General features: G+C 43.9%; 1 protein-coding gene across 3 annotated transcripts; it reads right to left on the reverse strand.

Moving 5' to 3' along the window:
- Positions 1–7021: 7021 nt before the first annotated feature.
- Positions 7022–373784, reverse strand: LOC147685174 (gap junction gamma-1 protein-like). Of its 3 annotated transcripts, none has more exons than XM_086941081.1 (2): positions 373681–373784; positions 7022–18109 (listed from the first exon to the last, which is right to left on the reverse strand). In XM_086941081.1, the coding sequence occupies exon 2, from the start codon at positions 18087–18089 to the stop codon at positions 16845–16847; it is 1245 nt and encodes a 414-aa protein (XP_086797207.1). In that variant the 5' UTR covers positions 18090–18109; positions 373681–373784; the 3' UTR covers positions 7022–16844. The 3 variants fall into 3 exon arrangements, with proteins under 3 accessions (XP_086797207.1, XP_086797208.1, XP_086797206.1); XM_086941082.1 differs by lacking the exon at positions 373681–373784 and adding an exon at positions 305467–305671; XM_086941080.1 differs by lacking the exon at positions 373681–373784 and adding an exon at positions 206035–206370.
- Positions 373785–575573: the final 201789 nt, after the last annotated feature.

A 575573-nucleotide genomic window follows, 5' to 3' on the forward strand; every position in this document is an offset into this window, starting at 1 on the left:
GCCAAAGATTGTTATGTTTGCATGCAATTGCCGGCTTCTGTAGATGAAGGCATCAGATATCATCACCTCCCACTGACATATGGGATAACATGTAGTTTATTGCTTAGTATATTTTATGGTAGAGAAGGGTTTGAGTACTACTTTTCAAATTATGATTCGGTACTGCCTGAAGTCCCGAATTATAAACAAATGAATAAGTGGGACTATCACAAAAAGGAAGATAGATTAGCAAAATTCTTTCTTCCTTGGGATACATTAGATACTTCATATGCACGCCGAAATAATCTGACTTGCAAAGTGTCAGAGGTTGAGAAGAAATTCATTGGACAAGTAGATGACAGGTACAGGAGGCAGAAGATTCTAAAAATGTCAGGACAATGGAAAACAGATTGGACCGAAGAGGAAAAGGCACACAAAAAGAAGGGTAGTAATGGTCCAATAGCTTTGGATAGAACGCAGAAAGGAGAGTTATGTTTAACTCGAAGCAAGACATATTATGAGAGTGTATTTGTAGGTGAAGTTAGTTGTGAACATGCTTTTCGGTTGGAATATTACACGAAAGATTTCATGAAAGGGATGCAAGCGATTCCTAATGTATATTTTGTATGTGGAAGAAATGCCTATGTAAAATTGCCTGACAATTGGTATGGTTCATGTTATTTGGCAATTGTCTTCCCCAAAATATACCATGCAAAGGATTTAGAGATCATAGAGGGAAAGGCTTCGACAAGAGGGAAAAGGGAAGTAGGAGATGTTGAAGTAGTTGGAGACGTATTCGGAGCAATGTTTCCTCTTTTAGGTTTGATACTTAATGATGTTAAGATCAGGAGACTAGCTACAGTTGTGGATAGATTGTCTGCAAGTACTGCAAGGTCATTGATGCTAGTAGAAGGAGAGATGCAGTCGATTAGGGCAATGGTTCTTCAGAACCGTCTTGCTTTAGATGTTCTGCTAGCAAAAGAGGGCGGAGTTTGCAAGGCTTTGAAGGTCCAAGAATGTTGTACTTACATTCCAGACAATTCAAAACCACTTGAGAAGGTTATACAGAACATTACTGAGATACATCAAGAAATAGAAGATTTGACAAAAGTAAATGTGTGGGAAAAAGTAGGTCATGGAATGGGAAAGGTTGGAGGTTGGTTTGCCAACCTTGGTAAAAGTGTAGTTTGGTACATTTTGAAACCTGTCTTAATAATATTGATTTGCATAATCACATTGTGGGGTTTAGTGAGACTGTACAAATGGTATAGGTCAAACCGATTACAAAGGTCCATGAGAGAGCAAGAAAGAAGATTAGCTGCTTTGCAAGATCAGCAGTATAGAAGTTTAAGAGCTCTCGAGACGATAAAGAGAGGGAGCCTTGTAACTAGTTCTGTGTAAAGTAACATTCAAATTGAAGTTTGTGATGACCCCTAGAGGTCATCAAAGGGGGGAACTGAGAGAGCGCAATTTGAATGAAACATATGTCCGTACCATATTTACAAGCCTATAGCATAAAGTTAGAACTTGTAATGTAAAGATTAGCACTATAGCATAAAGTTAGAACTTGTAGTGTAAGGTTAGCACATGTAACTTTAGTAATAAGAAATGTATCTGTATTTACTCCAGAATGTGCATTAGAATTAGAAAGGCCCGTACATAGGTTGGGCTAATATAGAAATGTGAAAATGCTTAAGAACAGTAGAACGTGCTAAACAGAGTTCATGTACGTATGGAATAGTTAAACGGAGAAAGAGATGAAATGTAAATTGAAGAAATGTGCAGACTATATAGCACTGTGTAAGAACGAGAGTATAATGTTGTATTTTTATGTAACATGGATTCGATTATAATCAATGATTTACTAATTCGATTATATATATACATATATGTGTGTTAAAAGTCATACCGTGTAGAAGAGTTTGTAGGAATTTAGAATGGTGTGATCATATGCTATTTTAACCTAACGGACCAAGGGTTCGCAAGAGTGTAGTCCACTGCATATAATTTAGTGGCCTCTCAGGAATAGGGGGATAGCTTTGATCTGTACGTGCGAGCCAAGAGTCAAAGGTCTTGTTAAAATTAAAGTGACAATACTGGACGAAGTTTATGGCCTAGTGAGATAAGGGACGCTTGGAATTTGGGGTCCTGTTTCGAAGTGTCTGTTTTCGAGGTGACCAAGGGGGTTAGAATCACAACTGTAATGAATAGAGCTCTGTTGAAGTGATAGACTTTGGTCTGAAAGTGTCAACTGGAATGTCATGAGGTTACCAGCACGATGACGAAGACGGCACCTGAGAAGAAAAAGGTCAACTTAACAGACGACTCGAAGAGACGTAACGATTAGGCCTGGGCGGAGTTCGCGGAGTGGGGCTTCGCGGAGCTACGCGAAGTGGGCGAGAAACTACGCCCACCTCCGCACTCCGCGTAGCCCCACTCCGCAAAACCACTGGCCGGCAGCCCCGCAACCCGCCTCCCTCCCGCCCTCCCTAAATACTTTACAATAAAAGAACGCAATAATTTTAAAAGCACTTACCTTGCCGCCGCTGGCCGCCGCGTTCCCCGGGGCTCGTTCTCTTCCGTCTTCCGTATTTTGCAGTAATGCGCATGCGCGGGCGGCCGCGCATGCGCATTTTCTCGTGAAAATGCGCATGCGCGGCCGTCCGCGCATGCGCATTACTGCAAAATACGGAAGGCGGAAGAGAACGAGCCCCGGGGAATGCGGCGGCCAGCGGCGGCAAGGTAAGTGCTTTTAAAATTATTGCGGTCTTTTATTGTAAAGTATTTAGGGAGGGCGGGAGGGAGGCGGGTGGCGGCCAGCTACGCTCCGTCTGCGGAGCGTGCGTAGTGCCGCCTGGCTCCGCCAGCTCCGCAAAATGCGGAGTAGGCGGAACTACGCACACTCCGCAGACGGAGCGTAGCTGGCCGCCCACGGCTAGTAACGATGGAAAAAACCCAGAAGCGGGACTACGTGAAATGTGTACATGGTGGGCGTCTCAAAGGGGCGTTCCATCCATACTGTGATTTTGTATTTAGGGACAGCACCCCGGGGAGAAGGCAGAGTAGAGCGAGAGCAGATGGCCTGAGAGAGAGAAGAGAGAAGAGAGCAGTAGGCCGAGGACCCTTAGAGAGCGGATGGGTAGGCAGAAAGGGTACTGCTTCTCGACATAGGTTTCCATCAGAGATTAAGAGAGTTTGAACTTCTTTGGAAGTCAAACTGCTGACACCTTTTTAGGTAAAGGACTTTCTGAGTAGGGATGTCATCTAGCATAGAGTAGGGACAGATTTAACTTGTTTATTCTTTTATGTAAATGACGCATCATATTCATTTTGTGTCTATGCTATTCAATTTGCTGATTCTAGAATTGGTTTTGATTGTATTCGTTTGTAGACTAAGATTCTTTAGGGAATTTATGTTCCTTTTAGTTCCTGTATACTTGTTGAATCTTATCTTGAGAGGATTGTACTTGCAATTAATTTTGGGATTATATTAAACTTTTAAACTTTACCAGTCGTAAGTGGTTCTTCAGAGTTGCGTCAGTCTATGGGGTTGATTTAACTTATGTGGGTTTGCCTTTTACTCAATGACAGTCAATAATCGATCCAAAAGGACGAATGAGATAAGTATCTAGGTGATCAGATAAGATATCAAAATCTCATTTCCCGCATAGGGTTACTGCTCCGTATTCTAAGCGAGGGATAACTAAGGCTTAAACAGCTTGTTTGAAATCGTAGGCAGGCAGATAGGGCTTTTGTTTTCTCAGGGTCCTTAAGTGGAAGTTGGCTCCCTTTATTGAGGCGCTGATGTGTTTCAGCATCTTAAGGTTATTGTCTAGCGTTACCCCCAGCGATTTTGCTGAGTCGACTATGATTGGTTGTCCATTGAGAGCTGTTAGGTGCTTCATCCAGTCTGTGATAGTTTGAGTTTTGTTCGGGCGGGGGGTAGGGGGGGGCGATTAAAAGGAATTCCGTTTTGAGGGAGTAAAGTTTCAAGTGGTTTTCGGCCAGCCAGATTTGGGTTTTTTGTAGTGTGGAGTTAAGTGATTTGATGTCTTCCAGAGATTGAATTTTGATGTAGATTTGGGTATCGTCAGCATACATGTGCAATTGTATTTTGGTGAGGCTGAGAAGATCAGTGAGGGGATCCATGAAAAGGTTGAAACGGGTGGGAGAGAGGGAGGAGCCTTGAGGAACTCCCAGAGTGACAGAGGAGGGGAAGGACAAGGATTGGTTGACCTTGAATCTTTGGGATCTGTTTTGGAGGAAGGAGGCGAACCAGTTAAATACACTTCCAGATAAACCCATTCTATGTTTCAAGAGATTCAGCAGGTTGTCGTGTTTGACGGTGTCAAAAGCTGATGAGAGGTCGAGTAGGATTAACAAACAGGCTTCATTTTGGTCAAGGATTTTTAGAGCGTCATCTACTACATGTGTCATGGCTGATTCTGTGCTGAGACCTGCTCTGAAACCAGATTGAAATTGGTTCAGCAGGTTGAAATGATCAATGTGACAGTTCAGTTGTATGTTAACGCATTTTTCCAGGAGTTTCGTTAACTTAGGGATGTTGGAGATCAGGCGATAGTTAATAGGGTCAGTGGGATCCGCTATGGCTTTCTTTAGGATAGGTGAGAAAATGGCTGTCATTGTAGTGTTGTGATTGGCTAAGGGGAAGGGAGGGAGGCTGCCTGCTTCCTGTTCCTGCCTCTGGCAGGAGTGCAGGAGCCGGAGCTGAGAAAACGCGGGACCCGGCTGGCGGACAGGTACATTTTTATTGTATTCATTATTACATTTACTCCCATCCCCGTGTGACCCACCTCCCCCTACCCACAATCGAAGCCAGCTATGACTGTAAGCTACCTTGAAGCATTTAATGTTGGTGAAATGGTATGAATATACCCTTGATCACGCAGAATGTTCAGCCTAACTGATTACACAGAGCGATGCACCCACAGAATGCACTAGTATCTAATGTGCTATTAAGTGGTAGGGAGATGCCATGAAGTTAGCAGCTTTATAAAGTGGTTCACTGATACCACAAAGAGGGCCAGTGCCTAATAAGTGCCAGGCCCCTCATCAGGAGGCCACTGCAGCCGCACCACCCATTGCCACTGCCAGCAACACTACCAATACAGCTACCAACCATGAATTTCCTACAAGTGTGACCATTCAGATAATTCCAGGCCCCCAAAGCAGTAAGAAGTGCTTGTGTGGCAGGTATTAGTCATTTTTTTTAATATGTATGCAATTCATAACAAATATTTTTGTGCTCATCTCTAAATTAAGCAAACTAAGCAAAAGTATGGCTCAAGTGGAGAAGTGTGGCTCAATGATTAGAGCGGCAGACCCTGATGCAGAGGTCTAGTCCGGGACCAGGGTTCAATTCCCCGCCTCGGCGGGTCTTGGGCTCAAAAATTCCACGGACCTGATAATTCTCGCCTCGGTGCCTATTCCAATCATGGAGTCCCACTCTGCAACTCTGGGCAATAGCTTGCTTAATCTCCACAACGGCCCCCATAACCCTAAGGATGCCTGGATCTCCACCTTGGGGGTGCTCAGGAGTGGACGCCTCACAGGGAAAGCCAGGATGGGTTCCACAGCGGTATTCGTACAAGCGCCTTGAGACCCTTGCGGGTGAGTAGTGCGCTATACAAGTATCAATTTACATTTACATGTGGCAGACTGTCATAAGTGCCAGTGAATGCGGAGAACCAGAAACCACCTGCTCAAATTAAGCAATGAAGAGTGCCATGCCATTGTATTGTCTCAAAGGTACACTGATGTACACAATCTCATTATAAGTACAGACAGCCTTTAACATGCAAAGAATGTAAAATTTAAAGTTTGTAAATTGATTTGGGGAAAAATTATCTTGAACCATGGTAGGTCATTTGTGGTCATCCTTTGGGTGAGGGAGGAAATTGCATTTTTAGAGGGGCCATGGTAAAATTACGCTTTACCATGTTATTGGGGGAGTGTGGGGTTAGAATATGTTCTTGTGAACTGTGCTGAGTTTAAAATATTCTTATCTACTATGTAACATATGACTAAATGCGTTGCTCTCTCTAAAAGGTGAATGTTTAGATCCATGCAGAGATGTGCAGTGCTAACACTGCATGAAGCATACTGATTGCCAGCTCCCTCTAGAAATCAAAACAGTCACTGCAAGAGCCAAGTTTAGAAGTCACTATTGTGTAACAAGCCATGCTCATCAGAGAGCAGTCTGGAATAAAGACACCAGGGGCCTTATGCAGCAAGATGTGTAATTGCGATTTCCAAATTCTGATTTCTCCAAAATCGCAATTTGGAAATCGCAATTACTAATGTATGAAAGCTTTAAATTTAAATTAGAGATTCCTAGTGGGCCTCTTATCGACCTGCCTCATGATGAGGTAGGTCGAAATTTGCGACCCATTGGAATCAGCGCTATCACAGGGATGGTGGCCTGCTTGGGTCAGTAGACCACCTTGTCTATGACTGCTTTTTAATAAAGCAATCTGTCCCCTTTAAATGCAGCCCGTTTCCCTTAATGGAAACAGGACTTTGTTTAAAAAGAAAAGTTTATTTTTATTTCTTTGTTCAAGAAGATACAGTGGACCACTGGACCTACTCTTAAACAAACCTTTTCTTTTCCGAGACATGTTTTTATTTTTTGACACGGTTTAGAACTGTGATAATCTTTTAGCTTGAGTATGGCTTCAATTGGTAAGGACTGGGGGGAGGAAGACTGGGTTACTTACTTGTAATCTTCATTTCAGAGCCTGCTCAGACTAACACACTTGGCGAGAGCAGAAGTTCCTCACACGAATGCAGAAAAATTCTCACTTTGCTGTTAGCGTCCCTGAGAAAAACAAGACAGTGCACTCTCAGACGCAGGAATGCGCAAAAAGTCATCTGAAGAAGAAACAATTTTTGTAGGTTTTGGCAGTGAAAATAATGTAACCGTAAAACGAAAAGAATGTTATTCTGATACAAAAAAGGGATGAATAACGTTCTTAGCCCTAGGACATAACATCAGCTTTTCTGCAAAAACATTTTTAAATCTACTTTATTGCTATCAACAGAAATGTAAACGCAAAGTTTTCTGACAAACGTTTTAAAAATTCTCATCCACATGTTGGATTTAGCATGTGCGTTTAAAAATGTTTACATATTTCGAGACATGTGGCATTTTATCTCTCTTAATACAAAGTGTGTTAGTATGAAAACATTTCATCATTAAAACAGCACAGGCAGGCTTTCCAGCCTATAATTTAAAGTTCAAGTACTTCCAGTCAAGTGGAATGTGGGCGACAGATGAAGTGGGTCATTCCACTTAAATAGGAAACGTCCTTTTTTGGAACAGGGATGCGGGCACAACTTGTTATACAGCTTGGTTCAGATATTTATTCAGCTTTTATTAAGTGGATACACATAATTGAGTCTCTAATTATCAAATACTTAAATATAACAGTTTAATGGAATCGAAGTAGTATTACGAAAGTACAAAGTACCTGTGACAGAGATCCGTGCCGTACAAAACTCCACTTGTACTTATTCCTTTCTTATAAAGTAACATATTTCAAGTAGGCGGTAATAAATATTAGTCTTATTAAGATGTGAGCGGGCATAACAAATCCTAAGAAAAAGTAGATTTACCATTATCATGGCCAGTCACGTTTTACGTACGCCACTTGATGGAACTTCCGATGTGGTAATTCCGCGATGGAGCGGATGAGGTGAGAGAAAGCTGACAATTTTCCTCTCATTGCTGACACTGTGTCACTGGAACCAAGCTATACCTGGCTGATGCGATCTAACTAGGGCAAAGCATGTCCTGGGTTGCTTGGGTTGCAGTTCAGGGAGGGCCTAGCCTGACAGTTTGGGCTCGACTATTCACGCCTGAGCAGGGTCAAGACTGATTTGCATATGGCTGGACCCAAACGGAGGTGGCAGGGTGTGGAAAATAACCATGGATTTGGATGCAGCCTGAGTAATTACCAATTGCTGAGACTAATTCAAGAATCTATCCATCACTTTTTTTTATATCAAATTGTAAATATGCACTGGTTGGTCGGTGCATATGTTAGAGCAAAATAGGTGGTTTTCCTGAAATTCGAACAACATTTTATTATTTTGAGAGTCATGGAGCCTAGCCCTAAGTGTAAGCACAGTTATCCGAGCCTCATCTCCACCTAATTAACTCCAAAGCAAACACCGACAAAGATGACAGGCCAACCTTTGCAAAGCATGCATGTGTTATTTTATATATTTATTTAATATACAAATAAAGCAGGGGCCCAGCTGCCAAACCACACCAGCCCTGTCACTAAAGTACCGTCATTTTCAAGGGACTAAGAGCATGTGATCAGGCAAAATGCTATGTCATTTAAGGCTATGATGTTGTCTTCTGTCCAGAAAAGGGTGTCCTGGCACTGTAAAATGGATGAAGTGGACTCACCCATTGCCTTAGCAAAATATGAATGACACATAAACATATCAATGAATGTAGAGGGTTGACTGACAGCCCCATATTTATTGATTTTAATATCAATTTCCAAGGAAAAATGAGGCTGAAATGACTGCTGTCTCTCAGCCATACCCAACAAGCATTGGTAAATGCAACAAATCTAGCCTTTTGGACCTATTGTGTTTGCCAATGGTTTTCAGCCATGCTTTACAGCATCCCCAATGCTGTGCAGTATGGCTAAAGAAAACAAAGTAAAAAGAATAGTGCTCTGGTGAGGCAGTCGCAGGATTTTGTAATCATGTGCGCCACATATTTGCGGGCCTACAAGATGACGCAATCAATGTTTTCTTTTATTGAGTTCGATAGATAAATAAAAAAAATAAGTGGCACAAAAGTTGTTGTGGGAGGGCAAAAGAAGGGGCCTGGGTGTGAGGAAGCAACATAGATGGTTTGGGTGCTGACAAGCAACGTGGGGGAATGGAAGCAAAAAGGAGGACAGGCTGGGTAGCAGAAGCAACGGGCAAGGGAGAAGGTGGGCACAGGCGGGGGAGCAACACGGAGGGTGGAGGTAGGGAGGAGAAGCAACAGTCTGAAAGGAGGATGCAGGTGCAATAAAGCACTACTGAGGGTGAGAATGAGAAGGAGATGCAATGGTCGAGAGAGGAAAGTGAAGCGTTTGAGTGAGAAACACATGAAGGCAACAGGTGGAAGTAGAATAAGGCAAGCACAATATGGAGGGTGGCGGAGAGAAGCACACAGGTGACAGAGAGCATGATGGAATGCAAAGGAAGAGGCATACACAAGGAAGAGAGCTGGGAAACACATGCACTCTGCTAGAACTCTGCTAAAGTGCTTAACCCAAGAGAAAAAGTAGTGCTTGAAAAGCAAGCAGTGGAAGCATAGAAGGAGCTAGGCAATCCCAAGAGATGGTAAGGAGGCCATGTTCCATAGGAGGGAGAAACACAATACTGAAAAGCTGCAACACTAATAATAAGAAGGCAAATGAGAGGGACAGGAAATCCAACAAATGGTAAGAAATGGATGGATTCCAAACCCCTAGATGTTCTTGGTAAGCACACAATATGTCTTTCACAACCAGACGTCAGCGCTGTCTGCTAGGCTCAACCCTAAAAATGACCATGGATGCCGCTGTAAATGTAGTGATGCTAGTTTGGAAACAAAAAAGTAACTCAGCGACTGATTTAGAATATTGTCCTTGTTCTAATGATGACTTCAGTTAATATGATCCCGTCATACTATCCTTTTTTCTGTAGTGCAGAACGAAATCAGTTCAAGTCACTTTTAGTTATGTTTCACTAAATGCAGTAAAGAGACGATTTAAGAAGATAAAAAATTAAATTTGGAGCCGCGCATAGTAGTAGTAACCATGTAACATAAAATGTGTTGAATTATTTCTCAAATATTTGTGGCTATTGCAATTTAAAAGTATAAACAAATAACTTGATGTTCCCAGGCATATGAGCCTTTCACATGCTGAACTGGGCTTCAAATTTGTCTTGTTTTGTAAACAGGAAACTGTGCAAGCTCAGAGGTCATTTTTCTACTTAGAACTAAATAATGCACTCCTGGTATTTTTGGTAATTAATTATTTTCTAAAGCAGACCCATAATCAAAGTGGATAAGGAGGTTCCTGTGATAAGTGAAGTTGCTGGCAAATGTCACCAGTTCACCCAAAAATGCAATTTCAAAACAGGGATCAATGTTTCGGATCATTTTAAAGAGCAATGACATGCGAAGGACGTGAATGGTTCAACAATAACCTCGAGACTGTGAGCTGCAGTTGAGCGCTTCTTAATGTGTCTTCTTAATCATGCAGTCCTTCTCCACTGGTGCACCATATATGACTGAATACTCTGGAATGGGAACCATGATTGCCAATCTGTCCCGATATGTTCAACTCAGTTTTGTTTTATTTATCAATGCCTCTAGATAACGGCAGGCGTTATTAAAAGCCATAGAAGCCTATGCAATTGAACATTTGATGAAAGTAGAGAGGAAAAATTAAAGGCATCTTCTCAATCAAGAAAAGAGAAGACCTTAAATCTTCTCAATGAACGGAATGATCTTGGAAGATGTCACAGACTTTTTGTATATGGTCATGACCATAAATAGCAGGTCAAGATGGCTAGTCTTTGATGAACACAAATTTAGGGGAATCCGCTGCACTCCTAGGGTAAACCAAATTCTTCTGTAAGGTATCCCAAGGAAGGTTAAAGTCTTTTAGGGTGCTCAGGATGCCGCCCTTACTGTCCAGGAAGGGCAGAACGTAAAAGTAAATGCAAAACCTTGTAAGCACAAGGTGGTTAACCTGAGCACTCCTATGTGCTGAATGAGCAAAGAGGTAATCCAAGTATTATGATCAAAAGTTTTATTCGCTTTTTCACATTCAATTGGTGAAGTGTGTATTCACAAATTATAATCCAAAGTATTCCTCATATAGAAACAACTGAGGCAAATTTTTTAAGCTCTTCGAAGTATTCAAAATTTCAATAAGGTGGCATCAATTGCTAGTCTTTGATGAAAACATTCTTGTGAAAATTAATTCTACAGCAAGTGTGAAAGATAATTTCATCAAATTTAGGACACAGTTCCTGGTGGTGTACTTAGAATCAAAGATGCTAAAATTGTGACCACCATTTCACATATAGTCTAAATCAAAGGATCAAGTTTGCTTAAGGAAAACGGGCAAATAGGAAATGACATCTTGAATGTTCCTACTCTACATCCCACAGAGGCTCACTTTGGCTAGACATCCATGAAGTATTGCATGCTAAATGGACCTGTGTTTACACTCTTCAGAAACAACGACCAAGCATGCATAATCTATTAACCAAGGATCTTGCAAACTTGATGTCCCAACAAAAAGGAAACAGTATAAAATGGGTTCAATGTTTGAATTTGACCCATTTTGAAACAGTTTTTAAAATTGCAGCAGCCAAAGAATTACCAGCAATATCGAGGGGACCTAATTTCCCTAAACAGTGAGGTTAGGAAAAGAGAAGTTAGGATTGAAATGTAACAGGAGAGCTACGAATAAATCTTATGAAGCAAAAAAGGAAACCAGTAAAAAAGTTACAATATTTGAGATAGGCAAAACGGTTCTAGTGATGTGGTGATATGAATGAAATTGACCTCTTTTGCAGCAAGGGACAATCTTAGTGGGTTTCTTTAGCGAAACTTTAGAATTCTTCCACCATTCCCTATTGAAACTATTTTTAGTGGACTTAATTTTGTTCATTTTTCATATCTGCTCAAACCAGCCGAATCCCCACAAATTCAATAGCTTAATGTTAACATATTTTCATCATCCCACCATAAATTGTTTATATTTTTAGAAGATAATTTATTTAGGTAGGAGTTAGAGTGTGTAATGCAGCATTATTCTGTATGAGGTATTTGGTACTGTGGCCATTCTATGCTGCTCTTTATAAAAAATTATGGAAAAGAGGCTTGGCTGCTGCAGCATCAACCCTGGTTTGATTTTTCCAAGCAGTATTACTGGCTGGAAAAATCGGGTATCACACTCCAACGCCTGGAAAAATGGGGTGTGGAATAAAAGTACCCACTCTGAACCAGGTGGAGCGATATTCCATGCCGGAATTTCGCTCTCCCAGAATCGGAGAATAGTTTGAAAAAGTGTTGGCGTATCTCACTAATGAATACATCCTTGTTATCAGCTACAATTAAGTCAATATACCAGGAAGTTGCTTTAATATTTTATTTTCACTATTTAACATTTAATGATATCTGTATTTATTTTGTATACAATTTTTGCCCCTAATTTCCTCCTTTTTTCCGCTATTCTATGGATTTTGATACATTTGCTTTTATATTTATAATTGTATTCATTATTCTTTCTCTACTATTACGTATTTTAAGATATGCAATGTTATCATATATTTCTTGTACCGTGTTAATGAAATGCTAATAAAAAATTATAACAAAAAAATATACTGGAAGTTTTTTTGTATGTAGCTGATGGAAACCTGGTTGGCTTCAGTGTCGGTATTGTTTTGTTTTTGGAATGGTGCTCTGTAGCTATCTTGAGTTTATCTCTAGCTGTTCATTTTTAGGTATTTTGTAGCTGTGATTTCAGTATTGGAAGTATACAGCATGAAATGTTCTTATGACTATAAGGTGCTGATATAGTCTTTTTTCAGACTGTAAACAGTAACGAGTTACAAGGTCAAGGGTAGGAAAGGTATTACTGAGTTCACAGCCCATCTCCCATGAATAAGGGTTTCTGGCATGAGTGATATTCCTTTAAAAGGGTAGGTGTGTGGGGTTCAAATGAAGTAGAAGAAAGACCATATTGAGTAGGACATTGTGGGTAGGCATATGAGACAGGGTATTTAATAATAGTGGTTTTGTGAGAGCTGAAAGCTGGCCTGTGGTAACACATAGAAATTGACCTCCCAGGACCAAAGATTGGAAAATGTCTCTTTGGATATGAATGACACATGCCTTGTGGTAATATGATCCGCGTGGGTACGGAATTGCCAGTGACCTCCTTCAAGTTACTTTTGTATGGTTTTGAAAACACCAAGAGACCCATAAACATATTCTTCAATAAATGTATGCAGTTGACTGTTGGTGCTTTGGTCTAGGTATTGTTATGCATCAGTCCTGAGGCATCTAATGGAAGGCTTTGAGCATTTCTTTAGTTTGAATTATGGGTTTAGCCATATCTTCATTATATGACTCCTGATATCAAATTGTACTGGTTGGACAAAGAACTCTTTTAACAGTTACCAAATACCTGTTTCTGAAAAAGCCAGTCAAGGTTTTTTTTATTGTTATAGTGTAACACCAGCGAGATTGCTGTCTTTCAACCCAGCAGCTGCATGTACCATGATGCAAGGACCAAAAAGCAGGTGTATCAGATTGCTATAAGCTAATGCACCACTTTGGTCAAAGGAACTATGATTAACAAAGAGGATGTCATCATAAACATAAGGTAGACTTGAAAATGGCTTTGCATCCGGCTTTCTGTTCAGTCAACTATAAAAATATAAAAGGAAAATGACAAAGGTGAGTGTGGGGAGTTTTGGAGCTCAAAACTGCCCCCTGCCTCAGACAAAGAGGCTTTGGACACACAAAAGAGGAAGCTTTACCATAACGTTGAGTTAATAGTAATGCAGAACATTATTCAGATGAACTCTAGTTCAGAAAAGTATGGTTTAGCTCAAAGACATGAACACTAATTAATTCAAGTATTCCATCCTTCACTCTTGTGTGAGTCTCTCTAACTGGGAGCGGCATACGCAGACATGGGTCCCAAGCGCTCACAGTCGTATAGAACTCAAGCTGCACTTCGCTAACAATGGTCATAGTGTTAAAAAATACCGAAACATGTCTGGTGTGCTTTTGTTCGCATTTGGAGGGGACCTGGATTGGCAGTTCAGGTATGGGCGTCTCTTGTGGGGCGGGGCAAAAACTGATTTACATACGGTTGGTCTCTGCTGGTAAAGGGATAAATGAGCTAGAAACACACATGGCCTGGGTTACAATCCAGAACGATTACCCGTCACTGAGATTAATCTAAGCAATCTATCAATCACGTTTTCTCCAGCCCATGCATGCAAATTTGACACCAAATGTGGAGACACTTGCTTCTTATCAGGAAGTTCTTTTTGAAGTTTTGTCAATTCTCATTTTTTACTATTACAGTAGTATATAATAATCTGTGTTTAGTTAGGGCTCCAGATTATGTTCAATGTGCTGATACACATTTTGAAAATCGGGATTTTTTGATTTTAATTACATAACTGTGAAACTAATATTAACAGCAGAGAAACAGCCTTTACATGGCGGCTCGAACTACGCAGTGCCTTAACAACACAGTCCGAATCACGAATGTATCTTTACAACACATTCCTTTACCACGCAATTTATTACAACAACTTGCCTTAAGTAAAGTGTTGTTGACTGATGTTGGACTTTAAATCCACCACTTTCCCTACTGTTGTGCAAACGGGAGTTGGAATAGTACGTTTTACTGTTCTAAAGTCTAGTGACTTTCCCTAAGGCAAGTCGTTGTAACGTCTTGCGTGGTAAAGGAATGCATTGTACAGATACGTTCTTGGTTCGAACCGCATTGCTAAGGCAGGTGTGGTTCCGACATACAACCTTAACAGCACAGTGCAGGCATAGCAAAAATGTATATTGCGGCAAAAATTGTGGCAAATTTACTTTATATCATTTAGTTTCTTATTTAATAAACAGCATGATAGCTATGTTTTGATCTAATTGTCCTATTTTCAATAGATTATTACACAGTTGCAAGAAAGTGGAATAAGCAGATACTGCACCAATTCTTTTGCCTAGGCAACAATGAAAGGGTGGGTGAGCAGTGATGTGACACACTTCACTGTTGAAGGTGTGAAAGTTTTCTCTTGTACCCCTTGCAACGCTCAAGTTTACCAAATTTACCATGCTCTAGTCATAGCTAGCTTTTACGCTCCCAAAAACATTTTTACTTGAGAATTTTTTTTATAAAATACATTACTCAAGAGTTCTCTGGCTAAAGGTGTTGTTTTTGCGATTTTCTTACACACCCTTTTTTTATCAGAAGCATGCTCCCATTCAATTTTTTCATAATTTCACAAAACTTGAATTCCCAGAGTAAAAGTCCTGCACACTACTGTAACAATAGCACAAACCAGTTTTGCTTCAATTTAAAAAAAAAACTAAAAGTAGGACTAAGCTGGAAGAGAAACACTCTGTTTCGTTCATGCTATGTATGCAGAATATGGTGCAAAAAAGGTTTGCTCCATGTTTGCTGCATGCAAAATCTTTATGTGATATAGTCCGTCTGCAGCAGCTATTTCCCCCATTACTAATTCAGTTACGGGAGCAGAAAAAAATGGCCCAAATTTGAAGTGTTCCATCTTCTATCCACGCAAACTAAATACTTTGGTGTCCGGTTTACTTCTCATAGTACTTAAATTAGCTTGATTAAGGAAATTCAACCGTCTTTTATATAACTCATTTCTATTCAAGCTCTGACTTGTAAGTATGATGTCTTTGGCAGATGCTTGAGGCTTCCAAAGTTTGTATCTCTTAAACAAGAAGAGTTTTTGATATCTTTGGCCTCTAAGGATGGCTTTTTGGGCTTGTGTTCTCTAGAAATGTGGGTGAGCGGACCCATGCCACCAAAGAGCACAGGCACTGCAGTTAGAGTTTTTATTGCCTTACCAACTGTAATATTTCATGCTGGGATTTGTCTGGATTAACCATGTTCCTGGAGAGTTTCCCATGAACTGAATTCTGTTTTACTCTGACCAATAGTTCCACAGATTTCTTGTTGAATGATGGCTGAGCCATGTCGTGGGTCTTAATGTCTAAACTGATCATCGGCCCATCAAAATAGTTTGATGTGCCTACAGACATAGCTACATGATGAATAATCAGAAGTTAAGACACAAAGGTACATTCCAGGCACATTCTACATGATTTAAAATGCCCAAGGTCTATGTCGACTACGATAATGTATCAGCTTTGAAGGTGCTCGATAACAGATCAGTGGGACAACTTAAGCCTACTTCTTCACTAGTGTTCACCATATTGACACTTATTGGCTATACATAAACTTTTGTCTAATTGTGTACAATTCTGTTGGGTTCTATTGAATGATTATGGAAGAGGACAGATAGACAGGCCCGACACTCAATATTTGTAGGTAGAGCGCTTACAACTGCCTAGTCCTATATTCTACGGAACCTCAGAACTGCTGGGACATCTCTTAAAGGTGATAGAGATCAGTCAGGTTTCAATACAACACACCCTCTTTGTTCTCTGGCCAGAGTACTAAAGAGGCCCTCTGGTAGCACATTATGTGATGTGAGTGAAGACTCGTGTCAAAATGGAACAAGAGCCCCCAAACTTGTGTGTTTGTTTCTTTATTCATACTTGTTTACTGTTTTATTTCCAGACGTTTGATGACTTTTTGTCTTTGCAGATGTAAGGCAGACCTGAACCCCGTTTTTCACCTAGAATGGACAAGCTGCCATGAAACCTTTGGCAAACCAATCTAAAACATCCTGAAATTAATGTGATTCGTGCCTCCAAAAACCTGCTCCATTTGCAGGATGCTCCCAAAACAAATATCCCCATTAAACTCTATTTTGGTTTCAATAAAAATTCGATCATTTTTGCCTTCTGTATGCCCCATTTCAACACCCGTCACACATCAAGTAATCCCAGCAAAATTTGTAAAGACAATTTGTGACGCGCTCTCTTGTTACAAAAATGGAAAACTGATTTCTAATCATCGCTCCCATATTGCCTGGTCAAAAGTCAATTTGATCGATGATGATATCCCTGTTCCTTCATAGGAGCCAAGAGGGCCTGAAACATCAACAATCAGTTTCTGAAGAACGACAACCCCATCGCATGGTCATATCCAAACAGATATCTTGCCGTCTTTGCTGTTGGAGATGTCTTTCTCCGAACTGGCTTTTGGCTTAGCGCCTTGTTTCTCATGTGCAATATTCGCCATGTTCTGTTCCACCACTGTACCCCCAGAAGTGGGACTACTTGTTCGGGATGGCTGTGCGTTAACATGACTGTTGTAACTCTGGAATACAATGTCCAACTGCTCCTGAGCCACCCTCAAATGCTTATGGAGTGTGGACAAATCTTGGGGGATGTTATCATCGGGGCTCGTGCATTGTTTCTCCTGATCATTGCACTTTAGGCTTTGCTCATGGGTCATTAGGCTAATTGGCATCTTGGTGGGTTTCTCTGATCTTACTACTAAGTTATATTCAGGAGGACAGGCAATGTTCTTTGGATAGGAATAGTTGTAGGGAGGCTGCCTAAGGATATTCATCTTTCGGTTGCGAATAGCATCTCTAATGGTCCCGATACCCAAGTGGAACATCTCACACAAATTCAGCAAAAGGCACAAACAGCTCACTACATACATCACCAGAAGAAATATTGTCTTCTCTGTGGGTCTCGAAACAAAGCAGTCCACATTATGGGGGCAAGGGTCTCGGTTGCACACATAGAAGGCTTCCACTTCAAAGCCATATAAAAAATATTGTCCAACCAAGAAGCCAACTTCAAAGGCCGCTCGGGCAATCAGCTGGAAGACATACACCTTCATCAGTCCTTCAGCCTTGATGCGTCTCCTGCCATCGTGCTTTTGCTGCTCTTTACCCTTCTCCTGGTTTCCAGCATTGTCCATGTCTGCATTGTCATCGTAGATCATGGGCTCCCCTTCTTCTTCTTCTCCGGGGTCCTCCAAGTTGCGATGATGCTGCCACTTCTGCCTATAATGCTTTTTCTTTCTAAATGCTTTGTGTCTCTTCTCTTCCTCCGAAGACCTGGCTATCCTGTGTATTGCGTAGCCTAGGTACATAATAGCTGGGGTGCAGATCATAATGATCTGGAAGACCCAGAATCGCACGTGGGAGAGGGGGGCGAACGCATCATAGCAGACGTTGTCGCAGCCCGGCTGCTTGGTGTTACATGTGAACTTGCTCTGTTCATCAGAGTAGATGGACTCCCCTCCAACAGCAGTCAATACAATGCGAAAAATGAGGAGTACAGTGAGCCATACTTTCCCCACAAAGGTGGAATGATGGTGAATTTCTTCTAGGAGGCGCGTTAAAAAGCTCCAGCTCATGTTTGTCATAAGGGCTATTCATTTATGATCTGGAAAAAATAGAAGAGAAAGAATGTTTGTAGAAATGGAGGCTTAAAACAAATACAGTTTATTACAATCAAATTGTGAACCCATTACAAAGCTCTGCTGGATTTATCTAACAAGGCAAGAAAACAAATCTTTTCGTGGCCTCGGAGATGACACTTTTAACCACTGTTATTTGCGACGTATTAAGGTGGGCCACATTTGCAACCAATGGGAAGCAATGCATAGTATTTTTGTAATCAAACTCATGTATCATAAGACAATGAAGTACCATAAGTACTGAAGTAAAAATGACCTATGGTCAGAAATTATTAAAAAGGAACATGGTTGTGGCAAAGAAAACACAACAGTGGTCTCTCTGGGCTTTCTGGGCTCAGAACATGCCTTTGGGCACTTACTATAGTCTACATGCAAACATCAGATGCAGACCCATCACTTTCTATACATTGCTAGGTTCCATGCAAACTAAAAACTTATGATGTCCTTAGACTTAAGAAAACCCTTTACAGTGCCTCACCATAGAAATTTTGATATAAAGCTGGTGCCCATCCATACACACATACACACGCACAACTATTAGATTAAGAATAAAAATGTTATCACGACCACAACATATTCATATTAAGATTAGTAAATAATCAAACACAGATCAGAAGTAAATTTTACATGAAACCACCATTCTTCATGGATATTTATGAATACATTAAAATAAGTATAGGCACTGTACATTACACACATGGCATTCTGAGCCCTTCCCCATCTCCTATTGACGTTACAGCCCTGCACCTAGTTTTCAATAAAAAATGCTGGGGTTCCAACTCCCTCAAAGAAGAATATACATGTCATCCTGCACCTTACCACCACCACCTTCATTAATGTCTTTCCCCAACATACCTAAATATTAAAAAGGCAACTGAAAAAAGGCAAATAAAATGTAAGCAAGAATCCTGACTTGGATGGCCTCAAAGTTAAATTCTACCAAATATTTTCTGTTAAACTCTCTCCTTTTCATATTCTTCATTCAACCCCTACAAACAATGTTTGATGTTCTGTTATGATTTGCGAATGTCTTTTGCACTGTACTTTAAGTTGTGTAAAATTGTAATGATTGGGTGTGATTGTACCTTCCTGACGTATAGGGGCACTCATCTGAAAGACTGTCACTCTCAAGTCTTTTCCTCTCTATACAGAACTGCCAAACACATAAGAAAAAAAAATAAACTTTCTTCAGTTTTCAGCTTGCTTAACTGAGAAATGGCATCCTCAATCTGGCATCCCCCTAGCTTTTGCAAACAAGATGATCCCTGCCAATTGCCTCCTAAAAAAGTAGGGAGGTCATTCTAGGGATCTGTGCACTTCAATGAAGTGTGCAAACTAAACAGTGAAAATGGTGTTGCTTGCCCCGCTCAACTACGAATTGTATGTAGAAACAAATTCCCACTTTGTGTGCTTCATCTTCTTTCTGGATATCACAGACCTGACCATTCTAGGCACCAGATCTGGAAACTAGTGAGGAGCTGCAGGGGGCTGAGGCCAACTCCTGTACCTGGACCACACTCACAGTTCAACATGTGGGAAGCGAAAAAAGCTCCCTGCAGCTCAAGTGAAAGAAACTCTGCCCCTCTACCACCTCTGCCTACCCCCTTCACTCCCCAGGCCAAGGAAATAATCAACTGCAACGTTTACAACAACCATTGGCAATGAACACAGGAATGGCTTATAAATGCACAGTCAAGCCAGACTTAAAAAACTATGTAGGTTAATGAATGGCCTCTTCCCATCTATGTTGCTGTCAGAGAAAAGCGCTATAAATTATCTAGTCATTTAAGACACTTTAATAGCATTACAGTGGATGTGTGTGCCCTGAAAATTCCCCCTCAGGCAGCTGGGTAAATGAATAAAATGATCACAGCTGTGTGGTGGGCAAGCACTTTTTTTGTGGAAGCACACAATTTCTGCCAAACGAAAACATGTACTCCCAGCTCCCAATGGTGGACAGAGCCAATGATCCTCTCCTAGTGGCTCTCACATAATTGTCTGGCGACAGCTGTGCTGTCAAGCCTGATCATAGTCAGCATCAAGCAGGGTAGACATGTTTGCAGATTAGGGCTGGTTACTTTCCACAGAAGGGAGAACATGTAGAACTAGATCTAGTATTCCCAGTTCACATGTTATTCCATATTCCAGGGAAAATAACACATAATCCCCATTAACTCAAAGGGAGATGAAACTGTTCATTTTTGGCCCCGGTAGCTCTCCACTGATTTAGTGGGGAACTTGTAAAGAGGGTCTTAGACTACGAGGGCCAGACGTAGGTTTGGGAATGCCAAATACATGGCAGATTTTTAGACTAGGACCTCACTATCTAAATGAGTTCTATTTAGACTCATTTATGTAAATGTTTTCTATCTTATGTGGAACTGTAGGACAGATCTGGGCTTTCTGGCCTTATGAAAGTCACCCTTAGAGTTAGATATGGTGTCAGACTCGGAAGTATTATCACAGTCCACAGGTAAATGGCACTCTCTGAATGCCACATTTTCTTCTATATAGGACAAAATCAAGTCGTTGAAAAGGTGGAGAACATATCACTCTGGCAGCAGACACCATGGAGAGGAAGGAGCGGGCGTTTTTCCGGTGGGCCGTAAGGGTGGGGGCTGGTTTTAATACTGTGGGCCTGATTTTGCAATATCGGCCCCCTGTAACAAAAGCAGCAGCAGTGCTAAAGCGTCCGGCAGCAGTGTTTCTCACTAGCACCAATTTCTATTCTTTTAAAAATATATATTGAACAGGCATTAGACTCAATCAATTGTTGTTTAAGCACATGTGCTGGCATCATGATTAACTCTTGGTCGCATGTTTTTGAGAAAAATGTATGCCTAGAAATCACAACACACGGGGATTTGCTTCTGGTGCTATTATATCATTTTACTCCTATACAACTGAACTACATTGCACTCATACGAAATAACCCTTGCTCTGTTTTGGGAATTGTGCTCAAACAATTTGTTGATTCTTTTCTGGGTGGTGGTGGTGATTATCCTTTATTTGTTTCAAGAATGTGTGAGGAGAAGATCCTTGTAACTTCAGAGGGTAGGTACATTCATCTGGAAACATCTCCATTGGGAAATGAGAACATCAAAGTGCATGGGGGCAGATTTATGATAACTGGCGCATCCCCAGGGATGCGCCAGTTATCGTGCGCTGCAGCTACGCCACCCATGGTGCGCCGCATTTACAATGCGGCGCACCATGGGGCAAAATCGGCACAGATGCGTCACGCATCTGTGCCGTAAAAGTGACGCATTGCTGGAGGTGCGTCGCAAGCGCGACGCAGCTCCAGCAAGGCTCGGGGTGCCCTATCTGACCAATGCTGCGTCAAGCCTTACGCCTGCTTCAAGTAGGCGCAGGGTTTTGACGCAGCATTGGCCTAAAAGTGACTGAGTGAAATCTTATAGATTTCACTCAGCCACTTTTGCGAGGCGCACCTGCCCCGGAACGCCCACCCTGCGCCGGAACGCCCACAAGCGGCGCAGGGCTTTACAACGTGACGCATCTGCCTAGATGCGTCACGTTGTAAATCGGTCGTAGGGATGCGCCACGTTTACGCCACAGTTGCGTGACGCAAACGTGGCGCATTCACAACATAAATCTGCCCCATGGTTTTTATGAATGCCTCAAAGGGCATGTTATATAGACCAAGCACATCCCTGTTAGATGGCAGAGTTTGGAGAAACCCCTAGATCATCTTGGATTTTGACCAGTTCCTCTTCACTCACCTTTTCATTCACTGGCCGAGTCATTAAATGAATCACTCTGGGGCTGATACACAAAGTGCCTCAGCACTTGTGGCGGAAGCCCCGCAGGTGTGGAGGGGGGCCGGCACTCATAGTAGGGGTCAGCACTTGTGGCGAGGCCCCGCAGGCGTGGTGGGTGGCCCGCACTCATGATAGGGGTCAGCACTTGTGGCGAGGACCCGCAGGCGTGGTGGGGGTGCGCACTCATGGTAGGGGTCAGCACTTGTGGCAAGGCTCCGGAGGCGTGGCAGGGGGCCCGCACTCATGGTAGGAGTCAGTACTTGTGGCGGAAGCCCCGCAGGTGTGGAGGGGGGCCGGCACTCATGGTAGGGGTCAGCACTTGTGGCGAGGCCCCGAAGGCGTGGTGGGGGGCCCGCACTCATGGTAGAGGTCAGCACTTGTGGCGAGGCCCCGCAGGCATGGTGGGGGGCCCGCACTCATGGTAGGAGTCAGCACTTGTGGCTTGGCCTCGCAGGCATGGAGGGGGGCCCGCACTCATGGTAGGGGTCAGCACTTGTGGCGAGGCCCCGCAGGCGTGGTGGGGGGTGCGCACTCATGGTAGGGGTCAGCACTTGTGGTGAAGCCCCGCAGGCGTGGTGGGGGGCCGGCACTCATGGTAGGGGTCAGCACTTGTGGCGAGGCCTCGCAGGCGTGGTGGGGGGCCAGCACTCATGGTAGGGGTCAGCATTTGTGGCGAGGCCCCGCAGGCGTGGTGGGGGCCCGCCCTCATGGTAGGGATCAGCACTTGTGGTGAAGCCCCGCAGGCATGGTGGGGGGCCCGCACTCATGGTAGGGGTCAGCACTAGTGGCGAGGCCCCGCAGGCGTGGTGGAGGGTGCACACTCATGATAGGGGTCAGCACTTGTGGCAAGGCTCCACAGGCGTGGTGGGGGGCCCGCACTCATGGTAGCAGTCAGCACTTGTGGCAAGGCCCCGCAGGCGTGGTGGGTGGGCCACACTCATGATAGGAGTCAGTACTGGGGACAGGACCTCCCCAATGAGTAACTGCAGCGCGCAGGTCTCGCCACAACTGAGGGGCCTCCTCCACAATTGCGGAGGCCCTTTGTGAAGCAGCTCCTAGGACTCCATGATAGGCTCGCTCGGCCTAGATACGAGAGAGAGAGTATCATAGGTCTATGGAATTCTGCCCCAGAGGCCCACATAGGAGCCACTTTTAAGTTCTTGACTAGGGCAGTCCAACATTGTTCGAGGGACATATGAAGGCCAACGTACCACGTATCTACATAGGAAACATTTACATACAATACATTTGAAATTGGGTTCATTTTTAATCTGTGTTAATGCTGGAAATCTGGCATGGATTTAACTCTAGCAGACGAATGCTAAACAACCCAGCATTAGACAACACTTTGATTTGTGCTAAAAAGATATTACAATTCACTGTACAATATATATAGCTTCAGAGTCACAGGAAGACTTACTTGTTCGCCTCTTGTATGAACTGAAAGAAAACCATTGAAACAAAACATGTTTTCCATCTGTCTTGTTCTCTTTAGGATACACTGGGTCGCATTTACACATTTTTCATGCAATGCATCCCAGCAACCAAATTGGCAGTATCGTGCTGCGCATGGGCGAAAAGACAGTGCAGCAGCACATCTACAAAGACTGCCCTGTTGCTGCTGTCACTCCTTATGTTGCCATACATAGAGGCTGCCTTGTGCAATGCACAGTCTCACACAATTGTGCAACCCTGAGTGTGTGTGATCTAACATAGGATGTGTACTAGAAGCATACCCTGCTAAAGTATCCCACATAATGAATATGTGCTGCGCACTGCAACACACATTAACTGAGTGGTTTTTTTTTTTAGAAATAAGCACATTTTCTCCTGTTAATGCCTGCCTCAAGGAGTTGTTAGTTTATGATGCATGCCCAGCCTAGTGATCCTAGAGGTCAACAACTATGGGTGGTTGCACTGATCTACCACAGTACATTTAACACCTCCTGGATGAAAAGTGATGCAAAGTGCTGCAAAGCGGCTCAAAGGAGTTTTTGCACTGAGAAAAGTGCACCTTGAATTTTGTGCTAAGTAGTAAATAAATAACAACAACAAATTTATGAGGGTCAAAGGGGATTTTAAAGACCAGACTCTGATACGCCCCATGCATACACTGAAAGACCAAAAATATCAGAGGGTCTGGAACAACAAAGAAAAGAACGCCGGATATGAACCCACAAGGGACTCTATTACCATGCCTCGTGTATAGTCTAAGAACTGGTCACCCCTATACCAAACCCACACAGTGGTCAGACAAGGATGCCCATCAGTCACCACACGGAACCGCCCTTCATCACCCAAATGACGTTTCGTTCTTTTCTTTGTTGTTCCAGACCCTCTGATATTTTTGGTCTTTCTAAGTAGTAAATAGCCTTGTGAGAGTCTGTGCTGCTTCCATTACTTTGCACTTTGTGGAAGAGGTGTGGCGCAGCGGCCAGGGTGCCTGGCTCCGGACCACGGGGTTCATGGTTCGATGGCCTGTGGCAGGTCAGCCCAGCACCATATGATTCTGGGCAATAGCTCGCTTCATTTTCCAGAGGGCCCCCACCGCCGGGAAACCACTTTCGAGGCAGCTGTGCACTTTACAAAATGCAAGGTTATTATTATTATTATTATTTGCACTGGTGGGAAGTTTTAGTAATTTGTGGCATACGTGTCATTGTAGGTTACACAACTCCTTGCATTGTTTAAATTCATATTAGTATCGAACATTACATTGAATGTAGCAGCATTCCTTTGCACTGAACCCTTACTCACTGCACATAGCCACCTTTTAATTGAGAAGACTCATACCCCTAAAACTTTTATATATCATAACTGCAGATTGAGAAATGCACTAAAGATTTTATTTAATGTCATGAAATATTGAAACATGTAAAAACTGTGTGCATTCTTATAGCAGACACTGAAATAAGATTAAAAACGTAATAAAACAACAGTTATGATCGACTTATGATTAAAGCTCTGACAATGCCAAGGGGAGATATATGGAGGTTGGTGTTAATGGGACAGTTGCCAAAAAATGGCACATGCGCGTCTGCCCACCTCTCACATCTCTTTCCTCATTTTGGGGTTGTGCGATGCAAGGGGCATATTAGCAGGGGCTTCGTCGCCTCTTTAGCGGCACTTTATGCCGCTAAAGCGGCAATTTATTTATCGCCCTATTAGCAAGCTGCAGTTAGCGATAGCTTTAAGGCGATAGCGACCGGTTTGGGGCCCACTTTGCATGTCAGCAATATTTATCGCTATTGACATGCAAAGTGGGTGTACCCAAACTGTTAGCGACTGAAAGCAGTCGCTAACAATGCTGTCACCTATTAACAACGCAGGCTGTGCGAGAAAAAAGGGGCTTAAGCGCGATTATCGCCAGAATCTACCGCCTGCTCAAGACCTTGCTTACATGTGTAGTCAATGGGGGGTGGATTGTTATGTTAGGTCCCCATTGGCGTTAATGCGTGAATAGTGCTGTATTTCCAGCGATATCACGCATTTAGCCGCTATCACTGGATATTTCATCGCATTAGAGATAAACGTTGCTAATAACGTGTTACCTCTGGGATAATATCTGGTGATAGGCGGTAATAAAAAAAACGCGCTAAGCGCGTTTTGTGGAAAATACTGCATGTCCTTGCTAATATGCCTCCAAGTTTTTTGCAACATCGGTTGTGCTAGTGGTCTAAGTTGACTAGGCCCTACCAGAAATGGACGTTGAACCAACGCTCAAAGGTGTCTTCTATGTCTGTCATTCACAAGGAAATAAAAACTACGGGGCATATTATCAAGGGGGTTTATCTCCTCTTTTTTGGCTTTAAAAGCCAAGAAAGCGGAGATAAAATTATCTCCCTATTACCTAGCTGTCGCTAACACCAGTTAGCGACAGCTAGTAGGAGATAGCGACCATCTTGAGCCCCACTTTGCATGTCAGTGATATTTATCACTAATGACATGCAAAGTGGGCATGCCAAGATGTTAGAGACTGGAAACAGTCGCTAACATCGCTATCTCCTATTACCAACTTCTGGAGATATTCGCGCTAAGCGCGAATATCTCCAAAAGCTAACACCTGCCCTGAGCAGTTCTTAGCCATGTTATCCAATGGGAGGTGGATAACATGGCTAAGAGCATTAGCTTGGTAATGCATGAATATCGCTGACTTTTCAGCGATATTCATGCATTGCGGCGATTTTTAACGCATTTGCGATAAACCTTGGTAATATTAAGGTTTATTTGCGGTAAAAATCGCCGCAGCTCAGCAGTAAATTTTTGTCTCTAACCAAGCAATTCTGGATTTCTGCCCGTCACATGCTAAGGCTGCAACACAGTGTCACCATGTAAGATATCACTCTTTCTTAATGTTTATGAAACTGATGTTGTTAACAGACTTTTTTAAAATTAAAATGCCCATTTATATATGATGACACATATGTATGCAAAATCTCACTTGAAGGCACTTCAACACTTGATGTTATGGGAAGAAGTTATTGGAAAATGCCTTGGTGTGTTCGCAAATAGGGAATTTTATCTTCAGTTCAAGTAAGTCAATGAGGCAACGTTCTAGACATTTCAAATATTCTTTGCCGGGGTATTACCAGTAGTCTACACACCCATTAGGCTAAGCAGACCCTGTAGCTGCAGCAAACATTTGAAATAATTACTGCTGTGGTTACCTTCCTTAAGCGTTGGACCAACACCTCTCTGGAGACCGGGTGTCACTGTCAGCTACCCTTGGCCCGATGCTCCTTCAGACCACTTCCACCATGGTTGAGGCTACATTGTATCCAAGAGACATGCTTGCCCTTTAACCTCTTACCCTACAATATGGCGACAGTTAGCATTTCATTACATATATTTAACTGGTAATACCATCTGGCGTGCTTTTCCCATTTCTGGCATCCAGTAAAAAAATTAAAAGCATAAAAAAAATGCCCTATTGTTATATGTTTTTTTGTCCGGGAATGCTTTAACTTTGTATTGCTTCCTGTTCCAGCGGAATCCATAATTGCCGTAATGGAGCGAGCAACCTTTTTAAGTAGAAAGATAATGAGGTATGTTGTACATCTTGGACTTCTTCCATATCCTGTATTTTAATTTTCATCATGGTTCAGACAGCTTTTCTGAGTGGAAAGGATTCCTGGCAAGTGCAGACAATACCTTTGACAAGTCAAAATATTTTACTAGGAATGGAAGGCATGCAGCCCTTTGGTCTAATAGGTACCCGCTGTAATGCTGTTATGTGTTTCATCCGGTATGATATCCCCTTCACCTTTTTACAGGGGAATCAATCTATTCTCCATAGTTATTATGTGCCTTGGTTCTATTCCAGCTGCAGAATTCTCTTTGATTGCTGGAAAAAGGAAATTGTGCAAGATTGAGACATGAGGTAAAATAAGCATCCAAGGAACCCTCTTGTTCCTAAATTGGTTGTATGACGGAACCCCGCAGGCATTTATCCAGCAAGCCTTCACAATGCAATCAATACCCACCGTGCGACATTACCATGCGCTCCTATAGCACGCAAGTCCTTACAATGACTTGCTTTAGGGGGCGCTGCACTTTGGAATAGTATAAATTATTATTCCAACACCAGTCCAAAAACATGCCCCCTACAGCAAGTCATAACAACTTGCGTGGTAAAGTAACGAGTGGTAACGTCACAAGTGGGGAACTGACTTTGTTGTAAAGGGTGGTCGTTGTAAAGACTCGGAAATAACCAGGCCCTCTAGGGAAGACGTCCGATGCTTTACTTGATTAGGGACAGAAATATACACTCAGTACCAATGTGTATTTATTTAATTATTATAGAGTTTTATATAGCGCGAACTTGACCTGAATCGGGTATCAGAGCGCTTTACATAGCACCAGTTCCGTTACACGAGGACACATTTAGGCATGCAGAGATTAAGTGATTTGCCCAGAATCACAGGATGTTCAGCGTCGTTGCCGAGACTCAAACCCAGTTGCCCAGTTTCGATATCGACCGCCCTAGCCGTTAGGCCAACACTGATTAAACATTGAGTGTCAATGAGTTTGTGTCAAGTCTTAAGTTGTGCTATGAGTGTGGTGTTCTGGGGTATGGTGGTATGTATACTTGGGTACGACCTTTATACTTAAAAGTGGGGCATTTGAGAATGTTGGGGGCAGTTAGGAAAAGCGGCACTGATTCTCCCAGTCAAGTTCTCCTGTAATGTTGGTTGTTAAAGATGTGTTCCTGCAACAGCTATCAAGAGTCAACTTGAACACCATGTATAATCTTGAGGTTTACTACAGGGGAGGAATATTCTGGTAACACCGGCTGTAACTTTTATTGTAATTGAAATGGCTATCTGTTCCATGTCCTATTCAAGCCCTTTACCCCTCCCTTTCCCTATTTCTTTCCCTAAATGTAACCTGTATGTTTGATAAAATGCAAATAAAGATATATATTTTTTTAAAAGAGTCAACTTGAACACCTACATGAGGGACACCTGTTATTTTAGTAACAACAGACTCATGAGATCGTTTTTTGGGCTGCTTAATCATATTATTGATACAAAAAAAATTAGGTGCACAGGGGGATATAGAGAAAAGTGAAACACTTATAAACGTTGTTGAACTACTTCCCTTAACACGCAGCCATTGATGAGCACGCGAGATTCACATATTTGGGAATCATATACTTACAATTAAAAGCAAACCTTGGCAAGAATACTATGCAAACATCATTTGTTCATGCCTGTGTTCTTTTTGGCACATTAAAGTCAGACCTATTAATTTTGCCAATGCTTCAATGGAAGTGTCATTTCCCGTCTACATCCGTTTGTGAACAGTGAACCCTATAGCCTTTCCAGCTTGTATTTTGATTTCTGCAGGTGTTTATAATACTGAAATGGACTTTATGAGGAAACAGGAAGGAAATAAAAAATCAGTCACACAGAAGAACAATATGGGCCTGACTCACCCACAGTCCACTATGTAACAAATGATTCAAAAAAGATACCACACCAGTTCACACATGGACATAAAGTAAACCACAGCAGCATATTGCAAATATTCCATTCTTAGTGTAACAAATGGCAGGCAATTGTTGTACTTGTTGTAGGGTGACCAGGCACTTCTGATTTCCTGGGGCAGTACAGGCTTTTCTCCATCTCTTCTGGAAAATTTCAGTCAAATTAGCACGTCCTGGTTTTGCGAGATGATTGACTAAACATGAGAAGAAGCACATTTTCATGTGTTCCAGTGCAGTCCTTGTCTGTAAGAAATGTTATTGAAACAGATAATCCTGTCAGTAAAAGTTGCATTTAATTTCCCTTATTGCCGCACCGTTTGTGTTTTTATGTTGATGAGCTCTTGGGTCATTCAATGACCCTGGTTGCTGCAAAACTGTAGTCTTTCCTCTATGTTTGTTGAATGTCCTAAATGTTTGTTTCACATCTTGTCACTCAACTTGGTGCAGCTTCCACCATGCAGCCCTATGTCAACTAAGGCCTGGACTTCGAAATATCATATATCTCAACATTCTACCTAAATTTGACCTCAGGTGGCATCCATACACCCACAAAAGAGTATGTGGAACAGGGCTCTGGCCTCCTTACCATTTTCACTGCCTCTCAGTAAATTTGTGCTGGGCCACATCAAATCATTTAGTTCCTGTTGCATGGCAATTTTCGGATCTACATCCAGTGTTCGTTCTTGGTGCTCTCAGCTAAAACCCAGTTATTTCTTGACACATAGAACAGAGGTATGAATGTATACAATAAGCCCCAGATAGTTTCAAACGTCAAAACTCATCGGACATGTCTCACATTGTTATTGTTGGACCTGCAAAATAGCCCACTGCAAAAATGTTATCCTGCCCACGCCTGTATTAATTAGCTAATTGATGTACCACAATGTAGTCAATCACAAAGCAGGCTGGTACCTTTTCTCTACTAAATGGAAAGCACGCCTCACCTTGAAAAGCCAGCCTTGGTAAACTGGAAGCAACTCATGTTTCAAACAAACTGCGTTTTCTCAAGCTTATGTTTGTGTGTTCTATGTTATGGTTTTTCCAAAAGAGCTTTTCCTGATTCAAAAAGTGCTTACGTGTTTATTCGGCAGCAATCTGTTTTCTTGGGCCGTTACATTTTTATTGTAATTTTTTTAAACTGCCTTTAATTTAAACAAAAGTGGTTCAGTTTGGGAGACAGTGACCCGGTTGGCTTGGACAGCAGCAGAGGCAGTGAGGCTCTATGGGATTCAGTAGTCAGCAGCATCTCTCCCAGCCTGGTATTAGTAGTGTATTAAGGAAGCCATGTGCCCTGGTGCAAACAATGGAAATGGCTTCCTTGACTGCGGTTAGGGTAATAAAATATAGCAATTTTCAGGGTTCAATGGGCCCCTCAATGAGATGCACACAACAGATCTCTGGAAGGGTGGAGTTCGGTTCACAGTAGAGGCTTCAGACAGACTCCATTGCCTTCCAGCATTCGGCCCTTCCCTATATAGACTTCGATAGTTTATAGGAAAAATGCTGTCACTCTCACTACCTCTCACTACAGACAATAAATGGCAGCCCTCTGGGTTATTTCAGAATGTAACTGACATTGGCAACAAACAAATGGCTGAAGAGGGCTGATCGTTTGCCCTATTCTATGTATGCTAGCCTATCTGCTGAGCAAAAATGTGAATGGCACTCCAACAGAGCAATGGTTGAAGGTAGTTTGACCCAAAGCCTCTCTAAGTATTAGTTGTGTATTATTTGAAAATTGTCGTAACGGCTCTAAGGGAACAATGATGTTTAGACTCTAGTATTTCTCAAATGAATCAATCAATCATTTGTAAAGCGCACTACATACCAGTGAGGGTCTCAAGGCAGTGGGGGGGGGGCGCTACTGATCGAACAGCCAGGTCTTGAGTATCCTCTCGAAGGTCAGCAGGTCTTGGGTCTGTCGTAGGCTCAATGGGAGGCTTTGGAACGGAATGGGGGGAGGCGGACGCTCTGAGTTCTGCTGGAGAGGGAGGAGTGGTCCAATCCAGAGCCTTGTCTCGGATCCCTGCGGCATGGAGCCGTGAGCGTAGTGTGCGGTGGCAGACGATGTCGAAGGCAGCAGAGAGGTCTAGGAGGATGAGTGCTGCGGTCTCGCCGTTGTCCAGCAGGGTCCTGATGTCATCGGTGGCGGCGATGAGGGCAGTCTCGGTGCTGTGGTTGCTGTGGAAGCCTGACTGGGAAGGGTCCAGGATTCTGTTTTCTTTGAGGTATCGGGTTAGATGTCTGTTGACGGTTTTCTCAATGACCTTGGCCAGGAAGGGGAGCAGAGAGATGGGCCGGAAGTACTTGAGGTCTCTTGGGTCTGCCTTAGGTTTAGTAGGGCGTTGATCTCGGCGTGTTTCCAGATCTCTGGGAAGGTCGCGGTCTCGAGGGAGAGATTGATGACGTTGCGCAGCTGGGGTGCGATGGAGCTGCCTGCTCTGTTGAAGATGTGTTGCGGGAATGGGTCTGACGGAGAGTCGGAGTGGATTGTGCGCGTGGTCTTGATGGTGTCATCGATGCTCACGCTGGCCCTGGCTAGCAGGGGGTCGTGGTCAATGGTGTGTGGAGGGTCTGTTGTGTTGCTGTCTGTTGTGGCTGTCTGGGTGTTGAAGCTGTCGTGGATGTCTGCTATCTTGCGGTGGAAGAAGGTGGCGAGGGAGTCGCACAGGGCTTGCGACGGCAGGATGTCATTGGTGTTGGAGCTGGGGTTGGAGAGTTCCTTAACAATGTTGAAGAGCTCCTTGCTATTATGTGCGTTGTTGTCGAGGAGATCTTTGAAGGAGATCCTCTTGGCCGCCCTGATGAGGTGGTGGTGGTTGCGGATGGCGTCCTTGTGTGCTGTGTGGCTGTCCGGAGTTTATTCACTGTGCCATATCTTCTCTAGTTTCCTGCAGGCTTGCCTGGAGTCTAGGAGTTCTGGGGTGAACCAGCTGGCCCTCTTGCTGGTGTCTCTTTGGGGGGGTTTCTTCAGCGGGGCGAGGGTGCTGGCGCAGTCCTCGATCCAGCGTCCGAGGCTGTGGGCAGCGTCATCGGTGTTGGAGGGTTCGTCTGTATCTGAGGCTTATAAATAAGTGCTTTCTCTGTTCCCTGAAGTTAACACCTGCCACTGGACAGGATACAAACCCATCCAAGGTAGGTACTGTTGCAGAAGGCTGAGAAGAATGTTATTTTAGGACCCCAGGTTGGCTTTGGAGGGAATAAGCTGGGAAAATGCCAAAACATGGTTTGAGCTGTATATTGTGGAGGTACTTTGCACAGGATTATACATAAGGCTGCCAACTCTATTAATATTTACATATGAATACAGATGGAAATATTTCTACCTGTTTGCATTTATTTATGAAAATAGATGCAATAAAAGATGGCACTTTTAATAAGTTGTGCAAGCTGTCGCTAAGCAATCAAGGGAAGTGGCTGTGCAGATTGACAGCACTGAAAGTGTGAAAAGAAAGTCAGAAGATATGGCCAGTCTCTGCAGTTATTGCTTCCCCTCACCGGTAATCTTTCAGATCTACTTAACAACACCCCTCCTTTGAACTGACCAGGGAGCCTACCCTTTTTAGGTCTCGCCTGAGCAATGTGCTGGCGAGACTTTTAGTAAGGGCTTCAGAAAATGCTACCACTGTGGCCTAGAGCTTGAGTGTATGTGCGTGGGCTCGCGCAAGCAGAGGCGCCATATGGCTTTCCTCTCTCGTCATGGGTGATCAGCTTTCAAGATACGAGAGCTTTCTTTCACAATCCTGAATACGATAGCTTCCTTGTTCTGTTTCATATGAGGGTGAAACCATCCACATGATGGCGCTGTTGGGATGCAGAAATGTACAAGATCTGCAAATAACTTGTAATGTGCCTTTAATCTTTCACTTTTGAGTGCCGTCTGATCAAAGTTGTGTTTTCGAAATTATAGTGGATTTACCTCAGAGGCGCGCATTACTGAAGCCCTAGATCGACTGAAATGTATAGCATTCAAAATAATATAGAACATTATGCTTATACATTGATACATTAAGCGTATTTAAAGTGTTGAAATCTAGCTAAAATGCGTTACTTTGGGTTCTTTTTTTACTTGAGGAACAGCTATGGTCCAATGTGATCTATGATGCAGTATCACGCTATGGTTTAGATTGGCGACGTATTTGGGAGTAGACTAGCTGTAATCCTAATTATCACACATGAAACGCGACGTTGTTTGATTTTGCTGCAGCAGTAGGAGTTACTGTTAAGTAGATATTTTAGAAGTCAAGAGACTGTTCCCCAGTGTTCCTGTTGGTCACCTAAAGTATTCACCTCTTTCAAAGAACCCCGTTAACAAGAACCCCCTAATAATCAAGCTCAGCCACACAACATATATTTTCAGATCTGGCATTAGCCCAGAACGCCTCATTTTAGTGAAATTATTACACAGCAGCGATTGCTACTGTTTCCATAGGAAGAGTGCTTTTTTCTTGACAAATAACTGTGGCGTCATTTGATAAATCTGCTCGAAACTAACCCCAAAAAAGTTCATCCACCACTGCTCCATCATGGAAAGTTTTTTGTGCCAACCCCTCGATCGTGGCCTGGAAAACAAGCATTGGCGTAGCCAATAGGTCTCGCCTTTGGGACCTTATAAGTGTTTAGTTATACAGCACAATATCCTTGGTGCAACAAAATCAACTGTTGCATGGCTAAACACTTATAAGGGAAAACAAAAGCACGACCTATTGGCTATGCCAATGCTTGTTCGGAGTTTGTGGCTGAAAGCTGACTTAAAAATATTTAACAGACAAGTTTGTTTCTGCTGGTGATTATTTCAGTGTTTGGACGGATCCTGGGTTTTGCACATTGATAACTAAACCGGCTTCTCAGGTTCTCCAATGGGATCCTACTGAGAACTTCAGTTTCCAGTGCCCTTAATCCAGAAACCCACATATGAACACTGACATTCACGTTTTTTGGGTACCTTCACAATTAAGCGCTACCGAAATTAAATCATAAAGCATGTTTCACAAAACATGTAAATTGTAAAAAAATGTATGTATTGTTGTACTCTATTTTGCATATTACTATAGCACAAAAGCCTACAGGTAGCTTAGCACGATTGTACATTTTTGTAATATAAATAAATGTGGAGAAATACTTTTATTTTCACACAACTAAAATAATTGTGGATAATTACCAATAAAAAGATAAAAAATACAACAAAAGTGTGAGCCTTACTTATAAGCACTAGATCAGGCTAGCTGCACTGGTACTGAGGGGTATATTTACAAAAGGATAGTGCCACCAGAACGTCACTTTTAGCAACGTTCTGGTAGCACTATGCTCTTCTCCATATTTACAAAGGGGTGTTAAGCCACTTTTTGTGCCATAACGCACCTTGTAAACACAGCCCATGTACACACATCACTTAGCGTGTAAGGGGCATGCAATGGGTGTTGCTGTGGGAGGTCCACCGCAACACCCATTGCTTTTTGATGCTGCCCCAGATTTACAAGGATGTGTAAATCTGAGGCAGTGCCAAAAACTAAAGCCATGCAAGAGCAAGTGTTAGAATGGCAGTATGAGAAGAAATACTTTTGTTTCTCCTCGTTTTTGCTTTTTCTATGTGTGCTGCATCTGCAGCACACATAGAAGTAACAAATCACCATTAGTGATTGTTTATGTGCAGGAACGGACACCTTCCTGCACATAAATAATCATTTTTCTTCAACACAGGCACCCTTCCACTATGGTGCAAGGGTGATTGGGCTGGCGCTAGGCAGCTAATTTTGGCTCTAGGGAAAACACAGGGGTGTGCCATATTGTAGTAAATACAGTGCATCTCTGCATTTTGGAAATGTGGAGCGTGGCACTGCCAAATTTGGCACAGCTCCGCGCTCCAAGTATTCGTTGTAAATATGCCCCTAGGTTCGGCAACATGCTCTGTCTTCAGCCATTTTTGGCAGTATATTGGACAGGATGCTGTACCTGGAAGGCAATGTGAGTGTTGTGGCATCAAACTGGAGAGGATGGCCTGCAAAAAGGCAGCATGGATGCTGTGGCAGAAAGATGGGCCCCAGTATAAGCATTGTCGGAGCATGTTGGGAAAAGAGACAGGGTTTGTTTTGTGGCAGTAAGATAACAGACTACCGTAGAAGGAGGCAGGGTTGTAACCTATTGCAGTAGTTTGAGCACCAGGTAGTGGCGTAGCAAGGGCTGGGACCTACTTCAAGAAAAGAAAACGGGCCTCAGGCCCCTGGTTAGTAGAAAAAGCAGCAATGATATGGGTGTGGTGGGCCCAGCACAGGTGTGGGCACCGGCTCCACTACTTTTGCTACACCAATGAAATCTACGACCTTTCACAATGTCAGACTGGCTCCTGTAGAGGCAGTTTGTGGGCGATGCTGTTCCAGAAACCGGCCTGGATGTTGTGGTACTAGGATAAGCAGGATACCAATCCAAGTTGGTAAGTTGAGTGATCTTCTGTAGGCTGGGTAATAAACTATTTCAGGACAGCAGGCTTTGAACTGTTCCAAAATAGTTGGCAGGAGGCTGTGCCCAGGCCACTGTGGATGCTTTAACAGTTGCCCAGGTGAATAGTGTACCTGGATACCAGGTTGGCTTTAACAGTTGCCCAGGTGAATAGTGTACCTAGATTCCAGGTTGGCTTTAACAGTTGCCCAGGTGAATAGTGTACCTGGATACCAGGTTGGCTTTAACAGTTGCCCAGGTGAATAGTGTACCTAGATTCCAGGTTGGCTTTAACAGTTGCCCAGGTGAATAGTTTACCTGGAGACCAGGTTGGCTTTAACAGTTGCCCAGGTGAATAGTTTACCCGGCTACCAGGTTGACTGTAACAGTTGCCCAGGTGAATAGTGTACCTAGATACCAGGTTGGCTTTAACAGTTGCCCAGGTGAATAGTGTACCTGGATACCAGGTTGGCTTTAACAGTTGCCCAGGTGAATAGTGTACCTAGATTCCAGGTTGGCTTTAACAGTTGCCCAGGTGAATAGTTTACCTGGAGACCAGGTTGGCTTTAACAGTTGCCCAGGTGAATAGTTTACCCGGCTACCAGGTTGACTGTAACAGTTGCCCAGGTGAATAGTGTACCTAGATACCAGGTTGGCTTTAACAGTTGCCCAGGTGAATAGTGTACCTAGATACCAGGTTGGCTTTAACAGTTGCCCAGGTGAATAGTGTACCTAGATACCAGGTTGGCTTTAACAGTTGCCCAGGTGAATAGTGTACCTAGATATCAGGTTGGCTTTAACAGTTGCCCAGGTGAATAGTGTACCTGGATACCAGGTTGGCTTTAACAGTTGCCCAGGTGAATAGTGTACCTGGATACCAGGTTGGCTTTAACAGTTGCCCAGGTGAATAGTTTACCTGGAGACCAGGTTGGCTTTAACAGTTGCCCAGGTGAATAGTTTACCTGGAGACCAGATTGGCTTTAACAGTTGCCCAGGTGAATATTGTACCTGGTGACCAGGTTGGCTTTAATAGTTGCCCAGGTGAATAGTTTACCTGGAGACCAGATTGGCTTTAACAGTTGCCCAGGTGAATATTGTACCTGGTGACCAGGTTGGCTTTAATATTTGCCCAGGTGAATAGTTTACCTGGAGACCAGATTGGCTTTAACAGTTGCCCAGGTGAATATTGTACCTGGAGACCAGGTTGGCTTTAATAGTTGCTCAGGTGAATAGTGTACCTGGAGACCAGAATGGCTTTAACAGTTGCCCAGGTGAATAGTGTACCTGGATACCAGGTTGGTTTTAACAGTTGCCCGTGTGAAAAGTGTACCTGGCAGCAAGGTTGGTTTTAACAGTTGCCCGGGTGAAAAGTGTACCTGGCAGCCAGGTTGGTTTTAACAGTTGCCCCGGGTGAATAGTGTACCCGGAGGACAGGTTGGGTGCTGTTGTTTGACACCATGGCAATGTTGCATACTAATGATGGTATGCTCCATTATCCGTATTCAGCAAATTAATTCAATCAATGACCAAAACTGTTGCTGTGCTCAAACATGTCTTTTCAACATATTGACCTTTCTTTTGTCTCTGACAGGGCATAATTTGTAAAAAATTAAAATAAAACATGTAAAGGAAATTAACCATTTCTGGTGTCTCTCTCTGTCACTGTTTTCTCTTGTTTCTCTTCCGTCAACATTGTCTTATCTAAAACTGATTCTGAAGATGTTGATTGCTGCCCATAAACACTGATGAAACCTCTATTAGTTAAAAAAAATGTAATAAAGACCTCAGATCCTAAGTTCATCCTCTTCTCCCACTCCTTGTAGGACATTATCGCTTATGTGGTACACTGCAGGAGTCAGCAGCCACGGAGCTTGCACCCGGAGCTTGCACCCGAAGGGGGTCTTCAATCCACTTTTATTTGTGCACAAGAACCAGAGGCCGAAGTGGGCAGTGGAACGGAAAAATGGAGCTCCCAAGCTTTATTAATTTGATCAAACCCGTTTCCATACTTTTTTGCCAGCCTGAAAGGGGAGAAGGAGGGACTCATTTGCGAAGTGAAAAGAGGAAGAAGCGGCTAAAGAAGAAACAAGCCTCTCTGCAGGGGCGAGCTACCTGAAAGAAATGCAAATGTGTGGAATTAGTTAATTAGCAAATCTGAAAGTTGATTTGGATCTTATGTAGGTGTTAATCCATTGACAAAATCTGGAATTTGTCCTTTTAAAGAAACTGTATAAAAATGGTTTGCACTAACAACAATTAGCTCAATACACATCTGTATTTCCCCAGGGTATTGACCAGGATTCAAATCAGTGATCGTCCGGGTATACCCCCAGATATCCGAAGTGATTGCATTCACAACACACACTGTCATACCACAAAAATACATTTCCCACGGATGTATTTAAGTTGCATTTATTTTTGATTAGAGGTCTGTGCATTATATTTTATAAGCAGTTACTTGTAGGTGAAAGCTAACAAACTATTTACAGACTACTTTGCTCTTTTAGCAACTTTTCTGATTCCACCCCCACACTCGCAGGCCACGCCCCCACTGTACTCAGGGTCACAGTTCCCATACTTTTCTTTATGCACTCCTATCACCGACAACAACCCACATGCTATGTGAGCACACCCTATTCATCACACTCTCCAAACCTAAAGCCTACATGTCTTAGCACATTTTAAGGATTTATTTTAAGATGAAGGTTTTAAAACCTACTTTGAGAAATAATGTGAATACACCTGTCTCTCTTCTTGTGTAGGGCGTACATGCGCTAGAAAACGTCTTATCAATATAGTACAAGCAATCTTCCCTCTAATTTTTTTCCTCTGTGTGCGGCAGTGGAGGGTCTCTGTGTGCTGCAACCATGGCTATGTGCGCCAGGAACCAAACCGCGCGTGTCTGCGGTGCCAAATGGCACTCAAAACGTTTACTTTAAAAAGTGAAAAGATGGTGCATATTCACACATACAGAGCCACAATAAGGGTCTTAAGGGCAGTTTGTAAATTTATTGTATTGCCTGTATTTTCATTGTTGTGTCTCTGACTGCTGTTGTCTGTCTTCCCCGCTGCCTGTACGTGGTCTATGCCCCTTTTTCTTCCCTCTGTTCCCCTCGCTGTCCCTGTGCACTCTGCCCGGTCTTTCCTTCTGTATCCCTCGCTGCCCGTGTCTCTGCCCAGTTTTCCCTTCTGTTCTCCTCGCTGCCCCCGTGTCTCTCTGCCCGTGCTGCCCTCTGTTCTTAGCTCCCCCAATATTTCTGTATTCTGTATTTTGTCTCTTTGCCAATAGTTTTTTGTTCCCGTCTGCCCTCTGTGCCACTCGTTTTTGTGCCCCTTTTGCTTTTTGTTCCACTCGTTTTTCCCTCTTTTTTTGTGCCTTTCTGCCCTCTGTTTCACTCGTTCTTTGTGCCTTTCTGCCCTCTGCTCCACTCGTTTTTTGTGCCTTTCTGCCCTCTGTTCCACTTCGTTTTCCCCTTGTTTTTTGTGCCCTTCTGCCCTCTGTTCCACTCGTATTTTGTGCCTTCCTGCCCACTGCTCCACTTTGTTTTCCCCTCGTTTTTTGTGCCCTTCTGCCCTCTGTCGCACTCGTATTTTGTGCCTTTCTGCCCTCTGTTCCACTTCGTTTTCCCCTTGTTTTTTGTGCTGTTCTGCCCTTTGTCCCACTCGTTTTTTGTGCCTTTCTGCCCTCTGTTCCACTTTGTTTTCCCCTTGTTTTTTTGTGCCCCTCTGCTCTCTCTTCCACTCGTTTATTTGAGCCTTTCTGCACTCTGTTCCACTTCATTTTCCCCTCGTTTTTTGTGCCCTTCTGCCCTCAGTTCCACTCGTTTTTTGTGCCTTTCTGCCCTTGGTTCACCCGTTTTTTGTGCCTTTCTGCCCTCTTTTCCACTCGTTTCCCCCTCGTTTTTTGTGCCCTTCTGCCCTCTGTTCCACTCATTTTTTGTGCCTTTCTGCCCTCTGTTCCACTTCATTTTCCCGTCGTTTTTTGTGCCCTTCTGCCCTCAGTTCCACTCGTTTTTTGTGCCTTTCTGCCCTCGGTTCACTCGTTTTTTGTGCCTTTCTGCCCTCTTTTCCACTCGTTTCCCCCTCGTTTTTTGTGCCCTTCTGCCCTCTGTTCCACTCGTTTTTTGTGCCTTTCTGCCCTCGGTTCCACTTGTTTTTTGTGCCTTTCTGCCCTCTGTTCCACTCATTTTCTCGTCGTTTTTGTGCCCTTCTGCCCTCTGTTCCACTCGTTATTTGTGCCTTTCTGCCCTCTGTTCCACTCGTTTTTTGTGCCCTTCTGCCCTCTGTTCCATTCGTTTTTTTGTGCCTTTCTGCCCACTGTGCCACTCGTTTTTTTCCTTGTTTTTGTGCCCCTTTTGCCTTCTGTTCCGCTCGTTTCCCCAGCCGCTGTGGCCTTTTGTTTAAGTAATGCTGTTAATCAGAGCCCCTTCACGGGGTCCGATTAACAGCGATACTTAAACAAAAGGCCAGAGTCTGCCCACACTTTACGAACAAAAGCATAGAGACAGTTTCCAAACACAGCGTGTGCTAAAGTACGCGCTGTGTTTGGAAACTGACTCCGCTTTTGTTAGTAAAGCGCGGGGCAGACTGTGGCCTTTTGCTTAAGTATTGCTGTTATTCGGAGCCCGTGAAGGGGCTCTGATTAACAGCAATACTTAAACAAAAGGCCACAGTGTGCCCCACGCTCCCACATTGCCAGAAGCCCCAGAAGCCCCACAAGCTCCACCAACCCCCCCGCCTCCTTACCTGCACCCCTCACGCCCGCTCCGCCACCACCGTCACCGCCACCGCATGGAAAAGTGCCTCATGTTCGTGCTGCTCATTTCTTTAAAGCGGCCGGCAGCGCAACTCCCTCTAGCGACGTCCTGTGTGCGCGCTCCACGTGAGGGGGTGCGCGCTGACGTCAGGGGAGGTGCGCGCGCTTACGCGCCCTAGAGGGAACGGTGAGTACAAGACCGTGTTTAATTTGTAAAAGAAGAAGTTCCAGGGCCCTCCTTTGGAGGCCACTGAAGCTTGTGCCACCCACTGCCCCTCCCAGTGCAGCGAATGACAGTACCAACACAACTGCTGACCGTCACACCTCTATAAGAGTGACAATTCATACTATTCCAGGCCCCCAAAGCCATGAAGATGGCTTGGGCAGCAGGTATTAGTCCTCTTAAATGTTTATTTAATTAACAAACAGGTGTTATGTGTTCATCTTTAATTTAGACAAACAGTGCCACTATGTGGCAGACTGTCAAAAGTACTGGTGTTGACAATTAGGAACGGGTGCCAAGCACTTGAAACCACCGGCTCAAATTAAACACTGAAACACATAAGGTGATGGACGGCATGTTGCACATTGGCAAAACATTCACCCCCAGTCACAGATCTGAGTCTAATCCATCGTTTTTTTGCTTACCACACCACCCCAGTTCAGACATGGCCATATGCAAATCAGTCTTAACCCTGTACCCCATGGGAACAATCCAGCCCGAACTGCCAAGCCATGTCTTCCCTGGACCAGAATCAAGCATCCTAGGACCGGTTTCTGGCATTCCAGCCGTCATCAGCTAGGATAGCTTGACACCAGTGGCGTAGTGAGCACTGGACCCACGTCTGGGCATACCCTTCCCACATAGGGCAAACAGCAAAACAAACAAGGTGATGGACGGAATGTTGCACATTGCAAAATATTCACCCCCAGTTACAGATCTGGGTTTAATCCATCGTTATTTTGCTCACCACTCCACCCCAGTTCACACATGGCCATATGCAAATCAGTCTTGACCCTGTGCCTCATGAGAACAGTCCAGCCCGAACTGCTAAGCCATGTCTTCCCTGGACCGAATCAAGCATCCTAGGACCGGTTTCTGGCTAGCAGCCATCATTAGCCAGGATAGCTTGACACCAGTGGCGTAGTGAGCACTGGACCCATGTCTGGGCATACCCTTCCCACATAGGGCAAACAGCAAAACAAACAAGGTGATGGACGGAATTGTTGCACATTGGCAAAACATTCACCCCCAGTCACAGATCTCTTTAATACATCGTTATTTTGCTCACCACGCCACCCCAGTTCAGACATGGACAAATGCAAATCAGTCTTGACCCTGTGCCTCATGGGAACAGTCCAGCCCGAACTGCCAAGCCATGTCTTCCCTGGACCGGAATCAAGCATCTTAGGACCGGTTTCTGGCTATCAGCAATCATCACCCAGGATAGCTTGACTCCAGTGGCGTAGTGAGCACGGGACCCACGGCTGGGCATAGCCTTCCCACATAGGGCGAACAGCAAAACACACAAGGTGATGGACGGAATGTTGCATAGCACATTGGCAAAACATTCACCCCCAGTCACAGATCTGGGTTTAATCCATCATTATTTTGCTCACCACGCCACCCAAGTTCAGACGTGGCCATATGCAAATCAATCTTGATCCTGTGCCTCATGGGAACAGCCAAGCCCGAACTGTCAAGCCATGTCTTCCCTGGACCATAATCAAGCATCCTAGGACCAGTTTCTGGCTATCAGCCGCCATCAGCCAGGCTAGCTTGACTCCAGTGGTGTAGTGAGCACGGGACCCACGTCTGGGCATACCCTTCCCACATAGAGCGAACAGCAAAACACACAAGGTGATGGACGGAATGTTGCACATTGGCAAAACATTCACCCCCAGTCACAGATCTGGGTTTAATCAACCGTTATTTTGCTCACCACGCCACCCCAGTTCAGACACGGCCAAACACCGGTACAAGCTTGCTGCTGTGGAGCTCCAACCCATGCCAAGCAATGTTCAAAGGCACAAAAAACAGTAAACATGCATTTTTTTTGCTGAAATTGATTCATGTTGTTCCCACCAGAGCAGCATCACAGCAAGGGTGCTGTGGGCCCAAACAGGCAACAAAAACAGGCATATCAAAAGACTGCCATAATTGAGGTGCAGTGTGTCCTTCACACCCAGCACCACTGCACCTGCTGCAACGATATTTATGCTCTTGTGCCAGAGGGGAAGGGGCCTCTAGTTGTCTGCCACATTCAGTGTATTCCCTGACTTCTGTAACATTTATTAAAAAAGTTGGATTTCATCTGAAGCCTGGAAAACATAATTCATTTTCACAGCCAACCTCCCACATTAAGTTTTTCCGCCTGACAGAGGAAAGTTGTAGGTCAAGTCCAGGAAGAGGGAAGGGAGTGTGAGATATGCTTCATAGAGCAAGAGGCAATATCTATTTAAATACATTCAAGCAGCATGCACCTTCAGGGCGTGATAACATCAGCCCTAAAACGCAATGAAAAAGAAATAGCCCAGACAAAAAAAGATGTGCCGAGCAAAGGTGGCTTTGGCAAATCTTGGGTTGAGATGTCCCTCACTCTAAGGCCAGAAAACTTTGTATACATGTACTTAACTCTTGGTGACCAAATACCCGAAAGTTACCAATGTATTGCTTTGATTTTATTATGTATGTGTGCTCTCCAGCACCTTTCTTCAAGTCTTCAGACATTGATCTCATATACTGTGCAGCTTTAGAAAATTCCAACAGGTTTTAGCGTCTGTAAAGCCAAGACCTACGCTGTGATCCCATCACACCACTATCACCTGTTTTCTATAGGGTAGACGAGAGTGAAACCAAGCCAATGGCTCATTAAATTTAGATTTCTGGGCCCAACTAAATGCACTTCTGCTGCCCCATTTTTCATCTCTTCCCCACCGCAGATAGAGGGGTTCTGCATCTTATGCAGTTGCCATATACCCTGCTCATGTACTGTGGAGTCTGCAACAGCAGTTTCTTTTGAAGTGGTTTTCAGTCTGGCTCTCTCTTTTAGGAGGCCAGTGATAACAATGGGCTGGGATGCCGCCTCGAGTAAGTACCAATGGCTGAGATTAACTCAAGCATTCCATATATCACTTTTTTGGATACCTCCATTTGTGAGACCAGCATGCCCAGACATGGGTTCCGTGCACACTGTGCCACCGGAACCAAGCTGTACCAAACTGATATGCCCTAATAAGGGCGAAACATGTCTTGGGTTGCTTGTGTTCTGGTTCAGGGAGGAACTGGCCTGCAGTTTGGGTTGTACTGTTTCCATTAGAGGATTATCAACAGTGGCATATGGCTGGGTTCAACCTGAGGTGTCACATTGTGCAAAATAATAATATATTGGGATGGGGTCCTTAGTAATGACCAGTTGCTCAGATTAATTCAAGCATTCCATCCATTGCTGTATTATATACTTTTTTTGTATACTTCCCTAACGGTCAAGCCAGCTGTCTGACTAGCTGGGAGCCTATCCATGGGCCTGGCTTAGCTGTAGATTCCCCTTTGTTCCATTTCTTAGCTGTAGATTCCCCTTTAGAGAAAATGGATCCAAAAGAGAACCTTGTACTTACCCTGTCCAATTCCTTTGCGGATCCAGCTACCTACACTATACCAGCCTCTGCCTGTCTAGCCAGAAAATAAACATCTAGCTAATATGCAACTTCAGCCAGACCAACATCTGTAGCAGTGAAGCATGAGTACACCCTAACACTCTGATTGGTGGGGCAGTCACAAACAACAAAGAGCATCCAATCAGATGCCTTGCGAGGCCCTCGAGGTGCCATGATCCACAGCCTGATTTCCTATTAAAAAAGATCCGTGATAGACCATGCTTCCCCAGTTTCTGAACCATGCATAAACCATTAATGTATTAATATTGTATGGCACCAACCACTGGCGATGGACACCCAAGCTGTCCTACACTGAACCTGCACAGCAGGGAACACGCCCTAAAACAGAAAGGAGACTCATTGTCCTAGACAATTTGCAATAATACTTCTTTTTAACAGGAAGAGATGTTTCAATCTTCGCTTGAATGTGAATGGATCGATTTTCAGTCAAAGCTTATGTTCAAATTGTGCAATATATTAATTCCATATCCACGTAAATATATGTTTATGGCCCAAAATACATTTTCCATATTTAACCATACATTTCCTCCATATCCCCTCACTATATATTTTTTTACTGTCACTACAAAGCAGCAGTGAAAGGTAGAAGTGGTGAATGAGCACACATTTAAAAATTGTGCATGCATTTATAAATATTCCGGCACATCAGCTGTGCAGGTTTTTGAACGAGTCCTGTTAGCATCAGTGCACATCTGCGGCCTAGATGTCTTCACGGGTAGAATTCGAGAAGGACTTTTAAAAGTAGGTGTATCTATTTTAAAGTTGCTTCTACATTTTCCACATATAAATGGGACAATCAGCAATAAATTAGCTTCAAAGTGACAAAAAAGCGCGAAATTTTAAAATAAAGAAAAACATTTGCTTGGCTGATACATTTAAAATGGCCTGTTTTCAAGGACTAAGACAAATGTATCGAGCATATCTTTAAAGAGATAATGCTAACTTTGATAAATGCAGGAGATGGGTTTCAGGTCCAGCCATGTGGAATATGTGCCTCCATTGGAAACTATTGGTTGGTTCGTCCACCTAACACTTTTCCAATGTCTTTAAACACAGCAGCCGACACCTGGCAGGAATGAGTAAAGCCTGGAGTTGAAAAGTTCTCCTTTTTACTCTCTGAGGCAGTGGCGGCTGGTATCAGGGCAGAGGGGGGATGAAAAAATCAATAAAATAAGGCCACTTACCTGCCTCTCGCCACATCGACAACTCGGTGCTCTTATGCTGCTCCATTGTAGAGGCTACCCTGCGGGCAATTCTGATGCTGCTCTCATGTTTGGAAGCAGCATCAGGATTGGTCTGAGCGCTTTGAATTTGAGCTCCCAGAGAGAATAGGAGCCTGTGCCTACACCAGGGTAGCTGGGTGGGAGACAGATTCAATGAACATGTCGGTTTGGCCGTCTTGAGATGGCCGGCCAAACCGACATGCGCACTGACAGCAGTGCTGTCCACCACTTCCCTCCAGCCTGTCATTGTCTGTCCCACCCTCAAGACTCGTTCGTGCTAAAAAGAAAATGATAATAAAACCTGTGTTATTCAAGTTCAAAAAAACGTTATTTCGGTTAGTTTCAACCATAAAAGCACATAAAAATACATGTACAGTTTTTGAGGAATTCATTGGTATTTATATGTACAAAACACATCATCTAAAATATCAGAGGGGAGGAGACAATATATTAAAACCATGAAACTTTAAATAATTTCCAAATATTTAAAAAATGTAAGAATAACATTTGTTGATCCACTTAGTTCCCTAGTCTCTAGAGATGTTACATATGTGCCATCCTTAGCTAAGCAATTTCCTTCGAATAATCCACATAGAGAACAAAAACTTAGTTACAACGGACACTATCACTGGATTTGTATCAGACTTCATAATACTGAAGAAAGCTAGATAGTTCCTAATGCCCAGGTTATTACATAGCTGTATTATCCATATTTTCCGTATAGATGAGTAGGCTGGACAGAAAAGAATAACGTGAAGAATCGTTTCAACTTCTGTTCTACAGCCTGGGCAAGGATGTACAGAACCCCCCTTCCACCTGTCGGTCATAGAGTAAAGGGGCAGTGTTCCATATCTAAACTGAAGGTACAGCTTCTTCGCTAGGGTGGGTTGAATTGCATCGATTTCGTGTTTAAAGCTATAGAATGACTTATAATTCAGGAAGGCACCAGTCAAGCTCGTTGGAGCAGCTGAACAAAATGTCCTCCTGAGATTAAAGTCCTTTATAGTGTTTGACAAAGATTTTTTAGAAATAGCTGAACAAGATGCCTCGGGGTTTGACCATAGATTTTCAAGTCCGATCAGAGCGAAGGACTGCCTTACAAAACACAGCCATGGAATCCTACCAGCTCCTAAGGAAGCCAGCACCACCTTTAATTCCTCCTTATAACATTCCAACTCAGGAGTACTCCATAACCTCCTCCAATAAAGGAGTGGGCGGGAGGCGATGGCATCAGCAATAGGGCTGATATTCAAATCCAACCTGAGTGGAACAAGTGGGGTGGAAACCTGTGTTATTATCATTTTATTTTTTGAGCATGCGGCTGCTGGCGGGGGGGAAGGGGGAGTTGGGGGACGACGCTCCTCCACCATAACGAAGAGCAGATTAAGGTCTGCTTTGCTGGGCAGGGGAACTTTTACATGTGTTTTTGCACATTAGCCCTAATATTAATTTTAAGAGCTTCCGGTCCGTCACGGCATCTCGGTGCCGCTTGAATGGAGAAACACTGTAAGTCACACCTCCCACACACTCAGACCACCCCCACTTCCGTCTGGCTGTCGAGCTGGTGGCGGGAGCTGAGACAACATTTAAACAAGATGTCCTTCCGGACGTGAAGCAGACGCATGTAGCGGGCGCGCCAAAGGCAAGCCCGTCCGTGCCAGAACAGGGCCGGGGGATGTACATTATGCCCATTTTCTCCGATACTAGTCTAGGGAGTTAAAATTGTATTGGGGTAATTCCCGTATTAATGATACCATCCGACATTATCACCAGGAAATGGGCATTTTAGCTCAAAGACATACCTTCCCTGAAATTAACACTAAAACCCCTCCTATTCACACCACGTCCCCACAGATCTCTGACACCCCTAAGACTCAGTAGTCAAAAGGACTCAAATTCTGCTATTTGAATACCCGGTCTATGGTGAGACATCAGCTGGAAATTTTTCAGCTTTTAGATTCTGAAAAAATAGGCATTCTTCTCATCACAGAAATGTGGCTAACTGAGGAATCTACTCCCGATATACTAGCAGCATTACCGGACAATTATTATATTATGCAGGCTAATCGCCCCTCAGGGAAAGTGGGCGGTGGGGTTGCAGCCGGCAAAACCCCCTCTTTAAGGGTTACTGGCTTACCATCAGTTGATAGCCTAGTCCTGAAATTCGAATCCCCCCAATCACCTTTTATCTGTGCCCTCTTCTATAGACCTCCCCCAACATATGCCTACATTTCCTCAGGCTTTGGGCGAAATGATATACCATCTTGTCATTAATCATGCTAGACTTCTGATTATTGGTGATTTTAATTACTGGCCCAATGACGTAAGGGAATGCTCCAACTTGGCAGAACTGACAGATCTTCTATCTGGGATGAAGTGCACCCAGCATGTGAGGGCTGCTACACACTTAAAAGTGTGGTGGTAGATAAAGTGAGCAACCCAGTAAACCTTTGGGGGCTTGGGTAAGTGTAATAGGATAGGTAAAATTGCCTCCAAAGGAGTTTGTTTAGCTAGAAATATTTGATTTATAACTCAGTTGTAAAGGATAACTTAATTATCCAGAGTAAAGTTAATTTAAAACAGCTTAAATAAACATTAATAAACTAAACTAAACAGAACAATACTTTACGTAAGACAAAGACAACATGTCTATTTGTCTTTGTCTTATGTAAAGTATTGTTCTGTTTAGTTTAGTTTATTAATGTTTATTTAAGCTGTTTTAAATTAACTTTACTCTGGATAATTAAGTTATCCTTTACAACTGAGTTATAAATCAAATATTTCTAGCTAAACAAACTCCTTTGGAGGCAATTTTACCTACACACTTAAAAGGGCATATGTAGACCAAATATGGACATCTAACTTAGAGATCTTCTTCCCCTTGATATCCCTTTGTATTTGGTCAGACCATCATCTTATCACTTTTTCTCTCTCTGGTGTTCCCTCTCCTAAACCCCAACGTACAATTTAACCGAATGTCGAAAAATTGGAGATGTGCGAACATCGACCATTTCAGTTCACTTTTAATTAACACGGCTCCCTCCACACAGGAGGCATTCCAGACTCAAGCTGAAAGCATTAAGTCATGGCTTGAGCGGGCCAGTGACCGTGTCGCACCTCTCAGGAAAGTTAAGATTTTGAGACCCCATAATGCTCATGGATGGCTTTCTGACGATCTAAAGAAAAAGAAACTCGCTTTAAGACAGGCAGAACGTAGCTGCAGACGCCATTATCTTATATTAAGGCTATATACTTAACCCTCCTGACAGATTACAAAAAGGAGATTCTCCATACCAAAGAAGTATACTTCTCTAACAAAATTCTTAGTTCTTGCAATAAATCTAGAGAGATCTTCTCTATAGTTAATACGCTTTCTAAACCGGACATGGTTATGTTCATACCAGCCCCCTCACAGCCCTTATGTGACTCTCTTAATTCGTATTTCACTGAGAAAATTGCCACCATCAAATCCAGTATTCCCTCCTATACCCTCCCCACACCCGATCCGAACACCTGTCAGAACTTAGCTCGGATGGATCAAATTCCTTCGATCTCTAAGGAGACCTTTTTTGATCTACTGAATAAGGTTAACTCCGGTTCCCCTACGAACTACTGTCCTCCTCAAATACTTCGAGAAACCTTTACTATCTGCTCCGACCCCACTCTATTATTTCTTAACAACTCACTTAAACTTGGATTTGTCCCTGATATATTAAGAATGCAGAAATCGTTCCTATTCTGAAGAAACCAGGCGCAGATCCGTTCTTAGTAACTACCACCCCATATCCTTGTTGCCCTATTTGGGCAAAGTTCTTGAGGTTCATGTGCCAAACTGTCTCAGTTCATTTGTGGAACACTCCCTAGTCTTGGACTCCCATCAGGCAGGTTTTAGACCTGCACATTCTACGGAATCTGTCATTCTTACAGTCCTTGACGAACTAAGAAGAGGAGCTGACAATGGCGTTTCCCAGGCCCTGGTCCTTCTAGACTTGTCTGCCGCATTCGACATGGTCGATCATAACATTCTGATCGACCATGTCGGAATTGCCGGTATCCAGGGTCTGGCACTAAAGTGGCTCTCCTCTTTTCTTGGCAGCCGGTTCCAAGCGGTAAGGCTTGCAAATTTCTCCTCTAACAAGAGGGAATTGACTTGTGGAGTTCCCCAGGGCTCTTCTCTCTCTCCGCTCCATTTTAATTTGTACCTTTCCCCCTTAATTCGCTCCCTGAGAGAAAAAAAAATAGGAACGTTTAACTATGCTGATGACATCCAACTGGTGTTCAAAATCAACTCATCAGTATCCTCAGTAGCCACCTTTCAGGCCACCATGATCTTTATAAGTGATTGGATTAACAATAACCAACTTAAACTGAATCCTGATAAGACTGAGCTGATCCTCACAGGTGGCTTAACCAACCCGTGGCATTCCAACTTCTGGCCTTCCTCATTGGGCAATTCCCCTTCGCCAGTAAGTTCTGCCAAAAGTTTAGGCATACTGATTTCTTACGACTTGTCTCTGAACGCTCAGATCAGCTCTGTGGTTTCGGCCAGTTTTTTCCAATTGCGGAGAATTAGGAAAATCAGCAGGTTCTTGTCCAGGGAAGCTCTGGCCAAGGTCATCTTAGCCTTGGTTATCTCCTGACTGGACTACGCCATTTGATTTTATGTTGGCATGCCTGCCTATCAACTGAAACGTCTTCAGCTGGTCCAGAACTAAGCTGTCAGACTTATTTTCCATCTACCTAAGTGGCAGCACGTGAGCCCTCTGATGAAAAAACCTACCCTGGCTATTGGTCGCCAATAGGTGTGCTTTTAAGCTGGGATGTACTATCTTTAAAGCCCTTCACGGCAACACCCAGCATTCACTTCTTGCAGGATTCAATGTTACACCCCCTCGCGTCATTTGCGTTCCTCCCACTTAGACCTGTTAGTCATTCCTTTTTTTAAAAGCAAGAAGCATGGTGGCTCAAGATTTGCATCTTGGCCCCACAACTTTGGAACTCTCTCCCAGTGGAGATGAGATCGACAACCTCCTATGTACAGTTCAGAAAACTGCTTAAGACCCTGCTGTTTGTTCAAGCATTTGGCGATTAAATCTAGTTTCCTGCTGCCTCCTCTTTATCCTCTCATAGCCATGAAACCGCTTGGTGTACGTGCACTATATAAGTGTTTTTAACATAACATAACTGGAGCTGCTGCTGGTCTGAGGTGTCCTGTAGACAAAAACACGATCATCTTGACACTTAGCCTTTAGCAGTTGAGGCCAGGCCAGGCCAGGTTAAACAAGCCCCATTCATGATTTATTGGTGGGGCAAGGGCCCCACAGGCCACACTAACCTGTGGGGCGTGCTTTAACTCATTCCATGCTCATGACGAGTGGAGCTCGTTATGAGCCATGGCGCTCCGGTGCTCATGAGGAGCTCAGCTCGTCATGAGCCGTGGCACGCTCGCATGCGGGGATAATTCCCCTGCTGTGCTGAGCGTTCCACGGGAACGGGTGTGGTCAAGACGAGCTGAGCTCGTCATGAGCATGCGGGCGCCATGCCTCATGACGAGCTGAGCTCGTCATGAGCATGTGGGCGCCGTGCGCGCCCCCCTCCCTCCCAGCACAGCGGGAAAATAACCCCCGCAGCGAAGGGGTTAAGACGATGTGACCCTTGGTGCCGCACTGGGCGCTGACCTAGAGGTGTGCACTGACCTCAAGGAGGGGCTCAGTTTTTAACAACTTACGATTTAAAGGAGACTTACTGCAGAGTTCCTTGTGTTCCAACTTTCAGGCTGCAATAAAAATGTCAAGATAATTCTTGTTATTAATGTTCTTGCTAGAGAAAGAGATCTTTTGTCAAGTGGCAGTTTTTACTCGCCATAAAGAGTAGTGCAGAGGGTTAATATGCCTGCTGCAAATAAGAGAACTATACATTATGAGGATAGCTGAGTGGATTAGTAAAGCCAGCCTTTTCCAGCGCTTTAAAACAAATTAAATGTATGTGAGAGAGGAGCTATGGAGAGATGAGGGGCTCTATTTTCAGGTGGTAGGGAGGGAATCCGAGGGGGAGGAGGCTATGGGTGGAGCGCCCAAAAAGATTGTTGCACCAGGCACCACCAGCGCTAAAGCTGGCCCTGCTATCCTAGCTCCTATGAAAATAATGTAAAACTGTATCCTACAATGCATTATGTGCAACATATCACTTTTCATACTTTGTATCACGTTGTACATTTTGTGCCACATTCCTCGCATCAGTAAATGAAGTACAGCACATGAGGTTACTTACACGTCCATATATGGCAGCCATTGATACATACAAACTTATGCTAACACACGCACCACTGTAAGGGCACGAAATACTGTTTTCAGAAAAAAAATGTGGTATACAACCTGTCCCATTATCCTCAGCTTATAGCCATGAAGACCCTTGATTATAAAAATATCCCATCTCCAATCAGAAAATGAGAATCGTGCAACATTGAAAATACTTCAGTTCTGCCATAATGATACTGAAAGAACTATAATAACTCACTTTTGAGTTACATTAAAGGCAGTGAAGGGTGTCACTGCTGCAAAGTGAGGCCAGAAAAGGAGATCCCGATAGGGACTCATCGCAGCACCTGTTTTTTTTTTTTACTGCTTGTGCTGAGCACCGGCAGGACCAGGCCCACTTAAAGTCCTGGGTCATCCCACTACAGCCGACTTCACTGTGAATGGCCGCATTCTGCTCTTTCACAAGGAGTACATCTTCAAACAAAGTAGTTCTATTTAGTGCCAGCGCCTACTATTTCTGTGCCAGTTGCTACTATGGCAACGAGGGGTTTTTGAGACCAAAGTAAGATTTGCTTTTATACCATTTTTTTTTGTTTATGTTAGGGCAAGGCCCCGGTGACTCCCCACCAGACAACTTTTACAAAAGCCATGACAAAACAAGCATCGGCAAAGCCAAAAGTCTGTTAGCCAACACCAGGCCCATTGGCTTTGCCATTTCTTTTTAAACCATGCCGTAGTTGCTGCCGCTCTCCAGGGGGACCCAACAGCCATTATTTAGTTGGAGACCTGAACACCCTTTCCGCTGTACAGTTATCTCGGTGACACATGCCTGCACCCTCTAACCTCCATTGTTGTTTCAACAATGCGCAGACACTTTTAGATGAAGGCCCTTGTCTGTCCTCGCACACTGAGCATCCCCCTGGGCGGGCGCCCTAGGGGTAGGAGCACGAGATGGCACGAGACAGCGCTTTCCGCTGTTCTATCTCTCCCAGCAATCATATGACGATAGAATGCCATCCGGTCTGCAGGCATGGCAGATGTTTCTGCCGCGCGCAGGCCTGGCTACCGATCGAAGGCAGATAACGGGCATTCCTTTCCTACCACCATACTGCTGAGTTCAAAACACATCTTGCAGGCGCACGTTCTTGGATACAATGCCACCAGATGGTCAGTGCTCAACGCCTAGCAAATCATAATGGTTCACATCCAGTCATCCGTCCATCTGTACTCCCGTGCGTGCATGCTGTCATCCGTCCACACGTGCATGCATGCTGCTGTCCATCAGTCCACCTGTGCAGGCATGCTATCATCCGTCCATCGGTGCATGCATGTTGTCATCTGCCTACCCCTGCATGCCTTCTGTCATCCATCATTCCATGCATCCATGCTGTCATCCGTCCACCCGTGCATGCATGCTGCCGTCCACCCGTGCATGCATGCTGCCGTCCACCCATGCATGCAATCCATGCTGTCATCCGTCCATCAATGCATGCATGCTGTCATCTGTCCACCCGTTTACCCGTGCACGCATGCTGCCAGCTGTCCACAGGTCCATGCATGCTGTCATCGTCCACCTGTCCATCCGTGCATGCATGCTGCCATCTGACCACAGGTCCATGCATGCTGTCATCCGTCCACCCGTACATCCACCATCAGTCCACCCTTCCACCCGTCATCCGTCAATCTGTGCATGCATGCATGCATGCTGTCATCCGTCCACCCGTGAGCGCATGCTGCCATCCGACCACAGGTCCATGCACTGTGTCATTCGTCCACCCATGCTTGCATGCTGTCATCCGTCCACCCATCCATTTGCTACCATCCTTTCACAGGTCCATGCATGCTGCCATCCGTCCACAGGTCCATGCATGCTGTCATCCGTCCACCCGTGCATGCATGCTGTCATCCGTCCACCCGTGCATGCTTTCTGTCATCCGTCCATTCGTGCATGCATGCTGTCATCCGTCCATCATCCACCTGTGCACGCATGCTGTCATCCGTCCACAGGTCCATGCATGCTGTCATCCGTCCACCCGTGCATGCTTTCTGTCATCCGTCCATTCGTGCATGCATGCTGTCATCCGTCCATCGTCCACCTGTGCACGCATGCTGTCATCCGTCCACAGGTCCATGCATGCTGTCATCCGTCCACCCGTGCATGCTTTCTGTCATCCGTCCATTCGTGCATGCATGCTGTCATCCGTCCATCGTCCACCTGTGCACGCATGCTGTCATCCGTCCACAGGTCCATGGATGCTGCCATCCGTCCACCCGTGCATGCTTTCTGTCATCTGTCCATCCGTGCATGCATGCTGTCATCCGTCCATCGTCCATCCGTGCACGCATGCTGCCATCCGTCCACAGGTCCATGCATGCAGTCATCCGTCCACCCGTGCATGCTTTCTGTCATCCGTCCATCCGTGCATGCATGCTGTCATCCGTCCATCGTCCACCTGTGCACGCATGCTGCCATCCGTCCACAGGTCCACATGTGCACGCATGCTGCCATCCGTCCACAGGTCCATGTATGCTGTCATCCGTCCACCCGTTCATGCATCCTGTCATCTGTCCATCCATGCATGCATGCTGTCATCCGTCCATCGTCCACCTGTGCACGCATGTTGTCATCCGTCCACAGGTCCATGCATGCTGTCATGAATGAATGAATGAATGAATACCTTCTTCTATAGCGCATGGCTACTCTTGAGCATCCCAGCACTGTAAGACAAAGGGAAATGGAAGACACTATTGGAAAAGGTGTGTCTTTAAGCGCTTCCTGAAGGCAAGGTGGTTCGACTCGTGCCTGATGACATCTGGGAGTGCGTTCCATTCTTTAGCTGCGTGCACAGAGAGCCGACGGCCACCCATCCGGGCCAGCTTCATCCTGGGAACCACCAGCAAGTTCCACTGGTTGGATCTCAGAGATCTCACTGATTGGTGGCGACGAAAGAGGGGATCCAGAATAGGCGGGCCAGCACCATGGATGGACTTATGCGCCAGGCACAGGGTTTTAAATGTAATCCTTCCCTTGATGGATAGCCAGTGCAGGGATTGAAGTGCGGCTTTCGCTGAGCATCTTTTGGGGACTTTCATGAGCAGCCGAGCAGCACAATTCTGTACAGATTGCAGAATTTTTATGGTGCCGACTGGGGCCCCCATATAGACGGCGTTTGCATAATCCAGCCGTGACATAATCAGCGACTGGACCAGCAATCGTCTGGCTTCGAATGGCAGAAGGTCTAACACTTTTTTTAAGACTCTCAGCAGCCCATAGCAGGTTGCGGCTACCTTCTTAGCCTGGTAGTGAAATCCTAGAGAGGAATCTAGCCAGATCCCCAGGCTTTTTATATGGGTCTTAGGTGCTGGGAGGGGGGGTCCTAGGCAGTGAGGCCACCAAGGGTCAAGATTAATTGGGGCTTTGTAACCCAGGAGCATGATGTCCGTTTTGGCCCCATTTAGCTTTAAAAAGGAGGAGGTCATCCATTCCAGAACCTTGGTGAGACACGGGGTAAGATTGTTGATCCCCTGATTTAAAGCATCGTTCCTCACCAAGGAAACCACCAGCTGCGTGTCATCGGCGTAGGTAACGAGTTGGATTCCCCAGGGAAGAGCCACCTCAGCCAAAGGTCTCATGTAGATATTAAACAGAGTTGGGCTGAGGGATGAACCCTGGGGAACGCCGTGATTCAATTGCAGCTGGCTGGATGACACCTCTCCCTCAAAGACAGAGAAGCTTCTGTCTGATAAGAAAGAATGGAACCATTTGATGGCCACTCCCGAGACCCCTGTAAGATGCAGCCGATGCAGCAAAAGAGAGTGGTTTACTGTATCGAAGGCTGCGCTGAGGTCCAACAGGACCACCGCAGCACAGCCTCCTGCATCCACAATACACCTAACTGCCTCCACTACTGCTACCAGGGCTGCCTCTGTTCCTTGTTTTGCTCTGAACCCTGTCTGGGTGGAGTGTAATCCTTCCGTGGATTCAATAAAGGAAGATAGAACCTGATTCACATATTTTTCAGCTATTTTGCTGATAGTTGGTAATAGTGAAATGGGCCTGTAGTTGGCCAAGTCTTCAGGATCCAAGCTAGGTTTCTTGAGCAGGGCTCTGACCTTAGCCTACTTCCAATTGGGGGGCACTACACCGGAGGCCAGAGACGCGTTAATGACCTGCATTATCACAGGGCATACTGTCCCTGATACCTGTTTAAGAACTGCCGGGGGAGCAGCATCTAGCGGGGAGCCAGATTTAAGATTACCAAGGAGACTATCCACTCCAGCCAGATCCAATGGGGGGGAAGGCTTTGAGATCCACAGATGGGTTAGAGTCTGTGTCCAGGTCCCCCTTTTTTCCACTCTTCCAATTATCTGGGGTATCTGTCACTGGTGCAAAGCCGGAATAGATATTAGACACCTTGGATGCGAAAAAGACAGCTAACTCATCACAGTGTTTCTGTGGGTTCAGAACAGGACTAATAGTCCTGGGTGTGGTTGCCAGGGATTGAAAGATTTTAAAAATTTCCCTGGGGGCGTTAGCTGCTTCCGCAATTTTGCTCTGATAGTATGCGGCTTGTGTGGTTTTTAATAGCTTTTTGTAGGATCTCAGAGATGACCTATATTCATTTTTCGCAGCAACTGCGTAGTTCTTTCTCCACTTCCTTTCCCCACGTTTACACAGTTGTTTGTGTTCCTTAAGTTCCCTGGAATACCATGGTTGTTTATTGGGACCCTCTCTATGCCGTAGATCTTTTTTTGGCAGAATAGGATCTAGTGTGGAGTTGATCCACTGATCAAAGGCTTCATTGGCTGCAACTGGGTCCTCATGGGGGGCGGGCGGACAGCTTTTCAGGGCTGACTCCCATTTTTCAGCTGGTAATCTAGACCATACTCGACTAACCTTCTTTAGAATGGAAGCCGTGTGGGTCTGTGTTACTGGAGACCACATAAAGGACAGTAGTGCATGGTCCGACCATGGTACAAAACTGGGCTGAGCGCACACTATATTTCCAAGATTAGTGAAAAAGTGGTCTAATAGGTGCCCACCTATATGAGTGGGACTATCCACGATTTGTTCCAGGTGCACCACTCTCAGGGTATCCAACAGGCATTGCGATGGCACGGCATTGACTTCATCCAGGTGAACATTAAGGTCGCCCAAGATGGTAAAATTAGGGGTACTACTGATGGAGAGAGAGATCTTATCTAAAAGATTGTTTCAGAAATCGTGGGAATCGCCTGGGGGTCTATAAACCAGGATCCCAGAAAAGGTGCAGGTGGGCGAAAAGGATATAGAGAAACCAATATTCTCACAGTCCATGAGTGGACTCTCCGAGGTTCTACATCTGAAGTTGTTTTTATAAATAATCGCCACACCTCCTCCTCGACCGGACATGCGGTCCTGTCTTGCAATGGAGTACTTGGGTGGTAGCGCTTGCACTATGTCGGGGTCTGAGTCATCGGTCAGCCATGTCTCAGTTAAGAATAGAACGTCAAAATCTCGTTCCTCCAGGAGCAAGTTGATTTCAGTGGTATGCCTCGGAAGAGAGCGACAGTTAATCAAGGCGAGTGAAAAACTATCTATATTGCAGCTCCTGGGATTAATAGGCTTGTAGTGGGGACATGGGACCGCTACCTCCTCTGGAAGTGCATCCCCAGGGCAAATACCCCTAGCCCTTCCTCTAAATGATCTGAGCAGTTCTCCACTGTAACTTACGCTGGTATGAGGGGTAGGATCTGTGGGTCTTGCCCCTAGCCACGTCCTAGCCCGTCCTGGCACGGACGGGCACAGACGGGCTCTCCTTAGGCGCTCCTTTGGCGCGGTATGGCACATCCGCAAACGCGTACGCTAGCGCGTAGAGTAACCGTTTCAATATATGCGCTTCAGCGCCGCGTGACCAGCCCTGCCTCGCGTCATCTGTCCACCCGTGCACGCATGCTGTCATCCGTCCACAGGTCCATGCATGCTGTCATCCGTCCACCTGTGCACGCATGCTGTCATCCGTCCACAGGTCCATGCATGCTGTCATCTGTCCACCTGTGCACGCATGCTGTCATTCGTCCACAGGTCCATGCATGCTGTCATTCATCCACCCGTGCATACATGCTGTCATCCGTCAATCTGTGCATAAATGCTGTCATCCGTCTACCCATCCATGCATGCTGCCATTCGTCCACAGGTACACTCGTGCACGCATGCTGCCATCCGTCCACAGGTCCATGTATGCTGTCATTCGTCCACCCGTTCATGCATCCTGTCATCTGTCCATCCATGCATGCATGCTGTCATCCGTACATCGTCCACCTGTGCACGCATTCTGTAATCCGTCCACAGGTCCATGCATGCTGTCATCCGTCCATCCGTGCATGCATGCTGTCATCCGTCCATCGTCCACCCGTGCACGTCTGCTGTCATCCGTCCACCCGTCCATCCGTGCACGCATGCTGTTATCCGTCCACAGGTCCATGCATGCTGTCATCCGTCCACCCATCCATGTGTGCACGCATGCTGTCATCCGTCCACAGGCCCATGCATGCTTTCATCCTTCCACCCGTGCATGCATGCTGTCATCCATCCATCCGTGCATGCATGCTATCATCCGTCCATCGTCCACCCGTGCACGCATGCTGCCATCTGTCCACAGGTCCATGCATGCTGTCATGCGTCCACAGACCGCTCTGGCACAGACAAGCCCTTTCTGCCTCTCTCTTACTGTCTCTCACTGTGATTGATCTTGAATAAAAATAAAAAATAGGTACTCACAGGAACATGTGGCCACTAAGCCGAGGACTGCAGGGCGAGAGAGAGTTTAGCATTCATGCACATTTTCTGCAGGAAGGCATTGTATCTCCGGTCTGGTCCACAGGGAGACTTTCCCGAGTGAGGACTTAAACATCCTGTCTAGCTCCACCCCCTGGCCCGGTGACAGCTCCCCGCACGTCCTCTGGAAGCCGCACGAACAAGTTTACTTGTCATCTTCGCTCCCATTTAACAAGTAGGCCCTGATGAAGCAGGCCTCCTCTCTGCCCACTACGCCGCATGTCACACAAGAACGGAGTAGGTGTCTCCATTCCCTTCAACGTGGGATGATTCTACAATAACGCACAGGCCCGTTGCCCGGGCGGCAGGCCTGGAATCCAGCAGCCTCTCTGGGACAGTCAATGATTAAACAGCCTCATGCACCGGGACACTCAGGGCTGGGGAGCTTACGGAGGCTAACCGAAGCCTTCAACAATGAAAGCTGTGCATGTGGTAAACACACATATGTATAAATACACGTGCAAGCGCACACACGGATATGCAGACACACACACATACACATGTGCACGCGCACACACAGATATGCACACACACACAAGCACACACATTAATACACGTGCACGTGCACACACAGATATCAACACACACAAGCACGCATACACATGCACGCGCACACAGATATGCACACACCCAAGCACACACACATACACGTGCACACACACATGTGCACACACACACAGAAGCACACACATACACGAACACACACAAATATGCACACACACAAGGACACACGCACGTGGACGCACACAGTTATGCGCACACACACACACACATGTGCACGCGCACATACAGATATGCAGACACGCACACATACACATGCACACAGATATGCACACAGACAAGCGCCCACATACATACACATATGCACGCACACACACAGATATGTGTGAGTAATGAAGGGGTGCGCCCTTAGAACTCGGGGACCTGGTCAGAGTTGAGATATGACTAGTATACTAAATCAATTATACATCATATCATACAGACATCCACCACAGATTTGTTTGCAACAATTTGAAAATAAATCATTAAGGAGGAAAATACAGTATTCAAAATGAGAATTGCACACACAGATATGCACACACATACACACACATGTGCATGTGCACACACAGATATGCACACACACACACATTAATACATATGTGCACGTGCACACACAGATATGCACACATACGCGTACATGCACACAGCCAGGTCTGGTGGCTTAGAGGACTAATGCATCCAGTGCAGGGGCCTGTGTTTGACCTCATGGTCACAGGTTCAAATCCTGGCGGGTCCACTCAGCCTTTCATCCATTTGAGGTTGATAAACTGAGTACCATTGAGTTGGGTAACAATAAACATCTGTTATTCAGCGTCTTGAGACCCCTGGGTGATAAGTGCGCTTTACAAATACAAGTGTTATGTTATGTTACAAGCACACACATACATACACATGTGCATGCGCTCACACAGATATACACACACACACACATACATACACATGTGCACGCGCACACACAGATATGCACACACACACATTTCATACACACATACACGTGCACACGTACACACAGATATGCAGATTCACACATATATTCCCTATTGACACTGCAGGTAGCTCTTGGGCAGGCATGTTCAGTGCTTCGAATGGAAAAATATAAGTGCAGGTACTCTTTACCAGAGCACCTGCTTGTTTCTGAGAAGTGCCGGCACTATCCAATTAAAAGTATTACGTCTGTCTGGAGAAGTGCTGGTACTCTCCCTCTCAAAATAAAAAAGTTCAGGTACTCAGTACCGTGCAGTTCCGGCCCATTTAAAGCATTGATATGCATGTCACAAAGAACAGTGGCCAAGCATGCTTCTCGCACAAGCACACCTATCACCCCACCCCAGATTCAGCAGGCTACAGCATGGCAAGCATTAGCCAAAGCTTCCTTAAACCCACAGGGCAAGTTCAACACAAGCAGAATTCCAAGCTTCCCCGCTCCGGCTGTATAGGTATTGCATGATGTGTCCTACTTTTTCAAACTAGTGAAGTTTGGCAACAAAATGCTTGAGTAGCCTTATTCTGCTGTCAAACTAATCCTGGATCTGTCAAAAGAGCATATATCTGATATTAAGTATAATGCAAAAACACAGATATGGCAAGGGAACATGCTGCATTACGCACTGCCTGTTCCAATGTCAAACTTGTAACCATGTTGTCTGCCTGGTGTCTCTGTTGTGCCCCAGTCAAGGTTGCCACTTTCTCTACCCAGGCCAGGATGATTGCTGAAAGCAGTGTAGACAGCCAGGAGCAGCCAATACATAGACTGTGCTCATTCTTCCCAAGGGAAAACTGAATGCATTTGTAACAGATGGATGTTGCGTTTTATAATGCCCATTGTGATTGCAAGGTTTTAAAACACCATTGATATTTTAGAGGATTTGACACTTTGTGCGCTGAACGTAACTGAAGGGAGATTGGTTGTTATTAAAACATGCTATTAAAAGGCACTAGTTCTGTTTCTACTGGAGTGACTGTATGGGGCAGATTTACCAGTTTTTCACGCAGCCCAGTGCAGCAGCCGCAAATGCTGTGCCGCGTCAAAAGGAGAGAGCAGCAAATGTACTGACATATGGCTCCTCCTCCCCTTTCCCCAGGGCCTGTGCTGAAATCAGCTGCCGTGCGCCACAGAGACATGTTTGCGCCATAGTGCAAGGGAGCCCCGTGAGTCTAGCATAGGTTTTCTGCTGGAAGGGTACCCTTCTAGTAGAAAATACCATGCTTAGCCTAACTAAAACCATTTCCCCTCTTTGTATGTGTGCACAGTGCAGTACAGTGCAGCACACATACAAAGTCGGAGAAGGAAGGAGAAATGGAAGCATTTCTCCCTCCATGCACCTACTTCAAAGGGGCGCAGTTTTATTTAGTAAATAGGGTTTAGCGTCAGAAGGCTTAGGTGGTTTCATGGCAACACGACCCATGGTACGCACCCTTGGCACCAAGTAATGCAAGGTAACGCTATGCGCTGCTTTTCGTTACTTTCACATTATTTCCAGCGCTAAACAAATTTATCGCTGGAAAGTCAACGGGAAAAAAAAGATTTTGCACCAATTTGCGTAATTTGTGACGCAAGCACAGTGTAAAATCTTACTAAATCACCCCTATATGTTCTGCCTCTTGAAGAAATACTTGAATCCTTTTTATGCTAAATACAGTGCGTTGCAAAATTATTTCAAGCCAACTACCTTTATGCCAGTCCTTTAGACCTGTTGACTTACTGCATGGCTATAGCTCAGTCATGCCGTCATTGCGTATAGGAACTGCTGGGGTGGAGGTGCTAAAACAACTATTTTAATTTTGATTTAGAATAGCGCAGATTCCTGGCAGAGTAATTAACAGGCAGGAATATTGCCAAACGATTAGCACTGACTTATTAGATTGTTCGGCCCCAGGAGGACAGGAAGATGCATTAGGAATGCATTCCAAGGATTACCAATCGCACATCCTGAAATTAAGTGCATTAACACAGTAAGCTCAGTATTTTCAGACAGGAACATACGTGGGACCTCAAACAAGCCTGTGTTGCATTGTTCCATGGAGCATACTGAAAACAACATACCTTTGGTTAACAGTAAGACAGAAGCCTCTTTTCAAAGATGTCATTAAACATATTTCATGAGGTCACTATCATTTCATATAAGGGAATTTTTGAGAATTGTCAAAAAAGAGTGATTGTTTTGAACTAACTTTGTAAAAACTGGTTCTAAAGGGCTTTGTATTGAAATCTGTAGAAGCGCTTTTTAAAGGTCAGTATCCTATAAAGATTGCCAAATTCACTAAAACCTGTTTGTTGTAATCTGACCAATTTTGACCAATATGTTTAAAATGTGCAATATATTTCTCAAAGTTCTTGTATTTGCTCTAAGGATAGCTCCTCCCTCTGTCGGAAGTATGAGCCCGCCTCCTTTGGTTGACCTGTTCACCCCTCACCCCCAAAGTTGAGGTGTACTTGTGCCCCTGCCTCCACCCACATTAAACAAGTACACTAGGGCAGCAACAAAGAAAGCTGTCCTCACACAGAACTGTTATGAAACAGGCAGAACAATCCCCACCACTACAGAATATCCTCCCACACAAAACAGGTCAATCACATGTAATAGCACTACTCAGTTCCCTCTCAAACAGAAGAAGTACACCATGAGCATCAGCATTGCAAGCAACCCTCACACTCGTTCAAACCTACCTCATACATAGAGGTAATTACCACAAATTGCTTCTAGGCCAGCAACATGTCAGGTTAGCAGTCAGAGAAATAATTTTCCAAATAATCAGTTCCTTTCAAGTTTACTATATGTTACAGTTATTGTGGAGTACAATATAAAAAGTGAAAATAAAAGAAACCAAACATAATTAAAACAATATTCATCCATAAATTGGTAGACCACCTAATTTGCACAATATTCAAATCTTCAGTAATAACAACTGTGACATATAACTGCATTACCTACATCATTTAGTTTTTTTTCTTCTTAAAACCACATGACAAAATTCTTTCTTTCATGTTTTAGGTGCACAACAGCCAACACTTGTTTTGTTCTTTCACTAGTACTTTGTCAAGGCTATTCAGGGTTCTACTAACATCCGTCAGGAGGTTGCCTCTTCAAACCAGGTCATCAAGGGCGGCGGTAACTCCCCCCCACCCCATTGGGGTGGAGGAGCTTCATTCCCTTGCTGCCAGTGCAGCAAAAGTGAACAATAAAATGGTAATAAAATAAATGATTGTTTTGTTTTTCACTGTTCCCAACCTGAGTAGTGTTTGGGGGTGGGGCATTGCTCCTGACTGGCGGCAGGGTAGTGGTGCTCATGCCATCAATTTACACTGCGCAAGTCACTTTGACCAGGAGTCTTGCATCGGCCAGTTTGACATGCGCAGTGTAAACCTCTCCACCTAGCTGTCTCAGACAGCTGGGTGGAGGGCAGGCACGGGACTCCTGCGCCTACTAGAGCGTCGAGGCAGCCAACTCCAGCCAATCCTGGGGCTGCTCTACCCGGTTCCAGCGGCGAGGGGTAGGTGCGTGAAGTGCAGCTCAGGGATTACCAACCTTGCGGTGGAAGATCTACCTGAAGCTTTACCCGCTGGATACTGTCGTTATCTGACTGTTAATAACTTTAGGTATTGGCAGTCACAATAGAAGAAGGGTAATATAGTATTGTTCTCCCTTCACCCCTTAGTGTTGTTGTATCCACATTAGCATACATACATTACACTTTAGGGATTAGAGTAGACAGTTTTTTCACCTTTAGATACTTGCTAAGTAGTCATCTGGTTCCTGAGAATCGCTTGTTAAATTCACTTTAGCGAGAAACATGTTGACCGGACTATAACAAATTCTCCAGCACTCTCCTCTAAGAAAACCGTTTTTAATTAAAGCAGTGGACCTTCTGAATAAATCATTCCCGGTACCACTAGCTTTATTTTATTTTAATTCACTACCCCACGTCTACCCTCTATCCTGGCCCCACACCCGCACTTCATCCATACGGCTGTTGGAAAAAGATCTCCGCCAAAGAGCCCCTCTATGAGGTGTTGCCCGTTGGGTATTGGACCGCCAACCCAACGAGGAGCAGGCCCAAATGATGAAGCATGACACCTGAAAGGGTGTGTGAGGGCATTAAATCCAACAAAATGGATTCCCAGGGTTACCTTGCTGTCACCCTGCCTTAATCATTCGCATCACAGACTAGACCAATCCTGCCTCTCTCTCCCTAGGAACAGCACAGCAATTTTTTGAAAATATGCTGCTCTCATGCTGCTCATCTGCAAAATGAGAGCAGCGTCAGGATTTGCAGAGGGGATTGCCTGAGGCTTCATGAGGTGCTGTCACGCTGACACCAGAAGAAAGAAGAAAACATAGGAAAGTACATTTAAAAATGTTTTTAAATATCTTTTTGTCCCTCACTGGGTTTGTTTCTCCGTCCCCTCTACGCCCCTCCAGTGTTGACGGTCACCGCCCGCCACTGATTAGGGTAGGTGGTTTTGATTAGACAGCTTGACTGTATTAGCATTTTCTAACACGTGCACTTCCTTCTGCATCTCTTCTAATCCTCTATAAAGTTCCTGCTGGTCAAGAGATAAGGCCTATGGACATAGCTTCCGACTTTGAAACAGGTTCAAGAGCTGGAGTTGGAGCAATATCCAGTGATTCTGGAAAATCACTTAATATCCTCGAACCTAAAAAATGACCTTGTGTAATCTGGCGCTTATTTAAAGTGCTCCAGTTCCCTTGGGCTGAGTCTGCGCTATATAAAACTGCCCACAAATGAATAGTCTTGCAGGTGCAGCTGCTCAGTCTTAGAAGAAATTTTCTTCTTTTCACCCTTCAACTTATTCTTCATCACTTTATATTGCTCCTTTTTCTTAAGTTTAGACTCAGACCAGAACCCATCCTGCCTCTTCCTTCAGAGGACTCAGACAGACGTTCTTAATTTGCGGTGTAATGATGCTCGGCAGTATGTCAAGTAGCAGATGCAAGGTCCTGCAACACTAAAATGTTTTCAGGGACTTGGTAACTCATTTCCTACTTAAGAAGCTGTGTTTCACAGTTTAAAATGATGATTCAGCAGTTTCCTCATGAGCCGGAGGACGGCCCAGAGGAATCTGTAGGCTGGAGGTTGGCCCAAAAAATTAACAACCTACCTCTTAAACCAGTAGAGCTGGTGACTATATGCCACAGGGAGCATTCAGTTGTTACTAAAGACAGAGGTCCCTAGAACATGCGAATTGAGAACTTGAATTATGCTAAATAGTCAATATGTTCTTTGTCCAGCCGGACAGAGTTTTATTGCGTCAAATATAAAAATATAACATGGAATTGCAAATGATGTCAAGGGGGCACAGCCTGTGACCCACAGACAACAAGACAGAACAACAATTTTCAGGCAAAAAACGAAAGAAGCGATCTGTTTCCTAGTATTCGGTAGACAGACTTAATGAAAACATGGTGTCATCGTACAATATATTCTGAGAATTAAAAGACATAAGGGAACATTCAGGGCTTAATTAAAGTAATATTTCAAAAAGAAAAAGGCACCAGCGCCATCGAGCTGAGCAGTGCCCTCAGGACAGTAATTCAAGCTGTTGGAATAGCAGTTTATACAGTAGTTCTGTTATCCCAAATGTCACCGTTTTGCTTTTGGTATAAGTACCCTATATGACCTAAGCATGATTGTTGTATCAGCTGATATCGCGAGATATGGATGTGTAACGTGCAATTCCCTACAATTAAAACAATTAACCAAAACAAATATAGAACAATACTAAAACTGGCTATATGTGCCTTGGGCCCCACTTATACAAACTATATAACAAAGTAGTCACCGTGGCATATTTACATCAAATGTGTCCCTCAAACGGTTCACTTGAGGCAGACAGAGGCTACAGCACCCAGAATGCAGTGGGCTGGGACCATAGTGTCCTGTCAACATGGGAGATCTGGAAACCCTACACCAGATAATTCTACACATGGCCGCAGCAGTGCAAGCCTTGCCACATGCACTAAAGTATACATCAAAGTGATGGAGGGAATGTTAATTATGTTGTAGTAAGATCAAAAATTCCCTAGGCAAGATTACTAATAAATCAGACCCAAATGTTAATATTGGACACTACTATTAGACAAGTATGACAAAACATGTATGTATGTATAAAAATTATACCAAATGTATTTGTATATTAAAAACATAAACAATACCATCATCATCATCATCATCAACAATACACAGTAAAAGCAAATTAACATTCCATTGGCATATTTTATTAAAATTGTCACAATTCTAATTCATCTAAAAATTGTAAACAAAAGATAACAACCTAAATAGAACAGTACCATACAATAAAAAGAAGACACTCAGATTCACCAAATCTTATGTTGTGGAGTTCGAAAAATCAGAAGAACTTCAGAAGTAATATGAAATAGGGACGTTTTACTACAAGGCAACCACCCAGTGCCGTCTAATAGGAGAGACCTTATATTCAGTCTTGATAAAGATGGCATACTATTGAAAGATAAGCCATCGAAACGCGTCGACGCCAAACAAATTGCACAATCAAGTAATCAAGCTTATCCTGTGTATTGCAAGAATCAAATGTGTCCAGGATTGGGTTTTTGAATTTCTGACACTTGATGTGCAAGTCTTGATGACAAACTATACTGTCTTTTGTTCGTCTCTCCCCCTCTTTGTGTCTTTATAATTGATAAATTGTATGGTACTGTTTTATTTAGGTTGTTATCTTTTGTTCACAATTTTTAGATGAATTAGAATTGTGACAATTTTAATATAATATGCCAATGGAATGTTAATTTGCTTTTACTGTGTATTGTTTATGTTTTTAATATACAAATAAATGTGGTATAATTTTTATACATACATACATACATGTTTTGTCATACTCGTCTAATAGTAGTGTCCAATATTAACATTTGGGCCTGATTTGTTAGTAATCTTGCCAAGGGAATTTTTGATCTTACTGTTGAAAAGTACCCTATTCCCCTGGTGCAGGGGGTCTCTCTCTGTTATATCTTACATATAGGGAATGTTAATTACTCAGGGTTCCACCCCAGTCTATAGTTATTTGGCACAATGTGCCACCTCAGAGTGGTCACAGCTTGTTACGTACACAACACAGGGATATCACAGGCAGAGACAGTGATGGCCTCTATTACACTCATAACAGGTACAGCACTCAGAGCAGTGGTCGCAGCTCCACAACACGCAAAACAGAGATGGCATGAGCAAAAACTAGTTAGGAAACACAATGCATATAAGATAGGCACATCATTGGAAGCAGCCATGTAATCCTCTTCCAAACACTGATTCAGGTTCAACGTATACAACAGGTGTGGCACAGGTATCAACATTTATGAGCATACAGCCAAATGTCTGCAGAAATTAGCGGATGTATGACATTACAACGCATACTTTTACAACGCATACCATTACAACGCATGCCTTTACAACAAATTCTTTGAAACTACCTTTACAACGCATTCCATTACAACGCATACTACATTTACAACGCATACCATTACAACGCATAACATTACATTGCATGTAAGGTAAGTATTGGATAGTGTAGGGGTAAAAATTACTATTCTAACTCCAGGGGGTTCAACAGTAGGGTAAGTGTTGGATAGTGTAGGGGTTAAAATTACTATTCTAACTCCAGGGGGTGCAACAGTAGGGTAAGTGTTGGATAGTGTAGGGGTTAAAATTACTATTCTAATTCCAGGGGGTGAAACAGTAGGGTAAGTGTTGGATAGTGTAGGGGTTAAAATTACTATTCTAACTCCAGGGGGTGCAACAGTAGGGTAAGTGTTGGATAGTGTAGGGGTTAAAATTACTATTCTAACTCCAGGGGGTGCAACAGTAGGGTAAGTGTTGGATAGTGTAAGGGTATTATGTGTTGTAATGCTATGCGTGTTAATGGTATGCGTTGTAATGACTGCGTTGTAATGGCATGCGTTGTAGTGGTGTGCGTTGTAGTGTCATGCGTTGTAATGGTTGCGTTGTAAATGCATGCGTTGTAATGGATGTTGCGTTGTAAAAGTTTGTTGTAAAGGTAGTGCGTTGTAAAAGTTGCGTTGTAAAGGTTGTTTCCCGAAATTAGCACTATGTGTAAGATTATGGTCTATGAAAAGGGACTGCATGAAAAAAAAAACAGGGTATGGGGACTAAAACGACCTCCCAGGCAGGGAACCCCAGGATCCATTAGTTGCTTGGGCATGGCGGCCACATTCCCAACTCACGACCCCCTCCAAAAAGATTTTAAAACGAAGAGCCCTGGTCCAGGCCCACCCTCGGGATCTAAAATGTAAAATTGAAAAGAACGCTGGCCAGCGTTTTTGCGGGATTGCTGCATAATAATTGTGGCCCCATAGGTTCCCTCCCCCCCCAAGGTTTAGGAGGATAAGGTACCCATACCCTGCCACCTTCTATCTTTTTTAAGCTAACTCAGGACAGGGGACTAAGGGGCACATGCATCAAGCTATTTAGGAATCGCAAACGGTGCGATTCGATAAAATCGGCCGTTTGCGATTCCTAAATACCTTTTTACTATGCATCAAGCATTTTTGGAAAAATCGCTATTTTTAGCGATTTCCAAAAATGCGATTGCTTTTAAGGAATCGCAAATTTGCGATTCCTTAAAAGCAATGCATGATTGTTTTTTAAAAAATGCGAATTCGCAATTATGGAGGGCAAATTACCACGAGGGTGAACCTCGTGGTAATTTGCGAAAAATGTTTAAAATGCTCAAATTAGCATTTTAAACACTGTCATGTTACAGACACACATGTCCTTAGGACATGTGTGTGTGAAACATCCATTCTAAAATACATTCCATGGGTGCAGGGGGGGGTCCTTTGGACCCCCCGCTGCACCCATGGAATGCATTAACATTTTGCGAATTCCAATTTGCGAATTCGCATTTCCCATTGATTCCTATGGGCCGTTTGGCCCATAGGAATCAATGGGAATTGTGAAATCGCAAATTAGAATTCGCATAATTTTTGCGATTCGGTAAAAATTGCGATTTTTACCAAATCGCAAAAATTATGCGCATAAATTGATGCATCCCGTTTTGCGATTCCTTATTTGCGATTCCCTATTTTTCGCAAATAAGGAATCGCAAAACCTAACATTGATGCATGTGGCCCCAGGTCTCCGAGCCCTGTAATGGCTGCTGCAACATGTTTTATCAATGTGCAGCAAGCCAATCAGAACATTTGCTCCTGCGGGAGTGGAAAGGCCCATGGGAAAAAAAGCCCTCTAGGTCAGTCAGAATGCTCAATTTTTTTTTAGGATGAGTTTGAGGGAGCATCCCTCCTCTGTAAAAGGAAGGGATAACATGGAGTGTGATTTGTCATACGGATGAGTTTTTTTTTCACCACCCATTACAGTGAATGATGTAGCTAATTTCGCCATAACACTGAAACTGTTTACAATCTCTTTTGGATAGTGTGAGCCAGATTACACCTGTTTATTTTCCCAACAAGGCTCTCTTCAGGAGTTTTGCCAACATGCGATGGCACTGTTCACTAACAAGCAGACTTCAAACTTACTGATTGAAAGTTTAAAACATCAGCTGTTAAGAGGTGAGCTAGGAATGATCAGCACTTGGAGTATCTTTCTTAACCACATTTCGAGAATTCTCCCCCCCCCCAAATATGTATAATCAAATCAGGTAGACTCATAGATGCCTTTAAAGATATATTTTTACTTTTGTTATTTTTTTTATATACTGGGAGTAGTGTATGCATTGTTAGTGGAGAAAATTTACTAGGTGCAATTAAAACACCATGTTTACTGTATTTTTAAATCAGGCTGGATGCCTACATAAAGTGAAATCATGTAGTTTAGAGATCCACCCCAAAAACTACATGCGCTTCATTATTAATGAGCTTCACTGAGTGTCAACAAAGGATATTTGTGGAGTCTAAGAACTTTTGTAGAGTGTAAGAACTATGGAATGCGAAACAGAATTAACTAATTGTGCCCTGACTGTTTCTAAACCCTTTCAGATTCATCAGATAAAGCAAATGAAGCACCTGCAGATTTAGTGATCAACCCTTGATCACATAAAGTTGGGCAAGAGGTGAAGTCAGAATTAGAAACTTCCTGGTCTCCTGGTTCCAAAGTCAGAAACTTGGACAAAGTGATCACTTTTTGTTGCATAGTGACCTGGTCTGGGATTTAGCTGAGAGACTGAAGGATCTACTGAGCTGGGATTGCTCTGGAGAGATTGAGGTGTCAGTGGCACTAACTACATCCATTGGATCTATGGACTCACTCCCCAAGAGTGACTCAAAACAATGATGACAGCTTTAAGAAAACTTAAAGAGAGGCTTGGGATGTGGCAATTAGGAAACAAGAAAGATGTGTTTCACGAGAGAGACTATAGCGAGCCGAACAGGATGCAGGACATGGTATAAGAAGCTCTCAATATAGGGAAGGGATCTTGGCGGTGATAGAGCATATTTATAAATGCAAATCAATGCAATTAACATGTAGAAGTAATGTGTAGGCCTAAAACGAGAAGTCACATTAAAAAAAATAAGGCTAGGAGCACTAGGCTTCCATATCTGCCGATGTTAAGGTAGAAATGCCTATGAATGCAGTTTTCTTTTATCATTCTTACTGACTTTAGGTCGACATTCGTAGGAATTTGAAGACCTGAAGAGTTCAATGATAAAAATGTGCTGAACCAACATAACTTAATAGAAAAATATAGTTTTTAACCTTCCCATAGAAATAATTTTCACAGACTACAATAGGGTATTAAATAATGTAGTTACATTTTACTTAAATGTTTCTTCAAGAATAAGATTTGTAAGTTCAAATTTGTCAGAGAGGATTTGATTTATGGAATGGCAGACCTAACCATGACCTGTTTTGCTTTGCACATTAGGAATCACTGGGAACCAAACCACAAATTTCACAATGTTATCAATATTGTTACATATAACACTTAATATGAATCAACAAAGCTTTCGGGAGGGCACACGCTTCTGAGTGTACCATCCGGTCTACATTTCTGGCTCCCCGCATTCGCCTTCAATTACTTGTTGGGCTTGACGTGTTTCAATGCTCACAGCATCTCATCAGAGGCTTGCTTTACGTTGGTTGCGTGGAATCAGCCCTCTTTTATTTCCATTGGATGCGCGCATATGTTCATTATTATCCCTGAGTGGGTGTGCACTATTTCTGCACGTTGCGGTGCATGTTGGGATCAGAAGTTCCTTCGGCCACGAACTTGAGTTCTCTAGAGTGGCGTGTCATTTCCCCTAAGTGGGTTTCCACTAACCTTGTCATTAAAAGCTTTCATTTGTTCCTTAGTAGGATTCAGGATCTTGTGGAGAGTTGCGTTGATCAGCACTCGAAGCGCTGATATGCCTTTGAATAGTTTGAGGCTCAGCTTCTCATTACCACATTGAAGAGATGGTGCTCCTCCCACGACGAGGCTGCAGCTAGATATGTGAATTAACAAAGATGCCATAAAGCTTTCGGGAGGGCACACGCTTCTGAGTGTACCATCAGTAGTGTTCTGGTGCAGGCCTAACTATAAATAACTGGAGACCACACGTGACTGTGCTGGTGTTCAGTACACTGCCTGCCACGCCCAGGGCCCTGGGCTACTTATTGGTTACAGAACGTGCCCTCCGTCTCCACGTCGGGCCAAACCACTGGAAGTACGCTCAAGGGGGGGGCGGAGCATTAAGGTAACTGTGGTCTTGGGCTGCCCACCTACGGCAACACTACATTCCTCCTTTACCCCAGAACTAAACAAAAATAAACATAACAACAGTTCTCACAACTTTCAATCACAGTCTCTGGAGGAGGCAGAGGAACAAAAAGGAACAGTCTTAATTTTATGCCGGGGGGGGAGGGGCACAGCTCGAGCTCCTTCACAGTCTGCAGCGGGCTACGAAGTCTCGGTACCTTTGGGATGGCTGCGGGCAGGGGCGCAGATTGTAATGGCTTTGGCTGCGTTCGCCTGACGAGGTCTGGGCTGGTTCCTCAAAGTCTTTGGCCTCAGCAGTTTCTGGGTGGCTCTGGGTCACCTGCGACTCATGTCTGCCCAGGGCTGGTGCCGCTGATTCTGTTTCCGGGGTTTCCTCCTCACTGGGCGCGTCCTCTTCTTCAGCTTCTCTTGGGCCTTGAGTCGGCCTTGTGTAGGGATCTGCCGGGTCAGGGAAACCATCCTCCTCTCCGCTCATAACCCTTTTGAAGAACTACACATTTCTTGTGACTTTCTCTCTCCCCCTTATCGCCGTGATCATGGTGCCATTGACGTTGGTGACAGTCCATGGACTTAACTCAAAAGGGAGGCGGAACTTTCCCCCGGGATGGCGATCTTTCACCAGCACACAGTCGCCCACTTGGATGGGGCTGTCTGCCGCTCTTCTCCTCCGGGATGCCTCTTTGTTGGACTTTGTACGTTGTTCCATGGATCGGTTACAAGGAACTGGTGCTGATGCCCACATGGAATGGTGTGGGAGAGTGTCCATAACTGCTCTATTGAAGCATAGGCGGCTTGGAGGAATCCCAGTGGTACAGTGGGGGGTCAGTCTGTATTCTCGTAAGAACTGGAAGAGGGCCAGCTCTATGTTCTGGCCGTCTGTCATCGCAATCTGAATGGTCTTGTTTAGAGTTCTCATTAGCCTCTCGACTTCTCCATTTGCTTGAGGCCATCTGGGAGTTATTTCCGGTGTTTGATGCGGTGTGACTGCAGGCATTCTGTTAGTTCACAGCTGTTGAATGGGGGTCCGTTGTCGGTGCGTAGCTCTTCCATGAGGCCATGGGTCGCGATGATCTTTTCCAGCTTTGGAATTACTTCTGAGGCCGCGGTGGAGGGCAGGATTTCAATTTCGGGGTATCTTGAGAAATCGTCTACCACCACAAACATATACTTTCCGCCGGGGAGGCTACCAAAGTCTGCGCTGGCCCGCACCCACGGGGCTGTCGGTCCTTCCTCTGTGATTACAGGTGCTGGGGGGTTGGGCAGGCTGGTTGCCAGACACACCGGACATCGTTGGATGACTTCTTCAACTTTCTTGTCGAGCCCTGGGAACCAGAGTTTGTTTCGGATGCGATTCTTTGATTTCACAATGCCCTGGTGTGCGCCATGGGCTAAAAGGACCGCTTGCTGTGTGAGGCTGTCAGGCAGTACCAGGCGAGGGCCTCTCAGGAGACATCCTTCCGGTGAGATGGACAACTCGCTTCGGACTTGGTAGAGTGCTTTTAGTGTCGCCTGGGCCTCCAGGGTGCGGAATGATGCTGGGCTCTGGAGTGGTTTCCAGTTTCCTGACTGGATAGCCTGGATGGCGATCTGTAGGCAGTCGTCGTCCTTGGTGGCTTGCGTTACTTCTCCTAGGGAGATTGGCAGGGGTCTCGAACGCTCCACAATCATTCTGACATATTCTTCTGTAGCGTCGGCTTCTGCAGCTTCTGCTTCAGTGACCAGGCGGGCATGCCTCGACAGATAGTCGGCGGGGTTCCTGGAGCCCGGCCGATACTCCACCGTGAATTGGTATTCCTGGAGCTGGAGCACCCACTTCTCGATGCGAGGGGGGGGGTCGTGAAGATGATCCTTAGAAAAGTGGGAGAAGTGGTTTGTGGTCTGTGATCACCACAAATGGGTGTCCGTATAAGTAGATATGGAAATGTCGGCACCCCCACAGGATGGCGATGGCCTCTCTTTCAATCTGCAAATATCGTTGTTCCGTCGCAGTGAGGGTCCTACTTGCATACGCGACGGGGGCCCACTCCCCGCACGGTTGTTGTTGGGTCAGGACGGCGCCTAGGCCGGTCGGGCTGGCATCCACCACGAGCTGTGATTCATAGCGAGGGTTGAAGTAGGCCAGAGTAGTGTCTGCTGAGAGTGCCGCTTTGGTTTTCTGGAAGGCTTCTTGCTGTTCCGGCCCCCATTCCCAGGTGGCTGTGGATCTCGTGAGGTCACGAAGAGGGCCGGTGAGGTCTGAGAGGTCTTTAATGAAGCGCCCGCAGTATGTAACCATCCCAAGAAAACTGCGGACGGCCGTCACTGACGTCGGGGTGGGAGCTTCATGGATGTCTTTGACTTTGTCGGGGTCTGGCCCTACGCCCTGGTCAGAGAATTTGTAGCCGAAGAAGCTGATGTCTTTTCGAAGGAACTCGCACTTCTCTCTGTGAAGGGTTAGACCCCGCTCTTGCAGCCTGGCGAAAACAGCTTGGAGGCGCCGGATGTGTTCGTCCAGCGTCGCCGCGTGGACCAAGATATCGTCACTCACGTTTAGCACGCCGTCCAATCCTTGCAGGACGTTCTGAATAATGTTCTGAAATACTTCTGCTGCGCTTGATATCCCGAAATTGAGTCTGGTATATCTCCACAGGCCTGCATGGGTGGAGATAGTCGTTATCGGGCAGGAGTCCGGGTGCAGAGGGATTTGGTGGTATCCTGACCTCAGGTCCATCTTCGAAAACCACTTCGATCCTGACAGTTCGCCAATGATGTCATCTATGGTTGGCGTCAGATGGCGTTCTCTCTTGATCGCGAGGTTGGGGATGCGCATGTCCACGCAGATCCGCACGGCGTCCGGTTGCTTCGGTTTCTTGGCTACCACAATGGGCGATACCCATGGAGTGGGCCCGCTGACCCTTTCTATGATTCCGGCCCTCTCGAGCACTAGTAGTTCAGCTTCTACTTTGGGTCGCAGGTGGAACGCTATGCGTCGGTGTCTGAGGGCCACTGGAGCGACTGAGTGATCTATGAGAAGGAGAACGGCGGGTCCTCTCAAACAGCCACTCCCATCGAACAGTGATGTGTGTTGCAACACGAGAGGGTCGAGGCTGTGGGCTTGGACTGTGAGGGCGAAGTGAATCAGCCCTAGATCTTGGGCGGTTCTGCAGCCGAGCAGAAATCCGGATCCCTCTTGCGACATGTAGATTTTGGTGTGTAGTTGTTGGGAGTCATGTGATACTGCTGTCCGGAAGACTCCGCACAGGCGTATGGGTCGACTGGTGCCGTAGGCGTACACCTGTACTCTCGTAGGATGGAGCTCTGGTGGAGCGTCTAATGTCCGGTATACGCTGGCTGCCATTAGGTTGATCGTTGCTCCGGTGTCGATTAGGGCCGCCATCGCTTGATCTTGCATGTTTACTGTGCACATAGGTTCTGTGGATGGTGTAGCGGCTAAGGTGTTGAGCATTCGTACAACGTGGACGGGTGCTGCGTCCGCCTCGTCATCGTCCATGTCGCTGTTGGTGGAGGTGTTTGGCAGTGGCTCTATTTGTCTCACTCTTCGGGGGGGGCCGTTGAGCTTTTTCCTCTGTGTTGATAGGCATACGCTCGCAAAATGGTTGGCTTTTCCACAGGCGCTGCAGATCTTTCCTTGTGCAGGGCATGCCCCGTTGTGGGGTGTCGCTCCTCCGCACCATACGCAGGCGCGGTCGTGGGGTGAATGAGCTGGGCCTGGCCGTCCTCGTCGGGGTGGTTTCGTGCGCGTGTCGGTGGTACTAGTTTTGATGGCGCACACAGGTTCAACTTTGACTGCGACAGTGGGTTTTGGTTCCATATGCGCAGCTCTGGCTTTCGATAGTTCCTTAGATTGCCCTAACGCCAGGATGTCGCGCATGGGCATGTTGTCTGTTTCTAGGACTCTTTCTCGCAGTTTCGAGGAAGCGCAGCCTTGTATGAATTGAGCGCGGATCTCGTCGTCAGCGTCTGGGAGGGTGTATGTGCTGGCTAGCTTTTTGAGCCTCGCATAGAAGACGTCCACTGATTCTTCTGGGAGCTGGCTGGCTTGGCGGAGTAGAAACCTCTCATAATCCGCGCTAGCGAATGGTTCGAAATAAGTTGTTATGGCGTCGAAAAGCGTGGTGTAGATCCGGGGCGGGCCTCCTTCCACCACGTCTTCCGAGATGTCGTGTATGGCCTCCCCTCCTAGGTGTAACAGCATCGCTCGCCGTCGCTCGACAGCGATGTCTGCTGCCACGAAATAGTTCTCTAGGCGTTCCACCCATTTTCTCCATCTGGCTGCTTGGGATGGGGGTGTGCCCGTGACAGCAAAGGGTTCCAGCGGGGGCACGGCGGCCATGGCCATTGGGGAGGCCGGGAGGGCTTGTAGGCCGAGAGTACCCTGTCACTAGAGGGCTAGGAGCGCAGGAGCACGGAAAGGGAGGACAGGCGGCTCCACAAGGTCCCAGAAACGTTGCACGCGAGATGCATGGGTAAATGTAGGGTCGCCGCACGCGAGATGCGTGGGAGACGGCAGGGAGGCTGCAGCGTAGCACGCGGGAGGCGTGCAGGGGCATCCGGCAGAAGCACGTGGCAGGCTTAGCGGCTGGCGCGTAGGCGGGAGCTGGGGCAGATGTCTGCCGGAGTGCGCGCCGAGGCGCTGGGCTGCTGGCACGCACCTGAGGCCGTGGGGCCGGAGTTGGCTGGGCGTAGCGTCGGGGCCTCTGGCAGGCGGGCCTGCGTGTCTGGAGGCACCTGCCGAGCGCAGGGGAAGCAGCGGTGAGTCCGTTGGCCGGGGTGCTGGTGCGGCCGAACCGCCGCTCGACAGGGCCGGAAGCTGGGTGGCCGGGAGCACTCCGCCGGCGGGTCTGTGCCGGGCACGCTGAGCGGGGCGCACCGCAGGGTTGCAGGTGCGGGCTCGCCAGGGCAGAGCGGCGGAGAGCTAGGCACGCGAAACCACCGTCGTCGCCAATGTAGTGTTCTGGTGCAGGCCTAACTATAAATAACTGGAGACCACACGTGACTGTGCTGGTGGTCAGTACACTGCCTGCCACGCCCAGGGCCCTGGGCTATTTATTGGTTACAGAACATGCCCTCCGTCTCCACGTCGGGCCAAACCACTGGAAGTACGCTCAAGGGGGGGCAGAGCATTAAGGTAACTGTGGTCTTGGGTTGCCGTGGTTGCGCCCACCTACGGCAACACTACACCATCCGGTCTACATTTCTGGCTCCCCACATTTGCCTTCAATTACTTGTTGGGCTTGACGGTTTCAATGCTCACAGCATCTCATCCGAGGCTTGCTTTACGTTGGTTGCGTGGAATCCGCCCTCTTTTATTTCCATTGGATGCCTGCATATGTTCATTATTATCCCTGAGTGGGTGTGCACTATTTCTGCACGTTGCGGTGCATGTTGGGATCAGAAGTTCCTTCGTCCGCGAACTTGAGTCCTCTAGAGTGGCGTGCCATTTCCCCTGAGTGGGTTTCCACTAACCTTGTCATTAAAAGCTTTAATTTGTTCCTTAGTAGGATTCAGGATCTTGTGGAGAGTTGCGTTGATCAGCACTCGAAGAGCTGATATGCCTTTAAATAGTTCGAGGCTCAGCTTCTCATTACCACATTGAAGAGACGGTGCTCCTCCCACGACGAGGCCCCCGCTAGATATGTGAATCAACAAAGATGCCCTAAAGCTTTCGGGAGGGCACACCATCCGGTCTACATTTCTGGCTTCCCACATTCGCCTTCAATTACTTGTTGTGCCTGACGCGTTTTGATGCTCACGGCATCTCATCAGAGGCTTGTTTTACGTTGAATGAGCAGAATCCGCCCTCTTTTATTTCCATTGGATGCACGCATATGTTCATTATTATCCCTGACTGGTGTGCGCTATTTCTGCACGTTGCGGTGCATGTTGGGATCAGAAGTTCCTTCGTCCGCAAACTTGAGTCCTCTAGAGTGGCGTCTAATTTCCCCTAAGTGGATTTCCATTAACCTTGTCAGTGGCCCCAATCTGCTCCTGCTGGGGACCATGTGCCACAAATCTCAAAGGAGAAGCTGTCCCATCTGGATATCAAAATGCTGGGATATCACTGTCAGTTGGGTGTTTGCTGGTGATGTCTCTACTTAGAACCTGATTACAAGTTAGGCAGAATTTCATGCAGCGGTGCTGAGTGGTTGGTATTACTTTTACCGGATGGCATCTTCACATGGAATTCTGCCTATAACGAGTTAAATCGCTCGGAATGGGGAATAACTATGCAGACACTGAATAACTGTGCAGAATCCCTCACGGTATTCCCTGAGGGATTTAATACCCCAATTTTCCTCTTACAATGAGCAAGTAGTAAATGTGTGCTGTGACTTCCCACCAGTAAGAGGCACTGAAAGACCCTCTTTGGGGACACTTTCAATGTATTGCATCATTGACTGGGACAAACAGTGTGCTGAATCACAGGTGAGGATGCTTTATTCTCTTCACTCCTAGGGCCTGATTACCTGTAGCGCATCTAGGATGTAATAATTATCGCATATGATCAAAATCTGGTACTGAGATGTTTTTTATTTATCATATGACAATTAGCACATGCTATGAGTTTTGGGAGGATAACGTGCGGATGCACATGTTACAGTAAATACCATGCAGGTTTACCCACTTAAATTCTGACCGCTTCAACCTTGCAAAATTTAACGAAGAGTCAGACTTTTATCACACCCTGTAATTAATGGGTGCAGTAAGTACCATATAATGAGGGAGACTGACCCTGCTCAAACAGGGATTTTGATTCAAAAAGGGGGTGGTGATGAACAGAGTGTCTGAATTAAGCAGACCACTCTTCCCCAGTCAAGAGATCAGGGCTTGATCCATCACCGTTATTTAGCTCACTGCATCACCCCAGTTCAGAACCTGGCTATATGCAAATTAGTCTGACCCAGTGCCTCATGGGAACAGGGCAGACCAAACTACCAAGCCAATTCTTCACCGGAAAGGAGACAAGCTTCCGGGGATCGGCTTCTGGCATTTCAGCCGTCGTCAGCCCGGCTTGCTTGAATCCTGGTGGTGCAGTGAGCAAGGGACTAATGTCTGAGTATACCCTGCCACACTTGGTGCTGTGAGCTAAAAAACGGTGATGGATCAAGCCCTGATCTCTTGACTGGGTAGGAGTATTCTGCATCATTCAGAAACTCTGTCCATCACCACCCCCTTTCCAAAATCGATTTTGTCCACACACTAAGTGTGGGAGGGTATATTCAGACGTGAGTCCCTTGCTCATTGCACCATCAGGATTCAAGAAGCCGGGCCGACAACGGCTGAAATGCCAGGAACCGGTCCCCGGAAGCTTGTTTCCTTCCCAGTATAAGAATTGGCTTGGTAGTTTGTTTTGCCCTGTTCCCATCATGCACTGGGACAGGAACAGACTAATTTGCATGTAGCCAGGTTCTGAGCTGGGATGGTGCAGTGAGCTAAAAAACGGTGATGGATCAAGCAATGATCTCTTGACTGGGTAGGAGTATTCTGCATCATTCAGAAACTCTGTCCATCACCACCCCCTTTCCAAAATCAAACAGGGATTTTGTACAGGGGTCTGAAAACAATGACTAACTCATAATTTATTTATTTGTTTATTTCTTTATTTCAGAGTTTTATATCGCACTAGCTAGACCCCAGGGTATCAGAGCGCTTTACAAGATGTGTGAACAGGTCCTAAGCAGTAATAAGAGGGTTTGTACGGGTTGACATAGTATAACCAGAGGAAATAAAAACACCACAGCGTTATCCAGGGCCCTAGTCATTTTGATCCTCTTGCCAAGGGGTGATAGTAGCTTGACTTACTACAGGGGCTACAAGGATGTGTGCTGGTGTGCAACTGCACTATAGACAATGTACATGGAAATTATGAATAGATAATGGGCTAGATGTATCAAGATACCCTTTAGCGAATCTCAAATAGCGATTTTGAAGGAATCGCTATTTGAGATTTGCAAAATGGTATGTATGTAGAAAATCGCAAATTTTTAGCGATTTCTTAAAATTCCTTAATTGCGATTAGCAAATTGCTAATCGCAATTAAGGAATAATTTCCCTTTCATTTCTATGGGCCAGGAGGCCCATAGGAAGGTATCGGAAATTATTCTCAATTTGCGATTCACAATTAGCTAATCGTAAATTGAGAATAATTTCAAGGGTGCAAGGGTGTCTTAAGGACACCCTGCTGCACCCCAGAAATTGATATGTGTGCGCATATGGCGTACATACATGCCCTAAGGGCATGTATGAGCGTCACATGCCACCTTTATAAATTGCAAAAAGTGCATTTGTAAAAGAAATCGCAAATTACCACCAACTACAAGTTGGTGGTAATTTGCGATTTCTTAAGGGAAAATCACTAATTGGAAATGCTTGATGCATAGCATTTAAGGAATCGCAATTTGCGATTCCTTAAATGCTGAAGCAAAGTTAAGGAATCGCAAATTTTGCGATTCCTTAAATTTGCGATGCGATTTTTTCATACATCGCATTTCCCGCTTTGTTGGTCGCAAACGCTGCTATTTTGCGATTCGCAGCGTTTGCGACAAAAAAGATGCTTGATACATCTAGCCCAATATGCTTGTATAGATGTACCATAAGATATACAATTTCAGTAATATACGCCTAGAACCTCCTAAGACCGCTCTTTCACGCCTGCTCTCAAAAGCCATCATGTGTTTGATGTAGTTAAACTGACGAAATAAAATAACAAACTCAGGCATATGTACAAGTGACGTTGTAATGGCGATAGGGGGTTGTAAATATGCCCCTGAATTTACTATTCTCCTGAAGGTTTATGTCTTGGAGGTCAATATCTATTTTCAATACTGGCACACAAAAGCTGGTTTTGTCAGACTACCAGAGCCAGGAGGCGCATTTGATTTGCTAAACCCGATGCAAAACAAGTGTTGTACTGGAAGGTAAAAGAACAAACACTTTGTGTTGGTTTGTTTCACTTTTGGTGACTTTGCACTGGTGCGAAGTGATAATACATCTAGACCTTGTTTTGTATCTTTTTTATGGAACTGCATGGTACTGTGATCTTCTCCTTGTTTTTCAGTCTGTGGGAACTTGTTGAAATTTGCCTCTCATTGTCATTGTGACACTTTGAGTTTTTCTTTTTTTGGCTCATAATTTGGCGGCTTCTCTGCGTTTCACAGTTCTGACTACTTTTCTTTTTAATGCTGACTTAACCTGTTCTCAGTTTTCTATTCTGTTTTAAAAAATCTGCAGTATATTGATTTTTTATTTTCATTTTCTTAACGCCCTGCAACTGTTTCTAGTCTTCCTGATATTTCATGGCAGATGGTCCCTGCTCCTTCTAATGTCAGGTTTATTTCCCTTTCCTCCAACTCTCCATCAAAGACCCGCTTACTTGGTTTATCGTGTATGATGTGGTTAGAAATCAGTACCCCTTGTTAGTCTCATGTAAATTGCTGTTAGAGCCCCATTGCTATTCTTACAGCTTTATTTCGAGATCTCCACAAATTTTCCATGGTGGGAAATTATTTTCCCACACTTTTCCTGAGACATTGACTTCTCCCTCAGGCCCCAGTCACGAGTAAGGTGTAGTTAGGTGCGGAGGTAACAGAAGGCCAGAGTTAACGATTGACACCTGTATCTCTGCACCTAACTACGCTTATTAAAATTTAATTCCAAATGAATGAGGAATGCCTGTGTTGACAGAGATTTTCCGGATGGAATTCCCAGTTCCATGGGGATCAATTCTTACATTGACTACCTGCACCTAAGAGATATTAAATCTGAGCTAGTGGGCGGATGCACGTTGAAGTGTTGCAGGTAGGAGAGAATTGTGGGTGGTTGATGGAGGAAGAGGATGTGAGATGATGGGGAAATTACCTGCTCGGATCTTGACTTACACATTGGTCAGGTGGGTCTCGGGCAGGATAGGGTTTCACTTGCCGCCAAATCCCAAAACGATTGTATTGGACAGGTTTGCTGGCTGATAAAATTAGTTCTCGTGTTCTTGGTCTTTCAGGAAAACTAGGAGGTATATGTACAAGCCCCTTATCACCACGGGAACGTTACTTTTTAGGATGTTTCTGAGGCAATAGGGTCTTTCCCTTATTTACAAGGCAGCGTTAAGCCACTTAATGTGGCTAAACGCTGCCTTGTAAATAAGTCCCCCTTTCACGCTAGGCTTAGCATGAAAGGAGAGGGCAATGGGGGTTCCTGGGGGCGTTACACCACAACAGCCATTGATTCTGACACTGCACATTATTTACAAGGGAGGCGTAAATAGGAGGCAGCGCCAGAATTAAGATCAGGAAAAATCTGGTCTTACCCTGGCGGAACGAGGAGAAATGTTTCATTTCTCCTCGTTAATGTTGTTTTCATGTGTGAACAGCAAAAGGACAATGACTGTTTATGTACAGGAAGGTCCCCCTTACTGCACATAAACAATATTTTTTTTAAAATGCCGTTTTGCATCTTCTGTGTGTGCTGCATTAAGCAGCACACATAGAAGTTAAAAAGTGGCATTTAAAGATTGTTTATGTGCAGGAAGAGGAGAGGTTCATGTGCATGAGCAATCTTCCCCTGAACGCAGACACCCTTGCACTATGGTGCAAGGATGCCTGCATTGGCGCTAGGCAGCTAAACTTAGTGCCAGCGCAGTGGGAAACGCAGTGCTGCACCATATTCTTGTAAATATGGTGCAGCCTTGCGTTTCAAAAGTGGCGGAGCGTGTTTTTAAGCCAAGGAGGCTAACAACCCGCTCCTCCACTTCTTTGCACATATGCCCCTTGGTCACTTATAATGTAGCAATTTTGTAGCCCACCCTGTGATTTTGCTCTACTCGACTAGTAGTCAGGGAATTAGGGGCATATTTACAACAAAAGTGGCAGAGTGAACGTTTGCTCCAAAAAAGCTAAAGCCGCGCTCCGTCACTTTAAAAATGAAGAGATGCACCGTATTAAAATAATACGATGCACTCCAGTGTTTCCCCCTGCGCTGGTGCTAAATTCAGCTGCTGGCGCCAACGCAGGCACCCTTGCACCATAATGCAAGGGTGCCTACGTTGAGGGAATTATTGTGTATGTGCAAGAAGTTATCCCTTCCTGCACATATACAATCCAGAATGGCGATCTGAAACTCCTATGTGTGCTGCATTGTGAAGCACACATAGAAGTTGGAAATTGTACATTTTTTTAAAGATTGTTTATGTGTTGCACACACATGCACAATCACTAATGGCAATTTGCTATTTCTATGTGTGCTGCAAAATGCAGCACACATAGAAACTGCAAAAACGAGGAGAAATTAAACATTTCTCCTCGTTTCGCCATTTTTAGACCAGGTTTTCCTTTGTCTTAATGTAAGCGCTGCCCCATATTTACTCCACCCCTGTAAATATGGGGCACCGTCAAAATCAATGGGTGTTGCGGCGGAACACCCACCACAACACCCATTGCCCACCCCTTTCATGCTAAGTATAGTGTGAAAGGGTGCCTTATTTACACGCCGGCGTTAAGCCACATAAAGTGGTTTGTAAATAAGGCAAATCCCCTATCGCCACAGGAACATATTTAAAAGTGTCGTTTCTGTGGCGACAGGGGCGTTTAAATATGCCCCTTAGTGTTAAAAAAGGTCCTGTCTGTTTACAGTTTGCACTTGTCCTTCATTGTGGTATCATTTTTGTGAAGGTGTTTTACGGATGAGTTAGTCCCGTCTCTCAATAAGCATTTATTGCTGTTTTCACAACGATAACTGCTTCAAGCCTTGATAAGAATGTTTATTTTTAATTTGTTGCTATAAAGTTATGTAGTCAGTTCAGTAAAATACGCACTGTGACCATAAGCCCTCCCCGACCATTTCACGTATCCAATAGACTTCCAACAAATACATTTATCATGGATCTTGGATCTGTATGTAGCGTGTGAAAGGTTTCAAGAACGGACAGCTGTCTAGCTTTCATTTATTTATATGTATTTTTGTAAGTGCGCATTGCAGCTAGGACCTTGAGGTCCCTCCTGACCTTTACATGTGGCCCCCTCGTGAACAGCATCACTCATCTGCTGTTTACTAGAGAGATACTAACAATAAAAAGGATGTTGAATAAACAGGCAAGCATTTATTGAAAGGTTAATTGGTGTCAAAGAAAGGAAGCAACTATTGAGTGTTGCACCCCTGACCTTGTGGCTGAAAATGTGGTTAAATGTTGATTTACCTCTGAACCATAAAATCTTGAGGGACGTCCTATCACTGGACAATCAGAGCAAAATTCCTTGGCTGGCCTATCTAAGTAAATCATTCTCAGACCTGGGTCGCCCAGAACTTTTCCGCTCCCCAGAGAAAATCACGACCCGTGACATAGCCCAAACAAAAAAAGCCTTTATAGAAAGGAAGGAAGCAAGCCGTGAGGCAGTCGAGCTTCAGAAGCCTGCAGTAAGGGCTCACTTTCTATTGATGAGCGATTCCCAATTGGCCCCTTACCTCCGTTTTGTAACTATCCCTTACCATAGGTTTTTATTAACTAAACTAAGGTTCAACCTTATTCATTTTCACCTAGGCTCTTTCAAGGGTTGGCAGAAGCCAGAACTAGCCGCCCCTTGCAGCTGCGACCATTTTTCTGTGCAGGACACAATGCACTTCGTCATGTTTTGTAGCTTATTCCATGAGCAGAGGAAAAAACACTTGCTCCCCTTACTCAAAAATGCAGGGTTCACACAGGTGAGACCCGCACTGCTCTACCTACAGCTTATGACCAATCCATGCACAGCATTTAGTCTTGCAAATTTTTTAGTCGCGGCAGCTAGGGCGAAAGTTGCTGGCCAATCTCCGCCCTAAAAGTTTACTAAATGTATGAAATTATATTATAGGCACTGTTTTATATATATACATACCTTTTAATCATGTGTAAATAGTATTTAAAATGCGTATTGAGTTAGATGTTTTTAAATGTCATGACCGCAATGTATACTTTTTAACGTGCTGTTTTAATGCTTTCTTTCTTTGTATGACTTTAATTAAGTCGAATAAAGATATTCTGACTGACTGACTGAGTCCTGCACCACTTAAGTTAGGAGCACTTTCATTTTTAAAGCCATCCTGCAGCAAAAGTGTAAAAATATAATAAAGTCCCAAATTCAAAAAGTGTATTTAATATGGAGAACCTTTTCACTTTAGTACATCAGCTGATATCAGTGCATTGATACTGAAGAAAAAGGATTGAAAGTGAAATTAAACTATTGCTTAGGATCACACAATTTGGTTAAGTGGGGAAGCCGGGGATTAATCCCAGGTTTTCTGGCTTCACATTGTTCAATTCAACAACTAGATATATATGCTTTGGTTTCCCTATACCCACCTCACCACCAATGCCCCCCCCCCCCCACACACCCTCAAATCAGGCCCGACCCCACCCATCTGGCATCCATGTGGACCTCGGTCACATCACAGACCACACCTTTTGGACCCTGGGAAAATGTTTGCAAGTACCCATGAGCTCGGAGCTCCCTCAGACCGGTTGATAATGAGATGGCAGCAGAGCCGGACTCTTGCTGCAAGCAGGAAGCAAATCAACCTCAGAGAACCTAATGGAAAACCTTTCCTAATCACAACTGTCGTCAAGTAGCAGCCAGGGAGTGAGGATGGCGAGATGGTTTTTCGGCATCTGACCGTTTTGAGGCAGATAAGGAAACGAGAACCATTCCAGATAGTGGGGCAAGGGTTTGTACACTCATTAGCTCAAGGCGGATAAGAAGAGGTGAGGTTACATTCAGGGCTGGACTGGCCATAGCGGGTACCGGGCAATCCCCCGGTGCGCCGCACGGGTGGGGCCGGTTTTGGACCCCTGGGGGCCGGTTTTGTTACAGGGCCGTTTTTGCAGCATAGCTGCAAAATCGGCACTGTACCAAAATCAACCGAAACTGGCTCCAGCAAAGAGCTCGGTGGCACCTCCAACCCCCCCCCCCGAGTGGGGAGGGGGGCCGGTCGAGCACTTTGTCAGGGGTTGTGGTTCCCAGTCCGGCCCTACATTCCTTGGCAGACATTTAGGAAGTCTTTCTTCAGTTTTAATGTGCAGGGAGAGTTATCAAATAGTGAAGATCCTTGCGTTTGGAGAGACCTGCCTCCGTCAAGTTTGCATCTGACTTATATGGTGATAAGGAGAGTCAAGGAGGCTGGCCACAAGATTATGGAGGGTTGATAAAGATCTTGGAGAGATAGTCTGGGGTGCGGACATGCCGCTGCAATGCTTTTTGTACCAAAGCTCATTTGGACATGATATAATGTTTACTTTAGTTGTTACACTGAGTTGAGTTTATTTCTGTTATTTATTGAATTTTGCCAAAACACTGTACTATTAGAACAAAATATAAAACACAAACATATGAAAAGATTGTAAATGTATAACAATGACTGGTGGTAGTGAATAAGAGGCATTGAAGGTAAGTTCTGGAGATAAGCAAGTTTGGTGTCAGATAGATTTAGATATGTAATAAATCATTTCTTTGCACGCCTTACTTCAGTTCTATTTTTATTCCAAAAGTTCCAGAATGGTGCCTGCTGGTTTCTCTGGAATCCAATAACTCTCTAGCAGCATAATTGTTGAAGACAAAATAAGGCCCGATTCACAAAGGTAAACTTAGGCCAAAAGTCCAGGTTTTTGACTTTCGGTAGTCACAAAGGTAAATTAAAAGTAGTATTTTTATGTCCACACTCGGAGTGGAGTTTCCATACTTGTGGCGAAATCTCTGCACTCGGGTGGAATCTCCACCTGCGCGTGGAGATTCTTCCCACAGTGCAGAGATTCCTGTCTTGGTGCGGAGTGGAATCTCCACACTCAGGTGGAAATTCGCCATGAGTGTGGAGATTCTGCCCCAAGTGCAGAAACTTCGCCCCAAGTGCAGATGTAAAGATACTGCTCGTAACTTACCTTTGTGAATACAGAAAGTTGTAAACGCAGACTTTTGGTGTAAGTTTACTTTTGTGAATCGGACCCATAGTGTTTGTCAACTACTGTCAACACTGTAGATTTCAGTGTCCCTACTTAAATGTCCACTTAAAATTCATACTTGTTTTCCTTACATTTTTCCCTGCTAGATTCTGATTCTGTGGCACGTTGGTGAGGGGTGATTTACTGAGCCATGGCTTCTACTTATTTCTTCAAGCATGATCTTTTTTGCTCAGTCTATTTAATATAGGAATATATCTACAGAATTATTTAATTTCGACAATATTGAGGTTTAAGTCCTCCAAACTAGACACAGTATCCATAATGACACGATGACATGAAGTGAGGGGGGTCACCCTTTCTGGTAAACATTCTTTACAGGTGGAAGCATACCCCTCTCCCTGTGATAAGGGGTGTAGCTGTAAGTCGTGGAGCACGTTTGGTGGCACCAGAGTCCAGGGAGTGAGGTGCCGACTGCTCCCCAATTATGCTCTGTTTTAGTAATAAATCATAGGTTGGGGTCTCTCATTTCCATTGCTTGCATCAAGGACCACAGCACATTTCCTAGGCCAATGCCAGTGACTCATTGATGGAAAGGTGATTGACTTGGAAATGTTTTTTTACCACCCCTACCCCCCTTGACTTCCTAGGGCACTGTATCTCCTGTTTCCAACTCATAGGGGAACATTAAGGCTGCCTTTAGTTTTGGACTCTAAAGATAAACTGTGTACAACACCTTACCATGCAATATGTATTAAATTATTTAGTGTTGTATCTTAGGCCCGGAAGATATTTGGACCCTTTAGTTTTCTTTCTTGGGCATCAATCCACACCCCTAGCCCTCCTATACTACTGTATATAGATACCTATTACTTTTTAAAGCATACTATTTCCTGGATTACGCCCTGCCTTGCTGTCACCAAAGGTACCACTGGAGAATCGGGAGCAGAGTGAGAGTGTTTGATCAATCTTCTAGAAGGGCAGTAGTATCCAAAGGCCTCGGGCACCTGCACTAATAATTTAATTAGCCTTGCTTTATACATCACTTAATCTCATAGTTGTTGTCATTATAAGTCCTGTAAATAACAGGTGCTACTGATACCAAATGAACTCACATACTCACCTTTTCTGACCGCAGAAAGAATAATATTCACTCTGGACTTACTGGAAATTGAATTCAAAATCCAGCAAGATTACACAAGATGTCTCCAAAGAGTGCTTAAGTTGTTAAGCCATCTTGACAGTGTTACATGGGGATGAGCAGCAGCATACACCCTGGACATGTGATAATTCAGCTCTGGCTGCCCCAGGCCCCAGGAAAAAGATTTCAAACACCAGAATAGAGTATTTTGTGCTACGGTTTAACCAAATGCAGAGAATTTACCTGAACACCATTGTGTAGGAATGGAGCACTCCATTCAAAAACAAGAGACAGAGAGTGTTTGGTGTAGAACATACCACTATGATAGTTCCAGAATATATGGAGTCTGCACTACTGCATGTAGGAAGCAGTACTCCACACTTTGTGTCCAATATTTAGCTACTAGATGCTGGTTTTCATCTCTGACAGTGCATTGAGGTCTGCTAACCAGACCTCAGCGCCAATTCTTTTTCATTTAAAACAAGGTATGTCTGAATATTTTATAATTGGCATAGGACTTTAGCACCCCTGTAAGTCCCTAGTAAATGGTGCCCCTTGTACCTAGGGCTTGGGTAGTAAAGAAGGTCCCTAAGGGCTGCAGAATATCGTAGGCCACCCTAAGGGACCCACAAAAAAGTTCCACACAGACTGCCATTGCAGGCTGCATTACATTGTGCAAGCCATGAATCAAAACCTGACATGACACACTCCTGTGTGCCATGCCAAAGTCACTGCATTTAACATAAGTAAGTCACCCCTACAGCAAGCCTAAGACCTAAGGCAGGGTGTGTTATGTTTTATGTGAATATATGCCCCTGTGATGTCTAGTTCTATCGCTAGTAATTGCAAGTGAGCAGGGAAGACATCTTAAGGTATATACTCGGCACTGGTCAAAACGAGTAACCCAGCTACATAATGGTTTAATTGAAACCGATGCTGTCTGTTATAAAACACCTTGTGTTAATAGACCCACGCTGATTCCAGTAATTAATGTATTAATGCCTGAATCGAGAGGGTACCTTAGAGGTACCCCTAAATGCTAATAGTCCTTTAGTGTGCTGGGTGACTGGTACGGTCCAGCCTGCCACCACAGATGAGATTCTGACCCCTAGGAGGTGAGAACCCCGCTCTCAGAGGTCAGAAACAATGCCTGCTCTGGAAGGAGGTGTTAACACCTCCCCCAGCAGGAAGGCTAGTAAATCCGCATGTCTTCAAAGCCTCGGCTGCCTTTGATATGCAAGCCTGGATCCCCCTAATTCTGGGAGATGCCACCCCTTCACTAGGCCCATTTGGCACCAGGACAGGCGGGAACATTTGATAGCCAGGAGGAGTGTTGCACTGCCAGACTAGACACACCTTTAGGGTGGGAAGCCTGAAATGAAAACAAAAGAAAATACACCATCTTGTGTGTGGTAGAAGTAGAAACTCCGGGAAAGGCTGATGCCCACTCCCCACAAGAAGTGGTCATCTAGGGGGTGTAGTGACCCCAGGGCTAAGTAGATCAATGACTACAACCATTCACTCCCCTTAATGCCCCTACATTGTGTAATTAAGTGGCCCCCTAACACCAGGAAATCAGATTCGATGGACACAAGAAGAATAGGACAAAGAAGAACGAAGAATGTGAGAACAGAGGTCTAGCTGTGGACTTTTTGGCTCCAACCCTGCCTGCCTGATCCTGTCCCGACCATCACAAAAAACCATCTCATCCTGCTGCTGTGCATCTGCCAAGAACCCTGGTGGATGACAGCACTTCGCAAATTGCCAGAAAACTCCCTTGGATTGTTGGAGTTACTCCCATGCAGCCACCAAACAGCAGTCTCGTCTACTGTTCTGATGCCCTCCAGTTCGACCAATGCACCAGCCACCCAGGAAGAAGTCACCAGGCTCCAGGAGGTCAGTTCTGTATCCTCACCAAGTGAGAAGACCGCAGGACCAACCAGAGCCACACAGCACCAATAACTGAGGTACACGACACAATGCAGGAACCAAAGCCTGCTTGAGTCCAATCTGTACTCCAATGGCTACAACACGGAGCAGCCATCAAGGGACGTCACAAACTGAGTCTCCCAATAGGAGCTCCTGAACTTATCCCCAGGCCCCCCTCTGAAGCCTGTTTCTAGGTGCCTCCTCTCCTTTGTTGTAGCGTTCAAAGCTACCAACTAGAACAGCACCTCTGCACTCGGATGCTCCAAGGCAGGTAAGGGCTAACTGCTGGTGGTGCCTTGGGCCTTGGTCCCACTACCACCTTAAGTCCTGAAGGGTACCTTCAGAAACCTATTGCAAGTAATATATATGCCTTTTTTCCCATAGGAAAGCATTACTGCGAAAGACGCATTCAAGGGAACATTTTACTTACCTGTGAAAATTAATATCTCGAAAAGTACTTACTTGATATCGAAGTTCTCGGTGATGAAATTTATATAAAAACTTGATATTTTTCTAAATTGGTCATGGATGTATTCTTGAGTGTTCGTCTCACTTATTGCCTGTGTGAGTACAACCAATGCTCAGCACTCCCCTCTGATAAGCCTAACTGTTTGCCCACACACAAGAGAGCATTGGAGTTTACTACTTGTGCCTCTGTAAACCAGTAAAGGGTTCACGATAAAATATTGAAGATTAAAATATAGTCCTACAAAAATATTGTGACAGAAATATCGATGTCCAAAATATTGTCATCCTATAGATATAATGTAAATGACAATAATATAGGATTCAAAATGTCACTGTCACTAATATTGTTGTACAACATATCATTTAAAAAAATATATATCAAACATTAAGGAGCCGATAACGATGCGGTAGTATACGGTTTCAACCGTCGGTCAGAGCCATTCCTATTACATCGTAATCTGCTGGTTGGATTCCTTTCTGACCGATCCATATGGATGGTGTCGGTCGGAAAGGAATCCGAGCGGTCATTCTGACTGCTATCCGACAGGCTCGGAGAGCCCACCCGACAGTCGGAATTACTTCAGTAATCCCAAGGGTTGCTCTTCCGTCCGAGGGAATACAATATATGATTCTGACCGCCTTTCTTTGCCGGCCTATCGGACACAGAAAAGCTGTCGGAAGTCAACTTTAGTGTCCCCCAGCAGGGCCCCCATAGCTGCACAACCTCCATTTGGTGGCAGAGGGGGCACCTATGGTGCCCCCCGTTGATCCCTGCTCCATGTGGCAGGTACCTTGAGGTGCCTGCCACGGGGTGCAGGGATGAACTGCACCTCTTCGATTTACAGTGAGAGCATGCATTCTGGTCGGAATGCATGCTCACATTGGAAAGATTGGTCGGTCGGGACCGCCGACATGAGGTTGAGCAGTCCCAAGACTAAAAAGATGTTGGGCGGATCGTACTTAGGCCCTTAATATATTAAAAATTAACAGTAATATAATAAGAATGAAAAATACTTAACTATAATATAAATATAACTTTAATACTAGAAGCCGCAGGTAAGTACGAATGTTCCATCAATTATTTAAAGGCAACTGCATTCAATGAATAACGGAGTGAACAATCATAAAAGTTCAAACTGCCAGACCGGTTTTGGGAATTCTTTTCCTTCATCAAAGGCGTTCCATGTATCATAAAACGATTTTCACATGCACTGATTAGTTTTGTAGAGCCTGCCCAAGTGGGCGTGGCTTTATTCAAAGCCTTCTGGTTCCTGTAGTGCTCCGTGGTTTTACTCAAGTGAGTCCCTTTATGATCACAGAAAATAAAGTCATATAAAAAAGCCCTTGTGGGTTTGATGTTCGCTCTTGTTTAAACACAAATGTCTCATTCAGTTGCCTTTCGGAAAATACCTCCCATGCACGATGACACCTTTGTGGCGCCACCAGGGTCTGCTGCTGCACTGGGCTTCTCCCGCGGCCGGGTATAGCCGCTCAATATCCACAAACAAAAGGTTACCCAACTGGAAGAAGCCGCAGGTAAGTGTGAATGTTCCATCATTTATTTAAAGGCAACTGCATTCAATGAATAACGGAGTGAACAATCATAAAAGTTCAAACTGCCATACCGGTTTCGGGAAAGCTTTCCCTTCATCAATGACGTTTTGTGTATCATAAAACGATTTTCACGTGCACTCATTAGTTTTGTAGAGCCTGCACAAGTGGGCGTGGCTGTATTCAAAGCCTTCTGGTTCCTGTAGTGCTCCGTGGTTGATGAAGGGAAAGGATTCCCGAAACCAGTCTGGCATTTTGAACTTTTATGATTGTTCACTCCGTTATTCATTGAATGCAGTTGCCTTTAAATAAATGATGGAACATTCACACTAATCTGTGGCTTCTTCCAGTGGGGTAACCTCTTGTTTGTATATATATATATATATATATATATATATATATATATATATATATATATATATATATATTGTTTATATTGTGTATATTGATTTTAAAATCAGTAGCTTGCTGTCGTCTCTTTATGGAATACTGCTTACTTTTAAAGAAACTGTTGATTTGAACTTGCACATGCAATTTTTATATGGACATACAGGCTGAAATCACATTGTTCTCTTGTTGCAGGTATTGGACTCTATGCCCACTTGGGCGGAATTGTGATTACTGTTCTACATTATATCAGACAGTGCATGCCCACTGGGGCAACATTTGGTTTTGTCGCGCGACTTGAAGAATATTGCGGGACATTTAAAATCGTGAGCCCACTCGGGCACTAATCGCGATAAAATTGCACAAACTTTTTGTTTAAATAGAGTAACACTGCATTTACTTATATATGCATGTCACGCAATGCTATATGAAGTTTTTTTCAATTGAAACTTTGTTGAAAAAACCATGAGCGAACTGAAACATTGTTGCCTAAAATGTGTGTCTTTTATCTCTATTCACCACGTGGTATAAGATGTAATGTACCCGTTTCACTTTAAAAGAATGGCAATTTCACTTGTACTCCACCCGTGAGCAAGAGGTAGGCTTACCTCGAAACGTGTAGGGGTTGTTTTTTTGCCAATAAACCTGAGCACTGCAAAATCGATTTGGGCCTCGACTCTGGTGTCTTTACATACAAGGATTACGCCAGGAATTCATGCATATTGGGGTTTGGCGATCCCGCCGAGCGCCCGCTGTGGAAGCGGCAGAAGCACGCCATCTGTGTGTTTTATATATATATATATATATATATATATACCCAATGACATGAACATTTTTTAAAACATATCAATTTGATTACTAAGAAAAATCAAACATAAAAAATTACAATTTACAAAAAACTTTGCATTTTAAAAACATTAATAATTATAATGTATATCATTTTAAATACCCCAAAACATTATAATAATATAAATGTTAACAATATAAACGAAACTATGAAATATACAACTAATGCATATACTAGTCACTTCATTTTCTGTAACAGTAGTGAAAGCGTTGGATTGCGGAGGAGGGAAATGTACTACTCTCACTCCAGCCAGGGCAACAGTAGGGAAAGTGTTAGATTACGTAGGGGTAAAATTTACTAATCCCACTCAACTCAGTACAACAGTGGGGAAAGTGTTGGATTGTGGAGGAGTAAAATGTATTATTCCCACTCCATTCCATGCAACAGTAGAGAAAATGTTGGATTGCAGAGGGGTAAGACTTACTGTTCCCACTCCGGTCAATGCAACAGTAGGGACAGTGTTGGATTGCTGAAGGTTTAAAATGCACAATTCCCACTCCATTCAGTGCAATAGTAGGGAAAGTGTTCTATTGTGGATGGATACAATTGACTATTGCCACTCCAGTCAGTGCAACAGTTGGCAAAGTGTTGGATTGCTGAAGGGTAAAATTTACTAATCCCACTCCAGTCAGTGCAACAGTAGGGAAAGTGTTGGATTGCGGAGGGGTAAAATGTATTATTCTAACTTCAGTCATTGAAACAGTAGAGAAAGTGTTGGTTTGCAGAGGGGTAACACTGTAGGGAAAGTGCTGGATTGCGGATGGGTAAAATGTATTAGTTCCATTCCATTCAGTGCAAAACTAGGGAAAGTGTTGGATTGCAAAGGGTTAAATTTACTGCTCTCACTGCACTCTATGCAACATTAGGAACAGACTAATTCACTTCAAGAAAATAAAATAATTGCAAACCTATACTAAATAAAAAAAATACATATTTGAATTTAAAAAATCTATTTCTCTCTCTCAAAATAAACAAATGTCATATTTCTTATCATCTTTAATACATATCTTACAATATTACAAATATTATTATAATAAAATACCAACTATATCCTCAAAATAACATAAACAAATAAATACAATATTATTCACAATCAAAAACTGAAAACAATGAACTCAATACATTAATAAATAACATAAATATAAAACAAAATTAACTCTTTTTAAATATGTTATTACTTAAATACCTTTCTACCCTATCCCTCCACGAACTACACACCATACATCTAAAAACGTTATTTAAATTATAATATTTACAGATTTTACAGAATTAATGTTCAATTATATATAAAGAATAATTAATTAATAGTAAAATATTTATATGTAATTACCTTCTCAACATGTATCCATACAAAATTAAAAAGCCACACCTAATATACGGATTTTTAAAAATATTACTTAAATAATCTACATAATTATCAGGTAAATAATTAATAATATTAATTAACTAATAATAAATGAGTTTTATTTAATTAACTGTTCACACTTTATCCCTACAAATGAAAGCCACATCCAATATATAACTTAACAATATCATACTTATACAATTTGAATAACTAATTATCAATTAAATAATTATAAATTAACATTAATTATTATAATACATTTTCTACACACCCTGTACCGATACAAAACCCACAACACCCCCCCCCCCCCAAAAAATGTCAGGTATTACACAATTTGCATAGTTAATTATCAATTAAATAATGATGAATATTAATAAATCAGTTTTAGTTAATCATAATTAATGTACTTCCCACCCTACACCCCACAAAACACAGAACCAGCACCTCAAACCTAACTTCAACAAAAAATTAACTATACAATTTATATACATAATTATTAAATAAATAACTAATAATAATCACAAATTAATGATTAATCCCCCAATGCCCCTTCAAAACCCACAACCCGCACCTACAACTTAACTAATCAATTGAATAATTAATTTTAGTTAAAAATAATTATTATTAAATTATAATTCATTTACTTTCCACCCTGTGCCGCTATCAACCCCACAACCTGCTAAGGTACTAAAAATTACAAAAAACTATTACATTACATTTAACCCCTTCCATGCTGATGACGAACCCCAGCCGTCATGCACTACGGTGCTCGTGTGCTGATGACGGCTGGGGTTTGTCATGGCCCGCCCCTGTTCCTGTTGTTTACAGCACAGCGGCGGAAACGGGCCAGCAGCGAAGGGGTTAAAAACTGCTAAAAATGTATAAAATATATTTAAAAACATTAACAATATTTATACATCAATGTATAACATATACATTTAACATATATATTAAAATGCACACAGAAAATTACAAATTGATATTATTAACAATATTTTTAGCACTGATATTAACAACAAAGATATGTTTTGTAATCAATAGTAACCCATTCTATATTTTTCGCTATATATTTTTTACCTTAAAATCGGTATTTTTGTGAACGATATTCTTGCTGACGATATTTCCATATCATGATATTAGCAACTCAATATTTAAGTAGCTCAATATTAAAATGTCGATCTTTTGTCTGAATACCCCATTAAGGGTCACCTTTACTCTCTACAGTGTACCTCGTTTTGGTACATTATATAAAGAGCCAGCTTCTTTGACTGCACATTTAGCTCTACAATGGATTTAGCTTACTGTTGTAATGCCTCCTTACCTCACAAACAAACAACAGATTACAATCAACAAAAGGCTAGTGTAAATGTGCAGAACATGTAGTAAAATGTGCAGCAACAATAATGTTTCACATTTTTGTTCTTTTTTTAACAACACTTAGATGCTGGAGGTTATTATGAGGGCAATGATATTACCTTCAGATTTTGCAAATGACTCATAGGTATCTTGTGAATGTTGGAGTTAGTGCGTTAGCCAAGTAACAGCTCGCCGTAGGAGCATCAGCAGCACATTCACTCCATCCATTAACATGCTAACATCCTAAAGCGTGCCTAAGGCTATTGCCCCCATGCTTACTCCTTCGTTTAACAGCATCTTAAATGCCGGGCAGTTTCCCAGGTCCTGGGAATCAGCATCAATACTTCCGCTGATATAAAACGAAACTGGAGCCTTTGGATCCTAAAAGCTATAGGCTTATCTCGCACCTCCCTTTACTGGCCAAATTTATTGAGAAAGCTATGAATGTCCAACTTAGCAAGTTTATTCAGCTCAATAATGTTCTAGATTCCACACAATTTAGTTTTCGTACTGAACACAGCACAGAGCTTGCCTTGATCTAAACTACGGAGGAGGTCCGAGAGGTAATGGACCAAGGGGGCACAGAAATTCTGATCATGCTAGATCTGTCAGCAGCTTTTGACACGGTCCACCATGAAGTCTTGATGGACGGGTTATTGGCTGCGGGGGTGCAGGGTAAAGCCTGGACCCTGCGGAAATCCTTTTTGGCAGACAGAACTCAAACGGTGAATATGGGAAGACATAGGTCCAAGCCTTTTTCGTTCTCTTGTGGGGTCCCACAGGGCTCCTCGCTTAGCCCTATGCTTTTTAATATCTACGTGGGTTCGCTGGCAGCACTAATAAGAGTTTAGGGGCTCCAGGTAACCTCTTATGCGGACGTTTCACAAATTGTGTTGTCCGTACAGCGAGGCAAGGAATCGGAAACTGGCTTAAGGTGTTGCGAATGTATGAAAGCCATCGCCGGCTGGATGTCCTCAAACTGCCTCAAACTTAATGCAGGCAAGACAGAGGTCATCATTTTCGGCAATAATCCCAACATCTGGACCCCTGACTGGTGGCCTGTAGAAAAGGAAGTCCCCCCTGTCCCCACCAGGAAAGCTAAGAACTTAGGGGTAATCATGGATAATAAACTAACCTTTGTGGAACAGGTTAGTGGAGTTGTCTCAACAAGCTTTTACCTCCTCAGAGTTTTGAGGAAAATAAAAAAAAAAATGCCCAAGGACAGTTTTAGAATGGCAGTTACTGCGCTCATTTTGTCCCGGCTGGATTATTGTAATAGTCTGTATGCAAATATTCAGAAGAAGCATCTAAACAGACTCCAGCTGGTGCAAAATGTTGCAGCTAGGCTGATTACCAGCACGCCTAGATTCACCTCTGTTAGGAAGGAAATAAAGCAGCTTCACTGGTTACCTGTGATACAGCGTGCTTACGGGTGGTGGCCCTGAGTATTTGAGGAAACGTTTTCAATGGTATGTCCCCGTGAGACCACTGCGATCAGCAGAGGCAAAATATGTAGTTGTTCCTCGAGTCAAAAGAGCCACCTGGGGTGAAAGAAGTTTTATTGTGGGTGCTGCTAAAGCATGGAACAATTTGCCATCCTATCTCCGGAATAACACATAGTTACTGGCCATTAAGAGGGGGCACAAAACTTGGTTGTTTTCCCAATAACGCTGAAATATAGCTTTTGTATCCAGTTAGGGCCAGGACACCTTTGGCTATAAGTGCGCTCTATAAGCTTTTTTAACATAACATAACATAACATAACATAAACATAACATAACATAACATAACATAACATCCATGCTTAAAAGACGAAACAAAGTGAAGTTGAACATCACAGAGTGCCTAATGGAGGAGGGTGAAAAGAAACCGGTGAATAAGGGGAAGACAGGATCCATCCTAATCATACGCATTGTCAACAGACAATTGGCAAACAAACCAACTTTAACCCTTTTGCTGCAGCGGCTATTCCGCCGCAGCGCTAACGGGGTTGGGCGGCCGCGCGGCGGCCGCATGCTGGTGACAGAACCGCTCCGTCACCAGCCGCGGTTGAGCTGTGCTGGTGACGGAGCGGTTCCGTCATGACCCGCCCCGCTCATTAGAACTGCCGCGCAGGCGCGAAATCAGGGCCGCGCAGGCGCGGCGGCCGGGCAATGACGGAACCGCTCCGTCATCAGCACAGCCCAACCGTAGCTGATGACGGAGCGGTTCCGTCATCAGCAGGGGAGGGGTTAATATCCCTAAGGGTTGTGAATAAGAAAGATGTGATAAATAGGTGTGAAGTAATTGTTGTGTGAGTGAAGTCTGCATGAGTGTCCCGGATGAAAGATGCAACGTGAGCCACCTTGCATTTCCGGCAAGTGCAGATTCTGCCTTGACCCAGATTAAAAAGCTCACAAAGACAAGGGTTTAGTTGGCATTAACATCTGTGCTCTTGTCAAAGTTGTGTACATCGGAATTTCTAGAGTTGTAATATGTGCTTGTTAATAGGTATAAACTTATTGGTTTGAACACTGGATTCTTAAATGGCATGTCCAATTAGGAACAAATAGGATGGGGATGCGTATTTTTTGCTGCTCAACCTATGATGTGTATGGAACCACATGGCAAAGAGATCATTTAACTTCCAGGTCAGGAGGTGAATCTTCAGATGGAAGGATGGTTCAGAAGATAGGAAAGATGGCGAGTTCCATACTCGAATTATGCCTTCAAATATAGAATGATCAGTAGTTGTACACAATCTTTGAACCCATCAAACAAACGAAAATAAATGTCGTGTGTTTTAGAGGCAACGCCCCCTTGTGGTGGGTGGCAACATTAGCCCTGTAGATACTTACACTGCAGAGTGTAGTGTTTAGTAGGTGCAGTATTACCCACCCACTCAGTTTCTAAAATTACAAACGCGGAATTGGAGTTTGCGAACCGGATTACTACATGTTCTGCCTCTTTGCCACCATTTTCCTTCGACAAATTTCACCTAGTTTTTCTTGGCGAAATGAAGTAAATAGTGGATGTGCAGTAATTAATGCAAAACTCGGAATCTAATTTTGAGCATAGAATCAAAATTGATATGGTCACTCGGAAAGAGCGCCTATAGAACTAAAGCAGCTGATTGTTTGTTAGTGCCTATGACTCACAACTTAACATTGCCTGCTGTAGGTACTATCATGGGAGGGGAAGAGCTTTCAGCCACATGATCTGCGTGACTAAAGTATCATTAATTATGACAATCAAAGCAAGAACTGTGCATGAGCTGACCAGCACAACAAACAAGAGCCTATTTGCAGGGGTGGCTTCCCTTTCTGATAAAACAAAGGTTTGCTTCTTCCCCTGTGCTGGTATTTTGTGATGTGCGTGTTTAGCCCAAGCTGGCTTATTTCAGTATGCAAATGCTAGAGTTGCCACGTGTGGTCCCCCACAGAAGGGAAAATAAGCAGCACTGGACTGGATTTAGCACTTTGGGCCTCATCATCAGTGAGATGCAGCTTGAGTCCAATGGGAGCGGGAGCACGGGACTCACATCTAGGTACATCCGTTGCCTAAGCATCTCACAAATAAGTAATGGGTGGAATACTTTAATTAATCTCTGCCACTGAAAGTTATTTGTGGCTTCATTCCAGTTACATCATTTTTACCCACTTTTCCACTCTAGAGAGGCCACTATGCAAATCTGTCTTGTTCTTCTGGGTCTGGAGAGTAGAGAAGGGTGGTAGATCCAAGACATCTATAATGCCAAAAAGAGCCTGCTGGGACGCGTAGTCTGATATCTCATGGAAGGTGAGGAAGGCCAGTAGGCTTGTAGCTTTGAGAGGCTGGGCCAGACATGTAGCTGGGTTCAATGCACTGGTCTGAGGAGAAGCAGAATGTGGGGTTGTTGGGTCTACCCAGGTAGTCAGCTCATGGTGAAGATGGAGTTAGGAATTTTACCGTTACTGGTTGGATTCTGGGACTAAGTGAAACAGAAAAAGATTAAGAAGGTTAGGGAATTGTTTAGGCTGCAGTTCATTGCCAGGATGATATGGAAGGGAGTAAACAGGTAAGCTGGGATAGTCCGGCAATAGGGTGTATAAATTAAATGACATTTTGGCAAGATATGGTGGAGACAGGAGTTATTGACAAAAGCAAAAATATGATAGTGTAGATCATGAGTCAATGGCAGAGTTCTCTTGCCAGTGGTGCAGAGTTTTTGCACCCTCAAGAAATGAGAGAGGTGAGCGAGTTCAGGAGAAGCAGCAAGGACTGAATAGGTTAGAAAAACTCCCAGATTAGTGCCTTATGCTGGATGAGGGAAGGTTACCTACAGAGTTGTAGGTGTTTGACTTTATTTTTAGATTTGCTTGATTTGGCTAAGGATAATATGGCAAAATGAGGCTTTATTTCTAGGGCAGTCAGGGTGTCTGCGAGCTATGAAGATAGTGTCTTACAAAATGACTAGGAAAAGAGAGGAAACGAGACTGGCAGGTCCGGAATGTTAAAACCTGGCTTCAAGCTAGCCAGAGGGTCCTCGTGGCCACAAAGGTCAAAGAAGACACGAAGGTAAAGGATGTGATGTAGGAGCTAGTTGTGCGGCAAAAAATACAAGGGCACGTGACTTTGCTGCTAAATAACAAGGAAGTTTAAGGAGACCGGCTAGAATTTAAGAAAGGAGGAGCGGCCAAGAACGTGATAAAGTAAAGAGGTCAGGTTATAGGGTTAGGAATTTCCATGCAATGCATCTGCCTGTAGGTATTTCTAAGATGACACGCCAGGAGTACAATCATCCGGGAGCTCACAGCGGTCACGATGAAAACAACCTTTTTTTCGCCTTGTTTGGACGTCTGTGGTTTATTGTGGTCGTTAGCCAAAGCGCACAACCCAGTGAACTTTATAACACTGAATTTGAGAAAATTAATTACAGAGGAAGGAGATAAGGCTTGCTTGATAAAAGGGGGAACAACAATATAAATTACAAGTATTTTCCTAAAGTCGCAGAACCTTCCCTGAGTACTTCCTCTTTTCAAACATTTGCAGGAAAAAATCCTTATTGATTGCATTTCCACACTTCTGAGACATAGCTTTGTGCAGCTTCGAGCGTGAAAGGTTCCTGGCATCACAACACAGAAATTGTTAAATTCTCATGAAATCTTTAAAATAATGTCAATAAACATGCCTCATAAATTCTGATGAAGTATTATTGAAAAAAAATATGCGCCAACAAAAAAAAGGCGAACACATGACCTGTAATATTGACGGCCATTTCCTTCACCATATTAGTTTATTAATTTAGAAAGTAAATACAAACTATCAAAACAGTAACTCTGTCTTTTCTATTAGTGCTACATGTGCGTCACCGCAATAATATAGGCTATATTATTTTTATGGTTTGCATATTATCTAAAATTGCCCGGTGTTAGGACAGACAGATACGAATAGGTTGGAGAAAAAGGGAAAGGAGAACGTAGAAGAGAAAAAAAGGAAAAGGGGTGGAGGGATGGAGGGAGGGAGAAAGAGTAAAGGCTCTAACAAGAACCATTTTATTCAATATGCGGCTCTGTTTATGTGGCATAGCAGAGGGCATGCAATAGGAGTGTACAACATCACAAATATTTTTTCACAAACTTTTCCGAAAATTACACAAATTTACGTTAATGGCCCGAAATATGGTTTGCCCAGGCCTAATTAGCTGTCACTGAACTAGCAAATATTAACGTGAGCAGCTATTATACATTAGTTTACAGTGACACACATTCTCATTTGAGCTGAGGGGCATCGAACGCTACTATATCACACCATTTATGTCCACATTGTGAGGACTCTATGACAGATTGCACTGTATGGCCATGATTACAAGTGACCCACTAACCCCGCTTCAGACGCAAACAAGAGTTTGCACCGGAAATGGGATTACAATTCAACCCCTTCCCTTGGCCTTTACCACGTGAAACTGCGCACAAAACACAAAAAGCTATTTAGCACAGTCTAGACCAGGTGAAAACATACTCAATTTTTTCATTATTCCTCAATACGAAGGTGTTCAGTGTACAATCTGCTGCAAATTGAGCTCCTGTTAAATAAGTGGTAAAAAGCACCCGCACTTTGCACACATTTGTAAGTAGGCCCAAGCAATTATTTCTTGGGCACAGTAGGACAAACCTTTCTGACAAACCCAAACCAGACTGACTCATAAGCTTGGTTCTAGGAAATAAATTTGACAGTCTTAATGGGGAGGATTCAAACTGACATGGCTGGAGGGAACTTAGGGGTATATTTACAAGCCCTCACCGCCACCGGACAGTCACTTTTTTGACGCTCCGCTGGCGCAGCTCCATTTTCCATTTTTACACAGTGGCTCTATCTGCCGCAATCCTTTGGGGCAAATGGGCGTGCAATTGGAGTTGCTGTGGGCGTTCTCCCACAACACCCATTGCTTTTTAGATTTACAAGGTCTGAGGCAGCGCCCAAAACGAACACCATGTATACCACGTGCTAGAATGGCGCAACAAGGAGAAATTATTAATTTCTCCTCGTTTTTTGCTCTTTCCTTGTGTGCTGCAGCACACATAGAAGGTGCAAATCTCCATTATTGATTGCTCACGTGCAGGAAGGTGTCCCTTCCTGCACATAAACAATCATTCCCTGCAACGCAGGCACCCTTTCCACATGGCGGCAGGGTGCCTGCACTGCCGTTAGGCAGCTTTTTTGCTCCAATGCTAGGGGATTCAGAAAAGGGGGTGGTGATGAACAGAGTGTCTGAATTAAGCAGACCACTCTTACCCAGTCCAAAGATCAGGGCTTGATCCATCACCGTTATTTATCTCACTGCACCATCCCAGTTCAGAACCTGGCTATATGCAAATCAGTCTGTCCCTGGCCCAGTGCATCATGGGAACAGGGCAGACTAAACTACCAAGCCAATTCTTCACCAGAAAGGAGACAAGCTACCGGGGACCGGTTTCTGGCATTTCAGCCGTCGTCGGCCCGGCTTGCTTGAATTCGATGGTGCAGTGAGAAAGGACCTCATGTCTGAGTATACCCTGCCACACCTATAGTGGCCAAAAACGATTCAGAAAAGGGGGTGGTGATGTACAGAGTGTCTGAATTAAGCAGACCACTCTTACCCAGTCCAAAGATCAGGGCTTGATCCATCACCGTTATTTATCTCACTGCACCATCCCAGTTCAGAACCTGGCTATATGCAAATCAGTCTGTCCCTGGCCCAGTGCATCATGGGAACAGGGCAGACTAAACTACCAAGCCAATTCTTCACCAGAAAGGAGACAAGCTACCGGGGACCGGTTTCTGGCATTTCAGCCGTCGTCGGCCCGGCTTGCTTGAATCCTGATGGTGCAGTGAGAAAGGACCTGCTAATGCTAGGGGAAACACAGGACTGCGCAATATTCTTGAGAATATGGGTCATCCCTGCATTTTGAAAATGTCGGAGTGTGGCACTGACAAATTTGGCGCAGAACTCTGACATTTTATTGTAAATATACCCCTTAAAGTGAATTATGACATGTATTACCGTTGTTGGGTCCCATAGCCAGGGTCGGATTTGGGGCAGATTTTTAGGATAACCACGGACTATGTAAATGAGTCCTATTTAAATTAATTATACATGAAGCTATTGTAAGAAGATATACAGAAAATATAGCATGGACCCCTCTTGCCTGGGCCTACCTTGGACAAGCATGGTGAAGAGGGTGAGCATGGTGTAAATAATGCTTTTTTTGCATGTCAATCGATCCATGGAGAAAATGCCATTTTGGTTTTAATCCTGCACCTGGTTTATTGAGTCATACAGCGTTTATAATAGTATCAATACATCTTTTTTCTTTTCAACCCTTTTGATTGGTTTATGGCAGTGAAACATGGGAAAGTCAACAAATTAACTGCATAGTAAAAATACATCTATGATAAGCAACTGCATATTAAAGAGTCCATTATGACAATAAGTCTAGAAGCGTTGACAATATATTGAAGTGTGGGGTGTAAATTATACTGTTATCCAATTAACAATAAAACAGAGTGCCATGTAAATAGTATTGGACATATAATCAAGTATCCAATACAAAAAAAAATACATAAGAGCGCTAGTGAACAATAAATGGAAGCAGACTGAACAAGTATTCACTTAACGTGTATATTTAATAGTAAATTCGTTATTGTGCCGCCAGTACTACTGAGTCCAATTTCCAGAAACCCTTTAGCCACAAGTGGATCCAACAGAAAACATTTGCAGGACCTACAGTTCTACTGCCACAATCATGGATGACATCTGTAACTGTGTGCAATATGATTTTTAAGTAGACAATGACACCTGGAATTTGACCATGGAACAAAGTCCACGTAAATTGATGGACACTGCCCGTTGTAGACTCGCCTGCCGCAAAACAACATCGTGGACGCCACAGCAAGAAATGGAGCGGAATAGTAGACTCTTCTAAATGGTGCCGCTGAGCAAACTAACACCTTCTGGGCAGTTTTTGGTATCCTGCTCCAATAGTCTTCTTTCGGGTCATACTGTGACAGATAATAGGCCCAGGCACCAAAATAAAATTGGCCCATGTTAGCGAGTTAGATAGCTAAAATAGTAGCCCATGTTTACAAAATGGGCAGTTTTGAACTTGTAAAGACAAGCTCTATAAGTGTTTTGCACTGTACGGAAGACTGCATGAATTTGAGCTTGCCACAGACAATGTTTGTTTTAATATCAGGAAAATCAACAGTAAAAACCGGCCCAGCAAATAACAAACCAGGCCCACAATCAGAGCACCCGTCCTCACACTGATCTGACAGAGCAGCCCTTCGGGCACTGACTGATTGCCCACTAGAGCAGTCTGACCCCGGTCTTATTGAAATCAGTTTGTTATGTAATACTTAACCTACACAACTGCAAGTCTAATGTTGTGTTCTACATCTATTGCTGCTTATGCTGTTTCAAAGTTCCCTTCCAGTTTTAGAGAAGTGGGGTTGCACAGGAAAGCTATCCCCAAAAACGTACAGGTTTCAGGGCCTTCTTACCAGTAACCATGCTCGTAACTGGTAAGATAGCTTTGTGGGTTAGTGGGCTTCCTGCTGAGCGATGGGCAGGAGATCTGGAGAAGTATCTTAAGTGGGAATGTAAGGAGGTTTGCTGTCTAATCCTGACCTTTCTTTTGTGTCACACTAAACTGTATGATCTTGGGCAATTCTCTTTATCTGCCTGTGCCTCTACCCAACTACCTGTAATAAAAAGATCATTTAAAAATGAGGTTAACGCAGGGTTAAGAAGTTTGTAAAATGTTAAAATTACATCTGTGTGCGATCTGCAGCCACAGCCTCAGTCGCACGCTACTGGTTACTTCTGATTCCCGTTGAGCAAAGAAAATGAGGATCGAACTGGCAGTTGAAAAAACTGTTAATTAAGGTGATTTGACACTGCAAAATCGCAAATGAGAAAAAACACAAGACTTTTTTGTTTTCCAGTTTTGTAACCCAACCTACTCAATGGTGTGCATCGATCGAAAACACTTGCCATACATTTAAGATTGAAAAGTTCCTCGCTATAGCTAATACATGGCAGGAAAGTGGATCTGTTCGGGAAAATGCATATTAGAGAATGAACAAATTCAGGAATTTTTACGCTGCTGCCAAATGCGGATTTCCTGTATTCTGGCCAGTGGCTTGCATGAAATCCCACCATGTGTGCAGCAGCTGAAACATATCTTTGCTTCGGGAAAGTACAGTATATTGTATGGTCGTTCCACTGTACTCCTCGCTGGCCTCTCTGTAGTACATGGCGCTACAGCTTCTAGCAGCTGCCAATGGAATCCTGTCAGAGGTTTGCCACTGAAATAGGAGGTGGCAGCATTTACCCTCTGTTGTACATAAAGAAGCCCTTGAGCCAGGAATATAATCAAGTAACTTTTTTATACAAGTTGGGTTGCTGGTCCAGATCATAAGATGGTAATATAATAAAACCCCACCAGGAGTGACCTCCCTGTCACTCAGCCTGCCTGCCACCAACTGCCAGTCAGCTACAGGCCAAGCCCCCAACATTCTACGATGTCACCAAGTATTCTAACAGTGACATCATGTGAGCCACAGGGAAATCCCAACAAGGGGAAAAGAGACATAGATCACATACAACACCCTCCTCTGTGAGTCAAGATGATGTCCTGGAATCTTGAGAGATTTGAACACGCTTGGAGCCTCAATTATTGTTTAGCTTGTGAGGTGTGTGTCTGTCTGTATGCTCGATAGCGTTCATGTCTCGAGCTGTAACATGGATTTGTGTCACGCCTAATAGCCTCGCTTCACAGGTCTCTTTCTTAGTCCAAGTAGTGCTTGTCTGCACACGTGCCCAGTCACTAGGCATAGATATAAACCCCCACACACTCACAGCATATTGTAGGTTATGTACTGAGAAAGAAACTCATTACACCTACTGTGTAAAATCACAGAATCTTTTGCTAATCAACAGATTACCAAGTTTCTGGAGGACAGTGAGGCTTGACACTCGAACCAATCAGGTTTCAGAGCACAGCACTCCACTGAGTCAGCACTCCTATTTACCACCAATACCATCCGCATGGCGCTGGACCAGGGTAAGAAGGCCGTCTTGATACTGTTAGACCTGTCGGCGGCCTTCAACACGGTCTCGCATGTCATCTTGATTGACCGGCTAATAACATCTGGCATTACTGGGACTGTCCTGGAATGGATTTGGAACTGTCTGAGTGGTAGGAGACAAGTGGTTACTTTCGCGAATTTTGCTCAAAAGGAGAAACCACTTACGATGGGAGTACCGCAAGGGTCCAGTCTGAGCCCGACATTGTTTAATGTCTATACTACCCCTCTGATTAGGCTGATATCATCATTTGGCATCGATGTGGTGGCATATGCCGATGATACTCAACTGATCCTAGTCCTTGATAAAGACACTCAGGACTAGGAAGCCAATCTCAAATGCTGCCTGACGGCTACCTTTAACGTGATGAGGAGAAACCACCTGAAATGTAATACAGGAAAGACTGAGATCATGCCGATGGGCCCACAAAACGACTTTGTCCCCAGACTATGGTGGCCGGAGAAGGCAGAAATACCGCCTCATACTACAGACTCTGCTCACAATTTGGGGATTAACTTTGACTCTGATTTGTCCTTCAAGCAGCAGGCACTGAAGGTAGCAGGGACATGTTTTGGTATCATCAGGGGGCTAAGGAAGTTTTTTGATCTTCTGCCGCTGGAGGCTAGAAAAACGGTAACAGTCGCCCTTGTGACATCAAGGATAGATTAATGTAATAGCCTCTATGCTGGTACTGACAAACTGGTCACCCATAAACTCCAGATGGTGCAGCATGCAGCAGCCAGACTGGTGCTGAAATGGCCGAAGAGATCATCTGCAACTGCTGCACTAAAAACCCTGCACTGGCTACCCATAATCAAAAGGGTCCTTTTTAAAATACTGGTCATCCCTTTTAGAGCTATTCACTCCTTAGGGCCGAAATACCTAAGAAAAAAGATCATTAGGTATCATCCAGCCCGTACCCTGCGTTCCTCAAATGCTAATCTCCTGTCTGTTCCAGCTTTCAGACTTAGTACGAGAGGGGGTAAATCTTTACCAGTGCTAGGGTCAAAAGCCTGGAATACTTTTACTCCTTACCTTCGGGGACTGGAGAGTGAAACTGAATTCCGAAAAGAACTTAACCCTTTAATTGCTGCCAACGGTCGTCACGAGCGCTACCTCCCCAGTGCTGTGCACGACCGTTGGCCGTCGGGTCAGCATTCGTTCTCCGAACGTTCAGCACTGGGCGCTGAACGTTCGACGCTGGGAACGGGTTAAAACTTGGATTTTTAAGCTACAGGACACCATAGCTAGAGCTCTAGTGTGAAGGTTGGATTAGTTAACATTAGCAGCCGTACCGTTTTACATCATTGGGTCATTCTGTTGGAGCCTAGATGCTCCTTGGAGCGATAGTAGCGCAGTATAAAAAAAACCCTTACATTACATTACATTACACCATCAAATGTCCATAATTATTACTTTTATTTCATGATCTTCTTGAAAAACAAATGCGAAACTTTCTTTTTTGGTGTGATGGTTACATCAAAGTCACCTTTCCGTATTACGAGGGGGCTATAGCCCAATTGCGTCAATTATTGAGGGAACAATAGAAGAAGGACTTGTATCATGAAGTGGTGTATTATTTATTAGCGATATTGGAATTGAAAACTTATTTTCACTGACCATTAAGGGAGGAGCTACAAGGAAATGAAATGTTCATACAAGGCCTGAAGAAGCAAATGATTTTCGCGAAACACGAGTTGGCTTGGCTGTGTACATTAATGTGTTGATGAAGATGGCTAAATGTCTTTGACCTAATTATCACATCAAGAAAGAAAAGTTTTGGTGGGTTTTACAAGAAGATCATGAAATATAGGAAATAAAGATGGCCGTTTGATGGTGTTATGAGTATCTTTTTCAGTACATAACATACCATATGGATGATTCCCTCAGAGGAAAACAGGGAACTGAGAACCAGCGCTGGGCATTTTCTCTATCTTTCCTCTTCTTTCAGATTGTACACTCACAACATACCTTCCCTTTGCCTGTTCATTGGTGCGGACACCCTATGTCCATTATGGAAGCCAATTGTTCTAATCCAAAAATATCCCCAGGTCTGCATATACAGTCTTTTATTTATTTGTAATTTTTTAAAAAGATATTTGCTATTTTTATTAGAATTTTCCGAAAAACATATAACAAACATAAACATTACCACACGTGCAACCAATTTTCAATATGTGACAGTACAATCACATCTATTCACAGTAGTTATGAGCGATCATGTTTCTGAGGTTTTCTACACAATGCTCACCCAATAGCTCTACCATTTCCCACAGATGTCACTGTTGCATCGTTCAGGGAGTTCTATTATTATATTTTGGTAATCATCCCATTTCAGGTCACCAAATCCTCTACAAGGTTGTCATGTATACGAGTGCTGTTTGTCTGCCAGAGCCCACTCCAGTAAATCTCTCCTCCAAACTTTTATCGCCTTCTCATCAGCGCATTTATAGACTTTGACAAACAATAAGCAATGTTGACAGAGCCTTCTGATTCATTGAGTGACCTAACATTGATATGCTCTGCCATTTGAGTAAACGAATGTGCATGCATTCAAATAGCGCATGTTAAAGATGTAACAGTTCCTTGGCCAGATGTATCAAGGGTTTTCCCGTTTGCGAACGGGAAAAAGCCTTTTGGGATGTTTCATCCCAAAAGGCCATCGCAAAGTAAGGAATATCAAAATTTGTGATTCCCTATTTTGCGAATAGATTTAAGGAATCGCAACTTGGGATTGCTTAAATGCAATTTTGGAAGCACCCAGAATGTGCGATCTGGACTTTAGGAATCGCAAATCGTTGGTGGTAATTTGCGATTTCCTAGAAAATGCACTTTTTTGCATTTTTCTAAGTGCCATGTGCGCACATACATGCCCTTAGGGCAAGTATGTGTGCCACGTGTGCACACATGCATATTTCAGGGGTGCAACAGGGTGTCCTTTTGGCACCCTTGAAATTGCAAGTGCAATTTACAAGTACCTATTGGGTACTCGCAAATTGCGAATGCAATTCCCGTTCATTTCTATGGGCCTCTTGGCCCAAAGAAATGAATGGGAAGCCATTCCTTATTTGTGACTCACAATTTGCGAGTCGCAAATAAGGAATGCGTAGGAATTGCTATTTTAATTGCGAAACCTACATACATTGCATTTTGCGAGTCCTTAATACCGAATCGGTAAAATTCGATATTAAGGACTCACAAAATACAATGTTCATACATCTGCCCCTCTCTGTCCTGAATGGAGTGATAGATACGTGTTCACTGACAACTGATGACTATTTTCTGTCTGGCACCAATCACATTGCCTTGCAGTCCCTTTATTTACAGTGCTTACTGCAGACAATATCAATTTGAAAATATTACTGCAGACATGCTAACTTTAAAAATACTATCCCCATGTGAGTCAGGAGGCGGGGCCTAAGAGGGGGCAAGACATCTACTGGGAGTGGGGCTTTCAGATCGCCACAGCGAAGGTGAACATTGGAAGAGATGGGGCCTTGAAGCAGGCAAAGCATGGACTGGAAACAAGCTTTTCAGGTCAAAGCCATAGAGCTATCTTGGAGGTGTTGGGACCTTGAGAGGGAGGGTGTTTTTATCCCTTACCTTTTTGTAATATCCACTCCTAGCTCACTTTAAACAGCTCTTCACTGATATCATACAGTGATTTTGGAGAACCGCGTGAAGAGTCTCACAAGAATAACATGTAAGACTCGAGAGACTAGGTGCTGCATCACAAAACATTTTTGCCTGACACTTTTTCATGACTTTGGGGGAATTTTAGGATGAAGTATCAGAGGCATAAATATTGAAATGCTGTGAAATATAAAACATTTGTTACGCTTACCTAGTATGGGAAGACAATATTTGTGTATTTGTTCTTCTTGTAGAGACTTCTAACTGCAGATTCCTCACCTTCTGAATAGATAGCAAAGCAGGACTGTTTTTTGGCGATAGGGCTGGTAATGGACTCAAACCAGAAAGTCCTGTAGGACCAAGCAGGCAAAATGCTCTTCTCAGCAAACCTGGCTATCCAGTAAGTAGTGCTTCAAGAACGTAGAGAGTGATGCACAAGTATCTGTCTCACAGATGCCCTAGACAGGAACTCTGCATACCAACGCAGTGGTAGCAGCTTTGGCTCTGGTGGAATTAGCATGCAGTCTTCACGAGGCAGCTTCTTAGCCAATGAATTGCAGATCTAATGCAAAGGATCATCAAGCGGAAATGGTATTTTTTGGTACAGTCATCCCTTTTTTTTATCCAGTGAATTACAAAAGGAGCTGATTGTCCACCCTATGCTCTCTTGTATGATCAATTTAAAAGCTCAGTGATCTTTTGGGGTCCAAGCAATGAAGTCTCTCCTCAGAGGGGTGAGGAGGGGCATAGCACTCTGGTAGAATGGCATCACAACCTTTGGATGGAAGGATGCTTGCTTTGAAGAACTAGTTTAAGTGGGAAGAAGATCTTGTACAGGATGACACAGAGAGCTTGAAGCTCACTGACAGCCAAGTCGATGTTATAGCAACAAAGAACATGGTCTTGATGGTGAGAAGAGGCAAGGAACTGCTGTGAAGCTGCTGAAAGGGTGTGCACATCAAATTTGTCGGGACCAAGTTAAGGTCCCACTGTGTCCTGATAAAGGGAGAGGGAGGAAACAGATTTTGCTGGCCTTTCAAATTTGGCAACACAACCAGTGATTTAAATAATGAGGGCTAAACCGGCAACCACAAAAAAGGCTGAAAGAGATGAAAGATACCCTTTAATTGTGCCCAGGGCAAAGCCTTGCTGTGCAAGAGATAAAACAAACAAAAAAACATCAGACAATTTTGCCTGGAGGACATTAATCTGCTGTGTTCCGCACCAAGCCACAAATGTTTCCTAATGACAGGCACACAGTCAATGATCACACCCTATACTTTTTGTTGCAGTACCACATGGATGTGCTGCTCTTTGTAAGCACTTGTACCAACCACCCCGCGATGGACACTAAGAAGGTTTTCAACCATATGGCAGATGGCCATCGGCTTCAGAAGGTTGATATAGAGGCGGGACTCTGGCACAGGCCAAAAATCTCTGATCTCCACCTGTCCCAGGTGCCTGCCCCAAACCAGAGTGGCACATTGGTCACCACTATCAGCTCTGGGTGAGGTAGGGAGAGGGGTCTGCTGCTCACCCAACTGTAGTGGTCAGAGAAGTCCACTTGATATGGGGCCCGCTGGGCCTTTAGATCCCACTACAGAGCTTGCATATGCCACTTAGTGTGCTTGACCAGCAGAATGCAGGAAGCCTCAGAGTCCACCTCACTGAAATTCAGACAGAGGCTAAAGGATCGGGATCAAAGCCTGAATGTTCTAACTCGCCTTTCAAGGAGAAAGGCATGAGACTGAATCATGTCCAGAATGGCTCAGACAATAGTGAGCATCTGAGAAGGAGTCAGGTGTGTCTAAGGCATGTTGAATGAACCCCAATAATGACAGTATGTTTGCCATAGTCTGAAGGTGGTTGACAACTGGCTAGGGTGTGCCCACCTTCAACAGTCAGTCATCGAGGTATGGGAGGACTGGAATCACTGACCTCCGAAGGGGTGCTGTTACCACCGCCATCCATTCCATGAACACCTGAGGGGCACTGGTGAGACTAAAGGGAAGCACTGTGAAAAGAAAATGCTGCTGTCCCACCGTGAACTGCAGGTAGCGCCAATGGGTCTAGAGAATGTGGATGTAGAAATAGGTGCCCTGCAGATTCAACACCATCATCCATTGTCCATGGCAAACAAGACCTGAGCCAGAGTGAGCATTCAGAATTATTCCTTCTGGATGAAGGCACTGAGATGGTACAAATGTAATATAGGACTAAGGCCTCCATCCTTCTTTGCCATCGGAAATTAGTGGGAATAATAACTACAACCATTTCTGGCAAAGAACCCTCTTGACAACCACTTTGTCTAAAAGAACTTGCACAGCCTGTCATACGACAGACACATGGTCCTCCATCAGTCGATCTGTGGGCACTTCGGTGGAGCGGCTATGAAGGTTAAAGTGCATCCCTTCTGGGAAATCGGCAGGGTCCACCAGTCTGAAGTTATGGCCATCCAACTTAGCAAGAATCTTTGAATCCTTCCTCAAACTAAGTGCATCCTGCACCTTGCTGAGGATGAAGTGACTGCAGGTATGGGATAACTCAGCCCAAAACTGTGAAAGGAACTTTATGGTTAATGCAGCTGGCAAGGGGGGGGGGTTCAGATAAGGCCAGGGAGTGTGCTTTGGCCCTGCTTTTTTAAACAGCTCCAGAGCCAAATCTTCCTTGTTATCAAAGAGGTGAGTACTGTCAAAGGACATGTCCATAAGGGATGACTGGTCATTGGCTGAAAACAATGAAGACTGCAGCCTGGCATCAATCAATCAATCATAGAATTTATAAAGCTTTCTACGTTCCTGTGAGGGTTTCAAGGTGCTGAGAGAGGGGTCCTGCTGTTACTGATCGAAGGGCCAGGACTTGAGGAGTCTTCTGAAGGTGAGTAGGTCTTGGGTCTGTCGCAGGCTGGTAGGGAGGGTGTTCCAGGTCTTGGCGGCGAGGGGGAGGTTTGCGGAGCGGAGTTGCTGGGTGGGGGTGTAGAAGCTGAGTCTATTGTTCATTTAGGCTGGTCGGTGTCGTGGAGTGCCTTTGAGCGTGGGTAAGAAGCTTGAAAGTGATCCTCTTGTCCACGGGGAGCCAGTGAAGGTTTCTAAAGGTGGTGGGAGATGTGGCTGCGGCGGGGTACTTCGAGGATCAGCCGGGCAGAGGCATTTTGGATGCGTTGGAGGCGTCTTAGGTCTTTTGCTGGGATGCCTGTGTAGAGTACGCTGCCATAGTCTAGCCTGCTGCTGACGAGGGCTGTGTCACCGTTCTTCTTGTTTCTGTCGGGACCCATTTGTAGATCCTACGGAGCATGCAGAGTGTGTTGTAGCTGGAGGCGGAAACTGCATTGACCTCTTAAGACATGGTGAGGGAGGAGTCGAGGACGAAGCCCAGGTTGCGTGCGTGGTCGGTCGGTGTGGTTCCTAGTGAGGCAGGTCACCAGGAGTCGTCCCAGGTGGAGGGGGCGGGTCCGAGGATGAGGACCTCCGTCTTGCCTGAGTTCAGTTTCAGACGGCTGCTTCTCATCCATTCGGCAATGGATTTCATTCCCTTGTGGAGGTTGGTTTTGGCGGTGCACTGTTCCTTGGTGAGGGAGAGAATGAGCTGGGTGTCGTCGGCGTAAGAGAGAATGTTGAGGGTGTGTTGTCGGGCCACTTGTGCGAGGGGGGCCATGTAGATGTTGAACAGCATTGGGCTGAGGGATGAGCCTTGGGGGATGCCGCAGATGATGTCGGTGGCTTCGGAACGGAATGGGGGGATGCAGACTCTCTGGGTTCTGCCGGAGAGGAATGAGATGATCCAGTCGAGGGCATTTCCTTGAATTCCGGTTTTGTGGAGGCGTGATTTCAGGGTGCAGTGGCAGACTGTGTCGAGGTGGCAGATAGGTCCAGGAGGATGAGGGTGATGTTTCGCCGTTGTCCATTTGGCGTCTGATGTCGTCTGTGGTGGCAAGAAGGGTGGTCTCAGTGCTGTGGTTTCGCCTGAAGCCGGACTGGGAGGGTTCCAGGATGTTGTTGTCTTTGAGGTGGCGGGTTAGTTATGTGTTGACGATTTTTTCAATGACCTTCGCCGGGAAGGGGAGTAGGGAGATCGGTCGGAAATTCTTGAGGTCGTTGGGGTCTGCTTTGGGCTTCTTGAGGAGGGCGCGGATTTTGGCGTGCTTCCAACTTTCCGGGAATGTCGCTGTTTCGAAGGAGATGTTGTTGACCTTCCGTAGTTGGGGGCAATGGTAGAGTCGGCTTTGTTGTATACGTGGTGAGGACAAGGGTCTGATGGAGATCCTGAGTGGATCAGTTCATGATCTTGCGTGTCTCTGTGTCGATGACGTTGGTCGAGGAGGTCAGGCGGTTTGCACAGGTGGAGCTTTCGGGGGTGGGGTCTGGCGTGGGTGTGGCATTGAAGCTGTCGTGGATGTCGGTGATCTTCCAATGGAAAAATGTGGACAGCGCGTCGCAGAGTTCTTGGGATGGTGGGATGTCGTTGACGTTGGCGCTGGGGTTGGGGAGTTCTTTCACGATTCTGAAGAGCTCTTTGCTGTTGTGTGCGTTGTTGTCCAGGCGGTTTTTGTAGTGGGATCGTTTGGCTTGTCTGATGAGTTGGTGATGTCTGCGGGTGGCGTCCTTGTGGGCTGTGAGGCTGTCAGGTGTGAGTTCGAGGAGCTATTTCTTTTTCAGTTTCCGGCAGTCGTGCTTGGAGGTTAGGAGCTCATCGGTGAACCAGGTGGCTTTTTTTCTGTCTTAGTTGTCGGTGGGTTTCTTGAGTGGTGCGAGGGTGTTGGCGCAATCATTGATGCACAGTCTGAGGTTGTGGGTGGCGGTGTCTGGGTCCATGGGGTCGGAGGGTGGGTTCTGGGCGAGGGTGTTGGTAAGCTGGTCTTCATTAACTTTGCTCCAGCATCGGCGGGGTGGTTGTTGGGTGCGGTGGTGCTCGGTATTTTTCTTGAAAGTGAAGTGGATACAGTGGTGGTCGGTCCAGTGGAGTTCAGTGGTGTGGTTGAAGGTGACGTGGGCGCTTGAGGAGAAGATGGGATCATGCGTGTGGCCAGCGATGTGGGTGGGTGTGTTGACGAGTTGTCTGAGGCCGAGGTTGGTGTAGTTGTTGTTCTCGAGGTGGAAATTTAGGTCCCCGAGGAGGATGTAGTCCGTTGAAGTGAGTGCAAGGGTGCTGGTGAGGTCGGCGATGGATTCGCTGAATGGTGCTCGTGGTCCGGTGGGTCTGTAGATGAGCGTTCCTCTGAGAGTGGTGTTGGGTTCGGTGTGGATACGGATGTGTAGGTGTTCGGCGGTCTTGAGGGTGTCGTCCGTGTGGGTGTAGACTTTGAGGGTGGATTTGTGGGCGATGGCTAATCCTCCTCCGATTCCGTTGGTGCGATCCCTTCGGATGATCTTGTAGACGTCCGGGATGGCTATTGCGATGTCGGTGCCGAGGAGTCATTCCAACAGGTTTCGGTCAGGAAGGCTACATCTGGGGCGGTGGTGTCGAGCAGGTCCCAGAGCTCGATGGTGTGCTTGCGTGCGGAGCGGGTGTTGGGGAGTATGCAGTGGAGGTGGTTTATTCTGGTCTTTGCAGGTTTCCTCGTTCTGCCGCAGGTGAAATTGCAGGCGCGGCAGGAGAAGGGTCCGTTGGTGTTCCTCTGTGAGGACTGGAAGCATGGTGTGATGTGGCCGGGATTGAGGGCGTTGAGCTGGTCGGCCGTGTAGCAGCGTGTGGAGGTGCGGGGCCATGCATGCCAGGGGGGGGTGGTGCTGTGCGCGAAGCAGGCGCGGATGGGCACAGACGGGCTTGCATCTGGCGCGCCAGCGGCACGCCCGTTGCGTGCGTCCGCTGCGCGGTCGCGCAGCGACCGCCATTAAGAAGGGAGGAAGGAGGGAGGAGCAGCTGGGAGGAAGGAGGTGGGCGGACCGCAGGGAGGCAGCGGCGGGGAAGCGGCTCCGAGAGAGCTGGCAAAGGGGAGCGCACAAGGGGCAAGATCAGGCAGAAAACCAGAAAAGGCACAAAGGAAACGAATGAAAAACAGCACAGTAAATCAAGGCGCAATAAAACAAGGCACAATAAAACAGGCATGGTGACAAATGGCATCACTGGTGCCGATGGATCGCCTGATGGAATCTGCGGTATCTAGGTCACAATGAATTGCAAATTTGGTCACATCACAACCATCTGGTATAGCTTAGGTGAGGACAGGTTGGAGGTGTTTAGGGACACCTGGAAGGAGTTGAACCACTGAATCTCAAAGAGGATGGGAGTTAACAGCGCAGCAGGCGACTGGCATTGGCAAACCTGAGGGCCAAACTGGTAGAAGTAAATACCCTCTACCTAATGGTCTCCACTCTTTTGGACTCCCTATAAGGGGAAATAGTCAGACAAGTATTTGGGTTTGTTTGAATGGTAGATGCCTGCACCTCTAAGCACTCAAGAGGGGTGTTGAGACAAAAAAGTGGGCTCACCCGGGGAACGGAACGTCGGTTGCATCTAACAATTTGGTAATTTACTTGAGGGCTAGGCCAAAGTTTGGCCCAGGCCCCTAGGATAGTATCAGTGAGTTCTTGGTTAAAAGGGAGGAGGGGCTCAGTAGATGTCTTCCCTGGCTCGAACACTTCTGTTAGGACATTGGTTTTGACCTCAATGTGGAAAGTTGGAGATCGAGGACTTCAGCCGCCTTCTGCATGACCACTGCAAAGGAAGCACTCTCTTCAGTGGCAGGACCATGGGGTGTGAAGAGCTGCATCTCCATACAAAGTGTTGTCATCTCACTAGCCATAGTACATCCTCACCTGAATGTTCCAGATCCTAGCCAACACTGTTCAACTGGACCACCCTCACCACTGATGACACCCTAAGGATCAAGAAGACGGTCCACTCTAGGGCCCCCTCTGAACCCTGCCCCACCAAATTTTCAGCTGAGCAGGTGCCGCCATTGCCCCAGAGCTCCATCAAATCTGCCACCTTCTCCAAAGACTAGAAACATGAAGAGATCAACCCCCTGCTGAAGACACCCTCTGCCAAACCAACGGACGTCAAAAACTACAGACCCATCTCCCTGCTCCCCTTCCCAGCCAATGTCATTGAGAAGGCCATCAATGTCCAACTCACAGAATTAATTGAAACAGACCAAATCCTTGACCCTTCCCAATCTGGCTTCAGAAGCAACCAAAGCACCGAGACTGCACTGTTCACCGCAAGTGACGACATCTGCACTCTTCTTGACCAAGGCAAAACCACAGCCCTCATCTTTCTGGACCTCTCTGCTGTCTCCCACCACACCCCCTACACAAGACTTCACGACGTCGGCATCCATTGCAAAGGTCTAGAGTGGATCCGCTCCTTCCTCACCGGCTGAACCCAGAGAGTCAGGCTGCTGCCGTTCTCCTGAGAACCTACATAGATCAGCTGCGGAGCCCCACCCTCTTCAACAGCTACATGGCCCCACCTGCAGCCATCATTAGAAACCACAGACTCAACATTGTCTCCTACGCAAATGACACACAGCTGATTTTCTTCCCCACCAATGAAGCTACAGCTGCTAAGAACAACTTCCACAACGATGTAAAATGTAAATGTAAATGGATACTTGTATAGTGCACTACTCACCAGCAAAGGTCTCAAGGCACTTGTACGAATACCTCTGTGGAACCCATCCTGGCTTTCCCTGTGAGGCGTCCACTCCTGGGCACCCCCAAGGTGGAGGCCAGGCATCCTTAGCGTTGTGGGGGCCGTTGTGGAGATTAAGCAAGCTATTGCCCAGAGTTACAGAGTGGGACTCCATGATTGGAATAGGCACCGAGGTGAGAATTATCAGGTCCGTGGAATTTTGAGCCCAAGACCCGCGGAGGCAGGGAATTGAACCCTGGACCCAGGCTAAACCTCTGCATCAGGGTCTGCCGCTCTAATCATTGAGCCACACTTCTCCACTCCACTCCAACGATGAAACAAGAATTGGTAGTGGTGTTTCCCATAATGTGAAAAAAACGCATTGTCGCTTGTCAATTATTTGAAGAGATTCAAATGGGCTTCTAGTATGGTCTAACACATTTAGTTAAGGTGGAGTGCTACACAGACCACTGTCACCCACTACCAAGAGTGACTATTTCACATCAAAAAAGGTCCGTAAATAAAGACATGCACAATAGGGTCATAGGGAGCACAATCCTAAGCATATGTAAAGCAAAGTGATGAGTAATCACAAAAAAAAATTTAAGACAACAATGGAGTAGAGCCCAATTGGAAATATCAATAAGTCTTCTTTTTAAGAAAAGGTACACAATCAATTGTAGTCCATGTATGTTCATTTTTCCATGTATTTCAATTTTCAAATTCTCACATTGAAGATTTATGTACAGTGCCCAACACCTACACGACATAGGTCCAAGACGAGACCTCTTATACTTAGACTAAAGAGTGAGGCCATGATCCACCACACTCTTATCCATCTGTTTAGCCTTGAAGAAGTCATGGTACGGATTGGATGTACCGACGAAACACTTGTTGGCTGCTCTTGTTGACTGTTTTTTGAATAAGCGATTCCTTAATTGCGAATTCGCAAAATGCGAATTCGCCAGGAGGCCCATAGGAATGATTTCCAAATAATTCTCAAATTGCGAATTCGCAATTTGCTAATCGCAATTTGAGAATTATTGCAAGGGTGCAAGGGTGTCTCAAGGACACCCTGCTGCACCCCTGTAAATTACATGTGTGACTTTCTAATGATCACCATGGATGTGACGGCTTTATATACCACCATTGACAACAATCTTGGTATAAATGCATGGAAATACTATCTCAAGGAACGTAACATCCACTACAGGGACCACAACGACATGCTGCTGGAAATGATCCTCAAATCACTAATGAACAACATCTTTCTATTCAGTGAATTAATGTACCGACAGAAGAATGGAGCCGCAATGGGCTTTTCCTTCAGCCCAAGCTATGCTTGCATAGCGATGGGCTGGTGGGAGGAGACGACAGCATGGAACGAGAACAACCATGAATATACCCTACACATTGTAATGTGGAAAAGGTTTATTGACAACCTGTTCATAGTATGGAACGGGAGTGAAGCCAAGTTTCTGGAATACTTTGAAATACTAAATACCAGCACTCCGTGCCTAAAATTTACATACACTGCAAACAAAACAAAAGCAATTTTTTTGGACACGGAAGTATACACCAAAAACAATCGTATAGAAACAACGCTTCACCGTAAAAACACAGCCACAAATGCGACTCTGGAAGCGACAAGTTTCCACCAGCAATCATTGATATCCAGTATTCCATATGGAGAATTTCTCCGCCTCAGGAGAATTTGCAGTGAGGAAAAAGAGGGGAACAAACAGAGCAAAAACACCATCAAACGCTTTGAAAAAAGAAAATACAACAAAAAAGTGGTCCAAAAGTGTTGGGAAAGAGCAAACCAAAAAACGAGAACAGATTGCTTGCAACAAAAGACAAAACAGGTAAAAAAGAGAGGAAGAACCAATCAGACTAATCCTGAATTACAGCCAGGAATCGAAAAGGATAAATCAGATTCTGAAAAAGAATTGGAAGATCTTGCAGTTAGATCCAATCATTGGAAAAAGAATGGGCACCCACCCCATTGTCACCTACAGAAGGGCAAAAAACTTACAAGACCAATTGATTCACAGCCACTACAAAAAAACAACACAGAAAAAAAAGTGGTTGAAAACAAAGGGCTTCATCAAATTCTACAACTGCAAAGCATGTGAGATTGCCAAACCAACAACGGAAATAACAATGCCCAACAAAAAAGTATGGCAAATCAGGGAATGCATAAGTTGCAACAGCCAGTACACAATTTACATGATTGAATACCCCTGCAAACTAAGATACATCGGGAGCACCATCTGTGAACTTAAAAAACGTATCTTAGAACACGTTCGTGCAACAGTACACAAGGACAGGAGCAACGCTGTTGCAAAACACATGGAGGCCCACCACAATGGGGATTGGAAAATGCTGCGTTTTTGGTGTATAGAAACAATTACTTTGTCTGACAGAGGAGGACACAATGAAAAACTACAGCGGCAAAAAGAATCCAGACACATCCTTAATTTCAGGACAATGACCCCGTTTGGTCTCAACCAATCGGAGGAACTTTACATACACCTGAAAATATTATGAATTTTATCAAAGTTCAATGAAAATCCTGCACAGAATCCCGTTTATAGACACTCAAAACCTTTTACACAACCACACCACTTTGCACCACCCAATACAACAGCCACAACGCTACACATACTCCCCCATGATTAGAAGATTACAACCAACACCAACCCACCACCCCAACACACAAAAGAGCCAACACATAACTCACACTCACAATAAAAACAACCATTGCCCACTGGAGGGCGGTAAAACTATTTCCAGAGACACACAGTTTGTAACATTAAACATCACCCAGATATAGGCTGAACACGCAAAGGTTCACAAAAATGACGATGTAAATGTATGCATCAACTTGGTGTTCACTATTGAGAATCACTACTGTGTCTTATCATTTAAACTACAAGGCCCACAAACCCTGCGGAGGTGTGGCGGAACTGAACTGGTCTGTAGAGTTGGTAACACCCATTTGGGGGAGTGACTTCGTATGTAATTTCATTGTGTTTTTTTTATAAGTTGTGGCAATTGCACTTCACAAACTAACCTTGACCAAAACAGCGGAGGCTGTCGAAACGCGTTGGTTATTGCTTTGTTTTAACACCCCAATGGATTTAAGAATAATTTAACATAAACTTGTGTGGACTACGATTGATTTACTGCGACTCCAAGTTTTCCTCCAGTCGGAGGAATCGTTGTTATGAGTAACGCGGCCAAGTTTGGCAGCGCCTACCGGGAGAGAAAGTGAGCCATTTGGTTGGATATATATATATATATATATATATATATATATATATATATATATATATATATATATATATATATATATATATATATATATATATATATACATTTCAGAGCCGATAAAGATCAAACATCGACACAGAGGTAGCGTCGCCATTCTATCCTTTTATTTATTTCGTTCTTCTTGATATAATTTTACATTGACACATATGTGTGTATTTTTAACATAGTTGATTTAGGTTGTGTTAAGTGCATTTATTGAACTTCGTATACTAGCACTAATTGAATAACAATAAATGAATGACTGAACACAAAGGCTGACCTTGGTGTTAAAGGTACGAGATAAGAATGCAACTCGGACTCAAATCCCAGCTACCCCACTTGACCAAATTGTGTGATCCATGGGCTATCTCATTAATTGACTCTGCCTCATTTCAATTAACTAACCAGTGTGCGAGCACTGAAATAATAAGGTACAGGATCTGAGCTCCAGAAAAAACGAATTTGTATAGGGTTAATATGAAATAATCTTGCTTCACATTTACTAAAAAATAAAGATATTAATAGAGAACATGACAGACGCACTTTGGGTGACGCGTGGCATTGTCATCAGGGCATGGGGTTGTTTAAATATAATTACTTTTAATAAATGTCACTAATTTCAGTGATATAACCATATGCTCTTGAGACACTGAGGAACGTTGAAAAATATTTGTTTCATTTTACAGTCTTTATCTAATCTGTTCATGACGTTTGTTGCCAGTTTTTTCATCTTTTTGATGGTTCGGCTCCTGCTTTGGCTCTAGAAGACAAAACAGACCCCTGGCTCGGATCTCCCCAAGGCTGCCTGTCTCCCCACAGAAATGTCTAGTCTCCTAGGCCCTTCCTTGCTAGGATGTGGCAGACAACACCAGAAACAAATCATGCTGCCGCTGTAATCTGACATACCTTACTTCGACATCTCGACTGGCATTAAATGTAGGGGAAAACAAGAAATCTCTGTAAAGTATAGAATCTAAAAAAAGGAGAAATCGGACGAGCTCGTGTGCGCAAAAGGCTCGACACTCGAATCCTGGAATGCACTACGCGAATATGCAATATCAGCTCCAATAAAAATTAACATCTTACCTTCAGTGGGGTAATAAATCCAAAATATTCTATTGCAGCTCCCAGTTTCCAGCGGTGAGCTTAAAATCATTTGCTTTCTGGTTTCTGGATTTTGCTCGAAGTTAAGTCCCACCTGTGTTTGCGAGTTGACTAATCACTCTCTGAGGAAACTATAGAGGCTTTTATGCTTTCCTATTTTTTTTCAGTGTGATATGTTCGTCTGTGCGGGTGGGAACGCCACGCAGGAAGCCTTCCTATAAGGCCGCAGGCCCATCTAGCGGCTGGGATGCCGTCCAAAATAAAGAGAGACACGGCGATGTGGCCTGGGGTCCCAACGCCCCATTATTTCTCCATCATTTCTCCATCTGAGGGGACCGGGTCACGCAGCAGAGACGCGTCCACACAATGGTCACAGGAAGAAGGAACATAAAATGAACACCTCTGCTGGCCCTAGACACGTGGAACGAACAACACTGGGAAGGGAGGGGAGTGCCGAGGCCCGGTTTAGGAGTCACTGGGGACGGTGAAGTTCAGAAACGGAGGACACCCCTGGTTTATGTTTGAGCACACCCACTCAGCAGTAGACAGCGCCATTTTGGCTACATATGAGCTAAAATCTGCAGAGAGAAAAGCACGTCGGGCCTCATTTATAAAAACTGTTGCATTGCTTGCGTGAAAACAGCGATGCAACAGTTTTCACTACGCCCTCCTCACTATAGGATGGATGCGCTGTATTTAATGTACATCGCTCCATGCCGCAAGGAGTTACAGATATGTTCGTATTTCTGACGTATCTGTAGGCGCAAAGTGGCACATTGCTGGGATGGGTCTGAAACCAAATGCAACTCCAGCAATGGGTCCTTTCACACAGGGCAAATCTCATGTGAAAGGGCCTACGTCAGTCTTACGCCTGCTGTGAGGCAGGAATAAGATATTGACGCAGTAGCGCCCTAGAAGTGTTTCAATGAAATCTCATAGATTTCACAGCTCCACTTCTACGACCTTTACTGTGGGTGAACGCCCACCCTGCATACATTATATCTGACAGAGGTAAAACGTAGTGCAGAGGTTTACAAAGTGGTGCATCTGCTTAGATGCGTCATTTTGTAAATATGGCGCAATGTGGCGCATTATATACACTGCTGCAGCGTCACAAAAGTGATGCAGCTGCAGGTAAAAGTGCCACAGGCCTCCATAAATAAGGCCATTTTCTTTTATATCACCAGCCTAAACTCCGGTTTTTATGTGTCAAGCTGCAACGGAGAAGCTGCCAATTTCTGAATTACATCTGAAAATGACCATTGGCAAAATCAAAAGCTACGTCGTCAGCTGCTTTTGTTTTGTAGTAGGTTCTCTTTAAACTTTATTGTTGGGGGTGATGCATAGCTCTCACCAATAGATATATGCTATATACATGTATAATTAAGTGTACTGTTTGGTGCTATGTCCAAAATGATTTAATGTAGTCAATCTTGACAACAATACCCCGTTTACTGCTGTCCTGGAAGTTAAGGCTGGTGCTATTCTAAATAAATGTTAGGCAGTGCTTCCACCACTGTTACAATGTTGATGGGCTGATGTAATATAAACAGCTGCTACTGTTTGTCATTTAAAGAAAATCATATTATTGTGAAATTGGAAAAACATTGTTTGAGTTTGTCTTAAATAGACCATAAAAATAGTACCACATTTCCAAAACAAAAACAAAAACATTTTACTTTTTTTCTGCATTTACTACTTTAGCTTTGGTACACATTGCTGAGATTGAAACTTCGAGCTACTTTCTATAATAAACAAAACCACTTCTCTGTCTTCCCCTGTTCGTTTTCTAATTAAGTCCCAGTCGTAGGTTGTCACCTTGCTGCGCTGCCAAGCATCAGAGGGAAAGGGCAGCAATGCGCCGTATTTATCCAATGTAAAACAACAGTTGATGGACAGAATGCAGAACAATGTCATACATTCACCCCAGTACAGAGATCTGGGCCTAAATCCATCGTTTTTTTTCACTCCACACCACCCCAGTTCAGACATGGCCATATGCAAATCAGCCGTGACCCTGTGCCTCATGGGAACAGTCCAGTCCGAACTGCCAAGCCATGTCTTTCCTGGACCGGAATCAAGCCTCCTAGGACCGGTTTCTGGCTATCAGCCGTCTTCAGCCCGGATAGCTTGACTCCAGTGGTGTGGAGAGCATGGGACTCACTTCTGAGCAGAGCCACCCCACTCGGGGTGACAAAATGCAAAACAACAGTTGATGGACAGAATGCAGAACAATGTCATACATTCACCCCAGTACAGAGATCTGGGCCTAAATCCATTGTTTTTTTGCACTCCACACCACCCCAGTTCAGACATGGCCATATGTAAATCAGCCTTGACTCTGTGCCTCATGGGAACAGTCCAGCCGAACTGCCAAGCCATGTCTTTCCTGGACCGGAATCAAGCATTCTAGGACCGGTTTCTGGCTATCAACCGTCTTCAGCCAGGATAGCTTGACTCCAGTGGTGTGGAGAGCATGGGACTCAAGTCTGAGCATACCCATCCCACTGGGGTTGACAAAATGCAAAACAACAGTTGATGGACAGAATGCAGAACAATGTCATACATTCACCCCAGTACAGAGATCTGGGCCTAAAGGAAAGACATGGCTTGGCAGTTCGGGCTGGACTGTTCCCATGAAGCACAGGGTCAAGGCTGATTTGCATATGGCCTTGTCTGAACTGGGGTGGTGTGGAATGCAAAAAAACGATGGATTTAGGCCCAGATCTCGGTACTGGGGGTGAATGTATGACATTGTTCTGCATTCTGTCCATCAACTGTTGTTTTTGCATTTGTCACCCCGAGTGGGATGGGTATGCTCAGACGTGAGTCCCATGCTCTCCACACCACTGGAGTCAAGCTACCCTGGCTGAAGACGGCTAATAGCCAGACAACGGTCCTAGGATGCTTGATTCTGGTCCAGGAAAGACATGGCTTGGCAGTTCGGACTGGACTGTTCCCATGAGGTACAGGGTCAAGGCTGATTTGCATATGGCCATGTCTGAACTGGGGTGGCGTGGAGTGCAAAAAAACGATGGATTTAGGCCCAGATCTCTGTACTCGGGTGAATGTATGACATTGTTCTGCATTCTGTCCATCCACTGTTGTTTTTGTATTTATCCAATGTGGCACATTCCCATCCTTTCCCCCTGCGCTGGCTCCGTTTTGGCAACCTAGTGCCAACGCAGGGACCTTTGCAACAGGGTGCAAGGGTGTTTGTGTTGTAGGAAGGATTGATTTTGTACAGGAGGACCTGCACAAAAACATTCCTGCAGAACACATAGAAAGAAGAAAAAAACGAGGAGAAATACAGATATTTCTCCTAGTTACTCCTCCCCTGGGGAGGTGTATCTTTTTGGCACACTCCCAGGTTTACAAGTCCTTGTAAACCTGGGAATGCGTCAAAAACCATAGGAATTGCGTGGAAACACCCACTGCATCGCCCATGGAACGCCTCCCTTAAGCGGAGTAAGGCAATGTGAATGCGCGCGCACACAAACACACACATGTGCACGCACACGCACACACACACTAAATACGATCAGAGTAACATCAGGTAGCATATGCATATGTGCAGTGCTTTAAATGGAAATACTGAAGTGCAGGTACTCAGTATTTGAAGTACTTGTTTGCTCCAGAGAAGTGCTGGTACTCTACCAATAAAGGTATTGCACCAGTGCTGAGAAGTGCAGGTAATCTCACTTTCAAACTAAGAAGTACAATTACTCAATATTGGACAGTGCCTGTCCATTTAAAGCAATGAGTATGTGACTGAAATGTCTAATGTGATAGGTACTCCTTTACTTCAAAAAGCACAGTGCTAGCTTCTTTCTACTTCGTGGCATAAGGGAAGTCACACCCAGGATCTGCTGAGGCTTTAATCACACCAAAGGACCAACTCAGGAGTGCCCGACATGCATGCTGCACAAAAGGAGCTCACCCCTCACTGATGCGCCATGAGCATGAGCTGCACGGAGTGTGTGAAGGGCGGGTGCCGCGGGCAGGCAAGGTAAAGAATGTATTTGGACGATAAAGGGTTCATTGCTAAGTTTAATTCCACCAGGAGATCCACCCAAGGCCACAAGTCAAAATGCACTTGTACCTGACCAGTTCCAACCATTTCATCATTTACCTACACTCCCCTCTGGTTCAGGCATTTTCATTCTATGTGCTTCTGCAGTCACGGCCGGTCTGACTTGCTGGTGGAGGCGTGGAGGGGGTCACGCTGGGGCGGGGTTTAAGTAAAAAAAAAAAAAAACGTCAAGTTAACTTATGTTTACCGGCCCGTACCGAGTCGTCGGTCTACTCTGTCCTCTCTGAAACAGGAAACAGCCACAGGCAGCCTCCATCCCCTTCCCTCAGGCAATCACAATGCTGCAATGGAAGTGTTGTGATTGGCGGCGACACTGACCAGACATGGGTCTATGGGAAGGCCATGTTCTCTATGTAGCCTGCCTGCAGCCTACATAGGGAAAATGCAGAGTGCGTATAACTGGTTTAGTCAGCCCTGGGGCTGACCAAACAGTCAGCGCTCAAAACACTGGGCAATCCACTCCACCCCTGCCCTTGAGTAGGACCGCCCGCCCCCAACAGAACCCTGCCTTCTGCTATCTTGCAATGCAAGAAGCAGAAACATAAAATGGTATTTAAAATACAATTTTATGTTTCTGCTCCTCGCACTGCGAGAAAGCAGTGGCGCGACACTCCCCCACCCACATGGAGGAGCCACCCCTGTGCTGCCCTTTCTTCTTTAAATGTTTAACTTTCATTCAATGGCTCTAATGGCAACTCTCACACCAGTGAATCCTGATCTGTACTGCAACAACTCTTTCCCATGAAGATGGTGCCAGGGCTCCCAGTTGCGACCCGCACCAAACCAACTCCACAGTTCTATCTTCCCCTGACGGGCCCATTCACTTCCTTATCTTTATAGGTTGTAGTCTGCAGAGGGGTGATGCTGGGGTTGCAGAGCTGAACTTGCGAGCCATTATGTTATGGATTGTTTATTTGTATAGCACACAACTCACCCAGGACAGTATCCTGGCGCTGTGTGGTGCCCCTGGTACCATTTTGATTGCGTTGGGCACTAGACACAGAAACACTCAAACACACTCATTTCATGCATATGCGCACACACAATACACAGTCGCACACTCAGGCACTCACAAACAGCTTTTGATACATCTGATATGGTTATCTTTTATGAACAAATACATTCTGACTGGCAGATCAGTCTTGCTGATGCTGGCTCCCTTGTTCCCTTTTATTCACACCTGTTTCTACTATCTTAGTCACAGCCTTCCCAATTCGGCATGGCCAGACTGGTGGATTCCCTGCTGCCAAGAGATGCATATTGTTAATGACTGAGCAGGCCCTGGTTAGACTCTGCTGTTAACCACAGTGTGATGCAGGCCCTCTCCAACCTGTGACAGGCAGTAGCAGCCCTGAGGAAATTATAACGAGTGCTGCTAGATTCCTCAGCAACAACTCTCATAAGTATACACAGAGGGGCTTATTTATGAGGGCCCTGTGTCACTTTTGCACCACATAAAGTGGTACATGTGTGACGCAGGGCTCTGAGAAAGATTTATAAAGTTGCGCAAAGTCACCCTGCGTGGCTTTTGAGTGGCCTCATAAATGAGTAAGGTGATGCCGTGCAAATTGTGAAGTTGTCTTATTCTGCACCTGGGAGGCGTTCCATGGGCATTGTGGTTGGTTTTTCAACAAAACACCCATGGAATTTGACACTGCCCCAGATTTACAAAGTGATGCCAACCTGGGGAAGCTCCAAATCCATACACCTCCCAAGGGGAGGCGTAGCAAGGAGAAATGTGTTCATTTCTCCTTGATTTTTCTATTTTCCATGCGTGCTGCATTCTGAAGCATACATAGAAAGAGGAAAACGCCTCATAGGATTGGTTTTGTGCAGGAAGGCCTGTCCAAAAACAATCCTGCATGCAATGCACCTTATTGCTTAAATACAGTGCATTCCTTTCCTTTTGCATAGAGCAGTGCAGCAAGATTCCTTGCTGTGCTGCCCTATGCCATAAATGAGGCCGAGAGGCTCTGTGGCTTACAAACTGCTCGGCTGCAGAACAGCATTGGTCCAGCGCCGGTGAATATCCCTAGCCTGAGCCGGCAATGCCCACTGCCCTGCTGTCCAGCAGAGAACGGGTAATCTCCCTGGATAAGGAGAACCTCTGGTACAGAAGTGTGGAAAATTCAGTAGTGCTAGTCTCAGTACGGGTGAGTACCGGCCCATTTAAAGTACTGGTTCATTTAGATAAACAAGCCAAGCACAAACGGTAGACAAAGGTACCTATTTCAGGCGTTTCGTTTCCTGTGAGGGACTACAAATGAGTTCCCTTTATCAGTGCTCAATTCGTGAAAATGATTAGTGGCAGGGCCCAAAGATTTACTCAAAATCTGTCAACAGTGCTGCAGAAGGTAGTGTGGTGCCAAACACCAAGACGGTGTAGGCTTGATTTCCCCTCAAGCATCTTTAATCCATGACCAGACACACTCTGCCCCTCCTGCACACTCGTTTTCATCTCTGCTTTCTCCCTTTGTCACCCTTTTTCCGTTTTTCCATTAATTTCCTCCATATTTCGCTCTCTTGTTCTGGGTTAAAGTCTGATGAGGGGAAAAATAAGCACCAGTGCCCAAAAATAAGTGGTGGTGGCCCAACCTGAAACCACAGGCTCAAATTAAGCACTGCCCTTTATTAAGAATCCATCCTTTTAAGTCAAATTATTTGTCCTGAACTCTGACATACACATTTTGCAAGGTCTAGCATGAATTTTGACTCTCATCGTCCACACTGTTTGGATTGCAAGCAGTGTGGTATCAGTGGACAAATAAACACATTAGTTCATGTCTTCTGGTTAGATATATTAACCTCAATTTTACCCGTGCTGAATAAAGTTCATATTTTTCTGCCATCTAACACTCAATCATTTCAGACTCACACCATTGCATTTACTGATGAAACACACCCAAATAGAGGCTAATCCCCATTGATCAGGAATCATGGATGCTAAATTCAGTTCTCACTGACTCAAAGATTTTAGAGGTTGGTGATCAATTGTTTAAAGCTTTTTTACAATTGCACAAAGACCCATAGATTAGAGCTCAGAGGGTTCTATAGATTTTGTTCCGGTGAAGAAAGACCACAGGGCTGTATATTGACATCTCTGTTCTCTTTTTATTTGTCAAACGTACCTGTGCCTATATGATGCATCACCACTCTCCACCTACACAAGGCAGAGAGGCACATTTAATTTACTTGTAAGTCAATTTACTGATGCATGCAGGTGATATCCTTTGTATTAGATCACACACCATAAGGTCTCCCAAGGAAATGGACCGCTTTATATACATTTGCATCATAGTATTACCTTAGCATAAATTAGTATAAACCCAAAACTCTGGTTATCCAAAAGGTCAGGCACACACAATGGGCATACAAACTTTACCTGGATAATAATCCCATTGAAACTGTGAAGCTGAATGTATATGTAGGTAAGTGGTGATTGCAAATCTATCTGTTACTGCATATATCCCCGTGCAAATAGGTAAAGATGCTTCAATAGGTTGTGAGAAACTAATTTTTTATTGCTGCAGTAAGGTATCAAAAGATTGAAGCTCTTTTGAGTCTCAATACTAAAAAAAAAGCCCAGCTTAACTTGCCTACGAATTAAATCCATGGGTGAAAGAAATTGCCATGCAAGAGAAAATTGAAAGTTACTTATGGAAATCTGTCCTGATGTTAAGAAGACACTTCTCTATTCTGCCATTTTTGGAGGGAATTAGGGTCTGCCAGCATTACATATTGAAGCCTCACTCAAATTGTTCAGATTTGAACGATGAAACATTTACTACACTTAGAATTACCCTACTCTCCTCAATGAATGAGTATAGATTTCACAAAATGGTGGCATATGCAGCTGAATCGTCTGTAGGTTAGCTATGCAGAATAAATGCAGTTATTATATATCCGCCAATTTAGGCTCCAAGGTCAGGTGTTAAAAAAAAAAAGAGCTGGATCAAAAGTTTTTTTATTGCGTGGCTTCAACTTGACGGAAATAAGGCTTTTAGCTGTTCATATTCTGCTTCAACGTATGACATAATGCATGACATTTTATTGTCCTAGATTGTTGGTTTAGTTATAAATCCTCTGTTTTCTTCTAGTATTATTGTAACATTTAATGATGCAGCAAATCTTAATGTGAGCCTGATACTGTGACGCTCTGTTAAAGGCCTTCGGTACATTTTTACACGTATACTATGTGCATACCCTGGGGGGTTTACATTAATAAAATAAAATAACATTAATAAATAAATAAATACTCTGCCAAAGCATTGCAGGTAACCAGAGTACTACAAAACGAAATTGGAGACACGATTCTTATTTCATGCTGAGCTGTAAGCATTTTAGTATCTTCTATAAACATGCAGTAGTGTTCTCCTAAATGTAAAGAAATAACAGAAACACTTAAAAAATAAAATCCTTACCGGATCTATAATTATATTAATTTTATTGTTGTGCTATAGATTTTTTGATTGGTTGTACTATTTTTAGAGTTTGTTTAAATCTAAAAAAAAGAAAATGTTTGCAATTAAAAAAATGTAGATTCAAGAAATCAACCACTTTATATTGTTTCACTATCATAAACGAGTATTAGGATGTTGGGGGATGAAGCACGTGTGCGACTAAAGCATGCTTTCTAAGAAGACCTTGATTTATAATGTCCAGTTTAAAAAGAAAAATGGTGGTTCCTAGTTCCAAGACTGCATTAAGCCAATAAGCTTACTGAGAGTGGACAAGAATAGGGCTCGGCAGGTTTATAAAATGTTATTTTTGCAACATGCAGAAGCAAACTGTGGTAAAATTCTGCAAAATTCGCTTTGCACTGAACAGAAATGGAATGAAGGGAAACAGCCGGGGGAAGTGGCACCATCCTGTACACAAACCACCTGGCTTCTAGAGACCACGTGGTTCTCCCTAGAGAAACAAGGTCCAGGCAGAACCACAAGAACTGCCTGATGTGTGGACAGTTTGGGTGTTTTTCCTCGACCTCGTTTCTGTAGACACAACCTCACGAAATGAACGAACTGAACGAAATGCCCGAAATAAATTCATTTCTCGGGTTCACCTATAGAGCACATTTGGGTAGTTCTATAGACTTATATTTTGCTCTGAAGGCAAATTAAATTAACAGATTTTGCCTTTTTTTCTAAAATACTTTCATCCAGCCATAGTCAAAAGAGAGAGGCTGTTTGTTCCCCCTTACTGTCACCCCATACCGAATGAGTAAGCTCTTAGGTATCTGCAAATTTAAATTATCCCGGTACTCTCAGCAAGAGAGAGTTCATGGCTTCCAGGGACTGCCCTGGTCTGGAGACGATGGGCTCCGTGAATACTCTGGAACCGTGGAGGGGTTGTCTTCTATCAGCGGTTGAACCACTGGTTAGTAGCCCTTCCCTCTACTGCAGGTCTGCGACTCTCCGCCAGCCATCCCGGGTCAACTGCAACCGTGTCCTATGAGATATCTGCTGAACCAAACACCGAACCATCAAAAAAATAACTTTCACTGCTCACTGTAAGAATGGAAAAGTGAGCTGTGTGCTCCTTTAAATAGAAGAATGCAAACTTTCCCATAGGGCATCCTGATCACCCCAGCAAAGGTTCACACCAGATCATCCCCTCCAACCACACCTGCTGTTCTAGGGTGCAGCCCTTCTACTGACTGACTTTTGTCTGTTCAAGTTACTTCTGCTGTGCTAAAGGTAACAGTGCCTCTTAATCTAGCTGCATCACGAATGATGAACCTTTGTAGGATGTAACAGGATTGATGAGGGCTCATAATAGCAGGCCGGCATGGGTTCTTCAAAGAGAGTGGCTTTCTGTTTTGTGAGATTCCTTAAAAAAAACTCTAGGGATAGGATAATAAATGAATTCATGCGCAACACATTCAAGCACGGTGAAAGTAATGTTGATATGAGCACTGAACAGAAATGGAATGCAATGAGCACTTCTTTCTTTGGCGCACTTGTCTGCTTGGAATCCCACATACAGTGATGCCTATTGGCCCCGTCCCAATGTTCATGTGATCCCTACATGTGCTCTGTCATACCCAACTGGAACTGTGAGAAGCCAAGAAAATAATCATTATAAGTCTCCCCATATCAATACTTCATTGCCCTTTGTTTCCAGATGACTAGCCATGACACACGTCAAATGTGGAACTAATGCCTTCATGGCTTCCATGAAACCAGCATGTCACCTTCTCTTCTTTGTAGCTATATGTGGCCATCAGTAATTATTGCTAACAACATGTCTCATGCTACACTTGAATCTATTCTGAGAAAATCTCCACAATTGGGGTGATAATAGGTATAATGGATTTAGGAAACCAGCCATGATATAACCTGGACGGTCAGCGGTGGACACAAGGTTGACGAGGCGATGGGCTACGGATATAGCTCAAGCTCTATAGTTCTGCAAAGGGTCTCTGTCTCACACAGATCCCTGCATGTGCACATATTGGTTGTGTCCAATCAATTTGCTCAGTGTGCCTGAAATTTCCCATCCTCTTACATCCTACAGTAACCACTAGGTTGTGTTCTTCCACTACGACAATCAAACGGTAATACACACAGACAATATCAGGATGACAACCTTGGTCCAATCTACTCGTAGTATGAATATAAATGTGATGTCTCATTATATTAGGAGACAAAATTACCTTCATTATATACACACTAATGGCATGGAGGTCGCACTCATATAGGAAATACCTTATAGCCCACTTGAATCAGAGATGCTTCAATGAAATTGGGTTGAGCTGGAGATTAGCAGCAGCCGTATTGCTTCTTAATCTGGTGCTCCAGTGAGCCCTTCATAGAATTCCCCGTAGAGTGGGGAAGCATAATTGGTGGACCCGATGGAAGATTTATTTATTTATTTGAGAGTTTTATATAGCACTAGCTAGACTTCAGGGTATCAGAGTGCTTTACAAGACATGTGAACAGGTTCGAAACAGTGATAAGAGGGTTCATATGGGTTGACATAGTATAACCAGAGGGAGTAAAAACAATACCGTGTTATAGGTCGATCATAGAGTAAAGGTTAATACGACAATATCGATCAATGGTGTTAGCAGCAATTTTAGCCACTGAGGGGGCCAAGTGAACATAAAGAGTGATCCTGTCTGCATGGTGGGAGCATGGGTACAACGAATCAGGTTGGTAGGAGGTTGAAATATGTATTCTTCAAAAGTGATTTGAAGTCCCGTTTGAAACAAGTATAGGAGGGATTACAATGGAGATCCTTAGGAAGTGAGTTCCAAATGCTTGGGGCTTTTTCTGAGAACGAACACTTATGGGATATTTTTTTCCAGTTGGGGAGGGATGAGGAGAAGTGATTTGGAGCTTATCAAGGCCCAACTAATACCCGCTCTCGATAGTTTGTTCTCCAGATAAATTAGGTTAGCAGTGTGAAGGGTTTTGTGGGTGATACAAGCTGTCTTGAAGATACATTTTTCCTTCTATGAGGAGCCACTGAGACACTTGAGAGCAGGTAAGATGTGGTCAAACCATTTCGTTCCCATGAGGAGTCTGGCAGCTGCATTAAGGGTTGTACTTAGAGGCGCAAGGTGACTTTCTGGGGTCCCAGTGATGATGGTGTTACCGTAGTCGAGCTTTGAGATGACTAGTGGTTGCACTACCGTCTTAGATCATCAGGGGGCATAGATAGTTTGATTTTCTTGAGACGTTTTAAGGTGCAGTGCACCCCTTTGGCTGAGTTGTTGATGTGTTCTTTCATTGACATGCTTTTGTCGAGGATGATTCCCACGGACTTCACGGAGTTAAAGAGTAAAAGAGAACAGTTTAGCGCCTCCACACTCATTAGCCATTCCTGGATTGGCAAAGGTTTGTTCTTGGAGGAAAACAGTAGAAGTTCAGTTTTAATAAAGTTCAGTTTTAAGTGGTTGGTGCTTAGCCAGGTTTTCCCCTTGTTTAGTGGGGTATTCGAATGGCTAATGTCACTGTGAGATGTTAATTTGTAGTAAATTTGTGTGTCATCGGTATATAAGAGGTATTTCACATTCGCTTGGTTCAGACTAACTGTGAGGGGTTCTATGAAGAGATTAAAAAGGGTGGATCTAGCCTTGTGGAACTCCTTGTGGAACTGGTGTAGGTTGAGAGAGACAGCTGTTGATTTTTATTTGTTGAGAGTGATGTTGTAAATAGGACGTAAACCATCCCAAGATTGTGCCATTAATGCCAGTGTGATTCTTGAAGGTCTCAAGGAAAGGTTGGTGATTATCTGTGTCAAATGCTGCCAATAGGTCGTGTATGATTAGCAGGCAGGAGTCGCCTTCATCTAAGCTGATAAGAATGTCCTCTGATATATTGAGCTTACAGTTTCAGTGCTACAACATCTTTCTAAATCCTGATTGGAAGGTATAATGAGGTTGAATTTGTCGATGTGTTGGTTGAGTTGTATCTGGACACACTTTTCGATCTCTTTTGCAAAGTAAGGTAGGTTGGTAACAAATCTGAAGTTGTTGAGGTCGTTAGTATCCATCCCAGGGTTCTTGAGCATTGGGGTGATTTGGCCAAGTTGGAGGGCTTCAGGTACACAGCCTGATGAGAAAGAAGCATTGATGATTTTGTTCCAGAATGGGGAAATGATACAGCTAAGGTTCTACACTTGGGAGAAAGTCGGTAGTATGGGATGTGGGCCTGAAGTTCGCAATTATCTTGTAGACTTAACCTTCTGATAACGGTTGTAGCTCAGACCAGTTGGCATTGTTTCAGTAGGAGAAAATCCTTATTGACTTTAGTTATATGTGGGTAACTCAGGTCCAGGGTTGAGCCTGGAGTGGGTGTTGCCATGGAGACAGGTGTATCGCTGTCGTCGGAGCAGGAGAGCTGAGGAGTAAGACTTGCTGAATGGGTAAGAGATTGTTTGATTTTTGCTATCTTCTCAGTATAAATGTTAGCTATTTCTTCACAAATTTTGTTGGTGGCTATTATTCCATGATGGGAGGAGAGGGTAGTTTGTTGTTTTATTATGTTGAAAAGGTCCTTGCACACTCAAGTTGAGTGTGAAACAAGGCGCCTTTTTTCTTAAGATGTGTTTCTTGTAGTAAAGACATTTGGACATGAGGAGAGTGAGATGTGTCAGTGAAGGGTTTTGTCTCCATAATCTTTCAGTCTTCCTTAGTTGCCTCCTTTCTGTGTTTAGGTCAAGATTGCACCAGGATCTAAACTGGGTCTTTCTGGATCTCTTGAATTTGAGCGAGCCACTTGGTCAAGTAGGTTTGACTTCGCTGAGTTATAGTGGGCGGGGAGATATCTACCATATGTAGATGAGGATGTGTATGTAATAGGGCATTGATCCTGGTTTTCAGCTCCGAAGGGAACATTTGTTGGATGTTCCTTGCCCAGTGCGTGCGTCTGTTGGCTGTGGCTGGGTTGTATCTGGGGTTGACCTTGAGATTAAAGTGTTTAAGGTGGTGATAGATGTGAGAAGTTGGCCTGGCATATGCTGTCCACTATTCTAGTGGGCACCTTGCACCAGTCCAAACGACCCTTATTGATGGTAGGTTTAAAGACAACTTATATAGAAAGCTATCCTAGTGGTAGCTGTGGGGAGCAGCCTTCAGGCTAAGTCTGGAAGGAATGTAAAGCAGCTTGTTTTACCAGTCTATAATCTCATGAATGACCAAATGAAAGGAGAACCAAACCAGGTATATATATAAAATATATGTATATTTTTAAACACATCCCTCCAGTCTCTTTATGAGGCTAGAGGCAAAAGTACATTCAGTAAACCTAATTAGCACACAGTAAATTAGCACAATATACTTTGAGCCCTAGGGGCATACCAAACCATATATTAAGAAAGTTATATAAGAACCACAACTGACATAGATACAAGGCCTAGAGCCTTTAGAGCCGCTGGGTCCACCAGGAACCCCCCAAAGTAGTGACACAGGGGACCCACGGGGGACGCGTGCAGTGTCTAAACACAGCCGCGAATCACCATTAACTTCTATGGGGAAAGTCGCAGTTGGAAATTTAAAAATTAAGGACACTTAGAACAGGACTTGGAGCAAATCCCTTTAGAACTAGCCAGTTCTAGAGTCAATACCCACAGGAGCACCGGAGTACTCAAGTTACCTCACCCAGGGAAGCCGGGTGCTTAGTGTCTTTTCGTGTCGGGTTTCGTCATCGATTTCTATGGCGAGCTGCTGAAAAATGCTGCAGGCGACCAAGTGCGAAGTGTCCCGGTGTATCCAAGGGTAGATCGGAGATGTGAAGAACCTGAAAGCAGAGGGGACAGAGTCTGGGTGACATGCCAGTGACAAGGAAGGCGATGAGCTGATGCCCACCGATGCTGGGTGATTTCAGGTGAAGAAGATAAAGCTTGACTCTTCAGCCACGAGGACCAGGAGGCGTCGACGATGACCAGGTTCTAGATTCGAGCTGTCCCACAAAGGATGTCAAGTGCTGCGGGGTCGGTTTCCGGATTGGACCCAACAAGCCTTGGCAACAGCAACCCACGCAGAAAGCAGAGATCGGCTTTGGTGCAGACCAGCAAGGTCTGAGGGCCTCACCACTCGGTGGGGAGTCAGGGCACGTCTGAAGCAACCAGGAAAGCCCAAGGAAAGGAAGAGTTACCTTCGTGGGGACCCACCAGTCGACGGACCAGGGATCGCGAAGGGGCCTCGAGCAGAAATTCTAGAAGCGGGCTAACGGAACACTCGTGGAGTGTAGGCCTACAATCTTCGGTGCAGATGGTGCAGGTGGCTTGGACTTCAAGTAGCCCAATGCACAACTTCGGGAAAGCTCGGGAAGTCGATGCACGTGGTCCAGGAGTTCCGGTTCCACGTCACTCGTGAAGGCTGAGGGTCTCAGTTTTGCTGGGATCTTGTGTCGGCCTCTGAGAAGTCTGGAAGTCCATGTTCTGAGTCGCAAATACTTCGGAGTCCAGCAGGAGCTTCGGAAATGCAGACCGGCAAGATGCTTCTCTGGTGCCTGTTTGAACAGGGGAGTCACTCCTTGACCCCAAGGGAGATTCTTCAGTCCTCTAGTCGATATATTGCGTGTGTCGAAGTTCCAGGATATATGTTGCAGAGTTTCGTCCAGGTATAATCTAAAGTCCTAGGGACTGGGGTCCCTTACTCTGGGGACCCACCAATGGGAGGGTCAGGGAAGAGGGGTGGTTACACCCATTCCCTTTTTCCAGTTTCGCGCCAGAGTGCCCCTGCAACCGGTTTGAACTGGGATATGCACAGGAACACCAAGTGTGCCCCCAGCACTGTCTGAAAATAATTCTCTGAATGTACCCACCCAGCCCCAATACACTAAAGCCTGTCTGGGGAGTGGTTACACCTCTCTGTGACATGAAACCTATTGCCCAGGCCTCCCCTGCCGGAGTTTCGTCCAGCAGCAGGAGGTCAGACCCGTGTCTGTGGCTGTGGCATCCATTTTGTGATGCCAGGGTTCTTTTGAACTATTACCGGTTAGACCAGTGTGTACGTGTCTCTCCCTCTAGAAGGGTGGAAATCTACGCCCCCCACCAGGACTGGCGGGGGTAGGATTCGAAAGTGTTTGACACCAAACACAACATGTTTCCATGCAGCCATTCCAAAGTTAGCATTAAATGTGAGGTTATAATGCACTTAAGAGTATATGGTCTGACTGCATCACAGAACAGCCTCAGAGAATAGGCTCTGAAAGCTGAGGAGGGGCCCAGCTCATGCTTTGGCACCCTCTCACACAACACCAAGCACTCTGCCTTCAGGATTGATAAGGCCTGCCATAGGAGTGACTTATACGTTTATATGTGCCAGTGATTAAAGGCAGATATAGGTAACCTATATCTTAGTAAGGGGTGCATGCACCACCTTACCCTGGCTGCAGTAGCCTACATGTGGTGCCATTTTGGAAGGCTTCCCAGGGGTGGCCTAATACATGCTTCAGCCCCTGGTTGGCCTCTGGGGTACCTCTGCCCTTGGTACCTAAGGTACCATATACTAGGGACTCATAAGGGTAACCCAGTAACCAATCTGGAGTGTACCTAATGTACATACAATCAATTTAGAGAGGAAGCGGTTAGGCTGGGGTCCTGAATAGCAGGGCCCCAGCCAGATTAAAGTAAAACAACTGTGAAACACCAGCAAAAGTGGGGGTAACCATAGTAAGAAGATCCTACTCTCTTACAATAGAAGGGAGACAAGATCATTTCTTGTAACTATCACAACTAGAGTAGCACCTTTATTATATCTCTGTTCTTTGCAATGTTGTTTGAAATCATTATTATTTTTTAGTACATTTGATAGGTTACGGACTGTGCTGTCATCTGTGTCATTCCAGTGAAGATTGAAATCACCTAAGAATACATCTTTGATGTTGGTTAGACAAACCTGTGTTATCAGGTCGGATAACTCATTGGTGAAGATTGAGTGATCACTGGGGGGAGGTGGTAGATGGTGTGAAGTTTAATGGGAGTTACACCTTTTGTTATGAGTTCAACTCCTAGGTATTCAAATGTCGAGTAGTTTGTGTTCACAAAGGTGTTGAGATGGATGGCTTCCTTGTGAATGATCGCTAGCCTGCCTCCCACACAATCTGGTCTGTCCCGTTGTATAATGGGATAGCCAGGTGGTATGAGCAGGTTGAGTAAAGGGGTCAAGTCATGGTTGAGCCAATTTTCGATTAAGAATGCAATGTCAATTCCATCTGTTAGTATAGTTTCAGATGCATGTTTAACTGCTAATCTGCAGTTCAAGAGCAAGCAGATTGGGGAGTCCGGATTATTGTTTTGAGAGTGGATAGTTTGGATACTGGTGTATTGAGTAGGGGGTCTGGGAACTGTATTTTGTTTGGGGGGTTCTATTTGTGCCATGCTTACTGGAATTCCAGATGGAGTCTTGGAGGTTCTTTGGGGGGGGATTAGAGCACTATGAATCGCTAAGTGATATCACTTTGGAAGGGGATAGAGGATTGAGAGCTGCTAAATAACTGGGGCCTTTGCAATTCAGAAATTTGTGCACAGTGCAACAGACCTTAAACCTAATGTGCATCCGCACTAGCAGCCAATGTAGCTGACGCAGGAGAGGGAGAGAGGCTGTTCGAGGAGGAAGATTAGCTACCAGGCGAGCTGGGGTGTTCTGGACTACTTGCAGCCTGTTTAAAGATGCTTCATTTGCTGAAATAAGCAGGGAATTGCAATAGTCCAGGCGGCTTAACACTAGTGCCTGGATAAGTGTTTTCTGCGTGTTTAGCGGCAAAAAGGGAAATACCTTCCTTAGAAGACCGAACACATGAAAACATGACCCTACGGTAGATGTAACATGTTCTTTCATTGTCAATTTCTGGTCCAAATGGATACCCAGATTTTTAACTACTATTTTGGGAGTTGGTGTAGTGCCCACTTCCTCAGGCCACCACCCAGGAGACCACCTCAGCAATGCCTCGCTAAACAGCATAATCTCCGTTTACCCCGCATTAAGCTGGAGGAAGTTGTTTCGAATCCAGCCAGCAATGGTCTGCATACCCTCCGAAAAGGTAGACTGGGCATTAGCATTGTTCTTATCAAAGGAAAGTAGGAGCTGAGTATCATCACCATAAGACATAGGAAAAAATCCTAAATTCCTTAGTAATCCCGCTAAGGGAGCAACATAGATGTTAAATAAGGTGGGGCTCAAGTAGGAGCCCTGCGGTACTCCCTTTGTCAATTTAGTAGTCTTTGAACGGAAAGGGCCAAGGTTTATAGTTTGTGTTCTGTCAGACAGAAAACTTGTCATACATTTCAGAGCGCTCCCTTGGAGGCCAATTTCCCCAAGTTTCCTGAGCAGAGTCTAATGGGAGATAGTATTGAAGGCTGCAGATAAGTCGAGCAACACCAGAACCATCATTGATTAAGTGGGTGCATAAGCAGCTGTATGGGAGATTGTATGTCTGTGTAAGTTGTTGAATGGGTGAGTAAGTGGTTGTATAAGTATCTGTATGAGTGAGTGAGTGGTTGTGTGAGTGGCTGTATGTGTGTGTGAGTGAGAGGGAATGTGAGTAATTGCATGGATATGTGAGTGGGTGTATGTCAAGTTGTATGTATATGTGAATAGGTATGTAAATGGTTCTGTGGGTATGTGAGTGAGTGAGTGTATGAGAGACTGTATGGGGTATGATTGGTTATGTGAGTGGTTCTATGGATGATGCCATCAGTGATGTCATCAGTGATATAACTGACCATGTCATGAGTGACGTAATATGTGAGGTCATAAGCAGTGCATTGCCGGGGTGTATGTTATAGTTAGCTCAGGTAACTATTACTGCTCAATTTCTATGGTTTTGTTTGATTGAAATCTGAGCCTAACCATTACGTCCTTGTAACCTTCGTTTTTTCAATGAATTTCTAAGGTTTTTATAATCCTATTTCCTAACTATAACGTCCATGTAACCTTTTGCTTTTTAAGTGAATTTCTAAAGTTTTTAAAATTCTACTTCCTAACAATAACGTCCCTGTAACCTTTGGTTTTTTCATTGAATTTTCATGTTTTTTCACTAGTAGTTACTTTTGCAGAGTTGTGGAGAAAGGGGGCGGGCAGTCGACCAGCTCTCAGGAATCCTGCTGTGTCAGACTTACTGGGGATAACAGGATGGCTTCTTGGCCTCCAATGACCCTCAGCACCCAAGAGGACTACATCTCCCAAGCAGAAGTGCACCAGGAGGGGCATTTACAGAGTGGTGGAGAAAGGGGGTGGGGCCTCCAACCAGCTCTCAGCAATCACCATCTGTGGAACCTACTGGAGGTGACAGGAGGGGTATTTGCCCCCAGTGACCTTCAGCATCCAAGGGGACTTTATTTCCCAACCAGTAGTGTGCCAGGAAATGTGTTTGAAGAGTGGTGGAGAAAAGGGGTGTGGCCTCTGAAGTAATCCTGGGCGTAGTTCGCGTAGTTTTGCTACGCGGAACTCTGAGAAGTTCCAAAAATACTCTGGAAATTTCCGCGAGTGGCGGAGTGCAGTGCCAACTGTAGTTTGTGCAGTTATTCCTGCTGGTCGGGTAGAAATTCTACCCGAGCTGCAGCTTGAGCTCGTGAACTTACCGTTTGCGACCGTGAACTTACTGTTCGCAATTGCAAATATCGCGAGTGGGGCAAAAACTCTACTGCACATCGCGCAGCGGAGTTTTCTGCACTCTGCGAGCTCCGCGGAGTGCAGAAAACTCAGCAAACTCCGCGAACGGAGCAAAGTTCACCACCCAGGCCTACTCTGACGACCTCTCAGCAATCCGGCTGTGTGGGACTTGAGGTAACAGGAGGGCTTGTTGGCCATCAAGCACCCTCAGCAGCCAAGGGGACTTTATACCCCAACCAATCATGTGCCAGGAGGTGCGTTTGGAGAGTGGTGGAGAAAGGGGGTGTGGCCTTCCACCACCTCTCAGCAATCCTGCTGTTTGGGACTTACTGGAGGTAATAAGGCTTGATGGCCCCCAAGGGCCCACAGCATTAAAAGGCACTTCATCCTCCAACCAGTAGTACGCCAGAGGTGCATTCGCAGAGTGGTGTAGAAAGGGGCAGGGCTTCCAATGACGTCTCAGCTATACCGCTGTGTTTGACTTACTGGAGGTAACAGGAGGTTTAGTTGGTCCCCAAGCACCCTCAGGAGGCAAAGGGACATCATCCCATAACCAGTAGTGCACCAGGAGGCGCGTTTGTAGAGTGGTAGTGAAAGGGGCCAGGGCCTCCATCGACTTGTTGTATTTATTTCATATTTATTGTTTTTCTTAGGAAAAGGGGCTGTGTGACCCCCCTCCCTAGACCGATTTCGACCCCAGGGATCCCATCCGCTGGAGCCCTGCCTTTAAAAAAAATTATTCTCAAAGTGGAGGGGTCCGCGTGGCCTCCCTCCCTGGGCTGATTTCTGCTCTGGTGACCCCTTGCCCTGTGCCCCGGCATCTCTATTGAGGGCCACGTGGGAGTATGAATGCCCCAGCAGTCCATGCCAGCTCCCTGCCTCCTGTGGGATCTGGCATTGCTTTGACACACAGGGAGCGGGTAGACATGCAGCTCTCTGTGTGTCAAAGTAAATGCTCTGCTTCCAGCATGTGAAAGCATTTCTCCGTTATCGCTTGCTGAAAGCTCCTGCCAAGCCTCAGCAAACAGCTATGTCCTGCGGGTGGGCACCACAGGAAATAGTAGGAGCCAGCCCTGGCGATCGCCAGGGCCATTATTAGCTCCAGAGAGGTGCAGTGCGGACCCTCTCCTTGCACTTTAACCCGTTGGCTGCTGCCGTCGGCCAACGGTCATCGCGTGCACTACCTTGGTAGTGCTGCGCACGTCCGTTGGCCGACGCTGCCCCACCCGTTTTTAGAACGTTCAGCACTGGAGCTGAACGTTCAACGCAGCCAACGGGTTAATGGGCCGCCCTGGGGAGGTGGTGGTCCCTGGGCTTAAAATGGTCTCCAACAACTAGAGTATACGCTTTGAAAAGTTTGTGAAGATTTGTCAAGCGACACCAAAGTTCTTTGCAAATCAAAAAATGCTCTTTCTAAGGAAACTAGGTCCTAACTATAACTATAACTGCCTACTGGTGATTATATATATATATATATATATATATATATATATATATATATATATATATATATATATATATATATATATATATATATATATATATATATATATTACCTACTGGCGGTCGCCAGTAGGTATATATAGTTAGGATTTTTTCTCTATGGGATTTTTTAAAATTCTATGTCTAATAACTTTGGCGTTTGTGGACGGAATTGGCTGAAATTTTCAGGAAAATGGAACATTTTGTTTCTGAGCAGCCCCTGACAATTTGGGGGGGTTTCATCAAGGGGGGGCCGAGAAAAAAGGGGGGTCCCAAAACATGTTTTTCCCATGTTAATTTCCATAGGGCGGTTGGCCTCACTTTTAGCTCGAACGGCTGAATGGATTTGCACGAAACTTGGCAAAATTGTAGGGACTGTTAGCCCGATGTGCCTTTGCTAGGTCTCAATATATGTGCTCCAGTGGATTTTGAGTAATTTAGGTTCAAAAAAAGATATATATCTGGGCGGAGCCTAACCACACATCTGATCTGATTGGCTGTCAGCACTTCATCCAAGAAGTGTTGGCAGCCATCTTGGGACCAATATACATGATAGCACCTCATTAAAAAGCATTGTAGTTAATAGAGGGTTTTAGGACTTTAGTTACATTATAAATCATTTGTTGATGGTACCATACTCGTTTTAGGAATTGTGGTGGGTTCTAAGGTGATTTTACCATGTGAAAAAACCTTCTGCTGTGATATCATGAATATTGTTTGAAAGAAAACTAATATCTCATGATTTTCCCACAGTGGTTTGGAAGGGGATCTATAAGCTAAACTGAAAGCATATTTTCTGTAAATTCACATTATCTTTCTCAGTCATGTGAAAATGAAGTCTGACATTCTCAGTAAAACATGTACATCCAACAAGGACAGAGACTGTCAGTTGATTCCTTTGTGTTCTACTGCAGCCTCCTAGAGTGTTCTAAAGAACAACTAGAGCGCTAACAGTCCTATTTATTACAAAGGTATGGCACACCTGAAGCCATCTTGATTAGAATAAAGTGGTAACTCTTAAAACATTTAATTTAAAAAGAAACAACATGAGGGGGTATATTTTGCCATAGAAAGTATGATTAGTGCTGCAGAATGAAAAATTAGGGCACATTTTGAGTGACTTCTCAAATCCTTTTCTATTTCATTAAAACATTCTGACATGCAGTCTCCCAAAATGGCCACCAGAGACAAAAGAGCCCAAATGTAGCCCAAATATCACCCAGATGTAGCCCAAGTATAGCCCAATGACAGAATGTCCCAGAGTGTTCTAAATAACAACTAGAGCGCTAACAGTCCTACTTATTATAAAGGTATGGCACACCTGAAGCCATCTTGATTGGAATAAAGTGGTAACTCTTAAAACATTTAATTTAAAAAGAAACAACATGAGGGGGTATATTTTGCCATAGAAAGTATGATTAGTGCTGCAGAAAGAAAAATTAGGGCACATTTTGAGTGACTTCTCAAATCCTTTTCTATTTCATTAAAACATTCTGACATGCAGTCTCCCAAAATGGCCACCAGAGACAAAAGAGCCCAAATGTAGCCCAAATATCACCCAGATGTAGCCCAAGTATAGCCCAATGACAAAATGTCCCAGAGTGTTCTAAAGAACAACTAGAGCGCTAACAGTCCTACTTATTACAAAGGTATAGCACACCTGGAGCCATCGTGATGGGAATAAAGTGGTAACTCTTAAAACATTTAATTTAAAAAGGAACAAAATGAGGGGGTATATTATGCAATAGAAGGTATTATTAGTGCTGCAGAAAGAAAAATTAGGGCACATTTTGAGTGACTTTTCAAATCCTCTTCTATTTCATTAAAAAATTCTGACATGCAGTCTCCCAAAATGGCCACCAGAGACAAAAGAGCCCAAATGTAGCCCAAATATCACCCAGATGTAGCCCAAGTATAGCCCAATGACAGAATGTCCCAGAGTGTTCTAAAGAACAACTAGAGCGCTAACAGTCCTACTTATTACAAAGGTATGGCACACCTGAAGCCATCTTGATTGGAATAAAGTGGTAACTCTTAAAACATTTAATTTAAAAAGGAACAAAATGAGGGGGTATATTTGGACATATGAATTATGATTAGTGCTGCAGAAAGAAAAATTAGGGCACATTTTGAGTGACTTCTCAAACCCTCTTCAATTTCATTAAAAAAATTCTGACATGCAAACTGAAACATGCACTTTGAATACCAGCAGCAGACGTCCCTGGTGAGCAGTAGCTTTACTACAGTGATCTAATGTGCAACTAGAGTGCTAACATTCAGAATTTATGGCAAATGTGTGACACATCTGAATGCCTTCTTGATGGAACCAAAGTAAACAAGCATTGAAAATGCAATAGATCTCGCCCTCGTTTAAGTTAAAGCCATTCTGTTTGTAATGAGGTGGCTTTTTAGCTTTGCTTTTATTAGTGTTTTTTCAACTTTCATGTAAATAACATGCATCTGTATGCATATAAGTATATGTATGCATGCATTTATGTTTGTATTTATATAGATATACAGATGATATATGTTTATATATGTATGTATATATATATATTCACTGAAAAAACCATAGGTTATAGACCATATATAGTTAGGAATTAGCATTTACAAAACCTTGAAAATTCACTGAAAAAACCATAGGTTATAGACCATATATAGTTAGGAATTCGCATTTACAAAACCTTATTTTACTCACACAAAACCATTGAAATTCCATATATAGTTAGTTGCACTAACTATATATCGCGCACCCGCAATCCACTGCTGATGATGTCACATATTACATCATTCATGACATGGTCAGTGACATCACTGATGACATCACTGATGACATCTCAAATGACATCACTGATGACATCACTGATGACAACATCCAGTGACTGTATGTTTCTGTAAAGTTAAAATATGTCTTACATATTGAAGAATGAGTGGATGTATAAGTGTCTGGATGAAGGATTTAGTAGGTGCATGACTGACTGTATGAGTGAGTGATTAAATATGTCTCACTGAGTGCATGGGTTAGTGACTAAACTGTCTTAATTTGTGCATCATTATGTCTGTTGTTCTGTAAACTGTTGCATGTGTTGATAAGTAGCTATATGAGTAACTATATGGGTTATTGATTGGTTGCCCAAGTATTTGTATGGGAGACTGAGTGTGTGTGTGGGTGGCTGGGAGGTGTATGACTCTGTGCATAGATGTGTGAGCAGTTGATTCACTAGATGTATGGTTTCAAAAGTGCACGTGGAAACAGCTGTATGGGCGGTTGACTGTGTGCATGAGTGTATTGGTGAGTGAATGGATATCTCAGTGCTACATGTCAAAGTAAGTACATATGTAAAACACAGTACATGTGAGAGTTGACATATATAAATTACTGTGCATAAGAGCCAGTGAATGTGTGAGTGGCTGTATGGATCATTGTGAACTTGTATCAGGGATTGTATAAGAGAGTAAATATGTGTTAGTATATGTTTGAATAAGTAAAGTCTGTATAACTGTATAGTTGAGGAAATGGAGGTGTGATTGATTCTTTGCATGACTGACTAGGTGTGTGAGTAACTCCATGGATGAGTGACAGTCTGTGAGTGTCTGTTTACACTGATTGTATCTAAGGTTATATTAGAGTCTGAAGAGGTTCATCGTATTATCACATGAATGATATCATCAGTGATGTGATCAGTAATGTCAAATGAGATGTCATCAGTGATGTCATCAGTGATGTCATTTGAGATGTCATCAGTGATGTCATTTGAGATGTCATCAGTGATGTCATCAGTGATGTCACTGACCATGTCATGAATGATGTAATATGTGACATCATCAGCAGTGGATTGCGGGTGCGCGATATATAGTTAGTGCAACTAACTATATATGGAATTTCAATGGTTTTGTGTGAGTAAAATAAGGTTTTGTAAATGCGAATTCCTAACTATATATGGTCTATAACCTATGGTTTTTTCAGTGAATATATATATATATATATATATATATATATATATATATATATATACATATTCAATGAAAAAACCATTGGTTATAGAACATATATAGTTAGGAATTTGCATTTACAAAACCTTATTTTACTCGCATAAAACCATTGAAATTCCATATATAGTTAGATGCGCTAACTATATATCGCGCACCCGCAATCCACTGCTGATGATGTCACATATTACATCATTCATGACATGGTTAGTGACATCACTGATGACATCACTGATGACATCTCAAATGACATCACTGATGACATCACTGATGATAACATCCAGTGACTGTATGTTTCTGTAAAGTTAAAATATGTCTTACATATTGAAGAATGAGTGGATGTATAAGTGTCTGGATGAAGGATTTAGTAGGTGCATGACTGACTATGAGTGAGTGATTAAATGTGTCTCACTAAGTGCATGGGTTAGTGACTGGGTTTTAATTTGTGCATCATTATATCTGTTGTTCTACAAACTGCTGCATATGTTGATCAGTAGCTATATGAGTAACTGTATGGGTTATTCATTGGTTGTCCAAGTATTTGTATGGGAAACTGAGTGTGTGTGTATGGGTGGCTGGGAGGTGTGTGACTCTGTACATAGATGTGTGAGTAGTTGATTCACTATATGTATGGGTTCAAAAGTGCATGTGGAAACAGCTGTATGGGCGGTTGACTGTGCATGAGTGTATTAGTGAGTGAATGGATATCTCAGTGCTACATGTCAAAGTAAGTACATATGTAAAACACAGTACATGTGAGAGTTGACATCTATAAATAACTGTACATAAGAGCCAGTGAATGTGTGAGTGGCTGTATGGATCATTGTGAACATGTATCAGGGATTGTATAAGAGAGTAAATATGTGTTATTATATGTTTGAATAAGTAAGGTGTGTATAACTGTATAGTTGGGAAAATGGAGGTGTGATTGATTTTTTGCATAACTGACTAGGTGTGTGAGTAACTCCATGGATGAGTGACAGTCTGTGACTGTCTGTTTACACTGATTGTATCTAAGGTTATATTAGAATCTGAAGAGGTTCATGGTATTATCACATGAATGATATCATCAGTGATATGATCAGTCATGTCAAATGAGATGTTATCAGTGATTTTATCAGTAATGTCATTTGAGATGTCATCAGTGATGTCACTAACCATGTCATGAATGATGTAATATGTGACATCATCAGCAGTGGATTGCGGGTGCGCGATATATAGTTAGCGCATCTAACTATATATGGAATTTCAATGGTTTTATGCGAGTAAAATAAGGTTTTGTAAATGCAAATTCCTAACTATATATGTTCTATAACCAATGGTTTTTTCATTGAATTTTCAAGGTTTTGTAAATGCAAATTCCTAACTATATATGGACTATAACCTATGGTTTTTTCTGTGAATATATATATATATATATATATATATATATATATATATATATAATGTATACTTTTTTAAATATAAATAGGGTGGATTAGGTTTCCATCATATGGATGATGATTGACAAGTCAGTGTATTCTGTATTCTCAGGTGGAGTTACATCTGTCTGAAGGGAACCATCTAAGATGGCTTCCTCGTGATTAGTGCTCTTTTGATTTCCCTCCTCCACTCTCTAGAGTGGGAACCTTTGCGCAGTCCTCTCTTTGTTTTTATAGGAGGTGAAGTCCTCATTTGCTTTCTAGTACTTAGAGATGAATATGTGATGTTACAACGCCACATAATACATCGCAGTAGGTAACAGCGCAGATGTTACATCGTGCGCGTTTTTACCACGCATGGCATTACAACGCAAGTCGTTCTACGACTTGCACTAGATGGCGCGGTGGATTTAGGAATTGTATAAATTACTATTCCTACTCCAGTTAGCGCAACAGCAGGCAATGTGTTGGACTTAAAATCTAACACATTCCCTGGTGTTGCACGCCATCTAGCACAAGTCATTGAAACAACTGGCGATGTAATGCCATGCGTGGTAACAACGCGGACGATGTAACGTCCGTGTCGTTACCAACATGCGTGGTACTCACAGCGTTGTAAACGTTGTCTCCCCTTAGAGATGGGCTAATCATTCCTCTCCAGGTCACCATCAAGGCCCTCGCTCCCACCCCCAAGGCCTATCAGCACTTAGGCTTCACCCCTAGTTCTGCGGAACACAACACTCCTCAATAACTAACCCTCAATCTCCCTCTCCATGTGCAAAAACAGCTCAGAGAGCTGAAGTGGCACAGGAGTGAGGCCCATGAGCACCAAAGCGGCACTTGAGATTACATATGTGGCGATGCAGTGAAGCCCCCAAGCATCTACACAACGCTAGTATCAGTGTTCTGCAGTCAGTGGGGCATGTCTCTTACCTTCTAGCTCACGTGGCCTGAGCAGCATATCCTGCACACTGGGATGCAGAGTCTGGTGATCCGATGGCTTGCCTAGCAATCATCCCACTCCAGGGGCAAGTTGCCAGCACTCTGGCGAAGATTAGCTGCAGTTGGCAAGTCAGAAGCTCTCCAGCAGAAGTCAGCCACAGACAGGCAGGGAGCCTGCTGAAGCATACTGTGTTGTCCCCAGTTGAATAAGTGGCCGTCAGCAACGGCTGGATCGCCGCCCGAGCTCAAGTTCTCCGGCGCACTCTGAGCACAACTTAGATCATGCACATCCCTCTGGTTGGCAGCTCACATCCTCTTTGCACCATGCGATATGTCCCCCAGAGGGCTCATCAGCAGTATTGCTGCCTGCCAGCTTCAAGCTAGTTGCAAACTCGTCCTTTGTTCATCGTTGTTCCCACGGCTGGCGCCAGGCATGGGCAGTGTGTGCAGCTGCCCAGGGTCTCGAGCTCAGCACAATAACAGGGGGCCCCTGCTGTCACACTTTCACAGTCAGCTCACCTACTCCCCCAGGCCCCCTCCCCAACTCGATCACATTGCTAATGTCTTTTATGAGCGAGGTGTCTTGAACTCGCAGGTCAGGGCATTGTGGCATTCCTAGGTGTGAAAGGTGGGGGAGGATAAACAAGAGGTAGAGGAGGTGAGAGCTGCAAAGTCAGCAATTATGTCAGCTCTCAGGGGCGAGGGCTGGGCAGCACCTCTGTTTAAAACCCGTGGCAAAGAACTGGTCTGCCCTTTGTGTATTCCGTTTCCAGGCGACAGAAGACTCTTTTGTTTTCACAATTAGCGGACATTAACAGGTAAGGAGGGCTTGATGAGGGGAGGAGGGACTATCCAGCTGAGACTGCCACCGTAGGGCAGTGTTTAGTAAAGTGTCTCCCTACCGCTTTGAGGCACAGGGGTGGTGGTCCTTATCCCCTGAGCCTCGAAGCAGGCTGCAAAGTTAGGTGTGGGGCCCTTTTCACTGGGACGTACGCCATTATCTAGTGCTGTGAATTCTAGGGCAGGTGGGCCTCACAGCTCTCCATCAGGCTGAAAGGGCCAGAGGTGGGGCCTCCCAAGACAGGGGGTCCCTGTCCTCTGCCTCACAGCTCTATACTGCTAGATCATTACATTTTATTTCACAGAGAGACTTGCATGCTGGTTTCCCAGCCTAGGCCACCAGTGATAAACTTAGAGGGCTGTAAATGCAGCTAAGTGCGTAAAAATTGATTACCACCCACTTTCCCCAGCAGGGAACTCCATGGCCCCTTTATAGCGAATGAAGCAGATTGACTGCTTTGTGACACACAATGAGTCCCTCACTTATGTCCGAGGGGCTGTGAATTTCTTGTCCATTTAATTACATAGATACTGTTTTGACAGCCCATGATTGTGCTGTACCAGGTCTTGTTTAACAGGGCAGGGATGGTGGGGTATGGTAGAAGGCAGAAGGGAAGTACTGTAGCTAGACAATCCTTTAACATAATCGTTCAGTACACCTCCAATCGGTCCCACTCTAATCCACACCACCCCACCCCACACCACTTCCCCCCACTTAATCCAATCCGCCCTAGACCAATCCAAACCACCCCACTGCACCACACTCTCATCCTCCCACCCCATATCTCATTTTGCCCCACTCTAATATGCCCCACACCAATCTGCCCCACACCAATCCAATCTGCCCCACACAAATCCAATCTGCCACACACTAATCCAATCTGCCCCAAAACACACTGCCCCCCTCCAAAACAATCTGACCCCCTCCAAAACAATCTGCCCGACACCAAAAAAATCTGCCCCACACCAAAACAATCTGCCCCACACCAAAACAATCTGCCCTACTCCAAAACAATCTACCCCACTCCAAAACAATCTGCCCCACTCAAAAACAATCTGCCCCACACCCCAATCCCCACCACACCCCAATCCCCGCCACACCCCAATCCCACCCACACCCCAATCCCACCCACACCCCAATCCACGCCACATCCCAATCCATGCCACACCCTAATCCACGCCACACTCCAATCCACGCCACACTCCAATCAACTCCACACTCCAATCAATGCCACACTCTAATCCACGCCACACTCCAATCCACCACAACCAATCCACCCCACATCAATTTAATCCACCCCAAACCAGCCCAATCCAAACGACCCACTCCAATCCAATCCTCCTCACCTCACCTCCTCAACCCAATCCAATCCATCCCACTCCCTCCCCAATCCATCACACTCCATTCAAATCCACCCCACTCCAATCCCTCAAAAATCTGGCCACAACAATCTGCCCCTCCACTCCAAAACAATCTCACCCACTCAATATAAAACAATTTGCTCCACCCCAATACAAAACAATCTGCCCCACTCCAATCCAAAACAATCCGCCCCACTCCAATCTGCCCCAATCCAACCCAAAATAATTTGCCCCACTCAATTCAAAACAATTTGTCCCACTCCAATCCTAAACACAAAACAATTTCACTCACTCAATCCAAAACAATTTGCCACACCCCTATCCAAAACAATTTGCCCTATTCCAATTCAAAACGATCTGCCCCACTCCAATCCAAAACAATCTGCCCCACTCCCACCCAAAACAATCTGCCCCACTCCAATCCACTCCACCTCACCTCCATCCAATTCCCTCTACTTCAATCCAATCCACCCAAATAGAATCAACCCCACTAATCCAAACCTCCGTACTCCAATCCAAACCACTCCAATTCAATCCAACCCACTCACCCCAATCCAACCCACCTCACCCAATCCAGTTCACCCCACCCCAATACAATTCACCTCAATCCAACCAACCCCACTGCAATTCTATCTATTTTAATACACCCCAACCCGCCCCAATCCAATTCACCCCAATCCATTCCCCCATCTCACTACATTCCACCCCACTCTAGCCCACCCCTCCACTCCAGTCCACTCCACTCCTGTTCACTCCAATCCACCCCACCCCAATCTAGCCCTCCCTCCCCATTTTAATCCGCCCACTCCAGTCTAATCCACCACATTCAGTCCACCCCACTCCACCCCACTCCACTGCAGTTCAACCCACTCCACTTTATTCCAATCCACCCAACTCTACCCCAATCCAATCCTCCACAGTTCCAACCACCCCACTTAGCCCAATTCCTCCAGTCCACCAAACTCCGAATCCGCCACACCCCAAACCAATCTAATACACCCTACTCCAATCCACCTCAACCCCATTTCAATCCATCCCACCCCAATCCAGCCCACCCACCCAGTCCACCTCACTCCACTCACTCCAACTCTCTCTATCCCAATTCATCCCAATCCACCCACTACCTCAGTCCACCCCACTCCAATCTACGACACTCCACTCTATGACTCTGCACTTGATAACACTGCACTCCACAACACTCTCTGCCACTGAACCACTGAACTCTACTCCCCTCTATTCAACTGCATGACACTCTACACCCCCTATTCCACTCTACAACTACTACTCCAACAAAGCGCCAACACACAATTATAAAGGCCTGGCATGTATTTAGCCTTGTTTGTTGCATGTACTGAGCACAAATCCACTTTACGGAGGGATCAGAAAGAAGATGCACATTGTGCATGGGGTTCCTAGTGGCCTCGCATGTAAAAGGTGCAGCCATAGTATGGCATTGAAACTCACTAACTCATTCCTTAATCCCCATCTTCAGCCTTTGGTTTTGGTACATTGGCAAGATGGCAGCCATTTGGAGCTTTCCTTTTCAAAGGTTTATCCTTGAGAAACGTAATTTGTAGTGTTGTGAAAAGCATACATTACTGTTACCCAGTTTAAGGATACGTTAATTGTAGGCTTGACAGCCTGTTACGTTAGCAATTAAATAGGTACACTTATTAAATTCTACATGAAAGATGAGAGGTCTGAACTTTAATGCCAACCTTATATCAGCTAGACTGCTCGAGGTTGCACGTTGAACACAACAGAAACGACGTTACCCCACCAAGCAGCCTTATAGATTCATATTTAATGCTTGTAACCCACAGCAGCAATTTGGAAGCATTTCTAATTCATTTTAATGGGCTTCTAGCTTTTCAAGTGTGTTTTACTTGGATGTGTCCAATTAAGATATTGTCTGGTATTATAGCATTTGTTTAGCGCTTACTACCCAAATGTGAGGCGCTGAAGCACTTACCAACACAGATAGCAAGCTATAACATGTGGTTGGAAGTATGTGGTTGGAAGGGTGTTGTGTTGTTTTGAGCATATGTGTAAGGTTTTTTATGCCATGCGTGATGGGCAACGTGGTACAGATTACGTTATGGAAAGCAGCACCAAGGAGTTGAGATGGGTGAGGGTATGTGAGAGGGAGACTCACAAACTGTAATTATAATAACGAAGTCCCAGCTTAGCCACAGTGATAGTGGAATGATGTGTGCCTGTACCCCAAAAAGGGTGATAATCACAGAAGGCCCAGTAATCCTGTGCCTGGCAGCAAAGGCTTTCAATTAGTAAAAAGATGCCAAAATCGCTAGAATGGTAATTGGTGACATAAGCTGTAGCCATGCACTATTTTATTTATTTATTTAGAGGCAGAGATATGGCCTAATAATAAAAAAGTACACCTGATGAAGGAGGAAGGAAGCCGAAGAGAAATTCAGGCTGACAACCTCAGCAGAAACAACACAAACTTTAAAACATCCAAATGCCACCTACTTCTACGGACCTAATGGAAGGCAACATTTTGATCACGACTTCACACAAGCCTCTCTCAAGCTGCAGAAGGCTGTCATAAGCAGACATTCACCAGTCGGACGGGTCTTATTTGGATTTTGGTTTAGACCCCAGCTTCACTGATGCCCTGCACATGGAAAGGTGAGTGACAAAGCGCTTGATAGGTTGTTGCCCTGAGAGCACAAGAGCAAATTGTGCTGCATAGTGTTGCCTTGCTGGCATCACCCCTCCATGCAAGCCCAATATTTTACTTGGAGTCCCAGGGACCCTTGTTCATTCTAGCTAACATGAGGAAACATCCTCTTGACCTTTAGAAATTCCCTTCCAGAAATGTTCACCTTCATTATTAGTAGTGAATGACATATCAGGGTAAAAAAGACACAATTGAAGAAATAAGACTTACCCCGCTTCCATCATTTTGTCTAGGAGAGAATCATGACACAGATTTGTATTTCTCATTTTTTTCAATCTTGGCACTGCTCTTCTCTGATCCAACAAGAGTATGCAGTTCCTTTTAAAGACGGTGGAATAAAGATGTAGAAATACCGTTTATCAGAGGGGGAATATGCTGCAAAAGGAGCAGGTGCCCTCACACACCTGTATGCGGGTCATGCGTCATCATTGGGCAAGCTCCTTCTCGGGCTAGCACTACAATGCCCAACTGGCACCCACAAGGGGGCACTTTACCAGAGATCTTTTCATAGAACTGTTGGACCATTATATATAGTAAGGAGCTTATATGCTGGACCTAACGACTCCTGGTCCCCCATTTGATATTACAGCTCTTCTCTAACCTGAGAGCTGTGTGAAAAACAATTTCTGTGTTTCTCCACAAGTTAACTTTACTTCTGATCTCCAATGTCCTGAGTAATATCCTGACCTGCTCAGTAGATCGTCACAACCTAATCATTGAAGGAGAAGGTAAGTATAACACTCATTTTGTTGCCTTGTATTATTTCCCTGTTATATATGAATGAGCTTTCTGATAACCTGTCATATGTATATGCTTGTATTAGGATGGAGGCGAAACAGGGCAGATTCTAGCAATAACTTCCAGATGTGTACAGGACATAATACGAAGATGGCAATTTCTTTCATTTTCACATTCCTGACCTACCCCATATTTTTCTCAAGTTTGACGACCACATAAAGTTGTGAATATATAGATGAATACGACCATCTTTTTGGGGCGATTGATGGATTTTCATCAGAATAATGCCATTCTGCCACTACCACTTTCAACTGGCCTGACACCAAATGAAAAACCTTGGTATGAAAAACCCCTAAAATCTGCAGCATACCATTACTTTAAACACACAGATACTCAACTTCACGTAATTAATCAATACCTGGGAGCCACCCAATGAGAATAACGTAGAACTTTGAAGTTACTCTATTTATGTTTCACTGGAATTGTCTTGTTATGTACCTATCAATTTACTTATCTCCTCATTGTTAGAGTGTAATGTTTCCTTTTACCTGCTTTTTATATGTAATGTATATATTCTTCACATGGCTTACATCCCCTGTGAGGAGTATATAATCATTCTGAATCCTAAATCTGAAACCTTTTTTCTACAGAACTCTGCTGTCCTTTTTTGTTCTAGTCTGATTTATGAAGCTGTCAAAAAGTATAAAAAAGGTATTTGTATCTGAATTCTACTTAATCTCGCTATATCCTGTTGCATAATTTTTACCAGGGATGCCATTGAATTTGTTTTCGGCAATGCTCTCTAATTATAACTATGCACTAATTTGGTAACACACAGTTAACTAGGAGTTAGACTTACCACCTTTGTGAGACCTGTGCCAAGCTTTCCCATCCAATGTGACTGTGTAAACCACTTAATACAGTTTCAAAATAGATAAACGTATTTCATTTGGATATTTATCTTTTAATTCATGTTACTGATATCAACACTATGGGCCTCATTAGGACGGCGGACGGGCTTTGCCCGCCCGCTACCCTATCGGAAAACGGGGCCACCCGCCTTAAGGGCGGGGGTCCCGGGGGTGCCTTTAGGATGTGCCCGCCACAGTGGCGGGCACATCCTGTATTCTCAGCATTGTGGCCCCCGTGTGCACCCTCCCACTCAGCTTCACTCTGGGGGCCCGCAGGGGGCCCCCAGAGTGAAGACCGCCTGCCTTTCTGCCGCCACGGAAAGGCATTGCACTCTTGCCATCGCAATATGGCTGGCGGTGTAGACACCGCCACCATATTAAACATTTTCCGCCCCGGCCGCAAGGCGACCGGGGCGGAAAAGTGGCGGGCGGTGTTTTCTACCACCGTGGTTCCCCCGCCATCCTAATATGGCGGGGCGGATACAGGGAAGGATGGCGGGCGGATTGCCCCCGCCAGACTGGCGGTGGCTACCGCCAGCCTGGCGGGGGCAATCAGCCCGCCATCCTAATGGACCCCTATGTCTCTTAGCAATGACAATGATCAATAGTCTTGTGATGTTGGTTTTCTATGATGTCACTTCTTGTGATGTCGCATGCAAATTAGAGGGGCCTCACATCTTCTCTTTCGCCCAGGGCCCCACAAGTCCTAGGACCGGCCCTGGTTGTTCCGTATTTGGCAGGGCTTTTCTGTATGATATAATTGGGGCTCATGGTCTCCTTGATGGGTGTTGTGTGTTATACCAGCTATATCAATTAGTTGTTTGTCTTGTTTCGGGCCCTGTAATGTGTGATAATTGGAGTTCCACCTCGTCAGCCTTTGATGGGTTGGAGGACATGACTCGGGGGTTTCAATCACGCTGTACTTGTTGGATATCTGAAGTCCCCCTTTGTCATGCCCAGCACTCTCATGGTCCTCGGGCAAAATAGGTCTGGTTCGTCACATGTGTCTTGGCCTTTGTGATTGGCACAGCAATGTGTTCAGTGATAGCCTATAGTTTTCTATACTTAAACTCGTTGCAATCCAAGAAAATGATCTCTGCGTTTTTGGGGGACAGTCAGAGCTTACAAATGGGGTGGACATAAATCACGTAATTCAGCATAGCGAATTAATCAAGAATTCCGCAAGATTGTATATAATTATGCAAGAAGAGTAGTTCTGCATTTAGCACAATTTCCTAGTGCATAAATGCCCTGTCATGTCCCAAATGGACGAGATAATATATTTTGCACTAAAAAATATCTCTAAATGCAACAGAACACAAATAGCGAGTGCAAGCAGAAACTCGCACTCGCTAATTGTGCTCCTGGGGTAGGATTTTGCCCCAACTGACTCCTGGCATTTAGCACTATTTTCTTAGCACAAAATACACCCTTGTGTCTAAAATGAACAATAGGATGTATTTTGCTCTTAGAAATATTGCTAAATGCAGCAGAACATAAACAGCATGCATGAGCCACTCGCATTTGCTAAATGTGCTCTAGCAGTAGTATTTTTTCCAATTACTCTGCTGTAACTTAAATTTGTCCCTGGCCTAGTCACAAACTTGATGTTGATCTGCCCATGGATATTTTTAAATTAAATTTAGGGCAAAATTGAACGGGGGTTTTCTCTGCAACACCCAGACCCCAACAGTCATTCATGATATGACCTATTTTATGTTAAATAAGCCACATTGAAGCACTTCGAAATAGAATTCATGGAGTTACTGTGGTAGAGAGCTCTTCCTTTGGTAGTCTGAATCTTTAATGACTGGCATTAAATAAGTTGTCGGCGATACCAGAGCTAGAAATGAAACATTTGAATTTGTTGGCAGAGAAAACACAATCTAAGATGGAGTCTTTGTCCTGGTGCATTGTTGGCTAAGGAAAGAATCACAGGCATCTTGTGACTGAAAACGTCTTCAAACAAAAACAATTTGCAAACATCCACACCAAACTCTTTGTGTCTCATTACGATGCAGTCCGACCATAACCAACAGCTTGTAGGTAGCGGTCCAAACCGCATCTACTGCTGCAGTCCGACCAACGCTATAGGATGAATGAGGTTGGAGGCAGCAGTCGGAAGGACAAACGACACAATCTGTCAGTCGGTCAGAGAGGCCACATAATCCCTTAAGGACAACGTTTCGGCCGGCGGGATTATGATGCTGGTTTCCGATAGCCTTTCCATGTTCGCTTTTCTGACATGGAAAGGCGGTTGGAAAGTGACATTGGGGGCCATTCCCCCTGGCCCTCCGCATGTGGCCGTCCCCTTTAACATCCCTGAACCATGTGGCAGCCACCGTAAGATGCTTGCCACACGGTGAAAGGATGTTTAAAAACGTTCATTTTTCAATGGGAGCTTGTGCTGTGGGCGGTTTAGGCCCACCGCACAAGCTCCCATTGAAAAATTGAAGTTTGCGACCGCACCATGTGCGGTTGAGAGAGCGCAATTTGAATGAAAAGTATATCTGTACCATATCCACAAGCATATAACGCAAACGTAGAATCTGTAATGTAAAGATAGCACTTGTAGTATAAAATTAGCCGATGTAAACTGAGTAATAGGAAATGTATTTGTAGTTACTTTAGAATCTGCATTAGAATTAAAAGGCCTGTATACATAGTGGGCTAATATAGAAATGTATAGAAATGCTTAAGAACTGTAGAACGTGCTAAGTAGAATTCATGTACGTGGAATTATTAAACGGAGAAAGCGACGAAATGTAAAGTGAGGAAATGTGCAGACTATATAGCACTGTGTAAAGAACGAGAATATAACGTTGTGTTTTATGTAACATGTATTCAGTATAATCAATGATTTGCTAAATTCGATTATATATATATGTGTTAAAAGTCATACTGTGTAGAAGAGTTTGTAGGAATGTTAGAATAAGTGTGGTCATGTGTGATTTTAACCTAATGGACCAAGGGTTCGCAAGAGTGTAGTCTGCTCCATGTAATTTAGTGGGCTCACAGGAATAGGGGATAGCCTTGATCTGTACGTGCGAGCCAAGAGTCAAAGGTCTTGTTAGATTTAAGGTGACAATGCTGGACGAAGTTTATGGCCTAAGGGAGATAAGAGACGCTTGGAATTTGGGGTCTTGTTTAGAAGTGACCGTTCACATGACCAAAGGAGGTTATAATCACAATCGTAATGTATAGAGTTCTGTTGAGATGATAGACTTTGCTCTGAAAGTGTCAACTGGAATGTCAATGAAGTCACCAGCCCGAAGACGAAGATGGCGCCTAAGAAGCAAGGTCAACTTAACAAACGACGCGAAGAGATGAAGCTATGGAAAGAGCCAGAAATGAGATCATGTGAAGGTGTACGTGGTGGGCGTCAAAGGGGCGTTCCACCCATACTGTGATTGTGTATTTAGGGACAGCACCCTGGGGAGGAGAAGCTAGCGAAGAGCGCAGATGGCCTGAGAGCGAAGAGCTCAGAGCGCAGAGAGATCAGAGCGCAAGAGAGCAGTAGGCCGAGGACCCTTAGAGAGCGGATGGGTAGGCAGAGAGGGTACTGCTTCTTGACATAAGTTACCATTAGAGGCTAAGAGAGTTTGAACTTCTTTGGAAGTCAAACTGCTGACACCTTTTTTAGGTAAGGAACTTGCGAAGTAGGGATGTCACCTAGCCTAGAGTAGGGACAGATTTAACTTGTTTATTCTCTTTTATAGATGACGCAACGGATCCACTTTGTGTCTATGCTTTTTAATCTGCTGATTCTGGAATTGATTTTGATTGTATTCTTTTGTAGACTCAGATTCTTTAGGGAATTTATGTTCCTTTTAGTTCCTATATACTTGTTGAATCTTATCCTGAGAGGATTGTATATGCAACTTATTCTGATTTTATATTAAACTTTTAAACTTTATCAGTCGTAAGTGGTTCTTCAGAGTTGCGTCAGTCTATGGGGTTAATTTAACTTATGCGGTGTTTGCCTTTTACTCAATGACAGATAATAATCGATCCAAAAAGAACGAATGAGATAGGTATCTAAGTAATCAGAAAAGGTATTAAAATCTCATTCCCCGCAGTTGGTAGCAGAGAAAGATGGTTTTCTTCTTGAGGAAGGCAACCTAGGTCAGGTCTAGATTACCCCAAGGTCCCTAGTCATCGACGACCAGAAGAAGAATCCCTGCCGAAGAAGGTGCTGACGGTGCGAGAAGAGAAAAGCAGCAGAGTCGGTCGAGAGTGAGTATAAGGGTCATGCGTTGCCAGATTGCGGTGTTTTGTGTTGTACCTGTGTTGTAATGTCAAGCGGAGTTGAATGCCTGTAGTGTGATTGAGGGAAGGTTGTGAGCGCGCGCAACCGGATAAAATCTTAAGTTCAGAGAAGGGCTTAAGTGGTTCGGGTGTATCGAACACCCAGAGTAATTGTCTACCATTGTAAAGGGGGTCATGAGGTACCAGTGATCGCCCGTAGGACCGATGATAGGGGGAGTGACAGAGTGAGTGTATGACTAACGGACGCTGGTCGGACGTTTACTGTGTGTAAGTAACCTATCAGTTAAGGCGAGCGTCTGAAGTGAGAGGGAAGACGTCTCGTCAGTTGAGGTGACAATTACAGTTAGACTGTGGACGTACAGTCAAGAAAAGTGATCGCTTGGACGGAAGTAGTCATTTTTCGGTGTATGAATGAAACGCATGCAAGACCGCGAGACGAGTGAGAAAGGAGGGGAACTGCTGCAGAGGGGACAAGTGACGTCAGCATAGAGCCGCGCTAGGATTGGCCGGTTGGTGTAGAACCGCGCTGGGATAGGCTGATTAGCAAGAGCCGCACAGGGATTGGTGGTTGTCATCGGGAAGCAAATAAGGAAGAGAATAAAGGAAAATCGTAGATTCTCGAAAATGAAGTGTTTTAAGCGTTTGAGGGCGATCTTTAAGAGAGATAGAAGAAACTTGTATACAGGGGAAGAAGCTCCACCAGAAGGCACACCAGCTTATTATATGGCAGTGAATGTAGGCTTACACTCAATACTATGGATCTCTGAGTGGAATAAGCTAACAGAAGGGAATAAGGAACTGACGTTCCCGAGATACGGGACGTTTAAGTTAGAAGTGTTGAACCAACTGAAAGCGGTAATGCTCGCAACGAGACCTCTACCGAGGCCAACACAGTTCGAAGCCCTTAGTGCATGGTTTAGAGCGGCACACGAGAAGAGCTTGAACAGGCGCCAAGAAAGAGTGAGACGATCGGTAAAAGCAGTGCAGGATGCTAAATGGGACGATGAAGCTAAAAAGTGGAGGGTGCAAAAGATAGAAGCAGACAAACTGTTCACAATGCTAGAGACTACGGGAGAAAAGAAACCTCTAGAGGAAGATGAGGATAGCGAGCCAGATGAGGATCTGATAGAGAGGCTATTAATGGATAGACCACCTCCGTACAACAGGGAAGCCGAAAGTCCCGAACTACAGCAAGGGGACGGAGCTAGGTGGGGGGAATATAAACCGCTCCCCACATCAGAGTGGGACCCCAAGAAAGGTGAGGAAGTACCCCAATCTAGTCCCGTACAGAGAGTAGTAGGAAGATTCGTGGTCCAGAAGGTGCCAGAAACGCAGTGCGCAAGGTCGTATCAATTGCCGGATGCTCTACAAGTACCTGTTACCATAGGCCCTATAGTGTCAATCTACAACCCAGAGGGAGCCCAGCAGGAGGAACAGGCACGGTGGGACAGGGAAAGGGCAGAGATGGAGAATAGGAATAATACGATCAATTCCCAAAGGCAGTTGCTAGGACCAAAGAATCGGAGTACCCCATTGGATTCAGCAACGGGTCCCTGGATAGAACAGGGGGGTCAGAGAAGACAGATGGATCTAAGGGGACCGAAACCAAAAACCTTTAAGGAATTAAGGGAGTACTTGAAAGAATGGGATGCTGCCGAAGAGACTCAGAATAAAAGGTTAGAAACATAAGCAGAATGGAGAGATCAAGATAACAGGATCCTCTCTCACTGCGGAGCTGGCGAAAGCAGCCCGGAGTGGGAGAGAGGGAGTCAAGGAAGCAAAGGAGATACTTGCCATACCACCAGTGGCAATAGGCAAACGTGCGATGACAGGAGTACAGGGTGTGGGGGAGTGCCTCGCATCATTCTTAGTGAGGGAGAACGAAGGACGCAGGAGTACCGAGATAGTTTCAGGTGCACTCACCATGCCCCGGACGAAAATGTGCGACATTGGAGTCACGAGAATATAGGGAGTCGCGAAGCGTCTCGCCATGCATCCGGTGAAAACGGACGAGATTGCGGGAACATGGAGGGCCATGAAGGACCTTATCGTTTATTGAGCGACACCAGGCAGCAAGGGAATTGCAGTGATATAGAGCAGAACGGAGGATCCTATCTTGCAGCTAGAGAGACCGAGCCGAAAAGACAGAATGTAGTGATGGGGGATAGAACATTGTTCCACCATACCCCAAGGGAGGATGGGAAAGCTTGGGATCTAGAGAGGTGGGAACAAAGAGAAGCAAGAAGAACTCCTCATAACTCACCTGTGCCTAGACGTAGAGCGCGTAGTGGGGGTGAGAGGGATGTAAGCGAACCACCTAGGAGTGAGGTACTGAGAGCTGAAATAAAAGCAAAACGGCTCGATGTAATGAGTTTGAAATCGGATTTGGAGGAAATAATAGACGGCACATTGCCAATGGAAAGGATAGAACTGTATGAACCAGATGAAATACTGTTTATGTCTAAGGATATTACTCGGAAAGCGAGGTCAGTCCATGAAAACTTATCTAATTTGGCAAATAGGTATATGATAGACCTATCATGAACTAAAGCTTTACAGGGTAACCATAGGCTAAACTGCACGGATCAGGATCTAGATGAGCGTAGGACGATTGGGCTGAAAATACACATTAAGGAACTGATCCTGAGCATCAGATTGTGGAGGAATTTGGATAAATGGGAGGAAAGATGGTCCAAGAGGGGATCCGTCAGAAGGAGTACACTTACGAGGTCCCCGGATGGAGAGCTAATGCGAATGGAAGCCTTCCCTTTGCGAGAAATCGCTAACGGAAGCTACGTGCATGTGCCGTGGAGTAGGGGGGATTTAGCGGCATTTACCAATTCCTTTCCAAAGCTAAGAGAGAACCCCGTTGAGTGGTATAAACAGGTAGAGAGGTTCGTGAAGATCTCTAAGGTGCTGTGGGTCGACTTGAACACCCTGTTTGACATAGTGGTACCCGGAGATTTGTGGACGGCATGCAAACTTAGTGTTGAATGGCCCGTTTGTGAACCCCCGAGGGATGCCCAGACAAATGGTCCATCAGAGAGAGTCATGGAAAAGTACGAGAGGGTAATTACATGGTTAAAAGACAAAGTGCCGTTGCAGGACATAGACTGGGTTAAAATAGATCGAACAACTCAAGAACCTAAAGAGACCGTTCACGAGTTCTATGAGAGATTGCTGAAAGCCTTCAAACAGTATAGTGGATTGGATGTAATGGATCCCAAAGACATAGGACAGTTTGTGTCGAAGTTTGTCCTAGGATTGAGACCAGACATAAGCTTAATGATTCAACAGCATTTGATTTGTTGGCAAAACAAACCTTTAGATGAGATTCTGAGGTATGCAAGGTACTGTAGCGATGAAATAGATTCAAAGGCAAAGAAACTTAAGGAAAAGCTGATGTTGGTGCAGATGCAATCAGCTGGAAAGGGTGGACAGCGGCAACAGGGAACAGGAACACTAGGAAAGAAACAGAATAATCAAAGCAGAGATGAGGAGGAAAGACCGAGACCGAGGGTAGATATCGCGACACTGAAAAAGACAACGAGGTGCCATCAGTGTAACGAGGTGGGACATTGGAGACGCGAGTGTCCCTATAATGTCGAGACGGGGGAATTAGAACAGGAGGAGGATGAGGTTCAGAACAGCGTGGTTAAGGGAGCAGCAGTCCCGAAGGGAAAGTTTGTCAAAGGGGGGACTCAGACTCCTCGAGCCCCGTTCCCTCAACCGCCTCGCTTTGCAAATGGAGGGAAAACCTATAGACAAATGCCACTGTTCGTAGGAGGAGAAGAATGCTACTACGTTGATCCTCTTACGGGACAACGAGTGAATAGAGAAGAAGACTGTACTCTAGGAGCAGCCCTGGAGGTAGACCAGAGAGGACCATACGTAGAGGCTGAAGTGGCTGGATGTCCTACGACCTTTTTGGTGGATACAGGGGCCACTCGATCCACTTTGAGATCGGCGGTAGTCCCAGGTCTGCCAATGTCGGGAGAAACGATCCAGGTGGTAGGAGTCGCAAATAGGAGAATGACGAATCCTCTGACCGAACCAGTGTCAGTGAAGATAGGGAACTATAGTGATGAACATCAGTTTGTGATTTGTGATTCTAGCCCTGTGTGTCTGCTAGGAAGAGATCTGTTGTGTAAACTGAATTGCACAATATATTGTACACCTGAAGGAGTAGAAGTGCAGACTAACGATGATGATGCCGACTTTAAGGTTGTAAACTCGCAGGGATGTGTGGAACTATACCCTACCTTGACGGTGGAGGAGCTTCCACAGGACTTGAAGGAGAAAGTGTCAGCTGAGGTGTGGGATTTTACCGGAGAAGAAATAGGATTGATCAAAGGGGTAGAACCAGTAAAGATCATGGTAAAACCCAATGCCGAGTATGGAAGAACACCACAGTATAAGTTGACACCGGAGACGATTGCAGGAATAAAGCCTGTGATCGAATCCATGATTAAACAGGGAATACTGAAGGAGATCGTGGGAAGTCCATGTAACTCCCCGATTATGGGTTTGCAGAAGCCTAGTGGAAAATACAGAATAGTGCAGGACCTTCGAAAGATTAATAATATAGTTGTTTCATGTTGTCCAGTGGTACCGAATCCATCAGTGATATTGTTTCAGATACCGTTCCAAGCTGAATGGTTCACAGTGATAGACTTGTGCCAGGCTTTCTTTTCGATTCCTTTAGATGAGGAGAGCCAGTATCTGTTCGCTTTTAAGCTGGAAAATCGCGTTTTAACATGGTGTCGTATTCCCCAGGGGTATACAGAAAGCCCATCGATTTTTAACCAGCTGTTGAAGAAAAATCTTGAAAGTCTAGTACTGCCCATGAACTCGATTCTGGTCCAGTACATAGACGACCTCCTAGTGGCGTCAGAAACTGAGGAAGCTTGCAAGGTAGATACCATCACCTTACTAAATCACTTGGCCAGGAACGGACACAAGGTGTCTCCAAGTAAATTGCAGTATTGTCAGACCGAAGTGCAATACTTGGGCCATAGGATTGAAAAGGGAAAACGGAAGGTGTCTCCAGACAGAATAGAGGCGATCATGAAAATGAACGCGCCTAAAACACAAAGAGAAGTCAGGATGTTTCTAGGCATGGTCGGTTATTGTCGGCAGTGGATAGCCAACTTTTCACTGAAGGCAAAACCTTTACGGTACCGGCTGACCTGCGGGATCACCCGCAGTGGGATGGGTAGGTGACTAGACGCCCTCCGCCAGGAATTCTAAGGTGGTTCTCACCAAATCCTGGCCCCACCAGGTCAGCGCGAGGAAGCTTCCCGAGTCAAAAACACGGTTCTGGGAAGGGCTTTGAGAAAGGATTGCCATACGCCACCTACCAGGTCGTATACTGGGCCCCCTGATCACTGGGGGTCCTTTGCAATTAGATGAGCACTTTTTGGTCCTGACGAATTGCCCCCGTGGCAAGAAACATGTTGACCATTCACTCACTTAGGGTCGAATGAGGCTAACTACCTTGAGCGTTCTGCCTCCATTCCCCTGATTAATTTTTTAATAAAGCAGTGAGCCATACCAATAAAAAAACTCAATTTTGGACTCTACTGACTTTTTTTATCTCACCCACGCTCACTCTTGCACTAACACACTTTACCCCCTCGCGTAAGGCCCCTTACATCCACACACCCTTTGGCTAAGGAATAGAAGATCCCCGCCAAAGAGCAGCAATTATTGTTGCCCGACAGGCACTGCACTGCCAGTCTGTCGCAGGGGCAGGGTACCAATGATGACGCTGGACGATCACCGGGTGGGATTACAAATGTAGTCCAACCGGCGACCTGTGTGAGGTACCCCTATAAATTCCGAGAGAGGGTTCACAACACTCACTTATTTCACCCCTTTCTTTGACCTAGTTAGAGAGAAGCCAATGACAGTCTTCTAGTTGACTGGACCCGGGGAACTCTGTATTTCTTTTTTGTTGATAAAACCTTTACTACAACTGACGCACAAAGGGGTGAGTGATCCGGTACCATGGGACAAAGATTGTTTGATGGCGTTTTTGCAGCTGAGGGAGGACTTATGTCGTGCCCCGGCTTTAGGAATGCCTGATTACGAAAAACCATTCTTGCTTTACTGCTGCGAAAGAGAAGGTTGTGCTTTAGCAGTTTTGGCCCAGATACATGGAAATGCGCGTAGGCCAGTTGCTTACTTTTCGGCTACATTAGATCCAGTAGCCGCAGCGTTGCCCGGATGTCTCAAATCCGTTGCTGCAACGGGTGTCAGCATTGAAAGGTGTGAGAATGTGGTAATGGGACATCAGTTAGTGGTGTACGTACCGCATTCTGTGGAATTGTTAATGACTAGGACTAAGACTCAGCATCTGACGAATAGCAGGCTCACACGCTACGAGCAAGTCATATTGGCTGCTGAGAATGTGACCCTAAAGAGATGCTCTGTCTTGAATCCTGCTACTTTGATGCCACTTCCAAATGATATTGATGATGAAATTTGTACAGATCATGACTGCCTTGATGTGACTGAACTATGCACCAAACCGAGACCCGATATCGTAGATGAACCATTGACTGATCCCGATGAAATATTCTTTGTTGATGGTTCATGTGTAAGAGACGATATCGGTCAGCTGAGAGCAGCTTATGCAGTTTGTACAATTACCAGAGTTGTGGAAGCCGCCTGCCTGGAAGGAGTACATTCCGCTCAGGTAGCTGAAATCATTGCTTTGACCCGTGCCTGTTTGGCAGGTAACAAAATTCGAGTCACCATATACACCGATAGCCAGTATGGTTTCGGGGTAGTTCACGACTATGGGCAGTTGTGGTCTCAAAGAGGTTACATGACCTCCTCGGGTTCTCCCATTAGGAATGGAGAATTCGTGAGATTATTGTTAGAAGCATTACAAGGTCCAACAGCTATAGCGGTCGTCAAATGCGCCGCGCATACAAAGAATACAGATTTTGTGTCACAAGGTAACAAATATGCTGATGAAGTAGCACGTTATTGTGCGGAACAGGGATATTCTCACACCAATGTAGAAGTGGGGGGAATACAAGAAAGAACTGAGTTAACTATGTTGTTAGATACTGTAGATACGTGGGACGAATTGAAGTGTGTTCAGGAAAATGCACCAGATTCTGAAAAGAAGGGATGGGAAACAGCTGGATGTACCAAAAGTGAAATGAATTTTTGGATTTCTGCAGATGGGAGAGCAGTTTTACCAAACGAACTTGTTTGTCCAATGGCAAGGAGATTGCACGGACCAGCACACATAGGTAGAGATGCTATGGGGAGAGTATTCAGACAAACGTGGTATAATCCGAAATTTAGAGTAGCGGCAGAAGCAGTATGTCAGCGTTGTGCGATCTGTCAGCAATTAAACGTAGGAAAGAGAACACCAGTCACATTGAGTCACATAGGAAGGTCTGGGGGGCCTTTCAATAGAATGCAGCTGGATTTTATTGAAATGCCCAAATACAATCGACTTAGATACGTTTTAGTGATTGTCTGTATATTTTCTAGATGGGTTGAAGCTTACCCTACACGTAGGTGCGACACACTTACAGTAGCAAAATTGTTACTTAGAGAGCTGATACCGAGGTTTGGGGTGCCAGCCTCTTTGGAATCGGACAGAGGAACTCATTTCAACAGCGAAATAGTGAAGATGCTATGTTCAGCTTTGAGTATAGACCAGAAACTCCATTGTTGTTATCGACCAGAAGCTTCGGGGATTGTAGAGCAAATCAACAGTACAATTAAATCCAGACTCGCCAAAGTCTGTTCATCGACATCTCTGAGTTGGCCTGATGCACTTCCATTGGTCCTTATGAGCATACGAAGCACACCAGATAGAAGGACAGGTCTCTCTCCACACGAGGTGCTAATGGGGAGAGCTATGAGACTGCCATCGGTTCCGACTGCAGCATTATTGAACATCACAGACGATTTGATCTTGGACTACTGCAAGGGACTATCTGATGCCATTCATTCTGTGTCCCTCCAGGTCCAGGCTGCAGAGGTTCCATCAGCACAAGACTTGTGCCATGACCTGTGTCCGGGGGACTGGGTCCTGGTGAAGAAGCATGTCAGGAAAAACTGTCTAGACGTGCGCTGGCGAGGACCATTTCAAGTCATACTAGTTACGAACACTGCAGTAAAGTGTGGAGGCTTGCCAAACTGGATACACGGCTCACACACCCGAAGAGTTCCAGCACCTCTGGAAGACACAGCTCCTCTCTCGGATGAAAATCCAGCGGAAAGCGGAGAAGCCACAGAGAGGGAAAGCCAAGCTGTAGAGGTGATCGAAGAGGCTGAGCCTGTGTCGGAACAGGCTGAGGACGGTCAGGACACCAGTGAGACCGAAGTTGCCTCAGAAGAGGAGAGTACCTGGGAGCTCGAGTCAGACACCGAACAAGCTGTGAGTGATCAAGAGACGAGTCCAAGAACAAGGAGCAGGAGGACAAGGAATGAAGAAGCTAGTTGGCCGGAGAGAAGGAGAAGGCCAAGCTTGAGAGCGAATCCAGAGAGAACCCTTGTCCCGAACTCTGAAGAGTCGGATCTAGACGAAGAAGCTACGGACTCAGGCTCTGAGAGTCCAAGAAGATCAAGAAGGGTACGTGTGCCCTGCAGAAGATACGCCTCCCCTGAGTGGACTTATCTAGCAGATGTCTTGGGGACAGAGATCTGGGAGAGTGAGAGAAGTGCAAGTGATCAATCTCGATCCAATTGTGGCAGTGGAGATATGGATGTTGACGCCTGGAATCGAGACTGAGGGGCTACTGACTTTCACACTTCCCATTCCCCTTTACCTAAGTCGGATCAAAGATCTAGTGCTAAATCGATTAGAGTTTCCGACTTTTGGTCATCAAATACCAGAACAAGAAGAAAAAGTCATTCGTTTGGAATTATTGGAATATGTTATTAAAGCTGCAGGTACGAGAATCATTGTAGATGCATAAAGACTTTGTGTTTAAGCTATAAAGCAGAAGATAACCTAGCGCCGAGTGGAAAGAAGAATAAAATTAGGGATTACATTTAGAGGACGGAGAAGGGTTAGGGTTGTCTGTTGCTGAAGATAAAAAGACATTGTTGAGAAAAAGAGACTTTTTGCGGATTAAGAGCACTTTACAGACTGAGAAATCGAATAACGCAAATAAAGACTTGAAAAAGAAAACTTTTCCTCGAAAAAGAAAGAGTTGCGTTGTTTGATAACATGGAGAATGGCAACCCAAACCGAAAAGCCAAATGCATAATAGGTACACTAATAGCAGTAGTAATTTTTCTCATTATTACAGTAGTTACCATATCATATATAGTAGGACATACAAGAGAAAAGGAAACGACAGATGTAAAGCCTGTAACGACTTTGAAACCTGCTCTTGTTGGGAAGAAGGAGGAGAGCAATGTGATCCGTGAAAAAGCGTTACTGGCAGATGAAGCTCGTAGGTTACATGTAGACGAGTCACAGGGAAATTTTAGGTCAAACGCATATGCCAAGTTATTGTACGAGTATATTGATGCCATGGAGGCCAAAGATTGTTATGTTTGTATGCAATTGCCGGCTTCTGTAGACGAAGGCATAAGATATCACCATCTCCCACTGACTTATGGGATAACATGTAGTTTACTGCTCAGTATATTTTATGGTAGAGAAGGGTTCGAGTACTACTTTTCAAATTATGATTCGGTACTGCCTGAAGTCCCGAATTATAAACAAATGAATAAGTGGGACTATCACAAAAAGGAAAATAGATTGGCAAAATTCTTTCTTCCTTGGGATACATTAGATACTTCATATGCACGCAGAAATAATCTGACTTGCAAAGTGTCAGAGGTAGAGAAAAAGTTCATAGGACAAGTAGATGACCGGTACAGAAGGCAGAAGATTCTAAAAATGTCAGGACAATGGAAAACAGATTGGACCGAAGAAGAAAAGGCACATAAAAAGAAAGGTAGCAATGGTCCAATAGCTTTGGATAGAACGCAGAAAGGAAAGTTATGTTTAACTCGAAGCAAGACATATTATGAGAGTGTATTTGTAGGTGAAGTAAATTGCGAACATGCTTTTAGGTTAGAGTACTATACGAAAGATTTTATGAAAGGGATGCAAGCTATTCCTAATGTATATTTTGTATGTGGAAGAAATGCCTATGTAAAATTGCCTGACAATTGGTATGGTTCGTGTTATTTGGCAATTGTCTTCCCCAAAATATATCATGCAAAGGATTTAGCGATCATAGAAGGAAAGGCTTCGACAAGAGCGAAAAGAGAAGCAGGAGATGCTGAGGTAGTAGGAGACATATTTGGAGCAATGTTTCCTCTTTTAGGTTTGATACTTAACGATGTTAAGATCAGGAGACTAGCTACAGTTGTATATTGATTATCTGCAAGTACTGCAAGGTCATTAATGCTAGTAGAAGGAGAGATGCAGTCGATTAGGGCAATGGTTCTTCAGAACCGTCTTGCTTTAGATGTTCTGCTAGCAAAAGAGGGCGGAGTCTGCAAGGCTTTGAAGGTCCAGGAATGTTGTACTTACATTCCAGATAATTCAAAACCACTTGAGAAAGTCATACGGAACATTACAGAGATACATAAAGAAATCGAAGGTATAACAAAAGTAAATGTTTGGGAAAAAGTAGGTCATGGAGTAGGAAAGGTTGGAAGTTGGTTTGCCAACCTTGGTAAAAGTGCTGTGTGGTACGTATTGAAACCTGTTTTAATAATATTGATTTGCATAATCGTATTGTTGGGGTTAGTGAAACTGTACAAATGGTATAGGTCGAACCGGTTACAAAGGTCCATGAGAGAGCAAGAAAGGAGATTAGCTGCTTTACAAGATCAACAGTGAGAGAGCGCAATTTGAATAAAAAGTATATCCATACCATATTCACAAGCACATAACGCAAACGTAGAATCTATAATGTGAAGTAGCACTTATGAGCGTAACGTTAGCCGATGTAACAGAAGTAATATAGGAAATGTATTCTGTATTCACTTTAGAACATGCAGTAGATTTAGAAGGCCCGTATACATAGTGGGCTAATGTAGTAATGTGTAGAAATGCTTACGAACTGTAGAACGTGCCAAGGAGAATTCATGTACGTGTGTAATTATTAAACGGAGAACGTGTAGGAGAAACGTGAAATGAAGAAATGTGCAGAGCATATATATAACGATGTAACGAACGAGAATATAAAGTTATATTCTATGTAAATGTATTCAAGTATAATCAAACGATTTGCTAAATACGATTATATATAAATGTGTGTTAAAGGTTATACTGTGTAGAAGAGTTTGTAGGAATGTTAGAAGAGTTTGGTCATGTGTGATTTTAACCTGACTTGACCAAGGGTTCGCAGGAGTGTAGTCCGCTGTAGGTAATTTAGTGGGCTCACAGGAGTCGTGAATAGCCTTGATCTGAATGTGCGAGCCAAGAGTCAAAGGTCTTGTTAGATTTAAGGTGACAATGCCGGACGAAGTTTATGGCCTAAACGTGATAAGAGACGCTTGGAATTTGAGTCTTGTTTAGAAATGACCATTCGCAGGACCTAAGAAGGTTAAGAACATAGTCGTAAAGAGTAGAGTTCTGCTGAGGTGATAGACTTTTGCTCCGAAAGTGTCAAATGGAATGTCAATGAAGTCACCAGCACGAAGACGAAGATGGCGCCGAAGGAGAAAGGTCAACTTAACGGACGACGCGAAGAGATGAAGCCATGGAAAGAGCTAGAAATGACATCATGAGAATGTACGTGGTGGGCGTCAAAGGGGCGTTCCACCCATACTGTGATTGTGTATTTTAGGGACAGCACCCTGGGGAGGAGAAGTTAGGAGCGAGCGCTGAGAGAGATCAGAGCGCAAGAGAGCAGTAGGCCGAGGACCCTTAGAGAGCGGATGGGTAGGCAGAGAGGGTACTGCTTCTCGATATAAGTTACCATTAGAGGCTAAGAGAGTTTGAACTTCTTTGGAAGTCAAACTGCTGACACCTTTTTTTTTAGGTAAGGAACTTGCGAAGTAGGAATGTCACCTAGCATAGAGTAGGGACAGATTTAACTTGTTTATTCTCTTTTTGTAGATGACGCAACAGAACCACATTGTGTCTATGCTTTTTAATCTGTTGATATTGGAACTGACTTTGATTGTATTCGTTTGTAGACTGAGGTTCTTTAGGGAATTTATGTTCCTTCTAGTTCCTGTATACTTATTGAATCTTATCCTGAGAGGATTGTATATGCAACTGATCTTAATTTTATATTAAACTTTTAAAACTTTATCAGTCGTAAGTGGTTCTTCAGAGTTGCGTCAGTCTTTGGGGTTGATCTAATCTATGCGGGGTTTGTCTTTTACTCAATGACAGAAAATAATCGATCCAAATTTGACGAATGAGATAGGTATCAAAGTGATCAGAAAAGGTATAAAAAATCTCATTCCCCGCAGTTGGTAGCAGAGAAAGATGGTTTTCTTCTTGAGGAAGACAACCTAGGTCAGGTCTAGATTACCCCAAGGCCCCTAGTCATCGACGACCAGAAGAAGAATCCCTGCCGAAGAAGGTGCTGACGGTGCGTCGAGAGAAAAGCAGCAGAGTCGGTCGAGAGTGAGTATAAGGGTCATGCGTTGTAAGATTGCGGTGTTTTATGTTGTACTTGTGTTGTAATGTCAAGCGGAGTTGAATGCCTGTAGTGTGATTGAGGGAAGGTTGTGAGCGCGCGCAACCGGATAAAATCTTAAGATCCAGAGAAGGGCTTAAGTGGTTCGGGTGTATCGAACACCCAGAGTAATTTGTCTACCATTGAAAGGGGGTCATGAGGTACCATTGATCGCCCGTCGGACCGATGATAGGGGGAGCGTAAGAGTGAGTGTATGAGTAACGGACGCTGGTCGGACGTTTACTGTGTGTAAGTAACCTATCAGTTAAGGCGAGCGTCTGAAGTGAGAGGAAGACGTCTCGCCAGTTGAGGTGACAATTACAGTTAGACTGTGGCCGTACAGTCAGAGAAAAGTGATCGCTTGGACGGAAGTAGTCATTTTTCGGTGTATGAATGAGACGCATGCAAGACCGCGAGACGAGCTGAGAAAGGAGGGGAACTGCTGCAGAGGGGACAAGTGACGTCAGCGTAAAGCCGTGCTGAGATTGGCCGGTTGGTGTAGAACCGCGCTGGGATAGGCTGATTAGCGAGAGTCGCACAGGGATTGGTGGTTGTCATCGGGACGTAAATAAGGAAGTGAATAAGGAAAATCGTAGATTTTGAAAATGAAGTGTTTTAAGCGTTTAAGGGCGATCTTTAGGAGAGATAGAAGAAACTTATATGCAGGAGAAGAAGCTCCACCAGAAGGCACACCAGCTTATCACATGGCAGTGAATGTAGGCTTACACTCGATACTATGGATCTCTGAGTGGAATAAGCTAACAGAAGGGAATAAGGAACTGACGTTCCCGAGATACGGGACGTTTAAGTTAGAAGTATTGAACCAACTGAAAGCGGTAATGCTCGCAACGAGACCTCTACCGAGGCCAACACAGTTCGAAGCCCTTAGTGCATGGTTTAGAGCAGCACACGAAAAGAGCGTGAAGAGGCGCCAAGAAAGAGTGAGACGATCGGTAAAAGCAGTGCAGGATGCTAAATGGGACGATGAAGCTAAAAAGTGGAGGGTGCAAAAGATAGAAGCAGACAAACTGTACCCGATGCTAGAAGTTACGGGAGAAAAGAAACCTCTAGAAGAAGATGAGGATAGCGAGACAGAAGAGGATCTGATAGAGAGGCTATTAATGGATAGACCACCTCCGTACAACAGAGAAGCTGAAAGTCCCGTACTACAGCAAGGGGACGGAGCTAGATGGGGGGAAAATAAACCGCTCCCAGTAACAGAATGGGATTCCAAGAAAGGTGAGGAAGTACCTCAATTTAGTCCCGAACAGAGAGTAGTAGGAAGATTCGTGGTCCAGAAGGTGCCAGAAACGGAGCACGCAAGGTCATATCAATTGCCAGATGCTCTACAAGTACCTGTTACCATAGGCCCTATAGTGTCAATCTACAACCCAGAGGGAGTCCAGCAGGAGGAACAGGCACGATGGGACAGGGAAAGGGCAGAGATGGAGAATAGGAATAATACGACCAATTCCCAAAGGCAGTTGCTAGGACCAATGAGTCGGAGTACCCCATTAGATTCCGCAACGGGTCCCTGGACAGAACAAGGGGGTCAAAGAGGACAGATGGATTTGAGGGGACCGAAACCGAAATCCTATAAGGAATTAAGGGAATATTTGAGAGAATGGGATGCTGCCGAAGAGATTCAGAATAAAAGATTAGAAACCGAAGCGGAATGGAGAGATCAGGATAACAGGATCCTCTCTCATTGTGGAGCTGGCGAAAGCAGCCCGGAGTGGGAGAGAGGGAGTCAAGGAAGCAGGGGAGATACTTGCCATACTACCAGTGGCAATAGGCAAATGTGCGACGACAGGAGTGCAGGGTGTGGGGGAGTGCCTCGCGTCACCCTTAGTGAGGGAGAACGAAGGACGCAGGAGTACCGAGATAGTTTCAGGTGCACTCACCATGCCCCGGGCGAACATGTGCGACATTGGAATCACGGGAACATGGAGAGTCGCGAAGGGTCTCGCCATGCATCCGGTGATCACGGACGAAGTCATGAGAATATAGGGAGTCGCGAAACGTCTCGCCATGCATCCGGTGATCACGAACGAGATCGCGGGAACATGGAGGACCGTGAAGGACCCTATCGTTTATTGAGCGACACCAGACAGCAAGGGAGTTGCAGTGGTTTAGAACAGAACGGGGGATCCTATCTCGTATCTAGAGAAGCCGAGTCGAAAAGACGGAATGTAGTGATGGGGAATGGAGCATTGTTCCACCACACCCCACGGGAAGATGGAAAGGCTTGGGATCTGGAGAGGTGGGAACAAAGAGAAGGAAGAAGAACTCCTCATAACTCACCTGTGCTTAAACGTAGGGCGCATAGTGGAGGTGAGAGGGATGTAAGCGAACAACCTAGGACTGACGTGCTGAGAGCTGAATTAAAAGCAAAACGGCTTGATGTAATGAGTTTAAAATCAGACTTGGATGAAATAATAGACGGCACAGTGGCAATAGAAAGGTTAGAGCTGTATGAACCAGATGAAATACTGTTTTTATCTAAGGATGTTACTCGAAAAGCAAGGTCAGCTCATGAAAAATTATCTGAATTGGCAGACAGGTATATGATAGACATGTCACGAACTAAAGCTTTACAGGCCAACCATAGGCTAAATTGCACGGATCAGGATCTAGATGAGCGTAGGACGATTGGGCTAAAAGTACACATAAAGGAACTGATCCTGTGTATCAGAGTATGGAGGGATCTGGATAAATGGGAAGAAAGATGGTCTAAGAGGGGAACCGTCAGAAGGAGTACACTTGCGAGGTCCCAGGATGGAGAGATAATGCGAATGGAAGCTTTCCCTTTGCGAGAAATCGCGAATGGAAATTACGTCCATGTGCCCTGGAGTAGGGGGGATTTAGCGGCATTTACTAATTCTTTCCCCAAGTTGAGAGAGAACCCCGTTGAGTGGTATAAGCAGGTAGAGAGGTTCGTGAAGATCTCTAAGGTGCTGTGGATCGATCTGAACACCCTATTTGATATCGTAGTACCCGGAGATTTGTGGACGGCATGCAAACTTAGTATTGAATGGCCCCCTTGTGAGCCTCCGAGGGATGCCCAGACAAACGGTCCATCAGATAGAGTCATGGAAAAATACGAGAGAGTAATAGCATGGTTAAAAGAGAAAGTGCCGGTGCAGGACATAGACTGGGTTAAGATAGATCGAACAACTCAGGAACCTAAAGAGACCGTTCATGAGTTCTATGAGAGATTGCTGAAAGCATTCAAACAGTATAGTGGGTTAGACGTAATGGATCCCAAGGACATAGGACAGTTTGTGTCGAAGTTTGTCCTAGGATTGAGACCAGATATAAGCCTGATGATTCAACAGCATTTGATTTGTTGGCAGAACAAACCTTTAGATGAGATTCTGAGGTACGCAAGGTACTGTAGCGATGAAGTAGATTCAAAGGCAAAGAAACTTAAGGAAAAGCTGATGTTGGTGCAGATGCAATCAGCTGGAAAGGGTGGACAGCGGCAACAGGGAACAGGAACGCCAGGAAAGAAACAGAATAATCAAAGCAGAGATGAGGAAGAAAGACCGAGACCGAGAGTAGATATCGCAACACTGAAAAAGACAACGAGGTGCCATCAGTGTAACGAGGTGGGACATTGGAGACGCGAGTGTCCTTATAATGTTGAGACAGGGGAATTAGAACAGGAGGAGGATGAGGTTCAGAACAACGTGGTTAAGGGAGCAGCAGCCCCGAAGGGAAAGTTTGTCAAAGGGGGGACTCAGACTCCTCGAGCCCCGTTCCCTCAACCGCCTCGCATTACAAATGGAGGAAAAACCTATAGACAAATGCCATTGTTCGTAGGAGGAGAAGAATGCTACTACGTTGATCCTCTTACAGGGCAACGAGTAAATAGGGAAGAAGACTGTACTCTAGGAGCAGCCCTGGAGGTAGACCAGAGAGGACCATACGTAGAGGCTGAAGTGGCTGGATGTCCTACAACCTTTTTGGTGGATACGGGGGCCACTCGATCCACATTGAGATCAGCGGTAGTCCCAGGTCTGCCAATGTCGGGAGAGACGATTCAGGTGGTAGGAGTCGCAAACAGGAGAATGACGAATCCTCTGACAGAACCAGTGTCAGTGAAGATAGGGAATTACAGTGACGAACATCAGTTTGTGATCTGTGATTCTAGCCCTGTGTGTTTGCTAGGAAGAGATCTGTTGTGTAAACTGAATTGCACAATATATTGCACACCTGAAGGAGTAGAAGTGCAGACTAACGATGATGATGCCGATTTTAAGGTTGTAAACTCGCAGGGATGCGTGGAACTATATCCTACCTTAACAGTGGAGGAGCTTCCACAGGACTTGAGGGAGAAAGTGTCAGCAGAGGTGTGGGATTTCACGGGAGAAGAAATAGGATTGATCAAAGGGGTAGAACCAGTAAAGATCATGGTAAGACCCAATGCAGAGTATCCAAGAACACCACAGTATAAGTTGACACCGGAGACGATTGCAGGAATAAAGCCTGTGATCGAATCCATGATTAAACAATGAATACTGAAGGAGATCGTGGGAAGTCCATGTAACTCTCCGATTATGGGTTTGCAGAAGCCTAGTGGAAAATACAGAATAGTGCAGGACCTTCGAAAGATTAATAATATTGTTGTTTCATGTTGTCCAGTGGTACCGAATCCATCAGTGATATTGTTTCAGATACCGTTCCAAGCTGAATGGTTCACAGTGATAGACTTGTGCCAGGCTTTCTTTTCGATTCCTTTAGCTGAGGAGAGCCAGTATTTGTTCGCTTTTAAGCTGGAAAATCGCGTTTTAACATGGTGTCGTATTCCCCAGGGGTATACAGAAAGCCCATCGATTTTTAACCAGCTGCTGAAGAAAAATCTTGAAAGTCTAGTACTGCCCAAGAGTTCGGTTCTGGTCCAGTACATAGACGACCTCCTAGTGGCGTCAGAAACTGAGGAAGCTTGCAAGGTAGACACCATCACCTTACTAAATCACTTGGCCGAGAACGGACACAAGGTGTCTCCAAGTAAATTGCAGTATTGTCTGACCGAAGTGCAATACTTGTGCCATAGGATTGAAAAGGGGAAACGGAAGGTGTCTCCAGACAGAATAGAGGCGATCATGAAAATGAATGCACCTAAAACACAAAGAGAAGTCAGGATGTTTCTAGGCATGGTCGGTTATTGTCGACAGTGGATAGCCAACTTTTCACTGAAGGCGAAACCGTTACTACAACTGACGCACAAAGGAGTGAGTGATCCGGTACCATGGGACAAAGATTGTTTGATGGCGTTTTTGCAGCTGAGGGAGGACTTGTGTCGTGCCCCGGCTTTAGGAATGCCTGATTACGAAAAACCATTTTTGCTTTACTGCTGCGAAAGAGAGGGTTGCGCTTTAGCAGTTTTGGCCCAGATACATGGAGATGCGCGTAGGCCAGTTGCTTATTTTTCGGCTACATTAGATCCAGTAGCCGCAGCGTTGCCCGGATGTCTCAAATCCGTAGCTGCAACGGGTGTCAGCATTGAACGATGTGAAAGTGTGGTGATGGGACATCAGTTAGTGGTGTACGTACCGCATTCTGTGGAATTGTTAATGACCAGGACTAAGACTCAGCATCTGACGAATAGCAGGCTCACACGCTACGAGCAAGTCATATTGGCTGCCGAGAATGTGACCCTAAAGAGATGCTCTGTCTTAAATCCTGCTACTTTGATGCCACTTCCAAATGAGATTGATGATGAAATTTGTACAGATCATGACTGCCTTGATGTGACTGAACTATGCACCAAACCGAGACCTGATATCGTAGATGAGCCATTGACTGACCCCGATGAAATATTCTTTGTTGATGGTTCATGCATAAGAGACGATATCGGTCAGCTGAGAGCAGCTTATGCAGTTTGTACAATTACTAGAGTTGTGGAAGCCGCTTGCCTGGAAGGAGTACATTCCGCTCAGGTAGCTGAAATTATTGCTTTGACGCGTGCCTGTTTAGCAGGTAACAAAATTCGAGTCACCATATACACCGATAGCCAGTATGGTTTCGGGGTAGTTCATGATTATGGGCAGTTATGGTCTCAAAGAGGTTACATGACCTCCTCGGGTTCTCCCATTAGGAATGGAGAATTCGTGAGACTATTGTTAGAAGCATTGCAAGGTCCGACAGCCATAGCGGTTGTCAAATGTGCTGCGCATACGAAGAATGTAGACTTTGTGTCACAAGGTAACCGTTACGCAGATGAGGTAGCACGTTACTGCGCAGAGCAGGGATATTCTCACACCAATGTAAAAGTGGGGGGAATACAAGAAAGAACTGAGTTAACAATGTTGTTAGACACTGTAGATACGTGGGACGAGTTGAAATGTGTTCAGGAAAATGCACCAGATGATGAGAAAAAGGGCTGGGAAACAGCTGGGTGTACTAAAAGTGAAATGAACTTTTGGATCTCTGCAGATGGGAGAGCAGTTTTACCAAATGAACTTGTTAGTCCAATGGCAAGGAAATTGCATGGATCAGCACACATAGGTAGAGATGCCATGGTGAGAGTATTCAGACAAACGTGGTTTAATCCGAAGTTTAGAGTAGCGGCAGAAGCAGTATGTCAGCGTTGTGCGATCCGTCAGCAACTAAACGTAGGAAAGAGAACACCAGTCACGTTGAGTCACATAGGAAGGTCTGGGGGGCCTTTCAATAGAATGCAACTGGATTTCATCGAAATGCCCAAATGCAATAGACTCAGATACGTTTTAGTGATTTTCTGTATATTTTCAAGATGGGTTGAAGCTTACCCTACACGTAGGTGCGATACACTCACAGTAGCGAAGTTGTTACTTAGAGAGTTGATACCGAGGTTTGGGGTGCCATCCTCTTTGGAATCGGACAGAGGAACTCATTTTAACAGCGAAATAGTGAAGATGCTATGTTCAGCTTTGAGTATCGACCAGAAGCTCCATTGCAGCTATCGACCAGAAGCTTCAGGGATCGTAGAGCAAATCAACAGTACAATCAAATCCAGACTTGCCAAAGTTTGTTCATCGACATCCCTGAGTTGGCCAGATGCACTTCCATTGGTTCTTATGAGCATACGTAGCACACCAGATAGAAAAACAGGTCTCTCTCCACACGAAGTGCTAATGGGGAGAGCTATGAGATTGCCATCGGTTCCGACTGCAGCGTTGTTGAACATCACAGACGATTTGATCTTGGACTACTGCAAGGGACTATCTGATGCCATTAATTCTGTGTCCCTCCAGGTCCAGGCTGCAGAGGTTCCATCAGCACAAGACTTGTGCCATGACCTGTGTCCGGGGGACTGGGTCCTGGTGAAGAAACATGTCAGGAAGAACTGCCTAGACGTGCGCTGGCGAGGACCGTTTCAAGTCATACTTGTTACGAACACTGCAGTAAAGTGTGGAGGCTTGCCCAACTGGATACACGCTTCACACACCCGAAGAGTGCCAACACCTCTGGAAGAAACAGCTCCTCTCTCGGATGAAAATCCAGCGGAAAGCGGAGAAGCCACAGAGGGGGAAAGCCAAGCTGTAGAGGTGATCGAAGAGGCTGAGCCTGTGTCGGAACCGGTTGACGACGGTCAGGACACCAGTGGGACCGAAGTTGCCTCAGGAGAGGAGAGTAACTGGGAGTTTGAATCGGATACCGAATAAGCTGTGAGTGATCAAGAGACAAGTCCAAGGACAAGGAGTAGGAGGACAAGGAGTGACGAAGCTAGTTGGCCAGAACGAAGGAGAAGGCCAAGCTTGAAAGCAAATCAAGAGAGAACTCTTGTCCCGATCTCTGAGGAATCGGATCAAGAAGAGGAAACTACAGATTCAGGCACTGAGAGTCCAAGAAGATCAAGAAGGGTACGTGTGCCCTGCCGAAGATACGCCACCCCAGAGTGGACTTATCTAGCAGATGTCTTGGGGACAGAAATCTGGGAGAGTGAAAGAAGTGAAGGTGATCGATCTCGATCCATTTGTGGCAGTGGAGATATGGATGTTGACGCCTGGAATCGAGACTGAGGGGTTACTGACTTTCACACTTCCCATACCCCCTTACCTGAGTCGGATCAAAGATCTAGTGCTAAATCGATTACAGTTTCCGACTTTTGGTCATCAAATACCAGAACAAGAAGAAAAAGTCATTCGTTTGGAATTATTGGAACATGTTATTAAAGCTGCAGGTACGAGACTAATTGTAGATGCATAAAGACTTTTGTGTTTAAGCTATAAAGAAGAAGATAACCTAGCGCTGAGTGGAAAGAAGAATAAAATTAGGGATTACATTTAGAGGACGGAGAAGGGTTAGGGTTGTCTGTTGCTGAAGATAAAAAGACATTGTTGTGCAAAAGAGACTTTGTTGATTAAGAGCACTTTACAGACTGAGAAAGCAAATAAAGCAAATAAAGACTGAGAAAGAAAGACTTTTCCTCGAAAAAGAACGAGCTACGCTGTTTGATAACATGGAGAACGGCAACCCAAACCGAAAAGCTAAATACATAGTAGGTACACTAATAGCAGTAGTAATTTTTCTCATAATTACAGTAGTGACCATATCATACATAGTAGGACATGAAAATGAAAAAGAAACATCAGATGTAAAGCCTGTAACGACTTTGAAACCTGCTCTTGTTGGGAAGAAGGAGGAGAGCAATGTTATCCGTGAAAAAGCGTTACTGGCAGATGAAGCTCGTAGATTACACGTAGACGAGTCACAGGGAAATTTTAGGTCAAACGCATATGCCAAGCTATTGTACGAATATATCGATGCCATGGAGGCCAAAGATTGCTATGTTTGTATACAATTGCCGGCTTCTGTAGATGAAGGCATCCGATATCATCATCTCCCACTAACTTATGGGATAACATGTAGTTTACTGCTCAGTATATTTTATGGTAGAGAAGGGTTCGAGTACTACTTTTCAAATTATGATTCGGTACTGCCTGAAGTTCCGAACTATAAACAAATGAATAAGTGGGACTATTATAAAAAGGAGGATAGATTAGCCAAATTCTTTCTTCCTTGGGATACATTAGATACTTCATATGCACGCAGAAATAATCTAACTTGCAAAGTGTCAGAGGTAGAGAAAAAGTTCATAGGACAAGTAGATGACCGATACAGAAGGCAGAAGATTCTAAAAATGTCAGGACAGTGGAAAACAGATTGGACCGAAGAAGAAAAGGCACATAAAAAGAAAGGTAGCAATGGTCCAATAGCTTTGGATAGGACGCAGAAAGGAAAGTTATGTTTAACTCGAAGCAAGACATATTATGAGAGTGAATTTGTAGGTGAAGTTAATTGCGAACATGCTTTTAGGTTAGAATACTATACGAAAGATTTTATGAAAGGGATGCAAGCTATTCCGAATGTATATTTTGTATGTGGAAGAAATGCCTATGTAAAACTGCCTGACAATTGGTATGGTTCGTGTTACTTGGCAATTGTCTTCCCCAAAATATATCATGCAAAGGATTTAGCGATCATAGAAGGAAAGGCTTCGACAAGAGCGAAAAGAGAAGTAGGAGATGCAGAAGTAGTTGGAGACATATTTGGAGCGATGTTTCCTATGTTAGGTTTAATCCTTAACGATGTTAAGATCAGGAGACTAGCTAAAGTTGTAGATAGATTATCTGCAAGTACTGCAAGGTCATTGATGCTAGTAGAAGGAGAGATGCAGTCGATTAGAGCAATGGTTCTTCAGAACCGTCTTGCTTTAGATGTTCTGCTAGCAAAAGAAGGCAGAGTTTGCAAGGCTTTGAAGGTCCAGGAATGTTGTACTTATATTCCTGATAATTCAAAACCACTTGAGAAAGTCATAAGGAACATTACAGAGATACATCAAGAAATCGAAGATTTAACAAGAGTAAATGTTTGGGAAAAAGTAGGTCATGGAGTAGGAAGGGTTGGAAGTTGGTTTGCCAACCTTGGTAAAAGTGTTGTATGGTACATACTAAAACCTGTATTGATAATATTAATTTGCATAATCACATTTTTAGGATTAGTGAAATTGTACAAATGGTATAGGTCGAACCGGTTACAAAGGTCCATGAGAGAGCAAGAAAGGAGATTAGCTGCTTTACAAGACCAACAGTATAAAAGTTTAAGAGCTCTCGAAACCATAAAAAGAGGGAATCTTGTAACTAGTTCTGTGTAAAGTGTTATTCAAATTGCATTTAGTGATGACCCCTAGAGGTCATCAAAGGGGGGAACTGAGAGAGCGCAATTTGAATAAAAAGTATATCCATACCATATTCACAAGCACATAACGCAAACGTAGAATCTATAATGTGAAGTAGCACTTATGAGCGTAACGTTAGCCGATGTAACAGAAGTAATATAGGAAATGTATTCTGTATTCACTTTAGAACATGCAGTAGATTTAGAAGGCCCGTATACATAGTGGGCTAATGTAGTAATGTGTAGAAATGCTTACGAACTGTAGAACGTGCCAAGTAGAATTCATGTACGTGTGTAATTATTAAACGGAGAACGTGAAGGAGAAACGTGAAATGAAGAAATGTGCAGAGCATATATATAACGATGTAACGAACGAGAATATAAAGTTATATTCTATGTAAATGTATTCAAGTATAATCAAACGATTTGCTAAATACGATTATATATGAATGTGTGTTAAAGGTTATACTGTGTAGAAGAGTTTGTAGGAATGTTAGAAGAGTTTGGTCATGTGTGATTTTAACCTGACTTGACCAAGGGTTCGCAGGAGTGTAGTCCGCTGTAGGTAATTTAGTGGGCTCACAGGAGTCGTGAATAGCCTTGATCTGAATGTGCGAGCCAAGAGTCAAAGGTCTTGTTAGATTTAAGGTGACAATGCCGGACGAAGTTTATGGCCTAAACGTGATAAGAGACGCTTGGAATTTGAGTCTTGTTTAGAAATGACCATTCGCAGGACCTAAGAAGGTTAAGAACATAGTCGTAAAGAGTAGAGTTCTGCTGAGGTGGTAGACTTTTGCTCCGAAAGTGTCAAATGGAATTTCAATGAAGTCACCAGCACGAAGACGAAGATGGCGCCGAAGGAGAAAGGTCAACTTAACGGACGACGCGAAGAGATGAAGCCATGGAAAGAGCTAGAAATGACATCATGAGAATGTACGTGGTGGGCGTCAAAGGGGCGTTCCACCCATACTGTGATTGTGTATTTTAGGGACAGCACCCTGGGGAGGAGAAGTTAGGAGCGAGCGCTGAGAGAGATCAGAGCGCAAGAGAGCAGTAGGCCGAGGACCCTTAGAGAGCGGATGGGTAGGCAGAGAGGGTACTGCTTCTCGATATAAGTTACCATTAGAGGCTAAGAGAGTTTGAACTTCTTTGGAAGTCAAACTGCTGACACCTTTTTTTTTTAGGTAAGGAGCTTGCGAAGTAGGAATGCCACCTAGCATAGAGTAGGGACAGATTTAACTTGTTTATTCTCTTTTTGTAGATGACGCAACGGAACCACATTGTGTCTATGCTTTTTAATCTGTTGATATTGGAACTGACTTTGATTGTATTCGTTTGTAGACTGAGGTTCTTTAGGGAATTTATGTTCCTTCTAGTTCCTGTATACTTATTGAATCTTATCCTGAGAGGATTGTATATGCAACTGATCTTAATTTTATATATTGACTTTTAAAACTTTATCAGTCGTAAGTGGTTCTTCAGAGTTGCGTCAGTCTTTGGGGTTGATCTAATCTATGCGGGGTTTGTCTTTTACTCAATGACAGAAAATAATCGATCCAAATTTGACGAATGAGATAGGTATCAAAGTGATCAGAAAAGGTATCAAAATCTCATTCCCCGCAACAGTATAAAAGTTTAAGAGCTCTCGAAACGATAAAAAGAGGGATTCTTGTAACTAGTTCCGTGTAAGGTGTCATTCAAATTGCATTTAGTGATGACCCCTAGAGGTCATCAAAGGGGGGAACTGAGAGAGCGCAATTTGAATGAAAAGTATATCTGTACCATATCCACAAGCATATAACGCAAACGTAGAATCTGTAATGTAAAGATAGCACTTGTAGTATAAAATTAGCCGATGTAAACTGAGTAATAGGAAATGTATTTGTAGTTACTTTAGAATCTGCATTAGAATTAAAAGGCCTGTATACATAGTGGGCTAATATAGAAATGTATAGAAATGCTTAAGAACTGTAGAACGTGCTAAGTAGAATTCATGTACGTGGAATTATTAAACGGAGAAAGCGACGAAATGTAAAGTGAGGAAATGTGCAGACTATATAGCACTGTGTAAAGAACGAGAATATAACGTTGTGTTTTATGTAACATGTATTCAGTATAATCAATGATTTGCTAAATTCGATTATATATATATGTGTTAAAAGTCATACTGTGTAGAAGAGTTTGTAGGAATGTTAGAATAAGTGTGGTCATGTGTGATTTTAACCTAACGGACCAAGGGTTCGCAAGAGTGTAGTCCGCTCCATGTAATTTAGTGGGCTCACAGGAATAGGGGATAGCCTTGATCTGTACGTGCGAGCCAAGAGTCAAAGGTCTTGTTAGATTTAAGGTGACAATGCTGGACGAAGTTTATGGCCTAAGGGAGAAAAGAGACGCTTGGAATTTGGGGTCTTGTTTAGAAGTGACCGTTCACATGACCAAAGGAGGTTATAATCACAATCGTAATGTATAGAGTTCTGTTGAGATGATAGACTTTGCTCTGAAAGTGTCAACTGGAATGTCAATGAAGTCACCAGCCCGAAGACGAAGATGGCGCCTAAGAAGCAAGGTCAACTTAACAAACGACGCGAAGAGATGAAGCTATGGAAAGAGCCAGAAATGAGATCATGTGAAGGTGTACGTGGTGGGCGTCAAAGGGGCGTTCCACCCATACTGTGATTGTGTATTTAGGGACAGCACCCTGGGGAGGAGAAGCTAGCGAAGAGCGCAGATGGCCTGAGAGCGAAGAGCTCAGAGCGCAGAGAGATCAGAGCGCAAGAGAGCAGTAGGCCGAGGACCCTTAGAGAGCGGATGGGTAGGCAGAGAGGGTACTGCTTCTTGACATAAGTTACCATTACAGGCTAAGAGAGTTTGAACTTCTTTGGAAGTCAAACTGCTGACACCTTTTTTAGGTAAGGAACTTGCGAAGTAGGGATGTCACCTAGCCTAGAGTAGGGACAGATTTAACTTGTTTATTCTCTTTTATAGATGACGCAACGGATCCACTTTGTGTCTATGCTTTTTAATCTGCTGATTCTGGAATTGATTTTGATTGTATTCTTTTGTAGACTCAGATTCTTTAGGGAATTTATGTTCCTTTTAGTTCCTATATACTTGTTGAATCTTATCCTGAGAGGATTGTATATGCAACTTATTCTGATTTTATATTAAACTTTTAAACTTTATCAGTCGTAAGTGGTTCTTCAGAGTTGCGTCAGTCTATGGGGTTAATTTAACTTATGCGGGGTTTGCCTTTTACTCAATGACAGATAATAATCGATCCAAAAAGAACGAATGAGATAGGTATCTAAGTAATCAGGAAAGGTATTAAAATCTCATTCCCCGCACGGTCGGGTCGCCTCCTAATTGTGGGGTCGGGACCGCTGACCTGAGGTCGGCCGTTCCCATTCCACAGTGATGTCAGTCGGATGCAACTCCGACTGACATAGTCATCAGGGCCTAAATAGCAGAGTGTGCAGAGTATGTGTATGTAGAGCAACACATTGTAAAAACATACATTTCTCCTTCTTAAAGCCTGTCTCAAGGAGGACTATTTTTGACACAAAGCAGGCTTTCATAATCTTTGTAGATCTGTTTTTTGCTTCAAAATTCACGGGTGGTAGCATTGAAGCGTCCGAATACCACCCATAGAACCCACCACCCCCAGGACACAAAGCAGTGCAAAGCTGACATTATTTTAAGAACAACTTTGTAGCACAAAAAAGTTTGGCGCTGGAAAGTGAGTACTATACGTAGACTTAGTTTACATCAAAGAATTTCATGTAGTGCATAATACTTCAACTATGCCATCACTGTTCCCGTGAATTACAGATATTACTACATCGGGTAGCATCTACATATTCAAAAGTTTTTTAATCTTTTGCTTTACTTCAGTCCTGAATTACCCACGTTCCTTGATGCTGAAGATAAGACAGGAGACTGTGAACTCAGTCCACCTTTCGACATGTTTTTCGTGTTACAATCCTGACTTGTTTCCCGACAGTCAGCATTTGCAGACGAGAAAAACATCTTGTGCAGTCCTCCCCATTCAAATTCTGTATAAGTGTTTACCAGACAAGTGAGTTTTCAGTGTTTGCTCTCGGGCTCCCTTGCTATTAACCAATGAATAAGATCTTTAAAAATGGGATGCTGGGCTCTTCAGCCCCGAAACTGTATCTACAACCTATAAACCCTCAGCATAATAAAGCAAGCCAATTATAACTCGCATATCTACAGTTACAGTATGAGCAGGAAAATCCACAACTGTGAACCATAAAGGTATACTAAACATGGGATGTTGGTTGAAAAGTGTTCCACCATGGACTCCATTTGGGGGGCTTTCCTACTGCTACCTCTGGCACTGTGCTTGAGACTCCTGGCTTAGAAGTAACAAACTTGCAATCCTGATGTCCCTGAGCATGTGAAGGGATCAAGATAGGCAGGAGAGAGGAGGGTAGAGAGAAAGAGAAGGGAGAGGGGAAAACGTTGAGGAAAATAAGGCAAGGAAGAGGACACTACAAGAGACATGTGAGAGATTGACAGACAAATGCAGGAATGCATGAATGAAAGAGACAGAGAGAGGGATTAAAAAGACATCAGAGAGTTGATAGATGTGGGAGACATACAGGGGCATATTCACAAGAGAATGTCAGATCGTGGAGCTGTGACAAATTTGGCAGCGTTGTGCTGACATTTTCGAAACTTAGGATGCGCTGTATTCACAAGAATACTCCGCACCCCTGTGTTCCCCCTAGTGGAAAAAACTGCCTAGTGCCAGCTCAGGTACCCTGTCACCATGTTTCAAGGTCCCCTGTGCTGCAGGGACGATTGTTTATGTACAGGAAGGGACACCTTCCTGCACATAAACAATCAATATTGGCGATTTTCACCTCCTATGTGTGCTGCTGAATGCAGGACACATGGAAATAGAAAAAAACTAGGATACAATACTAATTTCTCCTTGTTGCACCATTCTAACGCCTGGTATTCCATGGCGTTACTTTTTGCTCTGCCTTGTGAATCTGGGGCAGCACGGAAAAGCAATGGGTGTTGCAGTTGAAAGCCCACAGCAACACCCATTGCATGCCCCTTTGCCACAGAGGACTGCAGTGGTAAGAGGCATATTTACAAGGTGGCATTAAGCCACACAAAGTGTCTTAGAGACCCCTTGTAAATATGGAAATGGTGCTGCACCACTGGAGCGTAAAAAAGTGGGACTCCGGTGGCGCTGAGGGCTTGTAAATATGCCCCATAGACAAGAGTGAAAGAGAGCGAAATAGGTGAAAACAATAGGTGATAGAAACATAGGTGACAAAAAGATAGCAAAGAGTCAGAAAGATGGCAAACCCTGGGACAGGGGATGGCAGCATGAGATATGTGATATAGATATAAATAAAATAGAGATATCTATGAGAGACAGAAATAGAGGGAGGGACAGGTGTGCGGAAAGTAATAAAGGGACAGCTGATTATAAGTCACTGAGAGGCAAATTAAGGTAGGACATACAGGTAAGAATGATACAACACAGAGATGGACAGGTAAGGCAAGTAATAAAGAGGAAGCTCAAAGAGGACGGGGAAAAAGGTGTAGGCGGTGAGAGACCACTGAGAAAGAGTCTGTTAAGAAAGAAAGAGAAAGCAAACACAAGAAGATAATGGACAAAGTGCTAACACTTTTCAGACATTCACCCCCAGTCACTATTAGATCTGGGTTGAATCCATCATTGTTCCTTAGCTCGTCAACCCAGTTCAGATCCAGCCATATGGAAATCCGTTTTGACCCTGTTCCTCAGCGAAACAGTCCAGCCTGAACTGCCAAGCCAGGTCTTCCCTGGACCGGAAACAAACATCATAGGAATGGTTTCGGGGTAACACCCTTCATAAGCCAGGCTAGATTGAACCCAGCGGCAAAGTGAACAAGGGACCCACGTCTGGGCATACCCTGCTAACTTAGGGGTTAGGCTCACTTCACGACCCTAAACCTGAGACGGGGGGCCAAACACATATGCGCACTTAGGGAGTGCCCATATCACTCCTCCTCCCCTTTCCCATACCCCACCCCTCCCTGTACAAGTTGGCTAAGAGCCGGTATTAGACTTGACATCTTTGGGGTGGTTTCCCTTTACTTTTTGCCTATACCTCCTGTATTTTTGATGCTGTGCTGGATTTCGTTTTTGCTTGCTTAGATGCTCTGGGCATTTTGCCACGGCTGATCAGTGTCAATGTGCAAGTTCTCCCTGTGTAAATTGTTATTACAATTGGTAATTACTGATTGTCATATTTGACTTACTGGTAAGTTCCTGGTAACATGCACTGAGTATGCCAAGGCCTGTAAATCAAATGCTACTAGGGGCCTGCCCCAACGATTGTGCCACCCACATGAGGTGCCCTGAAAAGGTTTTTCAGACAGGCCACTACAGACCTGCCCTATGGTAGGCCAAAGGTCCCCTCATGAGCTGGGTGCAGTGTATGTAAAAGGCAGGACATGTTCTGGTGTGTATGACATGTCCTGATAGTGAACTACTGCCAATTTAGTTTTTCAATATTAAAAGGCTATCTGTCCCCTGGGATAGAATGGGAAATACTTTGTAACATCTCACAAGTATAAATTCCCATTGGCACAAGATAGAGAAATAAAATGTAGGGTCTTCGAACTCAGAATTTAAATAACAAACCTTTTAGTGAAGAGGGTTTTTAAATTATGTGTATGTAAATGCCACTTTTAGAAAGCAGGCATTTTCTTGTTTAAACATCTGTGTGCCTCTGCCTGGTTGTGGATTGACTGTCTAGTTTTGGAGTGGCAGAGGCTGGGATATGCATTCACTGTAGACAATCTAAAAGTACTCAACTGGTGCTTCTAAAATACGCTACCCCAATGTACCTAACCTAAGTCTAGTACGCGGGAAGAAGTAAGTGTGGTGTAGCATAGGTTTAGTTTTTTTGCCAAGAATCTATCCAAGATTTCTCTTAGGGTCTAATCAGCTCCATACCTTAGTTTAGAATGAAGGAGGTCTGGTATCTCTTGTCTCGGGACTCGATTTCCCAACAAGGGAAGGGGGGCTTGGAAACACTGGAGCTGGATTCTCGCCGAGAGAAAGGACAGCTTCTCGATCAGTGCGTCACCTGGAGGGCCGGCTTCCTTCAGCACTGGCCGTAGCGAGCTACGTCGGGCAAGTAGATAGTCGAACTGCTCCGAACCACTGTGTCCTTGCTAGAGCAAGTGAAGGCATATTTACACCTTGAAGGTGCCTAGTTTGACGTAAAGTCGGGCATAATAACATCAGAAAAGAACCCCAAGGGAATGGTAGTGTTAAAATATAATCGACAGACGTGAACATCGCCAGCGCCATCATGCCTTGCATGTAAGCGGCATCCATTTTAGATACCGTGGCCATTTCATACATTGCCGATCACCAGGGCGTCACCCTGACCTCGCCATCATCCAACCGCGCTCTGACAGCCCAAGAGCACACATACTAGAGTCATAAAGCATCCTCAGCGTGACCCAGCCCCGGAGCCACTTCCCATACCAAACCCCCATACCCTTTTATCTCCCACGCACGAACAGGCCTCATCGATAACCTCCTCCCCTGCACCTGGCTGTTCGATACGGTCCCAGGCCATAACTGGCCCCTGCGGATAAGTTTATTGCTCCCGTACAGTAGGAACTTGCTCCCCATCAAAGAGGTCAGAATTAATCAATGCCACAACCCCCTAAGATCTGACCGATTAAGCATATTTCAGACCCTGCCAGAATGCCCAGCTGCGCGATAACAATCAACTGCTGAGACCAGGGTGGGGGACATTTGCTGTTGGGTATGTGAGGGAACTAGCTAGAAGTGGGGTTTCCAGGGATGTAATAAACTACTGTCAGGAATGTGTTACCCTGCAATAAAGAGTTAAGATTGTGTATAAAAGGCTACGCCACAGAGATGCAGTTAGAGCACCTCGAGAAGACATTTCGTTTGTCCGAACTGACATGTTCTACTCTGGAGAAATAAACCTGTTCCTCGTGTTCCTCGTTTTCCAGTTTCCAGCGCCTGCCTCTTTATTTGATTAGCGGATAACCAAGTGAATTAGAGGCGATTAACGCCAAGCAGCGTTTGATGACAACGAGAGAAAAACTGCTTTTCCACAGTAGTTCTTTGTAAACTCCATGAGTTCTTGGACAAATCAATATTCAAGCAAGGGGATGTCCCTGACTGCTTAAGCCGATCTTTCCAAGAAATCGTTGTGGCTTTCTGGTACGGGTGGAAGTAGCCATGCCTGTATTTTGACTGCATGGGCTGTGTCTAAATATGGGTATGATTTCTATGCCTATATTAGGGCAATGTGCATTGTACCTATATAAGGGCATGAATCTGGAAAATTGAGCTCGGATCCTAAAACGCAATACAACAAGCTGGGTGTCATCGGCATAATAGATGATGTTGAGACTGTGGTTTCTGGCAATCGTTATGAGGGAGGTCATGTAGACATTGAAGAGTGTGGGGCTGAGCGGGGATCCTTGGGGTACTTCGCGTCTGGTCTCTGTCGATTCTGAGAGGAAGGGCGGGAGTCTTATTCTCTGTGTTCTGCCTGAGAGGAAACACCATATCCAGCCTAAGGCTTTTCCTTAGATGCCAGCGTCATGTATTCTGGTGGCCAGAGGGCAGTGGGAGACATTGTTGAAGGCTGCTGATAGGTCAAGGAGGATGAGGGCTGTTGTTTGCCCCTGGTCAAAGAGGGCCCAGATGTCATCGGTGGCAGCGAGGAAGGTGGTTTCGGTGCAGTGGTTGCTGCCAAATCTGGATTGAGAGATGTCCAGGATTCTGTTGGTTTTTATGATGTGTGCTAGCTGGGTGTTGCCGGCCTAATCAATGACTTTGGCAGCAAAAGGAAGCAGTGAGATGGGCCTGTAGTTTTTGAGGTACGTCCGGTCTGCGGAGGGCTTCTTTAGGAGGGGGTTGACATTGGTGCGCTTCCAGTTGTCGGAGAGTGTGGCGTTCTCGAGGGAGCAGTTGATAGTGCTTGTACAAGAAAGGGGGGCATGAGATGATTTTGTATGGCAGGCCAATTTGGACTCACCCTTTGGACTCTAGTGATAATGCCAACAATCTATCCCATGCACACTTGCATAGATGTTAATGTGGTCAAGAGCATTTTGAAGCCTTTACATCAATTCCCAAAAAATCAAGATGGTAGTAGAAACGAAAGCCTGGGTCAATGACTTGAAGGGGTTTGACAATAGGCCAAATGTGATTGCATAATCTCATGCTGATGCTGATGCTGCTACTGCGGACAGAAGCCACCATGCCTTTGCACTCAGGCCATGCAATATTTGGCATCTGGTGTTCAGTTCAGGGTACCTTAAAAAAGGCAGTGGAGTTTTGAAAGAAATAGAAAGATGCAGCACCAAGGAAATTACAAAGAAGTAAGATTTCAGTTATGAGTATAAACTAAATCAACTGGGGCAGTAAGCCACAGAGAAAAGGAAACTGTGGGCCTCATTTATGAGGTTTTGCCATAGGGCAGTGCCGCAGGCCTTCCTGCTGCACTGCCCTACGGCAAACAAAAAAAGGGCAGGAATGCGCCATATCTCTCAGATATGGTGCATTCCTGTCCTTTTCCCCTGCGTCAGCGCACAATGGGCTGCCCTGCACCAACGTAGGCACCCTTGCACCTGTACATGGTTCTGAGATTCGCTATTTGAAAGGTAACACCCTTTCCAAATAGCGAGTCGCAAAACCTATTTAGCAAGTCACAAAAAAATTGCGACTCACTAACTAGGCTTTGTACATGGCCCATGATATTTTTGCGTGCGCAAACGGGTTTGCAAACCCGTTTGCGTATACAAAAACGGGTCGTACATCTAGCCCGTATTTTCTGAATGAGCATGTGATGCAGCTTTGGACCCTAAAAGTCGAGGAACCACAAACTCTGAATGTATAATCAGCTGTGTGGCCTCTCACTTTAACAGCAAGCCTATCAAACATATCCCTATGCAGCGAAATGTGAAAAGTAAAGAAACGCTATTGAGGAAATGTGACCAAATAGAATAGATGAAAATTTGCATTAAACATATATTTGGTTTTATTATGGCTGTATAAAGTTTATGCTGCAGGATGCAGAGACTATCCATTTTTCTGAAAATATTTTGTGACAGAACTTTAGAGATGTCCATTTTAAACAAGCATTTGCAGTGCAATTTGTCTCGCAATTGCGAGAGTTATAGCTTTTGGTGTTGTAAATGACAATGCCTTTTACCTATGTGTTTTGGTTTGGAGTGTAGAGGCTGTATGTGGCGTGGAGTGGAATTATATGGGTTGTATTGGAATTGTGTGGTGTGGAATGGATTTGTGCAGCGGCATTATGCAGCATGGTGAATAGATAGGGGTGAGAACAGCCCAGAATAGATAGAAAGATTGAAAGAGGGATATGTAGTTTGTGCAAGAAGTGGTAAATGGAATGAACTCTAGACAGAGGAGCAGAGAATGTGTGAGAAAGAGAGAAAGAAGGAGAGAGCAGGCAACATACGCATAAAGAGGAAGGACCTTTGTATGAAGAAGACAATCCAAGAAGGGGAGGAGAGATTGGGATTGAGGGACGGAAACTTTGAAAAGGCACAGGAAAGAAACTGTGCTTAGTATGTGCGAACATGCAGTATAGAGTGCAGACTGGAAGTGTGTGGGACGACAGGGGTCAGTGAAATTGAGATGAAAGGGGGTGAGCCAGTAGACTTTTTAGTTTTTAAATGAATCTGTTTCAGGTAACATACATTAGCAAGCATGTGTTAACCCTATTTCTAGAACTTGCCACGAAGAGGGTCAGCAGTAGAAGTTCTGCTCTGTTTTCTAATACTGCTGCGCTTTTATTTGATGCCGCACCTAACACTACTGCAGCTCTAAGTTTTTGGTATCACGCAAACAAATGTGAATTCTCCGCCTTTAAAAAAAATCAAACAAGGCAAAGAAAGGCAGCAGCTGCACCATTAGATGTAAAGGTTGATTAGCATCACTTGCAAAGTAACGTAGCTCTGAAAAATAACTCTTTATAGAGTGAACCGAGAAGCCATCTTAGTGAGGTCTCTTCCCCTTAGAGCATGCCCAGTGGCACAAAGAGCTAAGCATAACAGCCATCAAGATAGTGCCTCTCTGAGATCGCTCACTGTATACCCATGCAGACCTTGTTCAGGCGTGAACCTGCAGTTCCATTATACCAGACCTGCCAACTTTAACAACAAGTTCAATTTACTGCTAATTGAAAAGGTGCTGCACTGATTCATGTAAGGGCTGCCTAGTGCAGACAAAGTTACTGTCTGAATCAGACTGTCAATAGGCATCATGTGGTCCCTGAGAGCGTGTGAGGCCAGGCAGTGATATTAGTGTAAAAAAAAAAAAAAAAAAAACAGAACATGGCCGGGCTCACTCATTCTCCCAGGACCCTGACTCAATGTACCAAAGCTTTATCAGAGGGATAGTTCCTCAAGAAGACCTGTGTGCTTTCATTTTCCTTTTTTTTGACCAATGAGAGGGACAAGGAGGGCTGTTTCACGGGGTCCAGCGTACGTGCCCGAATACAGTAGATCAAAAGAGAGTACGCAGCTCCCCAGTAGGAACAAAGGGGATGAACCAATGCGCGTTTGACGCACAAAGGAGGGGAATCCTCCTTGTCTGAACTAGAGTCCTCACACACCCAGCAAGCTAGGTATCATGCTTCATCATATGGACTCGCTCCTCGTCGGGTCGGTGGTGCAATACCCGACGGGCACCCATAAAGGGGCTCTTTAGCGGAGATCTTCTGTCCCTGCCTTATGGTGCCGTGGGTGTGAGGGCCCCGGGGGGGGGGAAGTAGATGTGAATGGGTGATTTAAAAAAGGTTGGGTAGTCCACAGAGTAAGTTTAATAGAGTGGTAACCCAGCTTGTTAAAAAACAAAAGAGAGGCTGCTCTCTGGCTCAAAGGTCCAGGGGAGAAATGCTCTACTCTACTTTAATGGTCAACATGTTTCACGCAGTGTGTTCAGAATGATACAGTGCATTTCATCAGGACCAAAAACTATCTACACAAAGTGGTTTGGAGGAAGAGTTCCTATCTCCCACTAAACTAGTGTGTGAGAACGCGATCCCGCCAAATCTAGTGGAACCTAACTAGATGGAAGTGCTTGCTTCAGCGGTCTTTCCGGCAAATGGCACCTCCAATTCGGGTGCCCTGTCCTTATTAGGACGAACACCGGTCATCTACCCCTGCGCTGAAGCTGGAAAGCCGGAAAGCCTAGATTAGTGGGAGGTCAGAACTCTTCCTCCAAACCCCTTTGTGTAGATAGTTCTGGGTCCTGATGAAATGCACTGTATCACTCTGAACACACTGCGTGAAACATGTATTTTGTGCAAATGGTGAGCACATCACCTAATACTCTGGGCACTAACTTGCCCGGCACCAAAAGCAATCAGATTTTGCACCAGGAACGTCCAGAAAACAGCGCCTACATTGCGTTATGTGCAGTAACATCACGACTGGGATTCACACTTGTGCAGTGAATCAGCTTAAAACCCCGCCCATTGCAAATTGTGCTTGTTGAGAATTGTTTGTGTTATTTAGAAGATGTGTGTAAGTTTGTGTAGTGTATGGAAGTAGTGTGCCCGGGTTACCAGCGGGTGGTTTTCACAACACAGTGAATGTTGGTAAGTTGCAGCAGATTTGGCTTGTTTACCTAACCAAGCGTGTCTGTTGTTTCCCAAAATGTGTCCTTGGTGTGACGCCCCTGGCTACTTTTCACAGCACACTGGGGTGCAGCAACGCACCTATTATGAACCACTGAGAAGCGTTAATTTTAATTAAACAAAAAAAACAGAAGCGATCTTGGAGAGGTCCTGGGGGCGGGCACGCAGTTTTGTGGGAGGGGTAAGGGTGTCGGCATGCTTAAAGCTAAAGCAACTAATAAAAAAAATTCTGATGAACCATAAAGCGAGGCGGCCGGCCGTGGAGCAGGGAGGGAGTGTCTTTCAAAGCTAAAGCATGGCATCCTTGATCGGGTGCCACGCTGAGCCACGAAAACACGTGGACTCTGGTGGACTAAAGCGGAGAGCCTGTTGTGCCTGCAACAGCAGCCAGAAGAAATTGATTAATAAAGTAGTGCTAACAAACAGTAAATAAATCATACTGAGTACAACACATGTAACACAGGCAGTCCTCATGGGAGGTTACAACAGGAGAAAAGGATGTACTAAGGAGGGACTACTAAACAAATTAATAAATGAAACAAAACGATTTCCAAAAGACTGTCAAAAGAGCCAGTAAAATACATGGGCGGGAAAATGGGCAGAGTTTAAAGCCCACATTCAGAATACAACATGCCTCGTAGAGACAGCGCAAGCGATGCCTAGGCGAGACCTAAAAATGCATGTGAAATCAATTATTTAGTGCTGAGGTAAGTTTGGAGAATTAGCATTACATTTATGTTCAGTCCCACTGAAAATATGTGGCCAGGGATGACCATATTATGCTGCGTAATACGGTCCATTTTATTATAGTATTACTTAATTATTTTGTCATTTGTTTTTTATACTTGATAGTACTGTCTAGGCATAGGTTGCACCTCATTAGTGCACGTTTCACACCCAAGTATAGCAATAAACAACTAAAAGGTGACCAGTCAACCTATGTGAAGGGCCTTCAACTGCACAGCAACACACGTTGCAGCCTTTGTAGAATCTTTCATCCGTATGAGCTGTAATTGTTTTTTTATAAATCTACAATTATGCAGCAGAAGATCGAAAATATGACAAATGCAGCAAGTCCATAATTATATGGCAAACACCATTATTTTGATTATGGAATGAGACCACGGTCCTGACCGTTGTGCACAGAGTTGTTCTTCCCCGAGAAGGGGGAGCCCTGGATTACTGTCATTAATACTTACACTGCCTGGCCAGACAGTGTTTTTCCTCTTGCTGCACACTACAATCCGTTACAATCCTTCACCATTTGAACAATTTGCTGTGCGAGCTCCCTCCACATTTGAGTAAACACCAAAGCCGCAAAGTTGTATAATTTCAGTGGCCCTACTCAAACCTCGGATTGTGCAATGTATTGTACCAAGATATCAGAATATGAAATGCTCACTTTTTTCACCCTGCCCTACTGTTGAGAATAAATTTAGCCCAGCACAATATCTTACTTGAGATAGCATAGTTATTTACTTTCCGAAAGCACCTGGCAGAGAACAGACAGACAAATATGCTCTAGTACAGGACAAGTTACTCTGACGCAAATGTGACGTATATCACATCTACTGTATTACAAGTGCATTATATCCAGTGGAAGTGCAATATGGCAGGCTGGCTATCCGTCACTTTTGGAACGGAGTAACCCATTCGCTGAACTCTAAATCAGGCATTACTTCTTAGGTAATGGGCAGGCATTGATGAGTCCCTTGTGGCTGCTCATTGAATACGAAATGCACTGTCACTATCTAACAGTAAATTACTGTGCGTATTGTACACAGACTAAAACTACATAAACACTCTGAGAACCCCACACAGAAACAGCCATAATTGAGATGCAGGAGGCCTCTCACAGCCATGGTCCCTGGTTCCCCTGCACCTGCAGCATCACAGGCATCCCAAAAATAGGGAAAATCGCCTAATGTCAGTATTTTTCCCCATGTCGTTACATACTTAAAACACTAGTTATGAAAACAATGCATTTTATTATGTGTTTTAAAGGATATTTAATGATCACTGACTGATAGTAAAAGTAAGTAAACTGAAAAAACATCATAACGTTCGGCCATCAAAATGGATGAAGCACTTAACCAGTGCGTTCATTATGGCCTCTTTTGCGGTGACTGGGAGAGCCAGTGGCATAACACAGGCCCCCGCAGCTCCCGCCGTGTGGGGACGCCCCCGTGCTGCTGGGTGCCCCCTCAACACAGTACTCTGCAAAGCCAGGTCTACCCTGGACCAGAAACAAGCATCCTAAACAATGATGGATTCAACCCGGATCTAATAGTGGTTGGGGTAAGTGTCTGGAAAGTTTCAGCGCTCCATCCAGCATCTCTTTGAGTTTGCTTTGTTTGCCCTAAGTTGGCAGGTTATGCCCAGACATGGGTCCCTTGCTCACTTTGCCACTGGATTCAAGCTATCCTGGCTGATGAGGGGATTATCCCAAAACCGGTCCCAGGATGCTTGTTTCCGGTCCAGGAAAGACCTTACTTAGCAGTTCGGTCTGGACTGTTCCCATGAGGCACAGGTTCAAGACTGATTTGAATATAGCTGGGTCTGAACTGGGGTGGCGAAGTGAGCTAAAGAACGAGGATGGATTGAACCCAGATCTAATAGTGACTGGGGTGAGTGTCTGAAAAGTTTCAACATTCTGTCCATCCTTTCTTTTTGTTTCCTATGGCAAAATATTACCTGACAGCGATATTCTGTCTTAAATATCATTTGTGAAAATATTGCCCCATTGGGGTTAAAAATGGAAAAACGACACCCTATGGACGCTATTTTTGTGCACGGTACATGGGACTATATTTTCATCTGGCGATATTTTAGATAATATTATTCTGATATGCAACATGGGTTAGTAATGATCCAATCAACTATGGGGAGTTTTCTGTCTCATCATTTGCAGTAACATGCTAGGCCACTTGAGTCTTATTCCTGTTGTCTAAGAAGTAATTTGAAATTCCAAGGGAGAAAACAACCATATAATTGATACATACCCATTTATAATTCTATATGTTGTGGCCCGGAGTTGACACTTGCATGGAATAATCATTGAAAGTCAGTATTATCAATTTGTCAGCTATGATCCTATTGGAAGAGCCAAGTTTATCCCAGGCAACCTGCAGCGAAGAGGGGTATGGAATGCTTCATGTTCTAAATGAGGAACACATCTGTGCATCTGATGTTGGGCAACACGTTTGTCAATGTTATTTTGATGTAGAATAATGCAGTTTTCTGTGTGATGTTTTTGGTTGAGATAATCACTAAGTAGAAGTTCTGCTCGGTGCTTGGAGACATGCTAAAAATAAGCACTGTCAAAGCCAGAACGTCTCGTGCTTGGGACTTACTTGCTTTGCCTATGGTGTTGGCCACGTTGCACAGAATCCCCAGTGCTGTGCAGCATGGCAAAAAATTAGACAAAAAAGTACATTTGTAGGCACACGCCAAGCTTGTGTGTGCCAACAAAAGGACACAAGTTATTTTTCTATTTGTTTATTTGTTGGAGTGATCCGATCTGAGCTGAATACGGTGCTGTACTCTAGTCATTGTTTTACACTGAGAAAAGTTGGAACTTCCAAAGCATTTTTTGATAATTACTACTTGAATGCAGAAAATGCTTCTGAAATACACCACTACTCAAAACCATATCAGACACAAATGACAAAAGAAATCTAGGGGCCTCATTTATTAGGCTGTGCGTCACTTTTTTACTCCGCCAGTGCGTCACATTTTGTGGCGCACCAGTGGCGTAAAAAATGTGCCCTATTGCGCCATATTTACAAAGTGACGCATCTAGGTAGATGCGTCACTTTGTAAAACCCTGCGCCACATTATACCTGTGCCAGGTATAATGTATGCAAGGGGGGCGTATTGACGCAAGGAAGGGTCGTAGAAGTGACGCAGTGAAATCTATGAGCTTTCATTGCGTCACTTTTAGGACGCTGTTGCGTCAAAATCTTGCGCCTGCCTCACAGCAGGCGTAAGACTGACGCAGGCCCTTTCACATGGGGCTTGCCCCATGTGAAAGGACGCATTGCTGGAGTTGCGTCACTTTTGTGACACACTCCAGCAATGCGTCACTTTTGCGCTTACAGATACGTCAGAAATACTGACGTATCTGTAACTCTTTGCGACATGATGCGTCATACATTACGCATCAGGAATGTTGCAAGGTGTGCGCACTGAGAAGTGACGCATCGCTGCTTTCAAGCAGCGATGCGTCATTTCTCATAAATGAGGCCCCAGGAGTTTAACAAATTTTAACCTCGATGCCTCCGAAATAAACACCAAGGCCATACTTAAAATAAATAGGGACAACATTGAAAGCAATACAAAGATCCCTTCAGTAATTAATATTAAAGCAGATAGGATCACCTTAAACTGAAAATCAAAGTCTTATTCTCTACCAAGCTTTATTTCATCAACTCCCATGTTAATGTAGGATTCAGCTTCCAACTTATACTTAGACCCTCACTACCCATCCCATGTTATATTGTGGACTCACATCTATCCCTTATCTTTTATACTTTCCTCCAGTGCTTAATTTGAACCTGTGGTTTCCGGCGCTCAGCACCAGCACTTAATTGTCAACCCCAGCACTTATGACAGTGTGCCACATGGTAGCACTGTTTGCCTAATTCAGAAATGAGCACAACAGTAGTTTGTTCATTCAATATACTTTAAAAATTACTCCTACCCGCCGCCCAAGCCATTCTTATGGTTTTGGGGGCTTAGAATAGTCTGAATCGTCACACTTGTAGGAGTCTGATTCTTAGTACTTGTCCTGGTACTGTCATTGGCAGCGCTGGCAGTGGCAATGGGTGGTGCAAGCTGCAGTGGCCTTCTGACGAGGGCCCTGGCACTTAGTTTTTTACAAATTGAACACAGCTCTCCTCACAATCACCCCATAAGAACCGTATGTCATCATTAGTCCATCACCTCCCACTTTCCCTTTAAGCCCGCACCACCCACCCTATGTTTATGACCATGGATAACTTCCAACCTGTTTTTAGTGCCTCAGGTCGCATCCTCTCTTGAACATCTGGCTTGCCATCATCTCTTTGGGAATTACCACTTTTATACTCTTTACTGCCCGCCTTTCATTCTAACATCAGGACTTTTCCTCAGCAGCTGTAGCCCCTCATCCTATCTTTCTGATCTCACCTCCCATCTTATCTTTAGTGCCTCACATGCTGTCATATCTTAAGGACCCATCACATCATATTTTTGCACCTTTCCTCCCATCTTACTGTTAAGACCCCCGCTTTTACCGAGTTGCCTCTCATTTGGTCGTTCGAACCACCAACTCCCCTCTTACCAAGACATCTCACATATCATCTTATTGCTTAAACGTTCAACTTTTGTTGTATCTCTAAGACCTCAGCTGCCACACTATGAGTCGAGATCAGATCACATCTTACATTCATTCATTCGTCTATCTTATCAAGTTTACCTTCAATCGCCTGAGACTTCTACGTCCAGCTCGCCCAGGAGCCCGGGAGGTCTCAGAGATAAGGGGCCAGATATAGGAAGCCTAATTCCGGTCGGTAACAGCCGAAATTACCGATTTTCGGCCGTTACCGACCAGAATTAGACTTTTCAGATGTAGGTGGCCAAATTGTAGAATTTGGTAATTTATCGAATCGGTAACTTAAGGAATTGGTAAATTGCTGAATTCTTAACATACTGATTCTGTAAATTACTGAATCCTTAATGTAGAGAGCACTCATGTGAGTGCTTTTTACATTTAAGGATTCGTTATTTACCATCAACTATTAGTTGGTGGTAAATTCCGAATACCTTTCAAAAAGCAATTTTTAGCTTTTTATTCAGTGCCATGTGGGTATGTCTGCCACATGTGAACCCATGCACTATACAGGGGTGCAACAGGGTGTCAATGTGACACCCTGCCACCCTTGTAGGTCTACCCCTTTTACCGAATTGGTAATTCTCATTCATTCCTATGGGCCTCCAGGCCCATAGGAATGAATGGGGAAGACCGAATCGGTATTTACCGAATTTTACTGATTCGGTAAAATTTCCCGAATCATTAGCTACATATCATTTACCGATTCTAAAATACTGAATCAGTAAAATTCGGTATTTTAGAATCGGTAAATAATATTTACCTACATCTGGCCCAAGATATTTGTGAGCGCAAGTTACCTACGGATTTCTGTTGAGGATAAATATGTTTTTACTTGGGTAAATCCTCGCCCACAAATGGCAAACTTGGAAGTTCACAGATCTGATCAAGAGGCAAAAGGAGGAATACCTCCCCGGGCCAATAAAGCCACCACAGCCTTCTATGCAAGCAGAAGCATGAATTACTACACCATCAAAATAAAATACACAAGACAGGGGCTTGAGATTGACCATTTTTGGCCATTAACAGCTTTTCAGAGGCAGGGGCCTAGTGGAACAAGACTGTACTTGGCCGGTGCTCTTGGGGAGGGGCATTAGTAAAAGAGGCAAGACATATGCATGCCTATAACCAATAAAACACCAGAATGACTAAATAACAATGGGGCTTGCAAATAACAAGAAAGGATGTTAAAAAAAAAAATCCCAATTTCCACACCAACCAGTCCAACTCATGCAAAATGTCCAGATGACGTGAAATTCAAAGACAAGTGTGCAAGATATTCTCTGGTAATACACGTTCACATAGACACTTACAAAATGTTCTTGTTGAAAGGTCGCCGGTTTCCAAATGTGTATCAGTGTTCAAAACACAGAATAGGGCTTTGGGGGGTGCGGCCGACCAGCGGGAGGCCTGTCACCGCCGGGGGTTTTGGGGCCGGGGGAGGGGGGGGTAGAGCCAGCACCATATGTGGGCTGGTTTTGGGCTAGTTGGTAGCCTTAGGCTGGGGTGGGCTAGTTTTGGGCTGATTTTGGGCTGGGCCACCTTAAAACGGGACATTTTGCGTTATAGGCCACCATTTTGGTGGCTGGTGAAACAGCAGCCGGGAGGGGGGGTGGCGGAGGTAATTATTTTCCCACCCTCCCTCCCTGTGTTTTCTAGCAGTTGATGGGGGGGTTTCAAGTTGTGGGTCCTGGGGGGCAGGGGGAGGGGTGATTGCCTTTCTTCAGGGTGTAGTAGGGATTTTCTGTGGTGTGCGGTGGTTTTTGGAAGGAGTTTTCTTGGGGGCCGGTGCATCGGGTTTTGTTCGATGGTTGTGGGGTTGGTCGCGTCGCTGGAGCAGGTGTGGGGTGATTTTCTGCCTTTGGGCGGTTCTTCCTAATATATGGGGGAAGTGTAGGAGATCTGTTGTTGGATTATCGGGGGGTAGGTCAAGCATAATAAAGGATTTAGCCAGGTGGAGAGGCAAATTGACATTTCTGCTAATTGTTTACTGTTTGTGGATTGGGGTAACCAGTTAGGGGAGGGGGTGGGGGGTTTGTCAGGAAATTCCATATTTAGGGAGGTCTAGTTTTGTACGGCGCAGGCTAAGGGTTTTCATTGTGTAAGGTGCACCTGCTTCCAATAAAGCGGCCTTTATCACACCTAATTTTGAGTCTCGGGTCGGTGCGGTTTTCCTCCCCCCCTCTCCCCCGTTGGACCCCAAAGTCATATGCTGAAGAGAACACCCAGGGAAACAATGAACAAACTGTCAAAATCTTCAAAAAACACGCAGCATATTAAGACATGTAACGCCACAGCAGTGCAAAAAGAAACACTGCAGCACAGCTTTCCAGTTAGTGCTTAATTTGAGCAGGTGATATGCGGATACACTACTTTTTGGACACTGTAATCATCCTCAAATGAGGGGGTCATCTCGGATCTGGAAGCTATTATTGAGCAGAATCTGGGCCGGCCTTCGTGAAACGTGCTGCCTCTGCCCCAGTGTAGTTTGCCGACAATGGGACAAAATCAACACAGTCCGTACTTCTCCTGGTTTGCGTTTAGAGCAGCAGCCTGCAGTGGCTGAAGGACACCTTCTGTTTTTGGTTCCAGACTGGCACAACACAAATGCCTCACTGTAAGGGCCTTCAGTACTCCTTCTGTTCGAGTTTCATTTAACACCATGTCTCGGCTGCCATCAAAGACATTCACTGTCACTTCATAAGTTCTTGTATTGTAATGTCATTGCATTTACATAGCGCTTACTACCCCATACGAGGCATCGAAGCGCTTTTTCGGCGAGTAGGGGCGCTACTCCGGAACCCATAAAATAAACTATGACTGGAGACAGTTTTTCAGCTTTTCAAGCTTTGTACGTAAGAGATATGCTTGCACTTCAAGAAGGAATTGACGCAATGCAAAATGATGGGGCTCCTCCTGCAGAATATGATGAGGGGCGGGTGAGTCTCACATGTTTCACAGATATTTATTAGCCTCAGGCTGAAAGGGGGCCCCTCAAGTATTGGAGGGCCCCCTGAGGGGGTTGTGGGCCCCCATGCACCGCAGGGGGCCTGTGTTACGCCTCTGCAATAAGGTCAGATATATGTCTCTATAAGTACTTACATTAATAAGTATTAATAAAGCACTTACTGAAAGGTATTTATTATTACCCATAGGAAGCCAGTTTAGCAAACTTAAAATAAGAAAAGACTGTAGAAAACGTAAGCTTCTAAACTTATGTCCAGCAGTTTTCATGCAGCTCCTTGATGTTGGTTCCTAGCTCACTTAGCTAAATGACATTGATTAGACAAAGACTAGAGCAGCAAAAGAAGTAACCTACTGAGTTGTCAATATACAATACCTAAAATTGTGACATGCATGTCACAAGTTGTGCTTTGCAGAGGGCACATTAACTTCTCCAATTGATTTAAATACCAGATTCATTTTACGATTTTAAACCCTGGAAATTGCTGGGCACAAAAAGATCTTTGCTGCAGGTGCCTTAGCCCCCAGAGACATTAAGTAAGCCTGAACAAATTTACTATAACAGTTGTCCTTTGTTGCCAATGTGTTTGGGATATTTTTAAAAAGCATAACTGTATACATTGACTGTCATGTTATCTCCTGACTTTGGCCCTCGTGACTCCATCCTGTTTTGCAGCACTCCACATGACCTCCAATGTATGTGATCTTAGAATATTTTTTTAATTTCCAGAACTGATCTTGACTTAATTTTTCATCATCATACGTTAACCCAGAGAAAGAATGAAAAAGAGAGGCGAAGAAAACAGTGACAAAGGGAGAAAGCAGGGGTGAAAATTAACCTGAACAGGTTTTTGAAGGTGGGGAAAGAAAGAGGTATGAAGAGGAATGAGGCACAACTTTCCTTGGCAAATAGCAACAGTGGAATTTGACAGCGCCTTTGGAGTGGCGTAGATTGGGAGGCATGGGGGCGGTCCGCTCCGGGCGGCAAAGTGTTTTGGGGTGGCGGCCTCCCCTCGCTATCACCTGCCATCTTGGGGTGACAACAGGCAGCAACCCGCTCCTCAATGCGTTTGCCCGAGGGTTGCAAACTGGGAATATTCGCCAGCACCCCCCTGCTCTTTACTGCGGCTGTCGCAGGGCGGCAAATCCAGGGATCGCCAACGGCGACCAGAGGGCTAGCTACATCAATGCGCCTCGGCAGACTCCTAAGAAAACTTTGGTCCTCTGCACTTAAAAAAACCTACAAGTTAAGCACTATATATTAGCAACAAATAGCAATATTTATTGCTCAATGCCCTTAGCAAATTTGTTTTTATCGCTGCCTATCGCTGGATATTTTAGCTGAGAAAACATGCTATTAGCAATGTTTTTCTCCATTGGGCTGAAATATACAGTGATAGTGGCGAAATGCGAGAATATCGCTGGAAATCCAGCGATACTCTCGCATTAACGCCAATGGGGGCTTAATCTGATAACCCACCTCCCATTGACTATACAGGTGTCAAGTTTTTAGCAGGCGTTAGATTATAGCGATAATCGCGCTTCGCGTGATTTTTTTTATCGCTTTGCCTGCTTTGCTAATAGGTGATAGCTGTGTTAATGACTGTTTTCAGTCGCTAACAGTTTGGGTACGCCCACTTTGCATGTCATTAGTGATAAATATCGCTGACATGCAAAGCAGGCCCCAAACCTGTAGCTATCGCCTAAAAGCTGTCGCTAACTGCTGTTAGCGACAGCTTGCTAATGGGGCGATAAAATTATCGCTGATTTAGCGGGAAAAAGTCCAGCTAAAGCAGCGATATTGCCCTTGCTAATATGCCCCTGGATTCATTGCAATATGATGGCTCTATCGCTAAGAGTTTAGGAAAGTGAAAACATATTGTTAGCCATGCAGATCCAGTATCTCAGAGGTGCTGGAACAATTTTTAGAATGAGGGTGCTACCATTAATGTTATATCACTGAAGTCATAGGGATTGTGAAAAGTCCACGCATCATACAAAAAAACATAAGTGTAGCAAATGTACCATGCCCATTCATAGGAGAGCGGTAAGGGTGTGGTATGTAGCTGGTGGTGCATTTGGAGCACTGGTGAGGTAGTGCACTATCATTTATAGACAGCATATTTTCTGTTGAAATGGCCACTGAATTTGCATAGACATGCAGTTTTACTGGTAAAATTATGTGGTGCAAAAAAAGTTGTGTGGTAAACGGGTAGCAGTGAATATTTAGCACTTGTGCATCACCAAGTAGTGTCTTCATTTCTTTTGACCCTAATAAAATCTTTGGGTCATCTCACTTCAGAATGACAAATTAAAGTGCTTAATTTGTGCTTTTCTAATTGCTGATATAATTTGAAATATGTGTATAGTTAATTAGCCGATACTTAAATGTTGAGTGTTAAACAATCTGACATTCTATCTCCTTTCCTTTCTCTTCCTACACCTAAGCTGCTTAGTCACCTAGATCACTTTAACAAAATCCTCTCACCTTGCTGTCACAGAAATAAACGTACACTCAAGTTTCCAAATAAGCACCCACTTCTCAGAAGACAGCCTGATATTTGATCTTTGTGTTTGAATGCGCAGCAAATGTGACAGGAGACACACGACATGTATGAGTAGCGCTTCGACGCCTTGTCGGGGATAGTAAGCGCTATATAAATACAATTACAATGGACTTATTCATTGCTCATTCCCAATAATGACAATAGACTTCTTCATTACTCATTCCCCTTCTGAACACTTGATCACTTCTGGGGGTGCTACAACTCCCCCTCTCCCCTCCCCCTTCCCCCGCAGCGGTACTTCCAGCGCCTCAGCTGAAGCGACAGTTACAGACAGAAATGCGAGCCGCAAAAAAGAGTTCTCCAACCAACCCCCACGTCAGACTTACTTTGACGAAGACCACGCTGGACGCTTTAAACCGTCACGGGAGACCATTTTACGACCCATCCTCAGGAAGTTTCCCAGTCGGTGTCACAGTTATGGAAAGTCGCGCGCGGGGCAGGAAGTCTCTTCCGCCGCAGCTGCTGTAATGCTGAGACGCTGGCTTTTGGGAAGAACGGCTGTAGCAAAGACCGCACATGATCGTCTGCTGATCTGAAACTGGTTTTGTGCAGCCATGAAATTAGCACACACCGTCTAGCCCCGGGGTGGTGGTGCCTCCCCGTCCAGAGGCACGTGCTTCATATACCATTGCAGGCTTCCCAAGGCTCGCGCCTAGCCTGAAGCTGTGTTTTCATTTTTTCTCAAGGATCTCTCTGTATCTGGCCACTGGGATACCTTAGCCTTTCTGAGTTATCGCCATCTTGTGGTGACTTTTATTTGGATTATTGATCTGTACAAAACGAGACAAATTGCAAATTGCTGAGATTTATACCTAGGGCGACTGGAACTAAGTGGGAGGGGAGGACAAAATTATGAGGTATGGAGAACCAAATTGCGCTGCAAGAAATGACTAATTATGCAGCATAATGTGGCACATTTTGTGATAGGGATACTTCATTATTTTATCATGTTGCTGTGGTCTGGCTTGAGAGGTTCGGAGTCGCTGGGCAACTAAATGAGCTTCACCAGAGCGGTCCTTTGGTTCCACCCTCATGTTGGGAGACAGAAGTACATGTTTTGATTGGGTAGAAGTTGTGTGCTTGCCCTGAAGCAGCAGTGATCATTTTGTTTATTTAGTCAGCTGCCTATGCTTGACTTGAATGGTGCCTTTTGCTGTGGCCTGGGACTCTTTGTCCCAGAATTATTGGGGAGGAGGGACTGATCTTGATTTCCCATCGCGCTTTATAGTGCTCAACTCCCTGTCGCGGTGCAGGACGTTCATGGAGCTGTGGTGGTGCCGTTTGTTGTGGACAGGAACTCATTGTCCTCGAATTATTGAGCCTGAGGAGGAGGGACTGACCCTGATTTCTGTTGTACATCTTCACCTGTTTCAGCGTAGCCTTTATCCTCTGTAAAGCCCTTCCTCTATTTTCCCTTCTTCCCTTCCCCTTCTAGAATACCTGCGAGTATTCTAGTACATTGAGACTGTGATTCCATGTATGTCAGTTGCCGGTCTTTTCCCATCGTGCTTTATAGTGGCCAACCATCTTCTTCATCGCCGTGCTGGTGCTGCTTGTTGTGGCCGGGAGGCTATTTTTCTCAGAATTCCTGAGGAGGAGGGGCTGATCCTGATTCCCCCGCACCACGCACATTATAGCACCCAACCACCTCCTGTAGTGCGGGACGCGTGTGGGCTGCACCCGGGCCAAGGGCTGGCCTGTCAGCGCCAGCGTCAACACTACCTTCAATAGAGTAGGTCGCTTAAGTAGAATAGATTACTTCCTATTTTGCTTGCTTAATCTCCACATTGGCCCTTCGCGGCGGGATGCCTGGCTTTCACCTTGTGGATACCCTTCCAGGGTTATCTCACAGGGGAATACCAGGACGGGTTCCCTAAGCAAGCGCGGAGATGCCCCAGGGTAAGTCCTGCGCTATATAAGTTTCATACACACACACACATTTATTTAATGTTAGACTCTGGTCATTCATACAGGATATGGAAATTTTGGAAAGGAAGGATAGTGAGCACAATGCACTGTCATTAACAATGAAGGGCAGCGTAGCCCTAAAACCCCCCCGAGCTTAGCCGGTCTGGATTTGAGGGAGGTTTCGCACTCTAACAATGGAAAATCTATCTGGTGGATCTGTATTGTTAGGAACTACAATGTGCTAGAGGGAGTTACTACTTTGATCAAGGAGGTAGTAGAGAAATTGACTGATTATGCCCCCGAAACTAGAACAATGGTATTACAGGAAGAGCATGACTTGCTCTACACTTGGCTTAGAGAATCAATAGCTACCAGGAAAAGAGTAGTGAAAAAAAACTTATAAAGGAGGCTTGGTATGATAAATCATGTAGGGAAGCTAAAAGCAAGCTCCTTAAACCAGTTAAGGCAAACTGTAGAGACTCACTTTTGAATTGTAGGTCACTCTATAGGAGGGAACTGATGAAGGCAAAAAAAGAATGGGAGAGCTCTCTTTGAAAACAACAGAATGCCACCCTGTCATCCAAAGTTACCAAAGCTATTTAGAAAACTATTGCAGTGTGTATCAGGGGACCAAAAAAGAACGTAGAATTCTGTGTACAGCCCCAGCACCGGGTCACCCACTTTAGCAACCTTTATATGGGTGGCAATGGTCTTGCCCAGGATGGCTTTTATTGGCCCTTGAGATATGTTTTTACTAGGTGTATTGATTCCACCAACCTGGAATTAGGGCTTGGTGAAACCGTTACATCTATTAACTCCTACCTGGCTGCTAGGGCCCCAGGGCCCGATAAGGTCCCCAACGAGTTTTACTTGGCCAATGTGGAGATTTGTAGATTGTTTCTTAACCTCTTGTCCAACGTCATCTTGCTAGGTCTGGTGGCCCCATCCTCCTGGAAAATAGCAGAGATAATTCCAATTTGTATAAAAGGGCAACTATAGGCTCTCTATCCTGATTGATGGTGTACAAAAAGTCTTTTGCAAACAAGGGCTTGCCCATCTGCAAGTGTGGATAAAGGACCAAGGTGTGTTATCTGAATATCAGGTGGGCTTTATAAGTAAAGATTGCACTGTTGACTAGGTCTTTCATTTAACCCGCATTTATTGGATATCCTTGGTAATCAGCAAGGGCAAACTTTACGCTGCCTTTGTTAAATTACAAGCTGCCTTTTACCTGGTCCCCAAAGCCATGTTCTGAAAGGTCCTTGAAGAAATGGGTATCCCTCTAACCTCTTGAGCATACTGGTCCGGCTCCACGCAGAAAACTACACTCAAGTGAGGTGGGGCGAGCATGGGCAATTGACAGAGCCCTTCCGCATCAAACATGGGGTCATACAGGGCAGTGTGCTGGCTCCCATGCTCTTCTCCATGTATATTAATAGGGTGGTGAGGTTGCTGAACAAGGATGGGTGTGATTAACCAAAGGAAAGTGGACAGCAGGCCTCAGCCCTTCTTTTCACGGACAATACTCTCATACTCTAAAAATGCCCCCAGGCCTCTAACAATCTTTACATCAGTTCAATGTGTATTGTGCAGAGGGGGGTTTGGAACTGAATAGTTTTCGAAAGTAAATACATAGGGGCATATTTACAATGAAAGTGACTCAGTGCGTGCTGCAAGCCATTTGGCTGTGTCGCACTGAGTCACTTTCAAAGCACAGAGATGCAGCATATTTACAACAAAATGATGCATTCCTTGCTTTCCCCTGTACTGGCGCACAAACTGCTGCCCTGCGCCAGCATAGGCACCCTTGCAACATGGTGCAAGGATGCCTGTGCCATGGGGAGATTGTTTTTGTGCAGGAAGGGACACCTTCCTACACCAAAACAATCAATTGACGTGATTTCCTCTTTACATGAGTGCTGTAGACTACAGCACACATGGAAAAAGGAAAAGAACGAGAAGAAATGGAGCATTTCTCCTCATTGCGCCTTGCTATGCCACCCCTGGGGTGGCATAGTATTCTGACGCATTTCCAGGTTTACAGTTTCTTGTAAATCTGTAAATGCATCATCATACATGGGTGTTGCATGGGAACATCCACCGCAACACCCATGTGACACCCCTTACACGCAAAGTGCTTCGTAAGAAAGAGCAATATTTACAAGCACACTTAAAGCCAGGCAGGGTGGCTTTACGTGTCCTTCTAAATATCGGGCAGAAGGTTGTGCTGTTGGTGCGTCATGCAGCTTGACGTACCCGTGGCTCAAGGGTCTGGTAAATAAGCCCTAATGTATTTTGACAAGTGTTTTCATAGGCAAATGACAGTGGGTACAAATGTAATTGATTAGCCCCCCCCCATTCTCGATTATCTTGGTGTGAGGCTCATGCCAAATCTCAATTGGGGCCTGCAAATTCAGAAATCAAAATTATTTTTAATCCATCACACTGCTTGTATAATCAAAATCCTTAGACGTACAATATCTAGGAGTGCCACACCAGCCCAAGTAATCTACAATACTAAGGGGGTCATTGCGATGGTGGACAGACTTCAGTCCTGTTCGCCATCGTTTCGAGACCAGCCATCTTTGAGGTAGCCTCCCCACAATCCGATTTACGATGCAACCGCCACCACTGCGGTCGCATCATCTATACGTTGCATTGTGGCGGGGATGTGGTCAGCAGCACCTGCTGCAATGCAAACAAGCATTAGGAATGCATTAGGGATCGGGTTTGTTTGAGTTAGAGATAATGGCATTGTAAATGGCTATGTGTTTTAGGCATGTGTTTTGGAGTGGAAACATGTGGTGAGTGTTGGAGATTTGTGTGTTGGATTGGAATGTTATCAATGGTGGCATGCTGCACTTTAACGCAATATCTTTAAAAGGTAAAGTGCAGCATAGTGCGATAGGTACAATATTAATTGGTGGATGCGTTATCAATTGGTGTGTGCATTGATGTGTGTTGGATGTGTGTGCCTGTAGGAATTGTGCAGTGATGGCTGTTGGTGTGTGTGTTTGGTGGAAGCGTGTAGTGGTGGCTTGAGGTGTGTATGACTGGTGGTAGCGTACAGTAAGAGCTGTTAGTGAGTGTGGCTGTCAAGCGTACAGAGCTGGATGGTAATGCATGTGGTTGGTGAAAGGGTGCACTGACAGCTGTTGATGATTGTGCCAATTGAAAGAGTGGCTGGTGCACTGTCAGCTGTTGGTGTGTGTGTGTTTAGTGAAAGTTGCACTGACATTGTTTGTTGTGTGCGTGAGTGTTTAGCGGCACTGATGCATGGTCGTGTTTGTTTTTGGTGAAAGCGTACATTGATGGTTGTTGGTGTTTGTGCCTGGTGAAAGCATTCATTGACGGCTGGGGATGTGTTGTTGTGTGTGTTGCTTTCTGTCTAGTGGTGAGTGTGTGGTGGTGAGTCTGTGGGGGTGAGCCTGGGGGATGAGTGTGTGGTGGTGAGTGTGTTGTGGTGAGTGGTGACGAGTGTGTGGTGTTGAGAGGGTGAGGTGTGTGGTTTGTGTGTGTGTTATGTGTGTGTGGTGTATGTGTGGTGTGTGTATGGTGTGTGTGTGTGTGGTATGTGTGTGTGGTGTATGTGGTGTTTTCTGCACACTCACACACTGCCCCTACACATTCACACACTGTTCACCCGCACACTCCCAATGTCACCCTGCATAGTCACACACTGTTTATCCTGCACACTCATTCTGCACACTAACACAATGTGCACCCTGCACCCTTACACACTGTCTCTGCAGTCACTCTGCACTCACTGTCACTTTACACTCACTCTGCACTCAGTCACTCTGAATCTGCACTCTGAATCTGCACCCTGCACTCTGAACTCTGCACTCACAATCTGCACTCTGAATCTGCACTCTGCACTCACAAATGCACTCTTCACTCACACTCTGCACTCTGAATCTGCACTCTGCACTCACAAATGCACTCTTCACTCACACTCTGCACTCTGAATCTGCACTCACACTCTGCACTCTGAATCTGCACTCTGCACTCACACTCTGCACTCTGAATCTGCACTCTGAACTCACTAACAGCACTCACAATCTGCACTCTGCGCTACGAATCTGCACTCTGAATCTGCACTCTGAATCTGCACTCGGCATTCTCAATCTGCACTCTGCACTCTCAATCTGCACTCTGCACTCTCAATCTGCACTCTGCACTCTCAATCTGCACTCACAATCTGCACTCTGCACTCACAATCTGCACTCTGCACTCACAATCTGCACTCTGCACTACCAATCTGCACTCTGCACTCTGAATCTGCACTCTGCACTCTGAATCTGCACTCTGCACTCTGAATCTGCACTCTGAATCTGCACTCTGCCAAATTTTCTTTTACCTGTGTTTTGGTCTACCGTCCCCCTGCTAATATGCCTTTTTTTTGGTGATCTTATCTCCCAGTTGGCCATTAACTCCGCCAGGATCCTGATCATAGGCGATTTTAATTATTGGCCACTAGACCCCCATGAAACTGCCTTATCAACCGAATTTACAAACTTACTTCTTGGTCTTAATTTTTCCCAACATATCTTCACTGCTACCCATAACAAGGGTCACATCCTCGATCAGCTTTGGACAACTAATTTGGATATCTCTCCCCCCCTTGTTTACCCTTGCACTTGGTCAGACCATTTCTTTATCTCTTTTTCGTTGCAACTGATGTTACCCACTCGCCCCCCATTAATATCTAATTTTTCAGCACGTAATTGGAAACGCGCTGATATCTCTCTTTTTCACTCAACCCTAGCCACCACTCTCCCCAACGACCACTCTGACCTAAACCTTCAAACCACTATAGTGGATCAATGGCTGTCTCAAACCAGCGATGTGGTTGCCCCGGTGAAAACCATTAAAACTAAACGCCCACACGACACTCAGCGCTGGTTCACTGAACAACTCAAGGCAGATGAGCTATCCCTTAGACAAGCTGAGCGCCGCTGGAGGTGAAACTACGACCCTTCACTTAAAATCATCTTTACTGACCTACTAAAATCTTATAAAAAATCAATCATCTCGGCTAAATCCTCTTACTATTCTCAAAAAATCCTCTGTTCTGCATCTAAAACTAAGGAGATCTTTTCTATTGTTGCTGAACTCTCCCTCCAGGACCGTGTGACGGCTCAGCCCCAACCCTCGCAGGCTTTGTGTGACTCTCTCAATACATTCTTTATTGACAAGATTTCCACCATCAAAAATAATATCCCCCCCTTCCCTTTCCCATGTCAGTGCCCTTCCTCCCCCGAATCCTTGTAGCTTGCACAAATTTCCCCCCATTTCCTTAGATGTATTTTTTTCTCTTTTACAGACAGTCAGTTCTGGCTCTCCCCTTGATTGCTGCCCCCCTCAAATTTTAAGAGACGCCTTCATGGCTTGTCCAGGCCCTCCCCTCGACCTGCTCAATCTTTCCCTCGCTACAGGCTCTGTCCCCGATGCTTTCAAGAAAGCTGTAGTAGTACCTATCCTAAAAAAACTGGATCTGACCCCACTGTTTTGGGGAACTTTCGACCCATCTCTCTTCTCCCCTACTTGGGCAAGGTACTGGAGACTTATGTCACCCGCTGCCTCAGCGCCTTCATTGAGAGATCCCATTTTCTCGATGATCAGCAGGCTGGCTTCAGACCGGGCCATTCCACGGAGGCAGTGGTGGTAGCGGTCATGGACGTATTGAGACAGGGGGCGGATAAGAACTTGGCCCAGGCCCTGGTGTTGTTAGATCTCTCAGCCGCTTTCGACACGGTCGATCACGACATCCTGATCGACCGTGTCAGAAATGCGGGCGTCCAGGGCCCTGCCCTGTCATGGATTGGGTCTTTTCTTCAACATCGTTCCCAATCGGTCCAGCTGTCCTCTTTTTTTGCCCCCCATATCTCACTTTCCTGTGGTGTTCCCCAGGGTTCTGCTTTGTCCCCTCTTTTATTTAATTTGTATATGCAGCCTCTTCTTGTCTCTCTTCGTCACTCCCCTGTTACTGTTTTTAATTATGCAGACGATCTGCAACTAATCTTTCCCATTGATTCTTCCCCTTTTTCTTGCTTTAACTTTCAAACTATAATGCTTACCATCTATGAGTGGATGAACTTCAGCCAGCTGAAGCTCAACCCTAGTAAGACCGAGCTGGTACTGATTGATGGGCCCTCGAACCCTTGGAGCCCCAACTTTTGGCCTTCGGCCATTGGTCTCGCCCCTTGTCCCGTTAACACTGTGAAAAGTCTTGGTGTCATCATCTCCCGCGACCTTTCAATGAGGCCCCAAATCAATGCGGTCACCTCGGCCTGCTTTTATCATCTCCGTAGAATTGGGAAAATCCGAAGGTACCTATCCCCGGAGGCTCTCATTCTAGTCATTATGGCCCTGGTCACCTCACGTATCGATTATGCCAACTGTCTGTACGTGGGGATCCCTGCATACCACCTTCACCAACTCCAACTGGTACAAAACCAGGCTGCCAGACTAGTCTTCCAACAGCCAAAATACCAACACGTTACACCTTTGTTGGAAAGACTTCACTGGCTCCCGGCAGCGTACCGTTGTATTTTTAAAATGGGTTGTAGTGTCTTTAAATCTCTGTCCACTCCTGTTCCTGCCTTTATCTCTCTCAGTCTCTATCCCCATGTTCCGTCACGCTCCCTCAGGTCATCTGCCCAAAACCTTCTGATCACCCCCAGGTTTAAACGAAAGAAACACGGTGGTGCCTGTTTTTCCTTTCTTGCCCCTTCTACTTGAAACTCCCTTCCCCTCCCCATTCGCCTTGCTCCGGACTACATCACTTTTCGCAAACTTTTGAAAACCCACCTATTCCGTCTTGCTTACGTCTAGCCTCCTTCACCCCAGCCCTTTCCCCCACATGATCTGTCTATGAGCGCCATGAAACCAATTGGTGAGCGTGCGCGGTAACAAGCATCTTTAACATAACATAACACTCTGAATCTGCCCTCTGCACTCACAATCTGCACAATGCGCTCTGAATCTGCACTCTGCACTCTGAATCTGCACAATGCACTCTGAATCTGCACTCTGCACTCTGAATCTGCACAATGCACTCTGAATCTGCACTCTGAATCTGCACTCTGCACTCTGAAACTGTACTCTGAATCTGCACTCTGCACTCTGAATCTGCACTCTGCACTCTCAATCTGCACTCTGCACTCACAATCTGCACTCTGCACTACGCACTCTCAATCTGCACTCTGCACTACCAATCTGCACTCTGCACTCACAATCTGCACTCTGCACTCTGAATCTGCACTCTGCACTCTGAATCTGCACTCTGCACTCTGAATCTGCACTCTGAATCTGCACTCTTCACTCTGAATCTGCACTCTGAATCTGCACTCTGCACTCTGAATCTGCACTCTGCACTCTCAATCTGCACTCTGCACTCTCAATCTGCACTCCGCACTCACAATCTGCACTCCGCACTCTGAACTCTGCACTCTGAACTCTGCACTCACATTCTCCGGATGATGCCATCATTGATATCATCAAGGATGTCACTTGATATGTCATTAGTGATGTCATTAAGGATGTCATTGACGGAGGGGGGGGGGTTGGGGGCATCTTTTCACTAGGTGCAAGATGGCCACCACCTAGTGAGGCTCTGCTGGCTGGATGGATCATCCACCATACATCAAACTAATTCCTATACACTGTTATGATGTATTTGGTATCTACAGTGCAGTATTGCTCGTGAATATATAAGGACCATGGGCACCAGTGGCCCACATATACGGTCGTCTCCAATCGAGGAGTGCAATGGGTCTATTAAGTACGCCTCTTCACAATAATGGTCATTGATGTGTGAGCATATCTATGTATATCAAAGCATGCTTTTAATATGAATTCCAGCGGTGGGGGCTGAAAGGACGAGCAGGCTGGGAGAGGCAATGTCAGAGGCTTCTGTGAGCTCCCAGCCTGTCGTTTCCAGTGGTGAGGGCTGCAGTGAGGAGCAGGCGGGGAGAGGCGATGTCAAAGGCCTCTGCGAGCCGGCATCTGGCTTCAATTACCACAGGCCCACAAGCTTTGGCAGGGAGCCAGCATGCGCGCACACACGGCTGAAAAAACAAGAAATGGATTCTTGCATCAGGCCAAACTCACTGCAGAATGGTGAACGCGCCCCAACCATCTGGATTCCATTACCGCGGCACCCTGACAGCTCGTAATTGAAATTTATTGACTCCCTTGCGCATAACCACACAGAAAATGCAGGAAGTGCCGAACATAAAATATATATGGCCTATTGCGTCAAGGCTACTACAAACACGGCACCGCGAGGACCAATTACCATGCAGATGGCAAAAATAACTACTGAAAATCTCGCGCACTGAGGAATTTTTGCTACACTATTCTGAGCCCCTTAACAATACGGCTCGGAGCTCCGCCCCACTGCTGACGCAGTGGTGACGTAGGCAGTGCATATGCTCTCTGTGTAAATTGTTATTGTGATTGGTTCTCCCTGATTGGCATATTTGTTTTAACAGTAGGTACCAAATAAAGTGCACTGAGTGTGCCAGGGTTGGTAAATCAAAAGCTACTAGTGGGCTTGCAGCACTGATTGTGCCACCCACATGAGTGTCCATGAAAAGAGGTCACAGGCCTGCCACGCAGTGCTTGTGCACATTTTGTTAAATGCCATGTCAACCTGGCAAATGCACCCACTTGCCAGGCCTTAACCTTCCCTTTTCTTACACATAGGACACCCCTATGATGAGGCCCAAGGTCCCCCCTGGGCAGGGTGCAGTGTATGTGAAAGATGGGACATGTACTGGTGTGTGTAACGTGTCCTGATAGTGAAATACTGCCAATTTCGTTTTTCAATATTGAAAGGTTATCTTGCCCATAGGACAGAATGGGGAATGCTTTGTAACATTTTATAAGCATTTCTTCCAATAGGGATAAGATAGAAAAATTGAGTTTAATACCCCTGAACTCAGAATTTAATAACACATCTTTCTGTGTGCCTCTGCCTGTTTGTGGATGCACTGTCTGGCTTTAGAGTGACAGGGGCTGGGGTAGCTCCAGGAGTCTGGATGAGTCAGCACTAGGCTGAATAGGCCTGATCAGCATTTAGAGTGGTGGGAGTAGCCGCCCCTGTACCTGAATAGGGCTTTGCCTGCCTTCCACAATGCTGGCTCCACCCCCCTGTGGTGTGTCTGGGACCAAGGCCCACACTAACAAAGGAAGTTTTAGTGCACTGACAGCGTGCCCCCAGAACTGTTTTGAACTGGGCTCAGAACCCCTTGCACAAAGAGAACAAAGACATTTTGGGGTATAAGTACCAGACTTAAACCCCCTGAACTTTAGATCATTCCTGGACTCAAGAGGAACCTTTGCCAAGGAGAAGAGCCGGAGAAACTAGGAGAAGTACTGCCTCTGCTGTGTATCTGGGGTTGGCTTGCCGTTCCTGTTCTGCCAAGGAAAGGAGAAGGACTTTGCAGTGTGCTGTGTCCCCTGCTTGAAGAAAATCTCCAAGGGCCTGAAGTGAGCTGGTCTCCTGTTCAGAAGTTTAATTTTAACACCCAGATATTTATTTTTTAACATTTATTTCTAGTTTTGTAATGCTTAAAAACTATTACATAAAAAAATTAATGTTATATTGTGTAAAAAAATATTATTTAAAAAAAATGTAGTATTTTTAAAATAGAATAGCAATTTTTATAAACAAAGGACAGTAGTTTTATTAAAATATTATTTAATTTAATATATTTGATAATTGAAAGTTTAAAAAAATTAATTCGATAAAATAGGGTATATTTTAAGAGTAACATTTTAAAATAGAGTTATTTGACTTATAACAATTGAAAACATTTATAATACAGTTTGAAATAAAAGAAAATAAATAGTACTCATAAAATAATTTATATTTATTAATCTTTCATTTCAAAATATATAAAAATAAGACTATTCTTTATCAAACATACCCGTATATTTGTAAAATAATTTGAAAGATGTACATTAACATTTTCAAAACATTTTTTTAACATTTTTCCCATGGTTTCCAATTGTTTTCAATAGGTGAAATTGTCCCTTTTTTGTTTTTACTTTTTCAGATGACGTACGCGGTTGAGCGTATGTTTCTACAGATGGTGGAGCGTTGCGGTCAAGATTAGATGCAAGGAAGAGCTGCGGTCAGGTAAGTGAAACTTTATTTATTTTTTAGACATTGTAGCAGGCATACTTTATTGTAAGGATAGTGGAGGGAGGTAGTTAGTTAGATGTAGATATTTAGGAGTGTGTTTTTATGTTTTTTACAGCACTTTAATTCCAATGTAGAAAGCAGTTGTACACTCACGTCGTTCTTTTTTTTACACTGTTGGTTTAAAAATAAAAATCAATTCTGTGGAGCAAAGAATATCTATTTCTTTTAAACCAAAGTGTAAAAGAAGAAAAATATATTTTTCAATGTTTTTTGGTGTGTCGCGTCCTTTTTTAAAAGACAAGTGTATTCATGGATCTTCAACCACGCAGATTTTTGGACTACGCCAAAGGATTGTTCCCCATAACAAAAATTAAAGACATTTTAGATTATTTTTGCATATTTTTTTTTTGCTAAACAAATGATTTTGAATCAGTTCAACATTTGGGTTTTAATTTCTAACACAACGTGGAAAGAAAATCGATGGAAAGAGGATTGCAACACTGGATTTGCTGTTGCGTTTTTTGCCAATCATTTATGATTTTCCTTTTTTTTTTGGAGGCTTTTTTTTAGGTAACACACATTAATTTGCAGCATTTGTTTTGCAAATATAAATGGCTATGCCAATCTGTGAATTTTTGTATAGTTATACACGTGGTTTGAATCGAATTGTGGGTTATGGTTATACACTTTGGACATTTGGTGAGCTCCAGACTATTGCTGGACATTGGATAATGTAATGACAGGCAAGTAAGACAGAATAAGTGTTAGTGATCGTTAGAAATGATGTATATGTGCAATATTGTCTATGTAGTCTGAAAAACACACAAGGTGATGGACGGAATGTTGCACATTGGCAAAACATTCACCCCCAGTCACATATCTGGGTTTAATCCATCATTATTTTGCTCATCACTCCACCCCAGTTCAGACATGGCCATATGCAAATCAGTCTTGACCCTGTGCCTCATGGGAACAGTCCAGCCCGAACTTCCTGGCCATATTTTCCCTGGACCAGAATCAAGCATCCTAGGACCAGTTTCTGGCTATCAGCCGTCATCAGCCAGGTATAGCTTGACTCCAGTGGCGTAGTGAGCACGGGACCCATGTCTAGACATACCCTTCCCACATAGGGCGAACAGCAAAATACACAAGGTGATGGACGGAATGTTGCACATTGGCGAAACATTCACCCCCAGTCACAGATCTGGGTTTAATCCATCATTATTTTGCTCACCACGCCACCCCAGTTCAGATATGGCCATATGCAAATCCGCCTTGAGCCTGTGCTTCATGGGAACAGTCCAGCCCGAACTGCCAAGCAATGTCTTCCCTGGACCGGAATCAAGCATCCTAGGACCGGTTTCTGGCTATCAGCCGTAATCAGCCAGGATAGCTTGACTCCAGTGGAGTAGTGAGCACAGGAACCATGTCTGGGCATACCCTTCCCACATAGGGCGAACAGCAAAACACACAAGGTGATGGACGGAATGTTGCACATTGGCAGAACATTCACCCCCAGTCATAGATCTTGGTTTAATCCATCGTTATTTTGCTCACTACGACACCCCAGTTCAGTCATGGCCATATGCAAATCAGTCTTGACCATGTGCGTCATGGGAACAATCGAGCCCGAATTGCCAAGTTATTTCTTCCCTGGACCGAAATCAAGCATCCTAGGACCGGTTTTCTGGCTATCAGCTGTCATCAGCCAGGATAGCTTGCCTCCAGTAGCGTAGTGAGCACGGGACCCACGTCTGGGCATAACCTTCCCACATAGGGGGAACAGCAAAACACACAAGGTGATGGACGGAATGTTGCACATTGGCAAAACATTCACCCCCAGTCACAGATCTGGGTTTAATCCATCGGTATTTTGCTCACCACGCCACCCCAGTTCAGACAAGGCCATATGCAAATCAGTCTTGACCCTGTGCTTCATGGAAACAGTCCAGCCCGAACTGCCAAGCCATGTCTTCCCTTGACCAAAATCAAGCATCCTAGGACCGGTTTCTGGATATCAGCCGTCATCAGCCAGGATAGCTTGACTCCAGTGGAGTAGTGAGCACAGGACCCACATCTGGGCATACCCTGCGCACATAGGGCGAATAGCAAAACACACAAGGTGATGGACGGAATGTTGCACATTGGCAGAACATTCACCCCCAGTCACAGATCTGGGTTTAATCCATCGTTATTTTGCTCACCAACCCATCCCCGTTCAGACATGGCCATATGCAAATCAGTCTTGACACTGTGCCACTTGGGAACAGTCCAGCCCGAACTGCCAAGCCATGTCTTCATTGGACCGGAATCAAGCATCCTAGGATCGGTTTCTGGCTATCAGCCGTCATCAGCCAAGATAGCTTGACTCCAGTGCCATAGTCAGCACGGGACCCACGTCTGAAGCCATCATCAATGAATACTGTTAAATTTGTCCCAATAATCTCTCTGACATTTCTTTTGTTCTTTTTGTAATTCGTGGGTTCAGACTACCAGTCAATGATTACGCTATTCTCATTTCTTGGAAACTTTGCTCCTTCTTCAAAATCTCCAAAATATGATAAAAGTTATGATGTGGTTTTTCAATCGATTTATTGAAGAAGTTTTGCCATCCCTCCATGGCATTATTTGTCTTTGCTCCTCCCTCTAAGCAAGTCTTGTAACAGTTTCACCACTTGACAGGAAACCTCGGATTCCTTCTGCTACCTGACCTGCTTAGATGGCCAATCCAAGTGTCTTCGAAGTAATTTAGTAGGGTGTTAAATTTAAATAGTCTGATTCAGTAATTGATGTGTAGTATTCATCCACACAGTCAGGAAGAACAAAGCACAATGCTGTTAGTTTCTTTAATTCAAAGTGCAGTTAACTGTCTGATATCTAATGCTCAACTGAGGATGGTTTGTGAGTTTTTCTCCAATATGCCTGTGAAAATTGACAAAAACATCCTTGAATTTGGGTTTCCGGGTAGGTTTTAGTAATGTTGTTAATCATTTACAATTCAAAGTCAATTATCACTTTTGTAGGACTTTTGTTTTGTGTTTTAGATTTTACCTCTGTTAAAAGTTCAGTGTATTTTGAGGATTGCTTATCAGGGAGTAAACTGTACACTAAGGGAACTAAAGTGTTATTAATGTAGGCATGAATAGTGTATATTTGGGTGAATGGATGGGGTGTGGATATAAACATCTCATCCATCATCCAAATATCACTACTCTCCAATTTCAAAAGGTTACGGGGTGTGCTAAAGATTATTATTCTTTTTGGAGGGTTTTTGTTGTTATGCTATAGAAAAGTTTCATTAGTAACAGTGACAGTTAATTCCGGAGGAATGTTAATATCAGCAAATGTTTGGGGTGTTACACGTTGGGGGTTACTCGCCTGTTTTTTCCTTTGAATAATTCTTCTTAAGTTAGGGAGTGTGGGCATAGAACTAGCTACATGCATAGGAATGTTTTGGGATACCTCCCTCAAATCTGAGCCACAGGGTTCATTGAAGGTGCATACAAGGTCTTTCATTTGATTAATGTTTTCTCTAACCTCTATCAACATTGCAGAGGCAGAGAGGTTATGCTCTGTGGTCCTTTCAACAGAATCTCCAAGAGTAACCGCTCTGTCTGTGAAATGGGATGAGTAATATTGCACACACCTCCAATGACTCCTGGACTCAGTTAGTCTCTCCAGTTAGTCTCTCCTTACAATAAAGATAGCCACCATATTTTAGGAGACAATTTCCTCTTTGTGACATATATAGCTGGCTTGTCTTCTTGATTTAATAATGTTGTTTTCTGTAAAAGAAGATTGAAACAGAGTTTTGTCTTATTACTTTTTAAATTAATTATTAACCTGCAAAGAAAATGTTATTATTTTTACATTTGTTTGTTGACATTTCTGAAATCATGTTTTAAATTCAATTGATGATGATTTGTGCTTATCAAGTTTTGCATTGTTTTTTTATTGCAACCTGCAAAAAAACGAGTTAATATTTTATAAGGTTGGCTATTGAGTGCATTAAGAACATGCAGATTTTTGTGCCTTGATTTTGAGTTTTCAAGGTTGGATTGTCTACTATGGCTTGGAGTTCGTTCCTTGGAAAAAAGAAATATGCATTTTAAATTTTAAATGTACTTTGTCTCACCTTACTGAACTTGCTTGGTTTGCTTGATTGTTCTTTTGCTGGATTTGATTTTTTTCGTCAAATGATTTGCTGTTTTATTCCTTTTTCTTCTTTGTGATGTTTGTATAGGTATGTTATGTTATGTTATGTTATGTTATGTTATGTTATGTTATTAAAATTTGTAGAGCGCACGTATACCCGTAGGTGTCTTGGCGCTATGGACGGGCAAGGATGTCTGCACTGTCGGCTAGTTTTGGAATAGCCAAGTTTTCAAGCCTTTCCGAAAGCCAATGAGAGAGGAGGAATTTCTGAGCTCAAGAGGAAGTGTGTTCCAGAGTTTGGAGGTAAAAAAGTGAAAACTACGCCCGCCCCATTGCACGGTGCGGGTTATTGGTACATGAAGTAGTTTAGAGCCTGAGGACCGCAGATTCCTGGTCGGTTCATACCAGGAGAACAGGTTTTGGAAAAAGGTTGGTCCTTTGTTGTTAAGGGCCTTAAAGGCTATAGAAAGAGCCTTGGATTTAATCCGTTGCTCCACCGGAAGCCAGTGTAACTTGCGGATTTCAGCAGTGACTGAGTGAGTTCTGGGGATATTGACAAGCAATCTGGCAGCCGAATTTTGCACACTTTGAAGTTTTTTAAGACATTGTTTTTGGGCATTGCCTAGTAATACGTTGCAATAGTCCAATTTGGACTGGATCAAAGCTGTGACAACGGTTTTTCTGGCGTCTACTGGAATGTAGGGAAGAATTTTTCTAATCTTTTTTACGAGGAAGTGGCTTGCTGAAACAATAGCGTTTGTGTGATGGATTAGGGTAAGCTTAGGATCAAGCCACACCCCTAAGTTCTTAACTTTTTCCGCCGGTCTAGGGGGTTCACCCATCTCCCCTGGCCACCACAGGGTACCCCAGGCTGGTTGGACATTGCCGAATGTTAGGATCTCTGTTTTTGAGGAGTTCAACTTGAGGCAGTGGGTGTTCATCCAGCAATTGACCGTGCACATACACTTTGTGCAGCGGGAGATGATTCTTTTTTATGTATTGTTATGGCAATCTGTGTATCGTCAGCACATGATGTGAGGCAGAACCCAAAGTTCTGAATTATTGGGGCCAGCTCTGAGACATACACGTTAAAAAGAGATGGGCTCAGGGATGAGCCCTGAGGCACTCCACAAGGGAGGGTGTAAGTGTCTGAGCGGTAGGCATCCAGCTCAACCGTGAGTCTTCTGTCTTTGAGGAAAGAGGATAGCAGAGCCAGTGCTGTGCCCCCGATCCCTATTCTCTCGAGCCACTCATGCAAGAGAGAATGGTCAACCGTATCAAATGCGGCTGGCAGATCGAGGAGTATGAGCATGGCTGTGCCGCCCCGATCCCTCGCCATCCTGATCTCTTCTGTAGCTTTAATTAGTGCTGTCTCAGTGCTGTGCTCTCGGTGAAAGCCGAACTGAGATGGATCCAACAGGTTATTATCGTTCATGAATTGGGTCAATTGGGAATCCATCATTTTATCAATTATTTTGGCTGGTAGAGGAAGCCTGGCAATAGGGCGGTAGTTGGTAGGGTCTGTGGGCTCCAGTGAGGGTTTCTTGAGTAATGGGAAAATGGAGGTATCTTTCCAGGTTGAGGGGAAACAGCCAGTAATAAACATGGAGTTGAAGATGTCTGTGAGACCTGGACTAACCACATCACCGATTTCTTTAAGAATTATCGGTGGGCAGGGATCAAAGGGGGATCCAGAGTTGGAATCTTGGATGTATCTGGCCACGGTCTCAACAGAGACGGGAGAAAAAGCAAGCAGAGTGTTGGTGGTACGCTCACTGCAAGAGGAGTCTGTTGATGTTAGGGGGGTAGAGTTCTGAAAGTTGTTGAAAATATCCCATACTTTGGATTTAAAGGTTGTTGCAATGTTATTGCAAAGCTCTTGATCGCATTTAATTGCTGGACCTTTTATCAAAGTGAGTATGTTCACCACTCGGAAAAGTTCCTTAGAGGAGTTTTTTTCTTCCTTGATTTGTTTGGTATAGAAGTCCTTTTTGTTAGCTATTAGATGATTTTTATAATGTGATAGTGCTGTTTTGTAAGCAGATTTCAGGATGGGACAGTAATTTGTGTGCCAGCGTCTTTCTAATTGCCGGCAGCGCTGTTTTTCCAGCCGAAGATCATCAGAAGACCAGGGGGCTGAGTGGGTTTGTCTATTACCTGAAACTTTCTTGATAGGAACGGTGATGTTAAAAGCGTCATTAAGCCATTTGGAGTATACTGGGGCTGAAACTTCGGGGTGCCCGAGGAATGAGGGGCAGGATTTTTCTAGCAGGGAGCGAAGAGATTGCTTGTCCATGAGGTCCCATTTTCTTTTGGTAATAATAGCGGACTTCGGTGCCTTGGACGATCCCAAGGGAGTAAGAGGAAATAAAAATGTAATCAGTGAGTGGTCGGACCACATTAATGCCAGCGTTTCCATAGGCGCGTGGTTGTTAATAGAGGAAAAGGAGCCATCCAAAGATTGGCCAGCCTCATGAGTGGGGGTGTGAATTTTTTGGAAGAGCCCTACTGCTTCCAGGGTTTCTAGTAATGCTTCTGTCTCCCTGTTGGCTGTATCCTCGAGATAGAGGTTAAAATCTCCGAGGATGGTGAATTCATCATTTTGTAGACTGGATTCTAAAAGGCTGTCGATGTTAGAGATAAAATGGCTCCTGAAACCGATATAGGAGAATACCTTTGAAGGTTTGTTTAGTGTTAAGTTCTATAATGAAGAGCATGGACTCATAAAGAGATGTAGAAGTCGGGTAAAACCTGACTGCGAAATGGTCCCTTAGTATGATTGCCACTCCCCCCCCCGCGTTTGAGAGGCCTGTCGACCCTTATTGCCTGGTAACCTGCCGGAGCTGCAGTAACAAGGTCGGGGTCAGATGCAGCATCGGCCCATTTCTCGGTCAGGCATAATACATCCAAGTCGTGATCGGTGATGAGTTGGTATATTTCATATTTATGTTTGGCTAATGATCTCACATTGACTAGGCCACCCTTTAAAGTGGAACTCGTCCCCGGTGAGATATGAGGTATAAAAAGTAAAGTTAATTTTAAGAGAGATTTTGTTAAAAACATTCTCACGTTTGCTTCAGTTTGACAAGTTTAATTTGGAATTCAAAAACAGATTGTTTTATATTTGGCTTCCTGCTTGGTTAGAAGACATCTTTTGCTTACAACATAAGGTTTTGGAACTATTATACCTGTAATAGGCCTTCTGTTTGTTTAACCTCTGTTTGTATGATGGTTTGCTGTCCAGTTGATGGTTTTCTACGCAATGCTTTTTGCAGTTATTTTAATTTACCTGTGGAAAAAAAATTATATGGTCTTTATGTGTTTTTTAACAATGAAAACACGTCTTTGAGCAACTGACCAGCACCCTCCCTGAGGCTTACACCCTGCAGAGTTAGAATAGTATTTTTGCCCCTCACCACAGACCAGCACCTTCCGTGAGGCAAGCATCCAGTGGAGTTAAAATAGTATTCCCTCCCACCACTGACCAGCACCTTCCCTGAGGCAAGCACCTTGTGGAGTTAGAATAGTATTTTTGCCCCCAAACACTGACCAGCAATTTCCTGAGGCATGCACGCTGTGGAGTTAGAATAGTATTTTGCCCCCCCACCACTGACCGGCACCTACCCTGAGGCAAGCACCCTGTGGAGTTAGAATAGTATTTATGCCTCCCACCACTGACTAGCACCTTCCCTGAGTCAAGTACCCTTTGGAGTTAGAATAGTATTTTTGCCCACCTCCACTGACCAGCACCTTCCCCGAGGCAAGCACCCTGTGGAGTTAGAATAGTATTTATGCCTCCCACCACTGACCAGCACCTTCCCTGAGTCAAGTACCCTGCGGAGTTAGAATAGTTTTTTTGCCCACCTCCACTGACCAGCACCTTCCCTGAGGCAAGCACCCTGTGGAGTTCGAATAGTATTTTTGCCCCCCACGCTGAACAGCACCTTCCCTGAGGCATGCACCCTGTGGAGTTAGAACAGTATTTTTGCCCCCATTACTGACCAGAACCTTTCCTGATGCATGCACCCTGTAGAGTTAGAATAGTATTTTTGCTCCCCACCCCTTACCAGCACCTTCCTTGAGGCATGCACCCTACAGAGTTAGAATAGTATTTATGCCCCCCACCACTGACCACCAACTTTCCTGAGGCATGCACCCTGCGGAGTTAGAATAGTATTTTTGCCCCCTACCACTGACCAGCTGCCTCTCCATGTTTGCATAATTTTGATCCGAATTTTCAAGTATTTTAATTGTTTAAAAAAATACTATATTAAAATTGTTTATGGAAATTACAAATATTAAAATTGACCTATGCTTTTTTTTCTTTTAATTTACAATTTTTTTATTTATTATATACACTTACTTTAGTTTGTTAAGGGAGAAAATATTGCTGGATGTTTTCCATAAAATATTAAAATCATGATTTTATTTTATGCTTGTCAATTATTTGTTTTCTTACTAAATGTGCTTCATGTTTGACATACACTTACTTTAGTCAACAGTGGCAGTTTTCTTCTCCAATTCATGATGCATGTGGTTGTCAGGAAAGTCTGAGCACCACTGAGGACAAAATGGTGGTCGGCTTAATTTATACGTTGGGAAAGGGGTTAACGAAAATGTCATAGAAAATATGTTTCCTAAACAATTTTTTCTCGTGATTTAGAACCTGATTGAATGTATATTTTTAATGTTGTGTGTGAAGGTTTGGTTTTTACGTTACGTCTGAGAATGGCAACCATTTTGGGTTGATGATGGCTTGGCTGATGTAGTGGAAATAGTTGTAGAACACCCCTTTTCTCTTGCTTTGCATGCTGTGTATGCCTTGTATGTAGATGCTGCATTTAAAAAAGACTGTAGTGGTTTGACATTTTTTTTGGTCTATCTACATTAATGTGTAACATTTTTTTTGACATAACTGACAACAAAAAGTATATATATAAAGTATTAAACAGTTATTAAAATTAATACACACGTGTTAAAATGAATACCCGGGTATTAATACACTCCGCCACCCAAAACCCTATTCTCTTGCATCCCGTCCCAGAGGGTGGGTGAAAAAAGAAAAACATTAATAATATTGTAAATTACTATCCATTAGGCATTGTAAAGGCATGCGTTGTGTTAGTATGCGTTGCAGTGGTACTCTCAAAGTATCCCTATCTACATGCGTTGTAAAAACATGCACTGTAATGGTAGTTGTGTTGTAAAAATTGTGTTGTTAAACTACGAGTGACAGACACATGTAACATTTACATGCTGAAATGCCCATGCGGGCTAGTGTATGTGGGAAAGACGGAGCAAAAAATCAGGGTATGTCTGAACGAAGTAATATACTCTTGAAAAATCCATAGTCTACAGTCACTACACACTTTCATTCGTTTCACCACAACGTCAGCCAACTGCGATTTTGGATCCTTGAACAAGTCCCTATTAGACCGGGACGTGACAATTTGCAATTTCTTCTACGAAGGGAAATTTATTGGATCAATTTCTTAGACTTGGTGAATCCTAAAGGATTGAATGAATGGATGGATTTCAGCTGTTTTCTACAAATTGACCGAAAAATGCACTTGATTTTGTTGATTGCCGATATTTTTGATATTTTTGATATATTTTTGATAAAGTAATGATTGTATTGTTATTTTCTGTCCATGCCGTCATATTCTTGTGAACCTTACAAAGTCATGTCTCTGCACTTAGACTCTAATTTTATTCCCAGTCGACCATTTAAATTCCCTTATGACTTTCTCCATTAACATGTATGTACTGTTTACCTTGTTATTTAGACCTACACGATAATTTTGTTTTTTATTGTATTTTTTACCTGTTATATTTTCACAAATTTCGTTGTGATCATTCGAGTTCTCATAATCCATATAAGTTCTGGGAGACATTGCCACACACATATCTGAGGTCTGTTTCTCATTTTAATCACCTTGGTAGTTTGTAGTTTTTTGTTTCGAGCAGTTAAACCTTTACTTCCGGGTTACACAATATTTTACGTTCACGTGACACCCGCCTTTCATACACCTCGAAATGTAGGAAAGCCCGTCTACGTTCGCACCACGCTTCCACTCACATGAAACATGGGTGAGCCCTAGTCGCTTTAACATTGAAATATACATATTGCAGCGTCTGCAGTACGATTTTTACACAGAACCACATGTTCAGTTTATCTTCCTAGAGCATAAGATTTCGCCGACCCAAGTACTGTTGGAATTACGGCGTCATAGGAAGTTGGCATGCTCTTTCCGTATATATGAGTAATCTTTATCACTGTTTGTCTGGACTTGATCTTCGGTACCTTTCCAATCTACTTTGTTTCCTTCAATCTGGATAACTCCAGGGGATTTGCACTATCTTCTATCTCTTATCTTTGCCTAATCACGTTTATTGTTTACACTTTATGTGTTCACTTCATGCCGTTATTTCACTGTTTTTATTGAATTGCATACTCACGGTCACTGATCATACTTGTTCACGCATACTTACCATTTCTTCAGCAACATGCAGTCACAATGGATTGCGTTCTTCCTTCCTTGATAAACTTTTTTTAATAAACTTCATTTATTTTTTTAATAGTTCTTTTTATTAAAGAAAGCATAAGCAAAAATCACATTACAGAGTGTTAGTCAAAGCCGCCAAGCATACATCATGGGGTCACAGGATAAACAAAACTTACAACTGTAAAGGAACTTCACGGGGAGGGGGTCATCAAGAGCAGCATTCAGGGGTGGTGTACACATTTCTCCTCTGTAACTATTCCAGGGCCCCCAAACCAATGACCACTTTCGAGGGCGTTCCCTCGCAAGGTATGCCGTTTTCTCCCTAAACATACACCAATCTAAATTGTTTTCCCACACTTCCAGAGTGGGAGGTTGCTCCGCTCCCCACAATTGGGCTATATTTTGTTTGGCAATCATGAAACCCAGAGTAGCCCTTGCGTCTGTGAGGTATTTAAGTTAGTAGGCTCCCAGATGTTAAGTAAGCACCTCCTCGCCTCCGGTGACAGGGAGACCCCCAGGACTTTACGTATAGTGTCATGTATGTTGTGCCAATATGTGGTGATGTGTTCACACTCCCAGATGATATGCATAAAGGTACCTACGAGACCACATTGTCGTTTGCATAACCCCATATCTGAGAGTCCCATATGTACCAGTCGGGGTCCCGTGAGGTAGATCCTATGCAGAACTTTAAGTTGAACTAGTCTCAGGCGAGCTGGGATTGCGACTTCTCTTGGAGAGGACACTGCTGTTTGCCAATCCTCTTCATCTAGTTCTATCCCGTCCTGCATCCATTTGTCTCTTAGCGCCTTAAGGGGGTCAGATCTGTGGTTGATCAGTTTTTTATAAATCAAGGAGATTGTTTTGTCAGGAAGGTGTCCGTCTAGTATCCTATCTTCCAGAGGGCAGGCCTCTGGGGGCTCCATCTCCCCGGGTAGTGCTGAGAGAAGGAAGTGACGAACCTGCCCATAACGGAAGTATTCGGAATTTGCTAGTTCATGCTCCACCTGCATTTGAATAAACTTTATTGAATCACGTTCACTCTCACTTTTCAATAACTTTCTTAAGCTCAGTGGATATTTTTGGCATGCAGACTGTTCGATAATTGTTATTGACATGACTTGGACATAAACACTCACCTTCTCTTGGTTCACACACGTTATTAACCATTATCATGTTAGTTTTTAAAGTTTTTTGGCATGTTTGCCACACATTGTACTGAACTCGTGTTTCTTCTAAATTTCAGAACTAAGCCCCTGACGAAGAGCTATTGCCCAAAATGCATTGGGCACATGTATACATGCAAATGAATATTCATGCTTTTGAGGGAGAATCGCCATTACGATTGAAATAACGATTGACACAACCAAGGAAATTTGGACAACTCAATAAAGCGAATTGAGAAGAACCCATGAAATTGTGAATTATTTATTTACATTGCTTTGAGTGCGTTGTAAACGCCACTTGCGACGTGAGGACTGCGCTTTCTTTGATTTTGTCTCATCCTCATACTCGAGAGGATCAACTAATCTGCACCAGTCAACTGTATAATTTGATGCAAAGTTTAAACCTTGGAGTGAGTTTATCTATATCATTGCTGTCCCATGCATTTATTTGGGAGTTTCCAAATCCCAAACATCCACCCACGAAGCTAAACGCCTGGAAATTTAGATCTTCTGAGCTTACAGGTCATGTTTTAGGAATTTGTATCATGAAGATCCACAGGCAGACACTCACATTGCTTTCTGACCTGGCTGTCAGTTATGGGGCTGGAAATTTAGCAGGCCGGTAATCTTGTACAGGATTGCAGATTGCTGCAGGGTAATACTTACTTTTCCCAGAGCTGGCTAAAAAGAACGCGAGAATTCCTTATCTGAGAAACAAACCCAGTGGGAGATGGAGTTAGGTTAGAGTGAAAGGTTAGGGGTTAGAATGACGAGGCACCTTGGTTTTCTCCAGACAGTCCCGGTTTTACAAGGTCTGTTCCAGAGTCCTGACACTTTTCGGCTGGAAGAAAAACATGTCCCCGTGTTGTGAGAGCGTACATATTATTCACAGTATGGTGCAGACTCACGTTTTCACTAGGCCTTGTTACACCAGGAACAGAAGTTAATTTTTTCTAAAGAGTCGCCTGCTGTGCCCCTCCCCTCACTCATGCAGCATGGCAGAACTCGTACCCTACTGCTAATTACTTCACGTATTACATTACTCATGAAATCATCGATATACAAAATTACAACACACCATCACATGAGTTCTCAAGTTAAGTAATTTAAACAATAATATCGCATGCATAAATAAAATGGACAGTTACCGATCTCGACTACCCATCTATTCTGAAAAGTCTGGCACAGAAGCATCGTCGCACACAGCGCCTGGCACTTGCTTTAACATTCTCTCAAGGGGCAAAGTCTGAATTTGCAACGCCTGTGTTTAAATTTGTTACTGTCAGGTCATGCAAATTCCTGCAGCAGGTGAATTAACACACTGGGTTAACTTTCTAGCTTCTCGGAGGTGGGTTGGTACAGACATGCTCTGAACATTGTGCTCTGTTTGCCGCTCTCACTTTAGACCTTGGCTGTTTAGACACTTTACCGTGTGAACACTTCCTCAGCAAATAAAAGGATGGCAGGGAATGGCCTTTTCAGTTACCTTGTTTCTAAAACGCGTGTGAAAGGGCAAGGCAGCTGGTTCTCAGCCGTGCCCTTTCTTAGTTTCTCTATTGAAATCACAATCGAAAAGTTTTATTTTTCATCCCAGGACCCAGAATAAAGACACACGAGAGAGACGGCGGTGGAATCTTGCTCTTATTGCCACCCACAGGGCCACGCCCACTAAGGCCCATGTCATGGCGAAGAGCTCTAGAGAGTGAAAGAACTACGGGCCATAATATCAAGAAAGGGCGATACATTATCGCTGCTTTTATCGGCAGGTTAACACCAGAACCTGGGCTTCTATGGGAACTTACAAGGGCATATTATCAAGCCCATTATCGCCGCTTTAGCCGCAGTTTCATGCCGTTAAAAGCGGCGATAATGTATCGCCCTTTCTTGATAATATGGCCCTACATGTCCTCCTCTACTAAAGTTTGCTGCGGACAAACTAGAGTTTTCTCGATGAAAACACTGGCTGTGCTTTCTGATTTCGACAGTGAAAAGCTGTGCCCGACCTAAAAATACCCCAGAAAGTCAAAGCTTAATATAAAATTGCACTAGTTGCAAGCAGGTAATAGTGATAATAGTGCTACATTGAAACTCCATTCATTTTTTTCCGCAGTGAATTCTCTGCATGCCAGAGAGCTTTTTCACTAATAATAGACTGAGCACGACTGGACTTAAAACGCCATCTTTTCAAGGTTGCAAAATGTCTTCCAGCCCCTGCTGCCGCATATCTAGAGCGCTTGAGAGAAGCGACACCAGTTCTCCCACCATTTCATCTGAACCATTACGGAAACTTTTATGATCACAAGGCTTGGGTATACTGAAGCACCATCTGTATAGACCTCGGAGAGTCAGACTCTCAAGTGCCCAAAAACAAGGCGGCCAGACCAGATACAGCAGTGAGGAGGAGGACCCTCAACCGACCAGAGGTGCTAGAACAAGTTTCAGAGGGGAGGTGCTGTCACCAGTTTTACATCACTGGAAACATAGGGGCTGTGAAAAATCCAAGTGTGCTGAGCTCCCCACCCTGGGGTAAGCGTCCCGTATGTGCACTACTCTGGTCCCTGATTCCGAAAGTAATCCTATTGGTCAAAAGTTTCACAAAGAAATTAACCACTTTGTAAATCCATCACTAGTTCTTCAAGTTTAATTCATTTCAATGGCAAATTAATTTTGTTTGTGTATACCTTTGAAGCGAATTAGGCCATATGTGGATGTCAGCACAAATCAAATCTGTTTTGAAAAAATAAAAAATGTATACAGTTGAAACATTTCATATATTTCCAATTGTATAGACAAGAAAACTCTTGATTCAAAGCTTTAAATATGCCCATGCACTTCAGGCTCGGCCCTTCTTCAGTGGTTATGTAATCCTGTGGATTGTCAAAAATGATGGAAAGGAAAATGAAAACTTCAAGCGCAGGTCACAGGTTAATGAGTGGACCCATAGGTGTATACACTGCATGCTTAGGATCCCTCATGAGGAAACATCATGTTAAATGCTATCATATGATATAGTGCATGTTAACTATTGTATTGTATTGTATTGTAATTGCATTTATATAGCGCTTACTACCCCTGACGAGGCGTCAAAGCGCTTTTTCGGAGAGTAGCACACTTCTCCGGGACCCATAGATGATTAGTGTTGAATTAGTATAGTGAAACATGCAAGTACATTTTAAGTGGTGGATAGGTTAGTCAGTTATTTGGATTTGGAATGACAGCAGAAGGATAGAGGAGGACAAAGGTTTGTATTTATATAGCGCTTGTTGACGCACGTTATTCAGGAAGCCTACAAAGGATTAGTGGTAAATTATTATGGTGAAATATGACGTAATTTCAGTGGTGGATATTAGTCAGTTACTTCGAGTGAGAAGGACAGCGGAGGGATGAAAGGGGAAAAAAGATTTGCATTCATATAGCACTTGTTACCCCTGATGGGTGTTGAAGCGCTTTTCTGGCGAGTAGCACGCCACTCCGGAACCCATAAAGGATTGAAAAGGATAGTGGAGGGATAAGGGATAAAAGAGTGAAAGATTTTTTTATAGGTCTTAGCAATAGGAGGAGGCTTTTGGATGAGTAAAAAGGAGTTTTGGAGGGGAGGACTCAGAGGAAAGAGTTTAGAAATGTTTGTTTGAGGGGATCCGTGTAGTAAAAGAGGTGTCAGATGATGCAAGGAGGGGTAGAGTAGGAGAGAGTCAAAAAGGGTTATTTTGGCAAACATATTAGTGGTATGGGGTTTGGGATAAATGAGAGAGTGGATGTAGAGGATATATTGATAGGTGTATAGGATGAGAGATAGGGTAGTGCATTGGAAGGAGTAGTAGAAGAAGTTTGAGATGAGTCAGAGGGTTGGGCTAGAAGATATATTGAGCGAAGTATAGGCTGAGAAATAGGGTAGTGCATTGGGAATGCTATCACTCTACAACTTTTTAAAACTATGTATAAAAAATTCGTATGAAAAGCGAAATAGGCTCAGTTTCTCCATTTTTCAAGTTTCACAAAATAACAGCAAAAAATCCATGCAAACATCTGGCAAATTTTTCAACTGTGTTTATTACAGATTAAAATGTCATCATCGAGATTAGAAATATTTTTACTGGCTCCAGTGGAGTTAGTGGAGTTTTTACATATTGCATATTATATTTATATACATAGCAACACATAAGAGAAAGCCACTATTCACCAATAAACCTTTCCAAGAAGCAAACTTATTCAACCGGAATTCTTTTCATAGACGTTCATTAGATGTTCAAAACTCATAGGCCACTAACTAGACTGAATAATAACCTTCTGTAACTGATTAACAACGTTTTCCACGTGGAATAATGACATACTTTAGATCATCATTCAAAAAATGGGTCAGCATTGCTGCTTTATCCCTGCTCCTCTTGATGACAGGAGGACATGCTGCCTAAACTAAGACCATGCCATTTACCATGTCCACAATTTCTCACTACATGCGTGGCCCAACTTGCCCGGAACTAGTGGCTTGCTTGAAACCAGTACGAATTAGTTGGAACTGATTCAATATAGTGAAGACCTATTGAATCTGATTTCAACTATAAGGGACCAGTTGAAACTGGCCAAAACCAGTAGGGACCCCCTATCAAGCTGTAAGTGGAAACACTGGGTACAATGTGTGAGAACCAACTGATGAAACTAGAAAGGAATAAGTTGTCGGATCCAATCAGTAAATATTGAAACTGTTTAAAATCATAGGAAGTATTTGTAGCTCGTGCAAAGTAATAATAATTACTAGTAAGTAAGTAAGTAATAAGCTTTATTTTGATATAAAAACATATCATAAAAGCAGTACATCATAGCATAAAAACAATTTAGCAGTAATCAAAAAACAAAGCAACTTACAATTCATTATTTTTAAAAAACATCTCATCGTTTACACGAGAAAAGCTTTAAATAGATAAAAATAGAAGGGAACACTTTATTGGATCGTTAGTTGTTTCGCAGTTCTTATGCGCCAAGCCCAACCTAGGAATTTTGCCAAACAAATGGCAAAAAAGGGTCTAGCATCTGAAAGCAGTATTCTTATAGCTTCCAAATGTGAGCGAGTTCCCAGGCTCCTACAGAGAGGCTTCAACCACCTCCGTCTAGGGGCCACATAGGCTCTACACTCAAACAGCAAGTGGGCAACAGATTCAACTTTTAGCTCACAGAATGGGCAATAGGGTACAGTTTGCAGGGGTGGTTTCCAGGTAGAGGTAAACTGGCATAAAGGTAATACCCCGACCCTAAATTTAAAATACAATGCTCTGTCGTGTGAACTATGGATCAGATCCAAATAGGGTTCCCTATAGGGGATGTCTTTAACCATCAAGAAATTGGCAACAGATTTGGGATGATTTGTTTTGCCTACTCTCTCATTGTCCACCCATGACCAATAGGCCTTCTTCAGTACTTGTTTTGGAGGTGCTGTTTTATTTTCCCACGCAGCTCCTAGACCCAGCATGTACAGAAGCCTCTTGACCTCCCTAAGCCAGGTGACCTTATGCCAACCTGGTAGGGCCAATAAATCTTTTAGGGCATCTGCATAGCTGTGGAGTTCGGGGACATTACAAATTCTGGACCATAGTAAAAGAGGGCGTAGTTTAGCTTGCTCACAGATCGGTCGAGTACCTGCGTCGAGCAAAAGGGGGATTGTGGGAGTGCTATGGGGTAGCCTCATCAGATCTTTATGAAAAATTATTTTCTAAGTGGGCCAAAGTGTCCACTCTCTGAGTGCCCCAAAATTCTTCGCCATACAGTGCTGCACTCACAACCCTACCCCTGTAAATATCAAGAAGTGCCCCAATAGGTTTTATAGAGGAAGCACGCTGTTCTTTGAGCAAAGCACCAACAACCCTCTTATGGGTTAGAAACACTCTTTGGTGATGTGCCTTCCAACTCATACTATCACTAAGACGTATGCCCAGATAGTCAAATTCTTTGACTCTTTCTAATGTGACAGAGTCTAGAGCGGGGGGTTTAACAGATTTCTTGGGGGGGTTGAGGACAAGAAATTTGGTTTTACCTATGTTTATGGCCAGTCCCTTGGTGTCACAGAAGGCCTTGAAGCTGGAGAGTAATGACTGTATACCCGCAGGTGATTTCGAAATCAGAAGGGTGTCGTCCGAAACAGGAGCGTCGGGATTTTCCTTCCAGCCAGGGATGGTGCATCTGCAGGATGTTGGAGGAGGTGCTCCACCACTCCGTTGACGTAAAGCGAGAACAGAGTGGGGGCAAGCACACACCCCTGGCGGACGCCCCTGTCTACTGGGATATGCAATGTTTTTTCTCCCTGGGCACCCCATCTGATTTGGGCAAAATTACTGTCATGAAATTTTATGAGCAAGGCCAGCAGGTAGGGAGGTAGACCTAACCCATCGAGGACCTTCCACAATAATGCTCGTGGGACCAGGTCGAAGGCTGTTCTTAAGTCTATAAAGACTAGGTATAAACTGCCCCCTCCTAGCACCACTACTTTCCAATAAAGCATTAAAAGGCGGAATGTCTGCTCGACGGTGCCTGTCCCCGTTCTAAAACCCGCTTGAAAATCAAACAGAATCTGATTTTCATCCACCCACTGCAGTATCCTGCCCAATACCACTTTCCCCGCTACTTTTTGCGTCGAATCCAGCAGACTGATGGGGCGGTAATTAGCTGGGTCTTCCCTGCAGCCTTTCTTAAAAATGGGGACAACTTCAGCGCCCCTCCATGAGTCAGGGAAAGACCCCCCGACATAACCTCATTAAGAAGTGCAGCAATTAATCTGCTCCAGAATGGGGGATTATTCTTTATTAAATCACCCGGGATCCCATCAGGACCTGCCGCTTTGTTAGGAACAATACACCTAATTGCCTTCTCTACTTCCAAGCTAGTGAATAAGCCATCAATCGGTGGGAAATCTGTGGGGCTGGGCAGTGGGACCAGATCTGATTGTGGTGGCCCTGTAGGAGCCGAATACAGTTTCGAAAAATGGGCAAACCAAGCATCGCCAGGGATATTGCAAGTCAATTGTTGGTCAATGGGCTTTTCTCTAGATCTTAGCAAGTCCCAGAACCCCTTGGCATCTTTCCTTGTGCTCGCCTCCGTTAGTTCTCGCCAAAAGTTGAAATCGTGTGCCTGCTTGGCCTCAGTCACGAATTTTCTATAAAGTTTCCTTGCAGACCTGATGTTGGCTTGATCTTTTTTTTTTCACTGCAGCAACAAGATCACCCTTTGCAGTTCGACATTTGGAAGTAAACCACTTTTCTCTTGCTCTTGGAGCTCCTTTGGAAGCGGTTCTGGAGCTGGGTTTGGGAATGATAAACAGCCCACTTAGTGCCGTTATAGTCTCTGTAAATAACGATAAGACCATCTTACTGGTGGGATTTGTGGTGTCAAGCCGAGGTTCTACCTCTGATATGATGATTCCGGCTTGTGTCATCCTTGCCTCATCTGCTGAGACTCTAGCCCATTTCAGACGCCTGCCACAGTTTGAGGGAAGAATCTCATGTGTAGCTTTCCATGTGTGATCAGGAGTTTCTTGATTCCCAGTTTGCCAAGGGACAAAGATAGTTAAGGCAAGAGGGTTGTGGTCGCTATCACAGGTCTCTATAACCTCCATGTCGTGATGGTATGGCCAGAGGTTATAGTTGAGCATGATGTAGTCAATTCTGGATGAGTGACCCGTCCTATTGTATGTATGGGCACCCATGGAATCCGATTTGGAACGACCATTCGTTGGTCTCAGATTGTGCTCCATACAAAGAGCGTTTATATCGATCGCGCTTTGTGTGCATTTAGGAATCGGTTCAAGGTTCAAGATAGGGATACCCCTCCTATTGTCCTCATCATAGGTATCCAGAGTGTCTTCTTTAGCTAAAGGCTCAAAACAGCAATTAAAACCGCCTGCTAGGAGGACAAGGGAATCAGCGTCACAGGCAGCCAAGTTGTTGCTTAAGCCTATTGGATTTAAAGATGATGCTCCGCTCCTGTTGCCCCTTAGGTAGAGATTGAATAGTTCTAATTTCCTTCCCCCTTTGTAGTGTAGTGATATCCATTGAAGGTCAGATGATTGAGTGGTCCTTTGGGATACACTAAGACCTAATGCTATGCTGATCCATATGAAAAGACCGCCGGACGGGCGTCCTTTAGATCCTTGGTGGTGGACAGCCGGGACAAAGAAGGTCGAGAAACCCACTCTATGTCTCGGTTCCTGGCACCAGGTTTCCTGTAGAAGACAAATGTCATAAGGTGCCAGGAAATCATTCCATTCCGGGATATCAAAGTTGCGTGCAAGACCAGCCACATTCCAGCTTAGGATCTTCAGAAAAGGTTCACCAGATGTAAAGTTTTTAGGTGAATGGATAGGTAAGGGAGGGTTTATCACAGCCGGTGTAGATGGTCTTGGAAGAATCTCAGTCTGAAGGAAAGCTGAGGTTGCGGCTCTATCAAGCGGGTTAATCTCCACTAGTTCACTTTGGACAGGAGGAGGGGGGATCAAGCAGGGTAGATCTGTCCTCATTTCCACTCTATTACAGTCTAGAGTAATTGTTTTAGTCGGCCCCATGTCACGAGGCAAGCTGTTCAGAAGCCCGCTTGGCTAATTAGAAGGCCGTGAGTTAGATTTCCAATGTTGTCTACATCCTGAAGTGTCGTTGCTTTTTCCAGTTGTGGGCAGACGGGGAACATAGAGAGTCAATCAACCTCCTCTAGGCCACCAAATCTGTTGTAGGTTGAGAGGCCATTCCAATGTAGGAGAGTATTCTTTTGCCTCATAGGATGGATATTCCATGGGTGGTGCTGTACCAATGACCAGTTATCAGCTTGAGTGTGGACTTGCCGTGGAGGGTAAAAGTAGGATAGCGGCCTTGGTATGACTGAGGATTCTTCGCTGGTTGGCCAGGAACAGATATGGTGTGCCGTGTGTGGGTCCTCGAAAGTCACAACTACACAGTCCCCTGGCTTAGATTTCTTTGTTGGACCCACCCAGGGTGTTCTGCGGACCATCAGTACTCGACTTCTTCTACCATTGGGAATCGGCCTATTAACGTTGAGCCAATGCATAATCTTATTTTTCAATGACCAGTGGTTTTCGTATTGGTCAATGTCGATCACAGGAACGCCTGTCAACACAACCACGTAGTCATTGGCCTCTGGTGGAAGATCTATGTAGCCCCCTCTAAAATTATCTTTAGGACGAGGGCCCTGGGTTTCAACAGGATGAGGTCTCGGAGGTACTCCCGGATTTGAGTTTGCTATTTGAAGCTTGGAGTTCCGTATAGGAACCTGGGGTTTGGAGGCCTGAGGTTTAGCGGTAGTGGAAACTTGGTCCACGGCCACCGTCCTCGGTTTAGGGACAGGCCTTGCGGCAACTGGAGCTGGAAGCGGGTGCTGCTCGGCTTGTAATAATTACTAGTAAGAATCAATTGTAGGTGGTGAAAAATATAAGAAACAACATGAATCTGGTTGAAACCACTAACAAGCAGTTGTAACTGTAGTATGCTGATAGAAAATGTCGTACATCAGTTGAAATGGACCAATGCAAGAAAGAACCCTTATAACTATCAAACCAAACTAGTAGCAATCATCGATGGTCAAAATCAGTAAGGACTAGAAGAAATTGGTTGAAACCAGTAATAAATAAAAAAGAATAAGTCTGAATTGTTTGTGGTCAATGGGTGCCGGAAATGCCTGCTCAAAACCAGTGAGATCCTGTATCTGTATTAAACCAGTAATTGGCAGATGCTTATAACCAATACAAGAGAATAAGATCCAGTTGAACTGATGAAAACGAGTACAAAGAAGTTAAATTGGTTGAATCCACTAAAATACAAATGTAACTGTCTGAAAGCAATAAAATGAAGTTGTAACTGATTGAAAACAATAAGACCCAGTTTGAACTAATTTAAGCTAGTTACTACTAATAAGCCCTACCTGAGACTGGCTGAAACCACTAAGAGCATGCCAGCTATATTCAGTACCAACATGAAAATTTGTAAAACTCAACAAGATGATAATTGTTTGAACCAACTAAATCTGGATTCCTAATCGCACAGCGCTTGTGGCTGTAAGCCTGCTGTCCCTGTCTACAGTACCCACCATGTGTAACACTATCATGCCCTATGCACGCTACCACTGCTGGTGTTATAGTTACTTCTTAATGTTAGTGTCATGCTAATATGGGGTTTTTTATCTCACTGTATCACATCATTTTAATTGTTTAATTGTTTAATGCTTAAGGATTATAATTTTCCTGCAGTCTAGATGTGAAAATTGTTTCTCGGCATTGCACTGGCAATATAAACATGTTCGGACAGCCTGATGAGCCAAATCAGGGCCACTGGATTACTGTGGCAAAAGAGGACCAAATTATGTGGCTGACATGACTAAATTATGCAACATGAAAATACAAATTATGTGGCGTAATGTGGCACATTCCGTGATAGTATACATTCACTATTTTGTCATTTTTACACGTTAACTCTGCCTAGACAAATAATTCAACTCATTAGCACGTGTTTAACAATGAAATATAGCAATAACCATCTGAAAGGTGACCTTGAAACTGACCTTTTGCTTCGGTCAACATGTGCCGCCACATCTTCAGTGAGTTTTGATCCGTCCGAGCTAGAATCAAATTTCTTTTGCTTAAATCTGCAAATTAGGCAGCAGATGGTAGATTATGTGGCACATGGGGTAAATCCATAATTGCATGAAAAACACAGTAGCCACGGAATTCCATAATGACTCTCGCCATAATGCTTCATTATCATATGTGTGTCTCACCCGTCTTCTACATTTAGTTTATGATGAAGGAAGGTAAGTCGTTTTCACTCATATGATCCAAATATGGTTCCTTTTCGGGCATTCAAGACCACAGTTGCACTAGGTAAGTGTATATAAAATGAGTTGCTTTTCCTAAGAGGACCTTTGCTTGACTTTACATTGTTTGTCTACTAGTGCTGTTTATATGGATCAAGTTTTGCCTGTTGTATTTTGGGGTCAAATGGAATTTAAAAGAATTTACTTTTTGCGCTGATTTTATGACATCTTCAGCCTACTGTACTAAAAGACCGGTCGCAAAAATGATTTACAAATTGCTCACCTATATTTTGTGACCAGTATTCAATATATAACTGGTAGTATTACTATATTTACTTTGAAATAAATTAGCTCAGGTTGTGTGCTGTACAAAAACCTCTTGACTTTGATTTAGAACTCTACAATGTTGCTCCATTTGTAATAAAAATGTAGGTCACGTTAAACGTGCACAGGTCAACTGACTTGCCTCTTAATACATTAATGACAAAGTCATCAGGGTGGGAATCAATTTTTCTAGATTCCTGTTTAACATCTATCACTTTCAATAAATGTGCCTCAATGAAGTGATGTACTCTTTTGTACTAAGGAAAAATGCTCCAGCATGTTACCAAATACATCTTTTTTTTATTTTCAAGAGACTTGGTCATAATTTTACATAATGTTTGCTACACGATTTACATGCCAAACATTTTCAGGGCTAAGCTCATGCACCGGCTATTAGAGCTAAGTCAAACCTTCTGCTCAACTTCGTCTGTGGCTCGGCTCTCCTGGTCTGCACAGTAATTCCCAATTCATTGGGATTTACCTTGAAATTATGGGTTGGTACCACACAGTGCTGATTATTACTGGTGCAGAGTCTGCACCCTGCCAGTACTGTGCAACGTGTAATAGAGGTCATGGTGACCCACTGTAATTGCCTTGGCATAGATGAACAGGGATGAAAGGCCCATTTATCACTTCCCTCAAAATCTACAAAACCGTATTTGCATGCTGTGCCACATTAAAGCTTGTGTTGTTAATGCTACCAGCATGTCTAGATTAAATTATGCCAATGCTTGCTATATTGGAGTTCCTGGGTCAGCTATTTATATGCTTTAAGGATTTCTGAATATGGCATTGTGACTTTTCATGAATTTCATGAAATACCATAGGGTCTCCGAGACTCTCCATAAGCTGCACTGGTTGCCAGTTTCTAGAAAGATCGATTATAAGGCACTCACATTTTGCCACAGAGTCGATTATGAAAAAGGACCTCTGCTGCTTATGTGTTTGCTTCCAAATCCAAGCGATCCCTTCACTTAGGATCATCCACCCTGCTATTAGTCCCCCGATTTAGAGAGACTAAGGGTGTGATTATGATGGTGGTGAAGTGAGGGCATAGAGAGGAATGTTCCTTCTCTTGTTAGATCCTCTAATTCGAATGCACTTATCTTGGACTGCAGAAAATACAGAACCATTCAATGTTTAGAAAGGCTTTTAAATTTCACCTGTTTATTGATTATCTTCATATCTTTTGTGATATTTAGTTAGTTTAGCATTAGGGCAATTTATAGGTGACTACTCAAGTCATATCTTGCATGTATATGTTTTCGATATGTATAGTGGGTGCCCTCAAGTACTAAACACAGGGCCAGTAGCAATTTTAAAAGGGCCCAGAGGGGAAAATATTCCCCATATGATATTTTGCGTAATACCATCACCACCGCCCTGCACCAAATTCGAACGAAACTCGACCCATTTATGCATAAATATAGTTGCAAGTCAGGCTCTTTTTTACCCATCATGAGAACCTCCAAAAGCGTGTGTAGATCGTACGTTACTGCCTGGAGGGTTTTGTCCCAGTTCGGTCCTTCATCTAGCCACTGCACAACAGAAGTTGTGACTCCACATAGTACAACAAGAAGGCCAAGGCTTCCATCCCACTAAGGGAGCTTATGCATGTCAAGTATGACATTACTCTGTCCGCCAGCCCAGATCACATCCCTCAGCAGTTCATCCAACTGCACGGATGTGGAGGGTGGACTGGCACATCATATTCCGAAACACGTAGAGGCATCACAGAAAGAAGACCATCTTTGATACCGAGATCCACCCCATCATGGTTAGTGCAAGCATGTCGGTTAATGCTGCCGAATATCCCATGTGAGCGTGTGGTATATACTGGAGACATGCTCCGCGCACTCCAACCGAGAACAATCTTAGCCTGTCACCATACGCATACCGAAGGTAAACCTTTCTACTACTGTACGCGCTGCGCTCCATCCCCTATTGCATCTACCAAACCCGGACTTAAAATTGGACTTCTTAACTGTCGCTCCCTCCCTAAACATGCAATTGAAACAAATTTGCTAATTCTAGACCATGACTTTGATTTGCTCTTCCTCACGGAAACGTGGCTATCAGACAGCACCGACTCGGACATTGTCACAGCCCTGCCTTCAGGGTACCTCTGTCAAACCCTACACAGACCCAAAGGGAGGGGAGGGGGGTAGCCATAATTTTCAAGGAGCATCTTACTTGTAGAATTTCTGACGCTCAAATCGAGGACTGCGAAAGCTGCCAATTTTCCATCCAATCCTCCCCAGCTCACTCCCTGTCGGGGTTACTGATCTACCGCCCTCCGGGCCCCCTGGGAAAATTCCTTAACGCCCTCATTGAATCAGTCGCTCAACTAGCATCTTCTGTCGGCAATTTCCTCATTCTAGGCGATCTAAACCTACATTTTAAAGACCCTACAGATCGGATAGCCGCTGACCTCCTCCAAGACCTGTCGTCACTCAATATCCGACTGGTAAACAATGAACCCACTCATGAGAAGGGACACTTATTGGATCCCGTCCTCACTAATGCGACAGCCATCACCACTAAGCATCCCCTGATCCTCCCCTGGACGGATCACTTTCTTGTCCCAATCTCCTGGGAAACACCCCCCACCAACCCTCAAACCTCTAAAATTCAGACCACTGACAGACGGTGGCATAAACTTGCACCTGGGGAATGGGCCGCCGCTTTGGCAGAGTCCACTCCTGAGCTCTCCAGCGACCCTGCTATTGCTGATAAGCAGGTCAATGAATGGATAACCTCCTCTCTTGATGCACTCATCCCTAAAACCTCCTCCCTCAAACACCCCAAAAGAGTAGCCTCGGCTCCATGGTACACACCAGAGCTTAAAGCCCTGCGCCAAGAGTGCAAGAGAACGGAACGATCCTGGAGGAAAGTCAAATCAGAAATAAATAAAGAGATCTATTCTGCCTCTCTCCTAAATTACAAAACCACCATCCGTAAAACCAAAATCGCGTTCTTTCAGGAGAGAATAGAGAAAGCAGTATGCTCCAGCAAGGAATCCTATGCTATCCTTAAAGACCTTCTGAAAACCCCAGCACCCGGACCTAAACATCCCACTGACCCTATAGCCGACCAGACCAAATGCCAACAATTGGCGGATTTCTTTCACGGGAAAATCCAAAAAATTCTCGAGTCTATTCCCCCGCGACTCTGGGCGAGGAACACGATCCCTTGCAACCTTCAACACCCTGCCGTCTTTCTTCTTGGGGCCAAGTTACGACTGAAGAAGTGGAAAACACGTTAACATCTATAAAAAGCGGCTCCCCTAAGGATCCAGCCCCACTCCGAATTCTTAAAAAGGTAGCCCCCACGATCATCCCCCCCGTAACTCACCTGATTAACACCTCACTCCAACAGGGAGTTGTTCCCCTAAGCTGGAAGGCGGCGGTCGTGAAAGCTCTGTTCAAAAAACCTTCCCTCGACCCCGAAAACCTGGCAAACTATAGGCCCATCTCCCTACTCCCAGGATTCAGCAAGATTGCTGAAAAACTGGTCAATAAAAAACTTTCCCAGTTCCTGGAAGTCAATAACATACTAAAAAGCTCCCAGACGGGCTTTCGTCCAGGGCAGGGCACAGACATCGCCCTCCTAGCAGCAGTTGAGGAGGCCAGAACGCTTCTGGACGGAGGAGGATCAGTGGCAGTGATCCTCCTCTACCTAAGCGCGGCCTTCGATACCGTGGACCACCGACTTCTTATTAAAAGACTCAAGGGAGCCGGTGTAGAGGGCTCCGCCTTAGCCTGGCTTACATCTTTCCTGGCTCAACGGACCTATCAAATCTGGGAGAACAACGCCCGCTCCTCCGAAATTCCCCTCCAATGTGGCGTGCCTCAGGGCTCCTCCCTGAGCCCCACATTATTTAATATCTATATGTCCACATTGGAGGAGGTCATTATCCCATTCGGAGTGAGTGTCGTCAGTTATGCTGACGACACACAATTGGTCGTGTCATTGTCCCACCCCAAACAACAACCAGCAGACCTATCCAATTGCCTTGTGCAGGTCCATCACTGGATGAACACCTCTGCCCTAAAACTAAATGGGTCAAAAACGGAGGTTCTGCTCCTCGGCCCAAAAGGACTCACACTGTCCCCGAACATCTGGCCAGCCTGTCTGGGCCCCCTTCCCGAACCCAGAGAGGAAGTAAAGAGTCTGGGAGTGTGGCTTGACACCGACCTCTCGTTCACTGTGCAGGCAAAGAAAGTGGCCGGGACCTGCTTTGGACTTCTGAAATCATTGAGGAAAGTCCTGCCACTCCTGCCGACCGACTCCTAAAAGTTGCTAATTAAAGGCCTAATAATCTCGAGGCTTGATTATAGCAACGTGATATACCTGGGCGCCCCAGAGGCGACTCTGAATAAACTTCAGAGAATTCAGAATACCGCGGCCCGGATCCTCACAAATACCCCTGCCAGAGCATCGGCCAAACCGGCCCTAAAACTCTTCCACTGGCTCTCCATAAGCGAGCGGGTCAAATTCAAGGCCCTGTGTCTGACCCACAAACTACGACAAAATCAAGGTCCCCCTGTTCTCAAGAAATTTATCACACCTTACAAATCCTCAAGACCCCTCCGTTCTGACACAGAAAACCTCATTGTTGCCCCCAAATTCAAGAGAGCCCGATCTGGAGGAAGGCGTTTCTCAGTCCAGACTGCACGACTTTGGAACACACTTCCCCGAGTCCTGCGCCTCGAACCTCAATACCTCCGCTTTAGGAAACAGATCAAAACCCACCTCTTTCCACAGTGATTCACTCTTGGCCCTTATCTTGCTCTTCCGTTCCGCCCTCCCCGTCCTTTTTCCCTTCTCTCCCTCCCTTGTCCCACTGTACTTAGGAGATAGGATTTTTTTAGCGCTGGGATACCTCCGGGTGACTACGCGCTCTATAAAAATAAATAATAATAATAATAATAATAATAATAATAATAATAATAATCTTCCAGAACTCAACAGACTATGCCAGCCACCACCCCATCTTTCCCATGTTACCCGTATAGTAACAACATTGATTCTTAAGTGGATTTGACACTTTATGTGCTGCAAGCTTCAGAACAGATTTAGAAGTAGGGGTTTTGTTATTATAACATACACTATGAAGAGGTATCATTTCTAGTGAAGTTACCTCTTTGGAAGACATTGCCCATCAGCCACACATTCTATGTGTTCTGGAGCTTGAAGGATACTTGCACCCTAGAATACCATTTGTTGCAAAGTATTTTTTCAAGTCAGCTAGCTTTCTTGCCTTCGCGTTCAGCCTGGAGGATGTAGCTCCTTCATCTCATGTGTTACCTGCTCAACAAGTGGTGCCAATGAAAACTATTTTATTTTCATGTAGAACAGAACAGTTTACAAGCAGAGTAATTAACAGGTAATATTGCCCTCTGATTGGCACTTACTTATTTAATCTCAGGAAGATACATTAGGAATCAGACCTGAGACCGGCCAGTCACAAATCACAAAATCAGGTATGATAACCCACCAAGCCTATTAATCTGAGATGCGTACATGTGTGTGGCCTCAAATAAGCATATGTTTTGAAGTCCTGATGAGCGGATTAAAAGTGAACCTTTGGTCAGCAGTCAGACAAGAGAGTTTTTCGGAAGATGAACTTAAAAATATTTCATGAGCTCACAGAAAGAATTTTCAGAGAATTTTCAAAATGGCCATTGTCTCATAATAACTTGGCGAAACCAGGTTCTTCAATGTTTTCCACCTAAATCTGTAGATGATTCTTTCTAGTTGTCAAATAACTCATTGCCCTCTGTAAAGATCTTTGTTAGTTACCTATAAACATTGTCACATCCACTAAAACATGCTTATTTCTATCCATTCAGGTTTGATCAGTACATTTAAAATGCAAGATTCATCACTGTATTTTCTTGTACATGATCCAAGAATGCTTGTTTCCGGTTCAGGAAAGACCTGGCTTGGCAGTCCGTGCTGGACTGTTCACATGAGGCACAGGGTCAAGACTGATTTGCATATAGCTGGGTCTGAACTGAGGTGGCGAAGTGAGCTAAAGAATGATGATGGATTCAACCAAATCTATGACTGGGGGTGAGTGTCTGAAAAGTTTCAGAGCTCTGTCCATCATCTCCTTGTGTTTGCTTTGTTCACCCTAAATTGGCATGGTATGCCCAGACATGGGTCACCTGCTCACTTTGCCACTGGATTCAAGCTAGCCTGGCTGATGAGGAATGTTAACCTGAAACCGGTCCCAGGATGCTTTTTCTGGTTCAGGAAAGACCTGGTTTGGCAGTTTGGGCTGGACTACTCGCATGAGGCACAGGGTAAAGACTGATTTGCATATAGCTGTGTCTGAACTGGGGTTGTGAAGTGAGCTAAAGAATGATGATGGACTCAACCTAGATCTGTGACTGGGGGTGAGTGTCTGAAAAGTTTCAGTGCTTCATCCATCATCTCCTTGTGTTTATTTTGATCGCTCTAAGTTAGAAGGGTATACCCAGACATGGGTCCCTTGCTCACTTTACCACTGGATTCAAGCTAGCCTGGCTGATGAGGGGTGTTACCCGGAAACCGGTCCCAGAATTCTTGTTTCCGGTTCAGGGAAGACCTGGTTTGACAGTTCGGGACAGGATCATTTCCTTGTGTTTGCATGATCTAAGGATTACCACACCCCATTGTTTGAAGTGTTAGCCCCACCTCCAATAATTGACATGTTAGCCCCCAAAGTACGGGTCTATTTACACCCCTGATTGTGGTGCACCGGTGTTAGACCTGGCACCATTAGCGTGGGTCTCCCTTCCATTTTTACTGTTGCCTCATGTATTTTTGCTGGTGTTGTTTGCTTTGGGCATTGTGCCACTGCTATCCAGTGCCACAGTGCAAGTGCTCCCTATTGTAAAAAGATGTATGGATTAGTGATTCCATGTTTGGCTATTTTGGTTTACTTGTCAGAGCCTAGTCTAGTGCACTGAGTGTGCCAGGGTGTTTAATCCAAATGCTGCTGGTGGGCCTGCAACACTGGTTGTGCCCCCCACAGAAGCAGCCTTGTAAAATGTGTCTAAGGTCTGCCATTGCAGAGCCTGCGTGCAGTTTGGTACTGTCATGCTGACTGGGCAAGTGTACCCACTTGCCTGTCCCTAAACCTTCCCTTTTCTTCATAACAGTCACCCCTGTGGTGGCCCAAGGGCAGGGTGCATTGTAAGTATAAGGTAGGACAAGCCCTGATGTGTGTGGCATGTCCTAATAGTGAATTACAGCCATTTTAGTTTTTCACTATTGCAAGGCTACCTGTTCTCCATAGGCCAGAATGGGCTGTTAGAGTTATTATGTTTTATAATCCTAACTGTCTCAGAGAAAATGGTAGAAATTCGAATTTAGTATGCCTGAACTCAGAATAATAAAATACATCTTTTAGTGAAGTTTATTTTAATATTCTGTGTTTGAAAATACCACTTTTAGAAAGTAGGTATTTGCTTGTCTAATCATTCAAACCTGCCTCTGCTAGGTTGTGTATTCCTATGTCTGGTTTTGTGAGTGACAGGGCTGGGGAATTCCAGGAGACAGACTGAGTCACCCAGTGGTGAATAGAGAGATCTGCATCTAGATGGGAGGGAGGAGTTGCACCTGAACCTTGAATAGGGCTGTGCCTGCCTTTCACAATTCTGGCTCCACCCCCTGGGGAGCGGCTGATGTCTCTGCCCTGCACACTGAAAGAAGAGATGGAGTCATGTAAACAAAGTGCTCCAGGACTGTACTTGCCTTCCACTATGCTGGCTCCACCTCCTGTGGGGTTTCTGATGTTTCTGCCTTGCACTATGAAAGGAAAGGAAAAGTCTGGTAAACAGAGTGCTTCAGAACTGGTTTGGACTGGGCAAAGGCCCCTCTCCCGTCAGAGAACAAAGGATTTTAGGGTATAAGTATTGGGACCCTGATCCCATGAAATAGGATCACTTTGGACTACAAGAAGAAACCTTTACTGAGGAGAGGAACCTGAAGAAACCGAGGAGAGACTATTCCCAAGCTGAAGTGCTGCTTGGGGGATTGGCCTGCAGTGGTTGCCTTACTGCCAAAGGAAGGAGAAAGGAACTTTGTGTACTTTGCTTTCAACTTGTGAAGGATCTCCTAGGGCTTGAAAAAGAGCTTGCCTCCTTCTGAAGTCTCAGGGACAACAGACTTCACCCCCAGCTCCCCAGAGTTCTTTGGACGTGCCTGCTGCTGTTTTGGGCCTTCTGAGGAACTGCGTGTCGCAAGGAGCTGGAAGCGCGATTCAACGAGAAGAAGTGAGTCACCGTCGCTGTTCTTGCCATCGCAACTCCGAAGGAGGGTGTCGCCGCTGGAACTGTCGCACTGCACCGCATCGGAGAGAAGCGTGCCGCAATGAAGAGGAAGCGTGTCGCCGTCGCTGTTGCCGCCGTCGCAACTCCGAAGAAGGAGGGTGTCGCCGCTGTAGTTGTCGCACTGCACCACATCAGGAGAAGAATCTCACAAAGAGGTCGGAGCGTTTTGCCGTCGCTGTGCCTGCCATTGCAACTCCGAAGCAGGAGGTGACGCCGCTGGAACTGTAGCATTGCACCGCATCGATTAAGAGCACCTCGCATCCCCGAGAAGCGCGCCGCTGTCGGAGCTGCTGCCATCTCATCTTGGATGTCGCTGCTGTAGTTGTCGCATTGAGTGAAAGCTTCACGCATCGTGGAGAAGAGCGTCGCTGCTTGAGCTGCTGTCGTCACATCGTAAGGGTGTCGCCGCTGCAGTCCACGCATCGAACCGAGAGCTTCGCGCATCCCCGAGAAGCGTCCAGCATCTGGAAGATCTTCACATCTGTATTTCTTTGCACCTGACTTTGCCGCATTTCCCATCGCTGCGACATTGCTTGTCGTGGAAGCGCAACGCAACTTAAGGTACATTGACGCAGTGTCCCATCTAAGAACTGAACTGAACTAGGCTTAAATCTACCATCTTAAAGCAATCATAGTGTGTATTTTTGTCGTTTATGGTCTTGTGGTAACTCTATATAAAGTCTACTTATTTTTTATATAAAACCTGTGTGGTGTCCATTTGTAGTGTTGTCACTGGGTTACTGTATGTGGTCACAACGCCTCTGAAATAAGCCTTGACTGCTCGCGCCATGCAGCCTAGAGGGTGAGCAGGGATTATTTTAGGAGTGTAATCCCCTTGTCCTGACTATAGGAGAGGTCTTTCTGCACCGTGATTTACTGGATGTGGAAACATTTGATACGATTACTCCAGCCAAAAAAAATCACATGAGGCTTTGGCAGTAGCAACCAAGTCTCATGCTGCTTTTTTTCTAACAGCGCAAAGCATACACTGCGTCCTCCTTCTCAAAACAAATTCCACCTCTCTTCATTAATCCCCCACCACCGTCCTGTCCCATGCACCAGTACATGCATATATTTACCACCTGATCAGAGTAGGTGGTAAATGGGGAACATCCTTTTCAACGCAACTTTTACGACGCATGCCTTTACATCGCAAGTTTTACAACGCATGTCATTACAACGCATTGCGCTGGGGGCCGCTCTAGGATAGGGAATAGATTTAATTTACTATCCAACACCTTCCCTACTATCCACGGGGACTGGAGTTGGAATTGTAAATTAAACTATTCACTATCCAGCACCCCTCAACACTATGCGTTGTAACAGCATGCATTGTAAAACTTGCGATGTAAAGGCATGCGTAGTAAAAGCATGCGTTGTAATGTCAAACAACCGTGGTAAATGTATGTGGAGAAGTTGCACTGGAAAAGGGGATTTCTTGCAGTTTTAAATTGGGAAAAATCACCCCACGCTGTAATTCCACATTCCACAGGAGGTTACTCGCAATTGTATGGAAATTGGGCAATTTTACTGCACGGAAACTGTAAATCATATACGATTATATAATTGTACTGTGCTGTGAAATCGGTCCAATCCCATGCAACTCATAATTACAGACATTATAGGGGGTTTCTTATGAGGCCCGGGAAGCCAGCTGCCTAAAAGAAAATGGTCCCTTTCTACTCTTACCACTACTCTCATACCAGGGCCATATTTAAAGAGCAGGATTAAAGAGTCCAAGATGGCACAGTGCGGCCCTGAGGGGAGGGTGCAATTACAAGGAGTGCCTGAGGTTGCTCGCCCATTCTATATTCTTAGCTTCAGGGTATGAATTCATAGACGTTGGGACTAACGTAAGTAAACCAAAAAGCGGACCCCACTCAAATGCATCTACATTAACTGATTAATCCATCAAGTTCAAGTAAAACCCCCAGCAATCATTACTTCAATTGTAGGATTACTTGCAAGCACATCTGGTAACACCTTTAAAAAAAAAGCACAAAACAACTCTCTGCCCCTATTATGAATAGAGAGGTAAATGCTAATTATCAAAAAACAGAGAATCCCCTTATCCTTCAAGCTCTTGAATACTTAAATCGCTTGTAAGAAAGAACTTCTCTGTGACCTGTGGGTCACTTTAACCCTCATGTGAAGCTGAGACCAAAATAGAAAGCCCACCAACTAGCCTTCCAAATTGGCTAGTTTTCTCAGAAAAACGCATGATATTCGATATATTTTAAATGAGCGAAGGGAACCAACAGCAAAGAATCTTGAATGTAACAAATATGCACTTTTTTCCCTAAAAGGCACAATACTATATTACCATTGGCCAAACTATTCACCAAAACGCCGGGGGGAGCAAGAGGGATATCTCGGACCCTGTGACCCCCCTGATGACATCACAGGGAGTGATGTCACATGAACTTTGACACTGATGATCTCACAGGAAATGACCTTTGACTCCGATGACATCACGTAAGTGACATCCAAGACATCAAAATTGAGCACAATTTGCCACAAGAGCAGCCACCAAATAGGGGGCGCAGTCCGCATTTGCTTGCTGTAATAATCACGTCTCAGATAGAGCCACAAATATGCAGGCCTTGCCCTGAAGGCCTGATTTCAATATCAAATATTACTCACGCCTAAAATGCCAAGATACAGCACTCAGGCACATCCCCTAATGCACATACCTAATCAGGTAAAACGGCAGACCCATCAGATTCCTTGGCACTGCCTCAAATATCAAAACAAGAGAACAAAACAGGGTCTTGACTCCTGACCAGCAAGGCTGCGTCAAATATAAACTAAACTAACAACTGTGCTTGTCTAACAACTGAGACAAGCACAATACAATTTGGTCTGATCAATTATTGTTGTTTTCAACATTACAAATGATATTATATACTGCATTATATGATTTAATGAAATGTTTATATTGACATAGACCTATACCTCAGAGGTATTTTGTTTTGTTATAGGGATATGAATGGTATGTTTGTGGTGTGAAAGCTTCAGTGTGGATGTACTGTATGGTGGTTCATGATTTATATTGAAATATTTGTATCTATTTGTATATTCTGTATATAGTTGTGATATGCACAAGAAATGTTGTTTGAAAAAATAAGAAACCTTCTTGAAAAAATATTGAAATAAATTAGTAACAAATGTTATGGCAGACTGATATGCTTTATTCATACCAGATCTTTGGCGATTAGCACCCAAGTTAGTCCAGTATTGGCAATCTTGTTGTTAGTTTAGTTCAAATATCAAAACAGCCTCAAAAGCTCAGTCGCCGCACCATACCCCGAACCAGGCCCAAGGCACACGCATCATTTAGAGAAGCACTGGCCCTGGTACCCTTGTACCCAAATAGTAATGTCCAGACACATCACCAAAACATACAGGTAAAATGCCAGATGTGCCCAGGGGCAGTGGTAAATGTTGAGTCACAGCACCCAGTGCCCAGGCACAAAACCAAACATCAAGACACAACCAGTATACGCTTGGATAATGTTTCACATTCCCAGCCACAGTCATCATATGCCCAAGGCAACTAATGCCAGCACATGCAGAGGCATAGCCTCATTAGGCACAGTCACAATATCAAATGGTAATTTTCCAATTATGCCTTCCCTTGCAGGGGTGGCATCTTCGAATGTATGCCCAGCTTCCCCATCTACAACTGGAGCCTCATACAACCCTTCCACTCTTTCCTCTCATGCCTCCTACTTACAAAACAAATTAAGAAATTAGAGCCATCATGAAATAAAAAAAGCATTTTTGGAATTTCTTTATGTTTCACTAGTGTGAAGGGTGCAGAGGTAAGAAGGGGTTTGGGAATATAAATCATGTTGGAGTGGAGTGGCTCACTGGTTAGAGGCGGCAGACCCGGAAGCAGAGAACGGCCCGGGACCAGGGTTCAATTCCCGACGCGGCAGGGTCGTGAACCAGGGTCAGCGGACTCGATAATTCTCGCCTCAGTGCCTACTCTAACCGGGGATCACACTCGGCAACTCTGGGCATTAGCTTGCCTCATCTCTACAACGGCCTCCCACATTCGCCGGGGATGCCTGGTTTCACCTTGGAGATACCCAGTAGGGACCATCTCATAGGGATAGCCAGGACGGGTTCCCCCGCGGTCTACAGCGCCACGACGCCTCAGGGCAGCAGTGCGCTTTACAAGACCACATACATTACATTACATTACATTACATGTTTGAAATGACCAGGTTATTAATATAATTAAATAAAAGGAAGACATTTGAGGAGAAGGTTATCTATTTGAAGAAACACAGCTAGTGTTCTCAGATTTCCCGGCCCATGCATGAGTTGCCATCCATTTCAAGTTTTGTGATTTGCTTCCTGAGTCTTCTAGCTCTGGTTATCCTATTACAAAATAGGGACTAAAAGTACAAGTCTCCACACAAAATCTTGGAGTCGAAACCTGTTTATGCATGAACCTGGGAAACCCGGAGGCTAATGGACTCCTCCCATAACCCTGAACCGTTTCCCAAGCTCTGTCTGTGATCCATTTTCCTAAACATTTCTGTTCTCTTCAAAAACAAGGGAGCTTTGACAGAAGAAGAGGAAAGTGTGGTAAATAAAGTATTTTCCATAAAGATCTTCTGGATCCCATCACATAACAGTCAATTAGGGGGAACTTATAGATCCTTTTCTCCCTATGCTGGAACTATGTATGTGTTGGGGTGCAACTCTGCTGGACATTTAAATAGATACCTTGTCACCAACAGTATGGGTGAGAAGGCGGCCAGAAGAGGACTGGTGGTGGCTAAAAGGTGATGGGCGTATTCCACATAGCATAAGAGAAGACTGTACATTTGAACACCAACATCCTTCAATTTTGGACGTCGTTACATTGTGGAACCATATTATATACTGCTTACTTGCATGAATATATCCTTTACCCGTTATAATGTTCATTGCTCTGAGGCAGTATGCTTTTGTTTTACATGTTCCTGTTGAAACTGTACTCGTATGCAGTATGAACATGAAAAGTGCTCTTATAGCTGGTCATGTTTGCACTACATAAACCTGCAAAAAAAATCAACAACAAAAACTGATGATTAATTATGCCCTATTAAGCTGGCACATGGCCCTAGGTTCTCTTGGGGGACTCACATTCCCCATCATATCTGGTGAGACAGAGCTCCCCCTGATCTTTTGGATTTGAGAGGATGGTCATGGTGTTCTCTGGCTGTTCTTCTCCTTAGATTAGCATACCAGAGATGGTGGTGCTTCCACTTCAGTAGATAGGTACAACATGGAGTCCTGACAGGTGCTGTTGTTTTATATATTTATTATGTTTCACTTATGTCATGTGTTGTATGCATATCCTACTTGTGGCTTGTTCTAGTCATCACCTCTCCTGCTGGTTGGGCGGATTTTAGTCTGTTGTTGGATCATGTTCTGGGCCAGAGGGTGGATCATGTTCTGGGGCAGAGGATGGATCATGTTGTGGGCCAGAGATATTAATTTTGTTGTTCTTCACTGCAGTCAGTATATTTCTCGTTCTTACAACACTTGCAAGATTTACTTAGTATCTGAAGCCAGTGTTGCCACATGGGTCGTAGATGTTGCCTCACTCATGACCTTCTCATGAGTAACCCTGGGCAAAGCACTACCCTACGCTCGCGTAGTTTGCGATGTTTGCGCTACTTCGCACAACGCGAAGTGCACATAGAAAAGTGGAAACATGCGTAGCATAGTGCAGCGGTCATTTTTTGCTTGCTCGTAGTCCTCAAAGTCAAGTTGGCGACCGCGAGCAAGCAAAATGAGATCCCGGCTAGACTTTTTCCCCATTCGCGATCAGCAACATCAAGTTGCCGATCGCGAGCGTGGAAAATAAACCTCCCGGCGAGATTCTCAACGCGCGAAGGTCAGGTTTCTCATTGCGAGTGGTCGCGTATGCTCACGACCGCTCGCGATGAGAAACTACCAGTCCGCGTTGAGAAAGCTGCTGCTCGAGTAAAAATCTACTCGAGTGGCAGAAAACTACAGCTCGCACTGTGCAAGATGCCGTTTTCAAAGATTGCACAGTGCCGGATGCTTGTCCGCACTGTGCAATCATTGAAAGCGACATCTTACACATTGCGAACAGGGTACTACGCGCTTCACGTGGTGCTGCGTGTAGCTCACGTAGTGCGAAGAACACTTTGCGTAGCTTCGCGTAGCGCTACTACACAAACTACGCCCAGCCCTACTCATGAGGCATGCTGGTTGGAGTCTTGGTATTATTCTCAGAAGGTAATGCGGAAGAGCAATCCAATATAATACTCTGAGTAACTGTGGTCATTACCCTAGGTCCTACTTTTCCTTGTCAGAGTCCTTATTTTCTTTGCACTACTGCAATCTGTCATTAGGACCATTGCAATTCTTCTTGAGCAGTAAAAACCGAACTTTCAGATACATGTATGCTTCGGGCAAAGGGAGAGGCTAAAATGTTACATTTAAAGTGCTAGCACAGTTGCCTGTTCCTCAACTATATGTCTCTCCTACATATTGGGATAAGGAAAGGTGTCATGATGATGCCTGGAAACTCGTACTTTATTTTTACTTTTGATGCTGCTGTCTTAGTATATTTTTTACTGAAGGATTATTGTCTTAACGTGTACGAATTCGACCTTTGTTTTATTAACTGAACTTTTTTCAACATTGTAAAGGTTTTAAATAGCCATGTACAATAAAGCATTACCTTACCTGATGCCTGGAAACGAATCTGAGGATTAAGTTGGCCTTATATGAAACAATCCAACTCAAATTCTCAACCTCTACACCTTCCAAGTACAATACAGTTTTGGCAAAGATTGTCTCTAGAACTGCTGATTATTGACCTTGTGCAATTTTTTTATGCAAACACAATCTTTTATAATTATCAATTATTTGTTTTTTCTTACCCTTGCGCTTTTTGATTAATTTGTGTATGGGGAAGTCTGTAGAATATTTCACACAGCCCAAAGCCCAATAAACTGAACACGTATCATTTAATTTTTATACCCGACGGCATAACTTAAATACAATTTTTTACACAAACGACTGCCCAAAACATTGCCATGTATATAGTGCGACTTCAGTATGCAAGGGCATTGGCTCCATACAGTTTTCCCTCAGACAACCGCCCATATGTCGTTCCATTATGCGTGTAATAGTTTTGAAAACAAAATGTATTATGTGCGGAAAAAAATATGCAGTTTTTGCTTACCACTCTTAAGTATCTTCTGATATGCAAATTTGCAGTGGCAGTAAATGACGGTCTTCGCTCTGCCATCGTGAACACTTATGAATATTTTGCATCTACCCCAACCCATTCCTAAACCTGTACTTCATAATATGGAAGCCTATACGGATCATTTAATGAATTTCGAGATGCAAACGTTTTAGGAGTGCCTCATGCTTTGCAATCACTGCAGCTCAGTTACTACTGATTTCGGGAGAGAAAGAGCTCTCTACCCCCAGCCTACATTTGTAGCTTGACAGGTGACTTTTCAAAGTGAGCACAGAAGGCCTTTACTCCTCGTCCACCTTCACCTACTCTCCCTGAGTACTGAGGGCATCTAACATTTAGAGCCCCCCTAGCAGCTCACAAGCAGCAAAGCAGCTCAGCTAGCCAAGTGCCTTCCACAGAGATTAGTGCTGTGTGTCAAAGAAATGATCAAGGAAAACATGGGGGGGGTATCACTGTATCGCAGTCAAAATATTGACTTACAGAAATATAGAATCCACAATACGAACTATCATTATATTGCCAACGTACGTGGATGTGGAGGTAGGAGCAGTCACTCTATACCTCCTCATATGTACTAACCTTGATGATGTATTGTGCATGCCATATATTTTTATATATGTCTGAGCCTAAACTGAGGTGGTATAGTGTGCAAAGCAGCTATGGACTGGGATGCAACCCAGAGTAATTACCATGGGCTGACATTTTTATTTTAAGTATTCCATCCATCACTTTTTTGTATACTTCAGTGTGGTACCCTATGTGAGACTGGTATGCCCGGACGTGGGTCCTGTGCACACTGTGCCACAGGAACCAACCTATACTCGACTGATGAGCCCTCATAAATGCAAAACCGGTCTTGGGTTGCTTGTCTTCCTGCTCAGGGAAGACCTGACCTGGCAGGTCGGGCTGGACTGTTCCCATTAGAGCAGGGTCAAGCCTGATTTGGATATGGCTGGGTCTAAACTGAGGTGGCATGGTGTGCAAAATAACAACTGAACTGAGATGTACCCTGAGTAATTACTAGTGGCTGAGATTAATTCAAGCATTCCATCCATCACTATTTTTTATATTTCATATTTTTGTTGACTGAAATTTCTGAAAACTATTTAGTGACATGCAACTGAAAATACATTGAACATCCACTGCAAATCTATAAGCCGCGGCCCGTCCATAGTGGCTGAGGGGCCATGTCATCTCACCTTTTGTCCATCAAGAAGACGGTCTGTTAGGCTAGCAAAGGTCTGCCTGACAGACACTCATTTTTTCAGGTCAGACTGCCAGGAGCTAAAGGTGCAGGCTCCTGGCTGTCTGAGCTGAACTTTGCTGGACTAAGGATGTCACAGCTCCCGTGGGCATGACCCCCTCACCTCAGCAAAGACCCTCAATGCCCTCCCCCTCGTGACGTGGGGGAGTGTCATTGATTGGCTTGGAGCTGGGCGTTTCAGATTTAAGCCCGGGGATGAGTGTCAATCAGTGACACTGTGTCACAGAGTGGGGCGGGGTCAGAAACTGTCACTGACCCCAACCCACTCTGTGACGAGTAGGATCTGCTGCCAATGAGAGAAGGCAGCCATCTCAACCCTGCTAGGACATCCGATGCACAGCTGCAGGTAAGTGTGATTTTCTTTATTAAGGTTTGGTGCTTGCGTGCATGTATATATGAATATTTGGTAGTGAGTGTTGTGAATGGGTGTGTGTGTGTGTGTGTGTGTGAATGCATTTGTGTGAGTGAGTATGTATGAGTGCTTGTAATGTAAATACGGTGCTCATGTAAAGCGCTCCAATACCTTCAGGTCGAGTTCGGGCTATATAAAATATGCAAAAATGAAAAAAAAAAAGAATAATAAATCCATTAGAAGGAACATTTGGGGACAATATGCACTTCTTTCTTGCAATCAATCACTAGCCTACTGCGCTTACTTAAACATCCCATAGCCAAAAAAATCCAAGCACCTTGTTCCGGCAGCTGAACTTAAACCATATGTCAAAGCCTTCTTCCAATCTGCCTTGGGAAATCTTGCATATTCCTCAATTCCTCCTAATTTAAAACATATTTCACCATTGGTATTTTCCATCACGTCTTGTCATGCCCTCACATCTCTATTGCACATAGTAAACATAAACAGACTTTACCCCGCCCCTAAAGATTGCAGTGGAACATTCCTTTCTCACAGGCCTCTAGGGCCCAGATAAAAGGAAGCCTTTTATCTCAATCTGGATTTTCCTGGTCCAAACCAACACCGAGGCACAGCACAGCAAACAACAACTGTGGGCATGCAGATGAATGACATGGCACATTTAGAAAAAGAGACGAATTATTCATCAGGAGGCAATGCTATTTAAAGACCCTCTGCTATGTTTTTGTTTCACGCATGTCTGGCTTCCCTCAAGCAAATTAGTAACAGAAAAAAAGATGAATTGCTCACATGGACCCAGAATAAATGACCCTGTTTGCAGTGACGTGGAGTGCTCGGGAGAAAAAGTGTGGGAATGTCCTGCTGGTAAAATGTCTGCAAATCTGATTTGCTGCTCTATGAGTTTTGTCCAGCTGCTCTATGAGGTCTGTCCAGCTATTCTGGTCAGAAGATCATAGAGGGTGACAGCCCATTAAGATCCCGCCTCCTGATTGTGTCCCATGATGGGGAGTGAATCATCAGACAGGAACAGTTTGTTTGCCTTATGGCTTAAGCGACAAAATGGATGTTCCCTTTCCTTGTAGTCCTTTGTGGGTATGGTGGGAAAAACAGTTCACAAGTACGTGAATGAGTCAACCACTCATCCACGTACTCACAAGTCGAGTGAGTACGTGGATGAGTGGTTGTATGTCAGAATATCGAAGCCAGATATATCTTGATATAAAAACACTGGGATAGGAATACAGAAAAACAAAATACTGTGAAGATAAGTACATACAGCTAAGTACAGATATACTATTCTCAGTTCTACATCCACGTACCTTGGCAATAAATATATATGTAAGAAATACATTTGTGCAATTCAGTACAGTAAGGCTATCCTTACTTATGCACACTTATCTTCGCAATATTTTAATACTCTAGAATTTGGCTACAATATTTTTGTGTCATGATATTTCGGCCACAATATTCTGGTGATATTTTGAGTGGGTGGGTGTTTGTGTGAATGTATTGGTGAGTGGTTGAGTGAGAGGATGGTGAGTGAGGGCATGTCGCATGAGTGAGTAAGCATGAGGGGTATCATAAGAGTATATATACTTATTCACAGGGTCACCTCTAGGTCAGAAGTTATGCTATAATCCTTCTCAAGGGGGTGGTAGACAAATTAAGTCTCAGTGTGGCTCCTCAGCTACCTAACTGACTGCAGAATTCTGAACAACTCAGAGACAGAATTTGGTAGTTGGGAAGAGGATTTTGGAGGATTCTGAGGAGCAAATTGGAGACATTAAATTGAAATCCATTAACGAGATTTAATTGCTATTAACAACAAGCATTGGCATTGCCATTAGATCTCGCCTTTGGGACCTTATAAGTGGTTAGCCATGCAACACTTGATGTTGTTGCACCAAGGATATTGTGCTGGATAACTAAACACTTATAAGGTCACAAAGGCGCTTGACAGATCACCTTGAAACTTTTCAGGAAGGAGCTGAGGTGGATAAGACTTTTTTTGTGCAAAGTTTCATGAAGATTCGTCAAACGCGTAAAGTTGATAGGAAAACAAAAAACATGTTTTCCTATGGAAACGCAGACCCAACAATATATATATATTACTTTTCTGTCATTTACTAATTCTTCTGATTGTACACATTTAAGCTAAAACCTCTAATCCAGGACAATTATTTGGTTTGTCAGTTACCACGCAATATCTTCTTTTATCAAAAGCACACCTGTAATTGTAGATTTTGGTCCATCTTTTAGCAACAGATTTATGCTTAACTGATATTTACATCATTGACCTTTGACCTAAAAGTACCATCCCTCACCTGTCCCAGACAGGGCCTATCTGTGTTTTGATGGGTTTATGTCTGAGGACATTATTGATATAAACTGTTGTGGGTTTCCCATCATTTATTTATCAGATGTTGTATTCCTATAGAATGGAGGGAAGAAGTAGAAAAACTGAGGTTCTGCCTGGGAAGCATGTCAGCATGAGAGAGAAATGCCTGGGACGAGGAAGAACTCAACCACAATAATGGAATTACTGGGAGGTAAAACCAGAACCATTAGCTCAGTCTTAGGCCTCTGAGCCCAAACATGATTCGAGCGCCTACCACTAAGCGCTATAGTTCCTCTGCTGTTGGTACAAAGTTTATGCAGACAAGTAGGGCAGATCGTGCACATAGGCGGTGCAGAGTGCGCAGCAGAAAGTGCAGAGACAGCAATAAGGCTGTACTGAAAGTGCAAACAGGCAGTACAGCATGGACAGTTAAGTAGTGTACGAACATTGTACTGGGCCAGGGTCACAGGAATCAGACCCAGGGTTTGTGAAGGGAGAACATTCGATCGATCTAGTCAAAAGAGCCAGCAAAGGCCACTGTAAACTGCCCTGCACATACCAACTTCTGAACCGTGTGAATTTTGGCAACAAATGTTTAACTTGCAATGTCAATGCCAATACTGTATTTATAAATAGTACGGCCAGCCCGAAGGAGCGGGGTGTGTGTGTGTGTGGAGGGGGCCGTTGATCGGCCGCAGATGCCCCCTGCTCTTCGGCGTCAGACGCCTCCAATGATGGGATTGGGGCGAGGTGTGAGCAGACACCCATTAACCTCGCAGTGTCTCAAGGAAGCGGGCTCAGCCCTGGCGCTGCACTTTGCACCCTGGCAAAGTAGGAGGAACGGTTCAGCAATGGGGTGGAAAGGTAAGGGCGGGGCTGGTGGGTAGGATGTGAGGGACTGGGCCTGCCGCCAGTGATCGGTTCTGTGAAGAAGCTTCGGAACTGGGGCAGAAAAGGTACAGAAGGGGGCCTGGAGCGGCGGGGGTCTCTGTGTGAGGGAAGGGTAAGAGACTGGGCCTGGGCAACAAGCGATGAAGTGAGGACGGAGGGAGGAATGTTTCAGGAGTACAGGGACTCTGAAGCCGCGGGGGCTTGTGTGAGGGAGGGAGTGAGGGATCAGACCTTGACCGTGAGAGACTGGTGAGGAAGGGGCAAGTTTCGGGAATGGAGGGGAGAGGAGGTCAGAGTCGTTCCTCTCTTACCACCTCTCTCTCACTCCATTCCTGTACTCTGGTGATTGGCGCCTCAGTGTGAGGGCTTGGGCTCTGGGGTGGTATGCGACCCAGTGAAGGCACGGAGTTCCCTAGAGTAAGGAGGACCTTGGGAAGGAAAGGGGGGAGCTGCAGGGATGGCGGAGAGGGGAAATGGAGCCCTGTAGGCGAGGGTTCCTCAGTGAGAGAGAGGATGTGGGAGACAGGAGAGAAGAACGGCCAAGAGGAGTTTAGAGCTCTGTGTGAGGAAGAAGAGGGTCCCAAAGAGCACTGAACGGCTTCTAGGCTCTTTGACAAGCAACATCCTTAACCCTAAGGGTGATGCTTTCTCGGGAGCCGAGTGAGGATATTAGCGGGTTTCAGGCAGAGGTTGTCAGCAGTAGTTAGCAAGAAGGAAGGAACATGGGATGTGCTGCCCTCAGTTAACAACAAGCACGGGAGTGGTGCGTGCTTGCGGGCACGCGCAGTCTTCACTTTTCAAGCACTGCACTTGTGCTTGTGGCGCACCGCTGCTCGCTCCTGCAAGGTGGATGCCACCACAAGCACAAGTGCAGTACTTGAAAAGTGAAGACCGATTGCTAAAGGCCCTCCTAGGCTGTGCATGCGCGCTGCCTAGGCGAGATCTAAAAACAAGCCAAATAAGAGAAGCACAGTTGTACATTGCAATTAAAATAAAGTTGAAATTACACAACCCTTCGTACATCCCTAAAACGTAAGGACGCAAACTAAAAGAGTGAGTTAGAGTGTTGCTGGTGAATTTCCATCTGACAGATTGACATTCTCTACCATACTTGCGGAGGAAGTTTTTCACGTTCTAGGTTCTCTGCCATAGAAACAGAGGATTTGCACGCTAGTGTCGCCATCTGTCATTTGAGTACCATCTTTTGGGATGGTTGCAGGAAGTGTTGAGGAATTTTGCCAGAAATTCCACAAATTTTCATATTGCATAGTGGAATTTCAGCCACCAATGAGAGTACAAGAATGTTAAATCCAAAGTGGGGATATATTGTTGCGACCAATATATGTTGTCCCTCTAACATGCTGTGGTTGTGCTCCACTATGTGAGGGACACAATAGTTACATTTTCAAGAAAATATGCAGATCTTTCCTGGGTGGTCTTTCATGAGCCTAACTCCAGCAGGAATAGTGAAATACCTCAACACTGTGGATGGTGCCTGGAACTTCCAGCATTTTCAGATAAGTCAATAAAGTACCAAGGGGGAGCAGATTGTGGGGACAGCGGGGGTCCTGTAAATGTGATGTTCGCAGTTGAACCAATGGTTTGGTGTGATTGTTGGTGGTGTAGACACTTTTTGGCAGATCCTCCATTATAACTCGCTACGCTTATGAATAATGCTGCTATGGGGTAATTAAAAGTTGGTTTGTAACTGACAATCTTCTGTTTTATGACTTGGGTACATAATCAGTAAGCTTTCCTTTGCCTTGTGAACAGAATGGTAGAGGTAGATCACCTTTAAAATCCGCCTCAAGTGTTATCACTTCATCCAGAGTTCGAAGTTCTTAACTTTTCTTCCAATACTCAATCAGACCCTAGAAGGGTCTTGAACATTTATTGGTAGTACCGAGTAATCAAGACATTACTGAAAGCTATTGTTTTGGGGATCCAGATGATGGGCAGTCTACAGGATGTGAAACACCCATTCCCTGTGAGTCAGTTGATGATTCCTCGCTACAGCCAGCAGAGCAAGTACGAATGTGAAACAGCGTTTGTGTCAAAAGTTACAGAAAGTAGAATGTAACAAGCATTTACAAAGACACAGTCTGGCTTTTCGAATGTGCAAACTGACAGTAAATGCAGCCATGCTGGTCATGGCCATGGTCATTGCCCTGAATACAAAGTGAGACATACCTTTGGGTGTTGAAGTGGGGGTTCTCCTTCACTGTCGTACCAAGTCCTGGCTTTGACCAGGATATCCTTTTCCTAGGGAACCGTTGAGTGTTTTTTTACACTTGTGTGTCTTTTCTGCAGCACTGAGTCTTTCCCTTTTGTATTTTAGGCTCTATTCTGCTCATTGCTGGGCGACTGTCTGCTCTATTTTTTCTCTTGATCTGCCTTTGATGCCTGGCCTTGGCTGGTACCTGGCTCGGGATAGTGTGCTCTTGTTCCCTGCTTTGGAAGTGGCATGGTGCCCGGTGTAGGTTTCATCGTCAGCTCCTGAGGGTACTTCCTGCTGGGTTCGTTTGGAGTGTCTCACCCTCCTTTACTGGATCGTGTTCTTCTCTTTTACCATTTCTTTTGCTGTACCGTGGGTTCTTTTGTTTGCAGGGGTTATAGTGTTTCTGCTTTGCTAAAGAGTCTTCATGCTGCTGCATCTTGTGACTCTGCTTCTCTACATTGCTGCCTGTTGCTTTCTTGATAAGTGCCTGCCCATGGCTTCGTTAGCTCCCCTGTTGTCTTCTGTAGGTTGCTATGGTCATATTGACACAATTGCTTTGCTTTAGTGATGCGATTTTTTTGCCATATGTCATCGATTTTTTTCATTTACACACATGATGAGATTAGCTGATTTGCTCAGAATCACAGGGGTGTTGTGCTGAGATATAACAAGCATTGACAAAGCCAAATAGCATTGCCTTTGAGACTACTGGCTTTGTCATTGTTTTTTGTTCATGCTGTACAACATGGGCATTGCTGACTTTAGCAATGATGTGTAGCCATGCTGAATAGCAGCATGGCTGGTGTGCAGCCTGGCTAAAGATAATAATACTGAAAAGGTCTATGATGCATCTAGTGCTAATGCATTTTAAAAAAGCGTATTAGACCTGGTTGCATCACAGTGCTTTTTAAAACTAGCTTATACCACACTGCAAAGAATCTGTGCTGCTGTACAGCTTGGCTGCAAAACATTGCCAAACAGAACTGTTCTCATAGGTGAGACCTATTGGATTTGACAATGCATGTTACTTGTTACACTGTCTAAGCAACTATTTCACCCACTTAGTACCTGTTTGCAAACCAAATGCAGAAATAAGGAACTAAAAGATGACTAGTAAACTTTCCTGAAGGTAATTCCACTGCATGGGCGCACGTCTCCCCATTTTTAGTAACGTTGGATCCATTTGAGCTAGAAACTTTTTCTGTTACGGTATGCAGATTATGCAGCAAAACATGATTTATGGGGCAAATGCGACAAATCCATAAATAATCAGGAAAAATTTGCAGCTGCAGAATCACGTATTTTCAGTGGCCTTGGATATACTCGAAGGATCTAACCTGTAATGGTTCTTCCAAAGGTTGAAGAGCCAGTCCCAACCTAAAGCTTAAGGCCGATAAACTTAAACCCATCAGGATATAAACCTGAAGTTATAAAGACAAAAAAAATTCTAAATCCTTCAGAGAAAAGCACTCTCTGCTAGAACATATCATAACTCCAATTTTAAGTGTGAACATCCAGAAATCTGCATCAAAAAAAGAAACATCTCAACCGAACTCCCATTATAGAAACTCTTACCTTCACTCAACAAGTTAGGTAGGTTTTATGATAACATTTTTACCTAACACTCTATCCAAATCCTCAGCTTTCTTACATCAAGGCCTTCGCCTTTACACTGCTAGAGTTTCTATACATTCCTGTGCATTTTATGACATAATTATAAGGCATATGGGCAGTGAAAGTGTAAATGTATTGTTTTCTGTTTCCCAATTACGCCTACCATCTTCCTCCAGAATTGCATCCTCACACTGAGCCAACGGACTTATATCCCCTGACTGCAGTGGCCATCACAGGTAAGCGCGGGGTTTCGGTGGGGCTGGGCGGGGTGGGAGGGGGGAAGTCAGCAGAAGATGGAATAGGTATAATTAAATCAATAAATAATATCTGTTCCGTCATCTGCTGACTTCCCCTGCTGCGCCCACCGTGCTTACTTGTGCCAGCCGCCGCTGTCCCCTTGTCTTTATTAGTTACAGACCCAAACCTTAAACCTTATAGCTATAATGCATTCAACTACTGGGAGGGCTAGACAGAGTCATATGTTTGCTCTGACATGAGATCAGTTGCTTACCGATAAATGTAAGAAATACAAAAGGACTACAATAAAACTGAGGTGTTGAGATGTCTGAGATAGTTCATTAGCAGATACTTAGCTCACTCCTACAGTCTGTAATAAACACTCTTGAAAAAGATCTGTGTGGGAAATGGGGCTGCTTCTGCCAGTCCAACAGTTTCACATTCAGATCGCTGCTGCTTTTGCCTTATTACCTACACTTCTGTGAAAGCATATTTAAGACCAAAAAGTGTGTCCTCTCACAATACAAACAAAACACACCATGAAGACCTTCAACACCCTTTACAGGACGATGTCTGGTCCTATAGCTGCTTACAAACTAAATTGAATTCTCCCAACCACAGGCACAAACTCGCATTTGATTTTTTTACAGCACAATGACGCCCTGTCTTTTGGCCAGGATTGACCCTACTCACTCATCGACCTGCTCCAAACGCAACATGATGGATGCTGTCTTTATGCACCTTGCCTAGATGTATCCCCATTTAGGCCTTTATTGGGAGGACATTTTTTTTAAATCTCACAGATGAACTAACTTTGGCACCTGACCCTCTGTTGGCCCTACTTGGCTAAGAACATGATGTCCCAAAAGGAGTGCGTTGATTTGCAGTGATTGCTCTTCCCCTTGCAAAGCGTGAGATTGTGATATGCTGGGGAGGTGGGAGATGCCCTACCATCACACAGTGGCTCAAAAGCCTATCTTTTTGTGATACTTTTAAAGAATCATGGTCAGAGCTTTTAAAGGTTCCAGCACCAGACGTCACTACTTAGTTGGCCTGTTCAATAGATTCTCTAACCTCAGTGCAACCGGTTTGAGATGTGACCCATATACATCTCACTTTGGTAGAAAAAGATCCACCGTTACCAAATTCTAGACGGACCCTGCACTCGAGAAATGTGTATTTTATGTATGTGGCTAATGTAGTACAGTTTGTATAAACCACTGAAACACGTATCACAAATAGAAAGACTTCCCAGACAAAATACTATTAAATGGTTATATATCTTGGTTGTAGTTGTATCAAATCCTTTATTGTAACTCAATTATCCTCCTTTTTCATTTAAAAACACCACATTTTTGCTTTGACGCCAACGCGTTTCATCCCTCTTGGGGCTTTTTCATTGCTTGTTATGGTACTGTTTCTTATGTTGGTGATAAGTATGGCTCCAAGCCAACCTTAGCAGCAACGTGGATGAATGAGGTGTATTTATTTCATTATTGTGGTCCTGAAAATATGATGATATCAATCTTATTCTCTCTAGAATGAAGAAGTAATAAAAACAATTCCCGTTATTCGTAAGGATTCTGTAATCTGGGTTCGTAGTCCAGATGTTAGTTTCACTTAAAGCTGCAAATGCTCACTGCTTGTAAATACTCTTCTTAGTGGGTGGATTGTCCCCAATGGTGAGTTCGCCTAGTCCTCACGAATATTCCAGTCTCTAAGTTAAGTTCAAGTAATGTCACATTCTCTGTACCGGAACAATCCACACAGTAGGTCTGCAATGTAAGGAGAACCTTTAAAAGCTCTGATCCTGATTCTTTATGAGTATAACTTTTTGTGATACCACTAGCGAACTGTATGTACAGTTGCAACCACATGGGTCCTGCCCGCGAGATCTGGTGGCCTTTACGCACCTAGTTACAGCACACTGACCAGACATCTCAAAACTGCTCGAAGAGCCAGGTCTTGAGGTGCTTCCTGAAGCTGAGATGGTCCTAGGTCAGTCGTAGGTGAGTGGGGAGGGAGTTCCAGGTCTTCGCTGCCAGGTAGGAGAAAGATCTTCCTAAGGACGTGGTTCTGCGAATACGTGGGATGATGGCGAGGGCGAGGCTGGTGGAGCGCAGCTGGCGGGTGGGGGTGTAGAATGAGAGTCGGCTGTTGAGGTAGTTGGGGCCCATGTTGTGGAGCGCTTTGTGTGCGTGGGTGAGCAGTCTGAACGTGATCTTTTTGTTGACTGGGAGCCAGTGGAGGTTTCTCAGGTGGGTGGTTATGTGGCTGTGGCGAGGGATGTAGAGGATGAGTCGTGCGGCGGTGTTTTGTATGCGCTGGAGCCTAGTCTGGAGTTAGGCGGTAGTTCCTGCGTATAGGGCGTTTCCGTAGTCCAGTCGGCTGATGATGAGGGCCTTGGTGACTGTTCTTCTGGTTTCTGTGGGGATCCACCGAAAGATCTTTCGAAGCATTCTCAGGGTGTTGAAGCATGAGGATGAGACGGCGTTGACTTGTTTGGTCATCGTGAGGGAGGAGTCCAGGATAAAACCCAGGTTGCGTGCGTGGTCCGTGGGTGTCGGAACTTCACAGCTTTCCTATCCATATCCTTGCACCGCCTTTAGCTTGAACTCTCTGCGCAGCACACTTGCACTTACCGTCCTTCAGGTGCACTTTCGGGCACTTTCCTTTTCTCTTTCTCTAGCGGTACTAGTTGACATGTTGGTGAAGGCATGTGGATAGGTTGGCCATTCCATTTATTCCCCACATTTTGAGCAGTGTGGATTTATCTATCTTTCACACGTCATGCTACTTTCTCCACCTCTTGTACATAGTCCTTGGTGTCGTCTGGCTTTGACAGCTTTGTACCATTTAAAGTAACATGAAATGCAACAATATGATGTTGTCTTATTGTTTCATTTTTTGTTTCATTTAGTGGCCCCGGAAGAAGGAACAGTTGGTCCCGAAATGCATTGGGCTGCACATGCTTGACCTGCATTTCTACAACACGTTTATGTTGGATTTGTAAATTATGGAAATAGTATACAAAGTAGCAATCTGTATGATATGTGACTACAGGAATCATTGTAATATGCGTTGATTATCGCATGTAAAAAAGCTTTTTTTCAACAAAGATGTAATTTGTTTGAAACCAATTTTGGTATGAGTATTTAATGGGGAAAATTTCTGGTTTTTCATTTGAAAACAATTGCTAAAAAGTGACATACGTTTGTATAAATATATTCGGTTTCAAGCAAACTTTGTGCTTGAGTTCTTTTTATATGCAGTTGACTGCCAAGGAACTCAGACATCAGACTCAAAACAACACGCTCCACAGTAGCTGTCATTTGTGCTGTTGCACTGTGTGTTGTTGAACTGATTGAAGTGTGTACTTGCTATAACGTCTGCACTGTTAAAACTTTTTACAACATTCTTAGCTGTGCATGAATGTGCGGTTCTAGAATGTGCACTGTTCTAATTTGCCATGTTTCTTCTCTCCTATGTGTCAACGTAATACTTAACATCACCCCCACATGCATATAACAGGGCTCAGGTTTGGAGCCTAGTCAGCTATCACTAGGATGCAAACTTCATCTTATCCAACACACAACAGACAAGCACACTCCAAACGTACACTGGAGACAGTCCTTCACACACATCCCATCTCCCTTAACCACATATCGTTGGATGCCCAATAGGTCTTTCTAACCAAAACCTTCCACTACACACTATCATTACAATCACACCCATATTTGGCCTTTTGCGTGCAAGCAATATAGTTGATAAAGTGCAAATACAGTCATATTATAGCTGGGGGGAGCAATGTCTGCTACCTGGACTAGTTTTCTACAGTCAAATCAACCTCCAAAGGTAATCCGTGACTGCTCAGCACACTACCCCTCAAAGCTTAAAACAGGACGTCCATGGCATTTCAGTGAGCTCGCAGTAGTATCTGTTTTCTGTATTTTCAGGGACAGAGGCTGTACTTGTTATCGTGATTGCCTGTCTGATCCTAAGTTTTGTAGGCCCTGGAGAGCTGCCATGACAGGGTCTTAGATAAGGACTATACTGTGGTCTATTTTAGGAAAGTTCTGAAAATCCATCACTTCTGCTAACCTCAGTTTTCTGTTGGTCTTTTTGTGAAAATGCTGATACATACGTAACACAACATAACTAACATAACGTAGCATGACATAACATAAAATTACATAATATAACATTACATAACAAAATATAACATTACAACATAATCAACATAAGATAACATAACATAGCATTGCATAAAACATAACATGGCATAGCATACGATATCTTAAGATAACATAGCATAACATAACATAGCATAATGTGACATAACATAACACAACATGACATATGATAACAAAACATTCATGTTAAAACAGAGTGGATATATAAACATGGCAAAATGCTATTGTAAGAGTGATTTTTAGGTCGAAGCCTACGAGACATCACAGCTGTCTGGTTTGCTAACGACATCTTGGGGACATTCGAAAAGCTTCCCTGGGACTGCATTCCGCCCACTGCTTACCATTAGCTTTGTGGATAATAACCCACATTTGCTTCCTTTCCATTTGTTGGCTCTATTTGTTTTAGGCTATTCAGATCGAGTTTGTCCCTCGCCGTGCACAAACACTAGTTAGTGTATTCGTTTACCAGTGTTCGATTTCTATAAACAGCCCTTTAAATCTTGTTCTTACCTTGCTTGTCACATTTGTTGTGCATTCAAAGAAAGAGGTCAGATGTCAGGCTCTCTCATGCTCTTCTCTGTACCACTCAACTGTACACACCTGCACTCTGCCGATCCATTGTTTGCCACTCTAATCTACACTGTACAATTGCACTCTATGCCACTGCACTTTACACCACTTTATGCCATTACTTTAGGCCACTATACCCTTCACCACTCACCTCTATGCCACCTTACTCCACTCTGCTCCACTCCACTCTATCCTGCACCACCCCACTCTAGGCCATGTCATTCTACTCTGCTCCACTCCACTCTATACCACTTCACTTTCCCCTGTAACAATCTACATCATTGCACTCTACACCACTCTGGGCCACTCAACTCTATGCAACTGCACTCTGTGCCACTGCACTCTATGTCACTGCACTCTATGTCACTGCACTCTACGTTACTGGACTCTACTCTGCAACACTGCACATTGAAGCACTCCACTCTATGACACTGCACTCAACGTCCCTCCACTCTACACAACTATGCTCTAAAGTGCACCACTCTATGCCACTGCACTCTATGCCACTCTACTCTATGCCACTCTATGCTGCACCACTACACTCTAAGCTACTGTATTCTACACCACTGCACTCTATGCCACTCTACTCTGCACCACTGCATTTTTCTTTGCCACTGTGCTCTACTATGCAACACTCTAATTTACACCACTGCATTCTATGACTTTGCATTGTACTCTGCTGAATTCTATGCCACTGCACTCTACATCACTGTGCTCTGCAACACTCTACGCCAATGAGCTCTAGACCCGTCCACTCTACTCTACACCACCCCACTCCACTGTTACCCATATGCCATTGCATTCTGCTCCACTCTGCACCACTCTACTCTACCCCACTCCCATCTAAGCCTCTCTACTCTATGCCACTGGACTCTAAGCCACTGCATTCAACACCACTGCACTCTACTCTGTACCACTCAACTCTGCGCTACTCTATTCCATGCCACTGCACTCTACACCAAAGCACTCTACACCACTCTACACCATTGCACTCAACAGCATTCTACTCTGCAATACTGCACTCTGCGCCTCTGAACTCTATGCTACTCTACTCTGCCCTACTGCATTATTTGCCACTGCACTAGATGCGACTCTAATCTGCATCACTCCATTTTACGCCACTTCACTGTGCAGTACTCCACTCTATGCAACTACACTGTACGGCACTATACTCTGCATCACTGCACTCTACGCTACTGAATTCTACACCACTCTACTCTGTACTACTGCATTCTTTGCCACTGTACTTTACACCACTCAACTTTGCATCGATGAACGCTACGCCCCTTCACTCTGCAGTACTCCACTCTATTCCACGGCGCTGTACGCAACTGCACTCTCCTGCACTATACTCTACTCTGCAACCCTGTATGCTATTCTACTCTCCACCACTCTACGCCACTCCACTCTATGTCACTCTATTCTACACCATTGCTCTCTACGTCACTACACACTACTATTCAACATTCTAATCTATGCCACTGCCTTCTACGATGCTGCATTGTACACCCCTGAAATTTATGCTGCTGCACTCTGTTACTGCACTTTACTCCACTTTATTCTGAAACACCCTACGCCAATGCACTTTACACCAATTCACTTTACTCCACTTCATTTTACTCCACTCCACACTGTGTGACTCTACTTTATACCATTCCAAACTACGACACTCCACTCCTGCTACATCACTAACTTTTAGCCATGCTGAACAGCAGCTACATTGGTGTCAAACATGGCTACAACACATTGTAAAACCAATAGCTCTTGCATAGGTGAGACCTTTTGGCTTTGCCAATGCATGTTTTATGTGAGGAAATATTATTTTCCGGCTGGTCTGAATTTCTGCTAAAAGACAATGGCTAAATGGATTGTTTATATATATCTCGGAGGAATCTGTAAGGGCAGAGTCTGGAAATGGTTGCGCGGTGATGTGTGGCTTGTGTAAGTCCTCAGAGAATCCCTTTCCATCAGTCATCGCGGAAACAGAAGGAACTGACTCAAAAGAGCCTTGCCGCTTAAGGAAATGCATGCATTGCCCGTCACCACTGCTATAAAACCGTAGCACGCTCCGTCGCAGGGAGTTTTTCCATGATGCCCTCATAATCAGGAAACCGCCTTTCCTGTCTGGGCCATTAAGGACAGTTATAGCACAGCATCAGAGCATCGGATTCAAAGCCATGTCTGCTTTTAACAGCCAAAGACTGCGAGGGAGACACCCTTCTTTTGATGGAAAAGGCATGTGCTTGGGAGTGTAAGATGAGGGCTATGACCCTGTTGTACATTTTGTGCACAAATCTATGACGGCATCTGAAATAATTTTTTATTCAGGGGCGTGGGAGATGTCTGGCTACTGTAATGCCCAGAATAGTTCCTATACTGTACCCTTGTTTCCGGACCTCCATATAAACCAGAGGTCTGTAGTTTTGTCTTGACTGGCCCCTGGATTTCCATAAGGAAGGGTCGAGCTGATGCTTCAGGCCAGCACCAGACTGTGGCTCCAAATCAAAGGAAAAGGACAGCAAGTGGCATTTTTAAATTAGGTATTGGGGGAGCGCTCCAAGGACAAAATGTTATTTTACCTGAAGAGCTGATAATCCCGCAAACCGTTCCTGTCTCGTTTGCAATTCTGCAATGGATGGCACCCTCAGGCTGGTTTCAACCAGACTGATGACATGACCATTACTTGATGTTGTCAAGTCTGCTGGCATGTAGCTGGTATTATATTATTCTTAAAAGAGAACCCTAGCGTGATACTTGTGAATGATGGAGGAGGACCCTTCCTGTCATTAAAGTGAGCCAGGGGACAATGTTCAACTTCTCTTGTTGGTTTCAGCCTACTCTCTTATGTCTGTAACTACTGTAATATTTTATCATCATTTCAAAATACCATTTTCGCCTGCTTCTTTTCTCGCTTCTCAAGTCTAATAGTCTCTGCGCCTGAGCATTTTGAATTTAAAGCTGGTACATCTGAAGCTCCATTGTAACTTTGCGACAGGAACCTTATGCAATGTGGTAGACGCTGCTTCCACTTATACTATGACAAAAGTAGTGTGGAAATATTGTATCGGGGTGCAGTTGTAAACCTGGAGTCCTTCTCAGGGAGGGTCCACTATTATTTTGAAAATTAAACAATATTAGCAGATTAATAAAGTTTATATACACATAGGAGCACAATGTAATTTGTCTATAAATGTGAAGGAATGAGAAACTGAATACTAAAAATAAAGTTAGAATCAGGGGCGGTGCCTCCCTTAGGACGTTGGGGCATTGTCCCACTCATATTTTGCCCCCGTGGTCCCCCCCAATTAAATGTGAGTAAGCTACTATACATTCCAAAGTATTTTGCATTCTACATTCGTCAGTCAGCCTTCAGCCGCGGGCCGGTTGCAGTTTCGAGCGCCCGGAGCTAAGGAGGGTTCTGTGCCTAACATGCGGGCCTCAGGAGGTGGAGCTTAATAATATTGACATCGTAATACTCGTCTTCAGTAGCCAGCGCACCTGGGACCAAGTGCACATGTCAGGTTGGACTGCTGCCTTTCTACGGCCAGGCCAGCATGCACACTAGAGGCCTCTTTCAGAGTCTGTCCACCTGCTCATTAGTGAGCCGGGGGAGAGGTGGGGGGTGAGGGAGGGGGAAGGGGGGGAGGGGGGTGTCAAAACCTCAGCCCCTGGTCTCAGTAATGAGCGGTGAGTTTGCCTGCCCGAGCCAATCCTGGCACTGCTCTCTTAATATGTAATAGCAGGAGAAGCGTCTGGGTTACTAGGGGCCTCCGGTGCAGTGTGTGTACATGAGGCAGTATGAGGGTGGGAGGAGGCTGTCTTGCTCTCTCTAAACAACTAATAGGAGATGGTCAGTCAGTTCTTAAGGAACAGAAAAATGCTGAATGCTACTGGGATGTAGGGACCCAATTCAAATAGTTTGCCCACCACCTGGCTAGAATAAAGAGTCCATCGGCCCACCCTTGTTGGCGGAGATTCGTCATCTGGAGCTCAAGGAGAACTAAATCTAGGACCACAGTTCTGAGCCACCTTGCCCTGCTGGGTACCTGTTCTCATGCTCCTAAAGGCTCTTGCCAAGGTGGATGTATCAAACCATGTGAACTCAAGTAAAGTGCAGTGCTCAAGTGTGTGAAGAGTTAAAAATGGCTATTTGGACAAAAAATATGTTTATTAGAGATTGTCCAAATGTCATGTTTAAAATAACCTGATAGTATGAGAAATATTCACTATCTCCTGGCTATGGCTAATGCGGTCGACATGTTTCAGCCGTATTGGTCACCTGACCCGGCTTTCTTCAGGACCTAGATGTTAAGTAATGTAGGCTACTGCAGGAAAAACACACAACTAGTGCTTGAAATAAACTGTGTAAACTACAAATAAAAGGATATTAAGATGTTCCCTTGCTATTCCTGAGTCGTCCCAATCGCTTAGTGTCCCAAAGAGGAGTAAGTTGGGTCAGAACTCCTTGCCCGCCCATTTTTGCCTGCGCTGCATGCCATATTTTGACAGTGTGCTGTGTGGGCCCTATTAACGCAGGGGTATGCCCCTTATTGTAAAGTGCAGAGAGTACATTTCCGGGTCCCAATAGAAACCTATCCGCACTGTATGCGGGGTCTGACAGCGGGGCATGTATCCACTGGTTGATCACCTTTAATTGCGCCGCCCAGTAATACAATTGTATATTCGGGAGTGCTATCCCACCATCGTACCACCCACAAGCCAACTTATTCTGTGCTATACATGCCAGTTTGTTACCCCATAACAGGTTAGATACTTGGGCCGCTATCTTTTTGAAATAGCCTGGAGGTACAGGGAACGGTGTGTTTTCTAGTGCATACACGAAGCGGGGAAGCGCTATAATTTAAAAGAGTGCTCATTTTCCTAACAGCGTCAGCGGTAGCGACTCCCAGTGTGTTGCATCTCTCCTCAGACACTCCAACGGGGGCACTAAATTTCTGGAGAACAAGTCATTTGGGTTGGTTGTAACCTATATACCTAGATACTTAAATGTGTTGTCCGCGACCCGGAGTGGACAGTCTGCAGGGAGCTGTGGCGGGGGGCCATGCAAGACAAATAAGATAGATTTGGAACAGTTTATGGTGTATCCAGATGCCCTTTCGAACAGCTCCCAGATATTGAGAAGAATCAGTATGGAGCGCCTGGGGGATGCCAGATATAGCAAAACATCATCCGAGTATAGGGAGATGCGGTATTCCCACCCATCTGTCCACCTGAGACCCCGTATCATTGGCTCCTATCTGATCCATGCTGCCAGCGGTTCTAGCACCAGGGCAAAGAGTAGTGGTGACATGGGACAGCCCTGGCGCGTTCCTCTTGCAAGTGGAAAATCATTTGAGATGTGCCCATTGGCTGTAACGTGTGCTACTGGTTTAGTATACAGAAGACAAATCCACGGGCAGAATTTGGGGCCAAATCCCAAGTAATGAAGTACCGCGAATAGGAAGGGCCACTCCTCCCTATCAAGCGCCATTTGCTCGTCCAAGGAGAGTACGACCGCCGGCTCTTGAAGATATGGAATTCTGGACAGCACTCCATGTAGGCGTCTCAGGTTCAGTGCCGTGTTTCTGCCCGGCATAAACCCAGACTGATCCAGATGTATCAGGGTCTTGAGATGCGGTGTTAGTCTATTCGCCATTAATTTTGCGAGGATTTTGGCTTTTGCATTGATCAGTGAGATAGGGAGATACAAGGTACACTCTGCAGCAGGCTTTCCCTGTTTAGGTATCGCTACTATGGTAGCTAATCTTTGATCAAGCGGTAGTTTACTGCCCTTCAGGCTGTCGGAGTACATGCGTAGTAAGTGTGGGGCAATAGACCCCGTCGTCTTTTTATATAGCTCAATAGGCACATCGTTAGGTACCACCGCTTTGCCAGATTGCAACGATCTGATCGCCCCTTGTAGTTCTTCCACCGTGAGGTCCGCCTTGAGCGTGGAAGTCTCCTCCGAGGTGAGCCTAGGCATCGCTATATCTTTAATATAAGACAACGCATCCTCCATTGTCATTGTGGAGGACGATGTATATACTCCTCGGAAGTGCTGTGCTAGTGTGCGCACTATTACTAGTGGGTCCGTCGTCGTCTGCCCTTCCTTGGTCTGAATCCGTGCTATCCCCGTATTACTTTGCTCCCTCGTATCACGCAAAGCCAGGAGCCTACCTGCCTTGTCCCCGGCTTCATATATTTTATGTTTAGTGGCAGTAAGCCTTGACTTGGTCGCCTCTCTAAGGTAGTCTCTGTACTGCTGCTGCCCAATGCTCAGCGTCTGGGAAGTATCTGATGTGGGGTTAGTAGAATGGTGTGACTCAGCCTCCTGCAACTTTAACTCAATCTTGTGTAATGCCTGCTGCTTCTCCATCTTGTGCCCTGCTATGGAAACTTTGTAAGCCTCCCATAGGGTAGTCGGTGAGCTGACTGACCCAGCATTTTCTTCAAAGTAGTGTTTCGTCGCCGTGACCATCGCTTTTTTGATGTCAGGGACCTGTAAAAAGCCAGGGTAAATGGGGTAAATGCGCCTCAGAGTCTTGTGGTGATATGAGTAAGTCAATAGTGCTGGGGAGTGGTCCGAGATGCCCTTAGGTTTGATTTCTATACCATCAATGTTCCTAATACTATCCGCCAATGCCAGGAAGTAGTCTATTCTAGAGAGGCAGTTATGTACACCTGAGTGGAAAGTGTGGTGCCGTGTCGTGGGGTGGGGTGGTGCCATCGCCACACGTCAATTAGCCCAAGCGCCTCCAGAAAACCTTGAAAATAAGAGGCACATTTCTCATTTACATTGACGTTGGGGGTGTTACACCTACCAGCCACACCAGGAACCAATAATGATTTGTTAATAGTAAAACTATTCTCCAAGATTATACTCGACTCATCCAAATTAAAAGGACGTGCCTCACCAGTTTTTACCGATTGTTCGATTGGGCTTGATACTAATTAATCAAAAACAAAATTTGTTCTACCCAAACCCCTTTTGTTATTTAGCTCGTCAACATTAGGATCTGACACTGTAACCACGTCACTCATATTAAGGATCGAGCAGGAGGAAATATCAATTACTGATCAAGAAGCTTTTACGCTCTCATCTGATCTTTTACAGGACTCCACCTGTCTGGTACTCGGTGAATCATCCACCACAATTGACTCTGTAGGATATACCATGGCGCTGCTCTTCCTGCTTTGCTCCACTCCTGTTGCCTGCTGCAGCTAGTTGCTGGACCAAACGTGGTTGAAAACCTGGACTTGACTTCCTCTGAACCTGGATTGACGGCACCATGAGAAGGTCAGTAACTGACTGGATTAGGAATAGTAATTTTTACCCCTCTGAGATCCAACACTTTCCCTTCTGTAGAACTCACTGGAGTTGGAATAATACATTTAATTATTCTACTATCCAACTCTTTCCGTACTGTTGCACTTATTGTATTGGAAATATTAGTTTACATTCTTTTTAATAGTTTAATGTTTTCATTTATTATAGAATATGTTTTATTTTAAGTTATTGATATATATATATATGTATTTTTTTTTTTAAATAATTTTAAAGTTTAAAAATTCAATAAAGATAATAGTTAATAAATATTTTTTAAGTAAATATATGTATATGCCTAAATTATTTTGTTTGTGTGGTTATATTTTTTAATCAAGTTTATTTGTTATACTTAGTTAAAATGTATATTACATATCATTTTTTTAAATAATATTATTGATTAATAAATATTATTTTATTATATATATATATTTAAATAAATATATTTTACATCAATATTATATACATCAATATTTTTTACCTCTATGTTTTTGAGTCATACCTGTTAAAGTATGGGAGTCGATCATTTTGCAGTCTATATTTTTTACTCGATATTTAGAACATTGATGTTTGTCACATCGATATTCTATCAGTGAATTGTATGACACAGAATAGCATAACTGAAAGGGCTAGTGAACACAGACTATGAAACATTACGGGTATTTAAGATTACACGCAGAATTATGTGTGTTAATCACATTGCTTTTTGGTAAACTACAACTAATCCAGCACTGAAAGACATAAAACCAAGCCTCCCTCTTAGATCAATCGACCCCCTCTGAAAAGCAGGGCGTGTTGAAATTGCTTAAGTTTTCCAGAACAAATGGAGATAAACTAGGGCTGTCCCAGCAACGCCTGGATGCCTGGTCACCCTATCCTGGTAACAGCAATTATCCATTGAAAATATTGCCCTATCTTCACAAGAGAGAAATATTAAAAGCTATCATTAAAAAGTAGTAGGAAATGTTTGTTTTCCTTAATGTAAAATAAAGCAATATGAATAGAAGTATGACATTATAGCGCAAGCCAAATATTACTTACTCTTGTTAATTACATTACAATCTACCATCAAAAATATCTGCCTGTGCCCTAACCCTCTACCTTTCTCCTGACATACATGCACAGCTAGGCTATGTAAACAAAGACTAAAACCCAGAACTGGAATTATGGGGCAGATTTATCTATGTTTGCTACAATGCAGGCAGTGGCGGCTGGCATCTACGGGGGCCAGGGACACGCATGTAAAATAACATAAAAAAAATAAAATAAAATGTAACCCAGATCAGTTTACTGGGGGGTGAGTATTTGATTTGCTCAAACGCTCCATCCATCATCCCCTTTTGTATCGCTTTGTTCGCCCTAAGTTGGCAGGGTATGCTCAGACGTGAGTCTCTTGCTCACTTGGCCACTGGATTCAAGATAGCCTGGCTGATGAGGATTATGAATCCGAAACCGGTCCCAGGATGCTTGTTTCCGGTCCAGGGAAGACAGGGCTTGGCAGTTCGGGATGGACTGTTCCCATGAGGCACAGGGTCAGACTGATTTGCATATGGCCATGTCTGAACTGGGGTGGCTGAGTGAGCTAATGAATGGTGATGGATTAAGCCCAGATCAGTTGACTGGGGGTGAGTATTTGATTTGCTCAAACGCTCCGTCCATCATCCCCTTTTGTATCGCTTTGTTAGCCCTAAATTGGCAGGGTATGCTCAGACGTGAGTCCCTTGCTCACTTGGCCACTGGATTCAAGATAGCCTGGCTAATGAGGATTATGAATCCGAAACCGGTCCCAGGATGCTTGTTTCCGGTCCAGGGAAGACATGGCTAAGCAGTTCAGGATGGACTGTTCCCATGAGGCACAGGGTCAGACTGATTTGCAAATGGCCATGTCTGAACTGGGGTGGCTGAGTGAGCTAAAGAATGGTGATGGATTAAACCCAGATCAGTTGACTGGGGGTGAGTGTTTGATTTGCTCAAACGCTCCGTCCATCATCCCCTTTTGTATCGCTTTGTTCACCCTAAGTTGGCAGGATATGCTCAGACGTGAGTCTCTTGCTCACTTAGCCACTGGATTCAAGATAGCCTGGCTGATGAGGATTATAAATCCGAAACCGGTACCAGGATTCTTGTTTCCGGTCCAGGGAAGACATGGCTTGGCAGTTCGGGATGGACTGTTCCCATGAGGCACAGGGTCAGACTGATTTGCATATGGCCATGTCTGAACTGGGGTGGCTGAGTGAGCTAAAGAATGGTGATGGATTAAACCTAGATCAGTTGACTGGGGGTGAGTGTTTGATTTGCTCAGACGCTCCGTCCATCATCCCCTTTTGTATCGATTTGTTCGCCCTAAGTTGGCAGGGTATGCTCAGACGTGAGTCCCTTGCTCACTTGGCAACTGGATTCAAGATAGCCAGGCTGATGAGGATTATGAATCCGAAATCGGTCCCAGGATGCTTGTTTCCGGTCCAGGGAAGACATGGCTTGGCAGTTCGCGATTGACTGTTCCAATGAGGCACAGGGTCAGACTGATTTGCATATGGCCATGTCTGAACTGGGGTGGCTGAGTGAGCTAAAGAATGGTGATGGATTAAACCCAGATCAGTTGACTGGTGGTGAGTGTTTGATTTGCTCAAACGCTCCGTCCATCATCCCCTTTTGTATCGCTTTGTTCGCCCTAATTTGGCAGGGTATACTCAGACGTGAGTCCCTTGCTCACTTGGCCACTGGATTCAAGATAGCCTTGCTGATGAGGATTATGAATCCGAGACTGGCCCCAGGATGCTTGTTTCCGGTCCAGGGAAGACATGGCTTGGCAGTTTGAGATGGACTGTTCCCATGAGGCACAGGGTCAGACTGATTTGCATATAGCCATGTCTGAACTGGGGTGGCTGAGTGAGCTAAAGAATGGTGATGGATTAAACCCAGATCAGTTGACTGGGGGTGAGTGTTTGATTTGCTCAAACGCTCCGTCCATCATCCCCTTTTGTTTCGCTTTGTTCGCCCTAAATTGGCAGGGTATGCTCAGACGTGAGTCCTTTGCTCACTTGGCCACTGGATTCAAGATAGCCTGGCTGATGAGGCTTATGAATCCGAAACCGGTCCCAGGATGCTTGTTTCCGGTCGAGCGAAGACATGGCTTAACAGTTCGGGATGGACTGTTCCCATGAGGCACAGGGTCAGACTGATTTGCAAATGGCCATGTCTGAACTGGGGTGGCTGAGTGAGCTAAAGAATGGTGATGGATTAAACCCAGATCAGTTGACTGGGGGTGAGTGTTTGATTTGCTCAAACGCTCCGTCCATCATCCCCTTTTGTATCGCTTTGAGATTATTATTGGCAGCTTCTGCTGCTTTTGTTATGGCTTTCCTGGCTCTGGTCCTTTAAATTGCTGCTACTCCTGCTTTTAAACTTAAGGTTTTGTGGCTTTAGATTGCCGTTGCCCCCCGCGCATGCTTGCTGTTGGCGGTGGAGGGGGCGGTCCCAATACGATCGAAATGCAGCCTCTGACCGGAGCCGATACCGGCAGCCCCACAGCACACGGTTTCTGAGCTTTTTACCTCTCCAAGACCAGTGGTGCAAGGGTATTTTAACTGACAGTTTTAGCAGGCAGTGCCCGGGGCTGGCTGGACTTCTTCAAGAGATTAGCAGCAAATTTTGTTTAAAAATAAATAAATAAATAAATAAATAAATTTGCATTAAGTAGAACAGGTGAGGTGCAGCAAGCTAGCTGGCTGATTCGGTGGGTGGCAGGAAGGAGGAGTGGGAGGGGACGGCAGTGATAGTGGTGAGCGGCAGGCAATGTGCAGGCTAATCGCGTTTTGCTGTGAAGTCTACGGGCGTCAGATTCTGCCTGCTGCCGCCACACACAGTTCCACATGCACTCACCCGGGCTCCGCGACACCTCTCCTTCCACGCAGCCTTGATTCCCGGGCTCCCAAGCTGGTGTTTTTCAGTGGTTTTTGGCCGCGATTCGGCCGCGATTTCGGCCGCGATTTTCGGCCGCAGCGCGCTGCTCTTCCTGCTTTGCTCCGCTCCTGTTGCCTGCTGCAGCTGGTTGCTGGACCAAACGTGGTCGAAAACCTGGACTGGACTTCCTCTGAACCTGGATTGACGGCACCACGAGAAGGTCAGTCAATGACTGGATTGGTAATAGTCATTTTTACCCCTCTGCTATCCAACACTTTCCCTTCTGTAGAACTCACTGGAGTTGGAATTATACATTTAATTATTCTGCTATCCAACTCTTTCAGTACTGTTGCACTTATTGAATTGGAAATGTTAGTTTACATTCTTTTTAATAGTTTAATGTTTTCATTTATTATAGAATATGTTTTATTTTAAATTATTGAGATATATATATATAAATATATATATATATATATTATTTTTATATAATTTTAAAGTTTAAAAATGAAATAAAGATAATAGTTAATAAATAATTTTTAAGTAAATATATGTATATGCTTAAATTATTTTGTTTGTGTGGTTATATTTTTTAATCAAGTGTATTTGTTATACTTAGTTAAAATGTTTCTTCCATTTCATTTATTTAAAAAAATATATTATTGTTTAATATATATTATCTTATTATATATATATATATATATATATATTTAAATCAATATTTTTTTACAGCAATATTATTTACATCAATATTTTTTACCTCTATGTTTTTGAGTCATACCTGTTAACGTATGGGAGTCGATCATTTTTCAGTCTATATTTTTTACTCGATATGTAGAACATTGATGTTTGTCACATCGATATTCTATCAGTGAATTGTGTGACACAGAATAGCATAACTGAAAGGGCTCTTGAACACAGACTATGAAACATTACGGGTATTTAAGATTACACGCAGAATTATGTGTGTTAATCACATTGCTTTTTGGTAAACTACAACTAATCCAGCACTGAAAGACATAAAAACAAGCCTCCCTCTTAGATCAATCGACCCCCTCTGAAAAGCAGGGCGTGTTGAAATTGCTTAAGTTTTCCAGAACAAATGGAGATAAACTAGGGCTGTCCCAGCAACGCCTGGATGCCTGGTCACCCTATCCTGGTAACAGCAATTATCCATTGAAAATATTGCCTTATCTTCACAAGAGAGAAATATTAAAAGCTATCATTAAAAAGTAGTAGGAAATGTTTGTTTTCCTTACTGTAAAATAAAGCAATATGAATAGAAGTATGACATTATAGCGCAAGCCAAATATTACTTACTCTTGTTAATTACATTACAATCTACCATCAAAAATATCTGCCTGTGCCCTAATCCTCTACCTTTCTCCTGACATACATGCACAGCTAGGCTATGTAAACAAAGACTAAAACCCAGAACTGGAATTATGGGGCAGATTTATCTATGTTTGCTACAATGCAGGCAGTGGCGGCTGGCATCTACGGGGGTTCAGGGACACGCATGTAAAATAACATAAAAAAAATAAAATAAAATGTAACGAACCAGGTGACGCCCTCGCTGGAGACCTCTTATTTCTCCAACATAAGAAATGGGTGCTGGAACTCCTTTGGCCAATCCTGGCGCTGCTCTCATAAGCATCAGAGCAGCACTTGGATTGGTGGGTGTTCTCTCACTCTGCTTTCTAGAGTGCTCTGGAGGCTTTGGATTGCTCTAATTCAGCTTCCTTAAAATAGCTGGATTATAGATGTTTAAAGTGCACATGTGTGACTGGCCGTTGCAAGATGGCCGGCCAAAAAGACATGCGCACTTTAAAGAGTGCAATACCTGCCCACACTCCTTCCTGCTGCTGTCACTCAGCAGAGAACCCGCCTCTGTCCTGACGCGGGGGCTAAAAAATAAAATAGTAATTAATTACCATTTTAGTTTTAATCTCTGCGGCTTCGGGGGAATTTTTAAGTGGGGTGACATTCCTCCCCTCTACTGGAGAAGCTACCCTGAATGTAGGGAAGCAAAAACTGCTGCACTGTGTTGCATGAAAGGGAGACAGCATTGCGGAGGCACATCTATTACGATATTCTGCTGGTGCTCTCTACTCAAGTGCTGGTGCATTATTAGACTGCCTTGTACAGTAGTACACCGTACACCATAGTACAAAGCTGTGTGCGTGATGTCTAGCATTGCTTTTGCACTTACACAGTACCGTTCCAGTAAAAAATATTATGCTCATACATACTTTAAAACTTTTACCATTTTGACATGTGACTCTGAAAACAGGTTGGCACAGTTCTTGATTCAGAATTACCTCAATATTTGGTATTAGCTACCTGTATATGTAAATATCAGGTGGCAGCAGGATCGCAGCACAATCGTCAGAACGCCATCCTTTCAAGCGAAGCGAGACACGGACGCTCCCGCTCCCGCTCCTGCTCCTGCTACCATCATCGCCGAGGGGGGGCCAAGGGGGCTGCAGGGGAGTGAAACGGAGAAAGGATAAAGGGTTCACCGCGCCCGTTTTTTCGGATCTGCCTGCAGCTCCATTCACGGCGGACAGCCCGACTGCCTAACCTGCTGCAAACAGTGAGTGAGGGAGGAGTGGCTGCGGCGGCGGCGTGCAGGCGTGGGTAGGTGCGAGCGCTGCCTGAGCTGGGCCAAGGGCCGAGGGCTGAGCGCTGTGACAACAGCACCCCACTGCCACCTCCACCTCCACTGCAAGCCTGCTCCTCTGTAAGCCACAAGACTGGAAAGGAACAAGACTCCGAGGTCCGAGGAGCTCAAGTTTCTGTGGAGCGCAGAGCAGAGCGTGTGGCCAGATTGTCGCTGAGGGCAGAGCGGAGTGGAGCAGTTACGGCACGGTACAGGGCTGAGCAGTGTGGTGATCTCAGCCACCAACGGGAGTTAGCAGCAGCAAACCGACAAACCGGCTATAGCACAGTAGTTCAAACCTTGCACGGACCAGCCCGTGAAGCTACTGACTGCGCGAGTAGCACTAGACCATCCCGGGAGGGACCGGATATACACCAGGGCTAAACCGGTGAGTGGTGTGTGGGCGTATTGGTGTGGGGTGTGCAGGGGGGGGGCGCAAAACGACTAGTGTTTTGCCACTGAGACAGCAAAATCAAAAAATCACGGTCAGTGTGCACTCTAAGCCTCCCCAGCTCCCCACTTTCCACCTTCCACCGTCTGTTGATCGGTTGCAACCTAGGGCCAACAGCCTAATATGAGATCTGGCAAGATTCGAGGGGGCCAAATGAATAAAGGAGGGCCAAATAAGCGAAAACAAAGGACTAAGCCATCTAAGGGGGAGATTGAGGCTCAGACAGATGTGTCCACAGCTATAGAGAATACCCCCCTACCAGAAACAATTGACCTAACGGTCTCAAGTGAGTTAACGGAGCAAATACAGGTCCAAATTGCCACGACCAAACAAACAAGAAAAACGACGAATAAAGAAGGGGGGAATAAAATGAACATAACTTTGATCCAGCCTAAAATCTATACAAAATTCTGTTTTCTAAAGAATCCAGGGGACGTTTTATTTTCAAAGATTAATAAAGTATCAGGCCTTCAACCGCCTCTTGAACCATTCCAATCCAGCTTAAACCACCATCCCAGAGATAAGCGGCCCCGATTGGACGACAGCTACAGTAATAGCATCGGCAACAGCAGAGGAGACAAAAGTATATCATCTATAACACCACCCCAAAAAACTTCAACACCTCAGCGCAATAATATCAAAATGGGGCAAAAATTCGAGATGGCAGGTACCCCGGCATGACGGAAAACGACCATAGACGCCAATTTAATACAAATACATCATCCAAAGGACGCCATGGAAATGCTGCCATTAAAATTGGAGAAGAAGATCTCTAACATCAACAGTAACATCGAGAATGTCAGCATGAGCAAAGCGGGAACTGCAACCCCACCAGCACGGTCATTAGAGATGGAACCTTCATTAGTAGTCCTTGATACATCAAACAACGAACCCACACTAGCACCCAAGGCGTCAGAAGGGACCCGGAATACAGTGGCGTCACTAGGGGGGTGCGGGGGGTGCGGACCGCACCGGGTGACACCTTCACATGGGGTGACACCAATCAGCGCACCTGCTTACAAGCAAATTTTCCAGCCCCCGCGCTGTGCTCCTCTGACGCACCCACGACGCACGCGCGCACGCACGCACGCAAGCGCGCCACTGAGTCAGGGAGACAGGGGAGTGCTGCTGGGTGATTTATAGAACCCCTACTAGAGGGGCACAGCCACAACCACAGCGGAGTCTAAATAAAAAGGTTAGTGGGGCGATAGATGGTGTGATTTTCAAAGTTCAGGGCTCGGGTTAAAGGCAGGAAAACTTTAAAAGGAAAGGGCAAGGGGTTAGGCTTTTTGACGTTTCCAAGAAGGCTTCCGAAACTTGCCTTGAGGAGATCATGATGATGTAAACGCTAACCACGGGTGCAGCAACCCCCCTTCCACCTGCGTCCTGGGCATTGGTTCCTGTTGGCATTACTGGGAGGCTGGCACAGAGGAGGGCGGCTGCGTGCTTTTGCACGCATTAATTTGCAGTCACAGCAGAAACGGTAACATTGTTTAAAGGGAAGGTGTGCACGCAGCACTCGCAATCCGAATTATGTTTAGCAAACACTAATATCTTGTCCCTAAAGTGGCGTGCACCCCACGAGTTTACTTACTATTGGAAAAACTGGATTATTGAAGACTTTCACTGCAGAGACAGCATTACATCTCTTGAACTCGAGCGGAGTGGCAAATATGTCATCGAGTCTGGACTACGTCTACTTCATGTTGTATTTACATTTCACGATTCGAGAGGGGTTGATTTGTCTGTTCACTGCAATGAGTGATTTATGTTTTATCTTGGCAGCGTTATGTTTCATATAACCACCTACTCTCTGTGATAATAATTTGGTCATGTAAATTACTTCTTTTATTTTTTCATTTAGATTCCTTATTCGATTTGGCAATGTATCACAGTTGGGGATTTGGGCATCTATTTGCAATTACTATACTAGTGCATGATGGGGATGTTAGTTTTTGAAAACACAGCACAGAGCATGCAGGAGGCCACGGGGTTTCAATTAAGGACTCATTTAGAAAACGTGTGTAAGGGGGTTTTAAGAACGGTTTAGGAGGGAGGGCAAAAGCTGGTGTTCACGTTGTTCATGTTTACGTTGCACACGAATGAGGACACATAGCTGAAGCCACCGGTTACGGTAACAAGGTAAAAGAAGTACTGTTTATTGGTATAAATGAGAGAACAGCAAGGGGTATGGGGAGAGCATTTTATCGGCATTTCAGTCTTTGTTTCTTGTTAATGAACACACGGAAGGGAGAGTCTACAGAGCAACGGTTCTTATTTAACACTGTTTGATTTCAGGCAGGCTGTAATGGAAGGGGTTGTGAGGCAGTAGTTTATGGTAATTTAGTTTTATTTATGTAACACGAGGGTTGACTGAAGGGAATTCAGTAGCAGGTGGCACACTGGTTATATTTAAATCATTTAATGAACAGTAATACATGGTTTGCATTTTTGGGTATTTGTTTACGTGGTCCTTTTTAATTTATTTCAGTACCCCTGATGAAGAACTAATGAAGAGTTCGAAATGCATTGGGTTTAATTTTGGCTTGTTCGAAGGAATGTTGAAAGCACATGTCTATGGTTAAGCTTGGGCAACATATGACATTTGAAAATGCGAATTAAAACATTCTTGTTTCATCTGGCTGTCTCTGGAGTGATTAAATAATTGTTGAAACATATGGATTATTGGATCATTGGACTACTATGGATTACTTGGGTCAAAATGTGAAAGTATGGTTTGATTACAAGGAGTGTTTCCTCATTTCAGCAGTGCAGCAGCTGGGGACGCAAATGTCGCCCTCTACTTATATCATTATGAAAGCTGTGTGGGGACGAGCACAGCGCTGTTTTGCACGCATTAATTTGCAGTCACAGCAGAAACTGTAACATTGTTTGAAGGGATGGTGTGCACTCGCAATCCCAGTTCTGATTACTGGGAGGCTGGCACAGAGGAGGGCGGCTGCGTGCCCCCTATGCATGGAGGAAGCAGTGAGCACGAGTGCTGCAAAATGAGGAGTTGCATTCTACAGTCTTTAAGCGGCAATACCTAAGAATTACTTATAGATGTTATACATATAGCATAATGTAAACAAAAAGCATGACTAACGAATATTTTTTGTCACTTACCCTTGTAGTGCTTCTGACTTTCTCTTGAATTTAAGGAGCCAGGAGTATTCCTAGCTCACGTGTGAAATTCAGAAGTATGGCCTGAGTACTACATAAGTAAGTCACAATGACTCATAGCACACTGTTTGTGAGTAGGGCGTACACAGGGTTGCAGAAGCACGCATTTTCACTAGTGGTCAGAAAGGAAATATTAAAAGAATAAGAAAAGACATAGGTGATATATTTCTATCTATACATGAACGTATATATATCTTTAGCTGCCATTGTGCAAATATGGTTCAGCAGCATCTTCAACTTAAAGCCCATTTTTCGATTTGCCAATACCGTTTTGACACCATTGATACATGTGAACAAAATTTCGAAATCTATTAGCAGAGTCAACTAAGGTCCAGGGTGCCAAATTTCGTTCAGTTTCTTTCAGAGGGTAGAAAAGATTATGGGCCTGGAGGGGCCAAAAATGTATTTATAAAAATGTAAACCACACTCGAAAAGGTTCTTTTTAAATCCACTATGACAAAATAAATATAAGAGCTTGCTGCTAATAAGCGTACAAGCATTTCCCACAGTCAGTAGGTGCAGGGCCTTGCTGCAGACCACGGCCTAAGAGCAATCACTGCTTTGACCGAAGGGTGACCGCCCATTCTGGGATGGACACAGAGTCTGGCCGCAGGCTAATGCCTGTGAAAACCCCTGCTGAGGGCTGGGCACAGGGTTTCCGGCTAACACACTTAGCACACAGACAAAGGTCATGGCAGTGGAAGTGGACCCCATTGAGGCTAGACTTCCGTTGACACTGTGTCTTTTTTTCTTTTTAGCTTTGTGTTATCTGCATGGTGGCATTATAAGTTATGGCATGCATTATGTGCGTTACTAAGTATTACTAGCAAATATCAGTGGTTAATGCATTTTCAGAATCATTACGTTTTTAACAGGGCTTTATTAAATACACTTAGGAATATATATACACTGAAAATTCAAAGAAACAATTAAAATCTTGTGTTAAAAAGATCAACCATCTATACATATTCACATAACAAATAAATGAGAGGATGCAGTATCTTGTGGTATCACTTTAAATTACAATCATAGTTTAGTTCCTTTGTTTATGTGTTGGGTAGGTGGGACTTCTTGCCCTACATGTGCCAGTTGTGTCTGGTACCTCTGTGGTACACCTCTGCCCTACATGTGCAGGTCTTCTGGCCTTGTCCACAGTTCAAAAGCTGAATATATGTATATATCTCTCCACAGTGTGAAAATATGCCTGATTTCAAAAAGAAAATAAATATATTTTTATTCTCCACAAAACAGTATTTTTGGCAATAACGGTTACCCCTCTACTGGCTAAAAAAGAAATTGTGCTCCCAGCCACCCAAATAGTAGAAAACAACCTAATTAAATTGTCTCTGGGGCCCTGAATGGATAAATCCTTTACCAATTGTAACTAGATCTCCAGGCTAACTTCTGTCCCACAGTCCACTCCTCCCTCCCAATATACAATCCGTCATACTTCCCGTTCTCCATCACTGTATTATGTTTTTGTGGCGGATTTATTCCTGCTTGTTCATGGGACTTAAGTAGTTATAATCATAATCACTCTCAGGTACTGAGTACACCCATTTTTCATTTTGAGACCTATTGGTTTTGTCAATGCTTGTTCGGTTAAGGTGTCTGCATTACATTTAATATACAACTACATTTAGGTTAAAGACCACATTTTAGCTATAGAATATTTTGTTCTTTTTAGTTACCTGCCTGGACCCCCTTCCCACACTCGCTGATCTTCCCCATCATACTCACAATCACAGTTCCCATACTTTTTTATGCACCTTTCAGATATGAGTGGTCTTGCGTGGCAGGATGTAGAAGCTACACTGGATGTAGAAACAACGCCCATTAGCAAAAATCCTTAGTGGAGGGACCAGAAATAAATTCTTGGTTGCAGGGAGGATTGTATATTGCTTTCTGTTATTTGCCAACTGTGTCTACTGGCGGACTCGGAGCAGGGGAGGTCCATGTGGTAAGTCGTGAGGGGGTGACACCATGAGTTACCTGCACCGGGTGACACCAACCCTAGTGACGCCACTGCCGGAATATAGATGTAAGCCAGAAGAATTGCTCTCCAGAGGTGATCGAAATCTCTTCTTATCTAAGGAAAGAGGAGTGGGAGGAACTCATGGCGGCCTACCCAAAAGACCTGAGCACAAGTAGGACGGCCAGTGAGACATCAAAAAGCGGATTGGCCCACCTGCAGACAAATATAGCAGGAATGGTGGGGCCAGAAATAGCACAACCCTTCAAAATGCCTCCCGTGCCCCAGGAAGCGGGGCTCAAAGAGTGTCATGGAAACCAGGATGCAACTCCAGCTCAGGCCAGGCAAGAAAGCGCATGGCCCAGTCTCCTTAATACAGTACAACCTCTGGTGGACGCAGCACACTACCAATCAGAGAAAATGGACGCCCAATTAACATTGTTAGACACGCTGGCAGTATTTGTAGTTGCAATAGATGGGAAGCTGGGCACGTTAAATTCGCTTCTTCAGAGTAAACTTAACCAACTTGAGGATACCAAAAGGAGAAATGGCAATGAGTGCGAATGTGGCCCAATCATTGACAAACTGGCCACCCTGCCAACACTAATGTCAGACTTATGCGGACATCTCAAACGATCTGCCGAACATAGCCAGAAGATCAGCAGCGACATACTGGGTTGCCCAAAATTAAATGGACCCGGCAAAGTGCCTACTGCACAAACAGGGGCGGCAGAGGTTGACGCCACCCTCAGCAAGGACACTGTTGCCAAACGGCATGATAAAACATCGAAGACCGGTGGCCATGATCACTCAAGGACGGAAGAGAAAACCCAGGACACAGGGGAGAACATGATGGAGCCAATAACGCCTCTATCAGCAGGTGTCGAAGACGATGCAGACACAAACCATAAATTAAATGCCAAACAGAGGAGAGCAAAAAAACGCAAAGGGAGAAAACATAAGCTCTGCTCTAAACGTGAAGGCTTTAGGCAACTTTTTGGGCAAACTAAGACCGCAGAACAAAGCACGAGTAACTTGGTGGAAGAAATATCCCCAAATCGTGAATACGATGAAACAGGCGGCACATCTGAAGACATTGCCCAACCAGCAAATAAAAGCTCAGTGAAAATAGAAGCTGATTCACTAAGTAATCAAGCTGCGGTGCCCCAACATTCTGGGTCCATCACTTCATTGGCCGACCCTGGGTCACGGAACCAGCTAACGCACAATATCGAGCCTTGCACAAAACCCATGGGAAGCCCAAAAGCTTTCACAAGCCCAAGGGGAGAAAAAACAGGAAGACAAGATCTAGGACTCACTGAAAACCAAATATCAGCTATCACTAAAGAAACGGTGTCAACTTATTTACAAGTGGACCAGCCAATGTCAACAATCGCCCCTGTAGCCCTGACTTTAAAAATGCAGCTTCCACGCTGTGAAATCTCTGATCCAACTGAACGTGCAAGGGATCAAAGCTCAGCATGGGAGCACAATCGAGAGGGCTTTCGGGCATCCGTAAATACAATAAGCAATACGAAGCGGACAGCAACACTAAATACGGACAACGTATTTGGGGTATGTCACTGTTACAACGCAACTTTTACGTCGGAATGCTGTTACAACGCAGCTTTTACAACGCTGGTTCCATTACATCGGATGCCATTACAACGCAGGATATTACATAGCAGATGCTATTACAACGCATACCATTACATCGTAAGTATTGGTAAGTATATAATTTTTTTTAATTTTTTTTTATATTATATAATTAATTTAATCATTATTAATTTTAAATAAATTAATTTATTTATGTTGTTTAATATTATAAATTAAATATATTAATTTAAGTAATTTTTTTAATAAGTATGAGTATAGGAGTATATGTTTTGGGGTACTGAGGTATATGTTTTGGGGTGTTTGGGTATTTTTAGGTTTTAGGGCAGGGTTTGGGTTTTGGGGTACAGGGGTATTTTTAGGTTTTAGGGCTGGGTTTGGGTTTTGGGGTACAGGTTTTTTTTAAGTTTAGGGCAGGGTTTGGGTTTTGGGGTACAGGGGTGTTAGGTTTTAGGGCAGGGTTTGGGTTTTGGGGTACAGTGGTGTTTTTAGGTTTTAGGGCAGGGTTTGGGTTTTGGGGTACAGGGGTGTTTTTAGGTTTTAAGGCAGGGTTTGGGTTTTGGGGTATAGGGGTGTTTTTAGGTTTTAGGGCAGGGTTTGGGTTTTGGGGTACAGGGGTGTTTTTTGGTTTTAGGGCAGGGTTTGGGTTTTGGGGTACAGGGGTGTTTTTAGGTTTTAGGGCAGGGTTTGGGTTTTGGGGTACAGGGGTGTTTTTAGGTTTTAGGGCAGGGTTTGGGTTTTGGGGTACAGGGTTTTTTTTAGGTTTTAGGGCAGGGTTTGGGTTTTGGGGTACAGGGGTGTTTTTAGGTTTTAGGGCTGGGTTTGGGTTTTGGGGTACAGGGTGTTTTTAGGTTTTAGGGCAGGGTTTGGGTTTTGGGGTATAGGGGTGTTTTTAGGTTTTAGGGCAGGGTTTGGGTTTTGGGGTACAGGGGTATTTTAGGGTTCAGGGGTAGGGGTAGGTTTGTGTTTAGGGCTAATTAAATTATATTTACCATTTTTAAATTAATTAAAATATATTTATTAAATTAAATTAATTATATTACATTAATTACATTTTTTAATTAAATTAATTAAATTAAATAAATTATTTTAATTAATTTAATTGAATTACATTTTAAAAAATATTTAAATTAAATTAATTTCATTATATTAATTAAATAAAATTAATTACAATTTTTATTAAAATTAAATAAAATAAATAGATTTTATTTTATTAAATTAAATTAATTACTATTTTAAAATGTATTTTAATTAAATTAATTAAATTAAATTAATAAAATTAACTTAATTACATTTTTAAAAAAAAGGTATACTTACCTATACTTACGATGTAATGCCATGCGTTGTAATAGCATCTGCTATGTAATGCCATGCGTTGTAATGGCATCCGATGGAATGGATCCTGCGTTGTAAAAATTCCGATGTAACGGAATGCGTTGTAAAAAACCGCGTTGTACTGACACCAATCCGTATTTGGAGGTGCTACCAACCAAGGGGAAGTTTCGGAAGCCATATGGTTCACCCCTGATTTTACCTCCAAAGGAAGTCATGATATCCTTAACAGAGGCAACATCTTGCGATTATTGGCCCATATCCCTTTACTGGCATTTGTGGCAAGCTCTGACCTGAAGTCTATTGAATTTATAGCTGCGGAAGGCACAGGAAAAGAAGCGACGAAGGCAATTTGGGCTTCGGTAGACCTGGCACAGAAGATCCTTATGGAATCCGAGACTTTTAAAAACTGGGGCATCACGTTGAAGCCCTTTACAAAGCCACGATACCCGGACGTACTGTGCTCAGAGAGAAGCCTGAACCTGAGGGAGTACGCAGAAGGCAGTAAAATCTCGGTTCTAAGGGGTGCTGTTGGGCCAAGCCGCACTGACAGGGAAGGGTTCATTGGATTCACTCACGGGGAACGACATGGAAGACAAGCCCCTAATGGGTGGCAGGAACAAAGACGGTTCGTGAGAACCATAACAAACAGTAATTGACAAGTGCAGCGGACAACAACGGAGCACCTACAAGATCAATTGCGTTTATGTTCCTGGAATATAAATGGGCAAGCATCCAAAATGCGTGACTCGGACTTCATAGCTTATATTCGATCCTTTGATCTAATTGCGCTACAAGAAACCTGGCTTGCCGAGCCCCCGCACCTTCAGGGGTACCTACGCTTTTTCTCCGGCGCAAATCGCTTAGCCAGGTACGGTCACTTAAGAGGAGGTTTGGTAATCTATGTAGCTACAACTAGCTTTGCGATGGCTAAAGAAATCGGGCCCTCGGCGACAGCTGCACTTGCAGTTAACCTGTCTCTGACAACAGGACAAGGCAAAACAATTAATAACTGCATCCTGGTCAATGCTTATATTCACCCCAAAGGAAAGAAAAAAGCAGCGGAGGAGTTATATGCATACATAGAAGAATGCATCATGGGGGAAAAAACAGCGAACTTAGTACTCACTGGGGATTTCAACCTCAATCTTATGGGAACAACACAAGAGGAGGGTATCATGACACAAAATACATTCTGGGCCCTGCCACAACAAGGCAAGCCACGAACAGCCAATCAATCAAAACTGGGAAAGAAGGTACTCGAAGCACTAGAAAACTTCAACATCAGGGCATTAAATGGCAGGTTTGCAGGGGATAACCCGCCAGCCTCAACTTTTCACTCAAGAATAGCGAATAGTACGCTAGATTATACATTCATGTCACTTTCACTCTTCCAATTTACAATATCTTATCGGATAGGGAACCAGACAGATAGTGATCATTGTCCTCAGGAAATCACTATGGACCTTGCAAAACCAATTTACGAGTATTCGACGGCTCCTAAAGAGTCCATCTACACCGTAGATTTTAAAAAGATCAAGTATTCGGCCGCAATGGGTGAATTTTTGATTGGCCTGGCAAAGCAACATTACATGGAGCGCACAGGCCCCAATGAAGTAGCGAAATGGGTGCAGTTTACTACTACCCTGGGACAATATGCAACAAAGCCAAAAGGGCGCACAAGGACGAACAAGCTGGGCACCCTTCCCCAAGCATATAGAGGGAAAATAAAAGAAATGAAACACTTAATCTCTAAGTTAACTAGAGCAGTACAGCAGGATCAAAATAACAAAGGGAAGCTGCATCAACTCTCTAAATTAAAAGCTTCATTAAAAAAACTAAAGTGGGAAGCAAACAGAACTATAGAGGAACAACTCTGGGCAACACTTCATGAGGACATAAAAAAGAATGACGGTGCAAGTTTTTGGAAAACAATAAATTCATTAACGCACCCTGCAAAAATTGAGATTACATCAAAGATCACAGAGGCAACTTGGGCAGTATATCTCAAAAATCCCTTTAACCGTGATCTGGCGGCCAATCAGAATATGAGCAAACCTTTCCCTGTACGAGCCCATGACGTTGGTAATAGGTTACAAAGGTGCCCAATTGACCAGGACACGGCAGGGGACGCAGATCATATATTATTGGAACCCATAATAAAGCGGCAAATAAAGAAAGGAAGAAGGGAAGGCGCGCCGGGTCCAAACGGGATTCCGCCCGTCCTCTTCAAACAAGATATGGACTATTGGGCAGTGGCACTTGAACCCCTTTTTCGGGAGATCAGGCACACTAACATCTTACCAGACACTTGGAAGGGTTCCATCATTGCCCCCATATATAAAGCAGGGGATAGAGGCCTTCCTCAAAATTACCGGCTAGTTGCCTTAATCGATAATGATGCGAAGTATTGTGCAGGTCTAATACTGGAAGAACTAAAGGCATGGGCCATGAGGAAGTCTCTTATACCTGTTAATCAAACAGACTTCGTTAAAGCAGTGGGGACAACAACAAACATACTGACTATGGGTATGCTTATAGATAAGGCAGAGATGAAAAAAATGCCCCTGCACCTCTACTATATTGACTATAAGGCGGCATTCGACAACATTAACCGCAATCTACTATGGACAAAACTCAATGATTGGGGTATCCCAAAAGGGTTGTTGGAGCTGTTAATTAATTTACATACAGACACTTGGATTCAGATTAAGGTGGGGGACGGCTCAATGCTGTCAAGGCGGATACAAACAAACAACGGCCTTAAACAGGGCTGCGTGTTGGCCCCCACACTGTTCAACCTGTTCCTGGCGGACTTGGTGCCCCTATTAAACAACTGCAACTCACACTCGCAAAAATTAGGAGGCCTAAATCTACCATGCCTTTTATATGCAGACGACCTGGTGCTAATAAGCCATACAAGAGTAGGGCTCCAAAATCTCTTAAATACGACCTAGAGATATTCCGAGTTAAATGATTTAACAGTGAACCTCGAGAAAACACAAACAATGACAATCAGCAAGAACAAAAACAAGAAAGTCTTCTCGTGGTTCTGGAATAACACCCGCATTAAAGACACGTCGTCGTACAAATATCTAGGTGTGAAAATTGACTGTGGTGGCCAATTCAGCGAACAAAGGGCCAGCATAAGAGGCAAAGGCCTCGCTCTGGCAATCTCTTTAAAAACACTAAACAACAACCTCTCCGGCCCTTCTTTGACCCCTTTACTGAATGTGATACGTGCCAAACTGCTACCAACGCTGACTTATGGGAGTGAGGCCCACCGAGGCAGAGATGCCGTAACACTTGACAGTACAATCGTGTCGGCATATAGAATCATCTTCAGCCTACCAAAGCGAACCTCCCCAGCACAGATCAGATTGGAGTTTGGTATTCGGTCACAGTTTTTGGCACGACAGGGGGCATATATCTGCTCATGGGACAAAGTAAGGAAAACAACTGAAGGAACGTTGAACGAATATTTATGGAAAGAGCTAGAGCAGACCCAAAACTCACCAGCAGCAAAATATCTGGAAAAGAGCATAGTGAACACCGGGCTGGCAGAACTCTGGGCGTCCCCTGCAGATCACAAATCACTAAATAAATTGGTGAAGAAATCGATCAAGCTTCAGTCATGGGTCGAGGATAAAGCCACCTTATCAAAAAGATCTCATGCATGGATGGTATTAAACACATACCTGACACAAGCCCCCCAGCCTTATCTCGGTCTAGGCTATACGAAAAAAACCAAACTGTCCTTTTTAAGATACAGACTGGGCCTGCTACCATGCATCCTACACCTCCCTCACTGGCTGAGATCGAAAGCAGGAATACTATGCAGGCTATGTGGCATTGGGGCTGAAGACATGATGCATCTGCTATGCTCGTGTAAAGAACTGCAAGAAGAAAGGAAGCTCCTGCTGAAACGCCATTTTATTCTACAGGGTGTACGCACACGAAGGAGTGCAGTGCTAACCTGCTTCTCAGCACAGGACCCTCAGCTGAGCTGCAGCTTCGTGAAATTTTTAAAAGCAGTGGAAAAAAAACCTACCAAAAACTGACCCATGAACAATCTACAAACAGGACATATGATTTAATTTACATTGATGAATCATCTATGTTGTAAACTTTAATGAATTTTACGGGAAATACGAATAGACTAACAGGCCTACAAAGTGGATGAGAAGTACAGAACGGCCTATTGTGGGCGGCAGGCAAAATATATATTTTTTATGTTGAATAGCTTATGCATATCGCACTATAGTATAGAATTGATCTTAAACGCGTGTTTTTTTTATGAGCATTTTAACTTTCTTATTGTGTACTGTATTGCATTGGTTTTAATTAACTGCGCAATAAACTATAAAAATGAAATGAGGTGGCCACTTTGTATGTGTGAACCTGCAAGTTCAATGGTTTCCCTGGCTACCCATGGTTGGACGCTCAGCATTCAAGGCACTCTACATCACACCAAGGGCACCTAGCTAAGACAAGGGCTGCTCCTTCATTATTCTTAATGTAATTTTCAGAAGGGAACCTTCCGCTTTAGACCAGCAGATCAGCTTACCACACTGGAGCTGCCATGTGGCCTTGTGACATGTGTGACACTTTCAGCCATCCCTGGCTTTTCAACCAACAGCATTATGCATACTAGGGACCTTATTTACCAGGCCCTTGTGGCACTTTTGTGCTGCTGGAGCATCACTTTTTTGACCCTCTGGTGGCGTAATGTACAGCAGCATTTTTACAAGGCCACGCAAAGCCCCTTTACGTGGCTTTTCATGGCCTTGTAAATATGTGCTTCTTTCATGCAGAACACTGCGTTAAAGGTACATTCCATGGATGTTGTTGTGAGTGTTGCTATGCAACTTCCAGGGAATCTGAAGCATTCCCAGATTTATGGGGAATCGTATACCTGGGGATGCGTCTGATTCCTATGCCTCCCCAAGGAAGGCATAGAATTGGCGCTACAAGGAGAAATACTTTTATTTCTCCTTGTTTTTTCCTCTTTCCATGCGTTCATAGAAAGAATAAAATGCCACCAATTATTGTTTTTGTGTAGGAAGGTCTCCCTTCCTGCACAAAAACAATCATCCGGCACAGTAATCACCCTTGCAACATGATGCAAGGGTGCCTGTGCTGGCGCACGGGTGCTGTTTGTGCACCAGAGCATGGGAGAAGGACAGGAATGCGCCATATCTTGTAGATATGGTGCATTCCTGCCCTTTTTTGATGCATGGCAGCACAGCACGAAGGCTTGCTGCGCTGCCGTGAGTCAAAAGCTTGTAAATGAGGCCCTAGGATTTTTTAAACAAAATGGGGTGATGGATGTAGCAGGATGCTTGTTTCCAGTCCAGGAAAGACATAACTTGGCAGTTCGGGCTTGACTGTTTCCATGAGGCACAGGGTCAGACTGATTTGCATATGGCCATGTCTGAACTGGGGTGGTGGAGTGAGCTAAGGAATGATGATGGATTAAACCCAGATCAGTTGACTGGGGGTGAGTGTTTGATTTGCTCAAACGCTCCGTCCATCATCCCCTTTGGTATCGCTTTGTTCGCACTAAGTTGGCAGGGTATGCCCAGACGTGGGTCCCTTCCTCACTTTGCCACTGGATTCAAGATAGCCTGGCTGATGAGGGTTATGAACCTGAAACCGGTCCCAGGATGCTTGTTTCCGGTCTAGGGAAGACATGGCTTGGCAGATCGGACTGGACTGTTTCCATGAGGCACAGGGTCAGACTGATTTGCAAATGGCCATGTCTAACTGAAGTGAGCTAAAGAATGATGATGGATTAAACCCAGATCAGTTGACTGGGGGTGAGTCTTTGATTTGCTCAAACGCTCCATTCATTATCCCCTTTGGTATCACTTTGTTTGCCCTAAGTTGGCAGGGTATGCCCAGACTTGGGTCCCTTGCTCACTTTGCCACCGGATTCAAGATAGCCTGGCTGATGAGGGTTATGAACCCGAAACAAGTCCCAGGATGCTTGTTTCCGGTCCAGGGAAGACATGGCTTGGCAGTTCTGGATGGACTGTTTCTATGAGGCACAGGGTCAGACTGATTTGCATATGGCCATGTCTGAACTGGGGTGGTGGAGTGAGCTAAAGAATGATGATGGATTAAACCCAGATCAGTTGACTGGGGGTGAGTGTTTGATTTGCTCAAACGCTCCATTCATCATCCCCTTTGGTATCGCTTTGTTTGCCCTAAGTTGGCAGGGTATGCCCAAACGTGGGTCCCTTGCTCACTTTACCACTGGATTCAAGATAGCCTGGCTGATGAGGGTTATGAACCCGAAACCGGTCCCATGATGCTTGTTTCCGGTCCAGGGAAGACATGGCTTGGCAGTTCGGGCTGGACTGTTTCCATGAGGCACAGGGTCAGACTGATTTGCATATGGCCATGTCTGAACTGGGGTGGTGGAGTGAGCTAAGGAATGATGATGGATTAAACCCAGATCAGTTGAGTGGGGGTGAGTGTTCGATTTGCTCAAACGCTCCGTCCATCGTCCCCTTTGGTATCGCTAGGATTTTTGAAGTCATAGTTTTATGTTCAAAATGAAACCACAAGTTCCAGAATGCAGTTTCTTGTTGAATGTGTCATACATGGCATGTGTTCACTTGCCAGCTATGAAAACTGGCTATCAATAAAGCGCAGCATTATGCATACATGCTGAATCTCTGAGGGGTTAAAACAGCAGATATCTTTCAGTTTAGTTTTCTGCCTTAGTTAAGTTTTACTTCTTTACATCATATTACAACACTGTTCTTGTTATAAAGCACTTGAGTCCCTCCCTCAGAGTCGTTTATCATTCAACAGACGAAAAAGTAATCCCTGCAGTTGTCATTCAGACCAGTGCTTGACTTTGAGAGCGGCGCTGCTCTTCCTTAAAGGGGCAGAAAATGGCCGAGTGGCAAAAGTGCAGCCAGATCTGCCTTCTGTATTGTCAAAGCGCCTGCGTCACGTTCACTGATTCACAGACTAGGATTAATCACAACCTGGCCAGAAGTCTAACAGACTTGCCAAGCCATTAAGGTCCTCATTACGAGCGTCCCAGCGGAATGATGAGATGTATTTGTGGTGTTTCTGTGGATATGTTTATTGTGGCAGGGAGTCGAGCTCAATGTGTGAAATTCTGGAGGAAATGAGGAATTACGGGGGAGTGGGATTCCTAATTAATGATAAGCAGTAATTCCTCATTTATAAAGGAACAATCAGGGTCCACCTTCTAAGGGCCTGTATTTTCACCACCTCCAATGTTACGGATACCCTTGGGCCGTTTTACATACAGGGCGCACGCACTTGGCCTGTTTGCACCATGGCTCACCTAAAACAGGTGCGCCATGTGCAAACAGGGAAAGTGCGCCTTTCTATTTTTAATGCACTACCCTTAGGGCAGCTAAGAAGTTGTGCTGCCCTGAGGGCAGCACATTCAAGTGAAACTATGGAACTGCTTTGAAGCAGCTGCTCCATGTTTCACAGTGGAGACGGCAACCCGCCTGCACTTTTAAGAGGGGAGAGTGATCCCTTTGAAGGTGGGTGCGGTGAGTGACTGCACCCGCCTGCAAAGGGATGTCTGGGCGGGGCATGGGAACCTCTTGACCCCTTCCAGACGGCTACTATCAGGGGGAGTACTGGCAATGCGCCACCTGTTTGTCTCACACTGTCAGTGAGTCTTCTGACAGCTTCTTTACCTCTGCGCCTGCATCCATATACTGTGCTGGTGCAGAGATAAAGAGATTCCCTCCTTTGCATGGGGCCATCCCCCATATAAATGAGGGAACACCTTCTTGAGATAGCACTACCACTACATGTGCACCCGCGTTATCAGTATTACAGAAGGGGGCGCACAAGTGTCTGTAGCCCCTTCTGTAGTATCAAAGTGCCCCGGAGGTGCACAAAGTGGGCACAAACACCTGCTGTGCCCTGGAGCACTTCTATAATATGGCCCTGTTATCTGTTACTTTGGGTGTGGGGAAAATCCAAGCCATTTTCCGCACCACTCGTAAAAAGGGCCTAATGAGGTAGACACGAAGATTGTGATACAAAAAAAAAGGAAGCCCAACGATCCCATAACCATGAGAAGTTCATCTAGTCCAGGTTTTTTCCCCTTTGCATTCTGGTACTTGCAGTCCTGATTTTATCATGGTATATGAAGGTCTTCATCCCAAGATGGCATAAGCAAATACTTTGACTAGGTGTCCTACTCATGCATGGACTTGGAACACTTAAAAGCTCCTAAAGAACTTAGCGAGCATCCAGGCATCTCATTTTTTAGGTCTCGGCCTGACGTAAGCAGGACATGCGCTGCTCTCGTCATAAGAGGCTTCTTGGAATCGATACGATTCCAGAAGTCGGATCCCAGCTCCGCCTTCAGTTTTCATTTGTGCGCGTTGTTTGGCGTCACAAATTATGCCAAAGACAGTGCAATGATTGCGTCGAAGGCATGTCACTCGCTGCTTGTTGCCACCCTGTCTCTTTTTATCCACGCTCAGCAGGATTAGATCTCCTACTGGCGGCGGGACACAGTGTCTCCTAATAAGCCGCTTTGCACTTTTTTGTTATCATTCGCCTTTGGCAAAGGCAGCAGCATGTTTATTTTTGCATCGCGCTTTCACTTATAGTGAAAGCGCAATGCAATTATAAACAAGTGGCTGCCTTTGCCAAAGCCAAGAGCTTGTTTTTTTCTGTTACTGTTCCATGCTCACTGCAGACGTCACCTTTTCCCTTGTTTTTAGGAGCGTGGGTGCTGATCTCATTACTTTGTGATTGCGGTGGGTTAAAACTACAGCTCTGCGATTTAAAGAGCTGTTACTGTTTTGTTTAGGCGTGCGTGTTTCCGGGGTGCAAAGTAGCTCCGGCTATTCTATTTTTTTTAAATTAATATTTGATTATTAAATGCCACGATACCTTGTTGCTTGGAGTATGGTCTAATCGTGCAGGCTGCAGTCACTGCTCTAAATTCTTTTATGGGGCGGAAAGTACCCACAAATTTGTGCTCAGAGTGCACTCTGGCCTCTCTGCACAGATAGTTATTTTCCTCTGTAATTCGTAGTGAAAATGAAGGGGTGGGTAGACTGTATCATAACTCTTTTGTCGTCCAGCCCACTAGGAAGCTGGGGATCTTTAGGAGCGAGTAACCTGTAAGTTCGCTTGAAGGGAGTGTATGCCGTAGCCTTCGTCATATGTCAGGACGAGGCAGTTTAATGATGGACTCTCCCATCAGTTTTATATATTTGGATAGGGTACTGTCTCTGACAAAATCTGCCCACAAACGTGATTAGTACTGTACCTCAGCATCATTTTCAGATTCGAAACAATAGTTAGTAATTGTTCTATCAACAATATGAACACATTACAAACTTTTAAACATATTTTCTGGAGCCTTTTTTGCTGTTTACTGTGAATAGCTCTAATGGAGACACGATTTTCTTTCTGAACACACGTTTTAATTTCTGTTCATTTATCCTTTGGTAACTTTGATATATTTGGGCGCGGATAGATGACAGTTTTTGTGCACCAAGTGTGGGTGTTAGAAGTCGGAGCTGTTTTAACTGTTCTTAATAATCACTTAAGTGCTAGTGCTTTAATCAAAATAGTAAAATCAATCACTGTGATCAGTGAGTGAGGCAGCATTGTTTGTAGGAGAATTGTATTTGAAGAAGTCAAATCTGTTCGTTGCCTATTCATCATTGCTCTGTAACGAGTGATTCGATGTTTTTATGCTATTTTCTCATTTGTTCGAGTTTCCCCTGTGTAACAAGTGAAAATCGATAGCTTCACAGAGCATATTCAGTTTACGATTATTTGCACCTAGCAGTGAGAAGGATACGAGGGGCGAAGCCTTGCATTGGTTTCCTTTCCAAATAGTGACCCCCATATTGGTCTGTCGAGAGCGCAACTTGGGCGCATTTGGTCGTGACATTCGACGGAACTAATATCTACCTGTGCACATTACCTCTAGGTAAAGAAAGATGTCCATGCAATCGTGCTTGCCGATCTACCCTAACCATACTCGGTCTGTATGTTGACATTTAAAAAAATGCTTTGGCGTGCTCATTGCTGCCAAGATGTTGGTCATTTGTTTTCACGTGATACTGTACTGGATTAAAGTACATTTGTTCAACATAACTTCATAGTTCGTATGTTTTAAGTACACCTTTATTAGCTGCTGAAGTTTTAGTAACATTATGTTGTTCTAACCCTACTTTGGTCTGTCGAAGTATGTGTGGATACCCAGCGTGATCTAAATTAAACCTAAATTGTTGTCATGTAATAGGATGTCCTATATTTGAAGTTTTTCTTCTTTTGTCCTCTATATCGTTGGTGTTGTCGAGGGACCAGGAGCATTCAGCCCAGTAGCTCGTTTCTATTTGAATCACATGGGATCAGACATTCAAAAGAAGGTTGTTTCTGTACCAAGCTACAGGACTCCATGGAAAGCTGGCTTGAAACAAGCATTACAAATGCTATAGGTCTCACCTTTTATTAAGTTACAGCTATTTGCTTTGCTAAAGAATACTATTAGCAAAGCAAATGGCTTTAGCTTCATCAAATGCTTGTTTACATACTGGGTGCAAGATGGTGGGACAGTCCTGGCTTTATATCTCACATTGTGGTCTTTTCAGGTATCGCTTTTATTAATAAAATCATATCTTGCTTTTATATTGCTTTTCATAGGGTACTTCTTCCATTTCTAAGAGTTGTAAATAACTTCTTCTGGATGCAGACTGGTCATATGCAGATCCTAGTGTGAGGATTAATGAGAGTACAGTTCCCTGAGCCATCAAACTGGCTTTTATAAAAACATGCAGGACTACTGGTTTTTGAAAGGAAAGTGTCCACTTTCAACTTGAGTGCTTTATAAAGCTTTTTCTGCAAGATCAGGGCAGTGCTGAAGCGGTGGCCCAAAGAGGAGGCAGTAAACACCATGTGTATGATACGTCTACTTCTACTGTTCACAGTACAAAGTGACAGCCTCATGCCCGAAGTCAAATCAGCGGACGAGGTGAGTCACTCATGCTCACATGGAACTTCTGTCCTTCTCTTTCTTGCTGTCAGTCAGTGCTTAATTTGTGCAGGTGGGTAGCAGGTGTGGACCCCAGCACTCAATTGTGTGGATCAGGATGGACAAGTAAGAGAGAGAAAAGCAGAAAAGGGCAAAAGAAGTACAGAGGGAAAAAAGAAACATTTTGACAAAGGTATAAAGCAGGGAGGACAATGAATCCGCAGCAAGGCGGTATCGAGGTGAGATGTGCATGGTGGTAGAAGGAAGAGGTAAGAGCCGCAATCAAGAAAAGGCAGCTTTGGTATTCGGCAACACTGGCTTTCACCAGCGTGGAGGGCGCGTTCCCAAGAAAAAATGTGAGCCCCTGCACTTTATTTATTTTTTTTCTTTACAAATTAAGAACTGTGTGTGATCAAATCAGACGGGTGTCAATATGGATAGTAATGATTAAACCTCATTAGGCCACAATCTCTTGTTGAATTCTTAGTCACAATTTGATTTCCTTGGGATATCTGAGGCTTTATCCACATTTCACAGTAGCTGAGAATAAGAGAGAAGAAGCTTTAAAAAATACAAACCATATGTAACCTTGTACCGTTTCATGTCTTAACCTTATCCTAGCATGCATATCATAAATGCAGCAGAACATACCATATCGTGCCATACCATACCATACCATAACATAGCTTAAAAAAACATAACATCAGGGGTGGACCTAGACAAGGACCAGCAACTTGCACCCTAGGCGACCACGCAAGGCACGTTTACCCTAGGGCCATTTTATGAACAAACTTCACTGTAAGGCATATCCCAACATAGCATAATGTAACGTAATACACCTCATAACATTACATCAGAGGTGAGTCAGTCCTTAATTTGAGCCGGTGGTGGCTGGTGGGGCACCTGCACTTCTTTTTGGGGACAGACCCTTATTTTTCTGCAAGAGATGGAAATACAAACAAAGCAGAAACGACAGAAGAAGAGAAAGACGGTAAAACCGTCATGAAATGAAAAAACAGCAATCTGTTCGAGTGAGAGGGAGGGACAGGGAATGTCTGTTGTGGATTAAAGATGCATGAGGTGGATTCAAGACTATGCAGCCTTGGTGTTCCGTGCGCCCACATTTCATTGCACTGGCAGCGGGTTTCAGAGCAGAACTTTGGGCACCAGCACTCATTACCTCAGGGGTGGGCACACTCACCTGCAGCAACTTACACCCTAGACGAATAATGTAAACCGTGTTTACCCTAGTGCGATTTGATGAATTACTATTGCTGTGGAATGCATATCTTAACACAGTGCAATTTCATAACACAACAAACATAACATAACATACCATAACACAACATATCAGAGATGACACCTGACTAGCTCTTGTCAAACCATGAAGGCTATGTTTACCCTAGTCTAGTGTCATTTTATGAATTATCTTTACCATAGCAAGCATAACAGAGCATAACGTAACATAACATAACATCACAACAGAGATGGCCCTAGACTAGCTTCCAGCAACTAGCAGCTTAGTGCGAACCATGCAAGTATGTGTGCCCTAGTGTCATTTGTGAATTAACCTTACTGTAAGAGGCACATTACAATATTGCATAAGGGAACACAACATGACACAAGATAACATGACAGGAGGGTTTTTAGTAGTTACAACCAATACCTCTCTAGGCAAACTATACAAGCTCCCCCTACCATTTTTTTCCTTTTTATTTTTTGAAATTGTATTTTTATCCTCAATATGACACTCCGCTTAAGTGCTAAGTGACCACGTAGTTCAAGTCACGTACCAGTTTTACATAACCTAAAGTGTAAAGCACCATAAAAATGTAAAGGCATAGTGTTGAACAGCACAAGACCATAAGCGCACTAAAGCATTACACACGTCATTATTATACAAGACACGGTTCATGGCATGTTCCCTAGTGGGAGGAGGGTGGGGATTTGAGAGCAGTGATGTGCAGAGCGAATCACCCCAATAAACACGCAGACAAGACTTCTTAAAAACCGCCCAGCAACATACTTGGAACTTGCGGGGACATCTCAGAGACAAATCATCCTGTGCTTTCCGTTTCTGGGTCGATTTAGCATCGTTCTCACCGGGATCAATCAAAAATCCTCCACGCATACTGGCTTCAGCTGGCCATACCCTCTTCAGACCAGTTTAGAGGCGCCACCACAGGCGACAAGCCAGGGGCACTCGCAGAAGCGAAGAGATATTTCGGTTTCTTCTGACTTCAGTTCCCACACCAGCCCCGGCTCCGCACGCGCCTGCTGTCCATATCACAGAGGACTTGGCGCGGGAAGGCTGCCTCTGAGAAGCGGCCTCGATGCAAGGTCAGGGACTTCGGAAGTCTGACTCACAAACTCGCAAACTGAGAATTACTCCCAGTTCTCATCTGTTCTTCAGATCTGTCCCTTAAACTCCTGCAGGGCCCGGTGTGCCAGAATAAATCAAAGTTACTGCTTGTTCACAGTATGATAAAAAAAAAACATGCAATCAGGAAATAGTTCTGCTAATGTTTCAAAAATCGTGCAGTCAACTTTTCAGCCACATATAAATCCCAGCGGCCTCTCATCCTTTCTGAGGTCGATAAAATGAGTACCATTGAGTTGGGTAAAAATAAACATCTGTTATTCAGCGCCAAGATGCCCCTATGGGGGGCAGGGGGGTGAACGTGCGCTTTACAAATACACTTTATGTTATATTACATAATCTGCATACATTTTATTTAACTGAATGTATCAATTATGACACAAAATGTATGTAGATGCATTGTAGTCAAATTGCAAAACCAATAAAACAACTTAATTCATGTAAACATCCTTTAATTGTGTATTACTTCCTCCTCACCGTACTAAGAACTTGAGCGCTTCCTATGCGAACAGCAGAATTTTCGCAGCCAAAGTAAAATTAAAAAAGCATTGGTAAATGCATTAGGTTCCGCCTCTGTGATTGAAAATAAGCAGTTTTTTTGTTGTAAGTTGTAGCTGGGTGAATAGGTATGCAATATAAGTTGCTGAAACTTAAATACAGTTTGACGGTGTTTACTGCATCTCCAGTTGTTTCTAAGTGTGACATTTTTATGTCCTGTGCATCCATGATTACCTCTTTAAAATATTTGATTGTAGAGGAGGGTGATGGTGTTGAATTAGACAGAAGAAGAATATTGGGAGAGTAGCATATTCTTCCCTAAACCTACACTTCACAGCACACATTCCCTACACAACCTGTCAGTTCTCCCTAAAGCCAGGCGGGCGAGGAATCTTCCTTGGACGCAAATTTGCTACACTCGTTCCTTATGTGACGCTTGAATTTTTCACAATCTTTATAACTTAATTGACGTAACGATCAGCCACGGCCCGTGCATGGAAGACCGGTAGGGCCGGATGTGGAGGGGGATTCAGCAGAGGACCACAAGGGAAAATTAAATAAATAATTCATATTCCCTCATGGTTGTCTGTCGAAATCCCCCCTCCTATCCGGCCCCACCGCTCTTACCTGCACGGGCCGCGGCTAGTAAAGCTGATGGTAGCAGCCCCACTCTGAAAACTGTTCCAGCACCCATAAATGGAACTGTATGTGAGTGAACTGGCCTTAGGAGGTGTGAATTCAATGGAGTGGTCTCTGCTACCATTATTTATAAGGCGCCCATATCTGTGGCAAGGTCCCGAAGCTCTACGATTTTTTAAGGTTTCTGGGCGCCCCTCCGGCTGTATAGTTGGAAGAGTGTTTGTAGAACGGCCTACATGGGCTAAGCTGGACAAAATGTGTGAGGTTGAACAACCTATTGGATGAATGGTATAGCGGGAAGCATTTTGGTGTTGTTCGCAAGTGGCCGTATGCTTCTCTTCTACTGTCCTGGTTTCCAATGTTTAACTGTGTGAAGAGAACATTGAAATAAAGAGCATTGCACTTTGCTTTCATTTGTGTTTTTTGAGTTAATCAGCTGAATTTACAGATGCCTCTTTGCCACTCATTTCACGAGCCTGCATTTTCCCTTTAATAGCCCTCGCGTGTATACGTCAAATTAAGCTTGAACAAGACTACAGTTATCAAAATACTCCCGCCTCCCACAGGGATGAGGCAGAAATAGCCACCTAGGTCTCTCGGAATGTGCGAGCCACCATGTCATGACACAGGCGTTCCCAGCGCACACCACTGCGATCTGAGGCTTCGCAGCGCATGTCAGAATAGGGCAAATGGTCGCCTCTGGCAAAGAATTCGTCCAACGCCTGGAACCTTCAAGGAGTATTGGGTGATATATTTATATAATTACTGATATTACTTGTCAAAAATGCACTATGTAGTCTAGTGCCTCAAAGTCCTCAAACGGCATAGTCAAGCACCTCTAAGCAGTTATAATATCAAAGGTAAGCTCCTTTGGTACTCAGACAGAGGAGCCTCAACATACTAACAACGGCAGTGAAGCGTACATGTGTTTGGGACAGTGAAGGAAGCTTTCAACACTTTGTAAGACAGACACAAGTGCACTCAGGAGAGTAAAGTTAAGCACTACTGGACACTCTGAAAGTAGGCCAGGCGGCTCACTGTACGCATAATAAGCAGGTAGACAACCATGCACAAGCAAACCAGTGTGCTTCGAATGGCTCAGAATGGCAAAACAAGCACCTTTTAATGCACAAAACTACTAACTGAAAAATCTCCAGGCTCTGATAATAGGAAGAGACACAGAATCTGCCATCATCGCCATATGGAATGACCTTATAACACAGTAGACCAGAACGGAGTTGATGAACTAGCAATTATGCTTTTAAAATGTCCTTGGTTGTAGGTTTTGGCTATGTTCACATGATTGGGCACCTGTATATATCTCTTTCCAACAAGAATCAGAGTAGCAAAACAATATTGCCCGTTACTTATTTATTATGTACTTCTTCTACGAAAAAGCACTTTAAGATTAAAAGATAGATCAATAAAAAGAGTTTGAGCTTGTTAAGGCTTCTTGTAGACTCGGGTGCCCTCTAGAGATAACCAATGTGTACGAAACAATGTGTGTCATAAAACTGCTTTAAGAGTAGTAGTTTTGTTTGAAAAGTGAAACAAAATATTTTAAAGGAAAGGATGAATCCTTATCTCCTTACTGAAATGTATTCAGTTATTTGAACAATGATGGAACTGACTAGTGGTGGGAGGGCAGTTTTTACCCCTCAGGTGCTGCTATGCTACCATTGCTGTTTGCAGACTAAATGATGCAGCAAGAAACTGCAAATTATGCGGCATAATGCAGCACATTTTGTATATCATTACTATATTATTTTGTCATTTTTAAACTTGGTAATAGTGTCTGGGCAATTGCTGCCCCTCATTATTACTAGTTTCACATCTGAATATAGCACTAAGCAACAGAAATGTGACCAGTCCAGCTTGGCAGAGAACCTCCCACTGCACAGCATCATGTGTCACTGCATTTTTAGTAACTTTTGAACCATTTGAGAGAGAAACAAGTTTTATTTGTTAAAACCTGCAGATTGTGTGCCAGGTGATAGATTATGTGGCAAATGCAGCAAATCGTTAATTATGCTAATATTGCCGTACAATCGCATAATTCCAGTGCCACTGGGTATAAGTGCGCTAAAGAATTGTGTACTTAAATTTACTTAAATGTAAACTGATTATGAAGCGCACATCTGATCATATTTTAAAGTAAGACAACCAGGCGGTTGTGGCATGTTAAAAGAGGTGATGGAGTAGCAGTATCTGGGTCTCCTCATCGACAACTGATTGCCTTGGGACTCAAAGCCATGGAGGAGTATGACGGCCATGACAGCAGCAATGGGCAGCATGGATAGATCAATCATGAAGTCTGGGATCTTATGTCAGGGCTTTCCGATCAAACATGGCTCCAGTACTGACCACTGTGGCTTCAGCTTAGCTGTCCTTGCCATATATCTGGAGGACACAATGAAATCATAATTAGTCTTTGAAAACATATGTCTACAGAAGTCACTCATCTGGAAGTGGACATACTTTTTAAATGGTTGGGCTCATTAATCAATTTTCATAAATATTTTAGGAGAAAGAAGGAGTCTATGCTTGAGGGTGGTCTTCGATGTGACTGCACTGAATGCAATAAGGATTAATTTACCACGTGACACATTTACTGAATAGCTAGGGCAATGTTCCTATTTAAAGAAATAATTCCCACCTTAAGAGGGTGCTTGGGATTAAGTTGCCTTTCATAGGTGTTTACTGAAGGTGTAAGGTATGCATGCATTCAATCAAGTGAGTTACATTGGAGAGCAGTAAAGTGTAAAGACTGTCACAAGAACATAGGGCCAGAATTATTTTGCGATCACAAACTCTGCAATTCACAAAATTACAGACTTTGCTACCTCGTAAATGTTTTTTTCTATTAATTAAACATATTTTGCAAGTTCCACAATATTCTGCTTCATAAAATGGGTTTTGTGATCCATTCCAAATTGCAACTAGCAGGTGGTGTGAAAGGAGTTCAGAGATGCTGACTGCACCCAAAATGTTATAGGTCAGCTATTTTCCTGACAGTAAAACTGGTGAAAATAACCTTGAAAGAGCAAGATATAGGCCTGTTTTACTGTTAAACACAGATTGTAGAAAAAGGCCTTGCTATTGACAAAGTTCCTGATTCTGACATTGGTGGGCAGAGCACAGGACATCCTGTTGGTGGTGACTTCTGTCCACCAAATTTAGCGATCACTGCCACTCAGCAGTGATCTCCATACATTCATAGGAACCACCATCATGGTGGGTCTGTTCATGGTACAAAACACTTGGGTGAATGGCCCTTGCTTGTTTTGAAAGTTGTTCACCAACTTTACAAAGTGTTTTTTTCGCCAAAAACAACCTCCCAAAGTGAGAGTGTGTTATTGAAAAACAAAGAACTAGTGACCTCCACACCCAGGAAGTTTTTCCCTGGGTGTGGCGGTCATTAGTTTGTATTTTCTGTGCCGCACTGCTGAGATTTTCCTGGCAGTGATGGACAGAAAAAGGACATCATACCGTCCACCGTAAATATGGCAGGCAGCGTAATGCTCTTTCTCTGACTGGTCCTACTCTGTGGGGTCATCAGAGAAATTTGATTAAGCCACATTAGTGCTGTCGACGGAAAGATGGCAGTCTTCCTGACCCTAAATAGAGTGTTGCCCATTGGTTTTCCAGACAAGGTATTCCGTCACGTTGGTAGGGATGCTTTCTGTCTACCAAGCTGTGAATCTAGCTATAGGTCCATAATGACTTCTCTGTGCACCCAGCGCGAGTGTGCTTCGTCCCATGTAGATCACTGGAGGACAATATGAGCACGTCTACACCTCTTGTGGCAGATGAGGGGTGACCTAGATGATAAGGTGGCTCTATTGCTAGATGCAGGAAAAGTTCTTGATCAGGTGGAACGAGGTTACCTGTTTAAGGCTCTTGAGAGGACAGACCTGGGATCAGAATGTATTAGCTCCGTGAGATATCTGTACACTAAATCCCCAGCTCAGAATATCGGTATCAGCTTCACTTCAGACACATTTCTGGTATGAAGGGGAGCCAGCGCTCCAGTGATCTCTCTTCTTTTCATCCGCACCCCGAAATCTGTAGGTGCCAAGATCTGCCAGTCTCTTAGTGTGGTGGGCAAAATATCCCCAGTGAGCCAGAGGAAACTCTTCATGTAAGTCCACAAAAGACCCTGGTGCTGGGTACATACCCTTTCAGATGGGCATCACAGCGCCTATGGTACTTGGGTATGCTGATCAAGTCCGGCCTCAAGGATATGGTGCCTTACAGCATATGACATCGAATACTCAAGACATTGGCAGATTTTGTGCGATAGTCAAGCGTACAGCTAGTCTTTTTGAGGTGGGACCGGGTAATAAAAAGGCCCTTTGTCCCAAGGTTCAGCTATGTTTTGCAATGCTGTCGCTGCAGATCCCAAATGCCAGTTGTCTCTATTATCAAAAAAATGAGCTAGCGCCACTTCAACTACATGTGACATCAATGTGCAGGGGCCTGCTCCTGTCGAACACAAGGTATTTTTTGGCCTATCATCAGACATTCTCTTCTTGTTTACTACTGACGTACAGTAGCAAACCTATGTGGGCATAGATTGAGAATCACTTGCTCTCCATGTCCAATGATCTGGATTTGGTATAGGGATCTCAACTTATGCCATCCTGCCTTATCTGCCATGGCTTGTATATGGCTCGATGCCCATAAACGTTTGAAGAATACCCCTCACTTACACTTGACTACAGCTTTATGGGACAAAGTAGGCCTATGGGTGGGTGGCTGTGAACTTGACCTGGTGATCCCGAGGGAAGAGTGGAATACGTTCCTTGGATGACACACTGTCCGAAGGTCAAATAGAAACTTTTGCTGTTCTCCTGGAAAGATTTGGGCTATATCTCTGAAAGATGAGGAGATAAAACTAATGATCTCACTCAGGGGCGTGTGAACCACCTGCTTTAGCACCTTCAACAAGGGTGGCGTTTGTATGGGCCTCTTGTCTGCAAAGTGGCAAATAAGAGATCATAATTAACTAAAAGGAAGAAAGAAATGTTGGTTACTAGAAAAGAGAGAAAAAGATGGATGAGTGATTCACTAGAAGGTAAAAGGATGGGTGGGTGAAAGGATGGGTTTTGAAAGAATGGACAGAGTAATGGGTAAAAGATGGATAGATGTGTGAAAGGATAGATGGATACGTGGGTGAAAGGATGGGAGGATGAGGAGGTGAGAAGAAGTGTAGAAGGGTGGATGAAAGGATGGCAGACTCAATGCAATTCTGAGATGGATGAATGCATGGTTAGAAGGAAAGGATGGCAGAGTAAATGGAAATCTGAGAGAATGGATGGGTGGGCCAAAGGATGGTGGATTAAATGCAAAACTGAGAAGATGGATGGATGGGTGAGTGGGTGAAAAGATGGCAGAGTAAATAGAAATCTGAGAGGAGCAATGGATGGCAAACTAAATTGAAATTGGGAAGGATGGATAGATGAATGGATGGACAAAAGGAACAATTGATGGTGAAAGGTTTTATTGATGGTTGGGTAAGTCAAATGATGGATGAATGGGTGGATGTATGTATGGATGGTTGCATGCATAGATGATGAATGTGTGAACGTATGGATAGACGGCTAGAATGGCCAATGGATGGATGGAATGATGAAAGATTGAATGATGGAAGAACGAATAAATGGATGACAGAATGGCGTTTATAAACAGGTGCATGATGGGTGAAAAGATGATGAATAGATGCTTGGATGGAAAGGACAAGCAAGCTCTTCTATGGAGGTTCGTGTTCACTTGCATTGCCAGGGTGCCATCAGAGCTTTGGTTTAAAGTTCTGGGTATTTTAATTTTCTGGCTGCTTTCTTGATCTCACTGCAGGTAATCCAGACTGGGCGCGTCTCATACTTGCTACACACTTCTTGCATTAGGATTTCTTCCCATCCTAACCCCTGCCGGTGGACGCAGTCCTTTACTCCAACATCATATACATGATGGACCAAAACATTTCCCGTTCTGGTCACCGCCAGTACATCGTTTTTTTTTGGGGGGGACAGTTTTGGTAAAGTGGGTCTCGTTTAGACCTCCTTTACTTGACAGACAAGGTCAATGCAGACAAGTCTATCATCGACAGCTTAACATTAATCACTTGAACCCTCCTGCCAAGTGGTTTTATCTACCCCACTCACTTAAAAAACCCTTCCACGTGCTGGCCCGCTTTTTGAGGTTTTGAGGGATGGTTTACTATATACCTATATAACATGAGGAGTCTGTGAGAAACAAAAAGACACCACCCCTCACTCACTGACACCATAAGACACATTTTCCTCACTCAGCATTCCCTCTTCCCTCACTTCTCATAGCTACCAAGTTAAGTTACCTTACACACAGGCCAGCGCCCCCCTTTACTGCAGCCTGGTAATGGTATTGTCCGGGGAATATAAAATGTCCACTGTTGCATCCAGCATCGTTTTGTTATTCTACAAAACTGCCTCGTAAACAAGTATGTAAAAAAAAGCCCTTTTAAGCATCCATTCGTCAGGACTGTGATTACAACAGTGCGCAGCCCACTGACTACTAATCCAGAAATTACGGAAATATGAAAACAGATGTTAATTGTGGCCATGCGTAGGTGTAAATGTGTACGTTTTATTCCCTAGCTTCAAATTAACAGAACAGTTTTCCGTTCAAAATCAGTTTTTCTCCAGATTGAGTTAATTAACTGAATGTTAAAACTTTATAAAAATGAGTACTGGCATTTCAAATTGTAGTAGAAAAAGTGTTCAGAAAGCGTATGTATTTTATTATTGTATTTCCAATTTGCGGCTACTGCTACTTTTGTCCTGTTTGAGGCAATTACAAAAAATGAGGTATGTTCTCGTTTCCCTAGAAACCTTACTGCAAACATTCCTAGACCAGAAAGTAGCAGTGTGTGTGTTCGATGAACCACTCCTAAAACCATACAGAATTTTCACCTACCCACATACATATTATCGTTCAACCCCGTTTTGACAAAATAAGACACCTTATATTTTAATTCTGCTAAATATACTTCGGTTTACCACAGCTTTTGGTGCATTTTGTAATTATAACACCACAGAATCACTGCAGTGAACATCAAGAGAGTCACTAGCCCACGGAGTAACAACACGTCATCATTCAAGTCTCTAGACTTAAACTTTTCAACAGGCAGCGATTGTAGGTACTCCGTAACTTGGGGTCCCCGCAAATTTCATAAAAGGCTGATAAACAATGAAAACGCAGGCTAGTTAAATATGCGCCCGCAAACACAAATAGTAAATATAAATCCCTCTGTGTGCGTGCACGTGGTTGTGCGCGTTGCATGCGTGTGTGTGCTTCTCTGCATTTTCATCATCTCTTATACAAAACAAGCATTGTAAATGCAATAGGTCTCGCATTTGTTGGAGTTGGAGCTGTTGGCATTGTAAATGGCAATGTCTTTTACTTGTGTAATAGGTCTTGTATTTGTTGGAGCTATTGGCATTGTAATTGGCAATGTCTTTTACTTGCGCAATAGGTCTTGTATTTGTTGGAGCTATTGGCATCGTAAATGGCAATGTCTTTTACTTGTGCAATAGGTCTTGTATTTGTTGGAGCTATTGGAATCGTAAATGGCAATGTCTTTTACTTGTGCAATAGGTCTTGTATTTGTTGGAGCTATTGGAATCGTAAATGGCAATGTCTTTTACTTGTGCAATAGGTCTTGTATTTGTTGGAGCTATTGGCATTGTAAATGGCAATGCCTTTTACTTGTGCAATATGTCTTGTATTTGTTGGAGCTATTGGCATTGTAATTGGCAATGTCTTTTACTTGTGCAATATGTCTTGTATTTGTTGGAGCTATTGGCATTGTAAATGGCAATGTTTTTTTATTTACTTATGTGTTTAGGCATACCGAATGGGTGGAAAAAAACTGTAAATTGGTTAAGAAAGTTGGTGAAGCACAGGTTGATGTGCACATTACATGGAAAGGGAAACTTACACAAGGGATGCACTATTCAGAAAATTCAATGGGATAGTATTCTTTTAGAGAAGTTTTCAAGTTCTGCTGTAGAGTGCAGAGAATGCTGATTCTGCAGGAACTCGTGAGAGCAGGACAACTGAATAAACCTGCACATCATTTCAGCTGAGAGAGCGGCCGTACAAATGGAATTTAAACATTCAATGAGAAAACAGGAAGCTGGATAGACACATATTAAAGAAATGACTTCCAATGCTGCGAACGGTAAGGTACAAAAAGAAATATGCTCTACAAATCAATTACAATAGTCTTTTACTCTTATAATGTCATTATTAAGCCAACTGACTATCCGGAAATTCAGTGAGAACGTTACAGTGGCAAAACTGTGACGGGAGTCAGATAAATGGGTGCAGTAGCAGTCGGTGGTGGGAGTGCTGCCGGGCGGTGACGGGGGGAGGGGCATGGTGGGGGTAGTAAACCACAGAATACGGCCAAATACAGGTAAGTAAACATATAAATACATAAAATGAATTTCGTTGTGCGCACTGCATCGCCAAATGCGATGCAGTGCCCGCAACAAAATTCGTTTTATTTATTCATATGTTTACTTACCTGTATTTGGCCATACTCCGTAGTTTACTACCCCCACCCTGCCCCTCCCCTGCCCCACTCCACCGCCCGGCAGCACTCCCAACACAGACCGCTACATAATGGGTGTACTCAGAGGAACTAGTTTTCACAGCATGAAATATAAAACACCAGGGAGAATCAATCATAGAGCTGGTGTAAGAGAGGAAGTCTTCAGGGACATGCAGGTAATGCAACAATTTTGCATAGCATGGTTACATTTGGAGGAGAAAGAGCAAGATGGTTGTATTACTAAAAGTTGAGCCAATCAAAACACAATCTTGAAAGACGTCAATAATTCAATTCCAAATTTGTTATTTCAAAAAACAGACCAGGGTAGTATTATAGGAGGGCTTAACAAGCCCATTGTTGTTTAATGAACATGAGTGCATGGCGCTGTATTAAGGCCACAATATCTACAGGCTGATGTCAGTTGTAAAGTCAAGGAGTTTGGAGGCACTGACTGTAAAGTGAGCCCACACACCAGAAATCACTACTGATACAAATATGAAACAGATCAAGCTTAACAGGAAAAGGCCAACACTGTGGAAGAAAAATAATAATTAAATGTTACGTTTGAAAGTGAGTTCTTTTTTGCACAGGCTTCAGGCGGGGCTGACATTCTGATACACACATGCTACACAGTTAACACACGCTTCTGAAATAAAAAATACAGGAAGATAAAACCTGCATACGAAACCAGTGACAGGCAGCATGAGTAAAGGGTGTCAACGAGGGAGGACCTGGTTTGGCCAGGTGTGTCAGCTGGAATGAATGTTGCTGCCTCGAGACCAGATGAGCTAGGTGTTCTAAATAAGATAACATTTCCTCCAACACTCAGTTACACATTTGAGTCATGGTATCAGAGGCGACCACATAGTCAACATAAATGACCATTACAAATCAACCAAGAGTTTGAGATACACAAATGTAAATATCATTCTGGTTAGAGAAGAACAGGTCACTAAAATACCTCATTACTTTCTAAAGCACTCCTTTTACCATGACCATGACCAGGGCTGCACTAGACTGCATGTAAGGTTTGCACCACAACAGTGCAGTCTTTAGGTTCAGACAGAAAATCACCTAAAGTAACGGAATAATGAGGTGTCTGAATATTTAGACTCAATCATATCACATCACATGGTGCACATGATTTGTCAGTTTGGATTGAGAGCATCCCACATGTTGAGCCGATATGTGCAAGATGTAAAGAGCACTTTTGCGTAGAAGAGGAGCTCTCCTTACTAATCTGATTCTATTATTTTAGCTTCTATACTCCTGTAAATTTAGCGTGCCACAGAGGCAGACATGCTGCTAGTCATGCGTTATTTAATACTCATCTTACTTCAATTATTGCTTCTTGACCTCTGTGCACTATGTCTGTAATGCTATTGCTTCTAATATTCTAATATTCTGATAGCTTCACTGCAGACAGCTACTACTCATATAATATACAATTAACAGTGTGGTATTTCTAAATAATCTAATATAAACATAATCTCCTTAACCCCTTCGCTGCGGCGGCTATTCCGCCGCAGCGCTAAGGGGGGGGGGGGGAGGGGGCGGTCGCGCGGCGGTCCCGTACTTGTGACGGAACCGCTCCGTCACGGCTCGCGGGTGAGCTGTGCTTGTGACGGAACGGTTCCGTCACAAACCCGCCCACCCATTAATTAGTCAGCGCAGGCGTGGAATTTGTGCCGCGCAGGCACGGCGAGCGGGCCGTGACGGAACCGTTCCGTCACAAGCACAGCTCACCCGTGGCTTGTGACGAAGCGGTTCCGTCACAAGCATGCAACGGGTTAAACATCATCATTTTAATCTGTTTTAATCACAGAAAACACATTCTTGAATGTTCAACACGTAGCAGAAATTCCATTTCATGCTTGAGACATTTTCGTGCTTGTGCCCAATGCATTTCGGGGCATTCTGGCTCTTCTTCAGCCCTTCTTCAGGTGATGCCTCTATGAACAATATAATATTTGTTCATGTAACATAAATTCATTGGGCAGTGAAGTGTATTCAAATTATCTGTCTTATGCTCTGAATGTACACATGCATTATGCCAAAGGTGTGCAAAACTTAAATGATGTGATTGTAAAAAGAAGAACCAAAGATAAAGATGACAGTAGTAAAAACCGACCTCTATGACTAGGAAGGAAACCATGGTCTACATCATATGCTCACTATCAACCAATGGAAGTCAATGCACCTTGTTTCTGAAAAAATGCACCTCAAGAGCATGAAAATGTACCTCTGTGTTTCGTGTCCTGTTTTTGTTCCTGAAATGAAAGGACAAGGGGAATCTCAGATGCCGCTTTACTAGACAAACCCAGACAACTACCACTGGATGCAGAACAAACCCCAACAGCCAAAAAATAACCTGATAGTTAACGTCTCATCAGTAGAGCTCACTTATAAGCAAACTAAAATTCTTATTAAAGGATTAGGGTATATTCCCACATATCAATCAAATCAGTGCACAACGCAGAACACATAGAAACAGCAAAAACGAGGAGAAATGAAAAATTTCTCCTTGTTGCGCCTGTTTAAGACCAGGTTTTCCCTGGTCTTAATTTTGCCACCACCCCATAATTACCCTGCCCTTGTAAATATGAGGCAGCATCAAAATCAATAGGTGTTGCAGTGGAACGTCCACAGCAACGCCCATTGCCCACCCCATTCACGCTAAGTATAGCGTGATAGGGGGCCACATTCACTAGGCGGTGTTAAGCCACGTTGTGAATAAGGCGGAGCCCCTATCGCCACCCTTACATCAGAAAAAGTGACATTGTGGTGGCGATAAGGGCTTGTAAATATGCCCCTGAGGGCAAAGCATGTTGTTAAGCTAAGAAGGCTATCAACACGCTCCGTCACTTTAGAAACACAGGGTGCCCCATATTTACAAGAATATGGTGCAGCCCTGAGTGTCTCCCTGCTCTGGCGCTAAATTTAGCTGCCTAGTGCCAATGTTGTCACCCTTGTACCATAGTGCAAGGGTGTTTACGTTGCAGGGAAATATTGTTTATTTGCATGAAGGTGTCCCTTCCTGCACATAAACAGTCTTTTAATGGCGTTTTGTAACTTCTATGAGTGCTGCTCATTGCAGCACACATAGAAGTTGCAAAAAGTTATTTTTAAATTATTGTTTATGTGCAGGACGGGACACCTTCCTGCACATAAACAATCATTGGCATTTTGTTGTTTCCATGTGTGCTGCACAATGCAGCACACATGGAAACAGATAAAACAAGAGGAAATTAAAGATTTCGCCTCGTTTCGCCAGGTAAGACCAGGTTTTCCCTGGAGCTGCCCCATATTTACGCCACCCTTGTAAATATGGGGCATCGTCAAAATAAGTTGGTGTTGAGGTGTAACGCCCACACCAACACCCATTGCCCTTCCCTTTCATGCTAAGTAGGATGCCTTATTTACAAGACGGCGTTAAGCCACGTTGAGTGGTTTAACGCTGATTTGTAAAGAAGGCGAAGCCCCGATCGCCACCACAACGTCCTGAAAAGTGACATGGTGGTAGCGATAGGGGCTTGTAAATATGCCCCTCAGTTCCTTAATGTGGAAAGATACCTGCCAAATTCTACATTTCTCCCCTATTATTGTGAAAGAAATTGAGTCGGTCAAGTCTACTCCATATTTATAATTTCCTTTTAACCGTGGGGGGTTTTCAGTTGCCGGTGAACTCTAATTCAGATCCTACATCTCACTAACTGTGAGGCTTATTTACAAGAACTTGCGCCGCTAGTTCGTCCCTTTTAATAAAGGAAAAAGTGATGTTTTGGGGGCGCAAGTGGCTTGTAAATAATCCCCGGTGTTTTTAGGTCTGGTCTTAGCCTTGACCTTCTGACTTTACTAGCGTGTATAACTTATATTTATTTAAATAGGCTTTCAGCTAGCTTTCACCATCACTGGTCTGTTGCTCTTCATTTACATTTTTCTTTCGCTCACTACAGCAAACAGAATGAGGCAATGGGTCAGTCAACTTCAAACATTGGCTCACTTTACTGTAAGTGACGTTGGTCTGCTGTTTCACGAGGAGCACATCCAAACAAAAAGTAGTTCTCTTCAGTGCCAGGGACTACGATGGCAATATGTTTTTTGAGACCCAAAATATATTTTAGTATTCACACAATGTTTCTTTTTTATATTTAGAAGGGTCCAGTAGTTCTCTAAGCAATATAGATTTACAACAATCATGACAAAATAAGGAAAGCGAAAAAGGCTGGCAGCCAACACCAGCCCTTTTGGCTTTGCCTGTGCTTGTTTGCCTTGGTAACGTTCCTGAACTGTTAGCAGCTCATGTTCATATGTTTGTGCATTTTCTATTTCAGGAATATTTTGTCCAGAAAGTGTTTTGTTTCTTAACTGCCTTGTAATATAGTCACACCACCAGTAGGAAGGGAATATTTCCTTTTGAGTGTGGCAGAGTGAGAGTTACCGAAGCAGTGCGCTTAAAAGCAGCTTCTAAAGAGCTATAAAAAGCTCATAAATATAGGTGGTCAAGATCAGAGGCTGCCAGACACTCAGAAAAAATATGTTCAATGTCAGGCTCAGAAGAATATTTCACAGCTGTGATCCTGGTACGGTAGCTCCCAGGGCTAGAACTGTCTCAAACAGCTGCAGGAAGGCGCTGAAAGACTCCCAAACAACATTTGATAAAATAAGAAAATTCAACAAAAAGGTTAATGTATTCCGGACTGACTGAAGTAATGTATCGTTAGAGAATGTCATAATACAGAAGGTTGCACGGGTTTCATAGAAAAATGATTTCATGAAATACCGTTACTGAGAAACCATTTCCCCAAAACTGTTTAATGGACATTTAAAGAAATAATGGCATTTACCATTCCATAGAAACATATTAACGGAATGTCTTTTTGTTTTGTTGAAATTGGCTTTTGCATGCTTATTTTTTTAGGTGTAAATCCAGTGGTTGCAGGAATTACTTTCAGAAACAGTTTTGTCGGAGGTATTTAATTCTGTGCTTTTAATTCAGCAGACATAATTTCAGATTTTTATCTTTTACATTGCCAAACGATTACTTACTTTTAATTCACTGACCCCTCGTGACCCCTAAAGATCAATTATCCCTGTCCCCTTACAATCCCTATACACCATCAATCCCTGCCCCTAAAACTGCTCACCCCAACTAAAGTACACCTATCCCTTAACCCTAAAAGCCCTTTCAACCTTGAACCTTCATCCATCACAGAAACCTAAAAAGCCCTAACTATAGCTAAACTAGCCCATCTCTAACCCTTAAACGACACCCATCCCTGACCCTTAAAGCTCTTTCTACCCCTACACTCCACCCATTCATGAATCGTAAAACCTCTTACTACCCGTAGACTCCATCCATCTCTAAACCCCCAAAAACCTCACTACCCTTAGACATCACCCGTCTATGACCACTAAAAAGCCTCACCACCCCTAAACTCTATCCAGCCCTGAACCCTAAATCCCCTCAGAACCCCTGCACTCCATCCATCCCTGAACCTTAAAAATACCCCACACCCCTAATCTCCACTCATACGTGAACGCTAAAAAACCCTTGCCACCCCGAAACTCTACCAATTCTTGATACATAAAAGAACCCTCACCACCCCTAAACCTCATACATTTCTGAACCCTAAAACCCCTTTCTATGCCTGAACTGCACCTGTTCCTGACCCCCAAAATACCCTAATGATCCCTAAACATTACTCATCCCTGAACCCAAAAGCCCCTGGCTAGTCCTAAACTCCAACTAAGTTTAATGTAATTTAGGACTTTTCCTTCAAATTATGTTTCCTTTCAAACGTTTCCTTTAAATTTCGATTTATTTGTATTTCCTTAAAATTGTCTTTCATTACAGTTGAGGTTACCTTCTCGTAGCCTTAAAGAAACAGACAACACACTTGGAGGAATACTGGGCCACAGATTTATGACATAGAGTGTGTTAAATTGCATATGAATGGTGGCATTAATCAGTGTTAACATCCTAAACTAAAGCGGATTATGGACAACAACTTAATAAGGCTCTGAGAGAAATGACGAAATCAAGTCCTGACTCATTCCCCCTTCGTCGAAGATCTCATTTTCAGGAATTTGTCCATCTGGGTCAGTACTGACCTTGTATCAAGTATGTCCGTGTTTACAGGTGGCTCCCTTTGCAGTTGTCCAATTGAGCTTTTGCCCCGCGCACCACTGTTATGACACTGTGAGCTCAAATATACCATCCTAGATAACTTCCAGTTCTTGCTGTGGTAAGAGCTACTTTCATGCAATTGGTTCACCTTGTATTTCTGCCAAGTTTTGCAGTTGGTTTCTCTATGAACAAGCCTTTCACTTCTAGGCCATTTGCCCTCCATTTTCCAATTGCAACCCACCATGCCAACAGTAGAGTGATGGACTTTACTGGGGCAAAGATGACACTGCAAAGAGAGTTAATTATTCTCTGTCACCAATTACAATCTTTCAGCACTTTTTATACTTTTCCATATTGTAACCTACACCTTGACATTTCTAATCAGCCTGAGATCTTTCCTGTTGCCAATTTGCCTTGAAATGATCTCTGACCATATTCTTCTTGATAGAAACATTTCCTTATTGATGTACATGATTAAAACCACATCTACACAAAAGACAACAAATTTAAATAGCAGGAACCACTAGCTAGCTCACCAGAAGCTAAGTAATAGTTAGTTTAGAAGGTACATGTTCTACAAAAAATATTGACAGAGCCAATAGGTCTCGCCCAGGGCACGAGTCGGGGTACCACGCGGGTGGACGGCATCCCCCCACTTATTTTCGAGGGTTTTTCAGGGTGGACGCCGTCCACCCTGCTCAATCAAAACCGCGTCCACCATTACTGATGATTTACGTTTGCCTCTAGGCTGCGCGTGTGTGCCCGAATGCAGACTTGCTTCCTACAGCGCCCAGACGCTCTGTGGGAGTGCGCTCTCCCCTCGAGAAGCAGAATACATAACAAAAGGGTATCGTCAAAACGTCCCTTTTCAAAGCGGGAGGCGCACCAGGAAGCCCAGTACAGCAATTAAATTACAAAGGGGCTGCTTACAGTTTTCCAAGAGGCCCTTAGCAGGCAGTGTGAAACTAATCCTATGTGAATGTGTTTCACACTGCAATGAGAGGGTGTGGACGTGTCATTACGCCCAGTGTTGCTGAAATTGGAACTGGGGGAGGATTGCGAGGCCGGCACTAGGGTAAGTATCGTTGTTCAAGTAAGTTTTTACTGTTGTTTGAGTTTTCCTTTAGTTTCAGCCATTGCCTGGGCAGAGGCGCTCCTGCTAGTGAAGTCACGTAAGTAACTAGTAGCTTGGCTCTACAGTGTACGAGCCGAGTGCACCGTCACGCAGGCTGCAAAATCTCCGTTTCAGACAAAATCTGCAGGCAGGGCTGCTCTGCCTCTTAACCCTGTCTGACGGAGTGTGTGGTTTATCTGCAAGATGATATAATCTGCATGTATTAAATCAATTTAATCTGCAGGTCGAGCAGCAGGGCTGCTCTGTGAGTCATCCTTCAGAGGCCTTGGGCACCAGTACAAACGAAACTGAAAGGGTTTCCGTCTTCAGACAAAACCATTACCACGACGGGTGGTGGGTGTTTTGCCAGGCAGGGCGCACAGTTTGTCTCTGTCTGCTCTCATCATGTGTGGGGAGTGGGGAGTGGTGGTGGGGGGAGGGGGAGTTTAACGACTCGCACAGTTGTTTGTCTGCCGGCAACAGGGTCTCTGAAAGAAAACGTGAAAGAATTAAGCAATTACTTGCCCGGCCCGGGCAGCATGATCATTTACAAGGGAGGATGAACTCGGAGGTCCCACCAGCACATCACAGATGACCAAGCAGGTTCGCTTTCGGTCCAGCCTGCCTCTACTCTCACAAGACAGACACATCTTGCTTGGGCCGGCTCAGGTGGTGAGGGTGGGTCGACTCCCACCACGTGACTAGAGAGAGAGGCCCTGATGTGTCAGATGACCACCAGCCCAGGTTCGTTTTCGGTTCTCAGCCTGCAGCCCGGCCTCTCACATTCTGTTGTTTGGCCTGGTGGTCGACTCCACCACGTGAGAGAGGCCCTGAACATGACTGACTCGGTCTCGGGACAGTCAGATCCCAAGAAGAGAGCCCGGACACACTCTGTGTGTCAAGTTGGTTAGCGCCCTCCCATTTTTGGCGATTTACAGGTGTTTTAAGACGATCTTATGGTTTCTTGGTGCTCAAATGGGTGCAATTTCTGACATTTATGTTTCCCTTGTCTTCATTGCTTGATTTTGCTTGTGGCAGTAGAGTGTCACTCATAGTCGTCAAATGTCACTCATAATTACACTGAAATTATGAAAATGTCACACATAGCAATCTGAAACCTTGGCAGCTATGATATTAAAGTTTAAAAAGCACCTTTCTGCCTCGTTCCTAGCCACAATAAAAATGTTACATAGCTTCGGTGATTAATGTTTTACTTGGAGTGAGATTGGAGTTTTGTCTGGTGAAAGTTTTGACTCATTGTTAATATGGGTTAATATGCCTGATGCAAAGGACATGTACCATACATCACAGACCTGTATTTATGAAGGTAGCTCAGTGGGTTACTGCTTTTGTTAGAGGTATTCTCTAGTTACTTGCAGTTTCTAAGTTAAAATCCTAAAATGGAACAGCTATCAACTGTAATCAAAGCGCTGCATGCAAACGGCAAGTTATATATTAGAGTGTTATACTTTTTTTCCCCAGTCTTCCATTTTTTTATTGTTGCAAAAAAGATTTGTTTGAGTAGAAAACAATTGTTATTATTACAGAGAACTCTCAAGTATGGTGTTACATTTTGAATCCTGGTAAAGGGTGGTTGTAAGGGAATCTGTGCCGGTAGTGGTCATTGGGGGGCGCTAACTGGGCACCACCAGTGCTAAAGCCGGCCCTGGAAACAGGTTCCAGTATTGATACTCAAATGAAGAGCTCCAATACTTTCCAGTCGATGTTGATCAAAAAACTGTAAAAACTACATTAAACATTCATCTTAAAGTATAGGCAAAAAGTTTTAAACCAATCCTCCTTTTTAGTTATCATCACAAAGAATACACCTTCAAATACATGACTTCAGGCTTTGCACTGTACAAAACCCCTGATTTGCCTTTTAGTTCACTAATAGCACTGTCTTTTGGGGGGAGGTGGTGGGGGAGCTGGAACGATTCTCAGGTCTTGTTTGATAAATACTTTGCACATAATCTGAAGTACTAACATGAGGTGCTTTCGATAGTTTACTATAGTCTAACATAATCTGTGCTGCATGATTGACACACCACATGTTTTCTATGCTTGGCTTGTGTATGAGTTCTTAAGAGCCAGAGCAGACCCTTGGCTCCGCTGTCCCTGGTAATTTGGTGTCTCGCCCACCTTTGCCATAGTCCGGGTCACTGGAATCATGCGTCAGGAGAAGACCAAATTATGCAGCAGGGTGGAATTATGAGGCAAGCAAAGGCAAGGTATGTAGTATAATGCTGCATATTTTATGATAGAGTTACTTTATTATTTTGAAATTTTGCACATGCTAACACTAACTGTATTGTATTGTATTGTTACTTGTATAGCGCATGGCTACCCGGAGGCATCCCAGCGCTGCGCGGGGCTAAGGGGAGGGGGCCTGAGCTTTTATATGAACAGCCAGGTCTTCAACTGTTTTCGGAAGTTCAAATGGTTTGGTTCGCTCCATAGATGCAGTGGGAGGGCATTCCATAGTCTGGAGGCATTGAGTGAGAAGAGGCTACCGCCACTTCTGGCCTTCTTGATCCTGGGAATCACCGCAATTGGGCAAATGTTTCATCTCATTAGTACCATTTACCACCTAAATACATCCATGTTTAAGCTACTTTAAGTGCATAGTTTATTCAGTCTGATAATATGGCAATGTGGGCTGTATTTGGATAATTAGCAAAATGGCAACTTGTCAATATCTGTAACTGAGGGATAAACATGCTGCCCAAAAATGCAGGTCATATAATAGAACGTAGAATATTCTGTAACCTTTACTACCGCTCCCTATGGAGGACAACCCACCCAACGTATAACTCTTTATTGTGTCGATGGGGAACTCTTTAACACAAGTGTATCCATTGGTGAAGTAGATGTGCTTTTGGCAAGACTGAATGCTGAGTGGGCTGTCATATTGTTACAGCCCACTTCGCAAACTTCTTTGTTTTTCAGAAACAAGCCCACAATTCAAGGGTTTGTTTCTGAAAAATAAAAATGTCTCCTACCCACAGGGAGATTTTCCCCTACAAGTGGTGGGCAGTGTTCATTTTTCCTGCCAGGCATGGCAGACACTGAGAGTGGTCTGCCTCAGCAAATCCGCCCCAAGTAGGCAGACCTTCAGAGGCACTGACTGGAGCGTCATTTCAGTGGAATGACCTCTGCCTATAACTGTACCCCAGTGGACAATGGTCACACTTGCAGAACCCAGAGGCTCTTCCTTCCAGTTACCCGTACCACCCTTTCTTCGGGACGTGGAATAACCAGACTTAACACGTGCTATTATAGGACACTCAGGATGTCGTGATGTCACTTCATGTCGTGATGTCACTTCCTGCCGTGATGTCACTTCCTTTCGTGATGTCACTTCCTGTCGTGATGTCACTTCCTTTGACCACGCCTACCTTGGAGAGTCCCCCCACTTCTTTTTTTAGGACTTGTGCCCTGGTCTCGCCTGTGACACAGAAGTACCACGCTATTGGCCTTCCTCATACTTGTCTGTTTTTTCCATTATTTCATGCCAAAACTATTGAAAGCTGGCCGCCCATGCATACGTACATCTTTCAATATTTTGTGTTATACTTTATCTCAAAACCAATTCTAAGATAACCATCGTACATGTGCATACCCACCAGCAATCTTGGACAGTTTTTTTATAGTGCATTGCCGGAAAAAAAGCAAAAGATAGCTGCGGTGTTCAAAGACATTTATATGCTTAGGTGGCCATCTATTTTGTTAGCTGTTTAGGTGGTCATCTTTTTCTGTTAGACTTCATGATCTATTTACTGTTTCAAGACGGTTTACAGCCTACTCATACATTAATTTAATAATAAATTATGCACTGGACCCCATGTACATAGATCTGAGCGAGTGGCCCGATAGCAGTGTAAAGCTGCAAGCCCTCAAAAGAAAATGAAAAAAGATGGGAGAGTACGGAATGGGTAAAGAGAGGGGTACAAGTGCACTGAACTAGTGGGGGGGAGGGTAGGAAGAGAGAGAATGGGGGCTCGGAGGGCAGAGAGAGAGAGAGAGGAGCAGTAAGCGGTGAAATAGTTCTTCATGCACTGGAAGGAAGGACTCACTAGGAGTCAGAAGATTACAGAAAAAGCTGATTGAATGAGGTGAGAGAGCCAACGTGGGCTGATCTAAGATGCAACTGACAATGTCTCAAGCCAATGGGTGGAAAAGGAAGAATACAAAAAGACAACGGTTGGAAGTGGACTGACCCAAAGGACACTCTATTGGCTACACCATTGGATACAATAGTTCTATTGACGGCAGACAGTTAAAGCTATCTGTGTGTGACCTAAAAAAAAAGAGCATTAAAAGGAATGATGCTGCTATCTGAATGGTGCACCAAGCATATGTTACAACTGTGACGAGGGAAAGTAATGCAGATCCCCAGATCCTAAGCAGGTCATTTCACAAATAAAATAGTGAATATCTAGGTTATTTCCCGGACTAACTTTTCCATGGCCGTTGCCACACATGACTCTCAGCAAGCTTCAAGTAATGTAGCATGTATAATTTTTAAAATGTTTCGATTCAGCGCAGTCCCTCTAGAGTGCGACATGTCATACATTAGAATGAGTACATTTTACCGTGATTGTGTGTAATAAACATAATTATATTGTGTATAAAAATAAATTAATAAAGTGAGATTGTAGAAGAAGAGAACATTAAAACATCTCCAGATGCTATGCAAATTTCTGTCCCCTGGAGTATTGGACTAACTGGGACAGATTATAAATGCAAAAGGCAAAGCCAACAAGCTGGTGTTGGTGCTGAAGGTTTTGACCAATAAGGGTGGGATTCTTACTGTGAGGCAGATTTAGGTCCAGCCTCGCCTCATGCGAATTTTGATTATTAATTTCCTTTTACTGAACTTATCATGTCTGGCCCATTCAGCCAGTCGTGGAGTTTCAAGCAGCAAAGCGTTGGATTATGGGATTTACAGTTGTGCTTTTATCTTTTGAAGACAGTATGAGATGAAAACATTCCGGCACGAAGAGTGCTGTTGGCTTAAAATCAACAAGCGTGGCAGCTCTGTATATGTGGGTGACAGTGGGTGGCTTAAATGAGCGGATGCCATCAATCTATAAATGTGGCTCTATCATGCTAATTTCATCAATACATGCAGCTACTTTAGTGTGAACCGTGGTGCTTATATTTTTTTAAAATAACTGTTTTTCTATGAGATCATTCCCTAACAAATTATCCCAGTTCTCAGACAATTTTTTTTAAAATTTAAATCATACTGTTGTTTTTCACATCACATATTTCTCCATTTATTGTGAAATGTATCCTCAGAGAGTAGTGTCTTTTATAGTAATCACTGTAGATTCGAGTGTTTGGGAGAAGAGTTGTGGGGTATACGAGTCATGAATAATGATGCTGCTCGATAATCACCCGACCCCTTCACCACTGAGTAATTTTTCAGCTTTTACAATAGCTATTTCCGCTGGTTGTAATTGTCTTCCTTCCTATCTGGTCGCCCTGCAGCCAATGACAGTTTCTTAAAGTTCATGCATTCTATAAGTCAGAGCCTTTTGAATGAATGAAACAAAAGAGACGGATGGGTGGAGTGGCTCAGTGCTCTTAGGTGTTACATTAAATCTTCCATCTTTTTTAGGGACTCGGATTCGAATCCCATCACAACCAAAACGTCTTTCTTTTGAGAACTTTAATCAACGTAGCAATTTTCTAAAGTTCTTTGATATTTCACTCCCTCTTGCACGGTACACAGACAAAATATCGATTTTTAAATATCGATATACAAAAATATCGAAGTTTAAATATCGATGGGACAAAATATCGAAGGTAAGTAATATCAACAGTCTTAATATTGATATTAGTATGATATCAGTAATATCGAAGTATTAAATATCGATGTCAATAATATCGAAATAAATAACTTCGATGTTACTAATATCAATTTTTAACGAAATTTAGTGTATATTATATTGTATTTATTATGTTTTATTATTTATTTTTAATGTTATTTAATTAAATATTGTCTTTTACTTCTGTAGCGGGTTGTGGGTTTATAGGGGAATAGGGTGGGAAGTAATTTAATTATGTTAAATTAATTATTAATTAGTAGGAATTATTAATTAATTAATTGAGAAATCATTTTTAATTAATTTTAATTAATTGATAAATATGTTCTGTAGCGGGTTATGGGTTTATAGGGGAATAGAGTGGGAAGTAATTTAATAATAATTAATTAATATGTTGGGTAAAGGAGTATTTTTAGGGTTCAGGGTCAGTTTTCAGTTTTTGGGTAAAGGGGTATTTTTAGGATTCAGAGTCAGTTTTCAGTTTTTGGGTACAGGGGTATTTTTAGGGTTCAGGGTCAGTTTTCAGTTCATGGGTAAAGGGGTATTTTTAGGGTTCAGGGTCAGTTTTCAGTTCATGGGTAAAGGGGTATTTTTAGGGTTCAGGGTCACTTTTCAGTTTTTGGGTAAAGGGGTATTTTTAGGGTTCAGGGTCAGTTTTCAGTTTTTGGGTAAAGGGGTATTTTTAGGGTTCAGGGACAGTTTTCAGTTTTTGGGTAAAGGGGTATTTTTAGGGTTCAGGGTCAGTTTTGGGTTTTTGGGGTACAGGGATATTTTTTGGGTTCAGGGTCAGTTTTGGGTTTTTGGGGTACAGGTGTACAGGGTAAAAACAAAAAAATATTACATTAAATCAATTAAATAACATTAAAAAAAATTACATTAAATTATTAAGTATTTTATTTATTTTAAATGTATATGTATTACTTTTAATTTTGTTTTATTATTTTTATTTAATGTTTGTAAAAATATATGTATTTTAAAATTATTTTTACATTATTATTAATACATTTAAAAAAACGATATTTTTAATTCCGATATTTTTGTACTACGAGATATTTTTGTACTTACCTTTATGAAGATAGGATTCCGATATTTTTGATGTCGATATTTTTGTTCCGATATTTCTGTAGTTCGATATTCTGTCTGTCGATATTATGTCAGACATTCCTCTTGCACGGTCTTCTAGACATTTCACATGGAGACTGCACCAAACAGCCTCTGATCGAAGATAATAAGGTTTCACTTCACCCTCCTACGAACTTTCAACACATTAATTACTCTATTTTTCTCATGTAAATACCTAGAAACTGTTATCGGACTAGTTGACCTATTCTGCTTTCGTTCTGGTTAAACTTGTAACCTAAAAATGGGCCTCATTAGGATGGCGGACGGACCTGCGTCCGTCCGCCACCCCTGAGGTGGAGGGACCATCTGCAGAGGCAGCGGCGGTCTCTCCAGTGTAATTGGGATGTGACCGCCACCCTGGCAGACACATCCTGTATCTTTAACCTTGCTTGAAGCAGCAGCAGCCACAAGGTTAAAAATGCATGTTTAACATTTACATGCGCAAAGCGGCAGGCACCGCGCAGTGCCTGCCGCTTTGTACCCCCATGTGCACCCCCCACCCCCTGACACCCTGGGGGCCCGCAACGGCCCCCAAACACCAAAGACCACATGCTTTTCCACAGAGGAAAAGCCGCCGTGGAAAAGCATGTGACGATGTGCATCCTAATTTGGCTGACTGTGTCTTGCAGACACCGCCACCAAATGGCCCTCCACACCCCACGGATCAGCGGCAGACGGACCTGCCGTCCACTGCTGGTCCCACCGCAATCCCACCGCCATCCTAATCTGGCGGTGGGTGTATTCTATGGCCGCGGCGGTGAATCGGCTATCTCCGGGCCGGCGGTGGCTTCCGCCGGCCCGGAGGATGCAGATTCACCGCCATCCTAATGAGGCCCCATATTTGTTAATTAATTTTTTTATGCACCATCCACGTTGTGCTTCAGTTCTGGGAGATCCGAATGACTGTGCAAAGTAAACATTTACATACATTTGAATAAATATCAAAAGGCCCTAGTCAACAAGTTTCAAAGCTGCATAGAGAGACCCAGGTGGACTTTAAATCCATCACCATATTTTCTTAGCCAGAACTCCCTGCTATCACTTCTTGAACTTTTGCTGTTCATCCCTTACGAGCCTCCCACCAGGCAAATAATTGAGGAAGGTGGGAGAAGGTGCAGATGATGAAGATGAACAGACATGGGCTTAGTCCACGTGTGAAGCACGCATGTCCATGCCTTTGTGTGCACATCGGAGGATGAAGTTACAGATAGTGGGGTATTTGAAAGATATCAAAAAAGGAGTGTGTTGGGCTGGAAAATAGAATTTGTGGAAATTCATAGATTAAGGATCCTGGCCTGAAGCTACTCACTGAAATTGGACAAAGCATCCACAAAGTTTCTGAACTGAGATCTGGTCTTTTCCTTTTTTTAAAAATATTTTTATTAAGAACTTTTTTTGGGAGCGTACACACAGCACAACAAAGGAGAATTGACATCCAGCGTTTAAGAAATTAGTCAAAAAGTTTTCACAACAAAACAAAAGAACCACACAAAAAAGAACCTAAGAATAAAGGAAATAAATAAAGAAAAGAAAAATGACTATATATCACATTTCACTTTACATTCGATAGATTGCATCAGACTAAGCAATAGCACCATTATGCTACATGTTATGCCACAGCCTAGGAATGGGAAACAGTAAAGAGTAAAAAGGGAGCGACAAATTTACATCTAAATTTAGCTTTCCCGGATACCATTTTTCCAACGCTGGATCGGCTCCCAAATTTTTTTTCCCAACCTCCTCGCTCTCCTACCCTTTCTCTCATATATACCATTCTCTAAATTATAAACTGCCAGCATTGTGGCCAGCCATTGTTGCATACCAGGAGGAATTGTATCCAGCCAAACCCTGGCTATAATCAATCTGAGAATTGCCATGGCAATAAACACAAATTCTTCATACTCATTGTCAGAATCCCCGCTAACCCCCATCAAAATCAAATGAGGATTTAGAATAGTCTTAATCCCTAAGGTCCCTACTAAGAAACCTTCAATCCCTTTCAGCAGCGACTGAAGTCGAGGGCAAGTGGCAACTATATGAATGCTGTCTGCTGCCAGTTCATTGCATCGGGGACAGTTAATCCCAGCAGTCCCTCCCCACTGAGCAATTCGCGCTGGGGTAAAATAAAGTGCATAGAGCGTTTTGTAGTGTTGAGATTGGAGAGGGGCGGAGCATAGCACTGAATACCCTAATTTCAAGGAGGCTTGAAAAAAGCTTACATCTGTTTCCAGCTTCGTAGCCCATTTGGCAGCTTGCTTCCCAAGATCATCTGGTTTAGTATCTATCAAGGCAGCATAAAAACTATGAATGGAACACTCCCCCCTCTCTCTATTGCTTCTAATATGTCGTTTTTTCCAAATCCAGCCGCCCGCCTATTTTGTTACTGAGGAAGCTCCTCACCTGAAGGTACTTGTAAAAACTCCTCCTGTTGATGTGGAACTTTGTCTCTAAAGATGAAAACTGCATAATCCCCCCATCCGGTCCCAACAAATCTCCTATCTTGACTATCCCCTTCCTAGCCCAGTCTGCCATAGTTGTATCCGCGAAAATAAAAAGGCGGCAGGGAACGATTCCTGTACAATCTAACATATCTGTTAAACTTCCCAAGACTAACTTTCTTTGCAAATGCTGACCATAGGCTGCCCTAATAGTTTTGAATTGCGTCCTCTTAAAATATGAGGAATCAGTACAACTCAGGAAGGCATTCACAGTACTTGCTCCCAAGGTATGTTCATAAATCCTAGTAGATAATGCCGTTATTTTGGGATCAGCGCCGCAGCCTCCAATTAGGCCCTGCGTAAACTGCAGCACTGCTGCCCAATAGTAAAGCCTAAAGTCAGGGGCCCCCCATCCCCCCTTCACCCTGGATAATGTCATGAACCTATACGCCCGCCTAGTCTTCCCATGCGCCCAGATAAATTTGTTCAAAATTGATTCTAGTTTGTTGAACCAATGCTCTTCAAAAGATAAGGGGATTGCCCTAAAAAAGTATAAAAACTTAGGGAGTATCAGCATTTTGATAATGTTTGTGCGGCCAACCAGGGACAACTGAAGATTATTCATCCTAACCAGATCCAGGCTTACTTTATTCATTAATGGTGTGAAATTGCGCTCCACAACCATGTCTAAATCTGCTGTAATCTCAACACCCAGGTATACTGCTGCGCTAACCACCCGTGGGTCATTGCACACAGCGTGAGAATTCTTCACAATTTGTGTCTTGTTACTGTTGAGCTTATATCCCGAAATTCTCCCAAACCTGTGTGCCTCGGATTCTATTTCTATTATTGCCAAGGAAGGATTAGGGGTATTATCGCGACATCGTCTGCGTATGCTAACACCTTAATTTACGTACCTGTTGTGGTTAAGGCTGGGATATTGGGGTTGCTGGACAATTTGCGCAAGAAGGGATCCAAATAGATTGCGAACAGAAGGGGAGATGAAGGACACCCTTGCTGTGTACCTCTTCTTATCTGTACTTCCGTAGTGAGCCCCCTATTAATCCTAATTTTGGCCGTAGGGGCTGTATATAGCGCTTGAACCGCTCTAATATAACCTTCCCAAAGCAAAAACATCTCATCACCTCCCATAGATAATCCCAGGAGACCCTATTGAACGCCTTCTCAGCATCCAGGAATAGAGCAGCAATAGGGTCTACCGGGATCTCGGTGGCATCGAACATGGTGATGACCTGCCTAGTATGTCCGGTGGTACCCTTCCCTGGAATAAATCCATGATTCTCTGAGCTAATCAAACCCTCTATTACCTCAGCCAATCTTTTAGCAAGAATTTTAGACAAAAGTTTAGCGTCTGAGTTCATTTGAGTGATAGGCCTGTATGACCCCGGAGCTATAGGTGGCTTGCCCTTTTTTAATAGCACAATAACTTCTGCACCTCCCAGGATGTTGGGATTGAAAGCCCTTGTTGTGCCTGAAGGAATGTATCTAACAAATCTGCCAACAGAGCTTCCTGGAACGTTTTATAAAACTCCAGTGAAATCTGGTCTGGGCCTGCGGCTTTTGCTGAGGGGAGTTCTGCCAACGACTCACACACTTCATCAAGGATAATAGGCAAATCAAGTCTTTCCCTCTCCTCCGCGGGGAGACCATCTGTAGTAACTTGGTTAAGGTAATCCTTGATGTCTACTTTCTACTCCCTGCTCTATATCATACAAGTCTGAATAAAACTCCCTGAAAACCTCCCTAACGCCCACAGGGTCAACAATCATACCTCCTTGCTTATCTTTTACACACTTAATATCCCCTGCAGCTATCTTCTGTCTTGTCCTGACCGCCAGAATATGGCCCACCCTCTCACTCATTTCAAACACTTCCTCTGTTTTAGCCAAATATCTGGTCTTTTCCAATAGATTAACAAAAGTGCTGATGCAATAATAATAATACTAAATAAAAAACAAACTGAGTGGGAGGGGTGGATGGAACAGAAGATGTGGCTAATGGGAAACAACCAGAGAGGACAGGAGCAATGTGAGTGTGTAAGCAACACACAAAGGAGAAAATAAGAAAATGTATGCACTCGCATGGAGTTCTCAAAAAGAGAAAGAAGCAGTCCCCTAAATGTATGAAGTGGAAGGATGCATAGGGGCCCATTAGGATGGGGGCGGATTGCCCCTGCCAGGCTGGCGGTAGCCACCGCCGGCCTTGGGGGTGGCAATCTACCCGCCATCCTAACCAGAATGACCCCCTGCCATATTAGCATGACTGGTGGGTCCGCGGCGGACGGAAAGACCGTCCACCACTTTTCCACCCTGGTCGCCTTGCGACCGGGGTGGAAAAGGTTTAATATGGTGGCGATGTCTATCAGACAATGCCAGCCATATTACAATGGGCGTCTGTCAATGCCTTTCCATGGCAGCAATGCTGCCACGGAAAGGCAGGCGGTCTTCACTTCGGGGGCTCCCTACGGGCCCCTAGAGTGAAGGCGAGGTGGGGGGTGCACATGGGGGGTACCTGTGGTCCCCCCAGCATTTGCATACCCAAAGTGGCAGGCACCGCGCGGTGCCGCTTTGTGTATGCAAATGCATACATGCATTTTTAGCATTGTGGCGGGCGGTGCTGAAAGCACCGCATGCCACAATGTTAAAAATGCAGGATGCGCCCACCAGTGGGGCTGGCACATCCGAATCCCCCCCACGAGACCCCCGCCCTTATGGCGGCCGGTCCCAAGTACCTTGAGGATGGCGGGTGGGCAAAGTCCGCCCGCCATCCTAATGGCCCCCATAGTAAGAAAGTTAACCGGTGGTAAGCAATGGGCTGTCATAAAGCCCACTATAAGCATTGGTATTGTCTACAATAAATCTTTGACATCCGGCAGGTAAAAAGCAATCTGTAGGTGAGACCTAAAAAGAACGTAATATAAACATTTGACATTACAATAACCATCCACAGATTAAAAACGTCAAAGATTTTCAGTCTTCAGCCATCATTAATTTAGAGAACCCACTTAAAATGTGCACATGATAACAATGAAGGCAATATTAAACTGCTGTGGCAGAGTCAGAAAGACCAAAGATACGAACAAAAGATTATAAATACTTTAGTTGGTCTTTATTTAAATAAAAAAATAAAAAACACTAACAGCGGCATAGTCCCAGCTGCCCGAAACAGCCGCTGCGCAGCACAGCTCCTTGCCCGGACCTCGCATTGCCTCTGCTGTGCAACGCAACCTCGACACAGGGTTCCGCATGTCTTCACAACCAGCATTAACCTCGTTCAGTCCACTTTGTGGGGTCCCTGTAGCTGACATGTGCTTCATCGTTGTCGGGCTGAAATTGTGACTTTGTTCCGGTCTAGAGGGACCAGATAGCCACAGTTGGTGCTTGGTGCTTTTTGGCGCTATTTTCAGTGGAATGTTTAAACTTGCATATCCCTCGTTCTACTGATTGGATTTTTGTTGTTTTGGTCATGATTTATTTATAAAAAAAGATGCTATTGGTTTCTGCCCACATTTTACCCACCTCTATTTGGAACACTACTTCAGGTCCTGTTAGAGTTATCAACCCTTTTGCAGGTGATATTTAACATTATAAGGCATTAACTAAAACATGCCAGTACCAATTCTGTCAGCTAGAAGCAGTGCCCATTTTTTTGTAGGCATGTGTTGTGCTACTCTAGCCACAAATTAGTCATGTATCACTCATACCATGGTATTTTCCAGGTATCAAACATGAAAGTGTAGTAAGGTGTAGCTTCAAGATGTTTAAGTACTAGCTCTATTCATGCTACACTACCATATACCTGCCTCCAATGTTAAGGATCAGGTTAATCATATAACATCTGAAACTGCTTTTCGAAGGTGTATGTAAGCATTACATTGTCAGAGTTCAAGTTTTTCTTTAATTACAATGTTTGGGAAGAGCTTTATGCCACTGTTGGCTGCACATTAGTGTCCAGTCTGAGAAAGAATGAGGCAAACTCGATAGACAGAAAAGGACCTGCCAGGGGACTTCCTTGCTGGTCAGTTGGGCTGATAATTCAAACTGTGAAATATTGTTGTGACACTAGGAACTGTGTTGATAATTTTGTAATCTTGGTGATGAGAAAAGTTCACCACTTCTCATATGTCTTGTTTGTCTGCAAGTGCTAAAGGCTAGTCTTATGCATCTGACTGGACTCTCCAGGTGGGAAGAGCCATGAAAGTTAGAATTGGAAAATTAACAATCCACAATAATCCTGTAGATGGTGTCAACGAGGTAAGTTGTATTGATTTGCAGAATCGCAAGAAATCAACATTGAGTTCTGGTGGCAGGAGTTCAAAAGAGTAGAGCCCATGACATGTAGTGTTTTTCTTCATAACCCATCAACCCTTTCTTACAAGGTCTACACTGGTTAGAGGGATATTTAGTGGCTGTGGTGGGCACTGTCTCAGCAGGTGGGGTCTTGAACACCTGCCAGCACTCCAATCTGGAATTCTATATCCTGTAGAACAGTGGTTCTTAACCTTTTGACTTCTGTGAACCCCCTCTTAATTATTTATAGAATCGAGGGACTCCCACTGAATAATTATTGGATTTAGGGGACTCCCACTAAGTCATTACTGGAAGCTGGGGATCCGGGTCTAAGCAAATTTGATGATTTGGAAAACAATAGTATACATAAAATATGAAATATTTTATTTAATTCTCAAATAAATATAAATAAATCACAGTTTCAATTTAATTGGGATTCAATTAAGGCAACCCATTGTCCATACGGTGCACAGACAGAATATCGAAGTAACAATATCGAAGTGCCAGAATATCAAGTTGTAAATATCGAAGTGGCACAATATTGACTGTGAGAATATCGGTGACCAAAATATCGACGTGAAGGTAAGAAATATTAGTTTTTTAAATATTGAAGTCACTAATATTGTTAGTAAAAATATTATTCTTAATAACATCAAGATTTATATTAGTGTTCTGTATTTTAGTATGTGTGTTAAAAAATATGCGTTGCAATATTTTTTGTATTTGTTAGCCTTTTTTTATTTTATGACATGTTTTGCAGTAATTCATTTTATGTTAAATATTTTCTGGTATTTTAGTTCTGGAGCAGGTTGTAGTTTATAGGGTAATAGGGTGGTAAGTAATTTAATTATAATAATGTAATTATTAATTTGTATGTATTAGTATTCATAATTAATGTATTATTAATTAATTATTAATGGTAAATTTTTATTAATTAATTAATTGATAATTATAGTAATTGATTTATTTATTTTAGGAGCAGGTTGTGGGTTTATAGGTGAATAGGATGGAAAGTGATGTCATTATAATAAATTAATTATTCGTTTTTATTAGTATTCATAATTAATTAATTATTAATTGCTTATTCATTTTGTTTAATTAATTAATTGATAAATATATTAATTTAATTTTTTTAATTAGCGGGTTGTGGGTATATAGGGGAATAGGGTGGAAAGTAATTTCATTCGAATAAAGTAATGAATATATTTAATTTATTAGTATTTATTTTATATTTCGATTTTATAGTGTTTGTGGTAATTTATTTATTAATAATTAATTATTAATCAGTTGTAAATTATAAATAATTGATAAATATTTTAATTGTGTCACATTTGTAGGGGTTTGTGTGTTTACAGAGTAATATGGTGTGAAGTAATTTATTTAAAAAATCATAAATACTTTTTAAAATTATAAATAATTTATTTTAAACATAGTTATTTGTTTGTAAAATGTTTTCACACTTTTATAAATTAATGTTTGTAGTTAATTTTCAATATTTTCTAATATTAAATAATTGTTCTATCTTTTGTAATTAGTTACATTTTGTATGGTTATAATGTTTGTGTTATTAACAATTTTTGTATTGTAGTTGCTATTTTGTTTCTATTTTTTATATATTTATTTTGGGGAAATTTTAACTTTAACACCTTCTATGCTCATGAAGAGCTGAGCTCGTCAGACGAGCTGAGCTTGCCCCCCTGCCCCGCAGCAGAGCGGGGGAATTACCCCCGCTGCGAAGGGGTGAACCCTCTGCTATCCAACACTTTCCCTAGTGTTGCACTCACTGGAGTGGGAATAGAAATTTGTACCACTTCGCTATCCAACACTTTCCCTAATGTTGCACTCACTTGATTGGGAATAGTAAATTTTACCCCTATGCTATCGAACACTTTCCCTACTGTCGCACACTCTGGAGAGGGAATAGTAATTTTATTCCCTCCGCTATCCAACATTTTCTCTACTGCTCAGTTAATGTAGTGTAAAATGTATTTTAAAAAGATTAAACATATTTTAATATTTTAATTTATTATAAATATATTTTATTTTTATTTTTATGTTATTGGTTTATGTCTATATATGTATTTATAATTTTTAATATGTTTTGAACAATTTAAAAATTATTAAAATATTTTATATTAACAATATTATTAAGTAAATTAATATATTATATTTTATATATATAATGTATGTTAATTTCTTTTTTTATTATACGTATTACTTATATTTGTAAACATTTTCTAATAATTCTATGTTTTTTTATTATATGTATTATTTCCTTTATTTTACATTATTTTTTAAACTTTTTTTTAAACAATATTTATACCAACGATATTTTTAACAACAATATTTTTTTTGTTGATATTCAATATTCTGGACAACGATATTTTTGCTTCGATATTTTTGTACCTCGATATTTTCGATGTCGATATTCTGTCAGTGATTCCATCCATACATATTCTGTTTAATGCACTTGCACTCGCCCACAAATCCATTTGAGGATACCAACTTAGGGGCAGATTAACAAGCCCCTCACATCACTTTTGCGCTGCCATTGCGTCAGGTTTTGTGACCCATTTACAATTTGATGCATCTAGGGAGATGTGTCACCTTGTAAAGACCTGCGGCACACTATACCTGCATCAGGTATAATGTATGCATGGTGGGTGTTCCCACTTAGGAAAGCCTCATAGAAGTTGGCTGTGAAATCTACAAGATTTCACTGCATCAATTCTAGGATACCACTGCGTCAAAACCTTAGCCTGCTTTGACCAGGCATAATGAGTGATGCAGCACAATAAGAATAAGCCTATCCATGCATTGCTGAAGTTGGGTCGTGCTTGCAACATGACTCCAGCAATGCATGACTTTGTGCATCAGAATGTCTGAAACATATGTCAATCCTTGTGCCATGGTGCGCCGTATTGTATATGCCTCTTACTTTTTACCCTCCAATTTCAAAATCATTCACATTTACAGAAATTTTTTACATTTTGAATTTTACATTTTGCTTCTTTATTTATGTGCACTTTATTATTATGTTAATATTATTTAATTTTCTAAGCACTTGCAGTCTCCCTAAGTAGGACTGACGGACCCTCAGGTGTCCCCAATGACAGGTCAAGAACCTCTGATGTAGAATGTGCATAACAGAATATAGGACAGAATACTGGGTACGAAAGCTTGATGGCATATTTGGCAAAACTTTCAGTTGGCTTTGGAAGAGTGCGTAAATGATGATCTTTCATGATATCACAAATACTCTGGTTTGGTATCTTATGGGTGTGCAGTAGGTAGAGGAGGATATGACAAGAGGGACCTTCCACACTTTAGTACAGGGACAGAAAACTTCAAACGCAGGTTTATCCCACCTGAGGATGCAGGTGGGAAATGGGACTGACAGACCTCCAAAGGACTCCGTCTAAGGAGTTAGATCCTTTGTTTGTGCAGAGACATCTCCAATGGTATGATGTGAAGGTACAGCAGAGTTTTGAAAGGGATATTAATTAAGCACATGCTAGGGATTCCACCATGAGTCCACACATAAACTACTGCTGTAGATAGGTGCAGAAAAACCAAATTAAAGATTTAGCAGATAATTTAGTCTAAAAATTCAGGTAGCCAGGGGGGAGAATTTGGGCAGAACGATATTTTCCTTACCTCATTAGTCTACATTAAGTGGGATGTATGGGGCATTTTTTGGCGCCAATACATCCATTGCTTCTAATATCAATAGGATAACGAAGGCTATTCAACAAAGAATGTTTGACTTCAAAGTCCATCCTTTGGCACTTAGTGACAAGACTGGCCAAGAAGGAGACAGAGTAATTGGTATCTTACTTGGTAAATCAATCAATAACTAACATTAGGGAATCGTTGCTGTATAACTTGTTAACATGTAGACTAGAAACTGATGCTCAATACCACCCCCTGTATGATATCTGGAAATAAAAAAAAGCATTGGAAGAGCCAATAGGCCTCCCTTTTGGCCCCATATGTGTTGCCAATGGTTTTTAGACATGCTGTACAGCAGCCACAATGCTGTGCAGCATGACTAAAGAAGAAAAAAAAGCCTTTGAGGTGATTTGCAGGCACATGCACCTACAAAATGACGCGGGCACTTTCTTTTTCCTTTTAGGCACAGATCTGAGTTGGATAAGTAACTAGAAAGAAAATAAAACATAAAAAAAGGTTTTTTTTGAGTGGAAGTTGGAGCAAAAACAACATGGGGAAGGTTGTGGAGAATGGCGAAACAACAGTGGGGTAGGAGTGAATGTAAAAGCAACATGGGAGGGGTGTGGAAGCAATAGTGGGAGGGGGTGAAAGAGATGTGAAGGCAACAGGGGTATTTATTTAGTTGTTTATTTTGACAGTGTTTGTATAGCGCAAACAAGACCCTTGCGGGTATCAGAGCGCTTTAGAGGGCACATGCAGGTGATTGACAGATATACAAAAATACATTGAATTATGCGAAGAAATTCCTGGTAAATGTTAGCGACTAGTACATATCAACAAGAGTATATTAGAAAGTTCAGGTGAGTCTGGACAGGAAAATCGCTTTCACTTCTTTTTTGAAGAAAGCAGCGGACAGATTCAGTCTTGTTTCTGTGGGCAAGGCATTCCAAATCCTGGGGGCCATTCCTAGGAAGGTACGATTGTACGTTTTTTTCTAGGAGGAATGTTGTGGTTTAGGTAGAAGGTTATCAGAACTCCCAGTGGTTCTGCTACCACCCGATAGTACTAGTTTCTCCGCAAGGTATCTCAGGGTTGTTTGGTGCAATGCCTTATGCGCCATACAGGAGATTTTCAAATGGATTCTGCCTCAAAAGGTAACCAGTTGAGGGCACGAAGGTCACGGGAAATGTCTCAGTTTCTTCTTCAGCCTGTGATGAGTATAGCGGCTGTATTGATTGAGGCTCTTAGCGGAGCGTTTGTTAATCTGGGAAGGCCACAGAGAGCAACACGCCCATATTCCACTCTGGGAAGCACTAGGGTTTGAACTGCCTGTTTAAAGTCATTCGCGGGTATGAATGGTTTAAGTTTTCTCAGGGTGTTCATCTGAAAATTGGCTCCTTTAGTTGCAGCGCTGATGTGTTTCTGCATGTTTAGTTTATTATCCAGAGTTATTCCTAGGGATTTCGCAGAATCAATGATGAGAGGTTGACCATCGAGTGCAGTTAGGTGCTGCATCCACTCGCGGATCATGACTGTTTATTTGGGGAGCGATAAGGAGGAATTCTGTTTTTAGTGTGTTAAGTTTTAAATGGTTGCTTGCCAACCAGATCTGTGTTTTTTGGAGCATTGAGTTAAGGGACTTGGGTCCAGATGTAGGTATACAAATACCGGTTGGTAACGGCCGAAAATACCACATTTCGGCCGTTACCGACCGTTATTTGGATATTGAGATGTAGGGGTCAAAAAAACTTCTGAATCTGTAAATTTCCAAAATCTGTAAATTTACCGAATCGGAAAATTTACTGATTCAGTAAAATTACTGAATCGGTAAATTTACAGATTCAGTAAATAAGAAATGGAAAAAATTACTTTTGAGATGTAGGTAACCTCTAAAATGCCGAATTTGCATGAAATTCGGTATTTAAGAGTCAGTATTTACCATGGATAGAAAGCAGGTGGTAACCAGGTGCAGGCTATAAAAAAGGGCCCAAAATGCAACAGTTTGATCAGAATGGCAGCATTCTACGTGATAGCGAGGCGGCTATGGCTACAGGCAGAAGGAGAGAGGGTCTGGAGAAGGGAGGAGCAGGTCTACAGGCAGAGGATCACTCTATTCCAACTAACTGAGGCAGAGATCCTACAAAGGTACAGGCTACACCCCCAAACCATCCTGGACTTGATCAGGGACCTGCACCCACTTCTGGAGCACCCAACCACAAGGGCGTACGCCATCCCACCCCATGTGCAGGTGCTGTGTAGCCTACACCTGCTTGCATCTGGGAGTTACCAGAGTGTGATTGCTGCGGTAGGTGGGGTGTCCCAGAGCTGCCTGTCCAGTTTCTTTAGGAAGTAACTAGAGGCTATGATGCAGAGAATGCATCATTAAATCAGCTTCCCTGAAACGCACGCAGAACTGCTCAGGACCAAGACAGACTTCTATCAAATAGCATATTTACCCAACATCATCGGCTGTATTGATGGCAGACACATCCCAATTTGCCCATCTACTGCCACAGAGTACATTTACAGGAACAGGAAGTTGACCCACACAATAAATGTACAGGTAATCTGTGATGCAAACTACATTATCACGGACATAGTGGCCAAGTTTCCAGGAAGTACCCACGACTCCTACATCTTCCAGAATAGTGGGATCTATACACGCCTGACAGCGGGGGAATTTGGCAAAGGATACCTGCTAGGTAAAACATTGTGTGACACTCTTTTGATACATATTGCTGATGTACACACAGCCTAATCGTGCATTGAGTGCTGGCAACAATTAGTAAAAGTTTAGAACTCGATCCCAGAGTTTTTTTAAAGTACTGCTGCTCATTTACTGTCATTTAAAGCTGTGGGGAGACGAACAGGGTTTTTTAAATTGAGTCTCATTATTGCTTACCGCAGATTTGCACAGTTTGTTTTCCGCTCCCCGGTCCACCACGGCTGCCGTGCCGATTGTGTGGAGGGACGCGGCTCCTCCCACTCATGTTATTTAATGGGCAGATACTCACAAGCGAGTGGCTTACACACAGCCTAATTGTGCATTGAATCCTGGCAACAATTGGTAAAAGTTTAAGACTCAATCCCAGAGTTTTTTAAAGTACTGCTGCTCACTTACTGTCATTTAAAGCTGTGGGGAGACGAACGGGGGTTTTTAAATTCAGTCTCATTATTTCTTACCACAGATTTGCACAGTTTGTCTTCCACTCCCCGGTCCACCACGCTGCCGTGCCGATTGTGTGGAGGGACGCGGCTCCTCCCACTCGTGTTATTTAAGGGGCAGATACTCACGAGCGAGTGGCTTACACACAGCCTAATCGTACATTGAATCCTGGCAACAATTGGTAAAAGTTTAGGACTCGATCCCAGAGTTTTTTAAAGTACTGCTGCTCACTTACTGTCATTTAAAGCTGTGGGGAGACAAATGTTTTTTTTTTAAATTCAGTCTCATTATTGCTTACCACAGATTTGCACAGTTTGTTTTCCGCTCCCCGGTCCACCACGGCTGCCGTGCCGATTGTGTGGAGGGACGCGGCTCCCCCCACTCTCTGCCACTATTTACTACCATGCTTTACCGGACACGCAGCGGATGCGCGCAGCGGGTGCGCCGAAGGAGCACCAAAGGTAAGCCCGTCTGTGCCCGTCCGCGCCCAACCGTGTCCAGTGGCCAAAATCCCTGGCCAAATTACCACCTGTAATCGGGAAGATATTTGCCTAATACATTCTACTTTACCATCGCTCTCACTGGAGGACTCGGTGATGGAATCACTGCATCGAGAGAACCTGCTAGTCAATGGTATCAACCTCTCACAAGGTGATGGGTCAAAACTAGGTTTAGAGAGCAAGGCTGGTATGGCCTGTGTTGAGACCAGGTCTAAATTACATTTTGCCCTTCTAAACACGCGTTCCCTTTGCAAAACACACTCTTGAGGTGTTCTCACTCCTACAAGATAAGAAACTCGATTTCTTGGCACTTACAGAAACCTGGATCAATGAGAGGTCAGGGCCTGACATTGTAGCCTCCCTGCCCGCTCAATTTAGCACTCTTACATACAATCGCCAGGAGAATAAAAGAGGGGAAGAGGTACCCTCTTTTTCCGCGATACTTACAGCACAGACACAATCATTGAGGAAAGCCTTGATGGCGCAGAAATTCTGGGGATTAGACTAGGAATTGTGTCTGCCTGTCTAGCCGTGATTATTGTTTATCTTCCCCCACGGCCGACCCCCCTTTTTAATCACCAGTTTTATAAATTCATGTTTAATATTTGCTCTAAATATCAGCAAATTTTGGTCCTTGGTGATTTTAACTATCACTGGGATCAAAACCAGAGAGACTTGTTGGCCAGTAATTGCGATGACCTTATGACTACAATGGGGCTACATCAGATTGTAAACCATCCCACTCGGAATAAAGGTCATATCTTGGATTTGATTTGGACCTCAAACCCATCAAATTCTATCCAGCTTGTTAACAGCCCTTGTAGCTGGTCTGATAATTTTTTGATTAACGCTACACTGGTTCTGGACAAACATTTGAAATATAGTCCAGCCCGGAGGAAAATGAATCACAAATGGCTAAAACTTGATAAATTCAAATATAAAGACGCTTTTGTAGAAGTTAAATCTAACAGAGCTCTGGTAGATTCTATACATTTACCAGATCTGTCTACCAACTTGGATTTAATGTACAAAGAATTGGTATCTGATATGTTGGTCGCTATTGATCATGCTGTGCCGTTAGTAAGGATTTGACTATCAGATAATAGTAAGGGAGCACCTTGGTATACCCCAGTATTGAGAACGGAAAAACAAGCTCTCCGTAAAGCTGAGCGTCTTTAGAAGCATCTTAAGGATCTTGCTTCCAAATCTGTATATGATGCTAAATTAGCACTTTATAAATTATCTGTGACGAAAACTAAATCTAGCTACTATGAAACTAAGATTAAGGATGCAATTGATATTCAAAAGGAATCCTTTAAAGTCCTCAGAGAACTAAGCTGTCCTAAAGCACCTATTCCAGACTTCGACCAGGCTGAGTGTGAGAAGATGCAAGAGTTTTTCCTGACCAAAGTCAGGGACATTATTCTTAATATAAACAACTCCTGCCTCACCTCCGATCCACCGCTAGAAGAGGAACTGCGCATGCCACAAAATAATCTCTTGCTGGACGTTTCCCCTCTTGAGTCTCACGGCCTATCTCGTATTGTATCTAAAATTAAATCTGGCTCGCTCGAAGATCCTTGCCCCCCAAAGTTTTTTAATCTATTATGCCTGTCTTGAAGGGGATGTACTATCTATATTAAATACATCATTATCCAGGGGGATAAATCCATCTAAACTTAAGGAAGCTCTAGTTACCCTCCTGCTTAAGAAGGCCGGAGCAGATGCGGTGACTGCGCTTATTCTCTCCCGGTTAGACTATGGGAACGCATTATACCTAGGACTACCTGAGGAACTCCTCAAAAAACTTCAGGCAGTCATGAATGATGCTGCAAGGTTAATTTACATGCTACCTAGAAGCGCTCACGTAACACCAATACTGAAGCAGCTGCATTGGCTCCCATTGAAACGACAAATTGATTTCAAGGTTTTATGTATTGAACATAAAGCACAGTATGGTATAGTCCCAGAATACATCAGGGACCGTCTTAAGGTCTATGCACCCAGTCGTTTGCTCTGTTCATCACAATCAAGCCTCTTAGTCTGCCCACGGTTTAAAGGAACTAGACTTGGTGGCCAAACCGTCTCCGTAGTTGCTCCCAAACTCTGGAATAAGCTACCTGAAACTCTCCGCAAAGAAGCCAGGCTCTTACCGTTTAGGAAGGGCTTGAAAACTGTGCTATTTAGAGAAGCCTATGGTTAGTTTTACCTGAGGCCTCTGCTTGGTTGCTTGGTGCCTGAATTTTTTTCCCTCCTGCTGTCACACTCTGCAGTGCATTGGTATTTTGAACTGTGTTAACATCTTAGCGCTTAGAGACCGTGGAAATACAAATACAAATGTGTATGTGTGCATGTGTGCATGTGAGTAATGTCTTTTTCATTTTCAAATAGGGGATAGTGCATATGCTGTCTGCTCCTTTATCCTGATACCCTACCTCAATCCTTCAACCCCCAGCCAGAGGCGATACAACAGGGCACACAAATCAACCAGAAACATTGTGGAGCGCACCTTCGGGCTGTTGAAAAGCAGGTTCTGCTGCCTCCACAAAAGTGGAGGGGCACGCCAGTGTACACCAATAACCTGCTGTAAGATGATTGCAACTTGTGCAATGTTGCACAACCTGGCGACTAAGAAGGGCACTGAGGTCGAATTGAGCGACTATGAGGACCATGATGATGACCATGTACTGCTTGAACCCAAGACAGCAGGAGTTGCTACACCAACAGATGGTGGCAGACACAGACGGGCAGAGATCACACACAACTACTTTTAAGTAAGTAAATATACACAGACAGGTGGAGTATGCACCCAACATAGTTTAATATTTGGCTCTACGCAGGTATTCAAAAGCACAAATGTGCAATGCAAATGTCATCCATGTAAAAATGGTAGTCCTGGGTCACTTCCCCATTAACTGAAAAATTCATTTCCGCCCACGCTTACCAGTGCCAGATGTAAGTGGCTGGATTTCTTCACTGTGCGTTTGGGCTGATGGCTCACCATGGTGCCTGCTGCTCCTCCGTGTCTCCACAACAAGGGGGCTTGTCATGCTGCTCCTACTGGTGCTTTCCTCATTTTTCTGGGACGTCCAGGGCAGCAGTTTGTGCTGTCTGTGCATTCATCATCAGCTCTACAGCACTGGTCAAACTTGCAATGCCCCTAGACACCTCATTGCTGTTGTGTGTGAGTCCCTCCTGCATGTTAATGCATTGTCTGCATAGCAGGGAAGTGGCTGTGGCCAGGCGGTTAATTGCTTTACTTTGCTGCTGCACACGCTGCCTCTCCTTGCGCCTTGCTAACATGTCCTGGTCCAGTTTGCTGCACAGAAGCTGCACTGATTGTGTCATATCCCGCTTCCCTGCAGCCATCTCCTTGTTAACATCGACCAGTTCTCTAATGCCCTTCCCTATATCTTCCACATTTGTGTTCAGGTTCCTCATCTGGCGTTGCACAGACAGGATGGCCTTCCCCTGCATCCTTTGGATTTTCACCATGCTACCCTCAAGCCCACGGAAGACACTGAGACCCTCCACATGAGCTGCTACAATGCTTTCTCTGTGCCTGCGGCATCTGCTACTCGTACGGACAACCTCTGCATTGGACTGCTGTGTTGCAAGGCTAACTTCTCCAGGCAAGGTTGGTGTTGGCATCCCCCTCCATGTCACCCGCTGATGACTCCATTTGGGCAAGTGGGGCAACTACATGCCTCCTGCTCTTTTGTGATGCAGGAGTTGTCAGAGGCAGTGATGCAGGCAGTTCATGTGAGGACAGTAGCAGAGGGGAACATGAACGTTCTGGGGACGCCTGCACATGTGGAGACATTTCTGGGTCTTGGGATGGTGGCTGTGTAGTTGGTGCACCTGTGTCCTCTGTGACATTCTCTGCACTTGGCCCTGGCTCCTGGCTGTCATCCCTCTCTGGTGTCGCACCTTCCTTCTCCCTGGTACGACTGTGAGAGGTCTCTCCTGTGGACATATAAGCATACATTAGCTTGGTACAACTGCCTCACAGCCACTACAATTAAATAATTTTCACTTGCACAATGTACATGTTGCCTGCGCTTCACTATGTCTGAAATGATTTGCCTAACTTGTTGCTTGCAGTGCTGTATGACATTTATAGTGCTACCTCTACTGGACTGTGGTTAACTTTGCCACATAGGGTAAAGGGAAGGTTGATGCAGTGAGGGTGATTGCTGTGCATGCGTATTACCTTTTCTGGTGGCAGCTCTGGCTGAGCTGTCTGCATCTCCCAGTCCACAGACGCTCTCTGGTTCAATGGTGGACCCCACCAGCTCCTCCAGGTCAGTCAGGAGGGGTGCATGGTTCTTCCTTCCTCCAGTTTTGTTTGCCTGTTTGTGGTGCTCAGAATTTTTTTTCTTTGTCAGGCTCCTGAGGTCATACCACCTCTTTTTCAGGTTGTCTATGGCCCTTGGAGTCACTCCTACAGCATTCACCTTTGCTTGAATGTCCAGCCAAATCTTACTTTTGGCAGATTCAGCCACAGCTTGCCAAACAATTTCTGGTGTTCCTTCACCACCTCCTCCACAAGGACCTGCAGCTCCATGTTGCTAAATGTTATTTTCCTCTTCCTCTCTGGCTGTTTCTTTTCACTGCTGCTTGCCATTTTCACAGTTTAAAGGTGCAAAACGTTTTCTGTGGCTTAGCTCCAACTGCCTCTACAAAAGCTTCTAATAACTTGCAGCTGCCTGTGTAGCCACTTCCTGGTAGGTAGGGGGAGGGTGGTAGCACCTGATTGGCTGCCTGATGATTCAGTTTCACTTTTTTTTGCTTTCCGATTCGGTAATTACCGAATCGGTATTTACCGAATCTGTATTTACTGAATCGGTATTTCCGATTCATTCCTATAGGCCTTGGCCCATAGGAATGAATGGGAAATACCAATTCGGTAATTCCGGAATCGTTATTTACTGAATCAGTATTTCCCATTCATTCCTATGGGGCTTGGCCCATAGGAATGAATGGGAAATACTGATTCGGTAAATACCGATTCGGTAATTACCAAATGGCAGATTCCGATTTTTTTCCGAATCGGTAAAAAATACTTAATTTTTACCTACATTTCATTTACCAATTCTAAAATAACGTATTGGTAAATTGGCCCATAGGAATGAATGGGAAATACCGATTCGGTAATTCCCGAAACCTTATTTACCGAATCAGTATTTCCCATTCATTCTTATGGGGCTTGGCCCATAGGAATGAATGGGAAATACCGATTAGGTAAATACCGATTCGGTAATTACCGAATGGCAGATTCCGATTTTTTTCCGAATCGGTAAAAAATACTGAATTTTTACCTACATTTCATTTACCAATTCTAAAATAACGAATCGGTAAAATTCGGTATTTTAGAATCGGTAAAATTGATTTTCCTACATCTGGCCCCTGATGTCTTCAAGCGAGTGGACCTTAATGTAGAGTTGTGTGTCGTCACCGTACATGTGATATTGGATGTTTGAGGAGTTGAGAAGCTCAGTGAGTAGTTCAATAAACAGATTGAAGAGTGTTGGGGAGAGGGAAGTTCTCTGGGGTACTCCCAAGGTGACTGGGGTGGGGTTAGATAAAGATTGGTTGATCTTGAATCTTTGCCTTCTGTCTTGGAGGAAGGAAGTGAACCAGTTTAACACTGTTTCAGATAAACCCATTCTATGTTTCAAGAGGTTTAGTAGGTTGCTGTGTTTGACTGTATCGAAGGCTGAGGATAAGTCAAGTAGGATTAACAAACAGGCTTTATTTTGATCCAGTACTTGTAGGACGTCATCTATGGTGTAGGTCATGGCTGATTCGGTACTATGCCCATATCGAAAGCCAGATTCAAGCTGAATAGAGTCTACTTTGGAGATCACTAGATCAAGGGTTGAGCCTTTATCATGGGTGGGACTATCACAAATTTGGGACAGGTTGAGGTCGGACAGGAAAACTTTGAGGCTGTGGACCTCTGGGTCATTTAGATCATTACAGTGGAGGTTGAAGTCCCCCAGGAAGATCTGAGTTATCTGTTGACCGACATTTGTGGCTAGAATATCCATTATGTGTTCGATGAAGGTTACCGGGAGGATGGTAGAAAGAGTGGAGTGAGCATATTGGTTTGTTATTGCTCGAGATGTTCAGGCAGAGGTATTCACATGAAGAGAATACCGGGGAGTTAGAGCCGTTCACAGAGAGGTTGTTCTTATGAATGCAGGCAATGCCACCCCCTAGCTTATCAGATCTATCAAGTCTTGTGATGTAATAGTTTGGGGGAACTAAAATGTCAAAGATGGGTGTGGATGATTCATTAAGCCAGGTTTCCGTCAGAATGATAAGGTCAGGTTTATTGATTATAATGAGGTCAGCTATATCGGCGCCATGACGTGATGCTGATCTACAGTTTAGTAGGATACATTTTAACTGGGCCTTGGTCAAAGTGGTGTTCTGGTCATGGGAGCTGGGTACTCTCTTGAGCTTATTTTCATTAATACCTCGGGCGTGTCTTGTACTTCTAGATGCATTGGGATGGATGGGTTGGATTAAGGACAGTTTCTGTGTGTCGTCTGTGTGTACTGGTTTAGAGGGAAGGGAAGGGAGTTCGTAGGAGTGATGCAGGGAAGTGAGCTCACTTGGAGATAGTGTTCTCTTTTACCTGGTTGGGCAGGATGAGACATTAGGTTAGGGTACTGTATTCCATTTGGGAAGTTGAGGCGGGTGGCTAGTGCATTGCTGATGCATAGGATTCGGTAGTGGGGAGGGTTGATGCCAGATCAGGTCATGAAGAGTTTGGATCTCCTCTTTTATTTGTTGAAGGGATAGTAGTATCTCATTGAGTCTGGGCTCAGGTGTAGGAGTTATCATGTTGATGGCCTGAACTGTGGTAAGGTGAGGAGGGGTTATTGCTAGTGTGGTGTCCCGGGGCATGACGTGAACTGGTTCGATGCATGGTGGTTTTTCAGTGTTGTAGTCCATAGGGAAGGGATGGCTGGCGAGTGGATGTGAAGGGGTATTTATGTGTACTTTAGGAGGATCTGATTAGTTGTGTGACATTCTTGAAGAGTGGTGGTAACTAGAAAGGGGGTAAGTGAAGAGGGTATGTGAGGGGTTATTGGAATGAGCTATGGTAGGAGGAACGGTGAGATTTGTAGTGCAGGGAAAGGGAGAAGCTGGACCAGCGGATTGATCTGGAGTAAGTGTAAAATGAAAGCAACAAAGGTGTTGGCGGAAAGCAATATGGAGGACGCAGGTGGGAGATGCAAGTGAACAAGCGCAAGAAGAAGTGGGTGGGGAGAAGCAGTCAGGCAACAGAGAGCAACAAGGAGTGCCGGGAGTGACACCTACATGAGGTGGATGGCTTGAAAAAAGTATACTCCATAAGAGGGGCAAACACAAAATTGATACGCCGGGACACAAATAAGAAACAAACAAACAAAACTGAAAAGCAAAGTCAGGCAGCGGTAATCAAAGGTGGGCTTCAACCCACTGTATGTTTTTGACAAGCCTTAAAATTCCCTTTTATTACATGTAAGTCTCCTCTACGGTAGGCCCAAGGTACCCCTATGGGCATGGCGCAGTGTATGTGAAAGGTAGGACATGCACTAGTGTGTGTGACATGTCCTGATAGTGAAATATAGTGTATTTAGTTTTCAACTATTGAAAGGCTATATGTCCCATAGGATAGAATGGGAGATACTTTCTAACAGCTTACAAGTATAACTTCCCATTGGGACAAGATGGAGAAATGGAGTTTAGTATGCCTGCACTCAGAATGTAAAAATACATCTTTTAGTAGAGATGATTTTTATATTGTGTGGTTGAAAATGCCACTTTTAGAAAGTAGACATTTTCCAGCTTAACCATCCTGTGTGCATTTGCTGGGTTATTGATTGACTGTCTGGCTTTGGAGTGACAGGGGCTGGGGGTGTGCATTCACTGTAGACAGCCACTGGGATCGGGGTTGAGGTGTGTCTTGCTTTTCCTGGATGAGCCAGGGCTGGGATCAATAGACCTGGACTGCATTTAGAGTGGCGGGGGAAATTTTCCGGCCTCAGTGCAGGTCACGGCGGTGTCGCTGACTGTGTGGGAGATTGTTTTTCTTGCTTCTCTAACGGTCCTTTCAGCTCCTAACAGCAGAAACAACATCCAGATTCACAAAATTGGAATAGGCACCTCCTGGCAGGTCAGAATTCCCAGTAATGGAGTTCAGGGGAGCGGGGTGAAGTCTTTGTGTCCTGAGAGTTCAGAACAGAAGGCCAGCACACACAAGCCATTTGAGATTCTTCTTCAAGCAGGTTTCTCAGCAAAATTCCAGTCTTTGTCCTTTCCTTGACAGAGGCAGCAACTGCAGGCCAACCCCACACAACATACAGCAAGGGGCAGTAGTCATCCACCCAGATCTCCAGCTCTCCTCTGGAGTCCCGAGGTAATCTAATTCTTTGGGGTTTAAGGTCCACTATTTTTTCCCATGTTGTCTTTGTTCTTCTCTGTGGCAAGAATCTCTGAGCCCAGTCTGAATCAGTTCTGTCCTCTCTAGTGCAGCATCACTAGACGAGGTAGAGACATCATTGTGCAGAGGAGACACTGCCTAATCAGGTGTAAGTGAAACTCCTCCCACCACTCTAAATGCAGACAAGGTCTATTTCGCTCAGCTCTAAGTCACCCAGGAAAGGCAGGACACACCTCAAACCACCTTGTGGCTGTCTGTAGTGAATGCACATACCCAGCTCCTGTCATTCCAAAACCAGACAGTCAATAAACCAGCAGAGGCACACAGAATAGTTAAATAAGAAAATATTTACTTTCTAAAAGTGGCACACAATTTAAAAACCATCTCCCTAAAAAGATGTGTTATTAAAGTCTGAATTCAGAAAGGCTAAACACAATTTTTCATCTTGTCCCAATGGAAAGTGTCCTCCTTACGCTATCGCAAACTGACCGCTAGATGGTGCCAGAGAGCTGAATCGTCAGTCATTCACCAGAATCGCCGGAGCACCACCGAAGCTAGCCTCGGTGTAGATGCAGGTCGTGTGTGCCGGAAAAAGCCGCGGACAAGCCGTGAACCCCAGTGAGCCCGGTCTTCAGGCTCTAAGCCTCGGAGGGCACTGGGCTTTGGTTATCGGCCACCGGCACCGGGAGAAGCCGCGAAAAACCGGGAGAAGCCGCGAAAAACCGGGAGAAGCCGCGAAAACCAAGAGAAGCCGGTGTTGACCGGAAGAGGAGGAGGAGAGCGGAAAACGGACTACGCTGCACTTAGGCAGAGCTGCTGAAGGTCGAAGGGACCAAATGCTGAATGAGTCAAGGGACACCTTGGGAAGCCGGAGAAAGCCGCGGCCGTTGCTGAGCTGAGCTGAGCTGTGAGTGAGCTGAGCTGTGAGGTAGAGAGAAGGCTGCAGTCCTTCTACACTCATTGGCAGGCACCAGCACCGGCACGCACCAGCGTCGGCTTCAGCCTTAGCGCGGAGGGATTTTCCGCACATCTCTGCATCTTCGGACCAAGCAGCTGCAGCGCCATCTGCCGTCCGTCCTCAGCGCACCGGCTCCAGCGTCGGGATCGGATCATCGGATTACCAACACATAGGAGGTGAGCGAGGCGAGGCTGTTGCAGGCTGCTGCAGAGGGCAGGACGAAGGACGTGAGCGTGGCTGCCGATAGAGGCAGCCGCCAAGTAAGAGCCGGGGGTCTGACCCAGGCAGATCTGACTAGGTCCGATCTTGCCCGAAGGTCCCCCCCAGCGCTCCGCTCACTACCAGCTGTTTCTAAGGGTTTGCTTCCAGCCCCTTTCAGCCCCCCCTCTAGCCACCCTCATAGCCCACTCACAGCCCTCTCACCGTTCCCCCACTGTACCTTCGGTACCCACTGTACCTCACTTCCCTGCCTGCTACCACAGGATCTCCAAATCGCCCTCTCTTCAAAAAAAGAAAGCGGAGGGGGCACAGGATGAGGTCAGGGAGGCAAAGGGACAACACGGACAACACGGGCCATATAGCACCCCAGAAACATACGAGAAAGCCCAGGCAGTTAAAAAAGAAGCAAAAGAAGGACCTGATGGACACGAGTGACGCAAGCTGGGAGAGCAGGGGGGACAGGGAAGAGAATAAAGGAGAGGAAGTACCCTCTCAGTTGTTTCCTCTGCTCCCCGGACTCGTCAGCCCTGGAGGCTCAGAGGTGCAAGGACACCGACATAGTCAAACTATTAGCAAACCGTCTGTACAACCAAAAATCTACACAAAATTCGCATTTATTAAAGATCCCAGTATGCTCCTCTACCTGAACAACAATGTTAATAAAACCAATCTACCAAGCCCACTCAACCCAATCAAACCACACAGGTTGACCCCCACCGAGCATGGGCCAGAAAGCGCAGTATCAGAGGCGAGTTATATCCAGAACTCAAAAAAAGGGGCCTCTCCGGGATCTCTAGAACCAATCCCGGGATTCCAGGAAAGTCAATCGGACCTAGGACTAGCACTAGAGAACAGAAGAAATCCAGAGAGGAGGAACCAAGAAGCCACCATAACGGAAGAAGCGCATATTAATCAAAAAAACGAAGACAAGGAGGGCCCAACGGTGGTCCCAATGGTGAACCCGACGAATTCGGAGACCCCGGGGGGGGGGACCGAATTGTAAACCACGAAGCAATAGGAACCGAGGAGCGTCACAACACAAGCCACACAACCCTCCAAAGTCCAGCAAGATCAAGAGATAACCATAACGGGAAGGAGGGTGAGAAATGCGATCCACCAGCATTCCAGTTGAATTCCCAGGAACCAAAGGGAATTTGCGAGGATAGTGGCGGTCCAGACACAACGGCAGACACAATGGCAGACCAAGCAAAAAAAGGGAAAGGACAAATAAAGCCCAAACAATAAAAGCACAAGTGGGACAAACAGAATCATCACCACCCAAGTACATGTGGAAACTGGCAACGGGGCCACAAGCGAACATAGCCCCTGGCGACAAGCATGGCCCAAGAACAGCAGACGTTGTCGACGTTGCTGACAAGGCCTGGCAAGTAAAGGATAAAACTACTCAGGAGCAACGGGACTATGATCACACCCTCCCCCCCAACATCACTGACCTGGAACAACTTGAAGAAATCAACCCAGAAAAAGCGGGGGGAGATCCAGCATCAAAACTCCCAGGCATAAAAACTTGGTCTCAACTAGACACGTCCTCACCGCATAGAACAGGACTCATAGTTCCCATGCCGCTTGACCTGAACACCTCGTACCTCACGCCGGAAGAGTGGGAAGACCTGGTAGCATCATATCCAGTGGAACCAGAGCAGGGAAAGCAAAGAAACGGCTCAAGCGATAGGCCGGAAAAAGAAAAATCTAAGAAGAATGCAGACATCTGGGCATCCCTCCTGCAGACAATGCAATCCTCAGTAAACGCCATCCAGTACCAATCCGACAAGATGGATCTGCAACTTTCTGTCCTCAACACTCTGGCCACATACATGGCAAACATTGACGGCAAGCTAGCAGACCTGAATGACCTGATAAAAAGGGCGCAAGCAGAGACACAGCTGATAGCATCTAACTGCCCTTGCATCACCATAGTGGACAAACTAGCAACACTACCAACAGCACTGGGAAACCTTCTATCTGATTTCAGGACAGTAGTTAAAAATAGCCATCCCCTCAAGCAACTTGAGGTTAAGCAATTATACACAACTACCGGGCAAGACGATCCACAAACAATACAGCAAGAGCCCCCAAAGACGCCTACCAACTCACACCCGACAATGGACAAAATAATTCAAATGAAGGCACTGATCACCAGTAGTCATCAAACTGATCGAGAGCAAAACTCTGCAGCATTCATACCAGACTTAGACAAAAGTAACCCAAATGGGGGAGCAATCTCCCACCAACCATCGCAAGGAAAAGTGGGAAGAAAACAGAAAAGGAAGGGAAGAAACCAAAGGAAATTGACAGGGTGCCTAGCCTGGGGCAAGGCCCGCAACAGTGATCAAACAGCAACCAACACCTCACAAGCAAGTGCAACAAGGGAGAGGGAAGAAATAAACACCATGACCACCAACAGTGAAAACACCGGCCCAGTGGATAAATCTGGATGCGGCCCTGCCCTACCCAGTGGTTCAACCACTTGCCCAGCACCCAAAACCCAGGAAGACATGTTGAGCACACTAAAAGGGGGAACAAATATAGGGCCCGCGGAGAACGACAAGGGGCATAACTCACAAATAACTTCAGATTCACCTGACAGAGATACACAAGAAAGAACAAAACAGAGTACGTCACATCTCACCAAAAATTGCCCTGAAAACCGGGAAGAAACGCAAATCCCAGGAAGCCCCAAGTTGATCATAACAACAAGGCTAAATCTCTCAGGCCGGAACTGTCGAGAAAGCACCGAAAAAATTGACCAACACAAAAAAACTGTACCAAAGATAACCCCCAGTCAAGGGGAAACCAAACCTGCTGACAAAGAAAACACTAAGTCAAGAGAGAGTGGGCCAGAAGGCTCAACAACGACCGTAATATTCCATCCTGAATACCACTCTAGAGGTTCAATGGACTTTTTAAACAGGGGAAACATCTTGCGGCTATTAAATACAGTATAGAGCCTCAAAACTATCACATCGGCAGACCTGGAATCCGTCGAATTTATTGAATCTCGGAGCCACCCCGGGGTAGAGTCGACAAAAACCATATGGACCACAGGAGAATTTCCGGAGAGAATATTAAAAGAAAAGGAAAGATTTGACTCTTGGGGGATAGAACTACAAACTCTCTTGCCCACAAGATACCCGGAGCCCCTCTTACATGAAAGTCTCCAAAAGAAGCCCAAGGAGACGACTCTTAAAAGAACTGTCTTAAGAGGAGCCCGAAGTAAAACGCCAGAGAGACAATCGCACTTGAGTCTGGAAGAAACAAGATCACTGACTAATGACAAGAGGGCTTCCCCCAACTGGAGCTGGCTCGCAAAGTCCCTAAATGCGAAAGAGACAAGCCAATGACAAACAAAACTAAAAAGAGTCAACAAACTTAACACCTTAAGTATATGTTCATGGAACATCAATGGCACCGGCGATAAGGTTTCAGACATTGACCTATGCAACCACCTGACAAAATTTGACATCATCGCCTTACAAGAAACTTGGACTGAATCACCTCCAATTCTGTCAGGGTATACACTGAACTTCCTATCGCCTACCCAGAGCTCGCTTTTCGGCCACAAGAAAGGAGGCCTTGCCACTTATAGTGCATTAACAGCGATACTAAAAGCAGAACAGCTAGACTACAACTTACCTGCCCCAAATGCAATGCTAGCTCTACGACTGTCACCTCGTGTGCAAAATCCAACTGAGGATATAATCTTCATAAACCTCTACCTGCACCCCAGGGAGAAAAAGAAGGGAGTGCGACAATTGAAGGAAGAACTTGTGAAACTGGTGAAGGCCGAGCACACGAATAACATCATTATCTCAGGGGATTTCAATCTAAATCTGCTGAGCGAAGCAGCCACGGGCACCAAATACGACGAGGACCCATTTGCCTGGGAACTCAATCGCCAAGACCGTTCCTCGGGGGGCAGAAGCACAAAAACCACAAGGACCCTGCTGGCTACATTAGAGGAGCTAGGACTTAGAGCACTTAACGGTAGATTTCCAGGGGATCAACCGCAGTCAGCAACTTTCCACAGTACCCAGGCAAGCTCCACCATTGACTTTACTTTTGTATCCCGTAGTCTATACCAAAGGGTTGTAGACTTTAGAATCGGTCTCACTGATTGCAGCGATCACCTGCCTCAGGAAACAGTAATGAATACATCAGCGACACTAAAGCCTCCCAGTTCAAATAACGTAGGCACAGACTTTACATCAAATGAAAGACGGGTACAATGCAAAGTCTCCAACCCAGAAAAACTATTAGAGCAAGCGATACGCACACTCAATGAAGCTCAACGCACCACGCATAACCCGATAACAAGCTGGGAAGCGTTTGTAAAACGGATGAGAGACTACACGCAGAGAAAAGACCCTGTAACACAAACAAGAAATATTTGCAACACGAAACAGAAAAGATGCAATTACTTCCGAAACAACAGAAGGCTAAAAATACTGAAGACAGCGATTAACCGGACTCTACGAAGAGTAAAAACAGATCCGTCCCTCCTCCAAGAGCTTAGACAGTTAAAAGGAGAGCGTAAGAAATTAATATGGCAGCAAAAAAGGGAAGAAGAAGAGGCATTTTGGGGAAAACTCCTACATGACGCCAAAACTAATCGCAGCGCTCAGTTCTGGCAAAAGATCAATGCTCAGACCAATGGGAAAAACCGAGGGATTGATTCTCAGGTGACAGAAGACGACTGGATAATTCACTTCAGCACTCACTTCAGTGAGACTAAAGAACGGGGGAAAGAAATAGGCACCGATAATGGAAAGATGGATGAACATCTGCTCCTACATCAAGAATACCTGAGAACGAATGAGGTTGTAATATTCACGACGGAACAAATAATTAAAAGGATCACAAAAGGTAGAAGAGATGGAGCCCCTGGCCCAAATGGAATACCACCAATAGTATTTAAGCAGGACCCAAAATACTGGGCAACTAACCTCAAACCAATGTTCGAAAAAATCTGGCAATCATCTACAATCCCACAATCATGGAGGGGGGCAATAATATCCCCAATCTACAAAAGAGGAGATAGAAAAGATCCAAAAAGTTACCGGTTAATAGCCCTTCTAGACAATGAGGCAAAGTACTACGCAGGCCTCCTACTTCAGGAACTAATTCTATGGGCAGAAGAAACCTCAACAATCCCGTTTAACCAAACCGGCTTTAGGAAAAACATGGGGACATCTACCAACATCCTAGCCTTGTCACTACTGATCGACTCAGCCCAAGAGGAAAACTATCCCTTGTACCTCTGCTTCATAGACTATAGTGCTGCATTCGACCGGGTAGACAGAAATCTGTTGTGGAAAAAACTGAAAAGAATGAACATCCCAGATGATCTACTGAACCAACTAATTCTCCTACACAGCGACACGTGGGTCCAGGTCAAACTAGGCCCTGGAGAGTACCTAACTAAGAAAATTCAAACCTACACAGGAGTAAAACAAGGCTGTGTGTTAGCGCCAACCCTATTTAACCTCTTTATGGCCGACCTTTGTACAAAACTTAACGCTAACAATTCGCACGCTCCAAAATTAGGGGGCAAACAGCTTTCCTGCCTATTCTACGCCGACGACCTGGTGCTGATCAGTCGGACCCAGATTGGGCTACAGCGGCTCCTCAACATCACTGCGGAATACTCTAAAGCTAATAAACTCTGCATCAACTACAGTAAAACAAAAATCATGCCCCTTAATTATCGCAAGCAAAAACTACCATTCAGATGGTACTTGGACTTGAACAAATTGGAAATCACAAATAAATATTGCTACCTGGGAGTGACAATAGACGAAATGGGTAGCTTCAAACCACAACTGGAGGAGATCAAGAGGAGAGGCCTAATGATAGCAGTATCACTTAGGAACCTCAAAAACAAAATCGTTGGCCCAAACCTTGCTCCGCTCCTACAAGTGATTCAAGCCAAGCTGATTCCATCAATCGCATATGGAAGTGAAGCAATGAGAGGGAGGGATACGGGAACCCTGAACAGAGTAGTCTCAAAAGCAATGCGGATCATGTTCAGTCTTCCGAAATACACTTCACCGGCGCAGATCCGCCTAGAATTTGGGTTGGCCAAAGAAGAACTTGCACGAAAGGGAACTTACCTTAAGACCTGGCACAAGATAAGCAGAGGAGAAGAAAATACCCTTAACGCTCTCCTCTGGAAAGATCTACAAAGCAAAAATGACTGTCCTGCAAGACATTTCCTGGAGGATGCCATCAATCATCTTGGGGCAAGGCAGCTATGGGACCTTCAAGGGAGCCCGTCAGGTTTCGAAAAAACTATTAATAAAATAGTCAAGGAAGAATCCCTCTTGCAAGACAAAGCCTCATTAGCCAAGAGAGCACATGGCTGGCTGACTGTGCAAACATACAACAAACTTACTCCTCAGGCGTACCTAGTGAACAGTTTCTCCAAAACAACAAAAGAATCCTTTTTAAAACTACGACTAGGAGTGTTACCAGCAGCGGGCCACATGGCCCCATGGCTGCGACCATCAAAACCAGCAAAATGCCGCCTGTGCGGAATGCATGAGGAAAATATCACACATCTCATAACCATCTGCAAAGAGCTGCAGCAAGACCGGAAGAACCTATTGAGACCCTTGTTTGTAAACAAAGGAATCAGGTCTTGCAGAGAAGCAGTCTTGAGCTGTTTTAGAGGAGACGACGTGCAAATGGCCTGCCGACTGGTAAAATACCTACGATTGGCAGACACCAGGCTTAAAATGACGAGAGCACAAGCGGACATTGACATCACCTATATAACATCATCCGCCTCCAGTCCTCAGACCGGGTAAGAGACCCATATTGACCAAGAACATTAAAGTACCTTCCCCATGAAGCACAAACACTCTGGGAGAAGCCGGTCAGAAGGGGAGCGGAGGATATAGAAAAACCCACTTGTCGAAAGCATGCGCTCGGACATACACACAATTTTTTATCTAAAACAGAAATTTACCTTTATTTATTGCTGGATGATCATTGTCCCACTTTTAATGGTATTAGACCGACCTTTTTAACTGTTTTCCTTTAACTGATCATTTTCTTTTATTACTAATAGCTATTTGTAATGGTTTTTATTAACTGTACAATAAAGCATTTACTTACTTACTTACTTAAAAAAAAAAAAAAAACTATGGAAAGTTATAATTGTAAGATGTTACAAAGTAACTCCCATGTTAGCCTATGGGGAAGATAGCCTTTCAATAGTGAAAAATAAAATAGGCAGTATTTCAATATCAGGACATGTAAAACACACCAGTACATGTCCTACCTTTTGCATACACTGCACCATGCCCATGGGGGACCTTGGGACTACCTGAGAGGTACCTTACATGTAAGAAAATGAAAGCTTAGGGCCTGGTAAGTGGGTGCACTTACCAGGTCGATGTGGCAGTTTAAAACTGCATGCAGACACTGCAGTGGCAGGTCTAAGATACCTTTTCATGGCTATTCATGCGGGTTGTACAATCGATGCTGCAGGCAAACTAGTGGCATTGGATTTACAGGCCCTGGCACACTCAGTACACTTTACTAGGGGCTTACCAGAAAATCACATATGAAAATCATGGATAACCAATCACAATAGCAATTTATACAGGGAGCACTTGCACTCTGACACTGATAGGCAGCGGCAAAGTGCCCAAAGCATTTAAGGCAGCAAAAACGAAATCCAGCGCAGCATCAAAAATAGAGGAGGTAGAGGGAAAAAGTCAGGAGAAAACACGCCAAAGATGCCAAATCTAACAGTTATTAGCAGGCCTGAGCGTAGTTCGCAGAGTTTTGCCTCACAAAGTTACAAAAAAACTCTGCGAAGTTCCGCGAGTGGCGAGGTGCAGTGCGAAGTGCAGTTTGTGCTGGTATTCCTGCCACTCAGGTAGAAACTGTAACCGAGCGGCAGCTTGTGCTGGTGAACTTATCGTTCGTGATCACAAACTTAACGTTCCCAATCGCGAGCAGGGAAAAACTCTGCTGCACATCGCGAAGCGGAGTTTTCTGCACTCAGCGAACTCTGAGTTCGAAATGCAGAAAACTCAGCAAAGTCCATGAACAGAGCGCAGTTCACTGCCCAGGCCTAGTTATTAGTTGTTTACTACTGTCTGGCTAGGGCAATGGCTGGTGCAGGCTGCAGTGGCCTCCTGACAAGCATCATGGCATTTATTTTTTCACAAATTAAGCACTGCTTTTAAGCCATTAAAGTGTTCTTTTTGTTTTGATATTGACAAGATAGAGCAATGGCACCCACACACACCCACAACACACACGCCAGTCCCCTACAGCTCTCACTCCTCCTCCTCTCTTTCTCCTCATCTCTCTTTCTTTGGCTTGCTTTTTCATAAGGTGAAATACAATGAATAGCTAAAATCAGCTGCACCATAACTAGGAAGCTCCTTTTAAGGATAGCCATACTATTATTATAGTTAGATCTTGTAATTGGTAAGTATAACAACAATACGAGTACTAAACTGAAGGCCCAGGACCTGCAAGTTATTTTCTGTATAAAATGCATACGAAATCTGTATGCATAGTTGTGTTATCGATTTAAAAAAATAATAAAATCAACTTCATATAACATAATTACTATTCCACATCTTGCAGACAATTCTGTTAATCTGTCAAGCAGTATTTCAAAATAACATAGAATAAAACTGAATCTTTACAAAAAATAATCATTTACAACTTGTATATTTATGGTGATTGAAGGTCACAATACATCTTGCAGCCCAAGCCTACATCATCAAACTAAGGGGTCTATTAGGATGGCAGGTGGATCACCACTGCCCTACAGGCAGTGGCGATCCGCCCGCCAAAACACCCCGCCGGATGGCCTTTTACCGCCGCCACAATAGCATAGCAGGGGGTACTGCGGCAGAAGAAAAGACCATCCGCCATTTTTCCGCCGGTAGGCAGTCCCCATGATTGCCTATCGGGCGGAAAAGACCTGCAATATGCAAGGCACCACCATCCATATTACGGTGGTAGCGGTGTAATGGCTTTCCACGGCAGAGACTCCGCCATGGAAAGGCATGTGGTGTTTCCTTTGGGTGCCGTGGCAGGCACCCAATCGGGTAGGGAGGTAGAGGGCTGTACTTGGGGGGTACTCATTGGCATGTACAAGGTGGCAGGCGCCGCGCGGTTCCTGTCACATTGTGCATGCCAATTCACAACATGCATATATTGCATTGTGGCGTGTGCTGCTTAAAGCACCGCCCGCCACAATGTAATATATGCGGGGTGCCACGGCCACTATGAACTATGACAGTGGCATCCTAATTGCCAATGCGGACTGCCGCACCTCTGGTGGCTGGTCCCAACACGGCTAGGGTGGTGGGCGGACTGTAGTACGCCCGCCAACCTAATGGGCCCCAAAGCAATATACTAGAATTTACTTTGTTGGTGCTTGTTAGAGATTTATGCCCACATGCATCAAACTCCCGTTTTGCGATTCCAAATTTGCGATTTTTACCGTATCGCAAATATGGAATCGTAAAACGGGATGCATTATTGAAAGTGGATAATATTTGCGATTCGGTAAAAATCGCAAATATTATGCGAATTCAAATGTGCGATTTCGCAATTCCCATTGATTCCTATGGGCCAAAAGGCCCATAGGAATCAATGGTAATTGCGAATTCGCAAAGTGGAATTCGCAAAATGTTGATGCATTCCATGGGTGCAGGGGGGGTCCAAAGGACCCCCCCCTGCAACCCTGAAATGTATTTTAAAATGGATGTTTCACACACACATGTCCTAAGGACATGTGTGTCTGTAACATGAAAGTGTTTAAAATGTTACTTTGAGCATTTTAAACATTTTTCGCAAATTACCACGAGGTTCAACCTCGTGGTAATTTGCACTTGCAATCTTCAAGGTCGCAATTTTTTAAAAGAATGATGCATTGCATTTAAGGAATCGCAAAATTGCGATTCCTTAAATGCAATCGCATTTTAGAAAATCGCAAAATTAGCGATTTTCTACTAAAACCAATGATGCATCTCAAAAAGCATTTTTGGAATCAAAAACGGCCGATTTTAAGGAATCGCACTGTTTGCGACTCCAAAAATGCTTGATGCATGTGGGCAAAAGAGCCTGGTAAAGAGAACTGTTTCTCTTCTACAATGGATGCCTTCTTTTAAATATAGACGAATAGATAAGGGTTAATCGTACTGTTATAGATACAAATAACAACACATTTTTGGCAAAGTGTGAATGTTTATAAGTAGGTATTAATGTGGTGCAAACCTGACTTAAAGCTACCAGATCCATTGCAGGATACACATATTTCACAAAAAGTGCTAAAAAAAAAATGTCACCCTTACGCTCAGATTTAAATACTGAGGACCTGATTCACTAAACTTTGATGCAATCAATCCAGCAAGGGAAGTTGCTGCGCTGTGTTGTGTCAAAGGGAGAGAGCAGAAATGTGCCATATCTGCTGGCAATTCTTTCTGCCTGGCGCCAATGCAGGCAAACTTGCATCAATAAACATGGGTGCCTACTTAGAGGTCTGAATAGTTTATGTACAAGAAAGCATGCCTTCATGCACAAAAACTGTTCGTATAAGCATACTCCTATTCCTATTTGTATGTCTGCTGCAGACTGAATCATACTTGCAAAGAGGAAGTAATTAGGAGAAATAACAATATTTATCCCTATTAAGCTAGCCTTGAGTACGAGCAACATTTTGGTACAGACCCATGTTTACTCTCTTTCATTAATATAGGTTGAGTCAAAGTACAGGGGTGGATGCACGGGAACGCTCATGCTCCACCCATGTAGTACTTCCCCATGCAAGGTAACGCTGCATTACATTTGGGATAAAATCTCACACAAAGCTGTGTAAATTTTCATTTGTATAGCTTGGTAAATCCCAACATGGATATTTCATCTGGACTTCTCCAAAAATGTGGTGCAATACATATGCAAAATCTTAGTAAATCTGGGCTCCAGTTCTCAGTTTAGTCCTCCCAGGACATGAGCAATAAGCATTGGCATAGCCAATAGGTCTCGTCTTTGGGACCTTATAAGTGTTTAGTTATTCAGCACAATATCCTTGGTGCAACATCATCAAGTGTTACATGGCTAAACACTTATAAGGTCCCAAAGGCGGAATGTATGACTTTACAACGCCTACATTTACAACACATGCCTTTATAACACAGTTTTTACATCGCAACATCCTTTACAATGCACTCCATTACATTGCATGACACTACATCACATTTTTGGAAACTACCTTTACAACGCATTCCATAACATCACAATATACCTTTACAACGCATACCATTACAACGCATACCATTACATTGCATTTAAGGTAAGTATTGGATAGTATAGAAGTAAAAAAATACTATTCTAACTCCAGGGGGTGCAACAGTAGGGTAAGTGTTGGATAGTGTAGGGGTACTATGCGTTGTAATGGAATGCATTGTAATGGTATGCGTTGTAATGCCTCTGTTGTAGTGGCATGCGTTGTAAAGGATGGTGTGATGTAATGACTGCATAGTAAGTGTCGTGCGATGTAATGGTTGCGTTGTAAACGATGTTTCCCCCAAAGACGAGACCTATTGGTTATGCCAATGCTTGTTTTTTATGGCGTTGTGTTTAGTGTCCGTGCTTAGAGAGTCCAGGCATACTTCATATTATAAAACACCAGAAATCTTTGTTTAACCCCTTAGCTGCTGCGGCTATTCCGCCGCAGTGCTAAGGGGGAGGGGGGGGGGGCCGCGCGGCGCTCCCGTGCTCATGACGGAACCGCTCCGTTACAAGCCTCGGGTGGGCTGTGCTTGTGACGGAACGGTTCCGTCACGGCCCCGCCCACCTAATAGAACCTTCAGAGCAGGCGTGGAATTCGCGCCGTGCAGGTGCGGCGAGAGGGCTGTGACGGAACCGTTCTGTCACCAGCACAGCCCACCCAAGGCTCGTGACGGAACGGTTCCGTCACTAGCACACAAGGGGTTAAAATGTTCAAACAAACAGTCTCTATGTTAGCTGAAAAAGTTTGTGCAAAGAAGACAATTTCGGTGTCGCATCACAAACCTATGAATTTCATTTCAGTTTGCGTTCTAGCTTTAAGCATGCAGGGTTTGCAAAAAACACACAGCCTTGTATATGTTGTATTTCAGTATTGTATGTCCACACACGCACACACTTATAGCATTGTTATCAATAATATATTGCACTTTAAAAATGTTAATGTAATCCACGCGCTGAATTGCCTGTCATTTAATACAGGCCGGAATGCGGCCAGCAATAGCTCAGTGGACTTCTCTGTATAGCAAGTGTGTCTCTCTATGGCTATTTAAGAAGGCCCTAGAGGTATATAAGCGTTTGACGTTCTACAGAACGAGTGTTTGCATGTAATCTAATTTCCACTTCTGTTATAACCGTGGTAAACTGTAGAATGTGTCGTAGGCCGAAATCAGTAAAGCAGATCGAGAAACTTCCGGCAATATTCTGGGAGTGTAACAAAAGCTAAAAGGGTGCTCAGTTCTTCTGCCCGATGGCACCTGGCATCCCTCTGGGGACACTACAGGGTTAATCCTGTGTGTAAACTGCTGGTCATAGGTTCCAATCTATTACGCACCTGCTCAGCTTTCCAATCTTACGCAATGGAAAAAAGAAAGTGAACTTAAGCGCCCACAGAAGAATTTGTATGGGTATTTAGGCGCTACTGATCTAATCAGAATAGTGGCGCAATACATTATATTTATAGTAGTTGTGAATTGCTTGCGCACAACCAATTATATTTCCAAAACAAATATATTTCTTATTGTCCTTGGAGAGGGTTTCCAATTTCAATGAGCGTTTTGTATCTTTCTTAGGTTGCTCCCAGGGGTGACGTTTCCGCCCAATCTTAACGTCTTGAAAAAGTATTTATGAGGGCTTCCAAATGTCTTGGTTGCAACCCCCTTTGGGGCCCTTCTTTGTGTAACCAATAAAGTTTTCAATACATTTCAAACAAAAATCTTGTTCTCTCATTCATGAATTTTATTCATTCATATGTATTCTTCAGTTGTTCTTTTTTGTATTTTAGCATTATCAATTTCCACTATACCACATGTCAAATGCGGAAATGGAAAAAGAATGACAAAATACTTAAAAAAACAACTGAAGAATACATATCAATGAATACAATTCATTAGTAAGAAAACAAGATTTTTGTTTGAAATTTATTGAAAACTTTATTAACGGGGGGTGCATGCCAAACCCAAATAGGCGGAACAAAGGGAACGGTTCGGGATGTACTGAACCAACAGATCCGCTAAGATCGGAGGGCCTTGTTGTGATAGAATTTTATGCACTACGCACAAGGACTTAAACTGAATCCTTTTGGCTATTGGTAACCAATGAAGTTAGATAAAGAATCAGATACTGAACAAAACAAAAAAGCAAGCACGGGCCGCGGCATTCTGGATTCTTTGAAGGAGTAAGATACAGGATTTATTGGCTCCTAAATAAAGGGAGTTGCCGTAATCCAACCTGGCTAAAATTGCAGCCTGTAAGATAGTTTGGCGGATTTTTGGTTCAAAATATCTGAGTAGGGGTTTTAACCCCCTCAAAAGACCAAAGCAGACCCCAGCAAGAACTTTAGATTGGGTATCGAAGGAAAGATCCCTATCAATCCAAAAGCCAAGTTTCTTAACCGCCTCTTTGGGCGGTGGGGCTGGTTTGAGTTTGTCTGGCCACCACTGTTCCAACCACAGCGCACTGTCTCTCCCTAACACAAGAATTTCAGATTTGGAAGTATTAAGCTGCAAACAGTTGGCTGACATCCAGTCTACAATTGCAGACAGGTCCTCCTTAAATTTAAGGAGCTTATTTTTGCGGTTTTTAGAAAAGGCAGTAACTTGCTGGGTGTCATTGGCATAAGAAACCAATGACATCCCTTTACGTCTTGCTACCAAAGCTAGGGGTTGAACATATATGTTAAACAATGAAGGGCTCAATACCAATAAGAAGCAAGCACATCAGTGTGACAATGAAGTCAGCAAATGGTAAGTAAGGGTGGGCTCTACACCCACTATTAGAAAACAAATGTTTTTAAGAGAAGTGCATGCACTGTCTACGTGAGACCTGTGAGACCTGTGTAGGCACATTTTTTCACCAGAAAGGGACACTATCAAATCCAATTGGCTGTAAAACCCTATTGCTTCACCAGTTTTATTTCAATCATGACTGATCTATGTTCATACAATTGTACTTAGGCCACCAAACAGCAATTCAGAATAAAATCTAAGAAGTGTGAAAATCCAGCACCTTGCAGATATCAGTTTTGTCATGGAAAAACCCAGCCAAAACCAAGTGTCCACAATGTTATAGATAAGTGTCATTTAATGTAATAATATACTCACAGTTACTGCCATAGCCCACATATGATTTACTCGGCTGGTAATATGCGGATTCACTTTTTCAAGTCATAGCAACAGGATTGAAGTTGAAAGAATGTAACAAAAATCTGTAGTCATTTATGTGTGTGGAGCAGTAAAAGTGTAATTGCCTCCTTTTCTGAAAGTCTTTTCTACAGGAGGTTGGCAGTATTGTTCTGGTGGCATCATATAACTAGTGAGGTAGTGGAAAACTGATGTCCACATCAGAATGTGGGATTTACAGGCTTCTATAAATCTGTTTGCAATAACCTTAGTGAAAAGGTCATCTTCAGAGGAAACCTACTGCACCAAAAGATTAAAGCTACTCTACACCAGAACAGTACATGCTTAGATTAGTCTCTAAACCTCCATGCCTTTCAAGCCATTCAAAGTAACTGGGCTAGCCCACACCAGCTGTAACCACTTTGCAGACCATGAAATTGCCAATTGTGCAGTAGGCTGAGCAGAGGTCATCCACAGTAGTCGACACCCCCTGCAGGTCTCTCCCATTTTCCTGTCACTGGACATTGATGCAGTACAGCCTGGTGTTCCACATCTTCAGTACACACAAGAAAATGCAGCTTTCTTCCAACCCTAGACATTTTGTGGTTCACATGGTCCCAGGGTCACTTATGACTGGCATCAGTGTTTGGTGGGCAAATCCAATTGCTTTATGATTTCTTTGGAGCTCTCTGGCAAACATTCAATAGCACAAAGGATTCTTCACTCAAAAAGCCTTACGTCTTTGAGAAATAAGTTAATGTTCCACTATTAGACCTAAGAATTAAGGAAATGACAAAGCTGACTGTTGAAGTATGAAGATTACTTGGATATGAAGTCCAGGTATGCTTTATTGTTCTTCTCATACATTCTTGACTTCACTTCAGTATCCAGTAAGGGTAACAATATCATATACTCTCAGCACAAGACTTACATTTAGATGTGGAAGCTCTGATAATTACCTATCTTGATTGAGCATGTCATTTCTCTTCGGCCTCCCCAAAAGCACACTAACCCCACTAAGAGATGTTCTACCTGCTGTTGTGAGACTTCACTTTTTTAATGTTGGTCATATCTGAACATATCACCCCTACTCTTGCTTACCTTAAATGGTTACCATTTGATGACGGACGTATTATGGGAAATGCTTGCATGGCCTATTAAGCATTACACACCTCAGAAAGTTCTTGAAAACTATGACCCAAAACAAAAATAACTCTTTGCATATCACATTGCAAGTAGAAATGTACCTTGCACAGGTCCTTCCTGGCCAATCATTTAAAAAAAGAGCAGCATTGGCTCTAACGGACCATACAGGAGATTTATATTGTTAATATGTATGCAACAGCACTCAGCCTTCCAATGGTCCTACTGCTCCGAAACTATAAGCCACAGTGAAAAACTATATACAAAAGGGAGTGCTTAGGAAGTTCAATGTTTTTGCTGAATGTTCACTTAATCACCTACTAATCCCGATTATTCAAACATATGAATTCTTCTTATAGATTCAATATAACGCAGGAGCCTTGATATAATATTCCCAAAGAGATTTTCTTTATTTTTCGCAACATCTAACTGCAGCCTATTCAACAGGTTTCATAGGTGGGAAGGCTTCGCGTGATGAGAAGTCTTCGTGTGAATGTGATGCAGCAGCTTTCTGCTTAACCTGGCAGGTCCCATTGGGGATACAGATATACAGCATTCCCCCTCCTCTGGTTTACACTTAACTAGGAAGAATCTTGATTGATACCAATATTCAACCCTCTCTTCTTCTGTGTGGCTTAAACTTGCCCTTAAGGAAACACTACGAAATCCTGAAACCCTGATGCAGTCCCTTGTTGGGACGAAATACGTTGGTTTGCTGCAGGTTGATGGTGTGAAGAATAAAGAAAATATTTTTGGGAATATCGTATCATGGCTCCTGCGTTAAATTGGATCTATAACAAGAATTCACATGTCTGAGAAATCTGGATTTATATGTGCTGAAGTGAACTTTCAGTAAAACATTGGATTTCCCAAGCACTTCCTTTTGAAAATTGTTTTTTTCTTCTAAGGCAATGCTCATTATGAAATATTCATATGTAAAAGGATGAAGGGAAAGGGCAATTGAGCATGCATGGTTAAAGCATATCTATAGTGTGGAATGTGTAGCAAGCATCAGTGTCCGGGTCTGGTGGCTCAGTGAACTAATGTGTTCACTGCAGGGGCCTGTGTTGGACCTCATGGTCACAGGTTCAAATCTTGGTGGGTCCACTCAGCCTTACACCTATCTGAGGTCGATAAAATGAGTACCATTGACTTGGGTAACATCTGTTGGTCAGCGCCAAGATGCCTCCAGGTGAATGTGCGCTTTACAAATGTGTGTTATGTTATTGTGTGAGGTGCTTTATAAAATGTTATACAATTTAAAACAGCGGAATAATTTGTCAAATAAACAAATCAGAAGAGAGGCTCAAAGTCTTCCTAGGGAGCCCACTGTCATTTCTGCTCAAGTTGCTGAATACTATTGCCGCCTTGTTTTGCGTCCACCTTATGCTTTTTTCTTCCACCTCCATCTCTCACTATCTCACTCTTGAGATTTCTTTTTCATACCTAATTTCTCCATTTGTTGCTGTTTTTCCTGCTTTTCTCTTCCTCCGTGTTACTTCATTTTCAGTCTTTCTGTTTCTTGCTCCTGGTCAATGCCTAATATTTTTAAATGAATCCTGCTCCCCAAAATGAGTGCCGGTGCCCACCATTTACAATCTCTGACACAAACTTAACAGTGAATAAGAGATGTAGGAGTATTGAGTCACATGTAAGGTGCCCGAATGCCACTCCCAATTATTTTTTTTTTTCAGTTTAATAAGGTTTTTATTTTGGTTAAGAAAAATAGTATAGCATAATATAACAGAATGACATATAACAGAACCAATATGAGATAATTATGAAAGATAAGTGGAGATGAAAAGAGGGTTCAGAAAAAATAGGAAATGGCAATTTTTAATCACAAATATGCAATCTTTTTTCTTAGATGTGCATTGAAGCCCTAAAGAACAGTTCAGTGTACACAATCAGACATGGCTGATTTTACTAAAGACAAAGGGCCTGATTTATAGTTTGTGGACGGATTACTCTATCAAAATTTGACAAATATCCTGACCACCTTCTTATAAGGGCTATATGATATAATGCACTTGTAATGAAGTGCATGGGATCTCCTTCACATTTGTGGTAAATAACCTATCTGCCAAACTCCAAACCAGGCTCATAGCCGGTGTTCCTAATAAAGAGGGAAAATTCTAAAAGCCACATTACCAAAAGAAAAAGTCATATAATATTCAATGGCGTAGTCACAAACGACATTTTGTAGTATGTTTAGTACTATTACAGCAGAACTACTCACATACTACAAAATACTATTTACAAACTTATCATTGAAGACCACTGTCTCTCCTATCTTTTCCAGAGGCGATCTTTGCCACAAATGCAGAGATCTCTGCACACAAATGAAAACATTTCAGTAGTTAAAATGTAAGGGAAAGGGGGCATTGGCTATAAAATTGGATATACTTACTACAAAATGGGAAGAGTTTACAAAGCGGTAATGAGGGGTTAAGAGACCCGCACAAAAAAAGAGTATATCTATTGCTATTCCCGAAATGCATATCTATTGTTACTACAGCAAAAAAGGTCTTAAACAGTAGAGAATATACTTCAGCTCAGTCCTGGAGTAAGTCCAGCACCACATAAGAGGAACCACTGGAACTCCAACACCCTTCTATAGAAAATAATGGAGGCAGAGACTTAAATACCACACCGTAGAATATAAAGGTAAAATTAATTAACTTATTTCAACTTTAAAATATATATATATATATATCAATTTCATTTAATGTTAAAAAGATGTATATATAATCTAAGAATAAGTAGTTTATAATTTTTTTAATACAATTTCATTTTGTTTTTATTAATTAATTGTTTTTACAATACACTTTTAAGGTGAAGTTGCAATATTGTTTTAATTTTCATATGGGGTTACAAAGATATAAGTAAAATGTAACATTAAAATACAGTAATTTTTAAAAGAAATGTTTAATAAACTTCTTTACTTTTCCCTATACTTTACCATAGGACATCACCGCCCTAATGTTAGAGACCGCCGCTTACTTGTGAAAAGTATTAGCAGTAACTTTACACTCATAAATTTGGTTCCACCCTTTGGTTTCAGTGGATTGGGACTGTGTAAGTCTACACTTTTGCATGTGGAAAAGGTGAAAAGACAAAGGGGCACATCATCAAGACAATTATCACCGCTTTAGTGGCCGTTTTCGGCCTGAAAGTGGCGATAATTGTATTGCACTATTAGCAAGGTCACGCTATCGTGTAAATCCTTGCTTATCGGCCTGTCCCTGAATGCCCAGCTTTGCATCTCTAATGAGATGCAAAGTGGGCGTTCCGTCCCAAAATAACAGGAGAAATGTCGCTAACCGACATTTCTCCTATTTACAAGCTGCACGCTAAAGAGCATAGCGATAAGAAAAGTAGCGATAGCCTTGGTTATCGCTACTTTCCTTACACCTGCTTTCAGGTTGACTTAGCCATAATATCCAATGGAAGGTGGATATCATGGCTAAGTCTGGCATGCCCTATCGTCAATCCCTGTGCGATTATCACTGGATTATCAGCGATAATCCTACAATTTTCAGCTATCTCTGGGATTTTTTTCGCTTTTGAGATAAACATTGCTGATAGTGCGCTATCTCAGTGATAAATTCCTGTGACAGCCAGCAATAATTATCCTCGCGCTAAGTGATAATTATCGCCGGACCTTGATGCTATGCCCCTCAGGTAGTAAAGTTACTTAAAAGTGTAAGAGTAAATAAACGTGAGAGTAAATCTACATGTGCAAATTTCCCTTTGTTATTACGACCTTAAGTGTTTTTGTGGGTTAGTAATCACGTTACTAAAGTAAAATGTGTTCTTATGAAGAAAAACACATTTGGGTGTTGGTCTAGTGGCTGAAATGCTTCTAGTCTATCATGGGGCAGCATTACACAGACTGTGCTGAGTTGTGGGTTTTTTTCAACGCAAAAGGGTGAAGGTGTGGTGTTTTGCCCCTTTTGTGCTCCGCTATGAATGGTGCTGAAGGTCTTAATAGGTACAGGTAATTTTTGCACGCATGTACATTCAAAAGTATTTTTTTCTTCAAATTATGACTTTCCACAGATTTAAATAGTCAACAAAATCACACTTCAGGAAACAATTTGCAATTTATAAGTCAAACATTGACTCTTACCTTGAATTAAACACCAAAAAAGTCATAATGCCACTCCTTTGCTTCTTAATACGTAAAAAGACTAGAAGTTTAGTGTGCAAGTACAAAATACATGTGCAAAAAGCAATAGTTTGCGCCCAAAAAAGCCCTAAATAGTATTGGAATGCGTAATATACCAGCAGCACAAACGACTCCATTAATAATAAATTGCATTTAGGGAAAACCCCTGTCCCTTAATTACTTAGCACTAGAAAATATATGTCGCAATGTGTTTTTTATGTAATCCAGTATGGGAGTTATTTTCCAGGTGCGACCCCTGGTTACCCCTAACCGGTGTCCATGTGATCCTGCCCGTGGGTTCTAATGCAATTCCACTAGATGACCAAGATTTGTGATCTTGCGCTATAGCCAATTTCCTTAAACCTCAAATCCATATTTGCTAAAAAAAACTGTAAATGCTCATATGAGTCGCTAATAATCTCTGGACATTTCCTCAAAGATTAATTTCAGTGTACAGTACATTTAACGATCATGTCACACATCCTTGGAATGGCATTGATTTCCTTACCTTCCCACCAGCAAGAAAAAAAGTTGAAGGTTCAGTTCTGAACCACGGATCTTCTCTGCCTGGGGGCGAGGGGACGTCTTCGCGCCGGCCGGTGGTCTCAGCTCTGAAACAAGAGTGACAGGACACAAGTCATCGCACTGTGCTTTCGGGCGACGGCCTTCCTCTGCCAAGCACAATGTCATCAGGCGAACTCTTTCCCACTTCAAGGCTTTCATTGTCTCAACGTGAACCGGTTGTGAGGAGACGCTTTGTGAATGAAAGATTTTTTTGTTTTTTTCTTGCATTCATTTGTTCCAGACAGAACGCTGGCCACGTGGCATGGTCATCAAAACACCATCAAAGACAGAATTTAATCGGATAGGAAACTACAAAATGGTGCCAGGGACACTGAAAATCCAAGGTAGTTGTTCACAAACGTTCTTCTGTGGGTTGTTGTGTCTCCCTCCTGACTTTAGATAAGACTAAGGGGCATATTTATCATTGTTGTTGCGTCGCCTTTGCATCACGCAGTGGGGCGCAAGGGCGACACAACAACAAAGTCAGATTTATCAAGCCACTCAAAGCCTCCTTGGGTGGCCCTGCAATGCTTGATAAACCTAGAGTAACGCAGTGCAGAGCAAATCGATGCGTTGCCCTGCTCTGCCCCAGGGAGGCGTTCCAGGGGCGGAGGATGGCTGTTCTCACGCATCCACCCATGGTTTTGTGTATTCCCGGACTTACCATTACTGGTAGACCTGGGAATGCATCAAAATGCTACGTCTCCCCTGGTGAGGTGTAACGAGGAGAAATATCTTTATTTCTCCTCGTTTTTTTTCCTCTTTCTATTTGTGCTGCATTTTTCAGCACACATTGAATGAGGAAAATGCCTCTGAGGTTTGTTTTTGGTGCAGAAGGTGACCCTTACTGCACAAAATAAATCCGGCCGGCAAGGCAGGCACACTTGCATCACGCGCAAGGGTGCCTGCGTAGTGCTAGGCAGTACATGGTACAGCAGCACAAGGAAAGGACAAAATGCACTGTCTAATGGTAAATAAGGCGCATTCCTGCCCTTTCCCTTTCATGCAGCGCAGCAAAGTGGCTGGCTGTGTAGCACTGCGTGAAAGCTTGATAAATCTGCCTGCAGTTTCTAGAAGAAGAGTACATTGATGAAAAAACCTTTGCGTATTTCACAATCTACTTTAAAATCAATAAAGAGCTCCAGTCATACCAGTGGCATAATGTGTGCTATTCAATTCGCCATAACATAAAAAAGTAGGTGTTCCCAAATTGTAATTTTTTAACCAATTTCATTTGGGGATTTACTTTCAAAGTTATGACTCCCCAAAATGGGGCTCTTATTCTATACTGAAAATTACCTGCCTAAACAGAACATCTCAAAAACTGAGTGATCTCTTGGTGCTTCAACAACAGGTATTATGTTATCACAATGGTCATAACCACCTTTTATTCAGTGGGATATTTTAATCTCCTTATTACTTGGCGTTCATTTTAAAAAAATTGTTTTCACATCAGGATGCATCTATAAAAAAATGACACTACTACCCGCTTGTTATAACATCTTAAATTTAGCAGTGATGTGGTAGTGGCAACCAAGTCTCCTATCTGCAGTCCACAGAAGAGAGGACACTGACCCTGGGAATGGCCAATGCGCCTGCTGAAGAAAGAAATGAACAAAGAGGATGTAGCACAGAAAAACACTCACTTCAGGTGTACCAGTGCAGCAGATGGGGGATTCACTCTAATTATATGAATTGATCTACCCCCAACTGGTTACATTATAAGTGTATGGCAAATAACCCTGGAGTTCCATGACTTTATAAAGGCAGTTGAACTTTGGCATTGCATGATCATGTGACTGGTCAATAACAACTGTTTTTACAAATGACCTGTTAAAATAATACTTTTGCCCAAAAATTGAATAAATAGTATTGGTATCCAGAAAAAGTGATGAATGGAGTGCTTGAATTAATCTCAGCCACTGGTAAATACTTGGGCTACAGCCCAATCCGTCATAATTTTGCACACCATGCTACCTCAGTTTGGACCCACCCATATGCACATCAGTCTTGACCTGGCTCCAATGGCAACAGTAAAGCCCAAACTGCCCAGCTAGGTCCTCCTTGAACTGGAACACAAGCAGCCCAGTACTCGTTTCGTCCTTGTTAAGGGCTCATCAGCTGAGTATAGCTTGGTTCCAGTGGCACAGTGTGTACAGGACCACACGTCTGGGCATACCAGTCTATGATGAAGTTTGATTTTCAATAAGTATATAGCAAAATTAACTTTTAGAAAGTTATATTTTCCCTGCTTTAATCCACTGTAGGCTAGTTTACATTAGCTTAACAGCAGATGACCAGAAAGTGCTTGACCTTAGAGAGGTGTGCAAACTTCTCCCAGGGCAAAAACAATGGCCTGGTTATGGGGACGTGGTTTCTTCCCCTACACTTAACAAGTAATATTAAGATGAGACCTGGGTAGAACAAATCTTTTTTCTCCCATCCGGGCTGGCTCCAAACCCAGTAGGAGGGAAGCTACCCCTAGAAACAGTTTTGAGTGACCACAGCATAGAGAGCTACTCATGTTTGTGGGCACATCTCTGGGTGGGCACACAAAGTTTGCATAGACACCATCTTGGATTTTAAGAGTAAGGAGCACTGTGGTGTTGTTTGCAGTGGGGCAATCAAGAATGGCTGAAACATGGGGTAGGGTTCCCCCTGGGAACTGTTACTCTAGGAAGGAGACAGGAGTTAGTGTCACCCATAATTATGTGATCCCATCAGCAGTCAGGTGACACTGGCAGAAAAATGACAACTTTCTAAAAGTGTCCTTTTCAAAATAGCATATAATCTGACTTCACAATTAAGTTGGATTTTAAATAACTATTAAAATGAGTACTTGAACCATTTTTCTAGCTGATTTCACCACGCTGAAATTAAGCACTGTAGGTTTTTATAGTGTAACCATTTTTTTCATATGGGAAATCCAGCTTTGCCACAGTGACAAATCACTTTGAAAGGCATGTAAAATATAAAATGTACGTGCCTTGCTTTTAAAATGCAATGCATCCTGCCCTAGGGGCATTTAGGGCCCACATTAGGGATGACATGCAAATATTAAAATGGAAGATTTAAGCCTGGCAAAAAAATGCTTTTTTTGGCACTTGTAAAACGGCACACAGAGACTGCTGGGGCAGGCTTTGAGACATGTTTTACAGTGCTATTTTAGTGGGTGGGACAATGAGTGCTGCAGCCCACTGGTAGCATTTAAATTACAGACCTGAAGTACAAGCAGTATCATATACTAGTAACTTATAAGTAAAGAAAATGTGCCAATTAGTTATATGCCAGTTTTACCAGGTTTAAAGGGAGAGCACAAGCACTTTATCACTGGTTATAAGAAGTAAAGAGCGCAGAGCCTATCACCAACAAAAAAAAGCTCAACAGAAGAAGACAAAAATCTGGAGTAATACCCATACTTTTCAACAAGTACTTTTAAATACTTTGCATATTTTCTCTTAGTAAAGGTTTTTTTCTCTATCCTATAGGTATCAGTGGTTGAGCTCTGGTTAAAATTATTGAAACCTTCACTTGGATCTAGCATCCACCCTAAATGATAATTTGCTTTCTTACTCATACTTTCTGTTGTTTTACATAATTTGCATCTCACCTTAAGCTTCTGAGCCTTTTGGTTTCATTGGCATTAGATGCTGTTTATGTATGAACTGGGCTCTTCACGTCGGTGGCATCCGAAGAGGTATAATTAACTGTATGATTTAGGATAACTCCTACATTTAAAAAGGTTCAGAATATGTTAAACTGTTTGAATTTAAGTAATTTAATTACTTGCTGTCTTAAACCGAAAGTGTTACTGAATCACTAGAATTGTTGTAAAATGTTAATATGTAATGAAGGGCAGCATTGTAATGAGATCTGTCTGCTACAGGATCTAGACGAGGGATACAGAGCTGCACCGCTGATTCCTATTTTTGTAATTCTAAGTTTAAAAGCCAGGCACATTCTAGTCGGACTTTGAGCAGAGTTTGGGGCAGTGCTTCCCACATATGTAGAACTACAAACCAATTTTTAGAACGGCAAACTTTCACAACCCACCTAGCTTTAATGGACACGAGGCATGCACATTTTGAATGTAATTGCACGCATGTCATTTACAGAGAGCACATTTTCCATTGAAATGACCATTACATTTTCACAGACATACAGTTTTACTGATAAAAAATATATTTCATACAAATGATGTGGGAAAATAAAGTTTCAGTGAATATTTATCATCTGTGCATCACAAAATAAAGCGCCTTGATTGTCCTGGTTCCTATTAATGTCTTTGTTCCAATCATACTTCAGAACTACACAAGAAGCTTCATTTTTGCTTTCCTAACTGCAGAATGTGTACATTAAAATTTGTCGGAAGACATAGACTGATATGTGACCTCTGTCTTTGAAGTGCAGCAAATGTAGCAAAATAAATACTGAATTTAGAGGCATCTTGATTTATAGATGGCAGACAAAGTGCATTCTCCCCCCGCCACACTGCATGCTTTACAAGGACCCAATCCCACATCAAACTCTGGAGTCGTACTTGATTTTCTGCAGTGTGCTTGTTTATTAAAAGTTAAGTTCACAGGTCAATTACCTCATTGACCTACCAATCTCTTTATTTATTCGTACATATTCCAACACAGTATTTAAGAGTAAACTTGCACTTATATACAATATATACATTCACCGCCCATTCCCAATGGGCCTTTAATTTGAGTTCAGGGTTGCGCCAGCAGGCCACAATCCAGATCACCTGCTCCCTTAACGTTAACCCCCTTCTGGTCAACAGAGCCGCAGGTGAGGAAAGCGCCCACTTGGGCAACCATAGGCCTCCGGGGTAGGGCTGAAAAGCCAAGGCCACCAGCAGGTCGGCCCCAACTCTCCCGCCAGCCCAGAGTCCATAATGATTTAGCAAACCTGTTCAGAGTTAACTGTCTCTAGACAAGAAGTTCCCGTGGCATTCTTGTCCGGAACCCCGCTACTGCCCTAACTGAATCCTTATTAATAGGGATGGGTGGGTGGGTGCCTTCTCTTGGAGACGTCCGACTCCTGGGCGATCAGCGGACAAAGAGGGGGCCTCTAGGCTGGTCGCGGGCTTTTAAGCCTCGCGCCCTACTATCACTTCCGGGGCGTACCTCGACCCTTGTTCCCATTGGTCCTGGCGCCGTGCTCACTTCCGGGTCACATAACCCGGAAGCGATCCTACTCCGGGTCGGCCCTTTGGCTGCCACTAACGACGCCATTCCCCGAGGGGGTTGGCGCCTTCCATAGATGGCAGACAAAGTGCATTCTCCCCCCACCACACTGCATGCTTTACAAGGACCCAATCCCACATCAAACTCTGGAGTCGTACTTGATTTTCTGCAGTGTGCTTGTTTATTAAAAGTTAAGTTCACAGGTCAATTACCTCATTGACCTACCAATCTCTTTATTTATTCGTACATATTCCAACACAGTATTTAAGAGTAAACTTGCACTTATATACAATATATACATTCACCGCCCATTCCCAATGGGCCTTTAATTTGAGTTCAGGGTTGCGCCAGCAGGCCACAATCCAGATCACCTGCTCCCTTAACGTTAACCCCCTTCTGGTCAACAGAGCCGCAGGTGAGGAAAGCGCCCACTTGGGCAACCATAGGCCTCCGGGGTAGGGCTGAAAAGCCAAGGCCACCAGCAGGTCGGCCCCAACTCTCCCGCCAGCCCAGAGTCCATAATGATTTAGCAAACCTGTTCAGAGTTAACTGTCTCTAGACAAGAAGTTCCCGTGGCATTCTTGTCCGGAACCCCGCCACAGGACGAGGAGCTTACTGGCGGACTCGACCTCCCCCCCCCTGCGCTCAAGGGCTTCGGAGACGGCCCCTAGGACTGTTTCTATGAATATCTCCATGCCCGCCTCCGACAGGTGAATTCCGTCCTCCGCGTATAGCTCCGGCCTGTCCGCCTGTATTAATTTGTGACGAATCGCTTTAATACTAGATTTCTGCAGGATTTCCGCCACCGACTGGTTCAACCTTTTAACGGATCTGTTTATTGCTTTCATGGGTGCGCCCCGAGCCCACACGAGTCTAGGGATGACTTCCGACCATAGTACTATAGCTTCTGGGAAAATGTTTTTGATTGCTGCTAGAGTAGAGAACAGGGACTCCTTCACTTCTCTCCTTCCGCCCGGGATCATATCGTTGCCTCCGCAGTGCAACACGAATACGTCTGGCAAAGGCATGCCTCTGGCCAAGGCCGTTTTCACATCCCTCGGGACGTCCGCCAGGCGCTGCCCGCCTATCCCCACCCAATGATGGTCACAACCTCGCATCATGGTCACCCTGTCCCTGAGTGTCTTTTCGAAGTGCGCCCCGGCCCTGCGAATGAAGGAGTGGCCACACCAACAGATTTGGGTTCTCTTAGGGGAGGTACCTAGAGTAAATATGAAGAGTAAATGTGAAGAGATACAGTCAGCCGCTTCTAACAACGGGGACGAAGGCTAAAGACATGTTAGACTAATTGCGGGTGAATATAACGTTCGTAACAAGCTGATTTCCAGCGACCTAAACTCTTGATTACCTGTTCGGGTAGGCCTAAGCCAGCAGCCGTTGTCGCTGCTCCAATTCTAAACGAATGTGATGTAAAATCGGCTGGATCAACTCCGATCCGTGCCAGGGTCATTTTTACTACTCGAGTGAACTGGAACCTGGTAAGGGGTAACCCACTCTCATGAATCAAGAGTCTATCGTCCGCTCCCTGGGGCCTGGCTTGGAGGAATAGCCTCAGCAAGTTGACTGGACAGAAGGCCCCACCCTCTACTTTACCCAACTGTAACCAGGTACCTTTACCCAGCGGATCCGTCTTCGATCTCCGCACCCTAAGCCGCAGGACACCTTTAGACTCGATTATATCAGAGCACCTCAGACCCCCTTCCCTATCCGATTTGGACGCCGGAAGTAATTCTGAAATTCGCAGCGCCCCGCAGAAGGCTAGGGTATAGGCCACCCGGAACAGCTGCGTCTCATACTGGGAGAAACAAACGAACGGTAGAGCTTCTAAGATTTTAATCAGTTTCTCTACGTCTATCGGCCTCCTAGAATCTTTCTCCCCGGGTGCCAGGCGCTCCCAACCTCTCATCGCTCTTCTAACTCTCTGATCTTTTGTCGGATCAGGCACCCCCGTAGACCCGCATAAAATGCTAACGCCGACAACTGTCTTTTCATGAATGCTACCGACTTCTCTTGCTCTTTCTGCTGTACAATGAAGCCTAATACACTCTGGGGGGCAAAGATGTCCGCTACACCCACACCCCTCAGGTATGCCATATACGAATCCCATGATCTCTGATACATACTCTTAGTCCTTGGGGCCAAGGATGCAGATATCAACTCGGCGGCTGTGGGGCACCAAACTTCCATAGCTCCGCTGGGAAGGCTGACATTGACGTCTCCGCCTGGGGCCAATGCTCCCGGAATTCTGTTAACTTAAAACGAGACAATGCATCAGCCGCTTTGTTTTCTACACCTGGAACATGCTTAGCAGTGAATTGGACATTATGGCTCAGGCACTGCAAAACCAACTCTTTCAATAACCTGAGTACCCAAATACAGGTAGCCCTCTGGCTATTAATCACCATGACTACAGACATGTTGTCCGACCAGAATACTATACTCCTGTTTGCCAGCAGATCTCCCCACAAGTGCAAAGCTACCACTATGGGGAAAAGTTCTAGAAAGGAAATGTTAGTAGTCAGGCCTCGCAGGATCCAGTCATCTGGCCAGCACTGCATACACCATTTTTGACCGAATATAGCTCCAAAGCCAATACTACCTGCAGCATCTGTGAAAAGCTCAAGATCCGTATTAGAAGAACAGGCTGCTCGCCACAACACCGAGCCATTGAAATCCCTCAAAAAGCTTCTCCAAATCAGAAGATCCTCTCTGACTTCGGCTGAAAGCCTCACCCTGTGGTGTTTGGCCCGCAGCCCAGACATGGCCCTTGCTATACTTCTGGAGAAGGCCCTGCCCATAGGAATGACCCGCAGAGCAAAGTTCAGTTGACCCAAGAGGACTTGTAGTTGATGTAAGGTTACCTTCCTTGCCCCCAGGCAGCTATCGATAGCGGCCCTAAAGGCATCGACCTTGACTTTTGGCAGCCTGCACACTCCTGCCGTTGTATCAATCTCTATGCCCAGGAAGGTCAGGCACGTGGTCGGGCCTTCGGTTTTCTCCGCCGCCAAAGGTACTCCGAGCGCCTCAGCCAAGCGCTGGAAGCCCAGCAGGGCCTTCCTGCACAACTGAGAACCCTCGGGACCCATGAACAGAAAATCGTCCAGGTAGTGGACTACTGAATGCGAGCTGTCCGAGGCCAGAAACTGCTCGACCGCCCATTCCAGAAACCTTGCGAAAGTCTCAAAAACTGCACAGGCAATAGAACACCCCATGGGCATGCACAAATCCAAAAAATAGCTACCGTCAAATGTGAAGCCCAAGAACCTGGTGTCGTCCGGGTGGACGGGCAGTAACCTAAAGGGTGATTCAATATCAGCTTTAGCCATTAAGGCTCCTTCCCCAAATGCCTGCAATTTCTCAATAGCCGTGTCAAATTTGGTATACTTCACCGAGCACAAATCTGGGTCTAACTTGTCGTTGACCGAAAGCCCTGGAGGACTTGAAAGATTATGGATCAGACGGAATTTACCTTCCTCTTTTTTCGGAACTAGACCCAATGGGGAGCAAACCAGATTATGGGTAGGTGGTTCTGTAAAAGGGCCCCCGACCCGCCCCAATGCTACCTCCTTCATGATCTTCTCTCGAGCTGCCTCCATATTTCGCAACACTGAGCTTTGATTACGAGGTGGGACATTGGAAGGGAGGGCTGAAGACGGGATACGGAATCCAATTGTAAAACCATGCAGTAGGAATTGAGCCTCCTCAAGATTATCGTACTTACTGAGGAGGTGTGTCAGGACATGCCGCTTAATTGGAGTTGGAAGCTTTGTCGGGAGTCTTAGTTGGCTTTCCTTTTGGGGCACTGTGGCTGGGCTGCTCTTTGGGGTTACCAGTTTTCTTAAAACACCTAACCTCGGGATGAGAGGTACCCCCGCAGTAGGAGCAGCAGTGTTTGAATTTACACGAGACTCCCCTGGTACACTCATTTCTATTAAACTGCCAGCAGGCCTGTTTTTTCTCACCGACCCCTTTGTCGTTCTGAAAGGACTGGCTCTGGGTTGAGGGGACCGGGGTAGGCGTCGAAGGGGTGGAATAGAAGACTGTATGCCATAAATTAATCTCCCGCTGGTCCCATGCTATACCCGGGTGAACTGCCTTCATCTGTCTGAACATTTTATCGTATTTCAGCCACCCCTGGCCTGGAAACTCTGTTGCCGCTCCATGTATCAGGGATATGTAGCTCATCATTTGTGGGCCTAAAACCGGATACTTCTCAAGCATAACAGCGGCATATATTGCAAATCCCGTGATCCAATTCTTCATGGACCATTCCACCCACGATTTCTTCTGATTGTAATCTCCCTCTTTCCCGCCCTTGGGTTTTCCGGCCGCCACCCCTGCATTGATAAGGTCGAACACTTCTACGTATTCGCCTCTGAGTATCCTGTCCTTCATATCTGCTGGCACATGCCAAGTGATCCCCGCGGATGGCGATAAGGTCATTGAGGACGAACCGAACATTAACGGGCTGAATGCTAGTAACGGGGAACCAGCTGGTTGCCCCCCCAACCCCCCATGCATCTGGCCATTAGAGGGACCCGCCACATCAACTACGGCGTTCGCCATTGAGCCCTGACTTGGACCCCCCAGGTTGGAGTAAGCAGTCATCGCTAAGGGGGACCCGTGAGCCGTGTAGGCAGGAAACATTGAGCTTACAGGGCTGCTACCTATCGCTTGACCATGCGACCCATATAATTGCATACCTGGTAACTGGGCGACCCCCCCGGGCTGAACCCAAACTTGCGACACTCCGCTACCCGGCTGTGCCACTACTGGCGGTAACATACCGTGCGGACCGGACCCCCCCACAGAAGTGACGGGGAACCCTCCTATCTGCGTGGGCCTAGATGCATCATACTGCCCATCGGTGTCATTTGGGTCATTATCTGCGCCTGAGTTCGAATCAATTGTCTCTGGCACCTCCTCCTCACCTGGTGATACTGGTCGTGAATCCGTCGGCCTAGACCGCTTGCCTCTTGCCGAGCTTCTAAGCTTTTCTGGGGTATGCTTCGCTCTTTTGCCTCTCCCCCTCTCCTCCTGAGAGTTCGCATCCGCTCTAGCCCCGTCTCTCATATTCTTTAGTACCCAATCCATGCCTTTTTCCCTTGTGAATTCCAGCAGTTCCGTAAAGGGAAGGTATTCTTCATTCTTGGCTGCGGGTTGTTTACCCTTTGGCACCTTCTTCGACGGCATCCTGTACTTAAAGAAAACAACGTTAAAACTTATCGAGAAACCACAAACGACTTTTAGGCCCACCGCGCCGCGGATGGGCCCGGACCCCAGGGAATCGGATGATCGAGCGCCAGCGCTCACCCTCCCCCTGGACATGAGGATTTACAACGGCAATCCCCCCCTGCAATTAATATTTAAATCAAAAGAAATAAACACGAAAGCTGTAAAGAAATCCAGCACACACTGCAAGGCCCGCTAACCTACACCACGAGTCGGATTAACTCTCGCTGTATACTCCTACGCGATGTTCCCACGATGCCTTCTCTTGGAGACGTCCGACTCCTGGGCGATCAGCGGACAAAGAGGGGGCCTCTAGGCTGGTCGCGGGCTTTTAAGCCTCGCGCCCTACTATCACTTCCGGGGCGTACCTCGACCCTTGTTCCCATTGGTCCTGGCGCCGTGCTCACTTCCGGGTCACATAACCCGGAAGCGATCCTACTCCGGGTCGGCCCTTTGGCTGCCACTAACGACGCCATTCCCCGAGGGGGTTGGCGCCTTCCATTGCTTAGACTTTTGGGACCCACCAAAAATTAGCTCATGAAACAACAGTGGGTCGTAAACCAGTCTGGGAAACAATGGTCTGGAGTATCGCATAGATGCTCCACTGTTCATACCGCTGCATGTGTGCAGATTGGGCCTTTTCTAGTGCTCACACTGTGATGTATTGCTGCTTAGTGCCAATCGCAGATATTGCGCACAGACGCGTGCTCTAGGGGCTGCTGAGCAATGTGCATGCTGAAAGGGACTTCACATAAAATCGCTCTGTAAAAGATTGTGCACACTTCTATACATTTTAGGAGGTATTGAGCAATGTGTACACGGGACGTGAGGCACTCTGCAATGCTCTCAAGGAGTTACGGAGCAAAATCCCTACTGGGCAGGTATGCACATAGCAACACACTCTAGAAGGTATTTTACACTTTCATACATCCTAGGAGAGATTGAACAAAGTGCACACTGCAAGATTTTTTCACAGCAATGCACTCTTAGGGGCCTATTCCGAGTTTTTGGTGGAGAGGTAGCGCAGCGGTGCAAACCGCCGCACCAACGCTACCCCAAAGGTCATTCCTCCCGCTAGCCAGATTCTGACTTTTTAGTAGTATGGCAGGCGGGTGGCATGGTGGTCCCATGGCAGTGCCTCTTTTAAAGGCGGCGGTGCCATTAAAAAGGCACCACAATGGGATCGCACTTCAAGGTTCCTGCACGGCATGGACTCGAAAGACCATGCTGTGCAGGAATCTATGTGCATGCACACATGGGGCACATGTTATGCCCCCCCCCCCTGTGCATCCACATATGTTTGAGGCAGAGGGTGGCCCTAAAGGGCCCCTTTGTTTCCTCTCTGCCAGGGTTTTCATGGCAGTGGAACCGCCATGAAAACCCTGGTGGGGAGGAAACTCATAATATGCATGGCGGGACAATGGTGGTCCCGCCAAGCATGTTGTGGCCTTTGACCACCAGGGAGCGGTGGTTCTCTGGCAGAGAGGGCAGTCCTATGGCGCTCTGTCCGCCCGATTCGTAATCAGGCAGTCGGGCTGCCAGTGCAGCGGTGGCTGGATCCACTACTGAAGAATATGTGACGTTACAACGTAGGCAATTTCAACATATGCTTTTACAATCCAGTCTTTACATCACAACTACTATTACATTGCATGTTTGTACAATGCATGCCATTACAACGGATTTTTTAAAACTACCATTACAACGCATTCCATTACAACACATACCATTACAACGCATAATACTTTAAGGGCAACAGTAGGGTAAGTGTTGGATAGTGTAGGTTAAAAATTACTATTCCCACTCCGGTGAGTGCAACAGTGGGGAAGTGTTGGATAGTGTATGGGTAAAAATTACTATTCCCATGTACCCTAAAACCCATACCCACCCAAATACTAAAAAATCTCCATTACTTACCTTATAATGCGTTGTAATGGCATGCGTTGCAATGGTATGCTTTGTAGTGGCATGCGTTGTAGTGACATGCATTGTAATGGCATGCATTGTAATGGCATGCGATGTAAAGGCAGTTGCATTGTGTAATGACTGCGTTGTAATGGATGTTTCCCACTACTGAAGTGCCATCATGAGTCATGCGGTCTTAGGACTGTCAGACTTTTAATAGGACCGTAAGAGTTACTACACAACGTGTACAATCTTGTGGGTTGCAAATCGCTATGCGCATTTTTGGTACAGCATGCATCTATGCATTCTAGGGATTACTGTACAGAGTGAACGCTTGAAGGTATTGCACACAGAAATGCATCCTAGGCATTATTGCACATTTCAATGCATATTCAGTGGCAATGCACATAGCTATGCCATTGATGAGGAATTGTACAAAGTGCAGACTGACAGGTTTACCACCTAGTATACTTGCTTGGCTGTACAATGCACACCAGCATACATCAGAAGTTGAGTTGTTGCACACTGCAGTGAAGAGTCCAATTATGTGTGGTATTAAAAGCTAATGTACTATTTCACTGTTGCAGAAGTGTTTCTGGTATAAGTCTGCATACTATTTTCAGGTCTTACCTACAAACAACTTTCTTTCCAAAATTTAACATATTCTTACATAGGACAGTGGGGCAGCCCTTGCTGATTGAAGGCTATGTTGTCTGTCTCATGTTAATTCAGTTCCTTTCCTCCCTACTCATCTCTTTGTCCCACTGAGGAGCATTTCAGTCTCACAATGTTCTGAATGGATGAGTTATATTCTTATGTATCTTTATGAATGAGAACTGCAAAGATTTTTACAGTTAGATTTCCTAGCCTTCCTTAAAAATAGGTTAAATTTCTTGTAGTTGGGTAGGACTTGCTTCCTTCGTCGATAATGGGGCGAGTAGCCCTGAAGAAAAATCAAATCCTGATAAGACAGTGGTTTCACCTTTCTTGAACAGTAATCATAGGTAAGTAGTGGAAGCCCAGACAGTAACTCATTGAGCAAGGAGTTGCATGAAAAAGGTGGTTTTGGTTTGCACATGTGCAGTTGACCAGCTCATTTGATAGAACAAAGATTAGTGCATTAGGATCCATCCAAACTCGTCAAAAAGTCTTTCAAATTGGGGTAGGGTGGCATAAGGGATATGTTTTTGGTAATGGTACCTTCAGAAGAATGTATGTCATTACATTGCATACTAATACCTCGCATGCCATAACAACGCAGGTATTAATATGCACTGTGAATGACAACGACATGCCATTACAACACAAACTATTACCGCAACTATGTCTTTACCGCACATGTCATTACAACGCAAAGGCATGCGTGGTAAAGCTATACTTGTGGTTAAAGTTTGCAATGTAAGAGACTACCCTACCCCTACACAACCCTCCCCCAGTCCTCTCCCTACAATAACACTACACTACCCTGCACGACCCCCCGACACTACTCTAAAACACTACACTACACACACACTACAACACTACCCTAAACCCTAATGCACTACACGACACAAACACTACACTTCACAAATACTACAACACTACCCTAAACCCAAAAACACAACACTACATAAAACACTACACTACCCTAAACCCCAAAACACTACACAAACACTACAACACTACCCTAAATTCTAAAACACTACACAAACACTACAACACTACCCTAAACACTAAAACACTACACTACATAAACACTAAAACACTACCCTAAACTCTAAAACACTACACTACACAAACACTACAATACTACCCTAAACCCTAAAACACTACACCACACAAACACTATAAAACTACCCTAAACCCAAAAACACTACACAAACACTACAACACTACCCTAAACCGTAAAACACTACACTACACAAACACTACAACACTAACCTAAACCCTAAAACACTACACTACACAAACACTGCAATATTACCCTAAAACACTACACTACACAAGCACTACAACACTACCCTAAACCTAAAAACACTACACAAACACTACAACACTACCCTAAACCCTAAAACACTACTCTACACAAACACTGCAATACTACTCTAAACCCTAAAACACTACACTACACAAACACTACAACACTACCCTAACCTCAAAAACACTACACAAACACTACAACACTACCCTAAACCCTAAAACACTACAACACTACCCTAAATCCTAAAGCACTGCATTACACAAATACTACAACACTACCCTAAACCATAAAACACTACACTACACAAACACCCTAAAAGTACCCTAAAACGTAAAACGCAAACCCACACAACACAAACATTACAACACCACTTTGACACTACCATAAACCCTACAAAACTAACCCCCACCCCGAGCGCAAACCCCCTTACCTCTCTTTCCTCGTGGTTCTTCTCCATCGTCACCATCTCTTCTCCTGGTTCCCGGTTCCTGCTTCCTGCTTCGAGGGGCGGTGCACGTCGTTGTGAGGAAACAGCCTCAGTTTTCTCACAACGACTTGGATAGCCATTACATTGCATGTGTTAAAAAAGTGCTTGCGATGTAATGGTATGCATAGTAAACGCTACCCGTTGTTACATCACATGCGTTGTAACACATGCGATGTAATAGCAAAGCGTAGTAAAAGTTATGTTGTAGGGGGCGTGGCTTGGCCGGCAGCGATGGTGGCTGTGTCTTGAGCTCGCTCCACCCAGCCCGATATTTATCCTGGCAATATATCCTGCCCTGCATGCTTACAACTCACTGCCCGCGGTGTAGAGACCTGCCGCCGCTGATTGCTGGCACTGGAGACCGGCAGGGGCTCCCGCAGGGCTGCGATGCGCTGCAGGGAAGAGTGGGCGGCCTGTGCGCTCCCGCGATTTTGGAGCCGGGCCTCGATTGACTGGCAAGGCCGATGCGGGGGACCCTGGCCTGGCGGGCGAGACCCGATTTCCAGCTCGGGCGGAGCGCCTCGCTTGGGAGAGCCCGGAGTGGCGAGAGACAGTTCGTCCAAGGGTGTGAGACGGACGGCAGTGCCCCCCTGGGAGGTGGCAGTAGCAGTGGGACTTCCTGGGGCTGGGAGGTGCCGCATAGGCACAGACCCGGGCTGCTGACCGACCCCGGAGAGACGGTGGCCATTTTTGATGCCCCGAGTTTCTGGCTCTGCCCGGGCAGTGCACCCATTAGGCCTGGCTGAGCGTGGGGAGCGGCGCTGTTGATCCTACACGGCGTTGCTGTGGGCCCCTGTCCTGGCGAAGTGAAAGCAGTTCCGGTGGAGTGCGGACAGCTCCGAGGTGCTGCAGGAGGGGGCGGCGGCCATCTTTCCTAGCGCTGTGGAAGGTCTGCTGCACCACTGTGGACATTGCGGGGCAGCTGGTCTCTGCCACGTGAGTGAGACATTTGCTGTGGGGGGAAAAGTCCTGGTCTGGGGCCCACCTTGTTGGCTCGTCTGCCCCCCAGTTGGCCAGTGATTGTTGGTGTTGGTGTGTGGGGCTCAGCTGCCTACCATATTCTTTGTGGCCACGATGACTCAGGCGGCCCTACCATGCAGGGGACTTTGGACAAGTTTACAGAGGTGGGCCAGGCGGCCGGGGGCAGTGGTGGGCTGCAGAACCCTGTGCCAGACAACGCAGCACTATTGGTGGCCATCACACAATCGAGAGATGTGCTGGATGCCAAGATTGGGGCCGTCGGCCCGATGTGATGCTGCTCTGTCAAGACCTGAGAAATGCGGTTGAGAGGATCACTGGCGTGGAGACGCGCATATCCGAGGTTGAAGACACTGTGTCTGTGCTCAACAAGAAAGTGGCTGCCATGGAAAAGACGCAGAAGGGTCTCGCCATGAGGGTCGAGGATGCGGAAGGACGCGCTCGGCGGAAAAACCTGCGTTTTGTGGGATTTCCGGAGGGATGCGAGGGCAATAATGCGGAGCCTTTTTTGGCTCAGTGGCTGGAAGGCTGGCTTCCTTCGGACACTCTATCCCGCTGATTTGTGGTGGAGCGGGCCCACCGGGCTCTTATGCAGAAGCCCCCTGCCAGAGCGCGCCCAAGGCCCATTATAGCTAGATTACGCAGATCGAGACACTATCTTGCGACAGGCGAGGGCGAAGGAACCTCTTATGCATGATAACGCCACCATCCTCATTTTCCCCGACTATACGTGCCTCGTGCAGCAGCAGCATCAATCCTTCCTCGCTGCCAAGTCCCGCCTTCGGGGTCTCAACATCCAGTATGCCTTGCTGTACCCGGAGCGGCTGCGTGTCATCTTCCAGTCCTGCACACTATTCTTTGATTCCCCCGAGGAGGTCTTCCAGTGGACTGATGAAACAGTGAATCTCCGCATCACCACGGATTCATCATCGATTGGAATGGCCCGGGGGGGCCTCCAAATTCACCGCAGGAGATCGCATTCTGGCCGGGGCTCCGGTTTGAGCTCTGTGCGGCGCCAGGGGAGTCCAGCACCGGATCGACAGCGGCAAGAGGGGACTTGAACGATCGAACTTTCACCTGGGACATTGCTGGTAGACACCATGGACGCTCAGGTGCTCAGGTATCGTGGGCTGGTTTCCTGCCCTAGTTGAGGGGGGTTGGAGGGAGTGGGGGTCCAGTTCTTATGGGATGCCACTTGCGGATCCATTTGAGGGAGCGGTCCAGGATCCCCCGTTGGGGTCCGGGCCGTTGCCTGGCCGCGACAGGTGCTTCCATGTTTGGGAGGTGCAGGGTGGGGGGTGAGGGGCAAGGGGGATGGGGGTTGGGGGTAGGGTTGAGGGGGTTGTTTGCGCTAGCTATGTTGTTGTTTGTTAGATGCATACGGCATATGCTGGGTCATCAGGGTATCTATCATTTATGTAATGCTTTGGTCTTATGTCTGTGCGGGGTAGGGAGGGACGGGTAGGCCTTGGTTCCTTGCATATAGTGAGCTGGAATGTGCATGGGTTGCTAGACAAAGTGAAGAGGGTAGTTGTTCTCCGGCACGCTAAGAGGGGGGGGGGGCGGATGTCCTACTCCTTCAGGAGACACATTTGCTGGGAATAAAGATACTATGCCTCCAACGGTTTGGGTACACACAGGCACATCACTCAGGCTTCACTAGGGGCTCGAGGGGGGTGGCCATCCTGATTCACCGTAGGGTTTCCTATGTACATGGGCGACTCTGGACGGACACACATGGCAGATATGTCTTCGTGCAGGGCAGGATAGGGGGTGACATGGTGACTCTGGGTAGTGTCTATGCCCGCCACCTTTACAGTGGCCCATGGTTGAGAAGAACAAAAGTTACTTACCTGTAAACTGTGGTTCTCCAGTATTGGTGTCTTTCATAGATTCACATGCTTGAATATTCCCCGTCGTCGAAGTGGGAGTCCCCGGTACATAAATAGCAGTAATATATATGCATGTATACATGAGAAATATCATAAATAAAAAATACATACATATAATGCAATAGAAATGTAAACCTGAAAAAGTACCATAGAACAGAATAGGCCCATTGAAAAGCCCAAGGGAGAATTCACTTTAGTAACATATTAGAGTCATTATGTGTTGGTCCACATTCCAGCCAATCAGGCTGTAGCCTCCTCTAGAACCTTCTCCTCAGAAGCCCCAGTCCTCAGATTTTCGTAGCACAAGTAAGTACCAATGCTTGAGGAGAAGAGAGAGAGCCTCAGAGGGGAGGATGGGAGGGTCGCATGTGAATCTATGAAAGACACCAATACTGGAGAACCACAGTTTACAGGTAAGTAACTTTTGTTCTTCTCCAGTATTAGGGGTGTCTTTCATAGATTCACATGCTTGAATAAGAATAGAAAGCAGTAAATTAAACATTAGTCATAAAGGAATATAACAATTAAGTCTTGGTAAATCAAATCACTCAATAAGCAATTACTAAAAAACCAAAATATGACAAAACCTTTATGACTGGAGGCGGGTAGCAACAGAGGCTCACCTTTATCGGAAAAGATTCCGCAGCACCGCTTGACCTACTGCCTCATCTGCGGCATCTGTTGATTGCAGGCAGTAGTGCTTCGTAAAAGTATGGCTGCTAGACCAAGTAGCAGCTCTGCAGATGTGTCTCAGAGGTACCCCCGCAAAGAGGGCAGCAGAAGTCGACACAGCTCTCGTGGAATGTGCTCGAGCCGGAGCAGGTAGGGGCTTGCCAGCCCGTTGATGACAGTAGGATATGGCAGACGATATCCATCTGGCGATAGTCTGTTTAGTTACAGGTTGTCCTTTGCACACTGGGCCATATGCTACAAACAATTGATCAGTCTTCCTAAAAGTAGCCGTGCGTTGAATATAAAATTTAATGCAGCGTTTCACATCCAGAGTGTGCAAAGAGCGTTCCGCTGCAGATTGAGGTGCAGGGAAGAAAGTCTTAAGGACAATAGGTTCATTGAGATGGAAGTCACTGGGAACCTTAGGAATAAAACTGGGATTTGTTCTTAAAGTAACAGCCTCGTTAGAGAATTGTAGAAACGGTGGCTGTATAGTAAAGGCTTGAATGTCGCTGACGCGCCTGGATGAGGTCAGAGCAAGCAACAGAGCCACTTTCCAAGTGAGGAATTTTAGATTGGAAGAATGGATGGGCTCGAATGGGGGCAAAAGTAGTTGAGACAAAACTAAGTTGAGTCGCCAAGAAGGTGGGGGCCGACGGATTGGTGGAAACATCCGAAAAAGGCCCTTGAAGAATTGTCTTATTATCCTGGAGGAGTACAAAGATGTTACGCCATCATGGCGAAAACGAGAGATTGCAGCTAGAAAAACCTTTAGAGTGGAGTGTGATAGTCCTGATTTTGCTAGTGACAAAAAGAACGGCAAGATTTGTTCTGGCTGAGCACACATGGGATCCAGTGTTTTAGTGGAGCACCAAGCACAGAAACGCTTCCACTTCAACTGGTAAGTTTTGATGGTAGACTGGGCGCGAGCATTTGCTAGCACTGCCCTACAATCTTTGTCGATATTCATGTGGGCAAATTCATTGTACTCAGGTTCCAAGCATGAAGTTGGAGATATGCTGGATCCGGATGGCATATTTGACCTTGTTGCATTGTGAGAAGATGTGGCAGAGGATGCAATTGTATCGGATGTGTCAGAGAGAACAGAAGAAGATCTGAGAACCAAGGACGTCTCGGCCATTTGGGTGCGATCAGGATTATCCGACACGATTGGAATCTCAATCTGTGTAACAGATGAGGAATGAGCGGCAGTGGAGGGAATGCATAGATGAAGTCGTTCGACCAGTCTATTGAAAAGGCATTCCCGCTCGACTCCTTGTGTGGATGCCGGCTCGCAAACCGTTGACACTTCCTGTTGAGAACAGTTGCAAAGAGATCCAACTGTGGTCGGCCCCACTGTCGGAAGATGAAATCCAACGTCGGTTGGTTGAGTTCCCATTTGTGGTTGTCCGAGACGGCTCTGCTGAGCGAGTCCGCCAGCACATTGGCCACACCTGGGACATGGATAGCTTGGAGATGTATTTGCTGTTGGAGAGCCCAATCCCTTATTTCCTGTGCCAGTTGTGACAGCACAAGAGATCTTGTGCCACCCTGTTTGTTGATGTAGTGCATGCTGGTGGTATTGTCCGTCCTCACCAGCAATGTCTGTCCCTGCACTACTCTCTGAAAGGACTTCAAGGCCAAGAAAATCGCCAGTAGTTCTAAGCGATTTATGTGCCAAGTGCGCTGAGACGCCGTCCATTTTCCCTTCACTGACATCCCGTCGAGATGAGCCCCCCAACCTTCTAGGGAAGCGTCTGTCGTCAGTGTAAGTGCTGGTGGTTCGTCCATGAATGAGCGACCTGTCGCTATGTTTGGAGGATGAGCCCACCACTCCAAAGCTTTTTGAATGCGGGGCGTTAGATGGATCTTGTCTTCGAATGACCCCGATACCTGCTTCCACTGGCTGTCTAGTTCTTCTTGAAGGACTCTCATGTGCAGTCTGCAGTTGGGAATCAGTTGAATGCACGAAGAAGCCTTGCCGAGGAATGATTTGTACATCCGGACAAAAACGTACTGCCTTGACTGCAGGAACTGAACTTTCTGTAACATTCGGCTCTGTCGCTCCTGTGAAACGAGCACTTGCCCTAGCCGAGAATCGAGCGAGGCTCCTAGAAAATCTCGCTGTTGAGAAGGGTGAAAGTGTGACTTTAGGCAATTGATGGAGAAGCCTAACGTTTCGAACAGGGATATGCAGACTTGTGTGTGCCGTTTCGTTAGTTGAAAAGTCCTGGCCTTTATCAGGCAGTCGTCCAGATACGGATAAAACTGGATGCCCTGTAAACGCAGGTAGGCAGCCACCGGGGCTAGGATCTTGGTAAATACCCTCGGTGCTGATCGAAGGCCGAATGGTAGGACCTTGAATTGATAATGAAATTGGCCGACTGTAAAACGGATGTATTTCCTGTGCCTGGGATGAATAAGCACATGGAAATATGCATCTTGAAGGTCTATTGTTGAAAAGTACTCTCCTGGAATGAGGAAATTCAAGATTTGAAGCAGGGTAAGCATTTGAAAAGTCTTTGATGCGATGAACTTGTTTAGCGCTCTCAAATCTAAGATGGGGCGCCACTCTCCTGATTTTTTCTTCACTAGAAAGAAACGGGAGTAAAACCCCCTGCCGCGTTGATATTGCGGTACCAATTCTATGGCTCCTTTCCTGATCATAAGCTGCACCTGGGCCAACAGTTCCTTGAAATGGGGAGAAGGTGGACCCGAAGGCGGGCGAGCGGGGGGGAATTTCGTAAATTCCAGGGTATGTCCTTTAAAAACAACGTCCAAGACCCATTGGTCGTTGATAATGTGCCACCAATTGCAGAAGAACTTTGAGATTCGACCTCCAAGATGCACAGTCATCTCACTGTTTTTTGTTGGTGTTCGCACCACCTCTGTAGTTGGACTTACGCTGGTAAGGTCTGGAGGTGGATGAACGACTTTGGGACTGATAGGATCCTCTTTGTCTGTTGTCGTTGTAATTGTAACCTCGATATTGGCTTGTTCCACGAAAAGTAGATGTTCCTCCTCCTCTACCGCGTGCCCCACGAAATGGCCTTTTCTGATATTGAGGAGTTGTTAAAGACTTTGCTGTATCTGTGTCCTTTTTTATAAGTTCCAAAGCATCATCAACATGCTTACCGAACAAAGATTCACAGTCGTAAGGTAAATCTAGCACTCTGGATTGAACTTCTGGACGGAAGGTGGTTGATTTCAGCCAGCCTTGACGGCGCAAGACTGCAGCACCCGCTAGTTGTCGGAAACCAGTAGAGGATATATCGACGGCACAGTCGATTATTTTTGCTGAAATTTTTTCTCCTACGAGAATGATGGCCTGCGCTTCATCCCGCATGGAGTCGGGCATTTGAGGGATCAGACCAGCGATCTCAGACCACATTTGACGGTCGTAGCGACCTAGAATGGCTAAGGCGTTGGATGCTCTCACCGTTGTTGCTGCCATAGTGGTAGATTTCTTTCCAATTGAGTCTAATTTACAGCCATCCTGATCAGGCGGAGATGTCAGGGGTATGGCTGGATTCCGAGATCTTTTTTGTGCCGCCTGAGTGATAACAGAATCTGCCTTGGGTTGTGAAACCAAACAGGCCGGAGAAGTAGGTGGCGCTTTATATTTTTTGTCCAATCTAGGTAGAACGGCCGGTATGGAATTAGGACGTTCCATCAACTTTAGACCCTCTTCCCATATGTGGTCTATGATAGGGATGGTATGAGTTTGCCGTTGCGGTAAGTCCTTAAAATCATACAGAAAGCATTCCGTTTGTTGTGCCTCGATAGTTAAGTGGAACCTTTTTGCTGCACGAACCATAAGGTTATGGAAACTCGCGATATCCACTGGTGGCGAAGTTCTTGGTGATGCCGGTGGAGTAGAGGGTGTCTGTGCCCTATAATTGTCCCATTCCTGCATTTCATCATCAGTGTCATTATCCCCAGTGTTATGAGGAGTTTGATTCTCATTATCAGTATCATGAGAAGCACCCAAAGGAGACGTAGGCGCGACAGGCGCAGGAGCTTGAGGCCTTGGTGCTGGAGACTGTGGTCGAGGTGCTGGAGACGGAGGGCGAGGAGCTGGAGACTGAGACCGGTGTACTTGAGGTGCCGGGGAAGGAGGCAACGACGGTGGAAACCTACGATTGCAATCATCCAGCATATGTTGCAGGTTTTTCACCATTGACAGAGGAATTTGCGTAACCTGTTCGTAAGTTGGTGGTTGTGATCTATCTATTGGAAAAAGTACATTCCCATCTTCGACGTTATTATCCACATCCTCATCCTCGTCACTGTAGTCTTGACATTTAATGTGTAATTCAGAAAGACTGGATGCTGGTTCATAAGTTTGATCCATTTCAGAATCATTTCCGGACTCCTCTTCTCCAGACTGAAACAATTTTTCCGGAGGCTGAGATCCACTCCTTACTGGACTTAACTGTATGAGTGGTATAGTCTTGAGAGACGAGGCAGTAACCACTTTGAAGGTGGTAGTAGTCTGTAGGGGTTGGTGCATTGCCAACGAGCCCGTCGACGAAATTTCCAAAGCCTTAGCACCCCCCGGTTGTTTTTTCGTCGTCGCCGCAGAATCCGGCGTAGGAATTAACAGCTTAGTCTTGGTCGTCGACGAGGTCGTCGACGAGGTTGCATTCTTCGCCGTCGACGATGAGGCTGTCGACGACGAGATAGTAGCCGTCGACGGAACTGCCGTCGGCGGGGGGGTCACCGTCGACGGAGATGTAATCGTCAACGGGACAGTCGTCGACGAGGAAGATCCGGTCGTCGGGACAGGCGTCGACGACGATGGCTTGCTCTTCGGCGGGAGGCGCGTCGACGATGATTTCTTCGTCGACGGTTTGATCGACGAGATCATAATAATAGACGAGATGGGTTTCACCTCTTGGCTGCTCGTCGACGAGGTGGTCGTCGTCGTTGCAGAGCTGGTCGACATGGAAGAAGTAGTCGTCGACGTCGAAACTGCCAAAACGGACTTCGTAGACGCTGAAGACGTCGACGGACGCGTCGATGAGCCCGTCGACGAGCCAGTGCCCGTTTTTGAAGAGGAGGGCATAGTCTTGGGTCTAGACGCCAGAGAGCCAGGTCCCGTAGGCGCGCCCTGAAGCAAGTCTTGTGGGGAGACATCCTTGAAAGAACCCAACTTTTTACTCTTTTTAAGAAAAGGAGAGGTAACTTCAGTCTCAGACCACGCTTCTGAGAGGATTTTGAAAATCCAGATGACATACTCTCAGCATCGGAAATCACATTCTCAGATGTCTTTAACTTCTGTAGCCACAGAAGGAGACGGGCCTCTCTATCCCTCAATGTCTTAGGGGGAAAAGTGCGACAGAACTTGCAGGTAGAGGCAATGTGGTCCGGATAAAGACAGTAAATACACTTACTGTGTGGGTCCTCATGAAAAAGGCGTAATTTACCACAGGATGGACAAGGCTTGAACAAAGTTTTCTTAGTAGAAGACATTTCTGAAGAAAAATAGGTAGAAAACTGGAAAAAACTGAGCAGAGCTCAGCGAGACTCCCTTCACACGACGTGCGGTAGAAAATCTGAGGACTGGGGCTTCTGAGTAGAAGGTTCTAGAGGAGGCTACAGCCTGATTGGCTGGAATGTGGACCAACACATAATGACTCTAATATGTTACTAAAGTGAATTCTCCCTTGGGCTTTTCAATGGGCCTATTCTGTTTTATGGTACTTTTTCAGGTTTACATTTCTATTGCATTATATGTATGTATTTTTTATTTATGATATTTCTCATGTATACATGCATATATATTACTGCTATTTATGTACCGTGGGACTCCCACTTTGACGACGGGGAATATTCAAGCATGTGAATCTATGAAAGACACCCCTAATACTGGAGAAGCTTATGTCCCTCTGGGGTGACATGCCCGATACCCTCTCCGTAGTGGGCGGGGACTGGAACGATGTGATGGATTTGAGTAGTGACAGATGGCGTGGTGGGGTGGCCACTGGGAGGGGGGAAGTGGGAGGTTCTACCACTAAACTGCACGCCCTGGCAACAGGACTGGACTGGACGGACACATGGCGATACATGTATGGCTCGGGGAGGGAGTACATGTATTTTTCTGCTGTACATGACTCATTCTCTCGACTCAATTATATATTTGTTCCATGGGGACTGACCTCTAGAATTATATCGGTGGACATCTTGCCGAAGGCCTTGTCTGACCACTCACCAGTTACTCTCACTTTTAATGTAGGTCAGGCCAGGCAGCCGTTTAGATGGCGTTTGTCGAGATGGCACCTGGCGCAAGAAAACTGTAGGGCACACATGACCCTGGAATTGGATCGGTATCTAGAGTCCAATGTAGGCTCATTTGACTCTCAGACTAGCATTTGGGAGGCCCTCAAACCCACTATGCGTGGTGTGGATATTTCTTGGTGCGCGGCTGCCCGTAGGGAACGGCGGAAGGAGCTTGTGCGCCGTGAGGCGGAGCTGGAGGGTTTAGAGCGCAGTTGTCGGGAGGTGGATGGGGGACCGGGCAGGGGACAATTGCTCCTGGCCCAGCAGCAGTACACTGTGGTTCTGATGGATGAGGCGCACATGGCTTGGCTGGCCACTCGTAGTCGGGTGTACCAGTGGGGAGATAAATCGTAAAATGCTACACCGCCTATGCCAGGGCACACTACATGCCCAGCCGCTGCCTCGGATAGTGGACCCCGGGGGCAGGCCTATACTGGGACCCCTGGCGATTGCGGAGAGCTTTGCTCTCTACTACGAGGAGCTATATGCGCCGCGGGAGAGCTTACCGGCCGATGTGGTACAGCGATTTATCGACGACCTCCCCCCGCAGGCGGTGTCTGACGAAGTGCGGGATCTGCTGGATGGACCGCTGACCGATGACGAGGTAGGTACGGCTCTGGGTGAGTTGAATCCTGGTAAGGCGCCGGGACAAATGGTTTCCCCTGCGAGTTTTTTTCTGCGATTTTTCGTTCAGTTGGGCCCACTGCTCCGGCCGGTGATAGAGGAGGTGCATGAGGGGGAAGTGCTCCCAGCGGATTGGCGTCATGCAGAAGTGGTGGTCTTTTTGAAGCCGGGCCGGCCTTCGGAGAGCCACGTGTCCTACCGCCCAATATCCTTGTTAAACACCGAAGCCAAGGTCCTCGCCAAAGTCCTAGCCAACAGTCCATCTGGATCAGGTGGGCTTTATGCTGCGCATTCTCCAAATTCTCGGTGAAACCTTGGGCCTCTATATGAATCCTGCAAAGTCAACGCTGTGGATACTTGGCGGGACGGGACGGGTCGGGAGTGGGCCTCTGGCCTCCAGATTGTGTCGGGTAGAGTGAAATACCTGGGGGTGTTCCTGTCAGAGGAGGCAGTGGCCTCCCGGGAGTGCAACTTAACTCCTGTCAGGGACGGTGCACGTGAGGACATGAAGGTGTGGTCCCGCATGCCATTGTCCATTTGTGGCAGATCAGCCATCATTAAGATGGTAGCCCTCCCTCACATAGTATACCAGCTACAAAACCACCCCTATCGTATTCCGCTGCGCTGGTTCCAATTGGTTAATTCAACGCTGAGTGGGTTCCTGTGGGAGGGTGGTGTCGCGCGAGTGGCATTGCGGACCTGCTTCCGCTCAACTTACATGGGGGGACTGGCCACGTCAGATGTTCTCTCATACTATCAGGCTGCGCATCTACTGGTCCTGAACGACTGGTGTTATGGGTACAGGGGGGACCCTGCATACGCGGTTGAAAGATTTCTTATGGGCTCGGCTATGGTCCACAGGCTGTTGTATTCGGCCGCTCTCCAACGCTGTCTTCCCCCGGCCACTCAGGTAATATTCTATATTTGGCGGCAGGCACTACGCCGAATGGGTTGGTGGAACGTGCTTACCCAGGAAACTCCTCTGTGGCATAATGGTCGCCTGCCCCACCTGTCTGCGCTCCCGGGCTTCCGTGCATGGGACACTATCGGTATCTCCTCATTGGGAGATGTGATGTCAGGTTGCTCCCTGAAGTCGTTCCAAGACCTACAAGAGGAGTTTGCGATGCCCCGTTCCCAATTTTATAAATATTTGCAATTCCGTCACGCCCTGATGCCCTTTCTGGCTGCCCTGGAACAGCTCCCTGACTTTAGCCCGCTGGAAGCTGAATTATTTATGGGTGAGTTACCAGACAAGAAGCTCACGCGCATCTATTAGACACTGACCCACCACTGCTCAACTGACTTAACTAGATTTAAGACTAAATGGGAGGAGGATGTTGGGGATTTAGAGGAGGAGGACTGGAATGAAGCCCTGGCAAGCCCGCGGACGGCTGCAATATCCACTCGGCTGCGCCTGATCAAATTTAAGTATTTACATCACACATACTTCACATGGCAGCGCTTGTGGCGGACGGGAATGGTGGGTTCCCCAGAATGCCTTAGGTGTGGATCAGAGATTGGCACACTGTTACATACTGCCTGGAGCTGTTCAGCATTGCAGAGGTTTTGGGAAGGGGTTTTCCGGAGCTTATTAGAGGTGCTGGCTTGGGTGCTTCCTCGAGGTCCCAGATTGGCGTTGCTGCATGTTATGGATAGGATTGGGGGAATAGGTATAAACGCCACTTGCTGTTGCTGGGGCTTACATTGGCCAAACAAGGCATTGCACGCGCCTGGAAGGCGTACCAGCCCCGCCTCTGGCTGCCTGGAGGAATGGTATGGACTTCTGCATGGGGCTGCAGCAGCCTGTGTTCTTGGCCAGGGGCTGTCCTGGCAAACACTTTAATATTTGGAAAAGGTGGGCCGATTACCGAGGGCTGGATTTGGACCCTCCGCCAGATGGAGCAGCATTCCCGTCACCTTAACACTCAGACATTGGATACTATGGTGATGTGTCCTGGCTTGACTCCGTATGCTTTCTGTACAGTTATGTCGTCCTCAGTTCAACAGCAGCGCACTCCGGGGGAGGGGTGGGAGGGGGGTCGGGATACAGTTTTCTAACAAAAGTTTGTCAATGGTAGTTTTGATATGTTATTGCTTGCAGTAGTCTCCGGTGTTCGGGGCAATGCATCATATGTGTGTCCAGACAAATAAAATCTGTTTAAAAAAAAAAAAGTTCTGTTGTAATAGCTGTTTCCCGTCCTAAGAGCTCAGCTGTTTGAAGGATGCAATATCCTCCTCATACGCTAACAGCACTGCATGGTTCTGTATGGGAAAGGGGTGAACTGTCCCGCACTTTCAGGGTGACTACAGGGATTAGGCAAAGGTGCCAGTCGATGACAATTATATTTAATATATTCATCAATGATCTTGTTGAACGGCTACTGGGAGTTAATGCAGACTGCTATAGGGAGAATGGTGCCCTTGTGCCTTCTCTGCTACATGTCAACAATGATGTGGTGTTGCAAGTGAGTCGACTATTTGGTCATGTGAAGAATAATGCAACAGAAAACAATCTGTGACCAATGATGCTAAATATAAAACCATGATTGTAAGGACTCCATAAATACCAAGGAAACATATTCATTGAATAAAAATATCTGGGAGATTGAATCGCAATTTGTATATTTGTGAAGTTGTTTTAATAAAGGCCAATTAGACATATCTGCTGACAAAAAAGTAATGCAGTTCATTTGATAACTAAAGCCTAATTATGCTGATTGGCGGACTTACATCCACCAGCCACCCTATCGTAAACGGTACTGACCGACTAGCCGTCGGCGGTCCCATCAGAGGGATTACGATGCGACCACCTGCAAGGTGTTGCACTGTGCATTCTTTGCATTGCAATGGGTGCTGCTGGCTGCAGCACCTGTCGCAATGCAAAAAATGCACCCTGTAAATATCCTTGACTATGTGGCACGCACCATGCGGTGCCTGCTACATGGGGCAAGGATATGTAGGGAGCACTATAGGTGCCCCCAACACCCAAATTCAAGGGCCAGAGGGGAAGGGGAGGCCCGCTACGGCCCCCCAATGTCCCTTCCATCAGCCTTTTCATGGCGAGTGAACCACCATGAAATGGCTGGCGGAGAGGGACGTCATAATGCCTACAGCGGTGCCCGGAAGGCACGCCACCATTGTAGGATTACGGTCAGAATATTGTCACAAATGAGGTCGCTGCAATAGTAAAGGTGACACTTATTTTTTGAGGTGGTTTCACAATCTTTTTAACAACGGAAGTGGTATTTTAAGATCCCTGGTTCCTGCTCCCAGCTCTACACAAAGGTACTGCCTGAATAGTCTGTCAGGGGGGCGGTTTATGCTTCAGGAAAGGGCCTGGCTAGTTCCTAGCCACACCCACAGTCCTTTTTAGCTGTTGTACCAGTCTTTTTGAGGATTGCTTAATATCTTTTCCTTTATTTATTCTGATATTGCTCATTTGAATTCAAATTCAGTTATTTTTTTCCCTCACAAATGGAAAATCTCTGTTAATTCAATCAAGATACAAGATAATAAAGCCAATGTGGATGCTTTTACCCCACTGGTGGCGAAAATATCTCCGATGTGCTCACATCTTTTGGATATGGAAAATCGTAATAGGCAATACAACCTTCGCATATATAATTTACCAAAAGAAGTTTAGGGATCTAATTGTCGATTATACTTGGAAAATCTAATTCCTGGTCTTTTAAATATCCAATTTCCAGAAAAATTTGAAATTGACAAAGCTCACTGAATCCCTTCATTTAGTTCTGATCAGAAAAGCAGCAAGAGAAATTCCCTCACTGATGGTCAATGGCAATAAAATCTTCATTCATCAAGACTTTGCTAAAGAAACTGTTGCAATACGTAAGGAATTTACTGACCTTCACCCACAGTTAAGAAGTCTTGGATTCAAATACGGCCTTTTTGATCCATCAACAATACGCATATGGAAAGACAACTTCTCAAAATGCTTTCACCGACCAGAAGAACTGCGACATCTTCTTGATCAACAAATACAATATTCAATGGACACTCATGACCCTACTACTTGACTTTTTTCCAGTATGACTTTTGCTGGCAAATTTATAAGTAATTTATACATTTTTGGGCTCCAACAGTTACGGTCAGCTTGTAGAGCGTGTGTGCGTTTCACTGTTCATATTTATGCATTTTGTTTGTATTTTTTTCTATGTTTTACCTTCTCCTCTACCGTTTATATTCTTTGGAGCTACTCACTTCTTATCATATGTGCTTTTTCTTACTATCCGCTTCTTACCTTTTTCTCTCTTTTCTTCTTCTTTCATTATGGCTAATATTAAAGTAGTTTCATTAAATGTTAAAGGTTTATACCATCCAGTTAAGCCTACTAAAATGTTAAATTATTTAGGCAGTTCCAAAGTTGATTTTTGGTTTTTAAAGGAAAATCATGTTGATGATAACATCTTAGATTATATGAAGAGAAAATGGGTTGACAATATTGTTTCTTCTCCTTCTAATGGCAAGACAAATGGTGTAGCTATACTATTTGCAAATAAAATCCCATTGCTAAATTTTGAGTAAACTTACAGATACAGATGGAAAATATTTAAGTGTTAAAGTTAAAGTTCACAACTCTATTATATTTTTATTAAATGTTTATGGGCCCACTGCGGATGATCCTGTTTTTTGGACTAATCTTGCAAGGGAGGTGTTAAAAATTGTGAATGCTCCTTTAATTGTTGCTGATTTTAATGTTATCTCTGAACATTTATTAGATAGATTACCTCATACTAAATTCCATACCCCTAATGTTTATTTTGCTTTTAAAACATTTCTTCAAACTACTCACTTAGTTGATATCTGGCGCCTTCATTTCCCTACAGAAAAAATGTTTACTTTCTTTTCAAACCCACACAATTCCCATTCTAGAATTGATTATATATTAGTCACAAGAAAACTTATTAATTCTATCAAAACCCCGTTGATTGGAAACATTGATGTCTTTGATCATGCTATGATTTCTTGTATTTTAAATCTAAATTCAACTTTTATTAAACAATCTAGATGGAGAATGAATTCTGGCATAGCTCTCAATGAACATAACAAGCCAAAACTTTTATCCGCCATTATTGATTATTTTCAACGGAATCCTGAAGGTTCTACTTCCATGGTTAATAGATGGGATGCTTTTAAATCTTATATTAGAGGGGCTACTCTTTCTAATATGGCCCACAAAAATAAGACCTTTAATGCAAATATTAAACGTTTAGAAAAACAAATAACAAAATATGAACGACTCTTCATTACGTCTAATGATCCACAATACAGTGATAAGTTACAAAAGCTCCGCTATGATTTTAATACAATTCTTAGTTAAAGAGCTGGCATTCAGATTTCTAAGGCCAAAGCTAAATTTAGTGTCAATGCAAATAGATCTGGAAAACTTTTAACAAATTACCTCCGTATTAAAAAAGATAAAACTCAAATCACTTCTATTCATTGCACCAATGGTAAAATTGCTTTATCTCATAAAGATATTGCTAATTAATTTTTGGACTTTTACTCTAAGTTATGTAATAAACTTGATTTTAATGATGATTTTTTAGTAGATTCTTTCATATCCTCATGTGATCTACCTAAGATTTCTCAATCAGATAAACTTGGACTGGAATTACCCATTACTAAGGACAACATTTTATCTGCTATAAAATCTCTCAAACAAAATAAATCTCCGGGTCCTGATGGTATACGTGCAGAGTTTTATAAAGAATTTCAATCCCAACTCTCACCTTTATTAATTCAACTTTTTACATTGTTTGGCTCATCAGGAATTAAGTCTGGTTCTTTTACTGGGGCTTTAATTATTGTTCTACTAAACCAGACAAAGACCGCACTCTTGTTTCTAATTGTCGCCCTATTTCTTTAATTAATCAAGATTGTAAATTATATGCTAAAATATTGGCCACATGTTTATCCCCTATATTAGATTCTATCATACATCCAGATCAATCTGGGTTTATGAAAAATAGATATTCTACTAATAATACAAGAACTTTGTTCATACATTGACTAGTCCTTCAGGAATTATGGCTTTGGATACTGAAAAAGCCTTTGATAAACTTCATTGGCAATTTTTATTTCATACCTTATCTTCTTTTCATTTTGGTGACACCTTTATCCGCAAGGTTTCAGTTTTATATTTTGCTCCTACTGCTCGTTTATTTATTAATGACCAAGTTTCAAATCAATTCTCCCTTTTTAGAGGTACACGTCAGGGATGTCGCCTTTCCCCACTTAATCGGTATTCAGCCATTTCTTGCAACTATAAGAAAATGTGATAATATTATAGGAATCAATGTTAAGGATGTTATTATTAAAATAATGATGATGTACTTTTATTTATCAGTAATCCATTATCCTCATTTCCTTCCTTAATAGAGATAATAACAAAATATTCTATGGTTCTGGGTAAAAATTAAACACTAACAAAACAAAATATTTTCCTTTAAATGTTTACTGCATTCCTGATATGATTTCCATGAATGAAATTATTTGGCAAAAGAATAAATTAAAATATCTGTGTATTTTATTATCTTCTTCTATAAAATCAACAATGACTTTAAACAGTAATTTTGTGTTAGATTATATTGAAGATAAAATGTCTAAATGGTCTTCATTGCATCTTTCATGGTGGGGTAGATTGGAATCTATTAAAATGAATATTGTTCCTAAAATATTTTACACCCTTGCCATGATCCCCACTCAATTCCCATTAAAATGTTATAAAGATGTTGATAAACTTCTTTCTAAATTTCTTTGGAATAACAAAGCACACCGTATTAGTTATAAAAAATGAAAAATGTCTAAATGTAATTCTGGATTCGGTATCCCAGATTTTCTTCTTTATCATAAAGCATTTGTTCTAAAACAAAGTGCCATATGGTTTAATCAATCCTTTTTACATAATCAACCTACTTGGCTCCACATGAAAAACTCCATTGTGAAACCCTTTCTACTACCCACTCTGTTAACAATGTCTAACAAATCTTCTTTTTTTCATAAATCTATTATCCTCAAATCCACTAAAATGATTTTCAATGATATAGATTCAATTTTTCAATATCCCATGTGTAATACTGATGAATTATCTTAATGGTATAGCAATGTTTAATAAATTGAATAGAAATATTAATTTTTGGTTTTCATGGATTTGTTGTATATGAATTTAGGACACTAGTGTAAGTTTCCCAATTCATGCCCGTATATAGGTATCAATCACCCTTCCTTATATAGGCATAGAAATCATAACCATATTTAGACTTAGCCTATGCAGTCCAAATATGGCATGGCTACTTCCACAAGTTCTGAAAATCCACAACAATTTCTTGGAAAAACCCGCCTTCAGCAGCCAGGGATTTCCCCTTGCTTGAATATTGATTTAACCAAGAACTCATGAAGTTTTTAACGAAATGAGTCTTTGATGACATTATTATGTCTAACCTTACCTCAAACTCGGCACCTCTAAGGTATAAATATGCCCACACTTGCCCAGGCAAACACACGGTTGTTTGGAGCAGTTCGACTATCTACTCTACACGGCACAGCTCACCGAAGCAAGTGCTGAAGGAAGCCGACCCTCCAGCAGACACACTGAGAGAGACGCTTTCTTTTCTCTTTCCGAGAAATCTAGCTCCAGTGTTTCCAAGCTACCCTTGTGGGTTGTTGGGAAATCAAGCCCTGAGAGAGAGATACCAGACCTCCTTCATTCTAAACCAAGGTACGGAGCTGAGTAGACCCTTAGAGAATTCTTGGATAGGTTCTTGGCAAAAGAATACTGAAACTAAGCTACACCTCACTTACTTCTTCCCTTGTACTAGACCTAGGTTAGGTACACCGGGGTAGGCGTATTTTAGAAACACCAGTTGAGTACTTTTAGTCTTTATTTATTAATGTATGTATTCCATGTATTTTATGGCTTAGAAACCATATCATGCTTTTACAGTATTATTTTATAATACTCTTTGTACTGTACGCATTATACTTTGCAACCAGTATTACGATTGTACTAGTTCATTTCCTCTGCATGAGAAAGAAGACTGCTCAATAAAAATTTTTTATTGAAAACACCCGTCTCCCTATTTCTCTGCACCTCTGGTAAAACGAAGCATGCACAATTGACTGAGTGAAATATCTATCTATTGTTTCCACGACTCTAGAGATACATTTCTTATTCTTGGGAAACAAAGTTGTCATGTTTATGCGGTTATCAGAAACTAATCCCTTCTTGTTCATTTGAGAAAGTTTCTAGTGACCTCTGAGTTAGCTGGCACTCACAATTAGTCTAATTTATTCGATAGAGACCTAGTAGACCTCAGTCCTGCGTCAAATATATAGTATATATTATTCCAATGCACAGAGCCTATTGGGAATATAGGAACTACACTACATGGCGGCAAACGTTTGTAAAGGCGATCATTTAACGCTAGATACTAGAGTAACTCAGTCGTGCTTTTCACACAGACCCCCTTTTCCCGTAAAATACTCCAATAGACGTCTGGAGTGGGTAAAAGGATATAATATCCGCCATAACTGAGTAGGACGAAAATCCTATGTATTAGTTTTTGGTTTGTTCAACGTTGTAGGATACAGTGTTCCAAAAATACTTGCTCTGAGCTAGCTGGCACTCACAATTAAGTCTAATATATTCGATAGAGACCTAGTAGACCTCAGTCCTACGTCAAATCTATAGTATATATTATTCCAATGCGCAGAGCCTATCGGGAATATAGGAACTACACTACAGATTAAGGCTGATATTTTTTTTCTTAAAGATGTTTATTCTAATAAGACTTTTATAACATTTGAGGTTTTACAAACAAAGTTTGATTTAGCTAATTCTGAACTTATAAAATATGAATATTTAAGTAATTTGATTTTAGATTTTTTTTGCAAGCAATTCCATCTAATATTCAAGCTGATTTATCCATTTATATCCACACTATATCAACGAGTGCTGATGGTGTTTCTATTTTATATAAAAAATTGTCCAATACTCTAGGTAGTAACATAAATATGATTGCAGCGTTCTGGAATAATGAACTATTGCTTTCATTGTCTATTGATACATGGGAAAATATATGTCTTAGTAATATATCTGGATGGTGACCTGTCTCACTTTTCCAAACTAATTCTAATATTTTACTTAATTGCTTATGGACTCCAATACGTTTATTTCAAGCTAAACCTCTTCAATCTGATACATGTTGGCATTGTAATTTACACCCTGGCTCACTACAACATATGCTTTTTAATTTTCCTTTACTCTCCAAATTCTGGACAGAAGTTTGGGATATTATTAAAAAGATTCTCAATATATGCATGAATATATACCATATAAAATGTTAATATGCAAATGTGTTACTTTATCGCAGGATTTAAGTGATCTTGAATGTAAACTTTTTAATTTCTTAATCTCAGCTGCGTTAAAATCCATTACCTTCTGTTGGAAAGATGTTTCAAAGTAATCAGTTCATGCTTGGTGGTCATGGGTTATTATTACAAGAAGAGGTGCACAGTTATCTTTGTCTGGTGTTTGTCATAATTCTATTTCTTATCACTCATTCTGGATTCCTGTTGATATTTATTTATCAAATCAATGGTATATTTATTGCTTGTCCCCTTTTATTGTTCTTTTAGTATATTAATTGATATTGCATAGTAGCTCTATTTATAACTCAACAATAGTTTGCTATTTAATGTTTCCCTCCCCCTCCTATCCCCTTTTTAGTTTTTCTATGAATACGTTTATCTTCATATCTATAGAAATGAATAGGAAAATATTGTGTTATATGTATTGTAATCGATTTTTCAAATTATCATTCTTTTCTGTATGTCTTTGATTATTGTTTATTATGACATTTTTCAATAAAATGCTTTAAACTTAAAAAAAAGGATGCGCTCTTGGTTTCTAAAATCAACTCTATTAAAATCGCTGCCATTAGAATTAGGAATCAACTGTATGAATCAAAAAGTGGTCCTCAAGATGCATAACATTGGGTTCAAACGTGGGCAAATGCTGCTGCATAAATGGACCCACAGAGAACTCGTCATGTGACCAGGCTCCCAGTTTGTCATGGCTGGCGAATGAACACTATATTTTCCTGAACTTTGGCATGAGAAATATCTGGGCAGAAACGAACAAAGCTCCTGGTTTGTGGTATGAAGAGTTAAAGGCTAAATCCTGGGTTTTATACAATGTGAAGGTATCAATGACATTTATAAAAGCTCTTTAGTGTCAGGATTTTTGGGAAATAAAATGAAATAAAAACAGGACGGTCTCAGCATATGGGTGCCCACTTTATATGAAATTAAAGTTGCAGCTAACAGGTCTAAAATCATACCAATTATTGTGAATGCTCAATTGGTGAGTAGAACAGGAGCAACTTTTTTTTATTTTTGGGCCAATTTATGTAAAACAGAGAACTAATTGTTTAAAACTTTTTTGCAAAAGCTTTACTACGCCAAAAAGCAAAGAAGATGTCATTCTCTAGAAATGTACTGAGCATGATGTAATACAATTTGCCATAGACAAGTTTATCTATAGTGCCTAAAAGCACCAGACGAATATGACTCTATAGGTTCAGATGTTTGAGCCATGGAATTTCGGGAACTTATCTTGACTCAAGATAATTAGTTATATTTAGTTATAGATATGGGTTCTTGCAATCCAGAAGGGTTGACTACAGTCTTGTGCATCTTGACTTTGATTGGTTTTATTCTCTTTTGAGAGTGTTTTTGCTATCTGGCTTACTACAGCTCATTCAAGCACAGATAGCTAGCTATGCTGTAAAGAATATTGCGATATGTACTTTGTGGTGGTTGATTTGATGCATTAACTTGACATTTTCAAACCATACTGTGCAAACTACTTTTTATGTTTACAGATGTATTTATACAATCTTTTCATACATGTGTTGTAAGCTGTACATGTTTTGTGCAGTTTTATATTGTGAAATAACCCATTCATTGATTGAGGTAGACAGACAGCCAGACAGATAGACAGACATGTGGATAGATAGATAGATAGATAGATAGATAGACAGACAGACAGACAGACAGACAGACAGACAGACAGACAGACAGACAGACAGACTGATTGATTGATTGAGATTGATTGATTGATTGAGATTGATTGATTGATTGCTGGAGGCTTTTAGCTGTCACATTTGTGTTATAAGCTTTCCTTGCTAAGGGGCAGAATAACCATTTGCATATAGAAGGTTTGCAGGTATTCTATCCCTTTGTTGTGCAGCAGGCAGAGTGACCATCAAGAAAGGTTGGTGTATCATTGAGAGGCATGATTAACACATTTGGATTGAGGATGCAACTGAATGTGGCTGTTTGCAATTGAGTGTTGCCGTGCTCAGTGGTTGGTATTAAGACTACGCTCTCCTGGAGCTGATGGAAGTTATGAAAAAGCTAGCGGCTGCTAGACAAGAGAACCGCAGACCTTCAGGTCTTTTTAGAATTGGATAGACAAGGAATCTTACTTAGCTGGGTGGACAGGCTATTCAAGAGTTACAGTGCATCATGGGAAATGCTGTGCTTCTAGACTTTTCTTTTTGGGCTCTCTGATGTCCCAATCTTATTTTGTACTGTGGGTAGATATTCTATCACCAAAGACTATAAGCTTGGCAGTCTGCTTTAGAAGATTTGAAGAGCGATGAGGAGTTATAATTCCTGGACAATGGCTGTTCTTTTTGAAGATCCTTGGTAGTTCAAGTGAAATAAATTAAACACATACTGATATAAATTATTTGACAGTGAATATGGTACACTGTGGCAATCATCCATTCACAAAAGTGATGCATTCATAAGTGCATCAATTCAGGATAACATTTTACCCATGTATCCACCTACTTCCGTTCATTCAACCATACAAGCACACTCATGCATTCATCGTACACCCGTTCATGCATTCATCCACCCTTACCCATTAATGCAGCCATTAACTCACATGGACCCATGCATCCTTGCACTTGTTCATCCATCCAACTGCAACTATGCTTCTAGCTCTCTAACAACATCTCCAAATATTCATCGGAATATACTGCATTTTGGTCTTAAAAGCGCATGTGCACTTGAAGGTTCCTAGGTACTTGGGAAATACCAGGCAGATTTGACCAGAGTAAGAAGCCATATTTTGAGAAAAGGAGTTTTCTGATACCCTCTCCCAATTCTGGATGGTAAAGGAAAATACACGCAGAGAGAGTTAATGCGTTCCATATTGGCTGGTCCAAACTAAAAAGACATGTCCACCTAAGCATTGGTTTCTAGTGCAAGAACTGTTTGAAGTAAATCCAAACTGGAATGTAAGGACCTTCTGGACGAATAAGCTCAGAGATTTCCCGGCAGAAAAGTGAACTCATCTGCAGCGGCGGCTCCTCTGTAAGGTAGAAGAACTCCACCCCAACGCTTTCTTAGCAGTGCAAAAATGAAACATAAAAAGATAATAACACAATGTTTTGTTTTTCAGTACTATTCCAGTTTAAGGCAGGGCAGGGCAGAGCTGGGCTGTTATCAGCAGGGAAGAGGAGTGGTGAGCACCATAAGTGTGCATGACGGTTTGGCCGGTCGTCTTAGGATGGTCAAACCGTCGAGAACACTTAGCATTTCTCCACCTGGCTGTGTTGCACAGCGGGGTGGAGAACAGTCCCAGGCACTGTCTGAGTGGCAAACCAGCCCACTCAGGTCAATCACGTAAATACTATTACCAGCTTGACTGCAGCGTTGTGATTCACTTAGGGGAGTCTGGGAGCCTGTGAGCTGCTGGGAGCCAGGCACAGAAGAGGACGGGGGAGAGGAAGCGGCCAGCAGGTGAGTGATTTTTTATTTTTTTCTTCCCCATACCCCATAACCCCACCGATACCCCACCAGTTTTGATTAGCAGCAGCCGCAACCAATCATCTGATAAAAAAGAAACATGAACCCTTTTACATACCACTTTAATAGAATGTTCTCTTGAACTTGACTAGTAAAGGCAGAAAATTAGATAGTGATTATATTACAAATTCATGCATTATTCATCCACCAAAAGTAATGCATTCATATATGCATCCATCAAGAGCAATATTCTACCCATCCATGTACCCACTTCCATTTCCACCCACTTCCATTCATTCATACAACCATGCTCATGTATTCTTCATACACCGACACATTCTCAACGATTAATGCACCCACTAACACACACATATGCATACACAGACTTTGGTACATGTTTGTATACATGAATTTAGATCCATACATGTGTCCATCCAGTCAACTATGTACCAGCTTTTAGCCCTCTAACATCTAATTCCGAAATATTCTCCCTCCCACCGTTAATACATTTTATTGTGGTTGTGAAAATAGCATGTGTGCTTGAAGGGTTATTGGTACTTGGGCAATGCCAGTCAACATTTGACCAGAATAAGAAGCTATTTTGTGAGACAATTCGTTTCTTGATAGATTTTCACAATTCCAAATAATAAAGCAAAGAACAAGAAGAGTGAGGTATTCCATTCTGTAATGACGGGTCCAGAACTGAGAAGGCATGTCCACCCAAGCATTGTCTTTTCAAGTGTGGAATGCCAAAAGTAAATCCAAACTGAAGAGTAAAGACCTTCTGGAATAGTAAGGGAAAAGGTTCGGCAGCAGAAATGTGAACTTCTCTGATAAAAAAAGAAACATGAATCCATTTACATACTACCATAACAGAATGCGGTTTTGAAGTGTGTGACGAGATGTGCGGTCAAACTTTCTTAGCTTGTAAACCAGGTGGATTATAGAAATCCGAACTAGTTTACTTAATCTGGCTGCAAGGACACGAATAAAGGACATTAGCATTGTCTATATGTGCAGACACTGGAACAGGCACTGGAATTGTGTCTACAGCAGAGAGCAATACTGAAAATGATTAGAGTTCCTCATGGTCACAAGTCACCTTTGTCTGTGTTTTATTGGTATTACACTTAAGATAATTTGCTCTCATGCAAACATCATGGAGCAGAAACGACCGAAATTTGGAGAACACTAAATCTGATACAAATGTAGTGAGATCTGAATATCATCCACACTAGAGTAAAATTGAAAGCTGAATGGGTGCATGGGGGTGGCTAGACATTACGTATGAATCTCAAGTATGATCTTAAGTATGATAGAGAGGAACCATGTGAGAATCCGCAAAAGGGGGGGATAACTCCTTAAAAGGAAATGGGATAGAGAACACTTGAGAGACTGAAATACTTAGGCTGGCTTGTTTAAACAAAATACTTTAGAAGCATTTCCATTATTTGGGGGAACAGCCATTACAATGCAACTTTTACAACGCATTGCTATTACATCGCAGGCGTTACAACGCATGCGATGTAACAACGCGTAGCGTTTACTACGCATACCATTACATCGCATGCACCTTTTTTACGCATGCGATGTATTGGCTATCCGAAGTCGTTGTGAGGAAACTGAGGCTGTTTCCTCAGAATGACGTGCACCGCCCCTCGGAGCAGGAAGCAGGAACCGGGAGCAGAGATGGCGATGCTGGAGAGGAACCACGAGGAAAGAGAGGTAAGGGGGTTTGCGCTTGGGGTGGGGGTTACTTTTGTAGGGTTTAGGGTAGTGTCAAAGTAGTGTTGTAATATTTGTGTTGTGTTTTGCATTTTAGGGTATTTTTAGGGTGTTTGTGTAGTGTTTTAGGGTTTAGGGTAGTGTTGCAGTGTTTTTGTAATGTAGTGTTTTAGGGTAGTGTTATAGTGTTTGTGTAGTGTAGTGTTTTAGGGTTTGGGTAGTGTAGTGTTTGTGTACTGTTTTGGGGTTCAGGGTAGTGTTATAGTGCTTGTGTAGTGTAGTGTTTTAGGGTTTAGGGTAGTATTGTAGTGTTTGTGTAGTGTAGTGTTTAAGGGTTTAGGGTAGTATTGTAGTGTTTGTGTAGTGTTTTTGGGTTTAGGGTAGTGTTGTAGTGCTTGTGTAGTGTAGTGTTTTAGAGTTTAGGGTAGTATTGTAGTGTTTGTGTAGTGTAGTGTTTTAGGGTTTAGGGTAGTGTTGTAGTGTTTGTGTAGTGTAGTGTTTTAGGGTTTAGAGTAATGTTGTAGTGTTTGTGTAGTGTAGTGTTTTAGGGTTTAGGATAGTGTTGTAGTGTTTGTGTAGTGTAGTGTTTTAGGGTTTAGGGTAGTGTTGGAGTGTTTGTGTAGTGTTTTGGGGTTTAGGGTAGTGTTGTAGTGCTTGTGTAGTGTAGTGTTTTAGGGTTTAGGGTAGTATTGTAGTGTTTGTGTAGTGTAGTGTTTTAGGGTTTAGGGTAGTGTTGTAGTGTTTGTGTAGTGTAGTGTTTTAGGGTAGTGTCGGGGGTCACGCAGGGTAGTGTGGTGTTATTGTAGGGAGAGGACTGGGGGTTGGGGAAGGTTGTGTAGTGGTAGGGTAGTCACTTACCTTGCAAACCTTTACCACGAGGATAGATTTACCACGCATGTAATGGCATGTTTGGTAGTGTTTGTGTAGTGTAGTGTTTTAGTGTTTAGGGTAGTGTTGTAGTGTTTGTGTAGTGTTTTTGGGTTTAGGGTAGTGTTGTAGTGTTTTATGTAGTGTAGTGTTTTTGGGTTTAGGGTAGTGTTGTAGTGTTTGTGTAGTGTAGTGTTTTAGGGTTTAGGGTACTGTTGTAGTATTTGTGTCGTATAGTGCATTAGGGTTTAGGGTAGTGTTGTAGTGTGTGTGTAGCGTAGTGTTCTAGGGTAGTGTCAGGGGGTCGTGCAGGGTAGTGTAGTGTTATTGTAGGCAGAGGACTGGGGGTTGAGGGAGGGTTGTGTAGGGGTAGGGTAGTCACTTACATTGCAAACTTTAACCACAAGTATAGCTTTACCACGCATGCCTTTGCGTTGTAATGGCATGTGTGGTAAAGGCATAGTCGTGGTAATAGTTTGCGTTGTAATGGCATGCCGTTGTCATTGACATTGCGTAGTAATACCAGCGTTGTAATGGCATGCGTGGTATTAGTATGCGATGTGATGACATACATTCCTTAGGACAGACCAAGGGTTAATTGAGTAATAGTCTGTCCACCACGTCAAATGCTGACCTCAAGTCAAGCAAAGCTGTGAACAGCCTTAGCCTCTTGATGACAGCATATTATAAAAATGAAAATCATTCGATGCAAATACTGCCGCTCTCTTTTACAACCCTGCATGGGACATCACTAAAATGTTTGCTTCTTTCTGATAATCTTGAGACAGTAATTTTCCAAAAAGTGTCCCACACACGAGCTAGCAAAGAAGTGGGAAGTATTTTCAAGGGTTCAAGGGTTCATGACGTTACTCTTTTGTTTGCTTTTTGCATGGCTCTCATGTCGTCATAAGTGTGAACGACTGGATTATAAACTCATTAATTCACTACTATGGCGTAGCAACAGTGTGTAACACAACTTGCTAACCTCTCTTGCCATGAAATAAAGGAATTGCAGACTGCTCTGACTGGTCTTTGTGAGCCTGTCAGATGCGTGCTGGGGAGCAGGGAGCAGTACTTCAGAAGGGGAGTGAAAGAAAGGCACAGAGAGTGGTGACGAGGGTGGTTTGCCGAAGGCCAGATATTTTGTCTACATGAACAGGGAAGAGAGGCCATGTAATGAACGTCTCCCCCTTTACTCTGCCCCTGCACAGCAGTTGAAAGCAGAGTAAGGTTCCTTTTAAGGGCCATGTAGAACATAAAAGCATACATATATAAAAAGGTGAATTAGGTGGATGTTTTTCACCTCAGGATTCATAGGGACATCATAGACAATTTGAGCAATACTCTAGTTGTTTATTTGATTTAACTCAGAACCCCTTGGTGGTCTACAAAAGCACTCATTGCCATACTAGCCCCTGGCACTGAACAGAACTACTTTGTGTGGAGATGCTTCCTTGTGAATGAGCAGAATGCCTGTGTCTGGAATGGGTTGACCAAGTGTCTCATGTTACAATCTATATGTGCCAGAATATATATCTGAATGACTCAATAACAGCCGGTGAGCAGCCATGACAACGCAGGCATTACCCCGCGCTGCCATTACGACGCTGCTTTTACAACGCAAGTCGTTACAACGACTTGCGCTGGAGGGCGCTGTTGGAAAAGGAATAATTTAATTTTCTATTCCAACACCTTCCCTACTGTAACATGGGCTGGAGTTGGAATAGAAAATTAAACTATTCCACTATCCAGCGCCTACAGCGCAAGTCATTGTAACGACTTGCGTTCTAAAAGCAGCGTCGTAATGGCAGCACGGGGTAAAAGCCTGCGTTGTCATGTTATACATCCATAACAGCCCAATGGATGAAGAGCGCTGGCTAAAAGCCATTATACGTACGGCTATTAAGTATATCATTTTAGTCAAACTAAAAGATGTTGGCTGACACCAGACCTAAATGTCAGTTGGGGATCATGACTAACCCTGGGAATTGTCTGCCTGTCAGAACAACAATGGCTTGGAAAACCTCTTATACATTAAAGATTATTGACTTTGTCCTTTGATACACAGCCTTGTCTAATGAAACAGGTCATCTAGCCAACATAATAAAAGCTAGTCCTTATTTAAAATAATGAATCTGTTATGTATAATGGCATACATCTCCCCCAATATACTGAAGATACACAACTGTACTTAAAACTGTAAGCAATAATATCCACAACATACACACACTACATACAGTTGAAATAAAATACACAACTGGATACATGAATACTGGTTGAAATTGAAACCTCCAAAACATTTGTTTTTCGTTCCTACGAACAGGTAGATCCAGCAAGAAAATAGATGCCTCCTAGATCTCAGAACTACTGGAATTTGGCTATGTACCAGCAGCTAATGCAATAGCCAAATCCCTAGGATTCACGATTGACCCCTCCTTTGAACATATTCTCCATTTACTAAAGTTAGAGCAACCCCTATCTCCACTAATTGAAGTAAATAATACACCTGGTTTCCTCAATCAAATGAGAACCCTCTTATAATATCCTGAATAGACCAACTCCATGCCATCCTAGCTGGCCTACAGACATCCACTCTTCTCCCTCTATAAGTGTCCAGAGTGCACATCATTGGAGAGAAAACAAGTATAATAATTTCACTACAATCCTGAAGGAACTTAATTGTTTCCCACTGGAGACGAGGATCAAATAAAATATCTGCTGCCTCAATTACAAAGGTCTACACTGTTTCAAGACTGGCTACGTTGCTGACCTCTCATCCTCTACAGGAGGCCAGAGACAGTGTAAGAGTAAAAGCTCTCTTGTGCTGGAAATACCTGAATTCAGATCTTACCAAGCTCTGAAACAGTCCTTCACAACCTTAGACCTTAAAAAGCTCCTTGCCTCATGTTCTCTTCACCTTAGAACAATGCTGCACATCTTGGTCACCAGGGACAATGAGGAGACCTTTGTACAGGTGGCTCCATTCCACCCAAGTCAATTTCTACACCATTATCATTATCATAAACATGTATTTGGGACTCCCCACATAGAAAATAGGAGCCCATAGCAATAGTCACATAATATTCTCAGTGGGATGCCTGTAAGCCTACACCTGGTGAAGCTTTCTAGCTGTACTATTGGGAAGGGGGATGATTACTAAAAAACATAAATTTAAGTCAAGGCAGACATCTAAATCTCTAACCATAATTTTATGTCTTGATTGGTGAATATGCCCCAATTTGTCTTGAGAAGGGAGAGAATATTAAGGGGCATATTTAGAAATAAATGTTGGAGCGCAGTCTTATGCCAAATTTGGCAACACTGTGCTCTGACATTTTTAAAGCACAGGGATGCGCCATATTAACAAGAATACAGCCCCCCTGCGTTTCCCCTAGCGCTGGTGCAAAAAAAGCTGCCTAGCTCCAGTGCAGGCACCCTGCCGCCATGTTGAAAAGGTTCCTGTGCTGCTGGAGTGATTGTTTATGTGCAGGAAGAGACATCTTCCTGCACATAAACAATCAACAATGGCAATTTGCTCTTTCAATGTGTGCTGCTGAATGCAGCACACGTTGAAAGAGCAAAAAAACGAGGAGAAATTAGTAATTTCTCCTTACATCGCCATTCTAAGACCAGGTATTCCCTGGCCTCAGTTTTTGGCGCTGCCCCAGCCTTGTAAATCTGGGGCAGCATCAAAAGCAATGGGTGTCGTGGTGGAATGCCTACTGCAACACCCATGGCATGCCCCTTTGCTACAGCGGACTGTGGTGGAAAGGGGCATATTTACTAAGTGGCGTTAAGCCATGTTAAGTGGCTTAGGGCCACCTTGTAAACAAGGGGAATGGTGCAACGTCACCGGAACTTCAATAAAAGTGATGCTCTGGTGATTAGATTAAAGGGACTTGTAAATATGCAGCTAAGGCTAATTTTTAAGGTGCACCTTAGAATGGGCAATGATTGAAATTGGAATGGTGAGGTTTGGTTTAGCTTTCATAAATGCATTGGTGATAGTACACAGGACAATGGCCAGGGCCAGAGGAATTATGCGACTCTGTGGTTGCAGTATTTTTCATATAGCTATAGATTCACGGAAGTTGCCATATTATGTGCTACACAATTTGCAGATGTCAACAAAATAAAAAGATATAACTTGTTCACATGGACAAAAATAATACTGTTAGATAATTCAACATATAATGGCACTTAATTTTCGTTGCTGCATATTTTATTTATTTATTTCTTTATTTCGGCCAGTTTTGACCATAAAAGACACATATACACATTAAAAAGCAAGGGATCATAGCAACATACATACAACAATATTTCAAGTCAATAAATTTAAAATATATTGCAAAAAATAATTTTTACCACCTCAGTTTAAAACATATTTCATTATGGCTGTAAACTTTTGTAAACATATACAGAGGTCATGCTCAAAGTACCTGACCATTTTTCCTGCGAGTAATGTAAACAGAGTATTAGATAACCCTGCAGCATAAATTGGCCCTTTAATTCCGATAATCTTAGTGGCCCTGACAAAAGTGAGCACTGCAGGTTTGGGGGCTGTCAGTTTGATGATAAAAGCCATATTTTATGTATCCCAGCGAAAAAGTGGGTTATACATCACTACATTGTGTTCAATGAAGGCATCCAATTGTGTAAAACTCACAAAAGTTCCCCCTGAGAAAGTTTTTCTTTTCATATTCCAGATTCAAACACCATGAATCTCTGAGGTTATTTTGATACTCCTTCCTACACTGCATCTTTGAAATGTTGTCATTGACTTCATTGATTTATTTAACTTGTCATTAATGATGTCATATGAGAGGTCAGGAAGTGCATGGTGGGGTAAAGTCATGACTTACTTATCATAACAAAACTGGCAAATTTAATTGGTTTTGAGGTTTCTGGAAAGCAACCATAACATCACTTTAACTGTGATTTTTAGAATATCTCTTAGTTTTTTCAGTTACAAGTTTTTTACTGTATTTGCTGCCTAGAACTTTAACTTACTGAATTATTTCCAACTTTTCCAAGTTGGATATATGAACATATATGGTTGTCAATAAAAATGCTTGTGCATGATGTTACTCTCATTGAATGGCCTTTAGCTGCGCCAAACTCATCTTTGGGCTAAATTTGATTGCAAGCTGGCTGGCAGTTGGACGTACATCCTGAACTTTGGTCTAGCCTTATTTCCATCCAGTCATCACTCCTTTTTAGTATTAAATCTGTTTATTAGAGAATGACAAATACAAAGGACAGAACAAGGCACGCCTACAACCCAATGGGCCGGCACAACAATGTAGGTCCGTATATGTAAATTCAAGACTCTGGGGGCACAGTCATTGTTAAACACAGCATGCCGCCTACAACCCCAAGGGGCCGGCCGCGTCTTAAATTGGGGAAGGGGAAAGGAAAGGCAAGGCGGGACGTACGGTACTATGCTAACACTCGAGATATCAGTAAGGAAATGCACCTCTGCTGCAATCTCAGTCCTCGTACTAGTCGCCCTCCCCCACCAGCCAGCCAGGTTACATGATGTGGGATAGAGCATGCAGGACCCAAGGGGCTCGGTGTTCCGCGAGTGCGTTGCCTGGCCCAGCAGGCGCCTTCCACCTTCAGGCCTGCGCTATGTACCACTCGCTTGCCGAACACTGAATAAGAAACGTGGCCGAGTGACCACGCCCAGAGCGACAAAAGGCTAAAAAAGCAGTAAAAGAAGGAAGAGTGAAGAAAGAAGAAGAACCCCCAGTCCCGCCCCCCCGAAACCCCAACCCCAACCCCAACTCCCCCCCTCCTGAACCCCTCCCCCCCCCAGGTCCAGGTCCGATTCTTACTCATTAGTAGCGAGCCCCCCACCCCCCAATTCAGCAGGTTCTCTGTGTGCGACAGCCGTAGGAGACGTAAGTATCTAGGGCACGTGACTTCTCTGAACTCTGTGGCTAGGAGGGACAGGAATGGTTGCCACAGCTCCCCGTACTTCACTCCCTCCCCGGCCCTGACCAGTGACATTTTATCCATACCCAGCACCCTCCACAGTCGCGAAAGCCACCCCTGTAAGGAGGGAGTATGTGTGGTACGCCAGAGGGCAAGGATGTTCTGCAATGCGGATCCGATGGCGATGGTGATCAGCCTGCCTCTCCGCGACTTCAAAGGGTACGTGATGGGAATGGGAAGGCCCAGTAACACATATGCAGGGAACCTCGGGATTTCCGTGTCAAAGTAGGTATCGACCTCGTCTAAGAACGACTTCCAGTATCCCTAAAGGTGTACACAGTCCCAGAGGAGATGCTTTAAGGACCCCGCTTCCCCGCAGCCGCGCCAGCAGGTCGGCTCCCTGTTGTGATCCATTTCGTGCAGGCGCATCGGCATGTAGTACCAATAGGTGATCACTCGTTTTTAGAAAGCCTCCTGTCCTCTCACTTTCTTTTCTGTGTTATTGTTTTTTTAAATGTAATATTTTTAGAAATTGTGTTTGTGCTCATCAATTCCACAGTAATCACTTTCATAGGTTGATTATGCTGTTTGGTGGGTAGAAATAATTAATTCACTCCTTATGACTCCTTTCCTCACATGGCCTGCCTTACAATAAACTTATGAATGCTGATTCTCTCAATTTATTTTTTTCAGTGTCTTGGAAATCAGGGTTTCACACATTTATGCGTTGGATGAATAGACAATGTGCTGGTTTATCCTGTCCCTACGGTGGCCATATATGACTGGAAATGAGAAATATACTTTTCTGCTTTTCCTTCTGTTTCTTTTTTAAATAAAACTACACATATATTACGAGAACATGATCCTTTTTGTGTTTGCTGAATTGTATTGCTTTTTTGTTATGTATTGCATTCGTTTTCCTAGGGAACCATTGTTTTGGATCATTTGATTATCATATTCATGACCACATTACAAATGTGGGTTTCATAATACCTGACATATGCCTTTGACATTTTTGGTGGTTACATGAGCCTAGAGCATAAGCATCTCTGCAGCATGGATGTATGTCATTACATTGCATACCAATACCACACATGCCATTACAGCGTGGGTATTACTGCGCGATGTCAATGACAACGACATGCCATTACATCGCAAAATGTTACCACGACTATGCTTTTACCGTGCATGCCATTACAACTTAAAGGCATGTGTGGTAAAGCTATACATCTGGTTAACGTTTGCAAGGTAAGTGACTCTAACTTACCCCTGCACAACCCTCCCCCGACCCCCAGTCTTCTCCCTACAATAAAACTACACTACACTACCCTGTAGTGGAGAAGTGTGGCTCACTGGTTAGAGGAGGCAGACCTGGAAGCAGAGGTCAGCCCGGGACCAGGGTTCATTTCCCGGCTCGGCGGGGTCTTGAGTCCTAAAATGTCCATGGACTCGACAATTCTTGCTCCGGTGCCTACTCGATTCACGGGTTCACACTCTGCGACTCTGGGCAATAGCTTGCTTAATCTCCACAACGGCCCCTCGTGGCGGGATGCCTGGCTTTCACCTTGCGGATACCCTGCCGGGTTATCTCACAGGGGAATACCAGGACGGGTTCCCTAGGCAAGCGCTTAGAAACCTGATTTGCGCTATATAAATTCATGTACATGTACATGTACCCTGCACGACCCCCCGACACTAGCCTAAAACACTACACTACACACACACAACAGTACCCTAAAACCTAAAACACTACAACACTACCCTAAATCCTAAAACACTACACTACACTACACTACACAAACACTACAACACTACCCTAAAACACTACACTACAGAAACACTACAACACTACCCTAAAACACTACACTACAGAAACACTACAACACTACCCTAAAACACTACACTACAACACTACCCTAAACCCTAAAACACTACACTACACAAACACTACACCACCACCCTAAAACACTACACTACAACACTACCCTAAAGCACTACACTACACAAACACTACAACACAATCTTAAACCACTACCCACACTACTCTTACCCCTACACTACCCTACCCTATTATTATTATTATTATTATGTTTCTTATATAGCGCCTGAATCGACCCCCGAAGGGGTATCTCTGCGCTTGCCTTGGGAACCCGTCCTGGCTTTTCCCTGTGAGATAGCCCCTACAGGGCATCCCCAAGGTGAAAGCCAGGCATCCCGCCGCGGGGGGCCGTTGTGGAGATTAAGCAAGCTTAATGCCCAGAGTTGCAGAGTGTGAACCCATGATTAGGTCAGGCACCGAAGCGAGAATTATCGAGTCCATGGACATTTGAGCTCAAGACCCTGCCGCGTCGGGAATTGAACCCTGGTCCCGGGTCTGACCTCTGCTTCAGGGTCTGCCTGCTCTAACCAGTGAGCCACACTTCTCCAAACACTAAAACACTATGACACTGCAACACTACCCTAAACCACTACCCACACTACTCCCACCACTACACTACCCCTAACCCTACAATACTACCCCTAGCACGACCCCTACACTACCCAAACACCACTACACTACCCTAAACCCTAAAAAACTATTACACTACAACACTACCCTAAACCCCTACCCACACTACTTCCACCCCTACACTACCCTAAACCACTACGACACTACAACACTACCTTAAACCACTACCCACACTACTCCCACCCCAAGCACAATCACCCTTACCTCTATTTCCTTGTGGTTCCTCTCCAGCGTCGCTGTCTCTGCTCCCGGTTCCTGCTTCCTGCTTCAGGTCGAGGGGCGGTGCACGTCGTTGTGAGGAAACGGAAGAGCCTCTGTTTTCTCACAACAAGGTGGATTGGCATTACATCGCATGCGTTGTAACAGCGCATGCGATGTAAAAACACTCGTAATAATGGCTAGGCTTTTTTACATCACATGCTTTGTTACGTTTGCGATGTAATGGCATTGCGGGGAAACAGCTGCGTTGTAATAGCTGTTTCCCTTGCAGCATCAAGACAGGAACAGGGATGAAGGCAGCATGAAATAAGAGCAATAGGCAAGGCAACAAACGCAGACAATTGATCTGCTCCTTGAAATGCAGTCATCTCGTAATGCACTGTGTCAGGGTTGATTTAGGTCCCCACAATATAGAGGTACATTATCAGATAGAATAAGTCATAATAATATAGAAATGTCCAAAGAAGTCTTTCTTATACAGCAGATTATATGTAATAGGCTCTACTCATAGCCATGCTTACCCTTTCAGGAGTCTCAGCCTTTTCTGAAGTCTCCTTGGAACAGATGTATGACCATTCAGTACTCGGGGTCACAAATTGCATTTTTTTTGTGACTCGCAAAACGGAATGTACTAATGTGTTTCAGACCCATTTAGCTATTCACAATGGGGTCACAAATGACTTGCCTCATCAATATTCATGAGGCAGGTTGCAATTTCCGACCCATTGGGAATGGGCAATGACACAGGGATGGTGGCCAGCTGGGGACAGCAGACCACCATGTCAGTGTTTGCTTTTTAAATAAAGTAACTTTTTTTTTTTCAAATGCAGCCTTAAAGGAAAAGGAAATGCATTTAAAAGAAAAAACTGAAAGTTTTCTCTTAATTTTTTAAGGGCAGCTCTTAAAAAATATTCTCGCTGCCAAACACAAAGGGGAAGAGGGTCACCTTCCCTTTTGCGGCTGGCTTACCATCACTTTGAAGTTGGTGGTAACTGCAATTATTTTGCAACCGCATTTGCGGTTGCAAAACAATCATACATCCCCCTGCAAATCGCTATTAGGAAACAACGCCCTTGGCACGCCCCTTACTAATAGTGACTCACAAACCCTATTTTGCGAGTCGGCGATAGATTACTGATTCGCAAAATAGGGTTTGGACATGCTACACCCTTTTTAGTGGTAGCAAATGGCCCAATTTTCCATTTACGACCGCTAGAAACAGTCGCACATATGTCCCCTGGTGTCTAAATTCTAATCTGCATATATTCAATCAATGACAATAGCAATCACGTAAATGTAAACGGCATCCGCTTTATCTTTCACTTCTCTTTCATCAATGTCTTGCCTTGTTGCTGCAAGCTAAGATAACTGCACAAATCTACTCAAGCTCAAGCTCAATAACAAAACACTTCCCGCATAGAACATCCTGCAACATAACACTCTGCCAGCCTAGCTCTCCCTGTAGCATACAATCTGTCTGATACTGTGTCTCAGAGCCTTGTCAGGGGCATGATGTGCTATGTAAATGCAGTACAATACTAACACCTATAACCTATTAGATCTGCTAGGAGAGTGAGTCAGTAGTTTGCGACTGGTAATCCCAATGAAGTCAATGGAGGTGAATCTTTTTTGGGTAGGTAGAGATGCGCTGCAGGGGGCGTTACTTTGCTGAAGGGCATGGGAAGCATTTTTGCATATTGGGAGAGTGAGGGAAAATAGTTTCTATATGGATGACACCCTCCAAATAAGAGTGAATTGAGAATTATGCTTTGTTACACACCTTTAGACTGATAATTCTCCTTTATCCCACAACTAGCATTTTCTCCATCTCGATTAAAGATATGATGCCAGTTCCAAGCACATGCCTTATAATGCAACAAATATACTGCGGTACTTGTTTCACAGGGGAACCTCGTGTGTGTATCTGAGGTACCCAATTCCTTGTTCAATTATGAAAATATTTAGCAATAAGTACAGAACACTCTATTTTTGTTTACAACATTTCGAAATCAGCTTTACTTACAGCAAGGTGTGAAATATACAATGAGATCATAGTGCAGACAACACAGTGTTCAAACTGTGAACATATGTACAAAGCACTTATAACAAGCACTGTATGTGCCTTAATGGTCGAATATTGACTTTGTAATAACTCGAAACAGAGATACTGTCGGTATGTCTAGCATATGTAAAGCCGCTAAGCAACCAAAAAGGGTGGCAGGGATACAGTTGCGTAACGAAACTTTAAAAGGTCCCCTGCAGGGTACGTGGAGGGGCCCCCTCCTGACACCATCTAGAGTTCTCTGGCCGAAGTGCGTTGCTGAGGGGTCCCCTGAAGGTTGGGCGCCCCCCTCACCGCAGAGGCTGCGGGGGCCTGTGTTATGCCCCTGCACGGATAGCCAATGTTTCGCCACAGAATTACTTTTAGGGCATCATCAGGACATAGTCACCTGACTAACGCACCACTTAGTTTGTGAGCACCAGGGTACTTCCTTGATTCATTGCCTGAAAGTCCCAACAGTTAAGCAATATATGCTTGAATCTCATTCTCAAGGCGCCTCCCACGGTCAGCTGGAGAGATACATGAGGTAGTTCAAATTGTCTGTGTATTTACAGATCATCTCCTCTCTCCAACGCCACCATCGCTCTGTATCAAGCCCATAGGCAGAGGGCACCCTTCAGATAAGACTCATTCAATCATTAACGTATCTCTGCAGTGGAAAATGCAAAAAATATATGCTTGGTTGTAATTGCCAAATGCTAAACAAAAAGATAAAATAGAAATGTTGATAAAAGTAACTCTATCCCTTCATTTTTATGGCAATCCTAGAGACAGGTATTTTCATGTAATCATATAAGTCATAAATAAATATTTCATACACATATGCAAACATAAATAAGGTTAGGGTCAGTCCTCTTGACCCATTGATCGGTTCAATTATCATTTGCATTTTGCAGAGTACAGCAAGAGCCAATTTGTCATTCCACTTCCGCCACTGGCTCCTGTGCACTGTGTGTTACAGCATTTCGCTTCATCACATATGCACATCTACATAAAGAAAAGTGCACGTCAGTGCCAGGGCTGATGGGCCAATACAATACTATCCATTATGTATTCTTTTTTTGTGTTTAATCTATGTCTTCAGGTTACAGTTACCCAAAGTGAATTTTTCTTTGTGCCTCTAAGAATCATATTTCCCTCTGATGGGTGTTAAAATAAAATATTCAGTGTATAGTTGCCAACAAGCAAACACACTTTCTATTCTATTACCACTATATGCAAAAGTGCTTTTTTGCAGGAATATGGTTGAGAGATTTAGACAGCTGCATATTTTCTTTTTGTTCTTCTGTTTTACATACTTGCAAGAAAAAATAAAACAACTAAACCATAGCACCAGCTTGCCAGGGACAGACTATTGTTTTTGCAAAAGCTTGTTTTATTATGTGCTTTCTACCTGTCCCTTCAGGAACTTCTTTGCTCATATCATCCACTGTCAATGTTTTATGTTTTTCGGGTCATCCAAAGTCGTGTGTTCTCACTGTTACAATTTCAGCCTTGCACATCTCAAGAGCTTGCTTTGTTTATTTTACAAACAGAGTTCTGTCTCATTGTACCAGTTACTGCTCAGCAAAATCTGAATTGCAAATAACCGCCTGCATTAAAGCAGCAGTCCTCACAAAACCAAACCAGCAGTCTGCGTTGTAGGACAGATGTAATATAGCACCCCAGAGCACTTCAAGCAGATGATGTTTGTGTGGAAATTAGGTGTATGAAATCGTGTGGCTGTGCGACCTCACTGTGTAATACACTTGTCAAGCCCCTTTAGGATATTAATTTTCGTTTGTCAAGCCTTCAGCTCAACTCTGGGAAACTGTGGCTATGTGCAGTAAGGCATACACAAAGGAACAAGTGTAAAGCATTTAAACAGCGCCAAACAATTGAAAAAGAAATCACAAGAAACCAAAGAAACCCAACACCAATTTATAAATGAAATTGCATCCACTGGAGGGTTTCACAGATATAGAACTTACAAGAAATAGTAAATCAAAGCATTTTACTCAAATGTGAACAAGCATCGGCAAATTCAATGAACTTGAAACTTGGACACTTTTTCACAAAAATGTTTGGGCTAGTTGTAATGCAGTCACTTGAAGTCACTTTAGATCAATAACTCCCATAGAGAGCCAGGCAGGGGGACCGGCAATGTCCTCAAAGAGAGTTACCTGCAAAGGTGAAGAAGCCTTCAGTAAGTTCAAGGCACTTTTATCTTTTGTAGGGCTTTCCTATGGAAGTGGTCCTGATGCAAGGGATAGAGGATGCTGAAGATGCTGAAAGGATGCTGTGGATGAAATGTGTCTGACGGGGGTCTTGCTGTGACTACACATCGGTCCATGAAGGGGGTTAGGTGGCCCTGTTCACGGAGTCGGTGTCCCTCGAAATCATCATGGCGCTGGCCAAAGTCTAGTAGCCACTTGACTAGCAGTCGCCAAGTAGAGTGGTCACAAGCCAATCCTTCCTGAGTTAATAAGTCTTCCATTGGCGGTTCCAGCTGCACTCCGATGACACTCCCGAGTTCAACAAACTCATGTGCAACTTTGTGTGTCAGGTCCTGGTCCCTGGCAATGCATGGCAGTGGTTGGCTGCAGGTTGAAGATTCTGGGCTACCAACCTGCCCAATCGGGCTTCTCAGCCGTTGTGTTCCTGTTCTGTGAACCGGAGGCCAGCTCACTGACCCAACATCTTCCTGAGCAAGACACTGCAGGCACTGTCCCTCTTCTTTGCTAGCTACCAGTGCAGCAGAGCAGTCCTTCTGCCACCCTTCTTCCAGTCCAGTTAACATCTGAGTTCTGGGTGTCAGGGGTGCCCTATTTATACAGAGAATGCCCTAAGGGTAGGATGTGGTCAGTAGTCAATGAGCTACCAGGTTCCAGATCTCCTGATGACCACTTCTTGAGAAGTGTGGCATCTGGCTAACCCAGGATGCACGATTCTGCCTATTTCCAATATGGCAGGACGCGTCTCCCGGCGTGTGGAGCCCAAATCCCAACCCATAAGTGTGACTATGAAGGAGGCTACACGACCCAGGAAAACCGGTTTGACAACGGACTTCCCCCTCGCCTGTCCCTACTGCCAACCTGTCTGCGTAAACAATAGGGCAGCCCCTCTACCAAGTGTTTCCTATTTACCCTGCAAAGGTGGCATGACCTTTCAAGCTTGCCTTTTGGGCTACCACCTGTGTGGCTTCCTTCATGGGGGAGGCAACACCACCTCCAGTGGCAGGCCTCTATTATCTTTCCTGGGAGTCATTAGCACATCTCTGAAAGAAGGCAGAAATGTGTCTGCATGATAGTCCATGAGTACAACAGTAAACCAGCACTAGAAACTGTGGCCAAAGAAAGTGGCAACTTCTAAAGATGCACTTTGCTCATCAGTAATATTTATTTAATTTATTTATTTAAAGGTTTTATATAGCGCTGGCTACACCCGAGGGTATCAGAGCGCTTTACAACAACATTGAAGATGAGAGGAAAACATCAAAATAAACAGTATATGAGGCAAATAACACAGAACATCACATGAAAATAAAGGTATAAATAGAATAAAATAATGATCATCATGCATACATCGTAATAGAGAGCAGATAATTATGATCAGTGAGTCGTTGTGACGAGTAAACTAAATAATAAAGTAGGGAAGACAAGTAGGACAGTATCCTGAGGGGGCCACAGTATGATGAGGGGGGACCTAGGCTCTGAATTTCTCCAAGAATTTGATGAGGAGGTGAATTTTAAGGTCTCTCTTGAAGCTGTCATAGGAGGGGTTGCATCGGAGGTCTTTGGGGAGGGCATTCCATATGGTAGGAGCCTTGCCAGAGAAGGAGTGGGATTTAGATGACCTTTTTTGGAGAAGAGGTGGATTGAGAAGAGGGGTGTTGGAGCTTCTCAACGATCTGGTACCTCCAGCTTTTTTGAGCTTCGTTGAGAGGTATGCTGGAGTGTGCTGATAGAGGGCTTTGTGTGTGATACATGCAATTTTGTAAGAGGATCTGCCTTTGATGGGGAGCCATTTGAGGGTCTTGAGGGTAAGGGAGATATGGTCAAAACTTTGATTGTTAGGTGTTAGTCTAGCTGCGAGGTTGAGGACGGATTTGATGGGGGTGAGGTGGATTTTGGGAGTACCAGAGAGAAGGGCATTCCCATAATCAATTTTGGATATGACCAGAGATTGGATTATTAGTTTGAAGTCATTGGCTGGGATAAAAGGTTTGATTTTTTTGAGGTAGCGCAGTGTGAAGAGTGCACTTTTAGCTGAGTTTTTTACATGGGAGTTGAGTGTGAGTTTATTGGTGATGGTGATACCAAGTGATTTGACAGAAAAAGCGAGGGAGAGAGAGCAGTTTAAGGCGTTAAGGTCGGCGTTCCATGTTTAGATAGGGAAAGGGTTGCCTTTTGGGAGAGAAAAGGATGATCTTGGTTTGGTTAGGGTTGAGTTTAAGATGGCTGTTATGGAACCAAGCTTGGATCTTGGTTAGTGTAGAGTTAAGGTGAAGGATATCGGCATGTGATCTAATTTTATAGTACAGTTGGGTGTCATCAGCGTAAAGGTGGTAGTTGATTTTTGCTTTTTTAAGTATGATGGTAAGGGGTTCCATAAAGAGGTTGAAGAGGGCAGGGGAAAGGATGGATCCTTGAGGGACACCTAGAGAGACAGGAGTAGGTTTAGAGAGTCTGTTTTGAATTTTAATTTGTTGTATTCGATGTTGGAAGTAGGATGTGAACCAGGTAAGGACAGTGCCTTTAATGCCGAAGCGATCTTTGAGTGTATTGAGTAAGGTAGGGTGGTAGATGTGTCAAATGCGGCAGTAAGGTCAAGAAGGATAAGTAGGTTGCTCTCACCCTTGTCCAGGGCTAAGTGAATATCATCTACAATGTTTAGCAGTGCGGTTTCTGTGCTACAGCCTTTGCAGAAGCCAGATTGAAGGGGGTCTAGAAGGTTGAATGTGTCAATGTGATTGTCCAATTGGTGGAGAGCACATTTTTCGAGGGCTTCGTAGAGGAGAGGAAGATTGGAGATAGGGCAGAGATTGTTCGGGCCATTAGGGTCGGCTTTGGGATTTTTGGGGATGGGGGTGAATTGTCCGAGTTGAAGTGAGGTGGAAACATTTCCTGAAGCGAGGGAGGTGTTAATGAAGTTGGTCCAGTAGGGGACAATAATGTGTTTGAGATATAGGACGAGTGCGGACGGGAGAGGGTCTTTAGTGTTGTAGATTTAACCATTAAATCGGATGAATGCATTGATGATTTTGACAGCTTACAGTACCAACTTTAGTAGTCCCATTCAGAAGTTAGCAGGGCTGCGGTGTCAGCCTGCAACACTGTCCTTGCCAAACGGGCTACTAGCCTTTCGAAAATAAAAACATTTTTGGCTTTTTACTACTGTAACATGTAAAAGTGCATGTTCCACTTTTTAACCTGCAACAACATGTCTTATGGCTTGTAAGATGTACCTTAGGGGAGACTTCCATATAATAAAAAGGGAGGTTTGGGTTTTGCCATTGTCCAGTTAGCAGTATAAAATGAACCTTCCAGTTTGCAGTGGCATACTAGGAGCCTTGTTGTACCTTGTCCAAGTTAGAATGGCTGCAGTCCCTGGGGTGAACACTATCCTGCAGGTCCTGGGTATCCATGGTACCATAAACTAGGGATTTATAAGTAAGTTAAGCTATGCGAATTAGGGACAAGCCAATCAAACATGCGCCATTTTATGGGTCAGAGCACATGTGCTGAGTCCTATTTAGGAGGGCTCCGGGCATTTCACAGTCATTACACCAGTACCTAGTAATCAAAATGGGGGCAAAAAGTGGGGAAGCCTGTTTCCTTACAGTGCTCAAAGTGATATTTTGTTAAAGACATAAATAAGTAAAAACGGCAAGCAGTCCACTTTAACGAGTAGATGAGTATTTTCACACATTTGTATCTTACTGTTAAGAAACTGTGGATCTGCTCTCAATATAGCATCCATCAGTTATTCTTATTCCATTTCACAGTAGGGAGAGTTCATAGATGGAATATCATGACGTAGAAAGCTAGAGTTCTTTCATGTTTTGTATATTTATAGCTTTGTTTATTTATATATTATTGAAAAAGCACAAAAGTGATATGTAACAGCAAATTAATTTTTGGAGTGACATATTCATGAAATGAATACATATGAGTTCGATAGGATAGTATAGTAAACATACCAATTTCACCAGCGCACCATTTACACCCTGGGGTTCCTCTATGCGTATGGACTTACTTGCCAAGAGGCCATCTGCCTTTGTCTGGCTATCCATCTTAAGATAATGGCTGTGGTGTCTCGTTGCTGACTTCAGGAATCGGCCTGCTGCTGTCGCAGATATCATACCATTTGATTCAGTGCCATAGATGTACCTTTCTACCTAGTATGTTTGGTTGGGACGCCTATCTGCCTTTTATTTTGTGGGATGGACCCTTGGGGAATCCTACTTCCCACACTTAAAAGAGCACATGTGTCCACAGTTCATTTCTGACACAACTATGGTCAGTTAGTTCCAGGCAGTGATCTGGCAAGAGGACAGAGGGACAGTGGTGTGACTTTGAGATGTTAATGATTCAAAGTACCATATTAACACAATTATAGCCCAGTAATTTGAAAGATGTAGAACAATGACATCCTGATTACTATTTAACCATGAACATGTTTTACTAGAGAACTTCAGATTTAATGTTGAAAATGTACAACATACAGAATAATTGAGCTTTTTCTCCACTCACTTCTGCCACACAGTTTTGGCCTACATATTGCCTGCACACCATTCATCAGGACAAGTGCACCCTTCTGCGTTTTATCTGTTGCTCGCCCAAGGTTCCAGTAATTCAGAGGCAATTGCACCTTTTCCTTGCATCAATAAGAATTATATTTTCCTGTGACATGTATTAAAACTATAAACGACTTATATATCTTCTCTACGTACAAACGCTTTCTAAGAAGCACCCTCGTGTTCTATTTTAAATTAAATCTAATGATAATGTTTTTTTTAAATTTAAAATTATCAATGCAAGCATTTTGCCTGGCATAGTAGTTGTTTTTTGTTTTTTATCTCCTTTTTTTATTTTTGTAGCATTTGCTTACGATGAAAACAAAAATCCAGATCAATTGATCAATCTGTTTTTCAAATGTTTGTTTTTCTATGTTGTAATTTCCACTTAGATTGTCAATCGTATATTAGGACAAACAGGGTCTACTCGAAAGGATGCAGAGGAAAAAATGAATGGAGCTGGAAGGTAGAAGTTAGAAAAGATACCATCGGCATCTACAAAAAAAAAATTTCGGAAACCATGTAAAATTGCATACCTAGATTTATGTAATGGTACACAGATGCAAAAAGAAAATAATTACACGGTACAAGAAATTCCCGTGCCGATTATCGACTGACCTGGTTTCCATAATTTTGAAATTTTCTGTTTGCTAAAACTAAACACAAGAAAACAATAACTGTTTTTGGTATCCTGCTTCGTTAAATCTGCAGGAAGTTTCTCTCTTTGACATCTGGCAGTTTCAAGGACAAATCCTACGAGGGGGAGGCGGTGGTAATAGTTCTGTAGTCAGACTTGCTACCAGACAGTTTTCGTTCTTTTTGGTGGAGGAGAAAAGAAAAAGAAATGCATTGAACGTGACAAAATACTCCCACAGGGCATTTAATTGAAATTGCACTTTCGCCCTATTTTTTCTTCCCTTGCACGGCGTGAACACATATTCGCGCCAGAATCATCCAGATTCACGTTTACTTTAATTCTGTAACAAAAAACACCTGAGTTTTGGCCTAAATTATATTTGAATAATAGAGTATTCTGTAATCGGCAAGATGTCCTGATTTTCTCTTGAATGAGATAGTCCAGTAACTCTCAAACGGCAGTTTAATGTCAGACTCCCGTTAATGTCTCTTCTGCCCAGTAGCTACAATAGTGTGAAAATTGCACATCCGCAAAATTGCGATTAATGAAGATTAACAAAAGTATTTGGGGCCTTATTTATGAGGCCCTTAAGCCACCATTCTGTCACATATTCCGTCACTTTCTGTGATGCTGCGGCAGTGCAAAAAATGTGCCGTACGACACCATATTTACATAGTGAAGCATCTAGGTGTCACTTCGTAAACCCCTATGCTACATATTACCTGCGTCAGGTATAATCTATGCAGGGTGGGCATTCCAGCACAGGAAAGGCGCATAGAAGTGTTGCAATGAAATCTTTGAGACACTTCTACGTCATCACTGCATCAAAGCCTTACGCCTGCTTGAAGCAGGCGTGAGGGGTGGCGCAGGCCTATTCACACTGGACTTGCCCCATGTGAAATGACACATTGCTGGAGTTGCGCTTCCAGACACACTCAAGCAATGCGCCATTTTTGTGCCGACGGATACGCAGGATTCCTGACATATCTGTCAATCCTTGCGACATGGAGCACCATACAGTAAATACGGCACATCCATGGTGTCACAAGGAGGGCGTATTGAAAAGTTTTGCATTGCTGTTTTACCGCAGAGATGCAGCACTTTTCAGAAATCAAGCCCTTGGTGTACATTTTGCACCCAGTTACATGGGAATGCGAATAACATGCAACTAGTTCATGTTATTCCCCCTCCCTCACAAACACTGCATTTATGTTATTTCCTCCTGCAATTTGGGGGATGTTCCACGCCCACAAATAGCATGAGCCAAACATCCAGAATTTTTGCACCTATCATAATGCCAAATTTACAGGCTGATCATGAGTGGGATCAAAGTGTATGTTGTGGGAAACTCTGCACTCATGAGGCACGGCCCTGTGGCATTCCTGTCCATTGCACATTTGCCTTTATGTGCTCTTCTGGAAATACCAACATAGGCTTGAATGCTTTCCTCGTTCACCACCAGTGTAGACTGTGCATTTTCTCCACTTGCCATCATGCTGTGTCATATGTCTGTGGCGTACCGGCCTGAGTGGCTGACTGCTGAGCGCAGGGATCATGGTTTGATCGCCGCCAGCAGCTCAGCTCAGCATCATGTGACTCTGGGCAATAGCTCACTTAATCTCCCCAACGGCCACAGCACCTGGATACCCTTAGGAGTGATAATGGGAAATAGGAAACCAATAGAAGAAGAATGTGAAGTGAGACTGGCTAAAATTGAGCTCAGGCTACTTGGCACTGCTTTCAAGAGGATCCATCTATTTCCTGTATGACACCTCCAGTCAGTCCTATTTTCTTTAACTAACAGCACTTTACAGGCTGAGCCCTGTTGGACATTCATGTGAAGGGGAGCGCAAAGAATGTGTGGCGACATTATAAGCTGTGATGGCTAAAATGCCAAAAGAACTGGATGAAATTGTCCCATGTAACATTAAGCCACATGGGCAGGGCCATGCTGTCCGTAATGGGCACCAGGCATTTGTCTGGTGGGCTGAAGGGGTGGGGACCAGTTTTGTGCCCGCAGTGCTAGAATATCGGGAGCAGTGCTTCTTGCTAGCAACCCACCGCTCACGGCCGGTCAAGCAGCAATCTATCAGGGCTGGTTGCTGTTCCCACTCCGACCCTGCACATGGCAGATTGGTATAACATGGATCAACTTGGCAAGGAGGGGCCAAGTTGCTCTTTGACTCTTACAGAGCTATGACAATAGCGGAAACAGAGAATGCATGGCTGCTTAGTTAGCTGTTTTTATGTCTCATAAACAGCTTTTGCTGACTTCTATTAACAGATCTATTGAAGACAATACCAATACTTACAGTGGGCTTGAGGTCAGCCAGATGCTTTCCATTGGATGGATTGACTGTCAGTTGCCCCTGCGCGCCCAACCAGCAACACCTGGGCTGCTCTCCCCGCTGGCCACGCCCCCCCGCCAACGGAGCTAAAAGCTGCCTCAACCCCAGCGCCTGTGGGACACCTTTTCACGGATTGTTTGCTACCTGCTTGTGGAGCGCGACGGACCTGCTGCCCAGCGGACCTTTCCCTCCTCTTCTTGACACCCACGACTCGCCGGACCCGCTTCGCGGGTCCCGCAGCGCGTCGTCCATCTGAAGGCTGCATCGAGGAGCTAAGGAGGAGCGCGGGGTCAGGCAAGTGATCCAGCGGGGCTGCGAGCAAGGCAGGGGACTCCAGTGACCAGGAGCCTCTGCGCGCCCAACCAGCAACACCTGGGCTGCTCTCCCCGCTGGCCACGCCCCCCCGCCTATCACCAAATGAAATCACAGCTGTAGTATCATTAGGAGTGCAGTATCTCCGCTTCGCGGGAGCGACCGGGAGAAGCCCGGGACAAGGGCGGGACCGTTCGTGACCCGGAGTGACCGGACCGGGCCACCCCTCTAACCTGTGTGCGTCCCCATCCCTAAGGACTATGGCCGGCAGAGACAATAGGATTAAATCCTCCCTAACTGGCAGCCTGTCAACCGCTGGAGGTATGGAGAAATTCCTCATAAGGGCTAATAACATTATAGATAAGGAGATTGTTATATTGGAAAAGCGTTTGTCCACAGAACTTATTTCTCTTAAAAGATCTTCTATAGGACCCCTTGCCAATGCTAAAACGCCCATTAGAGACAGCGATAAGTCTGCTATTGCGGATATAATATCCCCACCCACAGAAGACCCTAGCCACCTAGCTACCCCGGTTATATCAACTGACATTGCTGCTGACCCTAACTGTGTACCTGTAAGCAATAATGTCTCCACTTTATCCCACCCTGATGTGAGTATTACTGAGTCCAAGAGTTGTGGGGAAAGAGAGGGTGCAGTGAGGAAACGGAAAAGAGAGTACAACAAAAAAGAAGTCAAATTGGGAAGGGCTGCAAAGTCAGCTAAGGTACGGGAGGCACCACCACCCCAGACCACCTTTAGCGCCTGTGATGCTCAACCTCTGAATACAGAAATATCCATGGAATGGGCCGTGGCCCTACTTAAATCAATCATATCTCCATTAGAGGCTAAACTGGATAGGCTCTGTTCCAGAATATCCAATGTAGAGAAAACATCTGCCTCCATTTTAGCCACCCTTGGTAACCTTCAGAACCAACACATCCCCACGTCTACCATAACCCCTGCGATCCCTGCTCCCCCCAATCCGGTTTTGAATCAACCCAATATCCCCCCACCTAATACCTGCATACCACCCCTTATCCAATCTCAGTCCAATAATCCAACAACTAATAATGTGGCGAGCCAACAACCAAGCCAAATTAATCCAATAGATCATTCGGCCCAGGGCGCACCAAGTGAGGCACTTAATACCCCTAGACCTAGACGGCCCGATTTACCCCCGGAGGCAAACCGGTTTACTGTCATCTTAGCCGGAGTACCACCACTTGAAACAGGGGAATTAGAAACCTTTAGTTCCTTGAAGAACAAAGTTATAAAATGGCTCAACTGGAATAGACCGCTCCCGAGCCACCTGCACAACGAAATTATTATGGTAAGGAGGGTTCCCTGGATAGGCAAGACCCCTAAAGACATCAATGGGGACTGCCTAACCGTTAGTTTTAGAGACCCCCGCACAGTATCCCATATATGTGCAGGTTTCAACAGATCTTTTGACTCTACGATCCAAACCCTTCCTGTCTCCTATTTCTTCCCACCACCCAATATTCGCTACCAACAAAGAAGAGGGGATTGGTCTGTTGTGGAACGGAGGGGCGGACAACGAGCATATGATGCTAGACCACCCAGACAACCTCTACACGCACCTCAATTCCACCCCTTTATGGATCACAACCGCTTTGCTTGCTTAGACGGCCTAGAGGGAGTAGACTGACTACACCCCGTCTCTCGCCCTCTGAAGCCGACCAATATTCCGGCTAAACCTGATGTCCCATCCATGGTTCACTTACCCACCCCTACCGTAGCTATCCCCATTAATCCGGCCCAGATTTCACCCGTTACGACACCCACTATACAATGTTCCGAAATTACTCCCATTACCCCTGCCCCAGCTACCCCTACTGTACCGGATCTGGTCTACCTAGATACGACCCGCACTATATCCTCCGTTCCAACTAACCACATTAATACAGTAATGGATCAAAGGGCTAAGGGCTATTCATTGATGAGCTGGAACATTGCTGGGTGGCGGCAAAAGGTTTCAGCACTGGGTTGGAGGGAACACATTGTGGATTTTGATATTTTATGTCTGCAGGAAACGTGGTCAGTGGAAGATATTGCTTTTGATGGTTTTGTTTCTTATAACTGTAATGCGGTGGAATCTGCAATGGGGAGGGCCAAAGGGGGATTGTTGATTTTACTTTCTGTACACCTCCCTTTACGTGTAAGGAAAAGTCATATTGTGGGGTCCCATTCGCAAATTTTGGAAATATCGGTAGGCAGGGATAGAAATGTATTATTGATCAACCATTACAATAACACCTTTGACCCCTCCAGCACCACTGTAGTAGATGAACTTGAATCGGCCCTGGAATCTATTCTTTGTAATACAACTGCATCTTATGATATTGTTTGGGGAGGAGATTTTAATATCAGAACTTGCCCTCTTTCATACTCAACTACCTGTGGTCATGATGGGGAAAATGGGGAAAATTTACTCCACTTTTTACATTCTCCATATGGCACTTCCCTTAACAATCTGATGTTAAAAATTGATATATTAATCCACCAACATGCCCCTGATAGCGAGGGTAATCTGGCGCCTACCTTTAAGGGGAGAAACACCACCTCTATTATTGATTTTCTGATTATTTCTAATCGGGTAGCTCCTCATTGTTCGGTCCCCCAGATCCTAGATCATGACCTGAGTGACCACAATGCACTTACCATGGTCCTATATTGTGAGTTCCATAGGGATGTATTCTCTGGTAGGGTTGTCGATGATATTACCCCATGTAGACCAAATGGGACTCGCATAAAGTGGAGTGGGGAAAAAGCAGAGAATTTACATTGCAGGGTGGTGAAAGCTGGCCTAAATACGATACTTAGTTGCCTTGACACGGAAGTCCCCCCAGAACAATCTGTAAATAACTTTGAGAAGTTGGGTGTCATAATTAAGCAAACTCTTACCTCAAAGAAGGCTAAAACCAGACAGGCCACACAGGGTTGGTTTAGCCAAGCATGTACAAGGGCACTAAAATCCCTTAAACTTGCCCTCTCAACTACCCCGAGAGACAGGGAAGCGGTTAAATCCCTGAGGGCTAATTACAAAAAAGAGCTCAAAATCAGGAAACAAGAACTTAGAGAAATAGCCTGGGAAGACCTGAGCAAAGCTGCAGCCCTCCGGGACAGTAAACTATCTTGGAGTACCATCAATAGCCCATTCCTGCAAAAAGAGGAATTCCCTGTTCTCACTGCCCAAGTTAATGAAGAGGGATGGGTGGCACACTTGTCAGGGATCTTCAATCCATACTGGAGGGTCTTTTGCAAATTTTAACACCATTAGCAATACCCCAGTTGAATCCCCGAGAATCACGATCCACGAGGTGGATTTGGCAATAAGGAATAGCAAAGGGGGGAAAGCCCCCGGCCCAGACGGGGTACCAATTGACCTATACAAATATGATCCAGCGCTCTGGAGCCCATTACTGACCATAGCCTTTAATGCTGCTATGGACAACAGGACCCCTTCCACCTGAGGTGAATCCATCATTATTCCAATCTACAAAAAGGGGGATAGAGGAGAGGCTAAGAACTACCGCCCTATCTCCCTGCTGGATTCCTCACTAAAAATTTTGAGTAGGGTCCTGTTAGCACGCTTGGAAGATTGGGCTCTTGATAATAACATTCTTGCCCCATCCCAATATGGCTTTAGAAAGGGCCTTGGTACGATTGAACAATGTATTAACTTGAACCTTTTAATAGGGAAGTATACCAAGGCCAAGCCGGGATCATTATTGTTGTGCTTTGCAGATCTTTCAAGCGCATTTGATTTGGTCGACCATGCCCTGTTATGGACAACTCTGCTGGGTATGGGAGCCCCCCCCGATATCATCTATTTCTTAGCCACACTCTATTCTAACTTATCCGCCCAAATTCGTTATGGCCCCGAGGGTGAGTGCACACGGAAGATTAGAGTAAGATCTGGCATTCGACAGGGCTGTGTATTAGCCCCGTTGCTTTTCTCACTCTTCATTAACTCGGTGGAACAAGAATTAAAGCAAATCCATGCCGATGCCCCCCAAGTAGGAGGCACCCCTATACCGGTATTGCTTTATGCCGATGATACAGTTCTTCTTTCCAGGACCCCTATAGGCCTACAAAAATTGATGGATGGTTTTTATGAATTTATATTGAAAAGGAAACTCAAAATTAATAACTCTAAAACGTTTGTCATGGTGTGTGGGAAAAAGCTGAAACTTTTTAAACCTTTCTCTTTTAAGGAAAACCATATTGCAATTGTCACTAATTTCTGCTATCTGGGAGTTACATTTAACGACAGAGGATCATGGGCCCCTGAGGAAACAAATGTCAAAGCAAGAATGGGGACAGCATCCTTAGGCGTCTTCCGCTTTGCTTCCAAAGTAGGAAGCCGCCGTATTGTTGATATGCTGACCATATACAAACACAGATGTACCTCGATAGCATTGTATGGCTCAGGGGTATGGGGACATTGTAATGCCAAGGCTCTGCAAATTGAAGAAAACAAGTTTATTAAACGGCTACTTTGTCTCCCCTCCTCGGCATCTACTGTTTTAACCCATTCGGAACTAGATCTGGATTACCTGTCTGACCTCACCGGATTGAGGCCATTGATGGTATGGAAATCCATTTTTACCAAGACGGAAACAGCATTTACCAAAGATATCATCAAAGACTGCTTACTCTTGGATAAAGTTTCAAGTATTCCATGGTTAAAATATGTAGTTTCGACTGTTAAAGACCTGTTTGACATGGACCTAGGAAATGACCCTACCAGTCTGAACACTCTAGACAAACAGGAATTAAAAAATGTCTATCTTAGGGCGAAATCGGATGTGCGAAGTTATGCTACTAGAGAATATTCTACTCATATTTTCCACCTGTCCTTGAAAGATGATAGCCGGGGTATTCCCATGTACCTTAATGTTATCCACAGACAGTCCCATCAGTTTGTTCTTTCAAGGCTAAGATTAGGTATAGTACATAACTTGGTTGCTTTCCCGATTATGAAATCTCACCCAGTTACCCCATGTCCATGTGACGGTTCTTCCAAACAAAGCACAATGCACTTTTTATTACTCTGTCCTTTGTATAAAGCGCAACGCACCTGTTTCCTCAAGCCTATGTTCCTTAAATATTCCATGTATACCACTGATAGCGCTCTGAGGCTTCTCTTCACACTTTCAAGCCCAGATATATGTTTTTATACTGCCACTTTTATACTGAAATCTATCAGAGCTAGACTTAGCATGGTTTTCCCGTAATTTTATGTGCAGCAATCCCCGCAGCATGCGACAATGTTATCTTTGTTTCTGCATTTTTTGTACAATGTATATGTAATGTTTTAAATTGTATACTTTTATGATGTTTTTTAAACATTCGAATAAAGTTATAAACTGAACTGAAACTGTCAGTCTCATTTGCTTGTTTCACATTCAATGGCTTTCCTTCTCTTCTTGTGTTTGTCCAACCCCTGCAGAATAGCTTTTTACCACACTTTTAATTAAATGACTTATATCCTTCTACTACTTAAATTCTGAGAAATATTGTTTCCATTTGCTTTTAGTACTTCAAGGGACTGTGGGTTTTCTTGATGTCTCCTTCTCTCCTCTGTGTGCTACTTCTACCTTCTCAATCTCGCCCCAGCACTCACTGTGTTGCTCTCCCAACCACCAGCTTTTCTGTTGCTTTCCCCACACCCCCTCTCTTGCTCTCCTACCCCTCCCTGCTCACCAATGCTGCTTGCCAGCAACATTTGCTTGCTCTTCCCAACTACCAGTTCCACCATTTCACTCCCACCTTTCTCCAAACTATTTCATTGTTTTGCTGATGCTGAACACCATCAGCAAAAAGCATAGGCATAGCCAAAATGGGAGAGCTATTGGCTTTGCCAATTCTTGTTTTACTTAGCTCTTAAAAGTTGTCAGGTGATAATGAGTGTGATTTTATACTGTAGAACAATATTTTACTTTTTCATGATACCGCGACAATTGGTATCCATTTACTCCCCTCCTTATAACCCTCAGGGCGGATTTAGCGCTCGTGGCGCCCAGTGCGACTATGTTTATGAGTGCTTGGTCTGGAGAAAACTCAGAATTGAAAACAAAACCAATAATTGGGGGGTTTCTTCATTTATAAGAATTGAAATGAAACCTTTTGCAGCATTATTCTGTGTGCATGAAGTTATTTGATGACAGTAAATAATGTACTGTTCTATATTAGGATTTTAACTTATAAATTGTAGTAGCAGAAGCATGTCTCTTAGAAAAGCAGTAACCCACTGACCCACCTATTTACATTATACGCACTTTGTGATCTGCATGATACATGTTCTTTGCAACAGGCATATTTATCCTCTGTGCTATTTTATGATCAGTCAAAACTTCAGCTAGACAAAACTACGATCTCTCGCTTTACCAGAGTTATCTTGATATTTTTTTTGTTGCCTGGACATTGCTGAAGGCAAGAAATGCGGGAGCAGTTGCTTTTAAAACGAAAATAAACTTGACAAACATGGTGCCCTCTGCAGTCAGCACCCAGTGCGGTGGCACCAGTGACACCACCCTAGAGCTGGCCCTGTATCCCCCTTAAGTGTGGTGCGGAGAAAGAAATTCTGTCAGTGGAAACTCCTCTGATTTTAGAATTACCTTTTATTAATCGTGCTAAGGAGGACATGCTATAATCAAAAGAGAATCCAGAGATGGAATTTCCCCAGAAAAAATACAGTTAAGGGTCAAGGAAATTCCACTAGTAAATTCTCTGATTTCAGCACTCCTTCGTAAATTGGAGGATTTTCTTCTACCATCAACGATAAAATCCAGCTCTAAGTTTTGAACAGTCAACCAATGTTATTTGATACTGTTTGCTAGTAACACTTTACAAATACATTTGTAATATTGGCCACACCACTATGAAATCCATAAAGAAAAGGTTTAGCTCACTCTGTAGCAAAAGCAAATTAAAATGGCCTTGTTAAGATGTACAAGAAAGGTGACGTCGAAGCTGGGGAACCGGGCTTCGAGTCTCGGCAACAATGCTCAACATTCTGTGATTCTGGGCAAATCACTTAATCTCCCTGTGCCTAACAAAAATGAATGTGTCCTCATGTAACAAAACAGGTACTATGTAAAGCGCTCTGATACCCGATATCTTGGGGTCTAGTTTGCGCTTTATATAACTCAAAAAAATAAAAATAATAATATAGCCTTTGTAGGAAAGTGCCTCTTTTTTGCATGGTTAGCCCCACTTGTTGCTTATGCTTTATGTGATTTCGAACTGTAAGTGCACTGGGACCCCGCCAACCAGGTACCTAGTGCCAAATCTCTTTCACAAAAGAATGTATCATGATTGACGCAACTTCAGCTACCCTGTAAGTCCCATATAACTGTACCCCTGGTACCTAGGGCATGGCTGTCTTCCAAAGAATGGGCTGGATGGAAGTTTAGCTGCTGCTGGCTAAATGGTGGCTCTGGGTTGAACTGGTGGTGCCCTTGGATTGCCTGGCGGCTGATGTGTTGGTTTCCTGTTGCCCTTGAGCTGGAATTGTAGGGTAACTGGGCGGACTGTTGACAGGTATAGAGTCCGCTTTCCACCTCCCTCTCGGGTTGGGTAACTAGCAGCTAGTTTGGGGGTGACCAAAACGGTGCTTCTCCTTTCACGGGCTTGCAGGAGGGGATCCCACTTCCAGGAGGTGTTTGACACAGGCCCCTATCAGGTCGGGCTTCACCTCCCCGGCCAGTGTTCAGACACAACTGTTGCTGCTGTCCTAGATGCTGCGTTTAATGAAACCAACATCTTCCTGTTTTGCCAAATGCCTCTTGTCTTTTAATTTTTTCAAGGTAAATTCATATCCGAGAAACAGTGTTTTTTGTGTATATATATTTTCTGCCCTACTATTGCCCTATCTGCATCAAGAGCAGGTATTCAGAACAAGAGCTCTCTACTAGCTGCACCATCTTATGCTACCTCTTGTTAGTGGTGTTTGAGTGTGTGTTTAAGCATGAAACATGCTTGAAACAACAACAACTATTTTGTTGCCAGTTAGGGCTGGACTGTTCCCCTGAGAAGCAGTGTCAAGGCTGATTTGTATATGGCTGGGTCTACACTGGGGTCGCAATGTGAGCAAAAGAACAATGGATTTAACCCATATCTCTTGACTGGGGGGGATGTTTGATTTGTTCCACATTCCGCCCATCATTTCAATCAATCAATCAATCAAAGCATTTATATAGCGCACTACTCACCCGGAGGGTCTCAAGGCACTAGGGGAGGGGGGTCCGCTACTGCTGAACAGCCAGGTCTTGAGCTGCTTCCTGAAGGCAAGGTGGTCCTGGGTCAAGCGGAGGTGGGTCGGGAGGGAGTTCAAAGTCTTGGCGGCCAGGTAGGAGAAGGACCTTCCTCCTGTGGTGGCTCTTCGGATGCGGGGGACGGAGGCGAGGGCGTGGCCGGTCGATCGGAGCTGGCGTGTGGAGGCGTAGAAGTTGAGGCGGCTGTTGAGGTATCCTGGGCATTGGTTGTGTAGGGCTTTGTGTGCGTGGGTGAGGAGACGGAAGGTGATTCTCTTGTTGACCGGGAGCCAGTGCAGATCTCTCAGGTGTCTGGAGATGTGGTTGCGTCGGGGGATGTCCAGGATGAGTCGTGCAGAGGCGTTCTGAATCCGCTGGAGTCTCTTCTGGAGTTTGGCGGTGGTTCCGGCGTAGAGGGAGTTGCCGTAGTCCAGACGGCTGGTGACGAGGGCCTGGGTGACCGTCTTCCTGGTCTCGGTGGGGATCCACCGGAAGATCTTACGTAGCATGCGTAGGATGTTGAAGCACGACGAGGAGACGGCGTTGACTTGTCTGGTCATGGAGAGGGAGGAGTACAGGATGAAGCCCAGGTTGCGTGCGTGGTCTGTTGGTTTGGGTGCGTTGCCCAGGGCGGGGGGCCACCAGGAGTCGTCCCAGGCGGAGGGTGAAGATCCCAGGATGAGAACTTCCGTCTTGTCCGAATTCAGTTTCAGGCAGCTGTTCATCATCCACTTGGCTACGTCTGTCATCCCTTCGTGTAGGTTGGCTCTGGCGGTGGCGGGGTCGTTGGTGAGGGAGAGGATCAGCTGGGTGTCGTCGGCGTAGGAGATGATGTTGAGGTTGTGTTGGCGTGCGATGGCTGCGAGGGGGCTCATGTAGACGTTGAAGAGGGTTGGGCTGAGCGAGGAGCCTTGGGGAACGCCGCAGATGACTTCGGTGGCTTCTGATCTGAACGAGGGGAGGCGGACTCTCTGTGTCCTTCCGGCGAAGAACGAGATGATCTATTCCAGTGCCTTCTCCTGTATTCCGACGTTGCTGAGGCGCCGCACTAGGGTACGGTGGCAGACAGTGTCGAAGGCCGCGGAGAGGTCTAGGAGGATGAGGGCCGCTGTTTCTCCGTTGTCGAGCAGGGCTCGGATGTCATCGGTGGCTGCGATCAGGGCGGTCTCGGTTCTGTGGTTGGCCCGGAAGCCAGACTGCGAGAGGTCGAGTGATCCGTTCGTCTCGAGGAAGGCGGCCAGCTGGTTGTTGACGGTCTTCTCGATGACTTTTGCAGGAAACGGGAGCAGCGAGATGGGGCGGTAGTTCTTGAGGTCGGTGGGGTCAGCTGATGGCTTCTTTAGTAGAGCGCTGAGTTCGGCGTGCTTCCAGCTATTCGGGAAGGTAGCGGTGTTGAAGGAGGTGTTGATGATGTCCCACAGGTGAGGTGCGATGACAGCGTCGGCCTTGTTGAAGACGTGGTGAGGGCAGGGGTCGGTCGGAGATCCGGAGTGGATGGAGTTCATCGTGCGGATGGTGTCTTCGGTGCTGATCGGGGTCCAGGCGCGGAGGGTGGTGGGGGGGCGGTGGTTCAGTCGTGGCGTGCTTCGGTTGAGTGCTGAAGCTGTTGTGTATGTCCGCGATCTTGTTGTGGAAGTAGGAGGCGAGGGAGTTGCAGAGGTCTTGCGAAGGGGTGATGTCGTTGTTTCCGGCGTTGGGGTTGGAGAGCTCTTTAACGATGTTGAAGAGTTCCTTGCTGTTGTGTGCGTTGTTGTCCAGTCGTTCCTTGAATGCAGTTTTCTTGGTGGCGTGGATCAGTTGGTGGTGTTTTCGGGTGGCGAGCTTGAGGGCAGTCATGTTGTTCGGTGTTGGGTCTCTGCGCCAGGCTTTCTCGAGTGCTTGGAAGTTCTTCTTGGAGCTCTTGAGTTCGTCGGTGAACCATGGGGCTTTCTTGCTGCCGGATCTGCTAGGCGGGGTCTTCAGAGGAGTGAGGTCGTCTGCGCAATTGCTGATCCACTTCGTGAGGTTGGTGGCCGCCTGGCTTGGGTTAGTTGCGCTGGTGGGAGGGTTCATGCTCAGGGAGTACGTGAGCAGGTCGGCTGTAATCTTGTTCCAGCATCTGCGTGCCCCCTGTTGTTGGTGGTGGTGGATCGTGGTCCTTCTGAAGCTGAAGTGGATGCAGCTGTGGTCCGTCCAGTGGAGTCTGGTGGCGTGGCTGAAGGTGATGTCCTTGCTGGATGAGAACACAGGGTCGAGTGTGTGTCTGGCGTAGTGGGTGGGGGTGGTCACCAGCTGCTTGAGAGCGAGGTTGGCGAGGTTGTCCAGCAGGGTGGTGGTGTTGCGGTCGTTGTTGAGGTCCCAGAGGAGGATGTAGTCAGTGGAGAGGAGGGCGTGCGGGCTGATGAAGTCGGCGATGTCTTCGCTGAATTGTGTGCGTGGTCCTGGGGGTCTGTAGATGAGGGTGCCTCTGAGTGTGGTCTTGGGGTTGATGTGGATCTGGAAGTGCAGGTGTTCGGCGGGTGCGAGGGTGTCGACGGAGTTGGTCGTGATGCGGATGGTGTTCCTATGGATGATGGTGATGCCTCCTCCTGTCTGGTTGACGCGGTCCCTCTGGATGATCTTGTAGCCGTCCGGGATGGCGATGGCGATGTCGGGCGCTGAGGAGGCATTCATCCAGGTTTCTGTGAGGAAGGGGACGTCTGGGGCTGTGGTGTCGAGCAGGTTCCAGAGCTCGACGGCGTGTCTGTGGATGGAGCGGGTGTTGAGCAGGATGCACTTCAGGTGGTTGCTGCTGGTGCTCGGCGTGGTCGGTGCTGGTGTAGTGCAGGTCCAGAAGCAGGTGAACTTGCAGGAGTGGCAGCAGAAGGGTCCGTGGGTGCGTCTCGGGGTGGATCGATAGCAGCCCGGGATTCGGCCGGCGTTGAGTGCGTAGAGTTCGGTGGCTTCGTAGGCCCGGCGGGTGGGCTGGTGTCTGCGGGAGACAGGGGTCCTGGCGCTGGGCGCGGGCCAGGCGCGGACGGGCGCAGATGGGCTTGCCTTAGGCGCGCTATCGGCGCGCCAGCAGCGCGCCTGCTGCGCGGCCTCCATATGAGTGGGAGAGGGAGGGAGGAGCAGCTGGGAGGTGGGAGCGGGGCGGGCAATAGGGTGCGAGGGGGTGGAGCTACGGGACGCAGGGGCCAATAGGGTGCGAGGGGGGTGGAGCTACGGGACGCGGCGGCCAATAGGGTGCGAGGGGGGTGGAGCTACGGGACGCGGCGGCGGGAAACGGGCGGCGAGGGGGAGACGCGGGGAATGACAGAAGAAATAAAGGGACACAATCTGGGCACCAAAGGAAAGGGGAACAATCAAGGCAGCAACATACACAGCTACAGTGGGGGAGAATCACTCACTCGTGGGTACAGAAGAGAAGGAGGGCACAGTCAATCTTAACGCAGGCAGACACAATGCAGCAGCGGTCAGTGGTCACACAGGGGGCTGCGTGGCGGTGAGGGGAGAGACCTGCCTAGTAAACAGGGTCAGAGGTCATTTGTGTGTCTTTTGTTTAGTTCTAAGCCATAGCTGCAGAAAGAAAATATATTCACATCACCATTATACTTCCTTTCTCTTCTTGGTATTCCTTTGACAGTCTCTGAGGCCAGAGGTCACAAAGGTTTTGCCAGGAATCGCAAGGAGCAAGCCATGGGTCACACCTGCGACCCCTGAAGATCCTAAATGATGTCCATGGCATTGTTCCGGTTCTGGTTTTGCATGGTCTGAGCAGAGAGCAGTGAGGAGATGAGTGGCAGCGGCAGCTTCGTGCTTTGTGCTTCCAGCTTGATTTCCCAGATTGTAGCTGGCTCCTACATCTGCCTTGGCGGCTTTGGTGGCTTTTCAGCACTGGCTTTTCAGCGCCGGCGGTCAGTTGTGCGGTGTGGTGCGGCGGAGGTAGCGGGTGCTGTGGGTGCAACAGATCACAGTTCCGCGATTCCACTCCCACTTGCTCCCGCTCCCACCAATACCAGCAAGCCTGCAAACAACGGGTTTTAAACATGGGACGCCAACTGTGAGTGTGGGCTGAACTGGAGTTGGGGGAAGAGCTGGGTTGGAGTTGGAGTTGGAGCAGGAGCAGTGGTGCAGGGTTATCGCTTGTACCACACTCATAGGGTGCTTGCAGGGCATTGTAGGGCTACCTGGTTGGTGTTACGCCTGTTGTTACGCCTGTTGCTGGCATCAATGTAAACCCCGGAATTACTCACAATTCACGCCACAGGAATAACTCTTCAAGGCTGACAAAACTATTATTAAAAGCACCAATTTACCTGGGTAAACTTCCGGTTCATCGTCCGAGGGCCGCATCGAGGTGGGCAATCTGCGCCCCTGAGGTTTGGTATCCTGCCTGCCCTGCCCTGCTCTGCCTGCTCTGCCTGACCTGAACTCTGTGCCTCTGTGCCTCTGTACCGAAGCAGTGCAGAGTTGAGTGAGTGAGTGGGCAAGATAAGGGAGTCCCTCACAATTCCCTCACGATTTGAGCATTTTGAGCAATTGGTGCAATTTATGCCTGAATTCTGTATTGGAGGACAGCTGCCTGCACCACTGTAGTACCTGTGCCAGTCCCTGTGACCGGATCTGCTCCGGATCTACCCCGGGTCATCTGTGTGACCTCTGTGGCCACCCGACCCTCCCACCAACTGCAAGAGTTAGCAGGTGGGGGGTGGAGGTAGCGGGTGGTTGAGTGCACGTCAGGTCAGTTGAGGTCAGCTGAGGCGTTGGAGGCTTTTGGACTGCTGGTGCATTGGAGTAAGCCTTATGTCCTGTCTTTCGTTTGCTTGCGCTGTGTGATCTGTGCTTCAAGTTCAAGAGGCAAGCAATCAACATCCCGGACGGCCCTGTACGCAGCTGGAGGCGAAGGTTAAGGTCAGTGATGGTCAAAGGCATTGGTCAGGAGCGAAGTGAAAAAGGAAACACCCTTGGATCCTGAATCTGCAGTTTTCTGTGGTTTCCTGTGCAGTTCATAGGTCCTATGGCCTGGGCTTGTGGCATGGGACTTATATTTCTCAGTACTGTTCAGTAAAGATCGGCAAAAGTCAGTAATGGACAGGACAGTTGTGGTCAGCTGAGAGCACTGAAATCTCCACCCCCCCTTTTCCTTCCACCCCCATTTCCCTCAAGCAGCCCAGTAAAGCTGTAACAAAATCTAGTTAAGTATCTTGTAATGCCATCTAGGTGTTTGCGCTCAAGTGTAACAGCGAAAACAGCAGCAGGCTCAGAGAGTTGGTATTCGAGCCAGAGGAGTCCCCTTAAACTTCAAAAAAACATCCGGCGCAGGAGAGACAGGGATCACCTTTCTCATCTAAAAACGTATCCATCAGTGATGTCAATGTTTACAAAAGGTGTAAGGTGCTCCAAGCGTGGGAAGGGATTAAAGGAGGAAAAGAAGGAGGTCCAGGAAGATGAGGTGATGGACACTCATGTAACATCAGAGAATGAGGTGGGCATCCAGTCCACAAATTTAGAAGTCAAGGCAGACCTTTACTCTGCCGTAATTATTCAACAGAACAAAAATGGTGAACCTTCTCAGTTGTTGTCATCTGTACAGCCACCAGGTGAAATTATTGTTTTACAAATAGGAGGGGTGAGTAGCAAAACAGAAATGGATCTGTCGTTGGGCAAAGTAGAAGGCCGCCCGAATAAGAATGTGAAAAGAAAAAGACCTACCCCATTATCTACATTGGCAGGATTGGTATCTCCCTTTGATAATTCTCGTCTATCCAAGAAGTATGAAAGGATTTGAGCCTGGCTTCTCCCCGCTTAAATTGGGTGAATTGTCACTAAAAGTGCCACAGCGTACAGAACTTAGCTTTAGCGCTGAGCAGGGGAAAATGGAGGACTACACTCTTCCGGATATTGCTAACCAAATTGAAAAGTATGAAGAATTGACGGCACAGCTGAAAAAAAAAACAGGCGTCATGGAGATTGATCCGGAACTGTCTCCAGTTTTAATAGCCGGTCAACCACATATGCCTGCTCTGTATAGTAGTACACCCACTAGTTCATCCCATGCTCATTTATTAGAACTTTCTGCTGAAATCAGGAGTATTACTGGATAAGGTGGTAGAAAACAGTATGAACTAATTTGAGAATGCGCGGATGGGGGGAACCTTGGAATTTTTTTATGCATTAGAGATATTTCTCTCCTCAATTTTATCTTTGCTAGAAAAAAGCAGAGTAAATACTGATCATATATCGAAAGTCCTCTCGCCCATATTAATAGGGTCCAAGAGCTCAATCATATCAAGAAAGCCATAAAGAATTTGTTAAAGATTCCTGAAATATCCAGTCGTTTATGTCAAATATGTAATGGGATGTCAACATTTTTAATTAAATTTGTGGACGGGGAAACAAAAGAAATGAATGAGGGCTCCAAAAGTGTCCCGCTTAGAGGTAGTCCAATTGTAAGTTTACCCTCAGTTAAACTCCCTGAGAGTGCACAGCATATCAGCCAAGAGGGTAAATTAAATCTAAAAGTATCCCCAGTAACACCCCCATTACGAGTCTACCCTATTTTTAAAAAAAGTAACCCAAACAACTTAAGCCTACAGTTAATTGAAGAATTAGCAAATACTTCAAATATTGTACCTCTAGGGGAGGCCCCAGTATTGAGTGAAAGTAATATCAGAATTGGTCGAAGGGGTAAGAAGAAGAATAGGATTTGATGTATCCCTAAATGGAAACAGAAAAAATTGTAGTTCCCTCCAGTAAGCAAGGAAGTAAATAGTACAAAATCCCCTCAGAGCAGAAAGGATACAGGGACTTTTGGGCAACTCAAATTTAACACGGGTCAAAAGACTGGGCAAGATAATGATAACCAGTCGATCTGTTTGAACCTTGTGCTGATTCACCCACAGTGCCAAGAGGGCCAGGAAGAAAGTGGGATAAATCATGAGATAATTAGAGACCCCGTATCAGGAAGTGTAACGGAAAACTTACATGAGCCTGCAATAGATCAATATTCAGCTACCGAAGGTGCCTTTTCCATCCCTGTGGATGGTATACTTTCCCAGCACGGTTTCATTCCAGCCAGGGGACAGTTGGGGTGGGGGACTTGTTCACAGTTTTTAACAGTAATAGTGGCAAGTTATAAAGAGACTCAGTCTTGCGGCAGCCCAGTAATAGGCCAATAAGGAATATAGGGCCAGGAGTCGGGCAGGTGAGCAGGACCTTGTTTTTCGTTTCTCTGTTTGAAACTGAACCAATGTTATTGATTAGAAGTGCCCTCCTACAGTTGTTAACAGAAATAAATGACTTGGGCCCAATCTATACTACTATTATAAAGAGAGAACTTGCACCTTTTGGCCAGGTAAACTCGGGAACCACAGCACCAATCACAACACCCAATACAGCGTTGGAAAGGGCAGTTGCAGCAGAAGGACATAGGCTATACATTTGTACAACATATACATTACGAAGGGCAAACAACATTCCAGAGAAAGTAGTTCCTTGTGAGCGTTGTTCTCAATGTGGGCGGTAACATTGGCAGAGGGGCATGTCCCATTCGCTCGGTTTCAAGCACTCAAGCACACACAAAGCAACAGATTCTGCAACCACACACAAGCACACACACAACACAGCAACTTCACCACTGCATCCACACACAAGCACACACACAACACAGCAACTTCACCACTGCAACCACACACAAGCACACACACAACACAGCTACTTCTTCATGCACGTCCACTTCAGGAGCGATAAACACCGTTTTATGCACATAGCCTTGAGAGCATAAACATCGTTTTCCTTCAGGAGCATAAACTTAGTTTTCCACAAATGTGCACTAAAAGAGGTCGGCAAATTCGGTAATCACTGCCTCCGTAAGGGTTCAGAGCCAAGATAAACAAAGGGGCGCGGCTTCGACCAGAAAAGGAGCAGTAACATCCAATCGCGTAACACTCTTGCCCACCCCTTCCACCAAACAGCCATCCAATCGCAGCACAAAACCTTCCCACACCATTTTATACATGTAGCCTTCTGGAGCATAAACATCGTTTTTTTCAATATGTGCACAAGAAGAGGTCGGAAAATACGGTACTCACTGCCTCCGCAGGGATCAGAGCCCAGAAAAACAAAGGGGCGCGGCTTCGACCAGAAAAGGAACAGTAACATCCAATTGCGCAACACTCACCCGCGCATTCCAAAAAACAACCATCCAATCACGGCACACTGTTGGCCACACCATCCACAAAACTACCAATGGCGCCACACACACAAACACGCAAGTACCACATTCATTGGCCGCGCCTTCCTGCAAACAACCAATGGCGACACACACATTACACAAACAACCAATCACGCAAGCAAACACACACGTATCACATTCATTGTAAAGAACAATACGGAAAAACTTCACCCATTGGTCCAAGCAATATTGCTGTCGGGGACACTAACGCGGGCAGATACACATTGGCACAGGCCATGGACAAATTTGCACGCCGAGTTCCACAAGCCATTGAGGTTTCAAGTACGCTCTTTACACGTGAATTCCGTAGGCACACACTGTTGTTGCAAGGGGCTACACAGGGGGCGGCCAGCAACATAATACACGAGAAATCACAAGCCTCTGTCATCATGGCTGTTGGCACCAGGCCGGCCGGGCCGGCCGCAGGGGGCCCGGGGTCCGTCCCACCTGAGAGGTAGAGGCTGGCTGCAGAGCTCACTGGTTTGCGGGCGGCAGGTGCACCGGAATCATGGTGCTCGGCTGGCTGGCAGCACTACAGATCGCACCTTCAGTCTGTTGCAGTGGGGCTAAAATATCTCCCCTGCCAGTAAATAATTATTTCCGACCCGGGGCCGGTCGAGGGATCGTGCTGGAGCCTGTGTCTGACGGAAGGTACAGGCAGAGTGAGGCTGCTGCTCATTGCAGCTGTACAGGTCTCTGCAGTACTAATGGGCCCCTTTTCTGTCTTGGTATACAGAGACTCGAGCCTTTAAAAAATGGAGTATAAGTGTCGAGACAACACCCTCAGAGAATCAAAGAGCAGGACCACTAATGCCAGTCATGCGCAACAATTAAAAGTGCCAGTAAGTCGTGACCAGTGAAAAACAGACCGGAGCAGGTGCCTCTGTGGAAGGAAGGTAGGCCCAAGAGAATCGGGTAGTACAGAGCGTTGTTGGGATTTTTGGAACAGCAACTTACACTGCGTAAGCTAAGGCTGGGACTGAGTGAGTGCAGGTGCAGGTGCGTAGCTGTTTGCCAAAAATGTTTTCATTTTTCATGACGGATATTTAAAGGCAAGGTGACATTTTTCACAACTGTGTGAAAATGGTGCTTCATCTGTATTTGCAAGGCGGCCTCTATCGAGTAAAATGACTCAAAATTAACGTTTTCCGATCAAAGCAAACAGTGCAACCTGGTGAGAGAGGGGGAGAGGGATAATGACAGAGAGGAGCGGGCTAGAGAGTGAGCGCATGAGAGAGGAGAGGGATAAAAAGAGACAGAGACAGGAGAGGGATAAAAGGATAGGAGAGGGATGAAAGGATAGAGAGGAGAGGGATAGAGAGAGAACATGCAAGGGGGAGGGGAATAAAGACAGGAGAGGTCTAGAGAGTGAGCGCGTGAGAGAGGAGAGGGATAAAAAGAGACAGACAGTGTGTGAGAGAGGGGAGAGGGATAAAAAGAGAGGAGCAGGATAAAGAGAGAGGAGAGGAATAAAGAAAGCAATAAAGAGAGGGAGAGAGCGAGGGGGAGGGATAAAGGCAGGAGAGGGATAGAGAGCGTGTGAGAGAGAGGAGAGGGATAAAAAGAGAGAGAGGAGAGGGATAGATAGAGCGAGAGCGTCGTGGTCACACACAGAGGAAAGCTTGCATTGTGAGATATAGTTGCCGTAGTAGTTTATTCAAAAGACTGACGTGTTTCGATTGGAACACTCTTTGTGGTGTTTTTTCTGATATTTACATGTGTTGATCGTCTTCATTGCTTAATTTTGTCCGCAAGAAAGTGTCACTCATAGTCGTTGAAATGTCACTCATAATTACACTGAAATTATGAAAATGTCACACATGGCAATCTGAAACCTTGGCAGCTATGCTTTCACATTCTACAACAAGGCATCATCTACGCTCATTAAAAGCCATTACCGGACTCGCGCACTGTTGTTGGAAGGTGCTTCACAGGGGGCGGCCAGGGAAATATTCAGGAAAAGAACAAGTCTCATTGCACTTTAATTCACGGCGCTTTACTACCGTCTAACGTTCTTGCAAGGGGGAAGCTAAAAAAACGTGCTCAGAACACTCCCTGTAAACATTGCTGGCAGGGCCACGAACGCGATAATAAATAAATCAGCACTACTTTCACACAAAAAAACCTCAGAGGCCAGGGGAACATCCAAACGCTCAATTCCACAAGCCTCTTTTACATTCCACAACGAGGCCCTATAAAGCTGTTGCAAGGGCCTGCACAGGGGGCAGCCAGGAAAAAAAAAAGCACATTGAACAGGGGGCAACCAACCAACAGTTACATTTGCAAGGGCCTGCACAGGGGGCAGACAGGGAAAATAAATAGGCACATTCAACAGGGGGCATCCAGGGAAAATACAAAGGCACATACAACAAGGCACATTTACATTTGCAAGGGCCTGCACAGGGGGCAGACAGGGAAAATAAATAGGCACATTCAACAGGGGGCAGTACCGAGAAATATTAAAAGCTTCATAATATTTTTTCACACATTACTTTTCTCCCCCGGACAACGTCGGGACGGGCTGCTAGTAATAAGTAAAGATATTGAGACGGTCTACTTAGATTGGAGGAGCACTCCCCCAAGTACTATAGTGACATTCTCGTCAGGGGTAGTTTCAACATTGGTTATAACTAATGCAGATTGCTTTAGAAAAAGAGGTATAGATGTGATCCCTAGTGTACCCCCTTGCCGAGTCCCATCAGAAAGCTTAGGAACAATTCATCAGATGCAAGGGTATGGGTTCTCTAACAATAGGGGTGCAAAAATCCCCAAAAACCTTAAAGACATCGAAATAGCAATAAGGAGATGCCTAGGAAACAGAGAAATGAATATGTTAGGCCCTGAAGCCCGAAGGCCTAGTAGTTCCAATGTGGAGGATGAGGTAGCAAAGTGGAGCTGAGTTGAAGGTGCCCTGAATGGGTCAAAAATATCTACCACAAAGCCCAAAGTGCGGGGGTAGCCAATTGGTAAACATCCTATCCTGGAAAGTGGCGGGGTAGGAAAAATTAGTTGTAAGCCTAAATCATTATTAGAAATTGACCCCAACATAATTTGTCTCCAGGAAACGTGGATGGGTAGGAGTTTCAGTTTGAGAATTTTTATGTGTACTGATGTATAGCAAAAAAATCTGTAAAAGGGCACGCACGTGGAGGTTTAGCAATTTTACTTAGCTGTGACATAAGATGGGATCCTGTGATCAATACGCACCCCTCAAAATGCCGCATTGGAGTAAAGTTGAGGATTGGTGTAGATAACTTGGGGCAAGTCATTTCTCTTTTACTGGTAAACGTGTGTATTCCCCCAGGGAGAGCGTCATACATATTGGTCGACTCAAGCTGTACTTTTCTGCAAAGGTTAAGTAACAATGAAGAATGCTCACGTATGATGATGGTTGGGGATTTTAATGCTAAATTATCCAATAGTGCAGTTATGTCTTTTTCTAACCCGGGAGTAGAGGAGGAGGTATGGGCCATCCCAGATTCTGTACTTCCGGTCCACCTAAGATTAGATAAATGAGGCTTGTTAGGTTTGCAAAATATTAGAAGTTTAAACCTTGTAACGGTAAACGGTAGATTCCCGGAGGACTCCCCCGCTGCTTATACCTTCCGGGGTGTATATGGTCACTCCTTAATTGATTATATGGCAGTATCTCTTCAACTATTTAATGTATGTACACAATTTAAGGTATCTGCCACAAATATGAGTGACCATAGTATTTTAGCTGTAAAAATGGACATTGAAATTGAGAAGCCTGAACTTTGGAATCCATTTCAATCTTTATTTCGATCAGTTTAGATCATAAAAGAAATGCAAGCAATTTTTCAATCAAAATACAGATAATACCCAGTAAACAGAATAAAAAGGCATTGCAATAGGCCTAATAAAATCAATTATTATATATTACAATTAAAAATCATCAATACAGTTCACTTGTCCCGAGTCTATCTCATGTTTCATATTTCATAAAACGGGAACGGGTGTGCCACATCGCAGTTAAAAATGTTGCTACCGCAAACACAATAGGAGGTGAGAGGTCGGTCTTTAGAATTCTATACGCTGGCAGATGTTGGCTGAAACCTAGATTTTTAAGGAGAGGAACAAGCCAATATTTCCTAGATCTTTGTGTCAGGATCCGACCTGTGCCTACCCAGTGATAGTGGAACTACAATTCCCAGAAAGCTCAGCGAGCACCGAGTCGGGATGAGAACATAAAAACCTGTGAGAACCGGAGTGCGGTGCACGTAATTTTGTCTTTTCGGAGATCAGAGTTGAGAGCTTCAGGGATTGTATTCTGGATTACTAGTGCTCCATAGTGTGTTACCGTAACCCGCGGCTGCGGGGTTACCTATTCTGGGACTTTGGATTTACCCGAACCGAGAGACGCAGGATTGCACCCTCTCGCGATATTCGGGAACTTTTGTTTGGACACGTTTCTTTTGTGCATTCGGGGAGACGTTGGATTTCACCCTCCCGAGTGCGACACTGCTTTGGGTTTATTATTTTGTTCACTGGTGTTGGGAGTTTGTGGTTCTTGAGAGAGACGCGGGATTTGCACCCTCTCTATTTGACCAGAGGTTGATCGGTTCTGGAACCCGTTTGTATCCGTTACCGTGAGAGACGCAGGATTGCACCCTCTCTAATTGACAAGAGGTACTGGTAGGTTTCGGAGGAACATTTCTTCGGATCCAGTACTGGTAAGAGATGTCAACATGCTAGGGTGTAGGCAGAACATACCATCTGTATTTTCTGGTGAAGAGTGTACTCAGTATCAAACCAGAACCATCAAACATTTTCCTCTCTTGGTTTCCGTGGAAATTGTGGCATTGGTATCCACAACCTTTAAGCCTGAGTAGAACCTTTTAAAGCAAGGGACTGGGAACTAACAAGTAGGTATAGGACACCACATCAAGCTTTGTATTCAGCGTAGCGGGGGGAGAAGTGTTTATAACCTGTGTGCGTGTTCTTGTGTTTTGCAGAAAGCGTATTTGTGGAGAGACAATCTCACAGGTAGAAGAGAGAGGTCCTGAGACGCATCAGGTAGGAAAGAAGCGAGAGGAGAGGAGAGTTCATAGGAAATAGGAAGCATAGGACTCTCGTCTTACTGTGTGTTCTTTGTATCCTTACAGAGACCGCATCTACCCTCGTTTCCAGTCCCGGACCAGTTATCCCTCGCCTGCTTACTATTGTGCTCTGTCAGATATTCTTTCCGGAGCACGGAGGAAGCTGGAGGTGGAACCCAAATAGCATCAATCGATCCAGAGGAGTCGTTGGACCGTGACACTTTGGTAGGCCTTACAGAAAAAAATAATGTGCAGTTTATCTTCTAGATGGTGTGAGCATGACGGGCACTGTTCTCTAGTTGGTGACTAAGCCCAGCGATTTGTGAAGGCCCTAATGGGAAGTGAACCATAACGCCATTGCAAAAATAGTTTTCTGGTGATAACGGGAGTGATACCAACTAGGACATGCTCAAAATGGTACAAATCTTTGGATTTAATTAACAAATCTGTCAGCTCAATCCTGTAGGTCATAAGTTCAGGCGTGCTCCAAATACGGCGCCAGAAAGTTATTGGTCTTAATCCCAACTCTTCCGAAATGGGTCTAAAGCCCATGTCAAGTCTCATCGGAGGAGCGGGGTGCTTAGTGGTAGTGCGGCCAACTGTCTGATAAATGTATTTTCAGTAACCTGCAGGTTTTGGACAGAAGTATGACCCCACATTTCCCCTCCATATAAAACTGCCCCTCTGGCCTGCATTTTGTAAATTTCAAGAACAGCACCAAAAGGTTTATTGGTCGACCTACTTGCCATCCTGCAAATGCCACCTGTTAACTGGACCAGTTTCATATTAGCCTTGGTCCGGTGCGTGTCCCAAGTCATATCCTGGTTAATAGTTACACCCAGGTATTCAAAAGTACAAACCCTCTCAAGTCTTAATGGACCTATGGTAGGGTTGGGACGTGTCGAGGGTGGAGGGTTGAGAATCATGAATTTGGTTTTCAAAACATTGATCTCAAGCCCCCGCTCCACACAAAAAGTTGAAAACCCATCTAGGACCCTTTGTATTCCCATGGGAGACTTAGACAGTAGCAGGGTGTCATCCGCAAACATAATAGCGGGCACCCTGCTGCCGTTCAACTTGGGAGCATCAATGTCACCCATCCTGGTCAGGTGGGCAATTACCCCGTTGACAAAGAGGCAGAACAGGGTCGGCGCGAGCAAACAACCCTGTCTCACCCCCCTGTCAACGGGGAACCTTCCGGAAAGTGCCCCATTTCTTCCGAACCTAACACGTGCAAAGTTTCCCTGGTGTAATCTTATAAGAATAGTCAGGATATCGGCCGGAATACCCAACTCCGCCAGTACAGTCCAGAGTCTATCTCTAGGTACTAAATCGAAGGCGGCTCGCAAGTCCACGAATACCGTGTACAAGCTGCCGCCTTCGATTACCGCAGTCTTCCAAAACAGGAGATTCAGGCGGAAGATCTGGTCCATAGTAGAGACCACTCTTTTGAATCCCGCCTGATAGGGACTGAGAATGGCGAATTCCTCTATCCAGTTTTGGAGGCGATCTAATATCAGCCTACCAAATAATTTCTGGGGTACATCTATGAGGCTGATAGGCCTGTAGTTGGCTGGGAGCAGAGGTGATCCCTTCTTAAATATGGGAACAATCTCTGCGCCCAGTCAAGTACAGGGGACCTCCATACCCCCCAGAACAGCATTAAATATCAAGACCAGGTAGGGGGCCCAAACGTCAGGCTCCTGCTTGAATAAGTCACCCGGCAGGCCATCCAGTCCTGGTGCTTTGCCTGATGCCAGCCCTGCGATGGCTGCTCGTACTTCCGTCTCTGTGAAGCGATCCCCCTCCACTACTCCGTTAGTAGTAGATGGAATGCCGTTAGTAAAGTCATCGGCAACCTTGTACAGGGACTTGAACTGATCTTGCCAGCTCTTGGCTGAGATGTTAGGTTCGATAGCCGAGGCCAACTCCTCAGACCCAGTATTAACAATGTGCCAAAATTTGCGAGAGTCCCTGGTAGCCAATAATGTAGTGAGGTTTTCCCATTTTTCATGCTCCCATTCACTTTTAGCATGGGTGATCAGACGTTTGTAGTCCCTTCTCCTTGCCTGGATTACAGACCTATCTACACCTTCCTTAATTGATGTCAAAAGATCTGCTTTAGCCTTGCGGCAAACCTGAGTGTACCAAGTGGGGCGGTCATGGCGACCGCCCCCACTCTTTCCCATGGTGAAGAGGACTTCACCCACGGACTTGATGAGATTCTCGTGTGCCAGCCATAGTTCCTTGTGTGTATCCTGGGAGGTGGGGTGCTCCATTATTATACAGACCTTTTCCAGGGTGGGAATTAGCCGGGCGTAGAGTCCGCAAACCTTTTCTTTGTTGGAGGCTAGCTTCTCCCACCTCACTCGCCGTCTATTGTTAGTCAGCGCCAGCCCTGGGGTGGCGTCGTCTGACACAGCCTTTCTATCTTCTGGGCCTGGAATGACTATTTCCAATTCCAGCGCATTGTGGTTGCTGTCTTCCCTAGGTTTCACCTGGAAATCAACAATTTGCGACCACAGTGAGAGTTGGACCATAATGTAATTGAGTCTGGACTCCCTGCCCTCTCTATGATATGTGCTTTTGGGTGGAATATCTGAGCTTATGCGTCCGTTACAAGCCTGCATACCGTGCTTCAGAGTTAAGGCAGTAATTTGGAGAGCTAGAGGACTCCAGGCTCTGGGGGGAGGAGCTACTGAAGGAGGTACCAGCCAAACGGCGTCCTCCTCCTGGGATAGTCCATCCAGTAAACCTGGGAGGGGCTCGAAGTGACAGTTAAAATCACCTCCCACCACGAAAGCTGTGCCCTGGGGGATATCACTAAGAAAGGCTGAGAGTTCGTCTATGGTGTGTGACTCTTGTGTGATGTTTACCGGCCTAGAGTAAACGTTTACCACAACCAGTCTGCTCGAATTTGACCACTCCAACAGAACACCAAGGATGTCCTCGGAAGCTGAAGGGAGGGGTGTAGCCTCGCAGCCCAGGTCGACAGCCACCCAGGTTGCGAGGCCTCCTGAGGGACGCCCCTTTCCTCCCCACTTCGCAGGAATCGAAAATGCAGCGAAACCTGAGCGGGGGACAGCCTCTCTGGCCCAGGTTTCCTGGAACAGGCATATGTCTTTGCCCTCTATGAACAAGCTCCAATCCGGGCAGTTCAGTTTATTCGCCAGGCCAGCCACGTTCCAGGACAGTATTTTGAATGAGGGTGGTCTAAGATTCGGGGCAAGTACAGTAGGTGTGACTGTGTCCATTAAACCCAACTGTGATGTAGCACTATGGGATCGTTCCCGTAGTTCAACTACCGGTTCCCTGGGACTGATTAGGGTTTCTTCAGTATTTGAATGAGCCATTTTGTTATTATTATGCTCCCCACAATGATCCTTATTCAGGGTGTTAGCATGGCATACAGTGTGGGGACTAGTATTTCCTTTTTTGCGACACCTGTATGAGTCACCCACCTCCCGCCTCCTGCCCTGATTATATCAGTCCACCATATCCAGACAGCTAAACCTGTTGAATGTTTGAAATAAATCAGGCTGCTGGAGTCTGGAGGGGTGGAAGTCACCTCTACCTCTATCAACCCAGCCTCTCCCCCTCCTAGAAATTGTGTGCCAGCCCTCCTCCTCACACGGGTTAAACAATGGTGGGTAGAAAAAGGATATGGGTAGCGACTGGATGGATGTCCCCTGTTCAGAGTGCGACCAACTGCATATGTGGGAAACAGTCCTGGGGTCGCTAAAATTAATTATAACACAGTCTCCATTGATTGATTTCCTTGTATTACCCAACCATGGGACTCTCCTAACCATAAGAACCCTGCTCGAAATACCATGGGATAAAGGTCTGTTTAGGGTAAGCCTTGTTTTTCAGAGCAAAGACGGATTCCTTGGACTCGGGCTTCAACTCTGGGACACCAGCCAAAATGACTGTGTACAGGCTTGACTCTGGCGGCAGATTCATTGGCCTAAGTTTTTTGGTGAATTCATGTGCTCCTTGAATGCCAGTGGCCTCCTTTTCCGGGAGGCTAGATCTTGAATTACGATCGGTCACCTGAGAGGTGACAGTGTATGCTGTGGGTGGTTGTGTTTGTAAGGTACTATCAGTCGCCTGGGGGGTGGCAGTATGCGCTATGGAAGGTTGTGTTTGTGGTGTCTTCGGAGCTAGCAAAGGGTTCATTGGTGGGGGCTTAGGTGTAACCTTCTTATTCCTAAGCTCTGCCCCGCCTTTGGCTATGTTATTATTTGTTTTAAACGTATCAGCAAGCTGGACAGTTGTTTTTTCTATTGTCACTAACCTGGCTTCAATCTTTAGTAAGCGTTTTTCTAAAGGACTTAATAATGTCTTAAGGAGTACTTCGATGTTGGGAAGGGTAAGATCATTGGCATCTGTATTCACACTGGGAGATGGAATTGGCAAATTTGGTATCCGCGGGGGCAGTGTAACAGTAGGTGGAGGGGTGGTTTTGTCTAATAGAGTAGGTCCTTTTTTACTTGGTCCTTGTCTACTACCCTCCACTGTACAGTTATGCTTTGCAATTTTCACCTTTCGCCCCCCAGTATTTTGTACCCCTCTTTTCCTTTTCCTTTTCGTTATTTCGTCAATCAAATGAGATCCAGCTTTAGCAAAATAAGTGTCCATAGTACCTTTTGCTGCTCCAGCGGTCAGCGTACTCTTGCTCCTAGTTTCTCTGGTCGCCATAGTTCGTGTTTTGGAGTGTGGCCAAAGGCTCAAAGTTAACAGCAGGGGCAAGGGGGGTGGCCCGATCCCGGTCTCGACCATTCTAGAACGGCCTCAAACGGCCCGCTCTTTGCCCTGTGCTTCGCCCCGGGCTCCGTCCCGCGCGAGTCCCGCGATCTGCGGGAGAGGCCGTGGCTAAATAGAGGGAGTAGGGGCGGGAAGAGACACCAGCTGCGCTGAGTTGTAGGAGCGTTTGGAATGCTGGATCTCGCAGTCCCAGCCCCTGCTGATGTAGTCAGTTTTCCCTGGTTTGGCTGAGCTTGGTCGGCTTATTCACCCAAACGCCCACAGTCCTCGGAGGCAATGTCCGTAGAATGATGCAGGGTCCCAGGGAGAGCTTCAGTGGCAAAAACGGCTTGCGAGCGGCTCCCGCAGAGTGGGGGCCGCGAGCCGTAAATAGCCTGCGAGGGGGCAGGGGCGGGAAGAGACACCAGCTGCGCTGAGTTGTAGGAGTGCTTGGAATGCTGGATATCACAGTCCCAGCCCCTGCTGATGTAGTCAGTTTTCCCTGGTTTGGCTGAGCTTGGTCGGCTTATTCGCCCAAATGCCCACAGTCCTCAGAGGCAATGTCCGTAGAATGATGCAGGGTCCCAGGGAGAGCTTCAGCGGCAAAAACGGCTTGCGAGCGGCACTTTGGAATCAGCGGGATGAAAAGGTCTCATATAATCGTAAGAATGGGCGTACTTGCTTGTCAAATAATTTGTTTCCAAATTTTAAGAGGGTCTTCGAAAATACCGCCTTTATTTCCAGCCAAGAAACCCCGGTTCAGAGGTTTGAGAGAGCCTTGGCTGCAATCAGATCTTTTGGAAGAAAGAAGCAAGTCATTAGTTTTACTCCATGAGTAATAATACCATGGGAAATTAAAAAAACTGAATTGGGAAATTAATGGTTTAATTAGAGACCAATTTGGGAAGCCCACGATACAAAGCCAGAGAGAAATAAGTAGACTGAAACAGGTTTGGAAAAGGAAAATAACATTTGATTGTAGGAGGGTTAAAGATGCAAAATGGGTTAGGCTTCGAGAGGTGGCTCTTTCTGGGGGCACTAGGAATAATTGGACACTGATAGCAGACTTTTGTGATGGGAGAGAGAAAACCCTAATTTAATCCCAGAATCAGATTGGTCCATGTATATTTCCAAGCTTTATGCTTCAAATCTCGCTGTTGGACAGAACCAAGATGTTAGCATTTCCCCAACTGCGGGATGCACCATCATGCATGGAGATTGAGGGTTACATTAAAGGGGCACGATATTCCAGCGCAATGGGCCCAGATGATGTAGCATTAGCCATAATAAAACAGGATTGTGAAGAGTGGGCGAAATTTCTGCATCTGTTGTTCGTCCATTGTTATATCCATGGTGATATTCCACAATCCTGGAAGGGAAGTATATTGGTTCCGCTATATAAAAAGGGTCCAAAAAATTCTCCTGCCAGTTTTAGACAGATTTCTCACCTGGATACAACAGGGAAACTCTTTGCAAAGAGTATTCTTACTCTTCTTCAAGAGTGGGCATTTGGAAATAATGTTATCCCTTTGGAACAAACAGGATTTTTTAAGAATAGTGGCACACTGGATAATATCACTATTTTGAAAACTTTAACTGAAAAATATCCAGTAAGTCGGGGTGTGCCATTATTTTCGGCATTTAAAGATTTCTCCACAGCATTCGACAGGGTAGATCGGGGGAAGCTGTGGAGGAAATTGGTCACCATGGGGATACCAGGGAATCTTTTACGATTAATAATTGCTCTCCACTCCTCCACTTGGACTCAGGTTTTATTGGGGGGAACACAAGGTCTCTCGAGGAAAATAGTAACCAACAATGGGTTGAATCTGGGGTGCCTTTTGGCCCCTTTACTTTTTTCCATTTATATTAATGATTTGCCAAGAAGAGTGGGGCTCAGTAAAGGGGGTCCCCCTAAATTAAGAAATTTAGAGCTGAGCTGTCTGCTCTATGCAGATGATGCCATAATAATGAATTTAACCCCAATTGGACTGCAACAACGACTTGTTGAACTAATTAGGTACACAGAAGAGTATTATCTAAAAATGAATATTTTAAAGAGTAGTCGTGATTTTTAGTTCTCAAGGATGAACGTTCAGAAAAAAATTGAATTGGTTCTTGGGTAAAGAGAAATTGGAAGTAGTAAAATGTTATCCATATTTAGGAAAAATATATGTACAAATATGCGCTCAGCTATTAGTCATATGGTTCATTGCAAAGGCAAAGCAATCTCACAAGCCTTTGCAATTAAACGTCTGTACACACACTGTGGAAAAAAACATTTCTCACATATTAAATCGGTATATAAAATAAAGATCCCACCAACCCTGAGCTACGCAAGTGAAACAATAGATGCACAAGAGTGGGACAAATTCAAGAAAGTGGAAGGGCAAATCTGGCGCCAAATATCCAATTTGAATTGTGCTGCACCTATTGCAGCGCTTAGGCTCGAATTTGGTCTACTTTCCACTTATGTGCTATAAATGGCCGCGTGCTTAAGATGGTGTAATGCATTGTTAAATAGCTCTGAGAACCTGCTACGGGTAGCACGGCACAGAGAAATATTTGTAAATATGAAAGAAAAATGTGCTATTTTTGGAATAATTTAAAAGCATTAGCAATGTTTGGCTTAGATAAGGATGGGGTGGCGATTCTTCGCAAAAGGGCTTCAAAAACTATAATTAAGAAAACAATCTACGGGGTTTCTCGTGAAAGTGATATTAAAATGGGCTCAGAGAATAGAATTATTGATTGTATTGTGGGGAGCAGTATTGTCAAAAAACCCCAACCTTATGTTTTATCGAATCGTAAACATAGAGTGCGCACAGTGTTTCTGTTACTGAGATTGAATTTACTCCCCCTGAGAATTGTAACAGGAGCCTGGGAAGGTATTCCTAGACATGAAAGGTATTGTCATTTATGTAATTCCTGTATACAAGACCTGAATCATGTTTTATTTTTTTGTCCCGCATTACAATCAACACGCCGTAATTATCTAAGGAATGGTTTTTTAAAGTATAATATCACCACAGCCGAAGAGACCCGAAATTGTCTGCTGTTCCCCCATCTGAACTCATGTGTTTTAACAGTTTTAGCTTTTTAAAATAATTTTTAAATATATATTAATGTTGTAGGATCTTCTGAATATGTATGTATGCACTGAGCACTTGCACTTTCTTGACCCTTCAGTCTATAAGGCCGATTTACTATGTTTACAATCAAGCATGTGCACTCTTATAAACTTTTTCCGCTGCTAGTTACTCACTCTCTAGGATCTCAAGTACTTTACTAAATTTGTTTTGCTGCTAAACTATTGTGTATTTCACGATCTTTTTAATTTGTATGCACTGAGCACTTGCACTTTCTTGACCCTTCGGTCTTCGAGCCGATTTACTGCGTTTAAAATCAAGCATGTGCACTTTTATAAACTTTTTCTGCTGCTAGTTACTCATTCTTTAGGATCTCAAGCACCTTATGAATCCCTTGTTTTGCTGCTAAACTATTGTGTATTTTACACTAAAAAAGGCGAGTCTATAGTATTGAACTACTTTGCACTGTCATTATGCAGCTGGTTATGCTGTAGAGTTTATTGAATAGACAAATTATCTTTTATTGCATGGTTATTTTGTTCATTATCTAGTACTGTATAGCGAATCTTAAATTTCTGTACTTTACAATAAGCTTTAATTCTGAATGTTTTACGATAGTATTAGATTATAAGCCTGTATAAGTTTGTAAGAATGCATGTATGGCAATTTGACTACTCATGGTTCACCCCCTTCTGGCATTGGAAAATCTCTAGAATGACTGCTACTGATTTGCTCATTTGTGTTTTATATGAAATGACAAGATGAATTTAGATTGGCAATTTTTTGGGGAATGTAATGTGTTTTTAGGATGTATTTTTATGTGGAATTCCTCGGAATTCCAAATCATAATGAATAAAAATGTAATTGAATTGAATTGTCCATGGATATGAGTGAGTCTATTACCTTGCCTTTAACCCCTCCCATGCTCGTGACGGAACCGTTCAGCTTCACCTGTGAAAGAATGAAATGGAAAGAACTAGAAGACTGGCTCTTGAGGTCGCTTACCTCCAATCTATTCTCAAGCTCATATATCTCACTTTACCTTCTTGGTGCAACCTCACTTCTCAGACACAAATGACCTGAGGTTTGCTATCCTTCCAAGATCCACAGAGGGAAGGGGAAAGGCAGTGTCAAACAACAGCACACAGATGATTTCCTGACCAAGCCAGTAGTTCTCAGGTGAGAAAGGTGGTGGGCTGGAACTAGTAGATTCTATGAAGGAGGGCGATCCGGAAAAAGAGACCCCATCAGCGAGAAAAGTTTTTCCCGTAAGGAAGTTCCTCTTTCACTGCAGGGGAACCTTGAGCTTCAAAGTCAACGTGAACTGCTATTGGTCAATTAATCCATTCTCTTTTAGGTAGCAGAGTATATATTACAAAGCCAAACAAACCAAATATTCCACATCACTTGCATCAAACCACACATGCCACACACTGCAAAGACCACATCCTACAAAATAAATTATCCACAAAGCATACACACGTGCTAAAAAGCATAAAATTCCACAACAAACAGCACAACATACGCGCCACTAGACAACAAACAGCAATACACGCAACACTACATGCAATATCAGACACTACATTCAACACCAGACACAGGGCACCACACACAAAGTAGAACACAAAAGATGAGTGTCCTTTTACTCAGTTTGTTCAAGACTCGTTGGAAATTCCTGGGGACAGTTAACTTAAAAGGACAGACGAGGTGTGTAATGCAGGCCCCTGCAGCCACAGTGGGGCATCCAACCCTTAAGGCCCCTCCTGAACCCTTTAGGTGGTCCCAATTCAGCTCAAAGCCAATAGATATCTGTGAGATATGGCAGACACCGGAGCCTTTCTTCACATTCCACACAGCTGCCCCATCATTTTGCACTACTCCGCCGGATATACATAACATGAACATTTTCAGGATAAACATTGGTTACTTGGCAGCAGAGCCCCAATCAGAGGCAAAATGATGGGAGACCCAAAACAGAAACCGAATTTTGGATGTCAATTTAGCGACGGACACAAGTTTATGCTGTGACAAAGTTCATTCTTAGCAAGTCAACAGTTAAAAAGAATAACAAAGAGACTAACTTTACTTAGCTACACATTGGAACAACAGCGACTCACCCGCTCCCTGCTCAGATGTTGCACAGATTATCCAGCAAGAGCATCTCTAATGAGACATCTCTCCATTGCAAAACTCGAGTGAAAAACAAAACCAGCCTCAGAGCTGTTCCAGTCCGTCGAACCCGAGGTTACCAAGGGTATAGGCTCGGACTAGGAAGCACCAGAAGGAAACTACTCGGAGAACGCGGACCCGGCTATCTCTTGATCTCGTGGAGTTCCACAGACGAATAAATCAACGCGCGAACTTTCCCCTTCCTACTCCAGGCTGTCTTCCAAACAAACAAAACGTGTGTTTGTATTTCCCTTGAATAATAGATTCTGAATGCGCAGCTATTTACCACAGATACACGTTTGCCTGACACGAACGGAACAGTGACAGAAATGTTACACATGCATGACGTGCTTTACAGCCCTCCGGGAGCGCTGGGGCATTAAGAGGAGGGTGACCAGAAGGGGACAGAGGATTTTTCATTAGTTCAGCTTGTTTTCTTTCCTCGCGCACTGGGAGGGAAACGGCAGCAGCAGGGGCTCCCACGACATACAGCTGCGGGATGCACTGAGGCAAACGCGCTCCCTCACGTCTAAATGAGGCGTGCAATCTGACGGACCTCACGCGCAGTTCAGTCATGTCAACGATGTAACCGCTGCAACTCCCCCGGCAAGCAACCCTCACCTGGAGCCGAAATATTACTGGCATGGCCCAGCGGACGCGTTCGCCAATATACTACATTAATGAGCATTTCTGCGAGACTGGCACCGGTGGGTATTAGCAGCAGCCGCCTCGGAGGGTTCAAAGGTCACTCCTATCACATTTTGTGATCCTCATGTCACGGGTTAGAATCCCCCCTATACGCATAAACCATCCTCTGAGGTAGATTAATTGTTGTTAAACGTGACTGCTCTATTAAAAGACATTCAGCTCGCATTCTACATTTGACAACATTTAAATAAATGCCAAGTCCTTACCATGCATTATCTGCACATTCTACATTTCTTGACAGTGTCCTCACCAAACAAGCACTGGCGAATCGAAATAGATCTCAGCTTTGTGAAATTTATTGGCTTTGTCAATGTTTTTTTAGCCATGTTGTACAGCAGCGTGGTTGGCCGCATCATTGCATGTTTGGGAGGAGGTTGGAAGGGTGCACTAAGGCGACGGACATCAGGAGGTGGATGGGTGAAAGAAACAATGTGAGAGGAGGGGTTTGGGGGAGAGATGGCCTGCAAACATATGCATTATTGTGGAGTGCTGCAGCAGAATAAAATAGCTTACAAAGAGGAGCTGGGTTAGGGCACTGGGAAAAGAAGTGGTACTTGGCCCATGCTCCAGTGGAGGGTCAAACACACCACAGGAAGTGAAGCTGGCAATCGGTGTCCAACGTGAAGGAAGTAAATGAGAGTGATGATGAAGCCAACCAATGGTAAGAAATGGGTGAGCTCCAAGCCCGCTGTAAGTAAACAGAATGTCTCGCAAGCGACTGTGATTGGGCTGTCTCTGGTAAGACCGAAAAAAAGTGGTAATAATTACAGCTGTTATTGTGCGATATAGCATTCTATAAGAATAATAAAATATTATTATTTTGTAATTTATTTATTTATTCTATGCACTTTTACAACTGATTCTCATCTGTACGATACTTGCCTGTAAGTACTCATGTTTTACGGCGCTAGTGAGAATGCTTTGTTGATCCTGGCATCCTTGGTGTAGTTTTTCCCAACTTTTTGCCTTCCATCGTCCTGTTTTTTCTGGCATCGTTTTTTCTGGCTTTAGAACTCTGCACATTTTACCACTGCTAAACAGCGCTAAAGTGCTGTACTTGTGCTCCATCCATTAAACATGGTATCATTAGCTTACACCCAATTGGTACTTTTATTTTGCTTGTAAGTCCCTGGTAAAGTGGTACTGCATGTACCCAAAGCTTATAAATTAAACACTACTAGTGGCCTGCAGCCCTTATTACTCTACCCACGTAAGTAGCTTTTTAAACATGCTTCGGGGCTGCCATTGCATCCTGTGTTCAGTTTAAACTGCCATTTCGATTTGGAAAACTAAACATTTTGCTAGGCCTGAACCATCCTTTTTAAATACATATAAGTCACCCATAGGGTATGCCTTAATTAGGGTGCAGTGTGTTTAAAAAAGTGGACATGTACTTTTGACCTTGTTATGCCCTGGTTGTGAAAAACTCTTAAATTCATCTATCACTACTGCATGGCCTTCTTCTCTCATCGGAAAACATTGGGTTACGTTATTCCATTTAATAAAAGATACCTTCAATTGGGAGCACGTAGGAATGTCGAGTTTGATCATTAACAAATTGTAATTTAAAACCCTCTTTAATGGTAAAGTTGAATTTTATATCTGAGTTTCCCTTTTAGAAAGTAGGCATTTTTTGTCCCAACAAGTTGGTGCCTGCAGCCTGTATCCTGGATCACATGATTAGGTGTTGCTGGCAGTTGGTCTTTGTGTATTGCTCACAGACAGTGAGCTGTCAGGGAAATAGGTGTAGGCAAGATGGTCCATCTCTGACTAGATAGGGGGACGGAGGTGTCACCTACCACACTTGCATGTCACAAAAGCTCTTCCTGAGCAGACTCACAGAAGGTTTGGCACTAGTCTCTTGTGTTCCCGTTAAGGTGATTTCAGGGCAGGGAGGCAGGAAACTACAAGCACCTCTAGGGGTGGAAACCTCTAGAACTCTTTACATTGTGGAGAAACTGTGGAGCGATGTTGTGGATTGTGTTTATATAGCGGAAGCGACATTGCTTTATTTACTGTAAAGAGAGAATTGAACATTGACGATGACTGAGCGAACTTACTAAGGGGCACAATCCATCCATTGTGAAGAAAGATCACAAGTATTGAGCACCTACTTTTCTAGGCGAGACTAACAATTGGGATAATCTATCCAGAATATAGGAATCCTCACAAGCAACGGAGATTGATTTTACTATTCCTTTATATTCAAGAAAGAACAAGACAGATTTGCCACCATATTCGGGAACATGATATCGAAATAAATACACCTTGTTTTATCGTGGTTGCTGCTAAGGTTGGCTTGGAGCCATACTTATCAACAACATAAGAAACAGCACTATAATAAGTCCTGAAGAAGTCCCAAGATGGATGAAACACGTTGGTGGCAAAGCAATTGTGTGGTGTTTTTAAAATCAAGAAAAAGGAAAATAATTGAATTTTAATAAAGGATTTGATATAACTACAATCAAGACATATGACTGCTTAACACTTTTGTTTGGGAAGTCTTTTCTGTTTGTGACAATTTCTTCCATTGATTAACACATACAGCCAGATTAATCAATGTCCAATTCTGCGATTTTTAAATTGCGAGTAAATGCGAATCGCAATTTAGAAATCGCAAAACGGCATTCATGATGTTTTGCGATGTAAAAATGCGATTCCCAAGCGATCGCAATTGCCAATTGCGAGAAGTCAGAAATCGGTAAATAATCACAGAATCGTCCGAAACCCCTGTTGAAATTGCGATTTCGCAATTACCGATATCGCAAATTGCGATCTCGCTAACTGCGAGATCGCAAAAATGGGAAGTCGCATCCTGAGCACAGTGATGACATCACAACCAGGAAGTAGGCAGGTCCCACCCTCATTCAGCAGTGAGAGTCTGAAGCAGAGGCAGCAGTACCAGAGCTCCCCTCCAGCATTCCAACAGGACCACAGCAGGAGATACCACAGTGGTGCCATGGCAGAGGATGCAGCAGGAGCTTCCACCAGTGGAAGGAAACGCAAAATTAAGTTTTCGGAGCAGGAGCTCGAACACCTAATTGAAGGAGTCTCCAGGGATCACAACCGCCTATTTGGCAAAGACTCCCGAAGGGTGCCAGAGGCGGACAAAAGACGCATATGGCTGCGCATCCGCGCCAAAGTTAATGCAGTGGGGGTGACCCAGCGCTCGGTGGACGAGCTGAAAAAGCGCTGGTATGACTTGAGAGGGCGGGCAAAAGAAAAGATTGCAGAGAGGCTGGGGGAGCAATTGGCGACAGGTGGAGGGGAGCCCACCGTCCCACCGAACACCCCACTGGAGGACCAGGTGGAGGAGACCATCGACCCACAGGCCTGCGTGGGTGTGACCCGGCTTGACTCCTCCCGACCCACCCAAGACACACCAGGTAAGTGCCATGCGACTGCAACCCCCTGTCCCCTAACATTGTCCACGACTCCAGTGCATCCCATTACAAACCCCACGCACGCAGCCAATGTACAGCTCCATAGCCCAATTGCATTGTGGGACATGTAGTCTGCCCACAATTACCAACCTGTACCATAGAGTCCCACATGTCCAGTGACAGTAAATCCTGCATGCAGACAGGGAATGGTAGACTGCATGCATGTAGCAAGCCTAACTGTGTACGTTACATGCCACTAATCAACGTCCACTTTACATCACAGGTGGCGCTGATGTCCCCAGCACTGAGAGTGAGGCCCTGGTGATTGAGGAGAACATGGAGGACACGGAGGGGGATACACACCATACTCCACAGCCCGGACCATCAGGGCAAGCTGCAATAACACCGGTCATCCCACCACCCGCCCCTGTGGCCCGTGCCACCCCCGTGACAACAGGCGCTGCAGTCGTACCACGCAGCACACAGCCAACAGTGCGGCCTGCAACACCAGCAGCAGGTCGCCAACAAACCCGCCGTCCTGCGGCTGTGAGGAGCCAGACAAGCAGTCTGGTCAGGGATCCGCGCACCAATACATCCCGCGCTGGCAGGGGTAGAAGTGTTAGAGCAGGTAGGCTCTCCATTGAGCGCAGGATGCTGAGTGTTCACCAGACCCAGGCCCGACACCTAGCCGCCATCCACCTTCAACTGGATAAGACGGCACGTAACATAGCACAAATGACTGCAGCTGTGGAGGCCAACACTCAGGCAATGGCCCGTCAGCGGAATGTCAATCGCCGCCGACACCGTCAACTGTTGACCCGCCTGTCGGCGTACACAAGGTCAAACCACATCATTGGTAACGCCACCTCACAGCTATCGCCACAAACCCTGGCCATGCAGGTACAAATGGTGCAGTGCTGCCAGGACGTAGCTACATCCCTGGAAAACATATCAGTGGCCATACAGGGCATGCAGGCCAGTGGCCATGGCCAGGCGGGGGGGCAGACGACAACAGTGAGGCAACATCAAGCCACAGCCACCAGTCCATACCACCGGTCGTGGCACCCCGCCGCAGCAGCAGGCCCTCTGCTGCCGCACGGCAAAATCAGGAGGAGGACGTAGAGAGGAGGTCTGGGGCAACTACCCGCAGACGCCACTGAACTGTGGTGCATTCCAAATAGGCCACATGCTGACACAACAAGCATGCCATTCAGATTCACCTGGACATATGACGCAATATGTCAATCTTTGAACACTTTTCAGAATGCCATGTTTATTGTGAAGTAACAGTAACTAAAATTCTGAAAAACGTAAACTGCCTCATGCCATTATTAATGTTGTCATGCATGAGTTGAGTAAGGGGTGTGGTGAGTGGGTCCACTAGAAATAGTTCATGCAGATTTCGTTGCCGCGCCTGTGTCCTTCTGCTGGATTCTCCCCGCGTGCGTGACGCACATGTGCAGGTGGCCGATTGTCCCCTTCTGACTCACTGCCTGAGATGTCTACAGGTATCCTGCGCTTGGTAGCAATGTTGTGTAGGATAGCACACACGGCAAAGATGCGGCAGCAGACCTCTGGATCGTATTTGATGGCCCCACCAGTCTTGTGCAGTATGCGGAATCTGCTCTTCAAAAGCCCAAATGTCCTTTCAATGCAATTTCTTGTGCGAATGTGTGCGGCATTGTAACGCCGTTGCTGTGGTGTTGCTGGGTTGAGGTATGGGGTGAGTAGGTACTCACGGAGAGTGTAGCCGCTGTCACCTGCATGATAGGAGCGGAGGGTGAGTGCCTGTGCAGCGCAGCCTCATTAGCATATTGTGCTGTTGTGTGGCATGTGTACTTACCCAGTAGGTGTCCTTTACCAAAGTCTCCCCTGGCCAGTCGTGTGTGGAGGCCACTGTGCCGGAATACGAAGGAGTCATGTGTGCTCCCTGGGTACTGCGCTACTATGTCCGTGATGATTGTCTTTGCATTGCATACCATCTGTATATTGAGGGAGTGGTAGGACTTGCGGTTCCGATACATGTATTCTGTTTGTGCAGGTGGGCACATGTGGATGTGGGTACAGTCAATGCATCCTATGATGTGTGGAAAATGGGCTACATTGTAAAATTGCAGCTTGGTTTCGTTCAAGTCCTGTTGGCTGGTGGGAAATGAAATGTAGTGGTGTAGGCGGGTCAGCATGGCCTCCAGGAAACTCCTTAGGCAGCGGGACATGGTGGGCTGGGATATACCCCCTGCAACAGCGACTATTCCCTGGAAGCTTCCGGAGGCCAGTAGGTGCAGGCGGCACAATACCTGCACATGTGTGGGGACGGCGAGGGTCCTCCTTGTTGGGTGCTGTAGGAGGGGGTCTAGGTCCCGGATCAGCTTGATTATCATTGCCCCACTTAGGCGGTACTTTGCGTAGATCTGCTCCCTGGTTTGGCCCAGTAGGGTGACCCGCAGACGGAATATCCGCTCCTGGATGCGTCGTCTGTTCCGTGCTGCTCGCTGTAGCCTTCGCCGCCTGACCACCATGTAGAGTCCTGGCATTGTGAGAGTCCTGAGGCTCCAGCTGCATGTCCTTAAGTGTGTTTGTTCAAGCCAGCAGCTGTGGGTACTTAGCAATACTTTTTTTCATTTTTTTTCTTTCATGGTTACCACCTGGTTTGGGTTCTCCTTAATTTGTGCGTCGCTATTTGCGATTTTGGGGTTTTCTGCAATTTGCGATTTTTCATGAATTGCGATAGCGATTTTTTAGCGATTTCGCACTTTTATTCGCAGAAAACCTGCGTTCTCGCTATTACCGATTCGCAGATTGTGTTCTGCCTGGTTTCTGCGAATTTCATAGCGATTTTGCATAAATGTTTAGCAAATTCGCACTTTTGTTTGTTGAATACCTTTTCTACAAATTGCGATCGCAATTGCTTTTTCGCAGCTATTGCGATCGCAATTTGGCTTCATGAATCTAGCTGTATGTGTACTATATCAGCTATACTAATAAGAATATACTCTTCTCGGGTGCAGGGTCAGTCTAGAGCGTGAAAACCTCTAGAAGCTTCTCCTGCTTCAAAGCTGGCATCAGGTATAAATATTGGACTCTCAGACCCACATCATCTGTGCACCTCTGGACTTGTGGATTCTATGAAGGACTGCTGTGCTGCTCTGCGAGAAGAACTGCTACTCTGTTGCCTTGCTGGACTGCTGCCTGAGTGAGAAGGAATTGGCCTGAATCTTGGACTCAGGACTACCAGAGTGACTCCAAGGGTTGGTTGGCTGGTTCTTGGAGCATCAGGGACAGAAAAGGCTCCGACCATCTTGAACCCAGCACCTGCACTCTACCTGCTGTGAGTCTTGCCCCTCCAAGTGGTGCCATCCCAGTCCTGAACCCTTGGAACTGGGCCTGAAGGTGCTGTTCCAGCCCAGCTGTGGTCTCTTGGGCAGCACTGATGCAGCGCAATGCAAAATATAAAATTCCTGAAAAATAGAAAGATTGTTGTTAGACCTGGCACCTTTGGTGTGGTTTCCCCCTATCTTTTTGCCTCTATCTCCTGTATTTTTGATGCTGTGCTGGATTTCATTGTTGCTGGTTTAGATGCTTTGGACACTCTGCCACTGCTGAATAGTGTCAGAGTGTAAGTGCTCCTTGTGTAAATTGTTATTGTGATTGGATATACATGATTGGCATATTTGTATCACCAAGAAGTCCCTAGTTTAGTGCACTGGGTGTGCCAGGGCTGGTGAAGACAATTGCTACTAGTGGCCCTGCAGCACAGATTGTGCCACCCACGTGAGTAGCCCTAAACTGGTGTCTCAGGCCTACAACCACAGTGCCTGTGTGCAGTCTGTGAACTGCCATGTCCTCCTGGTCAGTGTCCCCACTGACCAGGCCTAACCCTTCCCTTTCTGTGCACATTGGTCACCTCTATGGAAGGCCCAAGGTACCTCCTTGGGCAGGGTGCAGTGTATGTGAAAGGTAGAGCATGTAACTGTGCAGGTGACATGCTCTGGTAGTGAATTACAGCCATTTTCATTTTTCACTGCTGCAAGGCTATCTTGCTCTGTAGGCTATCATGGGGGATGCTGGCTACAGTGGCTACCAGCATATCTTCCCATAGGAACAAGCTAGGACATAAACGTCTAGTATCCCTGAACTCAGAATGTAATAACATATCTTTTAGGAAAGGTTGTTTTTAAATCCTGTGTTTGAGAACAGCACTTTTAGAAAGTTGCTGTTCTCTTGTCTGACTCTTCTGTGTGCCTTGGCCTGTTTGTGAATTGACGGTCTGGTTTGTGAGTGACAGGGGCTGGGGATTCCCCAGGAGGCTGGCTGAGTCAGCCCTAGGCTGAATGACTGCATTTGCAACTTGAGTGGTGGGAGGAGATAGCACCTGGGCCTGAATTGGGCTGTGCCTGCCTTCCACAATGCTGGCTCCACCTCCTGCTGGGAGGCTGACGACCCTGCCCCTCACTCTGAAAGGAAAGGAGAAGCCAGGAAAACAAAGAGCTCAAGGAACACCCAGAACTGGGACAAAGAGAACAAAGACTTTTAGGGGTGTCAGTACAGGACCCCTGACAACAGAAAAGTAGATCATCCTGGAATCAAAAAGGAACCTCTGCCAAGGAGAAAGCGGAAACTGAAGAAGGAAGACTGTCCTGCCGTTGCTCTGTTGGACTGACCTGCTGTTGCTTTGCTGCCAAGGAGAGGGGAAGGACTTTGCTTTGTGCTGTGTCCCCTTGCTTGTAGGAATCTCCAAGGGCCTGAGAAGAGCTGGCTCCCTTTATTTGAAGTCACAGGAACAAAAGGACTTTGCCCCAGCTTTCCTGAACTCTACTGAGAGAGTTCTGTCCTTCCCGAAGTGCTTGGCCCCTGTGTGGTGCCTCTGGAAGCTGTACCTGTGTTGGAAAGCTGGAAACCAAGCTTTTAAAGCCTTTCTGCAAGTTTTGTCGCATCGCTCGCTTGCGGAACGCATCCCCGACAGTGTGAGGGAATTCCGACCGCTACGAAGGCCGAGATCATCGCAGCGCCTGTTGCCGCTGTCAGAGCCCTCGTATCCTTCGTTTGCGGGACGCACCAGATCGGTGCGGGAAGACTACTATTGCTGCGAGTGTCGTCGCAGAGCCTGTTGTCGCTGGGTGAGAGATTGCCTCACCGCTTGCTTGCGGACTGCATCACGTCGCTGCCAGTGTCATCGCAGAAGTCATCGCATCGAGGAGCTGCAAGAGAGAGATCACCGCTGGTCTGCGCATCGTCGCCCCGGAGATCGTCGCAACTCCAAAGATCATTGCATCGTGCCTTTGCGAGAGAAAACTTCCTACGTAACCTATGCACTGGAATTCATACAAGTCCGTCTTCCTCCCCATACAGACCGGATTCATCGCCACACGCCCGCTGCTGCAGCGGGATTGTCGCATCGCCTCCCCAGGGTCTCAGGAGCAACGCATCGCTTGTTTTCCACCGCACCAGTTTCTGCTTTGGAACTTTGTCGCATTTAAAAGGTACTGTTGGCTAAACGTGACGCAACTGTGAACTTTTCACGCAACTGTGGATTATTTTATCGCAACCTTAAGAACTCTTTTGCAACCATATTCTTGAACTGTGTATGTTGGATTTTTGTCGTTTCGGTCTTGTGTAGTTTAGATTAAATACCTTTATTTTTCTAAACTGTTGTGGAGTCAGTTTGCGATGTTTTCACTGTGTTACTGTGAGTGTTGGTACAAATATTTCACACATTGCTTTTGGATAAGCCTGACTGCTTGTGCCAAGCTTTCAAGGGGGTGAGCAGAGGTTATCTAAAGAGTGTTTCCTCCTTACCCTGACTAGAAGCAAGGGTCCCTATTTGGACAGTGGTACCTACTTCTGCCAACTAGAGACCCCCAGTTCTAACACTTGTATTTGGGAACACAATCTGTATATTTTCATAAAATGCCTACTCAATCTTTGTTGGCACAATGGGTGTATTTTCAATTTAAATAAAGCTGATATTTTTTATGAGAATACATGACGATTGAGGTACAACTTGTGCGGAGATAATTAATGTTGTACTTTGATAATTTTTCATGACCTTCTGATGACGTTTCACTTCTGCTGTATGAGGTCTGAACCTTAAAGAATGGGCTCACATCAGATATATGTCTGCAGTCTAAACCTATAAGATCATTGTTTCCTAAGTTCTATCTCTATTGTCTCAGGCTGTATCATTACCCCCTTATATGTCCTCCTCGTCCCAGTCCTTACTATGTGAGGCAATCCTGCCTCACGACAGTCCAATTAAAAACTTTTTTATCTTTAACATATAAGCCCCTCCCACCCACTGCCATGCCTGTTTTTTTTGCTGTCCAACACAGCAGTTGTTATATTGGTGTTTGCTGTGCCTTGTTTTGTTCCTATTGCTGTCGGTTTGTGCAGGGGGGCTATGGTGCAGCGAATTAATTTTTTTCTCCCTCATGCTTGCTCTGTATGTACGTAGATCTCCCCAGTGAACCGGTCAGTCGCGTACCTGCTCCGTTGCCTGAAATCGCTCCCTGCGCATGTTCATGGCCAGTGCGGGGAGCTTCCCTTTGCGTTCTGGTTTCGGGTCATTTTGGTGCTGGGGATTTCAAGCAGCATCCTACTCCCATGGCCATGATCTTTGTTTCTGTGGTGTGGGGGGGAGGGGGCAGCAGGGCTGTACTTTTTGGCATTTCTAAGTCTTGTGTTGATTGAAACTTGGTTGCTTAGTGACAGTATTTGATGGGAGTTGCTGGGCACTTCCTGGTTTATTCTGTGGCTTCCTGCGTGGTGTTTCCTCTTCCTGCTTCTGCCATGGGGGATGAGGATTATTCTCCTGTGCCTGCAAAATCTTTTTCCAGAAGGAATAACGTACTGGATCTCCAGGAGAATGACCTGTTGCAGATTTCCCAGTCTGATTTGCAGGATTTCATTATTTTGCTGTGCAGGTTACGCTGCTTGAACATTCTGATAAAAAGTCTATAGTGGAGGATGATGAGGACCTGGACAATTCCCCTAAGGCGAAATATATCCAAGGAAGGTTTTTTCGGACATGTTGGCCCATACTTGTGAGGTGCTGGGGTTTTATCCTAAGTTGTTGACTGATGAAGGGTTTTACTCCCAGTATAGTTCCTCAGTGGTGGATGACCTGCTCTTTCATGATGTCATCCAGGACATTGTGGCTAAGGAATGGCTTGATGTCGACAAGCAGGGGTTTCCTCGCTTTCTGGGGAAATGGTATCACCAGGCGGAGTTTGTTGCCCAGTTTCCCCAAGTTCCTAAAGTCAATTCTATTTTGTCCTCCAGGGCTCTTTTGTCTTCAGAGGAGGTTTCCCTTTCTGATCCAGTTGAAAGGAAGGTGGGGTCCGCTCTGAAGAGTTCTTACTCTGCTTCTCATTTTGGGGTTTGGGCTAGCACTTACTTGGCCTATGCCTCACATGTCCTTATCAAGGATTTCGAGAAGTTGCTTGACTGTCTTCAGGATCAGGGGGATCCCATTCCTGTCTTGGCGCAGATGGAGGTCTTGGCTCAGTTTCTGTCTGATGTGACTTTTGATAACCTGTGGGCCTTCCCCTCAGCTACTGGGGCAGCAGTTACTGGTCAGAGGTCTCTCTGGACCAAGCCTTGGCGTCTTGACGCTGCTCAGAAGGCATTGATTCATAAACTGCCTTTTGACGGTCCCTGGCTTTTTGGGGTCGCTTTGAACTAGATGGTGCAGCGATCTGCGGAAGAGTAGAAGTTGTTGAAACCTTTTCAGAATGTGCAGCAGAAGAAGTCCTTTTTCCATAAACAAGGGATTCAGGGCGCTCTGTCTTCTTCTCAGCCCTTTCGTGGTCGGGCCGTGGTCGGGGGGCTGCATTCCATTATAAATCTCGGCCCGAGCAGCAGCAGCAACGGATCTGTTGTCTTAGAAGTAGAAGTTGCGTATCCAAATAATGTTTGTTTGAAAGATCGCCAGCAACTGCAGTTTATTTTTCTACTTTCTTAGTTCCTGATAACATCTCCTTTCCTATGTGATGTGAGCTCTTCCCTCACCTGATATCATTGCCTCTTACTCAGGCAAAGAATCCCAAAGCCCACTCTGGTGTGTAAATTGACCTTCATTCGGTCACTAGCTTCTGCCTCCAGCTACTCAACATCTTGCCCAGATGTTCCACTTTATTTGTATTATGTCTTTTATGCCAGTTTTTTTAATGGTTACATTTAATCGACTAAAGAATATTTGATGATGATTCCCTCTCCTAACGCCCTGGTAAACAATCCCATTCTCAGTGAGGATTACTACAAAGTGTCAACCACAACTGACTCAGTTTCCTATTTACCTTTCAACGATGTCTCCCACATCAATGCTTAAGCCTTTTAAGCGCCCCCCACAAGCCTCCTCATTTACTTATTTAAACACAAAATAACCCTTACAAATTTACCAAGTATTCAAACTGGTACACCACATTACATACCCAACACATTTGCCTATCCCAATGCCTCTCTCCCTACACCTCACCTCTTCTCTCTGCTTCCACCCTTAAAACAGCCGAAGTGCTCCAAAATATATTTTTGCCACCTTCTTGGTATACTCATCGGTCCTCATGGTCTCCATTCCATTTTAAAAAGGAGCGTATGTATCCCTGTCTCCTTCCAAAGCAGGTCCAAAGACCCATCTCCAACCTGAACGGGCCGAATTACCTATCAGGTCATCGTACTCATGAGCGTCAACACTGGTGGCTCTGTAAACCGGAGTCTAATTTATAAAATTGAATGTACCAATATGTATTTACAATTTGTTACTATGTTGCCTAAAGTAGTAGCCCTAATTCCCTAATTCCCTCCATTTAGGATTTTCATGTGGCACTCACTCATTCAATTTCTTGTGTACCTCCTTTCAAGAATCATGTATAGATTATTTAGGGTGGAAATGTTGAATACATCTTTAAGAATAAATAAGTATGGTTATAAAACGTCCCTTATTGCTCCAAAACATAATGTCTGAATAGAAAATATTTTAGTAGAGTGAGCCTCCTCCAAATGCATTGACACTAACTGTACTGTTTCAGTCCATTAGAGATTGTAATTCACTTTTTTAAATGGAGACTGCTGTGTTTTCAGCTATCAGTGTACCAGCAGTGCTCTGCTCTTTCTATGGCAGACAAAGTTTGTAGTTCACTTACATTCCTCTCTTCTACGCTGATAGTAGGCGTTATGTTTGTGAGAGGCCACAAGTACTTAGCATGAACATTTTGTTGAATGGAAGCATACGTGTGAGAAAAATGAAATTGTGATAATGTTGCTTGCAAATATTGGAGAAAGAAGTGTGTTTTCATTTATTTCTGATAGGCAAGTCATTTGTGCTGTAACAGTTGTTGGCAGTACAGGGTCACATGCTACAGAGCCATGAACTACTGAGTGTCTACCTTTTGAGCTAGAGCGTTTCTTAATGGATATGTTATGTTTGTGTTTTGTTAAAGGATTTATAAAGAGCCTGGTTACTCCAAGGAATACAGCATATTTTGGTTAGAAAAAAGGTTGAATGCCAAGAGGATAGTTTATTATCCCACTGCACATGTAGGGGCCGATTCCGATTTGGGAAAAAACGCTCCGAATAGCCGTTTGGAGCTTTTTTCCCATACGAATCGTACCCTGCAACGTCTCCCATACGTACGACGAAGTACGATTCGTACCAGGAGCCGTACTCCGTACGAGTCGTATAGAGACCATACGACTCTAATCTCTGTACGATTCTCCCTCGGAACCCGCTGTACGCTACATCTGTACGGTTCGCGGCTGGTTTTTATGACCCAGTAAGTACGATACGTGTCGGGTACGCACCGTACGACCCTTTTTCAACGGGAGCTGAAAACAGCCCTAAAAGCAGAGTTTGTGCCGAAACAGGTACGGAACGGCCCCCCAGGTATGGTACGTACCCCCCATGCTCGCAGGGGTATGGAGCGTACCCCTGCGATCATGGGGTGTATGAGCCGTACCCAATGTACGATGGGTGTACGAGCCTTACCCCATGTATGATGGGTGTACGAGCCATACCCCATTTACGATGGGTGTATGAGCCGTACCCCATGTACAATGGGTGTACGAGCCATACCCCATGTGTCGTACATGGGGTACGGCTCATACCCCCCATGATCGCAGGGGTACGGACCGTTCCCCTGCGCGCATGGGGTGTACGGACTGTACGGTATGTATGTGTTTGTGTGCTTTTCCCCACGACTCGCCCTTACCTGACGTGGACGTATGAATCGCGTCCTCATACTCCAGTCCGGATTGTACTCGTCGGGTCGTACGGCATGTGTATGAGTCGTACGGCATGTGTACGAGTCGTACGGCATGTGTACGAGTCGTACGGTTCATGGTTTCAGCCTTGCAATATGTACGGATCGCGATGATTCAGACCGATTCACGGAATACAGATCGTACTACGCGACTCGGACGGACGGGTACGATTCGTACGGAGAGGGCTCCGGATACAAATCGTACGGACGTTTTTTTTCCCAAATCGGAATTGACCCCGTAATAGGACACTTTCCCCCAAAAAATAATAACAACGAGAGTCTTGGAAAAGATAGAGACCATTTACTGGGAGTTCTAGAGCGTCCCAAAGAAGCAACCTATTGGCTCACGTGATTTCTTTACAAACACTAGCCTCACTGTTGTGTTCTGCAGGTTTGAAGCCAAGTGGGTTGGTAGTTCGTTAGACTGAGTTTATAGACACAGGAGTTTTTAGCAGTCCTCACAGCTAGAAATCCCTTTCTGGGCATAAAGGTTGCCTTTGGGTTCTGGCCTCTAAGGAGGCTGAAGAAGTGGCAGTATGAGCAAATTACCAATTACAGGCTTTTTACCAATGGCTTGTAATTTTCAGTGGTGTTGTCTGTGATTTGCAACAATAAAATGTGGCATATTTACAAAGGGATTGTGCCACCGGAACGTCACTTTTACTGACATTCTGGTGGCGCAATGGCCTGCACCAAATTTACAAAGTAGCATTAAGCCACTTTTTGTGGCTTAATGCCGCTTTGTAAATATGGTGCCCTGTCACACAGGTGTCTGCGTGAAAGGGGCATGCAATGGGTACTGCTGTGGACGTTCCACTCCAAAACCCATTGCTTTTTGACACTGCCCCAGATTTACAAGGATCTGTAAATCTAAGGCAGCACCAAAAACTAACGCCATGCAGTAGCAGGCCTCGCGAAATTTGCCACAGTAACGTGCTCCGCCATTTCCTTGTAAATATGCCGCTAACTTTCAGTCATATAAAAATCAGACACAGTGACTGATCAGTATGAACGCAAAGAAAAGTCCTGCCTACATAAATCAGATTAAAGACTGTCATAGATTCTGTTTAGATGGAAATTAACAAAATATTTGTAAGATATCTGAGTATAAAGTCAGCAAGTGGATAGACATAAAGTCTGTCTCTAGAGAATAGGCAAAAGGCTCTTACACAATTCTTGCAAAAGGCAAATCTTTAGCTTCATAGGAGTAAAGAATCAAGCCCTCTACATAACTTGAGGTGGGGATCACTGATACAATAACGACAACAAAATTATCTTGTGACAAAAATAGTGTGTCAAAAATATTGTTTAAAAAAAATATTGTTTCCCTATACTTATAATAGTAAGTACAAAAATATCGAAAATAAAATATCGTTTCACACAAATATCATTATAAAACATACAAAAATATAGTTTTTATACTTTAAAATAGTAAATCTTAACGTATGTAACATTAATAGAAATATAACATTAATACAATGTAAATTAAATACATGTAATATATACTTATATAAACACACATATATGAGGCATACAACGTCTTGGAAGCTGCTAAGCAAAGACGAGACAAACCCTTTACTGGTGCTTAATTCTTTATTGGAGCCCAAACACCAAGTCGACCATGACGCGTTTCAGCCCGCGAAGGGCCTTGATCACATATATATATATATATATATTTGTGTGTGCATTATATATATATTTATAATGTAATACTATAATTAATAATATATATTTTACATTATAGTACACTTTTTTGTTATGTTTTTAATTTGCTACTGTAAAAACATATATATCTATAAACACACCCTGTGGCTCATTTTAATTTGGTGAATTAAGTCTTGTTTAATCCTGAGAGTCCCTGGGTCCAACTAGTCCACCATGTACCTCCAGAAAGCACCACAGAACTGCGTTGCAGAGAGGTGGTCTGAGGCCATGCCCCATTTTACACCTCTCTGCTATGCAAGTCTGTGGCACTTACTGGACATACCTGGAGGGTTAGTTGCCCCCCAGCGACCCTCAGGATTCAAGGGGACTTTATCCCCCAACTTAAAACGCCTACAGGTCGTGTTTGCACACATGCCATCTCAGCCCCCCCCTCCCTTCACCAGTGTGCAAATGCACCCCGTGGCACGTTTTAAGAGGTAGTTTTAATCCCCTGCCCAATTATATACTAGGAGCTTACAGAGGAGGTCATGCTAATCACAGGGGGACCCCAACACATAGTGTTCCCTAGTGTATTTATGTGTTTTCACTGTATTCTAAGTGTCTTTTAACATAGCACTGGCTCTAGGACTGGTTAGTCAGACTCAGTTACCACAGTACCCGTCTGAAAAAGTTGAGGGTACAGGATGATTTTGCAACAAGGCTTCTTTCTGCTCCTCTGTTTGTTCTTTCTGCACGACTTGCTTCTTCCTGCGCTTAGCTTCGTCTTTGAGGACTTCTGTTGCTTCTTTCTGCATTTCTTTTGCTTCTTTCTGTGCGGTTTTTCTTCTTTCTTCACATGTCCTACCTCTGTAGGCATAGTTAGAAACTAGCATTTAAAAACCCTTTGAAATTCACTAAAAAACCATAGGTTTCAGGCACGTTATAGTTAGGAATTAGCATTTAAAAAACCTTAGAAATTCACTGAAAAAACCATAGGTTTCAGGGGCGTTATAGTTAGCTGGACATTTCACTCATACAAAATCATTGAAATTAGCCCGTTATAGTTAATTCAGCTAACTATAACTCGTGCACTGCTGATGACGTCACATATTACATCACTCATGACATGGTCAGTGACATCACTCATGACATCACTGAAGACATCTCAAATGACATCACTGATGACATCACTGATGACCTCATCCTCGTGATAGAGTGGCAGACCTCCTCTAAAACTAATATAATTTTTGATACACACATTCAAAAATTGAAACAAAAATTTTCAAAAAAATGGACATACCAGACTCTATGGTTTTTTTCAGTGAATTTCAAAGATTTTTTAAATGCTAGTTTCTAACTATGCCTACAGAGGTAGGACATGTGAATTTCTTGGGAACTACAGAACAGATTTACACTATTTAACAAAAAGGGATCTTTCTGAACCAAGGGCTACCATTTTGGTGTAATTCCGTTCAGCAGTTCAGGCTGTAGTCATGTATAAAGTTTCCAATAGGAAATTGCATGGGGAAAACACGTTTGGGACCCCCCTGTTTTGTCGGCCCCCACTTGACCAATCACCCTGAAACTTTCAAGATAGGAGCGGACCGGAGCAGGCCATAAGTTTTGAAAATTTCGCAAAGATTCATCAACCAGCGCCAAAGTTATTGCAAATAGAATGTTGCAAATTTTCTATGGAAATAGGTCCTAACTATAATATATATATATATACATATATATATATATATATATATTTCATGTGTTTGTTTGTTTTACAAAGCATACACATCGCGATGTACGTATTCATTATTTTATTTTATGCCATCATGTCGATTTGTGCCTTTCATCCCTTTTTTTATGGGTGATAGAGCTTTTAATTCACTATATATTGTAACACCTACTTTGGGCGTGTCATGTGACCAAGCTCCACCTGTGGAGCGAAACGCGCCGAGGAGAGCGTTTGCTCTGCACTTGCTAAAATAAACTACCACTGCTGACACATTGGATGGTGTGATGGCGCTTTATTACAAAGTTTGATCTGTAAGAGGAGAAGAGGTCTGCGCCTGCTTTGTTACCGCATTGACAGCGGTCAGGATTGCTAAAGATATATATATATTTATATATATTCATCAGCAAGCTTGTTGTACGGAAATCCTACAAGCACGAGCCATACCGATCCAAGTAGCTAAATAAGTATTTATTTACGGGCACAAAAAAAAAGACGCGTTTCGAGCCGACTGGCTCTTGGTCACATATATCTATATTAGGCCTGGGTGGTAAATTCCGTTATGTTTGCGGAATTTGCGCAATTTGGGTAATTTCGCGTTCCGTGGAGAACGCGAAATTGCCCAAAATTCTGCTTTCCGCGTCTTCGCGAAATTTTTTGCTTGTTCGCTTTTTCAAATGCGTGTGTGCAAGATATTTCCCCCCGAGCACGCAAACTGCGATTGCGAACAATAAAAAAAGTATCGTGAACAAGCAATTTTGCGTGTTCGCAGAAATTCTGCGTGTTCGGGGTGATTGTTTACCGTTTCGCGAAGATTTGTGTAACGCTATTACTCAAATTGCGCCCACCCCTAATCTATCTATCTATCTATCTATCTATCTATCTATCTATCTATCTATCTATCTATCTATCTATCTATCTATCTATCTATCTATCTATATATATATATATCTCTCTCTCTCTCTCTCTATATATATATATATATATATATATATATATATATCTCTCTCTCTATATATATATATATATATATATATATATCCCAAACAAGTTTGCCTACAAATGACACAGCCCACAGCAGGTAGGTTTACGTCTGCATATCATGCGTTCAAAGTCCAGCCCAACGCGTTTCGTGCTTCAGGAGCACTTCATCATTGGCTAATGGCTTGATGAATGAATGGCTTCTCCGGCAGTTTACAAATAACACTTCCTATATTCTTCCTTTCCCGCCCATGTGGGCGTTGCCACTCCTGTGGCCTGATGGTAGATGAAGTGTTACCACTTTTCCTCAAGTGAGTTGCCGTGTAGTCACTCAAATTCTATACATTATTCCTCAGTGGGTTGCAAGAACACTTCTTGCGTGTTTAAGCTGCTGCTTGTTTTCTTCATCCGCATTACCTGCCCCGTAACGCTTCCATGTCATGTGACATTTCAACCGGACTGCAACACAGTGGGGCTCTTCTCGCGGCTCAGGCGGTGCCAAAACAAATCCCAAACAAGTTTGCCTGGGAATGAGAGAGCCCACAGCAGGTAGGTTTACATCTGCATATCTTTAATGGAGAAAAGCAGCAAAAACTGGCAGGATGCCTTGCCCTGCGTTCAAAGTCCTGCCCGATGCATTTCGTGCTTCAGAAGCACTTCATCATGGGCTAATGGCTTGATGAATGGATGGCTTCTCTGACAGTTTACAAATAACACTTCCAATATTCTTCCTGTCCTGCCCATGTGGGCGTTGCCACTCCTGTGGCCTGATTGTAGATGAAGTTTTACCACTTTTCCTTAAGTGAGTTTCTGTGTAGTCACTCAAATTGTATACATTATTCCTCAGTGGATTGCAAGAACACTTCTGGCGTGTTTAACCTGCTGCTTGCTTTCTTCATCCGCATTACCTGCCCTGTAACGCTTCCATGTCATGTGACATTTCAACCGGACTGCAACACAGCGGGGCTCCTCTCGCGGCACAGGCGGTGCCGCAACAAATCCAAAATAAGTCTGCCTGCGAATGAGAGCCTACAGTAGGTAGGTTTACATCTGTATATCTTTAATGGAGAAAAGCAACAAAAACCGTCAGGGTGCCTTGCTCTGCGCTCAAAGTCCTGCCTGGCGCGTTTCGTGCTTCAGGAGCACTCATCATGGGCTAATGGCTTTATTAATAAATGACTTCTCCGGCAGTGTACAAATACCACTCCCAATATTCTTCCTGTCCCGCCCATGTGGGCGTGGCCACTCCTGTGGCCTGATGGTAGATGAAGTGTTACCAGTTTTCCTCAGGTGAGTTGCCATGTAGTCACTCAAATTGTATACATTATTCCTAATCATCATCATGTCATCATCCAGTGAACGTGTGTCTTTCTGAAAAATAAATATTTTTTATATATGTATATGTTTTTTTGTAAAATTTATTGTATAACTGACTTATTAAGTGTATCTTAGTGAATACATGTATTAGCGAGTAATGTTTAAATATTTAAATATCTGTATCAGTGTCTCACTTTGTGTATAAGTGGTTGCATGGGTTGGTGAGTAGCTACATGAGTGTGTATATGGGTTATTAGTTGATTTTTTGTGTATCAGTATGAATGTCTGTATGGTTCGGTGGGGGATATTACTTAGCGCATATATGCATGAATGAGCGACTCACTGTTTGTATGTGTTTTGAAGACAGCATGTGTGCAGGACTGTCTTAATAGTGTCTTTATGAGTAAGTACATATGTTTTAAACTAGTATATGTGAGTATTGATGTATATAAGTGAGTATATATGAGAGTGAGAGATTGGAAGAGTTCCTGTATAAATAAGTATGTGTTTCTATAAGTGATTGTTTAAGAGAGTAAGTAGGTGTACGTTTCTGTAGAAGAAAGTGTAGTGGTGTGTGTATAGCTGTATATGGATGTTTGATAGTTTATTTGCATGTGTGAGTATATGTGTGAGTAACCCTATGTATGAGTGTAGGTGTGTAACAGGATGTATAGGTGTATGAGTACATATGATGAGTGAGTACATGTATGAGTGACTATATAGAACTGTTGGTGAATGAGTGGATGTGTATGTAGATTTTGGAATTACTGAATAGGTTGTTCTAACTGGTATTTGTATCTCTATTGTTTTGAAAATGTTAGTTTCTATTTTTCAATGTGTGTATCAAAGGTAATATTAGGGTGAGAGGAGGTCTGCCACTGTTTCACAAGGATGATGTCATCAGTGATATCATCAGTGATGTCATTTGAGATGTTATGAGTGATGTCATGCGTGATGTCACTGACCATGTCATGAGTGATGTAATATGTGACGTCATCAGCAGTGGATTGCAGGCGCGCGAGTTATAGTTAGCTGAACTAACTATAACGGGGGAATTTCAATGGTTTTGTATGAGTGAAATGTCCAGCTAACTATAGCACCCCTGAAACCTATGGCTTTTTCAGTCAATTTCTAAGGTTTTTTAAATGCTAATTCCTAACTATAACGTGCCTGAAACCTACGTTGTTTTAGTGAATTTCAGAGGTTTTTTAAAATGCTAATTCCTAACTATAACTTGTCTGAAAACTATGGTTTTTTCGGTGTATTTCTACGGTTTTTTATATGCCAATTCCTAACTATAACGTTCCTGAAACCTATGTTTTTTTCAGTGAATTTCAAAGGTTTTTTTAAATGCTAATTCATAACTATAACTTGTCTGAAACCTATGGTTTTTTCAGTGAATTTCAAAAGTTTTTTAAATGCTAATTCATAACTATAACTTGTCTGAAACCTATGGTTTTTTCAGTGAATTTCAAAGTTTTTTTAAATGCTAATTCCTAACTATAACATGTAAATGACAATTTTTAAATGTATTAATTGTTATTTTTATTTTTTTAATACTGATTTTCTACATTTTTTATACAATTTATTTTTAGATATTTCATTATTTTAAATTACATTATAATTACATTATACATTACATTACAAAATATACTTTCTCCAAATGAATTACTTTAGTTTAAATACTTTGTAAATAGGCAATAGTCTTCTAAGTACAGTAGTTACAGTTGTTGTAATGTGCAACACAATTTCAGACACAATGCAACATTGAGGTCAATGTGAATTTTTTGTTAAATGCAATTAGTTACTTTTTGGATTACTTTTCTAACCACAGAACTGGATCCTAGATTCAGTCCTGGGACATCTCCTGTAAACAGTTGAGTAAAAGCGTTTTGGTTACAGTAGTGATTCTTAAGGAATATTATTGTATTTTAAAAGTTGACACTTAGAAACTTTTTCACATAGAATCACCAATGTTATCCTATGGGAGGAAATTCACTTAGCAGGTAAGTAGAGTTAATGTTACTTTTTCTTACTCAGTGGTGGCTCCTGGATCCAGCACGGGCGCATCTCCTGTAAACGGTTGAAAGAATGCGTTTCAGTCAAAAAGGCGATTTTTAAAGAATATTTTTAGTTTGTGAAAATAGACACTTAGAAACTTTTCTGGTGAAAACCAGACAATAGATTCCTATATAAGGAAATAGACACTTAGAAACTTTTCTGGTGAAAACCAGACAATAGATTCTTATATAAGGAAATACAAGTTACTGGTAAGTACGGTTAGAATTTCTTTTCAGGATCAGTACTGGGCTCAAAGAAGCAGTAATGAGGTCACTCCTGATAACTGGTGAGTAAATCGGAATTCGTACTTCTGCTGATTTTATTGGAATTTTATAAAGTTCAAAAACTCCACACTTAGAAGAATTTCCAAATGAAACCAGTCAATGTTAGCCTATGTAAGGAAATTCAAGTTACTGGTAAGTATTGTTAGAATTACTTTTTAGTATCAGTACTTGCCTCAAAGATGCAGCACTGAGGTCTCTCCTGATAACAGGTCAGTAAATCGGAATTCGTTCTTCGGCTGATTTTAGGGGAATATTTTAAAGTTCCAAAACTCCACACTTAAGAAGAATTTCCAAGTGAAACCAGTCAATGTTAGCCTATGGGAGGAAATTCAAGTTAATGTGAGTACGGTTAGAATTACTTTTCAGGATCAGTAGTGGCCTGACAGATGCAGCACTGAGTTCTCTCCTGATAACAGGTGAGTAAATCTGAATTCGCGCCTCCTCAGGGGGCGCATTTGCAGAGTGCTGCATGAAGGGGGCGCGGCCTCCGGTGCGATGCCAGTGTTTTGGTTTTTTTTTAAGAAGGGGGTTGTGCAGCCCCCCTTCTTTTTCTATTTTTTTGCCCTGGGATCCCCATCCCCCAGGCCTTGCCCCCTAATTTATTTATTTTTAATCACAGGCACAACACGATTCAATCTTTCCTTTTTATCCAACCAGGCAATCAGAACAATTTTTTATATATGTTTCAAGGGCCATTTATATAATTGCTGTGTGGTGTATAAATACCGGTGGAAAAATGACAGTGTTTTGCGCTGTTTTCTTTGATCAAGTTTGTAGGTGACATACTTCTTAGTACTACTATTCACTTATAATGTGGTGTTTACTTTCATGATGGGGAGGTGTGGTTGCGCAGCAAAAAAATCAGTCTAGGTTTGAAACAGTTTTTATTAAGCAAATCCAAATAAACTTTCTTCAGAAACTGTCGCAGTATATATGAAAGTAGTGACAATTAAAAATGGAATTTCAAAAAATATCAGTTAAGCGTGGCTATATAGTTCATTTTTGTGCTACAGTTTGTAAAAGTGTTGCCCCACATTCTTGTTGATGTAAGAGGGCATCAGTTACTTTTAGATAAAGTAAAATAGAAGTGCTACAACAAACACTCCCGCACTACATTATCTCAGATCAAGAGAACAAGTAAAACAGTAAAATCTAAATTGTTTCATATTACATAGAAATGCATGCATTATTATTTTTAAAACTTGTATTCTGTACAATTCAGAAACATGCTGTCGTAGTGTTTACAAGTTGCAGACTGTTCCGCTAATAAATCATATACTCACCAAAGAATTTATAGAATGTTACTCTTATAATATATAGTACAGATCCTATATATTCTTTAGGGAGAAGGTGAATAGGAATCGCAAATAAGAATAGAAATTAGAAAATACCATTCACAAATATAGGGTTTATTAAATATTTAAAGTAACAATGTATGCATGATAGCTATATTTTAATATATATAAAAATATCTGATCAAGTTTTTATAAATATTTGATAATTATATTACAGATGGCGCTGAAAAATCTCCCATTCCTTTTCTGTAGCAATAGGACAATCTATTATAATATAATGATTGATACCATTGTAACAGTAAAAAGAAAAGGAAAATTAAGTTATGTATTTAACAGAACATCCATAATGAAATAGTTTTGAGTGGTAATTATTTACACAACTTCTTTTCTCTGGGAGGTGAAAAAATTAGATCTTCGTGGCGACGGGTCATAAACTCCTCTGAGATCATGACGTTGAGAATAATAATAATATGTATATATTCTCACATCATATGATCACAAGGGGAAAATAGACTGAAAGCCACAAGCCAGTAATGTTGCTTACTTATCGTTACTGTTTGTGACGACGGATTGTGAATTCCGCTAGGATCACTAAGACTGTCAATGGTATAATATACATATTGACAGTATGTGATCTCTAGCGGAAAACATAATAACAAGTGTATCATTGTCACATTGATTGTAAATGTTTAGGGTTTGCGTCGACGGGTTAGCAATACCTCTCGAGCGAAGTACAGCATCAATATTATAATATAAAAAGTCACTATATATAAGGTAAAAGCAGCCAGAAAAGGAGTAATATTTGTTATAATATATCTGTTTCTAAGAATAAGCTGCTGACGTTACAGAGAAAAAGGGAAAAACATGCAATAACATTTTTTTCTACATATAAATGTTTAAATATTGACAAATAGTCACAATTTATAACTAAGTACTATGCCTATGCCATCTTGAAACAACTTACAACTCCGGAATATGTTTGTTGATGCAAAAAGAGAATCGATGCTAGAGAACGGAACCTGCAACAGAGATTGGCATTTCAGAAATAACTTGGGAAAACAAAACTAATTGCACAGTATTGTGATTTATATAGTTTTTTGTTTAGTAGTCTATTGATGGAAATTGTGGCTATGTAGATGGCACGTTTTGCAGTTTACACGTGCTCACATTTTACCTGTTTTTCATCTGCACGTGTTTGGAAATGTTTCAAACTGTGAAGCTGTAAAGGTTTCGATTTTGATAGTGATACTTATAAGGTATTATTATCTACATACGTTGGAGAGTTTAAAAAGTGTTACTCAGTAAAAATGTGTTCTTTGCATTTTCATGAATAAAAGCATCTAAATAGAAGACATATAAAAAATATCGTTATCATTAGAAGAAAAAAAAGGTTTAATATTTGTTATTTTTATGGTTCTTAATTTAAAAAATGCTAGCATTTGTAGATCGTAATCCTACCCTCAGAAAGGTGTGCTGGCCCTTGGGGCTTTGGGAAGGTTATTCAATAATAAATGCCCTTTTCTATGCACCTGTAGACTTGGCTTTTAAACTTTCAATTCTCTAGTCTGTATATTTACACTTCCTCAAAACATTTTGGTACTGCTATTTTAGTATTGCAGTGAGCCATTCAGCAGTATGTGTTTATGTATACACTGTTCTAAAAGTGAAGCTGCTGTACATTTTGCCAGACACTCTCCTTGCAGAATTTTAATAATTCAGCCAGTACCCAGGTAGTCATGGTGCAAAGTGAGCCTTAGGGCATGGACTGCTTCAAAGTCCTATACACTATGCATGCAGTCTTGCATGCATGGGAAACTTGTCTTTTATAGCTTTTATTATCCTGTCTATGTTCTTACACTTCCAGCAAACTCTTTGTGATTGCTGATTCAGTATTGTAGTGAAGTATTCAGCAGAATGCCCTTATTTATGCACTGTGCTAAAAATGAAGCTCTTCCAAATTAAGACAGACACTCTCGTTGCAGAACTGTAATTATCCAGTCAGCATTCAAGTAATCATGGTGCAAAGTAGGCCTTAGGCCATGTACTGTGTTAAACCTGTATAGAGTATGCATGCACTCTTCTATGTAGGTGCACATTTGGTTTTTATACATCTAATTGTCCAGTCTGTATCATTAGACTTTCACAATCACTCTCACTCTACTGTTTCAATATTGTGGTGAGCCATTCAGCAGTATTTCCTTATATATGTACTGTGGTAAAACTGAAGCTCTTATAAATTCAGTCATGCACTCTCTTTGCAGAACTGTAATCATGCAGTCAGTACCCAAGTAATTATGGAGCAAAGTAGGCCTTAGTATATGGACTGCTTCAAACTCCTATTTACTATGCATGTACTGTATCATGCACCTGCAAATTTACCTTTTATATTTTGAATTCCCCAGTCTCTATTCTTACACTTCCAGCAAACACTCTGTCATTCCTGTTATAGTTTTGTAGTGACTCATTGATCAGTGTGTAGTAATCCATTCACTACATTGAAACAGTAATCAGTAGATATACAATAAGTGGTACATATCCAGAGATATGTCAGTTATTGTGCACTGTGATATCAGCACAATGGATGCACGGTATTTACAATGTAGTGTATTATGGAGCAAAAAACGGCACAGATATGTGATGTATTTGTGTTGTGAAGGTGGTGCATTGCTTGACTTGCGTTCCAAGTGCAAGGCAGCTCCAACAATTCTCTTGGGGTTCTATGTTCACAAAGCTGTGTCAATCCTTACACCTGTTTCAAGCAGGTGCAGGGTTTTGATGTAGCATAGGACTAAAAGTGACTGAATAAAATATTATAGATTTCACTCAGTCACTTTTAGGAGGTGTTCCTATGCTAGAACACTTGCACTCCCTACCCCCACTCTCTTTGCAGGAAAGTCTCTTTCTGGCACAGGGCTTTAGAATATGATGCACCTTCCATATGCATCACATTGTAAATATCAGGTACTATGGTACATCTTTTGCAACAACGCTGCATCACAAAAGTGACAGAAAAGATGTGTAAAAGAGGTACAAGAGGGTTGTAAATTCGGTCCTAACACATACAAATTCACCCAGGCAGTTTCACTAGCAGTGCAAATTGAAGTATAGACTTCTAACATATTTTTATGGATGTGTTTCATTGAAATGCTTCGGAGGTACTACAGTATAGTATAGGTAAACACCTTATACATTTATGCTGTAGCACTCTCTTATAGTTTTGCACTTTCGCATTCACCATACACTACTAATTCATTCGTTCATTTATGCACTACACATTCATTCTGACAAAGTTTTACACACTAATATAGAAATATAGTTATTTTTAATGCCAGTGGAGTTTGTTCTGAAAAGAAGTGTTTTTTTTTCTTTTTAGCTTTCTATTTTTTGGGGTTTTTTTCAGGAAGTTTTTAGTTGGTTTTTTTTTAAACCAAAAAATGAAACTGGAAACAAAAAAACTGTGGAACAGGAAGAAAAAAGAAAAAAAAAATATTATTGTTTTGGGCAATGGTGCTCTTCTTTGCTCTTCACAATGAGGTGAATAGACTGCTCACCGTAACAAAGGAGTTCTCTGCAAAATTTACAATGAATTGTAAGATTTGCAAACTGAGGCACAATATTAGGATGCGGACAGTTCGGAGGAGGTGGTGGTGCTTTTGAGGTAGAAGGAACTGCAGGTTGAGGGTTTTCCTGGAACCTTTGTGTTGTCATCCTTCCATAATTATTTGGATGCAAATTTTTGACATGGTGAACCATTGAGGCTGTCCCGAAAGAGTACTTTTTAGAGAGGTCAGCCCTGGAAAGTGTAACCTCACAGATCTTGTATGTTACTTTCGGTACATTCACCTTTTTCTGTCCCTGCGGAAATGAAGAAAACTTCCAAATGAAAGCTTCTTTTCTCTTTTTCTGAGGTGGCTTAGTAACAAAATGTTTCTTAGAGGAATGTACTGATGAAGTCTCTAAAAGAGCAGCCATTGTAGAGTTTGGTTGTAAAACACTACAGCTCCACAGAATAGATATTTTTCCTGGGAAAGTCGAAGTAAGATAATCAAAATGAGAGGGGTCTTTCAACAGTTGGAATAGGAAGTATTATGAACTAATCAAAACTCACCTTTTATGGTCAGATGACTTTGCGTACGCTTACAGTGCTCTTACGGTGCTCTTTGCGTACCTTTGCGATTTGCGTAATTGCTTTTAAAAGTAATAATCGCTTATTAAAAGTTAAAAAAAAGTATTTTCATGATTGTCCTAGATACTGTCTTCCCTTAATATGTACATTAAATACATAAATATATGTTTTTGAACAATTAGAAACTTTTGCGCCGTACGCTTACGGGGCGCCGCATATGATGTCACGCAGAAGTGTTGATGCGATGCGCAAGGTCAAAGCGTATCCGTAACGAGTGAGTGGCTATGCGCAGAGGTCCATTTGCCACACAAAGTGTGGTGCGATCAGTTTACGCGTACGGTGCGATTACCCAAAACAATATGAAAAAGGAATTATACAGATTCTAATTGTAAAAAATTGTAAAAATTATATAAAAAAAATTGGGATTTCGTTTTGTTATTATTTTACATTAGGAATATGAAATATAATTTAAAAAATAAAATAAATATAAATATTTTTCATAAAAATGTAAGAAATTAGTATAAAAAGAAAGAAATGTAATAATTTATACACTTAAAAATTATCATTTACTAAACCTTTGAAATTCACTGAAAAAACCATAGGTTTCAGCCACGTTATAGGTAGGAATTAGCATTTAAAAAACCTTGCAAATTCACTGAAAAAACCATAGGTTTCACACATGTTATAGTTAGCTGGAGATTTCACTCATACAAAACCATTGAAATTCCCCCGTTATAGTTAGTTCAGCTAACTATAACTCGCGTGCCCGCAATGCACTGCTGATGACATCACATACTACATCACTCATGACATGGTCAGTGACATCACTCATGACATCACTGATGACATCTCAAACTGATCCCCCACCAAACCATACAGACACTCATTCTAATACTCATGTAGCTACTCACTAACCCATGCAGCCACTTATACACAAAGTGAGACACTGATACAGATATTTACATATTTAAACATTACTCGCTAATACATGTATTCACTAAAGTATACTTAATAAGTCAGTTATACAATCAATTTTACAAAAAAAATACATTTAGACACTTATTTACCCATTTATTCTTCCATCAACCTTTAGATATACATATATAAAAAACAATTATTTTCCAGAAAGACACATATTCACTGGATGATGTCATCAGTGATGTCAATTGAGATGTCATCAGTGATGTCATGAGTGATGTCACTGACCATGACATGAGTAAAGATACATGAAAGATAATCTTAGGTACTATACCTTGATTAATACGAATAATGTACGATCTTATATGACAAAATGTGGCAAATAGGTAAACAATGCAACAGCACTAATGTGAATTCTAACACTGTTTTAATAGGTACTATACCTTTAAAGTTTATGCAGATTAACAAATAACAAGTGTAATTGCATTAACAAACGGGCCACAAAATGTTATCTCAAACTAAGATAGATAACTGTCACAAAAGGTGCCATTTCATTGCATGTATATATATGGACTACAAATCCCAGAAATCTAAGGAAAAGGTTTCCAATGCAAAGCCTTTTTAACCAGAGAAAAAAGTAGTGCCACCTACCGTGAGAAGGGGCGTGTGCCCGAAACACCTCGGTGTGACAGACTTAACTTGCTGTGGAGTTTGCCAAATAAATGAAGTTATTACAGTTCCTGAATATATATATATATAAAACCTACTGGCGGTCGCCAGTAGATAGTTATAGTTAGGACCTCTTTCCATAGGAAATCTGCAACATTCTATTAGGAATAACTTTGGCGCCCGTTGACGAATCTTCGCAAAATTTTCAAAACTGATGGGGCGCTCCGGTCTGCTCTTATCCTAAAAGTCTTGGTGTGATTCATGAAGCGGGGGCTGAGAAAAAAGGGGGGCCCCAAAACGTGTTTTCCCCATGCAATTTTTCCTTAGGAACCGTTCATCATAGATACAGCCCGAACAGCTGAACGGAATTACACCAAATTTGGCAAAGTGGTAGTCCTTGGTTCAGACTCATGCCTTTTGCTTAAATGGTGTAAATCTGTTCAGTAGTTCCTGAGAAAATTACAATAAAAAATACATATATATCCATGACCTTGGTAGATCCGTGCATCTTGCGCGCACTCTAAACGGACCGTCCCGATCACGCGCTCAATGTTAATTGGCTGTCAAGTAGTTGTTAACATTCGAAACCAGGAATTGTTGGTGACCATTTTGTGCTTCGGTAGAAGCGAGGATCTAGAAAATAGTGGGACAAGTGTTCAAAACGTATAAACGGGGCATGTAAGAAATATTTTGATTATCTAGACCTGCTTAGGGGGGCCCACAAGGACCCCTAGGGTGGGGGGGAAAAACAGAGACATGTGCGTTGGTTTCATGGATCCACCATAATAAAAATAAAAATGAAGCAAGGGCTTCTGTGCTTGTTTAAGCACTAGCTACCTGGGAGGGCCAAATCCCTGGGTCTAAAATCTAACATTTGATGATGGTCTAGAAGGCCCTGTGGCCCAGGGACTGTCATTCCTTGGTGTTACAAAATAAATGGGTGAGGAATCTCAAAGGTTCGTCTAAGGATTACCACCCTCTGGGGCTTTTTATATTTTGAGAGGGGGTTTGTGTGGTCTCCATTCTGGAGCAGTTGAAAGCCTTGGGGAACACCACCTCCTAGGATTGGCTCCTGCTGTGTCTCGGGGTGTCTACCCCTGGGACACTGCTGTTTGGTACGGCAGGGCGGGAGTCGAGGTTCCAGCTGTGTCATAGCAAACTTGAGGACATATTAACAAGTGCCATTTCGCCGCAATTTTTGTAAAAAAGCCAAAAATGCTGTGAACATTATATCGTCCTATTTACTAGATGATGCTAAGATGCATTAATGCTTGTTAGCAGCCGGTTTGGTAAGGGCTCGCCTTGTATCTCCAATGAGTTGCAATGTAGGTGTTCTCAGTGGGGAGGGAGGTGTTTCTTTGAGAATATAAAAAGGAAGAGTGAGGTATGACAATAGCGTTGTATTTACAAGGCGGCTCTGGATTTGAGGACCAATAGGAAAACTCTCATTAATTGCGGTTTATGTCGGTTCCTAACATCTGTTCTGAAGTAGACTTAAGCTGTTTAGTATGTGAAGTGGATTGATATGTTAAGTCAACAGTCTTATATTAACAAGCTTTTCACTTGCGAACATAAATTATCGGTGTATTTCTCGCGATATTGGGGTCATATTTACAAGGACAGGGTTACAATTACCGTCGCTTGAGCATTAGGAAAGTGTTGTAAAGCGGCCATAATGGCTTAATAATAGGCTTTTGAGAATTTGTGAGACTTCCAATGGAAGCCTAGGTTTACCCCAGAACATGTTAACACTGTCTTTGATAATATGCTCCCAGGTTTGCTATGGCAGAGCGAGAGCCTCGGCTCTCACTCGTGCATAGCAGACAGCAATGTTAAAAAAAAATCCGGTAAGATAACAAAGGATTTTGAAGTACATTATCGCCATTTTAGTTGTACTTTGCTGCCGTTAAAGCAGCGACAATTTTAACGCCGTCCTTGTAAATATGCCCATAAGTTTTGTAATGTCGACAATCCCGTCTCCCATTTAAATAGGCACAAAGTATTTAGTGAAGTGCACACTGTGTATCGTGAAGCAACACTGTCTAATTGTGTACTTCTTTTGCTCGTAACGTACATAGGTGCAGATTTACAAGTTCCTTGCGTCACTATTGCATCACTTTTAACATGGGAAAAGTAATGAGAAAAGGGTGCAAGGGGCTTGTAAATCTGCTACACAGTGTTCTGTCTTAGTTTGCTTTCCTTTCTGTCAAGTGGAGGATCCTGGGTAAATATAACGGTTTCTCTACAGCCAGTACCTTTGAACCCTACCCCCAAACTGCTTACTGCCTGTTACCTGTTACCATAGTAACAGTTCATGGAACACTTAAGTGAGCACACAGGTTACAAGTTCACCACACAATGTTGCTAATCCAAACAGTTACTGAGCTGGAGTTTTTAAAATTTTCCATAGAAACCGTTAATCCCAGGTACAGACTCTGGTAAAGAGCTGGTAAAGAGTTAACCTCAGTGTTATACTTCTAGTTATAAATATTATTTCTATTTTAATTGTTTAATGTTTTATAAGCATATGATTATCACACTAAATAATAGTGAAATGTTGTCAGAAAAACAAGACATATATACTTTTTTTCTATTAACTTTTATTAAAACAACAACAAATAACTAGAAAAGTAACTTTAAAATAACAATATAATAAACTAGAAACATAACTTTAACATAACAATATAATAAACAAAATATTGGATGGACTCCAATGCAAGGAGGGTAGGTAACCTGCAAAACAAAAATGAAAATAAGTGTTTAAAATTAGATTGATGTGACTGAATGAGGCCAAAGAACACAAATTAAGGTAACACTTGGCAATATTTGTTCATTTGCATTTGTCTGTAGTGTGCCTGATACATTCCGCCTCTCTTATAGGCCAGCGTTCAAGAGGTGTCTTTATGGAAGTGCCTACTGTGTCAGATTTACAGTATGAACCAACATGTCTTTAAAATGAATCAGAGATGAGACAGAATTAGGTGAGAGATCACGTCATTATGCACTACAATATTCTTTATGTGGAACGCATTTAATCAGAGGTATTGTTTATCTAAGCCGCTCTGCTTACCTTGCGTAAAAACTGTGGCGAACAGAGTTCACAACTTGAACTCAGCTTGGGTTCTACACTGCAGACTGTATTAAATTCAGCCATGATTTTTTTATCGGCAGAGTGTTCAGCAGCGTCTATAACTTTAAAAGAGAAATAAAAACAATGTGAGAGAGAGAAAGAGAGAAAAAAACAACATTAAAAGTGTGAGAGAAAGTAAGAGATGGAGCAGTTATTACTGGAGAAAATCTTTGTAGCTCACCGTTTTGCCTCCGTTGTTGTCACGGTCCAACCACTCCTCGGGATCAGGGTGATGCTAATATAGTTCCACCTCCAGCTTCCCCCGCACTCTGAATGTAAAAGACACAGAGCACGATAGTAAGCAGGTGAGGGATAAAATGCCTGGGCGGGAACCTCTGGAGAAGGGATGCCTGTTGAAACAAAAACCATACATTAATGCCAGTCCCTCTTTCTTCTCCTATCTATATCTCAATGAGAACCACCCCTACCTGATACTTCTCAGACTTTGGCGCCCTTCGCAATTGCGACCTGCTAGGATGAGATACCTTCTCTCATATGCGAATCAGGTTTCCTAAAGAGAACAAACCATCTGTTAAACTGCTCTTCCCATTCCCTTCTAATCAGTACCCCCCTACTGGCCACACATACATACCATGGGGTTTTGTTCCCTTGTACAATACTGAAGATAAGGAAGCAACTAGTTCTCCAGTTCTCAAGAATAGAAGTGCAAAAATAAAAATAGAAAAACAAAAACAAAATGTAACACTTCAAATATAGACACCCAGTTCGTAGTTCCAGAAAAGACGTAGAACAGACCACACTGCCCTCAGTATCTCAATACACAGTTGATCTACTTTTACCAGTTCTAATGTCACCACAAAGATACTAGCGTTACTCTGGGAAAGAATCAATAGGAACGATGCTCTCTTACCAGAGATTCGTTGTGGTCGATTCCTCCTCACTATTCTGGACACGGAAGGGGGCAATCCTGCGTCTTCCGCCCCCTAAACCTCCACAAAGGTGGATTTCTCAACTTCAGAGGGAATACGGTCGACGAGAGGGGGCAATCCTGCGTCTCTCACGATGCGACCAAAAACACCTCTGAAAACTAAAGTAACAAAGGCCAGCAGAGAGGGTGCAAATCCCGCGTCTCTCACACTGGCAATAAAATACACTCCGACGCGAGAGGGGGAAATCCGGCGTCTCTCGCACCGGATCAAACAAAGAACTAGCACTCTGAAATGGGAGAACACTTCCAGTGGCTCCCTTTCGGACCGCAGCCACGCCGTAGGAATCCGGCGTCTTTCCAAACACCTCCGCAGCCGCGGGACACTTCTACAAGAACAAATGTCTGTTTTCCACTGGATACGATGCAAAACCAGGCGGCCATCAAACAATTTCCATACAAAGGACAAAATCACGTGCACCGCTCCCGGTGAGTCACGTACCTATATGGCCTCTCCCATTACTTCTGCCTGCAGGAGTTCTGGGAGATGTAGTCCCCAGCTGTTCTTTAGGCAGGCACATGTCGCATCCTGACAGTTGTGTGTTCAAGCATGTGCCGGTTCATATTGCACCCTCCAGTTTAGTGATCTGAAAAATAGTATAGAGTTAATATTAGCATAGTATATACAACTGCACAAGTATATTTTTGCTTTATGTCTTTGTACACTCAGGATACTGTATTTCTTCAACTTCCACTGCATTGTTCGATGTTTTTCTTCCAAAGTACTATACCGCATGCACTCCCACTGGATAGCGGTGAGTTCTCATTACTGCGTACCCAGACTGTTGCACCCCATTGACTCCCAGAGTCCGGAGGTGAGTGCTTCTTCTTGCGCACTCAGGGGCAGATTTATAAGCTCCTTGCGCCACATTTGCATCACTTTTCCCATGTTAAAAGTGATGCAAAAGTGGCGCAAGGGGCTTATAAATCTGCCTCTCAGACTGTTGCAACCTATCCACTCCCACTGCCCGGAGGTAATTGTACATTCATAAGAAGTCAAGCTGCTGCACACTACCCACTCCCTCCGCCCACAGGTGACTTCTTTTTGCTTCAGAAACAAGCTTCTTTGCCCACCTTGTGCCATTGGTGTGATTCAAAGAGGGTGCACCACGTGTTGAAGCAGCCTTCTCAGACGGTGTTGCAATTGCCACACATCATCTCAGATCCCTCGAAAGTTGAGCTTTGGCGGTGTTGGGGGGCATGCCAATCTGTGAAACACAATCTGTAAGATAAAAAGGAAGTTAATATTGTGTGTCATTTCTTTATTAAATGAGTGAGGAAGGAAAAGAGTGTCTGAAAAGAATATTCGCCGCTCACCTTTCTGTCACCGGTGTGTCTTTCACCATGTGCCGGGACATAATGCACCCTGAAGCTTTACAGCTAGTAAAAGAAAGATTGGTAATTGGTACTATCTTAATGTGGAGTAGAATTACATCGCCCTTTCACACACCTTTCCTCCTGCACTTAAAAAACAACTATTTGTACATTTCCAACTTGTTTAATAGGCTTTGATGTTTGAAAAATTACTATAGTAGTAATGTTTTTTTATCCGGTTGTGAAAGCAAGTGGTGCGCAGTGATACACGTGCTTTCGATCATCACAAGCAACGGATATTTGACCGATCATAAAAGCTTTCCTGCTATTGGAAAAAAAATACAAATGCAATAAGATACGGTATATACGACTGCGTATGCCTAAATTGCTGCGTCGCCTTTTTGTATCCAGTCTGATGCACCCCATCTACTCCCTCTGCTGCGCACTCAGGCCTGACTGCTCATGTTTTTGTGGACAGGGCACCTTCGACATCATGCAGTCCCGCTCTGCCACCAAGAAGTCTCACATTTGGTGCTGAGTCTTGATATCTCTATGGCTAAGGACATACTTGTGTACCCATCTTCATCGCAGGTTGCTCACACGCTCAGTCATTGCAGTACCACTAACTCAGTGACCAAAAAGGCCATGCACGTTGTGGTGGCCCCCTGCTCTGTGGTTTGGGCCTACATGAGGCGTCCGAACCACTAGGAAGGGCCATCACAGTGCTTGCTATAGGAGCAACTCTAAAGTGGAGTAGAGCACGAGCGCCCGGTCTTTTTTATTGGTAGGGTCACATGTGTAGTGACGTGTGTGCTGAATGGGTGTGGTGTGGGTATATACCAGCCATGAGGGAGTGTGTGTGTGTGTCTTTCTGAAAAATAGACCTGGAAGTAAGAAATCACTACAATGGAAATCTGGGCCATGTACTTACCCTTGTTTTTTTTCCTGGAAGAGTAAGCGGAGTGGGCTGGACTGACGTATGCCAGTGCTGCGCGAGGCTGTGAACGATGACTCCGGAGCTATGGGCGTGGCTCTGTCGTGAGCTATATGAAAAATCTACTGATTTGGGTGTCCGTGTTGTAGTGATGCTGTCACCCGGGTCTTACACGCAAATGTGTCATTATAACTGTAAAGTACTACATGGAAGGTACGGGGTATCACTGACCCTATATTCATCCATAGTTGCACACATAAAAGATGGTGGACATGACGCATTTCTGTGAATATGAATGTTTGTTGTACATTCAGTGGAGTGTTGTAGCTGTAGTAATACAGGGCTATGAAATCTTTAGGATACAGTTTTTGCCACATGAAGGGCAGCTAATGTACATACGTATGGGGTCATTCAGGTACACTGTCGAACTTGGTGCTGGAAATCAGCGTTCGAGCCTCTGAATCGCTTTCCACATCCTGTTATTGAAGAGAAATGACGTAATCTACGCCTGCTTGAAAATGTACTGTAAATACAGAGCTCATGTAAATTGTTGATGCACTTTTAGGTCGACTTCAAGCTATATAAATATGCGAAAAAAATTAAATAGTACACATTTATAAATTGACTATACAGTTTCTTTGCAGTATTCTAATGATCCACGTTGTACGTTTGTATTTGTAGAATGAGCGAGAGAAAGTTATATAATCGATGTTTTTGTTACTGGCAGAGGTAAGATGGTTGCATACGCTATTTACAGCACAATATATTGTGGTAGGGTGCAGGAGCAGCATTTTACAAACATAATAAGTATACAGACACAGATAGATAGTTGAAGTGGGTATGGGCCCGTGTGCTCGACTCCCTTTTAATATGTTGCTGTTGGTAACAAGTAGAATAGTCATCACAATATCATACACAGATATTCAATCATAAACGGTTTATGACTTCTGCTGTACAAAGGTAGGAGCACTGTATGGGAAATTATACACAGAAGATTCTATTGTAAAGTGTTTCTTGAGTTGTCGTACACTGAGGTAGGGGCGGTTTATGTAGAGTCTGCGATGATGTGCGGTTCAAGCAGAACCCACTGGTAAGAATGTCTTTTGGCAACTGAATTTTGCCTTAATAAGGCCATGTGGAGATTATTTATGGTGCAATGAGTTAGTGTTTCGTCTGGTGGTCAGTGTGTGCTCAACCTGCGATGATGTGTGGTTCTTGTGGTCTGTACTCAAAGCATTGACTATACTGGACTGTATGAACTTTGAGGGGAAAAAAAACTACCATCAATGGTTATCAATTGCTCTGCAAACTAGGTCTAGTGATTGCTCCCCATAACAAATTAAACAATTGCATTTTACGCACTGCATTCTAACATTCTCAAAAAGGGGACATATGTCTGGTGGCGATGTTGAAGGTGATGCCCCAGAGGTACTTGGTATTGCCGGTGGTGGATGTACATTTTGGCGCAGTGTTCTACATTCTTTGTGAGCATAGTTCACAGGATGCAGGGATTAAAGGTGCTTGTGCATACTAGAAGTGCCATAGGAGTATTTTTTGACTGTGCCTTAAATAAATCAAGGCTAAATTTCCTACTGTCTGTAGTGTAGATAGAAAGCTGAATTCAAGTTGTGAATCCTACTGTCCGCAGTGTACATGGAAGCCACTAGTCAGCAGTTATAGAAGAATGCTTTTTTCCACTTATTTAAACAGAATCTGAATACATACAGTATAATTGTCTCTGCATAAAGTAAATCAAGGCTGAATTCCCTACTGTCTATAGTGTAGATGCAAAGCTAAATTCAAGTTGTAAACTCTGCTGTCCACAATGTAGATCTTAGGGCGGACTGCATCATCTGTAATCATGATTGAAATGAAAGATAGAACATGTATAGAATACATTATTAAAGTATGTTTCAGGGACATTTGAAAGGGACAGTATGTCTCACCATGACATAAAACTGTTCACTCTTCTTTGCAATGATTTATGGTGCACTGAGTTAGTACTATCTTTGGCGCTCAGCTTGTACCTATCCTGCGATAATGCGTAGTACAGGGAGGCTGCCCTGGAAGCAATTCTTTTTGCCTAGGGAATTCTGCCTTAAGGCTTAATTACAAACAAATACTGTTACTTAGGAGTAATCATAGATGACAGGGGTAGCTTCAAACCACAATTGGAGGAGGTAAAGAAGAGAGGCCTAATGATAGCAGTATCTCTAAGGAACCTCAAAAACAAAATCATTGGCCCAAACTTTACTCCACTCCTCCAAGTGATCCAAGCAAAACTGATTCCATCCATCACCTATGGAAGCGAAGTAATGAGAGGTAGGGACACGGGAACTTTGAACGGAGTAGACACAAGAGCAATGCAGATAATGTTCGGTCTCCCGAAATATACCTCTCCGGCGCAGATCCGACTTGAATTTGGGTTGGTTAAGGAAGAGCTTGCACGAAAGGGAACATACCTCAAGACCTGGTACAAAATAAGCAGAGGGGAAGCAAACACCCTTAACGCACTCCTCTGGAAAGACCTACAAAGCAAAAATGACTGTCCAGCAAAACTCTATCTGGAGGACGCCATCAACCACTTGGGGGCAAGGCAGCTATCGGAACTGCAAGGGAACCTTGTGGGTTTAAAAAAAACTGTAAACAAAATCGTTAAGAAAGAACCCCTCCTTCAAGATAAAGCTTCACTAGTTAAGAGAGCACATGGCTGGCTGACAGTACAAACTTACAACAAACTTACTCCACAGGCGTATCTGTTGACCAGTTTCACCAAAACAACAAAAGAATCCTTTTTAAAACTACACTGGGAGTATTACCAGCAGCTGGCCACATGGCCCCGTGGCTGCGCCCAACAATACCTGCAAGATGCCGCCTGTGCGGTACGCACAAGTGAAACATTACACACCTCATTACTATCTGCAAAGAGCTGCAGCAAGACAACAAGAACTTACTGAGACCCCTATTTAAAAAAAAAAAAGGAATCAGGTCTTGCAGAGAAGCAACCTTGACTTGCTTCAGCGGAGGGGATGTGCAAACGGCCTGCTGACTGGTAAAATACCTTGGAGTGGTAGAAACAAGGCTCAAAACAACGAAAGACCAAACGGATACCGACACCACTCCCTCAACATCGTCAGCTTCTAAACATCAGGCCGGCCTTGAGATTTAAACTGACCCGTAACACTGAAGGACCATCTCAAAGAGTTATGAACACTTAGGGAGAGTGCTAGACTGTCCTCCAAAAGGTAAAATGGGGAATGGAGTTGACAGAACACCCCGCTCATTGGGAGCAAGACCCAGGATAGATATACAAATTCCTTTTCTACGAAACACATGTGCATCTCGTGGAGGACGGACATTCCCCCACTTCCAATTTTTTATTCTGTCTTTTTTATTGTTTTTTAACTGTCTTTTCTGTCTTTTTTTACAACCTGCTCTTTTTTATTGCCAATGGCTACTTGTAATGGTTTTTATTAACTGTACAATAAAGCAGCTACTTACTGGTACTGTCTTAAGGCTACGGGGAGATGACTTGTGGTGCAGTGAGTTAGTAGTACCGAAACAACTCAGCGTATGCGCACCCTGCGATGATTCGTGGTTCAGGGGAGTCACAGTGGTATAATGTCTCTTGTCTACTGGAATGCGTCATGTACAATCACCATTCTACCTGAATCGTGAGCCCTCACAATGTAGATCGAAGGCAGTAGTGATCACTGACATCAAGAAATTTAACAAAATCTGAGGACATAAAGTACAATTATCTCTACCTTAAAAAAATCAAGGCTAAATGTCATGCTGTTCGTAGTATAGATTCAAAGCTGAATTCAAGATGTGAACTCTGCTGTCCGCACTGTAGATCGAAGGCAGTAGTCAGCAGAGATATCGATGAATTATTTTTGTCACTTATTTTAACAAAATCAGAACACATACAGTAAAATGTTCTCTGTATTAAATAAATCAAGGTTGAATTCCCTACTGTCCGTAGTGTACATGCAAAGTTGACTTCAAGTTGTGAACCCTACTGTCTGCAGTGTAGATCGAAGGCAGTAGTTGACACAGACATCGAGGAATGCTTTTTTTGTCACATACTTTAACAAAATCTGAGAACACATTACAATTGTCTCTGCCTTAAATAAATCGACACTGAATTTAATGTTATCTGTAGTGCAGATGCGCCACAGGTATCAAGTGGTAAACTCTGGTGATCACAGTATTCATTTGAAGGCAGTAGTTAGTATAGCTATTGAGCAATGTTTTTTTGTGGCATCCTTTAACAAAATTGTCTCTGCCTTAGATAAAATTAAGGATAACTTGAATGCTGTCCGTACTGTAGATGGAAAGCTGAATTCAAGTTGTGAACCCTGCTGTTCGCAGTGTAGATCTTAGGCTGCACTGCATTATCTGTAATGTACTCCATACATTGACTGTTGTATACGGGACTCATGAACTAGTATCAAGTGGTGAATTCTGTTGATCGCAGTGTACATTTGAAGGCAGTACTCAGTACAGACATCAAGGAATGTTTTCATTTAACAAAAATATCTCTGCCTTACATAAATGAAGGCTAACTTGAATGCTGTCCATAGTGTAGATGGAAAGCTTAATTGAATTTGTGAAACCTGCTGTCCGCAGTGTAGATCGAAGGCAGTAGTTGACACAGACATGAAGGAATGCTTTTTGTCACTTATTTAAACAAAATCTGAAGACATATATAGTAGAATTGTCCCTGCATTAAATAAATCAAGGCTGAATTTCCTACTGTCCATACTTTAACAAAATCTTAGGACTTGGTACAATTGTCTTTGCTTTAAATAAATGGAACCTGCATTCAATGTTCTCTGTAGTGCTTAAGCTCCACTGGTATCAAGTTGTAAACTCTACTGACCGCACTGTAGATCAAAGGCAGTAGTCAGCACAGATACCGACGAAGAATTTTTATCACTTATTTTAACAAAGTCTGAGGACATAGAGTAGAACTGTCTCTGCCTTACATAAATGAAGGATAACTTCAATGCTGTGCGTAGTGTAGATCCATAGCTTATTTCAAGTTGTGAACCCTGCTGTCCTTAGTGTAGATCGAAACTAGTAGTCGATACAGATATAAGTCTGCGGTGCTGTGGCGCTGAGTTTGCAATAGGCCTGTATAGAGGAGGCACGTGGTCATGGCGGCAGCCACGTGGCAGGGTGAGGTCCTTCACTGTGGCAGAGTCTTTTCTCTTTGCAGGAGTGAACCACGCCCAAGGCGTAGGCTAATTATTTATAGTCTTACGCTGACATTGCATACATTGGACCAGCTTACTCCGCTTCTGCTTCAAGGGGGGGAGACAACACAGCTACATGACCAAAATATTCCCCAGAATCTGAGATAATATGGTTGCGTCCACTGTGCAGTACACACGTAACAATGGTATATCTACACACGGACAAGTTTTTGGTTTGTATAGTGAGTTGTGTATAGCATATCACCGGTAGTATTAGCAGGGTGTACATTATTGTTGATGTGCGAGCTTCTTCCCTTATACATAGTTGATTGCCACATCTCTGAACATTGAGCTAGTGTGCTGTTAAAGGGATATATTATTTTGGGAAGGTCTGTTGTTTGGTTTTGCGCTGTCTCTGAGGTAGTAGGGGGGAGGGATCCGGGGGGGTGGGTTTGGTGGTGGTGGCGCTGGGTGTTGTGATTTTGTTGGGTGTCGGAGGTGTATGATTAGTACCTCTATCACATATTCATCTTTAAATATAGGTGTGAGTTGGGTGTACTTCACGCAGTAGATAGTCGACCTCCTTATACCATTTAATGTTGATTTTACTTGGTTACTAGTAAGTGGAGCTATTGCTTGTTTTTTTAGTGGTTTGTGGCGATTTTGTTGGCAGAGGAATCAATTGAAGAGTGGTGATATTTACAGTTTTTACTAGGTTGAGATTGGGATGATAATTAAAAAATATAGAAAAAAACAGATATGCCTAATGAACATTAAAGTTAGGAATTATCATTTAAAAAACCTTTGAAATTCACTGAAAAAACCATAGGTTTCAGGCAGGTTATAGTTAGGAATTATCATTTAAAAAACCTTTGAAATGCACTGAAAAAAACATAGGTTTCAGGCAGGTTATAGTTAGGAATTATCATTTAAAAAAACCTTAGAAATTCATTGAAAAAACCATAAGTTTCAGGGGTGTTATAGTCAGCTGGACATTTCACTCATACAAAACCATTGAAATTCCTCCGTTATAGTTAGTAGTACTAACTGTAACTCTCGTGCCCACAAACCACTGGTGATGATGTCACATATTACATCATTCATGACATGGTCAGTGACATCACTGATGACATCACTGATGACATCTCAAATCACATCACTGATGACATCATCCACGTGACAATCAGATACACCTCATCATACACTAGTATAACCTTTCATCACTCACTGTAAAACACAGAGTACCATATTTGAATCCATTGACACAGCAATACAAGTATCTAAAGACCCACTCAGTGATTATTAGATCTACACACACATCTAATCACTTACCTATATATTCACTCATACATGCTGTCAATGATCAATAGAACACTATAAAATATACTTATACACCTATATCAACATTATACACCAGCACACTTCCTATTCACTAATGCAGTCATCCTACTCATTTATGCAAACAATGGATCATACTTACATTTACTCAGCTACTCACTTAAAAAAACACCACTTCATTTATTCATTAAGGTAGTAACTCATACTTAGTGTTTTATAAACGCACTTATACAAGTATACAGTTATCTATACAGTCACTACTGCAAATAATGAGATTTACGTACACTTATTTGACATACAACAACTGTCACATACACTACTTTTTATTTTTTCTACTTTGTTGGACATGTACCATTGAGAAATATATTTGCACATCACCACACCCATAAAGATATTCACTCACCCAAACAACTATTATAACATGTAGTCCTAACGTCATATACCTACTGAATTAACTATTCACATATCTTAGGGCAGTCACAGATCCCCCACCGAAACACACACACATTCACTCTCCCATACAAATAGTCAGTTAACTAATCAACAACTAATATAGTCTTTCACTTAGCTAGTAACCAACTGATGCAGCAGTTTACACAACAACTGACCAAGTAATATGTATATTCATACAGTTTAGTCACTATCTAATATATTTATTAAGACACTATAAATTAGTCAACTAAACAGTCAATCACTCTGCTACTAAATCCTCCATCAAGATGTTTATATATCCACTGATTCTTCAATGCAGATTGGTGTGTATATATAATACATATTTAAATAACAAACCAAACCACATTCACTGGATGATGTTATCAGTGATGTCATCAGTGATGTCATTTGAAATTCCCCTTTTTTTTCAGCTGCTGTGTTGAAAGTTTTGGGGTGCTCCGTCAAGTGGTACCAAGAAGAAAGGGGTGTCCCAAAACGCATTTTTCCCATATTAAATCTATGGAGATTTATCATTTTGTGAACACGACTACAGCCCGCACTGCTGAACAGTATTACACCAAATTTTGCACAAAGCTAGATGTTGGTCCAGAAAGTGTGCTTTTTGTCATTTGGTATAAATCCGTTCAGTAGTTTTTGAGATATCTATCTTTAAAAAATAGATATCTGGGTACGCGAGTCATTGCAGTGGACTTGCGAATCCTACAAATATTTGCCTGGCTGTCAACATTTCAAGCCAAGTCTCAGAAAATTTTTTTACAAAAAAAAAGGGGGTAGGGTAGAAATACCCTGATCCCCTAGATACTGAGGGGGGGTCTCTCAGGGAACCCGCCAAGGGGAAAAAGCATTTTTTTAAATTTTGACAGACTCATGGGTGGATCGCCGAATCCATGAAAACATTTTGAAAAAAGCAAACACAGGATCCTGTGCTTGCTTTGGAATAACCCCTAGATAGGCCAGATCCTGGGAGCTTTGGGGAAATGGAGGGGGGCACATGGGGCCCCCCTCCAATGGCAGTTCAAAGTTCTGGGAACCGCCACCTCCCTGGGGCAGTTTCACTAATATATGCGGGGAGGCTTGCGGTTCCCCCGCTACCGTGGGGACTGCCACCTCCCCGGGGCATAAATGTCATTTCAAATTAATGCGGGGGCCTTGCAGCCCCAGAGACTGCCACCTCCCTTGGGCAGTAATGTAATTATATGGGGGAGCCTACTGGACACCTCCCTCAGGCACACACACAAAATATTACTTTCGTAAATGCCAGGGAGGCCCTCCACTTCCCCCAGAAACAGCTATCTCCGGAGGGCTGAAATAAATCATAATGTGCGGGAGGCTCAGGACCCCCACACAGCCTGGGGTCCTGCTACATCCCTGGGGCACACATACCAGAATGAAGGTGGTCTGCTGCGGCCCCCTGGGATGAGGGATCACCACCTCCCTGGGGCTTACTTAACAAAGGAGGGGGTCCATGTGGCCCACCTCATGGAGCCCTACATGGCTCTGGGGACCACCCCTGGTATGTTGTAGTTTGCTATGGCTTGGAGAGGGTGCTATAATATTAAATATTAAAAGGTAAATAATAAATGATGTTTTGTGCTTTGCTTTGGGTTGCTATAATACAGTAAGTTCATATGCTTATATAGCTAGGATCTTCTGTAGATTTAAAACTACAACATAATATAAAACTGTTTTTGTATTATGTATAAGTCAGTATTAAAGAAGTTGGTACGTTGGCTAGAATAAAAATTTAAATATACGTAGGATATTTTTTCAGAACAATATCTATGTAATTACAGACAGCTAGAATGCGTACAAAATCTCAGAGGAAAAGGAAGCAACCACAGTATCTATGCAGAAATTAGACACAAAAGGGGCAAAATGCAGAGAAAGTGGTGAAAGAAAAAAGAGCTACTGGTAATATATGTGGAAATTTGCAGATATTACAAAATAATGCAAATAGAATTCTAACTATAAGAAAGAATAAGAGTGGAAAAATTGTATATTCGAGCAACAGGTGAGAATGTAAAAAAAATGGACACATCTTAACCAGGAGACAGAAGCAGTTTAGGTAAATCAGAGCCGATGTTTCATATGAGAGTGGTTGGAAACCTACTGAGAACTATGAAGACGTATAAAAGAAGAAGAGAGGCACTGAAACAGAAAGAATGAGTTCAGTGAGTAGTTGATAAGACTTTTGCTTTAAAGAGTAAGCTTTTCAGATTGAATTAAATAAAATGAAGACTCTTGACAAAATGGTGTTGTGCAAGAGGAGACAAAATTAGAAGAAAAGATCAGTAAATAGAAGCAACTTTTGTACAGTTTTTTAGTGGATAAAAAATTCATACTTCTAGTACAGAGCCTTTTTTTAATGAAGGAAGCTATCTCCAAGATAACAGATTAGTTCATGCTATTGATGAAAGAGGAAGGAGGTATTGCAGAAGAGGTACAAGGAAGATGTAGTCAGACCTCTATAAACAAATAACACTGTAGTAGTGTTTGTAGTATTCAACAGCAATCCCATGATATATTAAGAAAATTCTTACGCATATTTCCATGACAAAGTTTAAAACACAACATAAGAACTTTTAGAGGTTTGTATCCTAGCAAGGTTAGAAATCATACAAATATGCAGAGACACTCACTAGCTTGGTTATCAAATAAAATGTGCCAAAGCACCTTTCATCATTTCAGGATGTTAGCTGTACACAATTCAACAATCCGAACTTTAGTTAGGAGGCTTTACTATGTGGAAACTCCTGCTTTATGTTTTGGAGAAATGAATAGGGGACTTTTGCATGGTACTGTGGCAGAGGTAGAAAAGGTTTGTGATCATTTGTAGTTTTGTTTCTTTGCTCCAGAACAGGACTGTAGAAAAATTGAAGAGGTGATAACAGGAGGAGTTGGAGAACAGAACACAGGTGCTACAGTTTATGGCTTTGGAGAAGAGATTACAAAATTTAAAACAGTGTGCTCTGAAAAACCAGAGTATGTTTGTTTATGTTGTAGACGCACTCACTTGAAGATTCAAACACAGACAGTTAAAATATATTTAAAAAGTAAAAAGTAAAATAATGATTACTTGCAATATTTTGCTGTGTACTTATTTGTAGTAGTCCACACAGCAAATTATAAGTAAGTACTGTTACAATAAATTAGAAGATAATAAAGTGCTTGCAAGAACTGTTCAAGACAACTTAGAACTGGTTGCCATTCCTGAAGCACTTCAGGTTTGAATATTTATGAGTCCATTCTTAATCAAATTATAGAGCCATTTTTGGCTCAGCTGTGGCTGACATGGCTTGTGGGTGGTGGGCACAGGAGGCACGATGGAGACGCGGGGGATGTCACCAGATCAGGGGGGGGGGTCAAATTAAAAAAATAACTTACCTTGAGGCCGGTCCTGCATCGCTGCTCCTGCTCTCCTGTCTTTGACCACAGGAACAGGAAGCAGGCAGTCAGGATCCCTCCCCTAAGCCAATCACAACGCTGCAATGCAGTGTTGTGATTGGTCTGAGCGCCTGCCAGGGGCTTGAAGGGTGGGCATGTTCTCCATGCAGGCTGTAACATAGCCTGCATGGAGAACAGTGAAGTGCCATGACGGGTTTGGGCAGCCCGAGACGGCTGACAAAACAGTCATTGTGCACTTAGGAGTGTGCAAACCATTACCTCCCTGCCCTGCTCCGTTAGCAGAGCAGCCCCACCCACCTATCTGCCCGCAAAGCAGCAGGACACGTCAGGAAGCATAAAGTGATAATAACTTAATGTTATTATCATTTTATGTTTCTCTTCTTCACACTGCTTAAAAGCAGTGGGGCGACGCTCATCCGCCATAGCGGAGGAGCTGCCCCTGTTCAGGCTATAGTACGTATGGAGCCAAAGACAGGCAAGTTGCCCTCAACAGTGCTGCAGAAAGGTCTAAAAGGTAAAGTAGTGTATTTGCCATTAAATGTCAAGAAAAACATTGAAACTGTATGGGTAGAAAGAGATTTAGAAGAAGGACTTGTAATGCTTGTAAATGGTGTGCCTACAAAACAGGAAGATATGGCAGGAGTTAGTTGATGTTAACAAAGTTTTAAAAAAAACTTTAATCTGGCACAAAATAATGTTTACTATAGAAATGTGGAAAGCCTGCAAGATATCACACATATGGAGGATCAGACATTTCCATTAACAGGTCAGATTGAGAAGGTCGATCACTCCAGAAGACCAGACATTTATGAACATTATAGCCTCCACCCTTTGTATTCTAAAGAGATTATTGGTATTGCCATTGAGTTGTTTCAAATGAAGGAAGCAAAAGGAGCTCCATTAAGTGTGTGGGAGAAAAGTTTAGAAACTCAGTGTTTCCCACATTAGTAGGTGGCAGATATGACGAGCAGCCTCTGCAAATACCTACAGCTGAGTATAGATATTATAGACGTTATTCAGAAGACCCTCAAAGTCATCAGTGTATCCCGTATATATTTCACCTATTATTTGAGAGTGACTTACCTGGCCTCTTAGGCTGTGAATCATATTCTAAAAACAAGAGTTAATTTCCAGAATATATCAGTAAGAGAATTTCTGGAGAAAGTTCAAGGAAAAGATGAGCACTTGGAACACAATTTAATAAACCTAATGGCATGTCAACGTGAGACTAATCAATATTGGTATCAGCGTCATGGTGATCCCAAGTGCATGTTGAGGAACATTGGAGCACCTCCTTGGTTCCTGACGATGAGTTGTGTTGAATATGCAAGGGGTGACCTGCTAGAATTCTTGCAGCAGGCAAGTTCAAATATAAAAGACATTTACCTGAAGAAGCCAGGAGAACTGCGCTCACTAGACCCTCCAAATATTTGCAGATGTTTTATTTACAGATTTCAAGCAACAAAGGCTTTCATCTTGAACAAACAAAACCTCCTCTTGGTGGAGTGACTGATTTCTTTTTGTGCAATGAGTACTCATATTCACATGCTGTTGTGGGTAAAATATTCCCCAAAGTTTGGAGCAGACATTGACAAGTCTGTGTGGTCTTTTATTGAGCAGTATGTAACTTGTTCCCTTCCAAAGGCGACTGGTGACAAAATATTAAGACAACAAGTTCCATGATTCAGAGCAAAAGGGAAATTTTAAACAAGATGTCGTTTCGAATTCCCACGACCTGTCATCTCACAAGGAAGTGTCAACAGCTTTTTGTCTGCAGTCAGACACTTACAAGAAAATCACCCAAAAATGCATACAAACTTTATGAAGAACCGTGGCTTCCAAGTACATTAATGACTACAACCCTTTGATGTGGAATGCGAACATGGTTGTACAGTTTGTTGCAGACAACTCAATTGCTGTTGCTCAGTACGTTAAATCTTATATAGGAAAGTCAGAGAAGACTGAGATGTAGGAGATGTGGGAGGAGATATAAGCAGAAAAGAGGCTTACGAAGAAATTGTATAGTTTTAGATTGAAAATGCTTTCTCAAAGAGAGATAGGCTGCTGTGAATGCATAGACCAGTTAAGCTCAGCCAGTTTGTTTTCTAAATCTAGAGGAGTTCTATGGGTGAGTTTAGGGCTTGCTAATACTTGTAACAGAGTACTGAAGTATTTTCCTGAAATCCAATATGTTGCCGAATTTGATCCACACAGTATAGATATTCTGAAGAGTAACATGCTGGATACGTGTTATCTAAGAAGAAGACCTCATCTGGAAAAAAATTGTCTCTATGAAATACTTCACCATTATACATTCAGAAATAATGTCAGTGAAAACATAGACGGTACATTTGCTGTGATTGCATGTGAAGGTTGTTTGATCAGACATAACAAAGGAAATTTAATCAACCATAATCAACCATAGTTGCCAAAGTCCAGAGAAAGGAAAGTTTTTCTAATTAACCATGTTACAGTTGTTTAAGCCATGACGAAATGAAAGTGAGATACTTGGAGAATTTGACTGTTATGAAGACTCATTCAATACTGTGAAAGACAGCATTGAGTGCTCTGTATTTCCAGTGTATCTTCAAATGAGAAATGAGATTGAACAAGAAGAAACAATTGATGCTGAGATAGTAAGAGAGAGTTCTCAGAGTAGTCAAAGTTCAGCACCTGTAATTCATGATGCTCTTGGTCAGCCAATCATTGAAAATGAAGCTGCAATAGCCATGATTAAGGTGGAGAAAGCAATGTAACAAGTAAGACAGGAAACTGTGGATCTAGAATAACTAATACAGCAATTGAATACAGGTCAGTAAGACATTTTTGAAGACGTAAAAGTTAAAGTAGAACATGGATTTCTGCTTGAGAAAAAAGAAATTGTGCATGTTCTACACATAAACAAGTTTAATTGTAGATATGTGGTCAAGCTGAAACTGGAAAAAGTTTCTTGATTAAAATACTGACAAGTTATCTATAGAAGGAAACAGATTCCAATTTGTCGTATGTAGTTACTGCACCAACTAGCATAGCTGCACATAATATTGAAGGAGTTACCCATCATCGATTATTAATGCTGCCTGTGAACATGATAACAAATTAGAATACAAAAATTATCTGGTGATGCTTATCATGAAGTGACAAGAGAAATTAAAGCTACTAATTGTTAATCAAGAGAGCATGGTGTCTAACCTAATGCAAGCTTTTATACATTTAAGAATGCATCAAATAACAAAAACTAACAACAGCGTACCTTTTGGAGGAAAACACGTAATAGTCTTTGGAGACGTGCCACATCTAGATAAAAGAATGTCTTCACAACTATGTGGTTTACTTGACAAAATAAGAAGTGAAAGAACTATTATACATTCTGATTCTGGAATAAGAAAATGTACAAATGAGTGTACTGGATCAGTAGAGTTCTCTCAAAATCTTCAGCAGGATGCTCAAGAATTTTATTCGTAGTGCTAGGACATTAGAGGAAGAAGATGTGAATATCAATAAAATATTTGATTTAACTTATAAATGGACCCATATCTATGAAGAGTGTGAATCTATGTCTAGCACTGAAATCAATTCAGTTTGATTCCTCCTTTTTACATCACCAGATTGTAAAGCTGTGCCCTTTAAAAATGTAACTACAAACGCCCATCAAGGTATGACCTGTTAAAACTGCAGATCAGAACTTAGGTCAACATTGTTTCTACAAAGGTCTGGAATATATGTCACAGTCATGCTATAACGATGCAGAGTGGATGGTACTAAATTGGAACTGAAATTACAAGCTTTATAGCTGGATACATTTCCATTTCAAAAAGAACTTTCACAACTATAGCAATCATAATTCAGGAAGGAGTTAATATAACTCCTGGACACTGCACAATTTATTTAAGACGTCAAACAGGATGGACAGAGTGCAATGACATTCAAGTGACATTCAAATCAAGACTACCTAAAAAGTTGCCAAACTCATATCTGCTAGTTTCTAGACCCAAAGTTCTAAGGGGAATTTAGTATAAGAAAATGTGGTATTGCGTTGTCATATATATGCATTATGTGTTCCTGAGACACTATTCAGCCTATTCGGGTATTGTCTATAGCAAGCTATTAGAAATAAAATACTCTTTTTAACTGCAGGAAAGCAATTTATAAAAATATGAGGACTACATTCTATTACTAAAGATAAAAACTAAATTGAGGTACTACAATACCAGTAGTAGCCTTAAGTTGCATTTGAAAAGTCTCTTCACGGCAAAAAAAAATGCCCCCTTTTGTTTCTGCTACAGCAACGTCTACATAGTGCTATGTGTCATGTTTTTTTGTACATGGACTAAGAACATTTTGGACTTCATTTGGCCTAACAGGGATGATGTTTACAAAAGGATATCAAAAACGGATTCATAATTGTTGGACATTTTGTATCAGACATAAAAATATCAGAAACTGTTTTAACATATAGTTGCTTTCATTAAGGTAGCAAGGCACTACTAAAAAACATGTAGAGAGTGGAGTGCACAGTATGACATATTTGAAATGATGTACTGGGCACATTTTATTTTTTTACAATCCATCAATTGTTTTTTCCTACTGTTTGATGATGATGCTTCATACAGAGTACTAGTAAGTTTTGGGGTAAAAAATATTGTTTGTTGTTTTGGTTGCCTAATGTTCAAAATGACATTCTAATACAGGGGATTCCGGAGTTGGGAGCACACCGCTGACCTCTTCCGCCGTATCCCCCCACTGCATCATGGTCTGTGCAGTTCAAGTATTTCCAAGAACAGTTCAAAGTTCAAATTTCCAAAGTATTTCACCTCAATCGGTGCAAGTAAGTACTTGTATTGTGATCATCTCTAGACACGAGCCTAGCTCGTGTTTTGGGATTGATTCCCTCATCAGTAGAGATAGTTTCGGTGTTGCAGAACAGGTCGCCAAACATCCGTCACAGGCCTCGTTGCCCCTCTGGCACGCAGGTGCATCTCCAACAAGCTCGTCAGCTTACATGGCTACCGGGAGCCAAGAAAAATGGGATTCCGGAGTTGGGAGCACACCGCTGACCTCTTCCACCGTATCGCCACACTGCATCATGGTCTGTGCAGTTCAAGTATTTCCAAGAACAGTTCAAAGTTCAAATTTCCAAAGTATTTCACCTCAATCGGTGCAAGTAAGTACTTGTATTGTGATCATGTCTAGACACGAGCCTAGCTCGTATTTCGGGATTGATTCCCTCATCAGTAGAGATAGTTTCGGGGTTGCAGAACAGGTCGCCAAACATCCGTCACGGGCCTCGTTGCCCCTCTGGCGCGCAGGTGCATCTCCAACAAGCTTGTCAGCTTACATGGCTACCGGGAGCCAAGAAAAAGGGATTCCGGAGTTGGGAGCACACCGCTGACCTCTTCCGCCGTATCGCCCCACTGCATCATGGTCTGTGCAGTTCGAGTATTTCCAAGAACAATTCAAAGTTCAAATTTCCAAACTATTTCACCTCAATCGGTGCAAGTAAGTACTTGTATTGTGATCATCTCTAGACACGAGCCTAGCTCGTGTTTTGGGATTGATTCCCTCATCAGTAGAGATAGTTTGGGGGTTGCAGAATAGGTCGCCAAACATCCGTCATGGGCCTCGTTGCCCCTCTGGCGCGCAGGTGCATCTCCAACAAGCTCGTCAGCTTACATGGCTACCGGGAGCCAAGAAAAAGGGGATTCTGGAGTTGGGAGCACACCGGTGACCTCTTCCGCCGTATCGCCCCACTGCATCATGGTCTGTGTAGTTCAAGTATTTCCAAGAACAGTTCAAAGTTCAAATTTCCAAAGAATTTCACCTCAATCCGTGCAAGTAAGTACTTGTATTGTGATCATCTCTAGACACGAGCCTAGCTCGTATTTCGGGATTGATTCCCTCATCAGTAGAGATAGTTTCGGGGTTGCAGAACAGGTCACCAAACATCCGTCACAGGCCTCGTTGCCCCTCTGGCGCGCAGGTGCATCTCCAACAAGCTCGTCAGCTTACATGGCTACCGGGAGCCAAGAAAAAGGGGATTCCGGAGTTGGGAGCACACCGCTGACCTCTTTCGCCATATTGCCCCACTGCATCATGGTCTGTGCAGTTCAAGTATTTCCAACAACAGTTCAAAGTTCAAATTTCCAAAGTATTTCACCTCAATCAGTGCAAGTAAGTACTTGTATTGTGATCATCTCTAGACACGAGCCTAGCTCGTGTTTCGGGATTGATTCCCTCATCAGTAGAGATAGTTTTGGGGTTGCAGAACAGGTCGCCAAACATCCGTCATGGGCCTTGTTGCCCCTCTGGCGCGCAGGTGCATCTCCAACAAGCTCGTCAGCTTACATGGCTACCGGGAGCCAAGAAAAAGGGTATTCCGGAGTTGGGAGCACACCGCTGACCTCTTCCGCCGTATCGCCCCACTGCATCATGGTCTGTGCAGTTCAAGTATTTCCAAGAACAGTTCAAAGTTCAAATTTCCAAAGAATTTCACCTCAATCGGTGCAAGTAAGTACTTGTATTGTGATCATCTCTAGACACGAGCCTAGCTCGTATTTCGGGATTGATTCCCTCATCAGTAGAGATAGTTTCGGGGTTGCAGAACAGGTCACCAAACATCCGTCACAGGCCTCGTTGCCCCTCTGGCGCGCAGGTGCATCTCCAACAAGCTCGTCAGCTTACATGGCTACCGGGAGCCAAGAAAAAGGGGATTCCGGAGTTGGGAGCACACCGCTGACCTCTTTCGCCATATTGCCCCACTGCATCATGGTCTGTGCAGTTCAAGTATTTCCAACAACAGTTCAAAGTTCAAATTTCCAAAGTATTTCACCTCAATCAGTGCAAGTAAGTACTTGTATTGTGATCATCTCTAGACACGAGCCTAGCTCGTGTTTCGGGATTGATTCCCTCATCAGTAGAGATAGTTTTGGGGTTGCAGAACAGGTCGCCAAACATCCGTCATGGGCCTTGTTGCCCCTCTGGCGCGCAGGTGCATCTCCAACAAGCTCGTCAGCTTACATGGCTACCGGGAGCCAAGAAAAAGGGTATTCCGGAGTTGGGAGCACACCGCTGACCTCTTCCGCCGTATCGCCCCACTGCATCATGGTCTGTGCAGTTCAAGTATTTCCAAGAACAGTTCAAAGTTCAAATTTCCAAAGAATTTCACCTCAATCGGTGCAAGTAAGTACTTGTATTGTGATCATCTCTAGACACAAGCCTAGCTCGTATTTCGGGATTGATTCCCTCATCAGTAGAGATAGTTTCGGGGTTGCAGAACAGGTCACCAAACATCCGTCACAGGCCTCGTTGCCCCTCTGGCGCGCAGGTGCATCTCCAACAAGCTCGTCAGCTTACATGGCTACCGGGAGCCAAGGAAAAGGGGATTCCGGAGTTGGGAGCACACCGCTGACCTCTTTCGCCATATCGCCCCACTGCATCATGGTCTGTGCAGTTCAAGTATTTCCAACAACAGTTCAAAGTTCAAATTTCCAAAGTATTTCACCTCAATCAGTGCAAGTAAGTACTTGTATTGTGATCATCTCTAGACACGAGCCTAGCTCGTGTTTCGGGATTGATTCCCTCATCAGTAGAGATAGTTTTGGGGTTGCATAACAGGTCGCCAAACATCCGTCATGGGCCTTGTTGCCCCTCTGGCGCGCAGGTGCATCTCCAACAAGCTCGTCAGCTTACATGGCTACCGGGAGCCAAGAAAAAGGGGATTCCGGAGTTGGGAGCACACCGCTGACCTCTTCCGCCGTATCGCCCCACTGCATCATGGTCTGTGCAGTTCAAGTATTTCCAAGAACAGTTCAAAGTTCAAATTTCCAAAGTATTTCACCTCAATCGGTGCAAGTAAGTACTTGTATTGTGATCATCTCTAGACACAAGCCTAGCTTGTGTTTCGGGATTGATTCCCTCATCAGTAGAGATAGTTTCAGGGTTGCAGAACAGGTCCGAAACACGAGTTAGGCTCGTGTCTAGAGATGAACACAATACAAGTACTTACTTGCACCGATTGAGGTGAAATACTTTGGAAATTTTAACTTTGAACCGTTCCTGAAAATACTTGAACTGCACAGACCATGATGCAGTGGGGCAATACGGCGAAAGAGGTCAGCGGTGTGCTCCCAACTCCGGTATCCCTGAAATTCTAATACATTTTGCTCTGTTTATATTTGGAGATTGGGATATATTATGTGTGTCAAATCACTAATCTAGTGATGGATTAATTGAAGTCGCTACTCATATACTCATCCCAACTCCAAGGCACTACAGTTCCACTCATCCAATCAGCCAGCCACTACCTAGGCAGTCATCTAATCACTCAGGTACTGCACTTTCATTCATTCAATCTCCCAGCCACTACTCAGGCAGTCATCCAGTCACCCGGGTGGTACCCATGTAGTCATGCCTCCACTTAGTCCCTATTAATGCAGTTATGAAATCACCTGGGCACTCCACTTGCACTCATTCATTCACCCAGGCACTATACTTGTAGTCATCCAATCACTCAGACATGACCCATGGAGTCATCCATTCACCCAGGCAGTACCCATGTAGTCATGCATTAACCCAAGCACTGCACTTGCAGTCATTCATTCACTCAGGCACTGTACTTACACTCATCCATTCACTCAGGAACTACACCTGCACTCATCCGTTCACCCAGCCACTACACTTGCACTTATCCATTCACCCAGGCACTACCCATTCACATATCCAATCACCCAAGCACTACCTTTACAGTCATTCATTCACCCAGGCACTAGTCATGTACTCATCCAAACACCCAGGTACTATCCATGTACTTACTCAATCACACAGACACTACCCACGCACTCATTCAATAACCCGGGCAGTATCCTTGCATTCATCCATTCACTCAGGCACTACCCATGCACTGATCCAAACACCTAGGCTCTACCTATGCACTCATCCATTCACCCAGTCGCTACCCATGTACTCATGCAATCACCCAGACACTCCACTTGCGCTCATCCATTCACCCAGGCACTATACGTGTGGCCATCCAATCACCCAGGCATGCCTCATAGAGTCATCCATTCACTCATATAGTACTCATGTACTCATGCAATCACCCAACCACTGCACTTGCAGTTTTAATTCACTCAGGCTCTGAACTTGCACTGATCCATTCACTCAGGCACTACACTTGCACTCATCCGTTCACCCAGGCACTACACTTGCACTTATATGTTCACCCAGGCACTATCCACATACACATCCAATCACCCAGGCACTACCCTTGCTCTCATCCATTCACTCAGGCACTACTCATGCTCTCATCCAATCAACCAGGCACTAACCATGCACTCATTCATTCTCTCAGGCACTACTCATATATTCATCCAATCAGCCAGGTACTATCCATGCATTCATCCAATCATGCAGACACTACCCATGCACTCATCCAGGCACCACCCATGCACTCATGCAATTACTCAGGCACTACTTTTGCACTCATCCATTCACTCAGGCACTATCCATGCACTCATGCAATCAGCCAGACACTCATCCAGTCACCCAGGACCTACCATTGCACTCATCCATTCACTCAGAAACTAACCATGCACTCATCCAATCATGCAGGCACTACCCATGCACTCATCCAATCATCCAGGCACAACCCATGCACTCATGCAATTACTTAGGCACTACTCTTACACTCATCCATTCACTCAGGCACTACCCATGCACTCATCCAAACACCCAGGTACTATCCATGTACTTACTCAATCAGACAGACACTACCCACACACTCATCCAATAACCTGGGCAGTACCCTTGTATTCATCCATTAACTCAAGCACTACCCGTGCACTCATCAAATCACCTAGGCTCTAACTCTGCACTCATCCATTCATCCAGACACTACCCATGCACTCATGCAATCACTCAGACACTCCACTTGTGCTCATCCATTTACCCAGGCACTATACGTGTGGTCATCCAATCACCCAGGCATGCCTCATGGAGTCATCCATTCACTCATATAGTATGCATGTAGTCATGCAATCATACAAGAACTGCACCTGCAGTTTTAATTCACTCAGGCTCTGAACTTGCACTGATCCATCACTCAGGCACTGCACTTGCACTCATCCATTCACCCAGGTACTACACTTGCACTTATCTGTTCACCCAGGCACTATCCACATACACATCCAATCACCCAGGCACTACCTTTGCTCTCATCCATTCACTCAGGCACTACTCATGTTCTCATCCAATCATGCAGGCACTACCCATGCACTCATCCAATCATCCAGGTACCACCCATGCACTCATGCAATTAGTCAGGCACTACTTTTGCACTCATCCATTCACTCAGGCACTATCCATGCACTCATGCAGTCAGCCAGGCACTCATCTAGTCACCCAGGACCTACCCTTGCACTCATCCATTCACTCAGACACTGCACATGCACTCATGCAATCGCCCAGGCAATACCCATGCACTCATGCAATCACCCAGCCACTACCCTTGCACTCATCCATTTACTCAGGCACTAGTGATGCACTCATCCAATCATGAAGGCACTACCCTTGTACTCATCCATTCACTCAGGCACTACCCATGCTTACCCAAACTTCCAGCCACTACTCATCCATTCACCCAGCCAATATCCATGCACTAATGGAATCATCCAGGGACTACCCATGCACTCATCCAATCCCAGGCACTACTCATGCACTCTTCCAATCACACAGGCATTACCCATTTACTCATCCATTCATCCAGGCACTAAATTTGCACTCATCCTTTCACCCTGGCACTGCAGTTGCACTCATCCATTCACCCATGCACTGCCCTTGCACTCATCTATGCATGCAGGTACCACACTTGCACTCACACATTCACCCAAGCACTACACTTACACTTATCCTTTTACCCAGGCACTGAACATGCACTCATCCAATCATCTTGGCAGTGCACTTGCACTCATACAAACACCCAGCCACTGCATTTCCACTCATCCCATCTACCAGGCATTATATTTACACTTATACAATCACCCAGGCACTACACATGCACTCATTCAATCACCTAGGGATACAAAATGCAGTTATCCATTTATTCAGATTCTACCCATGCAGTAATCCAATCACTCAGGCAGTACCCATACAGTTATACAGTATTTCAGCTTATCTTTTTTTAACCATGAAAGGCGGTTCTAAGAGAATTGTTTTCATATTTTATATTTGTTTTGCTGTTTTATTTCCAAGGAAATGGTAATCATTGAAGAAAAAACCCATAACAAGCAATAGAAACAAGCTGCACAAGTAAGGCTTGCATAAAAAAATATTAACATCTGTGCTTTTTGTGCATTTTTCTAAGCTGGAAATGACTGCTCTCCAGCAGTAACTATACTTGAACAGTCCACGCAATACATAGCCATCCTTCTAAATTCTGGGACCAACTCCACATGATGGCATTCTACTTCAGTTGGCACTTTTTCTCTGGGAACAGGTGGAGCACTAGAAGATGTTGATGGTACCACAGTTTCTCTGACTTTCTTTGCTTGTTTCAAATTATTATTGTGCTATGTTTTAAGATGATATAGCATAGATGTAGTACCGCATGAGTACTTTTTGTTGGAGCCTCTAGACAATGTCTTGTTGCAAGGGGGACAATTTACAAATTGAACAACTGTCTTAAACTCCCCAGATGGGATAGAGAAAAATTCCCAAGCTATACCGCTCTTCTTGAGCTGGGGTCCTTCATCTTCTTCTTCTCCTTCCACCTCCTCAATATCCTGTTCTGCATCCTGTTGGAGCTGGTTCTCCTCTGCATCTCCTGATGACATTTTCTCTTAAAAAATTTAAAAGTAGCCAACCTCCACAATGACTTCTCCCCTGCACACACACCTGCTCAGAATGATTGCCCAATGAATAGAACATTCAAGGAAAAAATATGGGTGGGGAATTCCTATTAATATAGTTAAAAACTGTTTTATCCAATCATATCACATTCTTTTCAGATCACGTGATCTTCGCAACTATGTACGTAATCGCGAAAACCGGAAAGGGAATATAAACCAGGTTTGAATAATGTAAATATAAAAGCAAAACTTTAAAGCTCTGGTGTCGAAGCACCTACTGTCACACTTACTCTAAATTATGTACATATACATTTTTATACACAATCAAAAAGGAAGAGCTAGGGAGAAAGAAAGGGGGTACGTTCCTTCCCCAAATCAGTACAATACTTAAACAATGTGAACGAACCCACTATGTGCCCGCAAATAAATCACTGTGGATAGTAGGAACATGGACCCATTAGGTGTTCTTAAAAAAACCCTCACACACCAACCTGGTTGGTGTCATGCTGTATCATTGGGGTCCCAACCGGGGGGCCGAGTGCCTCCCGGTTGTGCTATGACACCTGACTACAGCGGAGCGGGTATGGTGCATAAATGTGATGTGAAGTGAAGTATTTACAGTTACAAAATATCTCTGAGAATCCTTGCCAATAACTTTAATAGCGGCGGCTCAGGATATAGTTAAAAAGGAGATACTATGTGTTGTGCAACTTATTTGGAATTATCTACCATGAGTAGCTGTATGTGTGGCGGTCTACATGTTTCAGTCCATAAAAACGATGGCAGGGACTTTCTTCAGGACCAGTAAGTGAATAAAAGTGAGTGGCAAAAGTGGTAAGTGCCACATGAAACGTTTTGTGATACCTACACACATGCTAAGGTGTGTGGATCGTAAGTGTCTGTATACTCACTGACAGTTCAAAAGAATACCTGTAGGGAAAAAAGAGAAAAAACAAAACACTCGCAAAGCTGTGGACTTGGTGTTGACCCTTGCCTTCTTTGTCCTGTTTCCCTTGGAGGATCTATTGCCAATAATTAAAGGAGAATCCTTCGTGTGCTTACCTGGGGGTCCGAACTTTGCCAACTGACTCGGGACCCGTTGGAGAGAGTGGACGGGGCTGGGACTGCCAGGCCCAGCATTCCGAGCGGGCTGTCACTCGCCGCAGCTGGCGCCTCTTCCCGCCCCGCCTCTCACAAGCACTTGAAAAATGGCTCACGGCCCCCGCTCCGCGGGAGCCGCTCGCAAAGCCGTGGACTTGGTATTGACCCTTGAATTTGAATTTAAAACATTTGTAGAGCGCAGCGTTCACCGTACGGTTTCTTGGCGCTATAGTGGTAGGTCCAGCAACTGAGGACGGAGTGAACCTGGCGCAGAGCAAGGAGGGACAAGTTACAAGGGGAAGGCCTGTTTAAACAAGAATGTTTTTAGGTCTTTGCGGAAGGAGGAATATTGTGTGGCAGAGCGTAGGTGGTCGGGGAGGGAGTTCCAGAAGGTGGGAGCCAAGGTTGAGAAATTGGCTCCACCCCACTTTTTACGTTTAAAACGTGGGATTTGCAGGAGGGATTTAGAAGAAGAACGAAGCTCTCTGATCGGGACATAATCGTTGATCAGAGAGGAAATGAAAGCGGGGGCAGTGCCCTGGCGGGCCTGAAAAACCATACAGCCGGTTTTAAACAGGGAGCGTTCCTTGACAGGAAGCCAGTGGAGCTCCTTGAGGAGGGGTGTGGAGTGGTGAAAGCGGGGGAGACCATACACCAACCGGGCCGCTTGGTTCTGGACCATCTGGAGCTTCCGCAGGCTGTATGCAGGGATGCCGTTGTACAGGGCATTGGCATAGTCCAGCCGCGAAATCACCAGCGCGGACATGATCAGCTTAAGTGCCTGGGGGGAAAAGAAACGGGAGACAGTGCGGATGGTTCGAAGAGTGAGGAAACAGGAAGAGACCACAGAGCTGATTTGTGAGTGTAAAGTAAGTTGGTTGTTCATTTTGACACCCAGGGTTTTAACTGTGGAGGAAGGAGTGGGGGAGGGACCAAAAGAGGAGGGCCAGAAGAGAGAGTTCCAAGGACTGGAAGAACCACCGGTGAGAACCAACTCGGTTTTGTCCGGGTTCAGCTTGAGATGGTTGTGGTTCATCCAGTCCCTGATGAAAATCATAGTAGACTGGAAATTTGAGATAGAGAGGGGAGAGGAGGAAAGGTTAAAGATGAGCTGGAGGTCATCCGCATAATTGTACACGGTGACCTCCAGCTGCTGAAGTGCAAAGATTAGAGGAAAGATGTAAAGATTGAACAATAAGGGAGAAAGAGAAGAACCCTGGGGAACACCGCAGGTGACTTGAAGAGGGGTAGTCGTGAAGTCCCCCAGCCGAACCGCCTGGGTGCGGTCCCTCAGGAAGGAGGATAGCCAGACCGGGCTGAGCCCTCAATTCCCGCCGCCTTGACACGTGAAAGTAGGATGGTATGGTCCACCGTGTCAAAGGCGGCGGAGAGGTCGAGGAGCACCAGCGCCTGATGTTTGTTGTGATCCATGCCCTCCCTGAGGTTGTCCAGGACCGACACCACGACAGATTCGGTAGAGTGCCTGGGGCGGAAGCCGGCCTGACGAGAAGCCAGACCCCCATTTGCTTCTACGTGGGCACTGAGTACCGAGGTGACATGGCGCTCAAGCACCTTGCCCAGGTAGGGCAGCAGGGGAATGGGGCGGAAGACCCTTGCCTTCTTTGTCCTGTTTCCCTTTGAGGATCTATTGCCAATAATTAAAGGAGAATCCTGCGTGTGCTTACCTGGGGGTCCGAACTTTGCCAACTGACTCGAGACCCGTTGGAGAGAGTGGACGGGGCTGGGACTGCGAGGCCCAGCATTTCGAGCGGCCTGTCACTCGCCGCAGCTGGCGCCTCTTCCTGCCCCCGCCTCTTCTTACTTAACTCCTCCTACTCTAGCGAACGCGGGCAGTGCGCGGAACGGCGCCGGGTGAAGCCCGGGCCAAGAGCGGGCCCGTTGTAGCCCGTTAGAGACTGGTGGAGGCCGGGCTGGGCCAGCCCTCTTTCGTTTACTTCTAACCTCGGTTGGCTGAGTTGCAGTCTGTACGTATCGTAAACTTTTAATACACTCTTACACAGTAACACACTGCATAGACTGGTGATTTGTTCCTGAAACAATGTCTACCCGAGGGAGCAGAAGTAAAACAGCTGCAGGAGGGACGCTATCAACGGGCACCTTGGACAATTTCATCATAAGGGCCAATACCTTTATAGACCAAGGGATCACACTAATGGAGCGTAGGGTGTCCCAAGACCTCGCTTTGGCAAAGAAAAGATCATCTATGGGACCATTTGCAACGGCCAAAACTCCCGATCAATCTAAGGCTGTGGGACTTATAGAGCTCCAGGCAGATGTACATGTTGATAGATGTAGCTTGCCCAATACGGTAGACCTTTCTGTGTCTCACTTATCATGTGCCTCGCAACTAAGCACTGATTTGGAAAATACCCCGGATCTAGTTATTAGCACCACTCAGGAAGACACAAGCGCTACTACACTGAGGGGCAGAAGGGAGGGTGCTATCCCTAAATTACAGAAGTCAAAAAAAGTGAGGGGAAGGGGACGATATCAGAAAAAGACTACTGGGGTTGTTGCTCCAAAACCAAATATAAATCATGACCCTCAGGGCAGTGATGTTATGATAGAGACCGGGAGCACAGGGAATTTAGAAGGTCCAACTAGCCCGGTTGGGAAAAGTGTCAGTAGGGAAGCGGCTGACACTCAATTCTTAATGAAGGTAGAAGAGCTCCTCAAATGTCATCTCTCTCCTATCGAGAAAAGATTATCCCACATTGAAAAACAACTAGCCGATCTCTGTACCAAGTCCATAAACCAAAAACCACCTGGGGCCGAAAAAGCAGGGAGCAGCAAATCAAGCTGTAAAAAAGCTACAGTACAAGTTCCTAAAAACCCTCCACCAGTAGCGGTGACCACCACTCCCAACCCAACCCCAGCTGCTGAGAAGAGAGTTGAAAAGGAAGGCATATCCAATATATGTTCCTATCTTCCCCGTGAAGGGGCTACTCCATCCAGGGAACAGAACACGCAGCCAAAGGGAAACAAAAATGGCAGAGTAGCGGACAGAAGAAGAGTGGTGAACCTCCCCCCGGAGGCTACACCTTATGTGGTTGTCATGACGGGGGTCCCAGAATTGGAGGATCCCCATGAGGAATCCAACTGGTCTCTGCTTAACAAGGTTCGCCATTGGCTTAACCAAAATCGGCCTTTACCCCCACATCGTATAAGTAAGATCTTGACAGTGCGGAGGATGGGGCACCAGAGGAAATCTGTCCAGGGATATTGTGTGTTGATTAATTTTGCGGACCCACACACTGCCGCTCAAGTCTGCTCATGGGATACACAAGATAGGTTTGAGGGTATAGCCACTAGGCGACTTTCCTTTTTCTATCCCCAATGAGTGGGCCCACTCGGGACTCTAGAGTTAACAGCAACTGGCATAGAGCAGGGCATCGAGATTGAAGATGGAATCGGGGGGACTTGGGGGGGAGCAGCCATTTATAGAGCCAGTTCTTAGGGATAACTGGGGGGGCTTCCCGATCATGAATAGGTTTAGCTGCCTGGATATGGTGGATTGACATGCACTATCATCAAGTCTTCTAAACAGGGGGAATAGGGTTCCCACAGCTGGGACTAAGTGCGTGACTGGGAAAGTGGACCTTATAGCTGCCAACTTCTATGATAGCAGCGGGGCTGCAGCCACCATACAAACAAAGTTGCCGAGGGGTACAGGTAACACCAACTTACCCCTGGAATTAGCTAGTTCCTTAGAAGAAATTAGCGAGCCTGTTTCCTGTGCGCAGGGTGGGAATAATGGAGTAACCCCTGACATGTCTGTTACAGGCCACAGGGTTATCCATTTGCTATCTTGGAACGTGGCTGGGTTACAAAAAAAGATGGTTTTACCAGAATGGAATGCGTTCATCGAGAAGTTCGATGTATGCATGTTCCAAGAAACCTGGAGCCTGCTCCCAGTGTACAAATCTGGTTATGCAACCTTTTTCGTGCCCACATCTAGCTGTGGCAAGGGCAGACCGGCGGGTGGACTACACATCTGGGTTAAAATTGAATTGAACTGGGATATTACCATCCATGAATCAGGGACTAGGGATATTTTACATATTTCATTCGCAGGACACATTAAGGGGAGTAGGATAGACCTATTTAATATCTATTCTAGAGGGATTCCGGGGGACACAACTTCATGCACATTGGCGATCCTAGAACAGGTATTAGCCAAATGCCCCCCAACCTCTAAAATCATAGTGGGAGGGGACTTCAACTGTACATTCGAACCCCTATCTAGGGATGATCCCTGGGTATAGAGGAGGTGGACTGTAGATGGTCTATCCCAGCCCTGGCATTAGCTCCAATTAAAAAATGGTCAGCAAGGGCAATTCAGATCAATGCCCTGATCTTGGAATTTAATTTAAGAGCATTAAATGGTAAGAAAACTTCTGACCGCACTAGAGCAATGACCTTTATTAGGCTTAATGGCCCATCCAGAATTGATTACATCCTACTGGATGTCACACTGTGGTGTGACCTAATAGATATGGAGGTCGTACCTTCGCAGGATAGCGACCATAACCCTTTATGCACGAAGTTCAGGTGGGGTAAACTAAAGGGAAGTGGGAACAAAGCCCCCTTGAGGACAACCAATGAGGTCGTCCCTTATAATGGTAACCGCAGGCTGAAATGGGACAAGGTACAATTATAGGAAGGAAACCTTGAGAGGATTAGGGTGCATGTAGCAGAAATGACAGTAGAGCTGGAGGATCTCGAACTGGGAAATGGTAGTGACCAGGGGCCGCCCTTCTCCTTGGCTTACAAGAACACGATAGAGGAAGTAGGACAATACTTCGTAGTCCAGGGTAAAAGGGGCAGAGGGAACAATAAACCGGTTACATCTAGTAACCCGTGGTATTCAGATCAGTGTAAGGCGAAACGGAAGGAGTTAATAGTCGCCCTGCTTAAAAAGAATCCCTAACTAGTTAGAGCGGCTAGGAAGGATTATGCGAGGGTGTTAGTGTTGGCTAAACGAGAATGGGAGGAACAACATTGGCAGGATCTTAAATCCGCTGCCAATATGAAGAATGCCATGCTGTTCTGGGATCTGATCAACAAGGCTAGGCAGCAAAGTACACCACCTATTGCTAACCACATAACGGAACAACAGTGGCATTCCCACTTCTCTGCACTGTACGGTGGGAGAGAAGTAATAGGTTCACCTCCCCCAGACCCAGATACTAGGATCCAATCCCCACCGGTGTTCGAAGATCCATTTCTGCCCTCTGAAGTAATATTGACCATTAGACATCTGACCCCTAGGAATGCAGCTGGCCCAGACGGGATACCAGGGGACCTTCTTTTGAGCGATCCTGATGCCTGGGCCAGAAGGGAGCAGAGGTGGTAAAAGTGTACAAAAAGGGCGCCAGAGATGACCCTGCCAATTACAGACCGATCAGTCTGATTGACGTGATCCAGAAGGTGGTTGGCAGGGTCATCATCTCTAGGGTGGGGGTCTGGATGGAAGAGGAGCATGTTCTCTCCCACTTCCAAGCAGGGTTTCACCAGAAGGTGGGCACGATGGACCAGGTCTTCCGCTTTTTTGCAATCTATTGGAAGGCCGTGACCATCAACAAGGGTAGCCTCTATCTGGCATTCATAGATCTCAAAACAGCGTTCGACCTGGTCCCTCGGGCAAGGCTGTGGGATATTCTGGAGAAGATGGGCTTTCCAGGGCCACTTTTGGGCTTTATTGTGAAGTTACATGAGGAGAACTATGCCAGGATCAGATGGGGCACCCAGGGTCAACTGACAGAGAGGGTGCCCGTGAGGAGTGGAGTCCACCAGGGATGTGTTATGGCACAAACCCTGTTCTCCCTCTTTGTGAATGTAGTGGTGGGTCATCTGAGGGAGGAAGCGGCAGATGCGCCATCCCTGGCGGGGGAAAAAACACCTACCCTACTCTTCACAGACGACACCATCTTGATCTCTAAATCCCCCATAGGTCTTCAAAAACTCTTGGACAGGTTTAGTGTGTTTTGCACTAATAGAGGCCTTACCATTATTACCTCTAAAACAAAACTTATGGCCATTTCACCTTCCAAGAGATTCAGGAATAATGTTTCGCTCAATGGTGTCCCTTTGGAGTTGGTCGATTCCTTCGATTATTTGGGTGTCAGGGTAAATAGCCGGATGAAATGGAAGATCACTTGGCCAAAATGTTATTAAACCACAAAAGAGTCTCAGGGGTGGTTTTAAGGGAACAGCGGGAGTCGTCGAGTAAACCTGTGGCACCGACTCTCGCAATCTATGATGGCCAAGTATTGCCGGCAGCCCTATACGGATCCGAGTTGTGGGGGTTCGAGAACATAACAGAGCTAGCCACATCTGAAAATAAGTTTATGAGAGATCTGGTGGCCCTCCCAGTTTCCACCCCGTTAATCCCATTACGGATAGACCTGGGTAGGCGTCCCCTAAAAGATATAGTGCGTCTGTGCCCACTACTTTTTTGGGTGCGTCTGAGGAGGACCCGGGAGCTCCATAATTATGCTGCAGTTCTAGCTGAACTTATCTTGCTCAACACAGGTAACAAGATCAAGTGGTTGTGCAACCTGAGACAGTTGGTTGTGCAACTGGGCTTAAGTGAAGCATGGTCGAGCCAAACACCACCCCCCCAAGTCAGTGATCAAGAAGCTCTATTGGGACTGGGTACAGGAGATGGCCATACGCAGAAGTGAAGGGGGCCCTCTCTCCCAGCGATTCCTTGAGATCAAATGGATAAGAAAACTTGAACCCTTCTTAGATTTCATAGAGAAACCACTGGATAGATCACTTTACCTAAAACTTAGGCTCGGGACTTTACTGGTGAATAAGTTTTCTTCTGGGTGGAAAAACCCAGGTGATCTATCAAAAGCTTGTCCTGGATGTGTAGCCCCCAATGAGTCCGTGGCGCATTTTCTCTTTGCCTGTCCGGCATATAAGGTTGCCAGGAAGATATGGCTAAAACCATTATGCAAGGGGTTGGGCCTTAGATGTCACAAAATGGCCCTACGGGTCCTCTGCACTGACACGTCTTCTATCGCTATGGTGTGTGGGATAGCTAAATATTTGGGTAGTGCATGGCAGACACGCACAAGGAGGGCTAAGTCTACCCCCCATTTAACCTAACCCTCAGGCGGACCCATGGCAGGAAGTGTCTTTAAATGGTTCTCATGTAACTGTTTTTAGTGTATATTTTAGAATTTTATAAATTGAGTAGTATGTGATGCTGTATGTACATATCGGATTGGTGTGTCCCCGCTCTTTTATCTTTTTAATGTACTGTATAAATTGTATACTTTTGTGATGAAATTTTTTATCGAATAAAGTAAAATACTACTACTACAAAACATATAGTATAGCAACAATAAAATGCAATCTTACTAGTAACAAGCGTGTGTAGTCTATTGTCTCTATGACTACTACAGTGAATTGTAGCCCATGTGGGTGGCTGCATACCAGAATGACTAGGCATGCTGCATTACTGGTATCAGGATAGAAGGAAAAGGCAAAAGCATCCTGTGCACACATAGTGTAAGGTACCCAGTGCACTGATTTTTCACTGCTAAGTGGGTGCTAAGTGGCCACATGTCCTCGTATACTAGTTATGAGCACCCTGTGCAGTGTGCTGGATGTGCAATTACGAACCCAGTTCAGTGGGGCCCGAGCCACTAATACTACGGTCCGTGACGCGAGGTGCATTTGTTGGCAGCAAAGTGAAAAAGTGAAGAAAGACTCATGGACAATCAATATGTTATACTGCTAAAAATAACACAAGAACATGCACAGTAGTAAGTAAAAGAAGTTACAATATTAGGCTAAAAATGCTGGGAAATTGTTGCTCGGGGGGGGGGGAACGCTCGTCCAAGTAACCGATCTATAGACAAAGAAGGAAGTCGGTATAAACATAAGGATCGGTCTAGACTCCTTGTGCTCAAGAAGCCATATGGAGCACGCATGATCTTACTTAGTTAAATACTTCACTTCACATCACATTTATGCACCACACCCGCTCCGCTGTAGTCAGGCATCGTAGCACAATCGGGAGGCACTCGACCCCCCGGTTGGGACCCCAATGATGAAGCATGACACCAACCGGGTTGGTGTGCGATGGGTCTTTTAAGAACACCTAATGGGTCCATGTTCTTACTATCCACAGTGATTTAATTGCGTACACATATTGAGTTTGTCCACTTTGTTTAAGTCCCATATACATTTTTAAACATTTCAAAAATACACCACAGTCGCGATTATGAATATGGTTGCGACTACCAGCGTCACCGCGAAATTAGAAAAACTGATTTAAACATTAGTTTTAAGCTAAATAACTACAACAACATACGCTTAAACAATACAGAAATACACCTTTACTGTTAAACATACTGTAGAAAGTGTCTATATATATGTTTTACACTTTATAGAAAACATGGGGTCTTCAAGATTACCGACGTCATCGCAATGCCTGGTGTCACCCCAAATACAGAAAATATTATTTGAAGACGATTTTTCTGGAAACTCACTACAAATGTATGAGTTTCAAAGGTGCACTAATAAAACTGTAATGTTAAATATACTGTAGAATGTGTCTATTTATATGTTTTGCACTTTGTACAAAACACGCGTTCTTCGCGGCTACCGACATCATTGTAATGCCCGACGTCACTGCCAAAACATAAGATAATTTATCTGGAAACTCACTACAAAAATATGAGTTTGAAAATTACACTAATAAAGCTCTACTGTAAATATAATGTAGAATGTGTCTATATATATATTTTACACTTTGTGCTCTTCGCAATTACCAATGTCGTCGCGATGACATTGGTAGTCGCGAATATTAAACATTTTTGTAAGGTTGGTATCCTCCTAAATTAATCATAGAAAAGTTAAAACAGTATTTTATTAAATGTCTAGGCTTAACCTTTAAGTGTATTTTTCTGTTTGTGAAACACATTTGCTGATCACACATTCTCCACAGTAAATGCGGCAATGTTGTGCCGACTCAAAAAATTCTTAAAAATAAAAACTGTTATCAATGTACTTTCTGAAAAAAACACATACTAAGTTAAAAAATGAGTGGTATATAATATATTTATAATGTACAATATCCAGTTATAGAAAGAAAATACAAAAATCTTAGCAGCTCACTTAAAGAAAATGGGCATTACAATTAAGAAATAGAATTTAAATAACTTTAGAAATTCACTGAAAAAACAAAGGTTACATCGGCCGTTATAGTTAGGAATGAGAATTTAAAAACCCTTAGAAATTCAGTAAAAAAAACAAAGGTTACAGGGACATTATTGCTAGGCTAAGATTAAACATGCACAAAACTATAGAAATTCAGCAGTTATAGTTAGCTGAGCTAATTATAAATCGCACCCCCACAATGCACTGCTTTTGACCTCACATATTACATCACTCATGAGATGCTCAGTGACATCACTGATAACATCCCAAATGACATCACTGATAACATCATCCAGTGACTGTGAGTGTTGTTAAAATGTTGAGTGTCAAATACATATACCAAGGTGTAATTATTTGACTATGTCGGGGAAAGTCAAATATCTATTAAATAGATGGGCACTACTTCCATTATTGATAGTAGAATGAGTTTCACTGATAAAAAATGTTATTTTGACCACTATTCTTGTCTCTTTTTTCTAACGTCCAAATTAAAGTGAACAATTAATATTATCATGAAGTTGACGTCTTCTTCAGTAAGTTTATATGGAGGACCAAACATACCAGAGTTTGTGTGGCAATATTGCAACTAAAAAAGGAACAGGAGGAGTTAGCGTTAAGTCAGTTACAAGATGTTTATCTGGCATCCTTTTTAGACAGTATGGTGTGAATCAAACATCCAAGTAAGGTATTCAATAGTTTTATTTTGATCCAGATGCTCATAGAATCAGAAATAAACTTAGTCAGCATTTTTGCTAAATTACTGAAAGTGGTCCATATTATAGTTACTCATAGTAAACAGTTCTTTATGAAATGGAATATCCCTATATGTAATGCATTCATATTGTTAAAGCAGTGTAGATATTTCGGATTGGGGATTTCAGGAATTCTTTTAGGCGGATGGAACATCAAAGAGTTTTGTTTGTTGAAGATCTCTTTACTAATCAGGGGTTGAAAATTTGGGCTGAGATTGAATTAGAGCTGGAGCCTGGGCAGAGTACTCAACCCCATTTTCATAGTTTTTTGCAAATAAGTAGATTTGCAAAAGATAACTGTGCAATATTCAATGAGGGCTCCATTCATCCGTATTAACTGATTAAGTAAATAGACAAGAATACACTACTAGGTGAGGGGAATTGGTATACAGCTTTACGACAGAATTCAAATGTAGCACTGATTCCCAATTTTTTAGATAATATCACTATGAGCACTGGTTGTAATATAACTCTATGGGCATGGCAATTTACAGTAGAGATGGAGCATATAGCGCTTCAATCAACAATCCTTAAGAGACTGGCATTCCTTTCCATATGACTAGCACATTACACTCCAAGTGCTCTTCACAGGATAAACCCAGCAGTATTGGGCCCATGCTTCGGGTATCAAATTAATGCACCTGGGTATTGCCTCTATATGCTTTTTACCTGTCCAATACCTCATAAAGTTTGCAACAGATATTTTTAGGTTTAAGCAATATAACCAGCCAACGTCTTCAAAATGATAACACTTTAGCTTTGTTTGGTGTCTCGAGACAGATTAAAACCTTTACAAGATTGGGTCAATTGTTTATCTACATAGCTACGGCCGTAGCATGTTCTTTGGTATTACAAGGTCGGAACTCAATAGAATCTCCTACTATGGATCACTGGATTAGTAAAATGTCCAGGATTAGAATGTTTTAAAATGTCTATGCTTTGCAGAGTAAGAGCTTTTCTACATTTCATGCAATCTGAAGAGTTTGTGATCATAATGAATACTATGCAATTTGGATTACGGCCAATGAATTATTTCTGTGGGACATGATCTTTCAGTATTTTTCGTTCTTCATGAAACTCAGTGGGGTGGGGCTGGGAAGGGTAAGGAAATCTCAAAATGTCGATGAATTCTTTCAAGAGAACGATTTTGTAGACACTCTTTTTTCTATAGCTACAAGCACATTGCAAGTCATCGAAATAGATTTTTGTGGCAATGTTAGATCTGAATGGGAGGTTAGATGTTTTAGGCTAGATCTAAGGCACTTTACAAAGTATTCTGTATAATATGAGTTACATGACATGATGTTTAATTAAGGGCGATTATATTTCAATTATATTTACAATATTGCTTTTCATTTACATCATAAACACTTTTCCATCATTTAAAAGTATATTGGTATATTGCATCAAATAATGATGATTGATTTTAACCTAAACATTCGGCCCGGGGTGGACCTAGCTAGGTGTGCAGGCCAGGATCGGACGAAACGGGAAATACCCAAACGTCCTTCCTACCTCCCCGTGACTCCATGTTACAAGTCATTTGTCGAGTCAAAGTTGAAATTAACATAAAGGTCTCTGAAACTACGCAAGAACACTGGGTAGAACCGTGAGTTGTACCTTCTGTTATAATATTCCACAGGTTAGGGTGCGTCTTAGCGTGTGCACACCGCCGTGGAATTTTTTCTGGGTCCTGACGAATGCTTTGCTAATAATGCATTTAAGCAGAAACATGTTGACCATTTCTTAAAATTCTGGATGCCACCAGCCACTTTATAGGACTGATCTACACCCATTTCACGTTTTATTAGTATTTGGGCAGCCTTTAATAAATCATTGGACGGGCTAGTCCCAAACATTTTTTAATCATCACGTTCACATTTTCACTAGCTATGCACACACGTATCTAACATCCTGCCCCGCTGTAAGTCAGGCGTGGAAGAACACCAGGGAAGCATTGGGCTTCTCTGGTGGAACCCTATGATGAAGCACGTCACCGACCGGGTCGGTGAGTGAGGATTCTTTTAAAACATCCTTGGTGCCTTTTTCACTTTAACTTTTTAGAACAACCATCTTATGGTTGTCTCTGAGTCACTCTTTTGTTGTTGTATATGATTTTAACCTAAGTTAGTTTCACTATTACTATTGCGCGTCACCACTTTAGTAAGCAGTGGATGAATCCAGGATGCTAATGTCAATGATTGCGAAATGCTAATGCCCTTGCGATATGAAACTGTATAGTAATTTGCTATTGTTTTATGCTGCTCAATTAAAAAAAAAAGCTTTTAATAATCAGAAGGTCTTAGATTCCTGGCACAGAGTGACTACTCTCCTTTCAATTCTTTAAGATGAAGAGATTAGATACCAGTTATAATGAGTTGCCCTGAGGTGTTACTGTGAAATATTTGGCCTAGTCCAGAGAACTAATTTAACAACATATTTCATTTTGGGAATTCTAGTTTTACCAGATAATAGTGGTTTCGCTGAGAATTAAATGAAGTTTACAGGCTCTACATTTTGCAAAATGAAACAAAACAAAACAATTTGCAATATTTGAAATTCCATGTGTATGTGTGTATATTTATGTATGCATCCATATCTCTTTTCTCATGGGTGGAGGGCATGATGAGAAAGTAGCAGGTCATAATATAGATGGCAAGTCGTTCTGTGCTTTGTGTGACTGAAACCTTCAGTCTATCCTTTCTCTTCACACAAGATCAGTTTGCACTCTGGTCCTTTTCTCTTCACACAAGATCAGTGTGTACTCTGGCCTGCTTTAAGGCTATTTTTATACCATTGCCCTGTACGAAGTGTGTGTTTTATGATACTTATTTCATAGATGTAACTGGTTTGTTTCATTCAAGATAAAGTGTCACTCAAAAGGGCACACATATGGCCTAATAACTGGAAATGGCCACTAGAAGTCTTATTGTCTAACCCGGAAGTTCTGATATGCCAATGTGCTCTATACCTGTGTGGAATAATTGCGAATAGAGGTGCTGGAATTTCAAAACCCTTTTATTGGTATTTAGCATACTGCTTATGACACAGTTTGACATGTACCTGAAACAATAATCATCAAGTCTATGAGATCCGTAAGAAGAGCATAACTTTTCAACTGCTAGAAGGCTTTTATATGTCATATTATACCCAATATCATAATATTCTATGTATATCTGGTCTATTTGAGGTCTATGTTAACTAGATTACCGGGTCATCTTGTCCGCTTAAGCACTAAGGGACTTAAATCTTAAGTTATATGCTAGGTGTTATGGTGCATGGGAATAGAAAAGAATGCCATATATTACTATTAAACATCGAATATATCTAATATATATACAAAAAACTGAAAAACAACCATTACATAAAAAGTTTTGTCTACAACTTGCTAATCACATTCAGTAGAGTCTCTAATGGGGGTACGCGGCAATCATGGGTAACTGCGCATATGTTATAGGAAATATTGAGGATTAAGAAACTTCCTTCGGTAAGACATGTAGGGCCATATTTATGAAAATGTCACCAAATGCAGCGCTGCAACCAGAAATGCTGTGCTGTGCAGCGTGACAGTGCTGGGAGAGCCATATCTACAGAAATAGGGCACTCTCCTCCCCCCTCCCCATAGTCGGTGCAGAATTTTGCTATCGAGCACCACGCACACATCTTTGCGCAATAGTAGAAGGGTGTGTGAGTGAATCTAGCATAGGTTTTATACTGGATGGGTTCCCTTCCAGTACAAAATACTATGCTTAGACAACTTTTAAAACTTTTCCTACTTTGTATGTGTGCTGTGCAGTTTAGCACACATGCAAAGTCGGACAAGAAAGGCGAAATAGACACATTTATCCTTTTAACGTCTGCTTTCAAGTGGCATTAATATTTGATGCAAAACCCTGTCTCAAAGTTTTGCTAGATAGGGTTTTGCATCAAAAAGCATGGATGGTTCCATGGGAACATCCATGTAACACCCTTTTGACGCTAACTAACGCAATGCAGTGCTCGTGCTGCTTTGTGTTACTTTTAAGAAACTTCCCAGCACAAAACAAGTTTTGCGCTGGAGAGTAAATAACAAAAAACATTTTGAGGTAACCCACTGTGTAGAGTGGGGCTCACCCGGGTGTGTGTCCCAGCCCTGTTTCAAGTGAATACCTTGAAAACCAGGTGCACATTTTTGAGCCCCTTGTGAAGCTGTAGCATTCATTTTTGTGACGGTAGGGCCGGGCAACCCACCTAATCATAATTATCAGGCCACGCAATGCCACTTTGTGTGGCTTTGAATTTGCTCATATATATGGAGTAAGGCAAGGTAGCACAAATCGTTGTGTTGGCTACTTTGCTCTAGGGAGGCATTCCACGGGCGTCGTGGTGGGTGTTCACACTCAACGCTCATGAATATTGATGCTTCCCCAGATTTACAAGACCATGTAAACCTGAGGATGCGCCAAAACCTTACACCTCCCGAGGTGAGGCGTAACAAGGAGAAGTAGCTTTAGTTCTCCTTGTTTTTCCTCTTTCTATGTGTGCTGCAGAATACACCCCACATAGATTGTTTTGCGGTGCCTCATAAATATAACTTGGTGATTTGCCCTGCCGGAGTGTCACACAAATGTATGCTACAGAGACACAAGGAGCTCATAAATATGTGCCTCAGTAGAGAAGAGAGACGAGAGCTATTTAGCTGAAACAAAGAATTAGTGTGCTTTTCCATGGGTTTGTGTGTTCTATGATTCAAAGATTATTTTTAACAACCTGCAGATGGCAGTCTCTCCTAAGATACCATGCACCGCACTCAAATATAATCCAGAGTCCAAACAGCAATTTGAAATTTGCAAGAACGTTTGCGGCCTTTAAAAACACAGCCGAACTCTGTGAATAAGGCTAGCACACCTACCTTGGCACTAAGTTAAATAACTTTCAAATATTTACCGAATATGAAATCCTATGTAAAAAGGTGAGGTTGCAAAGAAATCAAAGTTTTTCACTAAACTTCTTCTGCTGTGACCTGACCCAGTGCTTAATTTGTGCAGGTGCGTTCTGGTGCTGAGCACCGGCACCTTTTTCTCAGGGCCGGGTCTATTGAATTTTTCTCCCATGCACAGCCAGCACTGTGCACAGGCCATTAAATCGCCCCTGCCTCGGAGTGAGGTTTGTGCAGCTGTACGTTCAGACTTGGTGCATGCTGCTAGTGTACTTGCTTTGGCGCGCACTAGTGCCTGGTCTTCAGGATGGGGGACGGGCAGGTGTGTTGTGTCATGCGCAGTATAAACTGCACGTACCATGAACTGGGAGCATAATTTCAGCTGCACCAGCCAGCGGTCTGCGCTTTCCAGTGTAGCCAAAGCTGCAAGGTTAGGTGAGTTGTGTGTGCCTTATTTTACACACAACTGTTATCCTACAGGTAACAGAATAGTGCTTGGCCGTGGGACACAATCAATACATTTCTGTACAGTGGCACCCGCAGGAAACTGCCCAGTAACTGCCTCCGTCAGGAGTCCAGACAAGGCCTTGCAGCGTAATAACAAAATACGGGAAGCAGCTGAGGGTGGTCCGAAAATGAAAACATTTCTTCCTGCCAGTCAGTGTATTAGTTATGTGGGTAAAGGAACAATAGCAAGCTTCCATTTAAACAGAAGGTTAAATATTCTAGGCATTGTTAAACATACAAGTGTACCCACATTGTGTGCCACTACTAACAACTAACTGAGACATCATCGTTTTCTTGGTATGAAAATATTTTATTTTGCTTTTAAACCTCTTTTGTTTTACTTTTTATTCTTTATCAGTTGTGTTATCATACATATATACAAAGTGAAAAAATTAATACAAATAATATATACATTGAAAGAAGAAATCAATCCAAATAATAAAAACAATAATTGTTACTTTCTCAAAGACTGGACAGATTTGATGTATGCCAGCGGTAGATAACAGCTACGCGCATTTCGGCACTTCTGCCTTCGTCAGGGAACCGTCTATAGCGAAAACTGAGTAGGGCACAGAACATTATGTTATGATTACACCTTTACAATGTATATACAATTTCTGTGTACAATTTTGTACAAACAGTTGCATAGAATATTAGTTATCAATGGACATAATTGAGTATAAATGATGATATCAAAGACAAGCATTAACATGTGTAAATCACAAGAAAGAACAGAAAATATATAACTTTTTCATAGACATTCGACATTTACGTTAATCTATTGCTTGATACATTATTTATCCAGGACTCCTAGTAATAGGAATGATATATCGTGGCCTCTCCACCAGTAACATAAAAGAAAAGAAAAACATTTTCTTGAAGAGAGAGAATAATGAATCTTTATAACATAATAAGATATAGCACATAGTAAAGACAGACTTTGAAAAGACATAGAATGAGGAGATTGATAATAGATAAAAGCTATAGGGCCCACATTTTAAAATTGAAGAATACAAACTAGTATATATAGAACAGAGTGTTATATATTAATGTTGTTAAATCTCTGCCTCTAGAAGCCAATGGTATTGGATTATATTTAGGAAGTATTGGGGTCTTAACCTTGTAGTTAGTGCAAAAAAAGATTCAAATCTGTTCTGAAATAGACGAAAAAATATATATGTACATTCCAAGATAGTTCTCACCTTAGGTTTGAGATGAGGACTGAGTGGTTGATGTCAAGTAGTGCAGGAAATAGAGTTCTAACAATCCTCCCTTTTCATTCAGGTGTTTGATATGTATATATCTAGAAACAGGGAACACCTAGATTATAATTACCTATGTCGTATACCAGCAATAGAACTAGAATTTATCTAATGGATCGAGGCAGGAAAATCTATGCTTCTAGTGGTAAAGTACCAAAATGATGTGAAATCTAATAAGATAACAACATCCTCTTAATGTAACATGCCTTCATGTTAGTTAGGATCAAAAGCATATAAGTTGTTATCAATATAAGGAAAAACTGACTGTATGATCGTGGGAAAATGTTGTTACCCGGACACGCTTGATCCTCAAGAGAAGATTGCTGGACCGGAAGTAGCACAAATCACGGATCGACAGGGAAATGGTTGGTATTGTGATAGGGTAATCAGCGATGACTCCAGTGATAGTTAAATCGAAAGAAAAGATGGTGTGAACATATCATGAGTAGCCAGAAACCTACATGGAGTAGTATATCTTGTTTTTTAGGTTAAAAAGAGGTGCTTACTTTTGATGGTTAACAAGGGCTCTTGCACAAATATGTTCTCTTGCCACCAAAAGTGTGTAGACAGGATAGACGCCTTAGGTCCTTGAGTCATCCATGCTAAAAACACAACAATAGGGCGTATAACTAATTTAATATTTTCTGAAAATGTCCTCAATCACAAAGATTGCCCTGTCTAAAAGGTCTGCTTACCTGCGGATGATGGCGAAACGTTCTATTTTGTGGCACCCAATCAATAAGAATGCCTCTTCATGACCGGTCTTTTTATGAGTCCAAGAGTTCGCTCGCTTTTTCGACTCAATGGCAAAGGGTCATGGGAATAGAGACCGGACTAGATGCCTTGATGGGTATCGCCATCTTGGTTGGAAAATATGAGATTTATAAATCCCGAAAAGTATATTTCTGTTATTTTAAGGCTTATGTAAATAGCCCAGGGACGGGCTTATAACCTAAAACCTTTAGGAGCCAACTTTTAATAAGCATCATCGTCTCGGTTGGCAATAGCGTGATTTTAAATCCTGAGATCAATATAATCCTGCGGACCCTATATCAATGACCCAAGGGTGAACAGATCATACATGAATGTTCACCGCCGAGTATTTGAAGAATTATGTGGCATTCGCCACTTAAAAATAGTAAAGGAGAGATAATAGAGGTAAAAAGCGGACTAGGGTGGGCAAATGACAGCAACACTGTATCAATGCCATTAAACTTATTACAGGTTTGGTAATGGACTACATAAAGCTGATCTGAGGAGACTAACCGATGTTGGTTACAGTGTTTATGTTTGTTAACGCCACAAGTCTGATGAGAAAGAGTCAGTGTATTAGTACCATGTTCCTACCTGTCCCAGTACCGTCTTGTCTCTATCACACCCTTCCGCTCCCTTCTGCAATGGGCACCGTTGCAGTCACAAGCGCCTTGAAGAACACCTCCCATCCCTAACACTGTGACTGTGCCCCACTGCTACCTCCGACAGTGCCCCTCTCTTCACAGTGGCCTTCTCCCACTATCCCAGTGCCCCTCTCTCCACAGTGCCTTTTTCACCTGTATCTCAGTGCCCCTCTGCTTACAGTCCCCTTCCCCTCTGTATCACAATGCCCCTCCCTGCCACAACACTCGCTCACTCCTGTTACAGTACCACTTGGCTCCCTCCCTCACTCTCACAGCACCCCTCCCCACCATCGCTTTGTATTAAAGCATGCACTGGGACCTAAGTATCCCTCCTTTGAGTTTGCACGTGAGACCGTAAAGCGCTTCTCAATCTTGGCCACTCAAACCAGGAGTCTTTCCAGTCCACCCCAACCAGAGAGAGGATTCACAGTCAATATTTCAGCTTTGACCTGGAGAAAAGAAGCATTGATTCAAAACATGATATCGGAGGGGCTAGGCTGTGTTGGGCGCTCTGTACCTCCCCCCACCCTCACAAGCCTGCTGAGATTTATTGCCCCACACCGTCTCTTCACCTCCAAAGACCAATGTCACGTAAACCCCTAATGCATACACAGAGTCTTAAGTCCCTGTTGGAGAGACATTAGAGTTTTGTCTAGTTGTAGTTTTGACTGTAGCACAGAGGGGTAATGTACAACATGTACAATGCAGATGACAGAACTATATCTATGTGGCTAGCTCAATGGGTTTCTGTTTTTTGTCTCAGACGTCCTTTTGTTACTGGCTGATCATAATTTACAATCCTAATATAGCACAGGCAGCAGACTCAGTTGAATTTTGAGCTTTATTAGTTCAAAAGTGTGTGTGGAAGCCTCTCGGAATGTAGTTGAATGTCTGACTTCATCTGAAAATAGGTGGCAGTGGGATTTTGCGACTTATAGCCTGATCATGTAATAGAACTATTTGTTTGAAGCATGAGAGTGTGGTTTTCCATCAAGGTGTAATCCCAATGGTATAACTGACACTTTATTATGTTTTATCAAGAATACCTATTGAGATGGCACAACACATCTTTTGATGGCATAAAATTTAACACAGTTAAAGAATCGCTCTTGTATGTCATGGATAACACTGCTGTGCATTGATGAGACAGGCCAAGAATGATACACTCCTGTCACCTCTCAACTTTACATAATTAATGACTGTATATTTAATAAAGCAGAAGTGTACTTTTTGCTTCCTCTCCCTCAGTATCTGTTTTTCTTACTCCTCTACACACCTCATTCCTTCACTTCTCTCCAATCTTCCTTCATTTTCTGCCCTACATCTGCATTTTCTCTTAATCCCTACCTCCCCTCATTAAATGCTTTTCATTGATCACCTTTCCATCTTTCCCTTCCACTCTACCCTCACACGCTCCCCACTGTCCGCTCTTCTTCCCTTGCCTTTTTCCTCTTTTCACTTTTCCTTCTCATCACGTTCCACTCCAATCTTGTAATCCCAATCTCTGCTTTCCACATTTCTCTTCACATTGTGTACTGTATCTATCTTTGCCTTCGGACCTCTCCTCCTCCCTCACTCTCCCTTAAATTTTTCCTTCTTGCTCATATGTTTATATCTACTCCAGGAATCTATGTTCTATCTCAGGGTCATAAATTGAAATCTTGGTGTGGCCACTCAGTCTTTAATCTTTTGATAAAATTCGTGCAATTGAGCTGGATAACAACCTTTTTAATTTGGTGTCAAGGCCCCCTCTGGTGAATATGTGCTTTACAAAGATACTTAGGGGGTCATTAGGATGTCGGGCGGAGGCAATCCGCCCGACATCCATTGGCCAATTCCCCCCAGCCATATTAGGATGGCGGGGGGGACCGCGGCAGTGAAAAACACTGCCCGCCTGTTTTCTCCCCCGGTCGCCTTGCGGCCGGGGCGGAAAATGTTTAACATGGTGGCGGTGTCTGTTAGACACCGCAAGCCATATTACAATGGGCATTTTTCAATGCCTTTCCGTGGGGGCAATGCCGCCACGGAAAGGCAGGCGGACTTCACTCTAGGGGCCCCCTGCAGGCCCCCAGCGTGAAGCACAGTAGGGGGATGCACAATGGGGGGTATCTATGGTACCCCCCCTACATTTGCATAATGAAAGCGGCAGGCACCGCGCGGTTCCTGCCGCTTTCATTATGCAAATGCTGCAATGCATTTTCAGCATTGTGGCGGGCGGTGCAGAGAGCACCGCCCGCCACAATGCTGAATATACAGGATGTGCCCGCCACTGTGGCAGGCACATCCTAATACCACCCCCGGGACCCCCGCCCTTAGGGCAGGCGGTCCCGTTTTTCGATAGGGTGGCGGGCGGGCAAAGCCTGCCCGCCATCCTAATGTGGCCCATAGTGTGTTTCTCCCTCTATCCCTTCATTTCTTCCTTTCACATTATTTTCTTATTTCCTCCTTCTTTCTTCCAATACTTATTTATTTCCTTAGTCCAGTGCTCCTCTTCCTGCCTGAATTTGTTACTGCCTTCTTTAATGCATTCCTGCCTTCATCCTTTCCTTTCTTTTAAACAGCTCAGTGCAAGCACATTTTCCTTCATTTGCAAAGCTGCCTTAAGTCCTCAAATGACATTTTCTAAAGCTGCATTTTGAAATTTACACGCATTCTCTAATTTGAGTTCCCTTTTAGGTTGTTGTCATAGGCTTCCTATATGGTATATTATGTTATCTTATATTGATTTGTACAGCACACTAATCACCATGGAGGGTATCCAGGGACCTGGGCAGGTGTGTAGGTGCCTGAGGTGCTGTTGTGCAGAGCCAGGTCTTCATCTTCTTGGGGAACTTAAAAAGTGAGGAGGTGGCTCCGATGTGTTGAGGCTTGTGGATGTGGGTGGAGCCAATAAAGGGAAGTGGGTGGCGCCACTGGAGCGAGCGGGCAGGTTTGGAGAAGTGGGTGGGACCTCTTTCAAAACTGTGAGCACCTGCACTTCATATTTTTCAGATTAAGCACTGACCTCACCTGACCTCTATTTTGCGCTTAGACTTATGACAAATCAGTCGTAGCAAGGGTGGCGGTTTTCTCCCTGTATCACCGGTATTTAAAAAAAAATGTGGGGAGTGGCACTGTATTTATTAAGCATGGGCTGAAAATTCGTTCCGCTCGCGGAATTCGCGTATTGCCTGCGATTCCGCAATCCTCGCGAAATCGCGGTAAAATCCACGAATCAGCGGGACAAATTTTCAGCCAAGCACATACAGGGTTACAGCAGCAGGTGCAAAAGTTGAAGCTAATTTTTTGTAACCTTTTACAAAAGGGTTACAAAGAAATTAACTTCAACTTGGGCACCTGCTGCTGTAAGCCTGTAAGTGCTTCCTGGCGCCTCGTTGCCTACTTGCAACTATTCTCTGACCCTAGAAGCAGGGTCAGAGAATAGTTACAAGTAGGCAATGAGGCACCTGTCATGAAAATTAAACCTCAACAGGAAGCACTGACAGATATAAAAACAAGCATTTGCAATGCAATAGGTCTCGAATTAGGAAAGTCTGAGCTATTGGTCTTGTAAATGTCCATTTTTTTATTTATGTGTTGGTTTTGAAAATAGCTAAATAATAGCTTTGTCATTTACAATGCCAATAGTTATAACTTTAAAAAATGTGACACCTATAGCATTTGCAATGCAACATGTTTTGTATTTACGTGACTTAGATCTATTCATATTACAAATTACAATGGCTTTTAATTTTTTTTAAATAATTAATACTTAAATAAAAAGTGATTTTAATTTATAATGGCAATAGCTTAAACTTTTGTTAATAACTTTTGTGAAGATTATGTTCAGTGTATTTTATTGTGACGAAAATCCAAGAACAGAATTGAAATATTAACATCTTTTTGTTACATTTGCAATAAAGCTTGAAACATTGAGAGAACATATTTGAACCAGTTGTTGTTGAATGGTTGCGCAGATTGATGCTGAGGTGGCGCTGAGTGGTGCTGTGGTGGTGCTGAGTGGTGCAGTGGTGATGCTGAGTGGTACTGTGGTGGTGCTGAGTGATACTGGGATGGTGCTGAGTGATGCTGGGGTGGTGCTGAGTGGTTCTGTGGTGGTGCTGAGTGATGCTGTGGTGTTGCTGAGTGATGCTGTGGTGTTGCTGAGTGATGCTGTGGTGGTGCTGAGAGGTGCTGTGGTGGTGCTGAGTGATGCTGTGGTGGCGCTGAGTGATGCTGTGGTGGTGCTGAGTGGTGCTGTGGTGGTGCTGAGTGATGCGGTGGTGGTGCTGAGTGATGCTGTGGTGGTGCTGAGTGATGCTGTAGTGGTGCTGAGTGGTGCTGAGTGATAAAGTGGTGGCGCTGAGTGATGCTGTGGTGGCGCTGAGTGAATGCGTGGTGGTGCTGAGTGGTGCTGTTGTGGTGCTGAGTGATGTTGTGGTGGTGCTGAGTGGTGCTGCTGTGTGATAATGTGGTGGTGCTGAGTGATAATGTGGTGGTGCTGAGTGATGCTGGGGTAGCGCTGAGTGATGTGGTGATGCAGAGGGCAGAACGGCACAAAAAGCAGTCTAACAAAGGGCAAAAGGGCAGAAAAACAAGGGAAAAACGAGTCTAACAGAGGGCAGAAGGGCACAAAAAACCAGTCTAACAGAGGACAGAAGGGCAGAAAAACAAGGGAAAAACAAGTCTAACAGAGGGCAGAAGGGCACAAAAAACGAGTCTAACAGGGGGCAGAAGGGCACAAAAAACGAGTCTAACAGAGGGCAGAAGGGCAGAAAAACAAGGAAAAAATGAGTCTAACAGAGGGCAGAAGGGCACAAAAAACGAGTCTAACAGGGGGCAGAATGAATCCCGCCCTGCGTGTTTGTCCATGAAGATGCCACCGTTTTGTGCAATACCTGTACTCAACTGGAGTACTTTCTACTGTCTAATCAGTAAGTGATCCCTCGTTGACTAAATGTATTGCTGGAGCTGCGTCGCAAGCGCGACGCAGCTTCAGCAATGCTCTGGGTGGCCCTATCTCCCCAATGCTGCATCAAGCCTTGCGCTTGCTTCAAGCAGGCACAGGGTTTTGACACAGCATTGGCCTAAAAGTGACTGAGTGAAATCTTGTAGATTTCAGTCAGCCACTTTTAGGAGGCGTTCCTGTGCAGGAACGCCCTCCCCTGCGCCGGAACGCCTCCTGATGGCGCAGGGCTTTACAACGTGACGCATCTCTCAGATGCGTCACGTTGTTAATACACAGCACCATGGCGCATCTTTTGTGCTGCCGCTGCGTCACAAAAGTGACGCAACTGCGGCGCAAAAGAGGCGCAAGCGGCTTGTAAATCTGCCCCATAGTGCTTTTACTACACTGTAGCTGCGTAAAGGGCCAGAAGATGTGTCTCCGGTGACCATGTGTGCCTGTGCCTGTTTTACAGGCACACATGGTCACTGGAGACACATCTTCTGGCCCTTTACGCAGCTGCAGTGTAGTAAAAGCACTATACATTTACCCAATGAGGGAGCACTTACTGGATTAGTCAGTAGAAAGTACTCCAGGGAAAATCGCAAAAAAATCCGCGATTTCACGGGGAAACGTGAATTCGCAAGTTTCGCCCATGCTTAGTATTTATGTCCCAGTAAAATTCCAAATGCCTTATATTATGGGTTGTAGAAGGAAGTAGCAAAATACAAGCAATGAAACAAAGATATTTGGTGAAGGGTCTTTTTATTCACATATACAGATATTCACAAATCTGCAATTCCTAGTTACTAGAGGTCCTTCTGGAGTCAGATGCTAAATCTTCAGAATTCCTTTCCAGAGCTGCAGTTCCTCAAGGTATTGATAGAGCTTACTATTAAGCAGAGCACTGCTGCTATGCGATTGTGCGTCCTCAGTGATGTTCGCATAACTGTAGATTTGTCTCATTTGACACATTATTCACTATCTGCTGCCTAATCTGTAGATTTTAACAAGCATAAATATTGTTTGTGGTTCAAATAGTTCAAAAGTTGTTAAAAAGGCAGCAACACATGTTTCCGCGCAGTGGAAAAGTCTTTGCAAAGGTTGACTGGTCACGTTTCTGTAACTTATTGCTATACTTGGGTTAAACTGGTGCTAATGAGGTGCAACTAATTCCCAGATAGTGCTAGCCAGTTTAAAAGTGACAAAATAATCAAGTAATACTATCACAAAATGTGCCACATAATGCTGGATAGTATGCCTTTTTTGCTGCATAATTTGCTCAACCCTGTCGCATAACTCCAGTGGCCCTGCTCTTGAGTTAGATGCAAAAGCATTGACATTCTTATAGCTGCAGTTCCATTAGTTGTTACCAGGTGTCCCTCTCATGTCAAATGTAAAAGTATTGAAATTCTTGCATAAAGCTGCAACTTCATTAGTCATTAATAGAGGTCCCTATAATTGCAAAAGCATTGAAAATCTTACATGAAGCTGTAGTTCCACTAGCCGTTACAAGGTGTCCCTCTCAAGTCAAATGCAAACGCATTGAAATTCTTCCAGGAAGCCACATTTTTACTTTTGGTAACTAAGCGTTCCTCACAAGTCAAAAGTAAAAGCATTGAAATTCTTACATGGAGCTGCAGTCCAACTTGTTAATAGAGGTACCACTCAAGTCAGATGCAATTGCTTCAAAGGATCTCCCCCATGCTGAGGGGGTGTGGCTACAATATATTATTTGCATACACACTTGTGCTATTTTAATCATTTGAGCTTGTTTTTCCTTAGTTTAATTATTTGCCAAAGCCGGTTTATAACCATGGATCAAAATGACAGATTTCTAGACATTTTGTGATTTCTTTCAAACTTAGTGGATACACCCTAGAAGTTGAAGTTGAAGTTGAAGGGATTTGTAGAGCGCTCTACTACCAAGCGGTTTCTTGGCGCTGTAGGAGGAACCTGAAACTGAGGGAAGGAGGGAGGGGTGTTAAGAAAAGGTAGGAGTTAAGAAGAGTAGGCAGAAGAAAAGAGGTGGGTTTTCAAAGCTGCCCGAAAGTCAAGGTAAGAGGGGGTGGATCTGATGGCTAAGGGGAGGGAATTCCAGAAAAGTGGAGCGAGTGTCGAAAACCTGGATCCACCCGATTTCTTTTTGCGGAAGCGGGGGACCTGGAGGAGGGACAGGGTGGAGGAACGGAGGGTTCTGGTTGGAGTATAAGCAGTGATTTTAGATCTGATAAATGCAGGGGCAGTGCCGGCAAGGGACATAAAAGTCAGGCAGCCCATCTTGAAAAGTGAATGTTCCCTGATAGGAAGCCAGTGGAGGGTTTTAAGCAGGGGAGTGGTGTGACTGGATTTAGGGAGCCTATAAATGAGGCGTCCTGCTTGATTCTGGATGAGCTGTAGGCGTCGGCACTCATAGGCAGGGATGCCTACATAAAGGACATTGCCGTAGTCTAGGCGAGATAGTATCATTGCCAAAGTGATGATTTTGAGGGCTTCGGCTGAGAAGTAGCGTGAGACTTTGCGGATGGTTCTCAGGGAAAGAAAGCAAGAGGAGACCACCGAGCTGATTTGAGGTCGAAGAGAGAGATCTTGTCTGACTTTGATGCCCAAGGTTTTCACAGAAGCAGAGGGAGACGGGGGAGAACCAAACATGGGGGGCCAGAAAGCAGAGGACCAAGGATTAGAAGGGCCACCGATCAGGACAAGTTCCGTTTTATCGGGGTTTAGTTTTAGTTGGTTGAGGTTCATCCAGTTATAAATGAAGGTAAGAGTGGAGTGAACCATGGAGATAGAATCAGAAGAGGGGGTGAGATTGAAGATGAGTTGGAGGTCATCGGCGTAGTTGAACGCCGTGACCTCCATGTCCTGTAAAGCAACAATGAGCGGGTATATGTAGAGATTAAATAAGAGGGGGGGAGAGTGAGGAGCCCTGGGGGACTCCACAGGAAACCAAGCGAGGAGGGGCCGTGAAGCCCTCAAGGCGAACAGCCTGAGAGCGGTCTGCCAGGAAGGAGGTGAGCCAGGCCAGAGCCGATCCTCGAATACCGGCACCCCTGACACGATCGAGAAGGATGGAGTGGTTGACCGTGTCAAAGGCAGCGGAGAGATCGAGGAGGACTAGGGCCTGAGGGGAGTTGGTGTCAGCACTACGTCTGAGCTCATCGACCACCGAGAGAATGACAGATTCCGTCGAGTGAGCCGGCCTGAAGCCGGCCTGGTGGTCAGCTAGGAGATGGTGAGTCTCAATGTAGTTCGAAAGTGAGGAGGTGATGTGGCTCTCCAAGATTTTACCTAGGAGTGGAAGGATTGAGATGGGCCTAAAGTTGGAAGGGATGGTGGGGTCGGCGCCAAGTTTCTTTATGATAGGAATAACGGTAGCAGATTTAAACGCGTCAAGTACGGTACCCAGGGAGATAGAGGCGTTAAGCAGAGTCAGAGGGGGGGCCGGACAGTGGGAAAAGATTTTCCTAAGGATGTGAGCAGGGCAGGCATCAGCTGGGGAGCCAGTTTTGACCTTTCCCAACAGGAAGCAGAAGGTCTCTTCTGAGATTTCGGGAAACTGGTCCAAGGAGGAGGCAAGTGGGGGTAAGGAAGGGCAAAAGAAGGAGGGAGGTGCCAGGGGGATGTTCTGCTTTATAGTAGTGATCTTTTCAATAAATAAGTCGTTAAGGGTGTTGCAGAGGAATTGGGAGGGGATTGGTCTGGGTGCAACTCTGTCGGAGGCGGCAAGCTCATTCACAATTGTGAAGATCTCCTTGGGTTTATTGACCGCCTGATGGATTTTCTGAGAGAAGTGTTCTAGCTTGGCAGTAATTATAGCCTTTTTGTAGGTCCGAAGGAGAGTCAGGTAATGAGTCTTGAGATCTGGATTGTAGCTGCGGCGCCAAAGGCACTCCGCCTGCCGAAGTGCCAATTTTTGGGCTTTCAGGGTGTCAGAGAACCAAGGATTGACATCATAGGGACGGCGCATTCTCACCCGTCTGAGAGGTGCGACTAAGTTGCAGGCCTCTAAGAGCCAGTTATTAATGGTAGTTACCTGCCTGTTAGGGGGCCTTCCTGCCACGGTGGGAGCGGAAGAGGCTAGGGAATGGCCTAAGGCGGTTAGATCTACCTTGTTCCAGTTGCGGGCAAAGATATTTTTGGGGAGAAGAGGAGTATTAATCTTCCCCAGGGGGGTGGAAAAGGTAATCAGGAAGTGGTCGGACCAAACACAAGGGGATATCACGGGCGGCGAGATCGAGAGATTAATGGACCAGACTTGGTCAAGAATGTGACCGTGAATGTGGGTGGGGGAGAAGATGTGAGGGGTAAAGTTCAGGCAGTGGAGGGTGTCGGAGAAATGTTTGGACATAGTGTCTTCATGTGGATCTCCCGGCCAAAAGTTGAAGTCACCCAAAAGGAGAACAGCAGCGTTGTTAATCACAAGGGTAGCCAATAGATCCTGTATGGCTGGAATAAAATGGGGCATAGGTTGAGGGGGACGATAAAGAAGCACAAGAGTGAGTGGAATCGTGAGATTGGTGGAGCGTACAATCAGAAGGTCGACGGAGGGAATAGGTTGGTGGGCAATGGGCTGGAATTGAAAGTTAGATCGCACTATCATTGCCACACCACCGCCGGTCTTCCCCTCCGGGCGGTCAGCGCGGAGGATGTAGTAGGGCTCCGGAAGGGAAGTGAGGATGTCAGGTAAGGAAGCGGCGTTATACCAGGTACCAGGTACCAGGTATCTACTATATATAGGAACTTTTATTCGCTGATAAGTACAAGTATAGAGAGTTTGTTATGGCTGTCTATTTTTTAGGTGGGTGTAAGGTCTGTGTAAACTAGTAAGTCTTTGCAGGTAGTTGTTTTCTCTTGTAGTTAAGAGGAGAAAAAGGTGTGTTTTCTTTATGTGTTAGCTGCACCTTACAGATCCATCCTACACTGTGGAAATTGGACCAAGCTGTATTAGCAGCCACTTGACTTTTTCTGAGGTGTTGAATAGTAATCCTCCCAAAATGGCACAGCCACCTATGCTCCAAAAGGAGAAGAAAAATTCTCAAGTAAAGCTGCAATTCTGCAAGCAGTACCTACTGGTCCCTCTCAAGTCAGATATCAGTGGTTGGAATGTGAATCCCAAATCTGTTGGGGTGAGGCTCCAACCTAGATATCTGCATACTCTAGTAACTATTATGACATGCTCATTTTCTGAAGGAAACATAAACCAAATTTCATTTATAGTGAGGTTTATACAATGTCCTAGCTAACGTGAAAAAAAGTTTCAATTCTATTAAGGACGCAGAGGATTAAGATTAACTCTTTCATTTATTCCTTTCAGCAGCCTGAAAAAACAAACATTTATTCAACGACTACACATCCCATGAGTCGTTGCAACAGCATACATAATAACCATAGAGTCATTCCCATATAGGCAACATCAAGGAAAATCACTTCCTCTTTCTTCAAGCAAAACATCTTGAATCCCGCTTTTCTTCAATAATATTGCTTCTGATCTGATCCTGTAGAAAATAAAACATAACCAGCATGAATTCCACAATATGGCATAACATTAAAATATACACCAACTAAGCAAACCTGGTAACTATAGAGCAGGTTAATAATGAGCTAAATTAATTTATTCAAGGAGAATAGGTACAGTTGGAATCAACATGGCGTAATCAGGTGTAGAACTTTAATATTGGCCCTCAACCATGGAATACTTATCCAAATCTGAAGACTTCAGCGGATACCGGGAGGGTAATAGTTGATAATCAAAAGAGGGAAGGATAATCCTAGCCTCAGCATCCCTAATAGATTTGAAACTTTCCTTCATGATAGCTAGGAAATGTTATATTCTATGTCAGGACTGGAGGCTCAGGTTATGCTAATTTAAAACTGGTTGACAACCAGTGAAGCCATGCCAGTGATTGGTTTAAAATAGAATGTCTTAAAGGGTGGAGTCTGGAGACCAATCAGCTGAATCGGCTCAACTGAGAATGAGACTGAACTCTAAAGATTCATTTATGAAGAAATTGTGATGGTTAGATAACCATCAGAGTGGGGAATTGAAGAGTGTTTTAATAAATATTGAGAAAATAATATAGTTTATAATAAACATGCAGAATTAAAGAGCAAGCTGAAAATAAAATGCTTTTTTGTAGTAGTCCATCATATTTACTTATAGTAGGTCTGCAATGGCTGAAGCAACATTGCTTGAGAAGCTGACTTGACTAGAAAATCTTGAAACTCACCTAGACTGTTTATTTATTGACCTTTCTATGAACATGTTTGTTAGAAATTGGGCTCCTAGTGACCATAATTATGCACCCTGACTAATTAGGGACCAAAATCCCAGTCAGAATAGACGACTGCAAGTATCTCGGAGATCTACTCAACAGCAGAGGCTCCTATAAACCCCAATTGGAGGCCTTGCGATGGAAGGGCACTATGTGCTGCCACACAATGAAATCCTTAAAGAAAGTCCTACCAGATGAACTTTAGATCCACTATTACAGGTAATTACTGCACGTCTGCAGCCAATGCTCACATTTGGGAGTGAACCAATACAAAGAAAAGATGCAACTGTTTTAGACCAAACAATTGGTAGGTCATATAGAACAATCTTTCGGCTACCAAATGACGTGTCACCTGCCCAAATACACCAGGAATTCGGCCTTCAGAAGCAATCTATGGAAAGAAGGGGTGCCTACATAAAACACTGGCACAATATCAGAGGCTCGCAGCAGGGATCGCTAAATGCACATCTGTGGGTTGCACTGTTACATCGAGAGAACTCAGCCACCAGAGAGTACCTGCTAGAATCATTGGAAAGGCTTGAATTGACTAACCTCTGGGAAACTCCCATAGATCATAAGAGCTTCAAAAAGGTTGTAACTAAAGTAACAAAAATGATATCCTCAATAGAAGACAAGGAAACTTCAGCCAAGCGGGCTCATGGATGGACTGTACGTAATGATTATGCAGCTCTGGTGCCACAAGCTTATTTAATAATGGGGGTTAAACAAGAGAAAAAAGAAAAATTCTCAAAATTGCGCTAAGGTATTATACCAATTGTACCTCCCTTGCCGCCATGGAAAAGGAGATTAGAGGAACAGTCCTGTCGTCTTTGCGGATTAGGAAAAGAGAATCTAATACATATAATTTGCATCTGCCCAAGCCTGATAGATATAAGGCAGGTCTTGCTTCGACCAACATTTAACCAGAAGAGCATCAGGTTCTGCAGGCAGGCAGTAAAACTATGTTTTAACCCAGAGGAGATCCAATTAAACTGCTGAGTCACAAAGTATTTTGATAAAGTGGCAGAAAGACTTAAGCTCTCGATACAAGTGACAGCAGAGCACAAGACATCTGCCTCACCCTGTTTGAGCATTTTAATAGTCAATAATATTTGCACTTTTTGCACAAGCACTTTATCCACAATTTGTTATATACGTTATAAGGCTTGATCAGAAACTGTGAAGCATTGGCATTTTGTTTATATTTTCATACATTACAAAAAGGCTGAACAGACAACAATATTGAGACTCATTTCGACCTCTACCCAAAGCACAATAGTTGAAAGACTGGATTTTAAAGGTTATAGTGTAACTGTAATAATGTTTTTTTATCTTCCTTTTTCATCTTTTGGCTTGTATTGTCTCAATGGGTTCTTTTTTTTTTTAATTGTGAGTTTTAATTAACTCTACAATAAAAAAGAAGTTACCTTACCAGTCAGGATAAGCTAGATACACACTAAAAGATAACTTGTGCTCATCCTCTGATAGCTTGGCACAGAGCAGTCAAGCTTATCTAAAGAGACAAGGTGTAATTATATATACACACACACACACAAACACACAGTAACACAATGAAAACGCCAGAGAAATTCTCCACACAGGTTTAGAAAAACAGAGAATATTTTATGAGTAAATTAATATCAAAACTACAAAAATCCAATAACCGGAATTATGAATTTTTTATAGAAAAAAGCAGCTTAGAAGTCATTCGCGCTACAGGGTTGAGGTCACAATGCACATGGGAAACCCAAAGTTCAGGCCAACTGCAATGGAGGGCAGGCTGGCTACAGGACTCACGCAGGGCCCGCAGTAAAGAGTACCTTGGATGGAGCAAGGTTCAGTGTCGAAGCCTCAATGAGTCGGTTCCGATTTACAGAGTCGAGTCGAAGCGTCGCCAAGCCTCGCCGTTAGGTACCACGTAGTACCACTTATGTTGAGGGGCTGCCTCATCGTCGAACCTTACAGTCGGGTCCCGCATCGTCATTGACCCGCACAGGGATGTCATCAGATTGGCATTGAATTGGTGTCTAAGGGCACTGTGTCAGTTCTGATTGGTGAAAAGTCATCACTGCATCAATTTTGAAGCAAAACAGCTATAGATCCCTTTTCAAGGGCCAGGACTGAATTAGCACCTCAGGAAGGGAAGGAATGACACTAGCAGAAGAAGGGTTGTAGGACGCCTTTCATAGCCCTGAGACTTTGGAAAAAAGAGGCAAGTCAAGAAGCTCTTAGAATCACTCTGGGTTTAAGTAAGATGGGTCAAGTCTTTTTCAACATCAGGGCAGAGGTCAGCAGGTCCCACACAGCTCAGGAAAACACAAAGCAGTCCGTCAGGCAACGTGGCAATCCTTGTAGCACAGCAGTTTTTATTCCTGGTAGAGTTCTCCACAGGTCCAGTAGGGTCAGAGCCTAGCACTTATACCCAGCTTTGCCTTTGAAGTGGGGGTGACTTCAAAGCAGGCTCTTGAAGTGCACAGGTCACTTTCATCAGAACCCTATGAACCAAAATATCTATGGGGCTAATCAGCCCCTTGTGTGGGACACAGGACACTGCCTATTCAGGTGCAAGTGTCAGCTCCCCCTACCTCTTCCTGCCAAGAAAGAGCTATCAGAATTTAGATGAATGCTGCTGAGTTCTCTGTCACATCCACCCTTCCGGAGTTTATGTCTGCCTAGAGGGAATGCACAAACTGTAGGTGTCACCCATCTCAGACGTGTATTAGAGACAGGCTGTAAGGCACATAGAGCAGTAAGAGTAGAGAAATGTCCATTTTCTAAATGTGGCCTTTCTAAGCTAGTAATGTTACATCCAACTTTACCTGAAAAGAGGATTTATCAGTACTATTCCAAAGATGTGAAACATGACATAGCTTCTCCTTTCTAATTGGGAATTACATCTTAAAAGTGTTTAAAGGAATACCCAATGCTAGCCTATGAGAGGAGAAGGCCTTACAGTAGGTGAACATGAATTTAGCTGCTTTCCACTAACAGAGCATGTGAAATGTATACACCCTACCTTTTAGTTACACAGTACACTGCCATTAGGGCTACCTAGGGTCCACCTTAAGGTGACTTATGTGTATTAAAAGGTGTTTTGAATGCCAAGTTTAAGTAGCAGTAAACTGCATACACAGGCCTTGCACTGGGAGTCCAGAGACAGGTTTGAAAGGCTACTTGTGTGGGTGGCACAACCAGTGCAACGGGCCCATTAGCAGCATTAAGATTACCGACCCTGGGTATTTGGCACACCACTTTACAAGGGATGCATAAGTAAACTAAATGTGCCAATCAGCTATACACCTATGTCACCATGTTTAGGGAGAAGCACATGCACTTTAGCACTGGTTAGCAGTAATAAATTACTCAGAGTCCTAAAAACGCAAAAAGGATACCACAAAAGGTAGAGGTAAGCAGGCCAGAAATTTGGGGGAAGACCACCCTAAGGATGATAGGTCTAATGGGTGTCCCCTCCACCTCACAGTGGGGAGATCTACCTAACCTCTAGGAAGTTCTCATCACTAAGATGGAAGAACCTGGATAGACCATCAACATTGGCATGGTCTACACCTGGTCTGTGTTCCACCTTAAAATCCATATCCTATAGGGAAAAGCACCAACTCACTATTTTGGATTCTCAGCCCTCATTTGCATAAACCAACTGAGGAGCCTGTGGTCAGTCTGAATCTGGAAGTGAGTACCAAACAGGTATGGTCTTAACTTCTTCAGTGCCCAGACCACAGCAAACGCTTCTCTTTCTATAGCACTCCACCTCTTTTCCGTGGGTATTAACCTCCTGAAGATGAAGGCTACAGGTTGGTCCAGTCATGCTTCATTTAGCTGTGATGAAACCATCCCAATGCCATGTTCTGAGGCACCTGTTTGAACGATAAACACCTTGGAGAAATCAGAGGCCCTGAGCACCAGGGCTGTGCACATGGCCTGCTTCAGGGAGTCAAATGCAGTTTGGCAGGACTCTATCCAATTCAAAAAATTTTATATGGTGTGAACTAGACCCAAAGGTATCAGAGTGCTTTATATGAGCACCAGTTATGTTACAGACAAACACATTCATTTTTTGTTAGGCATGGGGATATTAAGTGATTTACCCAGAATCACAGAATGTTGAGCGTCCCTACAGAGACTCAAACCCGATTCATCAGCTCCGAGGTCCATCTCCCTAGCCATTAGGCCAAATTGGCTGCTTCTTATAAGTCAGGTCGGTTAAAGGGGTAATAATGGTGCCATATCCCTTGACAAACCTCCTGTAATACCCAGTGAGGCCCAAGAATACTCTGACCTCAGTCTGGGTTTTGGGGGCTCCCAGGCGATGATAGTCTCTATTGTGGCCTGGAGGGGCTGCAGCTTACCCCTGCCCAACAGGTGTCCAAAGTATACCACAGACCCCTGCCCTATCTGGCACTTCCATGCCTTGATAGTCAGACCTGCCTGTTGCAGAGCTTGAAGCCCTATCTGGAGCTGGAAAAGGTGTTCCTTCGAGATGCTACTGTTGACAGCTATGTCATCAAGGCAGGCAGCTCAGAAGGCCTCCATACCAGCAAGGACCTGGTTCACCGACATGAGGAAGGTGGCAACGGTATATGTGAGGCCAAAGGGTATCACACACAATTGGTAGTGGCCCTCTGGAGTGGAGAAGCATGACCTCTCCATGGCACCTGCTGTTAGGGGGATCTGTTAGGTGATCAAAGTTACTTAAGTACTGGGCAGCCCCTGCCTGTCATTCAGCTCATCAGTCTGGAGGATGGAATGGACATGTGTCTTTGTCACTGGGTTTAGCCCTCTATAATCCACACAGAATCTCAGTTAAAGTGTGATGCCCAGTGGGGCAACGTTTGGCACCAGAATCACAGTACTGGACCAGGGGCTACTGGAGGGTTCTTTCACCCAAAACTCAGCATTTTAGAAACTTCATTCTTAATGCTGGTCCTCCCCTTATCTCAAAACCAGTAAGAACTATTTTTAACATGGAGGTTGTCCCCTGTGTCCACATCATGGATACACAGGTGGGTTGTCCCAGAAATAAATAAGGGAGAACAGAGAGGAGTACTCTCCAATCACTTGGTGGCAGTTTCTCCGCTGTTCAAGAGTTAGACTGGGGACAGGATTACTCCCTCCACAGTCCCATCTTTCTCCTTGGAATTTACGAGGTCAGGGAGAGGTTCACTTTCCTCCTCCTCTTCTCCATCTGTCATCAACAGCATGGTATGCTTAGACCTCTTGAAGTGGCGTTTGAGGCGATTGATATGGAGCACTGTGTGGAGTTGCCTGGGGGTCTTGAGGACAACCAGGTAGTTGGCCTTACCCTTCCTCTCAATACCTTCATAGGGCCCAGTCCTATGGTCCTGAAGGGCCCAGTTTTCCACAGGTTCTATAGCCCCATGCTTCAGGTAGGCATCTAATAATGCCCTTCAGGGTCTTGGTGAATTTCTCAACATGTCCATTTGTTTGTGGATGCTACAGAGTGGTGAATTTGTAGGTTACCCCACACTCCTTCCACATTAACTGAGAAACTTTAACAAAATGTTACTTATTCCTGCTCCAGCAGTTGCAGCATATTTTGGGAAAACATAATGCAACGGGCCAATTTGTTTGAAAGCCAAAAGGTACCACAAGGATGTGATTCACAGGAACGCATTCTAAACACTTAAAAGGTGCCCAAATGCAAACAATTACTCTCTTGTTCTGCCACTTCCACCGAACACCTCAATAGGGCTAACTATAACTGACCATATTCCCATGTGGCAAAACAGAATAAAAGGCAGTTATGCGCCTATTACTTTAAAAATGGGTACACGAATAGATACATCAGGCTACAATTTTCTACAAACACAATATTCCACTGAAGGCATTCAGATACACTCTTATGTACCCACACGTGCAGGAAGTAAAGTCCATTCTTCAAAGTAACATGATTGTGTTGGCTCTGCAATAGCAAAGAAAACAAGAAATGTATGTCAGTTTGGCCATCATCAAATGGAATGAACCAAACCTGAAATATTGCGAATACATTTATGCTCATTTATTACATATCGCCTAATAGCCACTTCAAAGCACTATGAGGAAAGGAAACATAACAGAATACTAAGGCAAGAGCAAATGGCCCTTGGAAAGGATAAACAATTGTTGTGAGGGTAAAATGTATTTAATCTTTATTAAGTTGGTTTTAACAATGAAAATCAAGTCTTAAGGGGAGTAAAACAGTTTAGCAGGTGCCTTTGGAGCCAGGGGCTAGATCAGTAGCTTATGACCCCTGGTTTGTGTTCCGCTCCCCCCTCTGCTGCTGCCCAGCTCCCCATGAGTGTGCCGTGATGCACAGCCCTCGAGGCCGCAGGTCAAATCCCAAGCCCAGCTGACAACTAGGTTTATTGCTTATTTTACTGGTAATTCTGTTTGGCCCTCGTAATTATGTTTGCCCCTTTTTGCACTGGTTAATTCAATATATTTCCGCGTTATCCCTCTAGTGCTTGCTTTTTGTTTTAGTTCTCTGCACCTGGCCATTGTGCGCTCTCCCCATTTTTTTGTCCCAATTGTCAACCTGCCAGCTCATCAAACCTCAGAGGACTACTTATTGAGGACGTAGCCCAGCTCCATCGAGTAGCTGCTGACCCCTGGTCTCTGGCCATTCCCCGCTCTGCCCAGCTCCCAATGACTATGCTGTGTTGCACAGCCCTCGAGTCTGCCGGTTCAATCCTCAGCCCATTGTAATTCTGCGTGCTCCTTTCTGTGCTGGTTAATTTAATTGATTTCCACTTCATCCCCCTAGTACTTGTGTTTTCTTTCAGCCCCATGCTCCTGGCCATTGACTACAGCTGACATTTTTTTCTGCTGTTTTGTCCCTATCTCCACCCTCCTGCCTCCCTGCCTGCCGCTCCCACCTCTCATGACTACTTTCAGAGGCTTCACAGCTGCGTGTGCAGCGGGTCCACCAACAGTGTGCCAAAAGCAGGCCCATCTGCACCCGTCTGTGCCGGGACCATGCCCACTGCCAGAAGCCCTGGCCCTCCCACAGATCCTAAGCCACAGAAGTCTGCACCCAGGATGAAACAACTGCTGCCTTGCATCGCCTCTCTCCACACCAGGACCTTTCATCTGCATCCGCTACTGGTTCAACTTCACCCCAGCACCAACCAGCATCACAGCAAAGAGTGCCTTACCAGACCAGGAGTTCTTGACCTCCCTAGTACAACTTGGCTTCCTCTTGGTCAATGTCTGGGACACCATCTCCACCCTTGTGCCCAATGTGACCTTCATTACAGAGACCTGGTTCACCCCCTCATCGGCCCTGGAAATTGTGACGCAACACCCATCAGCTGCAAGATGAAACACTGCGACCGCACCAACAGACACCGAGGTAACTACGCCATCGTACACAAGGAATCAATCACCTGCACCATAACTGATGATGAAACCATGCTGATCCTGGAACACATGAACTTCTAGCTCCACACAGATCACAAAACCACCATCAAAGTCATCCTCATACAGACTGCCGGTGCCGCCATCGCCAAATTCATCACTTCACTCGCCATTGAATCCAAACACTATGTTTTCCTGGGAGGCCTCAACTTACACCTGGATGACCCCACTGACACCAACTCCACCGACCCCTCGGAAAGATTAGACAAAACTGGCCTCAAGGAGCTGGTCACAGACCCCATGCACAAAGCAGGACACACGCTGAACCCCATCTTCACATCCAGCAACAGAATCAGGTACAACCACACCTCAGAACTCACATGGTCGGACATCTCCATAGCACACTTCAGCCTTACCGGACCCCCACACCCCACCCAACCACCACATTACCCCCTTCTGCAGCTGCATCAACTCAGCACCTATGGACTCACGCCCTTACATCACACAGCCTAACTTCACTACTAGGGTGAGAGTTTCAATGCCTGGATCACGAGCTCCGCCCACTTAGTCACTCTCATCAAACCAGTCAAAAGGTACAGCTTGACCAAACGAGTTAGCTGGTACACCCCAGAACTCAGCACATTGAAGCGCAGATGCAAACAACTGGAAAGAAGGTGGCGTACCAGCAGGAACCACACTGTCCGACCTGCATTCAAGTCGGCCCTCAATGACTACCAGCTCAATGCCACAAAAAGAGGTCCTGACTCACCGCATCAAGACCAGCTCCAATCAAACCAAGGAACTTTTTACCATGGTCAGAGAGTTCAGCTGCACGTCTAAAAACTTGATCCCCCACCTCACAGGAACTTTGTAACACCCTCGCTGACCACTTCCACAACAAGAAAGTGACTATCTACAGAAATTTTGATCCCCAAACCAATGATCTCCTCAGCATACCATCGACCACCCCCACCGACCACTCGCTCAGTGCATGGAAGCAGCTCAGCACATCAAACAAAACTACTCTAATGAACTCCATCCATTTGGGAGCACCAACAGACCCATGGTCCACCGACTTTTCAACCTCAAAATAGATCTGATTAGCCACCAGTGCACCACCATCTTCAACGCCTCCATTACCACAGCCACCTTTCCCAATGCATGGAAACACTCAGATGAGAGACTCCTTTCTGGAGAAATCCTCTGCAACACCTAGCGAGCTCCAGAACTACCATTCCATCTCACTGCTCATGTTTTCTGCTAAAGTCCTGGAGAAAGCAAAAGCCACACAGATGATGGACGGAATGCAGAGCAAATCAAACATTCACCCCCAGTCAATAGATCGGGGTTAAATCCATTGTTCTTTTCCTCACCATGCCACCCCATTTAACACCCAGCCATATGCAAATCAGTCTTGAACGTGTGCCTCATGGGAACTTTCCAGCCCGCACTGCCAAGCCAGTTCCTCCCTGGACTGGAAACAAGCATCCTGGGACAAGTTTCAGGGCATCACACCTCATCAGCCAGGCTAGCTTGAATCCAGTGGCACAGTGAGCCCGGGACCCACGTCTGGGCATACCCAGCGTACTTAGGGCGAGAAAGCAAAAGACACACAGATTATGGATAGAATGCGGAGCAAATCAAACATTCACCCCAAGTCAACAGATCTGGGTTAAATCCATTGTTCTTTTGCCCACCATGCCAGCCCAGTTTAGACCCAGTCATATGCAAATCAGTCTTGTCCATGTGCCTCATGGGAACAGTCCAACCTGGACTGCCAAGCCAGGTCTTCCCTGGACCAGAAACAAGCATTCTGGGATAAATGGGTAAATAATAAACATATAACCATTTAAACGTTTTAAGATTGTAATTCTTTATACAATTATACTAGATTCAGACACACTAACAGAAAGAGCAAGATACATATTACTGCAGAAAGGAAAGCACTTACTTAGGGTCTGATTACAAGTTTGGCGGTCCTTGGCACCGTCGAACCCATGATGCAGGTGCGATAGGTGACTGCCACACCAGTGGTCTGGCCGCCCGTATTACAAGTATGGCGGTAGGACCATTTTGGCACTGCTGCAACCGAATGGGAACCACATTCCCTGGTGGTAGAGCAGCAGTATGGGACATCAATATGCTTGGCGGTGCCGCTGCAGCACCGCCAAGAGTTTTCTGAGTTTTCCCACTGCCAGCCTTTTCATGGTAATAAGCCTGCCATGAAAAGGCTGGCACTGGGTTCCCTGTTGCTCCTATACATTGGGATGCATGCAGGGGGCACATGGTGTTCCCCCCTATGTGCATGCATGCCCAGTTCCTGCAAGGCATGGACTAAACAGTTCATGCCGTAAAGGAACTTGCTTTGGCGTTTCCATTGTGGTGCCTTTTTAAAAGGCACCACCGTGGGAACATCAAAGTACCCCCGCCAGACATGGGGAAAACTCCTAATCTGGCGGGTGGCTTGCAGTGGACTTTGGTGGTGTGGGAGCGTGGCGGTGGCAATATTACAATATTTACAATATTTTTGCTGCAGTATAGCAAGAGGTTAAAATTTACTATTACCACCCCGCTCCCGCACCACCAAAGTCATAATCAACTCCTAAGTCACATGGGCTATACCTAGAACCAAGAGAGAACATTGACAGAAAATGTAAATTGGAAATGTACCAAACAGTATTCTAATACAAGCTATGGGAGAGCACTACAAAAGCTAATTTTGTAATTAATTTAAGGGAACACAATCACATCCCAAATGTGACAGAAATAGAAGTAAGGGAGGTATTACAGGATATAAAAGAGGCAAGCACTAGCTCCTAGGAACCCACAATTAAAATACTAAAAGATATAGTCCCCAAACACATCACAGGCCAACTACCACCTTTACCTACTTTAAAACATGTAATTATATGACAAAGTCTAGATATAGAGATACCCCAATACTTAAACATTACAAATAATGAGGAACCCTTCCTTTTACATGACAACCTAAACAATGATAGACAAATCCTATTATTTTCTACAGCAGATAACTTACTTAAACTAAGCCAATGTCAAACCGGGATGGTGGATGGGACCTTCAAAATGTGTCCAAAAACATTCAATCAGATAAACAACGTACATGGTGAATTTCAATACTTAAATATCTCTTTTAAATATGCTCTACTACAAAATAAACAGAATAGTACGGAGTACCACTTACAGAGTAGAACATACTAGCACTTACTACTTAAACCACATTATACATAAAAAATAACTAATACTCACAAAAATAATCATAGACTCTGTAAAAAGCCATGGTTCAAACCGTTTCAAAGACTTACCCTAGAGAGCCATACAAGGCTGTTACTACATTTTCAATCACAGCTTATGGAAATAACTCCAACAATCTGAACTAAGTATAACATATTCTACAAACAGTTAATTTCCCTTTGAAGTCACAAACATGGATCACTGAAAAAATATAGAATGCAAAAATATAGATGAAAAAAATATCGAAGAAAAAATATAGAAAGACAAAATATCGAAGTCCTATCTTCAAACAGGTAAGTACAAAAATATCGAATCAAAAATATTGAAAAAATATATATACTTAGTCAAAATATTGAATGTATTTAAATATCTTAAGAATAATTTAAAATTAATACAATAATAACTATAATTAATTAAAACATACTTAAAAATACTTAAATAACTTAAATATTATTAAATAATTAATTTAAGTTAAAAAAAAATATATAATTTAATTTTTAACACATATATTGATATATATATTAACATAATATTAATTAAAAATATACAATATTTTTGCTGCAGTATAGCAAGAGGTTAAAATTTACTATTACCACTCTAGCAACTGCAACAGTAGGGTAAACGTTGGATAGCGTAGGGGTAAAAATTACTATTCCCACTCCAGAGAGTGCAACAGTAGGGAAAGTGTTGGATAGCATAGGGGTAAAAATTACTATTCCCACTCCAGAGAGTGCAACAGTAGGGAAAGCGTTGGATAGCGTAAGGGTAAAAATTACTATTCCCACTCCAGAGAATGCAACAGTAGAGAAAGCGTTGGATAGCGTAGGGGTAAAAATTACTATTCCCACTCCAGAGGGTGCAACAGTAGGGAAAGCGTTGGATAGCGTGGGGGTAAAAATTACTATTCCCACTCCAGGGAGTGCAACAGTAGGGAAAGCGTTGGATAGTGTCGGTGTCAAAATTACTATTCCCACTCCAGAGGGTGCAACAGTAGGGAAAGCGTTGGATGGCGTAGGGGTAAAAATTACTATTCCTACTCCAGAGAGTGCAACAGTAGGGAAAGCGTTGGATAGCGTAGGGGTAAAAATTACTATTCCCACTCCAGAAGGTGCAACAGTAGGGAAAGCATTGGATAGCGTAGGAGAAAAAATTACTATTCCCACTCCAGAGAGTGTAATGATATGGAAAGCGTTGGATAGTGTAGGAGTAAAAATTACTATTCCCACTCCAGAGAGTGCAACAGTAGGGAAAGCGTTGGATAGCGTAGGCGTAAAAATTACTATGCCCACTCTAGTGAGTTTAACAGTAGGGAAAGTAAACATTTAATAAAATATATTCATACAAATAAATTAAATATCAATACCAATAAAAAATTATTAAACTAAATTACAAATTAAAAAATATGTAATAATTAATCAAATAAAAATACAAATAAATATTAGTTATTAAAAGTAATTTTACTATTAATACAAATTATTTACAAATTAACAATTCATTAACAATAAATTAAAAATCTATACCAATAAATAAATAAAAATGATTAATGTAATTACAATTAAATTACTTCCCACCCTATTCCCCAATAAACACACAACCCACTATGGAAAATACATTATTAAAATTAAAATAATGATCAATTAATCAATTTATTAAAATTAAATACCAATTAAAAATGAATTACCAATTAAAAATTAATTAATTACAAATTAATAATTAACATTTAATTCAAAATAAATACCAATAAAAAAATTACCACACTTAATTAAATACAATAAAATTACTTCCCACCCTATTCCCCCATAAACCCACAACCCGCTACAGAAAATAAATACATTAAATTAACATAATTATCAATTAACCAATAAATAAAAATTAATTTCCGATTAAATATTAACAATTAATTCTAAAAGACTACCACTAAATAAATTAACAGATTTAATTAATTACAATTAAATTACTTCCCACCCTATTCCCCTATAAACCCACAAACCGCTACAGAATTAATTTACACAAAAATTAAATAACATAAAAAAATACACTTAAAGAAATTCGATATTATAAAAAATTTGATATATCTTAATTACTATATTATATACTTCGATATTTTAACTTTCTATATTTTAAACATCGATATTAAATTACTTACCTTCAAAACGATATTTTTCATCTCTATATTCTGTCCATTTGATATTTTGTCCATTTTATATTTTTACTTCGATATTTGTGCCATTCTATATTTTTGAATCAATATTATGTCTGTAAACCCACAGACATGATAGCACTAGCCTATGTCCCTGTCACAGAGGTAGCTAACCACTACAAAATACTAATATAAAGCTCTTCTACCAACAAAACAAACACAAACTAAGCCCCCTAATCGATTATTTCAGAGCTGCTTAGGTTGGCAGACTACATGACACCAACCTAAATTCCATATACCATGGTTGAATGATGTCTATGACAGCACCTTGGCACAGGAAGCCAAAGCAAACAATGCTGTGAAAGGATGGCACAATGCCAAGGGCGGTTCCTCTGCAATGGCGGTGGAGCGTTGACTCACTGGTCGGTCAGAGCCTGCAGCTAAAAAATTAAATCATATTTCATTATTGTTTTATTTTTAAGCAGCCGGCTCAGCCAGCGTGTGCAGGGAGTGGTGGGCCGAGGCATGAGAGGTTAGAGGAAGAGTGCTATGCGCACGCTGTAAATGAGCATGTGTGTTTGTCCGACTATCTCAAGCCAACCAAAACACACATGCGCACTTAGGTTTCTCTAAACCAGTTGCATTGAACAGCCGGGCTGGAGAAACCCCAAATAGTCTCTGACCTGAACGGGGCATCTTTCCAGCCTGCTCAGGCCAATCCTGTGCTTCTCTCCTAGCAGGAGAGCAGTGTGGGAATTGTACAGGGAGCCTGTGAAGTGATCCCAGTGTTTGCTGGGACCAGGAAGAACTAGCACAGAGGAGCGGTGCTGGAGGCGGCCGACAGCAAGTAAGTTTAACTTTGGATTATTATTAAACAGCTCCATCCCCCCTGCCCTCCACCACCGGCACCCCCGTGAACCCCCCCGGCTCACCACTTTATTTATTTGGCGACCGCCACTGCACTATACCTTCCAATCCACACTAGACCGATCCCAACCTACACTCTGTAAATTCATAGAAGCAGTACAAAAAGAGCAAAGTTACCAACAGCTACAAATCAAGTAATCTTTAACCCAGATTGCATCAAAACTTAGCAAACCAAAAGAATGTAAAATATGCTACATTTCAAAGTAAAACTCTTCGTAAACAACAAAGGAGTAGATTGTTTGGCAATAAGAGCCAAAAGCATAATATAAAATAAATACTAACTTACAAATATCCCCAAAAATGATAACATAAATTTAACCAACATGACAAAACATTTTTTATATAAATAGTAAACATCATAGTGAATTACCTCAGACAAAACATTCAATAAAACTCCAATCTTTAATAAAATATTATATAAATTATTTATATTCAAAATATAATCCTCACCTACCAAAAAGCTCAAAGAACTAACTCAATCCGTTACATAAAATAATTAGAACACATAAAATACACATTTCCAAATAACAATCACATAATACTTACATAAATAATAAAATGTAACATTTCCCACCCAAACAAATAAATTATATATGACTTAGGGGCTTATTACGATGGCCGTAGGACAAGAGTTCGACTGCACTTGCAGCGCGTTCAAACCCAACCGACATTTAGGCGGTGGCTCCACCCACCAAAGTAAGATGCAACCGCCAGGTTGGCGTTCGGAAACATCCCCTTTTCCATTGTGGTTTGCGCTGCAGTCCAAAAAAGCACCACAGCACAAGCCGGAGTGGAAAAGGGGATGTTTTGAAACATGCTGTACCTGCACACAGGGCATGTATGTTTGGGGGAGCACCACAGACATCCTCTGGGCCTCATAGAGGAGGCCCAGGGGGCATGGCGCCCGCCTAGGGGCCCCCAAAGCCCCTTTCCGATAGCCTTTCCATGGTGGTTTGATCACCATTGGAAGCTGTTGAAAAGGGACATCATAATCCCCAAGGTGGTGCCTGCGTAGGCACCGCTCCTATTGTAGAGAATAAGATCCGACTGATGGACTGACATGCTCCTTAAGCCTGTTGGACGTGTCCGTCGGTCCCTCAGAGTGCAGTGGTTGGACCAACTGCATTATAATGCGGCGGTCTGACCACTCTGCTTGATGTCGGCCATACAGCAACTGACGGCCAGTCGGTGGTGGTCCAACCTTCATCCTAATCAGGACCTAACTGTTCTGCAGATCATGCTCTGTATCCACATATTTAAAAAGTATAATCCCCCCAAAACTGGAAAAATATACACCAAGAAGCCCCCACAAAATGCAAAAATAAAACCAATCCAATAGACATCTGTCAAAACAATCCAACGTATCTAGGAAGTATAAAGATCCGACTAAGGGGCACATTACGATCGCGGACGCGAGCCTTGAGTAGGAGGGAACGTCTGCATGGGATGCGGCATTCTCTCCTGTGCAATTAGGATGTGACCGCCACCCTGGCGGTCACATCCTCTATGTTTAACATTGCGGCGGGTGCGGCTTCAAGCTGCACCCGCCGCAATGTTAAAAATGCATACATTGCATTTGTATGCAGAAAGCGGCAGGCACCTATGAGTTCGCATTTCCTGGTCCATGGTTGGAAAGTGAGACAGTAGCGCGACTGAAGCACGCCCTGTGACACGCCGCGGAGACGATTCCAGCCTGTTCCCCGCCCTACAGCAAAGGTTCCTCGGGACCGGCACAACAACCATCCACTGCCCCTAACTAAGACCCCCAGGCGGCAGCGCGATTGATTTGACATCGGAGAATTCAGATTGCGAAGAGAAACAGAGGGGCCCCGTTTTTCACAACCTAAGAACTTCTGCATAATCAAAAGCCCTATCCCATTTGATTAATTGGACCGCGGGACCGCGTTATCCATACGATAAGAAAGCCACACTGACAGAGCCCTGAAGAGAATCTGAGATTGTTTCCAGATTCGAAACGCGTCGGCATAACGGCGAATAGGCACCTTTGATCTAGCAAAGCTAACAGTTATTTGTCAACTTTAACTGATTGAAGAGTTCTAATTCAATTTATTGTTGCCTTTTCCTGTTGTTTGACCCTGGTTGGGCATTCTAATGATTTGAAGTTTCACAAAGATTGATTATTTGTGTGGACAAAATTGTTGTTTTTCTCTTGTAAAAGAAGCTTGTATATAATTGTGGATTCATCTGTATATATGTTTGTTATTGTTCGGTGTATGAGATTCGCATGTATGATAGTTGTAAATAGTGTAAATGTATGTAATTAGTGTTTTTTCTCGACCTTAAAATGTTTTTCAAAATGATTCAAAATTGATAAAAGGGTTTAAATAAAATAACCCATACAAACAATAGGTTTTCCCTTGTTTGCATTCTCATAAATAGTGAGATAAAATTATCCTGAGGGCCAGCATTGTTTTTGTTTTACTAATATTATACGGTCCAGTTGACCCTCTGTCCCAGGACCAAACTTTTGCAAATTTGCACTGCCGTACAGCACTGCTGGCCCGCCGATTTTGTAATAATACGCCGGTCAGAAAGCCACCCGCTTGTTGGTATTCTCCTGACCGCTGCAATGGTGGTCATGCGGTCGTACCGCCAAACTCAAAATCAGGCCCATAATCATCAAAAAGCAAATAACAATACAATATAACATAACATATTGATACATTATTATAACAGTGCACTAAAACCTACATTGAAGATCGTATCAAAATTAAACCCCTTCTTGCCTGGATTAAAATCTGGACTAATCCAGAAGCGGACCTCACAAAACAAATCCTAAAAGACTGTTTGAAACGTGACAGAGGGGGCCACATCCCATGGCTGAAGTATGTAAAAGATTCTCTTGAGACAATCGGCTGCAAAAACTTTTTCACTGCACCTGAATCTTTAAACGGCCAGAATAAAACAATGGTTAAAAAACTTTTTTCAGAATGGACACTTACGACTAGGGCCGAGGTGGAAAGGCGTAAACCTACTGTTTTATCCTACTGCTTATTGACAAAGAAACAAGGAATGGAACCATACCTCACTGTGATGCATAATGCTCAGGACCGATTCTATATGACCAGGTTTAGACTAAATATGCTACATCATTTACTTGCCGTCCCCTCTGGATTCACTCTAACACTGGAGGCTAAGAGTACCTGCGGCTGCGACGCTAGGTCTCCGCAGGATACCCTTCACTTTGTTCTGCTATGTCCCTTTTATTCTGTTCCCAGACATAAGTTTCTAGTAGGGATCCTGAAAGAAACTAAACTTAGACAAGCAAAAATGGCCCGGAGGTTTCTTCAGGAAGCCTCAGATGCTCATACGTTGTTTTGCACAGTAAGATTTATCAGGGTGGCAATGCGGTTAAGGAACACCAGAGAAATAACCGACTGTAATGCTCCATAAGCAGAGACCCAAGTATGGAAATTTCCCCTTCTTCTTTGTAAATAAGATGAATTCTAGCTTATTTTTTAAAAACTCATTCTTAAACTCGTTTTTATATATATAAAAAAAATGTATTGTCTATGTACTTTTATGGTGTCTTTTTAAGTGCCGAATAAAGATTTAAATTGAATTGACTCAATGCCCTGGTATAAAGGAACATAAACTGAACTAGTTGTAACACTCTTACAACTGGTAGAGAATGCGTTTTTAAGATTTGTTCTAGCTGTTCCGGGTGAATGTTTCACCTATGTATTTCATGCTGAGCTGTGGTTACCTTATTTATCACATCTAATTAAAATACAGCCAATCCTCTTATGGCATAAGACGGGTCCTCAGAGAAAACCACTCTTAATAGGGATAATATAAGGTATTGTCTTAAATTACAAGAGGTACTCAGCATACCTTGGATGAAGTATATTAAAGACTTCACGAGTGATTTAGGCACCTGGAATATTATGAACAGCAGGAATCCATAGAGCACATCAGCAGACAAGAACTCAGTGCATGACATTACAGGAGTCTCTAAGACTATCCTCAAAAATAGTGAAGCAGAGTGTATGAAATAACCAAACGATATTGGTCATATTTACAACTCATGGAGGGGATGCAGGACAGATTTGTTTTAACTGGTTTTAGGTGAGGCGTTTTCCATCACCTAACAAGCTTTCCTGTAATTAATGACTGGTCAGGCATGCTTTGTAAGTACTAATGTGATGGTATGTCACAGCAGACAACAATTCATGTGGTGGTTTCATGTAAATTTTATGAAAATTAAAGAAAGGTGTGGATTTTACCGATCTTAAAGAACCTTGTCTTCAGGCAATGTCGCTTAGCTTTATTATCCCTTCAGTTGCTAGCTGATGAGTACATTAAGCAGTCTATTGCAATGTTTTAAAGAATGTAATTAGATGTAAAAAGGACATAAAACTGTGATCTCTTTGCGACATGCGAATATGATTGTATTTTTTGATACATCTTTTAGTAGCAGTGATTGTTGCTGAAGGCATTTCATTTTTAAATAAGATTGTTATATACCTAATCAACATGTACATGATTTTTTAGCTTTGTAAATAGTAATTGTGGTTTATACATGTATTTTGCTTTTATGGTTCCCACTGATGAAATTAAATAAAGCTTATTTTAGAATTGTTTTATTTACTTGATATACATACTATGCATCTTATATGTATGTCTCTAATGTATTTGAAAAGAGAGTTAAGGCTTGAAATTTTTCATTGAACTGATTTTAAATTTACACAAAGTGATTCTCTTGAAAGAGTCAGACAGCATTTCAACTTTCTTATTGTTTTATTTCTGCTTTCCTTTTGGGTCGCCGACCCATTTTGGTGGTCTGAGAAATTCATAGCATCCTCTGAACAGTATCACCTGTACACGAAGTGTAAAATAATAATCATCATCATAGCTTATTTGAGCTAGTTCATAAAAAAATCAAATTCATTAATATTCTTGCTAAACATAAAATAAACCATAGAATATGGAAAACATTAAACACATTTACAAGGTGAGAACAAAATAATTTACAGAACAATTTATCCAGAAAGAATTTAAGTATTACGAACTGTATGTCAAGATTTAATCAAATACAAAATCAATACTAATATAATAAAGAGAGAGCCCAAACCTTTGAGGCGGGTAATCTCAGGAACCACAGCACCAATCACAACACCCAATACAGCGTTGGAAAGGGCAGTTGCAGCAGAAGGACATAGGCTATGCAGACTCCCACCATATACATTTAAAAGGTAAAAGAACCGTGCCAGCAAAGTAGTCCCTTGTAGGCGTGTCTGTGTTGTGAGGTGGGCGTGTGCTGGGGGCGTGACAAACGCTGGGGGCGTGTGGTACGTTCCGCCCTTCATGCCATGTCTCATATTGTGTGCTAATCCCACCCTGCTCCCTTTAAATACCCCTGTACCCCATAATCATAACCCACCCTTACTCCTTAACATACCCCAACACCCTTAAATACTAACCAATCTTAACCCTATAAATATACCCTGTACCCCAAAACCCAAACCTATCCCTAAACCCTAAAAATACCCCTGTACCCCAAAACCCAAACCTAGCCCTGAACCCTATAAATACCCCTGTACCTCAAAACCCAAACCTACCCCTGAACCCTAAAAATACCCCTGTACCCCAAAACCCAAACCTAGCCCTGAACGCTAAAAATACCACTGTACCCCAAAACCCAAACCTACCCCTGAACCCTAAAACACCCCTGTACCCCAAAACCCAAACCTAGCCCTGAACCCTTAAAACACCCCTGTACCCCAAAACCCAAACCTACCCCTGAACCCTAAAATACCCCTGTACCCCAAAACCTAGCCCTGAACCCTAAAAATACCCCTGTACCCCAAAACCCAAACCTAGCCCTGAACCCTTAAAATAACCCTGTAGCCCAAAACCCAAACCTACCCCTGAACCCTAAAAATACCCCTATACCCCAAAACCCAAACCTAGCCCTGCACCCTACAAAATACCCCTGTACCCCAAAAACCCATACCTATCCCTAAACCCTAAAACTACCCCTGTACTCCATAACCCAAAACTATATCTGAACCCTTAAAATACCCAAACACCCCAAAACATATACCGCAGTACTCCAAAACATATACCCCTATACCCATACTTACCTTACCCAAACATAAAAAAACCACATGCTTTTACCATGCATGCATTTACAACGAATTTCGTTGTAAATGTATGCGTGGTAAAAGCATATAAAATGTAATGCCATGCGTTATAATGGCATTGCGGAGTCATTGTACTTTCGTAATGAAAGTATGCGGAGTGATGGTATGCGGAAAGAAAGTTGCGGAATAATGGGTGTTTACCCTCCCCCGATAAGTACATTGGTGGCACGGCGGCCCACATCTCCAGCAACATTCTCATATTTTTTCACCACCCATTTGAAAAATGCACAGGTCTCTCTCATTGATGGCCAGCACCGACATACACTTTTAGACACACCTCCCGCCAGAAGTTCTAGAATTGCGAACTTTAGAGCTGGGGAGCTACGTTCAAATCTCGGCATCAGCTCAACATCCTGTGATTCCAGGCAAATCGCTTTGTCTCCCCGTGCCTACCACAAATGAATGTGTTCTTCTGTAATGTAAAGTGTGCTCATGCCATGTTGTCGAGTTCGCGCTATATAATATTGCAAGGAAAAATAAAGTAGGGAAACTCGAGTTCACACACTACTGAACGCGCACTCTCAAGTGCATCAGCAGTGCACTGTGAATCGGAGCGTTTCACAGGCCTGTCACAGATAGGAAATGCTATCAAAACGAAATCCTACAAATCAATATACTACTGCCCGGCAGCAATTCATACCCGTACAACGTCGGGACGGGCTGCTAGTGTACTTATATTTGCAGTTATACT

This window comes from Lissotriton vulgaris, chromosome 10 (genome assembly GCF_964263255.1).
Source record: "Lissotriton vulgaris chromosome 10, aLisVul1.2, whole genome shotgun sequence".
Taxonomy (NCBI): domain Eukaryota; kingdom Metazoa; phylum Chordata; class Amphibia; order Caudata; family Salamandridae; genus Lissotriton; species Lissotriton vulgaris.

What these genes read in the sequence shown, in the direction of transcription:
- LOC147685174 (XM_086941081.1), bottom strand. Translation starts at nt 18,089, where the DNA reads ATGACAAACATGAGCTGGAGCTTTTTAACGCGCCTCCTAGAAGAAATT.